This window comes from Trematomus bernacchii, unplaced genomic scaffold, assembly GCF_902827165.1.
Source record: "Trematomus bernacchii unplaced genomic scaffold, fTreBer1.1, whole genome shotgun sequence".
NCBI lineage: Eukaryota > Metazoa > Chordata > Actinopteri > Perciformes > Nototheniidae > Trematomus > Trematomus bernacchii.
Window position 1 is genome coordinate 6959692 of NW_022987803.1, and position 558888 is coordinate 7518579.

The 558888-nt window shown below is 40.8% G+C and overlaps 16 protein-coding genes and 1 long non-coding RNA gene across 28 annotated transcripts; 11 read left to right on the forward strand and 6 right to left on the reverse strand.

The window, feature by feature from the left end:
- The first annotated feature begins 17139 nt into the window (after positions 1 to 17139).
- Positions 17140 to 22249, forward strand: LOC117498619 (thrombomodulin-like). Its single transcript, XM_034150814.1, has 3 exons — positions 17140 to 17685; positions 18649 to 18717; positions 19256 to 22249. The coding sequence occupies exons 1-3, from the start codon at positions 17281 to 17283 to the stop codon at positions 20264 to 20266; spliced, it is 1485 nt and encodes a 494-aa protein (XP_034006705.1). The 5' UTR covers positions 17140 to 17280; the 3' UTR covers positions 20267 to 22249.
- Positions 22250 to 22875: 626 nt separating this feature from the next.
- On the forward strand, positions 22876 to 25283 carry LOC117498589 (thrombomodulin-like). Its single transcript, XM_034150788.1, has one exon. It carries the CDS (start codon positions 22952 to 22954, stop codon positions 24674 to 24676), a length of 1725 nt encoding a protein of 574 aa, XP_034006679.1. The 5' UTR covers positions 22876 to 22951; the 3' UTR covers positions 24677 to 25283.
- Positions 25284 to 26943: 1660 nt separating this feature from the next.
- On the forward strand, positions 26944 to 36750 carry LOC117498574 (toll-like receptor 5). Its single transcript, XM_034150759.1, has 5 exons — positions 26944 to 27011; positions 30960 to 31023; positions 31565 to 33845; positions 34430 to 34518; positions 35286 to 36750. The coding sequence occupies exons 2-5, from the start codon at positions 30976 to 30978 to the stop codon at positions 35535 to 35537; spliced, it is 2670 nt and encodes an 889-aa protein (XP_034006650.1). The 5' UTR covers positions 26944 to 27011; positions 30960 to 30975; the 3' UTR covers positions 35538 to 36750.
- A 4324-nt stretch (positions 36751 to 41074) lies between these two features.
- Positions 41075 to 139559, reverse strand: disp1 (dispatched homolog 1 (Drosophila)). Of its 2 annotated transcripts, XM_034150685.1 has the most exons (12): positions 139431 to 139559; positions 136997 to 137082; positions 113136 to 113211; positions 69180 to 69813; positions 52202 to 52231; positions 50998 to 51121; positions 50457 to 50584; positions 47845 to 47939; positions 46936 to 47033; positions 44629 to 46218; positions 43447 to 43710; positions 41075 to 43351 (listed from the first exon to the last, which is right to left on the reverse strand). In XM_034150685.1, the coding sequence occupies exons 4-12, from the start codon at positions 69770 to 69772 to the stop codon at positions 41615 to 41617; spliced, it is 4659 nt and encodes a 1552-aa protein (XP_034006576.1). In that variant the 5' UTR covers positions 69773 to 69813; positions 113136 to 113211; positions 136997 to 137082; positions 139431 to 139559; the 3' UTR covers positions 41075 to 41614. The 2 variants fall into 2 exon arrangements, with proteins under 2 accessions (XP_034006576.1, XP_034006577.1); XM_034150686.1 differs by lacking the exons at positions 113136 to 113211; positions 136997 to 137082; positions 139431 to 139559 and adding an exon at positions 78683 to 78899.
- Positions 139560 to 144245: 4686 nt separating this feature from the next.
- hmbox1b (homeobox containing 1 b) lies at positions 144246 to 161687 on the forward strand. 6 transcript variants are annotated; one of them, XM_034150775.1, is made up of 11 exons: positions 144246 to 144429; positions 144769 to 144993; positions 146547 to 147209; positions 153560 to 153645; positions 155041 to 155151; positions 156838 to 156991; positions 157224 to 157306; positions 157926 to 158021; positions 158790 to 158884; positions 159553 to 159636; positions 160111 to 161687. In XM_034150775.1, the coding sequence occupies exons 2-11, from the start codon at positions 144977 to 144979 to the stop codon at positions 160252 to 160254; spliced, it is 1533 nt and encodes a 510-aa protein (XP_034006666.1). In that variant the 5' UTR covers positions 144246 to 144429; positions 144769 to 144976; the 3' UTR covers positions 160255 to 161687. The 6 variants fall into 6 exon arrangements, with proteins under 6 accessions (XP_034006666.1, XP_034006665.1, XP_034006668.1 ...); XM_034150774.1 differs by having other exon boundaries at positions 144246 to 144993; XM_034150777.1 differs by having other exon boundaries at positions 144246 to 144993; positions 158793 to 158884.
- Positions 161688 to 165082: 3395 nt separating this feature from the next.
- On the reverse strand, positions 165083 to 210992 carry LOC117498575 (kinesin-like protein KIF13B). 5 transcript variants are annotated; one of them, XM_034150761.1, is made up of 42 exons: positions 210694 to 210964; positions 210479 to 210568; positions 210103 to 210182; positions 209075 to 209168; positions 203941 to 203953; positions 203792 to 203852; positions 202688 to 202780; positions 201159 to 201339; positions 199886 to 199973; positions 199635 to 199769; positions 197402 to 197514; positions 196657 to 196768; positions 196055 to 196267; positions 195861 to 195971; positions 194184 to 194318; positions 193806 to 193936; positions 192801 to 192887; positions 192416 to 192600; positions 190454 to 190667; positions 189747 to 189909; positions 187889 to 188035; positions 187350 to 187499; positions 186267 to 186380; positions 183772 to 183945; positions 181321 to 181478; positions 180857 to 180989; positions 180609 to 180755; positions 180467 to 180496; positions 180256 to 180355; positions 179490 to 179616; positions 178918 to 178973; positions 178713 to 178831; positions 178423 to 178599; positions 178207 to 178299; positions 176468 to 176620; positions 176028 to 176105; positions 175723 to 175779; positions 174227 to 174320; positions 173863 to 173981; positions 169793 to 169858; positions 166874 to 168569; positions 165083 to 166315 (listed from the first exon to the last, which is right to left on the reverse strand). In XM_034150761.1, exons 3-42 carry the CDS (start codon positions 210167 to 210169, stop codon positions 166065 to 166067), a joined length of 6435 nt encoding a protein of 2144 aa, XP_034006652.1. In that variant the 5' UTR covers positions 210170 to 210182; positions 210479 to 210568; positions 210694 to 210964; the 3' UTR covers positions 165083 to 166064. The 5 variants fall into 5 exon arrangements, with proteins under 5 accessions (XP_034006652.1, XP_034006653.1, XP_034006654.1 ...); XM_034150762.1 differs by having other exon boundaries at positions 173863 to 173945; positions 210694 to 210963; XM_034150763.1 differs by lacking the exon at positions 175723 to 175779 and having other exon boundaries at positions 210694 to 210962.
- A 116-nt stretch (positions 210993 to 211108) lies between these two features.
- elp3 (elongator acetyltransferase complex subunit 3) lies at positions 211109 to 244230 on the forward strand. The gene is made up of 15 exons (XM_034150766.1): positions 211109 to 211257; positions 211589 to 211688; positions 211856 to 211994; positions 212530 to 212600; positions 212815 to 212878; positions 214740 to 214808; positions 216327 to 216481; positions 223713 to 223874; positions 224026 to 224152; positions 234094 to 234287; positions 235952 to 236042; positions 237444 to 237509; positions 237648 to 237875; positions 238948 to 239029; positions 243323 to 244230. The coding sequence occupies exons 1-15, from the start codon at positions 211236 to 211238 to the stop codon at positions 243412 to 243414; spliced, it is 1662 nt and encodes a 553-aa protein (XP_034006657.1). The 5' UTR covers positions 211109 to 211235; the 3' UTR covers positions 243415 to 244230.
- A 2515-nt stretch (positions 244231 to 246745) lies between these two features.
- On the reverse strand, positions 246746 to 255322 carry si:ch211-63o20.7 (uncharacterized protein LOC566836 homolog). The gene is given in 5 exon segments (XM_034150538.1): positions 246746 to 247478; positions 247480 to 247598; positions 250973 to 251198; positions 253392 to 254142; positions 255142 to 255322. Coding segments are annotated over 4 exon segments (1185 nt in total). The 5' UTR covers positions 254112 to 254142; positions 255142 to 255322; the 3' UTR covers positions 246746 to 247358.
- A 6830-nt stretch (positions 255323 to 262152) lies between these two features.
- On the forward strand, positions 262153 to 287257 carry pnocb (prepronociceptin b). The gene is made up of 3 exons (XM_034150542.1): positions 262153 to 262243; positions 278045 to 278281; positions 284189 to 287257. Exons 2-3 carry the CDS (start codon positions 278144 to 278146, stop codon positions 284834 to 284836), a joined length of 786 nt encoding a protein of 261 aa, XP_034006433.1. The 5' UTR covers positions 262153 to 262243; positions 278045 to 278143; the 3' UTR covers positions 284837 to 287257.
- On the reverse strand, positions 286944 to 300331 carry znf395b (zinc finger protein 395b). Of its 2 annotated transcripts, none has more exons than XM_034150540.1 (10): positions 300175 to 300331; positions 297110 to 297288; positions 295833 to 295990; positions 295614 to 295726; positions 294814 to 295010; positions 294592 to 294692; positions 292675 to 292969; positions 289783 to 289878; positions 289478 to 289584; positions 286944 to 288756 (listed from the first exon to the last, which is right to left on the reverse strand). In XM_034150540.1, the coding sequence occupies exons 2-10, from the start codon at positions 297239 to 297241 to the stop codon at positions 288645 to 288647; spliced, it is 1311 nt and encodes a 436-aa protein (XP_034006431.1). In that variant the 5' UTR covers positions 297242 to 297288; positions 300175 to 300331; the 3' UTR covers positions 286944 to 288644. The 2 variants fall into 2 exon arrangements, with proteins under 2 accessions (XP_034006431.1, XP_034006430.1); XM_034150539.1 differs by having other exon boundaries at positions 295806 to 295990.
- A 15506-nt stretch (positions 300332 to 315837) lies between these two features.
- On the reverse strand, positions 315838 to 355944 carry paqr8 (progestin and adipoQ receptor family member VIII). Its single transcript, XM_034150332.1, has 2 exons — positions 355781 to 355944; positions 315838 to 317092 (listed from the first exon to the last, which is right to left on the reverse strand). The coding sequence occupies exon 2, from the start codon at positions 317010 to 317012 to the stop codon at positions 315993 to 315995; it is 1020 nt and encodes a 339-aa protein (XP_034006223.1). The 5' UTR covers positions 317013 to 317092; positions 355781 to 355944; the 3' UTR covers positions 315838 to 315992.
- Positions 325735 to 329514, forward strand: LOC117498316. Its single transcript, XR_004557563.1, has 4 exons — positions 325735 to 325847; positions 327228 to 327279; positions 327781 to 327921; positions 328583 to 329514. It is a non-coding gene; the product is annotated as an uncharacterized LOC117498316 (long non-coding RNA).
- Positions 355945 to 356937: 993 nt separating the features above from the next.
- On the forward strand, positions 356938 to 370833 carry mcm3 (minichromosome maintenance complex component 3). Its single transcript, XM_034150716.1, has 17 exons — positions 356938 to 357142; positions 357436 to 357548; positions 358318 to 358526; positions 359333 to 359463; positions 359560 to 359798; positions 359883 to 359991; positions 362517 to 362670; positions 363272 to 363403; positions 363495 to 363703; positions 364359 to 364533; positions 364621 to 364747; positions 364833 to 364983; positions 368309 to 368449; positions 368579 to 368688; positions 368772 to 368845; positions 369255 to 369342; positions 370254 to 370833. Exons 1-17 carry the CDS (start codon positions 357068 to 357070, stop codon positions 370450 to 370452), a joined length of 2436 nt encoding a protein of 811 aa, XP_034006607.1. The 5' UTR covers positions 356938 to 357067; the 3' UTR covers positions 370453 to 370833.
- Positions 370834 to 381292: 10459 nt separating this feature from the next.
- On the forward strand, positions 381293 to 384762 carry il17a/f3 (interleukin 17a/f3). The gene is given in 5 exon segments (XM_034150676.1): positions 381293 to 381342; positions 382503 to 382693; positions 383282 to 383365; positions 383367 to 383426; positions 384263 to 384762. Coding segments are annotated over 5 exon segments (477 nt in total). The 5' UTR covers positions 381293 to 381333; the 3' UTR covers positions 384396 to 384762.
- A 484-nt stretch (positions 384763 to 385246) lies between these two features.
- stmn4 (stathmin-like 4) lies at positions 385247 to 396768 on the reverse strand. The gene is made up of 6 exons (XM_034150840.1): positions 396670 to 396768; positions 390267 to 390329; positions 389903 to 389998; positions 389487 to 389692; positions 388281 to 388472; positions 385247 to 386768 (listed from the first exon to the last, which is right to left on the reverse strand). Exons 2-6 carry the CDS (start codon positions 390277 to 390279, stop codon positions 386709 to 386711), a joined length of 567 nt encoding a protein of 188 aa, XP_034006731.1. The 5' UTR covers positions 390280 to 390329; positions 396670 to 396768; the 3' UTR covers positions 385247 to 386708.
- A 51672-nt stretch (positions 396769 to 448440) lies between these two features.
- On the forward strand, positions 448441 to 479450 carry emilin1a (elastin microfibril interfacer 1a). The gene is made up of 12 exons (XM_034150499.1): positions 448441 to 448761; positions 465032 to 465148; positions 467351 to 467547; positions 468396 to 468495; positions 469067 to 469175; positions 469253 to 469429; positions 472644 to 473921; positions 475603 to 476017; positions 476332 to 476457; positions 476672 to 476689; positions 476791 to 476925; positions 477687 to 479450. The coding sequence occupies exons 1-12, from the start codon at positions 448646 to 448648 to the stop codon at positions 478004 to 478006; spliced, it is 3108 nt and encodes a 1035-aa protein (XP_034006390.1). The 5' UTR covers positions 448441 to 448645; the 3' UTR covers positions 478007 to 479450.
- Positions 479451 to 480778: 1328 nt separating this feature from the next.
- Positions 480779 to 497520, forward strand: ankef1a (ankyrin repeat and EF-hand domain containing 1a). Its single transcript, XM_034150363.1, has 11 exons — positions 480779 to 480954; positions 482464 to 482669; positions 484035 to 484196; positions 486814 to 487013; positions 487108 to 487257; positions 488636 to 488759; positions 489087 to 489903; positions 491474 to 491700; positions 492336 to 492481; positions 495514 to 495669; positions 496547 to 497520. The coding sequence occupies exons 2-11, from the start codon at positions 482480 to 482482 to the stop codon at positions 496781 to 496783; spliced, it is 2409 nt and encodes an 802-aa protein (XP_034006254.1). The 5' UTR covers positions 480779 to 480954; positions 482464 to 482479; the 3' UTR covers positions 496784 to 497520.
- The last annotated feature ends 61368 nt before the right edge of the window (positions 497521 to 558888 follow it).

The following is a 558888-nucleotide window of genomic DNA, read 5'->3' on the forward strand; positions in this document are numbered from 1 at the left end:
TAAGCACAGGCGGAGCCCTCTACTGGACTCTATGGGGTACTACCTTATCATGCAAGCATTCACCTACTGAGATTTCTATAGACGTAGCCGGCCCCGGGGCGGGCCTACCTGAATGCGCGTGCATCTCACCGTTTAAAAGGAGGCCTCGCCTCCTGACCGTCATCCTACACCTCTCTTCAGCGAGCGGTATAGGACAGACAGTGCCCCGAGTAGAGGGCTCCGCCTGTGCTTATATAACAAGGGTTACCATACGTAACCCCTCGTTATATCTCTCACAGGCTCCGATGTATACACGCACTGTCGTCCAACAACACCGTTCCACCTCACTGCCCCTGACCGGCTTTCTGGTTAGCAGCCGCTGTACCTCACTCACCTCTACCTCGGTTGTAACCGTGGAGAAGTCTGGGCTGCGGCTGACAGAGCACACCCTGACGCGCTTACCTCGCGAAAAGTGTGCTCGGAAAACAGAGAGTCCCCAGCCCTGTATGGGCTCACTATGCACCACCTCTCCCGAGTCCCTAAGGAGCCTGGGGAGAGCGCAAGTGCCCCATGTCCCCCACACTCAAACACTGACCCTGTGCAGAGTGTGTGTGGACTATAGTGTGGAGGGCTCTCCCCTCCTGCCCCCAGGCAGACGAGGAGAGCCCTCCAGCCCCATAAGGGCCCAGTGCGCCCAGGGGGTCCGGAAAAAACGCATTACGCCCGGGGAGGGGGTCAGATGCCCACTGACCCAGAGCCCCCCCCCTCCTCACCAGTCCTGTGTTGCCCCAGCAAGCACAGGCGAGGAGAAAGAGCCAAAGAGATAAAACGTTATGAAGGGGCCTTGCGTTGACCAAGACGTCGCCGTGCATATATCCTCCACACTCACACCGTTGAATAAGGCTGTTGATACAGTCACAGCCCGTGTAGAGTGTGCACGGACCCCCGCGGACGCGCAGCGGCTGAAGCGCAGTGGCCACACATTTGCTGAACGTGCGTGGGGATAGGGAGTAGCCGAACGGTAATCTGTTGTACTCGTAGGCTGTCCTCTGGAAGGCAAAACACAGATACTTTCTGTGCTCTGGAGCAATTTCTACATGAAAGTACGCGTCTTTCAGGTTGATGGTTGTGAACCAATCGCCTGGCTGCACCAGTCCCAGTAATTGTTTTATAGTTAACATGCGGAATTTTCTGCAGGTAATGTGCCGATTCAGGCTGCGGAGATCTAGAATAGGTCTGAATTCCCCTGTCTTCTTGAGAACCAGGAAGTACATGGAATAAAGACCCCTTTCTCTGTGCTGAGGGTGCACAACAGACACCGCCTGTTTTTGCACCAGGGCCTGAATTGTCTCAGCTCCGTGAAGACGGAGCACTCCACCCGGCCGCTCTCTGCTGCTGCGGAGCCTGCCGAGGTCGGGCAGCCCGTCCCCGTGAGTGGGCCGGAGAGGTGGAGGGCGCCGCGGGCCTGGGAGCTCCGTGCCGGCGCCTCTCCCTTCGTCTCACCGCCGCACTGCGCTCCCTCGCCTGCAGGGAAGCCCGTGGAGGAGCGCGAGCGTTGGGTGACCGAGGATATCGACCCGAAGAACCCCTCCGTGGACACGGGGGCTCCAAGGAGATCCTCTCGGTCCTTCTTGGATAGGGCGGTGAGTCCTAGCCACACATGACGCGACGCCACTGTGGCCTAAGACATCACCTGCCCCGCTGCGGCGGCCACTCCATGGATCAGATTATTCATCTGACCAATGCAGCGGTCCGGATAATCGCTCCCGTCCTGAGGCGGGAGGGCGGGGGCGTCCGTCTGAGGGCAGGGAGACACCCAACATGCCGAGATTATTCGCCGCAGCCGCTATCTTTGCCCCGAGCCTGAATATTTTATCCAAATATTCTAAGATGTCTCTGTCCCGCGGCAGCGGGGTCAGAGGTTTCTTTTCCTCCGCCCAACCAGCTGCATGCAGAAGCAGATGGGCCGCCAGGCTCTCGTCGAGGGGAGGCACACCGGGACACGCCGTGTCCGAGCGGCCCTGCACCCTGATGATACCTGCCATGGCTGCTATCGGGGCCTTCGTCCTCAATGGCTGCTGCCACGTCGCCTCCACACACTGCCAGATACCCACCGGGGGCGAGACCTGTGTGCTGGACCCTCCTGGCCGCCGGACCCGAAAGTACCGGACAACGAAGCGTCCTCGTCGTCTTCCCCCTCCGGGAACGCGGCCCCCTGGCCCCTCGGGAGGGTGAACATGAATGGCACCTCGTCATCCTGTTCCCCCATCTCCACCACCTCGAGGTCCTGATCCTCCGGCTCCTCCTGCGGGCCGCACCTCACCCGAAAATGATCCCCGAGATGTTGGCGGCTTAGCCGAGGGGTCATTCGGCAGGCGTTGCAGGCCGGCGACGGGTTTAGGCCGTCTTTGGCGTGGTCCGGCCCCAGGCACTGGAAGCATAGGTGGTGCGGATCAGCCCCCGCGATCAGGCCAGGGCATGTCGGGCTGGTCCGGTGCAATTTTCTCTTTCTCTTTTCACGTCTCTTGCTCAGTGTTTCACTTCCGCTCGCTGAAGAGAAAGGGATGGCCCGCCCTGGGGCCGGCTACGTCTATAGAAATCTCAGAAGGTGAATGCTTGCATGATAAGGTAGTACCCCATGGAGTCCAGTAGAGGGCGGAGCCTGTGAGAGATATAACCATGATGAAGTGCCCTCTAGGGTGCCCTTCCGAAAACATGAAGAAATGCCTTCCAGGTTGAACTTTCAGTAAAGGAAACATGATGGAGGGGCTCTAGGGTGCCGGTCAAGTGTTGAAAATGAAAATGTGAAAGGAACATCCAAACTAACCTTCCGATAGGGAAAACATGTTAAAATGCCTTCCAGGGTGCATTCTCAGTAGAGAAAACATGATGAAGTGCCCTTCCAGTGGAACAAATGTTATAAAGTGACCTCTAAGTTGCCCTCACAGTAGGGAAAACATGATGAATTGTCTTCTAGAATGTCATTCTAGTGGAGAAAATATGATGAAGTGACCTCTATGGTGCACTTCCAGTAAAGAAATCATGATGAAGTTTACTCCAAGATGCCTTTCCAGTGGAGAAAATGGGATAGTGACCTCTAAGTTGCTATTCCAGTAGAGAACACATAAAGAAGTGCCCTTTAGGGTGCACTTCCAGTTGAGAAAACAATATGAAGTTTCCCTTTAGGATGCCTTTCGAGTGGAGAAAATGGGATAAAGAGATTTCTAAGATTCCTTTACAGTAGAGAGAATGTGATAAAGTGACCTCTAAGGTGCCGTTCTAGTAGAGGAAACATGATGAAGGGCTCTTTAAGATGCACTTCCAGTGGAGAAACAAGATGAGGTTTCCTCCAAGATGACTTTCAAGTGGAGAAAATGTGTTTAAGTGACCTCTAAGTTGCCACTCCAGTAGAAAACGTGCCTTCTAGGGTGCACTTCAGTAGAGAAAATGTGATGAAGTGTGTTCTAGGGTGCTCTTCTAGTGGAGAAAATGTGTAAGAATGACCTGTAAGGTGCCATTCCAGTAGAGAAAACATGATAAAGAGGGCTTGCATGCCCTTAAAATCAAATAACACTCTGCAGTGCATACAGACTGCCCAACATGAAACTTTCTATGTCTGCTGACCATTTAATCTTTTATTAGCAGCATGCACCTGCAAAAAACATATCATATGTCATATCCTATAACTATTTACAAATTGTAAGTGGCCTATAATCGTTAAACTTGATTCATACTGAAACAAACAAGCCATTTTTTTTTCGTGCAATAATTTCCTCTGGTCAAAATGTATTTCACAACTTTTGGTGGAGCTTCTGTTCCAAAGTTAATAAATCAGCTAGTTTCAGTTCAAGAACCAAGAAGGCAATCCTGCTCTCGTGTGAGTTCTGTCAAGTATTTTCAATTTGATTATTAGTAAGAAACTGACGTTTGTCTTGACAAACATTAATATAGTTTGAGTTTCCCTTCTTTTGTCTTTTGTTTCATTGTGGTTCATGTTCCAATGTCAAGCAAAGATGTAAAGAAGTCATAATATTTTGCTTATTTAACCTGAAGGGTTGCGATATAACCCGACAATCCAGAGGGGGCATATCCTGCAATTGAGGCAGTGGATCTAAACTCCCCCCCGTGCCCCAACACAGGACATGATTTACACTGCCAGTATTTATCTGTGTGTCTCAGATGGTGAAACACAATATCCTCACAGCAAGTTCCTCACAGGTCAGCGGGGTTCGGGGAGGGAAAGCAAGACCAAAACCTGCAAGAATTTCAAAGCCCTGACAAGCAAAAATAGGATGTTGTGAAGAGCGGGCAAATCATTTTTACCAGAATTCTGCCGGTGATGTTAAGAGAACATTACACTTCAGTTGCCAGAAAAGAGAAACAATTTGTATTTCAAGGCTTAAGTAATTAATGGAAAACGTTTAAATTTACGTTTAAGCATTCCTCCCATATAGTTCATTATATTGTTTTTTGTGCATTTTTTGTATGCACAACATTACTGCAATATAATTGCTAGGTTTCTTTCCATTCTAATCCATTAATGGCAGATATTGACAGCAACACAAAATGAAGAGGAATGTGAGATTGTTCAAATGAATGTGTTATACTTGCCGACATGCAAGGCAGGCAACTGCTTGGGGCCCCAGACCAGTAGGGGGCCTCCAAAGAAGGTTGATTACATTGGTCCACAGCACAAACATGGAAATGGCTATGTAAAACACCCTGCAATGATATCTCCATAACCCCCCTAAAAGGGTCCCAATGCTACCTTGGAAGGAGGCCCCCGAAGACGGCTGTTACCATTGGTCCACAGCAGCAACTACATGAAACCCCCTTGAATTTATTGGCATGTAGAAGACACTGCAATGACACGTCGGGAATCGGGGTCCCTATGCTACTAGCAGTTCTGTGTGTGTGTGTGTGTGTGTGTGTGTGTGTGTGTGTGTGTGTGTGTGTGTGTGTGTGTGTGTGTGTGTGTGTGTGGGGGCGGGGGAGGGGGGGAGCAGGTCTCTTCTACCTGGGGCCCCCAGAGGGTCTTGAAATGTCCCTGATTATAAGTAGTGCTGGGCAACGTTGTTTAATATGTTTAATCGCTATTAATCACATTGATATGTGCAAATTTCATTAATAAACTCAAAAGTAGTGTATTGTGCACTTTTATTTTATAAGTACTGCTATATGAACAAAAGTGCAATACCATTTGGTTTGAAAACACTTTAAACAAATAAGGTGCTTTTTAACAGCAGTATTCCCTTTACACAGTAGCAGTTAAAATATTTATTACAAATCTCAACTTAAACTTTAATTAATGTAAACAAATCAAATATAAAACCAAAGCTATTTTCCACTGCCAGAGCATTAATGTTTTATCCAATTTGTTATAAAACAAGTTACCCTCAGCGTCAAGTGATAAGAAAATTCTGCTTTGCAGTGGTTACAAATAACTCTGTGGTCTGGAAGAGATGTAAAATGTCCATGTAAGAGTTCGGTACATTTGTCCATGTTTCTGTCCCCGCCACTTCGTTTCTGTGGCCATATGCACACGGGAACGTTTGTGTTTATGCACAGTATGCGCTTTCAAAAAAGTCTTCCGTTCACATGCATTCGTTTCATTTAACGTGTCTGTTCAAACAAGACCGCTGGAAACGCTGGACACGCTGTAGTACATATGCCGGGACTGTAAGTGGCGCTGTAACTTCCGCCACAAAATACACCAAAAGCAGCGAAGAAGACCCCGGAGCAGCCCGGAGCAATGTTGCCATGGTTACCCTTCTGTTTATGCCCCGCGGTGGATTTAGCAACATGTAGTTCATGTAATTCTCCATGTCCACTTGTTGCTGATGGTTGTGGTAGAGGAGCTGTAGATTTTGCACTAACATAGACCAACGAGACCGCTGGAAACGCTGTAGTACATATGCCGGGACTGTAAGTGGCGCTGTACTTCCACACGAGACCGCTCGAAACGCTGTAGTACATATGCCGGGACTGCAAGTGGCGCTGTAACTTCCGCCACAAAATACACCAAAAGCAGCGAAGAAGACCCTGGAGGCCGGAGCAGCCCGGAGCAATGTTGCCATGGCTACCCTTCTGTTTATGCCCCGCGGTGGATTTAGCAACATGTAGTACTGTAGTTCATGTAATTCTCCATGTCCACTTGTTGCTGATGGTTGTGGTAGAGGAGCTGTAGATTTTGCACTAACATCTGTAGCATGGTCGAGCTGTAGATGTTGTACTAACATCTGTAGCATGGTCAGTAGCAGTAGCATGGCCAGTAGCTACTGACAGTAGCTACTGGCCATGCTACAGCAGTGAGCAGCAGAGGCGGGGAGAGGTGGGGCTATCGTTATTTTTTCAGGAAATATTCATAAAGAGGCGATTACACGGACTTGTTTGACCCCCCAGAGAGTTTCGTTTGCAAATCTATCCACCTTGGGACCCGTTATCGTTTGTGGGGTCCGTTTGTTACGGCCTCGTGTAAATACGGACCCCACAAACGATAACGGGTCCCAAGGTGGATAGATTTGCAAACAAAACTCTCTGGGGGGTCAAACGAGTCCGTGTAATCGCCTCTATACGAATATTTCCTGAAAAAATAACGATAGCCCCACCTCTCCCCACCTCTGCTGCTCACTGCTGTAGCATGGCCAGTAGCCATCTGTAACGATCAACTATCAAAAATAGCTGTGTTAATTAAACGCACAAGGGGTTCTTGAATGAAATAATATTATAAAAGGCAAACCAGAATTGTTAACGCCCAATATACTCCTTAAACAAAATAAACAGAGTCAGATTTCATGCCAAACAACACAAACAAAATTAAACAGTTCGCTCTGCGATACACCAAAATTGTCTTTACTGCCTAATCCAGGCCATTATTGTTCATTGCTCCTGCGCCCGTCGGCGGCAAAAATAGAAATGTTTGTAGGCCTATTCAGGCTATAATCCACAAAAAAAAAGGAAACACGAGGACCGGCGTGTCCCAGAGGAGCGATCTCACCCGGTGTTTGTAGAGAATATCTTTCTTTCTGAGAGCGTCCTCTCCACGGAGACGTGCTTCTTGGTCGGTCGATGCAATATCCACAGATTCGGTTTCTTTCAGTTAACTTCCCCGTTGCATTTATCCATATATTTACATGCTGAGGAAATTACTATATCCCGCTGAATACCAGCAATCGCCACACACACTTCCTCCTGTCAGTAGCTACTGCTAGTGCTACTGCTACTGACCATGCTACAGATGTTAGTGCAAAATCTACAGCTCCTCTACCACAACCATCAGCAACAAGTGGACATGGAGAATTACATGAACTACATGTTGCTAAATCCACCGCGGGGCATAAACAGAAGGGTAACCATGGCAACATTGCTCCGGGCTGCTCCGGGGTCTTCTTCGCTGCTTTTGGTGTATTTTGTGGCGGAAGTTACAGCGCCACTTACAGTCCCGGCATATGTACTACAGCGTGTCCAGCGTTTCCAGCGGTCTCGTTTGAACAGACACGTTAAATGAAACGAATGCTTGTGAACGGAAGACTTTTTTGAAAACGCATACTGTGTATAAACGCAAACGTTCCCGTGTGCACAACGCCTAAGGCCCGCCCCAAATGCTCTCATTGGTTCAGACGCATGATACGCCCATTCTAAGCCAATACTGATCAACATCCTGCCCCTCCTGTGACCCATGGTATGTCTGAATGTGTATTCAGAGTCAGTGAGCAACGGACTTTCAAAATAATAATATTAATAAAGAAAACTGTTAATGTGCGATAAAATAATAACAACAAGCGATTAGCTATATGCATGTGTTACGCTAGACCACAATAACCTTTATTTATGTGTTGTAACGACTTGAGGTGACTGTTATGTGTTGTTGTTACATGATACAGTATCTGTTTTTACGCTTTTTCTTGACTTTTTTCTTGAGTTTTCTCTTGGCCCATGCTTTCATCAAATTTCATTAAAAAATCCTACTGAATAAAACAAGAAAGTTTACTAAAAACATACGTGTCAATCTCTACTCTCGGTCAAAGTTTGGGTAAATTACAATCTGTTGCTTTTGTGTGGCAGTTAACACATAAGGTGTAACGAGGCTAAACAACTTGCCAGCTCTCCTTCCTCTAGGTCACTTCCATGAAGACGGCTTGATGTGTCAATAGAGTGGTGTAGGGATGAGTCCTATACCCAGAAACAAGTGAGCACTTTAAAACTCCTTTGCCTTGAAGTCAATGTTTTTTGAAGTGAGTTTTTTGGTTGACAAGCTTATGATATATTCATGTTTTGTTCCATAACATTAAATATGTCAGTAAATAACCCAGTGGTGAATTTATTTTATGTCTTAAAACAGCAGTCGATAATAAGTGGTTAAATGACACTAATAAACATCATCACACTGAACACAAGTGATGTTGTAGGTTTATAGCATTACGTTAGCTTTTTGCTACTCGCGATTGCATTTACCTTTGGAAGTCTCAATAGAACGGAACTTTTAGAAAATATTGTAATCTAGTGCCCCTTTTCCACCTAACCGGATCCAGTTCAAGAACCGTTCTTTAGCTTTTCTGGTGCTGAACCGGTTCTTCTCTGTAGCACCACTTGTGTTTCCACTTCTCAGAGCCCGAGTGGAGCTGCCTCTGCTGCGTCATGACGTCACCGTTTACGTCGGTTTACGTTTCTCCCAAACGCCGCTCACAACAACAACAATGAAGGACTGCGTCAGGTCGATGATCGTGTTTCTTTTAGTCATACGAAGCCAGATTATATGAAATAACTACTTCTCAACCCTTTAACTTTTCTCCAGAGTGCCGTGGTCAGGCCCGGTTCCAGAACTAAATGACTTGGGGTGCATCTGAGATTACAGGGGGCGCAGCAGTAGTAGGTTTACATGAGCAATAGCGGCCGGCAACAGCAATGAAAAATAGCATTGATGTTATGGTCCCCAATTAACAGATTATGGCATTTGTTATGTTTTGAAACCAAGCAAGGGAGAACATTTCAAGTGTGTTAAAAGTGCAATCCTGAAATATTTCATCCAGTCCAAAGTGGACTATGGCAAAGAAAAGCACAAAAGCTTCAAAACTGTACTGATAAAACAAATGAGAACATATTGTAAATCAAGGCAAATACTATTTGAACCAGCTCATGGTTTGAAATGGAAAACATTGAAATGCAAAAGTATTATTAAAACCATGTACATCATCACCTTGGTCCCATCATATACTCTGGGAAGAGAATATTTACTGTGCTTGAAAACTGGTATCACATCATCATGTGAGGTTGACTTTTGGCGCATTTCCACTGCAGCGCGTAGCATGGTTTAAGCGTGCCGTGCCAAACCCGGCCCGTTTTTTGTTGCGTTTCCACTAGGGGTAGTTCCGGCTAACGGGTACCTTTTCACAGTTTTTCTGGCCCTCCAAAATCGTGGTTCTTTCCGGGCCAACAACCGGGCTGAATATGCTAAACTAGTGACGTGAGTAGCTACAACTACAACACGATGAACATATTTTACCGTGATTTAATTGTAATACACATTTCTAAATTATGCCGAAGTAACAACATACTGATACCGGTTAGTAAAAAACATGAATTATGCGTTGACAAGTCTGCAGACAGACGGCAGGCGAAAAACCTTTTAAAATGCGTGTTTTCTGAATGGAGATCGGCTAAGCTAATGTTGTATATGCTCCGACCGTCCACACACTCACAACAACGGCCTATACAGACATAAATAAACCAGTGACTGTATTCGCCATGACACAGACAGTCTGTGGTTTGTACTTCTTTAACTTTTGTCTAGTTTCTGAACAGATATGAGGAGCTGTGAGCTCTGAGTGCTAACAGCTAACGGCTGATGTTTGGTTTTGTGGTTCACATTGAAGATGACGTCATGGCTCCGCCTACACTGCGTTACTATAGTTACTGCCCCAGCTACTAAACTGCAATGGACACGCAGCATAAAGTGAGCCTGGCCTACCAAGGCCTAACTATACCGCACTAAGCCGTGCGAGGCCCTGCAGTGGAAATGCGCCATTAGTGACCTGGAGAACATTTCAGCTGCAACATTAGCTTGTTGATAAGCTTGGGATATGAGATATTTTTGTAGCCATTCGTGGTGAAGGCATCTGTGCTAATGGATGCATTATTTGACCCAACATTTCAAGGTTCAAGGTTCTTTATTGTTAAACTAACATAGCTACAGAGTAATTATGTCGTTGAAAATCTTAGGTCAGCTTCTCCAACAATGCAACATAATAATACAGATAACAACAGCCCCAGTATGGTCTTATTTTCAATTCAATATGTGTGACCATGCTCGATACTTTTGTTTACACTTGTTAAAGGGGCCCTATTATGCTTTATGGGCCTTTCCCTTTCCTGTAGTGTGTTATAGGTGTAATGCATGTAAATGGTCTGCAAAGGCTAAAATCCCAGAGTTTCTCTCCCACACACTCACCCCTTTTCGGAAACGCCTCGATTGGTCTCCTTTGTTTACTTCTTGAATATAGTGGCATCAATAGGTAACACTTGCGTCTCTATTGGCTAGCGCTCTAACACATTGTACCAGATTTGCTAAGGTGCGGGACATTTCTGACACATCTCTAAGCCGTTGACCAATCACAACAGATCCAGCCAGCTAACCAATCAGAGCAGACTGGTCTCTGGTTTCAGACTGGGCTCAGGAAAGGTCATCTGGGTGGACATGTGTTGTATGTCTGCCCACTGGTGCCAGCCATGACATAGCAACAGGGCCGTGGCCTCCCCAGGATGTGGGTGGTACAGGGCGGTAAAAAAACTAAAGTGTCATGGATGTGTGTGTGTTTATCCAAATACACAAACATGTGGAGCCTCCTTGTGTTTTTGAATCTGTATGTGCAGATTAAATGCATATGTGTGTGTGTAAGCACACTGGTTAGTTAACCTCAGCTCTCATTGTCCTGGACATGGAAACCCCTTCCTTTTCCTCCCTGACTGGTGACAGTTCTATCTCCCTCTCTGTGGTCCTTGGCTGTACCTTCACGCAGTTGGCAACTGCCATGACACTGACAATGAAAATGTTCTCTACTCTAGATTAAAGGTTGGGTAAATTCCAATCCGTTGCTTTTGTGTGGCAGTTAACTCTTGAGGTGTAACACGGCTAAAGTGTGCCAGCTCTCCGTCCTCTAATGCCGCGTTTCCACTATACGGCCTCGCTCGGCCCCGCTCGGTATGGCTGGGCCGCGATTGGCCTCGTTAGGACCAGCTCACTTTATGGCGCGTTTCCATTACAGTTTAGGAACTGGGGTAGTATCTATAGTAACGCAGTATAGGCGGAGCGACGCTGCTTAAAACTGCCGTGACGTCATCTTCAATGCGACACAACAATGGAGGATGTGAAGATGTGAAAGCGATCGTTTGCTTGTTTTTTGCTGTGTGGTTTATTATCACAAGAAATAGACAAGAGTTGTTTCGAAAGAGGCGACGTATAGAAGAAGCTGACGCGAGAGTTCGGGCAGTCCTCCTACGCCGCAGAGACTACAGGACGACTCGAATCACTACTAACTACGATGCTACTTGGTAAGCTAACGTTCGCTAACTAGCAATGTGTTTAGGCTCACGCTCCCTATACGACCAAAGTATTTCAAGTATTTAATTAATTGTAGCTACCACTTTTACGTATTAAAATATGTATGCTTTTGTTTGTGTATTTCAGAAGTTACCGACCGAGCTACCGAGTGGTGGAATGTGATTGTTCCATCTTTCACACACAAAGTGGGTGGAGAACTTCAGGATGCCTGAGGAAAACCTACGTTCATTACATGAATTCAAAAGAGGGCATTATGAACAGAAAACAGCGAAGTTGTCATTCAGGAATTAAGGTGTTTAAAAATGTGTAAAACTGATGTGTTTTTTCATGTTTGCAAAATGTAATACATGTTTATTCAGTGATAAAAGCAATAAATACTGAGGACATTGTGAGAAAGCGACATTATTGTATAATATATGTTAAAAACCGGAATGTTTTGCTCGTTATAAGTTAGTCAACATTACATTACATGTTACTTGGGTCTGATGCGCACCTGAATACCTAGAATGTATAATGTAATACCTAAATATTCATTGTATTGAACATAAATACATCTTTTCTTTTTCACATACATGTGTTTGTCAAATTATTTAAACCAAAAAAATGTTATCAGAATTGACTATTTAGTAAATATTTGAATTTCAAGCACCAGTACTGCCCCCATAATAATAATAATCTAATAAATGAAGCAAATATCAAAGCAAACTATAAACATAAATACAAAAGTGTAAAACACAACAGAACTATATTCATAAATGCAAGTGTAAAAAATTGTTAACATGGATGGAGGCTAAAGTATCCACAGCATAAAATAATATGATTATGATGGTTTGTCTGAAAGACACAGCCTCAAGGTTCAAGGTTTTTTATTTTGTCATACGAACATAGCTAGTGTAGTTATGACAATGAACATCTTAGGTCACAGGCTCCTCCAACAGTGCAACACAATAACCCAGATCAACAGAAATATAGTGCAAGTAAATATTAAGCGCTGTGCACCGCTCTCTTTGTATAGGTGTTTTATTTTGTTCTCTTCTCTTTGAAATATATAAGCAATGTGTTTGAGTCTAGCACAACGAGGGTATTACAATTGAGTAATTTTTACTACATGTATTTATCATGTATTCTTAATACCATTATGTAATGTTATGTTTTAGAGGAGGACCTCAAGCTAGCAAACTCAATTTCAAACAGTATGCAGAGTTGTCCTGCTAAAGAGTTAAAATGTATTATTTAACCAAGTATTTATTCTCTTATTTGCTTTAATTGCAACAGATGATAAAGGTTTCACTGTGATAAATATTCTCTTAAATCCATAAACCCCTGTACAGTGCTTTGTGGACGATGGTGTTTATGATATTTCTGACTGCAGAGGGACGCCTAGATGATGCCATCTTTCTGTGTGATCGCTGGTGGGTGCAATTATTTATCAACAAGCAATAAGATAAGACATGGCATTGATTCTGCTGGGCCAGTTGCCGTTCCTGCAGGGCCAGATCGTCTCCTCCTCGGTTTGTGCTGTTGATGCAGAGGACGTTGTTCGGAACTGTTCCTCCTCGCTAGTCCCAATGTAATCATCTAGAACAGAAACATGACTTGTAAATTCCACAAACTACTGCAGCACAATACTATAAATAGCAACAACAACTATAGAAAAGACAAACTGAACGTAAACAATGGCACATATGGTGTTAGCAAACAATAGCTCTCGCTAATGCTATCTGCCTAGCTAGCCTTCGGGGCTCCATAAAATCATGGGTTGTCGAACATAAATGTAAGGATAAAATAGACTTATTTGTTAGAAGTGAGCTTTAGAACAGATAGGGACACAAAGCTTTCAAGCAAATAACAGAACGTTAGCAAAAACGTACCATGCAGACTCCAGTAACGCCAGTGTCTGTGTAGAGACCTCCTGAAAGACTTTGATATTGCGAGTTGTCCCGTCGAGCACCCGCTGGACCTTATCATCTGCAATATAATGGACGTCGTCACTTCCTCGACCGACCATGGTGTGCTTTTCTTTGCCATTGTTGTAGCTCCTCTGTTAACAAAAATGCTGTTTGTAAAAATGGATTATCTAGCGCGCAGATTGTGACGATTCTCTCCGACCAATCAGCAGCCGAGAGCGTTGACGTCACAAACTCAGCCTCGTTGTCTCTGGCCCTGGCCCCACGATTTTATGAGGCCAGAAAAACTGTGAATTAGGACCCGCCGGCCGGTACTAGGCCAAGTGGAAACGCAACCACAAACGGGCCGCTGACGTCACAGCCCTCTTAAACCGGGCTGCGGGCTGTAGTGGAAACGCGGCATAAGACAGTTCCATGAAGACGGCTTGATATGGTCAATAGAATGGTCCTATACCCAGAAGCACTTTAAAACTCCTTTGCCTTGAAGTCAATGTTTTTTTAAGTGAGTTTTTGGTTGACAAGCTCATGACATATAAATGTTTTGTTCTATGACATTAAATATGTCAGTAAATACCCCTGTGGTAAATGTCTTTTATGTCCTAAAACGGCAGTTGCTAATTAGTTGTTAAATAAGACTAATAAGTTAAGCCCACATCTTAACAGTGTTAAAATAACAGCAAAAGAAAACAAATAATAAATGAAATTCCCAAATATTACTAATTTGTTCTGCTGGATGAACATTTGATTACCCATCTGTCAGTATTTTATGTGTTTTGATTAATCAAGAGAAATTACATTGAGGAATTTCACAGTAAATGTTGGGTAATTAACAAGCTGCAGATTTACGTGTTGCCATACAGTAACAACAGTTTTTGACCTATCCAATATAGTTCTAATTAAAATCTTTGGAAGTCAACACATGGAGGTTTGAAGTAAATAATTACAGGACTTTTACCAATGAAACTGCTGGTCAAGACTCATTGTGGACCATAACCGGGAAGAAATAGGTGTCCCTCGAAAGGTAATGGAGAATGATGTTTAGCTGTATGGAACATCCTTTTCTAGAAGACAGGGAGGGTGGATAGTGAGCACTGATGTGAGGGTGATTGCATGTTACTTTCTATATAGTATTTAACTGCAGTTAGTAGCAGGATGAAGAAGTGACCTTAGCATTCGGCCGTCAGTTGGGCGTATGAGGCACTTCACAGGCAGCAGGATACTAGCAAGGTCTTTACAGCTAAAACAAGCGAAGCTGCTTTAAAGGGGCCCTACTCTGCTCACTTTCAGGTTCATATTAGTATTTGGTGTCTCTACTGTGACGTGTCTCCATGCTTTAATGTTCAAAAAGCTCTTTATTTTTCTCATACTATCTGTGCTGCAGCACCCTCTGTCTGAAACCAGAGCCCAGTCTGCTCTGATTGGTTAGCTGGCTGGATCTGTTGTGATTGGTCAACGGCTTAGAGATGTGTCAGAAATGTCCCGCACCTTAGCAAATCTGGTACAATGTGTTAGAGCGCTAGCCAATAGAGACGCAAGTGTTACCTATTGATGCCACTATGTTCAAGAAGTAAACAAAGGAGACCAATGGAGGCGTTTCCGAAAAGGGGTGAGTGTGTGGGAGAGAAACTCTGGGATTTTAGCCTTTGCAGACCATTTACATGCATTACACCTATAACACACTACAGGAAAGGGAAAGGCCCATAAAGCATAATAGGGCCCCTTTAACAAGTGTAAACAAAAGTATCGAGCATGGTCACACATATTGAATTGAAAATAAGACCATACTGGGGCTGTTGTTAGTGGCGCTGACCAAACCTTAATAAAGTAACTACACCATGGTTACTACGGAAACATTGCAAAGGAAGGCTGGAAAGAGCTTGCTTTGATTTGTTGTCAGGCACATTTTGAAGGCTCCCTCGGGTAAACTTAGTGTGGGCAATAAAGATAGATATGAGGGAAAATATTTATGGAGACTGAGCCGACTTCAGATAACACAGAAGTGTGTGTCACTGCATTGGATTTACTCCATGGTGCCCACTGCCAGGCCTCCTAGCAAAGATCAACATCTTAACATTGAACATTCCCTCCTCAAATAAAAACACTGAACTGATAATTTATTTATACAACACGAACAAAGGATTTCCATCCACGTACGCCTCTGTCACATCCCCTCCACCCGGCTCCATCCCACCACACCCCTCTCATGAGGGGAAATAAGGAGGACTGGAGTAGAGCCTTGTGGGCAGCACTTTTTCAAACATGCTGTAATGCCAGTTGTAAATCAGTTTGCAGATCTCTAACTAGGTCAAGATTACAGCTGACGAGTTCCTGATTATTCTAGTGCACTGAAATATGTTTATCTTTCATCAGATGAGTCACTCTTTGTCACTCTGGGCGGGAATCTATCGGACGTGATCACATTCCCTCAATCAAAACTCCACCTGGAAACTGAGCAGCTCAAGGAATAGGAATGTGGGTTTATGTAATGTCGTTCTTGTCACGTTTTGTTTCTGCACCCTGTGTCTTTAGGAAGTATGTCCTGCCCTCTTGTTCCTGTTTCATTACAGTCAGGTTCCCCTCTAGGGAAAGTGGAAGGCAGCTCTCTTCCTCCACTTCAAGCCACTAATAGCTGAAGCATGATGATGGATTTAGATTGTCAGACAATTGTCTCTACCTGAACGGTTATTATTGTACCTTAAAGGAAGTTTGTATGCCTGAGTCAGCGTTTTTCCTGAAAGGGGTTCTTCTCTAGGTTCTATAATTAAATACATTTTACTGTAACTGGTGATTTGTTCTTGGTCTTCAAATCATCTCATTATTCTCTTGACTTTGGTGATTCAGACCTAACTAAAGTATACTAAACAACTTCAAACAATCTAGGTTAAATCTAAACTAAGTTGCACGTTGTGAAACCTAAATAATAAGTCGAAATATATTAAAATACTCCAAAAAGCTGAAGGGAGATGCTGATCTTAGTGAGGTTTTTCTCATTACACATAACATATTGCAGTCATTTGATCCATTATTAGTGCAAAAATAAAGAATTGGTGTAGCTTTTTTATGGAGAATTTGACAAATGTTCCCTACATTTTGATTTATTGAATAACACAGAACTAGTCTTTGGTATCTTGTCTGTTTGCTGCAAAATCTAACACATTTATATCGTAGCGATAATACAATAGAAATATGCTGAATGAAGACATGTTCTCCTACTTTTTAAAGCAGTTTAATTCGAACCCTCAGACGGCGATTCTAGGAATAATGGACGATATGTTATGTCTGAATGTTTGAAAAATGACAATGAAAAGAGTATTCAAAAAGAAATATATGTTTAATTAATAACTTACACGATATTAATATGACAACGTAAGTGCTTGACCACTCGAAAATACCTGCTCCCAAAAAAATCTTTTTCTCCTTTCCGGTTGACTTTGGCAGAAGTTTCTCTTCCCATGAAACCTTAATATCATCTAAATCGAGAAAGTGAAGAGCCACTCATGGGAGGGAATTATGGGATCGCTCTCTTATTAAAAGTTCACGTGCGTGTGTGCGTGCGTGCGTGTGTGTGTGTGCGCGCGCGCGTGCGTGCGTGCGTACGTGCGTGTGTTTTGATGGGCCAGTCTCTTTGAGATAAGGCTCCTGGCTGTGTGGGGGTTGAGCAATCAGACCGGGGCTTTAACCAGTGGCCTGAACGGAACTTCCTTCCTCGCCTGACAGCAAAAAAACAAAACAGCAGTCTTTTATAAATGGGGACTATGTGGAGCTGTCAGTCGCTGGTTCAGCTTCAGAACGTCCAACACGGTTTCCACCATCGGCAGCTTCACTAACATCGACATCATGGTCGCTACACGGCTCTTCTGTGCGCTTCTCCTCTGCGCGCTGCAGGAAACGGTGCTGTCGCAGCGCGGACATTGCACCGGGAACCAGTGCTTTGCGTTCTTCCAAAGCCCCCTGGACTTTCCAGGCGCGGAGGAAAGCTGCAAAGACTTAGGCGGACAGTTATTAAGTAACAACTCGAAGCACCTCTTGAAGATCCTGAAGGCTGCGCCCACAGGTAGGTACTGGTTTGACCAAAAAAAAACCTTCAGCTCGGCGGGGGAAGCCCTCCAGATGTGCCCCTCCATCTCCGTGTCGAACTCCTCGGTGCTGTGGGAGCCGTGCGGAGGCAGCCTGAGAGGGTTCCTCTGCCAGTATCCGATCCAGGAGCCCTGCAGTGAAGTGCCAGCGGGCACAGACATACAGGTAAACAGTGGTGAAGGGTAACTAAGTACTAACAAGTACTGGGCTTTAGGATATTCAAGTAGGGGAGACTGGGGACGGTTGCAACATCTTTTGTATTTTACTCAATTATTCAGAGACTGTTGGTGCCAGACCAACCCATTTGTTATATCAGACTTAAAAATGTCTGCTAAATAACCAAACCATTTAACAGTGATTACATAGGATATATATTCACAATATTCGAAATGAAGAAAGTCAGATATTGCAATTGACGGTTGCTACACACATTCATTTTTCCTTACATTTTGAGGTCTACTTGTTATAGGTATTTTTGCTACTTTATACTTCTACCCTAGTTACTTTTTAAACGTGTAGCACATTTTTAAAGCAAATGGCAATTATTTAAATGTATATTGCGATTGCGATATACAGTATGCCACGATATTGTTGCAAGTAATACTTTTTTTTTTGCGTAATCAGTCTCATTTCTATAGAAGAATATATTACAATGATCGTAGTGGCATTTATTTTTTGCGAGGATCTGTAACGAGCAAATATATTTTCTTTAAGTCTGTAGATTTGTAGCCGGGGACATCTCTGTAGCAATACAATACTTATATTAGCATATTATATTGCGATTTTTATAAATATTTCAATCAATTGTTCAGCCTAACTTTTACATTTTAACATTATTGATGCGCAAAATAAATCAACTAACAACTAATGATGTTTTAATATAGAATAAGCTACCTAACTAGTTGACCTTTAACCCCCCTTTTAGCATCTCCAACATGCTAACATATTAGCATACATAGCATTATGCCTAATAATTCTTTTTGGTACTTTACGAATATTTTATGCTAAAACAATTGTTTCTTTATTAATATTTGACTGCAGGACTTTACTTCTAACAGAGTATTTCAACATGGTAGTATTGCTGCTTTTACTTTAGTAAAATATCTATATATGCTTCCCCCTCTGCAGGTGAAGTACACCATCGAGGTGGACAATTCGGAAACGTTCCCGAAGGGAACCATCGCTGAAGCACGAAAGGTTGGCGCCAAATATCTAGACTCCAAATATGTGTGTCACTCAAACATTTGGACGCAAGCTCCCTGGTCCTGCGAGGTGTTGCAGGGCGGCTGTGAACACAACTGCAGCCCTACAACACTTTAAGTCTGTAGATTTGTAGCCGGGGACATCTCTGTAGCAATACAATACTTATATTAGCATATTATATTGCGATTTTTATAAATATTTCAATCAATTGTTCAGCCTAACTTTTACATTTTAACATTATTGATGCGCAAAATAAATCAACTAACAACTAATGATGTTTTAATATAGAATAAGCTACCTAACTAGTTGACCTTTAACCCCCCTTTTAGCATCTCCAACATGCTAACATATTAGCATACATAGCATTATGCCTAATAATTCATTTTGGTACTTTACGAATATTTTATGCTAAAACAATTGTTTCTTTATTAGTATTTGACTGCAGGACTTTACTTCTAACAGAGTATTTCAACATGGTAGTATTGCTGCTTTTACTTTAGTAAAATATCTATATATGCTTCCCCCTCTGCAGGTGAAGTACACCATCGAGGTGGACAATTCGGAAACGTTCCCGATGGGAACCATCGCTGAAGCACGAAAGGTTGGCGCCAAATATCTAGACTCTAAATATGTGTGTTTAAACAATTGGACGCAAGCTCCCTGGTCCTGCGAGGTGTTGCAGGGCGGCTGTGAACACAACTGCAACCCTACAACACACAGATGCACCTGTCCTGTGGGGAAAACACTCCACCACAACAACATTTCCTGCGAGGAAGGCATGTGCGAGAAAAACCCGTGCACGCGAGAAGGCGAGCAGTGCCAAATCACCCCGGGAGGACCCAACTGCATGTGCAAAGAGGGATTCGAGAAAGAAGACGGAGTATGTGTGAACGTGGAAATCTGTGAACATTGTGAGCACATGAATTGTAAGAAATTCAACGGGGTTTATGAGTGTGTGTGCAAGGAGGGGTTTTTGGTGTCACCCCTCGACCCCACCAGGTGTGAGGTGATCTGCATGGAGAGAGACTGCAAAGCCACGTGCATTAGTATAGACAAGGACAAGTCTCAATGTTTCTGCCCCGACGGCTACATTTCAGACATGAAGGACAACAACCCCTTCTGCACGGACATCAATGAGTGTGACAGTGGGCAGTGCGATCAAAAGTGTGAGAATTTATTTGGTGGTTTCAGGTGTTTTTGCTTTGAGGGGTACTACATGGATCAAGAGAAGAACAAGTGTGTTGCCATTGAAGAAGAGGATAATGGATCAGGCTCTCCTCTTCCGTACCCGACCCCCGCCGGCTCTCACCCGGCCTCAGTGCCCACTTACATCAAGACGGGCAGCGTCCTGGGCATCACTTTGTTCATGGCGCTGTGTGCAGTGCTGCTGTTTTTCCTCATCCGAAACGCAGTCAAACGGTGCGGCAAATTTGAGCTTTCCACCTTCAAACACCCAGATATTGATATGTTCTACCTGCAGCAGGTGACCACAGAGACGTATAAGAGGCTATCCTTCGACAAACAGTTTAAAAATGACTGCTAAATACTTTATTTAACGAGTTTAAAGAACTATGCTGCTCTTACACTTTTTACAATGTCACTTTCCACTGGTTCATGTCCTCTGAGACGCAGATAATGGAGCTATCCACAGGCAGTGTTAACGGCAATCTGATTATTTATCCATAACGCTGCACCACACCACACACTGTAAAGTCATAGATATTGGACTTGCTTTCTGAATGTATTATAGATTGCTTTATGGAATTGTTCCCACTGTAATTTGCCCAATTCTTATGAGCCTTGTTGTTACAAATGTAGAAAAATGAAAACATTTCTTTCTCAGTAAGGCCAGTTTACTAAAAATGACAAAGTCTAATAGCATTTTTTGTATGATACCTTTTATAATAATGGAGTGTTAATAGATTATGTTGCTACAGAAGCAATGATTTGTTACTTTTTCGCTGTAAAACACACTGTGTCCTGATACTCATACACACGTTGCAAATGTAATGTAACATTCCACATAGTTGTAATGATTACACTGTTTGTATACTACATCAGATATTTATGATTTTTTTAGATTTTGGTAGAATAACATTTGAAACTTTAAGTATACAAAAAAGTGGTCTTTAGTGAAGTGCACATTATTTTAGTGCTTTCTTTTAACAGAGGGCTAATGACTCACCATGACGAATGTTTGCTAATGTCATATGTTATGTGATGCATTTGGATTTATGACATTTGATACTAATGCTCAGTATGTGTAGGTTTTGTCCGGACCACTATTTGTTTTGGGATGTATTGGTTGCTATAGGAACTGTTTTTGATGCATATAACTAATGTCAGTGAGTAATTCCTGACCATTTCACATTCATATACTTGACGTGAATCATTTAACATTCTAAAATCTACGAAGTTCATTTTTTTTTTTTAACGTAAGGAAATACACTAGAGGTAAATACATTTAAATCCATAGTTTTACTCATACTCGAAGCAAGGATTCTCCACTCCAGATTTATTGCTATCTTTATTCTAAAGGTTTTTACAGAGGGGACAATTCTCATTGTATTCTAAGTAATATAACATTGTATTTAAAAAAAATGGTTTAATGGCTGTTGAATATTTACTGATTTAGAGATCATACCTTCTGTAAAAACCCAACACTCGAAAATGTCAACAAAATGAAATATAAGTATGCAAATTCGAGACACAAGATAAGGGATTTGTTGTATATTTATTTAAACATTTTTGTAACACAAAAAGCATTTTCAAGTGTAACGGTGTTTATATTTTGTATCGCCCTTCTTACCTGGCCCAACTCCACTTAAAGGTATCTCTGGGTACACATTTTGGAGAACAGATCCACATTCTGATCCACCCGAACATGACATTGTGACTTTACAGGTCCTCATTTTTGCGATTCATTCTAAGACCTAATACTAACAATAACACATGAAACAGTTACAGTTCTGTTGGGTCATGTGCTTCACAGCGTAGGAAATATAACTCACTAACAAGTTGTTCACTGATATGCTGCACTGGAAGAACAGACCACTGACATACATGAGGCTGAGTGCTGTAGATACAGAGGCTTGAGTGATTAACTAAACAATGCATGTGAAACTGTGCTGCTATTATGTCAATGTACATTTAGATAAGACTTGTGAACTGAAAAAATAACTACCTTCTTTGCATTGTCACTGTTCTCTTTTTCTCCTAATTATACATATACTGTACATTTTAGTCATAGAGTTGGCTGAAATCAATAATACACAATAATAAAGGTTTGGAGTAAATGTGATAGATTGACAGGATTTTTCATAAACAAATCTGTGTTCATGCATTTTGTCCGATAATCAACATATTTTAAGTTTGTATTGTCTTATCCTCTACCATATTGTGACGTCTTTTGAAGAGTGTTGGGGAAATATAGATTAGATGCAATGATTATGTAATGAAATTACATATTAAATGTCATTTCAATCAGTTACTGATTAACAAAATGCAATTAAATGACAATAACCAATGCAAATGTTGTTTCTTTAAAAAGTGCTGACTTAAGAACAAGATATTTTTGTTAAAAAGTCTTTCATTCTGTGGTCCATCTTTATCAAATTATATCAAAAAACATTTATTAAAAGTTTGAAACAGGTAGTTCTGTTAGGACTTCACTAAGGTTTCAATTGAAAATGTTAGGACTTTTCAGCTTTATTGTCCAATTTAAAACCTGTATTAGAAAGGCTATAACATTTAGGAATACACTTTTTTAATTACTCAATTTACTAAGAACATGTACAGCTGCTTTACCTATACAATTTTAATATATCATTTACCATATATTACATTTCTGAAGAAGCCTTCCCAGGTCTGGTTTTGAGATACAATGACAATAATGTTAATAAAATGTCTGAAAAAGTCTAAATATTTGTGGTCAATTCTGTAACCTTTAAGAACTTTAAGGAAACTGGATCTGACGTGTGACCGGCAGCCTTATTCATCCCCATAGTGCAGAGTGGAGTTGGGAGGGGCTACTGCGAATGGGGGGCGTTGGGGAAATGCCCCCTTTGCGTGCGCGCGGATTCGTTGCGTATACGTGCGTAAAAGTCGTGCGTAATTGGGGATGTGGTCCGCCCTGCAGAGGAGAAAGTTTTTTCAGTGGGCAGCGCGGCGGGCTGATCAACTGCCTTCCTCCGCCGGGACAACTAAACATGGAGTCGGGGGGCTATAAATGCGAGACAAACATCTTCCCAAACATACAGGCCTATGGACTGATGGAACGCACGAGATCTTAAACGGACACAACTCAGGCTTAAATATGAAGGAGGTTACGCGACATGTTGTTTTCTTGTTGACTTTCCTGATGGGCAGCTCCGGCGGGATAGAGCTGAATAGCGGATACTGCCTCGGGACTCAGTGTTTCTCTGTGTCCGGGGATCCCAGCGACTTCACCACCGCGAGAGACCAATGCAGAGATCGAGGCGGGCATTTAATGACGGTGCGCTCCTCTGTGTCCCAAGATATTCTGAATATTCTGCTGGGGAACATCACGGGGCGGTTCTGGATCGGGTTACATCTCCCGGCCGGCTGCCCGGACCCTGCTGCGGATCTGAGAGGCTTCCAGTGGGTCACCAAAGACAGCGAGAGTGACTTTCTCCACTGGGCTCAGAGTTTTGACAGCAGCTGCTCCGCTCATGCCTGCGTGTCAGTTTCCAAAGAGGACGACTTTAAATGGACCCAGGAGCCATGCGCGGAACATGCGGCTGGGTTCCTCTGCGAGTACAGCTTCAGTGACCCGTGCAGAGGGCTGGCTGCTGCAGAGGGCGAGTCTGTCCTCTACACCACCCCGATGGGGTTTATGGGAGAGGATTTGCTGTCTTTGCCTCTCGGCAGCACCGCTGTACTAATGCCGGCTGAGACTAACTATGTCTGCTTCAACGAGGAGTGGATCCAGGCGCCGTGGAGCTGCGAGATACACGAAGGTGGGTGTGAGCACAAATGCACCGTGAATCCTAACCACGAGTCCACGTGCTACTGCCCGCCGGGTCAAACCGTGAACCCCGCAAATAATGTCACCTGCGAGGTGATGGTGGACGACCCGTGCCTGCCGCTGCGGTGCGCGCACGCATGCATCAAGAACGGAGACTCCTACGAGTGCACGTGTGAGCAAGGGTACAAGCTGGCTCAGGACGGCAGGTCGTGCGTGGACCTCAACGACTGCAGGGATGAGAGGCAGTGTCCCGGGGAGAACTTCGTGTGCATCAACCTCATCGGAGGGTTCCAGTGCGTCTGCATGGATGGATACGCGCCGATCGGAGACCAGTGCGTCGACGTGGACGAGTGCGCGTCCGCTCCGTGTGAGCACCTGTGCGACAACACTCTCGGGAGCTACGCGTGCTCGTGCTATGATGGATATAGAGCAGACCCAAAGTCGATGCATAAGTGTAAACTGCACTGCGGGGTGGAGGAGTGCCCCGCGGAGTGCGACCCCAATGACAAGTTCCAGTGTTACTGCCCCGAGGGGTACATCTCGGAGGAGAGGGGCGAGCACACGGTGTGCATAGACATGGACGAGTGCGAGAACTTATATTGTAATCAAGCTTGTAAAAACACATTTGGCAGCTATGTGTGCTCGTGCTATCCGGGGTACACGCTGTTTGATGAGTACACGTGCGTAAAATACGAAGATGGCACCGATGGAGGCTCTGGAGAGGGCACGACTCCGAGCATCCCCACAGCTCCACCCGTGCCCCATCCAGACCCCACCAGGCAGCCCTCCGCGGTGACAGTGGGGGGGCTCGTGGGGATTATAGTGTGCACTGTGTTCTTCATCGTGCTTGTGGTGTTCCTGGCGCACCACACGCTCAGCGGCAAAGGGAAGCTGGAGAGCAACGGGGACATGAAAGCTGCGGAGGAAGAGGCGCACGGTTTACAGACAGTGGCGAGTGATGCTTAAAGAAGGAGACAAGTGAAGCGAGACATGTGAATGTACAGGTCAACCCTCCGAAACAATGCAGAGACACTTTTGGATACCATTTGAATGATGTAGATTTATCAGGACACAGAAGAGGCCACTATTTATTTCAGGACTAGGGCTGCACAATTTGAAAAGAAATAGCTAATTGCAATTATTTTGGATGGCATTGCAATTGGCAGTATGACCATATTTTAAACATTATCCAAATGATCATTGACAAACATAGTAAATTGAGGATCTATTCCAAGCAAGGATATTTTTTTTAATCAATTCTATCAAATAAACGCTTGTAACCCGGGAATATACTTACTTCATTCAGACATTTTTACATATTTTGCCTTTACCAAATATTGGCTTTCTGAGATGTGGATATTGCATAGAACTATTTTGATTTCGTTTACATTTTTGAATAACTATCCAGCCCATTCAGGACAGATGTTTTCTTGGAAGACTGGTTTTATAGCCTTCCATTCAACGCACATGCACCAGATGCAATGTAACACAACATGATGAAGTACTCCGTTTTATTTTTGAGTTTGTGCAAATATTAAATTATAAAAAGGTAAATAAAGGAGGTGTCTCTTTTTTCCCTCACAGGCTGAGGCCCCATCTTGTGGAGAAACAAGTAAATTACAGGTCATTGTTCATAGGTTTTATTTGTCATAATAGCTACAGCATATTTCTGGCAATCAATATATTGAGTGAGGCTCCTACAACAATGCAACATAAAATTGTGCAATAGACAAAATATTTCAAGTATTTTGCAGGAACAAGAAACAAATGTACATATTGAATAGAATACGATGAAGCCGAATGGAAATACTGTAGTGTAGCAAACTGTATACTATAATAATATATACATATTTGGATATGAGCTCTATAAACAGATGTGCAGTGTGTTATTTACACAGAGTATGAATGGTGACTTCACAGAGCTCAGGAGCAGGGGTGTAGTGCTGCATCCACTGAAAATACTCAAATCTACTACTAAAATCCAACATGAAGAGGTGTGTCTGCTGTGTACCGACTTTTATTAATTTATGAGAGTGATTTGAAGTTATTAGGTCACATGACAGGGAAGCTATTGAAAAAGAAACCTGGATTTTCAATAAAGAATTTAATATTAAACACATGTGGTGCCGGCAGCATGGAGCTGCTCTGACACCTGCTGGACAAACACTGGCACTGCACTATGAGCCGGGGTGCTTGAAGAAAAACACTGCATTTTCAATACAAATATTCATATTAAACATAGGATGTTCAAAAATCCAATATAAAGAGGTGTGTCTGCTGCACAGACTAGTATTAATTTCTGAGAGGGATTTAAAGATTTAAGGTCACATGAGAGAAAAGCTATTGAGTGAAATACACTGAATTTTCCCCAAAAATGTTTAATCCAGGTTTCTTTTTCAATAGCTTCCCTGCCATGTGACCTAATAACTTCACATCACTCTCAGAAATTAATAAAAGTCAGTTCGCAGCAGACACACCTCTTTATATTAGATTTTAGTACTAGAATTTAGAATTTTCAGTGGATTTGATCATGCAAAAAAACCTGGGATGCGTACTGCAATTTTTAAAGTGTACTATACTCCTGGTTATAGATAAGCTTGCTGAAGTAAAGGATTGGAATACCTCCTCCACCACTAGTTAGAAGTTAGAAGGTATTACATTGGAAGATAAAGCTCTCAAAAAACAAGGGGACAGGCTGCTGCAACCAGATGGGAGAAGTACCAGAGTGTAGGAATACTCTGTTACAAGTAAAAGTCCTGTATTCAAAATTTATCAATTCAAAGTACAAAAGTATTAGCATCAAAATATACTTAAAGGACCAATCTTTTACTTTTGAAACTGTAAGTGTTCTCAAAGCTGGTAAAGGTGGCACAGCTAGTTGTAATGACTTTGTATACTGCAGGGTAGCTTGTGAATTTACTCCGGGTGGAACTAAAGTCTGATTTAACCCTTGATTATATTTCACATCATTCATCCACATCTGTGAAGTAACTTAAGTTATTAAATGAATGTAGTGGAGTAAAAGTGCAAAGTACCTCAAAATTGTGCCTAAATACAGTACTTGAGTACATCTACTTAGTGACTTTAAACCACTGGTTGCAACTGGAGCAAAACAACGAAGAAAGATGTATTTGAAAGAGGAAGGAGATATTTGGGAACTTGCACCATATCCCGTCGTTTCTGAAGACCTGCCAGTTTTATCAGTGTTTGCTGTGTGTGTGTGGGGGGGCAGGCAGCATGGGGGAGGGGCAGGCAGAGACACAGGGAACAGCTCTCCCACTCTGGTCCGTGTCAAACACAGGTACGATTCTCCTTTCATTATCACTGCAAAATACAAACTATAAAGACCATGTATGACCGCTCCTTAAACACGCTCTTTAGAGTCGCTGACACTTTAACTAATCTGTATCCGCCGCTGAAAATAGTGCATTGTTGTGCAATAAACCGTGTGTGTGTCCCGTGCATAGACTGTATATATAAAGTTCCCGTGCCAGGAACTCATTCAATGTGACGTGTGACACTTATTTTTAAAAGCGTGTACATATATTAGGTGAATATATTAAAGGATTATGCTGCCATGGTGATACGCAGGATAAATCTGATTAAAGTCATAAAGCTAAATGAGGAGCGCATGCGCAGTACCGCCCTGATATGTACACAGTACAGTTTATTTCAACACTATTTATACACACAACAGTAACAGCTGTAATCTCATCTGCCATATCATTTCACGAATCTTTTTTTAATTTAAATACATAGTCACAGTTAGTTATGAAGTCACTTCATTTGTAGTTGCTAACATTTCTGGTTTAACTTTGTAAACGTTGTACGTTTGTTTTATGCTATTTTAGGTAACAAAAAACTGGAAAATGCATACAAATGATATGAAATATTACATATAAAAGTGAATGTGCAGTATATACAGAGGTGTAAAGTAACTAAGTACATCTACTCAAATAAAGTACTTAAGTACAATTTTGAGCTGTACTTCTACTCCACTACAATTCAGAGGTACATCGTGTACTTTTACTCCACCTCATGTATTTAATACCATTAGTTAGAGATGTGGATGAATGATGTGAAATATAATCAAGTCCCTGTTCCACTCTGAGCCTGTTTTTCAGGTCTCAGGCTCGAAAATGACATTCCCAGAACAAATGACCATATCTTCCCTTCTAAAAGGGTTAAATTAATAATCTTTTTTCTCAAAGTAATGATAAACCTGTGAGTTGGATGTAGAAGTGTCAGAATCAATATAAATGTTTTTTATTTTAAAGAAAATTCAGATTTTACATAGTAAAAAACTGTAAATTATAGTGTCCGTCCAAAAATTATTTTTTACAGATAGTGAAAACTACCCTTGGATGATGGGTTAGTAGACTAAAAGCTTTAGGAATCCAAAGTACAACATATAATAAGTACCCTGTATCAAGATTGATGCAAAACAAGTGAAATTTGACCTTTTTAGAGAGATTTAGCCAAAAACTGGGCCATCTGCGGTCATTTGGGTGGATTTGACCTATCTCTGGCCCCCCTTGCTCGATCTGGTTGGTTGACATACCCTTGTGACCGTTAGAGCCAATAGAATCGAAGGAGGAGACTCACATACACATACATTGTAAAGAAAAAATGTGGCCGCTTCGCGTGTGGAAAGCGAAACTAAACTGGAGGAATGTCTCCTTCTGGAGTTTGGAAACTAAAACGCAGTTGTATTGCTTATGGATTATCAGAAATAATTTCAAAGAAGGCACAGACACATAGGATGAACCTATGGATTAACTGCAGCATCGTTTTTTTATCGTTTTAATGCCATTGAAGACCACTTTTGACCAAGGTAAGCCATATTTACATGTTTAGCTTCTTAGCTCCACATGTGATGATGTACGCTTTCGTTGATAGCGTCGCGAATGTTTATCACTGAGTGTTGAGGTGGGCACCGGTAGATTCAGTGTCTCCAGGACACCAAAAAAGAGTGTTTGGTTGTGCATCTAGGATAAGTAATAAGGGAGTTATGAGTGAGTTTAAGTGCCTTTGTAGGTCCCGTTTTTTCGATCGAGGCTAATTCAGAGGCTGAGTGCTAGCATTGTGGGGTTTTTTTGAAAAAAAAAATTAAAAAGATCAGTTAGCTGAGTTTCTTCCCGTTACATGGATATAACACATTCATAGTTTTATTCAATATTAAGATTCCTTAGACGTTGTTTCCTGCAAATGACGCGTTTATCCGCCCGGTACCGGGGGGAAGGTGTGAAACAGTTAAATCAGACTTTAGTTCCACCTGGAGTAAATTCACAAGCTACCCTGCAGTATACAAAGTCATTCAAACTAGCTGCACCTTTACCAGCTTTGAGAACACTTTAATGATCAATCATTATAAAACATATCATATATATTATTCTGAAATGGACCAATCTGCACAATGACTACTTTTACTCTTGGTACTTTATGTATATTTTAATGCAAATACTGTACTTTTACTTGAGTAACATTTTGATTGCAGTACTTTTACTTGTAACAGAGTATTCCTACACGCTGGTACTACTACTTTGACTCAAGTACAAGAGTACCTACTTCTCCCACCACTGAGTATATATTTTTATATTTGAAAGTTGGTAGAATAACCTCATCAGTTGTGATTATTAATGTCCTATTCCAACAATGTTTGCAATTCCATAAAGTTAAAAACAAGAATGGTGAAACTTCATTCATCAGAGGCTGAGATATGTCCAATTTTGGCAGCTCCTTTTGTAGAGACCATTCCAATTACAACTTCCTTTCCCATAGTGCAACCACCTGAGAGCATTTATGTAGAGCATGTTGGTCAGCCTTTAGAAAGCTCCCCAAGAGCACAGAAGACTTGTGATGTGTAAACTGAAGTACGCTTCTAAAGTGTATTTTAGAAAATTAAGGAAATGTCCATTTACTGAAATACTTGTGGATTGAAAATGACAAAAAAGTAGGGTTTGGTTTGGAGGGTTACTAAAATGGAATGCTTTATATTTACTAGTTACCTGTAAAAAAGAAAAGAAGTAATTAGTAAATTAATCTTAGTTTCAACAAATACAAATAATGTAACCTGATTACTTTCCGTTAATTTTGGATTACCTCAATATGCAGGCAAATAAATTACAAGAGAAAATAAATATGTGTTAATGTAAGACAACAAAAATGTGACCATAGGAAAGAAGAAACCAAAATATTTAGTATCAGTATAGCCTATATACACCAACAATAGTAACAGTAATCTGATCATATTTTCTTCTGCAACTATAAGTGAATACTGTTTTTTGTATCCTAACTACCTAATCCTATTATATGTAATCCGTTACTCCCAGCATGCAGACTGCGTGGGGCCTCATCTTGCGGAGGGAGCCTCAACTGAGCCGAAAATGTGGCGCACCTATGCGCTTATGCGGCGCAATTAGTGTGGCGCGGCACGGTTTCGCCGCTGCGAGGCTCCACTAGCACCCCACATGTGATGCCCCTTTCACACCAACGCTTTTCCCGTTCTAGAGCTTTTCTGGTTCGGAACCGGTTTTTCTTTTCAGCCACCGCTCTGTTCACACCACCCAGAGCCCGAGTGGTGCTGCCTCATTGCGTCATCGTTTGCGTCATGACGTAACCGTTTACGTGCCTGCTTCATAAAGCCAAACCGCGCGGAAACCCCTCTGCGCTACTCGATTTGGTTTTGCTCTGTCGAAACGAAATGGAAGGAATGGGACGACTTTACAATCGTCTGGATAAAACGCGGGCTTTTTGTTGTTGTTCAGGAGGTTGATCCCACCCCTGCCCCTGCGTGACGTATGCGGTGCTTGCTTCTAGACCGACAACTTTTTGGTGCTTGAAACGAACCGGATTCCGGAGCTTAGAGGCGGCTCCGCTGCGGTGTGAACAGGAAAAAACGGTGCTTTTCAAGCTCCAGCTCCGAACCGGCCCTGGAACCGCGTTGGTGTGAAAGGGGCATGTCAATGGGAAAAAGTCTTTCCGGGAACCAGCAACTGATACGAAAGTGTAGCACCGCCGTTTGGCCACAATGAATATTTTCCTCAGAGTCCGGCGCACTTCCTGGGGGCTTGATGTGCACCCCTGATTAAATCAGTGGTTGTGTACAGACTGAAGCTGCACCAGTGAACAATAAACCTGCCGAAGGAAACATCTGACAGTTTCCCCTTTTTCTTCTTCTCACATACCTACCTGTCCTTAAATCACATTCTTGAAGCGTCACTAATGTTTGACTTTCTCTTCATGTTAGGGCGAAGTCAGGCAGGATGTGGACGTCAGCTCTTCAGTTGGTTTTCATTGGTTTTTACCTTCAGGTATGTGTGTGGCTTTTAGCTCAAATTGATTACTTTCACTGTTTTACCAAACTGAACAGTTGACAGTAACGTGAAATTCAGTAAAAAACAATCTAAAGCTAATCTGATGTAGATTCTGCTGGACAATAAATAAATAAAATGTTTTATATCTTTTGAAAATATGCTTAAATTCAAGCCAAATTACTCTCTTGCCGAGAATCAGATGCTGTAGCAATAAATTAGCTTAGCTTTCCACAAAGACTTTAAAGTTTAAACAGATGGAAACAGCTACCATGGCTATGAAACGTAACACAAACTGGCCAATCGGCACTTTTAGAGTTGACTAATCAAACTGTTTGTAAGGATGTATCAAAAGCTTAATCATTGCCTTTCTCTGTTTGCAGTCTTGATGCTAAGCTAAGCTAACCGACTGCTGGCTCCACTTTCACCTTATCTAACTCTCAGCCAGAAAAAATAAAACAGGCATATTTCCTGAATTGTCAAATTATTCCTTCATCTTAAAAGTCCAGTGATTTTTTATTTACACACATTCTGGCTGCAGGTACCCACATGCTACCCATCATGCACTTTTCACGGCCTTGTGGCGGATTGCCCCTCGAGAAACCACTACTGGGTTCCGGCTCTGCCTCCCAACATCACCCACCTCTACCTGCAGATGAACTTCATCAGTGAGATCAACAGCAGCTCGCTCAGAAACTATGACCATCTTCAACAATTAGATCTTGGGATGCAGAAAGTGCCGCTCGTCTTAAGGAACAACGCTTTCCTTAGGCAGAGAAAATTGACAAAACTGGTCCTAGGCTCCAATATTGGCCTTCAGATGGAGCCAAGGGCATTTGCAGGACTGTTTAATTTACAACACCTCTTTTTGGACTATTGCAATTTGTCTGACTCCATACTAGCAGAACGCTACCTGGAGCCCCTTTTGTCCTTAGAAACTCTTGATCTCTCCCTTAATGAAATAGTGAGACTCAGACCAGGACTGTTCTTTTCAAAACTTACAAAGTTCACACAGCTTAACCTCAAATTGAATCCGATTGAAACATTATGTGAAGATGATCTAGTTGGTTTCCGGGGGAAATACTTCAAACTCCTGAATTTGAACTCCAATAAATTTGATAGGGGTTATAGTGAAGATTTTGACTGGAAGAAATGCGGGAACCCTTTCACAGGGATGGCCTTTGAAGTCCTTGACTTATCCAGTAGTGGGTTCAACACGAAAACATCAACATACTTTTTCAAAGCAATAGAGGGTACTCCAATTACTCATCTTATATTCTCTGGGCACCTTGGCAGAGACTTCTCGTTTTCCAACATTCCTGATCCAGATGAAAGCACATTTGAAGGCCTCATGAACAGCTCAGTCAACATTCTAGATCTGTCTAAAAGCCGTATATTTGCTTTGCAGAAGGCAGTTTTGAGTCCCCTAAGGAATGCAATCATTATTGACATTTCCCTGAACAGAATCAATCAGATTGACCAAAATGCCTTCAATGGTCTTCAAGGACATTTAAGGATGCTCAACCTGTCATACAACCTCCTAGGAGAAGTATATTCTTACACATTTACCAATCTCAATGACCTCCGGGTGTTGGATTTGTCTTACAACCACATTGGTGCATTGGCACCCAAAGCCTTCAGTGGTCTTCCAAAGTTACGAGCGTTATATCTGACAGGAAATTCCCTCAGAGGCCTTGGCTCTCCTGCCGCATTACCAAACTTAGATTATCTTCTTTTGGGTGACAATAAGCTTAAATCTCTGTATGGAATCAGCAAATTTGGCAACAACAGTATCCATTTGGATATCGCAAACAACAGATTAACAAATTTAGAGGATGTTTATATCATTTTAACTTCTTTCAATCGTCTCCAAAATTTCTTCTATGGTGGCAACATCATCAAGTGGTGCACAATGAGTCTGAAAGTACCTCATATTAGTTTGGAAGTGCTGGATCTTCATGACAGTTCCTTGAATGTCATTTGGGCGCGGGGGGAGTGCCTCGACCTGTTTGATCATTTAGACAATCTGCTCGGTCTAAATATAAGCTATAACTCCATTGCGACTTTCCCAAAAGGGATTTTTAGCGGTTTAAACTCAATCTATGAGATGGACGTATCATCTAATGCCTTAACGTATCTGCAGCAGGATCTCTTTCCGACCACCCTGAAAAGACTGGACCTTTCGGACAACTTTTTAGCCTCCCCGGACCCTGTGACTTTTCTGTCTCTCAGCTTCCTCAGTCTGGCTGAAAATCGGTTCTACTGCGATTGCAATCTAGAGAGCTTCCTGAAGTGGCTGAACGTGACGAATGTAACCTTCGCAAGCCCGACTGAGGAGTACAGATGTGAGTTCCCAGCCGCTCTCCAAAATCTCCCTCTGGGGAATTTCTCCAGGGTCATCGAACCGTGTGAGGAAGACGATGCAAAGGCCATCCAAGATCTTCAGTTGGCACTGTTCATCGTCAACGCTGTCCTCGTCATCACTGTCATCCTCAGCGGGTTTATTTACGCCCGTCTCCGAGGGCACATATTCATCATCTACAAAACCATCGTCGGTAGGGTTCTCGAGGGCCCAAAACCGAACCTTCCTGTGGACGAAGTGCAGTACGATGCCTTCCTCAGCTTTAGTGAAAATGACTATGGGTGGGTGGAAGCAGCTTTGCTGAAAAAGCTGGATAACCAGTTTTCCGAGGAGAACCTCTTCCGCTGTTGTTTCGAGGCCAGAGACTTCCTGCCTGGTGAGGATCACCTGACCAACATCAGGGACGCAATCTGGAGCAGCAGGAAGACTGTGTGCGTGGTCTCCAAAGAGTTCCTTAAAGGTACAGTATTTCTAACTCTGATCTGTAGTAACAGTCGGCTGTAGTCTCCTTAAAAATTTGCCTTGAAATACTTTCCAGGAATAGTTCGACCTTTGGAGATTTCAATTCATTCCCTTTCGTGAGAAGGAGATGCCATTAATGTGCTTTTGAATGTCATTTAACACCCCCTGAATATATTGTTTTAACTACCACCAGTGGTTTAACTTTTCACCTAGCTGCAGTGATTTACAAATCTGAATTGTAAAATGGCTGGACTATTTCTTCGAAACAGTGGCTTATGAGTGTTGTCATCTCTATAACATTAGCAGGCAACCAGCAGAACCTTCAGGAAGTCCCACCTCCCAGCCAAGAAAGTAGTGACATGGCACAAAACTCCAGAACTTTCAGCTTTTACGCTAAGCTAAGCTAAGCTAACAATCTCCTGGTTGTTTCATATTTTGACTAAATATAAACTATATATGGAGTGGTATTCTATATGTTAGCTAACCTTTAGCAAGAAAGTGAAATAGCACTTTGTCCCCAAAAGATAAAATGAATAACCAAATGAAAATAAAAGAGGTTAACTGTTTCGTTCCTCTTTTCAGATGGTTGGTGCTTGGAGGCGTTTACTTTGGCTCAGGGCCGGATGCTGGAGGAGCTGACAAACGTCCTGGTTATGGTGGTGGTAGGCAAGGTGTGTATAAGGCTGCTGACTTACTTTCTTTACACCACATTTCTGAAAGATTTTATTTACATATTTCTAGCAATATCAGATTTTTGGGAAATTGGGCGCAAGGGAAACTAGCCATTAGCAAGCATTTGCGTATCGACACATTAAAGAAATAATGAACCATATTATCTGGGGTCTGTCTTCTTGCCACATGAAAAATTCAAAATATTATATTTTCTCTGATCTTTGAGTTCTGGTTCTTGCCCCCAAATCCTGAGGGGAATATCTGGCGCTAATATGCTAAATACTACATTGTGTTAGTTGCTCACGTTTTTTTCCAGCTTTGGTGCACCGTGAAAATCACTTGACAGAAAAGTGGTCTGCTGGCATTAACAATCCTGGTGAGAATGAACCAAAAATATGAATTATGGACACAGTCAAAACAGAACAATGAGGTGATAGATGCTATAAAGCTCCATAGAGCTGAAGGAACCTGCAGAGTCCGGGTCAACAACGTGACGACTACAAGTAGTCATGTGATCATTGGAAAAATATAGATAATAGCTACTTTAAAGAGTAACCAAACCCATAGTTTTATGTACAAAACTCGCCATCTGCTATTATCCCATCTTTAGCCCCAAAGATAAGCGTATAACTGGCATTTCTGTAGCTCCCTCCCACCCGTAGATGTCAGGCTCCGTACATATTTCATTCATCATTGCTTAACTCAGGGCAGAAAACGTAAGTTCCTGAGCTTCACTAATGACTTGTATCTTCTAATAAAACCCAAGATGGCTCACTACCAGCTGATGAAGTACCACGCAGTCAGAGCTTTCGTCCAGAGGAGGGAGTACCTGACCTGGCCGGAGGACCCTCAGGACCTGGAGTGGTTTTATGAGCGGCTCGTCTCAAAGATTCTCAAAGACACAAAGGTGAAGAAGTTTGCAGAGGACCAACCTGAGCCTGCACAGCCTGACGCCCAACCGCAGGAGGAGGAGGGTATCCAGCTGGAGAACATCGGACCAATCCCATGTCAACTCTGATTGTTAAAAAGATCGTACTTTAACCAAGAAAACCTGATGGTACCAACATCCCCCCTGCTGAAGTGTCCCCTGAGAGCAAGAACGCAGGCTTCTTTGCACTTTAAATGGTCTTTTCTGATTTTCAAGAAATAAAAGGAAATGGGTATACCAACTTTAGACAAATGAAAGGCCTCCTTAAACCCTTTGTATTTCAGTTTCACAGAACCAAATCCAGAACCCTGTGTTGTCTTTTCATTTTCATGTATTTAGCAAATATGTGACATGGCATGACATCTATTTAAAAATAATTTTTCTATTTGTAATTGCCATCACAGTAGACCCAATGACTACAGTAACATAAATAATGTTAATTGTTAATGTGTTATTATGATATTCGTATGTATCATTTGCAACGTTAAAACTGTGAGATAAGCCTGTTTTGGCAGAGCTTATAACTTTGTCTTTTAACCATTTGTTAGATAGCTTTTCTTTTCACTTCACATGAAACAAATCCCCAGCACAACTTTGAAATGCTGAAGAGAGAAAGTGTGTTTTGATCTCTGCAGGTGGTGAGGACTGCAGCTGAAGGCAGACCTGAACATAGGTGTATTCAGGGAAGTGTGTACAGAATGATAACTCCTGTCATTTGTTATTTCTATTAATACTGTAAAAACACGTTTAATCTAATTTTATTTCAATTTTTATTTGTATTTCTTATTTTCCTTTTTTCCTATGTATATTCCGTGTGTGAAATATATGTTTCTTCTTATTCTGTCGCTGCCTTTACACGTGAATTTCCCCCGGCGGATTATTGAAGGTCCATGTTGTCTTATCTTGTTAACATTATATCACTTTGTATGTAAAGTCATTTTTTTTAATAAACTGAAGAAGCTTCATTTTCCAGCCGGTTCCTCCTTGTGGATTGGTATCACTAGATTTCTGAGTGTTTACATCAAATAAAATAATGTATTTATTATGGTATTTGTAGGAGCCAAAATGCCCTTGAGCCTGAGTTTATTATTTGTATTATTATTATTATTATTTGTTTACATCACTTTTATTTCTATTTGTTGAGCACTTCCGGCAATTGTCACATGGGTGTGGTTGTGTGTTTAGGTCACCTGTTGCTGGGGGTGGGACGACAGAGGGTGGGCTTGCACTGATACTTCTTCTGTGACCTACCTAATTTATCGTGGTTTCATTTTGTTTATTAAACATCAACATTTCAACTTCAGTATGGACTTTCTTCTTGAAAACGCGTCAAAGCCTAAAGCCGAGTTTAGCCTCTCAGCGACTTGGGAGTTTTGACGCTACAGTATTGAAATATACAAATATTTTCCTGGAAAACTTTGATATGTTTTAGTCATAAACAAAGGAGAAAAGCAATTGATGTCAGACTGAGAAAATGGATCACTGGTATATTCCTTTCACTTGTCTCTTTTTGGACCCCTTTGGATTTGTACTATTTTCACCACTAGATGGAGAGTGGCTCTTTACTGGCTCTCCCATAGACAGTATACATATACATATACATTATAGAGGGCTCTACTGTACATGTCAGTCTTGAGCAGCGGTGTCCAAACCTTTTTCACTGAGGGCCAAATACAGAAAACATACTAAGGTCTGCTCCACTAGCTAAAGGTGAGGTATATTGCCTTATAGGTTAAGTTATAGGTTAGCAAAATCAATCACATGTAGGTCAATGATGCTTGATACTTGAATATGCTTTAACAAAACAAACAGCATCCCAGCTTTCCATAGGGTGTCATTTATTTTCTTGGCAGCTCATCCCTTAAAACAGAAGCCTCAGATTGCTTATAGTAAGGGGAAATATGAAGGGTATATTTCAAGCTTGTAATGGAAATAAGTCATTGGGATTTTTTCTTATTACCTAAGATTTGTTAGAAAATGTTTTCAACTTTAAATGATCAAATGTATTTGACATTGGGCTTATTAACACATGAATGCTACTGTGTAATATATGTTTACATATATATTTAAGAAGAACAATATATTAGACAAGCACAAGTTTCATGTATGGGCCATATTCCTTTATACTTTTAGAATTTGCTAAGGGCCGATTCAAAATGGACCAAGGGCCGCATTTGGCCCCCGGGCCGTAGCTTGGACACCCCTGGTCTTAAGTGATCAGTGTATTAATTAGTAAGTCAGTGAAAACAGATTTGAATGTACTGGGTGTGTCACTTTCAACTCCTTCCATTAAAACAATTTCATTACAGCCCTCACTTCAAACAGCAGCATCTCCCCAGGTTCCCGTGTGTGTCGGAGTGTGTGTCGGAGTGTGAGAGGAGAGTGAGAGGAGAGTGACCCGGGGTCAGCAGGTTCCCTCTCTTTGAGCTGTGTGTCAGAAAACAGGAAGCCACTGGGCAGAGGAGAGCTTCCGTCCTGTTGGCCTGCATCCTCCCGTCTCTATGAGCTGTGGACAGTCCATAATGTGAACTCAGAACCACATTAGCATCTGGCTCACTCACTGCTATTCTGCAGTTGGTTCAATGTTTCTACAAAAAAGATTTTCCATTTGGTCCAATAATGCAATTGGAATTTGTATTGTCACTACAATGGGCTTTCTCTAAAAAATATGATGTCAAATGGATTCTCATTTATTTGAATATTGTTGAAAACCAAAATTTTTATGGTTTAAAATATTACAAATGTGTATTAAATATTTACAATGCAATTTGAAATGATTCAGGTTTATTGCCAAGTAGGTTTACACATACAAGGAATTCGCTTTTTGTGTCAAATGGTGCATTTATTAACACAGTAAGAGGTATTTAGTTGTAAAAAAGAAGCAAATATAGAACTATTAAAAAACTATTTTTAAAACATATGGAAGATTAAAAATGCTGTAACTGTTTTACAAGCAGTATACATGAGCTAAAGGTAAGTGCAAAGAGAATATGTATTACCCTGTACATATGTACAGTAAATCAGAGACTACAATGGAAGAGCGGTGCAGTGTTTTAAGATTTGATTTTTGGCAATTGGACATGGACATATCTGTACATGGCAGCTGGTAACCATCTGTTTACGACCCGGTGTAGGTTTCTGAACCACGTTACGTGCACACCAAATAACCAGGATGTTAATGTGCAGCATTATAGCAGTAGTCTATAGAACAACAATAAACAAGAAGGTTTCGGGAGGTGTTGTAATGTGCACCATTATATATGTAAGCCTGATTATAAACCCCATTCAAAAGAAATGTACCAGTAATCAGATTACATCTTTTGTTCTGCAACTGTAAGGGACAAGTTACCTTTTGATGGTATCCTACACCGATCTGTTACTCCTCAAATCTGGTGTTCAGGTAAATCACATTTATTTCAAGACTAATGTTACACAACCTATTTATCTTTTACCTGGACATGTATGGACACACCATGTCATTATTAGCAAAGAAAGAAAGGAAATATGCAATAAATAAAAGATTGAATACGTGCCAAGCACAATAAAAAAAGGTAATAAATCGCAGAGTGAAATTAATGTAATCTTTATTAAATTGAATATAAAAGAATCAAAGAAAATGATAAGAAAAAGGATGAAGTATTTTATTTTCCTAACAATCCATTCGATTTGTTTAGAAGTAACTTCACAATGTGTGCTGTATCTTTCTGCCTTTTTGATCGACAGAGAGAAGGCAATCCTCCTCCCTGACTCTGGACCAGTCCGGCGGCTCGACTGAAATCTAATTTGAAAAGTGGAAGCAAATGTTTACCTTGTAAACAAGCTCTCCGGCCTCTTCACAGTTATTTCAGGCGTGCAGAATATACTTAGAACAGACACACATGCTTCTGAGATTCTCCCTCGCAGGGAAATGTAATAAACCCTGCCCCACGGCCACAGCTAATATTTGACCTCTGTTTAAGCAAATATAATTACAGGGATGCTCACGCAGGCCGGGGGGGGGGGGGGGGGGGGGGGGAGATCCTCTGCGGGAAGTGGGCTCGTCTTCACTGAGATTGAGAGGAGGAGAAGAAAGGCAGCCATGGGGGACAAACTGATCTCTATGAGCCAAAATAAGATCTTTCCTTCAACACAGTCGCATCAAGCGAGCCCAGTGTGGGTGGCTGCCTTACGTAATGTGTTTTATGGGGCTTGTTTGTTTGTGGGAGTTTGTTCTGGGGTTAAGGGGTGTCGCAGTGATGAGAGGAAAAAAACCAGCAGCAGCATAGCGGTACTTTTCCTCTGACACCATCAGCCTGCCGGGGGTGAGATGTTTTCAGGCTCCAGCGGCTCTTTTCCAGCGGCTCTTTTCCAGCGGCTCCTTCCAGCCAGTTGTGGTTGGAAGAAGTTGAAACTAATGCCTTGTGATGAGTTCATCACATTTCCACAGGAGCGCCCCTCTGCTAACACTATGTGAAAAAAAGATCTGAAATAATAAAACACTAAATTTGAGATGTCAAAGCAGGCAGCACTGAACGATAGTGAGAACAACATGGCGAGAAATGAAGCTGGCTCTCTGGAGTTCACTGGATTTGGTTCCAAAGAGAGAATAAGACTATCGTCGAGCCAAAAAGGGGATCATCTCTTTCTTTTACCAAGTGTGTGTTTCTTCATATAAACAAACATTGTAAGTCAAACATTAGCGCTAACTTGGCAGTTCATTGCAGAGGAACAAAGAGACATGGATGATTTAAATGCAGCGAGAATGGCAACACGTTCAGCCTGTTTGGATGTTAATGTCAAAAGTGAAGAAAGCTGAGGGTGATTTGAGAAGGATAACATCAGTAGGTTCTAAACTGAGTGGTGAACATGTGACCTAGAGACAGTCGCTGCCAGAGGTGAAATGTAGTGAAGTACATTTACTCAAATACTGTACTGAAAGAGGCCCTATTGTGCTTTTTAGGGTTGTCCCTTCCCTGTAGTGTGATACAGGTTTTAGTGCATGTTAATGGTCTGCAGAGGCTAACATCCCTGTGTTCCCTACAGAGGGAGTTTCTCTCACACACACTCTCCCTCCCCCCCCCCCCCCCCCCTGCCTGCCTGAAACACCTCCAATGGACTTCTTTGTTTACTTCTGTAACACAGTGACAACACTACACTTGCGCTTCTATTGGCTAGCACTCCAACACATTATTTGTCATAGGCTAAGCCAGCTAACCAATCAGAGCAGACTGGGCTCTGGTTTCAGACAGAGGGTGAAAAGAGGTGCTGCAGCACAGGCAGTATGAGAAATAAAGAGCTTTTTGAACATTAAAGCATGGAGACATGTCACAGGAAAATTAGGATAATATGTCCATTGAACAGTTCCTCAGTAAACATGCTTCAGATGGACTTGTTGCTTTAAGAACATCTGAGCTGTATCAGAGTGTAAAGCAAGTATACAAGAACATGAAGAGCAGAAAGCCCCCCCCCCCCCCCGTTTAAATCCAGTCAATAACCTCCGGCCAGATGGAAGAGAGGGGAGTCAGCAGTAATGGCACAATGAAACAGGTGTTACCATTGAAGATATCTCTCAACAGAGCCTCATCTTATTTTATGGCGTGTGTATGTGTGTACACAAGATTGAAAGAGCAGACAATAAAAGCCAGAAGTGATAAAAAAAAGACATTTTAATCATCTTTTATCCGAGGCCAAGTTGAAACAAAACAGGCACACTGAATTTTAAAACCAGCTCCCACAGATAAAAAAAGTGTCGAGGGGTATCGGCTTGTAAAACGTGGCACATTTCTGTCATTGTTGATGTTATCATCTCTGACAACATTTAATAGTAATTACACACAATATCACAATATATACTATACCATTTCATGTGGGTGCAAATGGCTGCTGCAGGAGTACATTTAACACTGAAGTTAGCAACATTTCATGGAGGGGTGAAAAGATCAGGTCCCATTATGATATAGCTTTAACAAATAGTGTGTGTTTGAGTGGAAAACATATGCTATGTGAAAGTAGAAAAAGAAACATGTCAACAGATTATATTGAGCGGGTGCTGTTTTATGAAACACATTGAGGCACTTGGTCAGCATCAGAAACTTTGTTTGATTGCACAGACAGTTTAGTGTTGGTCGTTCCTTTTTTTGAACATTTGCCATTTGTTCTGAAATGAGTTTTATTAATACAATGTATCATCAACACAAGCTTTCCGAGGAGGGATTGGTGTTTATTGCGATAGGAGGCACGCTGGTGTCAGTTTTTGGCACGTTAAACTCTGAAGCTGAATTGCACTTCACTTTCAACGTCCTGTTAAAACAGTAGAGTTTCTTTGGCGAGGCAGAGGACGCCCGCTGTCGTTTAGAGCTGCGCTTGCACTTCTTCCCGCTCTCCTCCCGTGTGACGGGAATACTTCTGAGCTGCTCCTGGTTGCCAGGGACTTTACAACAAGCGTCCACTGGTGTGGTCGTGTCAGTGGTGGACGTGTGATTGTCTCCACAACAATGGTCACTGTCCCTTCCCATCTGTTTCTCCTGACTGAGAGGTGAGTCCGGGGAGGGGGATGGGCACTGAGTCACGGCGGGGGGGCTGATATTTTGGCTACTGTCAGGGCTTGAGGATCTTGTTTCATGTTTATGGTCCCCTGGCCCCCCGGGCTCTGAGCCGGGCTCCTGGGTCAGAGCTGTGGCCTTCTGCTGGCCCGCAGCGTGGACGCAGTACTTCCTGAGATTACAGGTGTGGGCGGGTCCCTGCCTGGGGGCCACTACCCGTCCCTGGGCACATTGGTGGAAATGGGCGGGGGGGCAGTGGACGTAGTGCATGTGGCAGTCCATGTGCGTGTACACTGGGTCTAAATGGGCTGCGTTCTGTTTGCTGGGGGTGTTTCCTGAGAGGGGGAAGAGCTGAGGGGTGGGAGGGGGCTCCAGGGGGGGCTGAGCACAGGAGTGGGGGGTCCATTGCTGGGACAGGTGGTGAGGAGGGGAAGGGTCCCCACATGTGCAGGTAGTGTTCTGAGAGAACTGGCACCTGGACGGTGGCCTCAGGGCTGCAGCGAGGCCGTTCTCAGGGCCCGTTCTGCCCGGCTCTGCCTTGCTCGTGTACTGGATGTGTGGGAAGGGCCCGGTGTGGGGGTGGGCCGGGACCCCGTTGTAGAGCTGAGCGCCCACTTCCTGCTCCTCTCGGGGTTTGTCTTCACTCTTCTGACTGGAGGCCAGGGGCTCCAGCTCGTAATGCTCCGCCTCCCCGTCCCTGCTGTCCAGCTGGTACTTCCCTTTCCCTTGAGGGGCGGGCACCGAAGATGTGACCTCAGAAAACACCTGACACTGCATCTTTTTAGGCAGGGGGATCTGGCCGCAGGTCCCCTGGGGCCCCAGGCAGCGACACATGCACTGAAAGAAGAAAGTGGCGAAGGCCCAGCTGATGCACATGATCAGCATCATGAAGGTGCCCAGCTGGGTGTAGGCCAGCACGGTGGAGGGCATCATCATGGCCCCGGCCACAAAGGTGGTGAGGGCCGCCATGGCGATAGCGGAGCCCATGCGGCTAAGGGAGAAGATCACCTTTCCCTCGCGGTCGGGCTCGGGGGCGAGGCGATAGGCTACACCGTAGTGGACCGCGAAGTCTACGGACAGCCCCACCGCCACAGAGATGGTGACCGACTCCAGGACGTTCAGCTCCCAGCCCAGCAGCACCAGGGAGCCCACGGTGACGAATATGGTCCCAGCGATGGACAGGATGGCGTACAGACTGATGATGACGTTCCAGGTGGTGAGCAGCATCACGCTGAAAGCCACAGCCACTGACAGCGCCATGGCAACCAGAGTGCCGTCAGACAGACTGTCCTGGAGGTCGTAGAACTCCAGGTTGCTGATGAACCAGCCGTGGCTCAAGCCTTCTGGGGCGTAGCGGAGCTCCTCAAGGATCCAGGCATCCACCTACAACAGAACCACCATCATTAATATCAAGAGAATCAAACGGATGCAGAACCAAACGTATCGGAAAGAGACACCAAATAAATTAAAGTTAGTACTTCTCTGTAGAACTGGAACATCTTCTCGTAGGCCAGGGTGAAGAGGTAGGTGCTCTTAAACTCCAACACTATGGCTCTTATGGTGTCGTTTATGTCGAATCGTGGGCCGGGGGTCTTGCTGTCCAGGTGGTAGTTAGTGCTCCGGTCCAGCTCCATGATGGCTCTCTTGATGCACAGCTCAAACACTTCCTGTTTGTAGGGGAAGGTGGACTGACTGCAGCAGGGGTAGACGGGGGCCTCCTCACAGTCCTGGTTCTCCATCCACTGGTAACATGAGAGGGAGGTTAAGATCACTATATCATGTGACACTTACATATCTTTACGTCTAAACAAAGTACATTTTGTGTTCCCATTAGGTCACCTTTAAATTAAAAGTTAGTTTAGAAATGATACACTTAACTAGCCAACACTCTATATAATACCAGCTTAGTTGATTCATCAACTGACCAGTTGAGAGATAATTGCCATTTATGAACATTCAAGTAATCTTCTAATTTATTTTTGAATAACTTTGATTTTTAGGCAGATTTCTTTTTTTTCTTTTTTTTTTAAATAGATATTACTTCATTGGGTACAGTTTTGTTTAACAGCTTTACTTGTTTTGTTGATTATTTTTCATTTATTTTACTCAAGTATCATTTCCAATTCAGGATTATTTTACTAGTATTTGTAGTGTGGCAATAGTACTTTTACTTACATTACATTTCATTTAGCTGACGCTTTTATCCAAAGCGACTTACAATGACCAATTACAGGGACATTCTCCCTGGAGTAACTGAGGGCTAAGTGCCTTACTCAAGGGCACACTAGTGGTGGTGTTCCAGGCGGGATTTGAACTCGCAACCTTCCAATCTTCAGCCCACCTCACTATCCATACTTAAGTTAAAGACCTGAAAACTACCCTATCAGTATCTGATAATACCAAAACCTTATTTGTATCCCTCTTTTCCAAATAATAAGCTTGTTAATGAAATGAATGAACATTTCAAATGTTCAAAATAAGAGCCAGTCTTTAAATCTGAACATCTCAAAAAAACACATTTACATTATTGTTTAGGCTAATGGATTATCTTTTTTTTCCTGATACGATTCAGTGATTATGTCCTTTGCAGGATCAATACTGATACTTATCGTTGTATCAGTGCATCCCTAAAGTATACTTGGTGCACATGCAGTACTGACCTGTTTGAAGGTCTCGATGAAGCAGCTGGTGAAGTCCTGCTCGTCTGACTGGAACACAAAGCTCTGATTCCTCAGCTTCTGGCAGAAGTTGAGGATCCACAGCTGGGACGCAGGACTGGCAATGTTGAAGCTGTTATCCAGCATCAGCTTCCCCTTGTTTTTGGGGTTCAGGGGGTCCCCGTTATCCTCGGGGGTCACGCCCCAGATGATGGTGATGGGCATGTGGAGGTCCTCGCCGTGATGGACCCTCTCGAACATGAACAGCTTCTTGTACTCGGCGTCGTAGCGCTCGAACGGGTGCGAGGATCGGAACACCTGAAACTCGGCCAACTCCAGAGACGGGAGCTTCATCTTTGGGTTGACACAGACAACATAAGCTCCGCCCACTGTGATGGCGAGGAACCAGAAGAGCCAGAGGTAGCGCAGTTTGATGACGATGCAGGGGAGAACCTTCTCGAAGAAGATCCGTGACGCCTCGGAGACAGCGAACAGGCAGTCGTTGGCCTTCTGACAAAGACCTGTCCAGAACGTCCGGGTGCAGCATCCACTCTGCGGCTCCTGAGGCTTGGCGCACGGGAACAAATTCGGCAGGTAGCGCTCGTGTAGCACCACCACAGCTGGAAGCCACGTGACCATGAGAATGTAGTTCACCAATATGGCAGTGCCCGCATAGACACCGAAACAGCGTATGGCAGTGATGTTGCTGACGTAGTTGGCGTAAAAAGCTGCAGAGGTGGTGAAGCTGGTGACGAACATAGACAGGGCGGCATGTTGGAGAGTCACTCCCACTGTCTCTGATAGCTCGGCGTGCGGCTTGTCAAACTTAGTATAGTTCCAAACATCGCACAACACGAAGGCGTCGTCTGCGCCGATGCCCACCAGGATGATGAGGGCCGTGAGGTTCATGAAGGGGAAGAACTCAAAGTTGAAAACCATCCGGTAAAGAAAGTATGACACAATGAGTGAGCTGATGATGGCGATTATCGTCATCAGAGTGATGAAGATGGAGCGCGTGTACACACACATGACCAACAGGACGATCACGATGGCGATGGCGGGATACACCGTGTCTGTGAGGAGGTAGTCCTGAAAGAGGTCGTGTTTGATCCCAAACTCAATCCCTGTGACCGTGGTGATTCCGTCTGAAGAGTTCCAGTTCTCAAAATTGTCCAAGTAAATGTTCATCATGGACTCTCCCTTCTCTGTGGGGGAGAAGAGCATGCTGTATTTGAGCATAGGGGGAGAAAACTCCAGGCTCTTGGTACCCAGGAAGTCTTTGTCCACCAGGAAGTGAAGGATCTGGTAGACGGCGTTGTACTTGGTGCACTTCCTGGGCACGGTGCCACATTTGAGCTGGTCCTTCCGTCGCAGGGCCATGTCCCAGCACTCGGGCCCCAGGGTGCCGTTGTGGTAGTACTTTGCACAGGAGCGTAGGATCTTGAGAGTGTGCGCTACGTCGCGCTCCGTGATCTTCTGGCAGGACGACCTGTTGGTGAGCGCGGCAACATAGTTACCGAGCGTCCAGCTGGGACAGCAGGAGGCATCGTTGGTGCGCTGACAGAGGCTCCAGTAGTCACGGTGGGAACGCACCTGGGAACACAGACGAATTATAAATCTTCTACAATTGATGTGAATACATTTATTCAACAATGGTTAAATTGATAACGATCAGAATTGGATCAGTTAAGTTCAACAACATTTCAAAAGTCTAGAAAAGCTGCACAACTTCATTATTTAATTCCCATTTAAGTTAGCATCAGGCTATCTGGTGTTAGCCGATGGAAGCCTCTGGTGCGCAAGTTGAAATGTGACGCGCAGTGTTACTGTTGTATACACTGAATGATACAAATGTAACCCTACACAACTTTTTGACAATAAATAATAGTATATTATAAACCATAATGTGAACTTTCTGGTTTCTGTAGGGTTCTGTCGATAGGAGAATACTTTGAAAACTTTAAAGCACAAAATGTATTGCTGTAATTCATCCCCTCTATGTGAATGTACATTTACAATGCATGTTTTTACCTTACTGAATATGAATTATGTCAACACAATATTAGAGGAATTAGATTTTCCTATGTAATGTCTCCTCAATTATGAATGCAAGGGGAAAAAGGTGGATAAATAAACATTTAGTCTCAATAAAAAAACCCAAATAACTGTAAATTAAGCATTTTATATGTGATAAGATATTATATTGGAAGAAAATACTATAAATAAATAAACAAATAAAAACTATAAGAAGTGAATGGTAACTGTATTCATTCCCAGTCTTGAGGCCCGTGTTCTCTTCTGTTGTCGTACCTTTGTGTTGTCCAGGTTGCACATGGATTTGATGGCCTGAATATTCCACAGGTTCTTCCCCTCAGCTGATGCGAACACCAGTCTAGAGTAACTGTCACCTGCATCGAGAGAGGACGTTTATTACTTAAATAGGAAAACCATCTTTCCTGCATTAATAAAAGGGAGGAAATATGAGGCAATTACAATTCTACAATCTGGAGATCTGGTGGCTGGAAAAGCTCTCACTCCAATGCAAAAGAAAAACATCTATACCTTGAGACAATAGTGGAAATAATCCAATTCAAAGTTTTTTTTCTATATCCATATAAGAGAAGTAAATACTGTTACCTACATTCTATCATATCATTGTTTATCATCTTTAATGTGCTGTATTCATTTGGGTTTGGCCCAAGATCCTTTAGTGCAGGCGTGTCAAACTCAACTTCATCGCGGGCCACATTCGCATAAAGGTTGCACTCAAAGGGCCGGTTGTAACTATATAAATATATAATATATATATAAAATAATGTATTATATTACATTATTGCCTCTGAATTTGATTATTATCGGATAGAATAATAACTTAGTAATTAACTACGTCTGAAAGCAGAAGTCCAGGGCAAATAATTGCAAGTCTCTTCAGTGCGCATGTCACAAAATGAGATGCATTGTGGGACATGTAGTTTAAGGGCAACCTGCTTCTGTAAAGTGGCATGTAACCGTATAATAAACGTATTATATTCTTTGCAAGCTCTTGCGGGGCCACATAAAATGAAGTCGCGGGCCGGATTTGGCCCCCGGGCCTTGAGTTTGAGACCCCTGCTTTAGTGGCTGTGCATTTATTCAAAAAAAAAAAAATGTCTTTGTTGCATTTTTCATTTTCATTCAATCTAAATTGAACCACTGTCATTTATGTATTCAAAATCTTACCTGGCACGTCACAGAAAAACTCTTTACTGAAGTCCCACTCTGCTTGCCGTTTGTCTCGATCAAAGTGGTCCTCGGGCCACCTGGGCTCTTGGTGACTAAAAAACAAGAAAACAAATAGCTACATTACTTAGATGTATGTTTACATTCAATTAAACAATGTGGTAATAACAACAAGCATGGCCATTCACATTATGCTTGAAAACCTATTTAACTGGCAGATTTAAATAACTGAGAAGTGATACTGCTTCTTAATGCTAACACAAGGTTTTAACGTTTTGTTCTACCACATCAAATACATCAGTAAATACATGGTGAATGTTCCAAGTTTCTATGTAACATAATAACGGCGGTTGATAACAAGAGACAAAACAAGACTACTAAACGTCATCAAGCTGCACATTAGCCACCTTTAGCTTAGCGGTGGTGAAGCAAAGCCATGCAACTGTGATGTAGTTAGACTAACGTTAGCTGTTTAATTCTGTTGATTGCATTTGCCCATCAAAAATCATAAAAGTGGTGTCAGTATGTGGAGAATATACTGCTGATTAAAACGTGTAAGTATCATAAACATGTTTACCACAGATCTAAGTTTCTGTAATATTCCCAAATCTATTAAAAATATGCTATGCCTTTTTGTCGAGGGAACCTTTCCGATGCTACTCTATTTCAACTTTTGGCAGCAAGTCTTAGTGTTATACTGTTTTTTACAGCCCTTTTGTCCCCAAATTATTGAAATATAATCAAAACAAATCATTCTTATCATCAGGGCTATAATAATCTGGTTTCCCTCGGAGAGCAAAGCGCGACCAATGCTAATCACTTCAATCAGAGAAAGAACAAAAGGAAGTTTGCACGACTTTATAAACGCAGCAGAGATCCAGAGACGCACGGCTGCAAAGTCAGCGTGACAATAAGCAAAGGAAGCACATCTGATGCTTGAATGAAAAAAGCAGCAGTAATTGCTGTTCCCCTCAAAGTCAGATGAATGGCGTACAGCGGTACTAAGATACCGGTGTCATTATTATAATAATCATAATAGTGGCTCTGATTGAGTGGGGGGCCTGAGGGGACAACGTGCAGACAAGTCGTTGGCGTATATGTATGTATTGTGTGTGTTTTTTGCGAGGAGGATGTGTTTTCTGAGTACTGCAGTGCCTACATGCCAGCGACGGTTCAGACAGGAATTCTATAAGTGTGTATGCAGGTTTTTTTTTTTTTAGGGGCCGTGTCCCCTGCTAGAGACAGGAAGGCAGGGTAATCAGGTGGCTGTCAGAGAGAGACTGAGGGGTTGAAAGACGGGGGGGGGGGGGGGTGAGGCTGGGACACTCGCTGACAGCAGCAGAGGCCTCTCGTACGAACATAAGCACACAATTACATCTGCAGACAGACAGGTGGAGGGAGACAGAGGGGGAGACAAAGGGAGGCACAGACACCGCAGGAGACACAGAGGAAGACAGACTGAAAGGATCTAATCAGCAGAGTGGAGATGTGATGATTCTTAACCCTACAGGAAGTCTGATTCAGAGCAGTGTGAGCTAACTGGAATGCTAATGCAGAAAACTAAAAAGAATAATATGACATTTCTGTTTGTTCCATGAATTTATGTGAGGGAGGTTAGATCAAGGTGAGCTCCTATTTTATTTATTTATTTATTTTTTTTTTAAAAAGGCAGCTAGAGCGTATTTCTGTCCTCAAACCAAAAACTAAATAATCAAAATCAAACTGCCAGTGAGGCATCGGGTAGCAAATTACGCAGGATCATAGTCCATTCTTCTGGCAACATTTTGTTTGAGCTGTATATTATGTTACGTTTAGACGATCGTATTCGGAGAACAATAGTTTCTATTTTTAAAACCTCTCTTGCCCTGGCTAAAGAACAAACCTTTCCTTTCTTGCCTTTCCTGGTGCCAGTCTCTTCTCAAATGAACGATACATAATAATCAAATGACTATATACAGAACAGCAACAAAATAAATGTTCAACTATTTGATATTACAAAACAATGAATGGCTCCGACAGCAGGTACATCATTCATTATAGATCATTTAAAGAGGCATGTCAATGTAATCCGATAAACAAGCAATTACATTTCAACTAGTCGACTTAATTGGTGTTTTGAGATACTGGCTTATATTGGTAGAAGCAGGGAGAACACATCCAATATGAAACATCGGTTTGACCTTGAGAGTGTCATAGAGACAGACGTCAACATGTGAAGAGCTTCTCCTGATGAGAGGACAGAGCACAGCTGATGACCTTGTGGATCCATCTGTAGTGAGCTCCCCTTTTCTTTCAGGAGGGGATTCAGACTTTCAGCATGTCTGTCAACACTCACCCATCCTGACTCCCTCAGTTACAGGTTACAGGATCAAGGCTTCATTTTACAGCCATATGTAAACAAATATGTTGCCTTTTCTTGTAGTGTTGTTCATTTTTAGCCATGTTAATGTGAATCAAAAAACAATGGTTTAGTATAGTGAGTAGCCGCATTAGCCCAATGGTATTTGGATTTAATGTCTGTTTAAGTTCTGGAAAGTTTATTTAATAACTAATCCCAATGTCTCAAGCTGAAACTCGTGTGTCTGTGAAGTGTAAGGTGTGTGTGACGTTACTTTTTGGCCTGCTCATCAGCGTATTTGAAGGGGTAGTTGGCCAGCGTGGCTCTGTAGCCCGTGTTCTTCACCATGTTGTTCCATGTGACCAGCCGCTGGCCAATGGCTGTTCCCCTTGGCTCGAAACCCTTTTAAAGAAGAAAGAAAGTAAGGATAAGGAAACACGTTTTGATAATGAAAGAAGGTTACTGTCTTCATGGTGCTGGTATAAATTGAGCATTTGAAATGTGATGTTTTTTGATCTCTTTATCTCATCCGATCATACCAATTTTCCCATTAACATGGCCGTGTGGAATAGAGCTATGGAAAACCACATGGAGCAGATATTACTCTTTAGTGCATGCAAACTGTTAAAGTGCTGGCACTACTCTGTATGCACTGTAAAATCTGTCCCATAAAGAAAAGTACATGTAATATTATGAAACAGCCTTTGGGCTGAAGCCATTTCATCTCCTCTTTACGTCCACAGACCACACATAGCACTCAGTACTCAGGGCTGTTGATGTTCAGCTTTGATGCTTTCTTCTGGGTCTGTACTCACCAGCAGCGGGTCGGAGAAATCGGGCAGATCTGGAACCAGAACGCCCACCAGAGCACACACCACGATGAGCACTGTGCACACCCCCAGCACCACCACCGGCCAATCAGCTATCAGCTCAGCATAGCTGCAAACAAGGAAAAGGATTTAATATAGTGTACACAGTGATGTCATGTCACATGACATTTCATTTGGTTGAAGCTTTTATCCAAAGTGACTTACAATAAGTGCAAAAACCATAAAGATTCAAACTCTTAACAACAAAGAAAGTGCAGATATATTCACTTCAAGCAAGTCACACCATTGTAAGTGCTGGTGAACTAGCTACAGGTACTAAATTCACTTTTTCTTTCTGTCTTTTTCTTAAGAATCAAAAGTCACAAGAGCAACATTTTTGAGGTTAAGAGAGATGGTAATTTTATTACCATCTTGCAATCAACTTTTATCTCAATCTTAATATGTAACTGTTTTATATATTTTCACCCTTATAATGATCATTATGTATATGAATTTTAATATATTCTCAACCTATTAGTTTATTATTAATTCGGGCAATTTTGAAAAGTAATGATTATTATATATGCATGTGTGTATTTATACATGTTTATATACTAATTGTATTTATTTTTGAAATGTCTAATTTGTTTATTCAGTGTTGCACAGGGTTTATTTAAATGAGTTTATAAACTGGTGGGTGGATTAACCTTTAACATTATATCACAATGCATTAGTTGATTTATTTTTTACATTTATATTTATAAAGTAATAGTCTATGTGTACTTAAGTACAGTAGTTGAGTAAATGTACTCAGTGACATTTCACCACTGGATAAGCCTACCTCCTCTGGGCTTTGCTTAAGGCCTCAGCTTGTTTGGAAGCAGTGTTAGTAGCTGTCTAAGGTTAAGCTGCGTGTACTGAGAGTCTCCATCCCCCTGTAGCTCTTAACACTTGGGATCTTTTCCTGAACCTTTCTAAAAACTCTAATCCTGATTAAACAGTCTGCTGGATTATATTTGAGACGAATTGGAGAGCTGCAGGTTAAAGGAGGCCAGGTACAGAGACAGACTCCCATCAAACACTCCCATGACTCACTACTGAGGAATGACAGCAGTGATGGATGGATGACAAATAAAGAGAGGAGGAGGAGGAGAGAGCTTTGCAATCCAGAACATCAACACAAGAGGAACAGTTTTTTGGCAGGTCTCACCTTTTGGGGAATCGAAAGGGCCTTGCAGGGCTGAAAAACAAAAAGACGGGAGATAAATCAGGCTTACATCTTGGAATCAAAGCAACAGGAGATAAAAAACAGATTTGCAGAGACTTTGGAGCGAGAAGGGACATCTTTTCTTCATAATCTGCCTCTTCTTTCTTTTTCCAGCAGCAGCACACCCCATAGGTACGAGACCAGTGAAACATTAAGACTGACGTGGCTGTCCAAACCACTCTCCATAATGCTCTCTGCTCCTTTTTCAAATCTGTTTCAGATGTGACACATAGGCTAACAATGGTTTCTAGTATACATGCGATAGGGCTGAACGATTAATCGATTTTAAATGGAAATCGCAATTTGAAATGATGCAATTATCAAATCGCAAAGCCTGCGATTTATTTATTTTTTATAAATAAAAAAATGTGTTCCTCTTGTGTGTCAGTCATCCACACCAATCAGAAGTGCTGTGCTCCACATGCACCAGCCATTGTTAACCAATCAGAAGTGGCCCATGATAGAAGGTGATAGACAGATTGATCCAATCACCTGCCAAGTATTTTTGAAAGTGCCTGCTCTTTCCAAATGGCTTCCAATGGAGCTTTCCTAGATGGTTTGGTGAAAGCATCTGAGTCAGGTTAGTAATGCTCCATCACATGTTTTACATCTATTACAGGGTGAATCTTAAACTGAAGCTTGACTTTAAAGCAACCCAACGGAAGTTTCATGTAAGTTTAGTTCTTTCACTCGTAGCTCGGGCTGCGGGGGTGCTAGAGACGGGAGCACGTTGATACAACCTTCCTAGCCGGAGATATGGCCGCATTTTACAATAAACTTCCGCTAGGTCGCTTAAAAACAAATATCGCAAATCGAATCGCAATCGCAATATCTGTCAGAAAAATCGCAATTCGATTATTTCCCTAAATCGTGCAGCCCTAACATGTGACACACAAAGACAACTGACACGAGAAATGAAACATTTACATACGGATTCTGAAGGGTTTCTGACTGGAATCTGAGTAGGCAACCTCAGCTTTTGTTGCACACCAACACAAACGTTATGACACTTTACTTTCTTATATCCTCTAATGTGGCCTCCTCATACTTGGACTAACACTGAGAGGCACATGCTGCTCAGGATCTATCTGGACTTCTCGCCAGCTCTTCCTGGGAGCGGTGGGGAAGCGTCCGGTTTGCCGGGAGCAGCAAACGCCCCGGGTGGAGAGGAAGAGGAGGGACGGAGAGGAAGGGGGAGAATCAGATACGGCCACCTGATCACAGCAGGGCTGAAGGAGATAAGTAATGTGGGCTTAAGGGTCAGGGGGATATGAGACCTGGTGTGTGTGGAGAGAATTGAGAGGGAGGAGAGCGCATACAGCAAGTACATAGTGTGATGTCCTGAATATGCTAATGAGTTAGGCAGGGCTGACAAACTCATGCAGACCCACCCATCCCTGTTGTAGATTCTGCCAAATGAATTGTATCGTACAAATAAATGGTCTGTTTTAAAAGCCCTGACTTAATAAATTGCTGTGCCTAAGATAAAAATAAATAGGACATTTTAAAATAATGAGAAAAAGTCGAAATTGAGTGAATAAAGTCAATCTTTCTGTATTGCTAGGCATTCAAAAAATAATCATAGGACATTTTAAAAACATTTTGTTACTTTTTTTGCACTTTGAGAGAAAATCCAACATTGCAAGAATAAAGTCAAAATGTTGATAATGAAGTCTGATTTTTGAGTATAAAGTTGTTCTTTGAGTATTGCCATGCATAAGAAAAAGAAGAATTTTTATTTTTTGCATTTTGAGAATGTAGTAAATATGTTTAAATATATGTTTTTTTAATGACAATAATCATATTAAAATGTTGTTAATTAAGTGTACATTTATAAAGAATAAAGGCTATTTTTCAGCAGAGTTTTTTAATTGTTGGGAGAATTTCTTTGCACTTATAGAATAAAGTTAAAACATCAAGTCAAAAGTCGAAATGTTGATAATTAACTTGAACTTCAATTTAAAGTTGCACTTCATATATCAACCTAATAATGTTTCTACATCTCTTTTTTTATTCTTGCCAAATTAAATTAAAATGACCCGTGCAATTTCATCCCCTCATGCCTGGCGCTAATACCCTTCCCTACTATAGAAATAGCGTCCTGAAATTACCCCGCCAGAGGAACAGGAAGTGAGTTTTGAGGTCATTAGTGCTCCGGCCATTAGTGCTGTGATTTAACAAAGTCTGGCCAGAGGTCCCAAAAAGGTTGTTGTCGTATTTCTGCCCTGTTTTTCCGTTAAAGTCAAATCTGCGGAATGTTATAATTACTGGTAATGGGAGGCACAAATTAACTGGAGCGATTGGTGAGGAATTTTGCTCAACGGTTGAGTGGGGTTGTAGGAAGGCTGTAAATCCCTTTGGTAGTTTTACCGGACATTTATATGACAGCGGATGGAAGGCAAGGTTTAAAGCTCCAAATAGAAGTGCAATTGAACGTACTTCACTATCTTTAAAGTACACAAGTTATAGATGAGATTCTGTTTTTAGTTTTTGCTCTAAAATATTGAACTATTCTTGATTATATTAATATGACTGCCTTCTCCCGTAAGGCGGACTCTCCCTTCACTATAAATTGACCTTCCACCTGGTTTAAACCAGCATTGCCTAATGAAAAGCACATTTCCCCTGCCCTCGTTGGGACTAGTAGCCAAGGGGAAATTCTGTTTTGCTAATGTTATTCTTTTTCCTGTGCTCTGTCTCTTGGCTTCCCATGTATGGCCTTGAACTGCAGACCCCAGGACACAGATATGGCCCGAAAAGGAGGAGACGAGTTATTGGAAATAGTTGGAACGGATTTGTAAAAGCGCTGTCAGGCATATCTATTTGTCTACTGAAGGTCTGTTTTGAGTTTTGGTCTCCGATCTGAATCCATTTCTGCCAATTGGAAAGACGTGCGGCATACCTGAGCAGGCCATTTGGCCACAGACACGACAAAGATGAATAGATCGAGAATACGTCAAGTCACTAGCAATAATTTAGGACGTTGTCGTAAAACTCAGGCAACCTTTTCCTAGCGATCTTGGGAGATGAATTCAAGATCTGGCAATGTGATCATTCCCTGAGACTTCTATTTGTTGTTTAAGTAAAAAAAACAGAGAAAGAAACAACTTACATGACCTGAAGCGCATTGAAAAAAAGGGTAAAAAAAACGTGGTTGGCAGTGAGCAACAGAGAAGTAGTGTTGACTGATGATCACAGAGGCTCTAAATTCAGCAGGATGACAACCCACCGCCTCGGGTTTCCTCCCCGACTCTGTGATCTCTTCTACTCATGACGCCTCGAAAACAAACTTGCAGTCTCTCTCCGGCTTCTGGCCCCCCCCCCCTCCCCTTCTTATTTTCCTTCCCTCTCCTCCCCTGAATAACCTTTCAGTGTTATTCTATTTACCATGGGGAGAGTGTTTCAGGATCACTGGGCTAATTAATAAGGTAAACACAGCCCGCCGGCCGCTCACTCAGCACTGTGCTGACAGAGGGCCACGGAGTGTGTGTGAAGGTGAGCTGGCTGTGTGTAGCCCCGTTTCAACACACACGTGCTGGTATAATACCCCAGATATTTATACTGCTTCAACTCTCTGCTGTATAGGGAGAATTGTTTTGAATGGACCAATAGACCTATCTTGGTTGGTCCTAATAACTGGAGTAGTGAACAGTGTTTGCATTGCAAAGGAACTTTATGGGATGGTATCAGAATCAAAATACTTTATTTATCTCGAGTGATATTGGGTTTGGTTGTTCCATTTTAGAATGAAAAAAGGGATATAAACTTTTTTTTTAAAGAATACAAATATGTATATAAACATTAGAAATTAAAGTAAAATATGTGATGTAAAAAAATAACTAATAATACAAAATAATTAATATAAACCTTAAAATTTATATTAATATGTAAAAAAATATAAAATACAAATGTTTATATAAAGTAAGAAGATAAAGAAAAAAAATTGAAAGTTGTTCTACAATATATAGAACGAATATTAAAATATATGGAGTTGTTGTTGTTGGTAATGGTTGTTCCAGGTATTAGACAAACCCTTAGGGGTGACGAGTGAAACGGAGGTATAGCTTGTATAAAACACAATATTTTGACTGTGAAATACATTAATATATATATAATTCTGAAATGCGCCATTCTGCATGATAACTTCTCTTAGTTTTGCTACATTTTTATATTTATACTTTTGGATCACTTCTTCCACCTCTGTTTGCCAATAAATGTGCATGAGTCTGTAAGGTGTGTGTTGTTGTAAAGGAGTGTGTATGTGTGCCGCAAGGGTTCAGAGTCAGGAGTAGGTAGGGGGCTGGGGGGGGCTAACTGTCAACAGACGGGCGGGTAAATACTTGGCGAACAAGGCCTTCAGGTCGGAGCAGGAGCAATTAGTGTCACCCGTCAGGCTGCCGGCCGCCTCGCCCTGATTAGTGCCTCGCTGGAACGCTGCACACAATTAGAGGCTCGACCAAGCCATGAAATAGGTCCAGACTCCCAGCACCCCCCCTTCAGATGACATCATGACACTGGTTAGGCACAAATACACCGCAGTGTGGCTGAAAAGTAGCCTTGTGTGTATATTTATATAATTCTCTTATGGTTAAACCAGCGTACAGAGAGGGGTATTAACACTCACTCGGAGAGCCCGAGTGTATGCTAGGATGACATTAATGACACTGTAAATGTTGGAGGCACATAGGGGGTAAAACTAAATCAGCGTTTGAGGCAGTGACAGTTCAATAAACAAGTATAATGTTTGAATATACTTTTAAAGTTTCCTATATTCCTACAGTATGCAGACAGTAAAGTCTAAATAGGGCCTTTCGAGTAGCTTGTTTAGCATGCCAACAAAAAAGCCTGAAAGTGAATAAGGATGAGTTTAGTAGAGCAGCGTTTCTGTAAAAAGTGATCAAATCAGATAGTGTAAAATCTTTTATACCTATAACCCAATAAATAAGAGACATATTTGACAAAAGAAGTGTTATAAAGTTGAGGCTTCTTGTATCTAAATGTTTTCTATAAGTTCTTCAACGCACTTCTGTTGATCGGAGAGTTTTACCCCCACAAATGTGACAACTAAAATGTCCAAAGAAAATGTAAAATAGGTTTTTCTCTGAGGAAATCTAAGGGTGAATGTTGCATTAGCAGAGAAGCGTGTTGATAAGACGTTACAGAGCAGCTAGAGGTTCATGAGTAACAGTGGGATTCACAGGGCATCACGTTTCCAACAGGCCTCCAATAAACTCCTGTACAGGCCTGTGCTCTTTAAACACAGAGGTTAAATGGAGGTCAGCTGGGGACACTCTCCTCTCATTATCACCACAGAGCCAGAGACATGGGGCACTTCAAGGCAACGTGAGTGTAGTAACTGCTATGTAGAGGGACTTTCCTTTAATGTGTGTTCTTGTGGACTTTTATATACAATCAATGACTGGATGTTTCATGTTACTATTTAGACAATGAGCTTCTATACATATGATACAGTATGTGACCATATTTTACTTATATTTTTGTCCAATTGATGACTGTAAAATGTTGCCTTTAATCCTGGTTTTTATTTGAATATGGTTTTGAATATATTTTAAGTAGGGCTATTTTTTAAGTAGTAAAACTAAATGTGTTCTAATTAAGGAGAGTTCTTATATTTATTAATAACGTGTTCAATGCATTTTGTTTGGCTAGCAAAGTTCAAAGTGCATGTTTTCAGAAGAAGAACATTTTTTAGTCAATCCCCTTATCGATAAATTGACTTAAAGGTAGGTAAGTTTGAGAAACCGGCTCGAGATACACTTTGTGTTATATTCCATGGAATGCTCTTAACATCCCGATAGCAATGAATATCTTAAGTGCTTTGACAAAAAATCCATTAAAAAATGTCATCTGTGGAAGCCGTAGTACTGTAAAAAGTACGACCAATCATTTTAGCCGGCCCGGCTAAAATAACTGGATGGCCTACCTGCCTGTCAGCCTTCCATCTGTGCACAAACTTATCTCGTGCCCTCATTGGTCATGTGCGCGTTCGTGTGTGTTGGAGGAGGAGCTCTGTAAGGAAGTGGCAGATTTGTTCCGGCTGTGTATTTTCAAATTCTAGCGATCTCGAGCCGGTTTCTCCAAAATTACCTACCCCACTTTTAATGTTCCAGCTTTTTTTATTTCTATATTTATTCTGAAGCAGTACAATGGAAGTCAATGTGTGTGCATGTGTGTATCCAGTGGTGAGCGTGGCCCTTTCTGGCTGCATCTGCCATTCCCCTGAATTCTTGGAGGTGAAATATGGGCGCGCAGAAATTCCAGGCATACAGGATTTCAGCACTGTAGCCAATAGTTATAGGCTGTCAGTCAGTGTGACGACTTCATCAGGGCTGCTCCTCGCCTCACAAAGCCAGAGCCCAGCACATGGTGCAGAAACATTACAAGATTCTCTTTTAAGAGGAGGAAAAACAGCATTTAAGATCATATGCTATAAAAACTATAGCCATTTACGTGTTTTTCTACTACAGGGCAAAGTAGGGTCTATAACTGGAGGGCAGTGTGAGCAGAAATGCCAGTTCCAGATGGTTGAATGGTCCTGGCCAGAAAACATGAATCTAGAAACTTCTTAACCCGCCAACCCTACACTGCATGGTTGAGTGGAGCTGTAAGCTAGCCAACTTTAAGTGGTTATGTGTGGCCATTGAGAACAGCAGAGACCTCCAGAAGTGGAACCAATGGTTTTCACCTGCGGCTGCACCAAAGAACCTCCACTTCCTCCCATGGGCATCTGTTAATACCTCTCGCTAAAAGAGAAGTCCGACGGGCACAAAACAACGGCCATTGAGCAGAAATCATTAAAATACAAAGGAGACATTAGATGCTTTTTGGACCAGGTTGACTGAGCAGTCCTGGCCCCAGATAGGCCCTGAGGCTAGAGGCCCTGAGGCTAGAAGCCCTAATGATGATAGCCTGGTGAAACCTGTCCTCCCCTGTGTGATAGGAAGGAAGAGTACTGGGGGTGGAGGGGTCTGGAAAATTCCGAGCAGAGGTTTACAAAGTGCAGGGGAGGAAAACAAAGCGCAGAAAAGTGCAATTGTTTTTTTCTAAATTTGATCAAATGTTATTAAGGGTACCGTAAAAGTAGCCTTAACATCTTTAAGGAACTTCTTTCTGTTTTCTCTTTACGCACAAGTATGCAAACAATATAATTATCTCTCCCATTGGCACAGTTTATACTGTATGTATTCATACCAGCGTTTCCGCCAGGGGGGCGTCTTGCCGTCATTTGAAAAAGAAAAAAAAAAACGCCATAAGAAGAGTTATATATATATATATATATTGCGTTAGCTTAGCCGATCTCCATTTAGACAACACACATTTTAAAAGCTTTTTCGCCTGCCGTCTGTCTGCAGACTTGTCAAAGCATTAATTCATGGTTTTTACTAACCGGTATCAGTATGTTGTTACTTCGGGATCATTTTGAAACGTGTATTACAATTAAATCACGGTCAAATATGTCCATCTTGTTGTAGTTGTAGCCCCCTTGCCAGCGATGCTCTCTCTAGTTTAGCATACTCAGCCCGACTCAGCCCTGTTTGTTGGCCCCGATAGAACCACGATTTTGTCGGGCCAGAAAAAAGGTGAAAAAGTAGCCCCGGGCCGGAACTAGGCATAGTGGAAACGCAACCAAAAACGGGCCCGGCACGAAACCGCGCTCCGCGTCATGGTGGAAATGTGCCATTAGTGAGCCGAGCCAAATGATCCGGCTCACTAAAAAGAGCCGGAATTCCCATCACTAATACGTAAAGATATAGTATCTATAAGGGACGGCTCAATTCAAAATTCAAGTCACGTGACGTCACACCCACCCACCCCCCCCCCGCTCTCGGGGTGGACGCCCCTCTCAGCCCTGGTCTGGCGGAAACACTGATTCATACCCTAGCAACATAAACAAATAGATGAACAACTTTTTTTTCACACTTTAAAAAGACACTCCTGAGAACATCTGGGGATTCCCACAGCAGCATTTAGAGAGCCGCTAATTCCCCAACTGACTGACTGATTTGCATTTGGTACAGTGGGAGAGGTTAGTGCAGTCTGGTGATGATGTTTATGGTAAGATCATTTGGAATAAAGAGTAGAGGCTTGTTCGCACCCGTCCACTTTTTTTTTCAATTTGCCATTGCTCATTTATCTGTAAGCCTGCTGCTGCCACAACGACAGACAGCTCCTGTTGTTGACAGATGAGCCTCGCCTCTACAAATAGGATGCCACGACTTAAAGACTTGTGATTGAAAATGTTTGCGTTATAAATCAACAAATGTCTTTTAATAATGATGATCTTCACCAATTACAATTTAGAGCAACATCTAGCTAGTCTATAAAGTACACCTCAAACTGATCAAAGAAAACAAAGCCCTACAGACTTAAATCCATTTTGCCGCAGTCTGAACACATGTAGTAGTTTATCCCTTTCAAAGGGCTACGGGATCTCCAGCAGCCAGTGAACCATCTTTATCCAGCTGAGAGCTGGCGAGCTGCTCAGCCAGCTTATGAGAAGTTATGACAATGTCCTGCTCACATCAGGCTTTGATCCTGCTTTATGGGACAGCGTGGGCCTTTGATCTGGGATGGCTATCTTTATGGGCTTTACTTCATACTAGGGAACTATACCATAAGACTGGGGGGGTACAGGGAGAGATTAAAATGGTGGTAAAGAAGGAAGAAAGAGAGCGGGGAAACCGGGAGTGAGGTGAAAAAGAAAAGAAGCAGAAGGCTTTAAGACAGGTCTTAAACGGGGACAGCCTGAATTAAGAAGGCCAGAAAAGTGTTCTGAAAATCTAAAGAGTGAGAACTATCAGACTCATCTGTTTCACTCTCTCCCTCCCTCAGTTTTCTGCTCATATCTCTTGGCCGGCCTCAGTTACAGCACCAGCTGCTTCAACTGACCTCACATTTCACAACCAGACCATTATCTCTACACAACTACACACAACCTAAAGCCCAACAATATCCTGATTTCAAGTTTTTGATAACTAGAAGCACTAAAATTAAAGGTAGGGTAGGTAAGTTTGAGAAACCGGCTCGAGATCGCTAGAATTTGAAAATACACAACCGGAGAAAATCTGCCACTTCCTTACAGAGCCCCTCCTCCAACACACACGAACGCGCACATGAACAATGAGGGCACGAGATAAGTTTGTGCACAGATGGAAGGCTGACAGGCAGGTAGGCCATCCAGTTATTTTAGCCGGGCCGGCTAAAATGATTGGTCGTGCTTTTTACAGTACTACGGCTTCCACAGATGACATTTTTTTTATGGATCTTTTGTCAAAGCACTTAACATTGCTATCGGGATGTTAAGAGCATTCCATGGAATATAACAAAAAGTGTATCTCTAGCAGGTTTCTCAAACTTACCTACCCTACCTTTAACTAATATATCTTCATGGAAGTTAATTGTAACATTTTGATTGACTATAAATATCGTGGTCAGTGTTTGTTTGTACTTAGCTCCAACCCCCCTCGTCTCTTCTGGTTCCAAAAAGATGATGGCAGTCAAAAACCAAGATGAAAGCCTTAAGTGTGTGTTTTGGCTGTTGCCATCTTGGTTTTTTTAAGCTAGAAGGGACCATTTCTGGGCGAGAGGGTTGAACTGGGGATGTGCAAGGCCTGCCTTGGCTAGGTGCTGTTCCCATACTAAAAGCAAGTGCGAGCTAGCTTAGATAGCAAGTTTTCAATTTGTAACCGTCTATGCCCAGTATACCAAGTATGCGATTGGTTTCATTTACAAAAAAAATCGAAGTAGGTTACGTCGAGACATGTAGCAATATGTCTGCCAGGGTAGAGAATATGTAGACTGCAAGCTAGTAAACATGGATGTCAACATTGCACAATTAAAAAAGTTTCTAAAAATCGGCTTAACATCCATTTATACAAGGTGCCATTTGCTCTGAGAGACTAACATACACACACATTCACAAACTATGTTACCGGGAGTAATTTGGGGTTAAGTATCTTGCCCAAGGACACATGGGGATCTTTGCTGTTGATAGAACCACCAATCGAACATCTACTCCCTGAGCATCAGCCCATTAGCTCTCATGATGTCTTCTTTGCCATGGTGCCACAGATCACAGCTTCCTTCACGCTCCAACAGAACACTAAATGTGAGCTGAGCTGATGTAACTCAACGAAAGACCATGAAATACCAGCTGTCCCTGCAGACATCATCACACATTTACCCCGGGCTAACCTTGTAGCTCAAGTGTTCCCTTTCAGTGCAGAGAGGATTGGACACGCAGGATGTCAGTAAATCTCTCCATCCATCACAGAGCCTGCACATAAGCCCCTGGAGCCACAAGATATACACAGACATATTAACACATCCTTTTTACAGATTGTATCATCTCATTTAGCTGATATTAGCACCCTGTAACTGGGGCCTTTAACTGAACCTTTTCTGCGTAAAATGACAATGAGGAAAATACCCAGATTACCGTTTTAATTCATCTGCATTTGTACCGTCTTGTTTCAACATATAACTTGTGTAGTAATACGAGTGTCACAAAATACAGGTTCAAATAATTATAGTTATCACGTTGATAACACACGTATGATAATAATCAATTGATTGATGAACTAACCGCTGGTTACAGCCCTAATTCTATTATAAATTATCTAACCATTATTATCGTGATAAACAACTCTTGTTTGTGATAGCCAAACAAGTGTAGAACATTTCTGATAAAAAAGGAACTACATTGGGAATTTGGGGAATTATTTTAAAGACAAATGTAGACGATTGAGAAACAAGCCAATATGCCCGACCACAAGGCGTTGCAAACGCTTGTTATTCTTTATAATGTGCAAAGCCTTGTCAAGCTGACACCCTCCAACACGGAGCTCAGCACACAGATCACTTTCAGACAAACTGTTGCTGGTTCAGGCTTGCAGCTGTCTGACAGAGAGCGAGACAACGAGGGAGACAAAAGAAAGGAGGTACAACAAAAAGGAAAGACAAACACAAATCTGGAATTTTGGCAAACAAGAAATGAAAGCAATGAAGCTCAGACAGGTCAACACTGTGCAGTCCACCAAACATGTTCAGACTCTGGATACAACCATCTGATCAAAAGTTGCTGAATAACACATGATGAATGCTCTACTAGTTGAGTTGTCATGTTTTAATGCATTTTCCCCTGGTCCGTCATAGCAACCAAACTTTTAAATTCATACTTGCTGGAGATAATAAAAGCTGACCTTTCCTGAGTGGGCGTCGGAGGGGAGGGGGAGATGGGAATTCTTGCTATCTGACAAGGCATGAATCTAAACCAAACTTGTGGTTGCCATAAACAACAAGAGCTGTTGCGAGAGGCATCGGGGAAGAGGGTAGAAACATTTCGCCCCAGGAGAGCAGAGTGTGAGCGAGGGGGTGGGGGGGTTAAATACTCGACCTGACCCCGGATGGTTGAGTGTCAGTGAGCAGTTTGGTGGCTGCTGCAGGTCAGCGGTGCAGGTAGGAGCAGGTTAGCAGGAACTCAGGTGCCCTGAAGCTACACAATGTTTGCCCTAAATACAGTTCTCCCTCTGGCCTGCATCTACCATAAGTGTGCACTCACAGACACCCGAGTAAAGCCTTGAGACTGTAGCAGTGGTCTGAGTGTGCATACTTGACTCCAGATGGACACTTTAGGGCTGCATGCGCTGGGCTCTGCGCAACTAGCCATAGTCTTCCAAAAAGCCAAAAAGAGACAGGAATAAAACTACTACTTCCTACAAGAATGGATACTGAAATGTAACTATATTGAGGGGAGATACACAATTCCCACACAAACAAAAAACACAATCAAACAACATATTTGTAAATGTAATGCACACACATACAAGCTGTCCTAAAAGACACAACTAGTCTTTGTACAACTATCAAATAATAGTGCAGTATTCGGACCTGATCCTAATCATTTTTATGATATCCCCTACCAAATGATAGATGGACATAAGTGCTAAGGACTTTACTGTATCCACTTTTCAGACTATATATGGATACGACCTCCACCATTTTTACGTTTTCAACTGAACAATATGTCAAGCCAAGCACAGATACATCAATAAAACTAAAATCTACTTCATGATGTCATTTAAGTGTAAAAGACATTCATTGGGAGAATTTCTCAAAAGGAGCAGCCACAACTCATTTCTTCCCCCCAAGTCTTGTCTAAAGGGCTTTCACCTGAAGCCTTTAAACCTGCTGGCACACACTAAACTGACCGGGGCCAAACAGCTGACATCCCAAGGACACACTGTTTCCGTCCGATCTTAAATAATACACATAAAATGTCTGTAAAAGATCATCTTACAGCGAAAACACAGACATGGTCCTAATACTTTTAACAGACCCATCGTTTTTTTTTTACTCCCTCTGCAGAAAGTGCTGAGTTGTGTCTTGCCTTTCTTCAAAGCTTTGCTTTATTTCATACGTAGATAACACCCCAAAGGCTTTGATCTTCTCAAAATAGAAACATTAGGAAACAAAGTACAAGCTAATCTGGGTAAATGGATTTGTGAAGCCGAGAACAGGGGCATAAAAATCCCCGCATTAAAAGGTCTCCCCGAAGAGCTAAAGTTACACCTTATCAGTGTGTGTGAGGTTTGTGTGTGATCGCAGATGTAATCCCTCGGCTAATCGGGCAGATCACAGCCACTGAGGCAGATCCAACTGATAGCTGACACCATCTTGTCTGACTACAAACACCACAGATGATGGAGGAATATACAGTATCTTGGTTAATGTGTTAGTATGGCGTTTAGCAAATCACACACACACACACACACACACAAACACACACACACACACACACACACACACACACACACACACACACACACACACACACAACACACACACACACACACACACACACACACACACACACACACACACACACACACACACACACACACACACACACACACACACACACACACACACACACACACACACACACACACACACACACACACACACACACACACACACACACACACACACACACACACCACACACACACACACACACACACACACACACACACACACACACACACACACACACACACACACACACACACACACACACAGTACAGGAAAGGGGGGTGGCGGGGGGGTCGTGGATGCAGTCTTGGAGGAAACCCAGGCCCTGTAATTCAAACCTGTCATCGCCGAACAAGAGGGACCTGTTTGGTAAATAAGAGAGTGGTTCAACATTAGAGACGCAAAACGCCACATCTGCTCCCCATTCTCATGTTGAACAAGAGACGGGGGAGGGGGGAGGAGGAGGAGGAGGGACAGAGATGAAGAAAGAAAGAGTGTTAATAGGAAAACAGAAAATATGAAGGAGGAGGAATAACCGGGAGTGAATGCGTCTAAATGCCTGCAACATAATCCTGTTTTGCCTCTCAGTGCCCACCCAGGGTTTCATCTGCGCACACCAGGTTCCGTGTACGTTCCCACTGCGGCTTCACAAACCTCAGCTTTCACCGCCACCCACAACGGCCCTCTTTCTAATGAAAATGATGAGGGGGAGATCCAACTTAATTCTGGCGAGGAAAATTCCATGTCGGGAAGCAGAAATAAAGCCTCATGCAAATCAGATTCCCCGCAACGAGATGCTCCCATAAAGGAGCTGATATGAGTAAATAATTACTTGCCCACCCCGCCTCTGTGGAGAAGGTAAATATAGGATTATGCAAATGATTATGCGAGGCATTAAATGGTTCAGTTTGAAATGCGGTGGAAGGCCTGTGGCTTTTGTGTAAAGGGAAAGAACCACCTCTCTAAAGATGGATCACTTGAGGACAGAAAAAGGAGTTTGCCAACAAAGGAGTTGAATGCCAACATTCTGCTTTGACTGGTTGCCATGAGTCTGCTTGTGTGCAGGTATAGACAAATAACATGCTAAATTCCTGTCTCCTGTTGTGGATAAACTTTACCTTGGCTGTTTGCATCCCCGCAGCCAGGAGGGTCTAGTAAACACAAGCCATATCAAAGGTTGAACATTAAAGCATGGAAACATGTCACAGTAGAGACACTTAATACTAATATGAACCTGAAAATGAGCAGAATAGGGTGCTTTTAAAGAAACCTGAGTTCAATTTAATTGAGTTGTAAGTGCACATTGATAAGGGTTAAAAGGACCCACAAGCCCTTACAGCCTACAGACAAACACACACAATATAGTGGACATAAAAAGGGAGCTTAAGGGTATAATTCAGATCTGGCACAAACAGTTTGAAGTGTGGTTTCCTACTCAAGTCATGCTCCCAACATTTGTATAGTGTGTCAACAAGTTTGCAGCTTTACCCTCATCCTGAAGTCTCCAGACTCAGGGCTCAAACTGTGGTATGTGCCATGACAACTGACAAAACCTCAAAAGGCTTCCATCAGTCAGTGATAAGTTGCATTTGCTCTCATTCTGCCAACATGCTGGGGTAGACATTACTGGTATAAATACCATGACAGACCTCTATTTGGAGAACATTTTTGGTAAAATAACCTTCCTGTATTTTGTCCAAAGTATTGCCCATTTGTATCCTAGCACCAAACAACCGTGACCCACTCCTGCTGCATTCCAGACTAACATCAGGAGAGTCAATGAATACACAATCATCCACACACATACAAGCAAACACACTGATTTGTACACTGGGTGCACACATGTATACATTCTCTGGAAGTGGAAGTATGTAAGAACGAGGAAGCCACTTAGGGGAACACACACTAGAAAAAAACAAACCCCAACCTGTCCTACAACACAAAACTAGACCTGTCCCCATAATGATTTTATCGACTTATCGTACGATACATGGACATGACCTTGATTGTTTGTATGCATCGACATATGATACAAGGACATGAACATTTCTGGCGGCAGTGGTTCAGTCTGTAGGGGACTGTAGGGTCAAAGTGACCTTTAACATAAATAAAACATCATACAAATCATTAGATGATAATTCATCAACCTTTTTATTTGAGTAAATCAGTCAAACACATAAACAAAGGCCAAATATATTTAAAAAAAACACACAAGCGAGAAAGTTACTCTAATATTGAATCCAATCAAGTCCCATCCAATTAACAAAAAAATCCAACACTCTGTCCTGAAGACAGAACCCAGAGTAACCACTAACCAGGATGACAGTCTGTAACACAGTCAGGAGACCTTTACAAACTGCCCCGCCCCCTCGCACACAGACGGGAGAGAGAGCTCTCTCGTCTGGATTGGAAAGATCGAAAATAAGATCGAAAATACATCATAGACGCATTTTGTAGTCTTATTGCATATTAGAAACGGAGTTGGCGAAACTAAAACTGCAATATAATGTTCATGTAGCAATAATACATATGACATATATGTTTTAAATGTCTCCAGTACCGATAAAAAGACCACTGTTGGTACCACTGTCTTTAATAATTCCGGCCCGGGGCCCGTTTAATACCGGGGCTCGGTACCCATCCCTACATGGGGAGAGGCGCAGCATATTGCTAAGGACTAAATGCGATGGAGAGTTCTCATCTCAGCTGCAATGACATGTCTGGAAACCCCCTCTAGGGTGCCCCATGCATAGCGCGCCGTCAAAAGCTGCTTCATAAGTTAAGTTTCGTTTCTCCGCACCGCTCCGGAGTAAAAAAATGGTAGTTACATCACAGCTGTACGGCTGGCTGACAGCTGTAGCTACGTACTGTGTGTGTGTATTTCGCGGGTTGCTAAATGCTTTGTGTGTGTTTATGTTGACAAGGAGGTTTAATAACTGTGTGCTACACAAAACGTGCAGTCAGTTTCATTTTCATCGCCGTTCGTAGTAGAGTTAGCAGGGTATTTTTATTTTAACTCTCGTCCCAAATTCGTCCCAAAATTCATTTGTATCCTCCCCGACCCGATTTTTTTCGGCCCCGGGACGACGGGACGTCCTTAAGCTCGAGCCCTGATATCGTTAAAAAAAATACCAATTGTATAGCATTAAAGTTCAAGAAAGGATGGTTGAATTCTTCAATTCCTGTATTTTTTCATATCGCAGGGGAAGAAAATATCGCAATGTCAGTTTTTTCCAATATCGTGCAGCCCTAGTGTGAGTGTGTGTGTGAGTGAGTGACAAGAGCTATATTCAGAGCTCTGCTGCCTTCATGCTGTTGTATGATTGGTGTTTAACTACGGTATTTAGCGTCCACAGCACCTCCGCTTTTAGGGTTGACGCAGACCCAAACGTCACCCGGAGGTCCCCCGATGTTGTTGCGGGAGCTGCTGCACTAGCTAATGCTGCACTAGCTAACGCTGCATTAGCAAAACAAACGCTAATTTTGTTTGCAAAAGGTGCAACGGGCTTCAAACACGTTCTCCTCCACTGGTTTCAACCAAGCACTAAATTCGATGTTTTCCAACCAAATACGGTTGAACTTACACTTCAGCATATTTATTTGTAAGTAGATTCAAAGATACCAGAGTTTAGCTGAAGCTTGGTTGGGGAAACAAAGTTAGTGTATACTGGTTCCATGTTGATTTATTTCAATACAAATTGTTGGGGGGAACTGAAAGGCTATTACCGTACTGGTTACTTTGCAGCCCGGACATTTCCCCCAAAACACATTTAGACGCGATCGCAACACAGAAGTAACTTTCAAATCCGATAATTTTTAAGACCTTCTAAATCATATTTAAGACCTTTCTTATTTTTTCGATCATATTTAAGACTTTTTAAGGCCTTAAATTCTGATTATCAAATGTAAGACTTTTTAGGACCCCGCGGGAACCCTGTCTTTAAATGGGTTTCCTGATCAGGGTACCAATACAACGATAGCACGCAATGTTTGGCTAACAGATACCAAGTCATTATTTTGAATACATTGACATTTAATCTATATAGAACTTAATATTGACATCGCAAAACCCTATGCCTCCCCCTTACCTGATTCCAGGCTTCTGGTTCTGGAGATGCTCCTGCCAGCGCTGCTGATGGAGGTGTTGGAGACAGAGGGGGGAGGACGGGTGAGCAGGATGGGCATGGGGGTGGGAGTATGTGCAGGCAGAGAGGCAGCAGGGGCAGGATGAAGCCGTCCCGGACCCTGGGCCTGTGCCTGGGTTCTGGAAGAGGGGGCAGTCCTGCTGTCCACAGGGGCAGCACAGGGGGGAGTGGAAGTGACAGTGCTGGCAGCAGAGGGGGGGGGGCTGCAGCGAGTGGGAGGAGGAAGACTGGGACAGGCTGGAGGAGACGTGGCGTTTGGGGGAGGATGGGGGAAGGTTCCTCAGGGAGCTGTTCTGTTTGACCACGCCGCCATTCAGGCTGGGTCTGTTTGTTCTCTGGACCACGTGTGATCTCTGCTGGACTTTACACCCCCCGTCCTTTACTACAACCTCCTGGTCTCCATCTGTGAGGCAGTCAGCGGCTGTGAGAGGGTCCTGGCCGCTGCTGTGTGTGCTGCCGTTTCCGTTGGCGCTGAGATTATGGTGTCCTCCGTTGCTCAGGGCCACAGAGTCGCCGCTGGCATCGCTCAGGGCCATGGTCCTCTCCCAGCGGGCCTGGCAAGGACACGGTCACTCCTCTGGGGGAGAAAAACAAACAGAGAAAAGTTAAGGATCTGTTAGGCAGACCAAACAGTGGGTTAGAAAGGAATGTCAATTGTGAGGTGGTTAATATTTATTAGGGATGCTCCGATCGCCAATTTTGGGGCCGATCGCCGGAATCAGTATCGGCCGATACCGATCGCCGATCCGATCGAGTTCGCGGGGGCTATGGGGATCTTCCATTTAAAGTGATGTTTAAAACTCAGTTAATGGGGCTCATTCACTGGCACTTCCACAAACAACAACCAACATAATTATTACATTCAAATGAAGTACATTATTCAAGTTTACATTAACTTTGGATAATAACACGGGAAAAATGAGCGGAAGCGCTCTCTTTTCCTCTCTCTCCCTCTCTCTCTCCCCCTCTCTCTCTCCTGACAGCCCGTCAGTATCGTCTCATGCAGCTCACTGATCATATTTATAACTAGTTTAGCTTGTTCCAGAGGTAGATAAAATAGCTAAGTGTGTTAGGTCTAACTCTTAGTGTGTGTGTTGCTCCGCTCACCGGTCCGTCACAGCGGGTGGAGCTGCAGGATTTCTGCTTCACACACGTTGCATCCCGCTATTTTATTGTCTTTTTCGGACACCTTAAAATACTGCCAGACTGGTGAAGCCATTTTTGCGAGGCCGCACACAGAGAAAAGTGTCATGTATTTTACGTCATGTGATCGGCTCTCCCGATCGGCATTTATAGAGAGCACCGATCGATCGGCAGAGAGTGAATATCGGCCGATATTGATCGGCGGCCGATCGATCGGAGCATCCCTAATATTTATTATAAATCAATGACATTTTGCAAACATTTTCACAATAGAGTGGTGCACTGATGACATGTTTGTGAGGGCCTACAGGGAAGTTAGCTTTGTAAGGGCTCCCTCGACAAACATACCAATGGAATTTTGATTATTGTAGAAAATAAGATCTGTGGTAATCGCACGTTTACGATACATAGCACATTTGTTACAGCAGGATAATCTCCACATAAAACACCACTTTTGGTTTTTGATTTGTAATTGCAATCATCTGAAATAAAAAGCTAATGTTACGTTCTCAAAGCTGCACATCACCACCGCTAAGCTAAAGGCAGTTATGTTCAACATTACTTTAAGTTGTCTCATTTGTTGGCAACCGCTGTTATTGCTACAAGATTTCAACATTCAGAAGTATGGTATTTACTGAAGAAATGTATGGAGAGATCCACAATATGTGGAACACAGCTCCTAATCACAGACTATATTTCTGGCTTCTATTCAGGCACTCCATTAAATAGGAAGATGCCAAAGATAGGAAGCTTAGCATAAAGTCTGGAGGCAATTTGAAACAGCCTGGCTCTGTCTGAAGCTGAAACAATCTTGTATTCTTGTTTGATAAATCCACACAAAAACCACCATACATAAAATGACAAGTTATGTGGAGTGGTGAGCTGGTTATACCCTTCCACTAACTTTTTGGAGGCTTGTTGTTGCCAGTAAAGCACTGCTACCAAGTAATTCATATACACAAGTGAAATCACAAATAGTCCTCTGTACACTTTATTTTATTACAAGCTAAAGGCCCTGACACACCAAGCAGTCACCAGAGAACTCGCCGACGCCGACTGTTGCGTCGCCGTGTTCTCCTGCGTCTTGGCCATGTGTCGCACTGGAACACACCGCAAAGACTTCAGCCGAGCACATACGAACTGTCTATTCGTCATTCAAAAGAGGCAACAACCGGAAGACAGAGAAGAAGAACAGACTGCGTGATCTAAACAAACAACAAATAGCGTGTGCGTTCCATTTTCACTTTCGTCCATCGAAAACATGTTTCGTGCGGTACTGGAGCTATCAGCCATTGGAGTGTTGCTTGTGGAAGACATTCTCAAGCAACCGTTTCGCTTCTCATGCACTGATTCGCTAGCTCAGGGGTGGGGAACCTCCGGCCCCCGGGCCGTATACGGCCCACGAGACCATTTGGTACGGCCCTCGAGGTAATTTATAAACACACGCAAAAAAGAAAAAATGTATGAAATCTAGACCGCAAAAAAATTAAACAAGCGAGTGCCTGTTTTTCCTGGGTTAGGTCAGGGTCCTTGAACACAACACGAGCCTAACGTGTCATCACGTGGTATATGTCCCGTCTGACAGGGGTGCAGTTCTGCAGGAGAGCACCAGAACGCCGCTCCGCCACTTCACAAATTGCAGCAGCCATAAGGAGCTGTACACATGCCGCAGTTTTTGCGTGGCTGTGTCTTTAGTTGAAAGCCCAGTGGCGATCTGTTCATCTGTCATACTGATCATACAGTCAATCACTTTGTTGTTATTAGCATCTGGTTAGCTAGCTATGCCAACGAATATAAGAAGCTTTTTCTCCAACCAGTGAGGTAGAGGCACATCTTTATATGATCATTATAAAAAAATAAGAGAATAATGTAAACAGTTATGAAATACTATATGACAGTAAAAAAAAGTTATTAATAAACAAGAATAGAGTTTAAAAGGTGAGTGATTTGTAAAATATCCATAAAGAAAATCTGCTTACAGTTCTGTTTCATATGGGTGTTGAAAGATGTATCCATAGATCTCCTAATGTTGCTCTCAAAGTGCACCAGATTGATGCTTTTAACTTCAACATTTAAAAACAAATCTTCTGGCTCTACCTTGCATATTTCCTAAACTAGTACAATATTCCTTAAAAACAGAATGATGCAAACGTGAATATACGCAATCTATTTTTTCCGGCCCTTTAACTGTCAGTTTTCAAGAACAAATGAGCAATCATTTTGAGATTGAACACACTGCTGCTCCAAACTGAGAATTGAGACACAAAAATCTTCTATGAGAGAATCCAAATGGTGTTGAATGATGTTTATCTAGTATTGACAACGTGTGAACTGAACATCAATCTACTACAACAGGGATCTCTAAAGGGAACAATCTAATAAAAAATGTTTTAAAAAATCAGAAAGTGATCAGGAAAGCTGTTTCATATTAAGAATCTGCTGCAGAGACTGCAGGAGGAAAACTATGATACAGCATAAACACATTGTGAGAAAAAACATCAAATGAAGTTGTTTTGCAAACGGAGGAAACACTGTAATCTCATTATAGATGCAAAAACTTGTATTCAAAGAGGTGCCTGTAACTTCTCAAAAGTAGCATTTTCAACAAGGATTTGTCTACGAATTAATTACGGTTTAATATTTAAGTACAACATATTAATCAGAATACTCCATTTATCCTTGTGAGAAATAAGGTTTTGTGGCTTTGAAGTTGCTTTAACTTTAGAATAAAAATTCAAATATAATTTTTTTTTTTAAATAAAAACATGTAAATAACAATATGAAGTTTAACAAGAAAAAGTGCAAAAACAAACTAAATTAAAATAAATATCTTCATATTATATTAGAATTTAAAGGTGGGGTAGGTAAGTTTGAGAAACCGGCTCAAGATACACTTTTTGTTATATTCCATGGAATGCTCTTAACATCCCGAAAGCAATGAATATCTGAAGTGCTTTGACAAAAAATCCATAAAAAAATGTCATCTGTGGAAGCCGTAGTACTGTAAAAAGCACGACCAATTATTTTTGCCGGCCCGGCTAAAATAACTGGATGGCCTACCTGCCTGTCAGCCTTCCATCTGTGCACAAACTTATCTCGTGCCCTCATTGGTCATGTGCGCGTTCGTGTGTGTTGGAGGAGGGGCTCTGTAAGGAAGTGGCAGATTTTCTCCGGTTGTGTATTTTCAAATTCTAGCGATCTCGAGCCGGTTTCTCAAACTTACCTACCCCACCTTTAAGTACATCTCAAAGTAATGTGCACATTGCACTTAAATATTTAACAATACATTGTTAAAAATTACAATACGGACAGTGGCGTACGAGGATTAATGAATGAAAACCAGAATATTGCAAAATGTAAAGTAACTTTATCAAACAAAGCTTAATAAAGATCAAAGTGACTTTTAACAGCTGATATATGCAAAGAAAAGTGTAAGTGTAACTGAAAACCCCCATGCTGATCCTGCCTTGCAAAACAAAGGAAAGTAAAACAGACGCTCAAAAGCGTTAGATGGGAAGGAGTTTTTGATGTATTCTGAATCACCACTGAAATATTTGGCAAACAGGACAAGTTTTCTGTCTCCTTATTGGAGTCCCAACATCAAATAAGGGCCGTTTCAGATCAATATGATTTATGAAGCATGACTACGACCCGGCATAAATCTTTGGTGTTTGTATAGATTACAAAGCATGAGACACTCTTGCATTGGAGGCTTAAAAAGATTGTTCCAACAGAGTGAGAACAAACAGAAGGTTCACGTTATGCTACAGTTTCAGCCCCTATATGTGGTACGGCTTGAGTTACAAAAAAAACTCACAGGAGACCGCGATGTGAAAATGTGATTCTGTGTGCTATTTCACCAGAGAAGGGGGAAGAGTGAGGAGGAAGAAAAGTATGTGTGTCTGCAGCTTTGTGCCATGATATGCTTGACGCACTTCAAAAGCGGTTGAGTTGTGTGTCACAGGTAATGCAGGGTTGAGGTTGGCGCTGTTGTTGGAACAGAGCCTAAAATTCAGACTCATGTTGGAAAGAAACCTGATATAAGATAGGAGGAAATAATCATATTATAAGGCTCGAAGACAGACAGATAGAGACTTTAGACATGTTTTATTCAGATATCAAGCCAATCTATATACATTTTTGACATTTCGTAAAAGATAAATGTGAATTTGGGCATTTCCATCAACTGGTTTGGGGTTAATGATATACATAATTCATAGCGGTCAGAAGTTGGCGGTATATGCTACAATTGACCAATGGCTGTAATTCCGCAGTGAACAAGCGTAGAAGAAGTAGCGATTGTGCACCGGAAACAAAACGAATCGCCCATCCAACCCATCTTACCGTCTGAAAAAATAAGTGTGAAAATGTTCAGCAAAGTACGCATTGATTCAATGAGTGTATTATTACAGCAGCATGCATGTTGTCAGTCATAGCCTTCCCAATACCCTTTTTGAAATGGCGAGTAGACTACTGACACCAACAATGAAGAGATGTTTTTTTTCTTATGCAAGCAAAGAATTTGGCTGATGTGCTAGTCTTTGCGGTTTGCTCAAATTTGATTGTTTGGCCAAGACACTGGCAACCTTAGGAGACCCTAAAGTAAGTTCCTTAAGCTAAATTTAGTGACAAGCTTGCACCGGTCGAAATAGTCGCAGAGCGCTGCGCTAAATTATTTCAACTTTGTCCTCGATTGTTGCTGACCTTTCGACATGCAACCAATCATATGACTGCTGTGCTAAGCGATGGAGGGTAAGCAGGGGAGGTAACCGTGGAAACAAAACTAATCTGGTTGTTTTCACCGCAAGGGGTTCCGACCAACCTCGTGCAAATCGCATTTTGTATGAGATATTTCAAAATGCACATAAAAAGACGAGTATGGAAACATGGCTGATATCTAGGGTTTGATTCTTTAATACAAACTGATGTGTGGGTACTAGTATAAAGAGGAGCCTTTGATCTCTTTTTCCATGTTTCACCTGTCAATGTCAATGAAGCCTGAAAATGGCCAAATAAGTAAGCATTAAACTATGGTAGCCACTACTTTGACACATTGAAGAGTAATTGCATTGAAAAGATATGCATGCAACTATTATTTCAGTTTCTTCAAAAAGACCAGCGTCTCAATTCTGGGTGGAACAATTATAGTATGCAAGAACTACGTTTTCAAATCTGCCAAAGGTCAAATACCTGCCTGACATGTGGCCAGAAGTGCAACATGCCTCATAGGTTAAGGCCACATCGAGCAGAAATGTCCTGCATTTGGAAGAAGAAGCCGAGTGTATGACCTCAATCACTACTCAGAAGCTAATCCTTACAGAATTTTGTGTTGGTTCACAATAATGCTATTACAATCCCCCAGTATGAATTTCACATTCTGATCAGCTGTCAATACTGCCGTGACAACTGGTGTCTTACTTTCTAAATATGTAAACGACAGCACTTATTGTTAATAACTCTTTCTTGATGCATCAAGAGCCAAGACTATCTGAGATTCCATCAAGACATAAATCTTAGACTGGAGGTTGATGACGTGGAAAATGTTTGAGATGCTGTGGACCTAAACTGATTACTGCAGAGCTTCAAAACGCACCATATACTGTGTAACATGATTGCTTTGTCCTCTCACAATATCCACTCAAAACCATTGTGACTGAAGCCACTTCAAAATGACTTTAATGTCCAAACTGCAACCTTGATTTGATCACTATTTACCTTACCCTTTCAAGCAACCTATGCACACATGCGGGTTTCCATTTCACCCCAACCATGACCCCAGAAAAAACGGTCACCGCAAAATGTAAGCTCCTAACTATACATCACACTAGCCTGTTTCTCCCGATGCGACCAAAGCGCTCTGTGACACCTCAACATGAGTGAGCGGTGAAACCTGAGCATGACAGCCCCGTTGGGTCAGGGGTGGCTGGGAGGACGGGGTTGAGAAAAGGGGAGGAGAGGGAAAGGAAGAATAACTCCGGAGCCCAAAGAGCTCAGAATAGCAGAGTAGTGAGGGAAACCCAGATGAAGTCATTAGTCTGGCTCCCACAGCTGTCAAGAGCCTGTCAGGACTTAAAGAGTCTTGAATGGAAACACCAAGGCTTACTGGAGATCAAGTAAGAAAAAAGAATGGCGTGTATATAGATAATTCATCAGTTCAGTTCCTACGTAACGGTGTAAATGTGCAACCGAGTGTGCTTTGGGCTGTTTGTGCCTGAAGGAATTTAGCCCGTGTATGCGCATGAGAGTGTGTATGCTGAGCGTTGACAGGCAGGTGAGACATCTAGGGCAGACTGTGCGGACACAAGCAGGGTCTTGTGTCTCCCTTCAAAATAAAAGCTGACAGCTGGACCAAGCTACACCCTGAACCACTGGAAGCACGGCACTAAATATGCATCATCTATTTAAGCAGGAAATGTAGCAGTTGTTCTTGATCAAAGAGACGCCAGAATAACTGAATTAAAGCTAATTTGCAATGCAGCAGTGCAACCTGGTAGTAATAAACTGTAGCCGAAAAGAAGAAGGTAATGCTAGCAACCAAGTAAGAAATAAAGAAGCAGTGTATTATTGGGTGGATTAGGGATTCCCTCCTACTTTCTAATTTGTTTACCTCATCTTGTAACGAATGTATTCAATTTGGATTGATGTACTTCAACTACAGAGAAATTACGGAAATGAAAAGCCATACATCATAAGCATTTAGCAGCAAAATTCCACCACACAAGATATACAAATACAGTTGTTCAGATTGACTTTGACCTTTGATACACGTACTGATCTTGAATCCTAAACAATGACTCCCGTTTATCCAACAGGTCAAACTATAGATTTATAAAAATGATTATGTGTCATATCCTGAGCATTTGTACCCTAATATCTGCAGCTTTAAGGGATTACATGTGTCAGTAATGACAGCCACACTCAGCCCCCCTCAAACCCAGATAAGTCCTTGGTAAAAAGGATTATTTAACCTTTAAATAAACCAAGACCAAAAACCAACATGTGTAATGATTCCCACCGGGGTTCGTGGTTTGGACTAACGCAGGTGATGACGAGGCGCGTCTTCTGCCGTCTTTCATCTGAAGTTTATGATTATGGGGTGTGAGAGATGGTTAGACCCAGGGCGACAGGCAGCAGCGCAGCACAAGGCAAGGCATCCTGCATCCCTTTAATTAAAGCTAATAGGCAGTAATTACCACGTATCAGTCAAGAGACGGTTAATAACCACATCACTTCTTATAATAATAATAACAACGCCAAAAACAACAACAGTCGTCTCTGCTAGGTACTCACACGCCAGACATAGCTCTAGGACACATTCTCTATGTCATGTTTCTGGTTGTCAGGAGAGATTTTGGACATATTTGACCCCCTCTGGGTGCTTTTTCACAGCTGGGCTGTAAAACATTCCAATTTGATGTAGATGGCTCAAGGCTACAGGGAAGTCTTGTAGTAAAATAAGTGAACACAGCGAGGCAACCTGCCGTTCTTCTTTATCATTCCATCAACCCAGGAGTCTTACACAATCATTACAATGACAACTAAATTAGTTTCATAATGAGTTGTAAAAACTATGGAACTTCCTATTTAACATTGTTAAAATGGAATGAAATGCTGCAAATGTACTGTATAAAAAAAAGTACGTCATCTGCTTTAAAGACTAGTAATAAAAACGTTAATGTAAAAGCTCTTCCAAACGGGTAAAGCGAATACCCTGTCAACTAATATTTAAATCAGTGTCATTCCGGTGAAAACACGAGTTAATTTAATATTGGTTGTAAAGCTGCTTACATTTTGTTTGGCTATACATCTCATTGAACGTAAACCCATAATACCTTTCAAACTGTGCGTTACCTATATTAGGTTGATAAGATAAGCAACAGCAACTTGTGAAAATTATGCTTATGATGTTTTAAGTGGGAAAAGTTAAACAGCAAGCTTTCTACTGGTGGCTAATTGCATTGAGGATATTGGAGCTACAAACTAGTTTTTACTTTACTAAAAACAAAGTCAATGCATCAGTTCTATACAGAAAACGCTAAAGGGAAAAGTCATTTTGTCATCCGTCTCCTCCGCTCCAGGCAAACTACTTGGACAGACACACTGACGCTCTACGACGGAGGTGCATGGACCCAAACGAACACAAATAGCGAATCTAGATGTTCCCACTACTTTGGAACACGTTAACGCACACTCCCATTGCAGCCTCCTTGACTTCCTCGTCTAAAACGGTCATCTAAATCCGGAGAAAATGCACATAAAGAGCAGGCAAAAGCCGTGTGAAGAGCATACTCATAGTATCCTACCGTGTGTTGTGTTTCCCGGTGCTTTGCGCTGGTTATCGACGGTGTTGTCTGCAGCACGCGGCGCTTCGTTACAACCAAAAACAATTAAAGAGTCCTTTGGTTTTAGTAGAAATATCCCCAAGCGCTGGTAGACAAACAATGCACCCCGAAAAGGCAACAAGAAGTATCGGGGAGAGCGGGCTGTTTCTCGTGGGAGTGTGTCCTGCCAGAATGACAAACAGCCACACACACAAGCCCCGGCTCCCTGCTCTCTCCGGAGGCAGGAGGCGGTGGGCTGGAACTGCACCGTAGACCACTGATAGGACAGCCTCACCGGCTGCTTTAACCAGCTCACTGCCACACCGGCAGGTACCTTCACCACTCATGCGCGAGAGTTTGAAAACTTAAAGAGGTGCCCGAGGCAAAATGCAGTAGGCCTACGTAAAAACTGGAGTTTGAATTGTACTCTACTAATAACGGTTAAACAGACATTATGGCAACTACATGAAGGGAGGCGAAGGATAACTTTTATTTAACAACCAATTTAATACACTATGCTAATATGCGAAGCTAGTCACACATTCAAAATACAATAGTCCTTTAACAGATTTCACATGCACTGCTGCTCAAGTCTTTTCACCCTCTGTCTGAAACCAGAGCCCAGCCTGCACTGATTGGTTAGCTGACCGGCTCTGTTGTTATTGGTCAACCGCTTAGAGGTTCCCCGCCCCTTGAACTATCACGTACAACGTGTCGGAGCCTAGCCAATAGAAGCGCAAGTGTTACGTAGTGATATCAATAGCCGCGTTCACACCGGAGCAAGGGCGCCGGAAGCGGGGGGGCCAGGGGGCCATTGGCCCCCCACTTTTCAGCCCTGCCCCACATTTTCGCAGCGGCGGATGCCGTGGAACACTGTACAAATCCCGTTTCAATAATTCCCCTCTACTCTAAAGTCGCATCTAAAACGCGATCTGATATAGCTGTGTATATTTTGTTATGTTTGATTGTTATATTCAATCTCATTAGCTACAGGCATTTTTTAAGCTTGTAAAGCTCTCACTCGCCACTCTGCTGTTCCACAGCGCCGCTTCCCCTCCCTCTGCTGAAATTATGAATGTAAGGCGTATAGTAATCATAGATAACACGGCAGGGTCCGTTACAGTTTGTTTTTATCTGATTTCAAATAAACAAAGTCTTGGCTTTCAGAATATTAAACTTGTTTTGGCAAATTCAGATGATAAATACAACTTTGAAGCTTGTAACGGCATAATTACAAGCAACGGAGTAACTTTACGTCACTGCAGGCATAAGAGCAGCCGGTGTTTCTCGTGAGTGTTTTCCCCGGGAAACAAACACAATACACACAAACGCAAAAATACACAAACACACACGTATATACACACACAAACTCGCGGGCTTCCCCTATCTTCCCTTCGTACTATTTTGATCATTTGCTCCGCTAATAATCAATCAGATCGATCCAGAGAAGAGGAAACTTTAAAGGCCTTTTTCTCAAAATGATGACTCTGTAACAGTCATTATATAATGTGACATATTTTGCTTAATATTTAGAGTAGCCTACAACAACAATCCTGATATCATTAGAAAGCTATGAATCTCCTCTTTCCAACTGTGTATACAACTCAAAATGTGTCTTCGGGTCAATGCGACTGATTTCGATGGAGCAGGTCACTTTGCATTAGGTAAAATAAAGCAGGCAGACATAACAGGAAGAATATGTACATTTTAACCCAATCAAATAGGACATTGTCACACCATTCAAATGTATCCATGTAAATTACAACCAATAAAAAAAGCTTAGATTTGTTTATTCGTTACGTTGTTTACTTTATTTGTCACGTTGTTCTGTGTGTGTCAGCCGTTAACCTAGATAGAAAAAATATATACACTTGCAAACACGTCAGAAGAACCAGCGCAGAAGAAACTATACAGTCAATCTAAACTTAAATTAACAACTGGAAGGTCACATCCCTGACATCCACGTCTCCGGAGCCTGGACCTTCATCAATCATAGAAACAGCGAAGCCAGATGAACCCAAAAGCAGCAGCTCTGCGGCCGCAGAGACTGTCAAAACCGCCGCCACCGCCGTCGTTGAACCGAAACAGGCTGGTTCCGACTGCATGGAGGTTTGTTGTCGAGACATTGAGACGGGTAAAGCTGCAGCTAACTGACCGCTAGATTATTTGGGCAAAGAGAAAGGTACTTCAACGCAGAATGGTACAAAAACAGAGAGTGGTTAATTCTTTGCAAAACCACTAAACGGGCCTTCTGTGAAATATGCAGATTTGCTGCTGTCAAACGGCTTGTAACTTTCTCAAAATGTGGAGATAGCTTTGTTAATACCGGAGTTAATAACTGGAAAAAGTGCCCAAGCCTCCTGGACAGCCACGAAAAGTCTCATTTCCACAGAGAGTGTATTAAAAAAAAGTGCGCTTTCTTCAGTCAAACACCAGTCAACATACAGCTTGTCAAACAACAGCGTATTGAGCAGGAAAAAAGAAGAGATGGAATGATGGAGCAATTGCGCAATTTCCAAAATAACTCGTAGCTGAGAAAAACCCCACTCTGAAGAGCTTCATGCTCACCGGGAAATATGCATCATGAGACAATTAATGAACTTATAAATCTAATGTATCGGGAGTCTCTCACCACTATATTAACTGAAATGTAAAAGCAATGCAAAACATGCAGTTATTGTGCTTCCAGCAAACATTCACTGATAAACTGCGATGTGAACAACCTCATGATAACCTCATATGTTTTTAACTTAGGATCTACCTGTGTTTAGTCTAGAAAAAGGTAAATGTGTGCATTTTATTATAAAGTTGTGTATATTTACAGAAGCTTATAAACATCAGGTTTAAAACTAAAAGAGCTTTACAAAAAAGTAACACAATTAGAGATGTTTGGAGTTTTATTTTAGTTATTAATTTACATTTTTTGTCAAAGAGATGCTGATTTGATACCGTTGATACAGTTACGGCATTTCCTGTTTCTGCCGGAGAGAGGGGAGTTTGTCCCAAAGCTTGCTGCTGTATTTACTCCCTCCATCTGACAGGAGGGAGCCTCATGTGTCACTCCACGGAGTTCACTCCGTCACTGAGGGGGAGTGTGTAGGGGTAGGGTGTAGGGCGTGGTTTGGGATTGGGCCATACACACGCACTTTTTTGGCCCCCCCACTTCTAAAATGAATCCGGCGCGCCTGCACCGGAGTACTTTTCACTGTACTTTTCGCGTTTAGTTCCGTTAGTACCCCTTATGTCGCGTTCACACCAAAAAGAGCACTACATCTCGGGAACTTTTACCCCCATTTTTAGTGCCTGCTGAGAGATCGTACTTTCCTGGGGGAAAAAAGTGCCCCAGTTCTGGTTGGCTGGGCGAATTGCAAACCGCGCCCCGTACAACTCTGAAATGTTTTGTAGAGCCGCCATTTTATTATCCTCGCATTAGCATTATTAGCATTAGCATTCGCCCAGCGCACAAACGCAGAGAGACTAACTTATGGCAACAAAAAACAAAACATGGGAGCAGTGGAGATGAGGAGGTGTCGGCGTTCTGGCGATTTACTCGGAAGGCTTCAGTAGAAGCTGCTGGGAGTCCCAGCAGCTTCTACTGAAGCCAGTCCCCAACTCCGGGGACTTCCGGCCGGGGACTCCGGGTGGCAGTATACGCCGTGAAGTTGTTTGCGGCCTGCCAGTAAACCCAAAGCAGAAGAAGACGAAGTGACGTCAGCGGCTCATTTGCGTAATCTTCCCTCAGGGAAAAGTACTCCGGTGTGAACGCGATCTGTACTAAATGCCCTGGGGTCATAAGTGTCGGGGCTCTGAGTGCCGGCACTAAATACGGCAAAGTACTTGGTGTGAACGCGGCTAATATGTTGTGGAAGTTTAAAAAAAGCACTACAATCGAGGCGTTTGAGGCAGGGGGGAGAGTGTGGGAGAGAAACTCCCTCTTGTTTGGAATTTTAGCTTTTGTAGACCATTTACTTACAAAAACCTATAAAACACACTACAGGAAAGGGAAAACCCCAAAAAGCAATAGGGCCCCTTTAACTTGTTTGCTTAACCCAAATGACAAGTTAGCTATTCTCAGGTTATAATACACTACATAATGGCCTAGAATAGTTAAAAGACTTTAGGTACAACATTCATTATACAAAGTACATTTTATAAATCAAACCAAAGTTGGCTTTTAACAACCCTACTTACAGAGATAGCAGAAAGCCTTTAATTATCTGAAATTGGACCACATAATTACTTATTAAGGCCACACCCGTTCTTTAACACATCAGTGTACTTAAATTATAGATTACTGTTCAGATGTGTTGGCTGCTCTTCTAGGTTATCTTTAATAACTACTTTAAGATGCTCTCAATCCTTTCTACCTCCCCACCCATAGCAACAAAAGCCCTGGGTAACTGTGGTTTCATTCAAACCTCAGAGGGGGGGGGAAACTGTCGATGTTAATACATCCTCAACTTAATATTTTCATCATAGAATACGCATCTCCCCTTATCCAAGTTAATGACACAGCTCTTGAACATATTTGCAATTATTTTTTTCTTTGAAAGGATAAGCGACATACAGTATAAGGAAACTCAACAAGATACCTTCATTCATGAGGTAAATGTGGCCAGGTAACTTGATGAAATGAAGCTTCTATTTTTTAGAGCAAAAGCGACTTCTGTTATGACTATGATTAAAGGATTATGAAAAATAGTCTATATTATGCATTCAAGGTCTGCAAAGCCAGGAAACATGCACACTACAATGCCTGCTTTCATTTAAGTTGACCAAGTTTGTCATTCCAAAATTGTAAACCCATGCTGGGCACAATGCAGAAATCCCATTCAAATGAACCAGTGTATGCTATTAATCTTTTAGTTTAATCAGTGTCCCCTGATTGGCTAAAAGAAATACCTCATCTTTACAGACTGCAGACTCTTCTGGAGATGCATTTCCTCACAAACAACTGATTCTTCTCAGCAGGGGAGTAGATTTATCAGAGGGAATTCTGGGAAGGCGGAGGGCCGTACCTGGCTTTAATTTCAGCTGTCCACCAGGATTAGGACACAGTTCATATAGCAAGCTGTAATCATCTGCAGTAGTGAGGCGCTCTCTCACAGCTGGCCCCGGGGCCCGTCAAAGCCTAAGCCATTTAGTGCTTTGTAGTTGTCTCTAATAATAATAACCTGGTACAAATAACTTGTGTAAAGTTCATTGTGTTGTATTGTGCTTTCTGTTTGTCTGACAAGAGTTTAAGATTAGATTTGATTATTTTCTGTAATTTGTGACATGTTTCCACACTAATCTGATTAGTAAATTCATATTCATTCTGTCTATGGTGTCTGTATTATACTGTCTATTTCTATACCTGATTTATAGTTACATTTCCATACTGCTGTTTATAATGTGTGTACTGTTCAAAGTGTAAATAGTTCAGTTTATATCTGCCAGATGTATATATTTATATTATACTATGAATAACACTGCAATATCTGCTTGTTTTGCACTTCTTAGGTTAGATGCTATCTGCATTTTGTTGTCTTTGGTTGTTTTATTTGTTCTATGTCCTATATATATTCATGTTGCACTGTTGGAGGAGTCTGTGACTTAAGTTTTTCATTGCCATATGTAGCTAATGTGCACATGACAATAAAGCCTTGAAACGTAGTACTTGCAATGACAACAAAGTTGAATCTAATATAATCAGGCACAAATGCTTGCCTTTAATTGCAGTGGTTGTTATTCTAAATTCTGGATTTATATCACTACCATTGTCCAAAAATAAACAGCACACCAAAATCTAACCCAACATTTTAGTAATGTAGTTTTCGGGACCCTAACATAGTCCATAACATGCTTCTGAGACTCGGAGCCAGTAGCAGAGCGGGAGCTGCCTGTGAGTTATTACACCGCCCATCACTAGTCCACTGATGCTGGCCATGTGGTTGGTCAACTAAACACAATGATGCCTTCCTCTGAAATAACAACACAAAAGTATTTCAGCATTAGCAACACTGTCCAGCTTCTTACTTCCACCAAGATCAACATTAAGTTATTATGTGGTGTTAAAAGGCATCAGAGAAGCTGATTTTGGGTTTAGCTAGCAAGAGCCAAGGTCTGCCCGCATGGAGCTAAAGAAGGAACCACATCAAAGGCTGCACTGTACCAGGAAGGACGGAGGCCCTGGTGAAAGCCCGACGGCCCCTGGGATGATTGCACACAACTCATCAAAGTGACAGGTTTAGCGGACAACAAAAAAAAGAAGGTGGGTGCATCAGCTAAAGAGGGAGGGAAGGATAGAGGAGGACAAGATGTTTTCAAACCTTTTAAGGCATTTGGCATGGCATGTCAAGAATAGTGTTAGATACTGTATGTCTTTTGAATCATTTTTCCAAGACTAATTCCACAGTTGGGGGTTTGAATAACTATGATTACCTTTCAAGTGAAGCAAATGTGCCACACAGGGCAACCCAAACAGCACATTGTTGTTTTCAAAAACCTCAAACATCTGCAAAGAGAAACAGGAAAGGCGAAAAAATCTCTCCACAAAAGGGCTTGGTCCTGTGAGTTTAAACATGATCCATCTCGCTGTGTGATTTGAAAGCACATTCACGCTGATCTAATAGCAGAATGTTAAGATGCTGGATGGTAATGCGCTCTGACATACGTATATGCAGGAAGGCAGCAGGTAATCCTAGAAGCCCTTAGAGCATTGCAGCTACCCCTGCATGTAATAATGTCTGGCTAACAAGACAGAAGAGGAAGATGGTAAAAGAAAAAAAAGGGGGCAGAAAAAGGTGGAATCAACAATGATTGAATGTATATGGACAATTAAATAAACAAAGATAAAAGGTGCAACAGTAATTGAATGAATGATTTAAACTCAGGCAGCACTGCTCACATTGCTCCCTGGCTTCTGTAGGTCTTAGACGCGGAAACCAGGGAAACCTTATCCCTTCGACACCTTGGCGGTGAGGACAGACATCTCCCACCCGATTAGCACGAGACCCCTGACGAGGACCCGAGGGGTCTGCGAATGGCTGGAACCCCAATGAGAGCTAGTGTCTAAGTTACACTGAACTCACATTAAGGAACAGGAGGCCTTAGGTTCCATTTCACTTCTGCTGTATACTGTAAATCTGATGAAAAAACATTGTATTATATGTAATACGCATGAGGAAAGCTTGATTTAGCACTCATGAGGAACCATATGTCTCACACATGTACACATGTTTTGGTTTCTTGTTGTTTTCTTTGTAATGACTCCAAGTAAAGCAGCCAATGGGGGCCTGGGGATATGTGTGTGTGTGTGTGTGTGTGTGTGTGTGTGTGTGTGTGTGTGTGTGTGTGTGTGTGTACAATCTGATGTATGTATAGGCGCATTTCCACTACATTTCCTCGCTCGGTATGGCTAGGCCGCGTTATGCCTTGTTAAGACTGGCTCACTTTATGCTGCGCTTCCATTACAGTTTAGGAACTGGGGTAGTATCTATAGTAACGCAATGTAGGCGGAGCCGTAACGTCATCTTCAATGAGCACCCCAGAAAAACAACATCAGCCGTTAGCTGTTAGCACTCAAGCTCACAGCTCCTCATATCTGTTCAGAAACTAGACAAAAGTTAAACAAGTACAAACCACAGACTGCCTGTGTCATGGTGAATACAGTCGCTGCTTTATTTATGTCTGTATAGGCCGTTGTTGTGAGTGTGGACGGTCGGAGCATATATTGCGTTAGCTTAGCCAATCTCCATCTAGAAAACACGCATTTTAAAAGGTTTTTCGCCTGCCGTCTGTCTGCAGACTTGTCAAAGCATTAATTCATGGTTTTTACTAACCGGTATCAGTATGTTGTTACTTCGGCATCATTTTGAAACGTGTATTACAATTAAATCACGGTCAAATATGTTCATCTTGTAGTTGTAGCCCCCTTGCCAGCGATTCTCTCTCTAGTTTAGCAAACTCAGCCCGACTCAGCCCTGTTTGTTGGCCCCGATAGAACCACGATTTTGTCTGGCCAGAAAAAATGTGAAAAAGTAGCCCCGGGCCGGAACTAGGCATAGTGGAAACGCAACCAAAAACGGGCCCGGCACGACACGGCACGCTTAAACCGCGCTCCGCGCCATGGTGGAAATGCGCCATAAGTGTACTGAGGAGCCACAGAAACAGCTGTTCTATAACTGCCTTTAACTTTGTACCTCAACATTGGGAAGTGGTTGGTTTGGTTTGGTATTGTCACAATGTATAGTCGAGTTTCAGCAGACGTCTAATCACTCATTTATTTTCCAACACATGTCGAAGTAACTATGTCTTTCAATCTTAGAAACAAAAACCGCTGCTGGAACTGTAAAGGACGAACTTCAATAGATGTTAAGTATTAGCTAGCTAATCAGTTAGCGATTAACTGGGCTAGCTATAGTTGACGCCAACTAGCCGTAGTTGCTATGTGAACGCTATGTAGCAAACCACAAGATATTGAAGTGGATACATCTGGCTGTGAGGGGCTTTTATACGTTTCAAAACCTAGGGAACATGAAAACCTAGGGAACATGAAAACCAGGCCCACACATGTGATATGATTCCACAAAACAGTAGCCACAAGTGGCAAAGCATCCTAGCGGGAGCATTTCTGCGACTAGCATTTACAGCAGCAAGTTCACCAAAACGTTACGCTAGGTTAACAGAGTAATCTTACAGAGTTTTGAATTGTAATATTGAAGGTAGGTAGGAAGGTATTATTTAATTTAGGGTAGCAACTCGGATTCTCTGTTATAACTGGCTTAATATTTTACGTTTTTCTTTTTTAAACGTGGCACAGGCCTTATGACTGAGGTTAGCTTAGGACGGGAGCAGCCATGTTGTTCTGGTTGATTAGAGACATGCTGTATCCAGATGACCTATCTGTCTGTTTCTTATCATTTCCTTTCATAAACAACAAAGAGATGAAAAGAAAATGACAGATATAAGAATGAGCAGGGAGAGTGAGAGCGGTTGGCTCAAACTAAAAGTGATTAGCAGAGCAGTTTAGCGGCTCTTTTAGTCAACATTCTTACCCAATGTGATGACTGGCAGCTCGAAGGTGTGAATGACATCACATGCACATGTTGGATTCGCAATGGTCGGCAAGTGCAAAGGCAAGGTTACCAGTTGTTTTTTGGATGATAAAATATTTTAAATGTGCTATCATTTCAAATATAGTTAGAAAATAAAACAAAGTGGAGTTAATTTGCCGTCTCTCACATCACTACTTAAATAATTGACACACTGCCCACAACTGACTGAGCTGAAATAGATCTTATTAGGAAAGATCAAAACATTTGAAAAAGAAGCACACGTTTATTTTAACAGCTAACCCAAAAAGACCAACTGATGATGAAAAAAGGCGAGGGGATCACTTATGATATTAGCATCCATCCTAAAGTGGACATGAATATTGGTACATAATAGCAATCCTATTAGTTACTGGAAATGGCTCTTAAACCACAAATGTGAACCTCATGGCGCTTGAAAATAGAGTCAGCGTTTCACCTAAGTCATTAGTATTCATTATGTGGTCTCCAAGATTATCCAGAGCCATGCTACAAGCATGGCTCTGGATAACGATCTCCCTTTGGCAGAGTAGGACAATGTTTTAGTTCTGAAAAGTGGATCATCACCTCTCACAGGGTATACCTAATAGATAAACACAGATTCTCTATAAAGTGTGTCTATAGAATTAGCATTATTATCTTTTCAAGCATGAGCCAAAGACCCAGTTATACCATCAGGTTTTCAAATTGCATGCAGATTCAGTACAGGCCCGCTGCGTTTATTTGGCAGAGGAAGATAATGTTTAAAAATGAGAAACAGAGGCCTGTTGTTTCACTGCTGTTGCTTTATCACATTAGAATAAGCACACTTTTGGCACAAAACAGGCTCAGCCTTCTAATTACGGCTGTTTTTTCCTGCGGATTTCACATGGTGTTAGGGGCTTTGGAGCATCCTTTGTTGCTCTTCAAAAAAGATCACCCCCTCCTCTCAAACTCTCTCTCTCTCTTGCATTTGTTTTCAAGTGCCTAAGCAACTTCCTAGTCTGGGAAAAGACACAGTTCAATCAAAACTTCTTTCTGTTGTCTTCTAAAGGGGAGGGGTGGACCAAGAGTGGAGAAAGTAAAGAAGGGGGAGAGTGGCGGTATGCAAACGCAAGGTTCTTATCGAGTTGAAAAGAGGAGGCAGCTAAAGAAGAGCAGGGCAAACGAGGAGTGTCTGTGAACTACAGAGCCGGGAGGGAGAAAGGAGATCTTAATTTGTTTGAACAGTCCTGGTTTGATCTCGGACACAATCAGGGTGACAGGGAAGTTATGCAGAACGGAAGGAGGGAAAGTCAGAAGGAGGGACGGATAAGAGGCAGATGGACGGACATGCAGACGGAGAGACATACAACTCACACAAAGGGCTGTTTAGGAGGAATTTGGTGGACAGATGTTTGTGTATTTGAATTAATGGAAGAGAGTTACTCTTTGAGGGCACCAAAGTTAGCGTTTGCTCATAAGGAGGGGAACAGCCGTTGAGGAACTGCACAAACATACACAAAGCCTTTTACTATCAGCACCCCCCACTCAACATACTTTGTGCAAGGACATAACATCTTCAGATTCCAAAAATGTTTTGCTAATCTGTTGAAAACCGGCTAGCGCTAAGATATAGGCCTTTTTGGAATACAATTAACAGAAATGTAGCTAGTATCTGTGATATTTGTGTTACATTGATGATATGATGATCAGTAAGTTTTATTATAATCAGGGCTTTAACTAATAAAGATAATTCATTATTGATTAGCATGGTTTTTAATTTGCGACCAATAGCCCAATCGTTAAGTTGCTACAACTTTTGTTGTTTTCTTTTGTCTGACCACTTTCTAAAACCAGAAGACAACCCTCGGTTTTGAATGCCATTGCGAAAGTGCTATATACATGCCTTCTTTCTAAAAGCCAGCAGGGAGAGGTTGTAAATAGAAGTCACATTCTATAGAAGTCTATGAGAAAATGACCTAACATTTTACCCGACGTATAACCTCATTAAACATTTTCCTGGCAGGTTTTTGGTCTCAATCGCTAGTTTTAAGTCTTCAATACAGCATGATGTTTATTTTGGAATTTTTTTTTTTTTTTAAGTGAGGCCACCTTTTTATTGACAGGTTGCTACTATAGTCTTGTCTACGTTACGTCCATGTTTTAGACATTATGTAATTAACCCATTTCACAATAGAATAGAGCAACCAAAACATATGTTGGCGCAGTTAGGACTTGAGATGCAGTAGTTAACTTAACTCCACAGCTCCTTTTGTCATTAAACAAAGTCATATATAAATGTGTTCTGAGGCGACCCTATTTTGAAAGTTCGAAAAGCTCGATAACATCTGATAAAGATAAATAAGATAAGCTGATAGAATAAAACCATTTCTGACAAAAAGGTGGAAAAGTGCGTGATGTCCAGGTTGCTGAAGTATAGCACGTATATTAAGCTCATCAAGTTTGACAATGTGGAGATCTTTGAAGAGCAGATGATGACTGAGATGGAGAAAGTGCTTCAAAGTGGCCTGGGAGTCAAAGAGAAGCTTTTATATCGGCCTCGTCTGAATTCCAGACTGTAGTGACTATTCTGCAGCATTTTAGCTACAATATTTGTAGGAGCCAGTATTTGGAGAAAGAGTGTTTTATCTCCTCTCACTGCCTCCCTTATCTGTCCCTCTCACCTCAACAGCCTTTCCATCCTTCAGCTTGTTCCCTTAAAGTGTCCTTCATTCTGTCCTTCCCCACATCTCCACCTCTATCCCAGTATGTCTGACCGCCAAAAGGTTTATGACAGCAGGATGTGATATCACACCTCCTACGTCATTTTCAACCACACAAAAAAAATGTCATTTTTCTTTCCGTTCCCTTTTTCCTCCCCGAGGCCATCTAGTTCTCCACCCTCAGAGGCCCCCCGGAGAAATTTGACACACAGATGCGATCCTTCAAGTTTTATCCGTTTTTTCTTCAGAGCCACGTTAACTTATTTCTGCTGCCTTGAAATGCCTTGGATGTCATTCTTTATTCAAGTGCTCCAAACATTTATAAAAGACAAATTATAAATAAATAGTTTTCTTACCTACCACCATTTTCACTTGTGTATGGATGTGATGTAAATGCTACGCCCACTGTTCATTTATATAAAATAGCATATAACACTTTTGAATTAGTCCAGAAACATGTCAATGATAACGCAATCCAACCAATAACATATACAAAATCCTCACTTCATATCATTAAATGCTACATATTTGAAAAAAATAAGAGAAATAGTTGCGAAAAATAAGTGTTTGTTTTATGTTTTAGGATTCATCCCGTATTTTATCAAATAGGAACCGTGTCAACAGCTAAGATAGGAACAACAACAAAAACATACCCTACGACCACCAATCAAATGATGAAAGGTTTTTTATTTCTAGTATTTAGCTATCAGTTTCTAGAAGTATGGTGAATACTAAAATGACAGTAAATATAGCTTTACGCATGAGTAACAGTGTTGCAAATGTATGAGGTTTAAGTTACTACAAATAAATGTTTAAAGATTGACCACACCTGTTAGAGACGCCATTATGCACAGATATGAATATGGGTGCATTGAGTACAAGAGGTTTTAAAACCACTGCCCTACTCTGTGCAAAAGATGCTGGCTGGTGAATATAAGTATAATTGTGCATTGTACTCGCCCCTGTGGATAGCAGGAAACAAATGTTTCCTGTCCCGCTTGAGTTTGTCACGCACTGCAATTTGTTGTAACCCAGAGGATACTTTGGTTTTGATGGCCTTGTCCCTCTCTCAGAGTTCTGGGCAGAACACTCTGCTGTGAGAACACATCACCACAGGGCCTGAAACAAAGGTGCTGCTGCCAAGGCAAATGGAGTGACTTCATCCTGTGTCATCTCACTGAAGGACAAGTGGGCTCTCAGAGGGCCCACTGGGGGTGGGGGGGGGGACGGAGCAGGAGATGCATTAGACAGGCTGAAAAGGCTTTTTGGCTCCAGATAGCTGCTCTATATTCACATCATAGAGACTCATTTATAAAGAATATACTCTTTAAATGGTTCCTCTTCAGTTTATTCTTCCTGGATGCTTATGTGATACAGTCCATGGCAAAAAGGTTTGTTGAGTTGAACTGAAATGATACAGTGGGCTGGAAATGTGGTGGGAAGAGGTGCAGGAATGAGTCCTAAAACCCTCAATGTTGGTGTTATTTTTAATGTATTTTTTGTGAGATGCCTGAAATAAAGATGTGTGGTAAACACGAGGTTAAAAGATTTGAACGTTTGTTTTTTACAACATAAAATACATCAATAAATACTGTGGAAGTCTAAAGAGAATGTCTCTTTACCAATGTACGTCAATGTGAAAAAGTATTTTTGGGCCCAAATGACACCAGGGACTAGAACAGAAGTGTAGTACAGTGTTTGACCGCTACCAACATGTGCTTAAATGGCCCACACACTTTCTCGGGGCTTGGTAACCCCAGTAGTGAAAGACTGAAGCTTCTTTAAAATGGCAGTTGCTAACAAGTGGCAAAATAAGACTACTAAACGTCATCACGCTAAACATTAGCCATAGCTCAGCGCTGGAGACAAAGAAGTCATGCGATTGTGATGTATGTAGATTGCTTAAAGGGCCGTTAAAATGTGGATATTTTCAATAAAACCTGTAACTATTTTAAACGTTTTTTAGCAACAGATGTTTTTATCTGCTATAATCATAATGGAAAAATCCAGATGATTGTGTCAAGGGACCCCTTGAGATGCTAACTTCTTGGTCCTACAGAATACGTCATCACTGCACCAATCTTTTCCTAATTAAAGAGGAAGCAAGTGACAGGGCCCTAGAGTGCTAGGAGGCATGTATGCATGTAACGTAGGGGGTGTGGGTGTGTGTGTGTGTGTGTGTGTGTGTGTGTTGTCTGGTTCTGGGGGCGGTGAGAGCCCAGCTCTGGGCACTTGGAGCCCTTCCCGCTCCCTGTGGAGAGGTGTGCGCCAGCGAGACGGGAACCAGGGCCTCTGCAGCTGCTCTCCTCTCCACTAACACACACACTTGACAGTCTGACACAATGTTCATTTCACATCTCCCTCCAGCGCTCCCCCTGTCTCACACTTTGTGTCTTGAGTTCTCTCACTCTACAGGTTGCATTAATCATAACACAAAAGAAAACAAGTGCAACGTGAATGAACAAGGACACTGCGTCAATAAAACACAACTCAGAGCTGGACAGTTTACAAGTGAATTATGATGATGAACTAACAATTTGGTTCAAATATAAAGAAAATATTCTGAATCCAGCTTCTCAAATATGAAAAGAAGGTGCTTTTCTCTTTGTTATAACATTGAACATTTAAATGTATGTTTTATGACCATACGATCTTGAACTCTCTCTTGGAAACATTTTATAGACCGCATTAAAATAAATAATTTCCATCTGGTTTTAATATTTGCATCAGCTACTGGAAGATATATCCACCTTGCTTAAAGTAGTAATCTCAAAGATTTGTATTGTAATAAATGTCAGTATCTATGGCAGAAAAAGGTATCACAATGGTGATTGAGCCGAAGGACAACATTTTTACTGGTAGAGTCTTCTAGAAAGTGCTACAGTAACTTGACAGCTGTTGGTACTGACAAAAGCCATGTTTGTTCATTCAGATTCAAAATGATAATTCTGGGGGAGTGACTTTCAATTGAGGTTTGTCAGAGTTTCCAACTTGCTGTCTTTTTTGCTAGATTAATAGCAACTATCAGAGTTAGTGATGCTAGCCGCTTTCATTGGGAAACATCTGGCAAACCTGGGCTGCGTTTTTTAGGTTGTACACATTTCAAAATATGTTGTACTCTTTCTAGATCTCAAGATTACCAACCCTAGCTCCAAGAGGGATTCAATTATTATTTTTATTATTTGTTTTATTATTTAATGAATGGAGATAAATTCAACCACTAAATCTAAAAGGGACGAACTCAACCTGAACAGCTCCAGGATATGAGGATGTATCCAGGATATTACATCCAACATATCCAGGATGTTTAGGATATGAGGTTATAAGAGACGGAAGTACAACAGAATAACTTTACAAGCAGGTGAGACCTGATGTTTTGAAGTTCTGCAGGGACAACATGTTGCTCAAGGACACTTTAGCAGAGCAGATGTTGAATGTCAAGACTGCGTGAGCAAAGCTTGTCAAGTCGAGGAGCAGCTGAAGGATCCTCTCCGAGTTCATGGTTCTGGTTCATGATCATTGAAGCAAAATGTGGTAAAGAATAAGCACGGTGGAATCTAGACTCATTACAGAGATACACTGCAGGGACGGAATACAAAACAAGTCTGCGTTGCATTTGGAGTCCAGAAGCAGTGGGATGAAGCATGGGAAAGAAGAAAAAAGGAGAACATGCTTAAAACAAGAATGCAGAGAATTCATCTTGACTTTCAGGGTAGCACTGTGAACTGTCTCTCACTCTGGGTAGATTCTCTGAATCTTTTGTGTCTGGGTCTCACATACTGGAGAGTCAGTTATGGCGCATTTCCACTACACGGTCGGCCTCGGCCACACTCGGTACGGCTCGGTACGGCTTGGCCGCGTTGGGCCTTAACAGGGCCGACTCACTTCATGCTGCGCTTCCATTACAGTTTAGGAACTGGGGTAGTTACTATAGTAACGCAGTGTAGGCGGAGCCGTGACGTCATCTTCAATGAGAAATCCAGAAACACAACACAGCCGTTAGCTGTGAGCACTCAGAGCTCACAGCTCCTTATATATGTTCAGAAACTCGACAAAAGTTAAACAAGTACACACCACAGACTGCCTGTGTCATGGTGAATACAGTCGCTGCCTTATTTATGTCTGTATAGGCCGTTGTTGTGAGTGTGGACGGTCGGGGCATATACTGCGTTAGCTTAGCCAATCTCCATCTAGAAAAACACGCATTTTAAAAGGTTTTTCCCCTGCCGTCTGTCTGCAGACTTGACAAAGCATTAATTCATGGTTTTTACTAACCGGTATCAGTATGTTGTTACTTCGGCATCATTTTGAAACGTGTATTACAATTAAATCACGGTCAAATATGTCCATCTTGTTGTAGTTCTAGCCCTCTTGCCAGCGCTCCTCTCTCTAGTTTAGCATACTCAGCCCGACTCAGCCCTGTTTGTTGGCCCCGATAGAACCACAATTTTCTAGGGCCAGAAAAGAGGGGAAAAAGTGGCCCCGCGCCGTGCCGCGCCGGAACGAGGCCTAGTGGAAGCACAACCAAAAAAGGGGACGGCACGACACGGCACGCTTAAAGCGAGCTACGCGCTGCAATGGAAATGCGCCATTAGAGTGTGTATGTGTGCGTGTGCGTGTGTGTGTGTGTGTCAGGTCAGGTGTTGAGTGTCAAAGTGAGTACCAGCAGAGCGTAATGGAGACGTGGTGGGAAAGCAGCAGGTCTGACACCAATGGGCTCCATGATAAATGTGCGCTGTGACAAATGGACCCATAGAGATAATCCCATATAAGTACTCTTGTCTCTCTCTCATACACACTCACACACACGTATATGCACATATATACACAGAGCAGCTCTAGTACTGTGCAGGAAATGTGTTTGTACAACGGGTGAGTATTAAAATGAAGAGGAAGATTTATTATTTTATTCTGTAATTTGAGAAAAAATACACACTTTTCAGTACTGATTCTAACTTGATTCATATTTTAAAAACATTTAGACTTTTATCCAACATTTGAACTTTTTCTAAAATTACAAACTTAATTTTGACTTTTTCTTACTTTATTTCAGCATTTTGACTTTATTCAAATGTTCAATTTATTCTGTCAATGTATTGAAATTTTATTCCCAAAATGTTTTTAAATTGGGTTTTTCAAATGATTTGGAATTAGTTTCTAAACATTCCAAATGTATTATAAACATTTCATTTTTTTTAATTAGAATTATTCTCAACATTCTGACTTCATTCTAACATTATGACTTCTCTAAATGGATTTCCAATTTATTCTAAACATTGCAACTTTATTCTTCTCTTTCAAATGTATTTTCAAAAACCTTGTTCTTAACATTTCAACTCTATAAAATTGATAAAATTCCGTATTTTCTCTCCAACCCTATTGTATGTTTTCTTCTCTGATCCTCAAAGGTACCATCTTTAAAAATAAACACAGTGAAACAATAACCCGTATAGCCCCTTCTCTTCCTGACAGCTCTTCCACTTCACACAACATCTGACTCCTCTGCGGCCACTGAGCCTCGACAACCAAAAACAAACTGTACATCAAACGGAAAACCGATACAGTACCAAGAGGAAAGAAACGACCTACAGGTGTCTGTGTGTGTACAGGTGTTGGAAAACGTGCGGGCAGATGTGTGTGTGTCTGCGTGACATCCCTTGGCCCAGCCATGCCAACACTTGCAGAGCAGACATGACTGTGGACACATGAGGGCATGTTCATCTCCGGAGGGCATGTCCACGCATACTTATCGAACCGAAGGTCTGTTTGCAATTTTTCCTTTCTTTCTGATGTTAGAAAACAACTTGTTATGACTCAAATGGTGGGTGCAGGCTTTTGGCACCGGAAAGCGGGCGGCGGAGAGGAACAGTAATGCTCCAAAAATGAAAATAAGTGGAAAAGTTGTCCAGTTTCCTTTAGCCAACGCTGACTTTATTAGCTGCCTGTATGTCCATAAATATTTATAAACAGTGTAAAATTGCTATAAAAGCAGACGAGGGGGAAAAAAACTCCACACCCTGAAAATGACGGGGCCCCAGTCTCGATCTGGCATTCATCTCGGAGTCATTAAAAATGAGGGGGAAATTATTAGTGACAGGCTTATGGAATTACATCATGCTTTGGGTCAACGGGCCTCCCCATAAGGAATAATAATGGGAGGTGTACCAATGATATCTGTAGCTTGAGCTTTACATTTAACCAACATAAAGGGGTGTGTTTTATCAGGAAATAAAGCAAGTCCCGCATTGAATCATATGACAATTTAAGTTTTTCCATCATAGCTTTTGGAGAGTATTTCTGGTTTACCTGTTCTATAAATCATTTCCACATTGGATAAACCGACTAACACAAAGTTGAGTGACCTAGGGAAGGCTTGGAAATAAATACATCCTCTGAAAATTATCTCTGAATGCGCAACCAACCGCCAAGATTGTTGTTCTTGATGTTTTCCACGTTGTACGGCTTCAAATTCAGTCACAATGTGCCAACAGCATAATGCATGTGCTAATTGCAGTTTCCCATTCATGCTTAATTGCAGTCAATGGGGAACAATGATTCTCATATGTTTGGCCATGATTTATTATGTCCTGATTCGACGAATAAAAGAAAGCACCTGGTCAGGAGCTTTCAGACAGCCTGGTTAAGGAAAATAAATGTATGGTGTATTAGTTAGCTGTGATAGCGATGTTTACTTTGTCATTGCTCAAATCCCACATATATTATATTATCTTTTATGCAAAAACAAATCCCTGAACAACTAAGCCTCACCTTTAGAGGATAAATGTCAACTGCCACTTAACATTTTAGGTTACCATCTAAAAATTCTTTAAATAGGCTGGTTGATTCCCTATATAGCCAGTTTGTCTTTAATTATCATGCTACTCACCTTTCCTGTTGATGTGAAAATAACAGTGCTCTACTTTTACTGTTATATACTTTCCATTAATGTATTTGTTTGCATGCACGGGAATAATACCACCTATTCCTGAAATGCGCATACAAAGATTAACTCAAGTGTCTCATAAAAATGCAGTTTCCTGGCAGGCAACACCGGCCTCATCCTGGCGAAACCCTCTACCCCCTGCCATTTCACTCCATATCTGACATATTAATGTCTCGTTATGGATCTCTGCCAAAACCCATCTTATTGGGCCAATAAACCGGCCTACGGAGAGCAGAGCGTGCCAACCTGTCCAAGCCTTACCATTTGATTTGCTTTCTGGCTTTGTATTCTTGATTCACAGGTTGTGTATTCTTATTGGAAAATAAGAATATGCGTGTTTGTAAAATTGGAGCACCACATCAGCTTGGCCTTTGCTCCAAGATGGCAGCCAAAAATATTTAGGCGACTGAGTGTGTCCAACAATTTCTAGACAACATGACCGTCAGGAATGTTTAGCTGGCTAATTATCCCTCCAACTCAACATGTGTTAAAGCACCTGCTTTTAATATGCTCTGCGTTACTCACTTAAACAGGTGTTTCCTTGATCCTATGTTACATATTACATTCTGAGCGGAATATATTTGAGGTATTTCTGCCTCATCTGCCTGAAGCTGTAGCAATAGTGCTTGAACACAATAAAGATAGTCTGCTTTCTACTGTAGAGCTTACCGTGTCTGATTGATGTACTCTCATTATGTTCTCAGACAAGTTAATGTCTTTTTTAGGCCGACCTGGAAGTTAGCATCGCAAGGGCTCCCTTGACAAAAAGCAATGGGATGTTTTCATTTGATTTCTTATTTTGCAGATAATAAGCATTGGGGCAAACGACAAAGGATAATGATAATGTTTTGCTCAGCAGGATAATCTCCACATATTAAATATGGAGCCAGAAGAAAAGAGCTAACGTTTGGAAATGAACAAACAACATCACAGTCGCACGTGCATATAACTACCGTTAAGCTAAAGGCGTACTCATGTCGGCAAAATAAACTGCAAAAAAAACGCTTAATTTGAGATGAGGGAACCGGACGTGGTAAAAAAAAAAAAACGAATGTCCCGCGTTTTAGGACTTACTTCTGCATCACTCTATATCTTACCAATCATATCGCAATTGCAAAATCTACTCAAATTCAAAAAATTCAAAATCCTGCAGCCAAGGGCTCAATAACTATGCCTGATTACCTTTAAGAAAGTCTTGGAAGGTCAATCTATCTGCCAGCCAACACACCAGTTCACATGCATTCAGGCTGTTAATGTCACTTGGACAGTGATTGCATATGACACAACTAAGACTATTTAGCATCGTCTGTTTCCAAACCGCTACATTCAAGCTATCTTCTCAACACAGGGCTATTCATCCTGTACTGTGGTGTAGGTTAACCTGTTAAGCCCTGAGCCTGTTTTTCAGGTCTCGGGCTCGAAAATGACATTCCCAGAATAAATGACTATATCTTCACTTCTAAAAGGGGTAAATTAATCATCTTTTTTCTGAGTTGGATGTAGAAAAGTCAGAATCAATATAGAATTTTTTTTAATTCAGATTGAACATAGTAAAAAAATGTAAATTATAGTGTCCGTCCAAAAAAAAAAAAACATTACTTATAGTGAAAACCACCCTTGAATGATGGGATAGTAGACTAAAAGCTTTAGGAATCCAAACTATAACATATAATAAGTACCCTGTATCAAGATTGATGCAACATGTGACATTTGACCTTTTATGAGAGGTTTAGCAAAAAACAAACACTTCTGGGGTCATTTGGGTGGATTTGCCATATTTCTGCCTCCCTTCGGTCGATTTTGATGATTGACATCTCTTTTGAACCGTTAGAGCCAATAGAATCGAGGGGAAGTTCCTAAAATCCATCTAAACATTACCATTGGTGAATGCATGCCAGCACGCCCAAAACCGGAAGCTGGGTTGTGGCTCTCACAAGCATGCATATGAAATCTCCGTTTTTTTAGGGTTTTTGACAAAAATGGAAGGATGGATTATCAGTAATAATTTTAAAGTGACACAGAGACATTGGATTAACCTTGAGCAGCGTTTTTATTCCCTTGAACACAACTTTTGATCACAAAACAGCAAAGGTAAGACGTAATTATTGTTATGGTTTTGAAAACTGATGTTGTTTTCTTGCTTTGTTCTGGCTGCTCGCTCAGTGAGTTCTGGCCGTGCAGTGATGAGACTTATACCAATGGAATCTGTGGAATCTCAGCTTTCAGATGATATGTCGTTTGTGCAGATAGTATGAAGTATAAAAGATGGTTTTTGTGAGTTATGAGCAGAAATAGCATTTCGGGCAGTTCGATGTGTGTAGAGGTGTGTGTATGTGTATGTGTATGTGTATGTGTATGTGTATGTGTATGTGTGTGTGTGTGTGTGTGTGTGTGTGTGTGTGTGTGTGTGTGTGTGTGTGGCTAAAAACGTAGCAGCCTCGATCTCTATTCAGCTGTTCTGAAGGTACACACAGTGAAGGCGCTGCGTAAAAGACACAGCTCTCTGTGCGCAGATAGCAGATACTGTGAGAGTCACGGATATGAATTCATAGATCAAGGCAGACTGGTTCACAGACTCTCCTGTTTTGCGAATCCGGTGCTTAAACAAATAGCTCTACACCTCTGGCCGAAATGTCCCTAAGGCTGCAGCCACACGAGGACGATAACGGTCGTATCTGCTACAGTTCTCTATCAGATAGACGGTTCGGCCACATGAGGCCGACACGGAAACGCAGAAAACGATAACGATAACGGGTCCCTAGGTGGGTAGATCTGCAAACGAAACGCTCTGGGGGGGCAAACGGCTCCGTGTTTACGCCTATACGATCATGTCCTGATAACGATGACGCAATAGCCCCGCCTCTCCCACCTCTCCTGCTCAGAGATCAGCTGCTGGGCTGTCAGAAGAGGGGGAGGAAAAGAAAGGCTCAGTTTTTTATTCTTATATTATTATATAGAGTCTCAATAAATAACCAAGAAGACCTTTGACCGGCACTTTTCTAATTTTGTCCGGAAGATTTAAACTTTAACGGACATGTTGACCGGCGAAATAAAATCTAACTGAAACTCTGCCGCACGGTCCCCTCGTCCCTTGGAAGAGGCGGAGGGGTGGGTGTTTTTCATCTGCTGGTGGACTACCGGAGAGCAGCAGGAGCAAACGAAAGAAAGTATCTCGTGCGCACGAAAAAGTATCTCGTGCGAACGAGAAAGTATATCGTGCGCACGAATGAATAAAGCGTGGCCTCGTTTTATTTAAATTGAGGCCACGAATTACATCTCGTGCACACAAATTAATAAAACGTGGCCTCGTTTTATTTATTTTTCTCTCTATGAGAAATTGTTACATAAGAATAGATCATATTTGTTAAAGGTGGGGTAGGTAATTTTGGAGAAACCAGCCCGAGTGCGCTAGAATTTGAAAATACACAGCCGGAAAAAATCTGCCACTTCCTTACAGAGCCCCTCCTCCAACACACACGAACGAGCACATGACCAATGAGGGCACGAGATAAGTTTGTGCACAGATGGAAGGCTGACAGGCAGGTAGGCCATCCAGTTATTTTAGCCGGGCCGGCTAAAATGATTGGTCGTACTTTTTACAGTATTACGGCTTCCACAGATGATATTATTTTATGGATTTTTTGTCAAAGCACTTAAGATATTCATTGCTATCGGGATGTTAAGAGCATTCCATGGAATATAACAAAAAGTGTATCTCGAGCCGGTTTCTCAAACTTACCTACCCCACCTTTAAGTGTTATTATGCGAGAATTACTTTTCTTGTGGTACTACTGCCTTATTTGGCCCATATTGAGCAGAGCATATTAAGACCAAAACTCATGTACAACAACTTCCTTACTTGCAATAAATACGCACATAAGGGTTATTGAGGAAAAACTCTCAACTAATGGCCTATTACTTGTAGAATATGGTCATGCAGAATAAGGCATTAATAAGTGTTTTATAATGACTAATAAAGAGCCAACATACTGTTAATATGCATGTTAATTAACAACTAGTTGATGGTTAATTTGTGTACCTTAATATAAAGTGTTACCTAAAAATGTGCACATTGTACTAAAAAATATAAAATATATATTATACATAGGTGTATTAGTATAAATAAGACATTAATGGTGAATTTCAAAGTTTAAGAGGGTTTGGCTGATAGTGGTGAAGTATGTCATAAAACTCCCCTAATCCTGAATCAATCCTTACTTTGAGCGTCAGGACACAGTTCTTTATGATGCGATACAACCACTAACGTAGGGAATGTGTAGCCATCTTAATCTTCCTGCAACCCGTCTTTAGGCCCCGGCTGACACCAGCCTTGCCTACAGGGCTTGCATGAGCTCTGGTCAAAGTCTCTTTCTCCTCCAAGCTGGCCATTGTTGTGGGGGATGATAAATATTTACTCTTCCCAGCTTGGCAGGGAAATGAGTGGGAGGGAAAAGGGACCCATTGTGACAGAGGGGTCAGAGACACTGACAAGCCAGCAGGGTCCCTCCTTCCCCACTGGCACCTTAAACTCCAATACACTATAGGACTCTGCACTGGGACAGGCGCAATGCCAGGAATGGTTGTAGCTGGCACGATTTTTTGTGTGTGTGTGTGTGTGTGTGTGTGTGTGTGTGTGTGTGTGTGTGTGAGAGATTGAAAATCAGAAAGAGAGGGAATTGGGAAAAGAGACAAGCAGACAGTCAGGAAGATGACCACAGAATGAGACTGGCCCAGGAAAAAAAAGAGGTCGCTTTTGAAAAGGAGAGTGGAGAAGGTTCCCCTTTGAGAGCTGTTTACATGACAGACCACCAGCGGAACTCACAAGACAATAGAGCGAAGAGGATCCACAATACCAGACAATGCCGACTGAAAGAAAAGAGGCACTGGTGTTATGAATACACATGTCCCTCCAGGCTTCATCTCCCCACTTACCCACTTCTCCACAAAAGAAACCCAATAGTCATTTTTCCGAGGCAGAACAAAACAAGGCTTTCCGGGGGCGGCCAAATTGAAATTGTCTATGTAAAAGCAACTACATTTATTTAGTTGCACTTCTCAACTAAATTAAATAAGGATTGCTTTTAGAAGTGTGGGAAATTAAGTGAGAATGAACATGAAGTCTTTACTTTAAAAAAGAGGGGGCTTTCTTTAAGTCTGGCCCTCCATTGGCATAAAAGGTTTTGGTGCCAAATTCCAAAGACCTATATCCATTTAGCGGTGCTTAAATATAAACGTTTTGTGTTGTAAATATCTTTACAACACAAAACGTTTATATTTGTTTGCCTTTGTTCTTCTTATGTTGGCTAAGGTTTTTGCCACATTTTGCAATTTTTTTTTTGCAAATTGGGACTATACCTTAAATATTGTTGCACAAACCTGTGTTGTACAATGACAAATACATTTTCTTGAATCTTAAATCCTTGAACCTTGATAGACCTTTAAATAGTTTGATCCGTGGTCTTTAGAAAGGCTGATCAGATGACATATCAGTTCTGAATTGAAACGTTTTTAATAATCATCTTCTTTTTAGACTGCTCTTCAATTTGAACTGAGAAACACACCAGCACACACACACACACACACACACACACACACACACACACACACACACACACACACACACACACACACACACACACACACACACACACACACACACACACACACACACACACACACACACACACACACACACACACACACACACACACACACACACACACAACACACACACACACACACCACACAACACACACACACACACACACACACACAACACACACACACACACACACACACCCACACACACACACACACACACACACACACACACACACACAACACACACACACACACACACACACACACACACCACACACACCACACACACACACACACACACACACACACTAGCGAGGCCGTTGAGTGCGTCCTGTCTTAACAGTGCCAAAGCTTCCTTTTGGCCTTTTGACCGTCAATTAACCTTAAAACCAGCATGCGTAACCGGTCAAAAAGAAAGTGTCGACATCCATAAACTCCATTAACGTTCTCAATTAGTCAGTAAAGAGATAAAGGGTAATTTAAGGGAAAAAAAAAAAAATCTGTATTTGGATATCTGTTACAGAAAAAATAATCTTTCCTGTTAACACTCACACATACATGTACAGTTGGTCAGCCAGGTGTCACACAGATCTATAGGTTGGGCTTCCTACTCCTGTGATCAAGGCCAGTCGATCTTTAACAAAACTTCTGAACCTACAACAATAAACAGAGCTCAGATTTGCATTGACCTAAAGTTGGTATCCGTGCCTTCCCTTCATTCATCATTTCCTCTCCTGTTCCCGGGTTATTAGATCCGTTTCCTTTCTGGAAAAGCCTTGGAAATGAAGAGTCGGTGAATTCAAAGCAAGCGTTTCTCTGACAATGGGCTGAATTAAACATGAGACCGGTAAACATACATACTGGGGATCTATGACAGAAGAGCAGATACTACACTGTATAGAAACACTGTTAGGGTTGAACTATAAGAGTGCCCTCGTTTGGAGGATGTGTGATGGTGTGATTTGTCATTGGCTTATAAAACAGTTAAAGAAGGTCAACGTGCTAAAAAGCTAAAGATATTCCTTTTACAATAATATATGAAAAAGCAAAGAACAAAACACTCACACAAATGTAAAATACTAGTCCTTACTGATCTCCCTTTTTAAGAATATGTTCAGAAATAAAAGTCGTTATCTGGCCCTTATAATTCGGTTTTATTTGTTTATTGGTACGTCTGGGTCTTGAAACATAATGCTTTTGAAGTCCAGGCCAAAAGTTGTCCATGCTAAATAGTATTGCATTTTGTCAACTCAAAAGACCTAGCTTCAAATGAACAGATTATTGGGATTGTTAACTTATTTTTTATTAAGAATCCCATCTAATTTAAGAATTACAAATAATGTTTTCTGTGAGGTTGCCAGAACACAGCAGTGTTTTGGAGCTAAATGCTAACATTAGCATGCTAAAATGCTCACGTTTGCAGTCTGTATGATTCATCCTCTGGGGACCATGACGAACAATAATTCATAGGGATCAAATTAATAGATGTTGAGATGTTAGAAAAGCAAAAAGGAAAGTCTGTATCGATAATATAACTGTTATTGTGCATACTAACTCCAGAAGAACTTGGCAGGATACAACATCTGGTACCAGTCCAATAACAAAATTAGTATGCTTCATTGAATTTCCATTCATCGAGCATATTGTACATTTTTCTCTAAAAACTTCAGACTACATGAATTAGGTCTCAGTTTTCATTTTATTAAATAACATACAGGAAGGGCCCTGATGTACTTGTTATATTGTAACAGTAATAAGGTGTTGGTGATAGGAAAACATTTGTCCAAAGCTAAGTGGCCAATGAAACAAGTGACCAGCCCAGAACTGTGCTTTAAGATGTTAATTATTCATGTCACTTACGGTACTTGAAGGCTGAAACATGCATATTCTGGTGGATAATATCAGGTACATAAAGTGTATTGACCACAGATCCACTGATAGAATGGGACAGATATGTTGGCAAATAGTAATAATGTTTCAACAAGTTACATTTTCTTGGAAGTGTTAATAATGTACAAGTCTCTGTTATTCATCACAAAGCAAGAGTTTATTCATATATTCCAAAAATCTTTCAACATTAGCAGTTATTCATCACCTTTAAGGTCCCTTGATATTAATATGTGGTTTCATTACACCAAGCGTTGTTCATCATAAATCAAATTATGGATGTATTTCACGTAAAATCATATTTTGGCTGCCTCCTAATAAGTTCATGCACTGATGTCATTTTGCTCCACCTGCGTCTTGTTATACTGAGGCGTTCCTCACGCCTCCCTATCACATCAAGTAACACAACAGATTATTAAAATCATCAAATCATAAACTTTAATGAAAACATCATCCTGGAGCCATGGCAGCTGACTCTTCTAATGATGCAAAGAACGTGCCAACATGAGGTTATTGGACATGAAACGGCGTCTGCAGACAGACATACTGTAGCTTAGATAGCAAACCAGTCATTAGGCTAATAAAGCCTGCTGGATAACCCCAGGCATTGGATGACGGAGCAGCAGTCATTTACAACTCTCTAAGATCAAAGTTAAGAAAGCTGTGTTTGGTGTGCGTGTGTGTGTTAGGCACATTGAGCTGACTGCCATGTCCAAATGTACAGTCAGCCTAGTAATCAAGGGTTCCCAGGAACTACACAGTCAACACAGCTGCCAGCAGGGCAGGGAGGGGATCAGTGAATGGTTACTGGCACAATTGTTTAGCAAGCTAAGAAACAATAGGATCAATCACAGAAATCTTTCCGGTGTCATTCCCTACAGCCACCTTCTTTTGTTCTTTAAATCAGTCAATCAGTGTGTTTGTGCAGTCCATTGTTAGACTATGACTTTGAATCCATCTTAGAATGGTTTGGGTATGGACTTAATATTTATCTAGTAGACATTTCTTTGTGGTCATTCAAGTTCAATAACGAGAACTGGCATTGGGACATTATGTTTTTTAAATCCTCTGGAGCAGAGAGAGGAGCTGTGGATTATTGTTATTGATTAATGCATCAGTGTTTCTTAGGGTCAAAAACACTAAACTCACAACTTAAAATGAAAGCGTTTAGTTTATTTAATAAAAGAGCACATGTTCAATGTGAAAAGTGACAGTAGATTTGGTGCTATATATATATAAAAAAATATATATATCAGTGTTTCCCCTATATACAAATAGTGGCAGCGCAGCGCCGCTGCTGAAATATGCGCGCCACTGCTAGGGGGCGCCAGCCAGGTACCCAAAAAAAAAGAATTAATAATAATAAGTGGCGACCCTTTTTCATTTTTGATTGTTTGTTATGTGGATTTGTAGTATTTGTGTTACTGTATGTTCAATAAAGGTGTATTTTTTGCTAAATCTTGAGGCATTGCCACTGTATGTACTAGGCAGGGCCGATCTTTGGCATAGGCGACATAGGCGGTCGACTAGGGCGCCAGATCTGTGGGGCGCTGCGCTGGTAGCTCTGGGAGGGGAAAAAACATTTTTGACCGTTGGCGCTCATCCTAATTTTCGGCCTTGATGTAACAACATTCATAATTAAGTAAATGTAACACTCTTTTCACCCCGGTTACACTTTTCATTTGCCCTGTACGATGGGCGCTGTAAGTGATGAAAGTGGGGGATGTTGGCTTATCAGGCGCCCGCAGCTCACAGCCAAAGTGCGAGCATGGGAGCGAGAGAGCGAGCGAGGGAGAGAGAGAGAGAGAGAGAGAGAGAGGGCGCACCGTTACCGGCGCTGTTGTTATTAGAATCTGGTGCTAGCTGCGCTAACGGATATGAGAAGTAGATCTTTTTCTACAACCAGGGTGGAGGAGAGCTCTCCTGTCAGACTGAGAGGCTCAGTGAGGTAAAGGACTCTCTGAGTGTTTAGATAGTTCATTTTAGTCTAAGTTATCTCAGTGGGCCTAAAACGTTTTGACCACAAATTATGTAAACACATATTTCCAAGGCACTCCTTTATAATTATTAGGATAAATAAAAACAGGTTTGAAATCATTCCAGTGTATACTATAGGACAGTAAACCAAAAATATTGTTTAAAGTTGGAGAGATACAAAAATATGCATAAATAAATAAATGTTAAGGTAAAATAAGATATGAATGAACAACAAAAATAAAATAAGTTACATTTATTTGTTATTGGCTATGGTAGGTTATTGGTTATGTTCATATACTTATTTGATTATTAAAATGTAAACCGATCTTTTTCATATGGGTGTTTTAGAGTTGTACCCCCTAGATCAGGTCTCTCGTAATTGTGTGCTCAAAGTGCACCAGATTGAAGCATTTTACTCCGTTGGCGGGGCGCAGCACCCCTCCAAGACAATGGTAGGGGAAACACTGGGGACCTATCATGCAAAATGCACTTTTTGATGTCTGTTATACATAAATATGTGTCCCCGGTGTGTCAGGGAACTCACGGAGCGTCAGAAAATAAAACCCTCTCTCTTTTCTTCTGTACCCAAATCTCTAAAAACGGGGAACGGAGCTGATCCAGATTTGCGTCCGATATGACGTCATATCTGAAATGTGGACCCATGGCACTATCAGAAACGTTGCTATCAGAAACAATGCCCGACTGTTTTGGATGTAATATGGTCTTTGTTTACATTAGCAAGCATCGCTAACAGTCAGAGCTAACCTGTACTGGAGAGAGTATGTGTAAAAAAGCAGGAAATAAAAAAAGGAACTCACCTTCTGGTAAACCGGAAAGAGAAAAAGCGTTTGAGCTCCATACTGTTTCAGAAATAATGCTTGATGTGGTTTGGAACATGATATGGCGTTTCCTCACGGCAGTATCTGCCGCTAGAATCATAAGCTCCGCCCCCTCTTTTTTTTCACTTAAAAAAAAAAAGCTTTATACCCAGAATCAGCATTTTTGTAAGAGGAAGTGAAATAGAGGGATATGAGGCATGGCTAGAATGGGTGATCTGTTTGGCAAAACACTTCATAGACATGTTTTTTATATATTTTTTATATCTGAGACCTATGCTATTGCCTAAAAATAGCATGATAGGTGACCTTTAAAGATAAGACCAGCTCACTGAATGAGTTACTGTTACTCATCAGGAGCCTTTTACCTTGCATCTCACTGACTATTACTTTGAATCCATGGTTTGGATATGGACTTATTATGTATCCAAGAGATGTTTGTGGTGATTCAAGTTACTTTGATATTTGGGAAGGTTTAGAGTATAGGATTTTTCCTGAGCAAAGGCTATATATTCTCGAATGTAGAAGGAGAACTGGATACATCTTTGGAGGAGGGGCAATGTTCATTCATATAATTGTCCATGAATCCAAGTGGCCTCATTCATAAAAAACTCAGAGCATCCGGGTATCTGGGCCCATAAAGCATTTTGAAACCTTTAGACCCTAATGATTTAAATAATGGCTATAAAAGTGTTCATAATGGGTCGTTTATTTAGCTAAAAACAAAGTTAAACGCTGATATACAAACGTCTCTTTCTGTAAGTCAATTGGAAAAGTATTTTTGGGCCAAAATGGGAAGTTAATTTAGATTTTTGTTTTATATTCGCTGATTTCAACACAGCTTTTACCAAAAGTTGCGGGATCCATTGATGTGACTGACGTGGAAGTTGTAGTACCACTGTTTGGCCACTAGGGAAATTTGCTTCAAAGGCCAGCGCACTTAATTGCAACATTTTGTCAGGTGTTAAACTGTTTATTTTACCAAGTTGGAAAAAATAAAAGCAAGCCAAAGCAGATGAGCACTGTTATATAACCGTTACAGTTATAGCCCAGACAATAACGGATTTTCGTTTACATAATAATTCATGCTTGGCATATATCTTTGGCATTTTTGTTCTGCAAATGTTTTTTACATATCAGCTAATATAAGTACTGATACTGATATAAATCGTAATAAAATTGGAAACATTGCACACTGTCTGAACACCGACTTAGTTTAAAGTAGTTGGAACCCACAGAGACACATTTTAATGGCTAGCAGTTCTGACTCAAAATGTCTTATCTTGCAATGTTAGTAAAAAATAAAATCTGGTAATTTTCAATCTACCTTGGACAATGCCAAACTCTTCCACTTAAGTTTCATAACATTCTAAAAAAGTAATGGCTAGAACCAATGATGATCATACTGTAGGATTAGACCAGCTCACTGAGTTTTGGTTACTCATGAAGAGGCAATTAACATTGCATCTAATAGAGTAAAGTTAATCATTCTATTTACAGAGATATTTATCTGTAACTCTTTTACCAACTACCTCACATGACTTCATGCAACCGCCGCAATGTTATTCACTGCAATTTTGATCTACTTAATTATGACCACAGTTTTCTTTGGAAAAAAAATGACACTCAAAGGTGAGAACACATGCAGAGGAAAAGTTGATTTAAATTTAGTCAAAACACAGCCAAAAACTGCTAAGCACCACACCAACACAAATTGTATAATTAACTATTATTATTTGCAGATTTATGACCTGGCTTAAACAGAAAGCCCTAGACTTAGGTCACAGTGTACTTCATTCAAGGCTTGGAAAGGTTTTGAAAGGCCGGGTCGCTGAAGCCTCCAGTCCAACAGAATCAACACCAGACGCTGTCAACCATACAAAGCAGACACAGCTGCTCCTATCTAGCTGATTTCCTAATTCCCCCATGATTATACACACAAACACACAATAAGAAATCCAGGCACGCACACATTACACAGTCAATCTTTTACACATGTGCATGACAAGGTGCACATACAGTGTAGTAGTAATTTGACCTTAAAGTAAAAACAAATCAAATCAAATCCAACTGCCGCTCAGGTACCAGGTAGCGAATTTGAGGCAGGGATTAAGTCCAATTTCCAGTCAATACAATTGTTACGTGATGTTTATTCTTTTTCCAACGATGAAATTATGTAAACAACAACAGCTTAACCTCTTTTCTTTCCATGTGGCTTGCCCTGGTAAAAAAAAGATATGCCTTTCCGGCCCAATCCAAACTCCTACTGTCTATCATTAAATACCTTTTTACCAGTAGCTTAAAGCTGCCCTCAAATAAAATAAACAACTACTCAAAATAACTTAAAGACTAACTAAGGTTGTCAACGTTAACGCCATTAATCTGGAACCCCTAAAGCTGGCTACACACCAACCCGATTTTGGGAGTCAGAGGCCGTCAGAGGCAGTCGGGCATTCGCGGCGCCCTACTCAGGTTGGTGTGTCCCGCACCGTCGTCTCTTTACGGCACCTTTTCACACCTCCCGCGGGAGGTCAGAGAATGTCGGCCAAAGCAATCACTCTGATTGGCTGTTCACACTACCGCTGCCTACTGGTAAGGACAGTTATTGCCACTCGTCGACTGAAGTATTTGCGGTGTGTTCGTAGGCGGCGGCGTAGCCGACGTAGCTGACGTAAAAGTCGGAACGCCTTCGGTACGCGTTCTTTGGTCTCAGGTGGGTGTGTAGCGGCCTTTACACGTAGCAAAAAAAAAATACATGAATGCAATCTGATCATATTACGAAGTTTGACCCAAACTTCCCCCCATAATTCCAGTGCAGATTTATAATAACAATTGCATAGCAGTGAAAAGGCAGAGAAAGCGGAGGAATCGGCACACGCTAGATGTACTGTGCTGACCACAGACCTCTAGACCTCAGTTAGAACCATCACTACCTCTGTGGAACAGCAAATGCACTCATTCGCTTTGCGTGTGGTGAAGACTGAGAAAAGGCATTTCGCCTAAACAAAAGAATGACATTAAATAATGATCTAATATGAGCACAACGGATAACCACGGATAACCACACACACACACACACACACACACACACACACACACACACACACACACACACACACACACACACACACACACACACACACACACACACACACACACACACACACACACACACACACACACACACACACACACACACACACACACACACACACACACACACACACACACACACACACACACACACACACACACACACACACACACACACACACACACACACACACACACACACACACACACACACACACACACACACACACACACACACACACACACACACACACACACACACACACACACACACACACACACACACACACACACACACACACACACACACAACCACACCAACACACATCACACACACACACAACAAACACCACACACAACACAATTGAGGAGGTAAGACAGACTGGCGTCCAACTTGAACCTGTGGAGGCCTCTGAACAGAGAGAGTTGTTGGCTGACTGACACGGCCCCTGAAGCCTTTCAGCAGGTCCAGAGCCGGCCAGACAGACTGAGTGAGTGAGTGTGAGAGAGAAATGTGTCCTGTGTGTGATTACCTGTGCATGCAAGGCTGCACAGTTCAGATGTATGCTTTCAACGTGAAGTCAGTGTTGGAAAGAGGTAAAGACACACTCAAGCTGTTGATACTATTTTTCTTGGTGGGGGATCATTTGTGAACACTCATACACGGCTATAACCACAAATCCTCCAGGAAGCATGTTTTGACAGTAAAATAACCCTTAATCCACACGTCTGAATAGTCAGAATTGCATGAAACACATCATTATTAAAATGCAGTTGAGAGATTGATGTTTTCCTGATACAAGCTACTCCTTCCTGGAGTATGAGTCCAAGCGTAAGGGTCTACGAGGGCGCTGTGAGCTGTGAGCCGTGGGTAAACACCTTCAGCTCGCTCGCTGACCCAGTTGTAGCGAGGTGAAGAACAAGCATCCTCACCTTTTACCGGGGGCTTGTCTGGACTCGCCAGACAGAGGCACGGGGGGAAAGAAGAGGGCCAGGAACGGCTGCTTAACTGCTCGGTTATGAACTCTCTTACATGTTTTCCTTATTAGGCTGCATGTGAATAAGGAACACTGATGAAAGGATACATTAGTTAAGTTACTCAACAGTACTGAGCAAAGGGAAGGATGATTTAATGTTGGCTTTGTGATAGGGACTCTATTGAAGCAGCAACACCAAAATGAGGATCTAAAAAAATATAAAAATACTATATATGTGTTGAGATTGGAATTGTAAGAAATGAGAGGCCCTGATTTAGCCTATTTTGAATGAGCACCATTTAATGGCTGTTACAAGTAGAGATCACTACCAAACACCTTGTAAACGATACAAATGATCATGTTTGGGTTTTCTTAACTGAATTTATGTACGGAAGTTAACTACGATATCTAATGTACATAACTCCTAATAAGTCAATATTGATTTCTAGTTACATAGTTTTAAACCAGACACAAAGAGTTGTCTTCAGGGTAGAACCTGTGTCAGTTTGACTACCCATCATCCTTGACCTATGCAGACTTTGTTCCTCTTTAAACGACATCACCTGACTTCCTCATTTGCTTCTATCATAAGAACTACAACCAGTAAGAATCCCTACCTAGCTTTGAATCTCCCTGCAGAGATCCAGCTTACCAATAGGGAATAACGGCCTACTGAGCCAACTACGATGTAAACTAGAGCCATAGCATCAGATCTATGCAATCCATTGGCGGCTGGTAACGGCCATTTAATAGGCTGATAATAATCAAAGTGGATGCCTTGGGTTACACCTCTTTGGGGAAATAAGATTAATTATATTGACACATAAATTGCAAGGCTAGCAGAAAAACAGCATCAATAAGGAACAATGTCATGCCTGCCAAAAATGCCACAAAAGTTTTTTTATGTGTTCGAAAAGGTGGAAAACCCACCCCTATTTAAACATAACGCAGAACAATTGTCAACCTATGACGGCCGGTTTGATTCACCCAGGGGTTTAAACATCCACAAACAATGAACAATTTAAATATCCTATGTCCAGATGCAGCTCCTGTGTATTGATATTCTGATTTCTGTGTTCGTAGATAGATTTACAACATTTAGTGCCTCCTATTTTCATTGTGTGACCCGTTATCAGTTGGCTGTATGTGGTCATGTTTTATAGAATCTTGCAGTGCTGTTAACTTGTAGAGTAATATAGGCATATTTTCCGACCAACGTAACAATGTAAGAACGGAGCATAGACAAAGCCAGAGTCAATCATGACTGTTGCAGACGTGGGTTATGGGAACAAACGTACTTTTAAAAGAGGAAAAGATAGAGTAAGATGTGCACGAAGAGACCGGACAGTGACATGTGTCTTACCTGTAGGATGACAAAGGACCATGCTCTGCATCTATTCATGCATTCAGACTCAAACTCCTCACAGAAACAAGTGAACCTGTTGAGACACAAAGACAATATTTATTTGTCACATTGTCTTTCTTTCAGGGTACATTAGACTGAGACTTTCTACTATTGAAAAAAAGTATTTGACTGGAGTTAAAATCAGCTGCCTAGAAGCAATTATTAGAAAGCAAGACTTCTACAATGGGTAAATTTGTCTTTTAAAAATAGGAAAAAAATATTAAGAATGTTCCATGAAAATGGCAACAAGCAATGAAAATGTTCCAGCTACGCCTGCAAAACAAGCGATGGAAGAACAAATGGTTTTAATTGGTAGAGAAAGGATTAGAAAGACTGAGAATGTGTTCATAAGCAGCTCATCGGGACCTCCTGGTGACCTCATAGTGATGTGGCGGCAATGCACCAATAAAAAGGACACAAACATAAATACAAAACCTGCAATTATTTTTCCTCTACCCCTCTCTTTAAATACACTGACCCTCCAGCTAAAAGGCCACACCACTGCCGGTTCCCCTCAGTCCATCTATAAGGTCTGAGGAGGTCACTCAGAGGTGAAGATTACACACGGAACAAAACGTGTTGCAGCAGAGGGCTAAACGTGAGGATTTGACAGGCTTGAAGAAAAAGGAGATGTTTGATAAGAGCTGAAAGAACTAGACTATATCCTCCTGCCAGCGACGCCAGGCCAGGAAGGTACATGTATCCTAATAACAAGGTTATGATATGTCCTTGAGTATTTTAAACGGCTCTACAGAACAGAAGGCCATTCAAAGCCAACATATGGTCCACATCACCAATTACCAAGGTGTGCGTTGATAGGGAGAAGATGAAGAGAGTGGTAGCCACAGAGGGAGTTTAAATATGGACAGATGAGGAGGGACTTCTGGCCAATTTAGGGTAATGACCTCAGGTCAGAGGGACCTGGTTCACTTTACATAATGGCTCAAAGTTCTTTACCAGCCTCCTTGTCTGAAACAGTGGAAGTGTGGACAAATACATTATTCAAATGATAGTTTTTGTATATTTACACATGCTTTTGAGAGCCTGGTGAGGAAAATTAACTGCTCAAATCCTCAAATGGTTGCTCCAAAAAAGTAGTATGTAAAATAAACAAAAATGACTTTTTAAATCCCATTTAAAACCATGTCCCATGTTTCTGACTTCCTTCAGATATGACTTTCGGTCTCATACATAAATAAATCTGATTTTTTAACACTTCTGCATACACACCAATGTAAAAGAAAACTATTCAAGAGCAAACAATAAAGATTACTTTTAAAATAACCCTTGCCTTATCCATTGCTTGGCAAACATCCCTGTCTTAAGAGACGGGTGTGTGTGTTTTTTAAGGAACAAATGGTTTCTTACAGTAGAAAAACTAAATGTAGATATATCGATTTGTCATATATAGGATAGAATACTTGTGATAAAGTGCAGCCAATAGTAGACAGTGAAAAGCCATTAGGACGGGAAGATGACGGAAAAGTATTAAGTATGACAAAAGAAAGATACAAAATTAAATGAACTTTTGTTTGTATTTCAGAATAAAAAGTGCTATTATGGATTCTTTAATTTGTCATTGTTCCTCCAACTTTTGGTTTGACCTCTCCTAGTCAATTGGTTGAGACTAATTATTGGTTTTATTCTTAGTTGACTATCATCTTAGGTCATTTTGATGCTTTTTTTTTATGTTGAATAACCCAAGGAACTTAAAGGCGTATTTATGGTAAAAGTAACATTTGAAGTGAGGCTTATGAATAATCCTTTGTGGACAAACTGATCTCAGATCCGCGGGTAAAATGATCGATTAGTCGACAGATTTGCATCATGGTACAGACGGTTAAGTATGTCTTCTAGCCCTGCTACAAGCATGAGAGAACAGTGTGTTCGTGGAGAGACCCAGGACTCCCTCCAGATTTAGTCCCAGGAAGACCCCGATTGACCCTAATTAATTCGCACACAACCATCTCACAGACAATTCCCATCTACCCCAGGTCGCTGGTAGGCCCAGTCCAAGCATGCATGCACCAATTAATCCAATGGCTCGAGTCACAGTCTGCTCTCATTTCCAAAAAAGTCAATCAAATACTGGGAATTCAAGACCAGATTTTCCTCTTTACCTACAGAACAACTTTGAAGTGTTATGTTAGACACAAAGCTTTGGAAAAGCACTATCCCAGGAATTGGGCTGATATAGTACTCATTGGTTTCACAATAATAGCTTTAATCTAAAAAGAAGCTACTCCCCAAATTCCTACCTTTCCACAAGCTCCTTTTGAGCCTGTGAAGACACAAACAATCTGTTGATTCAGTGGCAGAATCCTTTTCCCTAAGCCGCTATTTGCTTTAGCGGCGATGACACAAGGGGAGGAATTTGAGCAATGCCTGAGTATCGTAGACTCATTTCCTCAGCGCGAGAGCCATCTCCAGACAGACAAGACTGCAGTGAAGTCTGGTTTATTCCTGCGCCTCCGGCTCCAGGTCAGCCAGTGTCCTGCAGACAAGTTTTAGACCAGTGTTTCGATACAAAGATACACACTATTTATTCTTAAAAAGGTAGCAAACATGTAATGGCTTGAAGCATTCCGACATGGGAATCAATCAGTCCTGAAACTTTATTTTCCAATGAACTCATAAAGACCAAACATAGATGAAAGCCCATCTCTCGTCAATTGTTTGTTTTGTCTGAATAACGAAATACAATCATTGACTATCAATGCGATAAATTCACGAGGAACTATTTTTGAGCACTCGGTAATCCCCGCTCTTTTATAATTTCCAAAGATTATTTTGTGTTATACTTCAAAAGAAATGACTGCCTGTCTATAGGATTCCAAAGAGATTACTGTCTCATTCTGCACAAATGGAAGTCTCTCCCAATTGTAAGGGATCAAAGTAGCCTCATAACTGCGCCGCTTTCAAGTAGAAAATGAAAAGCGTGAAAAGCCAGAGCACACTCTCTTTCCGACTGGATCAACTCAAACTCGCAGCCTTGAGAAAACTTTGCATGTTCAATAGGGGATCAATGCCAAGAATTATTGTGGCGATTTCCATTAATGCTCAGTCTCTCTTTCTTTCTAAGCCCTCTCTGATATTTTCCATTGGTAGGTCACTAATATGGCATGACTGTACATGCTAGTAATAAACTGTGTAGTTTCAACACACTGTAGGATGCCCTTTTTATACAAGGGCTCTAAAGTCAATGAAAATAGAAATTAAATGGGCTGTGCAAGCAGATTAGCAAATGTTGTGCTTCATGGATGCCAGCCAATAATCTTCTACCCGCCACTTTTGTCTTTTTTCAGCTGTTTGATTTAATGTCAGATATGTAAATTGCTTCTGAAAGTCACACAGGAGCTCATACGGGACCTGGTTGTTAAAAGCCAACGGAAAAAAAATGGCTGTATCAAATGACATAGGGATATCAACATGGGAGATCTCCGGTGATGAAAGAGGTGGTGTATGGGGAGATAGTCGTGAAGGCAACAGCAAGGCTAAAACAGGATATGGAATTATGGACTGAACAAATTAAATGATTAGAGGATGAGGTAGTTGGGGTTAAAAGGGATGACTGAACCTTGGAATCAAGTCAGCCTTTAGTTTTAATCCCATTACAAACTGTAACAGCCGCCTGACTGAACCTACCTTTTCAAGGCTTTCAGAAAACGTTGTCCTGTTAGCGGTAAATGTGTTTGTAGAGCCACATGCGCAGGCAAGCACCCATCCACCCACATCCACACCTGTCACCTCATTCTTTTGTGGGTGGATCATTCACTCCAGTGCTGCTCAAATATCTTACCCAGATAGAAGCAGCGTTTCAGAGATCACAAAAGAGCTGGAAATTGGGTGGTAGGCCTTAAAGATTTGACAACAATGGAATCGCCTTGAGGGCTTAGTCACAAGGAAATGAGTCATCTGATGTTATCGATGAATAAATGATTAATGATTTGCAAAGTTAACTCTAAAGCTTCTCATCCAAATCAGCTGCATGTTCTCAAGGATCGTATAGAATCTGTAATGTCTTCGACACCTGAGGAGAATTGGTCAAGGATATTTCCCTTTTGTTTATATTTCTGGTTTTCCTGTGAGATGACAAATGGGCATCAGAGCGGGCCGGAGCACACAACACGGCAGCCCTGCAGCTGTTCCTGTGTGCCTTAGCACTGTCACTGTTTGTGTTCCCAGGAGGAGCGGACAAAGCGCTTCCAGGTCGCCCGCTAACCTGCCTGCTCATTACCAAAGGTCATCCTGCTGGGACACAGAGCTGACCTCTCATGCCAAAGGGTACTTTGTGAGGAGGAGGATGGGGAAGAGGGGGGGGAGGATAGGGAGAGGAGTGAGGAAGGTGAGTGAGAGTTAAGAACAAATCACCCCTGATTTTTATTTAACCTCATCATCCATTATAGGATCTTCCGTGCATTGTCTAACCCTAACCCTACTTCCTTGAGGCCAAAATCAGCAAGTAAACCAATTAAGATTCTCCAAAATCTTCTATCACTTTCTCCTATTTCCAGGTTAAGTGGCATTTGGCACAGGGTTGAATGCCTATAGATGGCATTGCTCTTAGATCACAGCGAGCTCATTAGCTCTGGCCCGCTGTTGCGTTCACTCAAACCAGACCAAAGATGTGATAGGGTGGAAATTCAAAGAGGGTGGGAGGAGGGAGGGAATGCGAGGGAACAGATATGTTTCCTTGGATAAGGCAGAGCTTAATAATGACTTCCTGTATTTAGCCTGGAAAACAAACCAGAGAGGCACCATGGAAGATGGTGCGAACACAAGCGCTTTCCAAGAGTGCTGTAATGCCTTCAATGCAGTGTAATCCAACTCTAACGTTACGTATAGAAGACAGGAGTGTGACGGGTTAGGGTGTATGTTGGGGGGGTTACAACATCTGGATCTTGTAGTACGTGCCTCTGGAGGAATTGACAGTCTCTCAATTGAGCAACAACCCCCTCTCAGTCCATTCACGGTGCTCCTTTCCTCTTCTGTTTGTTTCCTCCTCCATCCTTTACCCCTGTCCTTCAGGACCATGTGAAAACTCCCAATTACCAGAACCACAAAAAGTGCTAACGGTTGGACATAAACATGGAATATGCAAAACTAACGATCTCTTAACAAGGGCCATGCTGAAATGTGATTGAATGTGTCAGCAGGTCGTAAAAGGCCCCCTTATGATCAATGTAATTATGAAAGCTTTACGTGGAGGACTTTCCGGACTGGGGAGTGACCGGCGACAGGAGGAGGGGGCTGCCAGCATTATGTTCCACCAACAGAACCCCCTTTTCAAACCGACGTGAGGAGAACAAGCGAGGTCTTCCAGCTGCCTCCTATCAGCGGCGGTAACAGACGAGGGGAAAGAGAGACGGGACGAAAGAAAAGAGGTTTGTAACACCTGCAGCAGGGTGCCAGCAAACATTCCTTGGTCCTCCGGCCCCTCGGTGATGCACTCTATAAATCCTTGTGATTAGCTACAGTAGCAGACCTAAGTGCCACTTAAATTAAACCCCAAAGGGGAAGTTGTTGTGACCTCCAAGTTTTGGAAATGTGATTTGGGCCCAAGTGATTATTGCAAAAACAAAGCTAGTTCTGTTGCTCTTTGGAATGAGGAAGGGTGTGATGGAAATGTATGAGAAGAAGGTTTCCAACAATAAGTCGTAAAATAAGAAAATAAGTCCCTGTTATTAAGCTCTTATGTTAACTTCAACTAGTCTATTGTCCTTTTTGTATTCTGGGAAAAGTTCACACCAAAACAAGACACAGATGTGCATATAGAGTCTAAGCCAATGTTTTCATACAGTGTACGTGAACATTGTAAAGTTTGCAGAGTCTGCTTTTCCTCCAAAATTAAAAAACGCACCGATCCATTTATTGTGTTTTCAAAGCTTCTTCCCAAGGTCAGAATCTCCAAAAAAAAAGGGACATGAATAGAGGAGGTGTAGGCTATAAATCAGACTCAATTCTGTGTCACTGAAACATCCACAACATGCGGAGGTAATCACGACATCAACCTGAGCCGGAGCTAGTCAATAAATGAGAAGGTGACTGACCGGAGACAAAAAACTCCACAAATCACGTCCACGAAATAAAGCAGCAGGCCTGATTATTGCAAAGTCTCCAGAGGTCTATAAAGCCGCGGGGCTCACAGAAGGGATGGCACAGCTCTGGTCCGGAGTATTGATGACAGCTGACGTTGACCAGACCCAATTGCACTCTTTGACTCATAAGAGTGCAAACAGTATTTCTACATACAATCTGTCAGGGGGCTTACTCTCCAACATCAGTAACATAATACTATTACTTCTAGACTCTTGTAAAGAATAATCTACAATCATTTGAATTCATATCCTTTTCCCTCTGATTACATACAGACTTGATGATGGTTATGAAGCAGATTTCTCTGGATATTTCTACCTTAAGCCACAAACAATGATGGCATTTAAATGAGAACGAAAATCTGCACCTAAAAAAGGGACACATTTATAGATCAGACCAATAAGAGCTTCAACTGCAGGGTCTTCGAATTGTTACACTTTGTGTCAACGTTTTTAATGGTTAGTATAGTCCATGTTTATTTATAAAGTATTTATTTATGAGAGTTGACTGTGGAGGTAATGGAGATATCTGCGCGAAAGACATTGCACAATGGAAATAAGAACACCAAAAAGTAGATAAATGCAATAAGATTTGTTTTTCAAATAGTTTTTAGATTTAATTTAAAACTTGATATTTTAAAATAACTGGTACAACTTCCAATTATGGATTTATTAAGCTTATTCCTGACTTTGTGAAAAACAATTGATTCATTCTTTGATAATGAAAACATTGTACGTGTTAGCTTGAATACACATTACTACAGTAGTATATAATAGACCAACCACTAAAGCAGCCAGGTCGATAAAGCAGCCAATATTATCTATTGCAGACTTATTGCTATTTGCTGGCAAATATGAATGAATATAACATTTATTTCCATTAAAGATGTACCAATGGAGGTGTAAGAAAATTCTGAGTATCAATTAAAGTTTGGCTGTCAATTACTGTGAACTTGAAAATACATTTTGTCAGCACATTATTCATTGTATAAGTAGAAGCGTGGTTTGATGTAGAGCCATCAGAAAGAACAAAAATCAGTATATCATGTCTGATCATCAAACCTCAACCCATTCTTTAAAGATGCAACAGAAAGAACAAAAAGTATTTAACATACAACACCTGCCTGCATACAACCCTAACCCTAACCTGCACGGAGAGAAACACATGTACCGCAACACAATTCATTCACACACAAACACATACACACATAGCGTATCTTTTCACACTGAATGTTGGCTTTTGTTGGCCTTGACAGCCGGGGACGTCCTGTGGGAGGACTCATGTCTGCTCTGGCAGCGAGGGGCCATCAGGAGTCCTTCAGGATGACGTACCACTTGCCAAGAGTCTCATGCATTCATCTATGTATGGGCTCTCATGCTTTCAGGGGGATGTGGGTCTTTGTCTCTTAAGACAAACTAACTGGTCTTAAGTCACAAAAGACAGAAGGCCTCATATAGAGCAGGATTGGTTGGATGATGTGTGATGTTTTGATTAAAAAACCTGTTTCGCTAATCTCTAAATCCAACAAAATCTGAAATCCACACCACACCCATTCATGGATGCTTGATGATGCAAACGTTTGAGGTAGTTTGTTTGAAATAAGTGATCTGGAAAATGAGGTGCAAAATAAAGGGCCAAACTATGCAATGTCTTTCTCTTCTTGTCAGATCTGTTCCAACTAAAACGTGAACACACTTTTATTTCATTTTTGGCAAAGTGAGATGGCTAAGTACGTCTTATTTTGTCATTTGAGAACCTACTGGAGCACAATACAACTTGTTTTGTAATGCCATTAGAAACATGTGTTATACATTTTGAACTAAGAGGTTCATAACGGTTACAACACTAAGATAAATGAAGAGAACTAACAAGTTTTATAGAAGTCAACAACCAATAAAGGAAGACTACTTTACAAGTTAAAGAACTAAGTTAAATAACTTTGATATATATATCTATCTATCCATTTTAAAGGCTTTTGATGCATTGATGTTAATATTAACAAACATGCAAGGGCCTGTGGTAGGTATGTTACATTTGTCTATTCATCATTGGTTTTACTTTTTTAAAGAAAAAAGCCAGATATTTACTGGTTCTGTCTTTTAAGATGTGATTTTCTTCCCCATAATTAAATAAGAAAAAATGGAATTGTGGATCGTTGCTCAAACTACAAAAGATAATGAATTGATGGAGAACAATTTCATAGATCAGTAGAAAAAGGAATGGAAGGAAAAGAATATGGGGAAGTGCAAACTGCAACAAAAATAGAAATTAACTGTAGAAAAAAAACTATAGATTTTCTGACAAAAGTCGTTGAGTTGAGTCCTACGATAGAGGCAACACAATCATGTAGTGCGGCCCACAGAGAACATGTAGTGCACATTGAGGAGTTGCCAACACCCAGCGAGTGCCATTAGTGAATTTAACTGAACACAGAAGCCAGACGGGCAGCTTTGCCAGAACCCTCAGCCCCCCCGAGCCTGAGCCTGGCCAGGGTCACAGTCACTGTTCATAGACCAGCACGTCCACCAGCAATCCAAAACAAAATGAGCATTAGTGAAACACTGTACTAAAAACAGAGAGCTTTGAAGTACTGCTCCTATTCAATCTACTCCCTCCCCCCGCTCCAAAAGACGCTGCCAAGGAAATGCAAGCCAAATGTTGTTGTAACATGGACGGGTGTGTGTGTGTGTGTGTGTGTGTGTGTGTGTGTGTGTGTGTGTGTGTGTGTACATCCATGGTTGTGCGTGCCATATGGGATTGTTTGCACGCAGGTGTGTCCGTAGAGCTTTATCAAACTTGCATGCAGTGTAAGGAACATGGTTTTTGTCAATGTCAATCCACATGGAAGAAGGGAAGCTCACTGGCTGAGAAGAAAAATATCTGGTTCTCACTAAGTAAGCTTAAAAAAGCATATAAGAAAAACAGACATGAAACCTAATGTTAACAAAATTAAATACAGCTAAACCGCTTAAACCACCGTTGAAATTCTGCAAAAACAACGGCTGGCGATCTCTGGTGCTGTTTCTGAGAAAAGGACGACTGAGCACAGGGCAAAGATAGAAATAAGATAAGAATGTGGATGCAGAAGGGCAGAGTGATATAGAGGAAACGGAGGGGAAATAGGGACAAGAAAGAAAGAGGCAGAGAGGAATGAAAAAATAAAGAGAGGAAGGAAGGCAGCAGCTCTTTAGCCTTTTAAAACAATGTATGGATACGCTCAAGGTACATAAAGGTCTTCATCAACTGATACAAAACAACAGAAATGGATTTACACAGCTCTTCTCCATCAATCCGTCCCTATCCAAACATCTCTGTAAAGAGTGGTGCAGGAATGAGTCCCGAAACCCGAGAATGAGTTTCATGTTTGGCTCCCTCGTCTCAAAAGTAAGCTTTTGGATGCCCAGAAATAAAGTCTGTGGTTAATTCAAACTTACTTTTAAGTTTTGTTCTACGACATAAAATACGTGAGTAAATACCCCACTGTTTAATGTCTAATGTGTCATTATAATGGCGGTTGCTAACAAAGGGCTAATTAATTAAGAATACTAAGTACTTCAGTACTGCTCACCACATTGTGTAAGTTTCATAAAGTGTTTGCCAAAGATCTAATTTTCTTAAATGAAATGGAAATATCCCATTGGTTTTTGTCGAGCACTTGCGATGCTAACTTCTTGGTTGGCCTACACAAATACATCATCACCGCAACACTCTATTGTGAGCCAAACAACAACAGGCCCTCAGGGGTCAGTGGCTTGGACCGAGGCCAAGACAGTATGCTCTCCTTCGCCCCTCCATTACAAACCCTCTCTGGTCTGTGTCAGTCTGATGAACAGTCTCTAAACTCTTCTACGCTAAGAAAGCAGATGGAACGACGATTTGTAGCACACAGAGAAAATGAAAGAGGGAAGAGAGCAGTTAAGTTGAAAAAGGGAGTACCAAATGCACTCTCAAAATGTTCCTCTGGCCGACGAGCCTAAAATATGCCTTACATTTGCACATTTTTCCAATTTATCTCTTATTGAATTAAGGTTTCAGACTCCTGGACGCCTGAAGGAGAACATAGCAGAGGAGGACGAGAAAGAGAGTGAGACAGGGATAAACGCGTCATAGAAAGGACCAAATCTGTGGGACTTCTCTTGATATGGCTTTGTTTTGATTTGAGAGGTCAAATATATAATGATGATGATGATGATATTGGGGAAGGGAGCGGAGCCTCATCCCAAAATTCATTACGAGACATCATTGAATCTCCCCGATGTATGATATAATGAACACCTAACAGAGCTGAACTCCAGCCAATATGATGTTATTTGATCATGTTAAAGTCAAATACAAGTACTTCATTTACTACTTCAGGTACAACTGTTTTACGGTTTCTTTGAGTATTCCTACATCACTACATTGGCAGATGAATGTTTTAGGGTATATCAACTGATATGAATATCAAACTACTGCAATACATAAGATAAAAATGTTCCATCACTTCAAAATTGAAATCTTCCATACATCACACAAAAGTATAATTATAGGGGTAAGGGAATAATAATAATAACTAGAGAATGCAATTCCTGAAGAAATTGCTAGTGGGAATGCTTTATGCTGAAAAGCTGACGCTGAATTGCTATGCTGAAATGTAATGTGTAAGAAGAAAGTGAAGAATTTAGATTGAAATGATACATGAACACTGGGGGCTTGAATGTGTGATGAGAGAAGAAAATAAAGTAAAAAGGCTTGGAAAAGCAGCAGAATATTTGAACTGCAAACTTTTGAACTAACTTGATGGCGAATGATCTGTCGCCATGCCAACGGCATTTGATGACATCCCATAATACGCTTAAATGCGTTGATGGCTGCATCGTTACCAAACCTGTGAAGTTTTGGGCCGTTTGGAGCATTTTCACTGAAATTATGAGAAAACCGTGTTTCATGGCGAGATATCGGTGAAATTTCAAAGCGTGAAGCATCTCAAGGACCTTGAGTATCTGAAGTGTGCTTTTTGTGTACTTTCGGGTCAATAATGTGGCCTTATTGGCAGATTAACTAAAAGGTGTGCGGCTGCTACCGTGAGGAAATATCAGCCTGAAATTACAATGGGCTTTAATGGAGACATGTTGAAAGTTTTTGTCACTTCATGCCCTCAAGAGGCATTTTGTTTAATTATTTTTGCTTAATTATTTGTCCTTTTTCAAGCTACGAGATGTTTTCCTACGTTTGTCATGAAAAATTATGTCTCAGGAATGTAGGATTTGGGAATTATGGCAGTTTTAAAAAGAAATATGAAGGCAAATTTGAAGATTTGCTCCACTCTAGCTGTGACATCACACACTCTAGTTAATGTTAAAATCTGAAGAAGGCCTCTGTACCAAGGTCTGAACTATGTTTAATATCTCTAAAAGTAAGAATCAGATTTAAAAGTTGTGTTACACGAATAATGTCAGAAAGATGTGTAACATTTTAAAGTTGGAATGAGGTTTCTGAGTGAAAGTATGAATGAACAGTTAGCAGTTGAAGTCGCATGAAGATTTGTTGAAGTCTGAAGAATGTCTCCATTGACTTCAATGGTTAAAAATGGGATGAATTATGGGATGTATCTCTGGAATTATGAAAGTTATGAATGATAAAGTAATAGCAATCGATTCCCGACCGAGCTGAACGTTTTGATGTTCAAACTGAGTTTCTGCGATGTTCAATGCGGGAGGAGAAGACCGGCAAAATAACGGGCGGAATAATAATAATAAAGAATTTCGTGTGTAGAAGAACAGATAGTTGGAATGCTGTTAACAGCATTCCCACTAAATAATAGATTACATTTGTATAGCGCCTTTCAAGGGACACAAGGCCGCTTTACATGGTGAACAAACAAACAAACGGGAAAACATCGATAGACTCGAATATGGGGATATTATGTTTTTATCAAAAGGCTGGTTGAATAAAATATATAAAGTCAATTTACGGTTTCCTGTCTGTTTACCTTCTTTTGAATTGAATAGGTTAAAGAAACCAGCAAGCACTTTTTATTGTGTTACTTTAAGGTTAACATATTAGCTGGGTCCCAATTTGCATACTTCTGTAAGTAAGTCCCAATGCAAGTATGGGAAAATGCAGAGCAAAATGAGTACAAATAAAAGATATACATGTTGGGTTTTCTTTATATTTAAGTAACGTACCACTATACATCGGTTACATTTATAAGGTTCATTATTTGTGGCTGGAAACGGTCGTACCCAGCTAGCTAACAAGCAGTGAGCATGACTTCTGGTGAGGGTACATCGGCTGTGTGGGTTGGAGGAATCGCTACTCTTAGGAAATTCACACACTCCAAAAGTTTTCACAGTTCACAACATGGCAGTGTACTAATCTGAATAAGTTCAGAGCAATGGAGTCATGAAGAATAACAACATGAGTTTATGTGTTTGACATTCAAACATAATAAAAGAGCAAAAGCTGCTAAGGGCCTAGTTTTAGTTTAGCCTGAGGGTAAAGTCAAATCATTGTTTCTGGAAAAGTAGCATACAGTAGGTAGCATGAGGTGAAGCAGAGTTTTATGGCAAACCGTTTGTTCGAATATACCAATGATCTGGCAGCGGTGAAGGAATCCAGAGGCTCTGTAGGGGTTTGCATAAGCCAGTTCTCCATCTGTGATCATTAAGGTCCAGTTTTCCATCCGCGCTGCCTCTCAGCTCTGTCGCAAGGCACATTCTCAGGTATTATGGGTCTCTGCAGTGTATGAAAACTGAACTAAAAGACTCAGACCAAAGGGTTCGGTCAAATAATGCACACATTGTTTGAGTAGATTGTGCAATAACGAAAGTTTCATAGAGAAGGTTAGACAGGATGTGACTTTTTCAGACTTTCACTTGAAGAAAATGTCAAAATATTAGTTTTGCAGTCTTCCAAACAACTATGTCATACTGCCTCTAGGCCCAGCAAATTAAAAAGGCGCAGGGGATTGTCTGATATTTTTCATTTCTTTCCTTCAGCATTTGCCAATATGGGTGGTAACATAGGATAATAAAAAGATTATCACACACTATTTTTCTTTCCTTCACCTGCCGAGATGTAATGTCTGTGACCTGCCATGAGGTAAAGTGTATATTAAGCTTGCAGACTGGCATAGTTAGGGGTTTGTCAGTAACGATTAAGCGGCATGGGGCGATTTGTTGTAAAGTAGTATTGGACTTGTCCTCTCCGTCAGCTTAGGGAAGGTTAATGGTGCACGGTGTGAGTCGCAGCTGTGTTCGGAGACATTTTGTGACTTTGCCAAGCCTTCTTTACAAGCTGATATGTTGACTTTTTTTTGTATAAATAGTATGATTTCACTTTTCTTTTTAATCAAATACAAGTGTATGGAAACTAACTCATTAGTATGGGCAATGATCTTAAAATATTGGGGATTGTGGAGCTGGACACTGTCAGAGGCTGGCTTGGTAATCATTCTCTTATGGTGCAAACAAATTGATATTAAGCAACCAGTCATGCCAACATTAATTACACTGTAATCTGAGTTTTCCAATTCTAACTGTATTGTAATATTATATCTTAACTGTACTATGTATTATTTTATTGACCTGTATTTAAATCGTGTTTTATAATCGTTTGTGCGATAGAGATTATGCAAGGTTTTTAGTGTTTGTTGGTTGTTATTTACCTGCCTAAAGACTGCAGATGGAAATGAGCTATTAGCCACGTTCACACCGGAGTACTTTTCACCGTACTTTTCGCGTTTAGTTCCGTTAGTACCCCTTATGTCGCGTTCACACCAAAAAGAGCACTTAATCTCGGGAACTTTTACCCCCATTTTTAGTGCCTGCTGAGAGATCGTACTTTCCTGGGGGAAAAAAGTGCCCCAGTTCTGATTGGCTGGGCGAATTGCAAACCACGCCCCGTACAACTCTGAAATGTTTTGTAGAGCCGCCATTTTATTATCCTGGCATTAGCATTATTAGCATTAGCATTCGTCCAGTGCACAAACGCAGAGAGACTAACTTATGGCAACAAAGAAAAAAACATGGGAGCGGTGGAGTGATGAGGAGGTGTCGGCGTTCTGGCGATTTACTCGGAAGACTTTACCGAAATAGTTTAAGTGGTGCCCAGGGTTTTTATTCCTAGAAAACACTTAATGCACTGAATGTATTGTATGAGTTTTAATAATAATATGAATAAACAAAATGTTAGTTGATACATGGATAGTTAGTGGTATTTATTTTCTTGTAATATCAATTAAATTCTTGAATATGAAATGTTCATCTGCATTTGATGTAGTGTTCCCAGTAGTGGACAGCTATATAATATGATCACAAATACTGATATACTAAATATCTAGTTGTAACTATTTATTTTTACTGGCGAAATATTAGTCCGCACCTGATTTTGCAGAAATACAAGATTAATTTAAATAATATTTGGATCTTAGGAAACCACTCTCACTTGTATAAGACACGTTTTATTCCAAGATGATTTCTGTCCACAAGTTATGGGGTGCATCTCACTTCGGTTATTTTTCATTTCCTCGCTCCTCGGGTTCGGTATCACCTGAAGTTGATTTGTCTGCGCATCTTGAGTACCGTCCCAGTGGCCTTATTTTTGCCGGAGGACCGAGGATCGAGGAGTGATAACGGAGGAGTGATAATCGAGGAACTACCAGACCATCCTCCGGTGAAATCCTCATACACTCGCCCCGCCCCCTTACTCTGTATCGCTCACTGATTGGACGATGCAGCGCATGCACTGATCTGGCTGCTGTCAGATGATCAGCTGTGCGGTGTCATCACAAACGGACGACACTTCACGTGCCGCTCCGAAGGAAACGACGTCCCATTGCTCTTAAAACAAATCTCGCTTCTCGTGGTTTCCTTGCGTCTCTCCATGCTTCCCTGGTGGGAGGGACTAGTCGCAGGGAAACGACGCAAGTGAGGGACGCAAGGAATCAATTTAACCGAAGTGAGATGCACCTATAGAGCCTAAAAAATCCAGTTCCGACCACCAGGAGTTGAGTGAACAGGATCTCTTTAAGAGTGTTTTCAAAAGTAATTCCAAGAGTTTCCAATGATTGGCATTCAGTCATTAGCTGGTTGGTTTTCAATACAGTCCTAATGCAAGTTGTACACATTTGAACCCATATTTGTCCATCGATAGAATCGTATTCTAACAGAAAAAACATGAATGCAATTTGATATGCCTCGGTCCACTCAGTTTTTAACGAAAAGTAAAGCATGTCTTTGCTTAATTTGTTTCAGATTTCAGAGAGGAAGGAGTCAATTCTGTTCCATTTTCTTCTGCGTTTTCCCTTTCTCCTTTCCCTTGCCTCTTGGCATCTTCTAAAGCCAACTGGACCAGAACACAACTCTCAAAGTCAATTGATATTTCTTAATTGATTTGCATGTTTTGTCTACTTTCTCGATTGTTTTTTATGTGATGTAATACCATATTAAAATCCATCAGGAAATGAGTTCCTTCGTCAATAACACCAAAAGTCTGTTACCATAAAGTAACGGGATCATCTGTAAAAAATATATTTGAGTTTTTGGATGAAAAAGGTTCAACCAAATGACTGAAGCAAAGTCCGCTGGAAATCAGAGGGTAGGTGTTGAGAGCCCGTGACACTCCATGGCGAGTTACATATTCCACATGTCCAGCATTACTCAACATTGGCTCACTCCGGTTCCTCTGGGGGCGAGCCCTGCAACCATTCAACACTAATGGGCTGAAAGAAAGACTTCAGAGCACCTCTACTATTTCCTCTCAGCATTTCTCAGTACTCATTATGCACAACACACTTTTATCTAATGCACAAAAACAGATGTTCTTCCCATGATTGTGCTCCCCTTGGTAACCCTCATTGTCAAGCTTTTGTTTCGGACTATTTGGTATTCCAAGGTGGAGGTGACACTGTGCCAGAAGAACTAGCCAATCCATTAACGATCTGCCCCTTTTAATCAGATCCAAGACCGCCAATGCCAAACATGAATGACAAGGACATTACAGTAGATTGGGGGGCTGCTCTGAGTAATTCAGGTTCCCTTTGTCTACAATGGGACATCAGGATGTGACTTTGCAAACTACCCTTAACAAGGTGCAATGCAAAATGTAGCTTGAACTGTATTACCTTATCTTTTATTATGAAATAGCCAAAAAAGCTCTTATGCACCAATATTTGCAGCTTAATATACAGTTATTGTTGCATATTTATTGAGTCAAGTAGAACTGGATGCAATCTCAACATTTACAGTCAAGAACATTTGTAAAGTCTTCAGTTATGATAGCCTGTACTCAAATTATTATTTTAAACATTTAAATGATGACTGATTATGGCACCAGATTCAATCAAAGAATCACCAAACTCATTAGAAATGCATCCTGACGGGGCATAAACGTCTATCTGAATTTGGATGCCAATACATTCAATATTTTTAAGAGATTCCATGAAAAATTCTAAGTGTCAAACTCATGGTGGCACTAGAGGAGAAGTCAGGCAATCACGTAGGATTTATGGTCTGTGAGCCATTAAGGCTGGCAAAGTTGTGGGAGTATCCATCTTGCAGATGTTGGGATATTTCACAGGATACATCAAAACCTTCCTCATGACAAACATGTATTTCATGCTGGATAAAAGACATCACTATCACCCTAAGAGCAAAACTATAAACTATTATTCAGTTTGATTGCATTTGATGTACTAAAATGAAGTCATGCGTCATTCCGAACAGAAAAAGTGGTCATCAAACCTGGAGTAGTCCAAATGTCCAAAAGATATATAATGCAAACCGCCTTTTAATCAGGACATAAGAAAACATGTGATAGGCCTTCTAGAAGTTCCTAATTATGATGTATGATAAAAGGTTATTCCCAATTCCTCCCTGTATTAATGTGGATCCCAGGTGCACAGTGTGACCACTAGTAAGGGTTCTACTTTACTCTTTACAAACTGTGCATTGTGCAGTTTGCTCTCTGAGCCTTGGTTACTAAATGATCACCCTCAGAGTAACTGTACACGCTGTGATATTCACTGAGCACCATACCTCGTGATGGCAACATCAGCCCTCTATGTTGCCTCAACAAGCTGTCCATTTATTAAAACCTTAAGGTTTTGCATACAAGCCTCAGTGAGGTTGATCCAGGGGTAACTGAGCCCCTGACCGGGAGCCATATGAGCCAAATATGATTCGACACGGCCCACAGCTCCAGGGTCAGACCGCAGCGAGGAACATGTGTCCCTAGGAGGGAAGGCCTTGTTGCTCCCTAAGCCAGTGAAAATTCTCCAGTTTGTGCAACAAATCCTAATGAGGCTGTTCTCTGTGGGGGGAACCAGGGCCCTGTCCACGAGGATTTGTCTGAAGAGCTAAACAACCGAGGAAAGATTCAGTGAAGCAACTCGCTCGCTTACACCCTGGATCTCTGTCTTACACACACAAAACCAAGACTGATGAGGTGAGGGAAGCCAAGCGCTGCTCTGCAGGCCTTGCAAAGGATTTAAAATATGTCCACCCAGAAAGTCAAGGCATAAGATATTAACTAGAGAACACAGGCTGATATGTGATTGATAGCTCATGACAAAATATATGTTTGGTTAAGCTACTGGCAGTCGGGTAGGAAAGCACGAGCGACTCAAAAAGACAGGTAGTTCGTAAGATTATCCTGCGGTTTGGGCGCCTAAGATTTATGTGCAAATCAAAAAACTTGAATTTTACTGTTGGGTACTTCAATAAAGAAGAAAGACAATCCGTCTGATTGCAGGGATCAGAAAGTTGTGGAATAAAATCATTTCTGACAAAAAAATTGACATAAATGTCAAAACCAAATATGGAAGTTTCCATCTGTGGTTGATATTCCTACAAACTCAATACAGACCAATAGAAGTTACCGAGGAGAGACGGCAGGACGGAAAGGGGTCGATGTTCAAAGACATTCCCATGATCCTGATCTGTCTTTGGGGTCAGTCCACCTGAACCACATTAATTCATTTTCCCTTTCTGTGCCTCTTCCTTTTCCTCAGGACAACTGTGAAGGTAATGCTTTGTAGCAAAGCTTAGTTTAAAAGTCAGATCGCCGTATATTACCATGATACACTCTGACAACTCTATTGACCACCGTCCACTTTTGTTCAGAGGGGGGTTAGAATAGTGGCACTAATATGCAACACCTGTTCCTTTGCGGCATCAGTCAGTATATCAAATATACAAACAGTGACAGCTGTGGTGCAGGCGGTGATATGGTAAGGCCAGCGTGATGCAAAACACAGACAGGGGTTGTTTCTTGGAGCCCTTCTTCCCACACAAGGTCCTCTCCAGGTCAAATAGCTGAAAGCATAGAGTGTATTGGCCAGAGCCTGTAATATTTCACATGTGCTTTTTTGAGGAGCACCAGGCGCTATCAATTACTTTAATCTTAAGCCCGGGAAGCAAAAGGAAAAGGGTCCATCAGGCTGCCTGCTTTCAATTACGAGGTCCGTAAAGACGCCGAGATAGGAGTTGATGTGATGGATGGCATGCCATGATAGGGTCCATGCCTCTGTCTACTGAGGCTGGAGTTTGGCTGCTGGGATCATACACATGCCAGAGACACACCCCAGACTTAAGTCTACAATCAAAGAAAGGGGTGTAATCATGGAGTGACTAAGGATCTGGCTTGAGCATTAAGTATTTGATTGTATACCTATTCATACCTGGGTGGCATCATTACTGATTTACAAAAAATATCTGAAAGGATCGGCAGAAGCATACCCATTGCATTGTCTGAGATAGGGGGTGTGTCCCAATACCTTGCACAGTATTTAGTGTACCAGAAAAAATGTTCCAATATATAGTATGTCAAATGCAGTATGCCAAAAACAACAGGATGTCCTACTGCATCCATGTAGGGTTAGGGTTAGGCATTGAGCTTGAGCTCAAGGCGCAACATGTTGGCAAAAGTATGTTTTAATTGTTTGCCTTCTTCCTGTCGCAGTTACTTTGTTACTACTATGCTTGTATACTCAGTATAAGTAGACAAATACTTTTTAGGACATCTGCAGTATGTGATTTGGAACAAAGCATATCACGTTTACCAAGTTTGCCGTTCACTTGCTAACGTCAGCAAATTAGCACTAAACACAAAGTACAGATGAGGCTGATGGCAATGTGATTAGTTTTTCTATTTAGTCAAAATGTTTGTTTATGACTAAATTGTTTACGAGAGTGAAGGTTGGGGACATGAGAATTTGGACCCCAATTCTTCCAAATCTATCTAAACTTACAATATATGTTTGTATCTATTTTATGAGTGTGCAGAGCAATAACATGAAAGGGCACACAAGGTAAAGCTATTTATAAGATGCGCCTTGCAGCACTACTTGTTTTTCCTACACTTTTTATTTATGGTTTCTGGCCTCTCCATCAGCTTGTTTATCCTTCATTTAAGAAGTGGAAGACTTAATTCAACACAGCTGTCCTGGATTTCAATTGCAAAATCATAACATATTGACATCGTATTGTTATTTATATATGAAATTAAATTCCAGTTTATTGGTCTTTTACAGGATGGATTTTGATTTTGATTTTGGCATCCAAGACTTTATTTTAATGCAGTCCAAAGTCAGCGACTTAATCTGAGTTAATAAAAGATGAACAAAATAAAGTTGAGTTTGTTTGTCATTATAAAGAGAAAGAAATAAAGATTCTTGGTACAAAGTCATTCTTTAATTTAATCGTTCATGAGGTTGAGACTAAAAGGATTCCAGATCCAATCCAAACCTCCAGAACAGCTACTAAACAGACATTATGGTGAGATTGTTTTGTAAACCGCACAGGCAGCAGTTTGTAGAGAAAATGAAAAGCAGCTAAATAAAACACCAGACCACCGACACAGTCAGAGAGACTAGCTGGAAAACAAAGTGTAGCATTTAGCATCTAAAGAGCCACGTACTGTATAGCCTTAGGCGATGGATGGTAGAGACCAAAAACAGAGCTAAAAGAGAGAGGCTAATTGACTTCAAATCCCAACCTAGACAGAATCAGATATTTAAATAAACAACTGTTTGCTCAGTAGTTTTCTATATTGAATGAACATTTTTCCAATGATGGTTTTTGCAGGTTTAAATATGGACTTCGACACCAAAGGGGTTGATAACATACTTCAAAAGACATTCTGAAAAACTTCCCAGACTCCCATGAAAAGACAAAAACTTTGAAATTCGATTCCCAGGTTGGATTTCATCCCCACTGAAAGCTAAATATTTATCTCAGTCTGATCTAAATCCATGTCCCCGACAGGCCAGATAGTGAAAGTCTTTGTCCCCTTAGAGCTGGGAGAACATCTCTATCTCTCAGAAATCTCCAGTATCGGATCGGGCCAGCCGGGCCTGTCAGCACCGAAAGTCACAAATCCATAGTGTGTAGCAGTTTGATGTCTCTACAAAGACAGACAGAGATTAAGCATGCTGGTGCCACGGGGTGCACAAGATCCACCAGTGTCTCCATCCTGCAGCTCGACATCAAAGAACAAGTTTGAATTATAGACAGCAAGTGTGCAGGCATGCCTCCGGTGGCTACCAACTCCCGGCCGGATTAACCCCTTTGCCACCCCGAGGAGAGAAAGCAAGCCTGGATCAATTACAAGACCAACAACTGCACATGAGCAGGGGGACAGAGGGTCACTCAGGTTAGAAGGTTTTTCAGTTTGAGGCAATTTAAAGTTACAGCAGGGCTAACCTCTGACAATCAGATTTTAGATGGTGCATAATGTGTTGAACGGTATCTCTCTCTGTCTTTATATCATAGAGTTACTCCTTTTTCCATGTATACATCTATGAGGCTCTGATGCATTGAATGCAAAAGCAGGTGCAAGCAGGTTAAGCTTTTCAGACAGGTCCACCAATTATTAACTCTTTTTCCAACTCCAACGACTTCTCAGACGGTCCGGGCATTACCTCACTTTCTTTTACTGCCATTGCTCACGAAATATTCCCCTTAACTGAACGCCAGCGGTTAAAATGGGGAAAGATTGCAGCATATTATCGGCAGATGGACCCAAGAGGATTTGGATAAGGCCATTAGAGCGCAGATGACACATGGGATTCATTCGGAGGATAAACTGGTGTCGTCAGCAGAAGGCAACGATGGTAAATAGAGCAAAGGGAAACAAAGAAGCACTGAATAACTATTTTGTTAATAATTACTGGCTTTGACTTTTTTCAAAGAGGTTGTATTCTACTGGCTTCAAAAGCAAGTGGAGTCATCATCAATGCTTCCAACATCAATGGCATAGAAAAAGGGTTTTATTGTAAAGCTTGTATAATTGATAGGGACTTTTGTTGCACTTTAAGTAAAGAGCAGTGCAGGAATGAGTCCTAAAACAAAAGATTTAGTCAGCATTTCACCACTTCCGGTTCCCTCGTCTCATAGGTTTTTTAACCTGTTTTTGGTTAGCATAACATTTAGTTTGACTATATAAAATATATGAGTAAATACCCCTCTGGTGAATGTCCAAGCCTCTATGTGTCATCAACGGATATTGACAAGTGACCAAATAAGACTACTAAATGTCATCACACAAACTCTAGCCGTCTTTAGCTTATCGGTGGCGATGCAAAGCCAATGCGACCGCGTTGTCGTTCGTTTATAGCCTAACGTTAGGTATATACTTCTGGCTATTGCATTTACGTTTCAAAAATCGTGAAAATTGTGTTAAAATGTGAGGAATATCCTGTTGAACATAATGTGTAAGTATCATAAACATGTGTTTGCCACAGATCTTATTTTCCTGCAATATTCAAGAAGCCAATGGCAAAAAATCCCATTGCTTTTTGACGTGGGACCCCTTGAGATGCTAACGGTTGGTCTGCAAAACAAAAACGTCCTGACTGCGCCACTTTATTTAGTTAGTTGTGTAAGTTAGTCATAATCTAAATGTTCAACATAAATGAAGTAATGGTAAATAAAGCTGCTGTTTTAGAATTCATGTGCAAATTGATTGTATAAGTGATTGATGTAATTGCATTTTTATATCCGAGATTAAACAAAACATAGGACAGGACAATTTTAAATAATGTGTTCTGAACCAGGATACCAGAAATACATAAGGAAATATATTATTTGTAACAAAGATACATAATAAAAGAGAGAGAAAAACAGGAACATTGTACATGCCAACGTTTGGGACTTATTTGAATTATTCTCAGCATCATTTTGAAAGGAATGGCATAATGATAGTGCAAAGACTGATTTAGAAACAGTAAGGCTAGAATACAACAAAAAAAGCGATATGAAAAAAAGCTGCCCAGATGGAGATAGGCCAAAAAATGAGATGGCAAGCAGCTGTTAAAGCCAGCTGCCCGGCCAGTTGTTCATACGGGCCGGGAGGCCGGGCGGAGGGATTCGGAGACATTTCGGAAAGGCGTGGGGGGGTTTGAGTAAAGATATAACAAGCAGGCAGAGACAGTGAGGGGGGTTGACAGGGAGGTGGGAAAGTGAACAAAAAGAGTTCAAACTAAATGATTTTGTTCACTATGGCAGATTTAGGAGTGGAACAGATGTATCAGTAGGTTAACCTTGGCTCTGTTCTACATTGCACTTTCCTTTTAAATACATCTGAGAAACGGTTCATTATGAAAAAGCCCTAAATCACAGTAAAAGATCCATAACGAAGAGATAATGGAAGCATTTTCCTAAAACAGCATGGGGATAAATATCACACTGAAACAAAGCAGCTGTGGCTCAGAAGGTAAAGGGGGCGTCTACCAATTATTAGAGGGTCAGTGGTTTTATCCCCAGTCAAATGCAGTCAACATGTCGAGGTGTCCTACGAAAAGATAGTTGAGCACAAAGTGTTACCGTAGGCCTGTCTAAGGTATAGAAGTAGGATGTTAAATAAGCCACTGATATATATACAGATATGTTTGAACTCTTCCACAATGGTGAAAGACCAAACAAGTTCTTTCAATGTGATATTTAAACCACTAAATCTCATCTGGTAGCACAACATTTATAAAAACCGTGAAGACTTTTGTGCTTTTTCAGTTCTCCTAACAGCCAATATGACCATTTTAGTAATGACAGTTGCTTATGGTACATAGGAGCCTCCTCGTCCTAGCTGTCTTTCTTTATTGTAGATAAAGTGTGAAAAGGACTCATTACTAAAAGTATTACATTTTAAATGTAACATTAATGCCTGCATTATGTCATCTAGAAAGCTTATATGGGCATCATTTAATATCATATCATTAAAAAAAATCAGATGAGTTACATAAAAATGCTGTCAAATGCAGATTTTCATTTACATTTGAAGATTGCGGTTACTTAATGAAGCCAATTATAAGTCAACACCCTTACTATACATCAAGCATAAAATCACCACAGGACGTCCTGCAGGAAGCTCCTGTTCAGTGTGGACTACTGGGCAGATGTTGGGGGAAAGCAAACCTAAGGCTGCCACCTTGTGGCCTTTTCTGAGTGATGCATGCAACTTAAAGAGGATCACAAAAAGAGGAAAGCGTAGCTGCAGGGCAAAAGCATGCGATGACAAATCATTCTTTGACACTGAAAATGATCAGTGTTCTTAGGGCAGTGTTAAGTACATGGCTTTCATCTGCTTGAACTTTGACTGACAAATGCATAAACATTTAGCTAATTCAAGCTGTTCAACTGCTCTCTCATTTTGGGGTCAAATTGAATACAGCATCACAGATGTGTAATTGTGAGTGTGCTGCATCAGATAGGGGTGTGGGTTTGAAAGATGTTCCAGAAACTTACTGTAAACTCTTCAGATGTTTCTGTGTTTGTGTTTCCTTTGGTCCGACAGCAACGCACTGATCTCACCTGGCAGCCTCCGAGGAACTCTGATAAGAGAAAAGTACAAACAGATCAGTGAGAGACATTGAGCACGTTCCACAGCAGCTGCCATAACTCTCCCACAAAACTGCAGAACAACAGAAAGTGATATTCATCACAGGTGTTTTTAACAGGGCTTGTATTTATATTCTTGTATAAAAACAGTTTATAAAATAGGGTAAAAGATTAAATGTGAAATTATATTTAAAGCAAAAGAAAAACCAAATAAATCCTTCAAAATCAGAATACGGAAGATATTTTTTCATAGCGATTGTCTTATTATTACATTCCCTTATTGCATATTCATCTTTCTTGTAAACAGTTTTGATATTTATAATGTTTTGAATATTTCAGTGTTGTACTATTATTTGACATCTGTATTTCTCTTACAACATACACCAAGGCAAACTATGTTTAAACCTAATGGCATTAAACCTATTTCTGATTCTCAATAGGTAGGGTAAGAAAATATGGATACAGAAATGTATTGAAATATTATGTTTAGTGATACTAAATCAACTGAAAAAGACATCATGGGTCTTTATTTAATAGTTTACCTGCAATGATCAACTCATTTCATCCTTTTTTTAATGCTATACGTCTCTTACTATTGCTATTATGACCCCAGTATTTATAGAAAAGCACTCTTCGTGCAAGTGCATCAATGTAGTGCTATGTTATTTGATGTTACATTGTATTACATTACATGTCACTTGTTAGACGCTTTTATCCAAAGCAACTTACATACTCAATACTGTGGGCAATTTGGGGTGAAGTGTCTTGCCCAGGGACACAACGACATGCTGACTGCAGTGGGGTTTGAACCTGTGACCCCCTGATCCGAACACCAACGCACAACCCACTGTACCACACGCCTCCCTCACATGCAGGGAATGGGATAAATGCTAGTGCAGAACCCTCTGTTCTAAACTTTCTTCACCCAGACTTTTTTTCACATATGTTCCCTCAACCCAACCCACAGACCCAGCCCTCTGTCTTTGTTCCACTTCTGTTTCTAAACAGTTATGCGGCTAAAGAGCAGCTGGTCACGTTCATATGATGTTTACAAGCTATGAAAAGAGGATTACTTAGCTAACGCTCGTGAGAGAAACACTCACAACAAACAGAGCTTAGTAGCCAGTCCATATGCACAATGTATCAAACCTCTTTTTACTTTTTCTGTCATACCTCCTCCTATCTGAAGCTAACCTGTCTGTTTAAAGGATTGTTTTTACTGAATATAGGTCAAGTGTTCGCTGATTAGACCACAAATAATGACTTCAAAGTGTGCATCTCTAGAAGTTTTGGAAATGGAAAAATATATACAGTCTCTACAGGAACTCTGGGATCAAGAACCATTCATTCAAAGATGTGTGCATGTGACTAAGACAAACAAAGACAACAAAATGTAAGGTAAACTAGTGAAAGAAACGGATTTATGTAGCCTAGATGTAATGTAATAGACAAAAGAGAAGAACAAAAAGCCAAGGAAGCTTTTTTCTGAGGGATATTAAGATCAATTAATTAAAAACAGTCAGGTATTATTGAAGATTCAGAAGGTAAGGTATTAGATTATCTGAGGTAGACAGATAATTGCATTTACATAGAGGTGATAGAGACTTAAACTGGACCTCACTTCCCTGTGAATTCAAGCAGGTGTTCAAATAAATGAGTTGAGCAACCCCTATTCAGAAACATCTCTACTTTCAGTCAGCTAACATGTTTTGCAACAATACAACCACCAGACACAGCGGGAGGGCACAGCACAGGAATGTTTCTGCACAACTGTAGTTTCGACAAATGTTGCGACTGGAAAGCAGAAAACATTGATATAGTTTCCATAAAACGACGGTTTAATGTTTTTGCAAACTTAAATGTGTGAATTAAAACAAATACAATGTTACACGTTGTATTCACTGTAGTTATCGTATCAACAGTTACCACACGCTGTGATTCGTGCTTTATTCAAAGTGTCCGTTAAGAGTTTGTGACGTTTTAGGCTAACCTGTGTCAATTAAAATGACGTTATCGTTATAGCTTCGGCCTTAACGTTATGTCAAATCACAGGAAACCCTATCAGCAAACCTAGCGTGAACCGTTAATACCAAGGGTTCACTATGCAAGCCGAAACATTCAGACACACTGTCTCGGCCTCACGTAGTGCTTAAAACTATGTCTACTTGCTTCATTTTATCACCAAAACATTACAACGCTGAGTCGCCAGGCTAGCTAGCTTAAGTTCATGTTAGCTGACTGACGCTGGCTAGCCACTGGCTGCTAACCTCGCTGACCAAAACAGCTGGCTAAACAACAGCAGTACTCTGAGGTTCCCTTCTTAAGTAGGCTGCATACTCACATGGACACACACCGGCAAAGAAAGCAAAACACGCCAGACTCTCGTAGGCGATAGGAAAAGTATTCCCGGTCCTCTACTTTAGTTTTTGCCGGATGCTGATGAATCCACTATCCAAGCATCAAACCATGTTGGGTGGGCAGCTGCGCACTGAGTTCTTGTTTGCACTCGAAATCCATTAGGAGGTTTGTGGGAAAACGTAGGGAACTTCGAAGGACACTAGGAGGAAACGACCTGGCCTCCTACTTCTTCAGAGAGTTTTTACAGTATTCTAGCAGTTATCTCTTTGTTTTATGGGAAGCATGTATCCTTCTGTAGTATTCTTCTTTTTGGGGTATGTTTAAGGACTAAGGGATACAGATGTAGGCAGTTGTAAAAAAACGAGTGGAAGAAGTAGGCTATTAATATGTATTTAGTCTACTAAAAAACAATGTTACAAGTAATAGCCTTCTATTCTGAATCAGAATCGGTTTAGAAGAAGTAGGTTTACACATAGGCCTACGAGGAATTTGCTTTGGTATATGCGGTGCGTACAAAGACACAGAAAGAAGAATACATAGCAAAACAAAATAAAATAAAAATAGGAATTTTATGACAGCTATTTTGAGACTATTATAACAAATTAACAATATTTACATATGACAAATACTATATACTCTATCTAACGTGGAGAGATGTGCTGATTTAAAAGAGGTAGTGTGGAGAAGAAAAGTGCAACATGTGAAGGATTTGCCATTTTAAAAAGAACAAATGCATAATGTTTCTCTGGGGTTCAAATCTTAAACACCTATTTAAGAAGGCTATAATAAAAAATGTAGGCCTAACATTTAAGATGCCCTTTAATAATGAAGCTGGCTATAATAGAGATAATTTTGTTCATTTGTATACTGTTTTGCCGCAGAACAATGTTTTGTATTTGACATACTCATTAAAGCTTTTATAATCTTCAAGTTAAAGTCAGCCAACAATAGCCTACTGTAAAGTAAATAGCAGAACATTTCTCTCCTTCAGTTCAGTACTTCTGTAAATGTACCTAGATATTTGTCACCACTATAAAGTACAGTGCCGTATAGATATATATATAATTATTTGAAAAAAACAGCCTGAATCGAATTTTAATTTTGACAGTTATAACTATTACCGAAAGTCTTACCTTCACTTTGAGCAGTTCATGTTGTGGGCTTTTTGCCAAAAGACTAGTACGAATGCTAAATTATAATAAAAAGGGCAAAATGCTAAAAGACAATGAAACCATTGCTCAAATCTGTAAGAACGTTTTAATTGTAGAAAGAAAAACCTTTTTTAATCACAAAAAACCTTTTGGTCTGTCCTTCAAATCTCTATAACTATGGCACTAATGACAGACACAATAAATGAGCTGACTATAGGAGGAGGTTGAGGAAGAAGGAACAGCTAAAAGAGAGAGACTAGCATACCCTCAGAAATTACCAGCCATTAAGATGGTTGTAGCATTCTGCTGCTGTTTAAAAGTGCTTTACATGACAGTCATCAGGGTCAACCCATAAATACCTTTCACTCTAACTGCCTGCTTGATGCTTTGGCATTACACTTTATTAGATTTGCTCTAACAATGGCTGCCTTGTTCAGATTCTGTTCCACAGCTGCATGTGTAAAAATGGTTTGTCTATCATAGATATCATCATCTCGGATAGTCATAGTTTCACCGAAGTAATGAAAGAGAGATGAATATTGCAAAGTGTATAAAACAGAGATGCTATGCCACAGGAAAAACGGCGTCATACAGCAAAAAACATTACAACCTTAATAAAGCATTAGATGTTATGATACAGTCTGAAAACAAATGAAAATTCCAATAAGATGTATATATTAAACACTCATTGTTACATTTTATATCATGGTGGCTGTAACCTAGTTTTATTTTCTAGCTTCATAGCTTGGAGCAATACCCTGACATTTATAAATGTGCTGTTTTTTTTTCTTCAGTCTAAAAGAAATGACTATTTTCCCACTAGCAGGACTATTTCTAAGAGAACTGGAAACCATGAAATATCCAAAAACAATTCGATAAGATATGCTCGAATAAGCATATCAAGTAATATATTTGTTATCATACAACTCCAGTGAATCAGAATCAGAGTGCTTATGTATACCAGGAAATTGGGTTTTGTGACACTTACTCTGTTTGAGAATAATATGAAATGTAAAAAAATGAATGAAAATAAAACAAAATATATAAACATAAAAAGTTAAAATGTCGATAAAGATCAAATCTAATTAAATATAAATTGTATGCTACTGTATTGTACTGCAATTATATAAAATTTAAAGTAGTAAATTAGTATTTGTAAAAATAATGCAACATTTGCACAGTTTAAGAAGGTTTGGCAACATTTTAATTCAAGAGAAAGCCAAACTCAGTCATTATCTAGAGTTAGTGGATAAAATGAATTTGTTGTATGTTTTACAATTGTGCAGTGAGGATACTAATTATGGTACAATAAAGAAAGATCCAGACTAAAACTGCAAGACTTTAATGGCATTCAAAGAAACTGTGTAAAATCCATGTTTTAGAAATGTCCATGTTTCAAAATCTATTTAATCTTATATGCTACATTTCTACACTGATTAAGGTGGAATAAACTTGTGGGAAATAACAGATAAACTGATTGTGACAGACGAAAAACACACAGTCAACCAACAAATGTAGTCTCTGAGAATTATTTTGGACAATAGTTTTCACATGGGGGCAGTATGACTACCACACTGTGAATTTGGCATACTGCACTCACAGCTCATTTATCAAATCTGTGGCGCTCCCTGCTAAGTGAAAGCTATAATGTGTCTCATATAGCCGACTGTAAATATGGCATCATAAGCACCCTGTATGAGCCCGTTATGCATTATTCATGACTGTTCAGTCACAGACAACTGCTCTAACAACATTAATATTCATCACATTCTATTGTGCAATACAAATGTTTCAAAATGCATCTGACTACTTAACACCTCCACTGTGGTAGATTAGGTCTAACTGTCTCATTTAAAAGCACTTTGACTGGGTAGAACATGCAGGACTGAGCTGTGCAATGTTACAAGGTGATTTCAAAAGATATCCTCCACGAGTAAGCATGTATAAGGAAGGGCAAAACTCTTTGCACGGCTCAGATTTTCACAGCATGACATCTGGATCAAACAGCATGTGGGGATTTATCTATATGCTTTTACCTGACACTAGACGTGTTCTTCTTTCTGTTTTTTTTTGTTAAAACTCATGAAACAGTATTACGAAACCTGCTTTTCTGGATGAAGAGGAGGTCTATAACTGCAACAACTCTGCAGAGGCAAAGCAGGTGCAGGCTGAAAACGAAGCAGAAACAGCCCAGCAAAATATATAAATGGTTAACTTAAACAGGCTGTGTTTTTCAGTGGAAGTGTCTAATTGATGCTCATGCTAAGTTAGCCACCTGGATCCATTTCCCCTCAGAATTAAGCCTCTTTTAATTCTCCTCATCGCTCAACTTATTCCTCGGAAACCAGCTGAGTAAACACATCGGCTTCTGCACATCTCAAACACTAAGCACTAAATGTATGCAAATAGGTCTCGGCCTATATGTTTTATAACTGTCTGTCTTAGTAAAAAGTAGGTCTGCTATTGGAGATGTTGCTACATATGATTGCCCACACCTACAATATTATTAATATCAACAGCTGGATTTCCTCTCTGAAATGAGGTTGGGGTCCAGTGACAGTTTTCCACTTTTTATATTTACAGTAATCCATAATGATTTTTTCTCTTCTGTTTCTTACATTAACAACCAATAGATTCAGAATCAGAAATCCTGTATAAATCCCACAGCTGGACATTTACATAATGACAGGAAAGGGGACAGTGTAGTTAAAAAGTATAACATTTAAAAATAAATGGACTTACATATTAAACAAAGAGGCAAGCACATGTTAATACAAAATAAAATTAATTCACCTCCCAGGTTGAATAAATAAGAAGCAGCATGTTATGGTAGTTGTAAGTGAACATATAACATTTGTAAAGTAGCAGCCAGTATTATTCAAGAGGCTTTAATGTCATATGCACAGTAGCTACAGTGTAGTTAAGGCAATACAAATCTTAAGTCTCAAGCTCAACGTTGCAACATAGAGCACATTTAAAAAATAAATAGTGCAAGAAGAAACAGACTAGAATAGATTAGGATAAAATAGTGCAGATTATGTTGCAGACCATAAAGTAATGCAGATGAAGTAAACTACATACATGTCAGAACTATTTATAAATACAATAAGTCAAATATTGCAGAGAATGTTGTAAGTGACCAAGTCAATGCAGGAGTCTATTCACATGTAAATAGATTACCATAATGTATTAACAATAGTAGAGTATAGTTAATAGTAAAACGTATATATTGCACAGTGTTATTGTACAACATGTTTGTCACAGTATTTTTGGATGTTCTTGTAAGTCATTATTTATAAGAATACAATGGGCTTTTACTGGATTTAAATAGTGCAACATCGTTGTTCACAAGCCTCAACAACATGATTTTGAAAGTTCTATGTGCAAATGTAACGCAGTTACTCATGTAATCTGTTACTTCTGGCTGTTGCTGACTGGTCAGGGTGGTGAAGTGTCCTCTGGAGGGGAGCCGCCGCTGTGGTCACATAATAAACTGCATCCCCTGTAGATCAGCGAGCCTCAGCGAGCCTCGCTCTTATTTCAGGGATTTGTAGTTTTTAGTGTAAAGAACGCCGACGCACGGCAGAGGCCTTTGTGAGAGTAAAACTACAGTTCCCTCAGAGCTACTCAGAGGTGTTAGTTGTCAATATGGCTGTTGTCAGACAGACAAAGCAGAGAGGCAAATAATTCGCCACTGATTAGAAATCCTTGGAAAGGGGTCGGTCAGGGCACTGTATTCATACCGCCTTACTGTTCGGCTGCAGTGAAAGACACAGCGGGTCTTTGCTCCAGTAACAAAGTTAAATGGTTAAGTGGACGATTTGAACCGAGGTAAGTCATGCACTAAGCTATTTCCAACACTAAAAGTGATGTTATTAATATCAGACGGTCGCTAGCCAGCAACGGCGGCTAACGTCAGCTAGTATCAGCATTGGCACGGCTAGCATGTTATGCTATCATTCTACAACCCCAGTGCTACCGAAAATAGCATAAGTTGCTAGCCGTCCTCTGTGATGCATACGGACTGTTACCCGGTATAAATGCAGCAGCAGCTCCAGTGAAAATCATTTATGAGCTTGAGTGTTTCAAGCCGGCTCATTTAGCGTTTCATAGGACACTGTCACTCAGTCTGCCAAAGAAACATTTGCTAACGTTAGCTCGTGGGCAAAGGGCGTGAAGGCTGGCATCACAGCGGCTCCCCTGCAGCGCGGAGCGGCAGATCTGTGCTCCAGGGCCACAGTCAGCAAAACAAAAACACATGGACCAAAAGATACCAGCAACTTTGGTCAGTGTTTGGACAATCTAGAAAAATACACTGCCAAAGAAACGCGTTTGATTTACACAACAGACTGTACTGGGGATATCGAATGCATCATGCATGCAATCTGTATTTAGGTAAGAAAGCTTCCTCCTTTTTTTTTTTGCATAATGTAAAACTAAACATGATGTATCTACTGTCATTGGTCATTTTGACTACTTTTCTTTTTTGTGTTATAACTAGTTCTCTAACTTACTGTTATCAAGTGATTCCTTAGGGATGTGTGCAAAAGAAAGTGTATCATCTGTCAGCACTGACCACACTCAATGGCTCTTGACTTATGATTATATAGAAACATTGGATCAGTCACAGTCTTTGTTCTCTTCTTATGGGTTGCACACCTCCAGTTGGTGTTATGTGTGACCTACAGTAAAACAGTGTAGAGCATTGATGTACATTAGGCTGATTCTGTGTTCCTTGCAGGGTGTGTTTCAAGCAGTTAAAAAAGCTTTAAATTGAATAGTTAACTTTGTAAATACTCAACCAGGATGGCTAATGATTCCAAATGCTCATATTTGCTTGCAACGACTAATGAGTCTCTGTAAAAATAACACAGAATATCTGAAAGTACTGAAGAAGTAGTTAGTGCCTTATTTTCATATTAACAATCCAAGTCAAATAAAGCATCTCATAGTTTTATTTTGAATTTGTGCAGCTCACCCCCTGGGATGTGACAGGGTTTTGCAATGTAACTGAGCTTGATAATGATTTACAAGCTTCCATATGGATTCCTAATGTCAACTAAAGAACTAGTTAATGTTCTGCAGTACCCTTTAACTACCCTCTGCTATAAGTAATGTATTTCAGGGCCCTCTCAATGTTTCTTAAATGTTGGCAATTGTTCTTTTCCTTTCAAATCTCGGTTTTACAGACCGCCTGAGGGTTTCATCTCATCACGGCTATATTAGTTCCCTTCATGGTGATTTAAAAACACAGCAGACACTCTTAAGCATTTCGTTTTTTTTCCCTGTCCTTTGCACAGCTTAGACTAACACAGATGTAGAAAAATGCCAGTGACCCCTTTTATAGCGTTAATCATATCAGCATAGGTCGCGCTGGCACAGAAGATGGAAAATCTGCCGCAGTCTGAATCCAGTTGCATTGATTTTGAGCACAGCAAATTGCTTATGAAAAACATACAGCGTGGGTGGTGTGCAGCGCCGGGGATATATTGTAGCTCTTAAAGAATGGCAGTCAGAATGTTAAGATAGCATCAGCTGTCAAGGTGACTCTGGCACTCTGCGTGTGTTGCCGGCTGGTTCCCAAAAATAGCAGATTTTTATGCCCCTCCCTCCCTTTTTCTTTCACACTATCTCTTGCTCTTGTCTTCCTTTTCTTATTTCCTGTGTCTTTATGTTCTTGCAGTTTTTCCTCCTTTTCCAGCCCTCTCTTTCTACCTTTCTCTGCCTCACTTCTTCCATATCATTCAAATGTTTCTCCTCATCTGAACTGTGTTTCTTTTCCTACTTAATCCTCCCATTGCATCCTTTCATCTCTCTCATTTCTGCCTGCCTTCACTCCTTGTGCCTCTTTTTCTCCATTTCCTGTTTCCTTTCCTCTCCTCCTCTCCTCCTCTCCTCCTCCTCTCCTCCTCTCTCCTCTCAACCTGTCTGTCTTGTGTCTCCTCCAGCAGCAGGATGTCTGAGTTCAGCGAGGAGCCGCGCTTCACCATTGAGCAGATAGATCTGCTGCAGCGGCTGCGTCGCTCCGGCATGAACAAGCAGGAGATCCTGCACGCGCTCGAAACTCTGGACCGGCTGGACCGGGAGCATGGCGACAAGTTCGGCCGCCGCACCTCTTCCTCCTCCTCTTCCTCGTCCTGCTACGGAGTAGGTGGGGCCAACAACTGCACCAACAACTCTGCCTCCAACACTACTACATCACTCAACAATAACAACACTGCCTCTGCAACCACCACCTCTTCCGTGACATGCAACGGCAACACCAGCGGCGAGCGCAATCGCTCCGCCCCCGCCGCGTCTTCCACCACCTCCAAAATCTCCACCGCCACGCAGACGCAGTTCGGCAGCGCAGGGGGGCACTCTCCGTCTCCTAGCAACAGTTACAACACCTCCCCGCCTCCGGGACCACCGCCGCCTTCTGCCATCTTGCCATCACCGGTTTCGCTGGTGGCTCATACGCAGAACGGCAGGGATAGCCTAGCCGCCACACCCAACGGGAAGCTGTCTCCTCCCAGATACCCAGTGAACAGCGCGGCCGCAGCACGAGCATTCGGGTTCGAAGCTACAGAAGAAGACCTGGACATTGACGACAAGGTGGAGGAGCTGATGAGGTGAGTAGAAACGGAGGTGAAGTGGGAACTAAAACTTTGTTTGAGGAAACTTTCTACTCATTGTCCAACTTAAGGTTGTAGAAATAGACAATACATAACAGTAAGTAGGTGATACAAGACTAATATCATCAGTAGTATTGTATTATAGTGACCCCTTTATTTTAAACACATGTTCATGTACACAGTGAAATTGGACCTCTGCATTTAACCCATCCTATTACTAGGAGCAGTGGGAAGCAAGTGTACAGTGCAATGGGGTGGGGCAGGGGTAAAGAACTTTATTTTAAGAACAGCGAATGAATGAAGACATTTCCATAATATCAACACGTTTTACAAAGTCATCTTGTGGGTACAAAACACTAGAGGTGCTTCAAATTTAAAGCTATTATTCATTGTCTTTCATTCATGCATTTCCAATTTAATCAACTTTCGTTAAATTGTCCACTTTTGTTTGGATTGGAGATTCCTTTTCATTGGCACAAATACCATTCACTATGAGGCAAGAAAGCACGCTTAGTCAGGATGAATTAGATAGCACCAACTGGAGTTAGCTGAAACTCCATTGTGTGCAGCTGCCATACATGTTCAGAAAATCTGAGGTTTTAGGGTTCATTCCTGTCCTTGAAAACAGCAGTTGATAAAGCAATCTCACAGAGTTTTATAAGAGTATATTTTCTGATTTCTTTTTTTTTCTGGCATAATATCTGATGTCAAGTTTATTCTTGACATTGAAATGGACCAGTATGCTGGTGTCGAAAAGAAACCATCATTCATCTTATAGGGTTATTGGAGCGGTTGTCTATGTTAATGTTAAAGTTGCGGGTCCAGTGAGGGCACAGCTGCTGGTGGGATTTGAGACAACACTAGTGAAAAACCAACACGGTGCAAGTGTTCACAGTGCACGGCATGGCAGTGCTCTAATAAGAGTATCAGAATAGAGACAGCACTAGGTTGGTACACTGTAAAAACTGTTGCTTTGGTAAAACTTAAAAAATATGTGTCAAGCGATTCCAAGCAATTTTAATTGTTTAGTCAACTTTTGCAATTTTTTAGTTTTCCTCTACTCAAGAATGTATTACTTTGCTAAAACTTAAAAAATATGTGTCAAGTGGTTCCAAGCAATTATAGGAGTTGGGTAAACTCACTAATGTGATTTTTTCTGCATATGAAAAGATGAGTTGAGCCTACAATTAAAAGCCAAGATATTAAGTGTAACCAATGCAAATAACAATCTGCTAAGAACCACACGAGAATAAAGTAAATTATAAAACACAATTGAGTTGCCGGAACCTATATACGACAAACTCTTCCTGATTTCAATCCAACCCTTTAAATATTTGATAGCATTGAAACATTGCAGATTAAACAAATAAATTAAAAAAGGGAACGTTATGGACATGTTAATACATTTTATTAAAATGTGATTATTTCAAAACAGTTTTCATAAAAGAAAACAAGTTTGTTTAAAAGCACAACACATTAACATACATGGAGACACATGGTTATTACTTGATGGTTATAACTGCATCTGGCTCGTGGGCAACGTATCACTTCATGCTGTGCATCACGAGCCTGGTGCACTTCGACCTCTGCTGTTCCCTGTAAATACAAATAAAACACTAAATTGAGTACAAATCAGGACACACCATGTGTTTTCCTCACAAACAAAAATCAAATCCGTCTTGAAAACATAACGAGCCAGTTTACATTAGCTGTTAACAGACGGTAACAGAGGTGCTATTCACATGCATTACAAGGGGTTTAAGCCATCAAAAAAGGCTGGTTTGCAAGAAAATAACCAAATAGTCATGATATTGATATAGTTCATAAATGTCCAACTACTTCTTTTAACCCCACCTCATGCTCAGAGATGTATATAAAGTGGCACATGGGTCCTAGAATAAAAAGAACAGACGATTATTTCAACTTTTATCTTGATAAGTGAGAGCGCAGGCCAGTCTACATGAATGCAGGGCAAGGCACGTTTCTGTCCAAAGGTTCCATGATGGAGTCGATAATGTTTTAAAATATCACTTTGAGTGGTGACACTAGTGCTGCATAGTTTACATCTCCATCCCATCTGTGATTCAAAAAATAGAAATGGGTACGTTTACCTGATGCTCATTATATTAGTATGTAAACATAACACGTCTTGAATTAACCTCTGAAACAACAACTCTGACACTCAAGGGTTTACCTAATGTGAACCTGAAGTCCATAGCAGGAGGCAAAATGTCTTCAAGAGGAGGTGTGTTTTCTGGTGAGGCAAATGAAAGAACAAAATAGTTACATGATGACAATGTAACAATCATTTCAGTAGAATTCATTAAAACATATTTAATTCAATTAATGGAATCAAACATTAAAACACAAGTATCATTTAAAACGGTATTGTATTTATATACATTTATAAGGATGGCATTGTTAGATACCAGTACAATTCCATGATTCTCTACACAGCAGATCCTAATTACTTCAATATACACTCCTTTATCTCGTTTGCATACTGTCTAATATCTACTTTATGTTGTAGTCAAACATCTCCTTAATAAAACTGTATTTATTGATATTTCTCGCTAAAGACTGCATTTTACTGTACTACATTGAACACATCTTGCTGACGTTATACATGCCTCCTCGCCCAATAAACACTTTTACTGAATTGCGCCTGAATGCACCTTAACTGAAGTCACCTCCGTGACTTTCTACTGAGAGCTAACGTTAACTCTCCTGCAGATTCCAACATGGATAGCGTTGCATAAGCATGACAAATATAGTTTGCACTTAATTTTGTATAATAACAACTCGATGCTGTAACTGCAGACTATGAGTTTAAATTGGGTACACTAAGATTGTTGAAAGATAATTCATTGCTCACAGTAAAACAAACGGCGAAATACATATAGAGGAATTAATATCAAATAGGCGCATTAGTAACTTACTCTTACATAACCGCTGGGTTATAAAGTAGTAGGGAATAGTTTTAACGGAGGTATTTTACCGCACAACATGCACGGCAGGAGAGCCTCTGAGCCCCGCGGCCGCATCACGGTGCCCGGGCCAACGCTTAGAGCGGCATAGGGGAACAGTTTGCGGAGTTGATTCTTAATACGTACTCTTAACTTAACCACTTTTAACAGAATTGCGTCGGTAAGCACTTGATGCAAACTTTGCCCAACAACTTTGCGTGAAGAAATAGACTACATGAGCACGACAGGGCTGAGTCTAACTTTAACAGCAGTAATGGCGCTGGCATGCATTAAAATGTCGATGTTTCGTTCAAAACAGTGAATACAAGAAAAGTAAATAACTTGCTAGTTAAAAAGCAGTAATTAATAACTCAGGTGGCATGCTTACTTGTTTTACGATGGTTTGAGGAGGATCCACGCAAACACGTGTCCAACTGCTGAAGAACCGCTGCAAAGAGGAACAGGAAGTCTCACACCGCGTATTCTCGTTTGAGGGCGTGGCATGACCGTGGCGTTGAAAAAAGCATTTTTATTACGTTTTCCAAAACGTCTTTTTAAAGAAAGTTCAGAAAATGTGATATTAATTTACAAATTAATGAGTTCTTAAAACATGTTCTCATTGTTGCTTACGTGTTACTTAATTAAACGCACATTGAAAAAAAACTAATTTAGGGCAAGTAAATTACATAAAAAAATTGAGTTTTGTTGACTTCACCATCGGAACTGTTTTTACAGTGTACTTAGATAGCCCTTTACACGTGCAGTGTGAACCACAACACCTTGACGTGAAAGGTGCAAAATATAAACCAAAATGTTCTCTACGAATGGATCAATTGTTTAGTTGTTTGCCGTTGACATGTATGTACATCCTGTATCAAAATAACAAAGACAGTCATAAAGACGTTCTTGTTGAGATAATCCGTAATTATCCTATGGCACGAGAAGGGAGGTGTTCTGTGCTGAACCTTTTTGAAAAGCCTTCAGGGGGACATTTCGTGAGAAGGAGAGAAGAGAAGCTTTTACAATGGTGCACCTCTAGATACATTACATGAAATCACATACTGTAACATCAAAAAAGGTAAAGATTGAAAACCCCTGCTCAGTAAGTTAGAGCCTCTTTTTGAAGAAACTTCACTCAAGTTCCAAATTGAAGAAGGTTTGTGCATGTAACCTAAAGGTCACAGTACAACACAGTGGTTGTGATGAGCGTATTGTTCCCATCTAAGTGAAAAGGCTTGTTGTTGTTTTGATATAATAAACACATTAAGTCATTTCCTTTGGGTGATCTAAGGGTTTCCCCTGGAAGCGTTCTCATTGAGGTTTATGGAGTGATGAAATAATGACATCTTTTTGTAGGCCAACCCGGAAGTTAGAATGGCAAGGGCTTCCCCGTCAAAAAGCATTGGTATTTTTCCACTGGATTTGAAAATATAGCAGAGAAAAAGATGGAAAACAGGCATTTAGGATAATTGTACAGTTTGGATCATCTCAATATATGAACATATGAACGCGTTATTATCGCTTTAACGCATTCATTAACGCAGACAATTATTTTATCGCGCATTAACAGTTTTTTGTATTAATCAAATGAACCGAAACACAAAAAAAGTGGCGGGGACAGAAACATGGAGAAAGGTACCGAACTCTTACATGGACATTTAACCACAGAGTTATTTGGAACCACTGCCAAGTAGAACTTTCTTATCACTTCTATAACAAACTAGATCAAACGTTAATGCCCTGGCAGTGGCAAATGGCTTTGGTTTTATATTTGATTTGATTACATTAATTCATGTTTCATTTGAGATTTACAAGAACTATTTGAACTGCCCCTGTGTAAATGGAATACTGCTGTTAAACAACTATAACGTGTTTCTCTACATCCATTACTGTGGCAGGTCAGTATTTATACTCCATCACTTTCCACATGTTAGCCACCCCCTCTTCGTCTGAGCACTTTCCACAGGAGCCCTCTCCTCCTGCTGCCTCCCAGCTGCCCTGAGTGAACAGTATAGGCATGTAGAGCTCCGGCCGTCCCATTGCTAATTCCCTCTGCCTCTGCATCAGATCACATGTCCTGTTTCGACAACAAGAAGTTAAGTAGCTTCCTCTCGGTGTGTAGGCCTCGCTCCGCAGGGCTGCCAGGGCGTGACAGGCGCTTTCGGCTTGTCAACAATCCCACGGTGCCCTTCGGATTTCTTCCCTCTCATCTAAGTGCACATTTCCGTCTCCGCAGGGGTTCGGCCTTTGAGTCGGCATCCAACAACACATCTCCCTCCTCCCTCCCTCCCTCCCTCCTGCACTTCCCACTCCTCCTCAGTCTTGTACAGCAGCTCGTGCTACATCGATTCACTTTTGTCGATACAAGCAGTGTTTTCTAAGCTCTAATTTTAGCCGCGCCGCAAGAGGCTGCCGTGGAGGATATTGACGCTGGATGTCAAGAGTCCCGACTCATTTCTCATTTCAGAAATATGCTAGCGGAGCACTCGTGCCCTTCTCCATTATGACTTCTCTGTGGGTTCAAAGGATGCTGTGATTGTACGGTTCAAGCACCAGTGATATTTAAGTTAGTGGGGGTGGGAGTTTGGTAAAAGTATGCACTATATAAGTGTGGATAAATATGCACCGACTAGTGTACACATTTGACAGGTGTTCAAAATCTGTACCACGATTAAGCCGAGACAGTCATAAGCTGCTGGGTGTGTATGTAAGTCAACGTTATTGTGTGTGCACAGAGGAGGGGATTGGGCTGGAAGCCAGAAAGCAGGGTGGGTACACTGTGTGACTGCACATGTTCCCTCACCACCCTCCGCTCCTGCATGTCTGTGCATGTTTTATTTTTCCCCCGCTGAGGACTGAGACATTGGAAAATGTATTTCACTCCATTCTGTGTCAATGAATTGAAATTCATGCCTTTGTGTTCCTCTGAAATGCATCGTTGATTATGTGGGAGCCATAATAGAAGAGAACAATACGCGGATAATCAAAATGCACCTTAGATTAAAATGGTTTTGTCCTATTTAATATGGCATAATGCTGGCACAATACAAAAACCATTTGACTATTTGAAATGTAAACAGTTTTATTCAAAAACACTTTGATTTTGTCGAAAGCATACAGGAGCCATTTGGGCTAAAGTATCCTGCTCAAGGACACGTCGACATGTACAGGGACTGGGGATCAAACCACCCTCCCTACGATATGTAGACGACCATATAACCCCTGAAAGCATGAACATCTTTTAATATCAGTTTTTCAATCTGGACTAAATGTCTTTGAATAAAATGTGGGGGTCTTTTAAATGCTGTGTGATCTTTTCCTATGTCAAATACCTGCTTGGTTCTTTACATTAAGCTGCTGTGTGTGTGTGTGTGTGTGTAGGAGGGACAGCAGCATGGTGAAAGAGGAGATCAAAGCGTTCCTGGGGAACAGGAGGATCTCTCAGGCAGTGGTGGCACAAGTTACCGGTGAGTAGCAATAATGACACTGTCGTTAATCTGAATAGTTTTAGTTGCAAACACACTGACAGTTTGCCCATTGTGCACATGTTGTTGTTAAATGTGCGTCCCTCCAGTTAAAATGTAGACTTTACATGTTAAGCTGTACAAATAAATCCGAGGGAGACTTATATATAACATTTCAAATATGGTTTGAGTTTAAATCATTCCCTTCCTCTTTTCCTTGTGTTACTACGGACGTCTTTATGAAAGCTCATTTCTCAATTTTCTCCAAACTATAAATGCAAAGAAATAATAATGTGGAAGCTTCTGTGTTTACTTAAAATCTTGAGATTTGCATCGTTTTTCTCTAATATAAATGTGGTCATCTTTGCCCCCCTATGAATTAGGGCTGCTCGATTATTTGGGTCAATAATTGATATCACGATTATCCATTTACTTTGAAAACATCCATTTATTGAAAAAATAAATGTGACCAGTATGTTTTTAACAGTTGATTACCCTGAACTTTAAGTATAATTCAACTGAAAAAACCAATAAAAAAAAAAAATCGTTTTATTTCGATTATGTTGTTTTCATAATCGTTGCAAGCCAAATCGTAATTGCGATTAAATACGATGAATTGAGCAGCCCTACTGTGAATGCTATTTTTATGGTTAAATATCTTCAGACATATAACTCCTAGAGGCATGACATGTGGTTGGCACACAGACAAAATGGCAAAAGCAGATGCAATATTTTAATTACTAGCCCTTGAAAAATGGGAAAAATGCAATATTTGGTTGTCTTGGGCCCACTGGTAGTCCCACTGGTAGTCCCACTGGTAGTCCCACTGGTAGTCCCACTGGTAGTCCCACTGGTAGTCCCACTTTTCCATATTTTCAGCTAAAATCACTTTATTTGATTGATGTTGTTGTATCAAATGTAAGGGGCAAAAGCGTAAAACAGAATCCAATATATGGCAAGTATGACTGACCAAGGTTCAATTCGTTGCCTGTTTTAATGCCAAAATGACTAATTCCTAGAACCATGAATGAGTCTAACTTCATAAAGTTCTTTCCAAGTTGTCTTCATTTTTAAATGTAACAATAGATTGAGGCTTATGCTTGTTTCTGGGCTTGAAAATAAGTGCAAAAATATAGTTTGACACCTTTGCAAACCGACTGGACATGAGTCAAATCCTAATATCCACTTCAAGAAATCTTCAAGCAAGCATTAGAAAGAGTTGAAGTGTCCAGACAGGCGATAGGAGTAAGAATAAACTCCAAACTAAGGAGAGACAAAAACCCCCTCCTCTAGTATTCCCTTCTGTCTCTGTTGAATTCTTTAAGGGTTGTCAACAAACTGTGCCGAAGGCTCGATGCAAAGCACTCTGTTGTAATTCGATGTCTGGCTGCTTTCCAGGGATCAGCCAGAGCAGGATCTCCCATTGGCTGCTGCAGCACGGCTCCGACCTGAGCGAGCAGAAGAAGAGGGCCTTCTACCGCTGGTACACGCTGGAGAAAACCACTCCAGGTACACCAGAGTCTGTGAACCTGCACTGCTCACTCCTGACTGTTGGTTTGGCTTACTGAAGGAATGTGCTTTCAAATGAGACGGAGGGAGAGGCATGCAGGAGGTGTTAGGACACAAATGGATACATAGAATTAAAAAACAAAAGGTAGAATTTACAATAGAGCTGTGCAGGAATGAGTCCTTAATCTCAGTAATGAGTTAGCATCTTACCACTTCCAGTTCAAGTCAATGGTTTTTCAAAAAACCTGAATTATCACAGTCCGAATCAGGTTTATGGCCAAGTAGGTTTACACATATTTTGCCACTTTGCTTTGCTTTCTAATGGTCACAGTAGGGTTAATAAACACAGTAAGAGGAATTAAGTAAAAAAAAAAAAAAGAACAAATATAGAACTATGATAACAAATATTTAACCAGTGGGCAAAAGTCTGTCAAGTGATTTAAAAAAAAACAATTGTATAATACAAATGCTCCCTTTTGATATTGTGTTCACTGCTTGTGCCATGTGCTCCTATAATGTACAGTTTTTAGTTAGTGAGGCTTTTCTTAGTAAATATTAATATATGTGATTGATTCATATTATTTATAACAAAGCATGTCATTTATTGGAATATTTTTCCCAAAATCTTGCCATCCCTACTTTTATATCTATCTGTCAACAAGAGTTCACATGTGCAGGGAACAAGTGTAACTTTAGTTTTGTCTTGAAGGAGTTCTAATGTTGGCTTTGGCTCAGTTGAGAAGGACACAGTCACAGATAAATCCACACCTCTGAATGGTTAACATCCAGAACACCAGGCCTCATGCAGGCTTCAGTTGTGCCTGTACATATGTATGCTCTGTTTCAGCCTATAGCAGACAGCAGACATCCCACGCCTCGTCCTCTGCGGCACGCTCCTCATGGAGCCCTGCCAACAGCACAGTGGAAACGGCTTCCTGCTATTTCTGTCCAGACGGAGCCCAGCCCAACACACACACAACACACACACACACACACACACACACACACACACACACACACACACACACACACACACACACACACACACACACACACACACACACACACACACACACACACACACACACACACACACCACACACACACACACACACACACACACACACACACACACACACACACACACACACACACACACACACACACACACACACACACACACACACACACACACACACTCCATCACCGCTGCAGAGATAGTGATGACCCGCTCATCCTGGTCTGATAACCCGCCCTGTTGCTGGGCGACCCAGTTAGGACTGGTTCACAATGTGTGTGTCAGATGTGGTTATGATACTGAGGCATACGGTTAGCAAGAACGTGGCTTATTTAATGAGTTTTACTGCAAATTAAACCTTTTGTGATTCTTTTCTTTTTCTGCTGTGGTCATGATTTGGGACGAGGCAGCGCGGTCTTTGTCAGCACTATCCACTCCAGTTTATAATCAGAATGTAATGTATTGTAAGATTTGCAAAAGTGCTTTCTCACATGCATTTTCTTAAAAGGATGTGCTGCAGTTTATCTGTAAAAACCGCCAATTCACACATTATTATTCCCAGACTTCAAGTGGCAAAAACACACCACAGACTTCATGTTCCTGAGGCTGATTGTGGCGGAACGCTCAGTTGTAACATCCCCCCCCCCCCCCCCACCGCCCCCCCGCAGGTGCCACTCTGAACATGCGGCCTGCTCCTTTACCTCTGGAGGATATGGAGTGGAGGCAGACCCCACCCCCCATCAGCACAGCCCCCGGAACCTTCCGCCTGCGCAGAGGAAGCCGCTTCACCTGGAGGAAAGAGTGCCTGGCCGTGATGGAGAGGTGAGCGCAGGAAGAAGTGGATGAAAGATTACATTCATAACTTCTCCCTTATTTCCACATGGAGTTGAGGAAATATTGCAACCTGTGCAAGGAAACGTCTAGACAACCAGCGTGTGACTCTTCATACTCTCAGCTTTGGCGATCTTCTACAGCATACATAAATCCAGTTCGTTGACATCGTCCTTGTGTCAGGAAATTAATTGAATCAGTGCGTCTCTTTGTCTATTTATAGCTACTTCAACGACAACCAGTACCCGGATGAGGCCAAACGGGAGGAGATAGCCAACGCCTGCAATGCTGTTATTCAGAAGCCAGGTGAAGCTCCATAACAGCTGTGTGTGCGTGTGTGTGAATAATATATTAGTTTCTTCTTTGTTTCATGTTTACTCCACTCAGAGATGTTTGCAAAAAATCCTGTTTACGTTAGTATAATGAGAATATTGTTTATTCTATTCTATTTGCTGGTGACTAATATTCCTATTCGTTTTGCAAATGTTTGGAATATTACCATGGAAATAGTCCCGAACAACCTTTGTATCCTGTCAGCCATGCATATTTTATACATTTCATTTGTTAGAAATACACAAGTGTTTTTGGAAAAATGCTCATTTCCCCTGTTGCATTTCACCAAATGTAATAAGTGCTCTCTTAAGACCACATCATTTTGCATATGATCTTTCTTGGACTCAATGTGTACTTTAAAGCCAAAACATCTGTGTTGCATATATTGTGTGATATCAAATGGCAAAAAGTGATTTTCTTTTAACGGATTTAAAACCCTTATTGGGTATGAAACATCCAATTGATATAAGCAGAAATAAAAGTGGTATTCACAGCTTGAGGGACAAGATGGATAACAACAGGGCCCAAAGAATAGTGTAACAACCTCAGTGTGAGTGAGGAAGTGATCCGAGTGTCCTGTGGTCTGTTTCAGGGAAGAAGCTGTCTGATCTGGAGAGGGTCACCTCCCTGAAAGTTTACAACTGGTTCGCCAACCGCCGCAAAGAGATCAAGAGACGGGCCAACATTGGTAATGTGACTGGGGGGGTGGGGGTGTTAGATGAGAAACACCTGTATAAGATTTCTCATTTTCTCATGCGTGAATGGCTCATAATTCATTCATTTAGTCACTTTAAAGAGCTCAATGTTTGTTCATCAGTCACCGGATATCTGTAATGACCTTTGCTTCATTTATGTGTTTGCTTACGGCCTGCATTAACATTGATGTATTTTGGACTTGTTAAAGTTATTAACCTGCTAGTCCAATGACAATTTATCCATAACTTCCATATTTACATAATACTAACATTTTGACCACTTTACTATGACTTTGTGCTTAATATTATCACCATTTATCCATATTTATTTATATATCCAAACCATTTTACCTTTACTTTTAGCTTTCAATTTGAAGAGTTTATCCATTCCATGTTAGCTATTTATTGGAACTACTTTTCATGCATGTGGGAGAGAAACTCCTTCTGGAGGGATTTTAGCCCCTGCAGACCATTTACATGCACACTAACCTAAATACCAAACTACAGGTAAGGAAAACCCCCCCAAAGCACAATAGGGCTTCTTTAAATATATATTCAAAGTAATAGAGATTGAGTGTATGGCAGCGCTGTTCTATTGAATGACTATAGATTTGACACTTTTAGCATTTAGATACTCCACAATCCAACCATGTACCCCCGGTTGGGAAGTCAAAGTAGAAGTATCTAAATCTATATATTTGTAATGAACGATACTTTCAGTGATCAATCATAAGTCTAACAATTCATCCTCTTCCTCCAAGAAGCCACAATCCTGGAGAGTCATGGAATAGACGTCCAGAGTCCGGGGGGGCACTCCAACAGCGACGACGTCGACGGAAACGACTTATCAGAGCAGGTAGAGCGTGATAATGGATCCCCAAAGACGCATACAACCAGATTTATGATCCAGACAATAGTTAACAACTGATTCAAGAGAAAGAGGTCACTTGTTTTACAGCTCCATCGTGTCATTTTTTTGTTGTACAAAGTCTGATTATTCCTTATTCATTTATATATGTATTCCTCTGTTTTGATGGATTTGCCACTTGCTAACCACCCACATCCATCCTTCCACACCTAAGGCTCATTCTAGTGATCATTCATTCAGTCATTAGTTATACGTGATCATGCATTTCACATCTTTATACCGCTAACTTAGCTGATTAGTGGCCCTGTCTTTGGTTGAAGTTGTTTTTAATATGTAAAGGTTGTCTGGATCCTGTTCTCAAATTCTCTCAAAAAAGAGAAACTTAAAAAAAAACGTAACTGCAGTTTTCCTGCGTTTAAACTCTGAATTCTCCTCCCCCAAATATAAAAAGCACTTTTATTTTTGTGAGGAATTATAGCTTAAAATGGTTGGCCCAAGGCGTATTCATTAACAAAAGCTTGCCCTTCTTCTCATTTTTGATGGTAACCATTTGAGAAAGACGTCATTCAGAATATTTGGAATGGTTCCTCTAATAAACTTGGGTTTGTAAGATCTAAACCGAGCTACATTTCTTCTTTTTCTTTTTCCCCCTCCAGGCATTTGACCTGCCCTATTTTGACAAGAGACCTCTCAGCCGACCTTTTGGCCTTTACCGCCTGGAGCCCACCTCGCCTACACAGGTACCTCCAAAACAATCTGGTTCTCTTTAACCTGGGTTTAAATGTTTTCAGTTATGCTATGCTAACCTCTTTTGATTAGCATTTTAGAAATGATGCTGAATATCCTAGTGACGGCAGTAATAGGGAGCACTGCTCTCAAGTGTATTCCAAAAAGAGGGTGGGGGAATCACACAGAGGTTAGAGCTGTCCCTCTCCCACCATTCGTCTCTGATTTTCTTTAAAGAGCTGTCAGAAAACAATTTGGTTTTGTAAAGCCTGAATGAATACACCATTCACTACAGCCTCATACACACTTCAACATGTAGAAATCTAAAGCTTTAAAGGCCTGACATGCCCAGTGACAGTTGCTAAGCTGGAGGGACTTGGTAGAGAACAGTTGGTCAGGAAAATGAATTTTATGTACAAAAGTATAATTCCTGCTTTCTGTTCACCACTGACCTTGGTCTTACTGTCCCCCCCCCCCCCCCGTATCAGGAGGACGGCGCGGCGCACATCGAGCACCAGGACCCCATCTCTCTGGCTGTGGAGATGGCTGCTGTCAACCACACCATCCTGGCCCTGTCCAGAACCGGGGGGGTCCCAAACGACATCAAGACGGAGTCCCTGGAGGACGAATGAACTGCACAGGAAACAGAACGGAGGAAGTGGAAGAGAAATGACAGTCAAAGAAAGGAGGAGAAAAAACAGGGAGATAAAAAAAGAAAAAAGACCAAACTAATGCTACTTAGTAAATCTGGATCTGCCCCTCCCTCTCAGCTTCCCACCTCCAACAAAGTCAGTGTAAACAGTAATCCCCCCTCCCTACCCATATATTGACACAGCTGGTGAGAATGGGTCTCTTAAAGTTTCCACGGAAAGAAGATAGAGGGGGGCACCCAGGCCTCCAACCCCTAAATCGGTGGCCCTCGTCTGGGATTGTACCTCCCTCCTCCCCTCACAAGATACCTCTCCTCTTTACTCCCCCGTGCTTCCCTTTCCAGCCTGGTCGTCTGAGCCGATCCTCACTCTATATCACCTCAGCGTCAACCTCAAGAAAAAAGAAATGGTGTACTATATATATAATATATATATATATGGTTCTCAGTCACACTCTACCTACCTGCGTAACCCTCAAATGATCCTCTTCATTGTGCAGTTCATCGGAAGAGCGACCTCCAGCAGCTGTCTGGGGAAAGATGGAGGGTGAGAGTTTCCTCTCCCCCTCTGGAAGGATAATCAGAAGTCGCTGTCTTATATCCTCATTTCTTAGTGGAGTGGCTTTTTACATGAGCCGCTGTTGGATGAAAACCTCTAAAAAGAAGTAGCCTTATTTTCATACAGGAAACTACACCTTTACTTTTTGCAGTATACACCTCGTTTTTTTCCTGAAACTACCACAAACTTTTTTAGTATGCATACAAAATGTAAAGGTTTATATCCAACAGCAGCAGTGGTTTCTCTCACCTGCATTTATTTGACGACAGGATCTACAATCATTTAGCCTCCCAGTGACACTCCTGTTCAGTACTCGAGGCTATGATCATTATTTTAGGGTCAATGTGATAATCAAGCAATGGTAAGCTATCTAATAAGGGGAACTGTGCTTTGTTTTCATCCATGCCAAAGGAAAAGATGCTTGGAGCTCAAAGCTTAAAGGTTAAGCTACTGTAAGACCGATCTAAAATGGTGTTCATCCAAAGCGATTTCTGCTAACTCCTCTGGCGTACGAAGGTTGTTTCATAGCTCGGTGAAGCCTCTGGAGCTAGCGCTACGTGGTTCTGACACTACAGCAGGCCTGTGTCGGGAAAGAAAGGTATTAGCAGCCACACATCTAATGATAAAATACCCCTAAGCTATTTACTACTTGTTCTGTGAAGCTGCCTCTTTATTATAGCAGAAAGAATGTGCTTTCAGAGGATTTCTTTAAAATATCCAATTAGACTAAATCCTCACTGGAAATGGTTTAGAATATCAGAAGAGGCCATTTAAGTTTGTATTTAAAGGTAGGGTAGGTAAGAATTGAGAAACCAGCTCGAGTGCGCTAGAATTTGAAAGTACACAACCGAAACAAATCTGCCCCTTCCTTCAGACTTCCTTACAGAGCCCCTCCTCCAACACACACGAACGTGCACACGACCAATGAGGGCACGAGATAAGTTTGTGCACAAGATGGAAGGCTGACAGGCAGGTAGGCCATCCAGTTATTTGTCCCAGATAATTGGATGTGCTTTTTACAGCGCCACGGCTTCCACAGATGAAATATTTGTATATATATTGTCAAAGCATTTAATGTATTCATTGCTATCGGATGTGAAGAGCATTCCATGGAACATAACAAAAAGTGTTTCTGAAGTGAATTACCTACCCCACCTTTAATCTATATAGCCTCAAAGGCAAAAGCACCACTTCAAGGGAAGAGAATCAAAGATGTATAAAGTGGTTGTATTGGAAATACATTTTCCACTTTTTTGCTCCGGGTTGAAGTTTTCCAAAACCATCAATGTACCAAGATAATCATAATGTAATAAGCAGAGACAAAATGTTGACTTTCGTAAGGCTAACGTTTCTTGGTGCTCACTTAATGTCAAGTTTAAGCTCTTTTTATAGTCAAAGACTGATATCTGATGAAATGAAACGATTAAAATAATAGGTTGAGCAGAATTAAATGTGAGGATTGATACTGCCCTCATGTCTGTACGCTAAACATGAAACTGAAGCCAGTAGACCGTTAGCTTAGCTTAGCCTAGCATGAAGGCTGCTCAGATGTGCTATAGCTAGCAGTCTTCATGCTAGGATAAGCTAAAGATCACTGCTAGGCTAGGCTAAAGCTCATGATTTCACCCAGTTGATTTTGTCTTACTAAAGCCATACAAAAATATAAGTCAAAACAAGTTGTGGTGTTACAGATGGGTACACACGGAAACAACTTTTTATACTTTTACTGGAGATATAACGAGTGTTTAAAGAAAGATATGGTCGCTTTTGAACAGAGCCAAGTTAGCCAGTTTCTTTGCTAGACTAAGCTAATTTATCTAAAGATAGATAGATTAGCTTTCTCTATTTAGCGTCATATTTAGCGTACAGCCCAGCCAGTTTTTAACAAGGTAAATGTCAATCTGTTTGTTTAAAGGAACCCATGCCTTAGTGATGGTTTTGGAGAACTGGGGAAATATTCTACTTTGCGGGATTAAACTAAGCAGTTCGCTAGTTATACGCTCATGTAATATTATGTTTAAATCAAATATGGACGTTAATTCTTTTAAATAATCTAGTATCTGGATCCTGCTTGTAGAATATCTCCCAGCCCTAGGCTGTAGTCTAGTAAAGCTCTATTTAAATTATCGCTTCTCTATGTAGGCTACGAAGCAGCGATTACAGTGACTTGGTACTAGGAACTGTGTTTCAAAAAGAAAGGGTTGAAAGACAAAACAATATGTATTTATACTCATTTTTTATGGTAATGTACAAAAAAGAATGACATGTGTTTTAAATTGAAACATGCTGATATTGTTAAGCTCATCATGCATTTTAATTTCTCCTGAATAATGTTTTCCATAATCATTTAAATGTTTTATTTTGTATCATCCCTTATTTGACTGAACAACAGTCTCCCTGTTTGTGTCTGAGCTAGTAAGCTATTTTCTGAAAGATGAAAAACGATGCACCTTATTTAAAAAAAGAATCGCCGTTAATGAAAGTTAAAATGTAACCTTCCCTTCCATGAGCCTTCCTTTTACAATGTCAAATGTCCGATACATTAATATGGGGCTGTTGTGAAAAACATTTCTTTACAGCTGCTCCACACCTTGTACTAAATCACAGTTTGTGCTGTTTTCACTTGAAATCAACGCCACACCAAACTCCATTAGGAAATGTAGTGTTTTAATCTTTCTCTGGCAAAGTGTGATTAATACAAATTAATTAGAGAAATAAATACATTTCAAATGTATGTTTTAGGTTATCCAAAACGTTTATGAAATTTGCTTCCTATAACTAAATTGCGTTGCCCTCACCATTTCACATAGAGCGTTATCATTGAGACATGACCATGTTGTCGCAGGCGATTGGGATTGCTTAAACGCTAAATGGGCAGTACAATATAGGTTTGTACACAACGCACTACAAATAAATATGTCCTGTAGATCTAAGTGATACTCAAACGGTGAAACGGTTGTTTGAAAAATCAAAAGGACAGGCTTACATGCGGATAGATATTGCTTCCCTTTTTTTCCCCATGAAATAAAACAAAACTGTTTGTTATGCGATTCAGCAAAATGTGTTCCAAATATTTGGAATCACTACCAAAAACTAGATTTTGACTAGAAAAGTGCACAAAGTACAGTATGCTGGGTGTGTCTATGCTCGACCACTGCTGTCATTTATTGCTAGATTGAATACAAACCACAATTGTCTTAACTTGAAACTCTGGACAAGAACTGTCCCTAATTCCTAGATCAATATTCTAAACTGAAGCAGTTGTTGATCGATTGCAAACCTCTAAGAGGAGTCAATGATGGCCCATAAAGTACAGTTCTCAAAGATGGTTAAGTCCTTGAATATATGTAGTCATAAATTAGCACAAAATATGAGGCTGATGGCTGCAGTAGCATGCGAGATTAGCTGCAGAAAGTCATACAAACACCCGAATGGTAAAGCCTGCAGATAGTAGGTAAGCTGGTACTGTATCTGGACTCTTTAATTAACCTTTTTCTCTATGGAGTTTGGTGTGACACTCTCTCCATATGAATAATATTGAGTGTCTGAAATAAGTTGTGTGTGGGAGGAAAAGACTACATAGTGCATTTAGAGATTATTCTCTCACTATAAGACACTTTTCAATGAGATGCCTTAGTGTTTGAAAGATGCCATGGCCTAATTAGCGAGTACAAGTTGTAATCCAGCAGTATTTTATGTGAGCGTTGAAGCCTGACAGAAATGTTTATGGGACGGAAGAAAGAACCCTCAGGTGCTTAGGAAGATTTTGTGCTTTTCCACGAGAAAAATGGAAGCAGATGAATCTTTAATTACATACTGAAATCTGAAAGGGGCTTTCTCCAACCTAATGTCCTGTGTTCTCCGGTGGTAGTGCTTTTACTTTGAAAGGGTCTCCTCGTGCCGGGGTCAACACGTCTACATGTCCCTCTGTGTTCCCAGTGAAACACCACCCACCTCATCCCAGTAGAGCTCTGCTAAGAGGACTGAATGCTGTTGTATCAAGCTCAAATCTAGTTATGTTCAGAATTACTGTATTGCCCATTTCAGAATTTAGTGCCTTTTTTGGACAGTAGACTGTTCTGTAATTAAGATGTAGTATATATACATTTTTTTGTACAGTTTCTTTGTTCATTTTTTTAACTTGTGTTTATTTTAGTATGATATATATATAATGTACAAGAGAATAAAGCTATATCAATGAGACTTTCTGTGTTGCTATCTGATTAGGTACAATAGGTTCGTCACACATTGGTTGATAAGGGCACAATTCAGTTTATTCAACAATATAAAAGTCGATTTCGCTTTTAGCATCAATTGTATGTCTTCATTTTTAAATAAATAATCTTTCAGGCATAATATAACATATTGTACTTACCCAAAACAATTAATACTCTGCGTTCAACAAAATCCCTCAAGTATTCCCATACACACATTGTAATTAAAAACGTACTAGTCTAAAATAAATCCCAAAAAACTGGCACACATCTCCGTTCAAAATGAAGCCACTTTCATTCGATCGACACACTTAGAGAAAAAAAGGATTAAAATTGTTGCACATTTTCAGTAGAATTGTTTAAAAGGGAGTGCAAGTATTCTTTGTTCTAAAACAGTAGAAATACACATTCAAGAGCTGTAATAAGCTCTGGTTTGACAGTTTCCAACCAATCGGCACTGGTGATTTAACACTAAGGCACATAGGCATCATAGTAGTCGTAATATTTCAAGGCACAAGAATTAAAAAAAGAAAAACCAATAGGTATAAAACCATGTGCAACACTTTGAAGTCCATCCAAACATGCAGCTGCATAATGAGTCTTGAACAGTAGAAATGTGAGCACATGAAGAAGTAGTGTTACCTGGAGTCTTACAGTAATCCAGTGAACTTTGGATACATTTAACCATATTTGCAATGCCAGGCATGTGGCAAAACATATGGAATGGAAAACTGCTGATTCTGAGCTGGGACTCAAATTAATCCATTCAGGTGAGACAGCCATGATTACAAATTATTATAATTGCATAGAAAAGGTTGTTACTGGAATCTACATACCTAAACACATTCAAATTGTCTGATAAAATATATCCATTAAACCATAAAACAAGTCCATTGGCTAGGATAGTCTTTCAATAGATGAACCATTCAAATCTGATGAGGGGTCACATGCCTACACTTAAACAACCATCTGCTGCATGTGGGGGTCCAGCATCAAGCCGTTTGGCAGGTTTAGAACCTCCTAAGTGTTCCACGACTTGCGGTTCTCTCCCCTGCTGCGGCCGGCTGATGCCACCCCCCCTTCGCCTTTAGCCAACGCGGTGAGGGCTGCCAGGTTTGGGCTGGATCCGGACAGGTTGGCACTGCGGCGCTTCTGCTGTTGGCGGCGGCGCTTGCTGGCACCCCGGCTGACCCTGTGCGGCCTAACCAGCACGCCGTAACCAGGGTTACAGTGGAAGTAGTGTTTGCCGCCCACTGAACCGTCATTTTTTCCTGGAGAAAGAGAGAAAAAGGCTTGTTGGGGATTCTAAGTGGTGATCGTGGCTACATTTCAACTTCATGTTATGGAACGGCTCTACCGATTTCGTTTTGGCTTTCCAATGGCAAAAGTTGTCATTAGTAACCGTTACTTTATTTGTATCACCTTGGTTGAGACTCCAAAAGTTCTGACAAGATAATGGAGAGTTCAATTCTGCAATTTGATCAAGAGGTCCCTAGCACACCTAGAAAACCGACATTTTTAAATAGCCAATATACCGTCAATATCGGCCTTATTATTTTTGTATTCACCTAATGGAGACTAAAAACATGGCCGCCGGCAAACTACGCAAAGCAAAGTGCGAGCATACACTTTAGCATAGTCAGCTGATCCTTTCCACTATACGCAGTGGATAACGAAATAGAGAATCAGACCTGCTACGAAATGTGGTCGACTCAATCTGAGCAATACCAGGCAGTGGAAACACAGCGTAAGTATAATACATGTATAGATTTCAATAAGGTCATTTACAATGATCCAGAAAGAAACAAGTTGGGTGCTGTTCTACTCACCTGCCGGTACCTCCAGTTCCACTCCCACCCAGGTTCCCACTGCGAAATCTGTGGGTCCAAGGTAGCGCACGGTGCCGTTCTTATTGTTCCCCACGGTCACAAACTCCCCTTCTTTCAACCAGTCAGGAAGAACTGCCGTTGCATCTCCTTCCTCGGAGTCTGAGATGATTTCCAGGGTTTCCATGGGCACAGAGAGGTTTAGTCCTGCTCCGAGACTGTTGGCCCGGTCCATCTGCCCAAGCTGATCCTCCTCCTCTCCCACAATACGCTGAAAGGACTTGAGGTCTGAAGATTTCACTTTCTTGATCTTGAAGGGGTTTGCAACTGCGGTGTCAGGTTTGGAAGGCTGAACGCTGGACAGAGAATCTGCTGAGGAAGTTTTATTGGACGCATCGACAGGTTCTTCCTCTTGGACGTCATCTGTGGTTGAGGATGAAGTCGGGACGGAGCTGTGTTTTAGGTTTGAGGCCTCAGTGGTGGCTTGTTCTTGGGATGAGGCGGAAAACAAATCTTCTGATAAGGCAGGAGCTGAAACCAGGACTTCTGGAACAGCTGGGACCAGGTATTCGATTGGATCTTGGACACTGTCGCAGGTCGTTTGGTCTTGGACGGCTGGTTCAGACGGACTCTTTTGTGCAGATTGTTGTGTTTCATGCTGGGGTGACAGTTCTTGGGAGGATGCAAGAAGAACCGAATCTCCTGATGAGGCAGGAACTGGAACCAGGACTTCTGACACAGCTGGGACCAGGATTTTGGTTGGATCTTGGACACTGTTGCAGGTCGTTTGGTCTTGGACGGCTGGTTCAGACGGACTCTTTTGTGCAGATTGTTGTGTTTCATGGTGGGGTGACAGTTCTTGGGATGAAGCAAGAAGAACCAAATCTTCTGATGAGGCAGGAACTGGAACCAGGACTTCTGACACAGCTGGGACCAGTTTTGGTGTTGGATCTTCAGAAGTGTCGCAGGTTGTTTGGTCTTGGACAATTGTTTCAGACTGACCTTCTGGTGCAGATGGTTGTGTTTCATGGTGGAGTGACAGTTCAGCTTCTGTCTCGTCGGTGGCAGCTAACTGGAGTTCTTCTGTTGAAGGAGCTTCTGGTTTTGGGTCTTCCGTTTGTGGAATTTCTGTCTGTTTTGTTTCATTCTCTTCTACTAGCATTGAATCTTCAAGTGGCTCAAAATGGTCTAATTGTTCTGATGCAACATTGTTAACTGTTGACTCTTGTAATAAGTGTGATTCTACAACTGAATCAGACTCATTTTGCTCCTGGACCGATGGAGACTCATTTGGTTCTTGTTGACTCAGGTTTGAATCTGACAGAGTAACGTCTGGTTTGGACGGTGGAGAGTCAGGCCTCTCTTCAGCTGCCTCATGGGCCAACACCAGAAATGACTCCTGAGGCTCTGATTGATCCTCACGAAAGATTGTCTCAGGGTAAGGGTTGTAATGTGTCACTCCATCGTCTTCATCCTCTTCATCTGGCAGCTCCTCCATGACGTCAGAGGGAGGCAGGTCCCAGCTCAGGGTGTAGACATCTAGCATTGCTGTAGACATGCTTGTTGAAATGTACCCGCTCGATGATTCGCTGGTCGGGCTGGGGAGGGAGTCTTCTGTCTCCGGGATGATTGGCGGTGGGAGGGGCTTGGATCTGGGGCTCTCTGTTTGGAGGTCAGGAATGATTGCCTCAATGGGAACCTAAGGGAAACCATGAGTTTAATAAAATCAACTTCCCATCGATTAAATCCCACAAACACAATGTAGAATTTATTGAAATCCTAAAGACATAATAATTAGAATGCAATAAATAAATAATGTAGCCGTATAATATTCATTGTAAATGTTAAATCTTAAAAACAGCCAGGTTGGTGTTGTTTCTGTAGGATCCATTGTTGAAACAGATCGATGCAGAGGAATATGGTTGAGAAAAGTGTTTCTATGGAGGCCCATAGGGGACTTTTAAAAACATCATTTAACCTTGAAAATAGAACTGTAAATCTTCCACAAATGTTCCACATAATTGTGTTCTTTGAGTAAACATAAAAAGGCAGTAATCCAAATTGTCATTTTAACAACTTGTATTCTATGACCGTATTCAAATGAAAACAGAGAAGCTGTTATTTTTCAAAGTATCCTGTATAGTGGATAATATTCAAGTGTTGTTTCAATCTTAAAAATTAAAATGCAATACAAACAAAGTACTGGTTTGAAAATTAATTGTCCAACAGCTTTTTATATTTTCATTTCAATAGGGCAGGGGTGTCCAAACGATGGTCCGGGGTCCAAATGCGGCCCGTGTTCCATTTTGAATTGGCCCGCATCACCCCAAAAGTATGGAACATGGCCCACACATGAAACTTGTGCTTGTATTGTATTGTATTGTACTTCTTAAATATGTATGTAAACATTTATTACCCAGTAGCATTCATGTGTTAATAAGCCCACTTTTCAAATAAATTCCGTCAATTTAAGTGGAAAAAATGTGCTAACAAATCTTAGTTGATAAAAAAAGCCCAATAACTTATTTATATATCAAGCTCGAAATATATATATTTGTATTTCCCCTTATAGCAATCTGAGGCGTCTGTTTTAAGGAATTTGCTGCCACAGTTTATGTAACAAAATAAATGAAACCCTATTAATTGAGAGCTGTGATGTACGCTGTTTGCTTTACCTACATTTGATTGATTTAGCTAACTTATAACTTCACTCATGAGGCAATATACCTCACCTCTAGATAGTGGCCCAGACCTTAGTATGTTTTTCTGTATGTGACCCTAAGTGAAACAAATTCGGACACCCGTGTAATAGGGTCATAGAAAGCACATACAAGTATTTGAAAAGGAACATTGATTGCTATTGCCTCACCCTGCATCTAATGTACATACAGATATAACACCATCTGGGGTTGTAGAACTTACCGGCTGCTGGTGTTTGCTCATGCCCTCTTCAACACTGGCTGACTGCACCATGATGCGAGGCAAACTCTGCGTCAGGAAGGGAATAGAAGATGTTCAGTGAATGTCATTTTAAATTAAGCAATGTTAAATCTGTAAATCAGTGCAGAAAGCTTGTCAAGCAGACTTCAAGATGTAATCATGAGCAAGTCGGTGTCATTTGAGTCCGCTTCCGCCTGGAGATTAGATATGAATACAAGCCAAACCTGTTCATTATTATACAGTGTGCATCAAGTGGTGATTAGCTGCTGCGAGGGAATTACAAAGCTTCAGCATGGAGACAGAAGCAGAGCCTGTGGGGGAAAAACTAATCTGTGATTGTAAAGAGAGGACAGATCTGTAGGCTGAACATGGTGCTGTACTGCCTTCTCTGGACACCTCACAGAGAACTAACTAGGCCACTTAACCATCTGTGACAATATAAGACTGCACATGTGTGTTTATATGACAAATGATCAGAATAGAACATTCATATTGAATGTATTGTTGTGATCGACAGTCAAGATGTTGATATGAGGCTTAAAGTAAATATTTGTTCATCAGATGACTCAGACAGACAATCATGATAAACTGGTAAAACAATCAGGATAATAGCAGCTTAATTATAATTGCTCCCACAATCATTTATCCCTATTCAGTATTCTAGTAACATCTTTAACTTGATTCCATTTTGTTTAAAATATTTTGTCTGTTTGCTTTTTACAATTTTCTCCAGTTTTTGAAGAGGTTTATACATTTTTTAATAATGAAGGATTGTTAATAAATCAAGACAATTGTTCCACTGTGTGCTCAACGGAACCAGTCAGAGGATATGAATCCAGATGATTGTTTGACTCTCATGCCTCTCTAATATCAGACTCATTTTTCCAACTCTCATAATCAAAATTGAAGAGGTTTGATTTGGGTCTATTGTACTTTGATGAGGACCACCTACATGGACAACATGTCTACCATCAGAGAGCATGTCAAACACAGCTATCCTATCCCTCTCTGGATCAGGACAGAACACCTGCAAGGCAACAACACATCAGGTGCACAACAAAGGCTGCCTCTTGCATAGTCATTGTTAAATAGACGTCACATTGTGTTTATATTCAAAAGATTAAAAAGGGTCATGACATGAAGACGCACTTGACACTTGTGTATCAGTCAGATTTGAAGTAAAGGGACAGTTGACCCCAACACTTGTTCGTGTAGTGCACAGGAGAAGGAGACTCCCACAGGCTGGGATTTGCCTGGGAACTGTAAAGGCATCAACAACAAGCCACCCAGATCCATGATATCAGGGAGAAGGAGAACATCTATTGGCTGATAACACGATTTAGAGTCTTTTGGGGGCGTGTCCAAGTCAGTTTTCAAGTCTTCTTAAAGCAAGGGTGTTTCTCAATCTCGAGTACGCTTGCTTGGTAGCACCTGTCTGCCGAGCATCTTGCTTCAGAAGCGAGTCAAGAATACTTCCTGGCATTCGGAAAACGAAGAGTGGAACAGGCTAGCAAGTGTGCAGGTGTGCGTCATATGAGAGGCCCCGCCTTACATCTTCCGCCACAGATTTGGGGAAATTGGTCCGTGCGCAAAGCATTGTGGGGATTTTAAGACCGCGAAGTCTACTCATGTGCAGCCTCGATATTTCTCCAAACGGAGTACGCCGGGCTCGGTAGATTTCCAAGTATGCTGGAGATTGGAACAGTACTTCGGCGGCACTCGATGACGTAGTATGCTTGAAATAGTGGCTCTGGAGCAGCTTTACTCGCGATTGAGAAACACCCCAAGTCTCAAGTTCTCGAGGGCAAGTCACATTACTATTCCTTATATATCCACTTTAGTGATTGTTTTTCAGCCACAGTTACAATCAACCACTCTTCCAATTGACACACACCTCAACACACAGCCTGCTAATATTTGCATAACTCCAGGCTTTTGTTTCTGTGTTGAGCTTTCTAAACATCTGTGGCAGGCATGTCGGAGTGGAGCAGTAATTAGAGCGATGGCCTCAAACGCTGCACCAACAAGCCCCGGAGGTTTCCATCCCCACCACGGCACATGATCTCCGTGATGAGCCCCCCCTCCTCCGCTCACGGTGCTAATCAGTCCAATCAGAGGCTGTAGTGTTCGGCTGCGATGAAAAGCTGCAGACTCCCGGGTCTCGATGGCACATGATTGGAGATCAGTGAATGCAGAGGTGGTGAAGGGGGGGGGGGGTTCACCTGCTCCTAATTAACCCTCCTCTACACACACTATGCTGCTGTTGTCTCGGTAGGGGCTGTTTGTGAAGCGTCTGCTCTGATCACAAACATTAAACAGCACATCAATCAACATCGTTTGTAGCGTATGTGATGATGCTTTCAGTTGTAACCCCCCGGGGGGCTGCAGTGATGTGTGTGTGTGTCAGGAATCAGAATGACAGATAGGATTATTCCTAAATCAAAGCCTGGATTAGTTTAGGTTAATGGAACATTTCAACTGTGTTTTTCTGTAAAAGAGTCAAAACACATCAATGTTTAATGCTGTTAGTGAAAATAATTGTATTTAATTATTGTAATAATAATAATGATATTACTTCAAACTAGCATTTTCAGATGGTTTCTTTCTTTATGTGGACTGTTCCATTTGTTACCAGTTTCCTAAAACTCGTAAATAATAATGTAACTTAAAGATCAAAACAGATAATCAATAGATCAGTCATATCAAAAAAATATGTTTTACAATCTTATTTTAACCAAACAATGGGTATAAGGTTGTCTTTATTTTGCAAATTAAAAGCAGGAAGTGATATAGCTCTTCCATGCAGCAACCTACAGTATAGACTAGAGGGTCTGAAAAGTGAACCTAATGAGAAGTGCCTGTATTCTGTCAAATGTCCAGCAGGGGCAGACTGGTTGCAAAAAAGTCAGATTGTATAGACGTCTATGAGAAAATGACCCAATTTCTCACTTACCTACTGTAGGTAAATATTTACCTAAAAAGTTGAGGGTCTCATTTGCTAGTTTCAAGCCTTTTAAAGCCCTTTTCTAACTTGTGATGAACAGGTTGCTAACAAGTCTTTGGTCTTGACCATGTTTTTGTCTTGGAACTTTAACCCTTAATTATAATGTGTTTTAAGTACATGAAAGCACATTTTTGTTGCCAAAAAGTGTTATTCGCTGTTCTGTTATACCAAGATCCCACTGTCATGTCCATTTTGGTTCTAAAAACAAGATGGTGGAGGCCACAGTGCCACAGTGCCAACATCGAGGCTTAAAACTAACAAACGAATGGGTTAAGTCAACTTCTTATTTACAGTCTATGACTGTCACACGGACAGATACAGGAAGTCTTTCCAGCCAACAGTAATAACTCTGTATGATAACTCACCTCTGATTGGCCGAGAACTCACTGCTCCATAGTTTCTCTTTTGTTAACTGGACTTATAACTTCAATGTCCATTTTACATTTATATCTAATTTAATATGCCTTTCAATTGTGTTTTATTTGTCAGATAGTCATATTTTTATATTCATGGTCAACTTTTATATTTCCACTCTTCGGTTTTCCATTTTGAGATGTTTATATTGTATAATTGTTTATTTCCGACTCTTTTTTAATGTATTTCTATTAAGTGCAATACTTAGTTTTACATGCTGCCGCAACAAAAACATTTCCCAATTTGGGATTAATAAAGTATATCTTATCTTTAAGATTCTTTCAAAAATATTCAAAGTCAAACAACTGATAATGTTATTTTGTAAGAACTGATGATGCCAACATGTTTTTTGTTTCAACTGTTCAATTGGCTGCATATAAGAACACCACAAAAAGATTTGTTTGGTTTATCACATTTCCAATTTCTGAAAACAACTGAGCACTTAAGACACTTTATCTGTTCATTATGTGTTTCCATCTATATAAGCTCTGTTTCCATGGCAACAGAAGAAATAGGACTAGCTGCTGATGGGTAAAGAGGACATTTAGATTCAGGCTGCATTGATGCATATACAATTCAAATCCCAGATAAGACAGCGAGCAGAATACACAGGTTTGAATGTGAAGGAGTGTACCTGCTGATGGACAGCCGTCTGCTCTTTACCAGCTGCTCTCCCACCAGGAAGCAGGGACTTCAGCAGCTTGGGAACAGCCTTCACTGGAGAGAGATAAGACTCAGCGAAGCCTGGATGCACTGATGAAGAGGAAAAGGTTGCAGGTGCAGAAATTGAGAAAACAAGGGCGGAAAACAGCAGGAACAGATGATGCTTTTTGAGGCAAAGAGGAGAGACACGGAGTGCCAAAAAGAGATTCACAGCAGAAACACAGATACAGTTGCCCACCGGCTAAAGTAAAAACAGAGCTGATGACATCAAAAAAGAGAAAGATGATTCAAAGGCACAGAAGGAATCCATTAGGAGATAAAGGTGTTATCAGTACCTGTGTCTGGGTTCAGGGTCTGGGATATGGAGCTGGGCAGAGTGCGTCTGGATGGAGGCGGGACATAGGAGAGGTCCTGGTGGCTCTCCCAGCCCTGCAGACCCAGAGGAGGACACACATGAGGCTTAAAGAGCATCTCAGACAACTGTGACCTCCATTTGAGACCAAAAGGGAATGCAATAATAATACACAGCATTTATTTCCACCATTCATCCATTAGATCTAGCTTTATCTTCTTACCTAACAATTCTAATATTTTGTGTATCTGTATGATTATTATTATTTTGTTTTGTTTTGTTTCCCATTGTAAAGCGTCCTTGGGTTTTGTGAAAGGCGCTATAAAAATTGAAATTATTATTATTATTATTTATCCATTACTTTTAGCAAGCTGTGACAACAATTATTCCATTATTATTAGCTAACTAATTTGACTAGAATTTCTTGTAAATAAGAAAGAAAAAAAAGAAAAACCGAAGTGGAAGACAGAGGCTGGTGCCCCACGAGGACGAAAACGGGTTGTATCCGCATATTTCTCTTGCGTATAGCCCTTTTTGCCACACGAGGCCGTAACTAAACGATAGAAACGGACCCCGCAAACGATAACGGGTCCAAAGGTGGATAGATCTGGGAACGGAGCGCTCTGGGGGGTCCAACGGCTCCGTGTGATCGCCTCTATACGATCATTTTCTGATAATGACGACGCAATAGCCCCGCCTCACCTCTGCTGCTCACCCCCGCAAAAGTACACTGCACACTGAATTCAGATTATTTATCTTTCTCTCGATATGGACATAAACGAGAGTGAAGTCTAATCTGACAGGACGGAGACACGCAGCTCCTCCGGATGTGATGCAGCGGGAGCAAAACACACACTTCAAGTCAGATCATCACCCTTAGCTATTTTAATTACCTCTCAAACTACCTAAACTAGTTATAAATATGTTTATTTTTACTGTCGAGTCATCATTACTGGATCAGCTGCTGCATGAGACAGACACTGACGCTGTCAGAAGAGAGGAAAAAGAGACAGGCTCTGTGTATTTTATTATTATATAGAGTCGTTATTCATTTGTTTTAAAGCTTAATAAATAACAAAGAAGACCTTTGACCGGCACTTTTATAATTTTGTCCGGAAGATTTAAACTTTAACACACGCTGACCGGCGAAAAACTCTGCCCGGTTCCCTCGGCCCCCACCACGGAGAATAAACAGAAGGGCAGCCATGACAACCATTCTTCTTCGCTGCTTTTTGTGGAGGAAGTTAGGCTCGGCATATGTACTGCAGCTTTTTCCAGCGGTTGGAGCTAAACAGAGCTGTCTTGTGTGAACAGACACTATCCGGTGTATATTGCGTGTGGACGGAAGCTTTTTTGCGATTGCGATTGCATTAATCCTATGCGTTTTGCCGTATGCGTTCCCGTGGGGCAAGCACCTGAGACATGATACATACACTGATAGAAATGAGAAGATTAGTAGACAGGATGTAGGCCTCTCACCTTAAAGTCATTGAGCCTATGAGTGGAGGAGTAGAGATCCAGACTGCTGGCTGACAGCTGGTTAAAGGGTTAGAGCCAGGGCGGTGGTGAGCGTTGGTTAGACAGGTTAACACCAGGGAACATGAAGAAACAAAACCAGAAGCCCAGAATACAAAGAAGCCTACAATAATTAACTCTATGTTAGCAGTACTAAAAAAAGCTGTGAGTTCATGTAAGTGATGTTAGAATACAAAACTACAGAGAAATCTTAGAGGATAGTCAAATGTTAGTTGGGTCAATAAAGAAGAAAACCTGAAGTCTCTTACTCGGTGGATGTTTGGAGAGCTCAGGCAGCGTCTGGGAGCTTTCCCTCGGACTGCCAGCTGTTCCTTTACAGCCACCTCCTACACACACACAAAAACAAGAACATGTGTTTGTTAAAAACACTATGCCTGAGCTTTTGGATGCTTTATATGCATCTAAATTAATTTGATCTATTTGTTTCCATTTCGGCAGGGCGGAAAGAAAACTGCTTCAACTAATGACATCTTCCAAAATAACATAAAGAGCAAAAAAGGAAATGGAAATGTAATGTGCCGACGCTTCAGAGAAACATCAATCACAGCAACATAGTTCAACTGGTCCGACATTAAGGTGTTCTGGGTGATGTAAATGATGCCAAATACCAGGTGATTTACTGTGGATTTGATGTTTGGAGATATATGTCAAAATACAACGACAAATTAGCATGAAGTGTATTTCCTACCTGTCTGAGTCTGTCCAGAGTCAGGACGTTCTCCACAGCCAGGACGCTGCGCAGGTACTTCTCTATGGCCGCCTCACTGTCAGCTGATTGGTCGTCCTCGGTGCTGGCAGCCAGCCGGGCCAACATCTCCCTGTCCTCCGGACCATGGATGTCCTGTGGGGAGAGGGTACACTCAGGGTACTATTCAGTGTGGTTAAGGGGAAAGTTTGAGTGGTTTTGTAGGAGGTATTTATCAGTAGTCAGTTTAAAGAGTGTACAGTAGGTGAAGGTCATAACGCCCCAAGTTTGGCGGAAAGTAAAACGACAGGGGTCTGAAAAACCATCAATAGGACTTTAAATAATGCTATATTTTTTCCCAACTTACATACATTAACACAAACAAACTAATCGAGGCAGCTGTATACCTGCAACTCCTGCGTTAGCATTCATGTTAGCTTCCATGTTAGCTTCTGTGTTAGCTTCCTGGCTCTTGTCTACTTCGGGAAAACTGGGGGCGTTCCAACAGCCATCTACTGGACCTCATATAGTCCCACTTCAAAATATCTAAACTATCCTTCTAAAGCATGGGTTGGCAACAGGCGGCCCGGGCCATTGGCGGCCCGCCAGCAATAATATTTGGCCAGGAAAATTATTTTGAGAATAATAATATTTTTTACAATATTGGACCGACAGTCACACATATAGGCTATAATGTCCGAATAGAGAATCTACCTACACCTGAATAATGCCTATTGTACTTTTATCCATGTTGAGAGTGAATGACACACAGCACAGGCACAATCTGGCAGCGGGGTGCACTGACACTGATAGTGGATCAATAAGTAGCTGGACAGCGCGTGGTGCTGAAATAGCCAACATGCGGTGTGTGGTTTGAAAAAAATAACACCAGCTCACTAAATCATTCAAACGTAATGTTTACTTAGGATATCAAAACATTGACAACAACATCAGAGAAGCCGCTTGATCATGGAGGGCGAGGGGTGGCGGTGCATATGCTGCCACCCCAGCTGCCACCCCAGTTGGCAGCTTTGTTTTGAAAGAAAAGTTTTGGCTCATCGGACATTTATGAGAGAAAATCCCTAATGTCCGAGTGCAAGTGAATGCAGCACAAGACGTGAGCCTTGTAACCCCTCCCCTCCGGCCCTGGTGCGAGCATGGAAAAGTGATTGACGGCGATTTCATTTGAACGGGACGGCGCAAAACGAGAAGCAATTTAAAAGATAAGTCTGTTAATATAGATAATAGCCCTGGCTTTTAACATGGGACTGAAATGGGGCTAGAAAGGACGAGCCTCCCTTTGGGCAGGTCTAGCCAGAGGCTCTGGCCTTTGATTATGTTCTGGCCCGCCATCTAGTGGCTCAGAAAAAAATTGGCCCAAGGCCAAACTTACTTGCCCCTGCTCTAAAGCCTCACCATACCAGGGTTTCATTTATTTATACCATCCTGAAATATTTAGCGTCCCTTAAAATGTGTTCCTGTTCAATCTGCAAAGACCACAGAACGTAGCCAACCAGCATTAAGTATTGAATAATGCTGTGTAAAAAGAGAAGATAAAGGCCCACATTCATGAATGATGTTATTGAAACATATTGTAACACAACATCCAACCTGTCTGATCATTTGCATGTCCTATGCAGAATACACTTTAAAAAACCGATAGATGCACAGTAAGCACAGCCTACTCGAGGCTAATTTCTGGACAAAAAAAGAGCATCAACACACATTGATCCAGTACTTACCCCTGGGATGTTAGAAACTATTTCAAACGTGACTCCACAGCCGGGGATGGTGCTGCGCTGAGACATCCTCTTCATCAGACTCTGAGCGAAACCCTGCCACACAAACACCAAAACACATGTCCCTGAATGATTTGTTTTAGCGATCAAGTGATTCTTTGAGAAGGAAATGTCATTGTGTCTGACTGCTTCTACCCATCATGCCTCGGGGCCACCCACCTGTCTTCCGGTGACGTTGACACAGATGCGTTTCCTGAGCACCAGCTGCATGTGGGCGGGGTGGCTGAGCTGCACCACCGTGCTGACCGTCAGGTACACCCTCTGATCGGCCGGCGCCACGCGGCTCAGCTGGGGACACTCGTGCACCGTCGAGTCCCAGGAGGCCTCCACCTTCGCCTGATGACATCACAGAGCAGGGGACAGTGAATGGCTAAAATAGTCCCTACATGTACTATCTAGGTGGCACATTTGGGATTTGTAGAAACAGTGTTGAAAACCCATCTCCTTACCTCTGGATCAAAGTGTTTAACAATATGGAGGTCAAAGAAGTCGTCCTCCTCCTCCCCACAGAGGAGGGCATCCAGCCCCCCGGCCAACGGAGCAGAGAGACTAGACTGGAAATCATCAGCTGCAGGGGAAGACGAAAGCCAGTTATTAAGACTTCAGAGGATTTGGCTAAATCATGAGCAGATAAGACAGAGAGGAAGGACATACCGCTGAGATCCAGGAACAGGACAGGAATGTGTGTTTCCATCCCAGAAACAGGAACCCTGTGGAGGAACAGCACAGTCAGCATAATGACTCAACAACTAAGATACAGACGGGCTCACAGCGATCTCTACTTATACCTAATTGAGTGGTATTTGCTTAAGGACAGCTGTTTTGTAATCAAATGGATCTAGTGAGTAGAAAACTGTAGTGATTTTGGTGGTTATTATAAGCTGTCATTTCAGCAGTTATATTGGGGATTCACAAAGTTGTCAAGAGCAATTCAGTGTATGGAAGTAAAGTGTACCTGCTTACATTTGACTAAAGAATGATTACATACGTTTTATTATGAAAATGTACTTAAAAATCCAAATGAAAAGTTCATAATTCCACAGATTGGCCACTTTGCTAGTGTTATATTATGACATACATATATTATGATTATTGTGTTATAATAGGAGCTGGTTCATTTCCAACAACTCATTTTGTTTTTGTGAAGGGTGAATAGGAAGCATTGGTTTTAAATCAAGCCTTTCATTAATAGATCAAATAAACTATTGATTTCCCTTCAGACTCACCTCTCCACCGGCGCTCCGGGGATGCCGCTGCCGGCCGACGGCACCAGGACAGCGTTGCGTTCCTCGGTGAGCGTCAGACGACACTCCAGCAGCTGAGACTCCCTCTCAACATCATCCTCCGACTTATCTACAACACACACACACACACACACACACACACACACACACACACACACACACACACACACACACACACACACACACACACACACACACACACACACACACACACACACACACACACACACACACACACACACACACACACACACACACACACACACACACACACACACACACACACACACACACACACACACACACACCACACACACACACACACACACACACACACACACACACCACACACACACACCACACACACACACACACACACACACACACACACACACACACACACACACACACACACACACACACACACACACACACACACACACACACACACACACACACACACACTTTTTAACCTACAATACAAACTATAATACGGTGATAAATGTGTTGATTTTGTGATGATCATTTCTATAGCTGGGTCTAATAGCAGTCATGCTACTTCTTAAAATAGTAGTGCACCTCTTGTGGCCAAAATTAGTATTACAACAACCAAAATCAGATCAGATGTGTTAAATAGATCACCAGATCTCCCCTCACTTGTCTCTCAGGGCTTCCATAGAGTTCCTGAAGGTCCTGACAGTTTTCCTTTTCAATTTGTTTGGACTGTGTATGTGTTTCACAGCTGTACCTGGTTTGGAAACTATCTTCTGCAGCTGCTGGTCCAGATACTCCTGTCTCTGAGTGAGCGTCACCAGCCACTGTTCCCTCAACCTCTCCAGATCTGCCTCCTACACACACACACACAGGCAGAGGTGCATTTTGACATCAGCTGATTACACCGCATTTTATTCCATTATAAGCAAACCATCATGCATCTACGTCAGAACTGATTTACATACCTGGTAGCTGTCCATCTCTTCATCCCCACCCTGAAGAATACAGACACAAGTCAATCATGAAAACTGAAGAGCAAAGTCATAATAATTCCATAAAATCCCTTCTTTTACATATTTTGAACTAATACTGATGATTCCTCCTCACCCAATGTGATTCGCTGCCTCTGGAGACCCGGGTCTGTCGGATCTTGACGTCTCCGATGGACACGGAGACGATGGAGGCAGCGATGAGGGGCATGGTGCCAGATTCTGGTACTGGACGCACCTCCACCTGGACCCGACGAGACTGGCCCTGTAGGAACAGATTCACATGATAGGATAGTTATTGTCACATATATACATTTAATACTGTGTGTAAAATGTACAAAACCACAAAGACCAATTCCAGGATACCTGTCTGAGCTGGAAGACCCCCCCTGTGTGGACGTCTTTAGCGGGGAGAACCTCCACAGGGGTGAACTGTCCGGCGTCGTTCAGCTCCATCAGCTGCACCCACAGCTCCAGGTGGCGGGTCGCCTCGCTCCACCTGCAGAGCACGGACACAGATCAAAGCTTAGCTGAATTCACTTTAAAAGGTATGACAGTACACATTGGTGCTTTTGTGGCCATTCTGCCATTAGAGGGTAAAGCATGTCATTACTAATACACTGTGAGATAATATGAGACTAATGTAGGAGCCACATGGAAGGGTTTGTATTTTGAATGTTTATTTATCATATTTTCCACTCATTATTAGCTTCAAAATTCACAAGTGGGGTGTTGATTTATGTATTTGGAGCATCTGAAGTTCTAAGCTGAACTTTTGTGTGTTTTTGAATCATTTCCAGGACTGCAGGGTTGTGTTTGTGTGTCGTCACCTCTCTCTGAGGGTTCTGGTTTTGGCTTGAATCACTCCCAGGTCCCACAGAGCCAGGTTCCTGCGGTGGTTGGCCTGCTTGTGTCCGTACACCTCGATGGCCACCGCCCCATCAGCCAAGAACTCCACAAAGTCCTCCGACACTGACACCGAAAACTCCTACAGAGGGAGAAAAACAAGACATCTTTCATTCCAATGTACATGTTCTTATATTAACAATAACCTCTCTTTTGTTTTTTTATCATTTCATTGTTGGTGTTAAATGTTAGTGTTGAATTCACTTATTTTGTTATCGTTGTTTGTTTCTGAAATGGTGTTGAATGGAGTAGATTGTGTCTCTTTTCAAATCCAACTGTTGATATGAGTGTTACATTCTCACAATGCTCTTCTGTCAAAGACATGGCAGACAAAGGCGGCGCGTGAGGCTCAGGTTTGGGAAGGCTAAATAACTTTTTTTACCTGACGCTGCCCGCCTCCGGCATCTATAGAAAAGAGATCAACTCAGTGAAAGCACCGCCTGCTGACCAATCAGAGCTCAGTTTGCGGAGTTTAAATCTATCAAGTCATATTACAGGATAAAGGAAATACAGTTTAAACTGCCGTATGCAGAGAAGACGCCGACGTGTCGCACTTATCATTCATATCACATCATCAATCACATCATCGATCATATAATATCAATATCGTGTCCCCGTTCATAAAGCATAAAGCAACAGCATCAGAGCACGGTGCAGAGTCTCTAGATGAGTTTACAGTAGTCCAGAGTTCCCGTTAGAATATTTATTTGCCGGTCAACATGTCCGTTAAAGTTGAAATCTTCCGGACAAAAGTAGAAAAGTGCCGGTCAAAGGTCTTCTTTGTTATTTATTGACCTTTAAAACAAATTGATATGATTCGATATTAAACAAACTAATTATAGTAGATTAACTACATTATTCAAAAGTGTACAGTAACTTACAAAAACACGGGAATAATAAACGGAGCGCTCTCCCCCTCTCCTGACAACACGCCAGTATCATGCAGCTCGCGGATCCAGTAATGAGTGACCCGACAGTAAAACTAAAAACATCTATAACTAGTTTAGGTAGTTTGAGAGGTAATTAAAATAGCTACGTGTGATATTCTAACCTGAAGTGTGTGTTTTGCTCCGCTCACCGCTGCAGGGGATCATGCAGAGCTGCGTGTCGACTCGTCAGCAGCAGCTGATCTCTCTATCCCGTCAGATTAGACTTCACTCGCGTTTATCTCCATATCGATCAGATCCAGCTAGTTCTAGCTAATGACATGACTACCTGCTTATTAAAAGACACCTAAACAATAAGCGTCGCTATGCAACCGGGTGAGGCCGCAAAGTATAGCGCAGCATTATGCATTTGTTTACATGCCCACCGGAACCCCGAGGCATTACCAACAGATCAACGCACAATCAAACCATACAGGACATCTCTTTCTCCACAATAAGTGTTAGACATTAGAATTGACTCTTCTTGTCTGTCACATACTATTCTTGTCTGTCACATAAGTGGCGCAACTGATGCGGTATTGCGCTAAGGGGAAATAATTTTGACCGGACATTTTGACCGGAGAGATTTAGATTTGCCGGTCTTCAGCATATTTTACCGGTCATAGTCCGGTAATTACCGGCTAACGGGAACTCTGCAGTAGTCCCTCGTTCTTATTAAACATCCATGTTGTAGTCCGCTGTATAGAAAACTGTAGTTTCCATAGTTTCCCCACAGCAGCAGGCGCACATTTATGACCTCCGCTGGTGTATCATAAACACGTCAGATAGTGAAAGTGCAGTCGGATTCTCTAAAGTACTGCAGTCTCTTCTCCTAAGTACTTTTGAATATATCCACTATCCCTTAACCCCGTGACGTTTCACTCAGAGGTCAAGGAATAGAAGATAGGGTTAGACGTTAGGAGCTGGTTTTTGGATTATCCGACCGCAACCCCTGGCTTGATTTACCGAGTTGATAACCAGCGTCGTAGGACCGCTTAGCGAGATCTTGTTTGTTAGGGTTAGTTAAGATAACTCAAACATATCCAGGGTCTGTTGAACTGGCCTCGTAGAACAGGGCACAGGTGGCTGCATAGCAGCGCTAATGTCAAAGACACAAACATTATATTTTTATTTTACCAGGATGCGACAAAAATATTTCCCGCCGCCCCTGATGGCAGAAGATAGTAGCTAGGTACTGCAGCTCATATATATTATTCAACTCCATACCTATTTTTATGCACTACATACTTTAGCTGCAATGCTCAAATAGTGCATTGTTTTAGTGATGAACATTTAGAATACTCTACAACGTACCAGGAAGCTAGAAATGAAAACTGTACATTGACTTTGCTGTATTTATGTTAAGATGGAGTAACGAATAAAACCTAATTGTGAAGAATGTTTTGAACCCTGTGTACCGTAAAAACTTGGAAGCAGTGGAATTGTTACCCTGGCGCTGTCGAAGACCACCGTGCACTGAGGGTCTCTGGACTCTGCAGGCGAGCTGGACGGCTGCATCTCTGGAGCGATGAACACCGACTCCTGCTGGCCCCAGAAGTGATACTGACAGAAGACAAAGTTGGACAGGTGGCGAGGCAGACCGTTGGCCTGGAGGATTTTCACCTGAGAGAGAGGAGAGGAGGAAAATCCAATCACATACACAGATAATGATGAACAACAAAGATAGTTTAAGAACTATGATGGTAGCCTGCCACATGTGTGAGTCGTGTTAGGAGTTGGTGCGTGTGTGTAAAGTTTGTTGGGAGCGCATGCAGTGCGGCCGGTTTCTTTGTTTCGGCTCATTAAACCGCTTGTGTAAAGGCCATCAGATCGTTGTTTGGGACTGATTCAATTACTTTGCGAGGCTTTGATTTGTTTTGCATTATATTTGAGGAGAGTGTTTGCCAGTTGTTCTTAGCCTATATCAGCTGTTTTTCTCTCGCTGACACGTGTGAGTGTGTTGGTGCGTTGTATGTGGGGCGGTGCAGAGTTTTTCCCTTGTAGGTTTTATTGGCGGTTCCCTTGGGATCGTTGAGCGGGGTGTGTGTAGTGTTGCGGCGAAAGTGGGTGAAGCTTCGGCTTGGGAGCATGGCCGGGTTTTCAGCAGTGTTGCTAGCCTGCTAGTCGCTTTGCTGTGCCAGCGGTCTCCAGAGCGTAAATACCCACCACAAGTAACTGCATGAAGACTAGGGGGGAGATTAGTCAGAGGGATGGTGAATAGTTACTCCAATCAAAAGTTACTATTGTTCCACTTTGTGCGCATAATAAACGCTGTGGGGTCTGTCCGGTTTTGTTCAGCTTAAAGGTCCGGTGCTGTGTTCCTGTGAGTTGTCATTGTAAAATAATATGGCTGACATAGAGGCATTCATTAAAGCTCCATCTCAGGAGTCTCTTGGCATTTTTTCAAAAGATCAGTTGCTCGTGATCGCTGAGCATTTCTCTGTGTCTATTGTCGGGGATAAAAGGGTGAAAGAGAACATCAAAGACTCTATAATATCCACATTCATTGAGATAGGAGTGTGTCCTGCAGAGAAAGGGGAGGTTTTGTCAAAGCCTCTTTTTCAGGCTAGTGCACTTTCTTTTGAGCAGCAGAAAGAAATGTACACGAGAGAATAAAGTATGAGTTGGAAATTAAAAAGGAAATTGAAGTGGAGCGAATTTGACAAGAATCTGAGAAAGCAAAGCTGGAGATGGAGGGATATCGTCTGTCTAGGCTCAGAGATGGCGTGTTGTCCGGTGAGGGGCAGGGTGGACCGTGCCCAGGTCTCCTCATCGTTTCAATGTCAATAACTTGCGCTTGTTGCCTCACTTTAATGAAAGTGATCCTGACACGTTTTTTTTTGAACGTGTAGCTAAGGCTAGAGAGTGGCCTGATGCAGACTGCGCTCTGATGCTTCAGTGTGTTCTCACAGGAAGAGCACAGTCCACATATTCCTCCTTATGTCTGGAAGATAGCTCTAGCTATGTTAAAATCAAATGGGCGGTGCTTAGAGCACATGAACTGGTGCCAGAGGCCTATCGACAGCGCTTTAGGTCCGTTGAGCAAAAACAAGGTCAAACGTATGTGGAGATGGCGAGGGATTTGTCTGTTCATTTTAAGCGTTGGTTAACTGCTCTTGACATCACTTCTTTTGACAACTTGTGTGAACTAATGATTTTAGAACAAAATGTTCTTCCAGACCGCATTGCCACATACATAACAGAACACAAGGTCACTTCTGCGGCTGAGGCTGCTGTGGCACAGCAAAAAAACATTCTTATGTATTTCTTGGTTGCATTTGAAACATGTTGGTATGTTACATTTAAGTCTGGCTCTCTCCTCAAGTCACAACATATGTTTTGATTTGGTTAATATGTAGGAATTTGTAGCAAAGAGCTCTTGGCTTTTATTTTGTTTCCTCTTAACAAAACAGAAGCTAGAAAGGATATAAGGACAACACCGATTTAATTACATTTTCACAGTACAGTGAGCTGGAAAACTCACAACAGAGAGAGGACACAACGGCTGACTGCCTGCCAGATCCATTATTCATTTTGAAATATTTTCCCCCTAGAATCCCTGTCAACACTGAACAGATACTGCATGTAGGAGCCTGACTGTCCAGCACTGTCTCAATCAGGGCCGTAGGGTCGCCGGGTCAAGTCCCTGACTAGACCTAAATATGGAGTGTGGACTGCTACTTGGAGAGGTCCCAGTTCACCTCCTGGGCCCTGCCGTGGTGCCCTTGAGCAAGGCACCGGACACCCCCCCAACCCCCCACTCCCACTGCTCCTAGTACTAGACTGGGTTAAAAGCAGAGAACACATGTCACTGTGTGTGCTGTGTGCTCTGCATGTGTGACCATTAAAGAGGGTGTCATCCCTCCCATTCTATCATTCTTCTATGACTTGTTCCTGGATTTTGCTCATTTACAACTGAATGAAACACAGAAGCCTGTTCTCACCACACAGTCCAGTTTGCGGTCCTGTGTGTCTCCGTCTGAGTTGCTCTGTCCTGCAGCGTCCCCCTGAGAGCTCTCTGTTCCCGGCCTCACCTCCACATGCAGCCGGCCTGCAACCTGATGAGCACACACAGAGGGAGGGTCCCATTGTCACTTCAGCGGGAAGCAAACATGTCTTTTTTTCCAACCATTTAAGTACTTTTTTTCTGGTCAGTGAGGCTTATTACCATTTAGTCCATAACATAGGCTTATATTATTGTGATGCCTAATAATCCAAATAAGCAATACATACTTGCCAAGAGAGGCAAGTTAGAAAACTGTTTTTAACGTTTTTCCAGGATAATCTGTTCCCTAAAAACATATGTGAAATATGCCAAGATCATTTTTCTAACTAACTTACGTGTTATAATATCTTTTTGGCCACAAGAGGGTGCAGTGTACCACTACCCCATGCTCCTACTAGAACTAAAGCTTTAATGGTTTTTTTCCAGGCGACTTGAGATTTCTCTATGCACTCTAAACCAAAAGGTACATACAGTAAATGTTCTGTTAGCAAGTTATGCAACATAACTGTCATGTCTGTCTTTTGGCTAGAAATATATTATAATCGCCCACTTTCAGTTGTATTTATAACATGTGGTAAAGGAGCACTTCAGCCTCTTGTGGCCAAATGTAGTACTCCAAAAAGAAACACTAAAATAAATTCCCCTGCCAATTTTTCTTCCCGGGAGCAGGGTCTGAAGCTTACAGTAGGTTATTGGAGTTTCCTCTGAAAAACTGCTGCGGATGAGAGCATTGGAGACCAACACTGTGGAGTTGATGGTCCAGAAAAAACGAAATAATGAGCTGACAGATGCTAATGTTCTGTAAATGTGTCACTACAAGCAACCCCTTTCACATCAAAGTCATTCTTACATTGCAAGATACACATATTTATGAGGGGAGCTTTGCATTTGCTCGAAAAGAGGTGTTTAATCAAATAAACAAACATATATTTGATTAGTTTAAGATCTTGTAAAAATGGTATCTAAATTGTCTGTGTGTGTATTGAACAAATATATGTATTGCTCCCAGTGGGCCTCCTACCTCCCCCTTCTGGTTGATGATGGGCACTGCGTACTGCAGCTTGACGTCGTAGAACAGGCAGGCCAGGAAGACGTTAGCCACGCCGATCAGAGAGTGGTTCTCCTGCTCGTCGAAGAACGGGTCGGCACGTTTGAAGTAGGACCGCATCACCTGGGTTCGAGAGAAAATGAAAACAACTTGGTGAGACTGAGGGGGTAATCACTTTTTAACTTCAGGGTCAAATGTTAGACTGTATTGTTGGAAAACTGGAGTTCTAATGATCCATCAGGACTTTATTCATTTCTTTTTCATAAAGAAGTCAATCATATTTGCCCATATTTTATTTGCATATTCTTTGTTCACTGTGCTTATTTTGTGTCCCTTCTTTTAAGAATCAGGTAAGCAAAATGGCAGAAATGAAACTAATCAGATTATTCTTATCAGATATCAGCTGACACATCTACATATTACTGAATTAAACTGTAAATGTTCTACAGATTATGATGTCATTCATTTATCCGAGTCAGTGCGTCATCAGGCTCGTATCTGTGTTCACTCACAGCGTTGTCTTCGTCAAAGTCCTTCCACTCCTGGTAGAGCTCCCTCATGTCCACCAGCCTGTTCTCCATCTTCTCCAGAGCCCAGATCTGCTTCCCTTTCCCTTTACGCCGCACCTGGATGGCCGGCTCACTCAACACGACATCACGCTATGGAGAGGGGGGGAGAGAGGAATCTGCTTCTTATTCGTGGTGACCTTAAAATCTTAGCGGAGGAACAGTATTTTATGCAGATTATGTCACTTATATTACAGATGACCCGTTTCCAGAGTAGAAAGGTAATAAACGAAAGAGGGCAAATGTAAAAAAAAAAGCACTGAATTCAGTTGAGTAATAATCTTGTTTGAGTTTCAATTTGATGCAAAGATTTGAACCTTAGCAGAAACATGGATCATTGGAGTTGAGGCAGTGCTCTGATAATCAAAATGTTGTCTAAAGACATCAATGGATAATGTTTTCTTTCATGTTTTCTTTGGATATATTGGCTCTAAATAAAAAGCTAATGGAATATGTCTGTATGAAGAAACCAAAAAAAGTAATGATCATGATTTTTGGCAATAATGGTGCAGCCCTACTTAAAGGTGGGGTAGGTAAGTTTGAGAAACCGGCTCGAGATACACTTTTTGTTATATTCCATGGAATGCTCTTAACATCCCGATAGCAATGAATATCTTAAGTGCTTTGACAAAAAATCCATACAAAATGTCATCTGTGGAAGCCGTAGTACTGTAAAAAGCACGACCAATCATTTTAGCCGGCCCGGCTAAAATAACTGGATGGCCTACCTGCCTGTCAGCCTTCCATCTGTGCACAAACTTATCTCGTGCCCTCATTGGTCATGTGCGTGTTCATGTGTGTTGGAGGAGGGGCTCTGTAAGGAAGTGGCAGATTTTCTCCTGTTGTGTATTTTCAAATTCTAGCGCACTCGAGCTGGTTTCTCCAAAATTACCTACCCCACCTTTAACATGGACTTACTTTTATTTCCCAGAAATCTACCGTTACCTTAATCTTTAAAGACCCTTGCATTAATTTTTTATTTTAATTCGTGGGGGAGCAACAAAACTACATTTCTCCACATAATTGAAGCTTTCTGATTCATTTTGTACCCAAAAGGAAGGCGAGTCCCCACAATGTGACTGTGTAAACAGATGTACGCCCCCACAACACGAGTGGAACACACAACCAGGGCTGGTTTTTGGCATAGGCGCCAGATCTGCGAGGCCAAAGAAAGTCGGGACAAAGAAATCACTCTGATTGGCTGTTCAGCTTAGCGAGTCAGTGCATGAGAAGCGAAGCGGAAGTGAGGGACCAAAACAAACGATTAAGAAGGCACACACAGACGGCTAATCTTTTTCATTTTCATCTCACCCGGACGCAAGAGTTTCTTTTTTATGTTTACATGTTTTCGATCGACGAGAGACAGTGAAAATGGAACCCAGACGCTACAGTATTTGTTGTTTGTTTATATCACGCAGTCTGTTCTTCTTCTCTCGGTGTATAGTCTGTCTTCCGGTTGTTGCCTCTTTTGAATGACGAATACACACTACCGCTGCCTGCTGGTAAGGACAGTTATTGCCACTCGTCAACTGACGACTGACGACGCAGCGGACGTAAAAGTCGGGACGCCTTCGGTACGCGTTCTTTGGTCTCAGGTTGGTGTGTAGCGGCCTTTATCCTACATTTATTCTTTATATATTCTATTGTGTATTCCTTGGATACTCTATTGATCTTTATCTTTTCTACTGTACGATTCTCTGGCTGGGCGGGGGGGGGGGGGGGGGGGGGGCGCCAGCAAAGATCTCGCCTAGGGCAGCAAATTGGCTAGAACCGGCCCTGCACACAACACACACACACATCCTACCTTCCTGTTAGCATCCAGGTTGGCAGCAGGTATCTGCAGCGTGACCAGGTACTCCGTCCTCTTGCTCATCTCCTCGGCGATGAACCCGGCCTCCTGAGCCAGCAGGTTGGCCCGCACGATCTGCTCCCTGAGGCGCCGCAGGCTGCGAGTCATCATCGCTTCTCTGAGACACACATACAAGTTTACAAAGCATCTGATGAATGTATGTTTCTCCTTTAAAGACAACAGGGGTCAGTTAAAGTGTCCCATCCTTAGAAGTTCCCAGAAACAGCGGTAAAAAGAAGTTTGGTGAGGCAGCTTTCATTTACTAAGCCCCAAAGCCATGGAACAAAATACCTGTAGACATCAGGGAAGCCAGCTCGGTGGAAGTCTTTCAAAAAAACTCATAACACATTTGTACAATTTAGCCTTTTAGGAAGCCAACTCTTCTTTAACCTGTCACCTGATTGTGTGTTGAATTTGCACTATCCTCCTTTTAATGCACAATTTCATCATTGTACCTTTAATCTAAATTCATTTTGTATATGTCTACTGTATGCTATTTTTTGTTTGTTTTTATGTCTTTTACTGGTAACTGTATTCTGTGTGATATCAATTATCTGTGAAATGTCTATGTGAAGCACTTTGAACTGCACTTATTGTATGAAAGGTGCTATACACATAAAGATTATTATGATTATTATGATTATCCTCCCGTTGTCTCTCACCTGTCCTCGCTCCAGCGGCGCATGCGTTTCTGGGAGATGTGTGGCGTTGCAGCCGCTCCTGCAGGGTCCAGCAGGTGAGAGGGTTTCTCCGGAGTCAGCCTCTGGCGGAGCTGCTGCAGCTCCTGCTCGTATATCAGCCTCTGGCGCTCCAGGGCGCATCGCTTCTCCTCCTCATGCTGCCTCTCCAGGGTCTGCAGCACCGACTGCAGGGGGTCTGAGGGGGGGGGAGGAGGAGGGGCCGCAGGAGGGACAGAGAAGAAAGGGAGGGAGGAGTGGGAAGAAGTTTAGAGTTTGCTATTCTTTCCTATCAAATGAAAATTAGCATCAATAAAAACTGTTAAAATGAAAAGTCCTTGTCTTTGTTTAGTCAACATTACAACTGCTTCAAACGGATGCACTCAGGAAAATCCTAAATGTACCACATTAAAGTCTTCTGTGCAGGATTTACACAACCAGTACATTGTGAGAAATAGAAATGTACCTGGGGTCCCACATTAAAAACATTTGGATTATTCTGCACAGAGGCTGGAGATACTTGATGGACATTGTGTGATACAACTGTAACATCTGGATGGGTTCACTTTAAGAACAAAGCTATTCTCTTAAACAGATATGACAATGACTCAACAAGTATTGTGTGTATTTCCAAAGTGACCCATTACAAAAGATGTATATCTTCAGGACCAAACGGGTTTGGGGCAGAGTGCCAGGGGACAGGGCCGGGAACAAATTGGTCTTTTCCTGGGATTTGTTGACACTGGTTGTCCTTAAGTCATTTGTGAAAAATGTGACAGAACTAGAAGTTATTTTGGTGCCAACAGCCACTTTCAATGACATGCTCCACAGATATGACATGAGTTAGATGGGTGAGGAGGTCATACAAACACGAGGAGGTCTCTGCTTCAATGTTTCCACTCCCATGACAAGTATATTTAGACCTTTAACCAAATCTATCGTTTATGGTGTGGCATTTACTGAAATCTACCACAGTGTTTCCATTGAATCATTATGCCTCTTGGTGTTTGTTTTTGATCTAATATTACCATGTTATTAACAGAAACAGATAGCGTAGCATTTTGCTGCCCTGACTCATGGTTATTACTTAGAAACTACCAAGTGTTTACAAGTAACAATTACAGCATTAATCACACCATTTATAGTTTTACTTTAAGATAAGGGTTGATGCATTTAGCATTACAATATGGTTTATGACCAATTGATGTGTGATTTGGAAGGTTTCTTTAAATGTAAAGAAAAACCAAAATGATATTGCACTATAATTATAACGTATTTACCCTATTTATTTCACTTCATAACTATTTTAATCCAAATCTTGCAATAATATTACTATGTTATTGTTAGCCGGTTACCATAATATTACCAACATATCATTATACTATTAATTTATTTTAGTCGTTTGCCTTGTTGCTATCTTTAAATGTGTTTCATTACAATACATATTTGTATTTATATTTATTATAAAAAATATGATATCATTATTAATTATACATTTTTCGCCCGTTTGTACCCTTTTACATACATTTCAGTCTAAAAATACACATTATTAATACCAAGGTATTACCTGCTCATACTTTATTTGTAACTTTATGGTATTTCCTAATTACTTCCTCCTTATTATACAACTATGACATCACTGTAAGAATGTTTTTACCGAGCTTTAATGTAAAGTACTATCAGTAAGTCAAATCAATGTGAAATGTCTCACACATGCATTCTTTTTGAGATCCTTTTTTAAAGAGTTGTATAGACACAATATCAGTTAACTGTGTACAAATGCTTGAGTCATGCATCGTCACTATATTTACCATAACTGCCAACCTAAAAACATGCTCTGAGGAAGTTAAACGCATCCGCATGTATTTTACTGTATCATATTAAATAAGCATATGTTCATATTGTTTATATCAAAGCGCTCCTTCATCACCTCTCAGAGTGACTCACCGTTGTTGCCCATGCCTTTCATCATGACCTCGGCCTGAGCGAACTCGTATCCGAAGCTCAGCTCGCTGGACACGTCGCTGGACGCGTCAAAGTCCACCTCCAGCCGGTCGCTGCTCAGACACGTCTTCATCACCCCCTCCTCATCCTCAGCCCCTGTGTGCACCATGTGCCTCGGCAGGCTGATCCTGTGTGTGTCCATCAGCAGGCGGTGTGTATTGATGTATGTGACAAAGTGGGTGACAGAAGAGGAAGTGTTACAAAAATAGGAAGAGACACAATGAAGTGTTTTTGATCATATGTAAATGCATGCTGTAGAAACATGTGGGGTTCAGCTCTATATCTGTGTGATGGTTCACTTTGAGTAAACACTGTAGGTGAAGCAGACCTGAAGAAGTGGTTGTTCCCCCACAGGATACGGTCACCATGGTGAAGCTGGACCGGACTGGTGACTGCAGCACCGTTCACACACGTTCTACAGGTGGCAACAAAAAGATGTATGCAACATGAGAAAAGATGATAGTTTACATGGTCAACTACTGAAAACAATGACAATTGCTTACATAGTTCAACATGTTAGTTCACGCAGCTTTAGCTAAAAACCTCCTAGTACCTACTATAAAAAACTCATCTGGTAGCATTTAATACTTAGTCAGGTCCATATCCTTCTTATTTCCTGTTTCTATGTAAACTAGAAAAGACATTTATTGATTCGGATAATTTCCCTCTCTTAGCTTCCTACTTTGAAACAAATGGGTTTGTATTCAAATTTGTATTTCCTAAAGTACGGTATCTCATGGAAAGATTCCCTTTTCAAATTGCTGTCAGACTATGGAAAATATCTTCTCCTTGAGCAAGACTTGGGTAGACATAATGACAAAACCAGACCAGATTGAGCAAAGTGTAGAAAAAAAAAGTGTCATTTCTCTGTATGAGTCCTTTTCAAAGTGCTGTCTAATTCTAATAAGAACAATTTGAGCCTGTCACTGGCAACATTAAGCATTTGAATGGACAACCTTTATGGTGCAGAATTTCCTCAAATAATTAGATTGCAGCCCATTTAGTGCAGCGCTCTTGCTCAATTTCAAAAATAATTGTCCTCATTAGATATAACATGAAAAAATAGTGTTCAGGTTGAAAAATAAAGAAGTTACCCTTTGACTTAAATATCTATTAGCACAGCTTTAAATGCAAGTGCTACCATCTATGATCCTTGCTGTCAGTTCTTCTAATCTAATGCTTGGTGTTTGATCTAAAAGTGATTTCTCAGCATGGAAAGAGCATCCATATCTTGTCAAAAATATGAGAAAGTAAAATCAGCGGTGCACAGAGAGCTCCTCTGTGAAGTTACAGCAATCAATGAGAGCTGTTGTTGACTGAGGTGAGCACATACCGAGCGTTGCGGTGAGGAGTGAGCATCACCCCGCTGCTCTCTGTGATGTCCATGACACAGTGCTCCGCCTGGATGGCCATCCCACACAGCTGGATGTCCTGAGAGTTAGCTGAGCCCACCCGCGTGTGCTCCTGGATCACGGGAGGAAGAAACATATATATCTTTTAAATACGCAGCTTCTATTTGGGGTTTTTAAATGAAGGTTTGAACGTTTTCAGTCTTATGCTCATTTACTGGCGTTAAACAGAATAATGCTGCGCTGCATTTTAGTGTTGATTAAAAACGATTTGGTACAGCCCTAGTCTACATCCGGTGTGCCCCTATGTAGTGCAGCCTACAGTATATACAGTAAAGAGCACTGGACTGTGTATCAGGTACCTTCAGATAGTACACCAGCAGCTCGTTGAGGGCGGGGTCAGCGTTGAGGTTGACCAGGAAACACTTGTCATCCACCACTCTGATTCCAGACGACTGCAGGGAGATGCCCAGATTCTCCAGCTGCCTCTGACGCTCCTACAGGAAACATACATACAACATTTGAATACAAGAGCTGTTGATTATTCTGTTCTTTAGCTGCGAGAGAAATGTTAGAGTGAAAACAAAAGGAGCTACAGTAAGAATAGAGTCTTTTCTCTGTGTGTGCAGAGATGACTCAGAAGTTAGCATCCGAAGGGCTCCCTCGATGTAAAGCATTTTCTATTGGATTTCAGAATATAACATAGAATAAGATGTGTTTAGCAGGATAATCTCTACATATTAACACCACTTTTATGATTGTTGAAGCATAAATGCTATTGGCATTAGTCAAAAGCTAACATTAGGGTATAAACAAACTACATGACGGTTGAATGGCTGCAAATCAGATAAAGGCGGCTAATGTTCAGCGTGATGACGTTTAATAGTTGCATTTAAGCCCCGGCCACACGAGGACGATAACGATCGTATCTGCTACAGTTCACTATCAGATAGACGTTCGGCCCCACGAGGTTGACATGGAAACGCAGAAAACGATAACGATAACGGGTCCCAAGGTGGGAAACAAAACGCTCTGGGGGGGGCAAACGGCTCCGTGTTTACGCCTATATGATCATGTCCTGATAACGATGACGCAATAGCCCCGCCTCTCCCACCTCTCCTGCTCAGAGATCAGCTGCTGGGCTGTCAGGAGAGGGGGAGGAAAAGAGAGGCTCCGTTTTTTATTATTATATTATTATATAGAGTCGTTATCAATTTGTTTTAAAGCTCAATAAATAACCAAGAAGACCTTTGACCGGCACTTTTCTAATTTTGTCCGGAAGATTTAAACTTTAACGGACATGTTGACCGGCGAAATAAAATCTAACTGAAACTCTGCTGCACGGTCCCCTCGTCCCTTGGAAGAGGCGGAGGGGTGGGTGTTTTTCATCTGCTGGTGGACTACCGGAGAGCAGCAGGAGCAAACGCTTGCCTCGGGGAGGGAGAAAAAGAGCCAGAGCGTCCACAGCGGAGAATAAACAGAAGGGCAACCATGGCAACCATGTCTTCTTCGCTGCTTTTGTGGCAGGACTACAGCGCCACTTACAGGCCTGGCATATGTACTACAGCGTCTCCAGCGCTTTCGAGCGGTCTGGTGTGAACGGACACGTTTCTGGTGCCTGTTGCGTGTGGACGGAAGACCTTTTTGATAACGATTGCGGTCCGTTTGCGTTATCGTCCTCGTGTGGCTCCAGCCTAAGTCATTTGTAAGCGACTGCTGTATTTATGACACATAGAAGCATCAGACATTCACAAGTAGGGTCATTACTGATACTGTATATCATGCTTTAGAACAAAACGTGAAATTCTCATAAGCATGTGCTAAACACAGATCTTATTTCAGATCTTGATCAAAAAACAACTTTGAGATATGGGAACCAGAAAAATGCTACATTTGGGCCCTAACGTAGGGTGTGTGTGTGTGTGTGTGTGTGTGTGTGTGTGTGTGTGTGTGTGTGTGTGTGTGTGTGTGTGTGTGTGTGTGTGTGTGTGTGTGTGTGTGTGTGTGTGTGTGTGTGTGTGTGTGTGTGTGTGTGTTACCTGTGCAATAGCCTCAGTCTTCCTGAGCTTGTCCTCCCAGGTGTAGGTCATTTCTTGGATCAGTTTCTCTGACTCCTCCAGCCTGTCCTTCAGGTCGGGGGCCTTCATGGACTGTGAGAGTGACAGAAGCTGCATTACACACGGCATATTACTGTGTTTGTATTTCAATATTCACAAACTGCTGTAACCCTAACCTCAGCCTCTGTGAGCTGCTCCCTCAGCTTCTCCACCTCCTCCCGCAGCTCTCTGATGATCCTGGCGTTGGGGTCTTCGTTGACGACGGCGTGGTTGACGATGCTCTTGGCGCGGTCGGCATAGCGCAGGGTGGACAGCGTCTCGTCATAGTTGTCCGCAGCGGGGCTGATGGTGGCGACCATGGCGGTGCGGCTGTTCCCTCCCAGGCTGTCCTGTAGGAAAAAGAAATCAAATAACCATCTGAGCCCTGAAGCTTGATAGGCAAAATGACCAAGAGCAATCCAGACAATTAATTACTTAAAGACTCCAAAGCCTTATTTCTTTGGATTTACAAAATGCATTTTGTTCTTATTGATCCACATATTTATAAACTATTCAGTAAACAGTATTTATTTGACTGTAACGTATTTAATTATATATTCAGTTTTATCTTACTCTATCTTATATGTTTATTTGCATTATTTTTTGTATTTTTCTTTTTCTTCAATTCTGTAGTGAATTAAAAAGGTAACAAAGTGCAATATAACTGAAGCTAAAGACATCCAGCTGTTTGTCTGTAGAGGAATCTATTCTTGAAAGGTGTGTTCATGTCGCTCTGTACCTTGAGCAGCCAGGTGAGCACAGAGTCTCTGTAGGGAACAAACTTGTTCCTGTTCTTCCCCGCTCCCTGGTCAGCCAAGGCAGAGATAACTAGACCCAGAGTACTGAGGGATCTGCAGGGGGAAGGGGGGGGGGGGGGGGGGGGCAGAGTGGAGCGAGGGAAGTATTTAGGGGACAGAATGAAACAGAGAAGGACAAAAAGAACAAAGTACATCTTGGCCTGAAAGGATTTCCCCCAAGGACACTTGTTGTTTACTGCAGGGAATGTGGATTGAACCACCCACCCTGTGATTGGTAGACGCCCATTTACCACACTTTGAGCCACAGCCAGCACAAACTGAAAAGTGAGAGTAGACCTATGGTGTAGACTGAAAACAAACACAATCCCAGCCAACTTTTTTCAAGTTATAATACACTTAAGTAAAACACATCCTATTGAAATGTGTCTTTTATTGTATTGACTTGCATTGCATTTGATATTGAGGTATAGCCTAATTCACAGGTAAAAGGAAGTTATCAGGTTACATCACATTTTCAATATCATTAAGATTTAACTCGAAATTAAAGTTGAAATCCTTATTGGTGCTCAGTGGGAGTTTTTTTAAATAACATTATTATTCCATCCTTCCATCTCCCTCCTTCTCTCCCTCTTCCCCAGGCACCTACAGCTTGTCACTTAATGTAGTTCTTAGAAGAAGAACTTGGTTGAGGTCTTTAATGTTGTTTATCAGTTTTTGTTGACTCACTTATTGATGTTGCTGCCTTCTTTCAGACGTTCCCCCGCTGCTCCGGTCTTCGCCGCCCGCTCGCTGCCGGCCAGATCCACCAGACTCAGCTTGCTCACCTTCTCTCCACTCGTCTGCAGGGGACACACAACAACACTTTAACAATTTATACTTATTATGTTGAACTTTACTCATCAAATATAATCTTCTTTCTCTCAGTATCTTCAGTCATTGTGGAGAGACATTTGACTGTAATCTGGAGATGTATGGATAACCAAAAGAGATTGAATCATGAGCTGAGCATTCATTTGGAATGCATGTCAAAGTGCTGCCTAACTGGTCAAACAGTCCTTAATATTGCACTCAAGGTCAATTCTAAAAGAAGAAGAAACAAAAAGATAAGGAATTGTAAATGACGATTCTCTCTCACTGAAGCCTCACAGAAACGGGTTAAACAAGATGCATTTGGGTTTGTGATTTTGGAAAAAAGCCTTGATTTGTCCTAGAAACCAAAAAGAGACCTGTTGTCTTACTTTAAGTCCTCTTATTTTGATATGTTTTGATTCTGTTATTTGAAAAATTATGTTTTTTGTCTTCATTTGTAAGGTTTTAGTTTTTCTGTCAGCAAACATTTTTCTGTCAGGAGGATTTCCTTCTTCTCCAGGATGCACATATTTATTTTCTTAATGACACTCTATCCCAGTGGTTCTCAAATTAGGGTACGCGGACCCCTAGGGGTACGTTGGAGTACTGCAGGGGGTACGTGAGATGTATTTTATGTTAATGAAAAAAACAACATAAGTAATGCATTTAAACAAACTACTAATAGTAGATGAACTACTTTATTCAAAGGTTTACAGTCATTCTGGATAATAAAATGGGAAAAATAAACAGGGTGCTCTCTTTTCCTCTCTCTCTCCTGACAGCCCGTCAGTCTCGTGCAGCTCGCTGAACCTGTAATAAGTGACCCGACAGTAAAGAATACATATATTTATAACTAGTTTAGCTAGTTCCAGAGTAGATAAACTAGCTAAGTGTGTTAGGTCTAACTCTTAGTGTATTTAATTTGGCTCTACTCAACGGTCCGCGGCGGAGCTGTGATCATGCAGAGCTGCGTGTTCTCCGTCAGCAGCAGCTGATCACTGATCTCTCTCTCACGTCCGGTTATACTTCACTCGCGTTTATGTCCAAAACTATCAGATCTAGCTAGTTGTAGTTAATTATCTGACTGCCTGCTTATCAAAGGACACCTAAACAATAAGCATTGCTTGGCAACGGCATGTGGTCGCAAAGTATAGCGCAGCATTATGCATATGTTTATATGCTCATAAAATGCTCATATTTTTTTTTCTCTTCATTCCCCACGCCCCTAAATAAATAAATATACCAATTTTAGGAAAAGTAACGAAGTTTGAGCAGTGTGGGTTTTATATGAACAGAGTTACACATATTTCAAAACATGAAGTGTAATAACTGCAGTTTGCCTCCCTGTCAGAATGACACAGATCCTCAGTGAAGCACAAGCCCATGTTTCTCACTAAATTGTAAGTACAACTTATTAAAAAGATCAGTTCAATGCAACTAATGTCGTCTTAGTGTTATTGCATGATGTTAAAATTGGTTTGCCATGAATTTAGTGATGGATTGTAAACATTTGAAATGTAGCATTTAAGTGTTTCTCAGTTACAAGGTTGTTGTTTTAATAAATCAGACACTGATGGTGCAGCGCTGTACCTCTTTATATAGGCATTTTTTCCTTAACAAATCGTTTTTGCGCTGATCAGGGGGTACTTGGCTGAATTTTTTTTCAAAGGGGGTACATTATTGAAATAAGTTTGAGAACCACTGCTCTATCCTGATTAAAAATAAAGGTTACATTTATTTACAATTTCCAGTTGAACAAAGAAAGAATGAAACTAAAACTAAAATAATGCTACATTTTGATTCAACAGAACATGTACCAACATCAATTCATAATTGTTTAAAACATTTAATCACCAAGAGAACATTGATTTTTTTAGGTTTACATATCTGAGAATTGCTAAGTCAAAGTCAATTAAATGTTTTGAATCTGGACTTGACCTTGGACAAGAAACATGAGGGACATTTAGACTATGTTTGCCATTTAAAATCAGTATAAATAAGTATCATTTATACAGGTATTGATAATATAGGGTTTCAAAGTACTTGACAAAAATCCCAAATAATTATTTGTCAACAGCTGATTCTCAGTGTGCATGTGTGAGTGTGTTACCTCAGACTTCAGGTCCGTGAGTGTGTGTGTGAGGATGATGTTGAACACAGCGTGGGATCTGCTGCTCTCTTCGTTCATATTGGTGGCGGCAACTGTGCGAGATTTATTTCCCTCTGACATCAGAGACTCGATGTCCTGTCAGCAAACAAACACACGTCTCGTCTGCGCCGTACTTTATGAAATAACATGTTTCCCTTGGCTATGTCTGGAAAGCAAAGGAAAACCAGAGCAGAAATCAAATGATAAAGTACCGTGTAGCAGGCCACAGCCAGGCGGGACAGGCCGTCCACGTAAGGCCCCATCACTTTGTGCTCTCTCACTCTCAGAGCCTGGCGGTTTCTGCAGAGAAGAGACAGTTCTTATTTATTCAATCTAAGATCCAGATCTAGCCCATAACGTATGTCAAAGATCATATGTATAGCAGAAATGGACTGAAGGCTCATATGACTGCACAGCATTTTGCAGTTTACAGCATCAAATCCAAAATAAAATGGTGTTTTCTTAATAAATGCATGGCCATGCAATTCAAAAATGTACTGTGTGCAGTTGTACTCAGATGTTTTGCTTAAGTAAAAGTAGAAATTCTAATCCTGAATTCAAAATGTAACTAAAGTAGAGAAGTATTAGCAGAAAAGTGTTCATCAAAGTATAAAAATAAACTGTTCTCTTTTTACAGTATCATACAATTATAGAATAGTAGTATTCTGTTCTGTTCTGTTCTGTTCTGTTCTTTGACTTTGACTTTGACTTATAAGTTTGTCACGTCGAGCCAATTTTAAATGTTAAAATATCATGGGCTTTTATATGTAAAAAAGTTACTAGTAAATATAGTTAAATATATGTTATGGTGTGGTCTGCTGGGGCAGTAGCATATCAGCTGCAGACAGGAAGAGACGAAACAGACTGATAAGGAAGGCCAACCCCTTTTGTTCTAATCTACTGTGCCGTAATCACCGTGGTGTGCGTTTCATACATACATTCAGAATATCTCTCTTTAAATGTTCACCTAGCTTTTAAAATGCTGCTACTTATTTTTAGCAATGGACTTTAATCTTATTGTATTACTAATGTGTGCTTTTCTCTATATTTAATATGCAAGCTTACTCTTTCTTATTGTTTGCCTTTTATCTGCTATGTCACTTTTGTAAACTTCCCCCGCTGAAGGACTAATGATTCTGATAAACAATTGTAGTGGAGTAAAAAGCATGATAAACCCATCTAACATGTAGTAGAAGTATAAAGTATCATCAATTGGTACAAAAAAAAGTACACTCATTTTCAAAAAAAATTAAATATTTGAAACAATATATAGTACATTTTGAAGTATGTCAAAATAGTACTGAAGGACCATACTTGCATAAATGTACTTCAGTTACATTTCAACACTGACTGCTGATCATTTCTTTGAGAATTGAAAGGAGGAGACAAATGGGATGGTCCCAGGATTGGATTTCGAACCCAGAACATGGTCTACCAGCTCCACCAGGCTATATAAAAAGTGAACTACACCGAACAGTTCCTCACCCTTTGGGGTCGAGCAGGTCTCGGACCTTCTCGTTGTAGATCTCCATGTAGGACACCTCCACGGTGAACTGCTCCTCCTCCCCCGCCTCCTTCACCGTCCTGCTGAACAGGGAGCTGCACAGCCGAGGGATCAGACCTGGCTGCTCCGCTGTGCCCATCATGGTGTACGACTTCCCCGAGCCTGGACACACACACACACACACACACACACACACACACACACACACACACACACACACACACACACACACACACACACACACACACACACACACACACACACACACACACACACACACACACACACACACACACACACACACACACACACACACACACACACACACACACACACACACACACACACACACACACACACACACACACACACACACACACACACACACACACACACACACCCACACACACACACACACACACACACACACACACACACACACACACACACACACACACACACACACACACACACACACACACACACACACACACACACACACACACACACACACACACACACACACACACACACACGGAACAGTGGCAGCAAGTGAGGAAAAAAGGGCTCACTCATAAAGCATTTGAATACAAATCAGGGGAGTACTGCAGATGGTTCTGAAAAAACAAGCTGTACGCGTGACTAGGAATAATCAGATATCGCACAACTCTTTTTAAACCTTAATGCAAATTCTAAATGGATGAATGAACAGAGTGATGGTTTAGATTTTGATGTATTATCATTGCAAAATGAAACACCCTCAAATGAAAAGCAAATGTAACGCCTGGTTGAGACTGTCTGAAGATGTGATGACGTTCACTTTCAGTCTCCTAGTAAACGGCAGAGTGGTTACATATGTTTAAGTCAGAAAGTTATCCCATCAACACAGAAATCCCCATGACATTTACAACTATATAGATATTTGTCAAAGATAGACAAAACGTTAAGGGAGCCAAGTTCAATTGCTTTCATGATTTTGGCTCCCAACAATGAAATGCACATCGTCTGCAATATTATTATTTATATATCATGCTCCACTGAATGGGAACGTTTTCTGAATGCTAAAGCTGCAGTCAGATTCCAAAAAGAAAATCCAGGTGATAAAAAAACCAATGTGAAGGCTTACTGTATAATGATGCCTAATTGAAAAGCCAGACGCGAACAAAACGTCCTGTAATATGTTAACAATAAAGTCTTGAAACCTTCCTTTTGTAAGTAGGCTCTTAATGTGTAAAAAATGTTTGTAAGTAATGAGTTTGGTTGGGTTTTGTAGATTAACATCAATCAGGAGTACAACTGTTCGGACTCTTTATTATGTATTTTGTCTTTCAATGACAAATCTACAAAACTTTCTTTAATCAGAAGAACATCATAAACGTTACGTGTTATTGCAGCTTCACTAAAACTAATATGCCATGGCTAGAATGACAACAACAGTGCTTCCACTACAGGACCTTTACTAATGTTACCAGAGACCCATCATTCAGATGTCTGCAGGTTAAGATGTTACCTGTCTGTCCGTAAGCAAAGATGCAGGCATTGTATCCCATGAAGGCGTTGTCCAGCAGACTCTCCCCAAGGCACTGGAACACCACATCCTGACCTGCACACACATCACAAACACACTTTAACATCTCAAAATACACACTGCAACATCAACTCAAGATAAGATTCTTTTAGTAGCAAAGCAGAGTAGAGGAGATGCTAAAGGGGAAATGAATTAAAGTGGACCTATCATGCTATATTTGAATAATATAGTGTAGGACCATACCTATATAAGGAATATTTATACTTTTTTTTTTTCAAAATACCAAACAGATCATGCATTTTAGCCATGCCTCATTTTGCTCAATTTGACCATTTCTAGCTCTGGGCATGATTCATGTGAGAACAGCACCATCTACAGGCCTGGCATATGTACTACAGCGTCTCCAGCGCTTTCGAACGGCAATGGCCGTGGCTGTCTCCTCCTGATTGGTGGAGTTGGCCCAATAGCCGTAGCTCCCACCGTCCTGACGTCAGGACAGTGTTCAAATCTGGATCAGTTTTTATCAGATCCGTTGCAGCCCCTTTTTTAGAGATTTGGGTATGGAGGAAAATAGAGAGGGTTGTGTTTTCTGACACTTGGTGAGTTCCCTGGAACACCGGGGACACATATTCATGTATAAAAGACGTACAAAAGTGCATTTAGCATGATAGGTCCCCTTTAAAGGAAACACAAATGCATGAGAAATACAAAAAGAACTCTTTATATACATTGAGGTGACTTGCTGTTCTTTCTCTATATGCGACAAGACCGACAGACCAGAATTAAAACAGGCAGTTTGTTCCATTACCTACTATTAATACCCCTCACATTGTTAAGAAACCCCCTGGCAACGCTTTTGTTCAACCCCTTTACAAATGTACCAGACCGCAGAACTAATCTAGAGGTAAACAATGTGTAACTCTTAATCCCACCCCCTGAACTCTCCCTTTCTTCGACTCCATAAATAGTCCAGAATATCAGGAAACACGGCGTCAGGAGATACGTTAAGAAATGAGTCACACACAAGCTAAAAACAGAACCAAATCTATTAGAGGTCAGAACACAGAGTCAGGGGGAAATACAGACCTGCAAACTTGTCTTTTTGAGATTCATCGATGGACCAGAAGCAGTTGTCATAGGCAAAAACCTGAGGAACACACGATTTAGAAACAACTCATGCATGGATAGTCGGCAGAAAGAGTATTCAATCATTAAGGGTATAAATGACTACTCACCTTTGACTGATTTCTGAGGACCCCAAGGAGAAGAAATTACAATATGAGTTAGTAATTGATGTTGAAATACACATGAACATGTCAACTAACCTAGAAACTATTTGACATTTTTCAGTGAGCCTTTTACATGCCAGTGGATTTACACATCATACAGTAGGAAACACAGGAGGCAACTTCGCCAACGCAAGGATATGTGACACTATTTATTACATAGCAACTCTATCAGTGCCAGCAACATTACATGATTTCAAATGTTTGTCCTGGTAAGAACTGCTTTTCAAGATTCAAAGCAAAGCAAAGGATCATTTTCAAGGCAAGCAAAAGCCCGGAGGCAAGCAAAGCGCTCTCTTTACTTTCACACAGTTACACACAATCACACCTGGAAGCTGTCCAGGCAGCAGTCGTTAAAGGTAGAGTACGTGGTGTTGCAGAATTACTGTAATATTTCTAATGGAAATGTTAATTCATTGGACTCGTAAATGTAAACGTTATCTGCTAAAGCTGTATTTACCGTGTCATAAACAGATAGAAACAAATATGTTACCATATCATAGGGAAACATAATCCACTTGCCGAATAAATTAGCAACTTAACGCATGGGAAAAGTACAATTATTTTTTTGATTTTGAGCCACCTATGTGGCTTTGTGGAAAGTTTGGGATTAAAGTGAACAACTCATTTATAAAAGAATATCAATAGAAATATATGAATCAAAACTCATTTAGCATGCTTAATCCTCATACATCTCACATGTTAACAGCTAGCTAGCAGAAACTAGCAGAAGGTGCTCCCATGTAAACACATTATTAACCGTGTACTTTACTCTATTAACTGCTTAATTATATCGGAATTAAACCTAAATACATTAAACCGAGACGTGACATTATTCGTAGCGTTTTTGTTTTATTTACACCCCCCACACAAATAAGTAACTATTAAAAAAAGGTATGACTTTTATTGAGTTAGCGTCAACTCCCCTCTGAAATGTCCAACCCTACTGTATGTAAGCTTCACTTCTTAATGTTTCCCACCAACATGCTCCCAGCCAGTCTGGGCAGTCTTTGCTCACAACACTGCTTGTCTAACCTTTAGGCCACTGGTTCCCAACCTTTGGGTCACAAGCAGGTTTAGTCAGATGTTCCCAGTTTACTTCGGGATACGTACAAAAAACATTCATACTAATTATTTCTAATGTCTACTTCGAAGATAGAGCTTACTTTTTCTTGTGATATACTTAGTTCTTAAAGAACCTAATAGTTAGGTATTAGTTAGGCCTCTAGATTATTCTCTTATAATTCATTAAATAAAGCATACGGAAGAGGAAAAACTGGTTGAGCTGTTTACCACTCTGCATTGGCAGCATGTCACGAGGGATGTCAGTAGGCATTACTTTTAAACTCAGACATTATGATTTAAAAAAAAGTTGACAACATGCTATGATGAAGAAATCAGCTCTAAGCTGCCAGGATGCATTAGTAAAGGAACGAAGGGCTCAAGGGGCCCCGAAGTCAGACGCATGAAGTGACATTTCTTATGGGAAAGGCAAAGGGCTCAGTCAAAAGTAGGGTTATCATGTTTTTTAATTAAATACTAACTACTATATGTCTCTCTGGGTGAGTACTCACTTATTAAAATAAATGATACGTATGTCAATGACCTGTTTGCCCTAGCAGATACTTGACATTCTCCAACAGATCTGAGGCATTTTAGAAAATGGGGCAAAAACCACTGCAGTGCAGTAACAGCAGAGCTAGCAAATACTTAAAGTCTCACATAACCCCAGGTCAAAGTCATTGGAGTAAGAGGGGGGAGTTTCAAAGACACAAAGTCAAAGGTGTTTTAATGTAGTGAAGCTTAAAAATCTGTCAAGCTGACTAATCCTCTTTGGCTCATTGTGAATCAAGTGGAGAATGTGACGCAGCGCTAACAACCCCAGAGCCTCTCAGTGTCCCTGAGACACAGGCTGAGACCATATCTGCATTCTTACCAGAGCACTCTAAGAAACACTCAGTGCTCTTAGGTTCATCCCCTAGCAGCCAACCATAATATCCTATGCATCAGTCGGCAAACACATCAACACATTCCAGCCAGCTAACGTCACATTTATTTATCAAACATCCATTGGCAATGTAGCATTCATGAACCCAGCACTAGTCACATTGTGTCGCTAAATAGATTGTTTTCTTCTTACTTCTGGAGATGAAACCAGAGATTGATCCCCAAGGTCTGCAATTTCCCTCAGTGTTTCAGAGCGTTTTAGCGTCTTTGAGTTCATTGTTTGTGCTTTCCGGCCGACAACTTTCAGAATTTGGAACACTAATTGTACTTTTTCTATTAGTGTATCAATTTGGGCTACAAATGTAGTCACGCGCACACACACACACACACACACACACACACACACACACACACACACACACACACACACACACACACACACACACACACACACACACACACACACACACACACACACACACACACACACACACACACACACACACACACACACACACACACACACACACACACACACACACACACACACACACACACACACACACACACACACACACACACACACACACACACACACACACACACACACACACACACACACACACACACACACACACACACACACACACACACACACACACACACACACACACACACACACACACACACACACACACACACACACACACACACACACACACACACACACACACACACACACACACGTACGTAATGAAACAAGGCCTCCCTATGTGTGACTTGGCTGCTCCATGAAAGAGTAACATTAAGTCCCGTCCTCTCCTGGGCTGGCAAGGACATTCCTGAGATAACTGGCAGAGCCTCGCAGCTCCAAGGAGACACCGACGCAGAGGGAGGAGGACGGTGGGTCAGCAAATCTGGGATCAACAACAATCTGACCTACACAACTAGAATACTCCGATTTGATAACATACAGCCTTTCCGAGTGGTGTCTGCATATTACAAATTCTGTACCACGTTCCATGAACAGATGAAAGTGGGGCACTTATCAAATGTTTAGATAAGAAAGGCTCTCAACTTCCATAAATATTCCAGCAACAACTCAAGGTCTGGTACAGCATGTGCAATACAATGGCACCCATGAAACTATAGTTTTACAGGCCTGCTTTAAAGTTATGAAAGAAGACCAAAGGCTTTATTAATCTACAACATGTCGGGGGTCTGACAGCCTCCTGCTGTGAGCCTGCTTGCAGCCACCAAGGGGGCCGTAACATATTACCACCCCCTGAGGCTCATGCATTTATTCTGTTAGCTTGTCAGGCAGAGAGCTGAATCAGCACAAACCTTATGGAATTGGCTGCTGGTGAGTGACTCCCCCAACAAACAAAGCTTTTCTGGAACACCGATTTAGCTCGTAATAGAAGATGGAACCTAATCAAGAGTTTAAAAACTGAGCTTCCCAGTTAAAAATAATTGCGTTGTGGCTGATTAAAATGAGTTTACCTCTCCCTTTTGCCTCACTAAGACCCTTGTGCTGCTCTGGGATCATGGAGTTGATGTTGCGATCAGCCGGTAAAACCTGTTCACATTGATCCCCAAGGGGAAGCATACCGCTGCTGAAGCGTGTCAAGGCAGAAGAATATACACAGACAGACACCAAATGCATAGAACTATGAAATATGACACTTTCTGTTTCTACAAAGACAGAGATTCATTCACTCGCATATTTCCTGAACAAGGTAACCTGAGAAGGGGCTGAAGCCTCCAGGGAGCATCTACCTGGGCTGCTCTGAGGAGAGGACTTTGTCAACAGCAAAACACTGCCCAGGGGCACGCTTTCCATTTAACACAATCAATACACATTTTGCATCCACATGTCATTCTGTGGCTATTTTGATATGTGTGGGAGAGGGACATTTGGTATTTGAGCCTTTGCAGACCATTTACATGCACTAAAAACAATAAGACATTTTGTCCAAATTGTGCAGCCATAATTAAACCAAGGACAAATGTCCATAGTAACTGGAGTATAAATTGTAACTTCAATTCTTAAAGTCTCAAGTGTTGACAGTGTCTTCTCCTTTGTTATATTCCTCTAGATCATGGTTTTGGCTACCCGAGCAGGACTGAGCTGGAACAGACACGCCTTTTGTAAAGAGAGGAATGATGCAGCAAGGACACAGAGGGAGGAGGACAAATGTAATGGAGTAATAGAGGGAGGAAGGGTGTGGTGAGGGTGAGATCTGAGCTTCTTCCAAGCAGCTGGGTGTTAACTTGACAGGCTGGTTAGAGTGTTTATTAACTCTTCTGCCAGTAATCCTGAGGGAATTAAATAAATGAAAGTCTTATACTGCAATAACTGTATAAGTAAATACCTGAACTTGGCAAAACATGAACTTGCCGCTGCATAGAACTGAGTTCAGTTCAGGTTGTTTACCTAATTTAATTCATGTGTATCTTTATTTTAAATGTATGTGTTTATGTGATTTAGATTATTAGTTGATTTAATGTAATGCATATATTATTATTTATATCTTTAGATTTACTCATGTTAACATTTTGGGGGGAAATTCTACTTTGTAACATGTTGAATGTAGAGTATTCAAACCCCAACTCACCCAGTCAAAATTGAATTATACAAAACTGAGGTAGGTTCAGAAACACAAGCACATCACTGCAACGCAGCTGCATGCTGTCGGCACTTCTGTGATTCACCTAAAGGAGCCCTGAGCTGCCCTACCATAACTTGACCTACTACATATTATAGTTGCTATTGTACATGCACCTATAATGGAAAAATACAGGTTAATAAATATATCAAAAAATATGGTACAAAATACCAGTTTCCATGTCCATTAACATTCTAGTGTCCAATGAAAGTCCCAAAATGAATGTGGATCCTACACAAGTCATGTGACTTAAACAAGCACCAACCGCTGCCATATTCATAAGAGATGTCTCATGAGTAAGAGACAAAGACAAACAAATAATATGGCTTCACATGGTGACCTCACTGTGAATAGCCCAGGAACCAAGAATGAGTAGCAAATGCTTCAGCAGAAAAAATATGTAATACATAAAAAGTATACAAGAAAATGACACAGCTTGTCTATATAAACGGGTGTGTGAAACTTACCGGGAGTCACTTTTGTTCAAGTTGATGATGGCCGGGTGCAGAACCGTCTGGTTCCCATCCATATCTACGACACATTTTGTCTTTAGCTCTTTTTCTGAAAAAACAGTGAAAAAATATTTATTTTTAAATAACATTAAACATGCTTTTCTCTGTAGTACCATCCGTAACATGTTGTTAATGAGTGAATAGTCCTAATAAATACATTTTTAAAGCTACAAAATATGGTAAGTTAGTTGCAAAATGGCTCTCAAACTATCAAAATGTTAAAGAGCATGTTCTGTATACACTGGTCATCATAACTTTCCCTAGTAGTCACTGACACAACTGTCATCCCAGAATAACAGGTGGCATACACTGTGTGTTTGTGTGTGTGTTAGTGTGCCAGCTCCTTGTGATTGTAACACATACTGTAAAGCCCGACATGGAGCAGGAAATAGTGATTCATCCAGGACTTGCCTGTGCAAACAATACAACCCCTTTACAACTCTGAGCAGGCAGTAAGGAAAAGCAGCTACTCTTCCTCATTCCTACCTGCAGAGCAAGGCTTTTCAGGCTGAGACAGCACTGGAACTTCCTGTTAGAGCAGGAGTTAGGGCACGTGTTGTGTGAGATTTTCCACTGTTACACTTAATGAGGCATATTTGTAGTTTTGCAAAGCCAATTGGAGAGGTGACATGAAATTAAAAGTAATGTTGTTGGTGGAAACAAATATTTGTCTGCTGTAATGCACGACACTGCACATGCATAACAGTCCCTTCACTGTAAGGATATGATGTCACTGTCCCTTCAATATTTTTCCATTTCTACTCTAACAGCACTCCAGCCAAGACTTTTCCAAAGAAGGACAGCATGGACCTTTTCAGAGCCTTTCCAAAGAAAGGAACTCAAACTAAAAGAGCCCTTTTAAAGCTGGACAGAATTGTTGAAAAGGTCTTTGTTGGGCACATGAAAACAAACCAATAAGTGGCTGTCTTTCGTGAATCATAACTGCTGAACATGTCACAAGGTTTATCTGACATTAAACTCACCTCTCCTGTTCATTGGTCGCACACGAACAGCGACCTTTACATTGGAGTCATTCAGGCTGTCATCCATGGTGGCACCTGACCTGTGACAAATGAATGAATGGACAATAACACATTTAGTGTTTTCCTTTGTTTAACTTACTGAAGTGTTACTTACTACTTTCTAAATTCATAGTGTCCTTAAATCAAAATGAGATACGTGTTACACCTGAACAGAGCGTCATCACGCGATATGCCAATATTTATACATAAACAAGCTAGTGTCCTGCTTAATATAATACTATTCATGCGAAACCCATATCTAAGTATCTAGTAAAAACGTTCATGACGACATAACAAGCTAAAATACAAGGTATACTGTAAAGAGAAGTGGACAAACCGTGTGAAAGAGTGCGCAGTTGTTTCCCTATCCGACTCCCACAGACACCTTGAAGTACTCTCAGCAGCTAGCCCGGGACGCTAACGAGAGCTGGATAACAGCAAACACACAGAGGGGTCAAATGTGTTTTATAATTACCCTTATAAATGTAACTAACCATGTTAAGTGTGCTAAATAACCTTGGTTTCTTTTCGTAAGTTTAAAAAAACACTTACGACACACGGTTCATTCCCTCGGCTCCTCCACCTGTTGCATTTCCTGAAACTTCCCTCAGTGATAAGTCAAGCCATGTCAGCTCGAGCTAAAGGGATTTGCTGTGAGATTTAGCGAGCCTTCCAAGTTCTCTAGTTGCGCTCTGCTCCGCACACACTGGCCCACTTGGTTTGAGGGAATTCAGCGCCACTGTGTGGATCCACATGCATTACAAGTCTGTGAGATTTGTCCTAAACATGTTCAGAAAAACAAAGTAAAATATCCCTAATTAATGGTCATTTAGCTGTTACAGCGGTTATAGAAGGGTGGGCTCTGTTTTGCCCTTGTGACATTTTTAAAATTCCAATAACACGCCGTTCATTCGTGGAGAAGACCCATTTACGACATTGTACGACAGTTTCGGTTGCCGTACGACTGAAGCCGTGTTTGGGAGCAACGTGGAGTTGTTTACTATTTCTGACAGCCTTCTCGGGTTAAAAACAGATGTAATTCTGCCTACAATAACCCACCCGTTGGAATTTGGACGGTCAGCCTCAAAGAAAAAATGGGGAAGCCAAAGAAAAAGAGTGAGTGTGTTAAATATACCTGAAATTACTTTCTAAACGGGTCTGTTCGACTTTAGCTTGTTGCTAATGCTAACAAGTCTTCCCAATATTTTAAACATGATAACAGCGATATAACTTGTAGGCCTACTGCGTACATATTGTCATTTTAAAGGCGAGTTATTACAGTTATTGACAATGGGTTTCATAAACTCTAACGTTACTGTTGCTCAATATATACGCTACATTACATCTACGTTTCATGTACCTGGATCTTGTAAATATGGCTTTTTGAACTCCATGCATCTGTGTAAAAGTACTAAACTAATCTCATAGTATTGATCATTTTTGTTAGGTGATCTCAGCCGGGCTGAGCTGATGATGATGACCATTGCTGATGTCATCAATCAGCTGGTTGAAGCACATGAAGAGGGCAAAGATATTAATCTCAACAAGTAAGTATACAGCCCCTTGCTCAATTAAGTCCCAACTCTATACTACTCAAGCCTTTAGTAACTATTAAAGACAAGCTCTATGGATAAAAAAAACACATGCACAGATCAATATTTAAAGTTATAATTCATAATTAAATATGTGTCTTTCTATGATTCTGTTTGTAAAGAGTGAAGACTAAGACTTCAGCAAAGTATGGACTTGAATCCATGCCTCGATTGGTGGACATCATCGCTGCGGTTCCACCACAGTACCGCCGGGCTCTGGTGCCCAAACTGAAGGCCAAGCCCATCCGCACTGCCAGTGGGGTATGTTCAATTAGCTTGGGTCCACCAAATAAAAATCTCTCACTCGGGCCCACATATATTTTGCTTTGGCTACAAATAGTTTGTATTCTGATTTACTTAATCTAATAATGTGGGAGGCTGTGGCTCAGTGGGATAGTGCACTGATTTTTGATCAGGGGAGAGCAAGTTCGAATCCCACTGCAGTCAGCATGGGCAAGACATTTTACCCCAATTGCTCCTGTGGGGATTGGCCCCAGTACTGAGTATATGTAAGTCACTTTGGATAAAAGCATCTAACAAGTAACATGTAATGTAGTATGTAGGGTTTGTGTTAAGAGTTTCAGCGTTTGCTTGTGTAATATTATCTTTTTGCGTTCTAGTTCATGCTGTATCCATGATGCATGATGACGGTTCTCTTATCTAGGAATGTGAAACAATCTTTGTTTGTAAAGAAAGTCATGAAAATGTCAGCCTACTAAATAGTATTGTCAAGAGTGTTTTCACACAGGTTATATTCAGGAAATCAATCAACTTAATCCTTGTGTCTTCTATCCAGATTGCAGTGGTTGCTGTGATGTGCAAACCACATCGATGTCCTCACATCAGCTTCACAGGCAACATCTGTGTGTAAGTAACAATAGTCTGTGCAGATTTTATTTTTATTTTTTACTTGATCATTATGCACTGCTTGCAAGATTATGCTCATTTAAATGTACACCATTTCAGAACTTGGCTGCAAAATATGTAAATAAACATTAAAGATGGGATCTGGTTGTTATTGCTTATTAAGATTTATTTTTTCAACAATGTGTTTTTCTTCTCTTTCCGTTTACCCTGGCAGCTACTGTCCTGGAGGACCAGACTCAGACTTTGAGTACTCTACACAGTCGTACACTGGATATGAGGTACGCTAGTTTCATTCTGCCTCAGGAAGCGAGTAAAGCTTTTTATATGTAGATTTATTCAAACAGTTAACATGAAAATATATGTCAATAATGTAAGAAAAACTCAATATATAAAGAATCGGACATCAACCAAACACATTTCACATGAATAAGAAGTAAAGTAAAATATAATTACAAAAGATAAAGATAAAGATGTACATATCAACAGTAGAAGATAAACAAAACAGTGAATATATACATATCAATTGTGAAGGATATACATTGTAACAGCCATTTCAATGATGGTCATATTTTGGTTGAGGTTTCACAGTTGTGTGTTATTCACTGTGTGTGCCATCTGAGGCCTGTACTACGAAGCAGGATTTTCGCTTAGCGAGCTAACTTCAGGGAAAACTCTGGGTTTCCGGTCCTACGACACTGGGTCTCTTTTTAGCGGGCTAGATCTCCATGGTAACTTATGCTGAGCGGCTAACCTGCTCCGGAGCAGGTTAGGTTGCAGGCTAAGAGATCAACTCAGTGAAAGCACCGCCTGCTGACCAATCAGAGCTCCGTGTGCGGAGTTTAAAGCGATCAAGTCATATTACAGGATAAATACAGAAAAACTGCCGTTGCAGGAAAGACAGCCGGCCAAAATCAACTGACTGTGTGAACGTGAAAATTAATAGAATATCCCCTCCCATCTTCAGAGCAATCTGACTATTATAACATTAGCGTTAAGAAAGCTTACTTAAATATCTGCCACGACATAAGTAACCGGATCAGAGTAACATTAAGTACAGTCCGCGGCACTGTGAGTGCAGACGTCGATGTGTCCCATTATCATTCATATCATATCACATCATAATGTATCATATATTTCCTTATTTGAGTCAGCTTCTTGAGCCGTATCTGGCCGTGCAACACTCACAGTGTCACATACTGTATGCAGAAGTATTATTTTAAGCAACACATTAAGTTGACGAAACACTCGAGTCAAATGTAATTAAAGTCAGATCGTGTCTTAGACGGGGCAGTGATATCATAAACCTGTTAATGTACACATTCAAACGCTTTTTCTGTTACCAGCTGTATTCACCTTGCAGGTGCAGCTATGTGGCTTTTATCCTGGATAAAGTGTTTAAGTCATGGATGTTTAAAGTTTAACTTCTTCATATTTGACTAATATTAAAGTTCACTTTTCATTCAGGAAGTATGACGCTGCGCTGTCAGTACGCTTGTCCATGTTTGTGATTGGTCGAATGCTCCAAATACCACCCCTTTCATGTGAACGCGCACCTAACTAGATAGGACACGGCTGGCTTGAGCGATCCACTTGATAACCAGCGTCGTAGTACAGTTTAGCCAGAGCGCGTATGTTTTGGATTGGGCCAACTGGCTAACTCAAACATATCCAGGTTAGGTTGAACCAGCTTCGTAGTACAGGCCTCTGGTGTCCCTGTCTGATTCCCTATGGCACAGGTATTTAAGGTGTGTGTTGTCACAGGAAAGGTTGTGTGTTCGACCACAGTACCGCAAATGTGATTGCCACAAAGGCTTGTTTGTTAAGGCATTGAATACAAATTGACTTTATTATGCACAACAACGATACAATAAATGGATTGTATTATTGCGCACCTCAATAAAAGCTACCGATTCATGAGTAAAACAACAACCGAACCGGTATCGTACAACACAGTAAAGCGCGTAAGCCAAGTCATCCCCGGGAGTTAAAACACCATAGTAGCTTTAGTATTATATCTATTGAATAAACAATATAAATATACAGAATTGTGTTAGATCAAAGTCCTTATTCTGTAGTTGTAGTTTGACTTTAGGTATTTTATTTAAGTCTTGTTTTTTTGTCCCTTTCTCTTTCTTATAGCCAACGTCCATGAGAGCAATCCGAGCCCGCTATGACCCCTACCTCCAGACCAGACATCGAGTGGAGCAGGTCAGTGTTACTCTAATTCCTTTTTTTAAATCATTTTTGTTAATGGTTCATGAATGCATGGCCTTTTACACAGAAAGTCATTTAATGCGGTGACACAGCAGCCTCTGTTTCGTACATACCATTTGATTGACCTGAGGTTACTATCCAAAGTCTCTTACAATAAGAGCAGTAAACCATGAAGAAACAGACTCTAAACCGCATGAATCCTGCAAGTACATTAGCCATTAAATAAGCCAAACTTTTTAACGGAAATGAGAATAGTATTTTCTTTATCGGCCAACTTGGAGTTAAAACAGGTGGGATTTGTCTTCCTCTGCCATATCCTCAAATCAGCTTCTGTGCAGTGATCTTCTTTACTTGAATACACGTTTAAATCATACCCATTGATAACATATTTAGTATAGAGTAATGAGTGTCATGGCTTTTACCCTCCTGCTGTGACCCGACCCCAATTGTGCCATTATTCAAATGTAGTGCTACATTATTACATGCAGCAGAGCAAAGCCATCCATTAAAGCAACGGTTGATGTAAAAATATGTGCCATCTGAATTTAGTTTTGGCTGGTCGGTCTTATGTGTAATCGCTGTTTTAAGTATGACTCCAATTTGATATGAAAGATATTAATATATAATCGATCAGACCTATTCATGTAGAAAACTTTTCTTAGAGAAAGTCTCAGTCTCATTGCCACTGCATTGTTATTAGTTATACTAACAAGCTGCATGCGTTATCTAATACGGTGTGCAATGCATCTGTTCACGTATTTGGTTGTATCAAAAACAGAATTCAATATAGATTTGTATTCCTTATTTTTTTGTTGCTAATTGTATCTTTTCGTGATGTATTGATTGCTGTATATGAGGAGTGTGAATCTTTCAATATCTCAAGATTAGGTTCGAATTCAATTCTGGATTTTGAAAAAGTAACGCTAATGTCCTGCGCTTAGAAAGGTGGGGTTGCAAAGTATGGCATGAAAGCAGAGTTAAGTGTGTATTACGTTATGGAGTTTTATAAAAACGTCATTCATGCTGAACTTGCTCACACATGCTGGAAGTTGGGAATCGTTTCCGAATCTTATTCTTTTTTTTGTTCCCAAACCTATTCTATCTGTATTTGTATTTACTATGGAGGTTCTGCACATGACAAGTTGACATAGGTACATACATGCATTTTCTAAAAGTGCAAAGTAATTTGACACTTATCTGGATTGTTGCAAGGACAGAACCTGATATATTATTTCTATGAATTAAATGACCACGTTTCTAAAAAGAATTCCACTAGTTTCCCATAGTTGATGATGAGGTTTTGATGATCCATATCAGCTGGTTAAAGTATCACCTGCAGGTTTCTGACTTCTTTTATTAAAGGTTCTCACCAACAGTGTTCTCAGAAACGCTGTGAAAAGTATAGTGCTGATACGTGGTTGTTTACCTTCTACTTGTGCAATTAAGACTGCTGAGTACTTTATTTGCCATTAGTTGTGAATAGTTGTGTGTGTCTTTGTGTGTGCCGTGCAGCTGAAGCAGCTGGGACACAGCGTGGACAAGGTGGAGTTCATCGTGATGGGCGGGACCTTCATGGCTCTGGCTGAGGAGTACAGAGACTACTTCATCAGGAACCTGCACGACGCCCTGTCAGGACACACCTCCAACAGCGTGGCCGAGGCCGTCAGGTAACAGCTCACTACAGGAGCCATTATTCGCTATACATGAAACACAATACTGAAGAACACATGGCGTTACAGTTACTTAATAACACTTTATAACAACTCCCCTCTGGCTGGCAGAGAACTCGCTGCTATAGCTTTGGTTCCTCCCCTCCACTACCATGAACAACCATTTAACTCAAATGTATATATTACCATATTTATATATGTTTCCTGATATCGTGGAGCACTCTGAATGATCTAGAACATTTTATATTGAGTATTCTTGTGGTTCATGTCCTTAATACTTAGATACTGTATGTACATAGACTTGCTGCTGTTCATTGTTTTTATTGTTATTTAAGTTTAATTTATTTTATTATGTTTATACTTTCTTCCACCTTTAAAGATTTAAATGCAATATTTTATATATTGTGTCTAAGTTCAGTAGTTCTCCACCAGAGGGAGTTATACTACCATTTGTGAAATTTCACCAACATTAATTTATTTAGCTTTTTTCCCTCAACAATAATACTTGACAGTAAAACATACATAATGCAGCTTTATTTACATAAACTTAAATAAAAAACTAAAAGAGAATTGCCTCATTTTGCAATACAGTTTCCCAAGTTTTAGGGGCGTAAAATAATTATAGGATAAATTAATCCATACAGTAGGTTATTTTTTATCTGTTAACATTTTTATTTAAATATGTATGTTTCAATACTCGCAAATATATTTATTTTACTGTTTTCTTTATTAGAATTGTAAACTAAAAAAATACCCCCATCACTTTTTACAGGGCTGCCAACCCTCACGCATTGAGCGTGAGAGTCACACAATTAACACATATCTCACACACTCACGCCACACATGCCTTTCCTCACGCTAAGTTTCCGTCCAAAATAAATGTATATAAATGTAAAAAATAAAGTGAAGGAACAGCAAACCGAGCGGTCTTCGAAATGAAACGTCCTGTTTGCGTCAAATGACACCTGCGGTCCGTAGCACTGTCGCCTAGCAACCTGGACAGCGACACCCTGTTGTTCATGTTTTACAGATGACAGGTGTGGGCCGATTTGATAGACTCTCCACCGGGGTTCGAGACGTTATGACAATATGCCTGCACTCAGGGATGTAGTGCTGCCGCCGGAGAGCACCTTAACGCCACTCCGAGCGAGAAAGACAGAGCGCAGCGGTACCTGGCATTGTTGTTGTTAGCATCTAGTTAGCTAGCTGCGCTAACGGATGTAAGAAGCTGTTTCTACAACAAGGTGAAGGGAAAGTCCTCTCCTGTCAGACTGAGGGGCTCAGGTGAGCTAAAGGACTCTCTGAGTGTTTAGATAGTTAACTTTAGTCTAAGTTATCTCAGTGGGTCTCAAATGGTTTGGTCACCATTTATGTAAACAATTATTTCCAAGGCACTCCTTCATATGATCATTATAGTTATAAAACAATAAGAGAATAAATGAAAAACAGTTATGAAATACTATATGACAGTAAAACAAGATTAAGTTTAAAAGGGGAGTGATTTGTAAAATATCCATAAAGAAAAAGAAAATCTGTTCTGTTTCATATGGGTGTTGAGAGATGTATCCATTTCTCTTCATTTAGCTCTCAAAGTGCACCAGATTGATGCTTTTAACTTTAATATTTAAAAAAAATCTTCCCCGGGGAGCATGCCCCCGGACCCCCCTAGAGGATGTGAGGACCCCCCTAGAGGATATGAGGTCCACCGACTCCACCCCCCACTTATAAAAATAGCACTTTACCCCTGCTTAAGTTACACCTATATGCCGTGAGCTGATTATCGAGCCTTCATTGTAACAGTGGCGGGTACACTCTGTATGTGCGTGTTCCACTGTAGCGCCCGGTACATTCATGGGAAACCCTACATGTTTGAGCTGAAACGTCAAGCTACCCCACAGCACCCCAAAAAAGAAAATCTCTGGCGCCGCCAATGGTTTATGGGAATGACCTCTAATTTATTAGAGTTAATCCCTGTCAAGTTACGTTTGTAAATGTGTTTTTTTTGTAAATAGTTTGTACATGTTCAATACATTTGCAACAATGTACACATTACATTTTCTCTTTTTTGTTCACCCCCCCACCCCAAAAAAAATCTCACTCCAAGTTGAACTCAAAGGTTGGCAGCCCTGCTTTTTACATTTCTTGTTTTGTCAAACAATATTTTAAAGTTAATTATATTGGATGTATATATTAGGGCTGTACCCGAATATCCGAATATTAGTTCGTTGGAGTACTATTCGGGTTTCAATTTCGTTATTCGGTTTATTTTTGGCAGCTGCTTTGCACTGCGGCTGCCAAATTGAATTTCTTGAAATCTCCAATATCAACGTAAGAGCTTGAGCCTCTTCGGGGGGTGCTAACACTTAACCATAAACTTTATCTTTTACTTTCTCCGTCTTTATATGTAGATATTACTTTTCTCCGTTAATCTCCGTCACGTTGTTTCCATAGCAACAACAACTTCCTGTCAACAGCGCTAACTCTCCTTCAAAATAAAAGCATGTCCATACAAAATAGGAAGCCAAGCCAAATTACACTTAACACGTTATACAACTGCAACGAAAGTAACAAACACAATGCAATATCCTTTTCAATTTCAAAGAACACAAATTGGGTTACATTAACAAATAACTATAAAACAACAATACTGTAGAATAACAAAATGAATGCCGTGAATAAACCGAAATACACCTGTTGAAGCGGTTCGCTGCTGATTAATACCGCACCACAACTAAACTCCAAGAACATTTCAGGAAGCTAACATATGAGGACTATCTCCACATATTGAGCTGTAGAATGAACCCATTCACGATCCAGATGGAAAATAAGTGAGGCCGCTCTCTATAAGTCCTCTCCTCTTATTTCTCACTTACCGAGTTTGGCTTGCTAAATGTTAGCTTCACGCCTGCTTAGTATGGATGAGTCGCATCTTTTTGGAGACGCTTCAAAGTCAAAGTAGAAATAGCCATTTGTTGAAGACGTCATACAGACCATTTGACCAAATAATGGCTTTTTCACAGGGCTGTTTGTTTGTCAGCAGGGGCTATTTAATTCCCTAGAGTCCGATAAGACCCCGAGAGAACAGTTTGTGTGTTTCCTCCTGTGTGTGTGTTTGCCACTGTATGTGTGTGTGTTTGCCTATCTTCGTTAAGATGCTCTGATTGTGGTAATTGTGGAGGCTCAGTTTGTGAAGGAGGGGATTTGGTTAGGGACAGCCCTTATCTCTGCCTCCGTGTGTGTGTGTGTGTCTCGAAGAAAGGTGTGTGTGTGTAGGCCGAGCGTCATGTTTGTCACCATGCTGCTCACCCGGCGCCCGATCTGATCGCAGCAGCGAGATACTCTGAAATAATCGCCTGAGATAATAGACTTTTTATTGATTCATCTCATACAATCTGATCGTCCTCTCTGGAGCATAAAGTTGTGTAATTGGTGTAAATCAGCCAGCAGACCGTAAAAGATGGACATTTATTGCCAGCAGATACAGAACCAGAAGGAATATGCGCTGGCATGAGGGGAGCTAATGCTCATTGGAGCAGCTGGGGGGGGGGGGGGGTGACAGTCTGACAGTCTGCTCCCTGCCTTGTGTTGTTTTGGGCATTTCGATCAGTGACTCAAATAAGTTTAAAGCAGCAGAGGAGTCAGGCCAGATGAAGCTCTTGAGATTACATTTAAAGAAGGACCAGGGACGGTTGTGCCTCACTTTCTACATCTGGCTGCTCCTGAGACTGCTTTATTGCTCCTTTTAGATTCTATTGCATATCTTTTTTACTGCAGGTTATGGGACCGAACCACTGACCCATCATTGGCAGATAGGCACACTAAAAGAAAGATAACATTTAAAAAAATACCTCTCTACTGTATAATCGTTTCAGAATCCTGAAGGATTGATGGATTTTTTCCCCCCACATTTATTGCATCTGGCTGCTTTATTTACTTCTGTATTGCTTCTTCCGTCAGACTTGCTGTCTGAGGTTCTGTTTCTAGGTTAAGAATGGCATCCTATTATTTAAGGCTGGAGGGATTTCGACCAATTATTATATAGCTTTTTGATTTTGTGACGATATTGTGGGTTTGACCATTGACGCTTTAGGAAATTATTTACATTATGGACATTTGAATAAATAATGAATATTGTGGATATCATTACCAAATAGTTAAAGGCAAATATTTGGAACTGCAAGAACAATCTGGTAAATTCCGAAATTGTCATCTGCAGCCTTTTACAACCAGGAAAATATATTATATAATTACAATATCTATTGGAGAATGGTTTGATGGTCATACAGTGCACATTGTTTTGTAAGAGGGAATTAGGGAGTTGACTTGTGGAGAGATGCAGAGGGAGTTTGATGATGACTCATGTTGCGCAGCTGGTGACTGCTGTATTGTATTATCATCTGATAATCGGAAAGTATGCTTTTTACAATAATATCACATGCTCAGTGGAAAGTATATATGTGTGGGTTGATAATTGAAGCAATCACTTCATCTGGCCTCCGGTAAACTCAAGGCGAAGACATATTGTCATAAAAAGAAATGTATAAACACTGATTCAATATTTTATATCGGAGTATATAAATACCATTGTTTCCTGAAATCAGTTAGGGCTCTTATCCATAATGTGTGTTAGGGCTTCACTATATTAAGATTAAGACTGACTGATACTGTAATATCCCTTAGGGGAAGTTCAGTTCTTCTATATGAAGAACATATGAGTGAAGTGTTGGAATCACGCGAAAAGGATATTTATTGCAATAAACTGATATTAAAGTATATTTAGCTTTTTCAGTGGGCTGTTAAAATCCAATAAAATGCTTGTTGAAAAAATATTCATTATACCAACATTAATTGACAAATAGATATTAAAGGTGGGGTAGGTAAGTTTGAGAAACCGGCTCGAGATACACTTTTTGTTATATTCCATGGAATGCTCTTAACATCCCGATAGCAATGAATATCTTAAGTGCTTTGACAAAAAATCCATAAAAAAATGTCATCTGTGGAAGCCGTAATACTGTAAAAAGCACGACCAATCATTTTAGCCGGCCCGGCTAAAATAACTGGATGGCCTACCTGCCTGTCAGCCTTCCATCTGTGCACAAACTTATCTCGTGCCCTCATTGGTCATGTGCACGTTCAATGTGTGTTGGAGGAGGGGCTCTGTAAGGAAGTGGCAGATTTTCCCGGTTATGTATTTTCAAATTCTAGCACACTCGAGCTGGTTTCTCCAAAATTACCTACCCCACCTTTAATACTAACCTGTAAATAAAGTGAAAATAATAGCCGCTTTCACACCAAGTACTTTGCCGTACTTAGTGCCGGCACTTAGTTCCCGGCACTTAGTTCCCGGCACTTAGTACCCCAGGGCACTAAGTACCAATCGCGTTCACACCGGAATAAGTTCCCTGAGGGAAGATTACGCAAATGAGCCGCTGACGTCACTTCTTCTTCTTCTGCTTTGGGTTTACTGGCAGGCCGCAAACAACTTCACGGCGTATACTGCCGCCGGAAGTCCCCGGCCGGAAGTCCCCAGAGTTGGGGACTGGCTTCAGTAGAAGCTGCTGGGACTCCCAGCAGCTTCTACTGAAGCCTTCCGAGTAAATCGGCAGAACGCCGACACCTCCTCATCTCCACCGTTTTGTTTTGTGTTGCCATAAGTTAGTCTCTCTGCGTTTGTGCGCTGGGCTAATGCTAATGCTAATAATGCTAATGCGAGGATAATAAAATGGCGGCTTCACAAAACGTTTTGGGAGTTTTACGGGGCGTGGTTTGCATTCCGCCCAGCCAATCAGACATAGGAACCTTTTTCTCCCACGAAAGTACCTGCTCTCTAGCGGGGATGGAAAAGGGGGTAAAAAGGTTCTCATTAACTAATTTTAGTTCCGGCTCTTTTTGGTGTGAACGCGACATTTTGGAACTATATCGGAACTAAAGTGGGAAAAGTACTCCGGTGTGAACACGCCTCATGACTTCAAATGTTATCCGATGCAATAATCTACACCCCCTATGAGTCATGTTTTCTAAATGACTGAACAGTGTAAGTATTTAACTTGCTTTTGTCACAAAGTAAACACCCATTAATAATAATAATAATGGGTTCCATTTATAAAGCACTTCATATTTGATTTCAAATCCTGAAGTGCTACTCTGAGGCATTAATGTCTCGTTTCACATTTTCATTACTCACATTTGTCTTCCCATCCCTCTTGTTTCATTTGTTGCATTAGTGTGTCCTTTAATGTGAGGTTAGAGTCTGGATAATGAGCTGTGCACAGCAAGTAAATAGATGCTGCTTAATGATCCCAGCATATGGAACACTCCAGCGTAGTCAGTTAGGCTAAAGAGTCAGATTTACAATATGGTAAAATATCAAAGCAGGAAGTATATCGTATTGCCATGTCAGGGATTCTACACCTGAAATCTGACTTGGATTCGACCTTATTCACCTTGAAGATATACCTAAAGGTCTCAAAAAAAGCAATAACTACCTTTTCTAGGGTCCTAACCATAGACTGTAAATATAGAGGTCATAACAGTATGTTATTTTTTCTTTTATATATATATATATATCCAATATTGTGTATTCCTAGGATAAATACAAAAACAGACTTTAGTTTCAGGTTTCTCTTTAAAGATAATTTAAAATATGATGATATAGGACATTTGACTGTGTACTTCTTTTGCTTTCTTTTTATTTTCGCGACATAAGGGGTACTAACGGAACTAAACGCGAAAAGTACGGGGAAAAGTACTCCGGTGTGAACGCGGCTATTGACATTGTTAAATTCCTACCTTGATCTTTTTATGTTTTTTTATAAGCTCTTTAAATGCATCTTCCATTCAATTCTTAGTTATTTTTCCAAAATGTTTGCGGACCAATAAACGCTGAAATTAGATGACTCATAAAAAGGCTATGTTCATTATTATTTTCGATATTCAATATTATGTGCTCTGCTGCTTCAATTAATTATGATTTATTGGACCCTGTCTGTATACCTCGTCCAAATTATTATTGAATTTGTTGGAAACTAATGCCTTTGAACTGTTTCTGTGTTTTTATTAAAATGTTCCTCACCCATTCAATGTAAAAAATTACAAATGATATCGTATTACAAGCAGATATAGTAGAAATGTGTGACAGATTTTTTCCTGCAGGGACTTATAGGGCAGTACGAATTCTATCATTTTATAATAGAAAACCGAAATGACGGTTTGCTTTCTCCTTCAGATACTCGGAGCGCAGTAACACAAAGTGTGTGGGAATCACCATCGAGACGCGGCCTGACTACTGCCTGAAGCGACACCTCAGCGACATGCTGAACTACGGCTGCACCCGGCTGGAGATAGGAGTGCAGAGTGTGTATGAAGACGTGGCCCGAGACACCAACAGGTGAGGAGGTTTGGGGGGAATGTACAGATGGAGATAAGAAAGCAGACATGACGTTATGGCAGCTGGTCTGATGGTGTTTGTAAAGGATAATTGACTTTCCATTCCACCTTCAGGCTTTATATTTTCCCTTTTGTACATGTGTTTCTTCCAGAGGCCACACGGTGCGAGCTGTATGCGAGTCCTTCCAGCTTTCAAAGGACGCTGGCTTCAAAGTGGTCGCCCACATGATGCCGGATCTGCCTAACGTGGGCATGGAGAGGGACGTGGAGCAGTTTATAGTAAGCACTCATAATTATTACATTACCTGACATTAAGCGGATGCTTTCATCCAAAGCAACATACAAACACTTCAATACTGTAGATGGCTACATGCCTACAGGAGCAACTTACGATCAATCAATAAATGAAATTGTAATTATATAGCCCAATATAACAAATGACACAATTGTCACAGGGGGCTTTAGAGTGTGTACAGCATACAACACCCTCTTTCCTTAGACCCCCGCAGTCTGCAAGGAAAAACTCCTGAGAAAACAAACGATGAATGGGTCAAAATGGAAGAAAACTCCCAGGATGGATGCAATGGTTATCGTGTGTATAGATTGAAAAGATAATACATTTACAACATAGACAATCCAAATGTTAAAAACGATAAAGTATCTTGACCAACAAAAAGTGTTGACTGCAAGTCCTGGGGATTGAACCTCTGTCCTTCTGATTGGTAGATGACCAATTATCATAACGCTTACCCTAATGCTGAGCAAAAGCTGCTGATTTATTGTTGTACTTAATGAGACACAATCTGTGTAATGTGCACCCCAAAATCTAAAAACACATCATTTCCCTCTTACCTGTAGTGTTTATTCATTTAGATCAGTTGTTTTGCCTTCGCTTGATATATAATTGAAATACGCTTATGGTGCCAAAATGATTTGAAAGAAAATAGTTCCTACATAAAATGGCTCACTGAAAGCTCTGTGGATTATCTTGGGTAACCAGGTCATGATTTCCATAATGATGTATTGCTGTTCAGTTTTTAAATATTTTCTCTTGGCATTTTGAGCACCATAAGTGAGATCTAGTTTAATGATATCCGAGCACAGCCGTTAAGAGGGAAAAAGGGTATTTTTGATCCTGGGATAAACTTCACTTTTTACCAGTTTTTTTTATACATAAATATACCTTCAGGAATACTTTTGAATGTAAAACCAAAAGACGGTGTGTTATACCAGACAGATGTGCATAGCATTGGGTTAAGCTGTTACACTGACCAACTTCCCAGAGTGATTTGGTTTTAGGGGATTGAGGGCAATATTGCATAACATTAGTTCCACAGTATAATTTCATTACTGGATGGTAATGACAGCAGGGTGCATAATTGTTTTTCTCATATTATCAACAAAATGTGATTTCACTCTCACCAGTTGATTGTAAGAGTGTCTTATTACATTGATGGCTAACTGTGGGAGTTCAAATGAGGCTCAAGTGCTTTACATATTAAGGGGAACATAATGGTTACATATATTTCTGTCTTTATGTCATGCACAGAGTTTTAGTAATACATTTACATGCATCTGGCTCTTGCTGTAATATTTGTATGTTAAATATTCTTAAACCATTGTCTTCAGCCTTAAATCAGTTTGGATAGCCCTCGTTTATGAGCAGTTATAGTGTGTAAGTTCCTTATATTAATGGAGTGATCATATGGGGAGAGAATTGTCAGTGACAGTAACGCCAAAATGCATCTGTCTATATCGTAGTTTTTCTTTTTATATAACTGAGAGCTACTGCTGTCGAGCACAATGTTTTTTTTTTTAAACGTTATCTTTCTTGGACAATTTTTTATCTTTCTTGGACAGTTTAATAGTATAGACACACATGAAAGATTTTGGGAGATAGGGAGAAGGGTATGATATGCAGCAAAAGGCCACTGCATAGCAAATATTATCTATATTTCACTCAGTTTTGGCATCCAATGTGCATCTCCTTTAGAATAAAATGTTGATTTGAGCTGGAACTCATGGTCCATTTTATATTGTAAAATACCTATACTTCTTCCGTATCATTTGCAGGAAATAATCTAACTGTTTTGAGTTTCAGTTGACAAACATGAATCCAAATGAGTCAAAACTCCAAAAATACTTAAAATGATACCAAGCCAATGATGAAGTTTATTGTTTGTGACATTAGCCATCATATCTTCCTCCTTTGCTTGGCATCAGGGTGCGTCATTACAACTCATTTCACAGTGGTAGTGACAGGTAAGTCCTACTTGTAGCACCTTAAAAATAGCAATATTAAAGCTGTGACATGCCACTCACAGTCACAACTGTGATGTGACTCAAAAGAAGATTGTGTCAGATGTCTCTCAACAGCAGGCTCACAGCTCTGATTGGAAACACAGCTATAATGGAAAGGTGCAGAATCAGACAATGCTCATTCCCAACACGTCTGACTGTCGGGTGTAGATGAAGACACGGTTTGAGGCTTCGCACAGTAACTGCTCATTTGGCTTGATTTTTACATTGATAAACCAGAAATCAAGTGATTAACAACACAATGTGGGGGAGATAAGAATGTACTAATTGGTAGAGGTGAGACTCTGACGCACCTTCTTCCTGAAATATGTCACTCATTGTCTCAGATGATCCTTTTGATGCTGTTTCTTCGTTTGGAAATTGATTTCTCTAATTTCTGACAGTGTGGTGATTCATAGGGGTTGGCACTCTGCAGAGGTGAACAAGTTCAACACCTTGAGTTTCCTCTGAAAGGTAGTAAAACACAAAGAAAGTGATGAAACATAAGGGTCTACACTCAGCTGGCTAGATTTCCAAAATGGATATATCTATCTTGTGGATAAGGAAAACTGAGCTTTAGGAAAATGATACAATTACTAGAGTCTGGCCTGGCACTTTGTGAAAGAAACGTTAAAAGACTAGTGGGTGACATTTTCGGAAATACTCTTTTTTTGCTGGAAGTTAGGTAAGAAAATGAATTCCACTCTCCTGTTTGTGTGTCAAGTCTGAAGATAGACTGATGGTTAGCTTAGCCTAGCATACCCAAACATAAAGACTTGAAGCAGAGGGAAACAGCTAGCTTTGATCTGTCCAAAGGTAAAACACTAAACAACTAATGCTTGAACAGTAGCATTCTTGGGGCCACTATCATATTTCGAGCACTGGATTTGTCCAAAGTTAAAACAAAAAACGAATAATGCATGAATAGTAGCATTCTTTGTGTGGAACACTGAGCTTTTTGAAAATGATAACATTACTGAGTACTGGTTTGCAGAGGTGGGACCAAGTCATTGTTTTGCAAGTCCGAGTCAAGTCTCAAGTCTTTGCGCTCAAGTCCGAGTCAAGTCTCAAGTCTTTGCGCTCAAGTCCGAGTCAAGTCTCAAGTCAGGATGGGCAAGTTCAAGTCAAGTCCAAGTCCTAAACTTTGACAAAACGAGTCTTAAACAAGTCCTTATGTGCTTTTCAACAAATGTAATGACATCGATCAACAGAATAATACTTAATAATCAAACTGCTCTTTATTAGTCACATTAATCATTTAATAATCCATTTTCTCTCTGCTGGTAAAGTAACGTGTTTTTTTCTATTGTAAGAGGGATCAGTAAGGTAAGGCTACCGTGACGGTTTGATTCAGAAGGAGTTCAATGCATAAGAGCGCTGATGTTGAGGTGACCAGAATGTTTATTTCCACTGTGTACAACATGTTATAAGGGACCCACTTCTATCTTTATGCAAGGGATAATGTGCAGCGAGGCGTCTCTATGGGGAAAAGAACACCTGAATCTAGATCCTTCTGCAGGTGGTACTTTAACTATATTTTGATGATAATACTTTTCTACTTTTACTTGTAACATTTTGAATGCAGGACTTTTTATTGTAACCGAGTATTCCTACACTCTGGTACTTTTACTCAAGTACAAGATCTGAACTTCTCCCACCTCTGACAATAAATCCTGAGTGGTTACCAAAACAAAACTCTGCTCTGAAGGTTAGCTTAGCATAGCCTAGCATAAAGACTGGAAGCAGAGGGAAACAGCTAGCCTGGCTATGTATTGCTGTGTAGAGTCAGACTGTATTACTAGCACTTAAGAGGCTATGCTTAAAAAGGCAGTGCTTTGAGTTTAAAGGTCCCATGACATGGCCATTTCTACTGATCATAATTCCATTGTTGAGGTCTACTAGAATAGATTTATTTTGTGCAATTTTCCAAACTCACATTGGTTTCTCATACAGCATCTCTGTATAGTATGTGTATTAACTCTCTGTCCTAAACGGCTTGTTGGAGCTCCTGCCCCCCCCCCCCCTGTGAGCCCAGTGGCCGTCTGCGAGACAGCGAGACACAGCGAAACCCAGCCCGAAACCAGCCCGAGCACACACACACACCCGCAGCCTGGCTGTAAGTTTGTGTGTGTGTGTGCTCGTAACGTCACTATACCCAAATACGTCCCTATACCCAAGAAGAAAAAAATGGAAAAAGAGAAATCTCCGACGAGGCGTTCTGGGGCAGCATAGACAGGTATTTTCTGTGTTAGAGTTTTACTCGCTACAGGGTGTACTTTGAGGGTTTGTGACTTTGCAGACCGTTTACATGCAGAAAAAGCTACATAACACACAAGGGGACGGGTAATAACCAGAAAAGCATGACATGGGACCTTTAATGCTAGAAAGCTAACAGGATCACATTTATAATGCTAGCATGCTGATGTTTAGCGAGTATAATGTTTAGCATGGTCACCCTCTTAGTGTTATCATGCTAACCTTTGCTAGACAAAATTGAGGCTGATGGCAATACCTTTAGTTTGCATGTCATTTGTTGTAATACAAAGTATTGGAAACATTTGTTTTAATTTCAATAATAATTTAAGGAATTATCCAAATGATTAGTGACCAAGACAAAATAACCTGAACCTTTAATTGGCATTTCTTTAAGGTAATTTCTTGAAACCTATCGGCCCATGTACATGCTGATCTACCCTTAACGTATATGGGCAGTTTTATCGTTCAGGCGGTATAAGCCACATTATACTATAGGTGATGACCGATCACAGGAAAGGACACAATGAAGACATTATAGGTTTAATCCTAGCAGAGACACTATCATGTCCTGATGTCATCTGTGAAGTAGAAGTTTTGTAGTTTATTAATGATGGAAAGAACAACTTGAACCATGTGTTATTGATTTTTTTTTCTTTTTTTAAAGATTGGATGCTGGAGGTATTGAGAGTTGTGTGAAAACAAGCCACTATTTTTAGAGGTGATTTCCGTGGTGTTGGTGCTGACGGAGGAAAATGAGAATTGACTGTATAGCGATAAAGGCATTCAGGACACTTCCAATCTTCTGAGCATCAAGAGATCCTCACAGGAGAAGATTTAGAAGAGAGTGTGTGTCTTCCCACTGATTTGTTACATTACCTCTAAGTGTGTGTGTGGGTGTTTACTGAACCACTTCTGTGTGAATGTGTGTTTGATGGTAATACGCTGGGCAGCAGCAGGTCGGCACAGTGAGAGGAAGCAGATTAAATGTGTCCTTAGCCTTCAGAGTTCCTTTCTTTGCTTTCCTGTTACATTTCCTCTGTCACTTTTTCTGTCCCTAGACTTAATTTCTTACTTTGTCAATGCTGTCTTTTTTCTCTCCCGTCTCCTTGTCTTGCTCATGCTTTTCTCTCGTCTCCATTATCTTTCACTTTATCTTTTCTTCCCTCTCCGGTCGCAACTTTGCGCTCGACACTTTCTCTTCCCCTCCTGTCAAGAGTCTCCGTCGCTTCATCTATCTCCTCTCTCTCCTCTCCATCCTCTTCCAATCCCAGCGTCACCCTCTCTGCGTCTCTGCCTCCTCCTCTCTCATCGCACTGACACTTTCGTATCATACACCTCGTGCGTGGCTCCCCCTTTGCTCTTCCTCATCATATCTAATCTTCCATGACACGCTTCGTGGTAGTGAGTGGGGGGAAAATATGCAGTTTCCTAAACATCTTCACTCCAGGATCCAAACTAAGCATCTCGGGATTTTTCCATAAACTTCACTGCTACATTTCAAACACAGAATGCAACTAAAAAAAAAGAAAGACAGGAAAAGGAAGTAGAAATGGGAAACATGAGGTAGAGATGAATGAAGAGTTTTCATTTATAAATCAGAATAGTTTTTGTATGCCAAAAATATGTGCAAGTATAAACAATTGAGCGGACCAAATTCCATTTTTGGCTTTGGTATTTATTTTGATAACCAAACCAATATCACCAAGCTTAACCAGGTGGGATATTGAGGATTTTTTGTGTTTAACTTACCCTGCCAGTTATTTTCAAATAATTAGCTATTTGCTAATAATAATTATGCTCATTTTCAGCTTCATATTAGTATGTAGTGCCTCTGCTGGGACATGTCTCCATGCTGTAATGTTCAAAAAGCTCTTTATTTTTCTCATACTGCCTGTGCTGCAGCACCTCTTTTCACCCTCTGTCTGAAACCAGAGCCCAGTCAGCTCTGATTGGTTTGCTCTGTTGTAATTGGACAACTGCTTAGAGAGGTCCCGCACCTTAGCCTATCACGTTTTCCTGTAGTATAACTCATTTCAGGAAAGCATAATATTGCCCCTTTTAATGAGATATACCCACAGAGCATCACCAGCTGATTTCAGCTCATTGTGTTGGTTTGATGGCCAGCCACTTTATTGTTTTGTTCACTCAAACCATTTTCGGCAAAATAAAAAAGCCCTGATAAACCTAATACTCATTACACTACTACACTTCCTGCTTAGCACCAAACAACAGACAAACACAGTTAGAGACTAGATGTTAAACAGAATGGAGCATTGAGCAGCTAATGACCCAGATATTTCTCTCATCCAATCACCAGAAACATGACTGAATGAATGCTAATGGCATTTTGTCTGCTTAATGTTTAAATAAGCCACTGTTTGCTAACACATTAGCCAAACGGCATGTTGGACTTCCCCCAAGTGACCCACAACATTTAGCTGTTGCAGGTTTCATTTAAGACTTGCACAATTAACATGTTTTTCAAAATGCAATGTGAAAACAAAGGCTATTTTCGGTCAGTGTAAAACCGGTTAGGAGGATCTGGATGTGCTAGTTAAAAAATGTTTAACCTAAAGACAGTTTTCAGTGAATTGTCCACGTGTTTCTACAAACCAAAACTCATTTTAAAGGCGCTTTAATCCCACAAGAGAATCTTGATGAACATGTGTTATCTCAAGACATAATTGTTCAGCGCATCCAAGACTCCAGCTGCCCCATGACCCTTATAAGGATTAAAAAAGGGAACTATAATGAATGAATAGATGAAGGAAAATTCCAGCTCACAGGTTCTGTTTCCATGCAGTATCCAAACTGATAAGAAAGGGAAGCAAATGCTGCAAATATGATGCAATAACAACTGAGGTTTCATTGGAGGGATGTCTGATAAAAGAACCTCCGTGAAAAATTGGTAATAATAATTGCATTCAGGCCGTCTTGGCACAGAGCTCTTCAAAACTGGTTGTCAGCTTTAGGAAGCAGGGATGTCTTCATTTTCTTTTCTGTTTACATTGATCACATTATTAATCGCATTTCCTTCCTTTTGTCTTGTATGCAAAGAGTGGTGCAGTGATGACGTATTTTTATAGGGCGACCCAGAAGTGAGCATCACAAGGGCTCCCTCAACAAAAAGCAATGGGATTTTTCCATTGGGTTTTTGAATATTGCAGAAAATAAGATCTGTGGCAAACACAAATGTATGATACTGACATGTTTTGTTCAGCAGGATAATCTCCACATGTTAAAACCACTTTTATGATTTTTGAAGCTTAAATGAAATCACCAGAAGTAAAACTATAACGTTAGGTTTCAAGCGAACTACATGTCGGTCGCACGACTTCACATCACCTCCGCTAAGTGATAACCTTAAGTCTCATTATGCCTCTTGAACCGCTGTTTTTGACACATAAAAGCTTCTGCATTCACCAGTGGGGTATTTACTGATAGATTTGATGTTGTGAAAATCGCTTACCATACCATTGACTTTATATCAAGCATCTTACCAAATATACGTTCAAAATAACCTTGACTTGGGCTGTCATAGCTCTCAGTGGTTAGAGCTTGCCGCCCATGTATTGGCGGCTGTAGCTCAGGGGCTTATGGCGCATTTCCACCGCAGGCCTCGCTCGACTTAGTACGGTTTTGTTAGGCCTTGTTAGGCCCGGCTCACTTTAATGCTGCGCTTCCATTACAGTTTAGGAACTGGGGGAGTATCTATAGTAACGCAGTTTAGGCGGAGCCGTGACGTCATCTTCAATGAGCACCCCAGAAAAACAACATCAGCCGTTAGCTATTAGCACTCAGAGCTCACAGCTCCTCATATCTGTTCAGAAACTAGACAAAAGTTAAACAAGTACAAACCACAGACTGCCTGTGTCATGGCGAATACAGTCGCTGCTTTATTTATGTCTGTATAGGCCGTTGTTGTGAGTGTGGACGGTCGGAGCATATATTGCGTTAGCTTAGCCGATCTCCATTTAGACAACGCGCATTTTAAAAGGTTTTTCGCCTGCCGTCTGTCTGCAGACTTGTCAAAGCATTAATTCATGGTTTTTACTAACCGGTATCAGTATGTTGTTACTTCGGCATCATTTTGAAACGTGTATTACAATTAAATCACGGTCAAATATGTTCATCTTGTAGTTGTAGCCCCCTTGCCAGCGATTCTCTCTCTAGTTTAGCAAACTCAGCCCGACTCAGGCTCGTTTGTTGGCCCCGATAGAACCACGATTTTGTGCTAGGCCAGAAAAAAGGTGAAAAAGTAGCCCCTGGCCGGAACTAGGCATAGTGGAAACGCAACCAAAAACGGGCCCGGCACGACACGGCACGCTTAAACCGCGCTCCGCGCCATGGTGGAAATGCGCCATTAGTGCTCTCAAATCAGGGGGTAAGCAGTTCGATCCAACCCCCTGTGGTCAACATGTCGAAGAGTCCTTGGGCAAGATATTTAACCACTAATTGCTCCCGTGGGCATGTCTACGGTATTGAGTGTCACCTCGGATAGAAACGTCATCGGGGCTCAGTCCCGCTGCGACGGACACAGGTTAAAATCCGGCATGCCGACCCTTTTACACGTTTTATCACTTCCATCTCCTCTTTTCAACACTGTCACTCTGCAATAAGGGGCTCATCTGGCCCAAGGGGCTCATCTGGCCCAAAAGTAACGTTGACTTCGAGACGAGGGAAGCGAAAGTAGTAACTCATTCCTGCACCACTGAATTCCTACAGTCAGCCTGGATCACAGAGCAGTTCAGGAGCGAGGCAGGAGAGCTTTGCATCCTCCTCTCGTCTATCACGGTTGTAGTGATAATGAAATTCGATTACAACTTCCTCCCAGCCCGGGATCCTCTCTTACTTATCTCCCGTATACAGATGCTCCTTTGTCCAGGGGGAGGCTCCTTTAACAGGGTTCCTCTCCACCAACCAACACCAACATGGTAGCAGGTTCAGAATTCCTCAAAAAGTCTCCTTTTTTGGTATTGAAGCATTGTTATATGTTCCCCCCCCCCCCTTATATCCTTCCTCTAAGGGTGCTGGGCCATGTGGGACATGTCCCCATGTGATTATGAGCTGTGACGAGATTATGAGATACCGATAATGTGGCCTATTTTGGAGACTCGATTCCAGATCTTCACGGTGCTGATCTTGATAGTCGATAGAGAGGGGAGGAGAATGACTGGAAATCACACGGATTCCCTTTAACGCACCGCACCACACACCCAACATTTTCTGCAATCGAATAACTGAGCACTTTCTCTTTGATATCTGCTTTATACGAGCTCAATGGTCGCCTGCTTTTACTTTTAGGAGACAGTGCCTTTGCAAATGGACCCTTTTATTTTGAGACTTTCCAATAAAAAAAGCCATAAGAAAGAAACAAAGTAAGGCGTTTCTCTCCAACTACCTTTTGTCTCTTTCCCTTTTGTCAATTTAAAGAAGAAGCCACATGTCTGTGTGTCGGCAGAACAGTCAAGTTGCAGATATGGGAACAAATATCATGCCATAAAGTGTGGTTAAAACTGATCAAATTGATTCATTGTTTCCGAAATACTTGTGTGTGGTAAACTCATTTCAGATTGTGTCAGAAATTCCATTTCAGGAGACACATGAGTAACAAACGGTAATGGAGGCTGTGACTTTGTAACATGGATCGTTGTGTTTTCTTGCAGGAGTTTTTTGAGAATCCAGCTTTCAGGCCCGACGGGTTGAAGCTGTACCCGACGCTGGTGATCCGAGGAACCGGTCTGTACGAGCTATGGAAGACGGGCCGCTACAAGAGCTACAACCCCAGCGCTCTGGTGGACCTGGTGGCCCGCATCCTGGCGCTGGTGCCTCCATGGACACGAGTCTACAGGGTGCAAAGGTGAGGTGATTTGTTTGGACTGAAGATGAAACTCAAGAAAAATATCTTAGTAACAGGAGTTCAATCAGGGGAGACAGTTTTGATGTAACAATATATGTTTATTGCCGGGAATACACTAGGGCTGTACCCGAATATCCGAATATTCGTTTGTTGGAGTACTATTCGGGTTTCAATTTCGTTATTCGGATATTCTTTAAAAAAAAAAATGTTTTATTGAATTTCTTGAAATCTCCAATATCAACGTAAGAGCTTGTGCCTCTTCGGGGGGTGCTAACACTTAACCATAAACGTTATAGTTTACTTTCTCCGTCTTTATTTGTAGATATGACTTTTCTCCGTTAATCTCCGTCACGTTGTTTCCATAGAAACAACAACTTCCTGTCAACAGCGCTAACTGTCCTTCAAAATAAAATAAAAAAATAGGAAGCCAAGCCAAATTACACTTAAGACATATACAACTGCTACGAAAGTAACAAACACAATATCCTTTTCAATTTCAAAGAACACAAATTGGGTTATATACATTAACAAATAACTATAAAAAACAATAGGCCTACTGTAGAATAACAAAATGAATGCCGTGAATAAACCGAAATACACGTGTTGAAGCGTGGGCCGAATATCCGGAGCCCGAAAAATGGTATTCGGGACAGCCCTAGAATACACAGATGAATGTCATGGTGTTTGGCGATCAGACTATGTTTAAAATGCTTTTTTTCTGAATAGAGTTCAGATCAATCAAGGCTATGCTATCATTGCAGCTACTCCATCAACACTCAAAATAACATCATCTAAATTAGACGAACTGTAAAACCACTGTTGGGAAATAACATTGCTATCATAATTAACATTTATAAAGTAATGTTATTAATGGCTGCACTACATCTATGTTTACTTACTGTTTTAAATACTGCTACTTCATGTTTTTAACAATGGATGTGTGCTTATTTGATTTGATTTTGTTAATGTGTGCTCTTTATTTAATATGTTGGTCTACTCATTTGGTTTTCACCTTTTTTAATTGCACTGTCCCTTTGCTGTTACAATTTCAATTTCTTGGCTGTAGGACAAATAAAGGATTACTGATTCTAAGGCATAAATATAGCAGCAACTTTGTTCTTTTATACACATAGAAATCTACATACTGTGAAATATAAAAATGTTATTCAAAGATGACCAATGCCGACGTACAGCTACAATACGTTTTTCCCAATTCAACGATGTCAGGACATCAGTGCCGCCAGGAGATAGGCAGGTGATCAGGTTATGGACCAAAGTAACATTTTTTTGTTGCAATTTTCCCGTATTTGCGCTAATTGTTATTCTGTGAAATTCGTCTCTATTTGCGTCATTGCATTGACTTTGCATTGTTGTCACACCACGCAAAAAATGTGCCTCTCATTTGCTTTGAACACACAATTAGTAGCTTCTTTCCGCACTCAAATACATTGTGAATCTTATACCAAAATCTCCCAGAGTTTGTACTGACACATGCATTCTGTTTCCCCACCTCTGCTAGTTAGGAGCTACTTTTAGACTAAAGATGTTTTGTGAATACGCCCTCTCGGACAGATTTATTTGATGTGCTGGAATCTGTAATATACCTTTTGTAAAACTGTTTTATGTATCACTCATCTTTTCCCTGCTCCTTTGCCTCCTCTCAGGGACATCCCCATGCCGCTGGTGAGCTCCGGAGTGGAGCATGGAAACCTGCGAGAGCTGGCTCTGGCCCGGATGAAAGACATGGGCACTGAGGTGAGAACTCAAAGTGACTGCATGCCAGGTTATTATAAGCAAGGAAGCCAAAATACTTTTCCAACTGGGATGCGATCCAAACCAGTACCAAAGAACTTTAGAGCCAGCTCCTGCCAACACACAAATGCTGACTGGCTCATTTGCATACCTTCCTTTAACAGCGTAAGATGACAGATTAAGAAAGCTGCCAAGTATAGTTTAGAATCGTCGGAGCGTGGGATTGGAGAACCCTCCCTTCCACGCCCCCCCCACACATTTATTGAATTTATGTTGGAAAGTAGATGACAGCTTTAGTAGACGTTTATCCAACTTGAAAACACCTGGGAAGAGGGCACCTAGCAGAACACAAACAATTCCAAGAACCCTGACCAACTTCAATCAAAAAACACTTGAGAGAAAAAAGGCTGAGCCAACGTGTTCATTAGAAAACACCTATGGGGTGAGAGCCCCCCGTAAGCTTCTGTTTAAAAGCAAAGAGAGGCTGTCAGGCTGAAAGAAGAACAGACTTCATTCCGTGGCTACTTGTGTTCTTTTACCCAAAACTCTTCACTTTGACCCCAGTCATTTCTTTCTCTCATTATCCTTCATCTAAAGCAACATTCTTGATCACATTCAAGTCTGGTCACTTATTGCACTTTATTTCCACCGGACTGTTATCCTGTGCTTGAATCACATTATTCAACCTACTGAGCTTTCAGAACTCTTCTACCCAGCTTGAAGATAAATGCAGCTGACTGTGCATGTCAATATACACTTACCACAGAAAAAAAGAGCATGGGACATTAGGACAAAAACCCACAGTTTTGGACAACAGTCTCTCAGCTCAAGGAATGCCTTAGTTATAATCAGGTTTACTGAAAAACCACAGGCCGTCTTTCATTAAAACATATTGTTCTATGTTGTGGTATGGGCCAGGGAAGGACCCGGGAAGTGACTGCAGGCTGCACATCTCCAGCAGCTCACGGTTCCTTTACTACCTGACCTATTTGAAACTGATCTATTGTCAAAAAAAGGGCCTCAACAACGATGGTCTTGTTATAAAACTTTGTTCAAAAACAGTTGTTCAAAGCCACTGTGGTTTTTGTCCAGCTTGAAGTGAAGCACTGGCAGTAGGAAATGTTGATGGTAACTTAATACAGAGTGGAATATAAAAGTGAGACAATGATATGAATACAAAAACAATAATACTGGATAACAGCCTGCATGACTTCCTGTTAATGCAAATGGACTGATTGGTATTAAATCATTTTATGTGATTTGATATCACGAACATTTGTATTACTATAAAAAGATTTAAGAAATACAGATGTATCTTTCAAACAGAAAAAATACTGTATGTTAACATTAGATTCTTCAAGATTTTACATTTCCTAACTGCTTTTAATGTTTCTCTGTGTGCAGTGTCGAGACGTTCGAACGCGGGAGGTGGGCATCCAGGAGATCCACCACAAAGTCAGACCTTATCAGGTAATGACCAGGAGACAAAGTGCATGCCCTTCTAAAGTGATAAATCAATGCAGTATTTCTCAAGACTGATTCCTTTTACCTGAAGGTGTGTTTTTGTACCAAATCTCCCTTCCCTAACCAAGATGAGTGTGTGTTCAGGTGGAGCTGGTGCGGAGGGACTACGTGGCTAACGGGGGCTGGGAGACCTTCCTCTCCTACGAGGACCCGGAGCAGGACATCCTGATTGGCCTGCTGCGTCTGCGCCGCTGCTCCCCCCAGTCCTTCCGTCCGGAGCTCAAAGGGGGCGTGTCCATCGTCCGCGAGCTGCACGTCTACGGCAGCGTGGTCCCCGTCAGCAGCCGGGACCCCAGCAAGTTCCAGCATCAGGTGGAGACACGCAGAGGACACCCAGACATTCTGTATTTTATTTGAGAGCAGTGGCCTGTACTTCGAAGCAGGATTTGGGGTGGGGGAGTGTCAGTACTACAGCGGTGGTTCACGTCTTGAGGTGGCTCGCCAATGATTGTTCAAATAATGCTACGACATTAGAGAATGCTTCAAAGAACTTTTATTAAACCACCATCTTATTTTAAGATTTCAAAGTAAGCCTGCTTTCTGCGTTCCTTTGCTGGGTAAACACGGTGTTGCTTTTAGACTATATAAGGTGGATAATGGATACTAATGGATGTATCTTTCTTGTAGTTTTCTATCAATGTGTGAACGATGACGCTCTGCTCTCAGTACACCTGTCCATATAGTGATCGGTTAAGTGCACCGTCCCTTCCATATAAACTCACTCATAGCCAGACTGAGAAACCCTGGATTCATTTACCGAGTTGATAACCAGCGTCGTAAGACCCTTTAGTCAGATCACCTGGTTATGAACTGACCTCCTAGTAGAGCCTCTTTAGAGTTTAAGACTAAGATCAACCACAAATCAAGTCCTAAGTAGCCAAACCCCGCGGCAGACATAGATCTGTGGGCAGGCATTTGATTTACCAGGGCGGGCCAAATGTACAAATAATATCTGGCGGGGGGCACATCAGAGATTGGTCTTGCTGATTTATTATAGGCACACCAGATAGGGGGGCTATCTGTATGTAACATATGTGCGTCTGGAATTTCAATCAACGGAAAACTATACAGTTGCCGACAGACTTTGGCAGTTATTACATTTAGCGGCCCCAGACATGAACAAAGTCAATAAAGAAACAGTGGCAGTTGCTTCAGCACCATGGAATGGACACATCAAACAAGCAAAAACAGAATGCAGCTAACTCATATAATATTGGCAAACATACAGTGAAAAATACCCAATATTTGTATGTATATATATATACAGTATATAACAATACTGATTTCTCATTCCTTGACGCCGGGCCTGTCAGTAGCTCCAAGTGTGCTGATTTGACACCATCTAACCCTCTTTATCCGGGCCTTTCCCCTCCTCCTTGTTCAGGGCTTTGGCATGATGCTGATGGAGGAGGCAGAGAGGATTTCCAGAGAGGAACATGGCTCCAGCAAATTGGCTGTTATCTCAGGTAAGAAACACAACAGCAGAGCATCGTTCATCCTGCTTACACTTTGGGGTCTTCAACACAGCACCAAGAAGGAGGAGCCAGGAGCAGATGGTGCAGGGCTGCAGACGGTTAATTAGCACAATAATGATGTCATTTCATTAATGTATCATACATCGTTAACAGCCACTTTGTATCGTATATAGTTCAGGACTAAAAGATGAAACACACTGCTGAAATAAGTCAAATGGAGGCTGTGACTCAGAGGATTAATGAGCCCTGCTACTGGGACTAATATGTTATTAGACTGGTACATTAGAACACATTTGGAATATGTGTAAGTCTTTAATATACATTCAGTATTTATGATGGCTATTTGGCAAGAGACCTTTATGACGTACTTACCTCATCAAGGGGGTATAGATAACAAATGAGTGACCATGTATATACTGTATACTGGTATATTCATAAGCACTCTGAAATATTCATAGTGTTTTATTATATTAATCATAACACATTATAAAGCATTTTATTATGACTTAATAAAATGTACATTATAGGCCATGTACATTATAACACTTAACTTATTGAGTATTTACCCATCGGGGTATAGGTTACAAAATAGGGTATATACACTCACCGGCCACTTTATGAGGAACACCTTGCTCGTACCGGGTTGGACCCTCTTTGCCTTCAGAACTTCCTTAATTCTTTGTGGCATACTCAACGTGTTCCTGGAAACATTCCTCAGAGATTTGGGTCCATATTGACGTGATAGCATCACGCAGTTGCTGCAGATTTGTTGGCTGCACATCCATGATGCCAATCTCTCGTTCCACCACATCCCAAAGGTGCTCTATAGGATTCAGATCTGGTGACCGTAGAGGCTGTTTGAGTTCAGTGAGCTCATCGGCATGTTCAAGAAACCAGTTGGAGATGATTTGAGCTTTATTACATGGCGCGTTATCCAGCTGGAAGTGGCCATCAGGAGATGGGTACATTGTGGTCATAAAGGGATGGACGTTCTCAGCAACAATATTCTGTGGCGTTTAAACGATGCTTAATTGGTACTAAGGGGCCCAAAGTTTGCCATGAAAATATCCCCCACACCATTACACCACCACCATCAGCCTGAACCGTTGATACAAGTCAGGATGGATCCATGCTCTCATGTTGTTTACGACAAATTCTGATCCCGAATGTCTCAGCTGAGACCGAGACTCATCAGACCAGGCAAAATGTTTCCAATCTTCTATTGTCCAGTTTTGGTGAGCCAGTGCAAATTGTAGCCTAACCCCTAGATTCCACCGGGTCCGTCTGCGCCGCGTTGCGGTTTTGGTCCGGCCTCCTCCGGCGTCATACCCTACCAGGCGCGTTTCAGAAGCATTTCAGAAGCGGAGCGTCTTGCCTGCCGGCTCGCAGTTTTTGTTGATTTGGGCATATTTCCTGGACAGGCTACTTTGTACAGACAAAGTTAATAATAACTGTAATATTCCAGTTATAAACGACATGAATCAAAGATGTGTTGCTGTATTTTAGTGGTAAAAAACTGCATTCATCATCATAATTATTCTATATATATAATTTACACAGTGCCTGTAAACCGGAGGAGAACGCTGGCATTTCTCCTCCTACTTGAAAGACTACGGAGGGATAGGGTCTGCAAAATTAGTTTGTGTGTGTGTATATATCTATATATATATGCTATATATGCTCTGAACGTTCCACTTCCTGCCTGCGCCGCGACAAAAATAGGATTCGATCCTAATTTTCGAGGAGCCCTGCGCCGAGCCGCTTCTGGGACGCTTCTGAGCCGTAACGCGTGGTGGAATAGCACCCATTGACTAGAGTGGCCGCGATCGCCATGAGCACCGCGGCGCAGCCGTAACGCGCCCGTAACGCGCCCGTAACGCGCCCGTAACGCGCCCGTAACGCGCCCGTAACGCGCCCGTAACGCGCCCGTAACGCGCCCGTAACGCGCCCGTAACGCGCCGCAGACGGACCCGGTGGAATCTAGGGGTTAGTTTCCTGTTCTTAGCTGACATGAGTGGCACCTTCTGCTGCTGCAGCCCATCTGCTGCAAGGTTCCACGTGTTGTGTGTTCAGTAGTTACTGATATTGCAATTGCGATTTGACACGATATTAGAGGGAGTGTTATGATGGTTGTGTGATTCTTTTTTTTTTTAAATAGGGTCTGTACCAACCAAGGATTATTTTTTTAATTTTATTTTTATTTACAATATTTGGGTAAAGCTAGATGTTTGCTGTATTGTATATGCATTATATTTATACAAGATGGGGACTTGTGTTTTTATCAGAACTCGAAGGAAGAGCCTGGTGCTCGGCAGCATTAAGATCTATTTGTTGTTCAGATCCATCCGTTCTTCCCTCTCCCACATAACCCAGCAGCAAAGCGCCTTAAAACACTCCCCTGCGATGTGTGTGTAGAGGTGTGTGTGCTTGTGTCGCAGCAGCCTGTTGTCACTGCACGTGATTTAATGGAGGTAAACACGGTGGGCGGCTGTGACGCTCCACACTATGCTATCAGAGGCTGGAGGTCTGTCAACATGTGTCCTGCTGCAGGGATTTAATGAAGTGAAGAAGAGGCTTTCATACAGCATGAGGCAGATACTGCACGAGTCCCTCATCATGTACGGGTCAAAGCAATGCATTTCATATGACTTTGGATGATGGTTTAAACACATCTAACTGATAGTGTTTAATTAAAGAATCTTTTTATTTACAGTTTAAGCATTATTCCACTGTGATGTGTATGTGTTGTTTAAGTATTTACTAGACTGGGTAGTTTAAAAATTGTCCCCAGTATTTATATAAGTCTGCACTATATGGGTGGTTTTGGCTGAGGGAATCTAAGGGCGTCTAACAATATTTTGTTCTTAATTTTCATTGAAGCAATGGATCAAATGACAGTTATCAAGCTGCGACAGAACCAATGGATTTTGTCATCTGCTAGCATAACTTCTCTTAAACTGAGACACCTTTTCCCATTTGGCTCACAATGTTATCAATTGGTTTATACCAGATACAAAAAAGACCGTGACAATATATATTATAATCCAAGGTTGTACCTTATTATTTTGTCTATATATGGTTGTATACATAATTGCAGTGTTGGATCAGCTTTTAACTGATGCTTTGATCCATATTTCGTTTTAACTACATTAAAGGTCACCTATTGTGCAAAATCCACTTTTTAATGTATGTTATACATCAACATGTGTCCCCTCAAAAGATTCTGAAAGTTTCAGGAAAAAAAGATTCTCTCTTTTTGTCCTGATCCATTTATATAAAAACCTGTCTGAAAATGAGCTGATCAGATTTTGGTCACTTTGTGTTGTCACAATGTTTTTTTGGCTTGTGTAACCATTAGCCAATAACCAACCAAGGTAACCCCCCCCACCTTATCACCTGAATCCCCTCCTAGAGCACCATTGGGTGCGTTTCACTTCTCTTCTTCACTTCTTCTTTCACTTCTCTTATTTTTCATTTCCTCGGTCTCTGTATCACCGGAAGTTGATTTGTCTGCGCATCTTGAGTACCGTCCCAGTGGCCTTATTTGTGCCGGAGGACCGAGGAGCGATAACGGAGGAGCGATAACAGAGGAGCGATAATCGAGGAACTACCAGACCATCCTCCGGTGAAATCCTCATACACTTGCCCCGCCCCCTTACTGTGTATCGCTCACTGATTGGACGATGCAGCGCATGCACTGATCTGGCTGCTGTCAGACGATCAGCTGTGCAGTGTCATCACAAACGGACGTCGCTTCACGTGACGCTCCGAAGGAAACAACGTCCCATTGCTCTTAAAACTCATTTCCCTGCTTCTCGTGGTTTCCTTGCGTCTCTCCATGCTTCCCTGGTGGGAGGGACTAGTCACAGGGAAACAACGCAAGTGAGGGACGCAAGGAATCCATTTAACCGAAGTGAAACGCACCCATTGTGTTTCTTTCAAAACAATCACTCCATAGAGGGGTGTGGCCAGCAGCAGCTCATTAGCATTTAAAGCTACAGACACAGAATCAGCACTTTTGGAACAGGGCTGAAACAGAGGGGATTATGGGAAGCGACAATGATCTGTTTGGTGTTTCAAGCCAAACACTTCAGAGACATGTTTTGTATATAACTGAGAACTATAAGATATTGATGAAAAACAGTATAATAGGGGACCTTTAAGTACTCATTTGTTGTTTTTTTAAACCCATTCTGCTATTAAATGAAGACAAAAAGGTTTTATTACATGGTATAACATCGTAAATGGTGCTTCTCTTTAACTTCTTTCCTGTGTGTGTTGCAGGTGTAGGAACAAGGAACTACTACAGGAAGATGGGCTATGAGTTGGAGGGGCCGTACATGGTGAAGGACCTGTATGGACCCGGAATGGACTGACCCTGTTTTTATCTGGACTTTGGCTGCAGACGCACATGCACACACATTATTGTATTTATCCACACGATAGCCTCGGGACATGTCTGCTGATGTTTTGGGGAAAGCATCAGAGGAGATAATGGTTGCAGTTTTTCTTCGACCAGCTTTCTTTATCTGGTACACACCGCTTTATTTTAGATAAGGAGACTGTGTGAGTGGGTGTAAGGAATAAAGTTACTTGGGAGGAAGCCAGAACATCTCCTGTACAAAGTTTCCATTTTCATTTTCTAACTTTATTTACTGTAAAAGAAAGGTCAGTCTGCTCCACATTGAAACGTATGGGTTCTACCAGTGCCTTGTCAATGAACTCCTGTACTGATTCAGTTTGACAAGAAATAAGAACAAGAGACATGTTCTCTTTACTCAGATGTTACACGTCTGGTGAAGAACAATCTGAATGTCTGGGTATCCCTTAAATAGTGTTTGTGTGTTCGTCGAGGATTAGAAACCTGTTTAGCATCACGCTTTGAGCTAATCATGTTTATGTTGCAATTAAATAGAAAAGCCATTACGAGTCAAGCGTTCATTAACAGTTGGCGGTGGATGAATGAAGTGCGGGAAGTGTCCTCGTCGGGCAGCCGTTGTGTAATTGCAAGATTTTGATTTATAGGGCAGAAAATTGAATATTAGTGTTACATAAATAGCTTTTTAAAGCCCCACAGTTAATCCTATTACTTTTCTGTCAGGCATTCTCGGGCTTTTGGTAAATCCAGATGTTGAACACATTCCTCACACTCAAGGAATAAAGTCCTTCTTCAGGTTATTTTGGTAACACTTTCTATGAAGTCCATGTCTTTAATGCATTGAAAAAATACTTTAAATGTATTATAATCTGCTTATAACTTTGTATTTTTAAAGTTATAAGCACTAAATATTCATAATGCTTTACAATGATAATGATAACACATTTTAAAGCAGGGTCTTGGTGTTTTATACTTCCTAAAGTTGTAATATATTGTTTATTATGTGATTAAGTTACTCTTATTTATCGTTGTTTGCTTTGAGTAGGTCAAAAATAAATGTGACCTTAAGTATCATGTTGTACTTAAAGATTACAGTAAGCACTTAAGAGTAACTCATTTTAGGTCACTCTGGATCAAATCTTCATAATTTATTGTAATGGAACTAATCACATTATAATGCACATTTAAAAAAATATAAGTAATTATTACATTTTTATCATTCAGTTTTATAATGCTTACAATGTGTCAATATTGTTATAAAGCATGATAAAATAATAATACAGTTTATAACAAATGTTTTTATGTACATTATGGACTTGGGCATCAGACTTGGGCCCTGCTGCCTTAGAGAGTGGTGCAGTGATTACGTATTGTTGTAGGCCAACCTGGAAGTTAGCATAACAAGGGCTCCCTCAACAAAAAGCTAATCATATTCTTTTAATTGATTTTGGATTATTGCAGAGAATGCCATCTGTGGCAAACACAAGTTTATGATACTTGTTTTGTTGCTTTGTTCAGCAGGATTATCTCCACATGTCAACACCAATTTTACGATTTCTGAAGCATAATTGCAATTGCCAAAAGTAGAATGCTAACGCTAGGCTATAAAACAAACATAGCATCACCACGGCTAAGCTTAAGGTGGTTAATTTCCGGCATGATGTCGTTTAGTAATTTTAGAAACTTCAGACATTAATATGTGATATATTTACTGATGTCCTTTATGTCGTAGAACAAAACGTGAGAATCGGTTCCTTATTTTAGGCATCTAACCAAAGACACGCTCAGGAAACCGTTGACTTTAAGACAGTCTTAATTGGTCAAATGCCAACGCCAACCCGTGTTTTATGACTCATTCCTGCACTACTCTATTGGAGAGGGAAAGGAGGACGTGTAAATGGCCCTCTGCTCTGACTCAAACCGATTACTGCTTCCAGAGCTCCAGTACAGGGGCCTTAGGCTCTACAAAGAGAGCTACAATGCTCCCCACCTTTGAATCATCACACCTTAATGACAGAGTAGCCTGAAAGGTCTAGCCATTTAATAAAGGTCACATGGTCCGAGTGGCTCTTATAATGTGTTCTCCAAAGTCAGGGGGCCGGCCCCTGCAGGAGACCCCTGATGATTGCCCTATGAGAGTGTTTTACTGGCTCATTTGACACAGCCTTTCCAATTACATCTCTATCAGTTACCCGTCTGTTGAACACTGACTGAATGCTGCGTTCAGCCACACTGTTACTGGAAAGGGTTTGTCATTTCAGAAATAGCTCGCAATAAAGCACACTCGGGCGACCTGTGTCTCGTATGGATTACAGCTGCAGTGGAGCCGAACGGCCACGCGTAATTTCCTGGACGCGGCCCCTGTGTCGTGACGCTCTGTTGGTGTTGCAGTCCTGACGCATTGAGGCACATTCAGGCTCTCTCTCTACGCCTGCTCACTGCTGCTATCAGCTTTGAAATGTGAAAGGACCCCCTCACCACCCCCCCACGCTACACACGCTGAGTCTGTACCAAGCTGATTTAGTTTGGGCTAATCTTCACTGAGCAGAAATACAGCAAGTTCAGGTAAACTCTACTGAAGGTTACACAACTTCCAAGAGTAAAAAAAGATCTAGATGTGTTGATTCTCAGTGTATTCTACTCCAACCCTGAACCCTAAATTGAGTCATTTATTCAGTCAAACTGCAAAGCAAGATTTTTTTAACATTTTAATACTTATCCTATCCATTTCGGGTTAATTTAAAAAGAGTTTCCGGACACTGCATGCGAGCAAAACTTGTCTAAAATAAGTAGCCGTCCAAGATGTGGCGGGTCAATGACTGAGACTGATGACCAGTAATAAATGCTGTGGACTCAGTGTGGATACGATCAGCCCAAACCCTAAAGCCTGCTTTCATTTCCTGCTCCAAGAGGACAGTACATTAGTGAAGGCAGCCCACTAAGGTTTTGTGCAGATATTAATGCTCACACAGCAATAAAGTTTGACTTAACTTCAAAAACGATCCTAACTTTAGGACCAGCTTAGAGCAAAAAAGTGATATAACGAAATAAAAAGAAACATTTTCAAGTCATGTTTAAAATTTAAAAAACTGATTTAGATGTTCTTTCTTTTGTAAATTGTTCTTACACACGTTACATCATTTTCATTTATTCAGAAAAAATAATTATCTTTAACTATTTGATTATTTGTATATTAGTTTAAATCGATCGAGCTCTTGTGCTTGACACTTGTTACACATTAGTTATCGTAATAAAATACCACAAACTACAACCATATGTGCATGGGGTTCAATGGACAAGCTGCTGAAGGGTCAAACAATGAAGATGTGTTCCGTTTCACAATAGTAGTATTTATTAACGGATCACAGTGTTGGAATGCATTACGAATATTTGTTGTGGATCCATGTAACAATCAATGTGTGGTGAAAATATATGAGAAATCAAGAAACACCTTAATGTACAATAAGCTGCATTTTTCAACAGAAAAAGGCTCAATATCTACAAGTAATGTCAAACTTAATTAAGAAATAAAGCTGACAGAAGTCACCAAAACACAGCTGGCCCTGACAAAACGGAGCAGTAATCATTTGACATTTCAGCCATATGTAAACACCAAAATCGATTTTCTATGTCAAGCTTCATGGCGCTTACATCAAGCATAGAATAACAACTCCCTCCAGATCTCTTTATTGACCTGTTTGAATATCATTGCGTGTTTCGTGGACTTCCCTTTCTGTGGTTTCCTGAACATTAGACATTGAGCTTGTGTTTCCGTGACAAGGAAAGCACCTTCCATCCAATGTCGTCAAACATATTTCTTCTGCTACCTCCCTGTGGCAGCTAAGTGGGTATTGCTTACACACGTCAGAGGGTCCGCGGCCCATATTTCCGTGTAGTGGCTGTTCTGAGAGCAGCTTCTGGGGTCTCTTAAGTGCCCCTCTGTCAGTGGGAGTCCTCTTCCAGAGCCGAGCGCACTCTGGCCTCCAGCTGCTCCGCCGGGGGCCGAGCGTCCGGGTCCGAGGCCAGCATGTCTGAGAGCAGGGTGCACATGGCCGGGCCGGGGGGGGGGTGGCAGCGGGGGGGCTCTCTTAAACTTCATAGGGATGCACAGCTGGAGGTCGTTGTTCTCCCACAAAGCTTCCCCCAGAGGAATCAGCCAGCGACTCTTACACACGTAGGCACCTAGAGGGGAGACACGGGGGGAGACACTGAGGTCATCATGCAGGGGGAGTTCCCGGCCGACTGCAGGGGGCCACTTCATGTCACGGGTTGTCAGAAGACTTAACAAGTTTAGTGCCTACTGTGTGGAAATATTTTAAGAATTGTCAACAAAGCAGAGTACTTTTCAGTTTTCAAGGATAAAAAAAGTGTTTTAACTTACATTTTGAAAATGTCCTTCAAAATATTGAAGCGTGATGCCATTAAGGAGAGATTTGTACATTTGAGACCATTAACTCCTGCTTATTACATGGCTTAGTTGAATACTCGATTCTGATTGGTCAATTCAGAACACGTGACACGTTGTTAATCCAGAACAGACAGACCGCTGTCAAGGATTTATTGACCGTTGTTAAGGACGCTCACATCTGCACAAAGAAGTCCGTTCGATTGAACTGTATACAGTTTGGCCGAAAAGCAAACTGCATGCAGTTTGCTTTTCTAACTGACAAGACAAGAGCGACAAGAAAACAGCGGAGAAGTAACGGGGCAGAAACCCTCCTTTTTACGCAGCGGTCCAGACATAGACATCAGACGGCGACACATATTCAGTTGCCAGTTCCTTTGGCATTAGGGCAGGGATATCTAGATACTTTCCAAGGTTTGACATAATGAATTGTGCTACTTTCAAAGCAAGCAACGATGTTTTCAAATCTGTAATCAAAAAGCTCCTCAAAAACGCTATCGAAGCAGTTCCTGCCATTGCTACGTTAGTTCAAACAGTAACAACGGACTATTTTTCTTAGCAGATGCATGTCAATTTAAATCAATACAACTATTTTTTAAATCAATAAAATCATTTCAATTAATATTGGGAGTCATATCGTTACTTTGTTGAGAATGTGGCCATGTAATAAGCGGGATAATGTGCTTACTATGTTTACTGAGGAAATTAATTAAGTGAGAAGCAGGGTAATTTTTTTATATACTTCTATACAATTTTAATACTTTTTCACTGCCTGCTTGATATAATAGAGAATTCTGTTTTATTAATGAATGTTAAAAAGAGGCCCTATTGTGCTTTTGGGGGTTTTCCCTTTCCTGTAGTGTTGTATAGGTTTTGGTGCATGTAAATGGTCTGCGGAGGCTAAAATCCCTGTGTCCAGAGCGAGTTTCTCCCCCACACACTTTCCCCCCCCCTTTCTGAAACGCCTCCATTGGACTCCTATGTTTACTTCCAGAACATAGTGGCATCATTATGTAACACTCGTGCTTCTATTGGCTAGTGCTCCAACACATTGTGATAGGCTAAGGGGGCGGGACATCCCTCAATCACAACAGAGCTGGCCAGCTAACCAATCAGAGCAGACTGCGCTCTGGTTTCAGACAGAGGGTGAAAAGAGGTGCAAATAAAGAGCTTTCTGAACATTAAAGCATGGAGACATGTCCCAGGAGAGACACTACATACAGGGCAACTTTAGTCCAAGCACATGGTACACCTCCACCCTTAAGTTCAAGTTGACCCAGGACTGTACTAACGGCTGAAGTGGGCACTTCTATATTACAACAATGTTTTTTGTGGTCAAACTGAAAAAGTGAAATATACTCGAAACCACACGGTTGCACAGGAAATGAAAGTATTGCTCACAGCTGTTGAGAAAACAGCCATTACATTTCTGAAAAAAACTTTTGCTGTCTCCATCTGTACAGACACTGTAGTATTGGATTGGAAAAGCCAATCATGTTGACTGACATCAGCTGATCTGCCTGATAAGACTTCAGAAGTTGGGCAAAGTTGATTTACTAAGATGAATTTCTCTCATTTCTTACTCACCATTTATGAAATGAATAATCTAGGGTTTTGGCTGCTGAACTGAATAATTAAGAATAGTTTAAAAAAAACTCTAAATTGATTTGGTAATTTGTCTTAATTTGAGACTAAATGATTTATTGAAAAAATGAGGAGATTGATGAGGGGAGGAAAATCATTAGTTGCTACCCAAAATAAATGAAAGGATTATCTGTGAAATTAAAATGCAATTGTCCCTAAAGTCACAGGAGATGACATGTATTTGAATGGAGCCCTGTTAGTAACACATATGTCGTGAATGTCTTCCTCAGCACTGATCTCTGGCCTGAACACTGAGGGGACACACACACACACACACCGGGCTTCAAGAAGGACAAACACAGGAAGGTGTGTTTCCACTCCCATGCCTACTCAAATAGGTGTGTGGGTCTAGAGAGGATAAAGTAAAATAATGGACCATTTTATCTGTCTGTGAAAAGGCTCCAGCCGCCTCTGCCTATTTTCTCACTGACAAAGAGGATTGTGCTCAGCGCTGCTAAATTCCATTTGGTCTCTTTCTTTTTTATTTGAAACCACCTGAAACCCCTCTCTCCGTCCAATCGTAACCATTCCATTCAGCCTAATGGAGTATCAATGACTCAGGGAGGTTCTCAGGTACTAAACTTGGAGATAATGGTTCATATCTCCCTGCCTTCAAGTCGGCTCAGGCTATATTTTACAGAATAAAATGAGACATCTGTATAAACAGCCCTTTCATTATTCTCAGTGGAGCGCGGAGCAGAGCGGGGCCTTGCGTCCATTAAGACCCTTAGTCATCCTGTGGCCACATGGGGATTGGGCAGAAAACAGGACATTAAAAAATTGATTAAAATCTCAATGCTGTTCTGATGACACAGTGTTTCTCTATTTTATTGAAAATGGTCAGAACTTTGTGAACGTTATAGGTCTAATTCACTATTTCAAAGTTCTAAGCAAAGAAAAGTTAAAGGGGACATATTCGGTCATTTTCAGTATGTAGTGTTCAAAAAGCTCTACTTTTCTCATACTGCGTGTGCTGGAAGAAACTTTGGGATTGTAGCCTTTGCAGACCATTTACATGCACACAAACCTACATAACACACTAAGGAAAGGGAAAAGCACAAAAACACAATAGGGCCTCCTTCATTTAATTTAAATTAGTCACTTTCGGAAAAGGGAAAGCTGTATTACACGTCTGCTCGTATTAGAAGAAACAAGGCTACTATAATTGATATCAAAATGTACATAGTATAAATCATCCGTCCCGTTGCCATTTAGATCTCCGATTCATCCATGGTTGATGAATGTATGATGTATAGCATGTGACATTTTTTAATATGTGCCAGTTAATGAAGTCAATCTGAATTGGGAGCGATGCGTCATCAACCTGCCTGACCACACTGGACCTTTGACCTTTGTGTGAGTGCTCTGACAGGTGAGGAGGATTCACACTGACATGCTGGTGTGTTACCCAACATGTTAACACCGTCCCATAAACATGAAGATACTGATACATCTGTTTACATTTGGATATGATGTGTATCCAGGTATTCTCATCTCTTTCTCTTACCCAGTTGCTCCTGCGTGGCGCCCTCCTCCAGGAAGGTGATCCTCTCCAGGACGGCCCAGAACATCACCCCCAGGGAGAAGATGTCAGCCTGGGCCGTGTAGGTGAGTCCGCCCCACACCTCTGGAGCCATGTAGAAATCAGAGCCGCAGGTGGAGGAGAAGTGCTGCCGGGTCAGCTCTCCGTCCACCACCCCCCCACTCATCTTGCTCAGACCAAAGTCTGCCACCTACAGGTAGGACAGACATACATTTAAATGACAAAGAAATACAGTGTGCTTTGGGTTGGTAAAACTGATTAAAGAAAAGGTTATGACTTATGTAAGAGTTAAATATTCATTTTCCTTTTGAAACTGATTAATGTAACCATTTGCAAAGGAAGGCTTAGATACTAAGCTACATTCCAATATGTGAACATTTTAACTTTGTAGTGCTGAAACTCCATTTAATAATGGATTAGTCCGTCAACAGAGAATGAATCAGAAACTATAAGGTGTATTGCTGTCAGCCTGCCTGGGTGAATATACATTCTGTATATTTTTGTGTTAAATGTAGTCCTTTAAATCAGGGGTTCCAAACCTTTATTGTGCCAAGGACCGGCAGTTACATTAAAAAAAAATCGCGGACCGGTTGCCAATTTTAACTGATTTGAATATTTACTCACCAGCAGGTAGCAACAGAGACTAATTGTATGTAACAGCCTGAACAAATACTAGAACAATATGCATCCAAAACATATTAACGTTTAAAAAAAAAAAATAATAGTCCGGTGTGTGTGTGTGTGTGTGTGTGTGTGTGTGTGTGTGTGTGTGTGTGTGTGTGTGTGTGTGTGTGTGTGTCATTTGTTTTCAGAAGATATTATGATAGTGTCGTTCGTTCCGGTGCACACACACATCATGCTCCTTGGTGACCGGACATCTCCTTCATAAAACGAGTAATAATCGGGCAGTTCGATATGTGTAGAGGTGTGTGTGTGTGTGTGTGTGTGTGTGTGTGTGTAGAGGTGTGTGTGGTTAACACGTAGCAGCCTGCAGTCACTCTTAAGCTGTTCTGAAGAAGGTAAACACAGTGAAGGCGGTGCGTAAAAAGGCACAGCTCTCGGTGCGCTGGTGCTGCACTTCTCAGAGGCGGAGTATACGTCCCGCTGCCTCCTGATGCTGCAGCCATTTCATGAAGTGAAGGAGGGTTTCCTTCTATAAAACAGCTGCGGGCAGCAGATACCGTGAGAGTCCCAGACATGAATTCATAGATCAAGGCAGACTGGTTTACTCTCCTGTTTTGCCAATCCGATGCTTAAACAAATAGCTCTAAACCCCTGGCCGACATGTCCTTAAAATGAAGTCCGAGTTTGAAATATATCTCAAATAATGTATGCACCACCATTTCCCCACATAAACATAACAGTCTGCAATGAAACGGTTGTCTCCTGTGTGCTCCTCTTCCTACTTGGCGCACCGGTAACTTTCTCGTGCGCACGAGAGGCTGAGACCTTAAGCTGAGCCGCCGAATCCCTCGGAACATCATAAAAGCCATTTTCAACTGTTTTCTGGTGAAAGTTTAACTAGGCTACTGGATTAAATAATATGACTGGCATAGGTGCGAAAATGAAACACTTTTTGAAAGAAATATGATAAAATATTTGTATGTATTTATAATTCTGCAAATATTACGATAAACTCACAGCTATTTCGCAGCCCGGCAGTAACACCTCTGCGGCCCGGTACCGGTCCGCGGCCCGGGGGTTGGGAACCCCTGCTTTAAATGATGGGTTTAACAAATGATTATTTTTGTAATCCATAAATCTGAAGATTATTGTCTAGTAGAGTGCTCAATTATCAAGTGGCCATTAACAATAATGAAAAATGTCCATCCCTGTCCTTAGGATTCCCAAACCAAAAAGTATTTACTGTTATTTCATATAAAACAGAGAAGAGCAGGAACACCTTATTTAGGAGGTATTTCCTGCTATATATAATATATATATATATTACATGAAAGATTACTTTAAATATTAATAGATAATAAAATAATTAGCAATTTGTTTTATCGACTGATCAAATAGTGGATTAATCAGTGAAACTCTACTTAAATAAAGGATTTACCCCACCAACAATCTGCATCAGGGCCCAGATAGAGAATGAGACTTTCTGAAAACAACACCCAATTAACTCATCATATTCCTCTTTTAAGTATTGAAACTCCAGACATTCACCTGACCTGATAATTACTTTTTCTGTATTTTATCTTCAATTATTCTTTCAAACTGCTTTTTTTAAATGTTACTGTTTATTGTGTCTCAAGGTCATTGCTACAGTGAAAACCAAACATCCCCTTTAAAAAATGTATACTCTGATATAGTGTTCTGACACTAGCATAATGCCACATGATCCGACGTAAACATCGTCACGTCTCAGTCAGCCTACCTTCACGATGGGGCCTCTGGGCGTCACACACACCAGCACATTGTCCGGCTTCAGGTCCCGGTGTGTGATGCCCAGGCTGTGCAGGAAGGCCACAGCGCTGCAGAGCTGCTTCACCACACTGTGGTTCCTCTGGGGGTCCGGCGGCCTGGAGAGCAGGTACTGATTCAAGTCGCCCCCGTCACAGTACTCCATCACGAGCCACAGGGCCAGGCAGCTCAGGGGGCCCGGCTGCTCCTCCTCGCTCTCAAACGGCCTCTTCCTGGATCTGTTGTGAGGCCTTTGTGGGGTCGTAGAGTCAGATTTAGTCTTGTCCTGGAGCGTAGGTCTGGCCTGCACAGTGTTGGTCCTGTCTTGAAGTCTTGAGACAGTGTTAGTTCTCGGCTGGGTGTTATTCCCCTCCGGATTTTGTGGTGTTTTGACTACACTGCCCTTCAGCACACTCTCAACCAGACGTGGAGGCAGTTTTCCTGCTTTGAGGGGCTTCAGGCTCCTTGGCCCGGTCTGCAGGAGGCAGCTGTGCAGTGCGATGACGTTGACGTGGTTCTTGGCAGTGGCTCTCATGGCCCACAGCTCCTGCAGGTACAGCTCAATGCACTCAGGGTTGCTGCAGGGAAGACGCTTGATGGCCACCCTCTGTCCTGTTTTGGCCATATGGCCCTCAAACACCACGCCATAGCTGCCTCTCCCCACCTCCCTCTCTAAAGTGTACAGCTCCTCCATCTCCCCCAGGGGCTGCAGCCTGACGTCAGTGCTAAGGAAATAAAATAGCTAAGGTTAGCATGACAAAAATGACATGTAGCCAGTAGTGTTAAGTACATTTCCTCAAGTATTGTACATCAGAACCATTTTTAGTGAGTTGAACTTTACTGGAGTATTTCTATGTTATGTTATTTTTTACTTCTACTCCACTATTCAGAGGTAAATATTGTACTTGTACTCCACTACATCTATTTATTACCTTTAGTTACTTTGCAGACATAGATTAATGATAGACAATATGATAAACACTTGAAAAGGGACTTTAGTTACACTACACCTGGATTAAATTCACATGTTATCAAGCAGTACATTAAGTAATTAAAATGACTTCCACCTTTACCAGCTTGATAAACACATTATCTTATTAGTGATTATGCATCAATAATTATAATGAAAACATAATAATAATATATGATTGTGAAATTGGCCAATCTGCAAAATTAGTACTTTTACTTCTTTAAGTATATTTAGATGCCAATACTTTAGTACTTTTACTTGAGTGAGATTTTGAATGCAGGACTTGTACTTGTAACAGAGTATTTCTACACTCTGGTACTTCTACTTTTACTCAAGTACAAGTTCTGAGTACTTTTTCCATCTCTGCATGTAGCGTTAACGTACAAAACAGAAAAATGACAGTCCAGTATTAACATGTTAAATGTCAAGTAGCTGGAAACAATATTTAAAAAGACTGACATTATATTAACGATATCAACGTGCTTCGCGTCATTAGCTTCATTAAAAGCAGCTGCGATTCCCAACGCTGCCCTTCAAAACAAACGTTATTTGCTAGAGCAACTTAACGTTACTCCCCAAACATGAATACCTGTTTTTTGTGTTTCAATTGAATTTACCCATACATTTACCATACAAAAGACTTACATTTCAAAAGTGCCATGAAAACCATATGAAGTTAGTAACGTTAGCGCTGTCCGTAGCCAACCAGGCGTTTGAAACGGGAAGCGATACGTTATTATGATTTCAAACTTACCCACAAAACTTCCGCCTACATTACCAGCAGTGAATCGACTTGAATCTGCTACCTACTTGATTGAAACACCATATATCACAATATTCAACGTATTTTATGTTTAATTTTTGATAAACAGATAAGAGATAATGAAATATCAGAACAACAAACACTGAACAAATGTGACAGACTTCCGTGTCTGAATTCAGAATGTCCCGCTGTGTTTACGTGCATTTTGATTGGCTACGGAAATACAGCCGCGCGTTGTGATTGGTTGGTAACCATTCAAGCAAGATGAGTAATATATGCGTCACTTCCGGGCAAAAATGACGGCTCCGCCCACTTTTGGGGGAAAACAAGTAAACAACACTGTCATTTGAATGGCGATCAAGCCTGAAGCCACAGAGCTCTTCTTTTACTGTCCTTTTTTCTTAGAGGAAGTACAGAAAAACGTAACTCTGGATTTGTTTTAATGTTTGAGGTGCAATAAACGACACAGCAGCTTTTTGGCATGATAAAACAATTATTTTCCGCCTCGCTCATGAGAGTAACAGCTGGCGAAATGACGGCCTCGCCTACTGATTTTCATTTAATCCTATATCGAGCCCGATCGTCGCTTTCAAATGATTGAATGTAATTGTTTGCCTGACTGGCCATCGTAATCGGGCTTTTTGAAGATCCAAAAATCAACGGTTTGCTTAAATTTCTGATCGGATTGGCAAAAACTTCAGAATTTGACCGCCATTCAAATGACAGCGTTGTTTTCCCAAAAAAGTGGGCGGGGTCGTAATTTTCGCCCGGAAGTGACGTAGGTGTTACTCTCATCTCAGCTGATTCAAGCCACCACAAAAAAACAACAAAAAACGGAATAAATAATCACATGTAGACAGGGGGTTATTCTTTTTAATAGGTGTGAAAACAGATGCTGAATGAAGCATTTATTTTTAAAAGAGAGGCATTAATAAATAGGCTGACACCATGAATCATGCCTTTTAGGCATTATCTAAAGATGACTTTTATATAAACACTTAAAGGTGGGGTAGGTAAGTTTGAGAAACCTGCTCGAGATACACTTTTTGTGCTTTGACAAAAAATCCATAAAAAAATGTCATCTGTGGAAGCCGTAATACTGTAAAAAGCACGACCAATCATTTTAGCCGGCCCGGCTAAAATAACTGGATGGCCTACCTGCCTGTCAGCCTTCCATCTGTGCACAAACTTATCTCGTGCCCTCATTGGTCATGTGCGCGTTCGTGTGTTGGAGGAGGGGCTCTGTAAGGAAGTGGGAGATTTTTTCCGGCTGTGTATTTTCAAATTCTAGCGATCTCAAGCCGGTTTCTCCAAAATTACCTACCCCACCTTTAAATGTGTATTTTGGAAGTTTTCTTTCCACTAGTTGCTAAAAATGTCAAAATTCAAAAGCGAGTGAAAGCAATGGTGTTGCCTGCCTCTTGCTTTAAGGGGAACCAATGTATATTTTACTTAATAAAGTGATATTGAATTAAAAACAATGGAAAATGTTTCATTTGGACATGATATTATATATTATTTAATTTATAGTTAATTCCCCATGGGTTCATATTGTTATTATAGGTCATTATCACAAAACCTTATAAGCTTGACATATTTCAAAGAACTAGTGTATTTCAGATATTAGATATAGATATAAAAACCGCTTTAAATAGCCATTGGCATAGAGTCTATTATGATAAATACAAAATCCATGACACATTAGACTGAAAATATAAATCCTTCAGTGGGTGCTCAGTTTTTTATATTGACAAAAAAACATGATAGATGTGCAGATAATGCCTTAAAGTGCATCTGAATAGGTAGGCAATTCCATTATAAGCTAGGACACTTTGTAATCAAGCCATTTAATTTGAGAAAAAAACACTGAAAGTGCAAAAACACCAAACTTCCCTCATTGCTGCAGTCCCATTTAATCACAAAAGAAAAGAAAGCACACAAACACACACACACAATGAGTGGGTGCTGCATCAGTATCGACTTTTTTTTGGATGTGGAGCGGCAACCGTGGTGATGACAGATAACAGCATCGGTGTTTGTGTGAGAGTGTGTTTGTGAGAGAATATAATAGGAAACATGGTGATTCACTGCACTATAGAACACTGAAAGAAGACACTTTGAAGTGTATGCGTGTGTGATATATGTGTGTGTGTGTGTGTGTGTGTGTGTGTGTGTGTGTGTGTGTGTGTGTGTGTGTGTGTGTGTGTGTGTGTGTGTGTGTGTGTGTGTGTGTGTGTGTGTGTGTTAGAGCTTATGTGATCCATAGCTGTTATCAGTGATGCCAATCATGAATCCTCTTCATTACTCGAGGAATATGAAGTCAGTCACACTTGACTTATCTTGAAGCAAATGCCCTCTATTCTATTACCATATCTCACTTCCTCTGACAGATATTTGGATGTAGACATTGGGCAAAATGCATTCTGTAGAGAGAATTTATTAAGGAGAATTATGCGGTGAATGTGCCAGGATTGAATTTCCCAACAATTTCGATAAAGCATTCCAGGCACGCCAAAAAGATGTTGACGAGCCCTATAAGAATTATAGTTTAATCACCTCTGTTTTCAGACTAATTGTGTTTCTGTGGGGGCTTTGCCTGCTAATTATGGAGTACACCAACAGGAGGGGCAACAGTAATTATTTCCTTGATTGAGGTCAAAACCCTAGCATTTAATCCTGAGGTCTATCCTTGCACTCCCCGCACAAAGAGTAAACATCGTCACAGCATCCCGTACGCAATTTCACAGCAGTCACTCTTTTACAAATGTTGATTTTCTTCTTCAGTAAGCCTTAAGCTTTTTTACTGGAGTCTGCAACATTGTCTGCCACCATCTTTAATTGTGTATGTTCTTACATTCATTTTTTAATTAGAAATAAGATTCTCTTTTTTGGTTTTAGAAGCCTCTCTGTAACTGCAGCAGCATTTAAACTATTATATTTGCACGGAGTTATGCAATGAAATCAATACACACAGTTCAAACGCATGAAATACTGCTGTGTGTCTCACTAAATGCTTACGCTCTGATATAAAACTTTTCAGACGGTTGCAGTTTTTCGAGTAGAGGTGTAATTCTTCTTCCATGCAAAATGGAGGCGGCTTTCGGGATGAAAATGCAATTCTTTCTCTGACAGAATTCATTTCGGGTCCTGCTGTTAATAACTGTCACTTGTGTCCTGACAGGTGAAAGCCCAGAGTCGCCATAAACCTCCGCAGAACCCCCACTCCTCCCCTCTGCTCCCCTGGTTTTACATCATTGGGTTTCATTGAGGAGGAGGATGGTAAAACACATCAGCTGGTTGGGATGGAGATTAGAAAACGAGGTGTTTAACTTAAACAGCGGATATGTATGGTGGCCGACAGGTGCAAACGCGCTACAACAGCCCCAAACAATTCCATTAGGAGAAACGCGCTGCACTTTTGAAAACGATGTGTATATATAAAAATGCAAATGTGCTGAAACACATTCAATGTGAAACATCTTCACCAACTTGACAACACATGAGCAGCGTTTAGTAAAAGTGTAGCATCCAAAAAAACGCTGCAAATAAAAAACTGTTGTGTTTTGAGCTTCTTATTTGCAGCTTTTTGTTTATGCAGCGCTTTTAGTTAACGCTGCCTATGTTTTGTCAATTTGGTGAAGATGTGTCTTCATTTTAATGTGGTTTGGCACATGTGTGTTCTTTTATCTCCATCGTTATTGAACTGCAGTGCGAGTTTCAAAATGGAGTTAATTATAGGGAATTCTCTTGGGACAGATAATGCATTTATACCGATTGCATAACACGTTCTGCTTTTATGTTAGCTATCATTCTCTCCCCCCCCAAAAAGGGGGGAACAGTGCTTATAAAACACCTTCCATTATAAGGTGTTGTTTATTGACCATTCGCTGATTCATGGTAAAGGCATAATTGATTAAAGTGCTGATAGAAATAATTGTTATTATTTATCAGGTTTCCATTGATGAAAATCAATACATTTAATAATGAATCCTAAAGCTTTAATGCTAACCAATTACACATTTCTATAGAAGATTATTTGCTTTTCTAATTCTTTTGGAGAATAAGTGAATGATGAAAGCTTCAGTCTTAGAACACAGCATTTCTTCAACACTGTAACGGTTCGGACTGTGCTTGATGCCAGAAATATGTTTATATTTAAAACATGTAAGATTATATGTTTGAACAATAATGTTTTTGACTCTTGGTTTGTTTTACAGATTTTGTGAACAGAGACTAAAGACAAAGCTTAACAGTGAAGGTAAGAAAACAAGCGTACTGTCTAAATTCAGATAAAACTCTCCCATGTCTAATTTCTTGTCAAAATACTCTATTTTCAGTTCGATTAACCCACATTTTAAGACAACAAGGAATTAAAATGGCTTTGATGCTTATTATGTCTTCAATTTTTTTTAAAGATATTCCATACCAAAGCTGTAGGTAGGCCTACGTGGTTTTAACGTGATGCGGTGGTCATGTTAAGCTGGACCTTCTCCGTCATCGAGCTAATCATTGCCTGGGGGCACCAGAGGAAGCGTTTATGTACACTGGACAGCCAGTGGATAGCAGCGATATCAATGACAGACAGGCCTCGCAACGGCTGCTTGTTCTTCTGGGCTCCTTATCTCGGCCGCACCGGGGGCCCTGTCTATGTACACAATTCATCCATCACTATCAGACCCCACACAGGATCAGGGCCAGCATTCACACTTTTACGCAGAGCTAAAGCTAATGACAGCTCACAATGGGGAGGGAGATGAATTTGGTGTGATCAAAGAAGTGCTGTGGGTATTATTATCAAAGACATTTTGATATTTCCTTAGCATGTCAAAGTCAAAACGTATTAGTTTTGTATAATACCTTACCTTGGTGGATCATAACAAACGGTGAAGTCATTCATCTGTAGATGCTCCCGTTCAACATGAGACCATATTAGTTTATGAATGGAGTTTTTGAGCCATGACAAAGGTGAAAATGTGTGCTTCAACAGAATAAATAATGGCATGTTTTTAGCCTAGCCAATTGCAGGTAATGGGTTATGCTACTGAAGCAACACTTGACCCTTTGCAGCCCCTACTGGGCCTTTAAGAGAAGGGTGGAGTCAGCATTCAATTAAAGAATATTATAGTCAATAAAGTTGGTTTAAGATTAATGACCACAGGGGGTCCTTGAGCATAGAAGCGTAAATGTGCACAAATATATTAGGCCGATGGCTCGAGTTGTATACTTGAGAGCAACCCAACGAGGGACTTTACTTCTACGTAATGGTCACGCCCCTTTCCGGATGAAAATAATTATGTCATTGACTGGCAGTAAATACAAATTTAGCGGTCTTCACCAGTCAGATTTAAGAAATTAGGAATACTTGCATTTTTGTATTACAAGGTGCACGAATACAACGGTTAGTCGGGCAATCAATTCCACAATTTAATTTACGATTGATGATCGGCGATGATATATGATGAAATCAGACACAATAGGTGAACGATGTCCTGTCAGGCAGCAGGCTAACACCTAAACTGGGATTTTCTTGGTTTGTCTGTGTTTTATATTCCAATGCAGCATCTACATTCACTATTTTGACTTTTAAGATAACATATGTTTACTTATAGTATTGACGTCAACCTCATTAGCTTAATAATTTAGCTGTGGTGAAGTGTTTCCCACAGACGTATTCACTGACAGGACCCACTGTAAACGCTCTTCGTCCTCTCTTTGGGTGTCCTGAAGCTACAGATCTTTTCTTTTATCGTCTTTTTTTCTTAGTGAAAGCAAAGATAATTGTACCTTTGGATTTTTTGTTTTGTTTGACATGCAATACATGACACAGCAGCTTTTAAGCATGATGAAGCTATTATTTTCCACCTGCCGCATATTCTTTGTTTTCACTGGAAAATGGGGGGGGGGGGGGGGGGGGGGGGGGCAACATTTTGTTAGGCAGTGACGTAGCGCTGCTCTCATCCATGCCAGATAAGCTGCTGACAGTCATTTATTTCCCTACAGGCTTACGTTTGGTAGAGATAACAATCAATTGCTTCCGAGCCACACAAGCTGCATGGCTTAAGATTCAGATGGTCAGTTCCAAACTTTAATCTTGACAAAGATACCATAACAATAATTGAAAGAATTACCATGACATGCTATCCATACATTCATAGTCCCCAGAGGATGAATCCTATTGACGTTGGTGATCGACTCTTGGGCCAACTGCGAGTCTACTTTATCTACTCCATTGATTTAAAAATCTTTGACTGGCGTTGCTGGCTCTAAGCCAATGTATCCTAATGACTTTGATTATCCCCCTGACTTGTTTTCTAACTTCATCTCCATTCCCAAACATCACCATTTTAACTGAACACTCAATATGTTTGTACTCACAGAGAGACCCCTGGGACCTTAGAACAGGTCTTGTTTTCCATCCTCAATATCTACCGCATGACTCATATTAACCTCCCGTCTGCAGACCTAGGCTGACTTCACACTCCATATATTCATACCCGGCTCTCTCTATGTTCTCTCTGTCATTCAAAATAAGTATAAAATCACATTGAAAACAAAAAAAAGACTTGTTGTTCTCCACGGGTGCTTCTTTTAGAAACTTTCTGGGAAAAACATCTGATTCGATTAGGATATTGTTTCCCTGACCTTGGCAGCAGGTTGGCGTCGAGGTTGTGAGTTTTATGGACACCTTAGACGTAGAAATTCCGGCTCAACCTCACTGTGGATAATGCGTATTTTTTAGAGCCCCATTAGTTGGCTCAATGAAGATAAAAGCGGTGGCGTAGGCATCGCCTCCTACGTCAGCACGGGTCACGGGTTGTCCGGGGTTTGTGCGTGACAGAACGGGGGAATCCACCCCTCTCTCTTACCCTCCTCTATGGTGATGTGAATGGTGATACACAGGGGAAGGGAGGGGGGGGGGGGGAGAACTGGAGGGTTGAGCCAGGAGGGAAGGGGTGTGCCATTATAAGAAGCCTCAGAGGAGGCATGCGATCAGTTGTTGAAACCCTTAGCCTGAGGATACGAGCTGAGCCACTCAAACTCTCCTGTTGAAGCACAGAAGGAGGACTGAGAGATCTTTACGTCACAGAAACAGGTAAGGAAGTGCTCAACGGTGACTTTTTTTTTATATATGAGTGTGAGCTTATCTGTGTGTGACTTAAAAAAGAGTTAATTAGGTAAGGACTTGTTGTGTCTTCAATGCAGGAACCACGGGCTAATAGATCCTTCGGGGATTTTGTTTTTAAAGGGCAACCACTGTTAGGTTTCTCTCCCGTTTTCAGTTTGTTTTTTTATTGAGTGTCGTTTCTTCTTTCCGGCTTTGTAATCTTGGATTTTGACCTCGGAGGTGATGCTGTAAATAACCCTACTCACCTGCAGTAATCTTTTTTTCCATTACTCTGATTGTCTCCCTGCGGCTCTGAAGGCACCACAGTCACAGTCAGCAGTACCCACAACGCACCTGATAATTACTCAATTAACAAGAGAGAAAGTCTCAGATCATGCTGAGAACGCAGTTAAAGGTGTACCTGATTTTTGTCTAATAGAATACAGTATAAATATATGAAATCTACCAACAATCCACAAAGTATTATAAAATGTAGTTTAATGACACTGAAAAAGCTAATAAAAAGTTGGATTTTGGAATCGTTCCTCAAATTCTCACTAATATTTCAGCTTAATTCATCAAAATAGCACTAGTGAATGCCACTTCAAACGCATCTTAATTTGCCCTTTTTATGGATTTTGGAGTATTGTCAGATGAAATACTGTACATCACACAAACGCTTCAAAGAAGGTTGAAAAGCCATTTTATAGGTTTACAGGTGTCAACCTCAAACAAGTGGGGGAAAAAAGTAGTGAACGCTGTTAATATGCTAAGCATGGTAATAATGATTTTAATGATCATGGAAATTAATGTGCATAATCTTTTTTTCCATTATCAGTAAAGACTATACTGGCGCAGATGGGGGGGGGGGGGGGGGGGGGGGGCTGTTGGGTGGTTAATGTGCCATTTACAGATAGATGACTTCACACGGGAAATGTTGGATGAAACATGTTTACAGGAAGCAGTCAAATACAGTATATTTTATAAATATAATACACTAATTATAATAATGGATTTTACTACAGAAAGTGGCATGATTTAGTTTCTTTCTTTTTTTAATTTTAGAAACCCAACAGAAATCTAAATATTTGTATCCCACAACAGGCCGCTTGATATATGCATTTCCATAAAGATATTATACATTTTATATTTCTTAATAATCTAAAATCTGTTTCACTTAATCCAATCTTACATCACATTTTTGGCAGATTTCCTTTGCAATTTATTTATTTTGTCTTGTGCCAGTACATTATGACATGAGCATCTCTCTCTTATCAGTTAATAAGATTACCGCTGCCTGTGCTGAGATTAAACTAAAAACAGAGTACAGGATTGTTTGCCCTGTGTCAATATTCATTAAGACCGCTTGCAAATCCTCTTCGTGATAACATGATGACTCACAGCAAAGTTACCAGATATTCCACACAAGTGTCTTTGCACTTGTATCCAGCTTCACCTTGATAAAAGTGGCGAGCATGTCCAGCTTTCCAAGATTGCTTTCCCCCTACCGGGTGCATGTCCAATGGATTAGTGCAGGTGTCAACACAGCTTAACAGTGACCAGATCAATGATGATGACACCATGTCAGCTGCCTCACACTCTGCAGAATTTCAGCTATTCACTTCTGGTGGGAAGCAACACTGCAGGAGTCCGTCATAAAGGGCGCAATGTCCCCTTTGTGTTAAAACCTTAAAAGTCAAGAGCTGATTTTTGATAATATGACATTTCTTTCCGGTTTTCAGAATGCATTCTAGAGGGGTTCGCTTGATTTTAGTATTAAAACGTCCTCTTTTGTCAGTGCATGCAACTCTTTTTCCTGGTCTCATATCAAAATACTTCCAGCATCCACCATTTTTCTTTTAACCCACAGACCCCATCACATCTAATCCTGCATCAGCTTCTGTGACAGCATCGAAGGCGATGTGTCTCTCTAACTCAGTGTGCTATCATACAAGTTGCACAGGGAGAAGATTATTTTGCAGCTATTAAGACAGCTTCATGGGGCTTATACATGAGATAATTGTTGGTATGCGTCCCTCTATGAGGGCAGATCAGAAGCTGGGAATTATCTACCCTCAGGTGCTAAAACGTTCCCAATTAAAAGAAACCCTGCGAGTGCAAATGATGGAAACAATAGTCATGATATGCTCAATTGATCTGATATGATGGGAATTTGGATATAAAGCGCATCATATCTCCACTTTGTATCGGTGCAAATGTGCATGTGAGATGCGGGATATGGGGAGGAATTAAATGCGTTTTATGATATTTCCACTCAATTTGTGCGCTCTGCAGTCTACATGAGATAGGATGTCCTAAAGTATAGCAAGATAAAGGCACATAGTTATCAAAACGTGTGATTTTTCCACCAGATATGATGACAGTAAGACAAAGAGAATTTGTGCGATAAAATAACTCATTTACACAATCTTATTTTTAAGCTTCAATTTAGCTGCAAATCATCATGAACTCAGTACCCTTTACTCATGACTTCTTTCCCCTCATGCTGCTCATAATCTTTGTAATGCTGCTTCTAGGTGACAATAACTAGATTAACAGATAGATAACAGGTTCAATCATAAAACCTGGTGCAGCCATGGCAGACGCCTCCAAATTGGATTAAACGCATTCTCTCAGATGAGTCATTTCAGGATCCTCAGGTCCTGAGTGGAAGGGCACAACTCACCTTCTCCTGCTCCTCTAAAGTCTGTGAGTCACACGCTGTTTATCTGTGGCTGCGCAGGAGGCTGTGTGTGTGAGAGATCATCCGGTGGTTATGTGTGTGTAAGTCATCCTCAAACTGAAGGATTTTTTCGAAAAGAGTTACGTGTTATCAGTGTTTCGACAGGACAACAGGGGTCATGCTTGGTGTGGATTTCTGTGGTGATGCATGGTTCTTGTGGTTTTCTGCTGGGTTGTTTTTTAGCTTTGGGCTTAGGGAGGAATTGAGGGAGTGTAAGGAACACTGCTGGTAAGGCCAAAGCTCTGTGTGTGTGTGTGTGTGTGTGTGTGTGTGTGTGTGTGTGTGTGTGTGTGTGTGTGTGTGTGTGTGTGTGTGTGTGTGTGTGTGTGTGTGTGTGTGTGTGTGTGTGTGTGTGTGTGTGTGTGTGTGTGTGTGTGTGTGTGTGTGTGTGTGTGTAGGAGTGGGGTGGTTAAAATACATTTAAAATGTAATCAGAATCAGAAATATTTTTACCCCGGGGGAAATTGGTTTGCGTGATTACAAAATTAGAATAGAACTATTTATATAAACATAAGAATGTCCAATAAAATATTTTATAAAATAGAATACAAAATATTTGTATAAACACAAGAAGCTAACATAAGAATGTGCAAAAAAAGTATTTAAAAAAGAATAGAAACAAAACGACATAAATATAAGAAGTTAAATGAAAGTTCCAATGAAAGATAAAATAAAATACATTATGAATATTGAATAATAATAGCTTGCATTTATATAGCGCCTTTCAAGGGACCCAAGGTCGCTTTACAAGTCATATAGCAAAAACAAACATAACAAAACAAAAGTCAGACAGACAAAACAACAGATCGATTAGGGGCCGAAAGCCTTGGCAAACAGATGGGACTTGAGGGCCCTTTTGAAGGCGTCGAGTGTGGGGATGTTGCGAATCTCCGCAGGGAGAGCGTTCCAGAGGGTGGGGGCTGCCACACTGTAGGCTCTGTCCCCGAAGGTTCGCAGTTTGGTGCGGGGGGTGGTAAGCAGGCCAGAGTCTGAGGACCGCAGGTTCCGGGGTGGGGCATGTGGGTGAAGGATGTCCGATAGGTACTGGGGGGCAAGGGCATGGAGGGACTTGTAGGTGAGGAGGAGTACTTTGTACGATATACGGGACTTGACCGTATGTCGGTCAAGTCAAGAAAGTTCAAGAAATGAACATGATAAACGAATTTAAGAATGTGCAATACAAATATAAAACTATTTACCTAAGGAGTTCAAGTATGTGCTCCTTGTACTACGATCTATTGGTGTGTTAGCATTAATAAGATATTAATTCAGATTTCTTTTGTTTCCTTTCCAATTATACAGTTTTGTCTTTTTACAGCATGAGTGTAGTTGAAAACTGAAGTAGTTTTCCGGTTTCCTACAGCCCTGAAAAACCTTCACTAATAAGATGAGGTAGCCTAAATAACGCCTGAGAGGCAAAGCCAAGGGCAGGAAAACATTGGAAAGCACTCAAAGAACATTGCACTAAGTGCACAGTAACTGAAGGTGACTCAGATAAGTGTTCCAAAATTGTTATCACCTCGAAGATGTTCCGAGAGGTTTATATTTGAGAATCGTCACAATACTATAAAGGTAAGGGGAACATGTTCTCCTTGTACCGACTATAAATTACCCCCTTGGTCATTTATATCCCAGCGTGTAAACTGTTCATTTTGGGAGGCAGAGTAACCAAAAACTAATCTGAAAATAATTCAATTAGGGTGGGCCTTTTAAATGAGTTTATAGAGTGCAGTGTAATTGCAGGCAATCAGTGACCTAAGAGCGATACAGTTTCTCATGTCAAGAGGCTGGCCTGATGACTCACCACATATTGAGAACTCAGGAGCCTGGTTTAAAGGAAATAACTCATTTAAGATTAAACTAACCCTTTGTAATTTTGATCTGACCAAAATGGGGAGTAGAATATTCTATATATTTTCTAATCCATTGAAATGCTTAACAACTGGGAGTCACAGGGCACTTTAATGAAAGGTACCTCCTTTCTTACCTTTTGGGGTTTTAGCCGTAATTGTCAGAAAAGTTACCCTTCGTTGAGTTTTTAAAAAAACATGGTGGGTTCCCTGCTGAAATCTGAATTAAACTAAATGTTTCCGTGCACTGGTGCCCCTGTGTATAGCTGGTGCCCCTTTTTGTTGGCCCTTTGCCCTCAGAAATCCTCAGTCTGCCACTACGCAAAACCTACATTCAGGATTTTGTTCAACCAAAAACACAAGTTAACTTTTCTTATTGACTCTTATTGGTATCTACCCATGCATACAGTATAGTCTTTTTATCTGGCCAGGCTCAGAGACATTCACGTCAGAGATGAGTGAACTCCAATAAAATGCAGGTGAAGGTAATTTGTAGTTTGTGGTGCTTAACGTCCTACCAACTGGGTTCTGTACGTCTTTTCAATCAATATGTTCCTCATGATTCTTATATTAGGTTTTTCTATCTCTTTTTTATTTAGTTCCTTTAAAAAATACCAATTTGTACAATATGTGTAAGGGTCTTAGGGTTCCTCATTCAAAATCCCACCATTTTTGCCAATACAGTTTTAATAGATGAAATATGATAGTTAAATGTTTGCCATGGGTCCTAGTTTGAAGTATCACACACTATAGTGTAGCATCTGTAGTGGGGAGCGAGCTGAAGCAGTCACACAGATTTCATCATGGGCTCTGTCTTTTTTCCTTTTATACAAACAATGCAAATAGGACTTTCCTAAATAATAATCATCGTTTTTTTTCTTCAGGTGACATTAATTACAACAATGATAATGTTTGATAAGAAGGTATAAGTTAAAAGTCCCTATTATGGTCGTTTTGATGGCAGTAGTTTATTCTTAGGAATCCAGTAAGTAGTCTATTATAATGTTATTTTAAAACCCTCCTGTTGTCTTCGGGTCAAATCTGACCGATTTACTACTTTCATCAATCATAACTTTTTTGTTTTACATTCGATTGCATTAAGGCTTTATGATATCCTTCACAGTAGACACTTGAACATATAAAATGGCTGATCACCACTGTCATTGAATTTTGGATGATTTAGTCAACTTAGTAACACCTATGGTGTTCCCGGTCAAAAATCACCGCCATAAAGAAAAGGAATTAGTAACCATCCGGCTCAGATAAAACACACACACACACACACACACACACACACACACACACACACACACACACACACACACACACACACACACACACACACACACACACACACACACACACACTCTAGATCAGTGGTTCTCAAGGGTCGCGAGTCGCGACCCAAAAGTGGGTTGCGGACCTGTTTCGAGTGGGCCGCGGATGTGTGAGTGAAGAAAATAAAAAAAGGCCCGATTTTCTAACGCTGTGCATGCAATACGTGTTGGACTGGAAGTACCGGAGACCATAAACGGTTTTGAAAACTTCTGTCACGTAGTGATCATCTTCTCAATAAAACATCTTTGCTGATGTTCTTTCGAGTCTTCTGGCCAATCAGAATCAAGATTGTTGCCGGAAGTCCCCACGGAGAATAACTTTGCGGTAGAACTATTCTTTATACATCCATGGGTACAACTTCAGATAAAAATGAACACATAATGAAATATGACCCCCGGTTTGATGATTGACAGGTCACAGAACAATGGGAGCTATCTACCCTTACCCACAATTTAAAGTAATTCACACAGACTCTCTGCTCAGGGGCGGATCTAGAAAGATATTCATGGGGTGGCAAGAGGGTGGCAGGAGAATTTCAGGGGTGGCATCCCCTGGCAGAAGTATATGCTGATTTAATCGCAGTCATATCAATTCATGTTAACTTGGAAAGCCACAATATTTATATTTTAACTCAATAACATTTGGTGACATTATTGTGGCACATCAGTAAAGCCTTACATATAAATATATAAGGTGGCAGACATAATTTAATGAATTTTAACTGAACAATAACTGAATGAGTTTGTTTCACTCTTAGACCAGCAGGGGTACCTTAATAAGTACATTAATTAACTGTCTCGTCAATGTTTGTCTAAATTAATATGATACTATTAACAATCATATTATTCCTATCAGCTGTCAATCACTGTTATGATTCACATATTCAGTGTTATTATTAAATAAACTATATTTTTTGGAGGAGTTAATGATGAATGTTCCTCAAGATGCTTGCTCACCCTCCTTCAAATTTGAAAGACAAGTCATTACTATCATATATCAAAAGAATCAAAGGAACAGTTCAGCGCCCCACGACTTCATTGCAAACAGTTACAACCTTGACTTTACATCAGAAAGAACAAACATTAAAGAAGTGACTAACTGCATCAGTTAGGGTTAAAAGACGTGTATTCAGCAAAAACATATACATCGCTGCAGTTATTATCCAGTGGAAAGTCCTTACCTACTGGCCTAGTTAAATCAAAGTGGTTACTTTTTTTTGGCTGGGCAGTGTAGTTTCACACACCGTCTTATTTTACTTTATCAGGACTTAAAACTGTTTTTTGGGGGCAGACCCCCACAAAGAAGAAAAATGTTATACACACATACAAGGTCATCATCTTAACAGTTTATTATGCTCATCGAGTCATCCGTGAGCAGAGCATCAAGTTGGCATGCCTATCAGCTGAATGCGGCGATTACCATTTTGTTCAGCAAAACGCCTCACAAACTGATTAAGATCCAAAGCTTTAGTGCGTTTTGATTCAATGCTGAGCACAGCCAAACTTGACAGTCTCTTCTCTGTCATTGTAGACCGCAAATACCTCATTCCTTCCGTGTACTTGGGTCCGAATGCTTCTCGTTTTGCGCCGTCCCGTTCAAATGAAATCGTCGCCAATCATATTTCCAAGCTCGCGCCAGGGACGGGGGAGGGGTTATAAGGCTCGCGTCTTGTGCTGCATTCACTTGCACTCGGACATTAGAGATTTTCTCTCATAAATGTCCGATGAGCCACAACTTTTCTTTCAAAACAAAGCTGCCAACTGGTGTGGCAGCTGCCACCCCGTGCCACCCCGTAGAACCGCCACTGTCTCTGCTATTTGCTCTTCTCTCTGTGTGGAGCAGCAAGTTCAGCTGTCAGAACAAAGTGAAAAACAAACAATGGCATCAAATATTATTAATATGTCGGGTAGTAATAGATTTTTTATTTTCTTCTCAGAGTGTACCAGAATGCGTAGTTGATATGTTAGTATTTATATTGTTTAATAGATTTGAGTGGTTCAAAATGTCGGGTCGCGATTTGGCACACCTGGCACTCACAAACACACACACACAGAACAATTTGACACATTTCCCGCTCTTATGTGCCCATCCCCCCACATGGATCACACCTGGCACACGCAATACATGTTCAGTGTCTATTCTTTGTATATTTACTGCAGTTGTTCATGTATACCAGTAGTCTGATACAATATGTACAGTTTGAAAGGGTGTTAAATGAAATTTGGTGATGATTAATGTTTTTTGTGTTAATGTAATAGCAGTTAAAACAGGACCGGTCAAATTTGACCGCGAACACCAAAGTAAGGGGGGGGGGAACGAAGACAATAGGAGGGTTTAATATATTGTTAGAATTAGGGTTAAAAAGTCAACAGTAATGCGCGTCGCTAAAAAATGTTTCCATATCAATCTAGATAATTAACTTTCACCAAAACTACTTCATATCAAAGAAATAGTCCCTATGAAAAAATGTGTTTTGAGCAGCCCTGTTTCCTAGATTATGTTTACATAAATGTGTTTGTAGGATGAGGAAATTAGCATAATTCTTCAAACAAAGGAAGGGCTTTATTTGTGTGCTGTGCAATTTATGGTGCAGTGTTCATGGTGAGTAGTGGGTGTGAAAGGGAACGAAAATTGACAGGGTTTATGTCTGTTGTTAGATTTAAGCAGCAAAAGTATTTTTGGTTAAAGCTTTGGTTCATTGTAGAAACTAGATTTTAAAATGATCCAACTGAAAAAACCCAACCGAGAAATCACAGAAAAATGTTTTTAAAACATTGACAAGCAAACCCAAAACTGTCTTCAACACTGCTGTTATTTTTTGTTATTTGCATAAATTAATTCCTTAAAGAATGGACATCAAGTGAGAATTAATTGGGAAATTATGCATTTTTTATCGTTATCATGGAGCCTTTTTTGCCTATCCCCTTTCTCCATTTGCACACTGAACTGCATTTAATTAGCCCATTATCTCAGATCAATGAATTTTCCACAAGCGATTACAGGCCGGTGTAAGGTGAAAACACTCATGAATCTCCTCAGGTTCTAAAGAATTAATTAGTACCATAAATGGCCCATGCATGAGATGTACAGTAAGGTCTTTTCATCATTTTTCGAAATGACCACATCTTTATGCAATCCATCTTCGGTGGCTCCTGGCTCAGGTTTGGCCTTTATAAAGGGGAGTTAAGATCCACACACCACTGGAGGACACTCGAAACCTCAGCAATACGTCACTAAAGATAATAAATCTCAGCTGTGGATAAGGAAACCAGAAGATGAGTGTAGGAACAAAGGGTGTGTTAGGGCAAGAACAGAAATGGATGCAAATGCGTGAAAAAAGGAAACAGAAAGAGAGACCTCTAGGTTATCTATGCATTAGCAGACTCCTTTGTGTTTTTTCAGCTCCATGCAGACGCCTAATGGATGAGATAGAGTGAGTAAGAGCTCTGTCAGAGGCGAGCATACAGCTATTCTTCTCCCACACTCACTGTGGTGACACCTTGGCCCCCTCTCCACCCTTCATTAAAGCCGCTAATGCTAATTTATCCCACCGTTAGCTTTATTAATATACTTGCTGCTCGGATGCCGCGTTCCTTCATTCACTTGTTGGAAACACAAAAGGGGCTTTTTTAAGGGGCTGTATGGAAAACATTGATGCAACCAAAGAGTCTAAAGATATCAATGCATAGTATATTTTCTTTGTATCCTGTTTCTGATTCCCCTACACCTTATATAACAAGATAATATGAATGGCAAACTACTGGAAGAGTATGAGGACCAGTCATAAGAGGGGAAAGAGGGGGAAATAAGAGAGAATTAAGTCAAAATCTCCAGAAACAAAGTCAAACTTTCAGAACTCATGCTCACAAGATTTCGACACCTCCACGTTTTTCTTGACATCTTCACTTTATTCTCGAAATGCAGAATGCTCCTCTCATTTTTCAATGTACCTATCCCTTTCTCGTCCGTACAAACTCAATTAAATGGAGGAAAAATAACAAGAAACAGTACCATAGAGTTGTTTATGTATTTCAGGCAGTGGCCAAATTGTACTCAGAAAAGAAAACCAAATACATGGGACTCGTGGTTCTTTTATGAATGCTCTGATTGCCTCCTCTGTGTTTAAAAAGGAAAAAACATTCCAACTTGCAAACACGTAACATCAGGGTCTTAGTTAACCCTAATGGATGCATAAAACAGCATATTTGTTTGGCCACAAATGGGTAAAAGCTTTCATTTGTGCAAGATGGAAAGAATAATCTAAAAGTAAAGGCACATCAGACCTTTCGTTATAGTTCATTTTCCTTTTGCTTTCATGCCGGCGTTCATTTAGGTGGGCAAGGTTGTTTGTATTTGTGAGTGATGAAGGTCTCTTTAAAATGCAACTCTTGTAACGAGTTCCTAGGCCCCTGGACGGATTATGCTGCTGTGTAAGGGCCCCCATTTCCTAGCGACTACTTTATCCGTGTGCGAAAGCCATATATCAACTCTATGCACCCAGTCATCTGCTAGCTTTGTCAGATAGATTATGCAAATAATATGAAATGTTAGAGGTGGCTGAAATAGTATGCAAATTCATTGGCAAGGGTGGTTAAAATGGACCAGTAGCAATATCATGACCAAGAACTGCATCATTACTGGAACAGAGCAGAAAGATGAGTGTGCATGTCATGGCTCAAAGCGTCATAAATGTAAAGGGCAAAGATTCAATTTGTAGTTATTGAGAATGAAAAGTTGTGACTCCTTCTGCCCCCGGTTGTCACGAGCGCCCAGGCATAATAATCATACCAAAGCATGCTGAGAAAAGTGTGATGATTAAGACAAGAAGGTACAAATAAATCACTGTAATACATTTTTTTGGATGAATCTCCCCTCTTGGTAGTCGGGGGGCACTGGTGAACATCTGAGGCTTTTATGTGTCTTAAAATACAGCGGTTGCTAACAGGTGGCTACATGAAACCACTAAACATCATCGAGCCGAACATCAGCCACCTTTAGCTTAGCGGAAGTGAACACTTGTGACTGAAATAGTGGTTTTTATAGCATTACGACTGCTATTTACTTCTGGTGATTGCATTTAAGCTTCAACATCTACAAAAGTAGTGTTAATATGCGGAGATTGTCCTGGTGAACAAAACGTCTAAGTATCATAAAGGTGCGTATTCCACAGATATTTTTTTCTTCGAAGTTCCAAATTCCAATGGAAAAATCACATTCGTTTTTCGTCAAGGGAGCCTTTGAGATGCTAACTTCTGGGTCGGCCTACCAATGTACATCAACATTGCACTACTCTATAGCATCTCAAAATATGACTGAAAATGGTGTTATATATATTAGCCATAGTAGTCAATGAGGATTTTCTTTAATGGAATTTTCCCTTATTAGCTTTGAGCTAAATGCTCAATGATTAATATCAACCTCTCAAGGAATAATCAGGGTTTTACCAATGTTATTATACATCCTCTTGGAGCCACATACAAATATTCCAGTCTGGGCCATGTGGTGGACACACTCACAGATCTATAGAGCCATCTCTAGAGCCAGCCAGTCTGATAGCATTCCATGCAGGTGACTCAGAGAGTTCTGACCACAAGTCCTACACTTCCCATAATGCCAATGGAAAGCATCAATCATTAGTGCCTGCCCATCATTTCAAAATCTCCATTCTGTAATGAAGACTTTATATCAAGAGGTGATTTTTGAGAGTTTTTACTCCAATAATTTACCCATCATGTGTTCAAATTCAGGTCAAGTTACAATCTTATACTGTAGACCCTTCGTTTGATACTCGTTTGATTTAAGAAATGTGTACGGCTATACTGTAGGTCTGCCCATGTCCTTGTCCTGATGAGTAATACAAGTTAGGATGTTATTTCATTTGGTCTACCTCACCCAATCAAACTTGTAACTTCTATTTACACTACCACCACAGCATAAATAAAACATTGTTTCAGGCCATTTGGTCAGCTCAGCCAAAGGGGGCAAATTGGCTATTGATTAGGCCATTTTTGCAAACATGTACGTCCCTGTTATAAAATCAAGTGTTCAGTACATGTCCTATGAGCTCTGTATTATTCAGTTTCTAAAATGTTCAATTATTTCTTGTGGAAAAAAAAGAATCGATTACATTCACCTAAACTCGCTTGACTTTGCATGCTTTCCATGTTCATAAATGTATTCTTGCCATTCGCAGTGCGTCATCCCAAAGCTATAACGCCGATATACACAACCTGAAAGTGGCCATCCTGTAGGGGAATACGTCTCTACATGAAATGTTTTAAAAGAGCAGGACTCACTCCTGTTAATACTATATACTAAAGAGTTACATGCAAACGGATGTACTGCACTGTATGTACTGAAACAAATAAACATGTAGCAAATGCAGTCACTTTAACCCCTCCTGTGTCAATGAGTATATCAATACTATCATTACACACGCTCACTTTAAACATCTTGAGGCTCATCATGTCATGTCTGATGAGAGTGTACTGTAGCCCATTAACACTTCATATCCTTGACAATTGTTTCACACTAACAATAATGGCTTCCATTCTAAAGAGAGACGGCAGCATATGATGGCTTGGCAACTCATACCCAGAGCTTTTAGAAAGATACAAATTGCTCTCCTGCCAATTAATCGAAAGCCAGATTCAGCTACATACATCTTCAGGCTAATTTAATTGAATGAGGTTTATCATATTTATGTATTCCTCAAATCATCCTAGAAACTTGTAAAATTGAAATGTGCCCATATAGTTTAACTTCAAGCCTAGCTCCCAATGTTCCAACACGATCCTCTGAATGCGTGTTCATACACAAATGGTCTCCAAACCATTGTCTAATTATGAAGCTAAAGACCGACATTGCACCACTTATCAATTTGAATAGTGTTGACAAAAATCCTGTATATTAATAATACACTGGCAGAATATGATCAATGTGTGAAAGCTACATCTTTGTACTGCTGGAGCGTATCCAAGGCCTACACCATCACTTACTTTCACACATGTGTTCATCTTACTTAGCAGGGGCCACTCCGGAGCACACAACAATATGAAATGGGATTAGTCAGCAGGCTAGCAAATGATCATCACACAAAAACATCTAAGCCAGGCAAACAAACAGGTCCCTCTAATGATTTCCCGTAAAGCCATTTATATATTTGTAGATGGGCCAAAGTCACACACGATTTGTTTCATATGCTATCGACTACGAATGGTAATGGCACAGTGAAAACGGTCACGGTGTACTAGTTCTTTATTTCCTTTCACGTCAATGTACCTGTCAACATGGCACCCACTCCACGCTTTGTTAAATATTTGTATTCACTCTCATCAATAAGATGTCTTTACTGGGGGATTGTGTTGTGGCTCGCTGTGACTTCTACCACTTGTCTCTGGCTGTGAAAACATTGAGTGTGAGCTCCATGTGAGCAGATGGGGGCTTGTGTGGGTCAACAGGACATTGGAAGCATTTTTTTATATTTAATACTGAATAGCATTGCATCAAACTATTCATATCATTGTATTACTTTGGCTAAGTACATTCAGTATACAGCTTTTTGTGTTATTATAGAAATCTCAAAGTCTTCACTGTTTGTATATTGCACCTGCTTTTCAAACCAGTTATGCCCTAACCCAAACCCTTTTTTGATTTTCTAAAAACACATACAGTACAGAGTTATTTTCTTATTTTCGTATCTTATGCAGTGTTAAGCCATAAGGAATACAAAGGAAATCCAGAAGAAATATCCCTAAACATGATACTCAAGATATATAGGGGAGAAGGGGGTAAGTTGAGCCAGTGGGTAAGTTGAACCACCCCCTGTAACCAGGCAACGCCTTATAGTTGTAATCACGTGACCAGAAATTATGCAAGCTTCTCCCATTTATCATTGCCTGTGAAAGAGAGATGCTCATTGTGGTCTGGTAAGTAAACATTTTTACAAAAAAACGTTTTTTGCTTGTCAAAGTACATTTTCTAGATGTCAGCTATATCGGCTGTCATGTCAAAAAAAATTTATCCAGGTTTAAACAAATATATTGTGTTGATGTGTTGGCAGCGTATTAAACCATGTGAGTCATTAATCTAAAGATGACTCTGAATTTTAATGCTAGGCTATTTTTTCTAAAATGGTGGCTATGGGGTAAAGTGAACCATGGGCCTTGGGGTAAGTTGAGCCAGTTTTTCAATGGAGAAATTAATGAAAGTAGGCCAAGTTGACAATAAGAGCTCATTGTGGCTACATTTAAAGTTGAATTTACCCTGTGTTTGATTGGTAAGATGTATGAAATTGTATCACCATTTGTATGATTACTTTTCCTTTTATTAACATGTTAAAAAAAAATCAATCAATTCAATCGAAATTTATATTAAAAATATTTGAAAAACTAAACTTGTATTTGGTTTGTTATTTATTGTTTAAAGTTACCTTTAAGATTTGTTGTAGGTATGCCCAGGTTTGAACAGGTATGCCCAAGTTTGAACAGTGGTTCAATTTACCCCCTGACCTGGATCAACTTACCCCTTACCCGGGGCAAGTTGAGCCACAAGACTCTTTTTTTTTAAGAAGTAATATTTTCACTGCCCTTGATCAAATATTAATTATTATCATTGTCATTGATAGGAGACATCCTGAATTATAGGTGTGTGCTTTCATTTTTACTATGTGTCATTTCTCCTTGCTTAGAGGACAGTATAACTAAAAAATGGCTCAACTTACCCCACTCTCCCCTACATTTACACAAGTTTGCACAAATATGACTCTAAATAAATGCTAATGCTGTGTATGTGCTAGCTGTGTTGAATTATCAACAGTTAGCTAACAAGTTTGTCATATCAACGTAAGAAGAAAATAATATGTCCTCATATATTTTCAGTGTTGTGTTAACAGCTTGTTTCCGCTGCTCCAGCAGTTAGCATCACAAGGGGTCCCTCGAGAAAAACAAACTAGCCCACATCACGGTCTTATTACTTTGTCACCAGCGCTATGCTAAAGGTGGCTAATGCGCTAAGCTAAAGGCAGCGAGATGGCGTCTAGTCTCTCATCTTGTTAGCAACTGTCGTTTTCAACACACGTAAAAGCTTCATACATTTACAAATGGCCCAAAAATTACCTTCATGCAGATAAAGTGGATTTGTCTTGGAAACGAGCTAAAGTTATGTTAAAATGCAGTGTTACTTACCAAATTGCATCTGATCTGTTGATCTGTGAGATCTACATCTCTGAAATCATCTCAAGCACTAGAGGTGTACAATTTACAGGGGCAAGTGTTTATGGATAAGCAAAACATTTAAAAATTCCCCAACTTCAAATTGAATGAAAACTACATAAAGGACATGAATACATTGGTTCAGCTAAGCCATGGACTTGGTTCATACTGTATGGGTCGGGTTGTTGGTGCGGCAGCAGTGTATAGGCAGAATCAATCTCTGATGTTGTGAGTGGCTATTTTTTTGTCGTTATTTCTGTATTATGGGATGATATAGCTCTGAGTGACAGGATAAATTGAGGTCGGGAAGTGGAGGTCAGACAAAATACACTGTAGCTTTTGTTGATATTGGGCTCAACAAGGTCTCCCTGATGTCTTTAAGCACAGATCCTCTCACTTCTGCTGTATGATATCCATCAGTGATCCACCCCTGCAGTGGCCGCTTCCTGCCCACAGGAAAATACCCATTTTCTCATTTAATGCCTCAGGTTTAACTCTCTCTTCAGCCCTCCCACACTGTCCATCTCCTGATGTTGGCTGAACACCACCACCAACGCTTTGACTGACCGCCCAAATCCAGCTAATGATTCCTATAAACTGGAACTGATTCAATGTTCGTGTCGCTCTGTCTGCTTTCCCCCTGTAGGCTGGACCCAGGCTTTATCTCACAGATTCTCCAGCTGTTGACCCTTGTTTTATACTATTGGGCCCCTGTTTGTCGCTTCCTGTCTGGCTTTGCTGAGCGATGAAGATCCCTCTGTGGTACCTGGCGGTGCTGCTGGCGTGTCTCTTCACCCCTGGACGCAGTGACTGCCCGGGGGACTGTGTGGCCTGCGGTCTGCTCCTGCAGCAGCAGCAGCTGCAGCAAGCCTTCAACACCATGGTGAGTACGTGAGTGTATGCATGTGTGTTGATAAGAGCATCCACCTTGGCAACAGTGCCTTTAGCACCCTGATTAAAGTGTGTTTGTATATTCAATCACGATAAGAGCTTCTGCGTAATGCGTTGTTTGACACTACTTTGTGCACTTTGTTTGCCTTTATGAGAGTGAATATGGGGGAAGAATAATGTGATTTTTTTATCTTTCACATGCTTTGAAATCTTATTTTTAAGTATTTTATCAAAAGAAATGTGTGTACTTTTATTTGTACGGTATTATGGTGGTTAAAGGGATAAAAAGCATATGAAGTACACATTTACTGTCAATTAAAGCCAAAAAGCCTCTGCACAAATCTTTTCCAAACTATTTTAAACTGTAAAAAACAGAAAGAAAGAGAAAACTAATCAAGTGAAAGAGGAAATAAAAAAAGGGAAAATAATACGTAATAAAGATAATTGATTTTATTGTATAGCACAATGTCCAGTTGTAAGACAAACAAATAAAGAAGTATTTGAAATAAATTGCAAAAATATAGAAAGGATGAGGAAAATATCGAACTAAAGAGGGGAAAAAAAATAAAGAGAGAAAAAAAAATAATAAAGAGAATGCATTTTTGTTTAGAATCTAATTGTGACTGTGTAGCAAAATTGCCAGTTGTGAGAAATACGATCCAGGAAGTCCTGTTTGAGTAAGAGACCAGATGTAGTGATGAGCACCATACTGCTAAATACAATTCTTAAATAAAGCTGTTTATTTCTGAGCTCCTCAACATTTTGGAGATCCATTTCCTCCGGATAGAATTGGTATTATTTCTGTTTCCTATTGGAGGGGGTTATTTGCATGTGTGAGTATCTCCAGCACTTGTGCAATGCTTCGTGACCAACATGAAGACACCAGCTTCTGCACAGAGAGAACGCTCTCCGAATTCAAACCCAAACTCGAGTGCAGCACACAATCTCATTTCCAAACAGTGTGAGACGCGTCAGTGGGGTAAAAATAGTCCGTGGGCGTCCATGAATAGCTGTAGGATGGCTAATTTAGCTGATAATGATGCAGAGAAAGACAGCTGGGACCTTTTTGGGAGTTGTAATAGAACTCTGCAATTGACTGCTGCTCGGTATCATCAGCCGGGGCTTATATCGGTGACTGACACATTTTATCAGTTCCTCATTGTGTTAGCTGCTTTCCCATTGAGCCACAGATGGAATCCGCCAAGCAATTCCCTTGTTTCCCCTCTCCAGACTGAAAGAGTGTGTGTGAAGACACCGGTGTTTGTTACAATGTCAAGAGCGTTGATTTATTCGTGCACACACCTACACACCCGTCTGCACACACACCCAGACACACTCACACATCAAGTGTTTCCTAGTAGCTTCCCATCCACTGACTGCACTCAATGCTAATCTTGAAGGTAAATGCCAGCAGATGTTTACATTTGTGCTAATCATCCGTGTAACAGCTTTTATTTACATAATTCTAAGCAGCTTCTGCATAATTTTTTCTTATATAAAATCCTGATACATTTTTAATTACCTTCTTTAGAGGCCATTTTGTACACATAGCTGTCTGTTGTGAAATCACAACTTACAGTTTAAAGTGCAGCAGATATGGTACTCCTTATTTTTGTCAGTAGAATGACATTGAGTTTAGATTATTGTACACCACTGAAGTAGTGATGGAAGAAGAGTTGTAGCTGTGATATATATGGAGAAAAAAAAATAGAAAGTAATACTCAAAATGTAAAGTTAGTTAGGAGATATAAAGTATTAACAAAGGTTTTGGGAAACTTCACACTGCAATAGGTTCAACTAAATCTAGTTTGGTTAAATAAAGCAACTTGGAAAATGTAGTTAAAGAATACGCTTAACACAAACCCAACGTTTTTTAAATGTCTCAGTTTTAAGGGGTTCTATAATGCTGCAGTAATTCCCCGTCAGAAAAGGCAGTTTGACAGCAAGGTAAAGAGATGAAAATATCCTAAAAATAGTTTTAACTTAATTTATTATTACTTAGAGGTAGGGTAGGTAAGTTTGAGAAACCGGCTCGAGATCGCTAGAATTTGAAAATACACAACCGGAGAAAATCTGCCACTTCCTTACAGAGCCCCTCCTCCAACACACACGAATGCGCACATGACCAATGAGGGCACGAGATAAGTTTGTGCACAGATGGAAGGCTGACAGGCAGGTAGGCCATCCAGTTATTTTAGTCGGGCCGGCTAAAATGATTGGTCGTACTTTTTACAGTACCACGGCTTCCACAGATGAATTTTTTTTAATGGATTTTTTGTCAAAGCACTTAAGATATTCATTGCTATCGGGATGTTAAGAGCATTCCATGGAATATAGCAAAAAGTGTATCTCGAGCCGGTTTCTCAAACTTACCTACCCTACCTTTAAAACTTAATTATTTTTTTGAGGTGGCTAAAATACACGTTTTTGCTGCCTCGTACAGTGAATATCTGTTTCTCCCAACTGGGGTCGTTACGCCGTTTTTATGCAACTACTAAGTAACTCTACCCTTTAATCCTTAAACGTATGATGTGATGTAGTCAGTTATCGTGATTAGACGTCCTCTTTGTTTTAGTCACATCAAAGGATCCCATATGGTCTCATAAGATAACGTGTTGGATTGATGGTTGCATCATTATCATGGCATTTAGCCAGTTATGTGTAGAGTTCAAGTGTACACCACGGGGTGGCCAGGTAGATAACAAGGGTGACCCTTAATGCCCTTGTTCCCTCCATTCCCTAGATACGGCCCTGTAAGTGAGGAGTTTCTGTCCTCTATCCCAACAACAACATAATCCTATTTCGTTTTTAGTTTTAATGACTTTGTTTGATTGATGGCAGAGCATGTGACAAAGGTCCCCAGCCACAATTGAACCTGGGATGATGTGATTAGTCTAACCTTGACATCATTTTTAAGTCCAAACCGTGAACCATTCTCTTCACAAAATAAAGCATTTCAAAGCATCCACAATATGGATGAATCTTACAGCCTTTGTTATCCATGGCCTTCACAAGTACACACACACACATCCTCTCACTCATAAACTCCTTTAGATTGCTCCATTGATCAGACGTGGAGAATCCCCTGGTGTGCTCATTTCATTTACGATGGATAATTAATTTCCGCTCATAGATTCACAGCGGAACTCCCTCTCCTCTCATCCCTTTGATGTGAGCAGGTTTTCCCATAACAATGCAATTTATCTCATTTGTGAGAGATTTGACGAGTAAATGGGATTTGCTTCTTACCTCAATCTGAAATTTAACTAAGTTTAAGAAGAAGGGAGAAAGAAGAGATGTGCAGCTGTAGCCTATTTACTCTGTCTGTAAAGAAAGCAATGCATTGTGGTTTTCTACTTTTAAGAGTATTAATGGAAAACTCAGTCCTATCTGAATTGAGGCAGCAGGTTAAGTGTTTGGGCAGAATTGTTTCAGGACTTAAAATACAAATATTGGTGCACTTGTAAAGTTTTGTACGGTGGCCTCCCCTTGCAAACACGCTACGCAACGGCTTAGGAAAAACACTGCACTTTCAAAAATAGTGTTAATGTAAAAACACTACTGTGCCAAAAGAACATGCAAATGAATAAACATATTCACCAACACATGCGCAGCATTTAAAAACATTCACCAACTTGATGAAACATTGTGTTTTGTCAGTATATTTGAAATGACTAGGTTAGCGACATTAGCTAGCTAGCTTACAGCAGATCTGTAATAATATCGGAAGGAATTATGCTGTCACATTGTTCAAATAAGCCAATCAATCCTACATTTGAGGTGGGTTTCCAGTGACAGTTGGCCAACTTTATAATCCCCGAATGTCATTGAGTGCTCCGGTCCCAGCTATGTGCATCCCTGTTTAGTGTCCCTGTTTCCGTTGTGAGCTTCTTGTAGCGAATAGTAATTGTTATTATTTGCAGCGTGTTGATTATGCAGCATCTTTAGTAAACGCTGCACATATTTCTTGATTTGCATGTGTTTTGCCACATGTGCTTTTTGTCATTTGCATTGTTTTTGAGCATCGTATTTGCAGCACGATATTCCTAATGGAAGTGTTTTGGGAAGTTTGCCCCCTTGCCCCTGGTGTGGCCACCATAGTTTTGGCAAAGAAAACAAGAATCATAGCTGATAAAGCAGATGGACCAAAGTTGAAATGTTCTTGATTTGTCCTTACCTTCATACTGGTGTTATACTGTAACTGCCAACTGTCAGGTGTGATGATAATAAGAAAGGAAGGCCATTAATACCGCACAGGGAGTCAGTGATTTGACTCTGACGAAGCACATTCTACATAAAAAGCGCCATTCCAAAATACAATACATGTCATTTTAAGAGCAAATGTATCATTACCAAAAGTTGAAGAGCCAACGAAAAAGATTGGACGTAATTTACCTGCTGTCCTTCAAACCGACTTGTGATTTCTTCCAATTTTGTGCTGTCAATCACTTAGCAAAGGTAGAAGTCCCATTTATCAAATGATGGACGTCTCATATTGGCGTAATGTTCCGAACACGGCAGGAACAACTATCCCATTAACTCCCATGAAACACACGCCATCCATGTCAAGAAACTGCTTTCTCAGCCTGGGTGCGGTTGTACAGAAAAGTTGTAACGCTTTTCACGTTAAAAAAGAAGTGTGACTGCGTTCCATAAATGATACGATGACCTTGGACAATATATCTATAAACCTTGCACTCAAATGAACCTAATCAGCTTATTTGCGAGATATAATACAAAAGTACTTTATGCATCTGGAACTAAAGTGTGAAATTGTTCAATCATTAAGAGGCTTTTATCTTACTCCTCCTCACTGATGGCCTGATTAGTGATAAGGCAACATGAACAGGAGGTGACCATGAGTGTCTTTAGAGCTGCATTTTTCGTTATCTTTATATGAGAAATGGCTGCAACGATCATGTGTGACAAACCAGTGGCGTAACTATCGTCGGTGCAGCCGATGCAACGCACCGGGGCCCCGAGCCGGCAAGGGGCCCATGCAAAAAAAATAAATAAAATGTATTTCTTTTTTTTAATATTCTTTTTTTATATATTTTTTTTGGGGCCCCAATGGCATTGACCGGTTCACGCAGTCTTCAAAGTAACCAAGCAACCTAAATTAATTTGTAATTTGTCTGTCCAATGACCTTGCTCCCTTTCATGTCATGTGATACCTTGCGTGACGAGCGAACCGTTTCATCAACCTGTACTGTACTGTAGAATTATAAAAAATGTAATAGCTTGCATTTATAATGTACAGCAAACCAAAGCACAAGAGCAGCGCTCAAAAGAGAAAGGACAAGAGAGAACAAGGAGATGTAACAGCTAAACTGACAAAATTAGGCAGTTTTTTTACGTACTGAATGTACATAAATAACTTACGTTATTTATGTACATTCAGTACGTAGCTACCGTTAAGGATCTAAGTTAAGTATGTTATGGACACGGAAGGCAGTGTTCTGGGAGTGACGCTGTCTTTGCCACTCTTTTATAGGTTATATAATAATCAATAATAGAAGACAACATGCTGCTAAGCCCATGATGACACAAATGTATGCTAACGATGACAAATAATAACGACGATCTAATGGGATAATAACACCTGAAGTGAGTGCATGTTGCCGCCTGTGGGGATTTATCTCTTTGTTTGGCCATTCTGAGAAAGTGTCAATACTCTCAAATGAAACACCAAGAGTCTCAGCAGCCTGACTAAAGAGTAGGAAAACCTACGGATTAAGTCTTTAATTGGTTTTCAGGCCTTCAAACTGGTTGCCTCTAAAACTCTCTACAGTACTTATCCCCCGGCTGGAGAGTGTTTTGACATTAAGTAAACATAAAAGGACCACAATCTTAAACTTTGTATCATTCTAGAACCTAAACTCACTACGTCTCTCTGCAGGTGTGCTTGCTGGAGTGCGAGGGTCACGTCTCTGCTTCGATCACATGGGAGGTCTGTAAACGTGCTGTCAAGCTATCGCACCATCCCACACTTTCCGAGGTAGGCGCTCTGTTCAAGAGAACCGGAGAGGAGCTGGAGTTGACCTCTCTTGACCTGAACTCGGATAGTGAACTGCTGCAGTCTGCAACCGCAGAGCGCTTCCAGGAGGGGGAGCAGGAGGAGGCCCCCTTTGAGCAGCGCAGTGCCCAGTATGACTCATCACTGCTGGAATCCTCCGAGGAGGGGGAGGGCCTGCGGGGCCTGGATCTCAGTCTGGAAGAGAGGAAGCAGAGGGAGGAGAGGAATGTGGAGAGTGACAGCCAGCTAGAAGTGGAAGAAGATGACGGCTCGGAGGCCATCACCTTATCCAAACGCTTTGGTGGCTTTCAGAGGGGGCGCCATGGATACAGGAAGCTGATTGGCTCACCCATTAGGCCCCTACAAAAGCGCTACGGCGGGTTCATAGGTGTCCGGAAATCTGCCCGCAAATGGAACAGTCAGAAACGTGTGAACCAGCTGCTCAGGCAGTACCTGGGCATGAGGAGCAGCCGCAGCGGCCGGCTCACCAACAACCCTGTAACTCGGGTGTGGAGGCAAAACAAACTGTAATGTATTTCTGTTGCTCTCACTACCCCAGTTACCTCGACCAATCATGTTTCCAGCAGCTCACTCCAATTTGAAGTGTGACGTCACCAACAGACTCCGCCATCTCGCTGCACCTCTCTGTGTCTCTCAGTAATGAGGAATGTTTTGACCTTGATGTCCTTCTTATTAAGCATATTTTCATGCCATTATGTGAAATAAAATAATTAGAGAAGTGCAATTGAATATATTTTTGTGTGTTGGTGTAATAAAAGGGGCCAAATGAGATCGGAAAACAGGTTCACTGCAAGCTTATCACCAGAGGTGAAACCTGAGGGTGTGACATTTAAAATCATGTTTAATGCACTTTCATCAATGTGTGGATGGGACTGAAGTAGCTTCAGTGTTTTTTTTTGCACTCTGTAGTTTGTTACAAACGTCCAGCTCTCATGTAATAGACTTAATTTTGCTACATATGTGTCCTTTTAAAATGAAATGGACTAATTGGACCAGCACGGTGCTTTCAAGATGGTTCCATCAGACGGTTGGGACAGTGCTAAAGCACAAACTGTTAATTACTAGTTAAAGAATCTAATTTTCTGCGTGAGGAACATAATTAATTAAACACAAGAGGTAAAATTGGTTTTCTGAAAGCACCAAAGCTCAGCATCTCCCCTGAAAGAAAAAAAGCCTTGTTCTCATTGCTGAGTATTGGCAAAAACACGTCTTTGTCCTTTCTAATGTATTCTGATTTTGTCCATTTATCCGGGGTTATTAAACTTGCAAGCGATGATTTTCTCTTACAGGAATGAGCAGCAGGTTGTCAGGCTCCATGAGGTTCTCTAAATGGAACAACACTGTCCTCTAGTGTTTGAGGAACAAACATGATGCCTTTGGATTCTGACTGGGGATCAGTTTTGCCATGTTCTCAGCAAAATTGTATGCCATTTTGGATTTGTCTGCGGTTACAGTAAATTAGGATATTACCATAATATGTCAAACATTACATGTCAGTGATGTCACAGTCAAATTTAGAGATCAGAAAATCAAAAATAGAAAATAGAAATTCCAGTTTTTTAATCCTTCATTCTCTGAGTATTAATAGTTTCTGTATGACAGATTTAGACACAAATATCTTTGCAATTTTAAAAGATTCTTTGGAGCCCCCATTGACTTAAAACTTAAACATTGAAACACCCTTCCTCGAACTAAAATGGAATGTACATCATTCATTTAACTATTATACATAACTAAATGTCACCCATAACCTGTATCTGAATAGAATAATACAGTTTTACTTTGACCATAAATATTCAAATTAAAAAAAGTTTGATTAAGGTTGAATATTACTGCCACTCAATTTAAAAAAGCAATACTGTCTTAATATACAACTGTTAGACGTAAGAAGCCTGTAGTAGCATGTTCTCCCTGCAGCCAAATTACAAATATGAGTTATATTATAATTTTCGTATGGTTCCTAATTTACCCTGCAATTATAGAAATTAGGCAGTTAGTCTTGTTAAGGCGTAACTCAGGATCAAGGAGAAACTAACTCCCAGTCAGTTTTCAAACATTACTCCACCCAAGGCTATTTGCACAGCTGTTAATGACATTGTAGTCCAATTATACCTAAGTGCATGAAGCACTGGGTGTGTGTCGCACGTTAGGATGGTAAAGGAGGTGAAACCAGCTCTGAAAACCATCGTCTTAATAAACCATTCAAGAGCAGAGAGATGAAATGAACTTTGCATGTCAGATGGGACCATTATTTTACGGAATAATATGTTTCTGCCTGGGTGAAAAAGTGGTTTTGCCTTGAAGATCTTTACCCCACTTGTAGCTCACAGTCATTATTTTGCATCTTAATAGTGTTTATTAATGTTTGACTATGAGGTGTAATGCCTATGGGTGTGTGGGTGATCGCAAAGTGTGTGACTGTGCACATGCATGTGTGCATTTCTCTGTCTATCCAACACTCAAAAAATTGAATTTGTGAATACAGTGTACATTTCAGACGACATTTCTAACATTATACCATTGTTCTAAGTCTTCATACAAAATGTGTATAGAGAAAACTACAATAAAATAGTTTGCTATTTCTTTTGTGGACTGTCATGCAGAAGAAAAAAATACATTTCAAGTTATCAGTGCTTTTTAATTTGTGTTTGACAATATATTTTTTCTCTTATTTATTGCTATTACAAACTCGTTTCCCTAACGCTAGTCGTCCCACTGCCATGACTCGATAGCTTCAGGGATAAAACCTTTAACACTGGTCGTATGCCAACACATGGGCAGGAAGGAAATATGAACTTGGTTGAGTCGAACCAATTTTAGCTTATTCTTGTGAGTTTATATTCCAACAAAGTGCCAAAAAACATGAAAGTTCCCAAAAAATAATCTGCCCAATACACAGGCGGAACGAGACAATTTAAAAAAAAAAGGTATAAAATACTCGTACGTAACTCAAAGCACACAATATAATGTACATCATAACCACTGTGTAACCACTGGAAGAAAAGGTTGGAATAAAGAAAAACAGCCAAGTAGCAATCTAATACAGTAGAGCTACAGCGGCAGTTATATAACCTTTGGATAAAGTAGAAGAGTATTGTAGGCTTAGCACGTCACATGGTTAAAGTCAGTCAACAGACTTCAGTTTTCAGGATCAAGTTACAAAGATACAGAAAAGTTCATTTGCATTTCTTCAGAAAGAAAATTAAAAGGTTGAGGCTACATCCACACGGATACGATCTCCGTAAACACAAGCGTTTTAGCACCGTTTCAGAAAGAACCTCCGCCAATATTAACACGCCTGATAACACACATCACATGACCATTCATTTACACTGGGTCTGCGTGTGCCGGTGTAAACAGAAAGCTGATTGTCTACTGTGAGGTTAGTTGTTTAGTTCCAGAAAGTACTACGGAGGAACAACAGCAATGGCGGAAAGTATCACCAGAGACGAGTTTGAACTGTTACTGACAGAAACGCAAAATATTAAGGCGGTAAAGGCCGTGAAAATAATCCATAGATTGGGAGTCAGTGCAAAGCACATACATTAATGTTGTTGCTTTTCGGTAAAATATTAAGTAATAGGGACCTGTTGAAGTGGGAAAGGACATGATCTACAAAGACATGCAAAAAGTAAGCTAACCTAGGCGTCATCATTTCAAAAGAATCAGTTGCCTGTTAAACAACAGTACGCTGACATAAGATTTAAAAAGACTGTTTCCACTTGTACAAGAACAGTAAGCTAGCGTAGGCTTTAGCACTTTCAAAAAACTATTTTTCCTCCCGTCAAGCAACCGTAAGCTAACATAGTCTTTAGCATATTTAAAAGACACTGTTTCTGCCTTTTCAAGAACAGTAAGCTAATGTAAGCTTTAGCATTTTCAAAATAAATGTTTTTTTGCCTTTAAAACAACAGTTAGTGTTAGCTTTGAAAAGACTGTTTCCACCTGTAAAAGAACAGTAAGCTAACGTAGGCTTTATCATTTTCAAAAGACTGTTTCTGCCTGTCCGGACTGAAATGCAATCCCAGAGTTTTCAGACTTAAATGGGGTCAGCAATGTTTCAAAAGTCTCTGCTTTATTGGTTAAAAAAAATCATTGTTATGTGGACGCTAGGCGTTAATATATCAATATTATGTGTTTTAACACGAAAAATGTATTTGTGTGGATGTAGCCTGAAAATAAAAACAGACGTGTTTTTTCTTATAGGCTCTCAGGCCCTGGATTATATCCTCTTTTTGATAAAAGTCTCTTTTTATCATTCATCCATTCATTCACGTCTTCGTCTCTCATGCTCTCGCTCTTCATCACACAACAGTCTTTAGTCGGGGAAGCGCTGGCAGGCTTTTTTCCAGCGACAGGCGGTGCACCACTGATCCTTGCGCTCCACTCCATACACCTTACGGCACTTTTTGGCCTCACCACGACCCTTCCTGCAGATGCAAAGACAACAATCATGAGGAGGAGAAGTGATGTGAGGAAGCAGGAAAGGAAGGGGTGCTTACACCCACGCTTAATGTGATCAAACTCTATAAAGGTAGATGAGACTGAGGGAAGATAGAGTGATAACAAATGAAGAGAAGATTTAATCAATTTTATCTCTCCTGGCCAAGCAGTAAAAATGTGAGTTTGCAGACGGCAGCAAAGTGGGAGATAAAATGGCCACCTGCAGGTGAAAGATATTGGACAGACACTGGAATCAAAAGAGAAAACAGCAGATAGATGTGTGGCCCCAGATCAATAAAGCTTCATTTACACTCAATGTTCAAACTACATGGCACCTCTCCGATAGTGTTCTGCAGTGATATGCCAAATATAAATCTGTCTGTCTATAACTGTCAAATTGTAAAGGTCATCATTAGCTCGCCCCACCACTAATCTCATTCGATTATCAAAATCTATTAATCCTCAAAATAATAAACTGCAGATACTATGATAACTGTTTTATAGTTGGAGTCCTAGGTTAGAAATGTAGTGTGGGACTTGCTGCTTTGTTGTCTTGTGTAGATAATTAATTTAATAACTTTTGATTTTGAGCATTCGTAACCAAAGAAAATACATTTGATGATGTCACATTGGTATTTAGGAAATTGTTATGGACATTTTCAACTATTGTGTGATATTTTATTGCTTGAAAATCCTCTCAGCACTCACCTGAAGGAGCAGTGAGTGCGGGAGGGGGAAGCAGTCATAGGCTGCAGCCTGTTCTGCTGGAGCCACTGTTCCCCCACACTGACGGAGCGACAGCGAGGCTTCACCACCTGAAGAAACATTACCACACATTTAGTACAAATGCACAAGGAGTAACATACAAGGGACAGAAAATGTGGTCCGATTATCTTATAGATATCTGTCAAGACATGTTTCGTTGTCTTCTTTATAGGTTCTTATGTTACAATGTGAAAGAGACTAAATGATAGAGAAACATCATATAAGTCAGAATAGGACAGAAGACCCACCGGAGTGTTAGTATGGCCAGAGACGGAGGCAGAGGGGTTCCAACCCTGGCACCCGGGGGTCCTTGAGGCCACAGATACCTGGACGGGGCTGCAGGCCTGGATGAAACAAAAGAGGGAAGACAACACATGATCCATCTTATCGGTTTGATCTTATTTATTTTGTCATATAAAAAGTAAGTGTTCCCCTTTTTCAGCAAAATGAGCGCATATATGGAGGTTTTTAGGAAAACAGGAAAAGGGCTTTAGACCTGATGCCAAAAGAAGAGTATGGATCTCGGTTTTCTTCTAGGTTGTCACGGTTGACATCACAGAAAGTCAAAATAAAGGTTACTTTATATCTGTCGTAGAGCAATAACATTTCAGTAATATCCATAATACGAAATGTTATGAATGGGAATATCCACGTTGTTATATATGAAGTAACATTCAGTGCGCCTAATTTAGAAAAATGAAAAAACGTGCTGATGAGTTCAGCGCTGTGGTCAGGCATTTCAAACCACAAGCCCCCAGCAGACATGACATACAACTCCTCCACTGGCAGCATTGAACCACGATTCACCCCACACTCTCAATTAGGGACCAACCCACTGGATTTCTACATCCACAAGGAAATTAAAGACAAATGTGGTACAAAAATGAACACATCTCTATTGTATGAAACATTTGTTAAGTTTGCATGGGACATTTTTCTGAAAGATTGTAGGTTTTTCTAGTCCAAAGGGAGCCTGGTGATGTGAACATCGAGCTGTATCCACTGTAAAACCACACAGGAAGACTTCATGCCTGCCTTTTACAGGCCGGTGAGAGTCTGGTCTCCTTGGGGGAGCCGGCCTGCCGACAGATTACTCTCTCACTGTCACAAAGCATCCATTTACAGGCCCAGTGGTGCGGGGTAAATGCAGGTCACCAGTGAAATGTGCTGCTTTGTGATGAATAAACAAAGTTGTTGCTCATTGGTTGGTGAGAGGGGTATCTGCACGGGATAGGAAACTATCACTTTGCATCATAACATCCTGTATACACACACACACAACATGTATGCCTGACATTTAATAATTAATGCTAACTAGTGCTGTCTCCTTTGTCTTTTTCTATCCTTTTTCCTGTTGTTCTCAAATAATTCCAGCCAAAAAACAACGCATACTTCACAGAATAACTAATAAACTCTGAATTTAACAATTATTTATTGAAATTAGGGATCTTATATGGCAATTCTCACAATTGTATTTATTTTTATTTTTTTTATGTAATTCAACCGCAAAAACTCTCTCGTATTATATAGATTGAGTGTCAAATTGGGACTAACAATATTAACCAAGCTAGATGTCTTCCCAGTGGCGATCCTAGAGTCGGTGGGGGCCCTAGGCAAACATTCACTGGGGGCCCCTCGAACCAGCTTTTCATCACCACGCACAGCCGACAGCAGCCCCCCGGAGCGGAGCAAGGCAACAAAACTTAAGATGAGAAGCAGCATTTTATGGTGCGCTATGCATGGGGCCGCCTTCAGGGGGTTTCCCGAGATGTCGTTGCAGTAAATTAAAGGGTGTTTCATGTTGTCGTTGCTGTGGACCTTCTTAATCTACCTTCTTTGGGGGCCCCCTTCTGGCCCGGGGCCCCAAGCAGTTGCCTGCCTTGCCTGTTCGCAAGGAGCGCCCCTGTGTCTTCCTCATTTGCAGATGTTAAGCTAAGCTAAGCTAATTGGTTACCTTGCAGCTAGAAAGGTAAACAATTCCCAATTTTAAATGTCAGAATCGGTCTAGGTTTTCTAAACTATTAAAAAAATCAAAAAACAAACATGGCATTGATGTTAACGAAAGGCTCATTAGACTGTACCTCCCGCTATGGAGAACTGCTGTTCAATTTGACTTGCAAGCCAATCAGAGCAGACTTGCCGTTTTTGGGAGGGGGTCTTAAAGAGACAGGCGCTCAAACAGTGATTTTTAGAAAGCGGGTGAATATATACTCTATATTCAGACAGGCGGAATACACAAAAAATTAGTTTTTGGAAAGTAAAAACATGTTAACATGTTCTAGTAGCAACTCAAATTACAAGTATGAAGCTGGGAATTAGAGCTGCACAATTCATCAAAATGTTACCGAAATTGCAATATGGACTACTGTGATATTCAAGTCGAGGGAAGCCCAATATTTATTAAAGTCTTAATTTGTGTTAAAATAGCATCTTAAAGAAAGTATTTTGGAGAACCCTGCATACAAATCGTCTCTACAAATACAACAAAAGATACTTGCTAGCAATTGACTTAGGCCACGTTTACACGGAGACAAAGCGGTATCCGCTACAGTTCTCTATCGTATGGACGGTTCGTCCACACGAGGCTGTAACGGAACCGCGGAAACGGAGCCCTCAAACAGTAACGGGTCCCAAGGTGGGTAGATCTGCGGACGAAACGCTCTGGGGGGCCTAACGGCTCCGTGTGTACGTCCTTTACGATTATTTCCTGATAACGATGAAGCCAGCTGCTCACTGCTGTAGCATGGTCAGTAGCTACTGCTGCTGACCATGCTACAGATGTTAGTGCAAAATCTACAGCTCCTCTACCACAACCATCAGCAACAAGTGGACATGGAGAACTACATGAACTACATGTTGCTAAATCCACCGCGGAGAATAAACAGAAGGGCAACCAGGCAACCATGGCAACCATGCTCGGGGGTCTTCTTCGCTGCTTTTGGTGTATTTTGTGGCGGAAGTACAGCGCCACTTACAGGCCCGGCATATGTACTACAGCGTCTCCAGCGGGTCGAGCGGTCTCGTGTGGACGGACACGTTTCTTGAGCCGATACCGTGTGGACGAAATACTTTTTTGATATCAAATTTGGTTCGTTCTCCGTTTCGTCTCCGTGTAAACGGAGCCTTAGAGCTGCACCCACCTGATACAGATGCTCCGAGTGGATCTGCCAGAAGCTGCTGGGGGCCGACTGGCTGAGCGGACTGGGCCTGCTGGTGCCCGGCCCGGAGCTGGAGTTGGACCGGGGTCTGTGAGCTGGAGGGATCTGGACCCCAGAGGCCGGAGGAGTATCGCAGGGGGCCCAGCTGAGATGAGAGGACGAGGCCTGGCCCAGAGCCTGCTGGGACGGGGCCGGAGTCGGGGGGGAGTCCACGCTCTCACAGGAGAACTTGGTGTAGTAGAAGTCTTCTTCTCTCTGGGACTGATCTGACGCACTGCTGTGTGTTTGTGTGTGTGTTTTTGGCAGATGGGACGGAAAGGGTAAAATGAGTGAGTTGTTTGTTCGGAACATTAATGAATGCAGCACACACTGTGGCCCAGATATAAAATCATTTTCATCACTTCCCGCAACTAATGTTTTTCCCTCTTGTTTTTTCAATGCAGCTCAGACTACAATGGAGGAGTCGCTCCAAGGCTCAAATATTAGAATGTCTAACAGGGATAAAATGCCCTCTTTATTCTATCTCCATAATTATAAAATCACCTGCATGATGTCTTCATGTTTTAAAAAATAAAACCTGCGGAAATATTGATAATAATTTCAAATTCTAGACCTGTATCTTGTGTTGTAACTTGTGTTTAGACACCATTTGAGAATACTTGAGTCAAATAAGAATAAATGTGTAAAATGTTTTCTAAAAGTTTGGGATCGTATAAAAATGACCAGCAGTTCACACAGATGTACAAAATTAGCATTTTAGCCATCCCTTTAAAAATGTAAAAAGCTTTACTGAGAGTCATGGCATGGAGTCCTTAGCTCAAAATATGTTATTTTAACCTTGAGTAACTCAGTATTTCCTTTAGCAGTTCCTATCTAAAAAACTGAAAGTGGTTGGAATAAACAAAACACGCAATTTTGTTATGTTTGTCATAAATTTGGTAATTTTACTTCTTCAAATGAGTGGAGGCCATTTAATAAAAGCAGATCATGTATTACAGTGGCGAACCGTCAGGGCCTTCAAGGATACCAGAGAATACCCTGGAACACTCAGATCAAACAAACAAAAAATCGATTTAATTATATAAATATAATGTAATAAAATGTATATAAAATGAATAAATGAGAATGTTATCTGTGTTGTTGATCTGTAATATTACAGTGTTACGTTGATTTGTCTGTCCTTCTCGGTCCATGCACTACGCATTTCAGTGGTTTTGTGTTAGAAAAGAAAGCAACCATTCAGATCTTGTTCTGGGTCTCTGGGTAGAATATCCTTCAACCAAGGTATTCTACATCCTTGATAGAATGCCCTGGCCGTTGCACTGAATGAGAGCGTACGTTTGGATTGACAGTTTGATCAACTTGTTTGATTTGTAGCCAATGGGCGTATTCTTTCAGAGTTTCCCTCGGTTCCAGGGTATTCTAGAAGGCCGCTAGTTCACTGGCTCGAGACAGAGGATCTAGATAAATGCCACGAAGCAATTCATATGCCGTTTTACTGTTTTTAACGTTGAAATGGCAAGTGCAACAGGTGAAGAGGATATTGTTGCGGAATTGTTGTGAGTACCCTTTTCAAGACGACAATTCAGTGAAAAGAAGGACATTAAAAAAAATGTGTCTACAGAAGGTCCAGTTGTGATAGACACGGTTCGCCACTGATGTATTAACATAAAGGTACACCATATACATTTGTATACTTTGCCTCTTTAAGTTAATGGGAAAAAGTATAAATAATCCTGGGCTTATACTTTTTTTATACCTTACAATAATTTTCCTTCAGTCCCTAAATTATCTAAAAAGTTTAATTTAAAACGTAGCTTTTGTATCAGCGCCAATATTGATATATTTCAAAGAATAACCATCACATATAAGCCTGAAACTGATATGATTGTAACTCACCCGAGATGCAGCACACGGATGTGTCTTTTTATTCCTACTGAAGACGTGAGCACCTTGCCACAGCTGGGCCACAGACACCTGTACACACTTCTGAAAGAGCTCTGAGGGAGAGAAGTAAACACGGCACAGGTAAAGCACATGAAAGGAAATAAGGGGAAATGTGAAAAAAGACACAAAGTACAAAGAGAAGCAGTCTTATCATGAATATATACCGCTTTGTACCTTTGGCTTTTTGGCATTAAGCTCTTCCCCCTGCTCCAGCTCCATCTGTAGGCCTTCATCGGGGCTGCTGTCAATCTCAGTGACGGACGGCGAGGGGGCAGGGCTTACGTTGCCGTGGTCCCAGCTCCAGTAGCCACTGCTGCCACTGTCGGAGAGCTCTCCACCACCACACTCCATGTCAGCTGAGGTCGAGGCGGCTGGAAAACAGGAAGTAAAGTTTAAAAAATGCAATGCTCTCTGTTCCTTTATGACTAAAATAGACACTGTGCATTAGGGACTGCTGCTCTCTTCTCTGCCCATTCTACAGACAACAGCAGGGGTTCAATAAGTGTGCCAAAGTTTTGATATGTCTCTATTTTCTAACAGTTTGTATCAGTTTCTCTGTACCCTGTTTATTGCTATTTGCAGCTATATAGGGTTTATTTCTGGCTAAAAGGCGCTGGCTTCTGGTTGAAAGTCTCTGAACTGTTCAAAAAGAAGTGGCTGGGGATGGCTGGTGTCCCCAGCGCCTTTCTGAAAAGTTAAGAGTTTATCAACAAGAACCGTTAGGAGTTGTTGCAAAAAAAAGTAAAAGAAATCTGAAACGATGCTGGCCTCAGCTATTTTTTTACCAGTACAGCCCTATACAGTACGTGCTCTTTTTTATGTTTAGGAACTCAAAATAAATGATGTTTTATTTTTCCAAAATTCATAAAGCCATCAGTTACAACCTAAAAGCTTTTTCGAAGGATATTATAAAGTGGACATACAGTACAGGAGTGAGGCTGTGTGTAGAGGGGGGGGTGGGGGGGGGGACAGACCTGGTCCAGGATCACTTTGGGGAAGGCTCTGCACCACGGGGCTGCAGGACAGGCTGGTCAGAACCATGGCCGCCATGATCTCGTCCATCTCCACTGACTCCGGACTGCGGAAACTAAATAAAAGAAATATCCTTAGACTTTTGTTTATGAAGACCACCTTCAAACACTTGCATACTGTTCCCTGTCCCTCACCAGTAGGGTGCCTCTCTAGCAGCTGACCTATTGCCCAGGTGCATTGTGGGTCCCACAGAGTGAGAGGGGGCAGCCATGTTGCTCCAGCCTCGCTCAGCCTCCCTCTGCAGCTGGACTGATGTCCTGTTCTTCTGATGGCCGCTCTCCATCAAACCTTTTTCAGCCTGGCACCTCGGTGTACACACCTGTGGAAGGAAGTGATGAAATAATTAGATCCCGGTTCAAATCGGCAACAGGTGTTTGTACTAACAGAACACTCCCAGTTAGTAAACCAAGAACAACTTTTTAGCCTTATTCCCCTGTAGTGTCGTACAACATGTACAAACAAATCTCCACTTCAGTAGCCCTTCCATACACCAGATGTTTCAGTTTGATACTTATATCTATGATTTGAAGGATTTTACTGCAGGGTTTGTTCATTTCAGTTATATATGATTTAAATAGCATTTTATTCCTTAAAAACATAGCAATTCTTTATCCTAAGGCTGTGAATTATAAAGGATAAATTACCAAAAAATTAATAAAAATTAAGTAAGAATGTGGAATAATGTTTTTTAACTTAAAGGTGGGGTAGGTAATTTTGGAGAAACCAGCTCGAGTGCGCTAGAATTTGAAAATACACAACCGGAAAAAATCTGCCACTTCCTTACAGAGCCCCTCCTCCAACACACACGAACGCGCACATGACCAATGAGGGCACGAGATAAGTTTGTGCACAGATGGAAGGCTGACAGGCAGGTAGGCCATCCAGTTATTTTAGCCGGGCCGGCTCAGATGATTGGTCGTACTTTTTACAGCGCTACGTCTTCCACAGATGACATTTTTTTATGGATTTATTGTCAAAGCATTTACTGTATTCATTGCTATCGGGATGTTAAGAGCATTCCATGGAATATAACAAAAAGTGTTTCTGAAATAAATTACATACCCCACCTTAAACATACAATAAAATCAAAAAATATGAATGTCAACAAAAGGAGTTAAAATAAAAATGTGCATATTATACTTAAAAATGTGTACATTTCTGGCAGCATTGCCCTCTTATTTGCAGCAGCAGGTTGCATTATGCCGATATATATATTTTTTAATATTCTAAAAAGGCAGAAGTTGGCAGCCATGGACGCACTAGAGACTCAAAACCCAAGCAGAGCCTGAGGAGGAAAGTGTTGGTTAATAACGACAGTTGAAAACCACCTTAGTAGTATCCATTCTCTCTGATAAATACAGGGTTAAATGGTGTAAAACAAAGCATGGGAAATCTCAGGACTCATAAACAAGGAGTCTCGTTCCTCTGCGTTTCTCACCAGAGTGTTGTGCATGTCTGGCTCGTTGCTGCTGTGCGTGGTTGTAGAGGTGCAGGCCTGCAGGCCGGGGGGGCAGACTGCAGCCCCCCCCGGCCCTTCTTCAGCTCTGTCCTCAGGTCCCGTAGCTGCCATGGTGCTGTTGCACACAATAAGGGGACTCAGCACACTGACACACCTCCCTGCAGAGCAGACACGTGGAACAACATGAGGTTAGAACAATATAAACATCTGAATTCATTTTCAAATCCTTCTACAGCAATGAAATATTCAAAAAAGTGGTTATTAAAAAGGGCAGTTCAGCAATTACACTCCTAAAGTTAGGGTTTTTGCAAGAGCTATAAAGAAAAAAAGCAGCAGATGTCGAGATATTCTGACTCTTGAAGATATAATATGCAGCATTTTCATAATTATATTTTTAAAAAGTATTACACTTTCCAAATGTTTTCAACAATTTCAAACCTACATAAATCTGTAATTCTAATCAAAGTTAACAGTCAGTTTCATTTTGTCGAGTCAGCGTTATGGTTGTCCCCTAGAAGCTGTCGTAAATTTTCTTTTTCTTTTTATAGGGAGGCTGTGGCCCAGTGGGATTGTGCCCTGAATTTAGTGCGCTGAACTTTGAATCACAGGGTAGCAAGTTCGAGTCCCACTGCAGTCAGCATGTCGTTGTGTCCCTGGGCAAGACATTTCACCCCAGATTGCTCCTGTGGGGTTTGTTCACAGTACTGAATGTATGTAAGTCGCTTTGGATAAAAGTGTCTAACAAGTGACATGTAATGTAATATTCTGTTTATTGTAAACTTTTTAAGATCTTGGTTGTGTTTGACAAACTGTTTTTAACAAATTAACACATGAACTCATCAGACATCTGGATGTTAATTTTTCAGAGACACTAGATCCTACAAATCCCACAATGCAACTTAATAGTATCTTTTTTTATTCAAACATTAACCAAAGATAACCCTGATGACATCAACAAGTACTCCTGTTGAAGAGTAAACTGAACGTCCTGGGTCAAATCAATGGAATGCCCCTTTAAATGAGTATTTAAATCACCTTTATCCTAACTAAAATTCCCCATACATTTCTTTAGGTAACTGTTGTTGTTATAGTTGAGCATGTTCCTTCTGCAAAATGATTTATCTATGAAGATTATTTCCAACTAGGAAGAATATTTTTGACATGACACATATTAGGATTTTTCTAATGAATAAATATGTTGATCCTAACAGAAGGCTGCTGTGCCGACTAGTAAGGGTTGGCAAACACTCATACACTCATTCCATCTTGCATGACAGTGCAGAGCGAAAACCCCACAGGGGATTTGATAATGATGGCAGGGACTTGTAGTAAACACAGACTTGTGGATTAAGATAGCTGCTGTTCACTCTAATAAAGTATGTGACTGATATCACGTTCCTGATATTTAATTTGACATCTGGGGTGAAATCATTATGGCCTGTTTCCCATAGAGGTAAACAAAAAGTGAATGCTGCATTCAGGGCAGGTGGGAATAATGCTAATGAATGGTCAAATAGCTCAAAGTAGTGATTTTACAACATTGATCATTAATAATTGACTATGTTTCAAGTATTATGGAAATGTAAGGCTGTCAATCTCCATGACTGACATTGCATGATTAGTCAACATTTATCCTGACCATAAACAAACCACATATTTGGTCCATGACATGAGTCTGGAGATCCTCTGCATGCCAATGTGTCTTTGGTTAAGGTGCAGAATCCCAAATTGCTCACAAAAGTATAGCCATTAGTGTGGGTACATTTTGGCATGTAGTGTAGTGTAGTGTTCACAAGACCAGAAACATTTACTTTTTGAGCTTATTTTAGTTCACATTATAGCAAATAAATCAATAAACAGAACACAAATTACAAGGCTAGGAAATTTGATTTGATTAGACCAATAAACTATTTTCTGAAATGTTGCAAGTGACATAAGAAAATGTGGGCTAGTTGCCCTAAACAATGATAATATAAATATTTATTGTGGTTATGATGATGACAATGAGTATCTGTTTTTTTTGTATAACTTAAGACTACTTTTATTATTATTTACATCATTTGTATTAACATCAATATAGGTAGAACAGCAAAACACGGTTAATTCAGTACATAAACACAGCCTTATGTTATGTCCCCAATACATGACAACCATTACAGGTTCTCATATAGAAGTCTGATGAAAAAGTGCAAAGTTATTCAGTTAAAACTCTTCGCCTGACACTATTTTCAACGAGAAGCTCGACTCTCCCATTATTTTCTATGCCTTCGAACGCAGCATAAAACCCTATTTCCCCCCACCTTTGCACCAATCAGCGTCCAGCTTTAGTAGTAAACAAGTGCCAGAATATGGGCGGGGCACCTCCGCTCATTGGCTGAGCTCTGATTTTCAGGTACACACCTCCCTTCTGACAACGTGTTCAGACACGGGTTTCGCCGGGGGACCGGGCTGGATGAGGGAAACACCGCTGAAAATAACCTTATTCATTCCTTTAAACGCAAAGAGAAATACAAGCGCACTAAAGTTAAATATAAGCCGTAGCATAACAGAAAGAGAACATGTCGCGCGGTCAAACAGGGTTGCTAAAACGAACAAAACAATAACGTCATCGCTGATGTAGAGGCACATGCAATGAAACTCTTGTTTATGGAGGCGTGACACGCGCTTAAATGCATTTTTAACACAATATAATGTTGTGTTTTCACAATAGGCTATATGCTTTATAAGTAGCCTACAATAATGCACATTTAATGTACACGATATTTAAATGAGCACTTTTCCAAACAAAAACAACATAAGCATCGTTTATAGCTGTGGATATGGCTCGCTCTATGATAACAACCTTGATTAGAAGTCTTGGTTTATTATACTTGAACTACAACATTGATCTCCACCCGGCAACGCAGTTTGAGATCAGGAGAAAGACCCCCTCCCTCCCTCCCTCCCTCCCTCCCACTGCTGAAGGAAAACAACATTTTTACGAGCTCCCTGCAACACAAAACCTCCCGATTTGATACAAAAACAAACTATGTTCCGGTACTCACTGGTTCGGTGCAGATCTCGGTGCTTCCCGTGCCGTCGGAGCTGCAGCAGCTGGTCGTCGCTGCCTGGCTGTCCCGCCGTTCGCCGGCTCTCCAATCTGCTGCTGCCGGGGAGAAGGGGGTTGGTCGGTCGGATACGCGCCTACGTGTGTGTGTTAGGCGAGCCAATGCCGGTGCTGGCAGCTGGGCAGAGCACAGAGAAATCAACCTCCAGCACGCCGTGCACAAAGGATGATCTAGGTGAGGGGTTACCCGAGCATCAGCAGCATCTCTGTCTGTCTGTCTGTCTGTCGCAGGCACACACACTAACCCCTGCTTATTCATCTTAATTTCGATTCTGTCTTTGATCAATAAAGCAATAAAGACATGCATAATTGGATGTTTCAGAATAAAATGCATTGGATTTACAGAAAAGGTATTTTTTTACACAATTGCCCTATATTGTATTAAGATGCTCCTAGCAATGATTATTATTATAAATGAGTATTTTATTATATCAGTGGAAATTCATCATATTAATAGTTTTCATATTATATTGTCACTGTCACCAAATATATACTCTATAGAATATTACATTTCTATACCAATGTTCTTAAACTGTTATTATATACAGTTATCACATACTGTCATACTATAGAAATATCATAATAGTGACATTTATTGAAGCACATTGCTAGAATGTGCAACATATAGTGCTGCTATTTGTCTGATACAGAGACATATTCTGTGTTCGCTCATCTCAATCACACTATTATTAGAAAGGTTCATGGTTTGGATTCTGTCTTTAATGAATAAAGCAATAAAGACATGTATAATTTGATGTATATAACAAATAAAGTGCATTTACAAATCAAATGTCTAGGGGTATTTTTTTTTACACAATTTCCCTATATTGGATTAAGATGCCACTAAGCAATGATACTTTTATATTATTATATTGTATTACATTATTCAAGCTTTTTTTTAATACACTTGTATTAAACTTATATTGTTCTTTACATTACACTACACTTAACCGCTCATCATGCATTTCGTTGTCTCACTACTTGTACTCTGTGCAATAATCAATAATCTATTCACTAAAACAATAATCTATTCTAATCTGCACAGTAAATAAGATCTGATAAAGGTTTCATTCAAGAAAAATATCAAATTACAAACTACCATGATGTCACTGACAAATCACCATTCACTACTAATGCCAATAGAGATATATTAATAGTGACATTTATTGAAGCATATTGCTAGTGTGTGCAAGGTATAGTGCTGCTATTAATCTGATACAGAGAAATAACTGTCATTTCAATTGTATTTTAAAAACAGATTAGGGATCAAACCCCTTCATGCTTCATATACCATTTTTAATGTAATGTCTCAAAACTCATAAAACAGCTGACACCATGGCATACCGCATATAAACCCCAAACATTACACGATTAATCGTCTGCACAGAGATCAAACACTTGCATGTGTGATTCCAGTGTGTGTGTTGCAGAGCCCGTGACTACATGTGTGTGTTGGAGAGGCCGGATTAGTGTCGGCTGTCTGCACCCTCTCCACCAGACATCCAGTCAGCGGGGATTTTAGGGTCTGAGCACCGGCACAGAGAGAGAGGAAAGGCAGGGTGGGGGGGAGAGGCAGGAGGCAGTAACCCAATCCTAGTCCCAATCTGACTAAACCAGACAGAATATTTCATTAATTAATGACACCATGTAAGGTCGAGAGGCCTTCTGTCATTTGCCTTGACTGGATAGTCAGACTGGTTTAAATAAAAAGATAAGGATTTTTCGTAGGAAGAGTGAAAACATTTACAAAAACTATAAACACTAGAACAACATTTTCAGGTTGATATTTGTATTTTGTTTCTCTACTGTGACATGTTTACATGCTTAAATGTTCCAAAAGGTCACCTGCTGCAGCACTGTTTTTCAACCTCTGTCTGAAATGTGAGATGTGTAGGAAAGCCATGCCCTAAGCCTATCACGTCCAATGTGTCGCTGGCCAATTGAAGCACAAGTGTTACGTAGTGATGTCACCAGGGGCGGACTGGGACTAAAAATCAGCCCGGGACTCTCGACCGGCCAAACTTCGGTACTGCCGGCCCATCTCGGTACCGCAGGTAAATACCGCTAGTAAATTGTCGACGGGGAGTGGGGGGCTAGTGACTTATCCGACCGGCCCACATCGTCCAACCGGCCCACTTCAGTAACGGCCCATCGGGATTCGTCCCGATGGCCAGTCCGCCCCTGGATGTCACTATGTTCCAGAAATAAACAAAGAAGTCACCAAAAGCATAGGTTTTAGAAAATAAGACCTACAGAAAATATCTTTAAAATGCTATATAACAATGGGCCGCTGGATAACTCCGGGGTTAGGGCTGGCGGCCCATATGCAGTCACTGCTGCCTAGGCCAGTTCGGGTCCAGAGCGGGCCGAACTATTGAGGCAATGTCCCCACCCCCTGTCTCCCCCTTTCACTCTAAGTTCTCCAATAAAGGTCCTCTGCCCAAAAATGCATAATAAAAAAAATATATATTAATGATTTTAAGGGTACATAATTGATATATATATTCGATGTTGAGAGGTGTGGTCTTTCAGAACTAGTGCTTGTTGAAGAAGGTCAATTGCTTGGCCCTATGTTGTGTGTCCAACTTGCACTCATTTCAACACTGCCATCCTTGGTTCTCCAGACATGTACCATCCAAGTGTGAAGTATCTCCGATTCTTGAGATATTCGAAGGACACACCCATCTATATTCAGACTGAGATTCCTTGCTTTATATTTAGATGCCACCTACAGTATACTCTTAAACAAGACCAATGCCAAATTGACATACTAACCAAGGTGATTTACCCGTTACTTTTCTTGATTTTGTGTACCACTGCAGATAGAAAAATGTAGTCCGGATTCTATCATTTTTAGTTGAATTTTACCAATAGTGTGTTGTCTCATTGGATCCTTCCATAGGCACCCAAACAGTGGAACACCCGAACATCGTAATTAAACCACGGCATGGTTTTGTGGGCTAGTATGTTTAGAAATCTGGATTGAGTCAAAAATAAAAAGCAGTCATAACTCATTATAGCTTTTGCTATGAGAAATGTTGGATTAAGGATATGTCATGAGATGTTCTCTGTCCAATCAGTGTTCTGTATTGTCTATCTCCACCTTCTAGTATTAGCTAAGCTCGCTTGGAGCCTGGACCCAAGTCTTTCTAAAAAAGTACCTGGTGCTATGCCCAATTTTGGCTAATCTAAAAACAAGTGGAATAGAGAACCGCAGTGACGCGTCCTAAAACCCGGAAGTAAACTTCTTCTTCCTTATTTCCAGCTATTTTCCAAAATCCTATGGAGAAATTGCATTGCATTTTTGTCGAAGGAACCGGAAGAAGTTTAGTTCCGGGTTTTAGGACGCGTCACTGCGGTTCTCTATAGAGCCATGCAGTACCATACAGTGGAACTGAGGCACAAATTGCTAACATGCGAATGCTTGGCAGGTCAAATGTTTTTACACAATTATCATCTTAGTTTAGCATGTTAACAGCTTCTATTAGCAGACAATGAAAAATACATATGATCCAGATGGAATTGTCAGTTTTTCTCATAAAAAAGTATTGGACCCATTAAAGGTCCCATGACATGCTTTTCCGGTTATTACCCGTCCCCTTGTGTGTTATGTAGCTTTTTATGCATGTAAACGGTCTGCAAAGTCACAAACCCTCAAAGTACACCCTTTAGCGAGTAAAACTCTAACACAGAAAGTGTGCTGGGTGGCATGTTTCCGTGTCGTTGGAGATTTTTATTTTTCCATTTTTTTCTTCCTGGTCATAGTGACGTAATGCTGCGGAGCTCCGTGGATTGGTCCATTGCTCCGCACACACACACACACACACACTCACTCAGCCTTATCTTTTCTCAGCCGCGGTGCTGCGCGGAGCTCCGTACACACACACACTCGGAGCTCAGGCTGTGAGTGTGTGTGTGTGTGTGTGTGCTCAGGCGGAGCTCCGCGGTGTCTCGCTGTCTCGCAGACCCCACGCAGCAACCAGGAAACGACACCAGTAATCCAGCTCACACTGTCCGCTCCTCGAGTCTCAAAGGGCGGAGCAGCGAGCCCCGCAACGTCCCGCCAACACGGCACCCAGACCCCACGCAGCATTCTCATCTGTTTGTCATTACTGGTATCATTTTCTGGTTGCTAAGAAACGCCATTGTAACACATAAACACTGATGTCCAGCTGTAACGGTGGTTGACTAATCAGAACAGAGTGGGCGAGCTGACCAATCAGAGCACAGTGGGCTCAGGGAGGGGGGGCAGGAGCTCCAACAAGCCGTGTAGGACAGAGAGTGACAGCACTTTGGCTCGACCAAAAATCGCTTTTAAATGTGCTTTATAAATAAAACCTGATTTGATTTGATTTGATTTGATACACATACTATACAGAGATGCTGTATGAGAAAACCAATGTGATTTTGGAACATTGAACAATGTACATCTATTCTAGTAGACCTCAACAATGGAATTATGATCAGTAGAAATGGCCATGTCATGGGACCTTTAAGAAAATGACCTGCAGATGACATCAAATAAAGACAGGGGATTATCAAAGTGATAGCTGTCCTGAGACTGAGATACACAAACATGCCAAATGTCATGATTTTAATTGATCTAGAATAGATTAAGTAGTGAGACATTCCAATCAAAACCCCATATTTCATCCTCAAAGTAGGTTCAATTCATTTTCTGAGAACCATGAACTTTTCAACAAAATGTTACTGCAATCCATCTAATAATTATTGAGACACTTCACCAAAAACACCTCTGTCAACCTCATGGTGGAGCCAGAGGAAAATCAGGAAATAATTTAAGTCAGTAGGTTTCAGCAACCAATGCAATCGTTGAGATTTTAGTCTCAGTGGATAAAAGTCTGATAATACCAATCCTTGAGCTATCCCACTATACTGGCTGTCCATGTGAGGTGGCAAATCCTGGTCTAGGATTTGCCATAAAGATGCTGTTTAGTTTCACTTAAAAATGATATTTATTTAATAAAAAACCCCGGACAACTTTCCAGAAAATAGAATATCCAAAATCCAAATTTCACTACTGTGATCAAGCAATCAATTGTCAAAAATAAGATGTCAAAAATGATGCGCTTAATCAATTAATCTCGCCAAAAATATGTATAATAATGTGTTTAGAAAACTTTATTTCTCTCTAACGCCTCGCCTGGAGCCTGATGTCACTCATACACAAAAAGGAGCCCACGATCAAAAGATAATTATATAAATACTAGATTACATAAGTATCTTAACTCTACTATATAATATATTTCATACATGATTCTGTAATTAAATTGTATCTTTTGTATATGCTGATCATAAATCAAAAGCTATAAATGGCTCGAATGAGATGCTTGTCGAAGGGTTATGACAGAACTAATAATAACTAGTTACTGAAGTGATTATCAACTGACCAGTAACATCTTAAACTAAACTTGATATACACAATATCATATTGCAGTTATCCCATATTAAGACCCTACACACTTCTGATCTTCAAAAATTAAAGAAGACATATTATGCTCATTTGCAGGAACCTTCAGACCTACAGTAAAGGGCCGATTTATTTAATTGTTTATTAAATGAAATATTAAAGGTGGGGTAGGTAAGTTTGAGAAACCGGCTCGAGATCGCTAGAATTTGAAAATACACAACCGGAGAAAATCTGCCACTTCCTTATAGAGCCCATCCTCCAACACACACGAACGCGCACATGACCAATGAGGGCACGAGATAAGTTTGTGCACAGATGGAAGGCTGACAGGCAGGTAGGCCATCCAGTTATTTTAGCCGGGCCGGCTAAAATAACTGGTCGTACTTTTTACAGTATTACGGCTTCCACAGATGACATTTTTTTAATGGATTTTTTGTCAAAGCACTTAAGATATTCATTGCTATCGGGATGTTAAGAGCATTCCATGGAATATAACAATAAGTGTATCTCGAGCCGGTTTCTCAAACTTACCTACCCCACCTTTAATGACTTAAAGTTAATGGTTGGAACTATATGTTAATAACTGTCTAATTTTGGTACAAATTGGTCTGTGTGACTGTGTAGAGAGTAGATTTAATGATGGGGATTTAAAAAAAACACCAGTTGTCTTGAGGTTTATTATTCAAATGTTGCTAATCTATTGCTTGGTGTATAATGACATTTTTAAAATCCTCTTTTTTTCCAAACTGTTTAGAACCAGTTTTGAACCAGTGAACAAACAACTAAAGAAAAGTGTCGTGTGAATAACCAACACTGTCTACATTACAGCAGAACATTTTTTACAGGCTGAGTAAATAGGGCTTTTTTATGACATCACTGTTGTTTCACTTGGGTGTGTTTTATTTGGACTTCAGCAGATTAATATGGAAACGCATGGCTTGACAACTGGCATTACAAGAATGACAGCTCCACCCTGCTTTGGGGATTGGTGACTTTTAGTTTACTTTGAATTCTCTGTAGGCGTGGGTGCCCATCCCATGTCATCACAACAAACAGGAAAGATAAGAATGGCTTTTAAACTTTTATGTCTTGGTTTCTAGGACAAACAGAGCCACAAATGTCATGAATGTCATACAGCATTACAATAAAGGGAATACAACAGCACAGACCTAAGCTACGCCCCCGTGAAGAAACAGAAAAGCATATCAAATACAAAGAGGAAGTCCATCCCACCATTGATAGTAAAAGCACTAAAAGTCATACAAAATCCTATTTTATAAAAATGTATTTGTGTCTACAAATACATTTTGATCTTCATGATCTTCCATAATCCAATTGAGCAGTGTAACAGTGTAATTGAATAGTAAGAATACATGAACATACTAATGGTTTTGCATGTTTAATGCTGTAACTGACATTTTTGGAAATGTTGGAGTTACTGTCCAGTCCTTTATTTACACTGATTTCCCCTACAGTATGACAATTAGTTAGCAGTCATGAAAATAAGTTAGCAGTCATGAAAATAAGTTAGCAGTCATCTACTTTATTTGCATGTTGTATACGAATGGAAACAAGTGGATGCCAGCAATGGTATCAATAATACTATTAATTATAATCTATTTTCTCATATAACTGTAAGCAAGAAAGCCTATAAGCATGTTTCCTTAATTTGTGAAATTAAAGTTAAATATGATAAACAATCAAAAAAGTTTCGGACATTTACTGCATTCTAGATGTAAAGTTATTGTTGACTTCCATAAATGAGAGACTTGAAAAAGAGGTTCTTCGTTTCAGATTGTATTCAGAAAAGATGTGATGAAGACAAGATGTCGACCGGGGCTCGAGCTGGCAGAGGACAGGACCAACATTCCCTCCTGCCCTTCCTCTATTTTCTGTCCATCTTTGCACTTGGGTTAGGTGCTGAAAACTTCTGTGCAATGGGACGATGAGTGTAACGTGTCCTCTTTCCTGCTTCTTACCTTGGAAATTGCGATCTTGTGTCTATTGTTGTGTGTTTGCAATGTGGCTGTGGGGTTATTGTTCAGGACTGTAACAGGCAGGTTAGTTGGCCTCTGCTACAGATCTTTCTAGTGTGCTGGGTGGCATGTTTCCGTGGCTCCTCCATGTTGTTGAGGCCCCTGGGTCTGGAAATTTCAATGAGGAAATGTAAGTGAAATGCATACTTTAGATTGAAAATGTGTTCGTATTTGCAGAGAACTCACCGTTGGCTCCAGCGTTCCCGTTGGCTCCAGCATTCCTGTTGGCTCCTTTTTCTACATCAGGCTGTAAAAGACAAAGACAGAAAATAGAAATATGGGTTAATAAGTACAATAAGTACATTATGTTGGTACAGTATATTTGTACTGAAGGTTATAGGAAGCTAACGCAAGTAGCCGGTTAGCATTAAGTCTAGAAACAGGGAAAAAGCTAGCCTGGCTCCATCTAAGTTAAAGTTGAAAAAACACCTACCAGCATCTCTAAAGCTAACCAATCAACACACTATAACCTTGAGTGCAACACCAGAAACACCTTCAGGCAAAATGGTATGCCCGCACAGGTATTAACGGCAATATTTGGCGAGCCATTTCATCAGGAGTTGGTTTCTGGTGTTTTATCAGAAATTGATTTAATGACTTTGCCATTTGCGTCTCATTGCTTGTGAGTGCCTCTATTATGTTATATCAGGACCCTAAAAGAGGCATAATACAGTGGCCTGAGTGCAAAAGAAAACATTATATTTAAAGTTTAACCTCTTAATTCTATCAGAAATATACAGGTATAGAGTGTTGCAGTGATGACGTATTATTGTCGTCCAACCCAGAAGTTAGCATCGCATGGGTTGAATCAACAACAAGCAATGGGATTTCCCATTGGATTTAGGTATATTGCACAAATGTAAGCTTATACCACTTTTGAGATTTTGAAGTAAATGCATCGCCATAAGTAGAAAGCTAAAATTAGGCTAAAAAAGAACAACATCACAGGCCCAGGGCTGCGCATTACCAGCGCTAAGCTAAAGGCGGACTTGTGTTTGTGTGATGCATTTAGTACTTTATTCAGTCACTTGTTAGCAACTAAGTTTTTATTATACAGAATATGAAATCTGTAGCAGATTCTTAAAAGGATATTTATTTGGTATTTTCAGACTGGTGTAACATTTGTTTCCACAAAAGTTCTGTCCTTATCTCCAGAATGTGTAATTTGCTGCTCCTCATCATCATCATTATTATTATTATTATTATTATTATTATCATGAATTATAAGTATTTGTATTAAAATATCAAATTGTTCTTAACAAATCTGTTCCCAATTCTAAAATGTTTGTCCTTTGAGCTGACACTCATTACTTAAAAAAAAAAACGAAATACTTTTAGCTAAATCTGAATCAGAATACCTTTATTCGTCCCACAGAGGGGCAATGTACATTTGTTACAGCAAGTTAAGAGCCAAAGATATCTCAATATTAATAATTTAATATAAAACCTCACATAATCAGACATTTTCTATTGAAGGCTTCATCTATTTTAATTTGCCCCATTGGTTTGCATGGTTTGAATGAAATAAGGCCGACAGAAGCTACAATAACACCTCTTCCTGCTGATTACTGCTAACCAGCCAATTCATTGGTGGCTAATGGACTTTAATAGATACCCCCCTCAGATATTGAGATGCTGTCGCATGATTGGAGTGAGGTCTTCAGTAACACACGGAAAGAGAGATTCAGGTAAAGAACAGGAAACAAAGAGAGAGGAAGAGGAGTAAAGAAGTTCATACCATTGTGGTGTTCACATCATACGCATTGCCAGTGTTCCTGTGGATGACAAGAGAGAAAAGTGTTGCAATCATATGCCACATTTATGTGTACTTAGTGTGAACAGGGACAAAGGTGCAATCAGGCGTATTTACATATGGCTGTTTGATTAATGGTTAAGGAATTATAAAACGCTTCCCGATTGTATCCGTATTATCATCCTGGTTCCCACACACACGCACGCACGCACGCACGCACGCACGCACACACACACACACACACAGTAGTCTCATGCTAAAATGTTTTTCTGTCTATAATTACCTGTATCGCTTGACTGCTCCATATATAACCAAAGCAGTAAACAGTTAGTTAAATATTTTAACTTAAGTAACAGGCATTAGCAAGCAGTCAGTAATTCAAAGTCAGTCAGTAATTTGAAGCTAAAGTCAAATTTTGTCTCATACGAACCACTACTGGATTTAGGGAAAAGGGCTAAAAGTGTGCTGGAGTCATGTTTAGGCTTCTCAACATAACGGATAAGGTTTTAATGTTGTGTTCATAAGAAAGGTGTCAAAAATAAAAATAAAATGATAATGTGTGACTTGACTTAGACCTCTACATAGGGATTTGAGACTGGACTTTAAATAGTTGACTTGGACTTGCTTTGACAGGATTTGAAATTATATTGCGACTTGCTTTTACAAGACTTGAGACTAGACTTAAATCTGCTTTGACATGACTTGCTACTAGACTGCATCCTGCTTTGACAAGACTTCGGACTTGACTTCGACCTGCTTTGAAAATACTTTAGACTTGCTTTGACAAGACTTGAGTTTATACTGCAACTTGCTTTGAAAAGACTTGAGATATGACTTGGAGCTTTTTTAACAAGACTTGAGACTCGACTTGAATCTGCTTTGACAAGACATTAGTCTAGATTTAGATTTGTTTAGTCAATAATTGAGTCTAAACTTGAGACTAGACTTTGGCTTGCTTTGACAAGACTTGGAACTAGACTGTGACATGCTTTGACAAGACTTTTGACTTTTTGTTTAGAAAAGGGTTGAGACTTGACATTACTTTTTTTTTTTTTTTTGTTAAAGGTGGGGTAGGTAATTTTGGAGAAACCAGCTCGAGTGCGCTAGAATTTGAAAATACACAGCCGGAAAAAATATGCCACTCCCTTACAGAGCCCCTCCTCCAACACACACGAACGCGCACATGACCAATGAGGGCACGAGATAAGTTTGTGCACAGATGGAAGGCTGACAGGCAGGTAGGCCATCCAGTTATTTTAGCCGGGCCGGCTAAAATGATTGGTCGTACTTTTTACAGTATTACAGCTTCCACAGATGACATTTTTTTATGGATTTTTTGTCAAAGCACTTAATATATTCATTGCTATCGGGATGTTAAGAGCATTCAATGGCATATAACAAAAGTGTATCTCGAGCCGGTTTCTCAAACGGACCACCTTTAAGTAATACAATACATAATGATATGATGACCTCCGCGCTACGGGTGCTCCGTGCATGCATGCAGTGACATGTAATATCCAAGGATTAGAGACTGTTGGATGCTGCTGTTTTGAGCATTGCAATAGGCTATATTTATTTTCGTTATGTTATTTATTTATGATTATTTTTAGGCTCAGCAAAGATTTGTTGTCAGTTTGTATAGGTGTTGCTATCTGCTTCTTTTTTTGCGTCAGATCAATCAATCTCTACAATCAGAGAGTTACAAAGGTCTGTAAATGCAATGAAAACAATTGGCCTCAGCAAATCATTTATATAACAAATTTAATTTTGAATTTTGAATACTTCAGTACAAAGGATGTATTGAATAATTTAAGTGATATATGTGTACACATATAAATCATTAATCAAAACAGGGCTACATTTGATTGAATTATAAAAGGTATATTTCGCAGATAAACCTATTAACCCCGACCCCTTTAAATAAAAAACGGCTCTTTTGAACGGCTCTCGCAAAGGAACGGAGCCATAAGATCTGGCTCCCTTCAAAGAGCCATAATTTCCATCACTACGGGACAAGACTTGAAATATGCTTTGGCAAAAACTTGTGACTTGAGCAAGATTTCACTCAATAATGAATTGCTTAAAGGTGGGGTAACACTTTAGAAACACTTTTTGTTATATTCCATGGAATGCTCTTAACATCCCGATAGCAAGGAATAAATTAAATGCTTTGACAATAAATATATACAAATATTTAATCTGTGGAAGCCGGGCGCTGTAAAAAGCTAGACCAATTATCTGACTCGGCCCGCGGCAGATAATTGGATGGCCCTCATTGGTCATGTGCACGTTCGTGTGTGTTGGAGGAGGGGCTCTGCAAGGAAAGTCTGAAGGAAGGGTCAGATTTTTTTCGGTTGTGTATTTTCAAATTCTAGCACACTCAAGCTGGTTTCTCCATTCTTACCTACCCTACCTTTAAGATCCACTTATAATAAAAAAAAACAGTTCAGTGCTTTTCCCAAATATTTTCCATTGAACTAATCTAAGCTTTTACATTTATAATGGTGGATATCCTTCTGCAACATAATACCCAACATTTGAAGCGCTCATCCGTTTAACATGAGATCGCACTACTGTCCCATAAAGTCTCCTTTTAATTCTCTTGGAAGTATTTATTTATTTAACATAGAAAAGCATCTGTTCTTTGTTTCAGCTCAGTTCACACACATTGGCATCAGTGTGATCTCCACCTTGAAATATACAAAAGAATCACATGACCTATGAAACCCATCTGTCACTACAGTCGGGTTCAGCCCTTTGAGTGACAAACCAGCTCAGGTATGTACAGAAACTGCAGTAGATGAGACTATTGTTTGACCTCACACGTCCTCTGTGTCACCGTCACTGGTATGTTTGGTATGGCTTAATATTGAGTGTGCAAACACACATGCACATGCACACACACACGCACACACACACGCACACGCACACACACACACACACACACACACACACACACACACACACACACACACACACACACACACACACACACACACACACACACACACACACAAATATCTCATGGGGGACATCAGGTAATAAAAGGGAATGATCTGAGCCCAGCCAATATGTTTCAACGATCTCAAAAATGATATCTGACTACAGTTTTCTGCTTCCGGCACTTAAACAGGCAACACCCTTCATCAAACGTCACATATCGAGTCAAACAAGTCTCTGCTCTGTGCTGCTGAAAAGTGATGTATATCAATCAAAGCCTTGGGGACAGAGAAAACTACTCAGCCCTGTATTGTGACTCCAAACAGGAATAGACTTGTTTTATACTGGGTGGCAATTTGATCACCATTACTCATACGTTAGGTGCAATGTCTTTCATTATTTAGCTCCCTTGAGTGACAGCATAGATGTGCGCAAATGATCAAATACTTGTTTGTGCTGGTCTTAAAACCTCAAAAAATAATGCCACTTTTAATCATTACGTTTCACTCACCTTTGACATCTGGCACAAAGGCCGAGGAGAGCGACACCGATGATGAAGAAGACAACGAGGGAGATGATGCCCACCTCCGGGGAGGAAACCCAACCCAACATATCAGCCATTCCCGTTGAAGCAAGCATTGTGCTGGTGTTCTGTAAATATTGGGGAAATAAAAGAAGGCTCACAGCCAAAGAAACATTTATGAGAATCCAAAGTGGATATAATACAGTACACATTTTAAAATACATGTTTTCTTTTGACACAATCTGAAAATGTCCAGTCAATCTTCTACATTGATGTCCAGCAATAAAGAAACACAGGGTTTGTTACTTACATTGTAGGCTGCTTGACTCTGCTGTACCTCCAACTGCTGTCAGTCAATGAACTGCCTTTGCTTTATATGGCTCAAAGCAGCCAGGTAAATTAGGGAGGGACTCACTTCTTTAGTGTCATGTCTGTGTCTCTATGAAGGAGGTGCTGACACAAGCCATTGTGTTGTATGTCAGCACAAAGTTACACCTGCACCTGAGATGGCTGCAGCCTCCAGGTATGTGAGAATGCATTTTGTTTCCTTCCAGAAATATTGTACAGAGAGCTGATTTCTGTGTGCACGTTGTTGCCAAGGCGATGTTGATAAGGCACACACACACTCATTGAAACAATACCTCCCTCTAGCAGCTGCTTACAAGACTGCAGAAAGTTGGCAGCTCATCCCAGGACAAGGGCAATTTCATATTTGTAGCGTTACACACTATACATATGAAGTCGTTTTTGTTGTGTTCAATTACTGAGGTATGAGATACAATATTTATCACAAGATCTCAAATACAGTTGCATTTCTGCTAATGATGCTATTACAGTATGAATGTATGGTTTTATAAAGCCAGTTTCATTTGTTCATATGTTTAAAAGCATGTTGGCTAGCAGTTACATACTCACTAAATACCCAGTTAAATAGATTGGAAAATACTCACAAGGGTTATTGCAGACAAAATGTACCTTCTTTTGAAGCAGACAAGGTTAGGGTTAGGGTCGGATGTAGTACAAGGAAACATGGAATACCAAACTTCAGAGTTTGAGTTCTGAACAAATATTTAATCTGATCACTTTTAAAAGGTTAAGTCATGAAACCAATTGTTTAATTTATAGTGTTAATGGTAAAGTTATCCCTATATAGGTGACATTAAGGATTAATTGTTTGTAAGCAAATGAATGAAAATCCAACACAAAATGGAATACTGTCATGTCTTGTCATACAAGGACATTTTTGTTTGGGTGAGGGTGGCAAATTGCATTGTGTTAGAGTCAGTTGTGTGGGTATTCCCAGCTAATCCTGCAACATATTGATGTCGCACCTGAAGTCTTATTTTAACTACTTGGTCTGGAAATGATCTTAAACAATCCTAAGGGTTAGGGTAAGACCAATGTCATTTTACATTCAGGTTGTACCAGAATAATTACTCACTTTTCATACACACAGTGTACATAAACTGTAAAATACTTTTTTTTAATTTACAAAAAAGCTTGTAAAATTATTATTTATTGATGGGAATAGATTTCTGTTTTGCTAAAGCTTTGTCTTGTTTGCTTTGTTTATATAACTGCTACTACCCCTTTGTCTGTCTGTTGGATGTAAAGCAAAGACTAGGAGATCGTTAGGTTAGCCACAGCTAGCTTGACTTTTTCTGACGATACAACAAATCTATCTGAATAATCTCTCTAAAGCTAATATACAAAACACGTTATATCTGATTTGAATAATGATTACAAAAAAAGGTGGCATCTATTTCCTCTCCGCAAGTTAGTCAATTTCCCAAAATGTAACTGTTCCTTTAACAGAATAGTTGTTAAGTGTTATACATGCAGAGAGAAATAGCATTGATATATACACAAACACACACATCCTCACTCACCCATCTAACCATCCCAGAGTATATTAAATCACACAAACACATATTTTTGTTAGTAATGACACTGACACCAAGTAACAACATCACCCATTACCTGTTTAATATCTCCATTCTGTCAGATAAGGCAATCTATAACTCTCAGCTATTTTTATTTGTTCCCTTTCTGAGAACTGTTTTATATTTCCTCAGCGGCAAAAAGCTAAATCAATAGCCACACTTTCACCGCAGGGCGAAAGGAAGTCTGCAGGAATCATGGCCGACTTAGAAGTTAGCAACGCAAGGCTCCCTAGACAAAAAGCAATGGTATTTTTCAACAGTAATCTCCGCATATTAACAGGAGTTTTAGGAATTTTGAAGCTAACCATATGCTATAAACAAACTACAGCATGGTTGCATGGCTTTGCATCGCCACAGCTAAGCAAACAGCGGACCCGTGTTCGGGGTGACGTCTTTTGGTAGTCTTATTTAGTCTTATTTAAGGTGGCAGAACAAAACGTGAAAATCTCTGAAGTTTTTGTTAACGACAGACCTTATTCAGGCATCGGACTTTGTGACAATAAACCTGTTCATGATTCTGAAATCCTACTATCTGACTAATCCACCACAGGGAACAGAAATACTTGTTTGAGACCAATGCCCTTCATCAGCATTCTCATCGGACCTGTCATCAGAAGCAATTAGGTGGGAGGATGACTCATCGTGAAAAACGTAACTGAGTCAGCAATCTATGGGGAGTAATCAGCTTACTCTTTCTTTGTTGAATCAGCAATCAAATGTTTTGTCATTTCAGATTACCTTGTAATGTTGTAATGTACCAGACAAATAAATAAAAAGGTTCCTACATGAAACTGCTTACGACAAGGTCTGTGGATTATCTTTAGTATCCGGATCACCATTTCTAGAAACTAACATTGCTATGGAGTTTGTATAATGAATTTGTTTGGCTCTTTCACCGCCACAAGCCCAGTGCCAACTACTTCAATGATATTGTAGTGGAGGCAGACATCTCTAAAACCAATATCTCATGGACCTTAAACAAAAACAATCTAGATTAACACATAGAGCAAGAATTTTTATTTTTCATTTGGGGGTGAACAGCTTTTTTGAATAAAAACCTATACAGTTGGATTTATGAAAGTATTTTCTTTTATATATATAATTTGGTACATTTAAAACAAACCCCTATTTCACTTGTCTCTTTCTTCTGTTCCCTGCAGTTTCTTGGTCATATACCACATTGAGATGAGTGCTATTAGAAAGGAAGACATGAAGAGGGTGGCAAGAGATACACAAGCCCACCACAGCTGCTTCTCTCCAAACACCTCCACAACTGTATCCCTCCGTCTGGCGTAGTCCTGGGAAAGTGCTTCCAGCTGGAACACGGTGCTCAGGCCCAACAACACGTGGAAGATCTGGTGAGCCTGGCCCACAAAGTCACAGTGGCCCGGGAAGTAGCATTCGGGGATGTGACATGAGAAGAAGAGGGCGGACAGAAGGAAAAGGGCAATCTGAAGAGTGTAGAAGTGTAAGCAGGGCTCCTGCGTCCAGGAGACGGTGAACAGGCGATGGACTATGGGGCTAATGCATAGAAAATATGACAGGGAGTTAGGGATCAGCTGGCAGATTTTACGCTGTATTGGATAAGGCCGTTGGTACCTGGACTTAGCAAAACAGCAGCCTCCACACGAGAGCCACCCAAAGAAGGCGATTCCAGGAAGATACAGCGGCCCGATGGAGCTTTCTCTCCACGCTGGCTCTGACGTGTAGAAATAATGGCCAAGTGCGCAACCATACTGATGCACTGCTACACCCACATAGTCCATGAAGAAGAAGAAATAATGGGCATGTTCAGAGTGAGATTGGAAGAGGTGAGCTGCCACACTTAACAACAGATAGGCAAAGGCAGACAGCAGGTAGAGGATCAGAGGTAGACATGCTGCGTCTAAGGTGTACCCCAGGGTGCCTATATTGGCCCACCAGCGGAGTAGCAGCACAGGACAGAACAACAAGTGTGTCCAAACGTTTAGGGTTTCATTGTGTTTTTGGAAGAGGCTTTGGAGGTAACAGAGCCAGTTCTGCTGGATGGGACGGTAGCCCGACAGGATGTAGGGCTCTCGGAACAGAATGGGGACCTGGGAGGCGAGGACTGTGTGGCTGGTGGACGGAAGAGAAGATGGGATGAGCCGCTGCAGTATGTCGCCCGACATTTCAGTGGGTGATGGGCATCAGGAAGATGAAGAGGTGGAATGCAGCAAGAAGCCTGCTGGACACCCAGTTGGAGATAGAACTGAAAAAGAGACAAAAAAGAGTTCAGGTTTAAGCACTATTTGGGTATAGGTTTAAAAAAAACAACTTTGCATGTTCACAGCTGTGATGTGTTATTTCGATTTTGAATCTTTTGAATTGTTTATGTCACTTAAGTGGCAAAGAAATGCATCAAAACAGTCCAGGGTTGTCATCGAGTTTTGATCGCACAGTGATGAAACGTATACAGTACCAATAGAATCTGTGGACTCTCAGCTTTCATATTATATCTAGTTTGTGCAGATAGCATGAAGTATGAAATATATGAGTTATGTGCAAAGTGTCTATCTATCTATCTATCTCTCTCTCTCTCTCTCTCTCCTCTCTCTCTCTTCCTCTCTCCCTCCTCTCTCTCCTCTCTCTCTCCTCTCTCTCTCTCCTCTCTCTCTCCTCTCTCTCTCCTCTCTCCTCTCTCTCTCTCTCTATCTATAAGCAACCGCAGTAAACAACAGGCGTTGCTATAGCAACACGTCATGTTTATGTTTACGCACGAGATCAATAGCGTGAAAATCACTGCATTTTCTATAAGGTCAATATTACCCGCTGGCGCTGATGGGTATACATTTTTCATTTTTATTTAATCGTTTATTTGAATAGGGACAATGCACATTAATGATCACTTTAGACAAATAATGCTTCAAGTGTAAATATATTTTGTCCAAAAGTGGTCCGTCTACGGTGGACTTCACAGTCTCCTCTGGTTTCTGACCTAGTGCAGCGTCCAGTGTGTTTTCTGTGGATGAATTCCCCTAAGGGAGGGGGGGGGGGGGGCAGTCCATGTAAACATTTATTAAAAAAACACATACTTTTAAAAGACTTAAAATTGTCAAAACTCAAGAAATTGTGTTTTTCAAGGATGGTACAGTGGTGGTATGAATTTGGCTTTCTGTCAAAAACCTTGATAGCTCTCTTGTACAGCTGTTCTATCGGTTTCAGGTTTGTGGCACAAGCAAACGACCAGTTTGTAAAACAGTATTCAATGTGGGATAGAATCATACAGTGGAGGTATGACTTTGCAGCATTGACAGTTAAGAAAGGTCTAATTTGTTTAACATTTTGCAAGTTGAATTTAATGGTATTGGATACTTTCTTAATATGTTTCTTAAAAGTCAAGATCGAGTCCATTATGACTCCAAGATACTTGAAGTGGGGGACTAGTTACATTACATTACATGTCACTTGTTAGACGCTTTTATCCAAAGCGACTTACATACTCAATACTGTGGACAATCCGGGTGGGCAGTGGCATGCGAGTGTAGAGCAAGACTGTGTTTCATCGTTGTAATGAACTCGATAGCAGGTGTATAGGCTGGTCCGTAGTGACTACAATTAACTGTCTTTGTAGTTGGAGAGAAAGGGTAGAGAATAAAAAGTCTATGCGCTCCTGATCGGGGGGGCATAGCGCCACTAGAATAGAGTAGTGGTTGTCGCAAGGGGATAAGATAGTTATCGCTCTTGGACACAGGGGCATCGATCTAAGGACTTGTACAGTATACAAGGGTGGAAGCGCGAGTCAAGGTGCCCCACTGGAGATAATTCCCTACCCCCTCTGTACCTCTTAATTCGGACTAAATTGAGCTGGATGAGCTTTGCTGACGCGCTGGTGTTTATTATGAGTTCAGGTTTGTTTGTCTGATTATTTGTATCGGAGGTCTATATTGGTTCGTCTAACCACCGTCTTGTGCATGTTTTGTAACAACTAATAATGAATCAGTCCGCAGCCAGGGTAAAATAAACTAAGCTTTAGTGAACTCACCAAAAGTAAACGACTTAAAGGGCCCATGTCATGCTTTTCCAGTTATTACCCGTCCCCTTGTGTGTTATGAAGGTTTTTATGCATGTAAACGGTCTGCAGAGTGAAAAACCCTCAAAGGACACCCTGTAGCGAGTAAAACTCTAACACAGAAAAGACCTGTCTATGCTGCCCCAGAACGCCTCGTTGGAGATTTCAAATGTTCCATTGTTTTCTTCCTGGGTTCTGTGACGTGTGAATACCCAAATCAACAACAAATGACCCAAATGGACCAATCCGCGGAGCACCTCACACACCAGGATCCCTTGGCTAACTAACAGGGAGTCCCCATTGACTTGCATAGAGCTCCCTGAACGCTGGTAATAGACGAGTTGGGATCGCGGAGAAATGCTCTCCGCAGACCCATTCTCACAGCGTTATAAACCTTTTTCTAACTCAATATCAAGCCACACTTATTGTTTTTACTTCGGCTGTGAGTGTTTGTGTGTGCTCACTGCTCAGGATGAGTTTCGCTGTGTTTCGCTGTATCGCCGAGCCGGAAACCTGTCCGCTCCTCGCAGCAGCGAGCCTCGCAACGTCCCGACCAATCAGAGCACACTGGGCTCACAGGGAGGGGGGGGCAGGAGCTCCAACAAGCCGTTTAGGACAGAGAGTGAATACCTGGTGAATACACATACTATACAGAGATGCTCATCAATCTCAAGGACCGCCTTCTTTCATCTACGTAACATTGCAAACATCAGGCATATCTTGCCTCAAAACGATGCAGAGAAACTAGTCCATGCATTTGTTACTTCAAGGCTGGATTATTGTAACTCTTTATTATCAGGGTGTACCAAAAAGTCAGTTAAGTTGCTTCAGCTGATTCAAAATGCTGCAGCACGTGTACTAACCAGAGTTAGGAAAAGGGACCACATTACTCCTGATCTGGCTGCCTTACACTGGCTCCCTATAGAACACAGGATAGAATTTTAAATTCTTCTTCTCGCCTACAAAGCCCTTAATGGGCAGGCGCCATCTTACCTTAAATAACTCATTATACCCTACTGTCCAACTAGGGCATTGCGTTCCAAGAATGCAGGGTTGTTGGTTGTTCCTAGAGTCTCTAAAAGTACAATGGGAGCCAGAGCCTTTTCTTATCAAGCTCCACTTTTGTGGAATCAGCTTCCAGTTTGTGTTCGGGCGGCAGACAGCCTATTCGTTTTTAAGAGTGCGCTTAAGACCTTCCTTTTTGATAAAGCTTATAGTTGATAAAATAATCGAATAAGAGTTTATTGACGGAGACACGTTGTGCCTCTTCACCTATACATTTTAGTTCTTACTCTTTTTCCTTACTGATGGTATGTAATTTGGTTGTGTGTGTAGACGGTGGAAGCAGGGAGAGGCATATACGTGCCTTGATCCCTGCCGAGTCGACGCACAACTGTTGATTGGTGTCAGTGCCAGAAAACCTTTTAGGAGCAATGCGCTCATGGTATAGATGTGGCACATACATCTTAATTCCTACTCTTTTCCCTCACCCTATCCTAAGGGAGTGCATGTACGTAGACACGTTGTGCCTCTCCACCTCTGTTCCTTACTTCTTACTTGCTACACCTTATCCCTCAACCTATCCTAAGGGAGTGCATGTACGTAGACACGTTAGTTTAGCTGCTATAGGCTTAGACTGTCGGGGGACACCTTACTTCTTCCTTCTGTCTGTCTGTACCTGTGTACTCTCATGTTCTGAATAACCCAGCTTCCCCCAAATTTCTTTTTGGTGTCTATATCTACGCCGGGATCCTGAGTCGTGGCTGATCCTGTTGCTGTGGTCCTGTGTCCTGGATCCTCTATCCTGAGTTCTGGATTTGAGTCCTGGACTTCGAGTAGTGGCTGAACCTGTCTCTGCAGTCCTGCCTGACTCTCATCATACTACTTCCCTGATGGCTCCCACAGGATTGTTGACATCCCCGTGGATTCATCTTCTTATTATAGACGCATGCATTTCCAAACATTTGGTATATGCTGTAAAATGTATTATCTCTTCGGCATCTATTGCACGTCTGTCCGTCCTGGGAGAGGGATCCCTCCTCTGTTGCTCTCCCTGAGGTTTCTCCCATGTTCCCCTTTAAACTGTGGGTTTTTCTCTGGAAGTTTTTCCTTGTACGATGTGAGGGTCTAAGGACAGAGGGTGTCGTATTGTCATACTGATATTCTGTACAAACTGTGAAGTCCACTGAGACAAATGTAACATTTGTGATATTGGGCTATATAAATAAACATTGATTGATTGATTGATGCTGTATGAGAACCCAATGTGATTTTGGAAAATTGCATAATTTAAATCTATTCTAGTAGACCTCAACAATGGAAATATGATCAGTAGAAATGGCCATGACATGGGACCTTTTAGACAAACAAATAATATAAAGACGTAAAGCTAAATTCTGGTAGTATAAATGTGCTGCAAAATAGTTTTTTTGTTGTCCTGCATCTGAGTGTGCAGAGACAAATGTAAACAAGAAGCACACTGTTCAGGGTGTGCGCTGTAGGTGTAAGAAGAAAAGAAGATTATATTGCTTTAAGAATCAATTTTAAAATTGTATTGCTGTTATGTTAAGATATGTTTGTGACCTTTTATAAACCCTATGCCCCGTCCTGCACCCCGAGACCCTCAGAGGCATCACTGCTGGTCGTAAAGACCTGCCTGAGGAGGTCAGGGTGGCAAAATCTGTCTGCTCTTTTAGGTCAATGTTGTATTATTTGTTTCATGTATTCTTAATCTATGTATTATATGGTAATAATAAAATAAAATAAACTTTATGTATTGAACACATTCCGAAACAACGCTGATAAGACAGAACTAGCCTCAGACATAATACGAATTATTGTAGAAACATTTTGCGCTGTTGATTATCTATTCCAACTGGCCACTGGATTCAGATAATTAATATAAGTTGAAGTTTAATTACAGTTTTAAATATAGTTTAACATTCTTTATTAAACTGCTTCAAATTATTTCTCGTATCAACCAAGTTAGTTTACTAAAATTCAAATAGTTGTTAAACCACTGACAAGTTTTCTGAAATCAAGCCTATGAACAAAAGAGTAAAGGTCACTGGTTAAGCCAGGATCAATATATTTGTTGACACACACACACACACACACACACACACACACACACACACACACACACACACACACACACACACACACACACACACACACTTTGGATAAGTATTCACCTTATCCACATTGTAAATTGTTGCCTTCTTTAGAGTTATTAGTAATTCAAGATTCATTATTAAATGGGGTACATAAGCTAATGTCACAAGTTAGACACATGTATTGTTGTTTTTTGGTTGGGCACATCTCTCCTGTCATTTCAGATCCCGCCTTCCTCCAGGCTCTTGCAATCAGCTCACTCCCCTCACCTGGTCTCCCCAGCCCTTCCCCTCACCTGCTACTCATTCCCTCATTTACTCCACAGTATATATACCACCTCACTCTCACTAGTCCTCTGCCAGATTGTCTTGTGTGTTTTGCCAAGCTCTCCAGCGTTTCATTATCCTTTGCCTAGTTACCTGTCCTGTCCGGTTTTGACCCCTGCCTGCCTGTCATCGGACCTCGAGTTTCCTGCCTGCCCCCTAATTGGATTTGTTTGCCGGTCTGACGGATCGCCTGGTTCTGAGCCCTGTTCTGCCTGCCCCTTCTCGGATTTGTTTGCCTGACTGCTGGATTTCCTGGTTTTGACCCTGCCTGTCCCTGACTCGATTCAACTGAACATTCTGAACACTTACACTTTCGCACTAAACTAAATAAATAAATAAATATTTTCAGATTATAAGGTATTGAATAATAAGGTATTTCTAAAATTATAACGGATAATGTTAATATCCTTAATCGTCCAGCAATCAGGCTTAACAACACTACTCTTCAATGCATTATCCATGCACAGACAGACCTAAAATGATGTTTCAAGTACTGGATTAATTTCAGTTTCGGCCCAAAACAAATATTTATAATTCATATAACATTATGTAGCATATTTGATCCTCAAATTAGAGAAGTATAATTTAAAGAAATTGATATTCTATATTCAACATTAGATAAACACAGAAGAACCCTTTCCAAGTACCATAAGTATATTTTCAGGTAAGCATGGCTAATAAGAATAATGAATTGAGTTAATTTGGTACAGATCAGTTGTAGCAATTACAAATGTATGAATTAAAGTTTTAAGAATGTTTAATCCTTCCTTTCCAGGTTTTTACAAAAGTCTTTGAATATTTGCCTAACTTTTCCTTTTCAGATTGTTAAACATTTTGAGAATTGTTTAACTTTTCCCTTCAGATTTTGAAATGACATGAGGATTGATAGTTTAAGTAATGTAATTATGTTATCATGCCATAGTCTTTTGATTTAATATTTAATGAAGCTAACGTAAATATAATCCTAAATTGAAGACACTGCAATTTTGCAGATTACAGATTGATCAAATCACCACTGAGTTTTATACCTCAACTCTGAATTTTATACCTTAGCTGGATCTCTTATGATCCTGAGTTTTAAATGCTTTTGACTAGTGATTGCCTTGAAGTCAATCTTTAAGATGCAAACTGGTTTTGATTGTATAGTTTGATAAAGGAGATTAACTAATGGTTAAATATTTTCCAAGGCCCATAACTTTGACCCAGTTTATCAGTTCATACTGTCCTGACTGAGCACACACACCTGTAACCTTGGCTGCTGTGCTCTCAGTGTTTTGTCTCCCTGTTCCTGCCTGTTGGCGTCAGCTGATAGAGGTGTTATGATTCTATCTTGTTATGCACAATGTTGATTATTCTCTCTGAACTAGCTAAATACACGGGTCTGGGGTAGAGTTCTTCAGAATTTATTGTGGCATCTCAACCGTGTGGTCAGATCGTGGCCCGTGACATGTCTCGTGAATTCTGCGGCCGAAGCTCCAAATAAACCGTCAGTGTTTGCCATCAAAGCTCCAGCTCTCCTCGTGTCTCTCTGAGTCCTGACTCCATTTGCTTCAAAAGTTCCCCCACAGCTATGACTATAACATAAATAGACACAATCACCAGTCCCAGGTTCTGATCGGTTGGATACGAAACGAAGGGAAAAGTCATAGAAGAAAGCTTGCATTAGAAATGTTGCAAAAGCCAGGTGCAGACACTGTAGAAGACAATGAGTTATTGAGAAAAGGAGATCGCCCTGGCCTTGGAACAGTGTGTGAGCTCCCTTGCCTACGCATAACTGGGAATCAGTGTAATGGAGGATTCCACTATCTATTGTAGAAACTTCTGCAAAAACAAATTACATAGGATAGCATGACTAGAGTAGGGAGGGACCTTCACAGGCCGGCCGAATGCTGATTGGAGGTCGTGTTGCCAAGAGACTTTGTCTAAGTCTGTGCACCAACTAGGGAGACCAAAGTCTAAACCACGGTCCTCCCCATCTAGTCTCAACCAATCATAAATGTACGGGCAGAGCCCTGAATAATAAAATTGTATGCACGCATGAGGTTAAATGCTTTTTTTCCGGAAATAGGGTTACAGATTACAGCTCTGCTGCCTGGGATTTCTGTGACCGGACAGAGTCCTTGGCCAAGTGAAATGTATGTTATGCTCTCTTTTAATCAATAGTTAAACTTAGAAGTTGTTTGTCTTTCCTGGAATTAAAGAACACAACATATTTCACATACTTATCTCATCTTATTCTCCTTCTGCCACAAATGTTGTCATACTACTACTACTCGTCCGGCAGCGTTGACACGAAACACACAACACATCAAAACGTGCAGAATAGGAATGGGAAATCCATTTGAAAAGAGCTCAAAAACACCCCACTTTGACCCCATACAGATTCCGCATACTTTAACGTAGAACGAAAATTACAAGTTTAAACCGTTCTCGAGACTATGGACTTTATTAGACTAATTGGATACTTTTTGATAGCTAGTACGGTTCTCACGCAGTCGCAGCTTATGTTTTGTGAAAATCACACTGTTTCACATTTTATAATGGGTGTGTATCATGGATGTATAATAACTGGATACAGCGTCGGAGGCGGGGTCTCGTTCTTTCCTATGAGAGCTGCTCATTGGCGCATGAAGGCAAAATTGCCCAACTTTTGAGAGAGCGAAACGTCACAGATTACCCGTCATGCCTGGCTGTCAGAGCAGAAGTACCCGTATGTGCGCTCATAGAGCTTGTGCAGTTGAGTTGCCACTTAAGCCCCGCCCCCCGAGCTTCCACTCTCGGCTCACTAGAATGAATGGAGAGAGAAAATAAATCTAGATTTGGCTTTTAGTGCATTTTACAACTTTAAGGACCGAATGATTCTAATAAGGGCTACAAAGTAGTTCATACTGGGTAGTTTATTTAGTTAAAAAAAATTATACGCTGATTTACAGATGTCTCTTTCCCAATGTTAGTCAATGGGAAAAAGTATTTCTGGGCCCAGTGACGTCACACACTCAAAAAACTAAATCATTGGCTTTGTAGATATCACAATAATAAAAAGCTATATTACCTTAATAAAATCTCTAAATATCACCAAAGTAATTGTTTGAGTCGGACATACCAAAATAAATGCTTACAAATCCAACAGTTAATTTTGTCTTAAATTATTACTATCATTTAAGTTGATGACACGAAAATAAATGAGTATTTGACTAACAAATTATATTTTTAAGATATCCTTAATATCTTTGGCAAATTTCAGTCAAAATATTTGAGAATTGGCTAATTATACTGATCAGTTTCAGGAACAGCAATTATTACTCATTCCAAATCAATATTCTTCATCTTTAACAACAACTTAAGAAATTGAGTAAATTACACTAAAACGTCATGAGTGGACCCCATTCACAATCGCGCGCAAATGCAGTGTGCTCATGGGAAATCTACTTTTCTATCTGCGCCACATGTGGCAACCGCAACAAGCAAGGAAACACCACGACGAGAACCACCAGGAAAACTCCCTGCAAATCCTGGTAAGTAGCCAGCTAGCAAAAGTTAATGAAATATTGACCCTGACTTTGTGCATATACAACTTTATGGTGTGTAATTATCTAAATACTGTCACACTTGCAGCCATGCTGTCATAGGTCTAGCTAGTTCTCTGTCCGCTTCTACACACGCATGGTGGACACAGTCAACCAGGTGAAGTGAAGCTAACGTTTTACTCAAGTAAAAAGTAGAAACATTAGCACCTGCTTTGTCCGCAGTTGTTGTCTTAAGTACCTAATCAACCAGCTGTCTGTATGTAGCATAGTTAGCTGTTTGTTTTAAGCCCCTTTTACACTGTTATTCAGAAATGCTGTAGTAAAGAAGATCCGCCATTACGTCGACTTTTTAATACTTAACCAGACAATGCCAGCATAATGCTGCCCCAGTGTGTGATATTAGACAGCATGCCGGCCTGACGTGTAACACAACAGCGCCGGCGAATATGTGTGTCTGCATGTCCCGCCATGCCGGAATAACGGAGCAACAGTCTCGCCTTGAACAGGCTGTGAAGGGGGCTTTGCCGCCACACCCGGTTACTAAGCAACGCTTATCGTTTAGGTATCCCTGATAAGGAGGCAGTCATATCATTAACTAAAACTAGCTAGATCTGATCGATATGGACATAAACACGAGTGAAGTATAATCGGGAGAGTGATCAGGTTCTGCAAACTGAGACACGCAGCTCTGCATGATCACCTGCAGCTCTGCCGCTGTGAGGGGACCGGTGAGCAGAGCACACGCTTCAAGTTAGACCTAACACATTTAGCAATCTTATCTACCTCTGGAAGTAACCGAACTAGTTATAAATATGTTTATTCTTTACTTTTGGGTCACTCATTACTGGATTAGCGAGCTGCATGAGACTAAACTGACGGGCTGTCAGGAGAGGGAGAGAGGAAAAGAGAGCACCCTGTTTATTTCTCCCGTGTTATTATCCAAAGTTACTGTACATTTTTGAATAATGTAGTTAATCTACTATTAGTTGTTTGTGTAAATGTATTACTTATATTGTTGATTTTTGTAGAAGCGCCGATAAAAGTATGGATAATACAAAGATAAATGCACCTTGTTTGTGTAAGGTGGCTATTAGTTTATTTGGGTGATTACTGTATCGTGCGAGTGATTTCAGATAACGTCTGCCTACTGCATCCGCGGCCCAGCAGCTGTTACTAGTCTTGCCTATATGCTTATGAAACTGTTTCATCTTTATTATAATAAGGCATTGCATTTTCTTAAGAGGAGTGGCCTACCTGCCCAACTTATGTGTTGTCATATTTATGAGGGAACACTTGATGATGGCTAGAGCAAGTAAAGTTGAATTATTTTGTGAAGCATGTTAAATATTTTCAATATTTGTTTCACAGCACCGACTGCGCTAACGGAGAGAAGTTGAACGAAGATAACAAAACAGAGGAGGTAAATTTCATTATTTTATTAAACACTGAAACAACGGTGCCAACATATTAGTTTGCTTTATACAAGTTTAAGAAATCGGTGAATAAGCTAAATGAGTTGCACCTTGATTTCGACCATGTTTGAGTGCAAAGGCCAGGAAGCACTTGTTAGAAACATAAACAGTGACTATATACAAATATCTAGGACTTGATAATACAAACTGTTACTAATTATTATTATATACTACTCCTGCAATTGAGGATCCTGGCTCTGAACACTGCAACTGCAATCGTTTTTATTGACTGTTTTCCAAATGTTTGTGCAATTACGGTAGATGTTCCATTAACTATAGTTTGGAGTAGATGTAATTATTAGCATCAATGAGTAAATATAATTGGGTGTCATTTTTAAAGCTCTGTATGATAAAACATATTAGTCCAAAAAGTATGTAGGTAAATGGAAGTAGCATTAAACCAGTCTGTTCGCTCCATGTGATAACACTATTTATCCTCACTTTTTTAGGTTGCAGCTTATGGAATGGCAATGTAAGCTCTGCACATGTGTGGCTTCAGCGAAAGGGTCACTTCTCAAGCACTATCGATTGAAGCACGGTACCTTTGGAATCTGGGAGAAGATGCGAGTGCCTTGATCAAGGACTTTGAGGTTAGTACTATGGCTGAAATGATTCCTCAAGTAACTCGATTACTAAAAATTATCGGGCAGTGGGACAGACATACACGCACTCAGTCAAGCAGACAGACAGCGTGGCACAGAGGTAAGACCGAGGCCGATACAGATGTGCAGTGATCAGTTACAATTATAGTACCCTTATATGTGTAGCCCAGAAGACGTATACCTTTTTTTTTTTGAGTTCTTTGAAATAAAAAAACAATAATTATTAGTTTTTGCATTTCAGAAAATGGGTTCTTTAAAACTTAATGCACTAAATGGGTCTAGTTTTGACATATTATTGTATGCAATTTAAACAATAACAATGTGGATTTTTGTTGTTGTTCATTTTGAGAGGCCGGTCTTATTTTCTCTTTTCTATATTTACTATTGCTCTTTTAATAAAGCAAAATAATGTATTATCCGATTAATGAATTCATCGTTAGAATACTCTATAGCTGCAGCCCTAGTTAGTACAATAGTTTTCAGGATTTTTAACAGTGTTAGTTTTGAAGTTTTAAATAATGTAATCATGGATGACTGTGATGACCATGAACATACATAGTGAGTGAGCAGTGAGGAATTGCTCTTTGTGTGTCTTGTAACATGCAGGCTGAAAGTAAGCACTAACCAGTTATCTTTTCAATGTCTGCAGGATGCTGCTGATGCACCTGTCAGTGTACAAGAGGAGTTGGCAGAGGAGGTGATGAAGATGTACCTGCTGCAGAACCAAGATGGGTCAGTCGATGAACCTACTGATGTAGGGATTGTGATTGAGGGCATCCCTGTCCTCAGAAGTCTTAGGGATCTTAGCAGAGCCTGCTGCTATCTGTTGGGACTAACCTATGCCTTGGATCTGAGATACCCCAAGAATCTCAAATATAGTTTTGAGGTATTCCAAAAACTACTGTTGGAGCTGGATCCTGGCAACCTTTCAACCAAGGTTCAGAGACTGAAAAATTGCCTGCATATGTAGTTGCCGACTACTGTTCAACAAGATGCTAAAAGGTACGAGTTGAGAGTTCCATTGATTGAATTGCATTTTGGACTGGTATTGTTGTAAAGTGTCACTGTTCTTGGTGCATTTCAGTCATATGCAGAGTTCAGTTCAGCCCGTTGCTCCCATAGCTCAATGGAAATGTTCACATGCTCATTGGCAAAAATATACCTGGTTGAAAGTTAAGCTAGATAAAATGTCTAAAAGTTTTATTGCTAAATAATCAAATTTGAGATTTCCATTGATGCTAAGATGTCTCTGCTGCAATTGGTCTTGTTGCATTTTACCCGTGTTTAAAAGGACCGCTTAGTTATATGCAGAGCTCAATTCAGCTCATCGTTTTTATAGCTTGGCCATTGTTACCAGGGCTCTCCCTTCTTAGTCGATTAGTTGACTTTATTTGTGGTTTTGGTCGATGAAGATTTCTTTAGTCAATTAGTAATATTTTAATGTATTTTTTTTCATGGTGAATGACTTATTTGTAAGAAACGTATATCTATGAGTGGCCGTTAGGGACATTATTCAGAAATACCATTCACATACACATGTGAAGCACTCTCATACACACAACTGAAACCAAAATCATTTACAAACATATGTAAAAATCTCTCATATACATGTGAAACGCTCTCACACACATATGAAACAATCTCTTATACACAAATGAAACGCTATCATATACACATGAAATGCGATTTCAGTATGTTGTGTGAGAGGGATTTCAGTTGAAACGGAAGGCATCTCAGTTGATAAAGGAAGTCGATTTCAGAAAAGCAAACACAATATTATGTCCGTTTGCGATTGTTCCATCATGTCTGCTCAGCAGCATGCACAAAGCTTAACTGAGGCAGCAGCGTTGTTAAATAATATCCTGGCCTCAGCGGGGTGCACAGTCTCTCCTAAGGGGAGCTGTAGTGGGCCATTGCCTGCCGCGGGACGGGAAGAGGGACGATACATGGTGTTGAGGCCAGGATATTATTTAACAACGCTGCTGCCTCAGCTTTGTGCATGCTGCTGAGCAGACATGATGGAACAATCGCAAACGGACATAATATTGTGTTCGCTTTTTTTAAATTTGCGCTTCTTCGCTGTTTTTTTTAAACGACTTCCATTTCAACTGAAATCCCTCTCACACAACATATCGAAATCGCATTTCATGTGTATATGATAGTGTTTAATTTGTGTATAAGAGATTGTTTGTGTGTGAGAGTGCTTCACATGTGTATGTGAACGGTATTTCTGAATAATGTCCCTAACGGACCCTCATAGATATCTCTGGTAAACACAAGGATTTAAAGTGGTGTTTTTGTGTGATTCTTTGTGAAGAATATGTTGATTTAATCGATTAGTCATCAAATGTGTACGAGTGTTAGTCGACTAAGAATGTATTTTGTCAAGAACAGCCCCTAATTGTTACAAATGTAATATGCAAACTAAACCAGGTTGAGACTTAATGTGATGTGTTATACTGGTCAAATTTGAACAATAAATATGTAATTAAAATGTCAATGTGTACAATTGCTCTTTTGGTTTTATTAGATGTATTGACCTCAGGTAAAGCACTCCTGGAGTAAAGCGTAAATACAGTTAAAAAAATAAGTAAATGTAACACATATATTTATATAATTAATAGTCCAGTTTTAATTAAATGTAGTTAAAAACATCGAGTAAATTTCACACATTTGTTTTGTTAAATAATAGTCTCCTTTTCAGTTACATCTACCTAGCATTTAAGTGATATCTACTAAAAAGAAATAGTGGTTTTGGCTTAGGGTTACTATTGCATTGACTTAGGATTTTAATTATATTTACTCAATTGTATATGTTATGGTACTAAATGTAGTTATTTAGACCCACTTGATTTTTTTACTTACATTTACTCAATTCATAAGGTAAATTTAAATGATTTCACAGCTTTAAGATTGACTCAATATTTTTAAGTGTAAAAATGTTTCACCAATTAAATTGAGTACATCATCGTTTTAGTTTTTTTGAGTGCAGACTGATACGGAAGTTTGGACACAACGAATGTTGGGCACAGAGCCCGGCGCACTTCCTGGGGGCTTGGTGTGTATGAGAGAGTTAAGACTTACGGAACGGCCACACGGCTCCGTCGCGTTGAAGCTTGCCGGTAGGCGTGTCTGGTGCGCGACCAACAACCAATCACATGAATCTCCCACCCCGGACACACAAGCACGCGGTTTGATTGGCTAGCGCTTGTATTGGCATATGATTTGATTGGCTAGCGCTTCCGTCGACGCTTGAAAAGTTGAACTTTTCTCAACTTTCGAAGCGAGCAACGGAGGCAAAGCGACGGAACCACAATTCAGTTCGGCAAAGCGTGACGTCACCCCATTCAAAGTGAATGGGAAGCTGCGTTGAAGCACGCAACGGAGCTGTGTGGACGTACCGTTAGGGTGGGTGACATCACAGCTAGAGGGGAGAGGGGCTGTAAAATCGGAAGAGTTTTTTTTCCAACTATTGCTCGGCTGGCCACAATTTTCACTTTTCATACTTTGGTGATCATAATGTAGGGAAATTTGTCACGGCCGCACCGATATGCTAATTTAATCAAACGGACTTACACATATAGCAAACACGAGAGTCGTCAGGTGTGTTCATCTGGTATCCTAAATACTGGTAGGATATTTAGCTGATTGGAGTTACAGTTTTTTACTTAGAAGCAATAATGCAGCACAATATTGTCAATACATTCTCTGACGGGCTGTCTCTCGTTCACTGGCAGGGCATTGCCGTGGAAACTCTTTGATCTTTGAACACACCTGTCGGTCGTTAACTAAATCCAGTGGTAATCTAAAGATGTTCAGAAACGATGAAGGAATGTGCTACAAGAAAATGTAATAGATAAACAATTAAAGTAGTAAGCTAAAAGTGAGCTAAAATTAATGGATATACTTTGTTGTACCTTAACAATACAATTAATGCTATTAATACCCACTCAGCGTGGGTAATGTTAGCTAGCATCGGGAAGCGCACCCAAGTTTCAGTCACACAGTCAACATTTCTCCGAATTTTCTAGTTAAAATTATTATCCTTTCAAAACAACATTTCTATGCATTTGAGAAACGTTTCTCTCCCGTTAGATGAACACAAAGGGAGGCATGCACATATATTAAAGGAGTGTAGGCACTATATATATATATATATATATATTTTTTACTGTCACCAAAATAACCAAAGAAAAAGGGAGAGGTTCAAATATTTAAAAGAAAACAACAAAAAACATACAGAACATTGACATTCTGTAGTTCCGATGATATTACATTCCGAACACCTTGAAGGGCTTTGTGACCTCACGAACATTCTAATGTCATGCTTACAATAGGCTGAGGGGAATCATTCCATCATATTAGTTTGAGCAAACGAACGAGAAGGTAACGCCGAACATCCCTAACCCTTTAAACCCAAACAGCTCAAATACACGACTGAACGTGAAGCATTCTGTAACCAATACAGGTACTGTCTTATTTTGAAGTGAATCTGTAACTGAACTGAAAAAAACAAATCATTATGATAACTAATTCATGTGGGGCTTTTAAAAAGTGGTTAAAAACATAAATCAAGGCAGAAAATAATTAAATTGTGGGTATTGGAAATAACAATACTTTTTTTTACCTTTGCTTTCAGTTATGTTGTCAAAAAAGGAACATCAACCCCTGATCGACACAATCTCAGAAAACTACCAGATCTTGAAAGTTCTGGGAGCGGGTTGCTATGGACAGGTGGTGGAATGTTTAAAACTGGACACCGAAGAGACTGTGGCTGTGAAGGTTTTAAAACGAAAGAACTCATCGAAAAACAACATGAGAGAGGTGAGCTAACTTTGGATTTTCACAAGTCAAAGATCCATTTTCGGACAGTGCCTGAGTCTTAAGAAATATTTGCCTCTATACAACATAACTGTTTTATTTATCCTCAGGTTCTCATACTGGAAAGGCTCCAATGTTTCGACCCTGATAAGTGCAACATCGTCAGATGCCACGAATGTTTTCAATCGATTGACCGGACCTTCCTGGTGTTTGAAATACTGGATATGAGCCTCCATGACTACTTGAACAAGAGGGGAAGGCTGCCATTACCACTAAAAGGCATAAAAACGATGATCAGAGATGTAAGGATACCAGAGAGAAATCAAGAACTATTAGTTTTCCACTCCTTAGATTAGATATACTTGTATTGATCCCAGTTTGGGAAATTCTTTCATCATATAAACATTATGTAAATGACTTTACTTGCAGTTGGCCACAGCATTAGATACCCTAAAGAGTATTGGAATAATCCATTCGGACTTAAAAATGGACAACATCATGCTGGTGAATCACCACGTAAAGCCGCTCAGGGTGAAGCTAATCGACTTTGGTCTAGCTGTAAAGAGCTCCGAAGTGTGCCCAGGAGTCGTAATGCAGTCTCTTTGGAATAGGTAAGACCTCAAGACCTTTTTTTATTAGAAATGCATCAATGCAAGGAGTTCACTGCCATCTGGCTCGACTCTAATTGAATATTTGATTAAAAAGGACCTTGTATATTCTTCTGTTCCTCCACACTCAGGTCCCCTGAAATCATTCTTGGCCTGCCATTTAATGAGGCCATTGACATTTGGTCTCTTGGCACAATAATGGCTGAATTGCTGCTCGGATTTCCGCTTTTCCCAGGAAGACATGAGTATGATGTGGTGAGTACAATTGATGGTTCATTTCTGAATCTTTCTTAATGTTTGTAATATTGTTTTTATATCTACTAATACTTTCAGGCATGTTTTATACATGGCTTAGAAGATTTATAGAGTAGTCCAAAATGAGGTTTTGCTGTGTTTTGTCTCCAGCTGCGTTACATCATGGATCTCCTGGGGGAGCCACCAAAGGAACTCCTGAATGGTGCAGTGAAAACAGGGCTATTCTTCAAAGAAAAAAGACAACTCTTTGTGAAGAAGCATTGGACATTCAAGGTAAAGCACCACAACCGTCTTTGCCAAATATGAATTATCCTTATTTAGATCATTAGTATTAAGCAACACAATATGTTGACTTCTTACAGACACCCAAGGAGTTTCAGAGGGAAACGTTGAATAAAACGAGGGAGGACAGGGAATATAACTTTTCCTCTCTGGAGGCGCTGAAAAAAGTAAGTTGTCAAGTAGATGCTGTCTGTAGAAGCGCCAACAAAAAAATCATTTTGATTAATATTTGGCAATACTTTTGTTATTTAGACAAGGTTGCACAAAGCAAACAGCCCCGAATTAGAAGATAGGACGGAATGTGTGGAGCTTTTGAAGGAAATGCTCACGATGCACCAAAATGATAGGATTACTCCAGATGAAATCCTGGTCCATCCTTTCACAATAAGGCGCTACCTCAGTCGAAAAAACTGCCCTCAGTAAGTATGTCTGTACGAATCTGTAAATTACACCATCTCCGTGGCACACATGTTTTCAAACAAAAGTAGGCAGTGTAGACTGTACTGTAAATGGCTAATGTTATCTGTACTGTACACTGAAAAGACTGAAAGTTGTCTTTGATTAAATGTATAATGTCAACAGGTTTTACATAACTGTATTAGGGTAGTTGAAAGCAATTACATTAAGTTTGAATAAAAACACCACTTGCATCTTTGTTTACCTTTAGACCCTCCTCACATTCTGAACCCTCAACTCTCAAAGAGCTGCCACCTGGTTTCACTGAGGTTCAGACGGATGAGAGGACCCTAGAGGTGGGAGAAGCCCCCAAAGAGAGCAGTGCCATCAGGTAAGGCCACTAATCCCTCAGCTGAGTCAAAGAAAATGTGCATGAAGTTAGGCGATATAAAATTATCCTTATGTTCATTATGCTCCCAAACTGGAACTCCCTACCAGGAAATGAAGACGCATCTTTTTAGATAAGCTTTTTATTAGCGACACCCCACTTTTACATTTTCTTTAATCGATATTATTATTATTTTTATACTGCATTACTTATTGTAGAGATTTTTACTTGTGTTATTTATTGTATTAGTGACATTCCCTTTTAAGTTGGTCTTTTTACCTTTATTAATCTTTTTATTTATTAGGTTTTTATTATTATTATTATCTTATTTGGGTTTTCATTTATTTATAGGTTTCTATATGTTATGGTTTTTATTGGATTTGTATTCCTTTAGTTTACAGAGAGGGATCATTATTTATTTGATTGTTTTTAATTTGTTTTGCCTTCTGTGTGTTCTGTTATCATGTTGCTAAAAGGTTTTAACGTCTGGCCTGATGTGAAATTCTTGCTCTGTTGTACATTTTGATGTGTGCCTTGTTGTTAAAGCACTTTGAGCTGCACCTGGTGTATGAACAGTGCTATACAAATACAACTTCATTATTATTAATATACTTAATGCAATCTAAGCAGGTGACATAAAATGCACCCTTGCCCTCAAAACTACAATGTCAGTTTCAATATAATCTAGACTTTTTGATCTTGTGTGAACCAACAATGACCCTTTGTTTGTGTGTATGTGTAGTACCCAGGCTGTGCAGGGAGAAATGGCGATGGCTGAAATTGAGCAGGAATGCAAACTGGAGTCAATTACTAATGAAGATTGGGAAATTGAAATCATCGAATCGGTTATGGCAAGCAACAATACCAAAGATCCCAGCTCCGGCAGCGAAGAGTCCATATCCTCACCTGGTAGGAAATATTATATTTATATAATATATATTTCTGAATTGTCACATCCTTCCAAACTCCATTTATTCAAAGTCGATTAAAGCACTAACTTTACTTTCAATTTGCAGTGATCAGCCAGCCCAGGAAGAAGAAAGGAATCAGAGGATTCTTCTCCAAGATGAAGAAGGAACTCTTTGTGAAGAAGCATTGGACATTCAAGGTAAAGCACCACAACCGTCTTTGCCAAATATGAATTATCCTTATTTAGATCATTAGTATTATTAAGCGCCAACAAAAAATCATTTTGATTAATATTTGGCAATACTTTTGTTATTTAGACAAGGTTGCACAAAGCAAACAGCCCCGAATTAGAAGATAGGACGGAATCTGTGGAGCTTTTGAAGGAAATGCTCACGATGCACCAAAATAATAGGATTACTCCAGATAAAATCCAGGTCCATCCTTTCACAATAAGGCGCTACCTCAGTCGAAAAAACTGCCCTCAGTAAGTATGTCTGTACGAATCTGTAAATTACACCATCTCCGTGGCACACATGTTTTCAAACAAAAGTAGGCAGTGTAGACTGTACTGTAAATGGCTAATGTTATCTGTACTGTACACTGAAAAGACTGAAAGTTGTCTTTGATTAAATGTATAATGTCAACAGGTTTTACATAACTGTATTAGGGTAGTTGAAAGCAATTACATTAAGTTTGAATAAAAACACCACTTGCATCTTTGTTTACCTTTAGACCCTCCTCACATTGTGAACCCTCAACTCTCAAAGAGCTGCCACCTGGTTTCACTGAGGTTCAGACGGATGAGAGGACCCTAGAGGTGGGAGAAGCCCCCAAAGAGAGCAGTGCCATCAGGTAAGGCCACTAATCCCTCAGCTGAGTCAAAGAAAATGTGCATGAAGTTAGGCGATATAAAATTATCCTTATGTTCATTATGCTCCCAAACTGGAACTCCCTACCAGGAAATGAAGACGCATCTTTTTAGATAAGCTTTTTATTAGCGACACCCCACTTTTACATTTTCTTTAATCGATATTATTATTATTTTTATACTGCATTACTTATTGTAGAGATTTTTACTTGTGTTATTTATTGTATAAGTGACATTCCCTTTTAAGTTGGTCTTTTTACCTTTATTAATCTTTTTATTTATTAGGTTTTTATTATTATTATTATCTTATTTGGGTTTTCATTTATTTATAGGTTTCTATATGTTATGGTTTTTATTGGATTTGTATTCCTTTAGTTTACAGAGAGGGATCATTATTTATTTGATTGTTTTTAATTTGTTTTGCCTTCTGTGTGTTCTGTTATCATGTTGCTAAAAGGTTTTAACGTCTGGCCTGATGTGAAATTCTTGCTCTGTTGTACATTTTGATGTGTGCCTTGTTGTTAAAGCACTTTGAGCTGCACCTGGTGTATGAACAGTGCTATACAAATACAACTTCATTATTATTAATATACTTAATGCAATCTAAGCAGGTGACATAAAATGCACCCTTGCCCTCAAAACTACAATGTCAGTTTCAATATAATCTAGACTTTTTGATCTTGTGTGAACCAACAATGACCCTTTGTTTGTGTGTATGTGTAGTACCCAGGCTGTGCAGGGAGAAATGGCGATGGCTGAAATTGAGCAGGAATGCAAACTGGAGTCAATTACTAATGAAGATTGGGAAATTGAAATCATCGAATCGGTTATGGCAAGCAACAATACCAAAGATCCCAGCTCCGGCAGCGAAGAGTCCTTATCCTCACCTGGTAGGAAATATTATATTAAAATAATATATATTTCTGAATTGTCACATCCTTCCAAACTCCATTTATTCAAAGTCGATTAAAGCACTAACTTTACTTTCAATTTGCAGTGATCAGCCAGCCCAGGAAGACGAAAGGAATCAGAGGATTCTTCTCCAAGATGAAGAGGAAGTTCTGCTTCTGTGTGCCTTGCGGGGCGGTGAGGATTTGCACTGAAAAAACTGAAACATTGACTCTTAATTAAATGTTTTATGTCAGGAAATGTAATTAGATTAGGTTAGTTGAAGCAATAATATTAAGTTTAATCATATGTTTTGTATTTATGTTATATAATTATGTATATATTAAGTCAATGTTTCAGTTTTTAAGTGTAGTCTACGTGATCAGCTTCATTTTCACGGTTACTTGTATATGCAGCACGTGTCTGCACAGGTTTTCCCCCGGTTCTCGGGTTTCCCCTGAATATTTTCCGTCTAAAAAAATTATTTGAGGTCTTGTTTTGCCAAATGTTAGGATTACTGTATCATAATCCTACATTTTGATTGAAAATGTTTTAATTAACTTCAATTATGTTCTATAGGATGTTCATATTTATTCTGTATTGTGTCTGTTTTATACTGTCTATTTGTTATACCTGATCTATACTGTATTACCCGCATCGACTACTGTAACGCCATCCTCTCAGGCATCTCCACCAAGCTCATCAACAAACTACAAATCATACAGAACTCTGCTGCCCGGATCATCACCGGCACCAAGGCCTCAGAACACATCACCCCCATCCTCATCCAACTCCACTGGCTCCCCGTTCAATCACGCATCAACTTCAAAAACCTACTGCTCACTTACAAAGCCCTACATAACCTGGCCCCCCCCTATCTGGCTGACCTTCTTCAGGAGTACACCCCGTCTCGCTCCCTCCGCTCCTCCTCTGCTGGTCTGCTAACCGTCCCCACCCCACGCCTCGTCACCATGGGTGCTCGGGCTTTTAGCTGCACTGCTCCCAGACTCTGGAACTCCCTCCCCCCGCACATCCGTTTTTATCATGTTTTGCTGCCTATTAGTGTTTTATTTATTTATTTTTTAACAAATTGTACGGTGTCCTTGGGTGTCATGAAAGGCGCCTAAAAATAAAATGTATTATTATTATTATTATTATTATTATTACTTTTTATATTCTACTGTTTATGATGTTTATACCTCTATATACTGTTCATATTGTAAATACTTCCGTTTTTGTATATCTCTCAGATGTATATTTACTCGCACTTGGATGAGGACTACTGTTTCTGTTTTGCCAAATGTTAAGATTACTGTATCATAATTCAAAATTTGGATTGGAAATGTTTTTAATTAACTTCAATTATGTCAATAATGTTCTATAGGAGTGGTTCTCAAACTTTTTTCAATAATGTACCCCCTTTGAAAAAAAAATTCAGCCAAGTACCCCCTGATCAGCGCAAAAACAATTTGTTAGGGAAAAAATGCCTATATAAAGAGGTGCAGGACAGCCTTGCACCATCAGTGTCTGATTTATTAAAACAACAACATTGTAACTGAGAAACACTTAAAGGTGGGGTAGGTAATTCACTTCAGAACCCTTTTTGTTATATTCCATGGAATGCTCTTAAAATCCCGATAGCAATGAATATATTAAATGCTTTTTAAATATGTGTAACTCTGTTAATATAAAACCCACACTTTTTCTAAAATTGGTATATTTATTTATGTTGGGCGTGGGCAGGGGCGGACTGGGACTAAAAATCAGCCCGGCCCAACTCGGTACCGCTACTCAATTGTCAACGGGAGGGGGGGGGGGGTGCCGACTGGCCCACTTCGGTACCGGGAAAACGTTTAGGTCCTTTGATAAGCAGGCAGTCATATCATTAACTAGAACTAGCTAGATCTGATAGATTTGGACATAAACGCGTGTTAGGTATTACCGGACGCAAGAGAGAGATCAGTGATCTGGGGCCTCATTTATAAAGGGATATACGCTCAAAAAATGGCGTACGCCAGTTTCTACGCAATGTTTGCGATTTATAAAATACTAACTTGACGGGAAAATGTGCTGTCCTCCACGCAAACTCTAACCCATGCGTACGCACTAAGCACACAAACGGGAGAGACGAGAAACTGCGACACCGTTGGCAGAAGGAAGAATGGAGAGAAATATGTGGAAATAATACCATAAATAAAATGTTACCTCTCATTTATCAAATATGAAGAATTCATTTTCAAACATTGATTAAAGCCAATCTTTAAATGATTAAACAAACGCCTGTTTGAGACTCCTCAGTGCACACAAAAACATAACTTGGATAAATAAATAAATACGGATATGCTATTTAAAACCACCTCGAATATGTTGTGTTAATGTTATGAAATGTTTTCTCATAATTGATGCGGTAAGCAGGAGGACGGAATTACGTCTAAACTGACGCCGTTTTGCATTTCTATAGGTTGTAGGTACGAGCATGGTTTTATATACTATCACGTTTAATCGTGTTTTATGCCGTTTGCCAAGACTTGATACGTCGCTCGTAAAACACAGGAGGTATGGAAACTAAGAACACCATATGTGGTAAATTGTACAGCTAATATAACACAATCCATTAGTTGTATTTCCTTTAACTGGTGGATTATGTATATATAGTTGCTGATCGACAGCTGGAACACAAACCACCAAATACAACAAAAATAATTCAGATCCAGTCGTCATGACTCCACTCCGGAGGGATTCCCCGATCATTTCTTACAGTTTCTCATCAAGGGGGTGTCTCCTGTCCCCGGGACAAACACACTGCCTGAGGTCTCGCCTGAGGAAGGTTATGTGTATTTGTTTTGTCATTAACTTTTTTCGGACCACTTATTTATTTATTTAGGTGACGATCCGACCTCCATGCTGCTACTCTGGTTCAAACTGCATCCACCAAACAATATGATTTATCTCGACCTCCCCACAATAACCAAAATCTGACACGGTGTGAGATGTCTTTTTTAGCTGTTCTATCGTTATTTCCTGCGATCTTCTTCATGCAGTCAGTCAAAATGAATGAATGAATGGGCGTTTCTTTGACTATGTATAGGCAAATATGGGCGTTACGAGTCGATTGTGATTTATCAAGGGAAACAGGCGTAGGGAGTGCCGTACGCACTTCCCTCGCCGGTACGCAATGTTTTGTGAATCGGAAAATGGCGGAAAATGTATGTACCTATTTTTGTGCTTTGTACTACGTAAGCAACCTTCCCACGTCAATCCTACGCAAGGCGTTATAAATGAGGCCCCTGGGGCCTCATTTATAAAGGGATATACGCTCAAAAAATGGCGTACGCCAGTTTCTACGCAATGTTTGCGATTTATAAAATATTAACTTGACGGGAAAATGTGCTGTCCTCCACGCAAACTCTAACCCATGCGTACGCACTAAGCACACAAACGGGAGAGACGAGAAACTGCGACACCGTTGGCAGAAGGAAGAATGGAGAGAAATATGTGGAAATAATACCATAAATAAAATGTTACCTCTCATTTATCAAATATGAAGAATTCATTTTCAAACATTGATTAAAGCCAATCTTAAAATGATTAAACAAACGCCTGTTTGAGACTCCTCAGTGCACACAAAAACATAACTTGGAGAAATAAATAAATACGGATATGCTATTTAAAACCACCTCGAATATGTTGTGTTAATGTTATGAAATGTTTTCTCATAAATGATGCGGTAAGCAGGAGGACAGAATTACGTCTAAACTGACGCCGTTTTGCATTTCTATAGGTTGCAGATACGAGCATGGTTTTATATACTATCACGTTTAATCGTGTTTTATGCCGTTTGCCAAGACTTGATAAGTCGCTCGTAAAACACAGGAGGTATGGAAACTAAGAACACCATATGTGGTAAATTGTACAGCTAATATAACACAATCCATTAGTTGTATTTCCTTTAACTGGTGGATTATGTATATATAGTTGCTGATCGACAGCTGGAACACAAACCACCAAATACAACACAATAATTCAGATCCAGTCGTCATGACTCCACTCCGGAGGGATTCCCCGATCATTTCTTACAGTTTCTCATCAAGGGGGTGTCTCCTGTCCCCGGGACAAACACACTGCCTGAGGAAGGTTATGTGTATTTGTTTTGTCATTAACTTTTTTCGGACCACTTATTTATTTATTTTGGTGACGATCCGACCTCCATGCTGCTACTCTGGTTCAAACTGCATCCACCAAACAATATGATTTATCTCGACCTCCCCACAATAACCAAAATCTGACACGGTGTGAGATGTCTTTTTTAGCTGTTCTATCGTAATTTCCTGCGATCTTCTTCATGCAGTCAGTCAAAATGAATGAATGAATGGGCGTTTCTTTGACTATGTATAGGCAAATATGGGCGTTACGAGTCGATTGTGATTTATCAAGGGAAACAGGCGTAGGGAGTGCCGTACGCACTTCCCTCGCCGGTACGCAACGTTTTGTGAATCGGAAAATGGCGGAAAATTTATGTACCTATTTTTGTGCTTTGTACTACGTAAGCAACCTTCCTACGTCAATCCTACGCAAGGCGTTATAAATGAGGCCCCAGATCAGCTGCTGCTGACGGAGAACACGCAGCTCTTCCGGATCACAGCTCCGCCGCTGTGACGGACCGTTGAGCGGAGCAAAATACACTAAGGGGAGAAGGGGGTAAATTGAGCCAGTGGGTAAATTGAACCACCCCCTGTAACCAGGCAACGCCTTATAGTTGTAATCACGTGACCAGAAATTATGCAAGCTCCTCCCATTTCTCATTGCCTGTGCATGTCAAAAAAAAAATTATCCAGGTTTAAACACATATATTGTATATGTTGATGTGTTAGCAACGTAAAAAACCATGTGAATCATTAAGCTAAAGATGACTCTGAATTTTTAAGCTAGGCTATTTTTTCTAAAATGGTGGCTATGGGGTAAAGTGAACCATGGGCCTTGGGGTAAGTTGAGCCAGTGGTTCAACTTACCATGAGTTAAGTGTAAACAGTCTTAAATTGAATTTTAATATAGTATTAAACAACAGATGTTGTTCCTTCCGATTTTAAACAGTGTAGAAAAGCCATCATGCCAAGAACATACAACCGAAAGACAAGCTGGGGCTCAACACCCCTTGAGGAGATGAAGAGAGCAGCCGCTGAGGTCAAATGTGGAAAATCCATTCGAGCAGTGGCCAAAGAGAGAGAAATTGACAGGACAACGCAGATACATTAAAAAGAAAGAGGAAAAGGAAGTGAAAACAGTAGGGTACAGTGGGACAGCACAGGCAAATACAGTCTTCACAGAGGAGATAGAGAAGGGGCTTGCAGACCACATACAAAAACTGGCTGACGTTCCATGGCCTTACTCCAAGGAAATGCTGTGAACTGGCATTTGAACTGGCAGACAGAAACAACATACCTGTCCCCAACAACTGGGGGAGACTAGTTGTGCAGGTAGGGTGTTCAAGAGAAAACATGATTTAGTATGTCAACTAAGGCTAAATGATGTTGTGTAGCTAAATACAGTAGGCCTATCTTGAACAAATAAATTGTATTTTTATAGGTCGAGATTGGTTCACAAACTTAAAGGCACGCCATCATCTTTCCTGCCGTATGCCTAAAGCAACATCCATGGGAAGGGCTACAGCCTTCAATAAAACGACAGTGGGGGAATTATTTGGCAATCTGGGCAAAGTGATGGAAAGGTGACAGAATTTACTTTTGATAACATTAATAGTGCATTGCATGTGTTTACTAGCCGCATTTTCATATATATTTATTGCTATTTTGTTGCAAATTATTTTTCGTTAGCCTACCTGTAAGGTTTAATTATTCTGATCTGTTTATTTAATGTCCTCTCTTTGATTTACAGGCATACATTCCCTTCAAATACGATTTACAATGTTGATGAAACTGGTGTCACGACAGTGCAGAAGCCAAAGCAGGTTGTCACAGAGAAAGGGAAAAAGCAAGTGGGCGCCATCACATCAGCTGAGAGAGGAGAGCTGGTGACTATTGTGTGTGCGATCAACGCTGCTGGGAATGCAGCACCTCCAATGTTCATCTTCCCAAGGGTTAGATATAAAGACCACTTTATCACAGGAGCACCTCCAGGATCTATTGGTACCTCCACCAGATCAGGATGGATCAATGAAGAGACCTTCACTTTGTTCCTCGAACATCTCATTCAGCATTCTCACTGCTCCCCTGACCATCCCATTCTAATCATCCTTGATATCCATGAGGCTCATATCTCCCTAAGGGCAGTCGATATAGCGAAGAGCAAGTGTGTTCTCACCATTCCACCTCACACATCCCATCACACATCCCATCGCTTGCAGCCTCTGGACAATACTGTGTATGGTCCATTCAAGACCTACTATAATAAAGCTCTCGATGGGTGGATGAGATCCAACCCAGGAAAAACAGCCTCAATATACAATCTTGCCGGATGTGTAAATGAGGCTTTCCTGTCAGCAATGACACCGCAAAATGTCATTTCTGGATTCAGGTCCACAGGGATCAACCCATATAACCGAGATATCTTCCATGATTTTGAGCCATCCATGGTGTCAGACAGGCCAAACCCTAAGTTACAGTCTGCCGCTCGAGATCATTCAACCACTGCAGATGATCCACCCGCTGCAGATGATCCACCCACTGCAGATGATCCACCCGCTGCATGCCCAGACTTGTAGTGATTTTCACCTCTTTTAATACTTTTCGCCTCAGACGGCCGTCTTGGTGTGTGGTGCGAGACGGGAGATGTAGTTCATTGAGCGGTTTCACACAAAAAAAGTGTTACTTCACAGTTTTACGACACATTTTTATTTTTTTGACTTGTAAAATTATCTTTTAAATTGACAAACATCATATGTGTAATTCGTGGCACAATTCAAACGGGATCGAAAGATAATCTTTCTCTCTCCATTGACTTCAATACAAACTTTTTCCGAAATAAGGTCCCATGAGTCCCACCGGAAAGGGAGGGACTTCGCCTCGCTATAAGGTCCCATGGAGCTCAACCGGAAGGGGAGGGACTTCGCCTCTCGCTCTTGTTTCACACTCCAGGGGTGTTTCTCAATCGCGAGTAAAGCTGCTTCAGAGCCACTATTTCAAGCATACTACGTCATCGAGTGCCGCCGAAGTACTGTTCCAATCTCCAGCATACTTGGAAATCTACCGAGCCCGGCGTACTCCGTTTGGAGAAATATCGAGGCTGCACATGAGTAGACTCCGCGGTCTTAAAATCCCCACAATGCTTTGCGCACGGACCAATTTCCCCAAATCTGTGACGGAAGATGTAAGGCGGGGCCTCTCATATGACGCACACCTGCACACTTGCTAGCGTGTTCCACACTTCGTTTTCCGAATGCCAGGAAGTATTCTTGCCTCGCTTCTGAAGCAAGATGCTCGGCAGACATGTGCTACCAAGCAAGCGTACTCGCGATTGAGAAACACCCCAGTACTCTTAAGTGCTTTGCAAGCTGCCAATAAACCAAACCGGTTCCGGGCTACAGCCTGATTTAGCTCTGGTTCTTCCTGTTTCAGCCGCAGCGGAGCCGGCTCTAAACACCGAAAACCGGTTCTTAGCTGACCCCACTTGGCTGTCCGGCAAGAACCAAGAACCACGCTCACGTCGGAAGGGGGCGAGATTAACCTGAGCCATAATAACAGTTTATGGCGAGTACGGAAAGTGAAAGTTGTAACAAGCAGTAACGCTGAGCAAAGTGACTAGAACGCAACCACACACTTATACAAAAATAACACACTTTATAAAGTCAGGCAACACTAACCAGGCTTCGTGTGATTCTGTTTATTTGTACCTTACTTTGACCATCCGTTCGCTGTTATTGATCATTGTGGAGAGCAGGAAGAAGTTTTGTTTTGTATTATAGCAGCTATCAGATGGAATCAATACATGGGCTGCACAGGTTGTCATGTCCGACTATCACATGTAGAATCATAATGAAAAGGTAAAATGTGCCTGTAGAAAAAGGCTTATGCCACAATAGGATAGCAACAAGTAGTCAAGATAGTCAGTTTAGCTTCGGTTGCTGTTGCATAACTGCGGTCAACTGAGCCGTCTCTCGCGTTCGCTTGGTCAAATCAGCAGCTATTCATTTTTGAGTGCGCAATTAATAGCGCCTTTACGGTAATCTCTGTACAAGAGTAAAATAATGCATGTTTTTTTCTGCTTTATTTGCAATACAAGTCATTTGTACCATAAGTTCTTAATAAAACTGACACTGTTTGACTCAGTCCTAGTTTGACTGTTACAATAAAATGAAGTATAAGGAATAAGTTCCCTGAGGAAAGATTACGCAAATGAGCCGCTGACGTCACTTCGTCTTCTTCTGCTTTGGGTTTACTGGCAGACCGCAAACAACTTCACGGCGTATACTGCCACCCGAAGTCCCCGGCCGGAAGTCCCCGGAGTTGGGGACTGGCTTCAGTAGAAGCTGCTGGGACTAGTGATGGGAATTATGGCTCTTTGAAGGGAGCCGGATCTTATGGCTCCGTTCCTTTCAAAGAGCCGTTCAAAAGAGCCTTTCAAAAGAGTCGTTCAAAAGAGCAGTTCAAAAGAGCCGTTTTTTTTTAAGGGGGCGGGGTTACTAGGTTTATCTGCGAAATAATCACCAGGATAATGATTGACTGTATTGCCAGACCTAATGTCAATAATCTGCATTGTAAACATGACACAAGGTGGCGCCATATCCATGTCATTCATGTCAGTGAATGTATTACTTTTACCCTCTGTATGTACCCTTATGTGTGGAGGGTTATGTGTGGAAACGCGCCATAATGGCGCGTTTCCACTACAGCGCGGAGCACGGTTTAAGAGGGCTGTGACGTCAGCGGCCCGTTTTTGGTTGCGTTTCCACTTGGCCTAGTACCGGCCGGCGGGTCCTAATTCACAGTTTTTCTGGCCTCATAAAATCGTGGGTCTAGGGCCAGAGACAACGAGGCTGAGTCGGGCTGAGTATGCTAAACTAAAGAGAGAATCGCTGGCAAGGGGGCTACAACTACAACAAGATGGACATATTTGACCGTGATTTAATTGTAATACACGTTTCAAAATGATGCCGAAGTAACAACATACTGATACCGGTTAGTAAAAACCATGAATTAATGCTTTGACAAGTCTGCAGACAGACGGCAGGCGAAAAACCTTTTAAAATGCGTGTTTTCTAAATGGAGATTGGCTAAGCTAACGCAGTATATGCTCCGACCGTCCACACTCACAACAACGGCCTATACAGACATAAATAAAGCAGCGACTGTATTCGCCATGACACAGGCAGTCTGTGGTTTGTACTTGTTTAACTTTTGTCTAGTTTCTGAACATATATGAGGAGCTGTGAGCTCTGAGTGCTAACAGCTAACGGCTGTGTTGTTTTTCTGGGGTTCTCATTGAAGATGACGTCACGGCTCCGCCTACACTGCGTTACTATAGATACTACCCCAGTTCCTAAACTGTAATGGAAATGCGCCATAAAGTGAGCCAGTCCTAACGAGGCCTAGCCATACCGAGCGAGGCCGAGCGAGGCCGTGTAGTGGAAACGCGCCATATGCAAAAGTGGGTATTTTTGGGCCCGGTGAGGTGGTTTTCTTGAAGTATCTTTGTAATTACATTTTTTTATCATTTCATATTCCAGCTATTCCTCAAAAAACATGTTTTGGATATCATGCCATTCTCATTTTGAATTTACATTTTAAGACATTTTTGTTTTTGTATTACTACCCCAAGCTTCCATAAGTGGGTCTTTTTGGACCCGGTGAGGTGGTGTTCTTGAAGTATCTTTGTAATTAAAAAAATGTTTCATTTCATATTCCAGCTATTCCTCAAAAAACATGTTTTGGATATCATGCCATTCACATTTTTAATTTACATTTTAAGAAATTGTAGTTTTTGTATTAGTACCCCAAGCTTCCATAAGTGGGTCAAAACTGACCCGCATGCATTTTCTATGGAATCCTATGGGAAAACGTTTTTTTTCAAAAATGTAAAAGACATTTCTAAAATTATAAATAGTGAAAAATTAAATATAAAATATTTTTAGTGTGAACCAAAATATAATACTAAATATTATACAAGAGATTTTTCTTAACCAAAATAACAAAAATTGCATAAAAACACATATTATTCTAATACGGGTCCTTTTAGACCCACTTATGGAAGAGTGTAGGGTCCAGTGACTCGTGCATCTAAGGTAGTGGTTCCCAAACTTTTTGTGCCCAAGGCACACCAAAGGACAAAAAAAAATCTCAAGGCACACCTATTGTGCAAAATAGCCCGTATAACACGTGTTATCACTCATATCATGTAAAATATCTGTAAATGTGCATAATTATTTACTAATGCCAAATAAAATGTGACAAAGACAACTATATTACTCATGAAATATTTATTAACAAAATATTTCAAATTAATTTGAAACTTTATGAAATTAGGCTTCATCAAAGCAGCAACACACTCATTTAAACCAGACAGGTCACACAATAAAAAATGAGGCAAAGGAAACTCAGCAGAAATTCAGCACAGAGAACTGTCAATGCAAGGAAGCTGCACTGTCCATGGTCCTGAACTACAAATTATAAATATAACATTTCAGCAATCAGCATAGAAACATGTGCTATTGTAAATATTTTTGCCGACTTACAAATTAGTGAGATACATGTGCCTGTCGGGGCGCACAGATTTTTTTAATCCTTGGTGGCACTGAGGAGAGGGCCACTCGCAAGTCCTGTTCAACAGAGCCGTGACCTCCTGTTGTTCTTCATGCCGCTCGCCTGCAGTTTCTCTGTCAAATGTTGCTCAATATCTTCTGACATGTCGTCGATTCTTCTTTTGATGGTATTATCAGACGACGGCACTTTGGATAGCTCATTTGCGGCATCTGGACCCAGCATGATACCTACAATTTTTTTGCAAGCGGGGAGGATGAGTGTCTCCGCTATTGTGTGAGGTTTCTTCTGCTTTGCAATGAGCTCCGCTAGCATGTAACTAGCCTCCATTGCCTTTTCAGACACTTTCACACAATCCAACAAACGGTCTTGCTGCCTCTGGTTCAGATCCCGCGCTCTTATGAAGTAGGCCAAGTTTCTCTGAACATGGAAGGGATGTTTGGTTTCCAAGTGCCTCTTCAGCTTGCTTGGAACCATGTTCGCATTAGCTAACTTCTCCCGACAGACGACGCACTCGGGTTGAGGATTGTTGCCATCCCCGGTCCAACTGAAGCCATAATGCTGTGTTCACACCGGACGCGATGCGACGTTTGGGGGCGGCACGATTACATGTAAAGTCAATGCAGAGACGTGGACAGACGCGAATTCGCTCCGACGGCGCGCATGAAGCGGTGGACGCAGCGCGAATCACACGATTGAGGCGATTGAACGGTGCCGCGTTAAACGCGAGAGTTCAATTTTTTCAACTCGAGCGTCAAATTCACGTGACGCGTTCTCGCGGAAGCCAATCAGCGGTGAGGATCTCAGCCGCCGTCACTGACGTTCAACCACACAACATCAGCCGTTAGCTGTTAGCAGTTAGCACACAGAGCTCACAGCTCCTCATATCCGTTCAGAAACTGGACAAAAGTTAAACAAGTACAAACCACAGACTGTCTGTGTCATGGTGAATACAGTCGCTGCTTATTTATGTCTGTAGGCCGTTGTTATGAGTGTGGAATGAGCATATACAACGTTAGCTTAGCCTGGTTGACCCGATCTTCATTCAGAAAACAAGCATTTTAAAAGGTGTTTTGCCAGCCGTCTTGTCTGCAGACTTGTCAAAGCATTAATTCATGGTTGTTACTAACCGGTATCAGTATGTTGTTACTTCGGCATCATTTAGAAACGTGTATTACAATTTAATCACGGTAAAATATGTTCATTTGTTGTAGTTGTAGCTCCCGAGCCAGCGCGTCTTGTTTGAATGATGCGAGTAAACACAGCTGGCAGCCGCGGTGAACCTCCAGCGTTTAGAGCGATGCGATAGGAGCGATTAGAGCGAAGCGAATAGTCGCATCGCGTCCGGTGTGAACGCAGCATAAGACAGGTAACTGTCATGATACTGTCTGCTGACAGTTTTTTTCCTCTTTTCTTTCGGTGGAGGGTTTTCTCCGCACAAGAAAGCGCTCCATTTTCCCTCTTGCGTGTTTCTCTGTTTTAATGTTGTCCTTCAGCCTTCGGTGTGTCACGGTCATATAATTCCCACCTGCAACTGCGTTACCTGCGAAATATGGGGTTCCGTGAGGATTTTTTTTAAATAATTGTTTTTAGGTATAGAGTTTGCCTCTGTATTATGAAATGAGTGCATACAAAGTACTGATATAGTAAATTAAAAAATAATTATTTTTGTGTAGTTGTATATTGCAATAATAACGTATGGTTGTCACAAAATCCCACGGCACACCCGGACTTGCCTCACGGCACACCAGTGTGCCGCGGCACACCGTTTGGGAACCACTGATCTAAGGATTAAGTAAATAAAGTTGCCTTGCCTTGAATTAAATTCACGTAACTCTTAATATTAGATAGGCCTACTGTGTTTTTAAGTGGCGATGGAGATTATTTGTTGACCCTGCTTTAAAGGATATTTTGCCTTTACAAATGGTGCGCTTTATCACTGCCTGGGCTTTGGATGAAGTGCATCCAAATGCTGCTGCGTTTTCGCGTTTGGCTAATTTTCCATCCGAAAAACACGTTGTCTACCTGTCCTGTACCACTTGTTATGACTTCTCTCTCGCGCGTATTCCGTTAAGACCCACCCCATCTCACTCCTCGTGCTGAAACCTACCAATCAGAGTAGGGGCGGGTCTTCACAGAATACTTAACCTGTTACGCACCGCCCCCCGGTACCGGGCGGATAAACGCGTCATTTGCAGGAAACAACGTCTAAGGAATCTTAATATTTAATAAACTATGAATGTTTTATATCCATGTAACGGGAAGAAACTCAGCTAACTGATCTTTTTAAAAAAAAAAATCAAAAAAAACCCACAATGCTAACACTCAGCCTCTGAATTAGCCACGAGCGAAAAGATTTAACCTAAAACTGCACCTAAACTCACTCATAACTCCCTTATTACTTATCCTAGATGCACAGCCAACCCCTCGTTTTGCATCTCCTGGAGACACAGAATCTGGGGGTGCCCACCTCAACACTCAGTGATAAACATTTGCGACGCTATAAACGAAAGCGTACATCATAACATGTGGAGCTAGGTAGCTAGAAACGCTAACATGGCTTACCTTGGTCAAAACTGGTCTTCAATGGCATTAAAACGATAAAAAAGACGATGCTGCAGTTAATCCATAGGTTAATCCAATGTGTCTTTGTCCTCTTTGAAATTATTTCTGATAATCCATAAGCAATAAAACTGCTTTTTCGTTTCCAAATGTCAGAGCGAGAGATCGGTCCACTCTGCTACAAAATTACATGCGCGAAGCCCCCACCGTTTGTTTTCACAACGAGTGTGTGTGGGGGCCTCCCCCTTCGATTCTATTGGCTCTAACGGTCAGAAAGAGGTGTCAACCATCAAAATCGACCAAGGGGGGCCAGAGATATGGGAAAAAAAACATTTTCACCCAAATCACCTCAGAGGTGGGGTGGTTTTGGCTAAACCTCTCTAAAAAGGTCAAATGTCACTTGTTTTGCATCAATCTTGATACAGGGTACTTATTATATGTTGTACTTTGGATTCCTTTTAGTCTACTAACCCATCATCCAAGGGTAGTTTTCACTATAAGTAAAAAAGAATATTTGGACGGACACTATAATTTACAGTTTTTTACTATGTAAAATCGGAATTTTCTTTAAAATAAAAAACATCTATATTGATTCTGACACTTCTACATCCAACTCACAGATGTAACCTTGCTTTGATAAAATAAATTATTCATATAACCCTTTTAGAAGTTAAGTTGTAGTCATTTGTTTTGGGCATGTCATTTTCGAGCCTGAAACATGAAAAACAGGCTTGGTGCTTAACAGGTTAAGGGAACAAAATCAAGCTTTTTAAAAGGCGAGTGGATTTTGGCAGGCAGTGAGTGCGGACCAACGATTGAACGATAACAAGAACGGCTCTCACCAAGTACGACTCGGTTCCCCTCGTTCATACCAAAGAGCCGTTCAAAAGAATCAGCTCGTTCGCGACCGACACATCACTAGCTGGGACTCCCAGCAGCTTCTACTGAAGCCTTCCGAGTAAATCGCCAGAACGCCGACACCTCCTCATCTCCACCGCTCCCATGTTTTCTTTTGTGTTGCCATAAGTTAGTCTCTCTGCGTTTGTGCACTGGGCGAATGCTAATGCTAATGCTAATAATGCTAATGCGAGGATAATAAAATGGCGGCTCTACAAAACATTTCAGAGTTTTACGGGGTGTGGTTTGCAATTCGCCCAGCCAATCAGAACTGGGGCACTTTTTTTCCCCCAGGAGAGTACCACCTCTAAGCAGGCACTAAAAATGGGGGTAAAAGTTCCCGGCACTAAGTACTCTTTTTGATGTGAACGCGACATAAGGGGTACTAACGGAACTAAACGGGAAAAGTACGGGGAAAAGTACTCGCCTATTGACTAGAGTGGCCGCGATCTTTGCGAACGCCGCGGTGCAGCCGTAACACGGCCGTAACGCGGCCGTAACGCGGCCGTAACGCGACGCAGACGGACCCGGTGGAATCTAGGGGTAACGCAGTGTCCACACGGCGGCGTGCATTGAAGCTTGCCGGTGGGCGTGTCTGAAACTCGACCAACAACCAATCACATGAATCTCCCGCCCCGGACACACAAGCACGTGGTTTGATTGGCTAGAGCTTGTACTGGCATATGATTTGATTGGCTGACGCTTCCGTCAAAGCTTCAAAAGTTGAACATTGCTCAACTTTTGAAGCGAGCAACGCGAGCAAAGCGAAGCGACGGAACCACAATGCAGTTCGGCAAAGCGTGACGTCACCCCATTCAAAGTGAATGGGCAGAAGCGTTGAAGCTTCAACGCATGCTGCCGTGTGGACGGGCCGTAACCCCTCCACACACACGCTCCCTGGCACGAGCGTGGAAAAATATGATTGACGGCGATTTCATTTGAACGGGACGGCGCAAAGCGAGAAGCATTCGGACCGATTCGGACCCAAGTAGACGGAAGGAATGAGGTATTTGCGGTCTACAATGACAGAGAAGAGACTGTCAAGTTTGGCTGTACTCAGCATTGAATCAAAACGCACTAAAGCTTTGGATCTTAATCAGTTTGTGAGGCGTTTTGCTGAACAACATGGTAATCGCCGCATTCAGCTGTTACGCAGCGTCCACACGGTGGCGTGCGTTGAAGCTTGCCGGCGGGCGTGTCTGAAGCTCGACCAACAACCAATCACATGAATCTTCCGCCCCGGACACACAAGCATGCGGTTTCATTGGCTAGAGCTTGTACTGGCATATGATTTGATTGGCTGACGCTTCCGTCGAAGCTTCAAAAGTTGAACATTGCTCAACTTTTGAAGCGAGCAACGCGAGCAAAGCGAAGCGACGCTCCCACAATGCAGTTGGGCAAAGTGTGACGTCACCCCATTCAAAGTGAATGGGCAGAAGCGTTGAAGCTTCAACGCAAGCCGCCGTGTGGACGGGCCGTTATAGGCATGCCAACTTGATGCTCTGCTCACGGAATGGATGATCATAAAAAACTGTTAAAATTATGACCAGTAGGCCTATGTGTGTATATATTTATTTTTCTTTGTGGGGGTCTGCCCTCAAAAAAGAGTTTTATGTCCTGAGAAAGTCAAATAAGACGGTGTGTAAAACACCAGCCAAAAAAAACTAACCACTTTGATTTAAGATAAAACGGACCTTTATTAATCCCTGTGGGGAAATTCAGTCAGTGGCGTAACAAGGTTGTGATTGGCCCCGGTACAAATATTGTTTTGCCCCCCCCCCCATCGCCCCCAAACATAAGCGCACGCTGATGTGCTCACATACGCACGGACATGCACAACCACTCAGAAGCGCCACATGTATAGGCTATCAACAACAGCCTGCCCTGGCCTCAGACCACCACAGCCTGACAACGGCACAGCGAACTAAGAAGAGGATTGAACCTGTTTCCTTGATGTTTGTCTCTGGGGAATGGGCCGGTAGGCCTACATAGACTGGTTGCTATAATATAGCTTTTGATCTTGGCGTCGGGGGTCTCAATAGCGCCAAAGAGTCCCCTATCGGTTGGGGCCCTTGGGGGAACTGGTGGACCCCCGCCGGGCACAGCCAAATCCAGCCTCTCCTCCTGGCTGGCTGGAGAAGAAGGTTGCACAGCCACGGCCACGGATACAGCTTCACTTGTGGAGCTAGATGGCAATGATGGTGGTGAGCTATCGTTAGCCTCCGGCTGCCGCTGCACATCAACATTGCTAACGTTAGCGCTCGATTTCGAGTATGACAAAAAAAACGGTCTAATTTTGTCAGTTTAGCTGTTACATCTCCTTGTTTTCTCTTGTCCTTTCTGTTTTGAGCGCTGCTCTTGTGCTTGTGTTTGCTGTACATTATAAATGCAAGCTATTACATTTGTTATAATGCTACCGAACTTGCTGCTTCAGCTACAGTACAGGTTGATTAAACGGTTCGCTTGTCACGCAAGGTATCACATGACATGAAAGGGAGCAAGGTCATTGGACAAACAAATTACAAATTAATTTAGGATGCTTGGTTACTTTGAAGACTGCGTGAACCGGTCAATGCCATTGGGGCCCCAAAAAAGATCAATTAAAAAGAAATATTGCACCGTCGATAGTTACGCCACTGAATTCAGTAGTTCAAACAGCAACAGGGTAAGAATAAAAAACAGGACAGCACAGATTCACACAGATTAATAAAATCAAAGATAAAAATAAAAATGATGAAAAACTATGAAATAAGAAATGAATTAAAAATAAAAATAAAAATGAGCATATATAGCTACACATTGGGTCATATAAACTATGAAGTAAGAAATTAATGAAAATGAAAATGAACATCTATACATATTGGGTCATACATATTACATTTGCATGGATGTATGGAAACAGTGTGTATTTATGTCCAGTAACATTGTTGACCCCTTGTTGTGCAGCCTGATGGCTACAGGCACAAAGGATTTAACTAGGCCAGTAGGTAAGGACTTTCCACTGGATAATAACTGAAGCGATGTGTATGTTTTAGCTGAATACACGTTTTTTTAACCCTAATTGATGCAGTTAGTCACTTCTTTAATGTTTGTTCTTTCTGATGTAAAGTCAAGGTTGTAACTGTTTGCAATAAAGTCGTGGGGCGCTGAACTGTTCCTTTGAATCTTTTGAATTTTGATATATGATAGTCATTCAAATTTGAAGGAGGTTGAGCAAGCATCTTGAGGAACATTCATCATGAACTCCTCCAAAAAATATAGTTTATTGAATAATAAATGAATATGTGAATCATAACAGTGATTGACAGCTGATAGGAATAATATGATTGTTAATATCATATTAATTCAGACAAACATCGACGAGACAGTTAATTAATGTACTTATTGCAGCAGTCTGCATAGATTTGGTACTCCTGCTGGTCTTTTATTTGTTATTGTTCAGTTAAAATTCATTAAATTATGTCTGTCACCTTATATATTTATATTTAAGGATTCACTGTTGTGCCACAATAATGTCACCTGATGTTATTGAGTTAAAATATCAATAGTGTGGCTTTCCAAGTTAACATTGATTGAGTTGACTGCGATTAAATCAGCATATACTTCTGCCAGGGGATGCCACCCCTCAAAATCTCCTGCCCCCCTCTTGCCACTCCATGAATATTTGTCTAGATCCGCCCCTGCGTGTAGGTAAAGCAGGTATGTAGTCAAACCTGTAATACTATCCTCTTCTTATGACACAGGGAGAGTGGAATGTGAGCTATTGTTTACCCAGCTAAATATGCACACTATATGAAGGAAATCAGAGGTTACTGTACACTGCAACTGAAAACAGCTACTGTATCTCCTCTGTGTGATAATGGTCATTTCCCCCCTCATCATTCCTCTGATTCTGATTACCTAAACTTTTTTAATCCTTGGGATTTTTGAGTTGATATTGGAAAAACAAGTTGGTGTTTTCTCATGTGGTGAATTAAAATCTTGTGCAACAGTCCTGGGAGTGCATTTTAACCCATAAAGAAATAATACATAAGCATGAAATGATATTTTCCTAAATGACCCGTTGATTTTGCGACAAACAAACTGTATTGCTTGCAGAATTCAGACTTAAAACACACATTTTACACAGACATGTCAACACAGGCAAAGTTGATCAAATAACCTTTGATTTGCCATAATGCGTGACAAAGTGAATACAATGCAAGGTAGTCTATGATGTGTAGGAAGTAAGAAAAAGAAAAGAAGAGACATCAGCTCAGCTCACCTGTTTGTATCGACACACACCTGTTGTCCCTCTGGAGTCGCAGGTCTCTGAAGAAAAAAACAAGCCTAACTACAGTATACTGCATGGTTTCCTCCGGTAATTGCACATAACTACTTAACATCAACACGTTGGAGTTGTGAGATTTCCGGAGGCTGCAGGGAGGAGAAAACACATCTAACCTGACAGCCTGGAGATTAAAGCGAGGGCGGGATTAGGACAAGAGAGTAAAGTGGTTATTATCCACTACCAACTACTACTATGGGTAAATCACACTATATTCTCATAATAGGGATTCATTATTTTTAACGTGACGTTTAGGTTTACCTTTATTTAATTATAATTCATTCATAACATGAAATTGGAGGAGTTGTTAATGTTTGCATTGATTCAAACTCTTTATAGCCTAATCATATATGCAGTATATACCTAACTAGTTGTGCCAAAAGTCCTGAAGAGAGGACATTTTGGTAAAACCCATAGACTTAATGGAAAAACCATATTTACAATGATACTATAATAAAATAAGAATTGTTTTTGCATTTGTCTCCATCTACTGTCTGGTAAAATACACTGCATTCATGTTCAACACTAAGCTGTTGTAGGCTAAATACATATAAATAAATATGATCTCTCTTTACTTGACAAACGTTTTAACAATAGATATACCAGAGGAATCCTGTAAATATTGTTGTTATAAACTATAGGCTACATTTTAAATTGGGAAAATATTGTAATATTATATTATTAATCATAGATCTTAAATTGTAAGATTGATCATCTATAAGTATGTAAAAAGTGTCTAGACTGTGACAGATGCACATTTAACTGACAGATGCATACCTTTCAAGCTTTTAAAGTTATTTTCCCTCTTTTTTCCTTATATTGCTGTTGTTTATTGACTTATTTTTTGTAATATTTTTCAATTATTTATATTTTTCATTCAATTTTATTTTCAAAGATCATAAAAGTCCGTTTTTGTCGCCATCTGCCGGACCATAATGCTTTTTACTTTCTATCAGCCCGCCCCTTCCCTTCCTGCTTCATTTTCCCGCGAGTTATTGCAGGGGGCGGGGTAACGTTTTGTCACGACACATTCTATTGGACAGCTTCACGTTTACCCGCGGACTATGTAAAACGTACGTGCCAAGGTGACCAATCGCGTTTGACGCTCTACCCGCAGTGGCGCGAAAACCCTTCAGTGTGTAGTTTGAGGGCAGCACAGTACACACCGTACCGACCTTCGTGCAGAATTTCAAGATTGTAAAGTAATATAAATAATTGTTAAAAATGTCAACCGACGTCGTAGACGACCGGGAGATGAGAGAGGCTCAGAGGGATTACCTGGACTTCCTGGACGACGATGTAAGTCCATATGTTATCATGTTTAAAACTTTGTTATGGGACGAAGAGAGAAACCATGCGGTCGAAACAAAGGAAATACCCATTATTTATTTAGTTAGCAAGAAATATGACATCAGTTCGCAAACGCTATGTTCCTAATCCTATTATGTTCTGTGCAACAGTTGTCTGTTTTACGTCTAATTGTGTTTTAATTTGAGTTCGCTGCATAACTTTTCTTAAGCCTAGAGAAGTCATTGGCAAATCGTTTTGGAATCACAATGAAAAAACACCGTTATTTTGTCCGTCTTCTGCAGCAAGACCAGGGGGTTTACCAAAGCAAAGTCCGGGACATGATCAGCGAGAATAAAGCTCGACTCATCGTCAACATCAACGACCTGAGGAGACGCAACGAGGCCCGGGCTGCAAAGTAAGGACTCTTTGTCATGGTAATAGATCTGTCACTGCAAAGCCTTCATGAGTTATAATGCACTCTAAAAACGTTTGGGAAAGCAAAGACAGCTGATGTAAGAACATTAGGAAACACATTTTAAGTGGCATATTCTATACTGTTGCGTTAAATATTATACTGTTTGAGCTAGGTTTACACAGCCTGCAACAGTCTTACTTTGTCTCATTTGACTTGTATTCTGTGCAAAAGTTGACTTACAAACATTGCTTTAGTGATATCAAATGCATGATGGAAATGGTGTTGTGTAGCATCATGTAGAGGTCCTTACCTGGGGTTACATTGGGATGTGTGTGGGGCGAGGTGGTGAGCTAGTTGCATGAAATTGATTTAATTTAAATCCTACATGTTATAATGTACAATTATCTTTTAACTTATAAAAGTACCTGTGTATTCACCAAATACACATTATCATGCACGTTTAAGTAGAAAATGATTATCACCCTTATTCTGATCAATATTAAAGCCATGATCATTCATCACAATTATCTATTGGTGTAAATACTCTATGAGGAAGACGCATTTTCAACACTTCTTATAAGCATATATATTTTAGAAGACGTTCAAGGCCCAGCCTAATTTAACCAGAGGTTTTTACACATCTTGACCAAACTAATTGAGACTATAATTTATTTTGCCGTGTTATTTTTCCTGTATATGACACAGAATAAATCCCCCAATGTTATAGCCATAGTTGTGTGCATGTCTCACGTCCTCTTGTTTCTGCTAGGCTGATGAACAACGCCTTCGAGGAGCTGCTGGCCTTCCAGCGGGCTCTGAAGGACCTGGTGGCCTCGGTGGACGGCACCTACGCCAAGCAGTACGAGGAGTTCTTCATCGCCCTGGAGGGCAGCTTCGGCAACAAGCACGTCACCCCCCGAACCCTGACCTCCCGCCTGCTGGGCAGCATGGTGTGTGTGGAAGGCATCATCACCAAATGTGAGTTTATTTATGCCCGTCTTTAGGCTCTAACAACCAGTACTCTTTGACAGCTTTGCACTTGATGTGTCTGAGTATAGATGTGTCTATAGCGTGTTTTTATACAGAGAACAGGGAAAGAGCTTTGATTAATCAAAATAAATAAAGCACCAGAATAAATGTACGTGTTAGGAAAGAAATGTTATGGAAGTTGCCTTCTTCCTCTTGGAAAAAGGTTTTGCATTACGCGTAGGCCTATATACAAAGTATCAGGGTAAAAGCCTTTACAAACTGACTTTCTTTGGTATTGCAGACGGACTTCACTCAATAAGTCATTCTGCATTAATAAATGCAAATCAATTATATTTTTGAATATCGTTCGTTTTAAACAAACTGTATTTCAGAGAAGAATTTCTTTTTCAATTTTATAAATAATTTATTCTCAAATTTGTTGTAAGATAGATTCTAGATCTTTCTAATGATGATCATATCAAAGGCTTAAATGAAGGAGGAAATATGACAATATCAAGATATATTTCGCTGTATAGTTTAACATTGCTGCCATTATAGTGTCTGACTGGGCAAATACAAGTCTTAAATTAAAATAAGTAATCTTATTAACAACATATTTAGACTTGGAAAAACCCTCAAATGTGGCTAAGAAATAACAAAATGTTATAATCTTCTCAGAATAGATTGATCTTCCATGTATTAATCTGAACATTGTCTTTGAGTTCATTATGGCTCTAATGGTCATATTGCCAAGTCTTACTTTAAAGGTAGTATTAAAAGCATTTACATTAATACACCATTCATTTCTTCTCCAGGTTCTCTGGTGCGTCCTAAAGTAGTGCGCAGCGTCCACTACTGCCCGGCAACCAAGAAGACGATGGAGAGGAAGTACACAGACATGACCTCGCTGGACGCCTTCCCTTCCAGCGCCATCTACCCCACCAAGGTAAGCATACTATAAAGTGATGTGCTCAACCCTTAGGTCAAGCTTTTTTGTGTATGCTTCTTCACACTTCTCTTTAATATCTCTGTCTCTCCACAGGATGAGGAGAACAACCCTCTGGAGACAGAGTTCGGTCTCTCTGTCTACAAAGACCACCAGACCATCACAGTGCAGGAGATGCCAGAGAAAGCCCCCGCCGGCCAGCTGCCGCGCTCCGTGGACATCATCCTGGACAACGACCTGGTGGACTTGGTCAAACCTGGAGACAGAGTGCAGGTGGTGGGGACGTACCGCTGCCTGCCGGGCAAGAAGGGGGGATTCACCTCCGGCACATTCAGGTAACGACTGATGAAGTGGTAGCAACTGCTGAAGAGTAAACTTTTGTGTTCTTTGTATTCATTTCCCACTTTTTTTCTGCTCAGGACCATCATGATAGCCTGCCACGTCAAACAGATGAGCAAGGAAGTGTCCCCCAACTTCTCTGCGGGGGATGTCGCCAAAATCAGGAACTTCAGCCGGGCTGGAAAAATGGTGAGGCTACAATCTTTCAGGTTCTGCTTATAAGAAAGTTAAATGGAACAAGAACCAAAAAAAAGAAACAATAATTGTGTGCGCTACAACACAGTTTTAAAGCCTTACATTATAAAAGTTTCCCCGCAGCGAGGCTCCGGTGTTATGCCGTGTTATGCATGCCCGCCAAAAAGGCAATGATACCGTTTCCAAACCTAACTTTGCCATACAAATCATTGAAATGTCTTGAGTGTTTGCCTTAACCTCTTAAGCCCTGAGCCTGTTTTTCAGGTCTCAGGCTCGAAAATGACATTCCCAGAACAAATGACCATATCTTCCCTTCTAAAAGGGTTAAATTAATAATCTTTATTCTCAAAGTAATGATAAACCTGTGAGTTGGATGTAGAAAAGTCAGAATCAATATAGATGTTTTTTATTTTAAAGACATTTCAGATTTTACATAGTAAAAAACTGTAAATTATAGTGTCCGTCCAAAAATTCTTTTTTACAGATAGTGAAAACTACCCTTGGATGATGGGTTAGTAGACTAAAAGCTTTAGGAATCCAAAGTACAACATATGTGACCCGCTCTATCGAAATCAGTCGGATGTCGCAACGGCTCATTTAAAAATAAACGTGGATTTGCGGAAAAAACTATTTTTTCGGGGTTCGGGTGTTTTGTTTGATTTTAAATAAACAAAGTCTTGGCTTTCAGAATATGAAACTTTTATTTCCAAAATCACACGATAAATACATTTGTGAAGCTTGTAAAGGGAAGATGACAGGCACCTCTCACTCGCAATCTGCTCTTCCGTAGCGCAGCTCCCCCTCCCTCCGGCTGAAATTATGAATGTAAGGCATAAGTAATCATAGATAACACGGCAGGTCCGTTACAGTTTGTTTTCATCTGATTTCAATTAAACAAAGTCTTGGCTTTCAGAATATTAAACTTGTTTCGGCAAATTCAGATGATAAATACAACTTTGAAGCTTGTAACGGCATAGTTACAAGCGGAGAACGGAGTAATTTAACGTCACAGCAGGCATAACAACAGCCGGTGTTTCTCGTGAGTGTTTTCCCCGGGAAACAAACACAATACACACAAATGCAAAAATACACAAACACACACACACACACACTCACACACTCGCGAGCTTCCCCCAGACCAGTAATCCAAACGGAAATATTTTCCCTCCGGACTATTTTGATCATTTGCTCCGCTAATAATCAATCAGATCGATGGATTCCAGAGAAGAGGAAACTTTGAAGGCCTTTTTCTCAAAATGATGACTCGGTGACAGTCATTATATAATGTGACATATTTTGCTTAATATTTGGAGTACAACAAACATCTTGATATCATTAGAAAGCTAGGAATCTCCTCTTTCCAACAGTGTATACAACTCAAAATGTGTCTTCGGGTCAATGCGACTGATTTCGATAGAGCAGGTCACATATAATAAGTACCCTGTATCAAGATTGATGCAAAACAAGTGAAATTTGACCTTTTTAGAGAGATTTAGCCAAAAACCCCACTTCTGGGGTCATTTGGGTGGATTTGACCTATCTCTGGCCCCCCTTGGTCGATTTTGATGAATGAAATCTCTTTATAACCGCTCGAGCCAATGGAATCGAGGGAAAGTTATATACACACCAACACGTTAACAAATAAGGAGTGAGAGTGACGTGTTACCAAAACCGGTGGCTACCATTAGCAGCTAACTTTTCCGCTCCGATTTTTACATAAAAAATGGAATTATGGATTATAAATAATTTTTTAAAAGGGACAGGTACATTATCAACCTATGGATCAACAGTTGTAGGTTTTTTTTTGTTTTTTTTAATGCCATTGAACACGTCTTTTGACCTAATTGACACCTACGGTGAGACGATCTGCCGTAAAAGCTCCGTAAAGGTACGTGTTGTGATGTCTGTGTTTGCTTCCCCTGTCGCAAGTTCGGATCGCTCAGTGATGATACTATACCTAAATAATCAGTGGAGTCTCAGCTTTAATCGGCAATATTGTATGTGCAGCTACGATAAGTAATAAGGGTATCTTTATCTTGAATTGTGTGCCGCAGTGCGTTAGAATTTTTTCGCTCAGGGGTCATTTAGACCCTTCTTATGAGACTTGTGTTTTGTTTTGGTAAAAATGGTTCATATCTTCAGTTAGCTGAGATTCTTCCCGTTAATCTGGTGCTACACATTAATAGTTTCATAAATGTTAAGAAGCCCTGAGACATTATCTTATATATGTTCACGAACATGTTTTTTTACAAATTATCTGATTTGTACAGCAGTTTATTTTTGCTGACATTTAAAATGTGAGTGTAGAATAAAGTGGTATTGATAAAATATCATCATCCTAAACCTTCAATTTGGTTACGCTTTCTGATTAAATTGTTAGACACATGATTTGTTAATTCTGTTGGAAATCTGATAAACTTGACGATCCGATTGCCGATGATAGATTGGGTAATGAAAATAAACCGGTGTTGTTGAGTGGGTTAAATAACAAATGAAATCTCCCTTTTCTGTTTTATTAGGATGTGTTTGATCAGCTGTCTCGCTCCCTGGCTCCCAGTATCCACGGCCACGAGTACATAAAGAAGGCCATCCTCTGCATGCTGCTGGGCGGCGTGGAGAAAGTTCTGGAGAACGGCTCGCGCATCAGAGGAGACATCAACATCCTGCTCATCGGTACCACCGTTTTCTTTAGCTAATGAAACTTGAACTAAGCAACTTTTTATCTTTTGTCATTCCAATCAATCACACTTTATTTATAGAGCCCAGTATCACAAATACACATTTGTCTCCGAGCCCTTCACAGTGTGTACAGCATGCTACACCGGGATACTGAGTTGGTAACATGCCTCTATGGGACATGTGTGCAAACAAAGTAGGAGAAGAGAGGGGACAGTCAAAAGTCCCCTGACAATCTAAGCCTACAGCAGCATAACTAGGGGCTGGCTCATGGTATGCCTGAGCCAACCCTAACTATAAGCTTTATAAAAAAGGGAAGTCTTAAGGCTACTCTTAAAAGTGGAGATGGCGTCTGCCTCAAAAGAGCTCCTCTTCTGTGTTACGTATTGCCAAGCTAACTGCAGAAAAATGTTTTTGTTAAGGAGATTTTGTTTCTGAAATATGTTTAATGTCTTGTATATATTTATGTTGCATTGTTGGAGGAGCCTGGAACTTAAGATTTTCATTTCCATATCTACACTGTAGCTGCTCTGCCTATGAGAATAAAGCCTTTGAATTAAGATGGGTGTTAACTTTAGTTTTCTAATTTGTTCACCAGGTGATCCATCGGTGGCAAAGTCCCAGCTGCTGCGCTACGTGCTCCACACGGCGCCCAGGGCCATCCCCACCACCGGGCGGGGGTCCACTGGAGTGGGTCTGACCGCGGCAGTCACCACCGACCAGGAAACGGGTATGACACACAGACACGTGTAAACACCGGCTCACACACTTTCAGCTTTTACTTTAGCTTCGACTTCAATGTTCTGTGTTTTCCTCCCCAGGTGAGCGCAGACTGGAGGCGGGGGCCATGGTGCTGGCGGACCGAGGCGTGGTCTGCATCGACGAGTTTGACAAGATGTCCGACATGGACCGCACAGCCATCCACGAAGTGATGGAGCAGGGCCGCGTCACCATCGCTAAGGCCGGCATCCACGCCCGCCTCAATGCCCGCTGCTCCGTGCTGGCTGCGGCCAACCCTGTCTACGGCAGGGTGAGGGAACATGAGAGGCTGATTGTTCTTAACGGATATAACCAGGAAACTTCCCTAGTTAATAACCCACATTAAGACAATAATTGTATCCATTTCAAGTTTTCTTAAATATTATGTTTAATAATGCAAATGAGACATTATCCTATTAAATATGTTCTATTTAAATGTTTTTAGAAGGGAATTGTAAACATTAAATAAAGCCATGTTAAATGTTCTTAATTTTTAAGACACATTAGAGGAAATGGTGTTTGCACGTTTTGCCATGTATTTAGGATAATATCTATAAATCAAGTAATGACTGATATTTAAAGAAACCTTTCTAAGAAAAGTCAGTCTGTTCATAATAAGTACAAATGTGTATATTTTTTTTAAACAACCACCTTAAAAAAAAACTATTTTGGATACTTATTTGATCAAGTTATCTGAACTATTTTGTTTAAATATGCTAATGAGGCATTATCCAATGCTAACTGTTGATATATTTAGGAAAAATGAACAAACACAAACCGACAACGTTTGTCAAAATAAACCCCCAAATATGTATTTTCTCTCCACTAGTCTGAACATTTTTATCTTAAGGAAGCAGAATAATTTACAGTGTCTAGCTTTACTCTTGTCTCCCTCTTAAAGTGTTAATCGTGCTCTGTGTTTGCAGTATGACCAGTATAAAACCCCCATGGAGAACATCGGCCTCCAGGATTCCCTGCTGTCCCGTTTCGACCTCCTCTTCATCGTCCTGGATCAGATGGACGCGGAGCAGGACCGCGAGATCTCAGACCACGTGCTGAGGATGCACCGCTACCGCAACCCCCGAGAGCAGGAGGGCACAGGTACGGTGACCCAAGACTTCTTAAACACTGCATTCTGTTAGACATTAGTATTTATTTAATGGTGTTTATCCCTACTTTGTGTTTTAGCCATGGCTATGGGTGGGACAGTAGACGTCCTGGCTACAGATGATCCAGACACAATTGCAGAAGAGCACGAGGAGCTGCAGATCTATGAGAAGCACAACAACCTGCTGCATGGAACGAGGAAGAAGAAGTACGCATGCATAATCTGGACTAAAAACCTTAAAATGTCCCTTTTTGTCACCAGAAAACAAACTAAACAAATGTTTTTGTTTTAGGGACAAGATTGTGAGTAAGGAGTTCATGAGGAAGTACATCCACATCGCCAAGGCTGTGTCACCTGTGCTGACAGAGGAGGCAGCCAATCACATCGCAGAGGAGTACGCCAGGCTGAGGAGCCAGGAGCAGATGGGGGCTGATATTGCCAGGGTGAGGAAAACACACCTTATATATGTACACAAGAGGCTGTTATACACACACAGATGGGGGGGGGGGGGGGGGGGGCGTGGACTGAACTCCTGTTATATTGCACGTTAGAGTGGGGTAACTTCTGCCTTTATCATTCTTCTCTAGATCTTTTAACTCTTAAAGGTCTCCTATCATGCAAAATGCATATACATAAATATGTGTCCCCGGTGTGTCAGGGAACTCACAAAGTGTCAGAAAGCAAAACCCTCTCTCTTCCTCCGTACCCAAATCTCTAAAAACGGGGGTACAACGGAGCTGATCCAGATTTGCGTCCGATATGACGTAATATCTGAAATGTGGGCTGGCTTTACACCCCCACTTCGCTATCAGAAACGTCGCCATCAGAAACGTCGCCATCAGAAACGTCGCCATCAGAAACGTCGCTATCAGAAACGTCGCTATCAGAAACGTCGCTATCAGAAACAATGCCCGACGTGTTTTGGAAGTAATATGGTCTTTGTTTACATTAGCAAGCATCGCTAACACTCAGAGCTAACCTGTACTGGAGAGAGTATGTGTAAAAAAAAGCAGGAGATGAAAAGGAACTCACCTTCTGATAAGCTTGATGTGGTTTGGAACATGATATGGCGTTTAATCACGGCAGCGTTTAGCTGTATCTGAGCAGAGCAGACAGTTATATGGGTCTTATAACAGTGGTATATGGGTGTGAAGTAGAAAAATGGCAATCAATTAATTTTCCATTTAAGGGTTAATTGTGGTTTTATGTAAGTTTCGCAGGAAGCCATCATGCACAGTGTCACATAAAAGATGTTTAGCCCCTGGTAACTGTTTAAAGGGGTAGTTGTTATATCTTAGTAACTAGTCTTGTCAAAAATATAGATCATTTTCAATACACTAGTACTAGCAGAGTATTTGCTCTGATCTCTCTGACAGCCAGTCAACACACACACTCACCCACATAGCCCCGCCTCCTCTCATTCACTTGCACTGCTGTATTCTCCTCAATTGTATTATTGGCTCTGTGTATTATATGATAATTTAAAGGTCCCATGTCCTGCTTTTCTGGTTATTACCCGTCCCATTGTGTGTTATGTAGCTTTTTATGTAAACGGTCTGCAGAGTCACTAACCCTCAAAGTACACCCTGTAGCGAGTAAAACTCTAACACAGAAAAGGCCTGTCTATGCTGCCCCAGAACGCCTCGTTGGAGATTTCTCTTTTTCCATTTTTTTCTTCTTGAGTATGGTGACGTAACCAGGCCCAGCTCCGTGGATCTCCACTCACAGTTCGCCCGAACAGCCAGGCTGTGAGTGTATGTGTGTGCTCAGGTTGAGTTCCGCGGTGTCTCGCAGACCCCACGCAGCAACCAGGAAACGACACCAGTAAGCCAGCTCACACTGTCCGCTTCAGCAGCGAGCCCCGCAACGTCCCGCCAACACGGCACCCAGACCTCGCAGCATTCTCATCTGTTTGTCATTACTGGTGTCATTTTCTGGTTGCTAACGAACGCCATTGTAACACATAAACACACATCAGAGCACAGTGGGCTCACAGGGAGGGGGGGGCAGGAGCTCCAACAAGGCGTGTAGGACAGAGAGTGAATACACATACTATACAGAGATGCTGTATGAGACCAATGTGAGTTTGGAACATTGAACAATGTAAATCTATTCTAGTAGACCTCAACAATGGAATTATGATCAATAGAAATGGCCATGACATGGGACCTTTAAGGGTAATCTTTTCCCAATAATTACGACCCACCCATCCCTACTTAAAAATGCAGATCCCAGTCACCATGTGACATTTTTTTTACTGTAATCACTCTTCATCATCTATACATTACACGTCATTTAGCTGACACTTTTATCCAAGTTCTCAATAATTCCAGCTCCTTATTTTGCTGTGAGAATGCACCAGATTAATGCTTTTAACTTTTTTTAAGTATATATTTTTTCTTTGGCAGAATGTGACTGTTCAAATATTATGCCCACATCGTCAACTTTTCTCACTAGTATTGAGAATTGTCTAAAGCAGCGGTTTTCAAAGTGTGAGGCGCGCCTCCCCTGGGGGGCGCCAGAGAGCTTCAGGGGAGGCGCAGCGTGAGAAAAAAAATAACGAGAAAAGATGAGAAAAGTGACACTTGCCCACTTTTGGCTGTCTGTGGAGACCGAGTTCCCCCACCTCGCCAAAAAGGCTGTAAAAGTGCTCATTCCCTTCATCTCCACCTACCTGTGTGAGTGCGGGTTTTCCGCATGGACTTTGATCAAAATCAAGTGCAGAGTATGATCTGCGTTTATTCCTGTGTGCATCAAAGACGCAGACTCATTGTTCCCACTAAAGTAGGGATGAGTGTAATAAGGAGGCAAAATTGACGTTCAGTGTGTTGCCGGGAACATATAAGGATGTATCCACGATGTTGAAAATGTTAAAAATGTTTTAAAAATATGTGTTGAGAACACGGCGTGCGAAAATATACGGGTCGTGCTGCAGCTAGATGTGCCTGTCCTCTGTAAGAAGGTGTCGGCGACTGACATGCAAGGAAGAACGGCTGTCCACAGGCTGTTACAACTTTAACAACTTTATTAACTTCCAGGGTAGTGAATTGAACATGCAATTGTAATTGGGTGTGTGGTATATTTTCATGCACGGACACGCATGTTCCACAACACACAAACTGAACAACACTCAATTGTCCGATCGCTACCAGTGTCCTTGCGATCTTGTTATAACGATAACAACAAAGTGCACGTTATTACTGATGCAATATGGTTGAGACCATTTGGGCTTATTCTAGAGGGGTGCAAGGAATAGTCCAAGTAGTGGGGGAGTTGTATACAATATGTTTAAAACATAAAGATAAAAAGGTTTAAAAAAGTTATTGTTTAATGTTTTAAGGAGGTGATGCTACTCAGCCAATCAAATCGGTGCAGTCAGTGAGCCAGCACGATAGATTCAAACACACACACAGAGACGAGACAAGAGGAGAGAAACAGTCTTCATTTTATCTTACTGGACCTCTTTGAAATGCAATTGAATACCCCTGCATTATAGCAACAACAACAATGATAATAATAATAATAGCAATAATAATTGGGAGGGGGGGGGGGCGCGGCTGATCTTATGTTCTCTGAGGGGAGGCTCACCTTCCCACACTTTGAAAACTCCTGGTGTAGAACATCAATATTTTTCAAGGTATTTGATCAGAGTTCGATAATCCAGTAGTATTGATAACACTAGTAGAAGCTGGGCTGATGCTAGTACCTGATGTTTCTGGGTGATATGGGCCTGCTCTGACCTCCCCCCCTCTCTCTCCTCCTCCTCAGACCTCTCCGGTGACGGCCCGTACGCTGGAGACTCTGATCCGTCTGTCCACGGCACACGCCAAGGCCCGGATGAGTAAAGCCGTGGAGATGGAGGACGCGGAGGTGGCCGTGGAGCTCGTCCAGTTTGCTTACTTTAAGAAGGTCAGAGTCCGCTGTGTCTCCTGATGAATGGAACAACCATTATTTTCCCCTAACACAGTTATTGAGTAATGTCAAAGACTTCTGCAGTTGCATGTGAATGAACCTGTGTTTTTCTGTTTTTCTCCACAGGTTCTGGAGAAGGAGAAGAAACGGGCGAAGCAGGACCGGGACTCTGGTTCAGAGGAGGAGGAGGAGGAGGTGGCGTCCACTCAGCAGTCACAGAAAACGGCCAAAAAGAGGTACAAAAAGAGTGATGCCCACTTTGAACACACAAAATGAGGTTGTCTGTGTCGTTAATAGCACTATTCTGTGTGTCCTGCAGGGGGCGCAGTGGCTCTCAGGGCAGCGATACCTACAGCCCGTACGACTTCAGTGAAGAGCAGAATGTTCCTGAGAGTAAGCTTCACTGCCATCACCTTTCACACTGCCAAACACTAGACGTTCTCAACATGCAAATCTAACTTTTGAAAGATTTATGCCTTTTTGTTAATTGTGTTTTTTACAACCATTCTTATTTTTCGAAGGATAAAAGGCAAAATTATCTGTTTTTAGAATCAGAATACTTTATTAATCCCGGAGAGAATGGGGCCATGAGACGGCTGCTCCCTTTTAGAATAAAAATAAATAAAGATACAAATATATATATTTACATAAGAAATTGAAATGAGAATGTGAAATGAAAGACAAAGCAAAATGTAATTTATAAATTGTCTACTTTTTAACTCTAAATGTCTATGGTGTTGAATATCCTGCAGCTTCTCTCTGTATGTAGTGGATTTCTAACGTTGGTCTTTCTGCTCTTTAGTTCAGGCCGGCCCCCCGAAACCAGCCAAGTCTCTGCGGGAGGAGGAGCCGATGAAGGCCTCCTCACAGGCCGAGCTGTCTGCAGAGAGGTGGGTGATGCGTTCAAGTCCTCAATATATTCTAGATACTTTGCCATGATCAGCATCAACCTGTGATGAATTAGAAGAGTGTTTCCTTAGACCTTAAGAGATGATTACTTAAAGGTCTCCTATCATGCAAAATGCACTTTTTGATGTCTTTTATACATAAATATGTGTCCCCGGTGTGTCAGGGAACTCACAAAGTGTCAGAAAACAAAACCCTCTCTCTTTTCCTCCGTACCCAAATCTCTAAAAACGGGGGTTCAACGGAGCTGATCCAGATTTGCGTTCGATATGACGTAATATCAGAAATGTGGGCTGGCTTTACACCAACGGCCCTATCAGAAACGTCGCTATCAGAAACAATGCGCAACATGTTTTGGAAGTAATATGGTCTTTGTTTACATTAGCAAGCATCGCTAAAACTCAGAGCTAACCTGTACTGGAGAGAGTATGTGTAAAAAAGCAGGAGATAAAAAAAGGAACTCACCTTGTGGTGAACCGGCAAGAGAAAAAGCATTTGAGCTCCATACTGTTCCAGAAATAATCCTTGATGTGGTTTTGAACATGATATGGCGTTTCATCACGGCAGCATTTAGCTGAGAATCTCCCGGTAGAATTCTGACTAGGCATTAGCTCCCACCCCCTCTTTTCTTTTATAGCTAAGGACCCAAAATCAGCACTCCTAACAGGGCTGACATAGAGGGGTATGAGGCATGGCTAGAATGGGTGATCTGTTTGGTATTTTGAGCAAAACATATAGACATGTTTTTATTTATTTTAATATATATATCTGAGACTCATCATTTATGCCTTAAATAGCATAATAGGAGACCTTTAACATTGAGTAACAAAAATCTGTCACTTCCTGTCAGAAGCTGCTGTATGATGTAATGACATTTGTGTGGTTCCTCCTCCAGGCTGAAGGAGTTCAAGTCGTCGCTGTTCGCCGTGTTCCAGTCCGCCCACGCCCAGTCGGTGAAGATGAAGACGCTGATGGAAGACATCAACAAGGGCCGCGAGAGCCGCTTCACGGAGCCCGACATCCGCGCCGCTCTGGCCCGCATGCAGGACGACAACCAGGTCATGGTGGCCGATGACATCATCTTCCTCATCTGAGGGGCCGGCGTTTCTGAAGTTGATTACATGGACTTTAAAAGAAACTGGGACGCGTATTCTAATGAACATTTACCCGATACTGTTCACATTAAATCTGCGGTCAGTCATGAAAAAAAGAAGATATTTGAAACCGTTTGTTCTCATGGTGGTTTTGAACAACTTTACTGCAGATTGATCAATTTGATGAAGCCACCAAACCAACCAGCATTGCTCCACCAGAATAAGGACATTAAGTTGTCACCCACACTTGTGATGTCTGGATTTGTATATAGTTGAAGAAAAATTGTAACTCTTGTGTATTAAAAAATCAAATGTAATGGGACACAACTTTGGTTCTTAAATGAACTGACAGTGTGACATTACAGAATGTTACTTAACCTCTTCCACTTGTCTTGTTTTAAGGGGTGGCATGGGATCTGTACATGCAACATAGAATAGGTCCACATCATCTGAGGGCTGGGAACCTGGAGATTATAGTTGATAAAATTGATCTGAAATCCCTCTTTTATACCACATTAAGACACAGACACCTTGAGGAACACCATGGAGCAACATTTGCTGTGATTTGGTGTTTAAACATGTTGGCATTTGGAGCTGTTTTTCTATTTTTGGGAAATTCTGGAAAATGCTCTGAAAACCTTGTGTTGTCAATATACATAGTATATTCATGCATCCTCTGGTATCCCTCAGGCTGTAGTTTGTAGCTGACGAGTCTAATGAGGTTTTGATTATCCTCACAACAGCTAATTGTATACAGCATGGTCAAGTTTAGAAAAAAATGGTCTCTAAAATAAATATTATGAGCTCTAACATCACATGAATATAGTAGGAGCTCTGCAAATCCATTAGACTCTCAGGTGTTCGGACACTTTATGAAATTGCAAGACTTATTTAGGGATATCATCATCCAGAATATATTCAGATATACGCCATAATTAGAATCTAAATTGCATGATATTTGCATGGGATTAAGGTGAAGTAGGCATGTATTCTGAATGTCAATGAACCCCTGTGGATATGGCATGGCAGTTTTCTCCTTGCATTAACTTAAAGGTGGGGTAGGTAATTTTGGAGAAACCAGCTCGAGATCGCTAGAATTTGAAAATACACAGCCGGAAAAATCTACCACTTCCTTACAGAGCCCCTCCTCCAACACACACGAACGCGCACATGACCAATGAGGGCACGAGATAAGTTTGTGCACAGATGGAAGGCTGACAGGCAGGTAGGCCATCCAGTTATTTTAGCCGGGCCGGCTAAAATGATTGGTCGTGCTTTTTACAGCGCCACGGCTTCCACAGATTACATTTTTTTATGTATTGTCAAAGCATTTAAGATATTCATTGCTATCGGGATGTTAAGAGCATTCCATGGAATATAACAAAAAGTGTTTCTGAAATAAATTACATACCACCTTTAACCAAACTTATAAGTTATTGAGCTAACTTCTCGTCTGGCTAGCATCACGTTTGGTGACAGAGTGTCGCACCCTTTGGAAGACAATGTCCACGTTTAAATCGTAACGTATTTGACTTTATATTTAGGCAGTGGCGGTTCTAGAACATTTGACATGGGGTGGCAAAGGGGGGGCAAGAGGTCAAGCCAGGGTGGCATGGGAGGACGACAGTACGTGGTATTTTATACTGTATATATAACCTATTTATTGTTAAATCATGCCCTAACACAAGTGTTCTTAATGCACAAGAGACACAAGGTGTTCAGACAAACAAACTAAAATATAGTATAAAACAGCAGAAAACACTCATGATACCCTAGAATTCTGTTTACTGTAAGTACAGTAAAAGTACTTAGTTATAATTAAGTACACAAATGACATCACCCATCTCTTAAGAGAGCTAAAGGCGACCTGTGCAGCAACACATTTCAATCAATATTTGTCAATACTAAGAGCCGCTAGATTGTGCTGCTGTAATGGAATATGCATGACTATGGCTGCTTCTCAGGTCGATTAAATGGAATCCTTGCGTCCCTCACTTGCGTCGTTTCCCTGTGTTTAGTCCCTCCCACCAGGGAAGCATAGAGAGACGCAAGGAAACCACGAGAAGCACGGAAATGAGTTTTAAGAGCAATGGGACGTCCTTTCCTCCGGAGCGTCACGTGAAGCGACGTCCGTTTGTGATGACACCGCACAGCTAATGTCTGACAGCAGCTCTGTCCCAAGCCCCCAGGAAGTGCGCCGGACTCTGATGAAAATATTCGTGCTGGCCAAACGGCGGTACTACACTTCCTTTTGGTTGCCAGGCCCGGAAACACTTTTTCCCATTGACTTACATGGGGAAAGAGTGGTCTGTAAATCGTTGGATAATTTTTTTTAAACTAAATAAACTACCCAGTATGAACACTTGTATAGCCCTTATTAAAAACATTCGTTCCTCAAGTTGTAAAATGTGCTAATAACGTTATTCTGAGAGTTATTTCCCTCTGTATTATGAACGCGCATCTAACCCACGGGACCGCGCCGCCCGGCACGTTCATGTTACGTGTTCAGCACTACATGAGTTTATCTTTACCCATGGATGCACAATAAGAACGGACCCATATCGCCTTACTGCCAGCCCACGGAGCTGTAATAATGGATATATTGCACATGTTTGCTGTAATTCATCATTTGTAAAATATTATACTACATGGGCTGTATGATTAAATCTTGTACCGTAAATGTTGTATTAAATAAAGTTAATATTACCGACATAGATTAACGTCCCTGTAGCTTCTTATTGCACTAAGAAGCTTATTGCACTGTATATATATATATATATATATATATATATATATATATATATATATATATATATATATATATATATATATATATATATATATATATATATATATATATATATATATATATATATATATATATATATATATATATATATATACAGTGCAATAATTCTTTCATGCTAAATGAAGCTCTGTTGCTTGGATATCACTAGATCCTGTTACAGCGTAATATAAAAGTACATAACGATTGATGTGTAAATTAGCATAATTACTAGCTAACCGCTAGCTGCTAACTGCCGCCTCGTTAATATCAAATCTATCATAACAAACATTACCATGCTGTCATGAACGTGCGGTGTTGTTACGTGTACGCAAATTGACGTGCTTGATGTGAACGAGCATTTTGGGGGGCATGGTTAAAGTTGCGCATGCGCTATGAGCGCACATACGGGTACTTCTCAGGCATGCCGGGTAATCTGTGACGTTTCGCTCTCTCAAAAGTTGGGCCATTTTATCATCATGCGCGAATGAGCAACTCTCATAGGAATGAATGAGGCCCCGCCTCCCACGCTGTATCCAGTTCTTATTATACATCCATGCTCTGTCCCCGTTACACCCTGCCTCTGTTAGTACACATTTACTGACATATACATTTGTATCATCTGTTGTAGAACCAAATAAATAAAATAAAATAAGAACTAATTCTCAAAAAGATAAACGCCATTCTTAAAAGGTATAAACGAACAATAGTTAGATTAATATTGATTAGAGTGCACAATAGAAATAAAATAATTCAGAGAAGAAAAAGAGATATGTTATCTATCAAAACCCAGTTAGATTAAAGGTGGGGTAGGTACGTTTGAGAAACCGGCTCGAGATACACTTTTTGTTATATTCCATGGAATGCTCTTAACATCCCGATAGCAATGAATATCTTAAGTGCTTTGACAAAAAATCCATACAAAAAGTTCATCTGTGGAAGCCGTAGTACTGTAAAAAGCACGACCAATCATTTTAGCCGGCTAAAATAACTGGATGGCCTACCTGCCTGTCAGCCTTCCATCTGTGCACAAACTTATCTCGTGCCCTCATTGGTCATGTGCGCGTTCGTGTGTGTTGGAGGAGGGGCTCTGTAAGGAAGTGGCAGATTTTCTTTAATTATTAATTAATATTGTTCGTTTCTACATTTTAAGAATGGCGTTTATCTTTTTTGAGAATGAGTTCTTATTTTATTTAATGTATTTGGGTCTACAACAGATGATACAAATGTTTGTGTCAGTAAATGTGTACTAACAGAGGCAGGGGTGTGTGTGAAAACAACGGGAACAGAGCTGCTGTCAGACGATCAGCTGTGCGGAGTTTCCTTGTGTCTCTCCATGCTTCTCTGGTGGGAGGGACTAAAAGCAGGGAAACGACGCAAGTGAGGGACGCAAGGATTCCATTTAATCGACCTGAGAAGCAGCCCTGGTCTCTTCAGTGAACTCTCTTTTCCTCTTCCTCTTTCTGTTCGTCCTGATCACTTCTCAGATAGGCCTATGTCTTTTTGTTGTTGTTGTATCACTCCAGCTACTCTGTCCTGCAAGAGTCTACTTTTGAAAAGCACTGGTACAAATGCTTGTATAACTTTACACGTTAGGGCTATGTAGCTAATAAGTAGCATATAATAAATATATAAGTATTTATCAAACGCACACAGGCAGCTGTGTTTAGATCCAGTTTGACGGTAAAGGATGTATCCTGGTTTCATTTATCAGCCTCAATGCTGTGATGTGTAATATACGTGGATTTAATAGTAGCCTACCGCATAGTTTAGCAAATAAAGTGATCGATCTCCCAGCTAGCGCTGTCTGTGTAGTATTTTGTACGTAACGCCCCAAACAGCGACCGTCTGTTAAACGCTATCGATTCAAACGGCAGCGTTTTATTAATATTTTGTTTCAAGCTCTCGTCCTTATTAAAAACAAAACCAGTCGAAGGGGAAATGCTCCCAGGGGAAGCTGATCCTCCTTCAGGTGCTGGGACAGCTCGCTCCTTCTCTGCAGCTGTGTGAGCCGCGGTCTGTGTGAGCCGCGGTCTGTGTGAGCCGCGGTCTGTGTGAACGCCGCTCTGCAGTTTATTGCAGGGCCGTAGCTAGGTTTTTAACGGATGATATTTAAAATGCTTCTTTGGTTGCTTGAGAAGCTTGTGGGCATAGTGTAGGTTTGTTTCTACAAGTACAGTTTTAGGGACACAAAAGTTAGGGGGGCAGCTGGGGAGGCAAGGCTCTACAGTGGGGGGGTAGCTGCCCCCCCTTGCCCCCCCGTAGATCCGCCCCTGTATTTAAGCTTATTGTTTATTTACACACTATATATCCTGGGGAAATCACTCCTTGCCTAATGAAATGACATGCTGCATTGTTAAAGTTTTGCAAGCAACCCTTGCTGTGTATTACTTTGTTGTGCTTGTGAGATTATCTAGAATCTAGATACTTATCAGAGAGGATGGGGAACTTTGCAACTTCCCAGAAGAGCCCTTCTCAATTGATGAAAGTTCTGCCCGTGTGCTTACAAGAAGCATTTCATTTGAAATCCCCAGAGAGTCCAGTTAGTGCTTTGTGTGGGAGGCAGGAGCCACAAAGTTCATACACCACCCCTCCCACCGCTCTGCTTCTTCACACAGCACATTTCATCAGCTTTTAGTGGCATTATATCTTACGTAACGGGGGATACACGACACCCACACGACGAAGACCAACAGTCTCTGACTTTCAGGTGCGTAATGTGACCTTAATGTGGCTCCGAGTCAGTGAAGAGGAACCCCAGACAGTAGCTAGAAACCGCTTCCACCATCACCCAGTGAACAGAGGCCTGAACCTCTGCACCCCCACGCTGACTCAGATCACACATCCTGCCCCTTCCTCGCTCCTCTCACAGCAGAGCAGATTTACTTTCAGTTTGATTTCAAACCGGGTGATAATTGTTGCTTTATTTACTTTATGAAGTAAATATTGGAGTTCTCTTACTATAGTGTTGGAATGTAACAATCTACAAGTACTGTCCTTGTGTACACATTTGAAGTACTTACCTTTTCATGCTACCTTCTTCTATGGAAATATTCCACTCATCAAACCACATTTTTCTGATTTAGCAAACTTTTCCTTTTTTTTTTTTAGCAAAACATATAATGCTTATGAAATGTGTTTTTTTTAAGATATAAACTGCCCAACATTATATTCAAGTACGGCTGAGATTTGCTACTTCTTCTTTTAATTATTTGAATTTCCTTTAAATAATAAATCATTTGAATTTGTTTCTCATCATTTTGAATGTTTACTATTGTTGGGCAAATCTCTCAATGCCAGCATTAATGCATGAGAAATAATAGTTTATTTACATTTGATATAATGCAATAACAGTCATTCGGGGAACTTCTTTCTACATTTGTATAAGTTCCTTTTTCCCTAGCTTTACTAATGGTGAGTTACGTTTTTAATGCACAACTTGAAACTGATATATTCTCCGTGTGGTATTACTACTTTTACACAGAGGTGGGAGAAGTACTCAGATCTTGTACTTAAGTAAAAGTACCAGAGTGTAGGCAGACTCTGTTTCAAGTAAAGGTCCAGCATTCAAAATGTTACTCAGAAGTACACAAATATTAGCATCAAAATACACTTAAAGTACCAAAAGTAAAAGTAGTCATTGTGCAGATTGGTCCATTTCAGAATAATATATATGATATGTTTTATAATGATTGATCATTAAAGTGTTCTCAAAGCTGGTAAAGGTGCAGCTAGTTTGAATGACTTTGTATACTGCAGGGTAGCTTGTCAATTTACTCCAGGTGGAACTAAAGTCTGATTTAACACTTGATTAGATTTCACATCATTCATCCAGATCTGTAAAGTAACTAAAGGTATTAAATACATGTAGTGGAGGAAAAGTACAAAGTAGCAACACTTTAAATGCTCAAGTAAAGTACAAGTCCCTCAAAATTGTACTTAAGTATTTCACTAAATGTACCAGTTACTTTACACCTCTACTTTCACATTATTAAAGGATCTGAATAAGTTCTCTTTTGGCCACTTGTACCCTAACCCTCAACAGCAGAGTGGCTGTAATAGTATAAGTGTCTGTATTGAAGCCGATGGAAACACTTTAGAAGTTTGCTTAGAGGTCCTTTATGTATTTGTCTTTTCTGAAAGCAATGGATCAACATTTAGGGAAAATGTGCTTTCCTGTATCAGTGGGAAGATAGATGGCACTTTCATATGTGTCTGTTATCCTTTCTATTGTCTTCGTTTTCCCCCCCTTACTTTGGTGTTCACGGTCAAATTTGACCGGTCCTGTTTTAACTGGGGGGGGGGGAAAGGAGGCGTGTGGTGCAGTGGGTTCTGTGTTGGTGTTCGGATCAGGGGGTCACAGGTTCAAACCCCACTGCAGGCAGCATGTCGTTGTGTCCCTGAGACACTTCACCCCAAATTGCTCCTGGATTGTCCACAGTATTGAGTATGTAAGTCGCTTTGGATAAAAGCGTCTAACAAGTGACATGTAATGTAATGTTTGTGTGTGTGTTTTATCTGATCCGGATGGTTACTAATTCCTTTTCTTTATGGCGGTGATTTTTGACCGGGAACACCATAGGTGTTACAAAGTTGACTAAATCATCCAAAATTCAATGAAAGTGGTGATCAGCGATTGTATATGTTCAAATGTCTACTGTGAAGGATATCATAAAGCCTTAATGCAATCGAATGTAAAACAAAAAAGTTATGAGAGTAGTAAATCGGTCAGATTTGACCCGAAGACCACAGGAGGGTTAAACAAAAGGCTACAGCAAGCAGCTGGTTAGTAGTCAACAGACTGAAAGGCCAGTCTGGATCAACAACGTCTTATTGATATAATATCATCATTTATTTGTTCATTATATTTTGTATTATTCATCTGAATTTCGAAACACTTTCTTTTTAAATGTAGACGAATACAAAGTAAAATATTTGCCTTTGAATTGCAGTGAGGTAGAAGTATAAAGTAGTACACAAGTATATCCATGTGTAACAAGTGACTCATATACAAACCTTTATCATGTTAGCATCTGTAAGAGACTGCCCTCCAACGATTTCGCTCTCATATTATAAATTCATCCCGCAATCGTTCTCTAACTTGATATTCTGTGTCTTGTGCTCTTTGGTTCCTCCTTCTTTTTATCTGTTTCAATAGGCAACATTATCATTTTGTCTTATTTGATTTATTAGGTTATTTCTATTTTTCCCATGCAGTGTAATGGCTTTCCCCCTAAACATGTATTATCTATTAGTTGGAAGTAAAGTATTTTACACCATGCTTGGGGTGAGCAGATATATAAATGCATTGTTTTAAATTGACTGACATTTCATATCAAGTCAAACTTTGGAAATATGGCTGCTCACTGTTATGTAACAAAAAGCTGGCTGAAAAGTCCACTAACAATTATCTGTAAGAAAGGAAATAAACTGCTACTTGGCAAAATAATATAAAAACATCTAGAAATGTTAAAAGACTATATTATACAAACTGTAGAAAAATAAATCTTAGTAGCCTATTTGCACTATTGACGTTACTGTAGAACAGCACACCACTGTTTGAGGCTTTCAAATGTAAGATGTATTGTTTTATTTTAACAAAGTGATCTCATGATTCCTTCTGATGTTATTGCAGATCTGCTGTAAGCTAGCTAGCTACTGTAGCTAACATAGTCATTTCCAATATACTGACAAAACACTAACAATCATGGGCGGTTCTGGGGGGGCCAACAGGGGCCAGAGCTTGGACCCCCCTGTGGCCCCCAATAAAGAGAATACATCTATGATAATGCAATTCACGTCAAATATGAAGTTACTGTGCTGTAACCTGGGCCAAGTTAACGTAGTAATGTCATTGAATACATTGAAACTAAGTTACTGAAACAAGTGTTGTGACTAAAACAAATATTAAGAAATAAGAGCTTAAGAAAAACTGAGTTTGGCTGTATAAATAATGTTTTAATTTTTTCTATCCCAAACTTCTTTTAACGTTTTGTATCTTGGGCCAAAGTAACTTAAACAAAACATTGTGACAAAGTCATTGACACAAACTCTGTTACTAAATCAAACACCAATAATGGTATTTTATGTTTTTTTAAGCGCTTTGACTTGATACTAAAAATGTAAAATCTCCTTCTTTCTGAATTAAATGTGCCCCTCTCATTCAATTATTGCTTCCCCCAGTAAAATTAGTCTCGAACCGCCACAAGATTATTACAAAACATTGTTGTTTCACAGACTGGTGAATGTTAGGATTCAAATATATTTTTGATTTGCACTGTAACTTTTTGCTATATACAAAAACATGCCTTGCATTGCTTTAGGATTTTATCTGACTCTGAATATTACTGTCAGTTGATTTATCCTAAATTCACCAAAACGTAACATTAGACACCTCATTTGCATGTGAAAATAATGTTTAAAAAAACTCGATAAGAAAATAATAATCATCTTCATGGGGAAGTTTCTATTTTACACAATTAAAATGTAGAGCCTTTAATATTTTTGGAAATTAACAAGACATTTCTTTAAAGGATGTTTTCTCAGAATATTTTTTTCATATCCTAAATGTTTTTCCAAATTTAAATCAATTATCCTTGGAAATGTAATAGTATTTGATGTAAGAGCTTAAGAAAAACTGAGTTTGGCTGCATAAATAATGTTTTAATTTTTTCTATCCCAAACTTCTTTTAACGTTTTGTATCTTGGGCCAAAGTAACTTAAACAAAACATTGTGACAAAGTCATTGACACAAACTCTGTTACTAAATCAAACACCAATAATGGTATTTTATGTTTTTTTAAGCGCTTTGACTTTATACTAAAAATGTAAAATCTCCTTCTTTCTGAATTAAATGTGCCCCTCTCATTCAATTATTGCCCCCCCCCAGTAAAATTAGTCTCGAACCGCCACTGCTTACAATGACGAAACAGACTCTGACAGTGGCAGCTGGCCCAAGTTGGTGAATGTTTTCTAAACACTGTGCATACAAAGTTATTGAAGATTCCTTTAGGTGTGTTTTGGCACCGTTTTGGCACCGTTTCTGACAATGGACATTTTTTGAGCCGTTGTAGCGTTTTGCACCTTTTGGCCACAATACATTTGACCAGGAAACCCATTCTCACTGTATAAAAGATTATTACAAGCTTCAATAATAGATGCTCATCACATGTTTTTACAAAATAGAGAAAGGCACAGGTGGATTTTGCAGACAGTTTGAGGTGTGCTTGTGAAACCTGTCCTTCCTTCAGTGTACATCCAGAGCAGCCGCGCTCCAGTTAGCTGGCTCTTTACTCATACAAAGCATGCAGAGAGGAGATGTTATCACACGTTAGTAATTCTGCTTACCAGAATTCTCACCAGCATTTACTTGACCTACATTGTTTACGATTCGTTAACGTGTAGGAGTGTTACTAGTCATTTGTTTTATACGACTGGGAAAAATAAATCACAGTTGAGGCTGTTAAAAAGAGTTTCTTAAAGGTATACGGTCACCCTTGCAGGCCTCAGAGCTGAGATCTTTTTAACAAGACAAATACGTTTTTACTTAATCTCCTTTTTGTTGATAAAATGCCCTCTACATTTTTTTTTCTCTAAAGATTCAAAGATACTTTTCTGTTTTTGCTTTCAAAACACATTTTAGGCCTTAAAAGTAATAAGTAATCTGTCACAATCAGCCACAACAAAAAGGTCCAAAGTTGAACATTTTCACACCCTTTTGCGAGATCAGACACATGAAAGTGTAACCTAGCTCACACTTGAACATTTCACACAGCTTTTCCTATGTGCTGTGACTTCATTGTGACATAATGGGGTCAAGTAAAGAAAGCATTTATGAGAACAAAAAGGTACAACCGATCAGCAGAAGTTTTTCCATTTGTTGTTAGGGAATTATAAAAATGCATATGAAGTGATGGAGATGTAAATGGATATGAAATTCAGAAAGCATTATCTTATCTGTAGATTACAATCAGGGACAGTCATAGTGGAAATGCACCGCAGCACACGCCAGCGCAGCCTGCCTGCATATAAACAGAGGATGGAGACGCAAGGAGAGAGAGGAGCGCCCAGTTACTCCGCATCGAGACGACTCAATCATGCTGCTGGTGAGTGCTTTCATTCTACCGACGATCAAGATTACTTTAAGGTTTATATTCTACAAAATGAATGCATTTTTCATCAAATATGCTCACATTTTATGAAAAATTCATGTTTAATTTTACTTTGAATTACGAAGTCTTCCTCATGTTGAGAACATGTCTTTGAGGTCAATTCAATTGTATGCAAGATTTCACATTCAGACAATATAAATAAATGAATGAAGTAAAAAGGTTAAAATAGGAATAGATACAGTATATCACAATATATGTACATTAAGTCAATTACTATGTTAGAAAGTCTGCTCACCAGATTTCTCACCATTTTCTTGACATACGTACCTTGTGTATACTGTGCTAGTGTCTAGGTGTAGTTACCAGTCTTTGTTTTATATGACTAGGAAATATAAATCAAAGTGGAGGCTGGATACTGTCTATAGGTCAGATCCCCAGATCAGGCCTTAGATCCCAGATGTTTTTATAGGACATCCAAAATTAGTTTTTATTTAATGTGGTTTTCTTTGATCAAATCCCCTCTGAATATTTGTTTTCCTGTGTAAGTCGAAGAGTACATGCTTTTTTCTGCTTTTCCTCAAAAATATATGTTATGCCTTAAAAGTAAGAAGTAACAAACTGTTCACAGCCACATCAAAAAGGTCCACAGGTGAACATTTTGACACCTTGACAGGTTTTCTTATGGTTTTCTGAAATGTTTAAATACGCAAATCTAGGGTGGCTGACGGGGGCCAATGAGTTACAACGGCCCAAAACACTTCAATTATTAGACACGTTCTGCAGTTTCAAATACGATTGCATATGATAAAAAAAAAATCAGGCTTATATCAACTTTGGGGAATTTAGGAGAAATCTAGAGACATTATTACAAATGAGGTTAATAAAATAGACACTTAATTGTGTATTTTGGTTGTTTCTTTCTGGCCATAGCAGTTATGAGAGCAAATGAGCCCAAACTCTCATAACATTTTTTGATAGTTTCTGGTAATGAATTTAATTGATTTAAAAAGGAAATCCAGCGTAACAATAACACAGAGACAGAAACGGGGCTAATGAAACATTTCTATTAGACAACCTCAGGTTTTCTCTTTTCTCCACCCTCCTCTGGATTTATCTTCAGCTGCTGTGTGTTTATCTCGCCTCCTCGTGTTCAGGTGTTGAGAACTGTGCTGCTGCTGGGCCTGGCCTCGTTGTTGCACGCTGCCGGGGGAGGCCAGGCGGTGAGCTTGAGTTTGGGGAATGGATCCAGACTGAGGCTGGTGATGGATCCCTCAGTGCAGAATCAGCGCATCAGCACCTCTGACTCCTCCATCGCCAACATGTCTCTGTCTCCGTGGACGTACATGTGAGGAGACGTCGCCCAAATATAAGGGCCCTTGATGACATTTTTCTTGTTGCCGAAAGTGTGCAGTGTTTATACCTTCAGTTGTCATTTATGCACTTTGAAGGCGAGACACCACAGGAAAAAACATTGTTGTTTCACAGACTGGTGAATTTTAGGATTCAAATATATTTTTTATTTGCACTGTAACTTTTTGCTATATACAAAAACTTGCCTTGCATTGCTTTAGGATTTTATTTGACTAACTCTGAATATTACTGTCAGTTGATTTATCCTAAATTCACCAAAACATACACCTCATTTGCATGTGAAAATAATGTTTCAAAAAACTCGATAAGAAACTAATAATCATCTTCATGGGGAAGTTTCTATTTTACACAATTAAAATGTAGAGCCTTTAATATTTTTGGAAATTAAAAAGACATTTCTTTAAAGGATGTTTTCTCAGAATATTTCTTTCATATCCTAAATGTTTTTCCAAATTTAAATTAATTATCCTTGGAAATGTAATAGTATTTTATGTATAAGTGTTTTTATTGTACCACATTCAAAAGAAGCCTTGAAGATAATATGTATTTCCTTCCCCTGCAGAGACTCCTGTGTGCCCTCCCGGTGGCCTCAGAGGATCTCTCACGCTCAGTGCCTGACCTCTGGCTGTCTGAGCCTGGAGGGGGGGGGGTGAGGACGCAGCTCTGGAGGCCAGACCCATCTACTACCAGGTCCTCGTCCTCCACAAGTGAGCCCCTGTCTTTGTTTTGGCCTCCGTTTTTGTTTCTAATGCAAGTTACAGTGCTACAACTGTTCTTGTGTTTAGGGAACGCAGTACGTTCATTGCGTTGGACGCGTGGTCTGACACAACATGAAAATAACTGCTGGGCATTCAATTAAAGGCAGATTTCCCATATAAAACATTTTTTTATTACTGGATATTTTTTATGTATACCTACCAGTAGGAAATTAGGTACATATTACCTCATTTTTATCTTAAGAGCAATTTTCACTTCCAGCCGTTCTTGTTTGAGATGATTTATTTGCTTTCAATCTTAATTGCTTTATTTTTTCTAAAGGTTTTTTTTTACTTTATATTACCCTTTCCATTCTTATCTTGTGGGCCAAGGATTTTTTTTTTTACTTAAATTTGAATGTATTTCAAAGTTTAAATGCTGGTTGAAAATGTAGTGTTTTACAGAGAAGTGGGATTTACACAAACACAATCAGGAACAGGAGTTTATTTCTTTCTGGCATTTATTACTCATGTAATTGTACATTATGGGATGCTCATCTGTTCATCAGTTGGGAACAATTATTTTTTGTTAGACATTTTTTATTTAAATTGATATAGTGTTCATTAGTCAATGTCAAACACAGAGACTAAACACATAAAGCATTGTCATTTTGAACAGATGTTGCATTCATTGGATTATACTGATTGGATTTATTTATTAAATTGACTTTTGCTTGTTTCTTTCTTTCACTTTCTGCGATACAGTTCAATTAATGATTCAATTTAATATCTCATAATGACATCATCTGTATATTTTCACCTTTTGTTATTTTCCCATCCCATTCCAGAATCCTAAGGCCAGTGCACAACCACAAAGCAGGAGGGAGGAAGAGGAGGCAGTTTGACTTCAGGCTGGGGACGGAGGTGATCACGGTGGGCTGCACCTGTGTGAGGCCCAGCGTCGTACCGCAGCGGCCATAACAGGACACTTTGGAATCCTTTAAATAGATGTGTGAAGTTTACAAAGACAACACAATTATGACTCTTCCACTTTCTAGTGTGAGTAAGCCTTTTCATTTAAGCCAGTTAAACTTATTATAAACCGATGATTTGTGAATTGCAAAGAGTGTGTTTCTGTGCCCCCTAGTGGTGAGGAAATGCTTAATGCAGCTTTCATTTGACATTTACTGTATGTCATTTTCTTATAAAAGGGGTAGTTGTGAAATATATATCGTATGCTATATTAGTTTTGGGGGGTTTGGTCATTTCAATATTTTTTTCTTTTCTCTTATATTGTTTTGTAATAACCCTGTTTTTGTTTAATTGTTCACATCATGAAAAATCTTTAATAAAGTTTTAAAGCCAACTGTGATGTCTAATTGGGCTCTGAAATGTATTATATATATTTTTCGAAACAACAATATTATTTGTATTCTGTAATTTAAAAGTACACACTATAAATTGTTTTACTTTATATAGTAATCATTTATATTTATGCCTTGTTGTCTTGTTTTATGGATTCGACCAATTAAGCAAAGAAAGTACATTTGAAAAAAGGGAACCAGTGTATAGTCTACTTAAAATCGTTTGTATTTTCCTTTATAGATACTAAAATTATTATCTAGCGTCTTTATTCAAATTAGAACTGTAGTTTATTATCTAACCTTTGACTTTGATTCATATTTTGTTATAAAATGTAATTTCAAATATAGATTGAATTCTTATTTATCATAATATATTGGTTTGGAAAAACTTCCCCAACAACCTCTAGCAAAAAATGCCTGTACGTAACCTGAAAGGCAAGACCCAGGGCAAAGAAAACCCAGTAAAATGTCAGTGTGTTTATTTGCATGCAAAACATCCAAATATGATATCAATCCACGAATGATGAGAAACAATGTGTGAGTTCAGTCAAGCCGTTTTTACTGACCATGCCAAATAAATACAATCAATCCAGCCTCGAAGATATACAGCGATACACAGTTACAGCAAGTACAAACCCCATGTTACCACTCCCCAGCTACAGTGCAAACATTTTAGACATTTCAATCAAGTCAGTATGACTCAACAACTCGAGCAAGTTTCAACTTTCTGTTTCGGTTTACTTTACCTTTGGAAATCATAAACTGACAGTCAGAGCACATTTACACATGCCAAAGCAAAGGGAGAGCGCTGTAAGCCAGAACCCCCCCCCCCCCCCCCCCCCCCCCAAATTCATCTTTTCAAAATCAAATTAGTCCAAATTCTGAACTGCTGTGACTCACTACTCTTTGCGATGTTATTGTTGTTTATACTGTATATTCCTGCTGTCCTTCATGTGTGCTTTTGAGTTGTGCTTAAAATTAAGAGTGCAATCAGTGCTCTAAATCTAACAGTCAAATGCAAGTCACTGATCTACAACTACACTACCGTTAGAGTTTCACAAAGAGCCTGAAAATACAGCAGGGCTCCCTCTGTTTCCAAGTTTTTTTAATTCCTTTTATTCCCCCTTCGCGCTGCGGAAAGAAACGAAAGCCTGATTCCTCATTTTATATTCATAAACCAAGTCGTGAGATTTACTGAGGTCTGAGACGTCCAGAGACAGCAATCCCAAAAATTGTGCAGTGAAGAATTAGCATGGCAGACCAAGGGAAATCCATTTTTATTTTTATTTCAGAAACAGCAGAAGGGTTAGGGTCGTGTGTACTGACGGGTACGTTTTTTCTCACTGGTTGTGACTGAACTACATCTGTGTGTCCATTTCTTTATAGCACATCATGTTTTAATTGGTAACAATTTAGATTACAACTCCCTTTTCCATAGTAATAGTCTGATTGGACATCAATGGTGTTGGCCGTGTTTCTGCAAAATTGTCAGCATCATCAAAGCATCATCAGGAGAAACAGCTCGGCTAACGATGCTAAAATATGCAGGCGGTTGTCCTTTCCTGCAGAAATGAAAGGTATCATTCAAATTGTTACCTCCTCCTCTCTTGATGCAGCTTTTATTCTTCACCAAACAACCATTGTCGCCCCGCTTTTAAAATTTGATTTGTTTTCGATGCAACCCAACCCCCCTACCCACTTTCATTTAGAAAAAAGAGATTTTATTTTCGGATTTCAACATCAAGCGTCGGCTAAACTTTGTACAGCTTGTTCAGAATCGTTAGAGCATACATCAAATATGAAAAAGCTATCCCCTTTGTTCGAGTTGCTTTTGGGTTTCTTTCTTTCCTGCACTGTTTTGATTCCCTTCTTTTTTTTACCAACTCGTTAAACTCCCGCTCTTTTTCCTTTCATCGTCTTCTCCACTCATCTATCGGCAGGCTTCCTCCTTCATCTCCTTGTTCTTCCTCACTTCCTCTGCGTGTTTGTCCTGCCAGACAAACACAGAGACATTGCAACATCAGAGTCAATAGCATGCATGAATACATTAGCATTAATGAGGCAGGAACGACTGTTCATAAAACTTTGAACAGGGGAATTACTTAGACTGGGGAGAACTAACAACTATTTTCCGCCCTATATAATATTCATCATTACTGATCAAGCTTGTGTGGAACATTAAAATAGAAATGAAAACCCAGTCTAAGATACGGAAGGCACGCCTCATTTGCACACAAAAAACCCTCCAATATCAGGTCTCAAAATGAAAAGAAATGTATTTGAGAAAGAATCTTTAGTTTTAGAGGTGCGAATGTGTGGATTTTTTAGTTGAAGCTCTGGACAGAGCCAACCTTGCAGTTTTCCCTATTTCCATGCTAAGCTAGGTTAGCTTCATGCTGCTGGTGGTCAAATATTGGTGACAAGTATGGAGCTAGAGCGAGGAGACCATTACCTTAGCTTAGCATAAAGGTTCATTGTTGTTTTTACATTTATGTCTCTGTATAAATTAAATAAACACAGATTAAGAGATGTAAAAAGGTCAAGTTGCTCTGGCCTTGAGTAGTATCAATCTTCACCTGTTTTCAGTCTTTATGCTAAGCTAAGTTCGCTTGGTGATGCTGGTGTACAAATATAGGCTACAATTATGGAAAGGAGTCTTTTACCCTAGCTTAGCATAAAGATCATAAATTGTTGTTTTTACATTGCTATTTCTGAATGAATTATGTATTATATTAACACAATGCAAATTGTTAAGTAGTCTGATTTAGATATGTAAAAAGGAAATATTTTTTATTTATTTAAGAGACAGTTAACTACCTGTTTCCTCTGTCCAGTTGTTATGCTAAGCTAGGCTAATTGTCTCAGAGCTCTAGCTTTGGGTAGTATCAATCTTCTCATCTAACTTTTCGTTTTTCGGCAGTGACATTATTTTTAAAGGAACAGTTTCGACATATTGGGAAATAAATGTTTTCACTTTCTTAGAAGATAGTTAAAAGCGAAGATTGTACCACTGTCATCTAACTGTTTTATAGGGTGATAATAAGCATATTTCTCAAATGATGGACCCTTTCCTTTAATAATAGCCTACCCAAATTACAGTGCACTATAGATCAAGTTTGGGCCTAGGCGCCTAGCATTAAACATTTGACTTTCTGCACTGAAAATAACTTCATCATAATGTTGGATTCCAAGAGGGGGATCGCACAAGTTGAACTCCCTGGAATGAGGACTGGGTTACTGGATACCATACATTTAGCTGAAAAAACACTAACCTAACAGCAAGAGTTTCCAGGAAAGAAAAGATTGCAAAACTTGATCTGTGTCTATGATTCATTTCTTCCATATATCTGCTGTGCTAGGTCCTGACTGATTACAAAAAATACTGAGAACAAAAGTCCATGAATTCATCATCTTTTAGTTATGCATGAGAAAAAGAAATATGGAACACCAAAACCGTTCATGACTATTAATACCATCCAACAATGGTTTTAAATGATCATACCTTCTCCTGCAGCCTCTCCAGCATGGCGGCCAGCAGGGCCTCCCTGTTCTCCTTGTTGGCCTCCATCTTCTGCTCAAGCTTCTCCTTGACGTTCTTGATGAAGTTGTTGTTCTCCTCCAAGGCCTTCTGGATCACCCCGCGCTCGTGCTCTCTCTTCTCCGCCAGGTGCTTCAGCAGCTCAGCCTCCTGGCACTAGAGGGAGATAGAGAGCACAGAGGGTAAATCAACTTTAACTGCAGATGCTAAATAAGTTATAGGCTAATGTGTTAGTATGTAAAAGTGCTTCTTCTTTGAGTGGCACAGATGATTGCTCTAAAGTTAGTTTTTAAAAACAAAAAAGTAATTTACATTATTGCTGACTGTATATGCATTTTAAACAGCAAGGTTTCTTTAAAATTGCATGTTGTTAAACTTTTACTTCAATTCATCAACTTGGTAACACAGAGAGCGTAATTGATTGACAAATGTTTATTTTGTAGGTAACCTAAACGGTTAGCACTTAAAAACACAGTTCATCTGCATCCTCAGGATTGTGTAAGTGTAAATAAGTTACATCACCTTTTTCAAACTAAGCCCTGCCCACTACAAACCATGGAAAATAGTGTGTTGTAAAAAAGAAAAACTGAAATGTCCAATAAAAGAACCAAAACTGTTTATCTTGGCAGAATATGGTGTTTTTATATTGAACTCCATTACTTATAGTCAGAAGCTGATAAGAGGCTGAGAATATACATTTTCAGGGCCTTTAATGCAGCTAATAAACACATGATTATAAACGGAAATGTGTGATGTTGCAGGTGTGTGTGACCGCTTTGTTTTGCAGGACACATTCTCTGTGCCAGCTAATTTCCCTCTCCCCTCCCCTCCTCCCCCGTCTCCCCCTGTCCTCTTAGCCTGATGAATATGATCTTTTGTGAGTGTGTCCTTTCATGATTGCCCTTGTACTTTCATGTCCCCCTTTTCATCTTCCCGCCGCTTGTGTTTCCTCCCTTCCTTCGCATCAACTCCAACACTCCCTCCCTCTTTCCTTTCATCCATTTCCACCCTATTTCCTCCCGAGTTGATAAATCAAGCTGCCCACAAAGAGCGTTGTCAGATGTTTGACAATGTTTGAAAGAGCTACAAATAGGGTTACAGCTTAGGGTTAGGATCTGTCCAGTTGGATGATACAAGCACCCAACCCCACCTCTTCTCAACTCCCCTCACCTTTCGCCTCTCCTCGGCAGCCTCCAGTTTCTTCTGGATCTCCTCCAGAGATGGGTCTCGGCGCTGTGGCATGGAGGTGTTGAGCTCTGGCACTCCGTCAAAGGACGGGGGCTTGAGGATGACCTCGAAGGCCTGGCCAGATGTCCTCTTGTTCAGCTCAATCACCTCCACGTCTTTGATGACGCGCCAGCCCAGGTCCACCGCATCTGTGGTGTTGGGTTTTGGCCATGTTTAGATAATGTAATAATAATAAGATAGAATAACACTGTTACACACCATCAATGTGATTTGTTGTAAATTGTGTGGTTTGTGGTGATCCATCCTTCCATTCTACATGGTTCTGCATGGGAATTATAGTTTGTTCTTTTACCAAAATGACTAGTGCCTCCATTCGTGCAAGAGTGACTTCTCTTTACCTTCTGCCTTGTATGTAGGTTTGTCTGCAGTCTGCGGGTTGAGGCAGGCACAGAACAGAGACACCAGGGGGAGCTCTTTGACCTTCTCTTTGTAGGCTGAGGACACAGGCACACACGCACACACACACACACACACGCAGATACACACGTTTTGTTAGGCTTGACATTGTGTTGACTAACTGAATGATGGTGCAATTCTCCTTTTCAATGACAGTGACACGTCATTCTTATTATGTTATCATCACTGTCACAACACTGACAAGATACATGGTTCAGATAATAAACGTCGCACAATGGAATCATAGTGCAGCATATACAGTAAAGGGAAATGGGAGCAGTGACTTTGTGCTGAGGCTGCATTTACCTGCCAGAGTCATCTTCTCGCTGTGTATGTAACTCTCCAGTGATGCTGAAGATCCTTCTCAGTCTGCCAGAGAGGGACACAAAGAGGCAGAGGGGAATAAAGCAGCAATTAAAGGTCACATCATGAATGTGAGAAGCAGTGGCTAAGGACAGATTTTGCCAAACCGCAAGCTGCATAGCGCTTGTTTTAGCACCTCCCATTAAGGTTTAATTCGACCAATCAGAGAACATCAGAGGGTCATTTTCCCAAGGATAGTTTGAATACCATGACATACTGGGGACATTAAAGCAGGGAAGTAAATTCGAACTAATCATATACAAAATATTATCAAACACAATATCATAGGGGTCCTCATCAGATATCTATGATTTCTTCATGTGAACAAAAAAAAGCCCATCCCTCCAAAAGATTAAAACAAGAAAGGTTGACACATGCCCCTTTCAGACTAATGCGGTTCCAGGGCCGGTTCGGAGCTAGAGCCTGATAAGCACCGGTTTTTCCTGTTCACACCGCAGCGGAGCCGGCTAAGCACCAAAAATGTTTCGGTCTAGAAGCAAGAACCGCATACGTCACGCTTACGTCGGAGGGGGGCGAGATTAACCTGAGCTAACAGTTTATGGCGAGTACGGCAAATAAAAGTTGTAACAAGCAGTAGCGCTGAGCAGTGACTAGAACGCAACCACACACTTATAAAAAAAACACACTTTATAAAGTCAGGCAACACTAACCAGGCTTTGTGTGATTCTGTTTATTTGTACCTTACTTCCATCCGTTCGCTGTTATTGATCATTGTGGAGAGCAGGCAGACGTTTTGTTTTGTATTATAGCAGCTATCGGATGGAATCAATACATGGGCTGCACAGGTTGTCATGTCCGACTATCACAAGTAGAATCATAGTGAAAAATACGCCGGTAAAATGTACCTGTAGAAAACGGCTTAGCAAGTAGTCAGTTTAGCTTTGGTTGCTATGCTAACATCACCCATTTTATACCAGAGAAACTTTCATAACAGCGTTGTGATGCCAAACAGCGTCAATTCAGACTGAAACACATTCACTTATGGGGAATTGGGGATATGTCTCAGCTGCTTGTGTGACAGTCAGACAGTGAATACTTTACAGCGGCCGCTGCCGTGTGAGTTAACGGGAGAATAAACTCCGGTGGAAGAGCAGCACTGCAGCGGTCGGTAAATGCCGCTGAAACACATTAATAAACAATGAACCACGGCACTCTGGAGAAAAGTGTAAGGTTGGAGAAGTCGTTATTTAATTTAATCTGGCTTCGTATGATTAAAAGTAACACGATCATCGACTCGACACAGTCCCCCGTTGTTGTTGTGAGCGGCGCCGTTGGGGAGAAAATCAGCGACGTAAACGGTGACGTCATGACGCCCAGCGGCAGCACCAGTCTGGCTCTGGGCGGTGTGAACAAAACGGGGGCTGAAAAGAAAAACCGGTTCCGAAACAGAAGAGCACTAGCACGGAGCTAGAACGGGAACCGCGTTGGTGTGAAAGGGGCAACAAAGGCACTTTAAAATTTCATTCAGTGAAAAATTGCATTCTTGTCTACCCTCAACACACCAGTGATCAGGAATGCTATGTCCAATCTTATATCAGTCATTTATTTTGCTTCCCAAAATTCAACTCTGAGAGAACAGACTTCGAGACATGTGAATATATTCAGTTTTTTTTAACAAACTTTAAAACCACTTTAAAAAAACTTCCCTTCTCACGCATTGAACAATTCAGAATCTATGCAAATGCAAATATTGTATATTTCAAAATGTTACTGTAAATACTAAAAGATGTCTTCTACTTCAGTTTTCATCCACATTTTGTGATAATCCGAAATAAACCTACTTTTCAAAAAAGTGTGAATTTGAATTTTTGGGTGTACTTTTGAGTGTTCCAAACCCATGTTTTTTTTATGCACAATTTGAAACAAGGCATAAAGACAGGGAAATGGAAAGACACTAAAGGCTGTGTGTCCACTGCATGGTAGGCTTAGCTGTATTCGACATGACTCAGCGTTTTTTTTATCGCCTTGAGCTGTGGAAGTTGTGAAAAGTACCTGTCACGAAGTATACAGTATATTGGTTGATGTTTAAGGCTAGCTCAGGCAAAAGTAGAAGGTGAAGTTAAAACGCTAGAGACCACTGATTGGTTAATGAAAATAGTCACGGTGTACTGTGGTAGCCCATTTAAATGGCCACACTGCCATCAATAGCAACCACATTTCTTTATTTAGTTGTAGGGTCCCACTGTCTGAAAAAGTGCATTGTCACTGGATTTAAGTTTACACTTTCACAGATCAGACCATGATGGGTTACATAACTACTTGTGATGGCACAAAATCCTGCATGTATGGACACACATTATTCCTGGCTCTTTGTGTTGCAGTGAGTCACAGCTGGGACACAAGTGGAAGAAACATCAGTCATTAAAAAAAGCAGGAGGAAAATATTATTAACAAGCGCAACATCAACCATGACATCAGCCTGTTTCACCACCTGCTGAAAATGTAAACCTGAGTGTTGTAATGAGAGCAGATGTGCCTCTGTGACGGTGGCCTGTTAATCATTTCAAACCACACTCATTAATTTTCATTCAAGAGTCCCTCAATTGAATGAATTCAAACAGATATCGAGTCAAACTGAATGACACATTACACTTGAATATCTGTTGTCTGCTAATTGGATCATATTATTATGTGAGAATCCAGCAGTGCCTACAATGATGACCTTTTCACAGCTGAGTGCACACACTCATTAAGATTAGCTTTTAAATTCTGGTGTTCAGTATCATAAGCACACTCATCATGTGGACGCCCTCCAGAATCAGGTGTTAAAGCAAACAGGCTGAGGAGTAATAATAGATACAGCAGTTTGAACATATTTCCACCACAGGGTTAGACATCCCAATGGTTCCTGATGTGGGCCCAATTAAATTTAACATCTGTCTACCAGAAATATCCCACCTGCTTTCAACTACTTTCCCCTTCAAAGATAGGGTTTTACATAGATCATCATCTGAGCTATAGGACCCACTTAGAGAGGAGTACACGCTGGTACAGTGGAAGGCAGAATGCAATACAAGCAGGAAATACACTTTGTCTGTGTCAGCCTTGTTGTCCAACATATAGGAATATTTAATCTTAAATAAAATGTTGTTGGGCTAAAGAAAATGTAATGGCAAAAATGAAACTTAAAGGTAAAATGTCGACAGCATTCATGTTGCTAGAAGGTGAGTAGCCTGTGTTAACTTGGCTATCAAGACCATTGTAGGTTGCTATGGCTGGGTTAAAGGAATTGTTGGACAATCTTCATTATGTGCTTCTTTAGTCACAAACCGTAACAATTATGAACAACAGTTTTTCTATCTGTCAAGCAATCTGTGCAATATCTCTGCTTGTTAATGTGCACCTTTTATAGTATCCACTATCCACAATACGCCAGGAAGTAGCTCCTGCAGTTCACCAAGGGGGAGTTATAGCACACCATTTCCAATAAAACAATTAACAAACAAGATACAACATGTTCATTTTGTTTAAGTTGGTGTAGCCTATGTTTGAACCTTGGAAGGAGCTATGCTAACTGTGGCTTTGACTATTAATGCTAAGCTAATCCTTGCTCCAGCGTTAAAGGGCCCATGTCATGCTTTTCCGGTTATTACCCGTCCCTTTGTGTGTTAGGAAGGTTTTTATGCATGTAAACGGTGTGCAGAGTCAAAACCCTCAAAGTACACCCTGTAGCGAGTAAAACTCTAACACAGAAAATACCTCCCCAAAACACCTCGTTGGAGATACGTCACTGCCCATTTGATTCTTCCATTTCGTTCCGGGTTCGGCACGACATCATGCCGTACCCGGAACGAAATGGACCAATCCGTGGAGCCGTTACGTTACGTCCGCGGAGCCGTTACGTTAAGCCCCCGCTGATTGGTCCAAATGGACCAATCCACGGACTTCCTCACACACACTCTATGTGCAGGCAGCTCTGCTGATTTCTCCTCCCTGGCTGCAGGCTGATAACAGACAGTTGGGATTGCGGCGAAATTCTCTCTGCAGACCCATTCTCACAGCGTTTATCAACCTTTTTCTTACTCAATATCAAGCCACACTTATTGTTTTTACTTCGGATGTGAGTTTGTGTGTGCTCAGGATGAGTTTGGCTGTGTTTCGCTGTGTATCGCTAAACAAGGAACACCTCCACGGAGCTCAGCGCGATTCACAATGTCCCGACCAATCAGAGCACACTGTGCTCACAGGGAGGGTGGGGGCTGGAGCTATTGGAGCTCCAACAAGCCGTTAAAGGCAGAGAGTGAAATTCAGTGAATACACGTAGTATACAGAGATGCTGTATGAGAAACCAATGTGAGTTTGGAAAATTGCACAGTATAAATCTATTCTAGTAGACCTCAACAATGGAATTATGATCAGTGGAAATGGCCATGACATGGGCCCTTTAAAGCTGACCCCACTTCTAAGCCTATCAGAAAGACCTCTTTACAGGAGACGTTGCAGGATTGGTATCAATACATGTAACTCTCATCTCAAACAATTTCTTAAAACTTGGAACATTAGCTTAGCTAACTAGCTAGCTACCTACCCACCCAGATAACGTAATCTGTCAGGTCTGTCTGTCTGTCTGTTTGTGTGCCTGCATTTTAAGCAGTTGTTTAGCATGTGACATGCCTGAAGCTTCAGAGAGTGACATAAGATTACTAATGAGACAACCAAAGACAGAGAGAAGTCTAATTTCAGTGTGGAGCACATGCTCACCTGACCAATCTGACATGGCTCCCTGTGGGAGTTAAAAGTCAAGGACACCCACGTGTCATAACATAAATGTTTGCCACACACACACAAGACACACAACGCATGCACATACACACACGCACACACAGCTGCTTCTTATCTAATGAAACCACTGAGGCAGCAAATCAATGGATGCTCTGCTTCCTGCAGGAGCAGTGCTCTATTTCATGTGTGTCAATGCAGAGGGAGAACAACTTGTAACTTGTTGGTCTTGGTGCACTGGGACATTTGGCTCAAAATGATTTGAATTTATCTTGTGATAATCATGGAATTTTCATCCCAAAAGATCACCACCTTCTGAAGGTAATGTTTCTCTTTTTCTACAATTTGGTCTAATATATAATAATATCTACAGTTTATGAGAACACGAAATAATTGCATTTCTCTTAGGTGGCTGACACATTTGCAAATATACATGTTCGACTCACATCCATCACACTGCGAGCAAAATGGGCAACAATAAATGCTGGAAGCAGCAGACATATGCCGATTCGTTTTTGCATGGAGTTCAACTTTGGTGAACTGTCAGGTGTATATTGTTAGATGAGAATAGTGATACATATCTTGTGTCTTCATGCTTAATGTGAAGCTATATCAAGCAGTCAGTTAGCTTATCTTATCTCAGGTTAGCTTAGCACATAGACTGGAAATAAGGGGAAACTAGCCAGTACCTCGTTAGCTCACAAATTACCTTGCTGTATATCATATGGTTGTGGTCAATAAATGAAATCTCTTTAAAAACAAAACTATTTTGGGCATTGTTTCCAGAAAAATAACACATTTAGTAAAAGGGACTTAAACTTCAACATATTATCAACCTTGCAGTAGTTTTATTTTTTACTTGAAAAAAATTCTGAAAATATATCAATTTTTTTTCTTCAAATTTTCAGCACATTTGATTTTTTTCACGATTGACTGTTTCCATGGGTACAGTCCTTGATGTACCTGTATACACTTTCATATATTTGCATGAATCCTGAACATCATCTTATGGCACCTGTGCCCTAATAAAAGTCTAATAATAGATTTCTTATAGGAGGAGCAGTTAAACAGACTTCAACTTCACACCATACTTTCAATACAGCATACCATTTGTATCAAGACAATATCAACATTTGTTAACACCCAGCTATATCTGGCATTTTTATGAGCCAATTTGATTTGGGTTGGATGGTTGGTTTTTACAGAGATTGATTTTATACATTTTTGTCTCCCCATCTTTTGTAATACCTGCACAATGCACAGCACGAAAACACATAGAAACTAAATTCCCTCTTCTTATATATTTCTCTCTCCCCTTTCCAAAAGCAGACACAAAGCTGTGTCTGCACATATGGAGGATCAATAATAAATGACACCCGTTACACAGCTTGTTTGCGGGTACACCGAGTTCTCTCCCCCTCTCTCCCCCTCTCCCTTTGCCTCCTTCTATGTCAGCAGGTGCAGTGCATCATCACCCTCGCCCCTTTACGCCCTTCATATACACACAGTCACAAACACACACAACGAGGTACCTTCAGTCTTGCAATAAAACACAACAGAACAGAAATGTAATGCAGGTATGTGTGTTTTTGCAATGCAGACTTACCCCCCTCTGTCCCTTTCTCTCTGCTGCTGCTGATGGACCGGTGACTACGGTTACCCCCGTCTGGCTGCACGGATACAGGCGCCGGGCAACAGCATCAGCAACAGCCTCAGCACTGCCTCCATGACATCACCTTGGAGACGTCTTATTGGCCCGAGCCACTGCCAGCATCCAAGGCTCTCAGCCAATTAGAGCAGAGTGGAAGGATGGGGGGGAGGACCGTCAGCTCTTTGTGTTGTACCGCAGGGTGGGTGGAGGAATCACTGTTTTATTCTGTGGTGCAGGAGTGTGTGTGTGTGTGTGCATGTGTGTGTCTGAATGTATATTATGCATGATGTTGAGTTGAGGGAAGTAGTGTGATAAATTGGTGAAGATTGGTAGACTGGGTGTGTGTGCATCTCAGCAGGGGGCCCAGCTAGGAGGCACGCACAACACTAAATTATTTAGATCCTAAGGGTAGAGTATAGAACAAGCAAAACACATTTTGTATTGTGAAGCACATGCAGTTCATTTTATTCAATATTTGCTATTTTTGTTGTGAGCACAAATACAAATTTGTGACTTCTGCAGGCTTCACCCAGGCAGCACCTTGCACCAACACATAATATATCTTGTAGTGAGATAGTTGCAGTTGTGACAGAGACAATCTCTTGTTGTGTGCTATAAGTAAAAGGGATTACCCTGAACAATATAAATATCTTATTCACCAGACATTATCCAGAGTTCTTATAAAAACCGGCTTTAAATTGCTTGATTTTCATGTTATATTTTATGTTGTCTATATCCTGGGCAACATCGATACATTATTCCTGGAATATGACACACCCCCTTCTCTGTGTGATAATTTGATCAAATACAAATTGATTAAGGAATATAAGACATGGTATTTATGCATGAATGCTTCAATTCAGCTCAGTAATGGCTTGTTTTTGACATCGGGCCTCGAGATCAGGTACAAAAAGCAGTACTCTCTTCTATTACCTCCTTCAGCAAATAACCAACCCATCCTAACCAAATAAAAAGTGCCAGTAAAAACATTCCCACAAACCTGTTATTTAGGACCCCCAAAAGCTCTGGCTGGAATTACCAAGGTTTCCCATTTTTTCCAGTCTTGCTCACAGATAAAATCTTAAAGTATGGTTTGTTTAAGAAGCGTCAATAATTTCATAAGCGTTATGTGACTTTTCACACAAATACCAACGTAACGTGAGATAGTTATCATTCTCCTCTTCCATTCTGCTGAGCTCTACAGAGCTTTGTAGTGTTTTTCAGCTGATTGTTTGGTTTTACTGCCCACAACTGTAATTGACTCTCATGCTGTAGCTCTCATCGAACATTCCAACTCTAAAATCCCCCTGTACAGTGCTCATTATGAAATGACAGACAGATAGCTACTATAGATGGTAAATATAATGAAGCTTTTCGCTGCTTAATAGCAGATATTTCTCTCAGGAGTTGATGGAGACCAAAATAAAGCTAAAAAGAACATGTGCTGGATGTGTAGATAAGAAACTGTTAGCCATGTTAATTAAAAGGTGATAGCATGTCAAGCATGTGATCAGATATCGTTCACAATGCCTTCAAGGGGCCACACAATCCATTGATGCATGTTAAATGCTGGAACTTTGATAATGCAGAACAAGTTTAAAATATGGAATGTCACTAAATAACCAGTGTGATCAAGCTGACACACACACACACACACACACACACACACACACACACACACACACACACACACACACACACACACACACACACACACACACACACACACACACACACACACACACACACACACACACACACACACACACACACACACACACACACACACACACTGGAAAACTGGCAACGTCGGTGTGTCCTAGGATTGTTGGATGCTACAGTATAGCATTAACCGTCACCTATTCTGACGCCTCACTCCGAAAATAAGGAACTAAACATTTATGTTTACACATGTAAAAAGTCTGTAATTTAAAAAGGGCTGGTGTTAAATCAAGTCTGCCGGGGCGAGTAACAGTGTGCAGTGATGGTGAATCGATCATTTTTAAACCACTAGATGGACGCTGTAAAAGCCATCTTGTCTAGGGTATGTTTCCCAATCCTGCAGACACTATTGGTGCAATTCTTTTATTTGTGCCCTTCCCTTTTGGGAAGCCTCTTCCCACCACTGCTGTTTCTGCTGTTTTGGATGTGAACTACTGTTATTACCCCAACTAGTAAATAGAATCACGAACATCAATATAAGGAAGCCACTACTGATGAAAAATGTACTTTTAATCACAATCCTTTTTTTTAAATGTGTTTATAAGGCATTAAGGAAAGGTAAAGAGGCAGATGTGTGGTTGCCGCCCTCTGATCTTGTATTCAGCTCACACAACTAACATGATGTCACCACGCTGCCCGCAGACATACGAGATCAAAGAGCCTACAACACTGGGGGAGAGAGAGGGATATGCATGAGGTCACATTAGGGTGTGTCCTGTTGTCGCTGCTGCTGTCTCCTCTCCTCTCCTCTCCTTCCCTCCCCTCCCCTCCTCTCCTCTCCTCTCCTCTCCTCTCCTCTCCTCTCTCCTCTCCTCTCCTCTCCTCTCCTCTCCTCTCCTTTCCTCCCCTCCCCTCCTCTCCTCTCCTCTCCCCTCCCCTCCTCTCCTCTCCCCTCCTCTCCTCTCCTCTCCTCTCCTCTCCTCTCCTCTCCTCTCCTCCCCTCTCCTCTCCTCTCCTCTCCCTTCACCTCCCATCACTGACGGTAAACCCACGTGTGACAATAGACATCACACACATCCTGGAAATGAGATCACCAAGAGAAGAGAGAGGCAAAAAGAGGGAAGAAAGAGTAAGAGGAGGAGGAGGAGGAGGGTGAGGGAAAGAAGGAGGAGGAAATGGGATCAAACAGATTATTTCAAGGGTTCCTGGGAGAACAAAGATAAGAGGCAGGGCCACAACAGAGGGAAAAGAAGGAGGGAAGACCAAATTGAAGCATGGGGAGTATTATAGGAATACCCATGGGAGAAGTTGGGAAGAGACGCCTGGTAAAAAAATGCTCTAGGGATGCAGGATGAAAAATGGCCCATTTGACAGAACATGGGTGCAACTGAATAGTGAGATAAGGAAGAGAAATGAACAAATGAGGCCCCTCTGCCCAGAAGGACTCATCTAAAGTCTCTGCAGAAGCACACGACTGAGAAGGAAATAGATTTAGAAAGACATGAATAAAAGGAAAACAGATGCAGATGATCTGATGTCCTGGTGAGATTGTCTTCCCATAATCACATCTTACTATATGGGAAAAGTCAAGATTTCTTCTTTTGGATTTAGGGATTTTTTATTATATTTTATTTATTTAGCCTTTTTTAAACCAGGTTTATCCCATTGAGAAATGTTTACAATTAACATAAAACACTTACACTCGTCATAACATTAAAAAAGATTCACTAAGGTCCATGCCACATTAATATGTCGGTTAAAGGCGTCCTATTGTTCTTATTTTCAGGTTCATACATTATTTGTATATGGTGCTTCTGCTGTTTGCATGCATTCATTTTCTAAAAGTGGACACAGAGATCTTTGACTCAATACATGTATAGCTTTAAACTTACTAATCAAATCAAATCAAATCAAGTTTTATTTATATAGCACATTTTAAAAACGATTTTTGGTCGAGCCAAAGTTCTGTGCTGTGATTTAAAAATACATCTGTAGACTTTTCCATTCAAAACAAATGTTAAAATCTTTCCTTCCCAATTCAGTTCTGGCTTTGTGAACAACAAACTGCACAAAGCAATGGGATTGTAATTGTCATAGGTCAAATGTAAAAGAGAAGATCAGAAAGTAGCAATTTGTTCTCAACATAAAAGAATAACAGATGCAAATAAATACAGCTCTTTAGCATGCTCAATCAAAGTGATATCCTAATGGCACTCCAGTGCATACACACATGAATACAAACACACACATGTGTAGAGGCACTCTCCGCTCTCCAGCACTGCATGCCCTCATGGCCTGTGAAAACATAAACAGTTACAGTAGCTCGGTGCTGATCTAAAGTCTGACATCATCTCTCGAGGATGAGATCATTCCATCTAACTGACTCACTCTCCTCAAAGTGTGTGCACTCCAAACGGATTGTGAATACGTCTTGTGAATAAGCAAACGTATGTACATGTGTGCGCTTATGTGTTCACTGTAAGACAATTAGATTAGTGCTGAAATGCTCTTCAGAGTGATCTAATTGAAGTTGAAGGGCTTTTACTAGCATTGATTTAGACAGCCAGGGGTCTGGTACCAAGGGGAGACAAAGCAAGTACACCCACTCCCACAGAAAGGGAAGTGAAAGCCTTTCCCCCTGATCTATTGAGGAGTTTGGCTTGGATACTGCTTAGCTGAGCTAAAACTGAGGACAAGTCATTTAGGTCCTCTTATAAACAACCGCAAAATTCAGACTGTTTAAACGCGCCATCCACAGAAAGAAGACAAACAATGGCAAGCTCTGAATTTAGGGCATAATCCATGTGTTCAGTTTTTCTAGATTTAATTAAAAATCCACAAGAAAGTTTTCTTTTTTTGTTGCAATTGGAGCAAAAATGTGAAGTTGTCTTGACCTCCTTTCTGTGCACACTTCTGCATGTTGCACCTGTCAGAGAACAGCCTGTCTGGAACAGTCTGTTACCATGGGAACTGACAGCGAGAGGGAAGTAATTGAGTACCAGGGAAAGAGTGCATCTCTGTGTATATGCACAGTGTGGAGCATGATAGTGTGAAAGCATTTGGCACATTTGCATGGATGACAATGTTTTTAAGTGAAATGATGTGTTAAATGGACTTGCGATGATATGCCTTTCTAGTCTTGACACCACTTAAAGATCTTTAACTCAATGACACATTCACACAGAAACATTCATAGACTGATTGCAAGGCAAGAGGTGCCTAACTGCTCATTATGTGTCCTAATGTTCACTCACACAAACACACATACAATGATTATTCTGTTATTGATGAATGATTACAAACATTATTCTGTATTCTCTTAATGTAAGACTAGCATAAAAGTGGGCTCTAATGCTCCAGCCTAGTGTTGATTTACACCAATGTTGACCTAACAAGTCAAACACCTTATACTTGTTTATGCTGGCCTTGATTAATACACCATCTCTGTGTATCTTGCCCTGGCACACGTGATGTTAGACCAGCACCATTTAAACAGCTTGATGTCAAATATGTTTTTTTTTGTGCTCAGACTAATGACTTATAAGTGCCTGGTTTCAGTCATTACTTACACTGTATAGTGTGCAGTGTACAGTATGGTGTCAGTATCGTGTAACGTTTGTATGTTTTATTGATTTTTTCTGAAGGTTCCATAAAAGTAGTACAAAGCACCCCTGGTGAAAAGCACAGCTTGTTGAACAAAGCCTGCCAATGGGGCAAGATAATTAAGTTTGTTTCCTGTTCAGTTCCCCCATCTTTATAAGGAGCCAGAAGTTAAACGATGGGCTTTATTGTAGTCGCACAAGAGCTGCAGGTTTTTTTTTATCTGGGTACAACATCCAAGCAGTCAGAGTGATTTATTACAAATGTGAAACAACTGCAGTGGAACAGACGCATATTTGAGGATCAAGGATCTGTCATGTGCAGTGGAAAAAAAACAAGCTGTGGCGAACAGCTGATAATTTAAAAAAACGGTTAATCATAGATCAAGGATCTAAAAATATTTGAAATGTATCATATCAATCCTTGCCGGCTCAGAAAATATCAAACATGAAGCATGTGATGACAGAAGAAAGGCATACTTGACCTTTATTTGTATCGGTTAATTTAAGTGATGCCATCTTGTAGGCAATTGCGGTCATATCTCTGTAGGTATTAACAAAGTACAGTACATTACAGTTTTTAATTGAAACCACCTGGACCAAGACCAATACATTACCAGGAACAGAGCGAATCGTCACAGACAAGACTAGTGCTGTGTCCCTATTGAAATACTAACCTTAGTGTGCTGTGATGTCGTACACTGTGAACACTCATGCCGTGCAAGAATTTTGACCTGATAGTGTTGTTTCAAATTGCACTCGACTTCAGTGCCCGCACTGGAAGTGACAATCTCCCCTATTAGTTAGCTAGCTAGCAACGTTATTGTTTATTACAGGCTGATCAATTAACAAATTAAACTTAATGCTAGCTCCTTCTTCTTCTTCTTCTTCTTCTTCTTCCTTTGACACCAGTACGGTGGTTTAGTGAAAAAACAAGACACGTGTTCCCCGGAGCAACAGCAAATGCTATTGTTGAGGGTTAGAAGTGTAAGAATTCCACACTCAACTCCTTGAACATTATGAGTGCCCCATTCAGGTATCAGGCATACCTGATACAGTATACTGCACTGTAGCCTATCTTACATACTTCACTTCAGGACGAGCACTGACGCACTCAAAACAGCCAATGAAGTACAAAACAAGTCTTCTAGGTGTTCAGACCAAGATCAAGACCAAAGAAGGGCGAGACCGAGGCCAGGCAGGGCTGAGTCGTCCATCTATGGTCGTGCCAGAATAGTGCAAGTCCAACACGGCACCTTCACATGTACTTATACACAATCAAAAGTGGAAGATGCAAAACATGGTAACTCTGCAAATGTATCTAAAAGATCCATATTCCGATAAAAATAACCCACAAAAATATATGTAGATTAATCTTCATTTATTTTGTTCTATTCGATGATACATCACAGGTACAGGTTAAGCTGAGATCGGTAACTAGACCCTGTAGTCCTATACTACTGACCTTTGGTTATGGCTACCAAGCTCAGTTTAAAAAGGCCAGACGTCTGCCTTGTAAAGATTCCTTTTGTCTTTTAAGTATTTATTTTGTTTCCACTGTGTCTCCACTTTAACAGTACACCTTCACACCCCAAACTGGTCAGAGGTCAAAGACGAGGTGTTCCAGGTATTTAAACTTTCCATACTCTATGTTCAGAGTACATGCTTAACACAATGTGCGGCAAAGAGTGTGTCTGTCTGTGTGTGTGTGTGTGTGTGTGTGTGTGTGTGTGTGTGTGTGTGTGTGTGTGTGTGTGTGTGTGTGTGTGTGTGTGTGTGTGTGTGTGTGTGTGTGTGTGTGTGTGTGTGAGTGTGCATAAGTGCAAAGACACAAGTCCCTGTGCTGCGGGGGTCAGAGGTGAAACACAGCAGCTCTCCAGTGATGGGACAGTATGACAGTTATGCCTCTCCTGTGTGATGGACGTGATGTACGGGTCAGTGAGATGAAGCTTCTTACATACCTGCAGCTCTGTCTGTGACATATGCTGTGTCTACTATTTATCATAAAGTAGAGAGCGAGAAGAGACCGTGTTTACGTACATGTTTATTAATACGTTTTGTTTACGCAGAAGTAAAAATGTCTTACAAAAACGACGCCAGATGTCACTGTAGTGTATATTTCTGTAGATTATTTTGAAAATCTAGTGTATACATCATTTTCCTACACATGTATTCACTGGGGTCTCCAACCTGCAAGTTGCTCTTTAAGAATGATAGACAGGTAATGATGCGGGACATTTTAATTTTCAATAATATGTCACAATATATCGATTGAATTAGATTTGATTGATAGATTGATTTAATTATTTACACATATGATTGATTATTCCATTTTTTGCTTTATTTAATACTGAATCCTTTGGCAGTCCATAGAGTTACATTTCAAATTAACCATATGTTTTTACACTATTATGTTTTTCTTACGCGTAACTGCAGTATTTAAAGGGTTCAGCTGCAGAGCTCTGTCACCCTCTGCTGCCTGTACGATGGATGACTCCATTTCCCACCATCCGCAGATTACTTCATTATTAATGCAATGATGTGAACTTCCCCACAGCAGCTGCAGCATCAAGCAGGAAACCATACTCTACTGTAACAGCGACTACCCATAATGACAGCATCATTACAGAAATACAGAACATTTGGAACAGGAAGAAGTTGCTCTGTAAGCATTTAACAGAATTTCCTCTGATAAAATCAATATAATACTTAATTAAATAGGCAATTTTGTGTAGTGTTCAGGGACAATTTAAGTGAGATTAGGATTGTTGTGACAATCTAATAATATCAATTGTATTGAAATGTGCTGATGCATGGTCTTACATCATCTGAATTCTCATCATCTGAGTTCTCTTAAAACTGTGAACATTGCAAGAATGATTCCAGCCAGAGGAACCCAATTACAATGGGTAACATAAACAAAGTTGGGTTTAAATTTAGTAGCCAGTTTTAGCTAAGAAATGCTGCACTTGTGTATTTTATTATGGAATGTAACACTTAGTATTCTGCCTTCGATTTATCTGAGGGAGGATGATGAATTCCTGAAGGCTAACATACCAAAACAAAAATGGTGTAAATTAAATCAAACTAAGTGCTCCTCTTGGATTTGCCTGCGAGCTGTATTCACATGAAATGGTTCGAGGCCACTGCTTTCAATGTGTTTTCAATTTGAAATGGTTGTTGATAGCGTAGAGTTTGAGTGAGATGACCCACTCTCCCTGCACTGCACCATCAGCTAACCATCAAATCCAGATGGACACCATATGAATTTTAACATGTACTCAGCAATTCATCACATATGCTGATATTCTGCCAGAAAAGATCAGCAGGTCAAATGTATTTATAACTTTTAGTATTATCCTCGATTTCCCAATGTGAAGATATGTTCTTAATGGTCATTTTTTGCTTTATATTAAGGCAAAACAGATGATTTGCTTAAATTCACATACGTTCAAAGCTACAAATCTATGTTGAGATTACCTCCTTCTCCACATGCAGTCCACAGCTGCATCCTTTCATCTGTCAGTAAGGGTCCCCATCCCCTCTGCACAGGTTAGGACCTTCTGTTCGGTGGTGCAGGAACAAGGACGTGAGCCCTCATTGGTTTCCCATCTGCCAACACTGCCAGTTGTGTTCAAAGGAGCATCTCACCATTCAAGAAACATCCTAACACAGATTTCTGCTGTTTAGTTCCGGAACAACTTGGTCTCCTAGAAATGACGTTCCCATAAAGCAGATTTGGTTTGTTTTTGACATGTTATAAATGAGTTTCTTAAGACCATGGCAGATGTGTATAAAGCAGGTCTGGGTTGAAGGTTGGATAAATCAAAGAAAAGGGTGGTGTCTGATTCCTGTGTAGAACCAATAGTCCGAATTAACTAATTCAAATTCAAGTTCGTAACTGGAATAACGTAAGAAATGTACTTATTTTAAGCCAAACTAAGATAATTTTCGAAACATAAAAAAATTAAAATAAACACAATCTCAGAACCTTTCAGCAATCGGTCTGACGGCAATGAGCCATTTTTGCAAGAGTCTATGATAAGGGTTCAAGTGTAGTCTACAGATATAAGGGCCAAGACAAACTTGAGATGCAACAATGAGTTAAAAGCAGTGTCTACCGGATTGTTTCACAAGCCAGTTTAGAGCAGATTATAAAATAACTCATAGACGATAGCCAATGGGTTCCTAGATTGCATTCCAGCCAATGCGTTCCACCTCTTTTAGTTCCCTCACTTTTTAACTGCTTTCAAGCTAAACTTGAGAAAATGAGAAATCTCCAACGAGGCGTTCTGGGGCAGCATAGACAGGTCTTTTCTGTGTTAGAGTTTTACTCGCTACAGGGTGTACTTTGAGGGTTTGTGACTTTGCAGACCGTTTACATGCATAAAAAGCTACATAACACACAAGGGGACGGGTAATAACCGGAAAAGCATGACATGGGTCCTTTAAGTGTGTGTCAGTGAGTGTCTGCTGAGGGACTCAAGAGGGTTGCGAAGATGCACAGCTAGCAGAATGAGAAACACCTCCCCACTGACGCTGTAGTGCCTATCTTTGTTCTCTGCCCTTCTAGCAAGAAACAACTGACCTGTGAACAGCAGGGGAGAGACAGGAAAACAAAGAGACAGATAAAGAGAGGCAGACTGCTTAAAATGGAAGAGAAGCAGATAAAGAAAACAACATGTAACAGAAGTGACACACTTACTGTATCCACACAGATTTACACACACGCTCTCCTCCACTCCGGCTCCGTCTGTTAAAGACGCCAGGCTGTCCCGTCAACTGCTCTCCCTCCCACCTGTTTCATAAACCACTTCCTCCTACTGTAACAAAGGCGCATTTTAAGCCAGCGACCACAATTAGAAACAGTTCCAGGTGGTGACCCACTGAACAAACAAAGAGTCAGGGTCACACTGCGCTGACCTTTGACCCTTCTGGCAGAAGGTTTAACATTTTCTCTGGGGGATGCACCAGGACTTTTCTTCCTGAGACAGAGCATGTGTTTTGGGGGCTGCAGTCAAGGCTCATTCAAGAAAAGTTACCCTCCATTTACGGCTACTGTTAACCTCTTGCCTTGTGGATGTGAGGGAATAATGATGTTGAACCTCGGCTGTGAACTGTTTTTCTTAACATTGACAGCGACAGAGAGGAAATTGGGGGGTTTGGGGCCGCTATAAAAAAGTCACTGAGTATTTATTTGACTGCTGTAGGACACACTGTTTTATTTATATGATAACATAAACAGTAATCTTACATCAACAATAGTCCTACAAGTAGACATTGTGTAAAAAAGGTCTGTTGTGATGAAGTTAAGTTTTTTCTATTTATATTATCCTCCCTCCCCCTACTCCATAAAAGCATTTCTGTTTTTAACTTCAATCACCCTTATATGGCATTGTAGTTTTCTGCAGAATAAACCCCCAAAACACCACCGTACTCTTCTGCCAAACAGACGACAGCATTTGGAAATCCGGTTAGTATTTGGCAGCTTCTCCCCAGAAGTTGGTGGACCAAAACAGTGCTTAAAGTAGAGCTACATATATATAAACTTTTACGTTAAAATAAACTAGACTTCAAATGAAGGCAGGTGTTGCTCTGTGTCTGATGGACGTGTAAATAAGCCACAGTTTAACAACATGAATTTCCCTCTCACTCCCAACCTGGCCTTACCTGCCCCCTCCTGCTTCCTGGAGGGGCGGAGCTAAGCAATCTCTAAAAGCAGCTAGCACACCTATGGCCAATCCTCTGCTGAACAATGTGGAGGCTTCACACTCCAATTGTCGGTCATCTTAAAATGATGTTGACTTTTATCCTTGAAGCAAACTATCATTACCCAAGCTACATATTCTACAATGCTGCCTAGTGCCTACAGTACCATAGTATTTTTAGTATGAATAGTCACTTCTATGTTTTCAATTGGGTTAATAATTATAATATTCATTTTCGCTGCCCCCAAGTGAACAAAAGTGAGCAGAAGAAAGACTAGTAGAAATCAGCCCCAGGCTGCTGTGTAATGAGATACCGGGCGTAGAGCGTATTTCCAGTAAAAATAGCATGTAAAGAACAAAAGAGCAAAACAATTCCCCTCTGTGTCGTATTTTCTCCTCTCCTTGTTCTTCTGTCTGTACTAAAAGTAGTGTAGCAGGGAATGCTGGGAATTTGGATCTATGGTACGGTATAAGCAGTTCCAGTGTGTGGCCTCCTTTTGAAATATCTGCCCAAGAAGTGCACTTCAACCTCAGAAATCTCTCACCTCTGTCAGTCAGGGGTCTGTATTTTATTTGTAGGTATAATCATATTTCAATCAATTAACAAACTCTTTACAAACCTTTACCTTGTCTGCCAAAATCCACAACTCTGCTTTCCATGCATGCTCAGAACTGTTTTATTTCAGGTTTCTCCATGTGGTTTGAATAACCTTGGCTTGCTCGTGGCTACATGGAACATGTCATCTTATAATGTCAGGGTTCAAAAACATATTAGATATTGTTTCATGATGCTGAAATCTGTCGAAGGAATACCTGGTATTCTGCTACCCTGCTTTAAATCTACTAAATCTGTCTATTTTGAGAAACTTCACATGCAGTATAAATGCTAAATAGTATTTAAAAAGACTAAATTGCATATGAACTGGTGCTTTAAAATGTAAAATATGTATTTGTTATCACAGGTAGAATGTTACCAAGCACATTTACTTAAAGGGGCCCTATTCTGCGGGGTATTCCCTTCCCTGTAGTGTGTGATACAGGTTTTAGTGCATGTAAATGGTCTGCAAAGACTGAAATCCCAAAGTTCCCCCCAGAGGGAGTTTCTCTCCCACACACTCCCCCCTGCCTGAAACATCTCCATTGGACATAGTGACGTCACTACGTAATACTCGCATTTCTATTGGATAGCCCCCCAACACATTGTACGTTATAAGTGGGACATTTCCGACACATCTAAGTGGTTGACCAATCACAACAGAACCGGCCAGCTAACCAATCAGAGCAGACTGGGCTCTGGTTTCAGACAGAGGGTGAAAAGAGGCGCTGCAGCACAGGCAGTGTGAGAAAAAGAAAGAGCTTTTTGAACATTAAAGCATGGAGACATGTCACAGTACGGGAACACAATACAAATGTGAACCTGAAAATGAGCAGAATATGTCCTCTTTAAATACTGGACTATTTTGACACACTCCTACTTGACATATTCTCCATGAAATCTTTAAGGAAAACATTGTACTTTAACTTTACATATATTTAACACTCAGTTACTCGTTACTTTTTACATATATAAACACAAATGCTGATATGATCTGATGAAGTACTGTAGTAATAATCTACCCAGTATTTTTTATAAAAGTATTTCAATTGGCTCAATACAAGACAGGATTAAATATGATATGACATATTTGTTGGTGATAGAAACGGAATTATTATATTCTATAACACTTTAATAATATGAAAAGAGCCATTCTGCATACTAAGGACTTTGACTACATTTAGCTTAAGATACTTCTCTACTTTAACTTCAGTAACATTTTTATTTGGAAATGTTACTTGTGATAAACCATTTTAAGGAAATAGTGGTTTTGCATGTACTTAAATAAGACGACTTTTCCAACTCTGTTTGTTGTTCATGAGAACAAATTGTTTTATGTCCCAGGGACAAACACATTTAAACAGTTTGGCATCTTTTGAAAAAGAAAATGTTCATTTGATACAGTAATGATATTATGAGGAAAGGAAAACGAAATGAGCCATGTCACTGATAACAAGAGCCTTTTGAGGATCATAAGTCTCTGTAATTCACAGGCATTTGGAGAAGAAGTCTGACCTGACCATTCTCCATTAGTTCAGCGCATTTAAGGGGGCTAAAACAGATGTGGGCTTGTGGAAAAGTGAATTCCCCCCTCTGATCCCGGGGGCCGGTCAGCTGACCACCACAGCCTCGTAAACGAAGGCCAGACCTCGGCCACGCCTTTGATCACCTGGCACCTTGAGGAGCTGCTGCCCATTTATCACCGCTTTAAAGGGCCTCTCAGAGGTCTGATGATCCGGAGCATTCCTTACATGTTTCATCACTGAGTTTTTTTGAGGAGACAGTATTTCTCTGTGTTCTATCAAAACCAAAACAGTGTATAACAAACAAGTATCAGCCTTTTAAAATGAAGGTTACCTGCTATTCAATAGAGCTCTTTCACAGAAATTGAGAAAGCCTGTTTCTTGCTGGAACAGACCAAGTTCTATGAGCAACAACTGAGTAAAAGGTTGCTGGAATACATGAGCAATGTTCAGAAATCATGGACAAATGTTGTGTTTCACCAAACAAAAAGCTAATTGATGCTGTCTGTAATTGCCACAAGTATGACTAACTTACTTCATTACTAAAGAAGCCAATCCGAGTTGACCGCAGTACAGAATCGCTGTAGTTTAAATCTCCTAACAATGTTGTCCATTTTAGACATAGGCTTATTATATTTACAGCCCTTAATAACATTAGTTTTCTGGGCTCAAAATGTGTCTTGGCTGTTTTCGTTGTGATCGCTAAATTCACCTTGTTTCCCCTTGATTATTTATCACAGTTCCAAGCAAATGAGTGCTTTTGCTTTTAAATCACTTCCGTGAGTTTCGCCCCGCCCCTCGCTCCAATGACCATTAGACCATTTAGTAAGTTAAAAAGCAAAAAGCAAAAAGGCCTCTCAGACGCTCTTCCGTTTACTTGTTTAATAAAGAAAAACAAATGGACGGTAGATACACGGATTGAAGCCAAACAGAGACAGATTCAGCTTGGATGTCATTGCAATAACAGTCCAAAAGGATGCTTAGATTAACTTTTAAAAAGTTGAAATTCATGCTTTGTCCGGTCTGTCAGCAAGACCACAACAACTTTTAAAATGCTTTTTTTCTGAATGAAGTTCATACCAACTAGCACTACGCTAACATTGTATCTATTCCATTAACACTCAATAACATCATTTAAATGAGGCATACATACTGCAAAAAGTTATTGCCTATACACAAATAAATCCTCATACTGGTGACTCTTGGCACTTATAGTCTTTTGCAGATAATTGACTTGAGTTATTAAGCTAGGGCAATTTGCGTAATGCATGTTGGCTCTCTATTTCCGTCATTGTATTGTCGCAGCGGGAAAAATGTAATCCAATCGTTTTGCTTGTGGGTTGGTCTGTTTTATCATCCCAGAACATGACAAACAAAGTCAGTGGTTATCTGTTGAACACTGTGGAGTATTTAGCTGCTAAAGAGCCACATATTTCCATCAGCAGTTGGGTGGGACCAAAACAGAGCTAAAAGAGAGTAATGGAAATTAATGTTCCAGGTGGGGCAAAACAAAGCCAGTCCTTTCATCACACTTTGTGTAAACTGGTGAACGGTCTGGTTGATCCCATAATAATCAGACCAAGATCAAGACCAAAGAAGGGCGAGACCGAGGCCAGGCAGGGCTGAGTCGTCCATCTATGGTCGTGCCAGAATAGTGCAAGTCCAACACGGCACCTTCACATGTACTTATACACAATCAAAAGTGGAAGATGCAAAACATGGTAACTCTGCAAATGTATCTAAAAGATCCATATTCCGATAAAAATAACCCACAAAAATATATGTAGATTAATCTTCATTTATTTTGTTCTATTCGATGATACATCACAGGTACAGGTTAAGCTGAGATCGGTAACTAGACCCTGTAGTCCTATACTACTGACCTTTGGTTATGGCTACCAAGCTCAGTTTAAAAAGGCCAGACGTCTGCCTTGTAAAGATTCCTTTTGTCTTTTAAGTATTTATTTTGTTTCCACTGTGTCTCCACTTTAACAGTACACCTTCGCACCCCAAACTGGTCAGAGGTCAAAGACGAGGTGTTCCAGGTATTTAAACTTTCCATACTCTATGTTCAGAGCACATGCTTAACACAACGTGCGGCAAAGAGTGTGTCTGTCTGTGTGTGTGTGTGTGTGTGTGTGTGTGTGTGTGTGTGTGTGTGTGTGTGTGTGTGTGTGTGTGTGTGTGTGTGTGTGTGTGTGTGTGTGTGTGTGTGTGTGTGTGTGTGTGTGTGTGAGTGTGCATAAGTGCAAAGACACAAGTCCCTGTGCTGCGGGGGTCAGAGGTGAAACACAGCAGCTCTCCAGTGATGGGACAGTATGACAGTTATGCCTCTCCTGTGTGATGGACGTGATGTACGGGTCAGTGAGATGAAGCTTCTTACATACCTGCAGCTCTGTCTGTGACATATGCTGTGTCTACTATTTATCATAAAGTAGAGAGCGAGAAGAGACCGTGTTTACGTACATGTTTATTAATACGTTTTGTTTACGCAGAAGTAAAAATGTCTTACAAAAACGACGCCAGATGTCACTGTAGTGTATATTTCTGTAGATTATTTTGAAAATCTAGTGTATACATCATTTTCCTACACATGTATTCACTGGGGTCTCCAACCTGCAAGTTGCTCTTTAAGAATGATAGACAGGTAATGATGCGGGACATTTTAATTTTCAATAATATGTCACAATATATCGATTGAATTAGATTTGATTGATAGATTGATTTAATTATTTACACATATGATTGATTATTCAATTTTTTGCTTTATTTAATACTGAATCCTTTGGCAGTCCATAGAGTTACATTTCAAATTAACCATATGTTTTTACACTATTATGTTTTTCTTGCGTGTAACTGCAGTATTTAAAGGGTTCAGCTGCAGAGCTCTGTCACCCTCTGCTGCCTGTACGATGGATGACTCCATTTCCCACCATCCGCAGATTACTTCATTATTAATGCAATGATGTGAACTTCCCCACAGCAGCTGCAGCATCAAGCAGGAAACCATACTCTACTGTAACAGCGACTACCCATAATGACAGCATCATTACAGAAATACAGAACATTTGGAACAGGAAGAAGTTGCTCTGTAAGCATTTAACAGAATTTCCTCTGATAAAATCAATATAATACTTAATTAAATAGGCAATTTTGTGTAGTGTTCAGGGACAATTTAAGTGAGATTAGGATTGTTGTGACAATCTAATAATATCAATTGTATTGAAATGTGCTGATGCATGGTCTTACATCATCTGAATTCTCATCATCTGAGTTCTCTTAAAACTGTGAACATTGCAAGAATGACTCCAGCCAGAGGAACCCAATTACAATGGGTAACATAAACAAAGTTGGGTTTAAATTTAGTAGCCAGTTTTAGCTAAGAAATGCTGCACTTGTGTATTTTATTATGGAATGTAACACTTAGCATTCTGCCTTCGATTTATCTGAGGGAGGATGATGAATTCCTGAAGGCTAACATACCAAAACAAAAATGGTGTAAATTAAATCAAACTAAGTGCTCCTCTTGGATTTGCCTGTGAGCTGTATTCGCATGAAATGGTTCGAGGCCACTGCTTTCAATGTGTTTTCAATTTGAAATGGTTGTTGATAGCGTAGAGTTTGAGTGAGATGACCCACTCTCCCTGCACTGCACCATCAGCTAACCATCAAATCCAGATGGACACCATATGAATTTGAACATGTACTCAGCAATTCATCACATATGCTGATATTCTGCCAGAAAAGATCAGCAGGTCAAATGTATTTATAACTTTTAGTATTATCCTCGATTTCCCAATGTGAAGATATGTTCTTAATGGTCATTTTTTGCTTTATATTAAGGCAAAACAGATGATTTGCTTAAATTCACATACGTTCAAAGCTACAAATCTATGTTGAGATTACCTCCTTCTCCACATGCAGTCCACAGCTGCATCCTTTCATCTGTCAGTAAGGGTCCCCATCCCCTCTGCACAGGTTAGGACCTTCTGTTCGGTGGTGCAGGAACAAGGACGTGACCCCTCATTGGTTTCCCATCTGCCAACACTGCCAGTTGTGTTCAAAGGAGCATCTCACCATTCAAGAAACATCCTAACACAGATTTCTGCTGTTTAGTTCCGGAACAACTTGGTCTCCTAGAAATGACGTTCCCATAAAGCAGATTTGGTTTGTTTTTGACATGTTATAAATGAGTTTCTTAAGACCATGGCAGATGTGTATAAAGCAGGTCTGGGTTGAAGGTTGGATAAATCAAAGAAAAGGGTGGTGTCTGATTCCTGTGTAGAACCAATAGTCCGAATTAACTAATTCAAATTCAAGTTCGTAACTGGAATAACGTAAGAAATGTACTTATTTTAAGCCAAACTAAGATAATTTTCGAAACATAAAAAAATTAAAATAAACACAATCTCAGAACCTTTCAGCAATCGGTCTGACGGCAATGAGCCATTTTTGCAAGAGTCTATGATAAGGGTTCAAGTGTAGTCTACAGATATAAGGGCCAAGACAAACTTGAGATGCAACAATGAGTTAAAAGCAGTGTCTACCGGATTGTTTCACAAGCCAGTTTAGAGCAGATTATAAAATAACTCATAGACGATAGCCAATGGGTTCCTAGATTGCATTCCAGCCAATGCGTTCCACCTCTTTTAGTTCCCTCACTTTTTAACTGCTTTCAAGCTAAACTTGCTCGAATGTGACAAACCCTAACCCTAACCATGCATTAATCTGCCTATAGAGATTAGCCTACCAGGTAGTATCGTTGACTAAAGATAACCACGTTTTGTTTTTATTTGAATGTAAAACGTTAACCACATGTAAAAAAAGCAATCATAATGGTCTGGGAGAAGAATGGTCCCTCGAAACCTCATTGAGAATGCAGATAAGTCTCAAGGAAACTTACTTTTGTAAAAGATAGGGTTTCTAGGAAGGTGGTGTGGGCCTACAAAGCGTTTATCACCTCTTTTAAACAAAAAACAACAACAGCTGCATGGTGGAAACAATGCTGAACGAAAACAGCGAGGTTGTAAAACCAACACAATGAGCTGAAAGACACTAAAAAGACCCTAAAAATCTCCCTAGAGGAAGAACAGGAGGCTGAGAATTCTCTGTGGTTTCTTCACTATGTCATTGACCCCTTTCACATGAGACATAACAATTAAATTATCCCTACAAAATGCTGAATAGAAGAGCTTGAACCTAACCAACCTGACCCCCTGCCCTAGTAAGCCTTAACTGACCTGTTGTTTTAAACTGCTGTCAACGCTGGGAGGGAGTTTCTTGTGTGTTTGTTTTAGGATAGCTACATGTGTATTGTAGGCTAATCAATGAGGCTAATCAGCCAGGAGGAGAACAACACTTGAGTTTGTCTTTAAAGGGCCCATGTCATGGCCATTTCTACTGATCATAATTCCATTGTTGAGGTATACTAAAATAGATTTATACTGTGCAATTTTCCAAACTCACATTGGTTTCTCATACAGCATCTCTGTAAAGTATGTGTATTCACCGGTATTCACTCTCTGTCCTAAACGGCTTGTTGGAGCTCCTGCCCCCCACCCCCCTGTGAGCCCAGTGTGCTCTGATTGGTCGGGACGTTGGCGAGGCTCGTTGCTGCGATCTGCTGCGAGGAGCAGACAGGCTTCCGGGTCGGCGATACAGCGAGAACAAGCAAAACTCATCCTGAGCACACACAAACACTCACAGCCGAAGTAAAAACAATAAGTGTGGCTTGATATTGAGTAAGAAAAAGGTTTATAACGCTGTGAGCATGGGTCTGCAGAGAGCATTTCTCCGCGATCCCAACTTAGTAGCCCGAAAAACGTTTACCCATTTAAACAGTCGTGATAGATACCTTGTTTGTTTTAAACATCATAAATACACAAACAACAATGAACACTTTCAGGTTGTGTACCCGAATCTCCCGCTGGTCCAAACAAAGTAGGAACAGCATCGTTCTTCAGTGCCCTACGCTGTACATATCCGGCATGAATCGCTGAAAGGTTTGGGAAGCTTTGTTTCGTGAAAGGCTGGCAGAGGGTGTGGCCTCTGGGTATTCACACGTCACAGTACCCAGGAAGTAAACAATGGAAAATGAGAAATCTCCAACGAGGCGTTCTGGGGCAGCATAGACAGGTCTTTTCTGTGTTAGAGTTTTACTCGCTACAGGGTGTACTTTGAGGGTTTGTGACTTTGCAGACCGTTTACATGCATAAAAAGCTACATAACACACAAGGGGACGGGTAATAACCGGAAAAGCATGACATGGGTCCTTTAAGTGTGTGTCAGTGAGTGTCTGCTGAGGGACTCAAGAGGGTTGCGAAGATGCACAGCTAGCAGAATGAGAAACACCTCCCCACTGACGCTGTAGTGCCTATCTTTGTTCTCTGCCCTTCTAGCAAGAAACAACTGACCTGTGAACAGCAGGGGAGAGACAGGAAAACAAAGAGACAGATAAAGAGAGGCAGACTGCTTAAAATGGAAGAGAAGCAGATAAAGAAAACAACATGTAACAGAAGTGACACACTTACTGTATCCACACAGATTTACACACACGCTCTCCTCCACCCCGGCTCCGTCTGTTAAAGACGCCAGGCTGTCCCGTCAACTGCTCTCCCTCCCACCTGTTTCATAAACCACTTCCTCCTACTGTAACAAAGGCGCATTTTACGCCAGCGACCACAATTAGAAACAGTTCCAGGTGGTGACCCACTGAACAAACAAAGAGTCAGGGTCACACTGCGCTGACCTTTGACCCTTCTGGCAGAAGGTTTAACATTTTCTCTGGGGGATGCACCAGGACTTTTCTTCCTGAGACAGAGCATGTGTTTTGGGGGCTGCAGTCAAGGCTCATTCAAGAAAAGTTACCCTCCATTTACGGCTACTGTTAACCTCTTGCCTTGTGGATGTGAGGGAATAATGATGTTGAACCTCGGCTGTGAACTGTTTTTCTTAACATTGACAGCGACAGAGAGGAAATTGGGGGGTTTGGGGCCGCTATAAAAAAGTCACTGAGTATTTATTTGACTGCTGTAGGACACACTGTTTTATTTATATGATAACATAAACAGTAATCTTACATCAACAATAGTCCTACAAGTAGACATTGTGTAAAAAAGGTCTGTTGTGATGAAGTTAAGTTTTTTCTATTTATATTATCCTCCCTCCCCCTACTCCATAAAAGCATTTCTGTTTTTAACTTCAATCACCCTTATATGGCATTGTAGTTTTCTGCAGAATAAACCCCCAAAACACCACCGTACTCTTCTGCCAAACAGACGACAGCATTTGGAAATCCGGTTAGTATTTGGCAGCTTCTCCCCAGAAGTTGGTGGACCAAAACAGTGCTTAAAGTAGAGCTACATATATATAAACTTTTACGTTAAAATAAACTAGACTTCAAATGAAGGCAGGTGTTGCTCTGTGTCTGATGGACGTGTAAATAAGCCACAGTTTAACAACATGAATTTCCCTCTCACTCCCAACCTGGCCTTACCTGCCCCCTCCTGCTTCCTGGAGGGGCGGAGCTAAGCAATCTCTAAAAGCAGCTAGCACACCTATGGCCAATCCTCTGCTGAACAATGTGGAGGCTTCACACTCCAATTGTCGGTCATCTTAAAATGATGTTGACTTTTATCCTTGAAGCAAACTATCATTACCCAAGCTACATATTCTACAATGCTGCCTAGTGCCTACAGTACCATAGTATTTTTAGTATGAATAGTCACTTCTATGTTTTCAATTGGGTTAATAATTATAATATTCATTTTCGCTGCCCCCAAGTGAACAAAAGTGAGCAGAAGAAAGACTAGTAGAAATCAGCCCCAGGCTGCTGTGTAATGAGATACCGGGCGTAGAGCGTATTTCCAGTAAAAATAGCATGTAAAGAACAAAAGAGCAAAACAATTCCCCTCTGTGTCGTATTTTCTCCTCTCCTTGTTCTTCTGTCTGTACTAAAAGTAGTGTAGCAGGGAATGCTGGGAATTTGGATCTATGGTACGGTATAAGCAGTTCCAGTGTGTGGCCTCCTTTTGAAATATCTGCCCAAGAAGTGCACTTCAACCTCAGAAATCTCTCACCTCTGTCAGTCAGGGGTCTGTATTTTATTTGTAGGTATAATCATATTTCAATCAATTAACAAACTCTTTACAAACCTTTACCTTGTCTGCCAAAATCCACAACTCTGCTTTCCATGCATGCTCAGAACTGTTTTATTTCAGGTTTCTCCATGTGGTTTGAATAACCTTGGCTTGCTCGTGGCTACATGGAACATGTCATCTTATAATGTCAGGGTTCAAAAACATATTAGATATTGTTTCATGATGCTGAAATCTGTCGAAGGAATACCTGGTATTCTGCTACCCTGCTTTAAATCTACTAAATCTGTCTATTTTGAGAAACTTCACATGCAGTATAAATGCTAAATAGTATTTAAAAAGACTAAATTGCATATGAACTGGTGCTTTAAAATGTAAAATATGTATTTGTTATCACAGGTAGAATGTTACCAAGCACATTTACTTAAAGGGGCCCTATTCTGCGGGGTATTCCCTTCCCTGTAGTGTGTGATACAGGTTTTAGTGCATGTAAATGGTCTGCAAAGACTGAAATCCCAAAGTTCCCCCCAGAGGGAGTTTCTCTCCCACACACTCCCCCCTGCCTGAAACATCTCCATTGGACATAGTGACGTCACTACGTAATACTCGCATTTCTATTGGATAGCCCCCCAACACATTGTACGTTATAAGTGGGACATTTCCGACACATCTAAGTGGTTGACCAATCACAACAGAACCGGCCAGCTAACCAATCAGAGCAGACTGGGCTCTGGTTTCAGACAGAGGGTGAAAAGAGGCGCTGCAGCACAGGCAGTGTGAGAAAAAGAAAGAGCTTTTTGAACATTAAAGCATGGAGACATGTCACAGTACGGGAACACAATACAAATGTGAACCTGAAAATGAGCAGAATATGTCCTCTTTAAATACTGGACTATTTTGACACACTCCTACTTGACATATTCTCCATGAAATCTTTAAGGAAAACATTGTACTTTAACTTTACATATATTTAACACTCAGTTACTCGTTACTTTTTACATATATAAACACAAATGCTGATATGATCTGATGAAGTACTGTAGTAATAATCTACCCAGTATTTTTTATAAAAGTATTTCAATTGGCTCAATACAAGACAGGATTAAATATGATATGACATATTTGTTGGTGATAGAAACGGAATTATTATATTCTATAACACTTTAATAATATGAAAAGAGCCATTCTGCATACTAAGGACTTTGACTACATTTAGCTTAAGATACTTCTCTACTTTAACTTCAGTAACATTTTTATTTGGAAATGTTACTTGTGATAAACCATTTTAAGGAAATAGTGGTTTTGCATGTACTTAAATAAGACGACTTTTCCAACTCTGTTTGTTGTTCATGAGAACAAATTGTTTTATGTCCCAGGGACAAACACATTTAAACAGTTTGGCATCTTTTGAAAAAGAAAATGTTCATTTGATACAGTAATGATATTATGAGGAAAGGAAAACGAAATGAGCCATGTCACTGATAACAAGAGCCTTTTGAGGATCATAAGTCTCTGTAATTCACAGGCATTTGGAGAAGAAGTCTGACCTGACCATTCTCCATTAGTTCAGCGCATTTAAGGGGGCTAAAACAGATGTGGGCTTGTGGAAAAGTGAATTCCCCCCTCTGATCCCGGGGGCCGGTCAGCTGACCACCACAGCCTCGTAAACGAAGGCCAGACCTCGGCCACGCCTTTGATCACCTGGCACCTTGAGGAGCTGCTGCCCATTTATCACCGCTTTAAAGGGCCTCTCAGAGGTCTGATGATCCGGAGCATTCCTTACATGTTTCATCACTGAGTTTTTTTGAGGAGACAGTATTTCTCTGTGTTCTATCAAAACCAAAACAGTGTATAACAAACAAGTATCAGCCTTTTAAAATGAAGGTTACCTGCTATTCAATAGAGCTCTTTCACAGAAATTGAGAAAGCCTGTTTCTTGCTGGAACAGACCAAGTTCTATGAGCAACAACTGAGTAAAAGGTTGCTGGAATACATGAGCAATGTTCAGAAATCATGGACAAATGTTGTGTTTCACCAAACAAAAAGCTAATTGATGCTGTCTGTAATTGCCACAAGTATGACTAACTTACTTCATTACTAAAGAAGCCAATCCGAGTTGACCGCAGTACAGAATCGCTGTAGTTTAAATCTCCTAACAATGTTGTCCATTTTAGACATAGGCTTATTATATTTACAGCCCTTAATAACATTAGTTTTCTGGGCTCAAAATGTGTCTTGGCTGTTTTCGTTGTGATCGCTAAATTCACCTTGTTTCCCCTTGATTATTTATCACAGTTCCAAGCAAATGAGTGCTTTTGCTTTTAAATCACTTCCGTGAGTTTCGCCCCGCCCCTCGCTCCAATGACCATTAGACCATTTAGTAAGTTAAAAAGCAAAAAGCAAAAAGGCCTCTCAGACGCTCTTCCGTTTACTTGTTTAATAAAGAAAAACAAATGGACGGTAGATACACGGATTGAAGCCAAACAGAGACAGATTCAGCTTGGATGTCATTGCAATAACAGTCCAAAAGGATGCTTAGATTAACTTTTAAAAAGTTGAAATTCATGCTTTGTCCGGTCTGTCAGCAAGACCACAACAACTTTTAAAATGCTTTTTTTCTGAATGAAGTTCATACCAACTAGCACTACGCTAACATTGTATCTATTCCATTAACACTCAATAACATCATTTAAATGAGGCATACATACTGCAAAAAGTTATTGCCTATACACAAATAAATCCTCATACTGGTGACTCTTGGCACTTATAGTCTTTTGCAGATAATTGACTTGAGTTATTAAGCTAGGGCAATTTGCGTAATGCATGTTGGCTCTCTATTTCCGTCATTGTATTGTCGCAGCGGGAAAAATGTAATCCAATCGTTTTGCTTGTGGGTTGGTCTGTTTTATCATCCCAGAACATGACAAACAAAGTCAGTGGTTATCTGTTGAACACTGTGGAGTATTTAGCTGCTAAAGAGCCACATATTTCCATCAGCAGTTGGGTGGGACCAAAACAGAGCTAAAAGAGAGTAATGGAAATTAATGTTCCAGGTGGGGCAAAACAAAGCCAGTCCTTTCATCACACTTTGTGTAAACTGGTGAACGGTCTGGTTGATCCCATAATAATTCTACATGAAGGGTAAAACACGCTTTTAAGCCTATTACAAAATATATACATGTTTTTTGGAGGTGCTCAGCTCAGATTTTAGCATCAGTACCCATGCTAAAATCATTACACACAGATAAGGAAACCAGAGAAAATGCTGTCCAAAGTAAGCTGACAATTACAAATTTGACCACAGTACTGAGAAGAGAAAAAAATGCTTATGTTGCTTGACATGTTTGCTATACTATATCAACTTTATCAGGTCAGTTTGATTCCATCCACCTGTGTTTTAACTAAATATTTTGTATTCAATGATTTATTTCATTGTACTTTTAAAAGTTTTCCACACTTTGTATTTATTCAAAGGTTTACACACCACCAAAAGAACCTCTAAAAAGTATGACCCCACTTTAGCTTTCTCAGTAAATCCCCTGCTGTGAGTCCCTTAACATCTCATATTTTACCCTCGCAGGTCCCGGCTGCTGTTTCCCCAGCGGGACAGTTAAAAAGCAGGAAGGATGGAGGCCTTGCTCCATCCAGGACCTCCTGCCCTCTTCGGCCTCTTTCTCTTCTGTTGCTCTAAATCACAGCGGCAGGACCTGCAGGGGGCAGAGGGGAATATAAAATACGGCTCTGACATGCGTGAAAAACGGTGACAGTGCTGCACAGTGCAGGGAGGCTGCTGGGACCTGAGGCAGGAGATGAATCAATTGATGAGGGATGGATGGATGGAGGGATACCCTGAACTAATGTCCAACCCCGATCGGACACGTGCAGCAGGGAAATGTAAGGAGGCATGTTAACTGATTCCCACAAAAAAGAGTCTACCTCATTTATGGTTTTCGGCTAGGTATCGAAGATATCTGAAGCCTAATTTGGAACTACATATGAGCATTTAAAAATACATGCAATAGTTTACTTGATAGAATCTGTATGCTTCTGAAAAGCCTTCCCATCTGGTTCTCCGTGGAGCACAAGAACAACAGTATTGGCATATGCAGGATGGCCTGGGTCTGGTTTGAATCACCTTCAAAAACACAGCCGCTAGTTCTTCCCTGATTTCCACCGAGGCTTATCATATCCTCCTCGCTGCTTTTGTTTTTAAAGGCTGATAATTTAATTTCCCCTCGTTGCCTCCTTTCACGGGGCAGTTAAATGTGACAGGAGAGATAGGGCAATCAATTAGAAGAAGAGCAGCACTTTAAACGGGACAGTGTGTGTGTGAGTGCTAATAGTGAGTTATTATGATGTAAACACCTGGTATAACATGAGAGATAAAGACGTGAAACACCACTGACAGCTTTATATGCATCTTAAAAGCAAATAAGTAGGTGTGAAGAGAGATTGCAAGAATAACTAACAGGATATGAAGTATACAGTTTACTGCATTATTGTCTTTAATAGACTCAATCATGTATTTTGAATGGATTAGTTGATTCTCAACACTGTCCACCAATTTGGTCCCAACTGAAGTGTCTCAACAACTGTTTGATGGATTGCCCATAGGAGCCCAAAGAAAGAAACCAGAAGGCTTTGGTGATCCGTCTCACATTGCCATGAGAGTCGACATCTTTGGTTTTGGGTGAAATATCTCAACTACTGATGGATTGGCTTGAAACTTGGTACAGGTATTACAGGACTCCAGATGAAGTATTATACTGACATTGGTGATCTCTTGACAATCCATCTAGCGCCTCAAGCAGGTGAATGTTTTCAATTACTCACCAGAAAATGACATCTAAAATGTACTTGTTTCATTGGCTAAAATGGTGGTATTTATGGTTTTCAGACAATGGAGCAGATCTTAGTGATCCTCACATGAAACACGCATTGCATTTTGCTGCGAGTTGGGTGCAGAGCCTTGTGGTGAAAACAGCAAGTTTTGTTTCTATAGGTGCGTTCACACCGGAGTACTTTGGTGTACTTTTCCCACAATAGTTCATCAGAACTACGATATATTTGCGTTCACACCAAAAAGCCCCAGGAACTAAAGTAGCTCAACTTAGTTCGCGAGACTCGCTTTTCAGTCCCTGCTACAGAGCAGGGTCTGTCGTGGGAGAATGTAGTTCGTACGTCTGATTGGCTGTGCGGAATGCAAACCACGCCCGTTTGACTCAGAATTTTTTGTTGTAAGCGGCCATTGTATTTACTCGCTGGACAGCACATCCGAAGAGATTCCTTTTGTGAAAGCAGTTATTATAGCAACACTAAATAAATCAATTGGAGTGATGAGGATGTGTCTGCGCTTCTGGCGATTTACTCGAAGGACGCGAAGCGCCACATTCTGAAGCTTCTACTGCATGCAGTTTCAGTGGATCAGCAAAGTTAGCAGACCTGGCAAAGTCATGTCGGGACGACTACGAAGGTAAAATAAAATACATGCACTGCACTGTTTTAATCTGCACAATACTGGTCTTAGATGTACTTTTATTTGCTCAGTAGATCGAGCTAGCCATGGTAGAACTTGCTAACGTTAGGTCCAAGCTGGATAATAACATCTAGCTAGCTAGCTATTCTCATCCATGCCCGCTATGAACACGTTTTGACTTGTGAATAAGTGCAATGTTCTGTAATTTGCTTCACTAACTCATGGCACTAATCGTGTGTTTCAGGCGAGGTGTTTCTCTCAGGATTAGAAACTAGTTTTCCCCTCCGGGATAAAACGATAATATATCGTTAGCAATTAGCATGCTAGCTGGACATAATGCTACCTCTGTGGCTAATGCATAGAGGTAAACAACAGATTGTAGTTGCTATAATTTCAAGTAATTTGCAACATTCATTCTACATGTTAATGGTAAAAGCTTAAACAGTTGATTACCTGCATGCCACAAAGACTGATGTTCTAATAGTTTTGCACATTTAAGTAGAAATGTAATTGAAATTCTATTTACTGCTTCTCATAGTATTATCCTAAATAGTTTGACCTTGTTTCCTCAGAAGGCTTCTCAGACTACATGGAGGATCCCTCAGAGAAACACAGTTTCCACGTTCAGTTCCCCCCCGCTGAGAGTAGGCAGCCTGCGCCCGGTCAGCGGACACCATCAGGACCACTATCTGATCACAGAGGATCCCATCCTGACCGCTGCTGCCATACTGCAGCAAACAGGAGGGAACGGAGGTGAAAACACACTTTATACATTTAGATATGTGGAGCACAAAGAAAAGTGTTGAGTTTAACTATAAAAATATTAGTTTCAACTAACCTAATACCGTTATATGAACTTTGCTGTGTTTTCAGCGTAGCTTTGTAAAGGTAACATTTAGCAGCTAAACTGTGGATAACAAGTAAACCACATTGGTTTGTTATTCAATATGGCCACCAAAAGCTTTTTGAATCATTACATGTCACTTGTTAGACGCTTTTATCCAAAGCTTACCTACTCAATACTGTGGGCAATCCCCACAGGAGCACTTTGGGGTGAAGTGTCTCGGGGACACAACGACATGCTACACCCTACCCCTACACACTACCCCTCCGTTTGCGCGTTCGCGCGGAGGGTCCGCCACATTAAGTGCTGTTCCAAACCAACGAGTGTGGAGGGGGAGTGGGCTATCAAGCCCTCAAACAGCGAGTCTGCATCGGTGCTGACTTGAGACCGGTCTCTACCTGACCGGAGTCACGCTGTGTGTGTCCGTCAGGAAACACGCTGTTAAAAAGTAGTTCCAGCAAACATCCACTGATAAATTGCGATGTTAACAACCTCATGATAACCTCATATGTTTTTAACTTAGGATCATACCTGTGTTTAGTCTAGAAAAAGGTAAATGTGTGCATTTTATTATAAAGTTGTGTATATTTACAGACTGTTGCAAAAACTAAGAAACTTATAAACATCAGGTTTAAAACTAAAAGAGCTTTACAGAAAAAGTAACACAATGAAAGATGTTTGGAGTTTTATTTGAGTTATTAATTTACATTTTTTGTCTAAGAGAAGCTGATTTGAAACCGTTGTTACATCAGGGTTGCCAACTTTGGGTACCTGGCTGGAGTGAGATTGTGATATCATGGGTTTAATTCGGTTTAATTACACATATGCGCACGACATGACTGCTATCGTGTCAGCAGCGGGACCTTAGCATATATATAGGATATATATACAATATATACAAATACACAATAATGGACACAGACTATAAAGGGCACACAGTTTCATTCACTAATGAAAGTCAAACATGTTTGTTTCCACTGTTTTATTGTGTGCCTGTCGCGATAAGCAATTAATTGACTTATCGTACGATAAATAAAAATGAACTCGATAACTTTTCTGACCTCGATACATTTACATTTACATGAGGATGTGACTAGCAGTTTGAAAGGATGTACTTGAATTATTATTATATATTATCATTATGTCAGTGGTCTAAAATGGTCATACAACGGTGCCGACAATATTATCGTTTATCGCAATAATTTCCGGGAAAATGTATCCAACAAAATTAATTATCGTGAGAGGCCTATACATGAAACACACACACACAAACAAATCTACAGACTTACTCCAAACTGCCAAATATATTAATTAACACACTCTCACTCTCATATACTGTACTCTTTGACTCTATGTTGGCCTAGTAGAACAATAAGCAGCAGACTTTTACTTTTTTATCATTTCTACTGGATCTTAGATCTGCGCATGCGCTCCAGAGTATTTTTGTTGGGTAATCTATGGTAGGGCTAACCCATACAGTGGTGGGGCTTAAATCAGTATTTGCAATGTAATTACATACACGCTCCCCCCGACAGTGAAACGCCATGCGTGAGGTTTAGATTATTTCCCTGTCTCAATCCAAATTGAACTGTATGAAATAAAAAGGCACATTTGTCTTGTAGTAAATAAAAAGGGCGACCTGGAGCCAATCCTGCAATTTCCCCACAGGTGAAAGAGTTGACATGCTGAAAACCCAACCCCTGCAGGGGGGTCTGGGGGGATTCTCCCCCAGGAGATTTTTTAAAATCCTAACATAAAATAAACATTCTGGTACTCTCTTGAGAAGAAAAATAAATAAATCTATTACTACACATTTAAAAAAATGAATGCCATATTAGTTTTTTGTTACTTTGTTCTGAAAGCTGAACCTGCTGCTCCTCACAGAGAGAAGAGGCTGTGTGAATTACTTTACATTGTGGATATGGGTGGATAGCCCCCATTGTTCTGTGTGTCAAAATGAAAGACAGCCCACACACCTATCAATCATCAAACCGTGGGGTCTTATTTCATTACGTGTTGATTTCTATCAACACGTAATGTTGTATCGATGTATAGAGATGTACTACCACAAAAGTATTCTCCGTCGGGACTTCCTGCAACAACACCACGCCGTTATCGTGATTCTGATTGGCCAGAAGACATTATCAAAGATGTTGTATTGAGAAGACGATCACTACGTGACAAAAGTTTTCAAAACCGTTTCTAGTCTTCGTATTCTAGTTTTTGGCGTGAGAATAGTTTGGGCAGCGTGAGAGCGCGAGATTGAGAGTGAAAGCGTGTGTCACACGCCAGATGCGTGAGAGTTGGCAACCCTGTGTTACATACAGTTACGGCATTTCCTGTTTCTGCCGGAGAGAGGGGAGTTTGTCCCAAAGCTTGCCGTTGTATTTACTCCCTCCATCTGACAGGAGGAGCCTCGTTGAGCTGCGAGTGTGGCTACAGACGGAGTTCACTCCGTCACGGAGGGGTAGGGTCGAGGGAGTGGTTTGGGATTGGGCCTCAGAGGTGGAGATCGCCCACAGTGATGACTCTGACGTGGGGGGCTCTCTGTTATGGGCTGCTCCCCTTCTGGTATTTGGACAATGTTGTGTCGTTGTTGCGATTAAACTGATCTTGTATCTTGCATATTTCACCTTAGGAAAGTGGGCACGCGATGACAGCTTCCTTGACACCATCATGGCGATGGACTGCCGTGCCATGGTCAGCAAGGAGAATGAGGACCTGCGTGCCAAGGAGATGCACGACGAACGGCTGCTGCATTCACACAAGGCCCAGGAATCGGACGACCAGCTGCTCATGGCGCGCCAGGTGGAGGTGTCGGCGCGCCAGGTGGAGCAACAAAATACCTTTCAGGCTGGGCTTCTGGCAGTGCTAAGCGAGCTGATTAAATCCAACAGGCCTTCAATACAAAAATTAAGAAAAACTTGTCGTCGTTGATAAACTGTACAATGACTTGTTGGGAGGCGTGTGGTGCAGTGGTCTGGTGCGTTGGTGTTCGGATCAGGGGAGCACAGGTTCAAACCCCACTGCAGTCAGGATGTCGTTGTGTCCCTGGGCAAGACACTTCACCCCAAATTGCCTACACCTGGGAGAGTTCATTTTGTATTATTGTGATTATATATATATGCCACTGTTATTAATACTGACACTTCACTTTGCACTAAGGTGTGTGCTGCTGAGCCTATCTATTGTTATTATATATATATATATATATATATATATATATATATATATATATATATATATATATATATATATATATATATATATATATATATATATATATATATATATATATATATATATAGTGTTTTGATACTACTGACACTTATTGATCTGCTGCTGATAAATAAAAGAGAACCTATATTGCGATTAAACAGAAAATGTATCTTGCTTATTTCTCCTGACACTTTATCTTTATGGTGACCTGTGTAGCATCCTATACATCACATGTAAGTGATTATTCTGATACCATCATGACACCATGAAACTGGCGAAGCTTTATTTATTGTGTCCCACCCCATATATGTGTCTTTGAAAAAGATCATTCAATTGTATTTCAAAATGGCGTCCATCAACACAAACACTATTTATAGAAAGATAAATGGTTAAGTTTGTAATTAACAGTGTTGTGAGTTCAATATTTTAATTAATTATAGTAAGGGAACATAGGAGGATATATAATAAAGGTGTTAACTGCTGAGCCTATTTACTGTGCAATACTACAGACATGTTAGTGGTATTATTTCTTATCTAACTCTTTCCTATGGTCAGACAAATCAGAAGTCATTTAAACAATTTGAGATTGTTCTTTTTGTTTCTCAATTGATTTTCCAGAATATGCACCACCTAGGCACAGACTTTATATCACAAATAAATGAATGACATGTACTACAGTAATTGATTATATTGATATTGCCTACTCAGATATAAATGTGTATAAAATGAAATCAATTCAAAGTTTCTTGCTGCTTTTAATGCAATTCATGGCTGCAGGGCAAACGTCCAAAATCCTTATTCTACAATCATTTAATCAAGACACTTGTGTATATTTTACTTTAATTTGTAATAAACAAAAAAATATGAATGGTTGTCATCAAGCTGGGTCGCCGGTAAGGCAGTCCATTCCTCCCTGTACTCATCACCACGACGCTCACACAGGTTATGCAATACGCAACATGCTGCCACCTGGATTTTGATATTGTCCATGTTGCAGTCGTTTCGCTTCATCAAGCACCGCATATCTGGAACACATACAAAGACACAAATTAGCCCTACATAACTCCATAAATCCTACATTAGATAGTATTAATGTGATTTACTGAACGTACCATTGCTGTTCTTTGGGCGTGATAACGGTCATCATCCTCAGCTGTCCTACGACGAAACATGTCCATAGCGTGTGCTTGTCGCCGTCCAGTCCTTTTGTTAAGGCTTCTTAACCGCGATCTGTATTTGTGGCTGAGTTATTGGCTTAAATAACTCAGCACCAAAACCACAACATCAGTCAACTCCATAGCGTGTCTGACTGAGGTCGGAAGGTAAACAGAAGCATACAGCGGAAGCGGAAGTTTTTTTTCTTCTTCTCTCGGTTTTTTGGCGGATTGCAACTTTAAGGTGCATACCGCCACCTACTGTACTCGCCGTGAAGTTGTTTGCGGCCTGCCAGGAAAAGCTAAGCAGAAGAAGAAGAAGTGACGTCAGCGGCTCATTTGCCTAATCCACCCCCAGGAACTCATTTTGGTGTGAACGCGATCTGCTTTAGTTCGTCAGAACTAAAAGAACTCTCATGAACTAAAGTTCTCAGGAACTACTGTGGGAAAAGTACTTGGTGTGAACGCGCCTTATGTTCACCTCCCTTGCTAGCTTACAGCGCTTCATTCAGCTGTCATCTGATTGGTTGCGCATCAAAAGGTCAGGGTACAGGATGTCAAAGCTGAAATTAATTGAACTTTCAGTGTAGCGCTATGCGTCAATTTTGAGCACAAGGCCGAGGGTCAAGTCAAGTCAGCGGCACCTCTTTCTCCAAAGGAACACAACGCAATGTCAGCGCAGAGCCGTTTTACTGCATATCATGTGAATGCAGCTTAAATGATCTGCCGACAAAAGGTCACAATGTCAATAGGCTATGTTTGACACCTACTGTACAAAAAGGAAGAATATCTTCCCATTTGCAAACACGGTCAACAAAACACCACCTCAAGTGTATTCATTTTGATTACCATTTACATTTGTCATGGGGAGCAAAGATTTGAGTTATTTTTACTTTCAACTCCTACTTGGCTCAGCAGGTTGTTATCATCTATTTGTAAGCTGGAACACAGTTCAGTAAGGTTCACATTTTTTTTTGCGACGATGTCTAGTGGCCGAAGTAACTGATGCAAGGTAGGAAGTCATTAGATGTATTAAAAATGCGTCAAAATCCGTGTAGGAATGTGTAGATAGATCACAAATACAGGACTTTAAACCAGTAGACTGCTGTTTGTATGTATTGTACTTAAGTGTTTGTATTTAGTTCAAAGCATTGCTGTGTCCATGTTAATTTCCGCAGAGCTGTTGTAGCATTCTTGTAGACTGCAGTCTTGTTTGTCAATCAGATACATGGGTTGGTTACACACCAAACTGGCACCAAAGAACACGTCCCGACGGAACACGACTGTTGTGCCGCCTGCGTCTTGGCCATGTGTCGCACTGGAACACACCGCAAAGACTTCAGCCGACGGCCAAGTAGCACGTACGAACTGCGCATGCGTGAGTGGCAATAACTCTCCTTACCAGCAGGCGGCGGTAGTGTGTATTCGTCATTCAAAAGAGGCAACCGGAAGACAGACTGTGATACACCGAGAGAAAATAATATAAACAAATAACAAATAGCGCGTGCGTTCCATTTTCGGTTTCTTCATTCCAGATCGCCATGATGAAAAATAAACTCTTGCGTCCAGGTGAGATGAAAATGAAAAAGAATAGCCGTCTGTGTGTGCCTTCTTAATCGTTTGTTTGGGTCCCTCACTTCCGTTTCGCTTCTCATGCACTGATTCGCTAAGCTGAGCAGCCAATCAGAGTCGAAAAGACACAACGGTGCGGGACACACCAATCTGAGTAGGGCGACAGGACGCTCATCGCCGGCCAGACATCTATCGACGGCCAAAATCGGGTTGGTGTGTCCGGGCCTTTACAGGAACTGATTTATAGTCATCACTGTTATCTTGCATGCAAAATGACCTTAAAGATAAGCTTGAACACCTTCAAACAGAAGATCAATGGGACCATCACGTGCAGTGTCAGAAAAACGTAGATTCTCAATCAGTATTGGCTGCCTGTATGAAATTAATCTTTTCATTATACCCGTTATAGTTTATTGTTGCTGTAACATCCAAACTATTTAAGCCCGAACTAGATCTGGCGCATGATAGCTTAAGACAACACTACTGTTCTTAGACCCTGAGAAAGTCACTTATTGAGGATTCACGGTTATTACCTGACAGAAACCACAGCTATCGGGTGACCGTTTCCCCCCAAAACATGAATATGGCTGTCTTTTAAATTATCCCCAAGGCAGTTCAGAGGAAGTGTGGAATAATTAAACTGAACTGCAGGGAGTGTGCTTCAAGCTTTGGGGGTTTTATTGGGGAGAGGCCTGGGAGGGCAGAGTGTGAAATGGTGGCGTGTGTGTGTGTGTTTATTAAAGTGTGTGCAACAGTGCCTGTCAGGTCTGCTACATGAAGCCATGCTTTGTTGCCGCTGTTACTACAGTGGTGTGTGTGTGGTAAATTAACTTCTGTCTCCTTCCATTTAGTCCCGGGGGTTTAAACGTACCTGACAGCCCCTCACTGTTGCAGCTGACCTCAACAGCCAACAGCCTCCAGCTCCTGATCCTGACCTAGCAGGACTCCTCTTCTCAGAACAGCAGGGAGGAGCAGCTACTGAATCACACAGGAGAGGTTCTGAACAGTTGTCCCTCCAAGTTCTAAATTGAACTGCATTGTCACTAATCTATATTGATCGCCCACACTCAACAAAAGCCATCTTAGAAGGTTTTGATATGAACAATAATGCAAAGTCATTGATTTTCTTCATTTATCAGGATAGCTGGAAAGGATCTAAGCATTTGGTAAACCCATTTATGTCTTCTAATCCTGGCAACCCTTAAAGGCTACTTTGAACGCATTCTCAATCCAATCTTCAAAAATATGGATAATGGTTAGTGGAGCTACGTTTCATACTATGATGCTTAGCGTCAGATTTGCCCATTTCAATTTGGTACATTTGGTACAAAAATACTTGGGTGATGTTATCCAACAAAGCTACTTGGTGAGGTTAAAAAAGATAATTTTGGCTAAAAAAAAAGTTCCTTTGTTACATATCAATGTACATACTAACACTAACCCATTCGTAAAGTTATGTATGTTATACACCGTAAGTCTCCTGTGTTTTTTGGCCTATCTATCCATTCCAACTTCCTCTACTTGCAGACTTTGCTCTTTATAATATAAGCTGATTTCCTCCTTTACTCTGACCATATCTACTGCCATTTAGAGCATTGTAGTAAAGTAGCACTCACCAAGCTGTTGCATTGGACACCTTGGAGTGAAATGGGCTTCTAATTCCCAGTTATTCCCAGTGATCCAAAAACCCGGTTTTAGTGTTTAACAAAAGTTAAACAGTACCGGGGATTCAAAATAATAAGGTCTGACTCTGAAGATCACATGATGATTAAAATTACCCACAGCTGTAGCATCAAAGACTTGTTATAAAGAGAAAGCGTAGACATAACATAGTGAGCTGCAAAGAAAAGCAGCATGAAGTGTCCCAGTTGACGTCTGGCTTGCTGTGCTGCCACGTCAGCAGGTATATGCCCTTAAATATAAAGGAATATTTCAGATGTTTTGTCCCTGGGAGGTTAGTTACTTACAAGTTGTGACATCCATACATGAACATCTTTCGTATGCATATAAACAGCTAACAGCTAAAAGAAAGAAAAAGCTGTGATAATCCCATTAAACACTATCTGCTCAGCACAAAACAGCAATTAGCAGTTAGCAACTAGCTGGTGAACATGCCTGAGCAATTAAAAGCTACAAAAAAGGAATTTCCCTCACGATGATGGAGAGCAAAATGGACCTAGAAAATAGAACAATTGGGACATATTGATTCTGGGTCAACTGACAATATTTTAATGGATATCAAATATCAACGCCAAGACTTCTTCTTCCATGAGGCGGTCAGATATCTTGATATGAATGCAGAAAAAATAAATGAAATAACGTAAAAAAAGCTAAATCCTGGTCAGACAATAGCTGATATGTTCAGAGATTTCATTTCAATGTTGCACAATTATAAATCATGTAAGACCTGCTCTTGATCTTTTTTTAAAACACATGTATCCATCCATCTTCTCCCGCTTATCCGGGGCCGGGTTGCGGAGGAAGCCGTTTGAGCAGAAGGCCCCAAACTTCCCTTTCCCTGGCCACATCAACCAGCTCTGACTGGGGGATCCCAAGGCGCTCCCAGGCCAGCGAAGAGATATAATCCCTCCACCTGGTCCTAGGTCTGTCCCTCGGTCTCCTCCCAGCTGGACGTGCCTGGAACACCTGCCTAGGGAGGCGCCCAGGTGGCATCCTTACTAGGTGCCCAAACCACCTCGACTGGCTTCTTTCTACGCGAAGGAGCAGCGGTTAATCTCTGACACCCTCCCGGATGAATGACCTCACCTTATCCCTAAGGGAGATGTCAGCCACCCTCCGGAGAAAACCCATTTTGGCCGTTTGTTCTTTCAGTCATGCCCCAGCCCTCATGGACGAGAGTAGGAAGGAAGATGGACTGGTAGATTGAGAGCTTTACCTTCTGGCTCAGCTTTCTCTTTGTCACAACGGTGCGGTAAAGCGACTGCAATACTGTTGCCACTGCTCCGATTCTCCGGCCCATCTCACGCCCCATTGTCCCCTCACTCAAGAACCCGACATACTTGAACTCCTTTCAAGAAAAGCATGATAATTATTTTTCTCCTTATCATTAATGACACAAACATTACTTATTTTAAAGCATATTTCAGTTAATTAAATGTGTGATTCCAACTTTTTTCTACATATAGTACACTGAAAATATCCAGTATGGGGGTTATATACCATCGGCTGCACCAGTTTTAAAAACAATGGTGGTGTGAGAAGTTAATCATGCTCTTGAGCAGCTTCAATTCTTCTGTAAACAGTCTGACTGTAGCTCGTGAGCAATTGATGGCAGGCCAAGTTCAAGTAAACAAGTTAGCTGGATTCCTTTGGCTCCCCAAACAGACAGTCGTTGGCCACATGCTGTTGATCTGTATGGCTACCGGGCCTCTGGAACCATAATAGTTTCTGTCACTGACACTCTGTTTGCAGGATCACATTTAATTCACAAACACCTGGCCTTCTTACAGGAAAGTGTGTTGCGTATCATACACACACATGACTTCTTAACCTTGTTTCATGCTATCTGTTCCCAATCTTTGGATGTAAATTATACATAGATTTATCCCAAATGTTTGGAAGGCATACATTGTAAAGAACCACCTCTCCCACAGTTTTACACACCTACGTACAAAGATTCAGAGATATAAACTTGGCAGACGATCATCATCTGGACTCTATGTGGCTGTATGTAAAAAAGAGACTCCCAAGGTAGAGTGTGAAATAAGAAATAATGTAATGTGAAAGGAATGTTTAACCATAACATTAGTGCTGTGGAAGGAGGCGCTGACTCAGTGTGTATACTTCCCACAATCCACTGATCCGTTAAGATAATGGAAAAGCTTGACCCTGATGGACTAATTAAGGCATAGACACAGTTGAGAGGATTACTTAAAACATGTATTCCGATACAATTATTGGTTACTAGGGTGGCCGACAGGTGCTAACGCGCTACAACTGCCCAAAACATTTACATTAGGAGAAACGCCCTGCAGTTTGAAGATCTTTCTTATTTTGCATGTGTTTTTTGTATCCTGATGACGTTTTTTTGTTACATGTAATCCGTTACTCCCCAAGTTCGGGCAATGAGAAACATAGTTACACTGCATTAATAAATCATCCAAGGTCTGCAACGTTCTGAACCATTGAACCATGTTTATTCTTTCACTTGAACCCTGTCAGATAACTTTATTTGAAATGTATCCAGTGTTTGGTTCAGAGGTGGTGATGTAATGGCTATGGCATGAGAACAGTCCTTGATAAGTTTAAAACCGCTCTCCCTGCCAGTTCTCAGAGATAAAAGGAAATCTTGTTCACAGATCAGTGAGCTCTGCCTATCTGCAGTTTGTTCCTGAGGTCAAGGTGGCTGGATCTACCCCTACAGCTGGCACACACAGCGCCCTGCATCGGTCAAAGTTCTTGGCTACACCGATAAAAGAAATTTTTTTTCAATCTGGATCCCAAAGCCTGGTCACCCTATTATTTTAAAAGGCAAAAGAATGTTTACAAATTAATTCTTTCCAATGGAGTTATTGCAGTCTCTTTCTTGAAAGGACAAGTAGCATTAAGAAGTGCATTTGTTAAATAAAAAATCATTAATATTAATAATATTGTATTTTTATATTGTGTACTCTACAGATACTCTATCAATATATATGTTTCCATCTTTCTATTGTTAATATGTACATATTTACTGATTGTTTATATTACATTTTGTATTTCATGTGCAATTTCTTTTTTACATGCTGCTGTACCAAAACTGTGAACTTTAACTTGAATGTTATGAGCATTAAGTTGTTTTGCTGTAGTTGTGTGCACCAATTAGCTGATGTTCGAGGTGCTAAATTGTCTACAATTATGAGGGTTTAAAAGTGCTGGGAATTCACTTTAAAGCCGATGTGAGCTGCAAGACTTCAGATTTAAAGCGCTCGATTCAGAAGCTGAAGAGGTCATTGTTGAAAGTGAGCTGAGCATGAGAGTCTAGATTCCTGCACGCATTTCATGCATGGAGCACACATCCAAGTGGCTTCCTATTCCTGTGCGCTCTGATTGGGCGTTAAAAAAAAACAAGTATAAATTGTCAAACTGTCTCAAACCACAGCCTGTTGAACACTATTCTCTACAGTATCCATGGGACATACAGTAGTAGCAGTTACACCTTTGCTTTCCTTGATAATTAAAGTGTTGAAGCTGGAAACACTGGTGTGTTGTCCTTAAACAGTAGCCCTTCTGAATCCAATGCTAAGAAGCTGCCTTGGTGTGTTGAGGGGACTATTCATTCCTGTTTTTCCCTTTCCATGAAATATCAGCTCCTACGTTTCTCTCCATCCTGTTGGCCGCTGCTTTCTGTATGCTGTCAGAGCAGTGGGCGTCGAGCGTGGTGGACCGACGTATGAATGCCTGGCTTTGTATGCTGGCATATGTTGGCTGCGATCACCTCTGGTCCTACCGTTTAGGTGGAAGGAAAAACTATACTACTGGTGTATAAAAACCTTACTTATAATAGGGGATTCCTAAGATATCCAGACGGATTTTCACAGGGAGTTTGGAAAGTTCTAGCTCAAATAAAATACAAGTTACTGCAATTGGAGGTACAAGGAGTCATTTATATTTCAAAGCCTTTGGATTGGGAAAACTCACAGAAAGGGAAATAGAGGAGCAGAAAGAGGTCTTACTGCCAGGTCTGCGAGGTCCAATAATCAACTTTTTCTACTTTGCATATTCAGGTGGCAGTATCTGTTTCAGCTAAACAGTCCTCCTGGGCCAGATTTAAAGCCAGGGTTGACTCCCACGTGCCTCGCAGATCCATACACGTCAGCGGGGACAAAGAGCGCCTTTTAGAAAACAAAAATTCCGACTAGCGGGAATCCAAAGTGAAACAGAGGCAGTGTTTGCTTTGGATGGGGTTTCACTGTTTCACTGCAGTCAACCTGCTGCTGAAGAGTGGTGGAGGTGGTGGTTTTTAAAGGATGGTCTACTCCAACAAACAAGCACACACTGAAACACATTTGGACTTTTTTCCCCGTCTTTCTTTCCTTCATACATGCACTCGCATAAAGGAAGGCTTTCTTTGGCCTTTTTGCTTTCCTTAGCCCCTGCTCTAGCTGCACCCTGGCTGGTTGCTACATGAGGGAATCAGTTGAGCGGTCAGTTTGAGCCTCATGCAGTCAAGCATGAGTTCAGCCCCAGAAGACCCTTAAGTCTCAAGGCTGGACATTCCCTTCTAAGGAGTTAGGAATCATGGGTGTTTGGATCCTTTAGGCATTACATTGTGTCATCCTAAATGGGATCATGCAAGATAAATTCCCTTTTAGTGACATCTTTGTAAAATGATAATCTCTGTGGTGTATTGACAGAAGGATTATTGCATATTGTATATCATTATCTAATTTATTTTTTACACTTTTTTCATAATAGAATATTCTTTTCAGCTACCGTAGCCACAATAAAGTTGCGAAATTCTTCTGGTAAACCCGTACCGGCTACTGTTGTTGCTGCTGGAAACTAAAACCATATGACTTCCTGTGGGGATTTTTCCTGAGAAAGGCCTACACCATATTTTGGAACAATGTAAATGTTTTTATGAACTGGATATAGGTGGAATCACAGCTGTGTCACATCAGTGTTTAATAGAGAGCAGAATACAGCAAAGTGGAGATTTGATTTGAAATTGGCACAGGTTATTGCTTCTAATAATGATGATTTATGTTTTCTTTACTGGCCTTGGCAGCCCAGGGCCATGCAGGTTACCAAAAATAAGCAAAATACAATTACATGAACGCTTGTTTCCACACACTATCGTTATGCATTTATTGGGAGTTGATTCATTAAGATAAGCTGAAGGGTAGCGCCAATTCAACATTGGGAAACAATTATACTAGTCCAAAAGAAGGGGTGCAACAAGATGAAGTAATTCAAAGTCAGTCTAATCCTAAACCGTAAAAACCAATGGAGAAAAATAATGGCATTTGTGTATTTTTGTCAAGCTTATATCAGATCTTTGTAGAAATAATGGAAATTTGATTTGAAGCTGAAGTCCCATGTTTCGTGCAGTCATCATTTATTCACTAACTGGTTTCCATTGCACCTTGATGTAATTCGCTTTTATCGATACTGTTATGATTCTGGTGATTTTCGGTTTACCGTTTTATTTTGAAATGTATGTATGTCTGGTTTTACTTCCTGTCCCTGTGTTTTTCCGCCTTATTGATTATCTGATTATTTTGTTTACCTGCTGCCCTTGTAATTTGCCCCCACCCCAGCACAATACAGTCAAGTTTTCTGCATCTCCACTGAGTTGTTTTAGGTTAATGGAACAGCATCTACCTTTCATTCTCTCATTGACTCAATGTACATTACAGAGAAAATGCAGGGGACAGCATGTCCCATCTCTTTCTTTTTGCTCAAAATCTAAACATTTGACCTTCCCTCTCCATTTATCAGCTCAACACAAGGCACAAATCACAGTTTGGTAGATATAGCCCAGTGCAAATGTCAGAACAGGCTGTTTCTACACCAGAATCTAGCTGTTGTTGTGAGTTCAGACCAATGTTTTCCCATGAGTTCGTGCCTCAGAATGAAAGTTCAAACGAGGGGCTGCTGCACTGAAAATGCACCTAAATGACCAATCTGACCACAGATAATAAAGACTACTTAGTTTTTAAACAAGGGTAAGGCTCAGGTTTTTTCCCATGGGAGAGCAACTCAACGACAAAGCATCCGCCGCACGATCCGCCGACACATGGTAAACATTATGCAGCAAGTGGAATGCTCATAAAGGGAGATTATGTGCAAATCAGTTGTTTTTATTCATGTATTTTGCCCATGTGTGTCAGATTGTTGGACTTCTGGTTTAGGTTCACGGTTAAAGCGTTGCAGATGGGTGCTGGACCGGTGCACTCACTTCTGTCTTTCTTCTTCTCTCGTGCAAAACCTCCCCATCTGACCTCCCCATCTGGCCTCCCCCGCAGATAGTGTGAGAACACGTTTATAGCTCATTTACAGCACAGCGAAATTAAACAAATGTTGTTAAGGTTATTTTACTGAATTTAAAAAGATGGAGTTGCTGAAGTTAAGCCGCGGTTTCCACTTTTACTACACTGTCTCTGCAGGATTTACAGAACTCCAAATTGTCTCGTGTGGCATTTTGTGTACATCTGTATATGTATGTGAACGAGCGTGCATAAATATGTGTGTGGCAACGGCCCCGGTGCTTAAACCCCTGTGGTTCCAAATTCATTCTACCTCACATCCCCATAAACATCCTGCTGCAACTCCCTCGTGGTTTGTTTATGAGCGCAGCCTCTTCAAACAAAGCCCACACAGGAGGTCGGTTTCATCTTGGATGGCGACTTGGGATTCACAGTAAAAGGAATCACATCATTCACCCAGCTCGCCATCACTGGCAGCTATTAAGTAGCTTAAGCATCGTAAAATGAAAGTAATAAAAACACATCAGCACTTACCTAAGGTACAAAATAAAATAACATTGGGGTGTTTTCTTCGTACAATATTCCTGATAATTGCTTTAAAGGGGCCCTATTATGCTTTTTGGTTTTCCCTTTCCTGTAGTGTTATATAAGGTTTAGTGCATGTAAATGGTCTGCAAAGGCTAAAATCCCTGTGTTCCCTCCAGAGGGAGTTTCTCTCCCACACACTCCCCCCCTGCCTGACTGCCTCCATTGGACTCATTTGTTTACTTCCATAACATAATGACATCACCATGTAACCTTTGCACTTCTATTGGCTAGTGCTCCAACACATTGTACATGGGAGGATAAGGGGCGGGACACCTAAGCCGTTGACCAATCACAAGAGAGCCGGCCAGCTAACCAATCAGAGCAGACTGGGCTCTGGTTTCAGACAGAGGGTGAAAAGTATGAAATTAGCATATCTCACAACGTTTCTGAGACTGAACCAGTTCAAGACATCTTCAGCCTCACAGGGGATAATACCATCATCATCCCCACAAGCACTGTGCATTCTTAGACAAACATCCGTGGTGATAAGAGTCGGGGGTAATGACAACAGTGATAGAGATTGTTTCCCCTGCGCCCCGCCCGCTGCAGCAGCCGTTTCAACAATGTAGAAGAAAGAGGCCATGAGCCAGGCCTCAGTATTTATTTCTACATGATAGTGATGAGACGTTATCTTGGGAAAATAAACGGAAGCCGGCCTGTGTTAGTGTTGGAGGGTATCACATTTGACAAGTTTTCAGAGTCAAAATACAACAATGAATCTGTACTTGAATTTGGGGAGTATAGATAATAAAAGAATGCTATTTCAAAGCCGCTCAAATTAAAATGTGTCAGGCAGATGATTATCTGTAATGTTACAGTGGTTGCAATTATATTAAATTCTTTATCTGCATATATTGGCACGGCAACACACAAAGTCTGTTAGGGAAATCATCTGACTCTCCACTGCCTCAGGGTCTCTACAGTATCATTCTGTCCACGATAGTGTGAGTACTATGAACAATTGAAGGCTTTTATATTTGTTCTTCTAATATATTTATGACTGTCACGTCCCCTCATATTAGTAATGGAACTGTTTGCTTTGGAAACTTTTATTTTTTCCAACTTCATAAATGTTCCCCTGTTGTTGCACAGTGTTTCTCTGATGGCACATGACTGGCAGCTATATTATAAATACTCTGTTTGTTACTGGAACAGTACTGAGACAGCAAGATTGAGAGTAGCTATATTGTTGGGAGTGATAACTACGAGAAACAACACAGAGCAGAACGGGTACAGTAGCCTCATTTGGCATTTTTTGTGAGACTAACGATAAAATATTAAAAATACACCTCGTAAAAAAGGTGGCACTCTTTGAACTAAATTAGGGATTTTTCAAGCTTGTCCTGTTTGGTGATGTTGAACCGATGTTGAACTTTTATGAGTCTCATAAAATCAGAAAAAGATCCAGGATAAGAATACAACATTTTTAAATGAGGCACACTTTTCTGTCACTCAAACTCTTAGTGTTCTTTCCAGCCACAGACTTTTTTTTGATAAACCAACTGTGCACTACCCGCTTAGCACCAAACTTGGGATAAAATAAGTGGAAATTGTATTGCATGGTCATGTCATGTTGCTCAAACTTTATTTACAAGCAGTTGAGTTGGAAAGACTATTGTGTGTTGCTGCGTTAATAAAGTGCTTTTGCAGTTACTGTGACCTCTCAAAGTCCTTTTACAAGTCTGCATTCACACACTGTTGGCCATGCCATTGGGGAAATTTGGGGTTCAGTATTTTGCCCAAGGACACTTTGACAAGTTAGACTGCAGGGGCTGGAGAGCAAACCAATGACCCTCCGACTGTTGAATGACCGCTGTACATCATGAGCCACAAACAACCACTAGTCACCAAAAAAGAGAGAAAATTGTTTTTTTAGCCATTGCAATGAAACACAGAATGGCACGCTTTTTGTGATTGGGTCAAGTTCCATTGGCAGCAGTTTGAGACCATCTCTACCAGGCAAGAAGGGATTGGTTGTTTGGTCCACATCAGAGTTCTAGTCGACAGTCATACCAACCAAAACAAATGTAAGGGGCTAAACGCTCCAGGGTTCAACGTTCAATCCGACTTAACAGGGATTTTGTGAACTGGCTGCGTATTGGCAAGAATATATGTACAATATATATAATATAATACATGTCACCATTCATAATATTGCAAACCTATATGCAAGGTAATATATGCACTGTAAATATACAGTAGAATCTAATATTTAGGAAAACTGTCAGTGTGTAGAACCACCAGATGCATTCATAGTGAGTTACAAATATATATTCCTTTAAATCAAAAAGGTTACACCCTTCGTGTGAACTTGCCCTTACATTTGTAACGTCACGTGAAGCCTAATTCCAACTGAATGCCAATGTTGCTCTATGTGTAAATAATCAACTGTTTGTAAGCAAGTTTGTCATATTATTATATTACACCTTATGTTAAATTATGAATAGTCAAAGATGTAATGCCCAGAGTGCCCTGATGGCATTTTAACATTCTGAGGTCATGCTATGCTTTAAAAGCCCCCAGTGTCCATTAGTAAAGTATAACATGTAGTTAGAATAGTAGCTGTTTCTGTAAATGATGGTGATTTGATTCAGCAGGGAGAGTCATTAGTTTTATTGTTACCAGAAAAGTGTTTAAGTATTACCATAAAATGTACAATCACCTCAGCAGATTATGGCAGGATTAAAGAAATGAAACATAGCATTCGTCATCCTAAAAGTGCAGTAAATCCATGATCATGGTCTAAGAGCACAGCTCAGCTTCTAGATCATTACTGTGCAGCACACAGGTCATGATCCCATTTTCCTCCATGCCTCCGCATCATAAAGAATTCCTGTCACAACACAGAGGTGAATCAGTGACGCCCCGGAGTTAACGTTTCCAATAACGTTGGTTAATGAACTGGTGTCCTGTGACAAGATTGAATGTATTTTACACTACCATTTTTGGGGGGATGTGAACACACCATTCCTAATTCATTCCCGTCAGCAGCTTTCGACTCATGACAGTAAATCTGATGATTAAGTCTCACTCACACCAGGCTCACCACCGTCACATTTTCCTCTGTCTGACAAGAAAAGTGTTTTGTTGGAAGGCTGTAAAAGAGTCAAGATGTGTGTCAGAAACAGTGGCTCCGGCTGTGTGTGGAAAGTCTGGAAAAACATGAAGGTAGCTTTATGTGTAAGGAGCCTGGGTTTGCTTAGGCCTACTGTATGGTTGCTGCACACACACTGCAGTGTGACTCATGAATGCAGGCTGTCTTGTAAGTACATGTGGCCTGGGCATCTAGAGCCTCAGAAGAATAAAATCAGTCAGTGAGTCCAGAACTTGACTGCATCCTAACACTCTAAAGACACCTCCCCCGAGACTTGGGTCATTTCTGTGCAGCGGAGCATACCACACCATCAGAGGCATTTTTAAGGTTCCTTTAAAGTGCGAAATAACAACTGGGGGTCTCCCATTATAGTTAAAGCAAACACAACTCCCTGACCCTCACAAATGTGAAATGCAGGCCAAGCCTAGAAGAATGTCAACATGGCAGCCGCAAAGCATCAGAAACATGCGCCGGTCAAACACCACACACATACAAAGTTACATAAAGACTGGGGAGGAAGATGTGGGAGTAGATAGAAAAGGACTGGGGTACAATGGGAACAATAGAAAGGCACACAATTCAAGATTTGTCTTAAAGTACACACAATTCAGAATGATACACCAACTGAGAGGAATGGTCACACCAACACATAATGTTGCTACAACAGAAAGGATTGTTGTTTGTTTTGTTGTGTATAGCTTAATCCTGCCTATTTATAATGGCAGAGAAACAGTCAGACCCCCCCCCCACCACCACAGGAATGTTAATCTTCCCAAGGGCTTTGGTCAAGAGTCCAGTGGCCCAGCCAGCGAACGCCACACAGCTGACAGGGTCGATACAAGTACATCCCAATGCAAGTTGGCTTTGTAAGGAAGATGCCATTAATCGAAAGCCGCAGGAAAGGAAGAAATGCTGCATCTTTGAAAGGGGAGCCTCATTGTGGAACCACACAAACCAACAGAAAGCCACTGGGAGGAAGTGAAGCGCAAGAGATGCATCAGCAAGTTTCACTCTGCAGCTTCTACAGGAGAAAATAAAGTCAGCAGCACATCAACTGAAAGAAATTGCCTGTCACACTGTCCAATGGTATAGAGAGCTCCCATTGGACATGGGCTCTGGGGAATCTTTAACATGAATGATATGAATGCTTGGGGACCAGAGGAGGGTCAAGTTGAGTAGTACCAGACTTCCGGGTCATCGGTCTTTAAGTCAAGTGTTTTTGTTAAAGTGTTTTTGTTAAGATGTCTGAAATAAGCTCTGTTGTTGACCCAAGCTTAAGAGACTTTCACGTTTTGTTCTACGACATAAGATAGGTCAGTAAATACACACTGGTGAATTTCTGAAGCTTCTGTGTTTTATAAAAACAGCAGCTGCTAACAAGTGACTGAGTGAATTGGAAATGAGATTAGATTGTCCTGATGAACCAAACGTGTAAGTAACCTAAATGCATGTTTTCCACAGATCTTATTTTCATCAATATTCCAAAATCCAATGGAAAATCCCATCGATTTTTGGCGATGGAGCCCTCACGATGCTAACTTCCAGGTCGGCCTACAAAAACATGTCGTCACTGCACCACTCTATTATGTTTGTGATCTTATGCCTTTCATGCCTGGTCCTTATAATGTTGTCCTACCATTGAGAATGGTCTGCCCTACTCTGACTCTGGTTGGCTTATCCCATATGTTTACCATAAACCAAACCAAACTCAATCCTCATACCTTAACTCAACCAACCCAACCAATACACAACTAGCCAAACAGAAGCAGTAGTCATTCAGTCAAATTGGGAAGGTGTGCTGACATGATTCTGCTGAATGATTAGCCGTGTGCTTCTGTATTTTGCAGCAAACATAACATTATAATAAAATATAATATTACAATAATAGATAAAAGGCACACATAAGAATAGATAAAAAGGCATACACAAATGGGTCCACAGGGACAATTTCGGGACTATTGGGGTTCGGAATAATGGGCCGTCTTAACCTGTTAAGCCCCAAGCCTGTTTTTCAGGTCTCAAAAATGACATTCCCAGAACAAATGACCATATCTTCCCTTCTAAAAGGGGAAAATTAATAATCTTTTTTCTCAAAGTAATGATAAACCTGTGAGTTGGATGTAGAAAAGTCAGAATCAATACAGATGTTTTTATTTATAAAGAAAATTTCAGAATTTTTCATTAAAAAAACTGTAAATTATAGTGTCCGTCCAAAAATTCTTTTTTACTTATAGTGAAAACTACCCTTGGATGATGGGTTAGTAGACTAAAAGCTTTAGGAATCCAAAGTACAACAGCCGCATTTTTTCTCGTTTTAATGCCATTGAACACGACTTTTGATCAGAATAACAGCTAAGGTGAGCATATCTCCGTGTTTTGCTAACTAAAGCTACGCCGTGTGTTGTCTGTATTTGCTTCCCCTGTCACAAGTTCAGATCTCTCAGTGATAATACTTATATTTCTATAATCTGTGGAATCTCAGGATGTTAGCTAAGCTTGTTTGTGCAGATCCAATAAGTATATCGATCGGTATAGCTAGAGTTCTGTGCTAACGGCCTTAATATTTTGTTGCCCGTGGCTAATTCAGAGGCTCAGCGTTAGCTTTGAGGTTTTTTGTGAGAAAAAAAAAAAAAAAAAAGATCAGTTAGCTGAGTTTCTTCCCGTTACATAGATATGAAACATTCATAGTTTATTAAATCTTAAGAAGCCCTCAGACACTTTTGCTTGCAGATGTTGTGATTTCGGCCCCTTCGGCGGGTCCATGGGGCTTAACAATGAGCAGTCCATGGAAATCCCCTGACTTTTACTTTGGTGATGCCCTGAGGTTGACTTGTGGTTTAAAATAAAATGTCTTGAAAGTGTATTAACTTTTCGTTTCCTTTATGATGGGTGATTTCCGCAGCTACCATGCATATTAGAGCCTTCCTCTTTCATGGTAAATGGAACTGAAAATGAGTAAGTGGAAAAATAGCTTCAGAAAGTCCTCCACACTCTCCAGGATGATGACATATGTTATTCCCTTCACAGCACACAGAAGTGGAATGAACTTCGGTTTGTTTGATATGTGCAGCAGATAAGCTGGCAACACCTGACTCTAAATTACATTCAAACTCAAACCGCTCTTGAATTACAACTGCTGCCTATTCCCACATTTTATTCTGGAAATGTTGGAGATGAATCTTGGCCAGCTTTGGCTTCAGAGGAGGAAGTAATTTAGGGAAGGAATGTAGCAGGGTGTGACGGTGTCTATGTCTATCTGTCCAACTGAATTGCTTTTTAAGATTTATAGTTAACAATGGGAGAATGAGAGTTATCATTTGTCAGTTCTTACAAGATGAACGCCACATTTTCACAGCCTTCTCCCCTTCTTTACACTCAGTCACCACCGTTACAGTTCTTCTATCTGGTTTGTGTCACGCACCACATGGCTTAAGAGGCCTCTCATTTATCATCAGCCTTATCGCTTATAAGTCTGCCTGGTCTGCATCTCATACCAAATACAGAGAAAAGGTACAGTATCTAAATTGCAGCGAGAGTAAAATGAGCCGTAGGGCCTTTGGGGGAAATGATAGTAAGTCAGTACGTCCCAATTTGCCTAATATGCTCCATCTTTTGTTTGGCAGGCTTTGTCGCATTGTTAAGCATGGAGCCAAAAAAAAGGTTGGAGGTCTGTGTGTTTGGAATGCACTTTACGGGAGTTTTAGCCGGCCTTGGCTAACTTTATGTGTCCGCCAGATACTAAGACTCTTTCAACTGTCAACTAGATTTATATTGATGGTGCGTTACCAGCGGTAAGGGCATAAAAACCAAGACAAACAAAGCGGTCATGGAACAAATGACACATGGGACACAATTTGACTTGACTGTGTCTTCATTTAACATATCTGATTGATGTGGGGTTGGTTTACTTTAGCAGTTTACTGCTGGAATCAGATCCATAATGCTTACATTGAACAGGTTTGTGACTGTTTCTGTTAAGGTCTCATCCAGCAGTGGAGATAACTGAGTAGACTTAATCAAGTACTCTACCAAAGTACGATTTTGAGGGTACAATGACTATTTTCATTGTATTCTACTTAACTTCTACTCTCCTACATTTAAAAGGGGAATGATGCAATTTTACTCCACGATATTTATCAGCTTTGGCTTCTTTTAACAATATGCATCTCTAAAAACTAAACTAGTGAACTAACTCTTATGTCACAAAAGAGTCAAATTTTTTAAAATATTTTACAAAAAGTCAATCCGAACTGTGTTTTTCTACAACAGTAAAATGCTACGTGATGCAACAATCTAGAAATGTCACAGTATAATTATACACACACTGTTTAAAGATTACTCTGAGAATAGGTTTGTACTTTTACTTCAGTAAGATTTTGAATGCAGGACTTTTACTCGTATTAAAGTACTTTGACAATAATGTATTGGTACCTTTACTCAAGTGAAGCATCTGAATACTTCTTCCACTGGTCTGATCTCCCTCAGTGTGCCTGGCTCCACTCAGTGGGGAGTCGGGGAGTCTGTGACAGAGCAGCTGGGAGAGCTGATCTCATTAGCGGCTGAAGGGAGGGCTGCTGAGCTGGGCATTCCTCTGGAAGGAGATGTCCAGTTTTCATTGAGTAAAATGAAGAAATAACCAGGACAACAAAGGAGCTCTTGGAAAAGAAAACAATCTTGGCTGAAGGGAAAAATAAAGTCTTTAAAAACATGAATAACCAAAAAAAAAAGGCAATTTAACTTCGAACTGCTGAAATTGCACAAGTCTATTTTTAACTTTTTGGCATGTATGCTATATTTGGACACATATAATGTCAGGAAAGAGGTAGAAGGGGGGGGAAAGAAGTGCAAATGTAAATCATGGCTCTGGAGTCAAACTCTCTTGGCCAGGGCTGAACACAGGCATCAATCACACCTCGAGAGCAGCCTTCTTATCCAGAGGATAAGGAGCTGCTACTATGTGCTGTGTGTGCGTCTGTCCCACAGTTGGGCTGTTAGAAGGCTTCCACTTGTCTGATTGGAATCTGCAATACGGATCAAAAGGGAAACGGGGCAGACAGGCTGATTGCGTAAAGATTGACTGTGGTTATGACGAAGGAGGCAAGGGGCACTACAGCCATCAGTGTACAGACACACACACTCACTCTATTTGCTGAATGTTATTAAACTGCCACTCAACCCATGTTCTTTGAGAGGTTTCAGTTTTCTCTTTGCCGAATTATAAAACTATATGCCAAACTCTGTCCACAGTACAAATAAACAAAAACGTTTTTTACATAAAAAAAAAAAAGAAATACTGAGGTTGAGAGTTCATTCTTGACCATACAAAATAATCTCATGTCATTTTTTCTTCTGTACATGTGTTTTGAATGATTACCTTGTGTTACACAGGTGAAGCATGTTTGTTTTTTTTGCTCTTTTTCTTTTAGCAAGCATGATTTTCACCAGCATGATGGAGTTTGTCAAGCTGTTGGGAATTTCATTGTAAATGTTTGTTCATATATTGGACAACTCATATATGTTGATTTAGCTTGAGTTTATATTGACAGTGTCATTTGATCCCAAAAACTACGTTTCTTTTTTACTTTTCTTTTGAAATTTGGATTCAATACCTCTAGGGTGATACAGCTTTACTGTGTCTGGTATGACCGGGTATCTTTGTGTGCTAATGTTGCTGACATTAGATAGATATTGATCTGGAACGGACATACTGAGCCACTTCAATGACTTTACGGGCTCCTTTCTACTATCTCATCCCAGTTACCCAAGGCTGATGTGTTTGAAGCCTCCAAATAAGGGAATAAGGAATATTACATTTCACGTTTTTTAGATGTTTGATGTTTAGAATCAAATTATTTGGATTTTCCCGAGAAATCTTTTTTTTATGACATTTCCTTCATTATAAAAGGGAATTAAATAAAAGGTAAATACCATTTTTTTTTTATATATATATTTATGTAAACTTTAGAAGTTGAATGAAGAATGTGCAATAAAAGGATAAATTAAATATATGAAATACATACATTTATATAAACATAAGAGGTTAAAGAAAGAATGTGCAATAAAAAGATAAAATAAACATAATTAAATGTCTTAAAGATAAAATAAAACAAGATAGAAAACAATATTTATATAAACATAAGTTAGAATGTTAAATAAAAATGATAAAATAAGTTGAGTAAAGATATTTACAGTGGTGTTTTAGTATTATAAAAATGCTGAATGGCACAGTTTAAAAGGGCTTTGCATAGTTTGAAAGTTTACTGCCTCAAACGTGTCAAAATCTAAGTGCCTAAATTGCTCAGAAACTTTAACATAAATGTTTCTACAATTCCATAACAACTGGAAAAACTTGTTTTAGTAGGCATGGGACAATAAGCAGAGTGTTCCCATGATGGACACTTTTCATCAAGAGCTCCACCTTTTTCACAAGTTATTAAGTCCTCTTAAGTCTCCTTGTTTCCTTTGGACTTGTTGCAAAATGTCTTTGGCAAATGACCTTACAGTGCCAGTGAAGCTGCTGAATGGAACTGAAATGGAGGGAGGGAGAAAGATTCAAATACGCATACGGGGGGAGAGAGGCTGGGGGGGGGGGCGGGGGATGGAGAGAGAGCGGGCATGACTGCTCTTGGAGCTCTGACAAGAAACTTTCCTGTTGTTGCTCCCCTCTCTGCAGAGCAGTCAGACTCCTCTCTTCAGCGCAGACAGTTTACCATGTGAAATGCACTTGCCTGGACTCTATGCGGGAGTTTTAAAGTCATGGCTCTCCATCTCCATTTACGCACGGCGCGTCACTGAAGATACTACGCACTTACAGTGAGACTTTTACAGGATACATTTAGGAATAAATTGACATTTCTTTGCGTTTATGCCATGAGGATGGAGACGGTTCTGTTTTACCTGCTTGCCTTCACATTGGCCCGGGTTAGCAGTCTTGGATATTCGGAGTCCAGCGTTCAGACGGGACAGAGAGCGGCCAGCAGACACAGGTATGATCAACATGAAGGGAAACACACGTGTGTGCATGTTTGTGGTTAGTTGTGTTTGCACTGGAAAAACCCCGAAGGCTGCAGTTCAAAACCTTCATTGGAAACGTGTTTGTTTAAGATTATGATCTCGGTGAGGTTCCCCTTAACTGTGGTTGGTTCCACTAGTGAAACACGTTGACTTATAGGGGTCCTTAGGGGCTTCCAGTGGGACCTTGCTAACAAAAAGTGAAATGTTTAAGGGCTGAAAATGATTGTAGATTGACAAATGTGAGAATTTAGTGTTTTTACTAAATGTTTTACAGTTATGTTAAATGGAATATTTCGGTTTTATCTGAGAGAGAAACAATTATTGAGTAATCCACAAAAATAATCAACAAATAATTGATGATATAGATAATATTAAGATGACAAGGTTAGATAAGTACGGAAGACTTAGTGCTAACAAACTCTTAAAAATCTTTAAAGAAAATAATAATAATAATTTTCAAATACTGAAAAAGAAAAACGCAGCACTAACCAAACACTCATATAGGGCAACATGTGACAAAATGATCTCAATATTCAGGAAAATGTCCTTTGGGAATATCATTTTCTGAGACCATAGTGTGAAAATATGGTCCCTTGCAGAAGTGCACATGCTGTACATTTTTATTTTCAGAGGAAACATCTTATCGGTGATTAGGCCTCTTACACTAGGGGGCCCTCCTTGAATGGGAGGTGATGGGTGGGTTGGGGTTGTGTGATGATGCAAGGGGGGCCCCAGAGCTGGACATGGTTTATAGGGATTATAGATGTTTACTGTTTCAGGGACCCAAGTGAAAGGTTTTCAGGGGGGCCCAGAGTATCTCGAAGCGCCCCCAGCTTCTTGTTGGAGGGGAATTCATCATGTTGGCAAACAGCATGTTGCAGTCAAGTGAGGGTGAATGGGCTCTACAGGGAGTGACAAATTGAGGGGAAACTGAACTGTTGACTGAATTAATCCAGAAAGTGTACATCTTGGAATTCTAAATTCAGATGCAGGACTCCCAAAATGCCCATTTTGCAGTTCTTTATGGGACAGTAACAAAATCATTACGTTTTTAGAGACAGTTGATTGATTGTCGCTTGTAAATCACTGATGACTGTTGGGGTCCCTGCACATAAAGCTGTTAATACTGTCAGTGAGCCATCACACGTATGTTTTTATTGTGCTGTTGCTGCCCCATAGTGTGTTATTAGCATGTAATTGAGCTTCTGCCTGAGGGCCCCATGTGCACGACCCCTTCACCTCTGTGGACTGTGTGTGTGTTTGAGACTTGTTTTTGTTTTTATAATTGAATGAATACGGTAGTTTTGCTAAATTAAATGGCTGAAAATGTAGCTGTGTGTAAATGAATAAAAGGTTGAACGAGTGAATGACAGAGTCCATCTCTCACATGTGGTATGTGTCTGCCTGCATGCCTCCATGTGTTTGTACTTAGCGTGTGTGTGTGTGTGTGTGTCTGTGTGTGTGTGTGTGTGTGTGTGTGTGTGTGTGTGTGTGTGTGTGTGTGTGTGTGTGTGTGTGTGTGTGTGTATGTGTGTGTGTGTGTGGTGTGTGTGTGTTGTGTGTGTGTGTGTGTGTGTATGTGTGTGTGTGTGTGTGGGAGTTGAGCTGCTGCAAAATGAGCTTCTATCAAGATTGTCTCTACATCATAGCAAAGTGTACTGCTGCTGCAGTGGCTGACTGAGTGATGAGACATGGCTGGCTGGCTTCTTATGTGTATGATGAAGCTAAACTGTTAACTACTGTGGATTATGGAAAGTGGGGCAAAAATAACGGTAGGACTAAGCCCTAATTGATTTAGGAAGTGGAAATAAGTGATAAAATGCCAAGAAAATTAGAGAAAAAGATAACTTATCTTAGGTGAGATAGGAACAGAAGAGTATTGCCAGACTCAAGAGAGAAAAATGACAGGATGAGTATTGGTTGGTTGTTTTGGATTTTGAAAATGAAGTTGAAAGTGCTAAGAATGAATTCAAAATGTTGAGAATAAAGTTGAAATGTTGAGAATAAAATGTATATATCGTTTTAACGATATATCGGAAATGTTGAAAATAATAGAGTTAATATAGGGCACAAGGCATAACACACGGCAAAAGATTCAGAAAAATATATAGAGAAATAATTGATGAGTAAATGGAAAAAAAGTGATAAAAAGTCAAGAGAATGATAGGTGAATAAAGGGAAAAATAACATCATCTGATTGAGAGAAGGTCAGATAAGTAGGGAAGACTATGAGTGCCAGGTATATGAGAATAAGTAATACTTGGCAATCAAGTTGAAAAGTTGAGAATGAAGTTCAATGTTAACACAAAAGTTATAATACCATTTTGAGAATTGGGATAAAATCGAATTGTTATGCCCAGAATAACGTTTAATATATGAAAATTAGGGCTGTCAGTCGATTAAAATATTTAATCGCGATTAATCGCATGATTGTCCATAGTTAATCGCGATTAATCGCAAATTAATCGCACATTTTTTATCTGTTCTAAATGTACCTTAGAGGGATATTTTTCAAGTTTTTAATACTCTTATCAACATATGAGTGGACAAATATGCTTTATATGTTTGTTTATTATCATTTGAACAATGACAAATATTCTCATGAATATTAAACACAACAACCTCTGAACATTACAAATATTCGCCTTAATTCAACCTGGAACCTCTCTCATACAATAATACTGTGTGTGTGTGTGTGTGTGTGTGTGTGTGTGTGTGTGTGTGTGTGTGTGTGTGTGTGTGTGTGTGTGTGTGTGTGTGTGTGTGTGTGTGTGTGAGAATGTGGAGACACTGTGTGATGGATCGTTGGAGCTATGTGCCGCTCAAGGCATATATGCTCGAACGTGTGCTGCCTGGACGCTGCAATCATGTACCGCGTACTATCCGTGCTGAGTGCGCTGACTTTTCGTACAATGTCCCACTGTCTGGCTACCTGCATAAAGTCAAGTGCTCGGCGCAGTTGTCGGCGAAATGTCATTGAAACAGCTCCTTATATCCGTTAGCGCAGCTAGCTAGCACCAGATGCTAACAACAACAACACGTAAGGTGTGCCTCGCTCGCGCGAGTCGCGCCACACATACACACTCCCTCCCGGTCCTCCCGATGGCCAGTCCGGGCCTGCCGGTGAGCGTGGAAGTGTGGTCTGCCACAAGCGGGCGGCAGGAGCGAGGCTGTCAGCATCATCATGTAGATGGTATTTTAAACTCGATGCGCTCTGAAACTACGGGGCGGCCGAGGACAAAAAATACACATGCGTTAATCGCGTTAAAATAATTAGTGGCGTTAATTTTTTTAACGCGTTAACTTGACAGCCCTAATGAAAATAAATCAAACACAGAATATTCTTTAAGATCGACTTTTTTCTTGTATTTTTAATTTACTCACAAAATGTGAAATATAAATCTTCCTCCTCTTGTTTTTGTCCCTAATGCCTGGCCCTAAAACATGTAAAGATCAACAACAGGCCTGATAAGAGAAAAGAGTCAAAGAAACGGGAGAAGAGGGAGAACCCGAGCAGTCGTGACAGGAGAGGATGAAAGGGTGAGAAAAGGCAGGGAGGAGCATCACGACAGGAGAAAAGACAGAGTGACAGTCGAAGAGAATACTTGGTTGGGGTCCTTAAATGCCTTTCCCCTAGCTGAAACCAGTAGCCTATGAAGGAGTCAGCATGGCGGCGGGCCTGTGACGTACACACACTCATACAAACCACACACACAAAGTGACGCATCGAGGGGAAGAATGCACTGGCCCGTGGCGATGCGGTTTGCCCCTCTGACATCAGTTTGAACCCCATTGATCTGTTTTGACAGATGTGTGAAGTATTCCATATGTGATAAAGGCGGTTGAATGAACTGAATACATCCAGCAGGGGTCTGATGTGGAGCTCAGGAGGACCCTGAGCTGTGCGACACATCTTCTGCCAAACTGTCAGCAGTGCACACCAGCTGCAGACACTGACAGAGGAGTGATGTGTTTGAGGGCTGGATGCTTGGGGACTGCTAACATGTTTAGGCCTGTGTACAGTTTAAAGGACAATACATAACATTTAGCTGACACTTTTATCCAAAGCATATTACAATAAGTGCAAAGATACAAACTCGGTACAACAGAAAGAATGCACGTATATTTGCTTCAAAAGAGCCAAACCATTCTAAGTGAAGGTGCATTAGTTTCAAATGGGATAAATGATTGAAGTGTTTTTCCTTTTGAAGTGTGTGTTGGGTTCAATGCCCAAAGTACAAGCCAAACAGGTGGGTTTTACAGTTAGTTTTCAAAGGAAGATCCTGCTGTCCTGATAACAATGGAGAGCACTTTCCACCATTTTGGAACCAGGATAGAAAAAATTAGGAAGGACCGGATTCCTTCAAAGCACATTAGGCCAGTACCAGTGGCGGCCAATACAGTAGATTACTACTGGAGAGTATTCTTCTTCAGCATCTTTCTGTCTTCTATCCATTTCCCCCCATGTTTTTCTTTACATTGGCATTGGGGAGCTCCATGCAGGGTCCATTTGCACATACTCTTATTCACTCACTGGAGTTCTGTTGTTTTAGGTAGGCTGTTTTTATGGCATTCTGAGAAGTGGAGTGTAACAAGAAAAACAGGAGAACCAATGAGCCACAATTTGAGCTATGGCTTAGTTCCATGAACGATAAATGCTACACATAAACTTTTTCTAAGAAGTGGACGTAGCTACCTTTTCGTAACCCTTTGGACTACCGGTTTGTAGCCTTGGGTTTGACACTTTTGCTTACGCCATGTTGTTTTTGGCCATCACCTTCATGTTTCTTTAGAACCAGAAGTAACAACGACAGGGTGGATCTATAGTCAGTACAATCGAACTTCGAAAGAAAATATTTTAGGTGACCAACATCTTACCTTTCATAATCCACTGTAAAGGCGTAGAAGCTAAAAATATATCAAAGTGTTATTTAAAGGATCAAAGGGATAAAATACATCGCATTTTCCATTCATCATCAATGTTGTTCCACTTGTTTTAAAGAACAATTTCATAACTTTGGCAGTGGGACCATCCAAAGGTTACGTGAAAGTACTATGGCTCTCACGGAGGTCTTTGCTTTTCCAGTACTATTGTACTGGCGTGCATTTTTGTTATTCAATCGTCTTCAGGTTTCATCAACATCAAGTTTAAGTCTTCCAAAGTTAAATAACAAGAGTTTCTTTCTTCTTCTGCTGCCCTTTGGCTTCAATATTTGAGAAACACAAGCAATATCAATCAAAAAAGAGAAAGGGATAACAGTTTGGGATTGGGCAGTTACCGCAGTAGACCAGGGTCCTTATGAAGCCATCATCGTACGTCTCTCACTTTTCTTCACTTCTGGTGACTTTTGTTTCTCTACATACAGTTCGACTAATAGCACTGAGTTCATGTCTCTTCAGTTGTTGAAAGGAATTGGGTGAGATGCAGGAGGTCATAAGAAAATAACTCCTGGAATACATTAAGCCTCAGTAATTCTTGTACTCTAATGGTGATCGACTATCCCATGAGAATGCCATATGGTAAGGCAATCTGGGCACACAGAGAGAATAATTGTCAGTAATTATTAAGCTTCCTTTAATAATTGCCCTTGAGCAAGCTATTCTACCCCAGTGGAGCAGCAGTTCTTAGAATACTCTTAAGATGCAATTGTGGGAAAAGCATTATACATGTTCAACGATGAACACTGATACGGTTAAAAGGCTTGGTCACTACAATTGGGAGAGCTCTCTAAAATGCAACAGAATGTCTCCATGCAATTAGGCCGTAACCGGATTGTCCTCTTCTTGACTGAAGCTCGGAAAGGATCCAAGTTCACTCCATCTGTATACGTTTCTGCTAATTAGGGCAGAAAAGAAATCTCATTATAAATGGTAATGTGAATGTGGGAAAGGGGATCCTTTCCAGTCACAGCCATTGTAGTTGAATGACCATAGCTTCCAGCATGTATTTCATTGGAGTGAGCTTTCTTTGTCTTGTTGAGATGAACCTAAAGAAATCCATAGATATTTGGATCCATCCCAATATTCACCCCATCCAACCACACAAGAACAAGAACTGTTTATAAGCCTCCTCTCAGCTTAAAGACTATATGTAATAACAAGGCACTGAACTGACTGTTTTTGTACTGCAGAGCAGCTAATAAAGCTTTACCTGCATGAATATTCTGTGTTATTTTGGGCATGTGCAATAAGAAGGCTTTGAGAAGACTTATGTCTCGAATGCACATGCCTCCATAAAAGGTTAAGATTGAAGTGAACCCTGCAGCCCTCGGAGCGCTGACGTATCTGAGCAATAATGCTAAAGCAAATGGCAGTATCATGGACATTCTCTGTATATCTTTGTGACCGCGAGGCTAAACAATCAGAGAGAAGTTTACACAGTCACCGTGTCCCTTGATGCTGGATCCAGTCCAAAGGGTATATGGTGTGTGTGTGGAGTAAAACTTACATTGAAGACAGAGCAGAAGGACTGGAGGATTGAGTAAGTCTGCTGCTCTGTCGGCTCGCGATCACTCAAGCGTGAGTGAGTGCACTCGAGTGTGTATGTTGTTGTGTGTGACAGCCTGTGTGCTTTGCGGTGTGTGTACAGGGGTATACCTTTACAAGGACGTTGGAGGGGTGCTTGACCTTTGGGCCACAGTTCAAACAGTGAGCCCCGCCCCTTTCCATCCACTCATTCAGGACGCTGTCAAAGCCTTCCCTTGAAGCTAAATGAAAGATCCCTCAACAATAGGCGCCGCCAAGTGATTTCTTTGTTTAAGTAGTAAAACCTTAGCTCCCCTTTTTCTTTCCTACATTCCTTTTTCCTCCCACTTACTCTCCATGTCACTTTTGTCAATGATTATTCCCCTTTTTACCCACAATGCTCCTCTGCAGGACTCATGCAGAGATGCTTTTGAGTAAAATGAACCTGGTATGTGTGGGTTGACCTGTCAGACCGCAGCTTCCTGCTTTAGCTGTGAAGTGTCTGTCTGCATTTTTTACAAGGCGATGAAATTTATTGGGAAATAAAGTGATGCTTAGACAGGTGTAAGTGTTCCACTCACGCTGAGTTATGGCTCAATAAATAACAATAAGACGTGTACAATGGACGTTTCACTGCTACTGTAGGTGCCTGCAGAGCAATAATGAAAACGCTGTTTGTGTGTTTTCTGTCTGCAGGAAAAGGATAAAGTGTATTTGTGTTAAAGGTCCCATGTCATGCTTTTCTCGTTATTACCCGTCCCCTTGTGTGTTATGAAGGTTTGTATGCATGTAAACGGTCTGCAAAGTCACAAACCCTCAAAGTACACCCTGTAGCGAGTAAAACTCTAACACAGAAAATACCTGTCTATGCTGCCCCAGAACGCCTCGTTGGAGATTTCTCTTTTTCCATTTCTCTTTTTCCATTTTGTTCTTCCTGAGTATGGTGACGTAACCATGCCCAGCTCCAAATGGACCAATCCGTGGAGCTCCTCACACACACACACTCACTCAGCCTTATCTTTTCTCAGCCACGGCTCCGTGGATCTCCACTCACAGTTCGCCACACACTCACGTGTGTGTGCTCAGGCTGAGTTCTGCAGTGTCTTGCTGTCTCGCAGACCCCACGCAGCAACCAGGAAACTACACCAGTAATCGAGCTCACACTGTCCGCTCCTCGAGCCTCAAAGGGCGGGGGAGGATACGTCCCCTCCTGACCCAGAAAGCGACGCAGCTTCTGGTCCAGGCTCTCGTCATCTCACGCCTGGACTACTGCAACTCCCTCCTGGCTGGTCTACCTGCATGTGCCATCCGACCTCTGCAGCTCATCCAGAATGCAGCGGCTCGTCTGGTCTTCAACCTTCCTAAATGTTCCCACACCACGCCGCTCCTCCGCTCCCTTCACTGACTTCCAGTAGCTGCTAGAATCCACTTCAAGAAATTGGTACTAGCGTACCATGCTGTGAATGGATCTGGCCCTTCCTACATCCAGGACATGGTTAAATCATACACCCCAGCGCGTGCACTCCGCTCTGCATCAGCCAAACGGCTCGCTGCACCCGCACTGCGAGGGGGACCCAAGTTCCCATCAGCAAAAACACGTCGGTTTGCTATCCTGGCTCCAAAATGGTGGAATGAGCTCCCCATTAACATCAGGACAGCAGAAAGCCTGCACATCTTCCGGCGCAGACTGAAAACTCATCTCTTTCGACTCCACTTTGAGCGATAGAATTACTAACAAAGAACTTACATACTAATAAAGGACTGGCTTATCTAAAGCCAGTTGAGTAGCACTTGAAATGTTTTGGCTCTATGAAACCTGATGTACTTATATGATTCTGTTTTCTTCAAGTTTGTATCTTCTTGTTCGAATGCACTTATTGTAAGTCGCTTTGGATAAAAGCTTCAGCTAAATGCAATGTAATGTAATGTAATGTAACAACGTTTTCCCGATTTATTTCCCCTTAAATCTACCATATTTATTGTCAATGATGGATCACATGGTCTATTGTGCAAGAAAGTGGTCTTTTGTTATGAAACTCAGACTTGTCACTTGACTAGCCTCGATTTTAGCGCCTTTCAGCTCATTGTTTTGGTTTTTACGGCCCGTGACTTTACCGTTTTGACTTTACTACTATGGTTCACTTTCACCGCACTCCAAAACTTTTATGATGTTTCCAGACGGAGCAGAATTGTGGCTCTAAAAACACATTGTGCACTACTTGCTCACGACAAATGGCACACAGACAAAGTTATTGACCAGCTGGTGAAAGTGGAACATTTACAGCTAAAGAGCCAACTAGTTACCTCAGGAGTTAGTTATATTTATGAGTGAATTAACAACTGCCATATCAATTAAAAAAATAATATTTAGTAAACATTGTGTTTTCAGCTTGTTTTCACTAGCCCTTTGTGGTCAAACAAATCAGTCAATACAGGTTTAGAAGTTCACTGTGGGATATTTTCGGAATATTGCACAAAGTAAGAATGTTTTTTAAAATCTGTATCACATGCTTGGCGCTAGTTTGTACAAACACAAGCCCAAAGTAATGGCAAACACATTACTGCTGATGGTTTAACATTCTCTCCCTTCAGATGTGGATTTTCCAAACCAACCACTTAGGCCTCATCTTTGAAGTCTCTCCACTTGTAAAAGTGAAACATGGTGTTAGACAAAACTAGACAAAAAATGTTGGTTTACCAACACAGAAGGTGTTGAGGATGAGGATTAGCTGGTTGAGTATTATGCCTCTTCTAGTTAACAACAGCTAATTTATTACTGATAATGTAGCGGTAGAATTTGTGGTTTCTTTTTTTTTATTGCACTATTCATGTTGTTACCGCAGCAGTACTTGGAGCGGCCAAAAAGGCAGAAGAAAGGCCTGCATCACAGCAATAATTCATGACTCATCATATCAAAAATAGTCTTTATTTTTTTGGGCTAATACCAAATCCTATTATAACAAAAAACGTTTCCATATTGGGTTTGCTTATAAGGATTACTGCTCAAAATATTACTTGAACGATATAACATTGGAAGTAGTTTTCTTGCACACCCAAATAATAAAGTAAAACATTGATAGTCTCCTATTTTTTTTATTTAGTTATTGAGTTACTAAGGTTTAAATACAACTTTTAAGTTCTTAATCTACATAAAGCCATACACTCTATTTAAAAAAATGTTTTGTATCTGCTGCTGTCTGATAACAAAATCTACAACATATTGTAGCAACAAACATTCAAAAGTATTTGCAGGGACTGGACTGTTTATGAGCAGTTTGTTCTGTGGTGCTGATAGGAAAGGAAACAGGGAGATTAGCTGCTGAATATGCTATTGAACACACACACACACACACACACACACACACACACACACACACACACACACACACACACACACACACACACACACACACACACACACACACACACACACACACACACACACACACACACACACACACACACACACACACACACACACACACACACTATATCAGTTCTCCATTGAACACAATACTAGGCTGTTTAATTATTTTGGCATTAGCTAGCAAAGTAACAGTGAAGTTAGCCTCATACACTTTTTATGTTTGTATCTATGTGTGTGTCTTACTGCTTGTGAGAGTGTCCTTAGGTCCCTTGTGAGTGCATGAATGCGTGTGCTTGTCTGTTTAATGTCTTGTGTGTTCTTGTAATTGTGTTTTATACTTCTGGAAGAGATGCCAAGTCCAGTTAGTGGACTTTCATCTGAGCGATTTCTCCGCGGCCATTTGGATTAATGGGACTTCATAGGATTACTGTTTGGAATGCTTAAGTTCACTCCGGTTACAGGCACAGAGGGAGAATGAGAGACAGAGAGGGAGAGAGGCCAATGGGTTTGGAGCTTTAATGTTGTTTTGAATTTGTCACCCATACGACATAAAACTTGCAAGCAGGCAGACATTAACAAATTCACTGTATGCTTTTTTGTGAAGGGCGTACGCCTATGCATAAACACACACGCACGCACGCACGCACGCACGCACGCACGCACGCACGCACGCACACACACACACACACACCCACACACACACACACACACACTTTCACTTCTGCTACACTAACACTTAGTCATCCTCTGATAAATATAAAGGCTCCTCTTATGTTCTGGAGTTAGAAGACCATGATGGAACGATGGAAAGTGAACCATCAGTGAGGGCGGTGTGTGGGTGCTAGGAAGCTGCAGAGACGGAGGGAGTTGTGTGTCTGCATTTGTGATGTGCCAACCGACTCTTTTCACATAATTGGTTCCTTTGAGTTGAAACATGTAAAGGAATCCACTTTTTCGACTTTAAGGTTTCATACTTCTTTGCAAAAATATGCGGTCAGTTTCTCCTGAAATGCTACATGACTCTGTTATAATACGTACACGTTTGCAGCTATTGCAAACAGCCCCACAAAACCTCTCTCTATTTATAAGCTAACATATTTATAATTCTTTGATTCAGCATACCCTGCTTTTTAGGCAGGCTACTGTATGTTCAATTAATACGATGTTACAGAATTGTCACTGACCCTAACCCTATAAATCACTGAGTTCCCAGTTCACCCGTTTTGGAGACTTCCAGCTGCCACCCATACATTGTTTTGGAGACATGCAGCCACTTTCGCAGTAACGTTAAGTTTCCACCGCATCAACTTGTTTAACTACGAGCTCGCCAGCAGTGTGTCTGCCCTATGTAGCTTTACTCTGTTCGGTTTCCATTTGTGTATTACAAGCTGATTAACGAATAAGGATTAAGCCATAGATGTATAAAGAGGGGGTTAAGCCTCGAAGTTAGCAACAAGTCTGGCTCAGGCTCACTTAAGTTAGGCTGACCTTTAATAGACTAGCTATTTTCCTTTTAGTGACAAGCCTATTTTTCCCTTTCTTTTTTTTTGTGTTACCCAATAACAGTATTTGGTCAACATTTTGTTGTCGGTTAATTGTTAAAATCCCACACAAATACTATACTGGAAAAACTATAAAAGTGCTGTGTAAATGTTGGTTTTGTATGGGGGTGGCACCAGCTCAGTCTGTAGGGACTTGAGAACCAAAGGGTTGCCAGTTCAAGTCCCGATCAGACCAAAAATGCAGAGTGTGGACTGTTAACTGGAGAGGTGCAGGTTCACCTCTAAGGTGTCATTGAGCAAGGCATCGAACCCCTAACTGTTCCCTTCCCCCGGAAAACCTGGCAGCCTGCTTGCTTTGGCACCTCTCCAGAACAGAAATGCATGTGTGTTTGTGTGTATTCAGACCTAATGTATAGGTCCTGTGCATGTGTGTAACGACTTTGTATATATATAACAGAGACCAGTATATTTTACCTTGGGGATTAATAAAGGATCTTCTCTTCTTTAAACTTTGTGAGCAATAAAATAAAACACATTTTATTTTTAGCTTCTCTCCAATTACACTCAAAGCTCATGAACACCAAAATGAAAAGAACAACTTCCAAAACTCTTGAAATGGGACCTTCTGAGTTGCACGTGAATGCACCATTATCCAGCCGTTTCTCTTGACCCGAGTGCGATTCAATTGGCCCTCATTTGTTCATTCTGTGCTGTTGCTGCAGCTGCCTTGACTTGAGTCCCTCATTAACGTCCTTATTAAAGACATTCATTGGTTGTCCCCCTTCCTCTATTTTGAGCAACTTCACCAGTGTAGAAGGCAGCGTGAGTCATACCTTATGGTAACAGCTTGGATAAGTAAGGGTTAATGAGCACACAGAACATTGTTGTTCAAAAAGATGTGTTCGTGCATTTTTGCCCAACTCTACTCTGTGTGCATATGTGCGTGTATGTGTCCACATCTGTGTCTGCTCAGTAGTGAAAAAAGAGAGATAGTTCGGTTTATTTATGTAAAACGCAGAGCCTGTTCTCCATCAGCACAGATAGGGTGTGAACGCTGCCAACTTTATGCTTTATCTCTGCTGTCTGTGACCCTTTGAGTCTGTAAGACAGGATAATAGATTGGCAGAATGGCCCGCTGAATCACAGTGACACAAACAACACAGTGGAACTACAGGAGGAGAGACAGAGCTGTTTGAAATCATCACTGCTGTCGTATGTCGTCTATCCCTTCTGTATTGGCCCAACTCCTGAGGGAGATACTTTGCATCCAACATACACAGTGCAGTAATACAAACCGTAGATAACCCATGCTATAATGAAATAACAATCACTGTGAGGGGAAAGACAGCTGTGTCTGTTCGAGCAGACGCTAGCAGTTTATTGATGTAGGATGGCAGAGTTTTGCTCTGAGTCATCAGCGCTCCAAGATCTGATAGAATCATTAACTACAACGTAACAAACCACAGAACAGATAAATACAATTCAATACCATGTGGATCACAGTGAAGAACCGCAGAACTTTGGAAAAGGAGTTCCAAAACGCTTTGGTTTTAGCCAAATGACATTCCCTTATGCTCCACTTTGTGTTTAATCCAGGCTGAACTGAATCCCCCTGAAAATAAGCTTTGATTCATGATCAGCTCAAAGCAACGTGAAAATACAAAATCAGCAAAACGTATAGGGATAAGCAGTTTTTTATAAAGCGGGGGCTCATTACACACATTACTGGCTTACAAAGACATTAAGGGAACCAAAATTGCAAACCTTTTGAATTGAAACCATTATGGTATAGGCTTTTAAATCCCATTTTGGACATAGACATTTTTTGTAGTAGTAGACTATACAAATAAACTTGACTTGAGTGTAAGAAGTATAGACCAACTGATTTTTGAGAGTGATACAGATATGGATATTGATGTATCTGAAGTTGTTTTAGATGGAACTATGTTCAATATATCTACTTTGTGACATTTTACATTTGAACCTACCTTGGAAGACAGATCATTTTGGTTGATTGGTCTCATCTGAAATCTGCTTGACAAACAAAGCCCTCATAACTCTGATATTCATCGTATTCGAGAGGCAGTAAAATTGACAATACATTAGCAAATACTTTCAAACCAAACTATCTTTATAGCTAAACTAGAACTATGAGTTAGGGCGGTTGTTGGTTAAAACACAAAGCCTGAGTAGGCGGCTAATATTCTAAAAAAAATCATCTTACTACAGATGCCGCCCCTTGTTTGTGTATTATACCCGATTAAATTATCCTTTGTAATCAGATTTTCCAATAAAAAAGTACTCGTGATTTGAGCCCATAATTGATATCAACATAAGCATCTAGGCTTTGAAGAGACATTTCAGTCCGTACTGTTGCACGTCCACACTAAGCCTCATTCACTGTTTACCAGCGGTGCTTGTGGTGTACTGAGGTCGATCCAACATGCAAAGTGATGCCATGTGGTTCCATGACAACCTACCATTTGAATGTTCCTCGTGATTGTTGCAAAAAGCCTTTACAGTAGAGTCGGTTAACTTATCGTGTTAACTTTCCCACGTACAGTAGCAACAGGAACAAGAGGTCATTAGGTACATGGGAGGATCAGAACATGATAAACTCTTTCTGTCAGTCAGAAAAGCTGTGGAATGAAGGGAGGATCACAGTCTCTGGGGATCAGGGGAGAGGCGTAGTCACACAGAGGGCGAGAAGGAGAGAAAACACGAGTTGAAGGGGTGAGAAAGTGGGAGATGATAAACAGAGATGGACAAGAAAAGACACAGGTCGAGGGATAAGAAATTAATCAGATGGAAAGAGTGAGAAAGACGGCCCAAAAAGGAAAATGAGTTGCACAAAGGGAGACATAGAGGCAGAAAGAAAGACTGACAGATGTAAAGACAGAAAGAAAGACAGACTTGAAGACAGACCGAGTTAGAAAAGCTGCTGATTGACATTCCAGCATAAAAGGAACTCCTTGTACGCTCCAACTTTTATCTGTAAATCCTTCATGGCCCTGCCTCAGATAATTCTGAGAGTGACACTAATTGGACATAATAACCACCGGGGAAATAGCAGTGGATGGGAATTCTGGGTAATATGAAAATGATGATAGAAAGCGACTGAAGGACGGCTGTGTCTTAAATATATCTGCTGTTGTTATTAAGAGAGGTCAAGGGAGTTCAAAGGCAGGGGGACAAATTGAAGCAAGGGGGGGGGAGTGTGTGGGAGTTTGTGTGTTTCTCATAATTATGTCCCTTTGAGTTTGACATAGTGTTTGTTGAATCTTGACAGTATCCACTACACAGGGGATATTTTTAAATGTGTTTTTGGGCAACAGGCAGCACGAATAGGATTGAGTTTAAACATGACTTAATCTTAAGCTGCTATGATCAATGTATTTTTTTATTAACAATGGCTCAACTGTAATATAAATTGTTGCACATTGTAGTGATTAACCCACTGCTATTTCAGGCACAGAAGGCAGTTGTTTTTCCGTAAAAACCCATTGTACGTCACAGGACAGACAAAGCTGGTAACTGGTGGACATGGTGGAGCATTTGGCAGCTCTGAGCTTGATATTTCCCTCAGGAGTTGGTGGAGAGGGAAAAAGTACTTAAAAGGGAATGAATATTCCACTTACATTTGCTAAATTGTAGAAAACAGGGCTCCAAATAAATGCTCTGTGTCTGCTGGATGTGTAAAACATTTTTGTGTTACCTATATCAACCTGGCTGGCCACCAAATCAATGATGATTCTTACATTTACATACTGTAAGATTAAGAGTTTAACCTCTTGCAGCAAGGGAGTTTTAAAAAAATAGGTTAGCCAACAATCTAAAATACATAATTTTCCCCTAACACCTAACCCTAATGCTATAAATCCATCCATAGACTTGGATTGTGTAACTAAAATATGCCTGAAAGAACATTAAAAAAACTTACCAGCAATGTGCCTTTCCAGAAATCATGATCCATTCACTTAAGATATTCAACAGTTGTGTGTATATGGTTTATTGTAGGAACTACTTTCTTTCTACCAAACTACACCCAAGCCTTTTTCCGATGAGTTAATCCACGTTTGGTTCTATATGCATTGAAATGGCATGTGTAGTTTGGTTAGAAAATAAATAGGTCATACATGAAACTGCTCTCAACAAGATCTGTGGATTATCTTGATTTACTGGGATGGACTTTACTGTTGAATTTTTCAAATGTATTTCTTGGAGGCTTTCAGAACCACAAATGGAGTTCAATTGCATTGGAGAGAAAGCAGATCTCTATATCAGATATCTCTAACACTTATACCAAAACAATCTAGATTGATAAATAGCAGTAGTGGTAAAAAGGATAAATACATATTTTCAATTTTGGGGTGTGGATTGGGGTTATTATCTTAAATACAACTGATTCATTATAATGTTGTTGGTGGCTCAACACAGCCACTTTTAGCTCCATGTTATGGTTTTCCAGCTGTGTGGAATGAATGTTACCAATAGTTTTTCACATGAACATGCAGTGTGTGTGTCCTTTTGTGGGTTTGTTGATGTGGAGTTGGGCAGGCATACAATGGCAGCCATTGTTGAACTCGTGCAGTTATCCTGAACTGATCTGACATCTGCACCAGTGGACCATTTCTCTTGAATGTTGTACAGAATAATAATCAGTCCGGGGTTTGAGATATTGATCTGGAAACTCACAGTGGAGTCAAACAAATGACTGGATTTTTTATTATCATTTTTGCAAATCTTTCCCTTTTTTTGCCTGGAAACAAAGAGCGTCAGCAGAGTGTATACAGAGTGTGTGTAAAAAGGGCTGCTATGTGTGAGTCAACGCCTGACTCTGAACTTACAGTAAACTGACAGTCATCACACAGTTATTCATTTGTCATTTCCTTTCCCCTTCTTTCATAGGAACTGGTGTGCTTATGTGGTGACACGCACTGTCAGCTGTGTGATGGAGGATGGGGTCGAGACGTACATAAAACCAGACTATCAACGCTGTACCTGGGGCCAATGTCCTCGAGTTGCGTAAGTATCTAAAACCTCTATCCATTGTACTTCACATCTTCTCTGAATCTTCCTCAGTTCTGTTCCTGGAATCTAATCTGTATTCAACCTTTCTCCTCCAACTTCCTGACCTTCTGTTCCAAAGGTTGTATCCTCTATCTATCCATCTTCTCCTAATTTCCTGTCTATGGACACTGAATTCACAAAGCTCTTCATTTTCTCAGGAGAGTCTGGTCAGGAAGGTGTCTGGGTGTAGCTGTCGGTGTAGACAGAAACAGGCTTCAGCTCTTTTCTCATATTAACAGATAATGTCTGCAGTGTCAGGCAGCACATTGTCTGGAGTTTCCCTTTCACACATAAAGCACTCAATAGAAGAATTTCCGTGTCAGAAGCTTTCTCACTTACTGGAAACAGTCTGCTTTAGGCAGGAAGTAGTGCCTTGGTGGAGTATTCAGGAGGCGAGATATGAAACGGATGTACTACTGTCACTAAGCCAGTCTGTCATTTGGCCTTAAACACCTGAGTCTCTGGATATTAATTGAATTTGACCGATAATTTCGCCATTGGCAGAAAAGTGGCGAATTTCATAACGTTGCCAGTTGTATCTGTTGGCCTTTTGCTGGTAAATTACCCTACTTCTTTACCTTAAGATATTTTCCTACTGGTTTTTCTTGCTAGCCAAATGGAAATATCTCTGCTCACTTGCTCACCCTGAATGCCCCAGACAATGAGCAGCTATTTTCAAACATGGGTTAATAGGACTTTATACACTTATCATAGGCCAAGAACATTTGATGTCCGTTTCAAATGATTCCCATTGACATACTGTACAGCTCCTCCATGTAATGTTTAAATAATTTCAGGGTTGCAGTGCAAGTGTGAAAGGGGATATACTCAAAGCTCAGTGTTTGTGTGGTTAATCCCTAATAAGTCATACTGCTCTCAATCTCACACATTACTCTTGTGGAGCTTCTGTATGTCTGATGCAGACATTTGGAGCATATTTACTCTAGATATGATGGAAGGATTTTCCATATGTTGATGTTATGCACAAAGGCCTACATTAATCAAGCACTCGTGATGTTTTCCCTCTTTTGAAGTCTCACTATGTTGTCTAACCCTGGCCTGGCTGCCTGATCCCCATGCCTGCCAGGTGCCTCAGCCTAAACCTGGGCTATGCTAAGAATGAAGCCGACAGGAGTTCCAGGCACCACAGTCTAGTCTCCTACCCTGTGAAAACAATCTATTCTTCTTACTCCGTCTTTCTTTCTTTCTTTCTTTTTATGACTCCTTTCTTACTTGCTCCAGCCCCTCCTCCAGCCACCTCTCCAATTGCCGTTTTAGTTTTTCCTCTGAGAATACGACGGATCCCTTTTTCTCACGCTCTCAGAGCAAAGAGCTGGAATATGAAAAGTTTACTATGGCGCAGAAAATGCTCTGCGATACCTACAGTGGGGTTGGCTAAAGGAGAGCAACCTGCTAAGCTTTCACAGTCCAGGCTTGTTAATGTTGCCATAAATCTTTAGTGAGACTTCCGAACCATTCTGGTCTATTTATTGCATCGTTATTAACATAACTAACAGGGACTCTTAAGGCTAAGTGATCTTTTAATAATAAAAACTATCCAAATAATACTTTTTCACATGATTCGTCTTTGAGCAAGAAATCAAGATTTAGTAGGGCTAAATGCAGTTGATTTCTTGTGGAAAAACGGACAAGAATAACATTCTGAAGTACAAAGTACTCTAAATCCCATCAATCATCAAGCGATGATTTGGAGCTTTTTCCCAGACATCCAAATACTCAGTACACATTAATATCAACAGTGTACAACATTGGTATTCAATAAAAGGCCCAGGGACTGTTTTGGGCCGTCCGTTTTGTTATCCTGCAAGTATCAGGATCACACAAAATATAAGGTATTAATGTCATGGTGAAAGAAAAGAGTCCCAGCTCAGGTCCCAGATAAGTCTAAGGTCCAAAGACACAAATCAACAAGAATAAGAGTTTCAGCCTTGGTAGCAGCTCTGTGAGGCTGTATTTAGAAACAGTGGCGCTTTTAGCCTAATGCTAACATCAGCATTCTAAACAATGATAATGCTTACAGGTTAATGTTAAGTATGTATAGTGTCATGTTTGTTTAGAGTGCTAGCTTGCTAATATTTGCTAATTAGCACTGAATCCAGATGAGATCTGCACCTGAAATGTCCATATCATTCTCAGGTACCGGACATACAGGAGGCCAAGGTATAAGGTAGCTTACAAGATGGTGACAGAAATGGAGTGGAAGTGTTGCCATGGTTACTCTGGGCAAGACTGCAGCGATGGGCCAAAGGGAACCACGGACACTCAGGTCAATGGAGGGCGACCCGCTGTCACGACGCCGGTTATCAACCCAGGCGGCGGACAAAGAGGAGAAGGTAGGGTATAGTTCTATGTCATCAGGATGTACAGTATCTTGTCAGTTTTGAGCATGAATAAAAGAATGTCTTACTTTCAGAAATCTGATATGCAAAGAAAAACTAAAAACATATATATAGCCAAAGTAATTCAGTGGAAAGAGGCCAGTGCATCCTGGGACATGTAGGCACTGCTGGCACAGCCATGAGGGTTAGGGTTAGGCTTAGGGTTATCATTGGCACTTAGCTTTCTCTGTCAATGTAGCAAGCACTGAGGAATCCACTGTTCCAACAATTACATTTACCATCAAAACGAATAGGATATCTGCAAAAAAGTCAAGGTTTTTCCCTTTAAGACCCTGAATACTTGATATTAATTTAAGTATTTCTATAACAATAAATACATGCTACACTCTTAGAAATAAGGTGTAAAAAGGTTTTTTTAAGGGCGGAAGTTCCACCAAAAATCTTGAAAAAAATGTTTTCAATGAATGTTGAAAAAGCATGAGTGTAAAACAGATCCTGCCGGCCCACGTACAAGACGGTTATAAGTGAAACCTTACGAAAAGGCTATATTTAGAGCCCTGTATATCACCTTTTCCATCTGAGACCCTCTTTACTTCTGAATTTCTTCCAGTGTTGACAGCAAGGATAGAAACATAAGATAAATAAAGATACATATCATTTTAAATGACCAAAACGGTTCAGTGTTTACCAGGAAATGTATAGGCAAAAGAAAAAGGTATAGGCCGAAATAAGATTCCAAGCACCTTTAAAACCTCTATGCACGTTAAAGGACCCCACGTTCTGCTTGTATTTAAAGACTGCACATTTTGTATTTCAAATTGGCTGTTATTCTTTGTCTCCAGGTGACAGTGGGAAGATCAGACAGCTGGAGGAAACAATCCGTGGTCTGTCCAAAGACCTCCACAACATGCAGACCGACCTCACTGGCATAAACCGGAAACTGTATGTGGATGTGTTTTCCAATACACCATGTTTCTTGTTTAATTGTATTGTAGAGTGTATTCACATTCAAGCCTAAATTGATTTACAGTCAGGAAACTTGGCTGGCTTTACACAGTTAAACTTTAGTTAGTTGTAACTAAGTTGTAATTGATTTGCATGGTGTAAAGCTCTCTGCAAAACACTTACATGGGGAACATACTGTACTGTATATCCTTTCATGTTTATAGTAATTTATTTCAGCAGTTCAGTTTAGTGAAAGAGGGTACTTTGTTTATTAATATATATATACAAAGTTGTGGGAAGAGTAGGAAGATATAAATAGTTCATCCTTAACAAGAACTTAATAGGCTGCTATATAAATACACAGTCATTGACTTAAACTGTTCACAAGAGGAATCAGCTAAATTTAGACTTCATATAACTTTGCCGTATCGTTCCTGTGTATATGACATTTTTCAATTCAGCAATGTGGCAATGATTTTTTATTTTTTTCACTTTGATGTCGCATATAGTTATTTTATGACACATGTTAGCCACAACCTGAAGATATTTAAATGTTTCTTCTGTGTAGGACTGGTCTGAATGGGGCAATTGTCCCTTCTGATGCCGCTCAGCCACATATGAAGGAAACCATCAACAGCATCCAGACCAAACTGGACCATCTTTACAACAGGACACAGGTAAACTATCTACTACTTTTATTTTGACTTTTTTACAGTCTTTATGTGTTAATCAATGTGGACATTTGCTTGCTCAGGTCCATGATCAGACCCTGCTCAACATCAACAACCACCTGGTGAATGGAGGGGGTAATGAACTCGATGGAGCGGCCAAAGGAGGAGGAGGACCCGGGGGAAAGCAGATAAACACTCTGAAGGAGGAGATACTGACGGAGTTGGAGAGAAGGGTGTCTCTGTCCTGCTCTTCCTGCCAGGTGAAGCCTAATATGTAAAAGAGATTTCAGGCACAAACATCCCAGCTAGCGGGGAATGTTCTCACAACTTTGGCTAACGTTACCTACAGGTTCTAATAATGTTTTAAAGAAAACGTTTTCATCTGATGTTCAAAGAACCTTTTTAGGATGTGTATTATTTCAAATAATGTTCCTATAAGGTTTAAGTTTAACTAAGACATAACGTTTTAACTGCAACATTCAGAGGATGTTTTGAGGATGTTATTAAGGCCTGAGATGACAGAAAGTTTTTTATAAAACGTTCCTTTAATGTGATATGTTAACAAAGGTGGAACGTTTTGCCTGCAACATTCTGAGGATGTATTTTGGACGTTGTTGTGGTAACATATTATAGATGGTATTTTATAAAACATTCCCTCAATGTTACATGGTAACAAAAGAAGAACATTTTCAAAGCAACATTCGGATAATGTTTTCAGGAGGTTATTCTTTTTTTATAAAACGTTCCCTCAATGTTACATGGTAACAAAAGAAGAACATTTTCAAAGCAACATTCGGATAATGTTTTCAGGAGGTTATTCTTTTTTTATAAAAACGTTCCTGTGATGGCAAATATTAACACGGTCATGGTCAACGTCAGATATATTTGTAGAGCGCTTTAAAAAACAAACTTGTTGCATTTGTTTGAAAAGGATGTTTTAAAAAAATCTGATGTCATCATATTTTCCTTTTGAAAAAAACAAACAAGCACGTAATTCATGATAAGCTGTAAGCAGATATTGCATGTTTACGGTGGCATGTGTGAGTTCCCAGCTAGACATTTGTGGTTCTAAAAACATTCTGAGAATATTACCATTCATTGTTCTAGGAATGTTTTCAGCGGGACGTTTTAGTTTGGTTCCCAGAATGTTCTTCTGAAAGGTAGGATAACGTTCTTTAAAAACATTCTTGAAATGTTTGGTGATAACCTTCTTAAGATGTTTTTGATTACATTGTTAGAACATTATGCCCTACTATTCTTAAAACGTTTTCAGCGGGATGTTTTATTTTGGTTCCCAGAATGTTCTTCTGAAAGGTAGGATAACGTTCTCTAAAAACATTCTTAACATTTTTGGTGATAACTTTCTTAAGATGTATGAGCGCATTGAGACAATGAATAGGACGTATACAAAAAAATGTGCATGCCAATATTCACTCACATGCACTTATGATCACACTAAGGTATGGAGGCCCACAGTATTCATAATATCATATGTGTAAAATATCAGAAAATAATCACACTTTTTTCTGACTATAAAGGTTGTGTCTCGTATGTAGGTTCTAACTGTTAGATAAGCTATCTGGCCGTGTGTGGTTTGTGAGGCCTGCGTAGAAACAGTGTCCGCTGTTTATGCATAGTGGATCAAAATCGTTATTGCACCCTTTAGATTTGAGACAGACATATAGAAGAACGGACCGACTGTCACTGCCCGTCCCTGAAACCCCTGTTAGTGTTTGTATGTGTTTGTTTCTACTGTGTGTCTCTCTCTTATGTCTTTATGTTCTAATAATGTTAAAATATTTTAGCACAGAACATTTGCATAATGTTTTAAAAGTAAAGCACGTTGTCCTACTCTAAAATAATAACATTCTGGCAACATAAAAAAATCTAACTTGCAGCTGAAAACGTTTTAAGAATAGTAGGGCATAATGTTCTAACAATGTTATCACCAAACATTTTAAGAATGTTTTTAGAGAACGTTATCCTACCTTTCAGAAGAACATTCTGGGAACCAAAATAAAACTTTCTCAGAATGTTTTTAAAACCAAAAATGTCTTGCTGGGATTACTCTACTTTATTATAGCCATTTGTTTGATTTCTAGTTGTAGTTTGGGTAGCTGTGAAATGTGCATGGTCTTTATACTCTGTGGGCTTCTGCAAGTGATTTCTGCTGCCTACAGCACTAAAAAAAAGAGCAGCCACATTCGGGCAGGCAGGCAGTAAAACGAGAAAAAGACATTCCCTCGTAAACCGGTTTACCAACAAAAAATGAAACATAAGAACAGAACTGCAATAACAACAAAATTGTCAAGCAGTGAAGAAGGATTTAAAAAGTGGTTTGGAAATAATAACAGGGCTTGGATTCAAGATAAACAAACACTTTCTGTCTAATTTGAAGTTTCACTTGCCTTATGTTCAAGCACAATCCTGGACCCCTGGGCTGTAGCACATAAAAGGCCCCTCTCTGCTACCTACCACAGTTCCCCAACCCCCCGTTGTTTACAGTTGTTTTTCATCTTTTTTAATTTTGTCGGTGTTAAGGGTTGAAAGCTGCACTTAATCTGCAGTGTTTGAATAGTTCATATAGGAGATAAAGAGAGGCTGAACAAAGCCTTTCCCATTCTTCCTACCATGTCAGATCAGGGTTATACTTTCTTATTATATTTATCTACAAACACATATATTTATTTTATTTAATTTCCTTTTAATTCAGTAAAGTTGTCCTGTTGTCTCAGTGAACATTGTGCAGCTAAATGTACATAGGTAAAATCATAACCAAAATAACGATTCTTTTTTTTAGACTATTGGCAAGAATCAGGAGCAGAAGTAGGGTTCAGAACAGAACCCTACTTTTGAAGGAGCTCTTTGACCTTTTAACGGAAATGGTTAAAGCACTAACTAAAAACAGACCCCTGACTTTGTGGGCCTCAGCATTAAGTAATCTATCAATGTGTGCTATAAAGGGGCTATGCAAGTTCAGGAGTTCATGATTTGTTTGTTGTCATATGTCAGTCAACAGGATTACAGAAAAAATAAAGGTCCGATTTTTAAGTAAGTAGTTTGAAGGGTGTAGCATTGGCCAAGGAAGAACCCATTAATGTTTTATTGGATCAGAATGCACTAGTTGTTTTTCACTTTCCAAAACATAGTGAGATAAGGCAGAGTTCTGCGCTCTCCGAGAGTCCTTCTAGTTGAAATTGAAGAAGCAAAACAACTTTGCAGTTCAGAGTAGGATGGCCTCTGAAAAAAGCAAGAGGTTCATTTCTTACCTGATTTAAATCTGCCAAATGTTGGTACAAACTGTAGGTGGGTACCTTACTCAACATGAGGCTCAGTGGGCGCGATTTGAAAACACTAAGATAGCAAGTTACAAATAACTTACGAAAGGACCATTGCCATTCACGTTAATCAAAAGATCCAACTGAAACAACTGGTTAAACTAATTCAAGTCCTCCTATTCTCTGTTCCCTCCAGGCCGGTGTAGAGGACCTGAGGCGCCAGCAGCAGGAAGACAGGGAACGAATCCAAGGTCTGGAGAAGCTGATCAGCTCCCTGGATGTACACCTGAGGCAGAGCCTGGACATCTCCCGCAGTGAGACCCAGCGCTCCCAGGCCTGCTGCAACACCGTCACTGAGCTTGAGAAGAGGCTGTCGGGTCTTGAGGTCCGTGTCACCTCCACGGCTAACAAGTGTGACACAATCAAAGGACGGCTGGATAAGGAGCTACCTGGGACCGGTGGAGGAAAGGGAAGAGTGACAGAAGACAGGTTGAATGGCAAACTGAGAGAACTGGAAAAGAGGGTGAATAACACAGTGAGGAAGACAGAACAGAGGTGTACTAACACCGGGAACAATGTGAAGGACAATGTCCAGAGGGACGTCACGCAGCTGCGCAACATGTTCCTCAGTCGGCTGGATGACCACAGCTTCAAGATCGGCAAGATAGAGCTGGACGTGTCTGTTCTCGGAGATACGGTCACTGACCACAGTCGGCGTTTAAGCCAGCTTGAGAACATCACAACCTTCCTGGACAGAAGGTTAACATCTACCACAAACATGTGCAATGAGACGTGCGGGCCGAACGGAAAAGACCGTAAGACAGATGACACTGTGAAAACATTACAGTGGAGAGTTGTTGCCAACCAAGACGACATCAAGAAGTTTAACACTAAGTTAAATGACCTGTCCGTGACAGGGGACTCAATAATTGACAGAGTGATCAACTTAACAAATGATGTCAAAAAGATAATAGCTGTGACAGGGGAGAGCGGTGAGAATTTCAACCGGATTGTCACAGAGGTTGAAACGTTGGGAAACGATATAGAGGATTGTTCTGTTTGCAGCAGTATAGACGAGGACTTGCGCAAGCTAGCCAACTCCACCAAGTTTGGCCTCAGCAAGTGCCAGTCAGATCTGACTGATCTGCGGAAAAAGGTGGACTCAGGAGAAACTGTCTCCTCTCAAGTGTGCTCCAACCTTCAGGAGGAAGTGGGACGACTCAGAGAGGAAGTGGAGGAGTGTACCGGACAGTGTAAGGTCAACATCAACGATCTGAAGAAGCGCCTGGATGGTCATGGTGTCCACAATGGAAAATTAGGAGGCGATCTGAAGTCCATCCAAGGAGAACTGGCTGAGGTCATAGTCACGTTTAACTCCATCAATGACACTCTGAAGGGTCTGGGAAGGACTGTTCAGACACATGGGAACACGCTGACTGATCTGACCAACTCCAAGGACAACATCTTCTCTGAGGTAAGATGACATGGTGATGATGCAGATACCATATGTGGCTATGCAGCTGACAGAAATAAAATACTATAGTGTATACTTATATACTGTATATATAGTTGGCCTTTAAACTAAAGCACTGTTTTATCATGACCAGTGTCCTATATTGTATTTGCCAATGAGTATAACAATTTAAAAAAAGATTTATGTTCCCTTTTCAGATTTCTTAATTTCAATGGCTTTTTAAAGAGCCCTGTTGTAGCCAAGAGTACATTAAAAAAAAGCTTTTTTATAAAGCATATTTTCTGTAATTCATTTTGTTTTCGTCCACATAAATGTGGGTCTCTGGGTCCACCCACAAACTATAATATAAGACAACACAGTTCGTTTTTTTCTTTTTGGGCTGCCAAAAGTTCAGAAAACATTCTAAAAGCCAATCAGATGTTGCTCCCCTTCCTATGTCACATGCAGTACATAGGAATGCTGTCGGAGTATCTGATTCCAATGCTTAAGAATAACCTTTGCAAAGGTGAAACACATTATCTCTCAGGTCAATCAGAGTTTATTCATTATTTTACAAAAACAAGACTTAAGGCCTTTTCACAGTATTGCAGTTTAAGCTTCTGCATTGTATTTTCCATATAAATCAACCAATCACATTTGCCTGTATTCCTACGGATTATAAAACAGCAACAGAGGATCTGTAGTGCAAACCAAGACACTCAAATAATAACTCCTTTCAATGTTGATAAAAGCAGAACATACCAGATCCACTCCTACTGTTTTTAACTTGAAATATAAGTGCTAGATACATAACATTCAAAGGCGAGTATTTAGTGTAATTGTGTTGTCTATTTGTCAAGCCCCTGGGGTGTAAACACCTTAAGTGTGTGTAGCCATGCTAGTAGCCCTGCAAGGCTGCACAGCAGTGCTTTGAGCTAAATGCTAACATGCTCAAAATTACAATCCCAATATACTTGCGGTTAGCAGGCATGTGCTTATTTTACAGGCTTAAAAACGTATTATAGCTGAGGCTGGTTGGAATTTCATTGGTGCTTTGATGTTTTGGTAATTATTCCAAATATACAATAAGTTTAAAAAGCAATACATCAGATTGTGGAAGACCGGCTGCTGTGCCTCAAAACACATCGCTATTCTGACAAAAAACAATTAGTTAAAATAATAATTATGCTTTCTAGCACAATATAATTATCCGCCATGTTACTTGTTGAACATGACCCCTCAGATTTATCATGTTACCCCATTGGGCATCTCGAGCCACATGTTGGGAAGCACTGTACTACATGTAGAACTAGCCCCCTCAGAACCAAACAAAAAACATCAAGCTACCCTATTATGATAATGTTGATGGTAATGCGTTTATTATCTCATAATGTGTATATTTATTAAATGAATGTACATATTGAAGTCAAACCACTCTTTATGGACTTTAAAACAAACAATGGTTATCTTGGCAACAGTGTTTTCACATAATGTTGTTATAGTTAGGAAAATATTTGAGTGTATTACAATCAGTTAAGTCTTCTTGACTGACATGGCTTGAATAATAGACTTACATATTTTTGTGTGCATAAGATACTTTAAGAAAATAAATCATCTTCACACAAAGATACAAAAAAAGTACGTTTATTTTAAAAAAGGATCCAAAATACACACATTGACACGTATCTACATTCTCCTCAAGGTGGACGATTTGCAGAAGGAGCTGACAGATCACGTAGATGACTCGAAGATTCAATTCGACAACATGGGCAAAGAGATCCAAATAATCAGGAGCAACTATGTGACGGAGGTGGGGGAGTGCCGGCGGTCCAGCGACGGCCTGGACAGAAGACTCTCGAAGCTGGAGGGAGTGTGCGGACGCTTCGACTCTTTTTCAGACAGCCTGGTGAGGATCAAGGAGGGCCTGAACCGACATGTGTCTGGGCTCTGGAGCTGCGTTAATGGACTCAACGTCACCGTAACGTCTCAAGGAGATCACATCGACAATATCCAGAACGTCCAGCTGGTGAACGTCCACTCAGACATTAACAGACTGAACTCTTCAGTGTTGGACTTGGCCAAGGAGTTCCACAGTTTCATAGAGCAAGACTTCATGGGTGAGTCGCAAGGGGACCAAGGGCATGGAATTTGACTTTTGGAGAAGAGATAATCAAAAAGGGAGGCTCGGTCTGGGGAAAAAAGACCAAAGAAAGAATTCAAACTGTCATCTTGAGAAGCATGTACTTAAAAAGTCTGCAATCAATCTGAAAGAGGAGTTTTAGTAAACATGAGGGTGAAAGGCTCATCCTGAGGCATCGCAATGTCTTAGCTTTTGTTGGCTTACTTTAGAAATATCCTTAGAGAAACTGCTAAAGAAGATTTTCAGAAGTTTCCCAGCTGCGATGTCTCATTAAACATTATTCTCTCCTAGGTCCACCTGGTCTACCGGGCCCCCGTGGAGCAGAAGGCGAGAGTGGAATCCAGGGTCCTATCGGATCCCAAGGGAGGGTGGGACCTCAGGGCAGAGAGGGCAGGCAGGGACAAGCTGGACCCCCAGGTAAAGTCAACAATGTTTTTGTAATTTCATTACATTTAGAGTATTATAACAACATCTTCAAGCTAAGATCTTTGTCTCGTCACATATACTAGGGAAATATTCTCATAAGATTAAAATAAAGTTAGGGTTAGGGTTAGAAAGAATGCAAGAAACAGCTAGAATGTTTTTTTTGGATGATGTACTCACTGTTTTTATCTTTCATCTTACTCCTCAGGTCTCAGAGGTGAACAGGGTATGTGTTGATCTTACTAAACAGCAGATGAAAGCAAGTTTTACTGTTTGATCTTTATTTCATCCCTAATTCTACTCTCTTGTTTTCTCCACCGTGATCAGGACTTGCAGGGTCTGATGCCCACGTGCCACGCCTTTCTTTCTCTGCGGCACTGACTCGACCCATGAGAAGTGCAGGAACCATCGTGTTCAACGAGATCTTTGTCAATGAAAATAACTCCTACGATCCCAAGACAGGTGAGCCTTAGTTCAGTCACAAAATCAGTACTCCAATTTACCTAAAGTAAAAGTTGTTATTTTTTATGTAAACTAAGACTGTCAGTTCACTCCAGTTACTAAAAGAAAACACCATTTTAATTTGGCACTGAACCTACATTAGCTGTGACAAGTAGCAAGGAATGTCATATTCTTCTTATAAATATGTTATAATATATTATTCATTCATTGCCATGTAGGTAGTAGGTGTTTTTGAGCGACGAATTTGCACATCAAAGTATTTTTCTGAACAGTTTTTTTGACACAAATGCTTTCACTCAGAACGCAAACATTACACGTGAAGTTGATTTTCTGAGCTTCCACACAGCGAATGAAGGCACCAACCAATCACGTTTTGCATAATTGGATATCATCTTCAAATGTACAGTTTAGTAGTGTAGCCTTAGTTGGAGTTGTGCCTATATTTATAATAATACAATAACATAGAGGCTTGTTGTCCAAATGTAAATGTGAGCCTTTATTATTCCTTTTAACTTAGACAAAGGCAGTGAATACCAGACCATCTCTTTCTGTTTTTCTTTCTGCACACGGCCCCTTATCCAACCTGCAAATATTATTTTTCATCAGAAAAAAAAGTGCTGCAGCGGCATTCTGTTGTGCTCCGTCAGCACTATACCCCTGAAATTGACCTTCAAAGTTCATGAAAATTACTCAATAAACAATTCTACATGACAGCAAATGCACCATTTTTAGATTACATATGATCTGCTTCCCTCCTCCAGGTTACTTCACAGCTCCAGTGAGTGGGAAGTACTTCTTCAGCGGCATCCTCACGGGCCACAAGAACATGAAGATCGAGGCCGTGTTGTCCAAGTCCAACACTGGCGTGGCCCGTGTGGACTCAGCCGGATATCAGCCTGAAGGCCTGGAGAAGCCCATGGCCGAGGCCAAACACATCCCTGGAGCTCTGGCTGTCTTCAACATCATCCTGCCCATGGAGGCCGGGGACACCGTCTGCATCGACCTGGTCACGGGCAAACTGGCGTTCTCCTCGGAACCGTTGACCATCTTCAGTGGGATGCTGCTGTACGAGACCATCTGATTGGATGGAGTCCCATTATAATCAGTCTCTCTGGGTGAAACTTGCAACATGAGAGCATTGTAGTTGGACTCAAAAAGAGCCACTGCCTGAGCAGTCAAAGAGACTGAAATAGCTGGACTGAATGAATTCAGCAAGGAAAGAAATACTTTATAATTTGACCTTACGTGCTATGAAGGAAGGACAACAAAAAGTTGTTTCCAACCACAATCATTTTGGTGTGTCTCACAGCTTTAAGGAAACTATTTGTGCAAAGAGCCATTGTGTTTTTTATTCTATGATGTGTTGCCTTTAGAAAAAGGCCACTGAAGAGTTATATTATAATTACATATTTCATGTTGTTCTTTAAACTTGAATTCTTCCCTGATTCCACCAAGATAGCCTTCAGGTCTTTCGTGTGCCAATGAGAGGACATAGGGGGGAAATGAAAAAAGATTAAAGATGTGGACGTCTTTCTGCTTTTATGTGTAATCTGCCCACAGCATATCAAATGTTCAGAGGTTATCGCACACCATTTGTTCCTGTTTATAATATAGTTCCTTTTTCTCCATGCTCACAGTTTCACTTTGACCACAAGCAAATTCCCAGAAACACAACATTGACTGCCAATTGTTTTGGAAAACATGCAGAGTGATGTAGGCGGAGGCGACACAGTCCAAACCACTATTCTTTAGAAGGAAGTGCACAAATGAAGTCACTGACAGTTCATCCTAGAAAACCACAGGATTTTATAAATCCTACATCAGCAAAACAATAAGCCCATTTTAGGACATCAGCTATGCCCAGAGAAGGGAGGAGGAAGGTGGACAGGGGGAAGAATGTCTTTGTTTTGTACCTCTGTCCTAATAAGGGCCATCTTAACTCGGTGGAGGATCAAGTCGTTGAAGTTATGAGGCTGTTACTATCATTCTATCTTACTGTGGAATTCTTGTGTAAAGCTAAGAATAACAAACAATGAAGCTGAACCCTTGTCTCTATGCAACAAATCCCATGTCTTCCATGAATACACACACTTCCTGCCTTTAGAAGTCTTATTAAAAATGTCTCCAGAAGGAAAAATGTGCACAATATCAAGTTCGTATATATTTTTGGATGGAATTTAAAAGGAACATTGCACATTTTTTAGACAATACAACAGATTGGCTTATATCTGATTACATTTACCTTACGGTGGATAATACATTTTCCTCATTCAGTGTGGGAGTGTTATTTTATGGTTCTATGCATTGTATAACCCCGAAGGAATGTAAATATTTTTCAGCCCGTATCATATTTGTATGAGTTACCACTTCACCTTGCCAGGTATTGTGTATGTTTTGTATGTTTTTGCCACAAGTGTGCCTCAAATACAGACACCCTGTTTTACACATCTGATGTCAACAGTCTCACTTTTATCCTCTTTGTGTTCCTTTATTAAATGAGCAAGGATGTGCCAGGTTCAACTCTCCTCTCAAATCTCTTTCTCTTGACTTCAGTAGGTTAATTTTAGCTCAAGACTTCAAGGAGATGATTAAAAAGTGTTTTCTTATGCTGCACTGCAGTGACACCTTGTGTTCAGCTTCATGTTCCAAATGCTGTTGCTGAAGAACCTTTTAAGAAGTCCCTTGAAGGAAGTATTTTAAGGAGTATACCTTGTCTCTCCCATTGTTTGCGCATTCATTACTTATCAATGGGAATTGCAGGTCTCTTTATTAACCTCTCTGTGCTTAATAGCTGTCATTTCAGTCTCACTCACACGAAGTCATCCCCAGGACTATGTAAAATGATCCATGCACCAGTGGTCAACGCAAAGAACCAGTAATTCTACCTAGGCTACGTAAGATGTAGGGTGCAGATGAGATGGGACGTATATAAACATGTTTATTTTGGTAGTTCTATGTTGTTCCAGGAAGACGAGCATCACTTTGTGGAAGCTAATAAGTGTCCAAATAAGGCATGACAAATATTGATTTCTGTCCTGTCAGAAACATCTGATTGTGGATGGTATGATATCGTAAACTGTATAAAATGGATGATTCCCAACAAGTGACACTTCTGAAATGCAACATTTAGGTGGAAGAATTCAGATATTTTATTTAAGCAAAAGTATTAACATCAACATGTAAAAATACTCTGTTACAATTCAAAGACCTGCATTTATGTTTTACCTAAGTAAAAATGCATAGGTAGTAGTAGCAATCAAGTACATTTGAAATATTTTTGGACTTAAATATATTATATCGCAGGATTATATTTGTTGATCCATAAATGTGAAGTAATTTTATTTTGCAACTGGTAAAAAGCTAACTTCAATTAATTGGATATGAATCTATGATAGTACATCGTAATTTTAATTATAATTTAAACTTGAAAATTAACTAGTAACTAATGTTGTCATATAAATGTAGGGACTTAAAAAGTTTGCTTTAAAAAATAGTGAAGTAGAAACAAAAGCATCATAAAATGCAATTACTCAAGTATTCTTAAAGTGCCTGAAAATTGTAGTTAAGTACAGTACTTAACAAAATGTAGAGAGTTACTGCCAACACTGCATTTAGATAATAAAGTGTGGCTGGTGTCAACGCTAATCCATTATGTTGAATGAATATAATTAAAATATGTTTATGTATATTGTTACTTTATCTATATGTTAAATATGCTATGCGTTAGGTAATGTACATATTGCCTTGCCGCAGTAAAATATCCAGCCACAAGCTTCTTATTACCGAGCTCATGTCCAGCACTTGAAAGCATCATCAGACACCACCAAAACACAACATATCCGGGATTCCCACGCGGGCCGTTGCCATGGAGCTGAGTTTGTTTCTATTCTCCGGCTACCACAGAGTGAAAGGTTGTGCTTTCAAGTAAAGTAAGGACTTTGTAGAAAATGTCGGCGTAACTCAGACTGTCCTGGATGTGCTGGGTATGCGAACGACAAAGTGCAACGAATTTTCGAGTTTTTAAGCACGGTAAGAAGCGCGTGCCAAACAAGCACACTTAACAAGCTAACGTTATTTACCTTCAATCTAGCTTAAGTTGTGCACTTGAGTTGTTGTGTGTCAAGGTTTATCACGTTACATTGGCTTTTTGTGTATTTGTATGCCGCCAAATATTATTTGTTTGCGTTTATGAGGCGTTACTTTTGATTGTTCTAATTAAAAGTGTAACATTAAGGTCAAAACAGGTCAACGGGTACGGGGTTATACGGAATTAGATGTTCATTTACACAGGTGACGTTTACGCTGGATATACAATCATATCTATTTGAATTAAGAAAATGGTAAATAAGTAGCTAGTAACTAGCTTACATACAATGTGGTGTAACGCCACTGTATGTGCAGAGGTGGGACTAAGTACTCAGATATTTTACTCAAGGAAAAGTAGCAATAATACAGCGTAAAAATACTAAGTTAGAAGTAAATGTCTTGCATTAATTGTTAAGTTACAAATTGACTTAAGTCGAAGTAAAAGAGAAAAAGTATTAGCATCAATACTTTAAGTACCAAAAGTAAAAGTACTCGTTATGCAGAATGGCCCATTTAAGCACCATATGTTTTACATTTTTGTATTATAAGTATTGATGCATTGATGTGCTCATCACTTCAATGTTGCTCTTGATAAAAGTGGGGTTTAACTTGCAGAAGTTACTAGTTACTTCTGCAAAGTAACTAGTAACTAAATATGTAAAATAAATGATGTAGTGGAGAAAAAAGTAAAACATTGGCCTAAATGTATTATAGTATATATTTTCCTAATATATAAGTATATAAAGTACCATAACGTGAAAATACTCAAGTAAAGTACCTCCATTTTTATTACTTAAGTACATTCCTTGAGTAAATGTTCTTTACATTTCACCTCTGGTAATATCTGAGTAAAACTGAGCTGAAACTGCAATTTAGCCTTAAGTTAAAGTAAAAAATGTACTTACATTAACTTACGGTAAAATATTGTATTATATTAAAAAAAAAATGACGGCCATTTAACTTTAACTTCCTATGTTTATATAAATATATTTATTTTATTTTATCTTTTTATTGCTCATTCTCAATCATGTTATTTATAATTGTTATAATCTTTTGATTTTCTTTTTTAATGTTATAACATTCTTTAATGGAGCAATTATCCCAAATCCAAGTTTCCTTTACCTGAAAAGAGTGTTCTGATTCTGAAAACTAGTTTTTGGTGAAGTAACGTGAACATGGAAAATAATACGATGCTAAAACAAAGCAACGCAGGTTTGATTTACTGACTTTTTGCTATGCTGTTTCACAGACTGTTGTTCAGTTACATAACTCACAACATGTGTGCTCCGAGGTTTGATTTGTTAATCAACTATAAAAACCCATTGTAAAAAACCAGCCTGGATAATACTGACTTTTAAAAAAAAACACACATTGCTTCCACCCTTGAACATAAGCTTGTTTGTCTGCATCGTTGTCAGGAAGTCATATCTCTTTGTTTTTCTTTTAAACCAGCCCCTCTGACACTATCATGAGTGGCAGAGTCGCAGAGGGCCACCTTCAGGTCCTACAGATTTACCGCCTGCTGCAGTGCGTCCATGAAGGGGATAAGGCTCATATAGAGAAGATGGTGAACCTCGGGGTGAAGAACCTCATCAATCTCACTGAGCCACACGAGGGCACAGGGGCGCTGCACGTGGCAGTGTCAGCCAACAACCAGGGTGATGTGCCTCTTCTTTACTCAGTGACATTCAGTGGTGGAAGTGGAAAATATAAGAGTTTTCAGATCCTTCACTTAAGTAAAAGTATTAATACCACTCTGAAAAAATACTCTCATACAAGTTAAGGTATGCAACTAAATGTTCCCTTTCATTGTTTTATGATAAAAGATCATGTTTTCATATTGGTCTGACACCATTATAGATATCTTATTATGCATATTGCTTTATGTTGCACTTTACTGCTGCAGAACTGTCTGGTTTGCTCATTTGAACTCCCTTGTACACGGTTTGATGATTTAATCAAAAATAAATACTTCATATTTCTCTGAAATCATTATGTTTGTAGCTTTGTCGCTGTTGAAATCATGTTTCTCACACGTTTCACAAAAAACCCCAGAGAAAAAGCGCTGCTTTCCGTTTCGTGATAATGTCTTTTTTGTGAAAATCTAAGATGTTTAAAAAATAGTTAATTTATCTTAAGAAGTAGGAAAGTTGTCTCAACCCCTAAAGAAACAATGAATTATTTAGTTTATAAGAACACATTTTATTAAATTATGTTTGTTTTTTACAAGACAGGAAAAGCAATAAGAGTGTTTTTTATTTTTTTCTTGAATTTATTGATTAAATCTTAATCTTCATGCAAGGCATTTTTGCTGTACAGTAGCTTCAGTAATGTCCTAATTATAAAAGTGTATTTCAAATCAAAGTTTATTTATAAAGCACATTTAAAAGCGATTTTTGGTCGGGCCAAAGTGCTGTACATGTAATAAATACTACAATCACATAAAAACACATTACTACAATCACAATAAAAGACAATAAATTACAACAGATATATAAAAAACACAGGGAAAAGTCAGGAGTCGTGCTCCGCTCTGACTAAAAGGCCAGGGAGAAGAAGTGTGTTTTAAGAGTAGATTTAAAAACCCCTAGGGTCTGGGCCGACCTCACATGGAGGGGCAGAGTGTTCCAGAGCCTAGGGCCAGCTGCTGCGAAGGCTCGGTGCCCTCGGGTTTTGAGCCTGGTCTTGGGCACTACCAGCAGCAGCTGGTCAGCAGACCTTAAAGCTCTGGCTGGGGTGTAGCGCTGGAGGAGTTCAGCTATATAGGCCGGAGCCAGCCCATTTAGGGCTTTGAAAACAAATAAAAGGATTTTAAAATCAATTCGGAACCGAATTGGAAGCCAGTGCAGTGAGGCCAGAATTGGGGTGATGTGGTCACGCTTTTTGTATTTACATGCTAAGAAGTTTAAGTAGTTTGTAAGATGAATCTACCAGGCCATAATATGCACTGCAAACTAAAAGGTCATGTTTCAAAGTGACTTTATTATCCTGACTGTTTCTCTTCCCCACATGACTCCTTACAGACTTGGTCAGCTTCCTTCTCTCCCAGGGAGCACACCCTAACATCCAGGACAAAATGGGCCGCACCCCGGCGATGCTGACTGCAGAGCACGGCAATGATGTCATCATGACACTGCTGATCCAGAATAACGCTAATCTGAGTCTCCAAGACTCAGAGGGAAAAGGTGAGCAATACTTAGTACTCACCTTTATATTGTAAGAAAGATTGATATTTATAAATGAATACAAAGTTTTATTTTTCTGATAATTTGCCAGCCAGTGGCAGACTTTAAGATCTCTAAGAGGGAAGCTCCAGTAACACAAAGGGGTTGCTAAACGTCAAACGAAGCTAGTATAACATGTACTGTCATGTGCCCATACTTATCTGTATACTACATTATAAAAAGCAAAGTGTCAGACAGGTGCGCAGAATTGACCTTTATTGTCAATAAGGTATATGGCTTTAATCCGAGAGGTAGATGAACAGCCCTTCCACTCATGTATTCTCATTTAGCTTCAAGTGTCGATTTCTCAAATACAGGTGTTTCCATCTCAAGTTAAACCATTGGGTTCTTTGAATGCCTGGCCTTGTCTTACATCTCATGAAAATGCATGGTGCTTCTGGTTACATATTGATGAGGAGATGGTAGCCTGGACAACTCCAATAAGAGAGTCTAAAGTTCTTCTTCAGGACCTTTTTTAAGTAATTGTGATAATGATCCCAATTACAGTGTGTCCGGGGCATCGATTACTGCAAATGGCTCTCTTCGGAGAATGAGCTTGAGTTAGGAAGAAAAGTGTTTTTGTGTGTGCTTGTGTGCATGAATAATGATTTTTTATAAGTACTGTAGGTTCTATGTGTATGTGTGTGAACAAATGTGCACTTGTGTGAGACCGCATGGTTACACCTAATTACAGATCAACCCCTCATAGTGATCCGCTCTTGTGAAACATGCTGAGTAACCTGATATCCTGACTCCCAGAGGACCTGTTCGGCCCGGTCTCAACACTCACAGACTAGCCTCAGGCTGAGTCTCAATAGTTACACTTTTTCCTTTCTCAGTACAGCGCAACAGTTATGGATTTGTTGGCCTAAACACACATAGACATATTGACAAATGTAAAACCATGTTATTTTACTAGCTTACACCTTTAAGCCTATAAGCTAACAAGCCTGCAAGCTAACAAGCTCCGTTGTTCACCTATTACAACAATGTTTAAGTATATTAGATCTGAAAATGAACTGCTGTACTCTGCCAACATTTTTTATTATTATCATTTTTTAAATCATTTAAAAATGTTATATATATATTTATAGTCAATTTCAATAAAAAAGAAAAAATGCTAGCGGTCAAATTCAGCTTTTACTTTTTGTCCTTTGAGTATTGCCTCTTTTATTGTCAAATCAATTACACTTGAAATATGAGTAAAGGGAGTTAGACAGAGACTTTGACCATAACTGTATATATATATATATTCCCTTTTAGGGGCACTGGGTTATTTACTCAACACAATTTTCGATTTTTGTTATATTGAAACAGCCTAGTTACAATAGAAACAGGACACAATGGTAAGACAAAATATGTCCCTGTTTTTGTGCTTATACAGTTATTCGGCTAAATGGATACCTCTGACCAATTTATTTAGATAATGTTGATATAAAGATTTCTCCTTGAGATGCAACTCAAAGAGCTGATTTTCAATCAGAAATCTTTTTTCTTGACTCAATCCCTCTATCTCTCACTTTAAATGCCCACATGATGGCACCAGCAATGACCTGAGGCATTATGTTTTCTTATAATACTAGTTCAATCAGGAGAGACGTTGATGTATGAAATACATATTTATTACCGGGACACATAATATGAATGTAATAATGATTGCCAGAATTATAACAGGAGAATGGAATGGTGTTTGGCGATTAGGCCCCAGTTTGCAGGATAATCATTCAGGAGGGGGAAGAACTGCTCCGATGAAACCCCCCGGGGTCTAGACACTGGTGGTGGTGATAAGTAGGTGGGACCGGTCTGAAGGGAGAAGGTTTAGCTTGGCCCTGTAGGAGACGGGAGGCGAAAGGGGTGGAGGAGGGTTGCGTATTGTCACCTGAAATGACAGCTGACAAGAGGGAAGAGCAGATTTAAAGGGATTAGCGGGTGCAACGATAGGCTTGTGATAATGGAGAGAGGAGTGATTGGTTAGCTGGGGAGTGACGCCCCCGATCACTTAATGAGGGAGGAGAGAGTAATGAAATGACGTGTAATATGAATGAAGAGCTTGGTTTTCCTGATTGAACTTGCGCTGAGCTTTCATTTAGTTTAATACTTTATTCCTCATTGTTCAATTCAGACATTCTGCAGTCTGCTATACCGATTGACAGACTGTTGCTAAGGATGTCCTGATCACAGGACCATTTCCACTCATATCAATCCACAGAATGAAGTCTGATCTATTTAACAACCTCAGCTGTGGCCAAAGAACACATTATTTAGTTACTCCATCCAAAATATCTCAGGATCGCCTGGAGAGAATTTCTCCAAATGTGTCACAAGCGTCCACTTGGACTCAAAGATGTAGTCATTACATTTTGCCGGTCAAAAGTCAACATCGCACTGACCGACGGTGACCTCTTTGTACCTCAATAATTGAAATGCTAATTATGATGAATTCACACAAATGTCTAATAGAGAATACAATGAGAATGAAATATTTTGGACAGACTATGCACTGCAACATCACTGGTTGGCTGAGAGACAATCATTCTAGTTTAATTACCCTCTGTACACCTTTCTTATCTCACTTTAGGAGTGCTATTCTACTGTATCTACCCCACTGAGCGCCACACCCGCTGCGTGAAGCTGGCACTGACAGGTGAGGCAGATGTCAACAATGTGTCAGCGCAGGGGACTCACGTCTTCCAGGTGATGTGTGAAAAAGCCCAGGAGGGCACCACCATGTGTCTCCTCATGCTGGGAGAAGGGGCGGACCCCAATGCAACAAATCAGGTGAAACATGCATGAAACCGAATGATGGGGACTGAGGCAGTGGAATATGTAGGATCTGGTTTGTTCAACCTAAGACTGACTTCTCTCTTGCCAGGAAACTGGCACCACAGCACTGATGGAGGCAGCCAAGGCCGGCTCCCTGCAGGTCCTGAGAAGCATTCTGAAGAGAGGGGGAAACCCCAATGCTCTGGATCGAAAACGCTTCACAGCCGTACACTATGCTGCCATGGGGGGCTTTTTTGAGGTGTAGTATCTCCTCGCCTAATGTTTATATAAAACAAATGACTTATACATATGTTAAGAAAGTTGGCTATTGGTAAGGATAGGGTGGTGCAGTGTAGAGGATTTTTTTTAGAATCGTAAGAGCTATAAAAATAAAGCCAATTTCATTTCATTTCAAACCTTTATTTATTCAGGTTGTATCCCATTGAGATCATTGACCTCTTTTTCAAGGGAGACCTGCTCAAGTAGGTTCCACATGAAACATTAAAAACATAAACAGAACAACAAAAGGACATCATACAGTAGCATTACAGGGATTACAAATTACATACTATCCACATGCACAGGTACCAACAGCTTCCGATTCAGTAGCATCCAACCGAGCTTTAAAAACATTTAGTGGCAACAGATTGCTCAGTTTCCATTTTAATTGCAGACTATTCCAGGACAGTGGAGCTGCGCATCTAAATGCTATTTTCCCTAAGACAGTCCTAGCAGTTGGCACATTTAATAAAACCACAGCATGCGATCTCAGGCAGTAGCCACTTACAATTCGCCGTGAGATCAGGGAGCAGATGTAGGATGGAAGTTTCCCTAACATGGCTTTATATATAAAAATGTACCAGTGACTGAGCCTCCGTGCAGTTAGTGAAGGCAGACCAGCCCTTGCATACAGGGTACAGTGATGAGTTAATGCTTTACAGTTTGTCACAAATCTCAGTGCACTGTGATACGCAGCATCTAACTTGACCAGGCAATTGGCAGGTGCATTCATATACATCAGATCACCATAGTCCAGCACAGGTAAAAAGGTCACAGTGACTAGCCTTTTTCTGGCCTCGAGCGAGAAACAGGACTTGTTCCTGTAGAAGAAACCTAGTCTAACCCTCAGTTTTTTAAGCAGGTTATTGACATGACGTTTAAAAGTGGGATTGAATATTGAAGAAAGGAAGATCTTTGCCAAGCACATGTTGTTAATGCTAACGTTAGGCTATAAACAAACTACATCACAGTTGCATAACTTGACGTCACCACCACTAAGCTAAAACTGGACTCCGTGTTCAGCGTGATGACTTTTAGAAGTCTACATTTTTCACTTGTTAGAAACTTCAGTTTTTATTAAACATACTGTATTTACGCTTCTGACATTTATTTACTGACATTTAATTTCGTCGGACAAAATGTGAGATCTTTTAAGCATGTATTAACCACAGACCATATTTCAGTCATGTAACCTAAAGCATGTTAAAAAAGTTGACTTTGAGACAAGGGAACCGGAAGTTCTTCATCGTTCAACTCATCATTACCTGGTATTAGGACTCATGCCTGCACTACTCTATGGGATCTAAGATTTGAAATGGTGGTTGATGAGCTTCTCTGTATTTTGTTGTGCCTCTCAGTTGATTCAGGTGCTGTCTGCGTACTCGGCAGACATGGGCGTGGTCAACATGGAGGAGTGCACTCCCGTACACTACGCTGCTGCCACCGGCAATGCTAACTGCTGCAAGTTCCTGGCACAGAGAGGTGCTGTGAGAGAGTCTAACAATAACATGCATCATAATGTCAATACATTCAATTTCAGCTTTTTCTGTCTTTAATAATGACACAAAGATAGCTCTGTGGAAACTACTTCTTACGCCATAACAAGAGTCAAGAATCCTCTCTGTTTTTGTATTTTTAAGCTTATATTAGTGTTGTGATACCTGTAGAGCCAGGAAATGAAAGGTTTCAGTAAAGTTAAAGTATTTGACAGGAAGAAAAAGGGGTTGTACAATGTGCAGCTGCAAACACAGTCCTAAATTAAATCAGGTAATTCTACCATATGTTAATATTTGTCCTAAAACTGTTCAGGTTGTAACCCCAAACTGAAGAACCTGGAGGGTTTGTTGCCACGTCAGATTGCCAAAGACGCCGGTCACAAAGCAGCAGCCAAGGAGCTAAAGAAAGCAGAGCGGCAGCACGGGAAAGGAAACAAATCCACGAGTGGCAGCCTCCTGTCAGACCTTTGGGGCCTGACCCTCCACGACTGGTCCAACGAGTACGAGACGGAATTACAGAAAGTCTGTGGGAACAAATCAGAAACAGTTCCCACCGAGGTGTTTATCTCAGCGTTAGAAGAACTAAAAGCTCCAGTAGATCTAGAACAGATCCATCAAGTCATCTCAGCCCATGACAAGGGAAGAGTGGGGTGCATCAACATTAATGACTTCATCAAAGGTGTCAAGTACATCAAGAAACCACTCCTCCTCTCCTCATATATGCCTAAAAAGAAAAAGGGTGAGAAGGGAGGAAAAGGTAAGAAGGGTAAATTCGTCCTCCCTTTGCCAATTTGCACCCTCCCGCCGGAGCATATGCCTCGCCGACCAGACGGAGGCCCGCCCCGTTTCATGATCGAGACTTACTTCAACTGCTCAGACACCCGGAGATTTGCTCGTGACCAACCGCCAGAACATCCCATAATGAACGACTCTGGGTGGTACCTAGAAAAGCCAGACACTGTCTTCGTCAATATCAACTGCAGTGTGAAAAGTGGAGACCTTGAGTCTTTGGACCTCGCTTTAAATCAGGGGGTTCCTGTGGATGTTCAAGATCAGTTTTACAAAACCCCGCTGATGGTCGCCTGCTCCAGTGGCAACTACGAGGTGGCGCAGTTTCTACTCAGTAGGGGGTGAGAAAATGTTGTTCTCTTTTCTTTAATTTAGATTTCCAAGCTCAGGAAAACGTTCTAAAAGCAAATTTTCTTTGAGGCAAAAAAGGTAATGGCGCGTTTCCATTACACGGCCTCGCTCGGCCCCGCTCGGTATGGCTGGGCCTCGTTAGGACTGGCTCACTTTATGGCGCATTTCCATTACAGTTTAGGAACTGGGGTAGTATCTATAGTAACGCAGTGTAGGCGGAGCCGTGACGTCATCTTCAGAGAACCCCAGAAAAACAACACAGCCGTTAGCTGTTAGCACTCAGAGCTCACAGCTCCTCATATATGTTCAGAAACTAGACAAAAGTTAAACAAGTACAAACCACAGACTGCCTGTGTCATGGTGAATACAGTCGCTGCTTTATTTATGTCTGTATAGGCCGTTGTTGTGAGTGGACGGTCGGAGCATATACTGCGTTAGCTTAGCCAATCTCCATTTAGAAAACACGCATTTTAAAAGGTTTTTCGCCTGCCGTCTGTCTGCAGACTTGACAAAGCATTAATTCATGGTTTTTACTAACCGGTATCAGTATGTTGTTACTTCGGCATCATTTTGAAACGTGTATTACAATTAAATCACGGTCAAATATGTCCATCTTGTTGTAGCCCCCTTGCCAGCGATTCTCTCTCTAGTTTAGCATACTCAGCCCGACTCAGCCTTGTTGTCTCTGGCCCTAGACCCGCGATTTTATGAGGCCAGAAAAACTGTGAATTAGGACCCGCCGGCCGGTACTAGGCCAAGTGGAAACGCAACCAAAGACGGGCCGCTGACGTCACAGCCCTCTTAAACCGTGCTCCGCGCTGTAGTGGAAACGCGCCATAATACTACTTCTGTGTCAGTCCGTGATGTCACTTGGGCCCACTTTTTTGCTGAATCAACTACCTAGTTTGAACAATTGGATACCACTTATCTAAATAATTCCATAAAGTTGTAAAATATGATAAAAGCCAAATTCAGAGTTGTTTTCTGTCTTCATTCCGGTTGGAGGCGGGACTTAAGGAAAACGCAAGTTTTCATGCATTTATGTTTGTCAGGCCATTTTGGCTTCATGCACCACAGCATCTTGTGCAACTTTAATACGAACAAAGGAGGCCACGCCTCAAACACTGTAGGCAGTTGTTTTTATACATCCATGGTGCATTCTTGAGTGTGTATACAGCTTTTTGGCCATTGTTGTTGCCCAAAATTAACAAAATAATTCAATACCAACTAGCTAAATCGGTAGAGCTTGATAATATCAGGTTAGTGGGCCTGAGCCCCATGTTGTTAGGGGTGGCATATGATTTCCATATGTTTTGATGCACCAAAGTTAAGCATAATACGGGATTAATAACTACCTGTTTTTTTTATCTTTGCTGCCTTTTTGTTTGTTTTTGTTTTGTGATAATGAAAACAAAAACAAATATACTTTGTTTTTAGTCACACCTTGATAAGACTTTTAACTTCACTGAAAGAAGTACACAAATCTGATTTGCTCTCAGTGTGTAACTCTGTGCAGGGACTCGGAACACACTTTAATAATAATACACCTTTTCCTGACAGGGCGGATGTGAAAGTGTGTGACCAGTTCTTCTGGACGCCCCTCCACCATGCAGCTTACGCTGGCCAAGTGGAGCTAATTGAACTTCTTGTTCAGGCGGGGGCTGTTGTTGATGCCCGGGGCCTCGGTAGAGGCACGCCCCTAATGAGGGCCATCGAGACCTCTCGACCCTCGTGTGTGGACTTACTCATCAAGGCGGGAGCCAATGTCAATGCAGAGAACAAGAAAGGTTTGTTCATCTAAAATACAAAATAATAAACTATTAAACTATTTTCAAATAGGTCAAGGTCCTGAAATATAATAATAACATATTGATATATTTACTGAATGTGTTTATATTCACAATACATTTTTGGGAAAGCTGTACATATTTGATAGTTAAAGGGGCCTATTATTATTTTTGGGGGGTTTTCTTTCATATAGTGTCTTATATAGGTTTTTGTGCATGTAAAATAGTAAATTCCCTCCAGAGGGATTTCTCTCCCATACACTCCCCCCCCCTGCCTTAAACGCCTCCATTGGACTCCTTTGTTTACACAGTGACATCACTATGTAACAGACACACTTCTATTGGCTAGCGCTCCAACACATTGTACGTGATAGGCTAAGGGACGGACATATCTTAGCGGTTGACCAATCACAACAGAGCCGGCCAACCAACCAATCAGAGCAGACTGGGCTCTGGTTTCAGAAAGAGGGTGAAAAGACAGGCAGTATGAGAAAAATAAAGAGCTTTTTGAACATTAAAGCATGGAGACATGTCACAGTAGAGGCAGAACATACAAATATGAAACATGGAAATTAGCATAATATGTCCTCTTAAAACCTGTGACATTCACTTAACAATAATTTATTTTCCTTCAGGACTGAACTGCCTTGACATCGCCAGAGTTTTTGCAGACTCCAGGGTGATGGACATGGTCAAAGAAAAGATGGATTCTATGCCTAAACCAAAGGAGACAAAGGGGAAGGGGGGCAAAGCTGAAAAACCTAAATCTGCCAAAGGAAAGGTACCCAAGTAACTCCATAAACTCTTTTTCACCTACCTGCTACAGACTTATTAAAATGTTGTGTCTTCAAACTTTCCCTGATTTGTGTGCTGCATGTGGAAACAGGGTATAGACAATCACGATGGAAAAAAGCTTTATTTTCTCTGATGTCATAACATTTAAAATGTTAAAGGTTAGAGCCAAGCCCTATATTGCATATATTATTCAACATAAATAATGACACAAGAGAGCAAGGCTATCAGCTACCCCTGATCCTACCAGTCAATACACCACAGGCTGCCGCTAGTGTCATCAGATAGATAAATAGAGGAAATGGTTAGCAACATGACATGATTACTGTGGTCTGCAGGGTTCCCGCGGGGTCCTAAAAAGTCTTACATTTGATAATCAGAATTTAAGGCCTTAAAAAGTCTTAAATATGATCAAAAAAATAAGAAAGGTCTTAAATATGATTTAGAAGGTCTTAAAAATTATCGGATTTGAAAGTTACTTCTGTGTTGCGATCGCGTCTAAATGTGTTTTGGGGAGAGCCTTTCAGTTCCCCCCAACAATTTTTATTGAATTAAATCAACATGGAACCAGTAATCACTACCTTTGTTTCCCCCGGCCCCTTATCGGAGAACACCCAGCTAGTAACCTAGCAACCAAGCTTCAGCTAGCGGCAGTCAGAAACCTTGGTATCTTCGAATCTACTCACAAATAAATATGGGGAAGTGTAAGTTCAACCGTATTTGGTTGGAAAACATCGAATTTAGTGCTCTTGGTTGAAACCAGTGGAACACACACACACACACACACACACACACACACACACACACACACACACACACACACACACACACACACACATACACACACACACACACACACACACACACACATACACAGAGACAAACACACATACTCAGTTCTGTGCACTGTTATGCTTTTATGTTCAGTCATCGTTCTTATGTTGAACATGAATACATTTACTTTGTAAGTAATTATGGGACGTATTTCTTCTTTCATAGCAATTTTCCTTCATACTTTCTTGCTGTGAAATAGGTCTTAAATTCTATTCTAAGTGGTCTTAAAACGGTCTTATAAAGGTCTTCAAAAGACTTACATTTGAGTTGGTGAAACCTGCAGGAACCCTGAGTCTGAGTGGCTACCATAGTCCAACATCTGGAGATAAAACATGAAAGAGATGAGAAGTGGGATTATCATGACTTCTGAATGCATGATGATGTTTCCAATGTAAACACTGAACACACCCTAATTATGTCACATTTGACTGGAAGCCATCTCCTCCCCTCATCTTCATCTGTGCACTCCAGCTCCTTCCTCCAGCATGAGAAACCTTAGCCTGTAAAGAGATCTGATTACAGCAGCAGTTTGTAGGCAAATTACACCAGATGTGTTATGTTACCACTACAACACATTGGCAATTCACTTTGCGTTTCAGGCTCAAATCTAACACAATGTATTGATTTTGTCATTAGGGCTCTGTAGGGAGCAGGTGGTGTTGTAGCAGAAATGTTTCAGGAATATTCATAGTTCAATAAAGCTACAAGCAACCATTCTGGGGGGCGAGAAAATATTACACAGAATACATTAAACACATGGAGCTCGCTACCCGCTGAGCTTTTGATCATAACTGAGGCAATATAGCTCACTTCCTGCTTCTGCCTTTACCTGCAATAAAGGGAAAGGACAGTTGTTTATAGAGAAATGTGCTTACTACTATATGAAACTGATACAGTAAGTAAATGAGCAAACCAATCACTGTAAATAATGCACGCACCCTCAAGTCAAAGCAAAGATTGTTATTGCAATGTGAATATCTCATAGGCTTTAACATGTGATACTTATCACACCTTACGATAATGTTGGTAAAAGTTGGATTATTTAAATGCAAAGTTATTTGCAACATTTTAAAATGAACTTCATTTTCTTTAGCCATCTATCAACATTTAACTCTGAATCACTGTAAATGTAATAATAAACAATATAATCATAATATAAATGAATATATCAAATATATATAAATATATATATATAAATACATTGATTTGAATGTCTTAATAGGTCACCCAAAGGACCTTTCACGTTTGAATTTTATTCCATTTAAACTTAATATATAAAAGACAAAACAGTGGCCAATGGGAATCAGCTAATATTTCCTACCCTCCCCAATATCCATTGAATAAAGCCCCCTAAATAATATAAACCAACAATGTGCTGGGACCTTGAAGAGAAGCTTAAATGCCAATATGTGAGTTTTGCCTGCATTGAGCCTGTCATAGAAAACTAAAAAAGCACCTTCAAGTGTTGATATGTCTTACTGTAAGTAGAAGAATGTGGCTCTGAAAGCTTTTCAAACCAAAGAATGTAAATGAGATCACACAGTGTGTCATTAACAACTGACCCAGGGCTCAGATAGTATCATCCAGCTGCAGAGGCACAGGACTTCAGTTCTGCTCCAACCTGCACCACCTACAGGCAAGACAGTCACAGCAGCTGCAGGGCAAAGATGCAGGTGTTAACATCTGGATGTGTACAGGTCAGGAAAGTAAAAGCTTTTGCCACAACTGCAGATTTGTATAGGTTACGTTTCTTTCCCATTTATATTCAATTTGGTGTGTTTAGCACATTTTGCATACTTGTTCTATTTTTCTGAATTAGAACAAATAAATCTGTTTTTTATTTGAAAACTATTTGCTTTAGACAAATGTTCTTCTTTACCGACAATTAGTGTGATGGACCTTTTGTCACTTACAACTGATGGACACTTTATGGCTAGATCCAAATATTTTTTTTATATAAAACATTTATCTCTGACTTTTACTCTGTGTTGCAGTGCTGTTTCTACCTCCCCCTCCCTATCCTTTAACTCTACTATAACTCATTGTTTTAATTCTCAAACTGACTGAGTCACTTCTATTTGTGACCTAAACCGGACTCAGACTTCTAAAAACTTCTTAGAATCTGCACATTTTATATATCATATAAAATATTTGGATAAAATAATACAAATCTGGGTGTCCCCTCAGAGTGTTTTAGCAGAAGTAGCAGGGCACGGAGAGGCATCGGCAGCATCAACAGGGAAGACTTCTCCTCAGAAGGAATCAAGGAGCGTCGTCCTGCAAAACACCAGGATCAGCACGGGGAAAACCAACAGTGTGGACATCTCATTTGTGCCAAAAACGGTAGGGCCCATAAATTCAAAAAAGCCAATCCAAAAATACTTATTTTCCTAATTTAACAACAGATGCTTGTGATTAGCATTTGACCACAGCCAATGATGGGTTTTACTCTCTACCTCATATTGTCCCAAAATCACAAGTGAGAAAAGTTTTTTTTTTTACAATTCTGATAAAAAACAAAAACATATTTAAAAAAAAAAAGTATTTCATTTGTATCTTTACATTTAAAGAAATACAATATTTAATTTGTACCCTTACATTTAAAGAACTTAAAGGTAGGGTAGGTAAGAATGGAGAAACCAGCTCGAGTGCGCTAGAATTTGAAAGTAAGCAGCCGAAAAAAATCTGCCCCTTCCTTCAGACTTCCTTACAGAGCCCCTCCTCCAACACACACGAACGTGCACATGACCAATGAGGGCACGAGATAAGTTTGTGCACGAGATGGAAGGCTGACAGGCAGGTAGGCCATCCAATCATCTGACCCGGGCAGGCTCAGATGATTGGTCGTGCTTTTTACAGCGCCACGGCTTCCACAGATGAAATATTTGTATATATTTATTGTCAAAGCATTTAATGTATTCATTGCTATCGGGATGTTAAGAGCATTCCATGGAATATAACAAAAAGTGTTTCTGAAGTGAATTACCTACCCTACCTTTAAGGCAAGTTTCAGGGCAAAATGATTCAAAAGACACTTAATAAAATGGATTACCAGAACTGTGTTTTACCTTTTGCCGCTCAGGGCTTCCATACTACCTGCTCACTAAATGTGTGTATATAAAAAAGCAGTGGAATTATGGTCAGTCTTACACACTTCTGAACACAGCCTACTGAGTCCTTACTGGCATTTTGCACTCTGTTTACATTCATTGTCTGTCAGGTTTGGGGGAAGCCGCCCACCACCAGCCAGCTGATGTCGAAGATAGAGAGACGGAAGGAGCCCTTATCCCTGGATGTGGACTTTGACGACTTCATGATGCCTTTCACCCACAACAACCAGAGGAAACCCACAGACCAGACTGGGGGAAGGTTAGGCAGCAAGAGACACTCAGACTTTCTGAATCCTAGTCTGTTACCCGAGCGGGCTGGCCACCTCTCAAATGGGACATTGGATTGACTTGGGATGAATATATCTTCGAAACAACTGCTTTAATAGTAGGACATGAAGAACAACTTATATACATAGACAGAAATTGTTAGAATAACATTACATTTTATCACGCTCAATTACCAAGGGGAGACTCTGCTTTTATTAATAATCGAAAAATGCAAACAATAAGCATGTCAATAGTCACTTTTTAGGTAAACACCATTCAGGACTGTGTATCCACAATATTCAGCGTGGACTGTGTTTTTGTCTTTTCAGTCAAAACACTAAATTGATATCTTTATATTTCTGTTGATACACTGGAAGATGATGAGATTTTGTACATAAATACTTAATTTGTGGCTGTTGAAATGACTCAGATTTCAGCCTGGTTCAAACTGGCAGCCATGACACTATTGAACTACGACCAACTTAAATGATTCCTAACATGAGGAGGACATTCTAATATGAAACATGCATGAAGTCTCAGGTTTGAATATATGAAGTTAGGCATATATTAATAGAAAGGAATTAGCCCAAAAATTACTTCACACTGACAGGCCCACTAATCTTTCTCAGCAAAACCTATGGATAGTGTATTAGGTCTCCAGTAGTTTTAGTGCTAGAGGCTGTTGCAGATTGCAGAGGCAAAGCTCTACTGTAAGTACAGACTGCAGTTAGGAAGATGTTTAAAATCCTCCCCTGACTCTGCAGTGGCTGGAGCTGCAGAGAGAGACATGGAGAGACTGTTAGTGGCAGGAGGGGGGGACAGAGGCTGCTGGATCATAATAAATACCATCTGTCACTTCCCTTCTTCCTTTGTCACCTTCTTTCTTTTGTGTCCGTACTGCAGTCACACAAAATAAAAAAACATTTTATTAAGATGTCTAACTTCCATAGTCTACAAATACGTAGTATAGAGTAGCTGATCAACAGCTGCATGCTTCTTTGTCTTATCTATAGATTATGTATAATGAATCATGAAAATGCTTACATATTCTCAGAATATTTTACTTGAACTTGAACTACCCGTGCACTCAGCTCATGTATTTGCATATAATTGATTGAGTGATAGTTCATTGATATTGCATTTGTTTTATAATTTATAATTTCTGGACATCTTAAGACAAAGACTGGAGACAGGGACATATGATTTCGGAATCACCTTGCAAAAAAAGGCCTGAAACATCCAATACAATCTCTAGATATATTCACAGATATTACACAACCTTACATCATTTACTTATTAACTCCAAAATCTGTTCTTTGGACAGTTGGGTCATCATGTTCTGGTGTCTCCATGTTTTCTGCAGTTATTGGAAATCTGCATGACAAGAAACTTCATTCAGACCCAGATACACATGTTTACTAAACACAATACTCAATACAAGATATTGTATGAGACATATAATTACATGACATTTAGCTTATCCAAAGCTACTTACATACACTTCAATCACTTATACATGCCAACGTTAAGTATCTTGGACACTCTTGAGCTGTCACGTACTCTTTAGATCAGGGGTGTCAAACTCAATTTCATCGTGGGCCACATTAGCATTATGGTTGCACTCAAAGGGCCGGTTGTAACTTTCAATCTCAATCTTTATTTATTTATATTGCACATTTAAAACAACCTCAGTTGACCAAAGTGCTGTACAGGGAACACATATAAAATAACACAATAGGAGTAAAATAATAAAACAATAATTAAAAACAAGATAAAAAGCACAATAACTAGAAACATATAAAAACACATACAAATGTTATGTTCGACTAGTATTAAAAGCCAGTGCATGTACATGTATAAAATAATGTATTATATTACATTATTGCCTCTGCATTAGATTATATCGGATAGGGTAATAACTTCATAATTAACTACGTCTGAGTGAAAAGCAGAAGTCTAGGGCAAATAATTGCACGTCTCTTCAGGGTGCACGTCACAAAATGAGATGCATTGTGGCACATGTAGTTTATGGGAAACGTGCTTCTGTAAAGCGACATTCAACCGTATAATAAACGTATTATATTCTTTCAGAGCTCTTGCGAGCCACATAAAATTAAGTTGAGGGCCGGATTTGGGCCCCCGGGCCTTGAGTTTGACACCCCTGCTTTAGATAATACAAAAAGCATCTACAGACAAAGCCAAACAGTTGTATTGTTGAGTCTCAACTAATAAGCTGTTTGTGGGGGAAACTTCTGTGTAGCAATGCAGGAGGAGTCACCGACTCAGGAAGGAGACACGGGGAGAGCTGGAGCTTTGATGTCAAACACTGATGGTTTATTTTGGAGCTTCGGCCGGAGAATTCACAAGACATGTCAAAGAGTCAGAGGTTCTGAATTCACGGTAGAGTTGCCACGTCAATTCTGAAGAACTCTACCCCAGACCCATGTATTTAGCTAGTTCAGAGAGAATAATCAACATTGTGCATAACAAGATAGAACCATAACACCTCTATCAGCTGACGCCAACAGGCAGGAACAGGGAGACAAAACACTGAGAGCACAGCAGCCAAGGTTACAGGTGTGTGTGCTCAGTCAGGACAGTATGAACTGATACACTGGGTCAAAGTTATGGACCTTGGAAAATATTTCCCCAACACTGTTGACATTTTTTAAATACTCTTTAAAGTATTTGAAGACTATCCAAAAAGAGACCTGTACTGCACTTAACCTGTTTAGGTTTTTGTATTTGATTTCGCTACAGTTAGCAGAAAAACTTGCTCTCCAGCCGGTGCAGTTTCGTATAAAAACCAGCGTGTGGCACTGTTTGGCAAATGTAGCATTGCAGGGGTTTAGTTGTTTATTAAGAAGGGGGAGAATAAACTTCGAGGGAGCCCTTGTGTTTCTAGAACAAACATATATCAAAATGGCAGCCATGTGCAAATACTGTTCTAATGTTTACCACTCAGACTGAAACAGGTATCGGCATTAATGAATCACTACACAATGGTTCAGAATGTACTTATTTACAAGTTATCCCTGTGTTATCTCTGATTACATAAATGTCCTTTGGCTGGCTAATTTGAGCAAAACAGGTCATATTTTATCAGTTGATGTCTTATTAGGATTCCTCTGAGGGAATAGACATGCGTTACCGTGTTAAATGTCGAATTGATGTACACTCCCATCATCAACACCAGACAAAATTAGATTGCAGTGTCATCAAGGTCCATGAGGACGCGTTTATATAATCAAATATACGGACGGAGGAGGCGTGAGGTTCAAAACACAGGCCCTGGATTGTTTAAATATACATAGTCACAACATGGTGATGACAAGGATGTGAAGAGGGAGGCATGGATGAGAGAGGAGGAGGAGGAGGAAGAGGAAGATAGAGACACACATATGTAATGATATACAGAAAAAGAGAAACAGAGAGCGAAAGACATCCCTGGAAGTCCCAGCAGCATCATTCATAATGAGGCGGGAGAGATGAGGGAATGGACATGAGGGGGTGGGGGACGGGGACGGGGGGATAGCGATGGTGAAAGAGCAGCGGAGGGTGACTCAGAAGACGGGGAGGGAGGCGTGGGCGGGAGGAGAAGATGAGGGCTTTTCTAGCACAATAAGTGGCTCACAGGTTGGAGGGAGTAAACACGGCTGCTGGCTCCGACTGTGGGGCCGTGACGCAGTGTGTGTGTCAGGGCGTGGGCCCCGCTTATATGGTCTTGCAGTATGTGTGTGTGTGCACGGTGTGCCTATTTGAAAGAATAAATAGAGAGATGTGTGGCTGTTCATACACAGGAGTGCTTGTTTTATTCATGATGTGTCACTTAAGGCTCTGCTATAGACGTATATTAGTTGTGTGTCAATTATGTTTAAAAGTGTGTTAGTATTGCACCCTTGTGCATGTGTATGTAGGCTGGTGTGATTGAACATCTGCGTGTGTGGAGTTTTACATTATTCATGCCCTGCTGTGCCTCATATGAAATGTAGCATGTGTTATAGCTGGCAGTGTCAGTAGGAGCGTGTGTGTTTTGCTCAAATGTGCTGTGTACATCCAAGGCCATTTTTATAACGATCTCTCCTTTACCCTTTTCATCCCTCTTCTCTTCTCTCATATCCTCTTATTAACTCTCTTGATTCCTTTCCTTTGTCCTTCTCTCCTTTTCTTATTCTTTTTTGTCATCTCTCCCCTCCCCTCTCTTGATACCTCTCCTCTTCTTATCTCCCTTGATTCCTCTCCTATGCAGTGGCGGAGCTGGGGGGTGGCTGGGGGTGGCCGTGGCCCCCAGCTGAATCCTGGCCACCCTATTGGCCACCCCAAACACCCTCGCCACGGGGGCCCAAACTATTTTAGAAAATTAAGAAAAAAAATGTTAAGTAACCTTTCATCATTCATCAAGAATTAACATTAATAGGACGTTATATCGATAATGTACTCACTAAATTTACAATTCATTTAACTGATTTTCTTCCAAAAGTTAATTATCCAAAGCCTCTGTACACCCCCTTCTATTTACATGTAATGGTTTGGTCCTGCCTCCAAACGCGGTGCAGCACCGCCGGCACTTTCTAGCAGAGAGTGAGAGCATGTGAGGAGCAGGGATGCTAGTACTTACGTGTGTAGTGTACCATGTCTCAACGACTAACAAAGTCAGGCTTTCAAAAGAGAAAAGAAAGGAGAGAAAGACAAGAGAGGGCGACAGTATGTCACCCAGTTTTTCAAAAGAAAAGGTGGGTGTGGTCCATGAGTGGTGGAAATGTGTCTGTTAGCTAAGCGTAGTCCATTGTAAATAATAATTGTTGTGTTTTTTTTTTACTAAGCTGACATTAAGTACTGTTAATATCTATACAGGTTTTTCATTTCACTGCTCTTTTAGCTGACATTTAATAAATGCAGGTAGATTTTTAGCAGCAATTCATACTAAATCAGTTGTCCCTCCCCTGGTGCCAGGACCAACAGATCCATCTCTAGGCTCAGCAGCCCTGTCCCCCCAGAATGCTGAACCTGAACCAGCTTTTCTCCCAACTGAAGGAGGTGAGCAGCATTGTGTTGAATGACACTTAACATATCTGAAGGGAGACTGGAATACAAAATATATATATATATATATATATCAAAACAAAAAGCTAACATCTCATTTCAATTACACATTTCAAACACAGTATTTTTCCACATATTTAAGCTATATTTATTTGGATTTATGCATTCATGTTGAGAATGTTCCATTCAAAAATGTTATTATTAAAAAGGCATTTACACCATAAAAGATGACTATTGAGATCTATTGTCAGGAATGTTAGTCTTACATCAAATAGTGAATTCTACTGCAGCAGAATGTTGCACGTCTGCACAGTGTTATATTTTCACCGCTCAGTGTCAGTAAATATTGTGCAGTTAGTATTGGACTACAAGATAATGCAAGCCTGTACAGGTAGAGTTATTTAAAGCATAAATGAGTCGGTTGGGTTCTGGAGGTGTGGTTACAGCAATTGTGCTTGGTTGGCGTGGCCTGGGCCTGGTGGTGGGGCCCAATGTGATATATTTTCATGGGGGCCCAAAATCCCTGGCGTGTATGGCCAGAGGGCAGGACCTATAAACACATTTACTACCCAATAGCATTGTGAGGCTGAACAAAAGGCCCTTTTGACTATGTAAATGTATTCTTTTAAAAAACCAAAACATTTACTGACTTTTTTAGGATAGCTTAAAGTAATGTTGTAAAATTACAACCGGGGGCCTTACAGGGTTAAGGGCTATTGTTTATTGTTATTTACTTTAAGATGTTTATTCTTAACCAATAATTTAATTTAAAAACTCTTATTTAAATGATGTGTGTGTGTCTCTGTATTCCTGATGATACACTGAGAGAATGAGCTCATAGGGCTGCTGATCCCCATAAGCTAAACAGTCTGTATATTGCATTACATTTGTATAATGTAAGCTTCGTTGTTACTTTGCCTGCAGGAATGGGAAAAAAATAGTTAGATACAGTATACTGAATATTATTTGATTTATTCCACCACTTAATCCCAAATAATGTAGAGGTGTGTTGTAGGTGCCTTAAATAACCCCTTATTTTCTAGTGAGATGTATTTTTATGTTCATATAATAGTGATTTCAATGCCACCCCAAAATGATCACTGGTTCCATCCTGGCCAGCCACTGCTCCTATGTGCCCATACTCTTTCTTGATTCCTCTCCTATCTGCCCATACATTCTCATGATTCCTCTTCTCTCTCCTCTCCTTTTCTGATTCATCACCTATTCTTCCTTGATTCCTTTCTATTCTGTCCTTCTCCTATCCCCTTATATCCTCTTGATTCCTCTTCTATCCTCTGATACTCTCTTGAATCCTTTCCTTCATACTCTCTCTTGATTCCTCTCCTCTCCTCCCCCCTCTGTTGAGTATCAGTCTCACATCAGTGTGTGTTGCTGCCAGCTGTACTGCAGTCTCCTAGCTCAGGTTCAGCACCGCTTACTCAGCACTCCTGTTCACTTTCCAAAACAACCCACCGACACACACACATCCACCGACACACACCCACCGACACACACCCACCCACACACACACCGACACACACACACACACCGACACCGACACACCGACACCGGCGCACACACGGACACGGACACACACACACGGACACACACACACGGACACACACACACACACACACACACACACACACACACACACACACACACACACACACACACACACACACACACACACACACACACACAGACTATTATCACTATTTACCACATTGTACACTGTATGCAAGAAAGCATACACAGAGGGACACTCTGCACATCACGCATGCATGCACACACACTGAGATAGAGACAGATGTATTGGCAGTTGTCTATTTGAATGATCTATTTACACTCACCAGTACACTACTATCTAATAGGTTTCTAATATTTTGTCTTTCTCATTTTCATTAAATGGGTAACTTCAAACTACAACATTAATAAAAACATATTAACACCTTAGTTAAATTAACACCTCTAAAGGTGTCAATCAAAATCAAACATTAACATCGTTTGTAAAGGTAGAATTTATGACCGAACTGTTGTATTGGACTATTATTTTACTGCCACTAAGGACTCAATGAAAGCACTATTAAAAGATACAAATTAGTGGCATTGTGAAGTAGCATGGGATCATTTACCAGGAGCCGAATTATCTGCAGAGGTCTTGTTTTTTCTGATTCATTCTGGTAAAATAAAGCGGTTTCACATTAAAAATCGGTTTCTCTAATTAGCTTGTGCTAATGTTTGCTCAACTTTTTTCTTTGAAGAAAGATCCAAACGTCCTAAAATCATCTGGTACAAATATAAAGTTAAAGTTCAAAAGTGTATCGTAAAACAGTTGATTAAACTGCATAAAAAGTCGATTTATGACAGCTTCTGGCAGACAACCACAGCACTAAGGGGGAATACTTTTTAATTACCGGCAACAAAATAAAATGGGCTATTACATTCAATTAAATTACAGATTTTTCAGAAAAAGTTGTTCGAGTAAACAGATCAACAAAAAATAGACATTTTAAATGTGACAATTATCCACACATTATTATACCTTTAAATAAGATACCTCCAAAGGTTAATCAAAAAGTAATAGATTTAATTTGAATGTAGACATACATGACACACACAAACTCAATTTACATACATCACACTGAACATAAAAAACTGCATGTTTCCAATGTAATTTAAATCTCAGTGCTGCCTTAGGAAAACAAACATTTGGGAACTATTCAGTTATAAACAGGTCTCTCTTGAGAATGAGACCCTGTGTCTCAATCAGGTCTCAATTAGATTTTCACCTGTATAAATAAAGGCTAAATAAAAAATAAATAAAACTTTTTCTTTTTTTTTAACTGAAAAAATAAATAATAATAAGAGGGGGCGGAGCTTATGCCGGCTCATGCGGGACCTGGTTGATACTGTCTAAAATGCTGCGGGGATGAAACGCAAGGATTATTAGATCAAGGATTATTTCTGAAACAGTATGGAGCTCAAAGGCTTTCTCTCTTGCCGGTTATACCACAAGGTGAGTTCCTTTTTATTTCCTGCTTCTTCACACACATGCTCTCCAGTACAGGTTAGCTCTGAGTGTTAGCGATGCTAATGTAAACACCGACCATATTACGTCCAAAACAGTCGGGCATTGTTTCTGATAGCAATGATTCTGATAGTGCTGTGGGTCCGCCGCCGATATGACATCATATCGGCCGCACATCTGGATCAGCTCTGTTGTACCCCCGTTTTTAGAGATTTGGGTACGGAGGAAAAGAGAGAAGGTTTTATTTTCTGACGCTGCGTGAGTCTCCTGACACACCGGGGACACGTATTTATGTAGAAAAGACATCAGAAAGTGCATTTAGCATGATAGGTCCCATTTAATGTTCAAAAAGCTCATTATTTTTCTCATACTGCCTGTGCTGCAGCACCTCTTTTCAGCCCAGTCTGCTCTGATTGGTTAGCTGACCGGCATTGATGTGATTGGTCAACCGCTTAGGGATGTGTCGCAAAGTGCCCCCCCTTAGCAAATCACGTACAATGTGTTGGAGCGCTAGCCAATAGAATCGCGAGTGTCACATTGTGATGTCACCATGTTATGGAATTAAACAGAGAAATTACAATTGAGGGTTTGAGGCAGGGGGGGACTGTGTGGGGGATGAACTCCCTCCGGAGGTATCAATGGGATATTAGTCTTTGTGGACCATACACAAAAACCTACAGTATACAACACACAACAGGAAAGGGAAAACCCCATAGAGCATAATAGGGCCTCCTTCATTAAAACTCATTACATCAATGATACTGAACACAGCATACTTCCACAACTTAGAAGTTAAAGTTAGATGACAAAATAAATTCAAAGTTTAAAGAAATCAATTTCCTGTAATTTCATGCTGAGATGGATTCAATGCTCGTGGTGTCTCTGTTGCCCTGAAGAGCCAATAACTGTAAACACAGTAGCAGGGCTATGGAAATGCTGTGTCTAGTGAAACAATGGCGGCGTTGCACTGATCCTGTTTATCATCCATAATTGATGAGGGAGTCATGTTCATAACGGCCTGAATGACCGACTATATGTAACTGGACAGGTGTGTGTGTGTATGTGTGTGTGTATTTGTGTGTAAGCATTCTTTGTGGGTGTGGATGTCTGGTACCTGTGCAGGTTTACTGAGTGTGCAAATGTATTTCGGTGTGTGTTGCAGTGATTCATCATTCATTAGTGCAGCCTTGCCAGTGCCATAGATCTCTTTAGCTTTCCAAGCTATAGATTCCAATTTGCTCCATGCCTGGGACTTTTATTATAAGGATATTGATTTGAATTTCATAGTGAGACCAATAACGCTGGGTGGTAAACAGAGGACTGGCTCTTGGCTCAGATAAACAGACCAATTCCTGGGAAAGAGAACAAAATCAGATACACAGAATACCTGGCAGGATAGATTGCACCTGCAACATTTTACTGACTTTACTTCCTCCCTAAAACTAGGAATTGAAAACAAGTATATTCTTTAAAAAAATAAGAAATTACATTTAATCTGTCTCTATCTGTCCTTCTATAGACTTATGAAATACATTGTCTGTTGGTAGCTGTAAAACCACTAGCGTTGTAGAGAGTGATTTAAACAGATTCCATGATCAGCATAATGAAAGCACCTAAGGAACTGAACCCTGTGATGTTGTAATTTAATATGCTGTTTCCGTACAGGATATATTGGCTTTACTTTGCCTTTTTTCTTTAAATTATAGGAATGGAAGTTTCCTCTATCCTTAAAACAGCTCATTAATGTTGCTGGCAGTGATCTTAAAAAGCAGAGCGGTGCCATTAGCCTTACACCACAGCATTGTTCTGCCTAATTTTACCTTGGCTTTCAGTGAAGACCAAATAGTTTTAGTCTGCAATATCTTCGTACAGCATAAATACTTTAAAACAATTTATGTAAAGAAACACTATGCACATTTGTCATCTGATCATCTTTCAATGATATTCTAGAATAGAAATGGATATTTTATGCATTGCAACAGCAGATTTTTTGATAGGTCTGTGGTCCAAAAACATTGATGAATTTTCATAAACTACTATATACTATATATTTGTTAAGTTATATATTTGTTAAGTTGTTCATATTAAAACTTTAAGCAAACACATTTATTTTACAATCCTAAGGAAACAAACTTACATAAAGCCTTAGTCCCTTTAAACTAACATCTAACTATCTAACTAATGATATGTCTTAAAACAAATCTTGGCTTGAAGTCCAGCTAGCATAAAAACATTTAGTTTACAGATCATAACATTACAACACACCTGAGGAATACTGTATTTATTGCTGGGGATATTATTAGTGTTTTCATTAACATCTACAGCTGTAAAAGCACAAGAAATGCGCTGTGCTAGCCAGCCAGAGGCAAATTGCAGAAAGACTTAGCAACAAGCCTGTAAAATCAATGAGGCAAAGATCAGCTAACATTATGTTACCTAATTATATATTGTAAAGTAATATCGAAATAGTCAGGTTGTTTTGTTAACCTTGATGATATTAGTGGAGAATGTGTGGTATGGACATATTACAATGTATGCTCAGTATAGCTCCTAATTTAAACAATGTGATAGTAATTCTTTTTGGAGCATTGACTGAAAAACAAGAAAGCTGAAGACCAATCTAATGTCAGACAAAGTGCAGGTTTAATCAGGTTTTTTAGGTGTAGTGTCTTATAAAGGTTTTGGTGCATGTAAATGGTCTGCAAAAGTAGTTTCTCTCCCACACAAATTGAGCATGATAAGGCCCCTTTAATTACAGTACTTGAGTAAAGGTAAATATATGTAAAAGAGATGCATCTACTAGCTGCAACAAGTCTACTGTTATAGAGAAAAGTTTAACAGCTGTTGTTATGGCTTTGCATTTGGCTCTGTGTTATACTGCAGTATCATCTGCACCCTCCCCAAACTGTCTCCTTCAGCCCTTTGGAAAAAAAAGGAAATGAGAGAGGGGCTCAGTCGCTCACTCTCTCTTACACACACACTCACACACACACACTCCTGTTGATGAAGGCCTCCTCAGTGGCCAATTCCTCAGCAGTAGTTGGATTCCCGACGCAAGAAGGACACTTTAATCAAACCTCAAGCAGGAAACACAGTCATAAAATATGAATGTTATATAAGGAATTGTCAGCAGGGCTGTACTGATAAGCCTATAAATAATACATATGCATGTTATATAAAAGGGGATGACAAGGAGAGAGGACAACATGACTGCTATGACGAGTAGTTAATATACAAATCTATTTTATTTAACAGGAAGTACATTTTAAGAGTATGTTTAGAGAAGAGCTTCCCTTCCTCTTCCTTCTGCGTTTATCTTGCAACGTATCACGGGGCCTAATGAGGAGTCCGAAGACTTTTTGTCAATTGCGATTATGTTTCTCATTAGCATATTTTCTGCACATCGCATTAAACATTCTCACTGTATTCTCTCTCAGAAAAATAATGATGCTGCATCCATGGCTGCAATTTGCAATAGCCCGAAAAGCAAAAGATGCAGATGGAAAATAATTAACCTGAAACACCCCTGAATATTCATATGATCCTGATGGTATCGTACATGCATGTAAAGATGGAAACGTGCTTCAGGGTGACGGATTACAAGGAGTTAAAGTGAGGGGTGGAGGATAGTGGGTGACTGAAAAGGAGGTTCTGCATGGGGGTTAAGCCCCTGTCACACTGTCCCAAAATGTACACCAGATGGACACACGATAAAGGAAATGTTCAAATTCGGCTCTGATCGTAACAACATCGGGCCATTCGTGAGGGCATCTTAAGCCATCGTATGACCGCCGGTGGAGTTTCTCAGGCTCCGGCAGCAACTTCGTGAGCGGTGGCAAAATCTTTGGCATGCCAAAAAATTGCCGAAGGACCATGCGAAGGTTCATTTTCGTTTTTAATTTGTGTGTCCATTTTGCCCTTCGTAAGGCACTCGTGAGGGCATCTTGTCAAATCGTGTCATCTTCGTCTTTACTTCGTGTGATCATCGGTGCCATCGGGCATTTTTCGCCTCACAAAGACAATACGAAGGAAACAAGAAGCTGCCCGATTGTCTTAGGAAGGCAACACGACTACGTGAAGCCCTCGCAATGCCGTCGTGTAGCCATCGTATTATCGTACGATGACATCGAGATTGCATTTATTGCACAACAAAATCATGTAAACATATAATGTAAATAACCCAATTTGTGTTCTGTGAAACTGAAAAGGATTTTGCATTGTTTTTGTTACTTTCGTTGCAACTTTCGTTCGTATGTCTTAAATGTAATTTAGGTTAACTTCCTGTTTTATTTAGATGCTTTTATTTTGAAGGCGAGTTTACGCTGTTGACAGGAAGTTGTTGTTGCTATGGAAACAACATGACGGAGATAAGTAATATCTTCTAATCTACATATAAAGACAGAGAAAGTAAAGAATAAAGTGTATGTTTAAATGTTAGGCAGTCTGGATACATTCTAAATCATCAGTAAAGTCTACGACCATATTTTCGTGTGTGGTTCGGGTGCCATCGTGTGGCCTTCTGTAGGCATCGTACTTGCTTCGGCTGTTGCTTGGCTGTTGACCAACTTCGGGGCCATCTTCGTGCGAAATTCACAATTCCATATTCGTGTGTCCATCTGGGGGATGGGACAGTGTGACAGGGGCTTTATGGTAGGTCAAGAGAGAAGGATGGTTGTTTTTCAAGTCAGACACAATAGAAGGTGAGGTGAGATTTAGCTGACCTGTATGGGTAAGATAAAGGGATAAACAAGTGGAGAGGAGAAAAAAAATGGAAGTGGGGAAGACGTGTATTGTGAAAATGTGGCTGCTTCATTAAATATCAAACAAGGGGTGTCCGGGAGGGGATACCGATTTTCAAAATTTAGGAAAAAGAGGGGGCTGTGAGGTGTGGATGCAGGAGGGAAAAAAAGGGGTGTTTTCCAAAAGCCACTGCAGAGCCTGAAGTTGAGGAGATTTTTTTTGCCAGAGATTTGTTATGCCGGTGCCGCTGCTGCACCACTGAATCGATGAGGAGAGGGGAGAGGAAGGGGGAGGAGGGGGAGGAGGGTCAGCCTGGTCGAGGGTGTTTCACTGCAGTGGAGATTTGTTTGTCCTCCCCCTCCTGCTACACATGGATAGACCCCATCCCCTCTCTCCTCTGCTTTCATTCTCACTGGAGTCTCATCTGTCTGTCTTTGCTTGTCTCTTTCTGTCCTCATCCTCGTTTTCCCCCAGACGGGACTCTGCTGTCTGATCCCTGGTGCCTCGCTGGCCAAAAATAATCTGCCAACCTCTGGTGAAGTTGTGTGAAAGTCTTGCCATGTGCAGACACTTCAAGCTAGCCAAGAACAACACTTTTTCTAAATAGCTGCATCAGCGTCTGGAGACACAATTGCATTAAACTTCTTCTTCTTGAGTTTAACAGCAGGGCAATTTAAATGGTGTATATGTAGGGTGTGCTAGTTCTATAGTAGGGATACACTGATTTGATCTGATTAATCACTATTAGAAATGGAACAGGGACTGCTTTGCATTCTGGATCGGCACTGCCATCTTTGGGATTGCTTATAGCAACAGGAGCAGCTGTCAATTTCTATCAGCTTTCACCGGCCATTTGTCAGCTGTTTTGCATCCGAATGAATACAGTACGCACTAAATATAAATCTCCTTACAGAGAGATGCTTTTGACAGAGGCACAGGCATTGGAATGTTTTTTTCTTGACAACTTGCCATTAATAACAGTGATCGATGGCAAGTTGTAAAGATCCATTGATTGTTATTTTTCTTCTTTTTGTTTATCTGGTCCTTGGAATTCCCTTCACCTTTAAGTATTTAAAAAATATGGCCAGTATATTTATATATACTACCAAATGTCATGTTGTAAGTGGTATTCATATATAATGGTTTGTGTTTGAAGTTCAGCAATACTTTTTTAATATAAACATTAAAAAGGCCATATTATGCTTATTTTGATTGTCTCTTTCTGTGCAGTGTGTTATATAGGTTTTTTTGCATAATGGTCTGCAAAGGCTAAAATCCCCAAATCCCCTCCAGAGGGAGTTTCTCTCCCACACACACTAATAGGCTAAGGGGCGGGACATCTCTAAACGGTTGAAAAGAGCCGGCCAGCTAACCAATTAGATCAGACTGGGTTCTGGTTTTAGACAGAGGGTGAAAACAGGTGCTTCAGATTGTCACAGTAGAGGCACAACATACAACTAGAGAATGCAATTCCTGAAGAAATTGCTAGTGGGAATGCTTTATGCTGAAAATCTGACGCTAAACTGCTATGCTGAAATGTAATGTGTAAGAAGAAAGTGAAGAATTTAGATTGAAATGATACATGAACACTGGGGGCTTGAATGTGTGATGAGAGAAGAAAAGAGAGTAAAAAGGCTTGGAAAAGCAGCAGAATATTTGAACTGCAAACCTTTGAACTAACTTGATGGTGAATGATCTGTCGCCATGCCAACGGCATTTGATGACATCCCATAATAAGCTTAGATGCGTTGATGGCTGCATCGTTACCAAACCTGTGAAGTTTTGGGCCATTTGGAGCATTTTCACTGAAGTTATGAGAAAACCGTGTTTCATGGCGGGCATTGTGTTGCCATGGCAACGGCATGTCCCGTAGTTGTCTTCACAGCTGGACTGTTAGCACACATGTGAAGTTTGAGCACTTTTTGAATATTTTCATAGGAGTTATAGCGACATCGTCTTTTATGGCGAGGGATGCGTTTCCATGGAAACGGCATATGGTGAGATCTCAGATTTGGCGTAGAGCTGTTGAGGCATGGACCGGTGATATACAAGTGAAGATTGGGGGACGATCGGACCGTGTCCATTGGACTTACAGCGACATCGTGCTTCATGGCGAGTGGTCTGTTGCCATGGCAACGGCATTTGATGACACCCATAATACGGTTAGATGCGTTGATGGCTGCATCGTTTCCAAACCTGTGAAGTTTTGGGCTGTTTGGAGCATTTTCACTGAAGTTATGAGAAAACCGTGTTTCATGGCGAGCCTTGTGTTACCATGGCAACGTCATTTGTAGAAACCCCATAATTGACGTAGAGCTGTTGAGGGCTGGACCGGTGATATACAAGCGAAGTTTGGGGGGCGATCGGACCGTGTCCATTGGACTTACAGCGACATCGTGCTTCATGGCGAGTGGTCTGTCGCCATGGCAACGGCATTTGATGACACCCCATAATACGCTTAGATGCGTTGATGGCTGCATCGTTACCAAACCTGTCAATGTGACATCATCGTGTTCCATGACACAGGTGTTTAAATTTGAGCTAACGACAACAGCTGTGTGTCACCAATAATGTATAAAATAGGTGGAACATGTTGAAGTCAGTATGAAGTCTCCATCAGACAGAAAAGAATAGGCTCAGACAGTCTGTTAAACTCCAGTGACCACGTCGTTAGCTCAAACACGAACACCTGTGTGTTATGACACAGGTGTTTATATTTGAGCTAACGAGCTCTGTAGAGATGAAAGGTTTGCATTGTTCTGAATGAGAGATGAACCTCTTACATGTGAACGTTTTGTGGAAGAACGATAACAGATATCTGTGAAATTTCAAAACGTGAAGCATGTCAAGGAAGTTGAGTATCTGAAGTGTAATTTTTGTGTACTTTCGGGTTAATAATGTGGCCTTTTTGGCAGTTTAACTAAAAGTGTGCGGCTGCTGCTGTGAGGAAATATCTGCCTGAAATTACAATGGGCTTTAATGGAGACATGTTGAACGTTTTTGTCACTTCATGCCCTCAAGAGGCATTTTGTTTAATTATTTTGCTTAATTATTTGTCATTTTTCAAGCTACGAGATGTTTTCCTACGTTTGTCATGAAAAATTATCTCTCAAGAATGTAGGGTTTGGGAATTATGGCAGTTAAAAAAAATATGAAGGCACATTTCAAGATTTCCTACCCTCTAGCTGTGACATCACGCACTCTAGTTAATGTTAAAATCTGAAGAAAACCTCTTTAACAAGGTCTGAACAATGTTTAATATCTCTAAAAGTAAGAATCAGATTTAAAAGTTGTGTTACACGAATAATGTCAGAAAGATGTGTAACATTTTAAAGTTGGAATGAGGTTTCTGAGTGAAAGTATGAATGAACAGTTAGCAGTTGAAGTCGCATGAAGATTTGTTGAAGTCTGAAGAATGTCTCCATTGACTTCCATGTTAAAAATTGGATGAATTATGGGATGTATCTCTGGAATTATGAAAGTTATGAATGATAAAAGTAATAGCCATCGATTCCCGACCGAGCTGAACGTTTTGATGTTTGAACGGAGTTTCTGCGATGTTGAATGTGGGAGGAGAAGACGGACAAAATAATTGGACGGAATAATAAGAATAAGAATTTTGTCCGTAGCATAACATATAGTTGGAATGCTGCATCAGCATTCCCACTAAATTATGAACCTGCAAATGAGCATAATGGGGCCCTTTACGCTGACACCTTACCCATGTGGCTTATTTTACTGATGTTGGCTACCACTCCTTCGTAGATTAGGAAACTAATGAAATGTATTCCCATGGTCCATTCTTTGTTTTTGTTGGTCGCACAACAGTGCCTATCCAAAACATTTAAATTGGAAGGGTTAACACCACTTTGCTTGATAAATTGGTACATTTCTTTCTGCAGGTTGCGGTTGCTGGTTTCCATCAAAGATGCTGCTTTTATTTACAGCAAATTGTGAGAAAAGTGACTGATGGAGGATTTCATCCAAAAAAGAACAAGAATCCAAAACAACAATGTACAAATGACAAAGCTCTTTAGCGGCCATATTAATTATAACATGACCAAAATGAACTGTGGAATAAAAAAAGAAACATGGTTGCCGCCTTACTTTCAGAGTTGTATAATGCCAGTCAGGGAGTGCAGCAGGTCACATGACACACTTCTGCTGCCCATATGTGTCTCTATTCACACTCCCTTTGATGACGAGTAATCACTGCTTTGGTGTGAGCCAAACTATTCCCAATTGCTGATTCATTAAGAGCAACACATCTGCTTGAACCTTTCAAAAAACGTTAATCAAAGTTAAGCTAATTCTGTTTCAAACAAGAGATAGTAACATAACTAGCTACATTTCTTAGGATGCATGTGTTTCCAATGCATGTCTGTGTTAATAAGGTGTGTATGATAGCGTTCAGGTGTGTGTACAGCATGAATTGTATATAATGTGCATGCTATTATTAATTCATTGGGTTAACAGAAGAGCTAAGAGCTGTGGTTTGTGTTGAGTCCCTAATCTCTGTTTCTCTCTGTACGTGTGTGTGTGTCAGTGTGTGTCTGTTTTAGCGTGCCGGGTTTGAACTACATTAGGACAAGAGAGAGGGAAGCTGATAGAAAGGAGCAGGAAGCCAGACCAAACATGGGCACAGGTGACGCAGAGGATACCCAGTCTCCATAGCAACAGGCAGGTGCAAGACAGTGGGAGCTAATCTAGCTTTCGATCTGCTGAGGTGAAACATTTGCATGCACACCAGAGCTCGATGTACACACACTTTCAAAAGACAAAAGAGCTTTGTGTGTGATTTCTGGAGGAAAACACACACATGTGAAGAGCCACACTGATATGTTGAGCACATGGCAAGAGCAGATCATGTGTCATGAGTAATGTTGCCAGTAATGTGTGATAAGCTTGACTGCGCCCTCACTGACCCTACACACACTTACTGGGAGCGCCTGTCACGTTGAAGATACAGGGGAGGATGAAAGGGAGTTCTGAAGAAGAGGAGAAGGATGAGGCAGGAGAGTGAGATTAAAGGGGAAGTGGAACTATAGGGGAAAGGAGCGTTGATCTGTACCCTGGGGGGGAAATTCACGATGAATAGGAGGGAAAAGACAGAGGAGGCGAGTGAAAGAGAGGAAAGAGGTGGAGAGCACAACACAGGAGAGGAAGGGAAGTAAAAGGGAGGAAAAGTTGAGGGAAGTGAAGGCGGTGTAACGTTAGCAAACAAAACACAGAGCATACTTCTTAAGTACAGGGTATAGGCGGATTGGATTTCAGCCCGTACTATTACCATGTAGATTCACTTCTTATTGGATTTTAACGTGTTTTTAGCCAAATGTTATCGTACTAATATTCTTACAATGACAATTCTACCACACTTGGTTGAATTGAATTGGATCAAACATTAGAATTTCAACTTTAGTGTCAATTACGTTATGTACTATATGCAGGGTGCGTACGGGTGCTGGAAATCCTTGAAAATGCTTGAAATTGTACGAGGTGTTTTCAAGGTTTGAAAAGTGCTTGAATTTTGGGAATGGTGCTTGAATTTGGGATAAAGTGCTTGAAATTGTAAATGCTTTACTTCGCTTTTTAGATTAAAAGAAAATAAAGAAGTCGGAGCGCGCTTAATTGCTTCGCTTTTACATAAAACAGCTCCGCTCCGGCCTTCCCGCGCTATGCGCGTGACCAGCAAGTGTTTTTGTTACGTGTGTGACCTGGGCATTCTGATGAGAGTGATAGATGACAGTATGCCAGGAGGTTGCCGTTTCAACGAGCGTTGGCTAGCAGAAGACAAATACAAGCCATGGCTAAGACGAGGGTCAAGCGAAGCCCAAGAGTAGCCTCCTGCAAAGTGTGCAACAATAACGATGCGAGAGTCTGCGCTGACGCCACACACCACACGAAAGGTACGCCAGAGTAGAGCATTTTAGATTAGGCTATCGTTGCATGTAAAATACATGACACTTTTCTCTGTGCGCGGCAAAACAAGCTCGCCAAAATGGCTTCACTAGTCTGGCAGTATTTTAAGTGTCCGAAAATGACAATAAAATAGCGGTATGCAACGTGTGTGTGAAGCAGAAATACTGCAGCTCCACCCGCTGTGACGGACCGGTGAGCGGAGCAGAACACACATTAAGAGTTAGACCTAACACACTTAGCTATTTGATCTACCTCTGGAACAAGCTAAACTAGTTATAAATATATGTATTCTTCACTGTCGGGTCGCTCATTACTGGATCAGTGAGCTGCAGGAGATACTGACGGGCTGTCAGGAGAGAGAGAGAGGGGGAGAGAGGAAAAGAGAGCGGTATCGGCCGATACTGATTCCGGCGATCGGCCCCAAAATTGGCGATCGGAGCATCCCTAATAATTGTATATGATATGTTTTATAATGATTGATCATGAAAGTGTTATCAAAGCTGGTAAAGTTGCAGCTAGTTTGAATGACTTTGTATACTACAGAGTAGCTTGTGAATTTACTCCAGGTGGAACTAAAGTCTGATTTAACACTTGATTATATTTCACATAATTCATCCACATCTGTAAAGTAACTAAAGGTATTAAATACATGTAGTGGAGTCAAAGTACACCATTTACCTCTGACTTATGTTTACTGCCAACCTAAAAGTACCTCAAAAATAGTAATCAATAATATATTGAAAAGTTATTTGGCTGATTGTTTTATATTGGCTCAGCCAGGTTATATGGGATGCCCAGTCTACGTACAGATGGGTCACTCATTTTGAAATATTAAACTTAGTTTTCTTTTCTAACATTTTTAATTTTTCATCCTCATGTAGAATGCTATTATGAAACACACATTTGGTTGTTTATAGCATAAAGAACATCTGATTTAATGTGAGGTAGGGAAATAATCATTTGAGTATAAGTATGTGTATATAAATATGTAATTTACAACAGCTGTAAGATGCTTGAAAAGCTTGAAAATGCACCTTGAAAATGCTTGAAAAGTGCTTGAATTTGACTTTGGAAAAGGTGTAAGAACCCTGTATATGCTTAACGTCAGAAAGAGATGCTTGTTATGATGCCAGCAGCACATGTTTTTATAGATGAATTAACTTGGCACTATGAACACTAAAATAGCTCTGATTCAGAGAACTTATTTCCCTGGCCCCATATGGATGAAGAAGATACTCGGCAGTAAAACCTTCTTGGCTTCATGCACCACGGAGAAACTTGAATAGGAATAAATGGATCTCTGCCTGAAACGCTGCGTCCATTTCTTCACATACTTCAGTGGTTAAGAGTCTTGGCATGCTACAATTAAATTAAATCACAGAGTGCTGATAAGCTGGTGGATTTTGCCTTGCAGGAAGTTGTTAAACCTGATCCTGAGGGGTTCCTTAATCAGGGTTCCCACGGGTGCTGGAAATCCTTGAAAATGCTTGAAATTTGATGTGGTGTTTTCAAGGTTTGAAAAGTGCTTGGATTTTTGGGAATGGTGCTTGGATTTGGGATAAAGTGCTTGAAATTGTAAATGCTTTACTTTTACAATAAATTGCTGTCGCTTTTTAGATTAAAAGGAAAGAAAGAAGTCGGAGCGAGCTTAATTGCTTCGCTTCTACATAAAACAGCTCCGCTCCTTCATTCCCGCGCTATGCGCGTGACCTGCATGTTTTTGTTTTACGCGTGACCTGGGCATTCTGATGAGAGTGATAGATGACAGTATGCCAGGAAGTTGCCGTTTCAATGAGCATTGGCTAGCAGAAGACAAATACAAGCCACAACTAAGACTTGGATCAACCCCACAAATAGCCTCCTGCAAAGTGTGCAAAAAAGACTTTCAGTTATTCACGATGCGCGAGTCTGCGCTGACGAGCCACATGAAAGGTATGCCGTAGTAGAGCATTTTGGATTTGGCTAACGTTGCATGTTACGTTTGTTTAAGCTAGTAACGTTAGCAAGCTGAATAGCAAACTCGATCAGGGATAATTGCTTATGCAGGTGACAATAATTTCAGAGGAGCGTACCTATGTCAGTACACCACAGGATGGTTACAGTCGCCATCCTGTGGTGTTCAGAGGAGGAAGCACTCACTGTTGTAATTAGACATTAGCTTGTTAGTATGTTGCTATAAATTATAAACTAAGGATTTGACCGCGTCACTATGGTTGATAATTTTAGAAACAGGCTGTTAAATAAAGTCTTGTAGTATTATACAAGTAAAACTACATTTTGCTTTAATCCCACGTAATTGTAGAAGAAACACAGTCTTCCTTTGAAAATGTATAAGACAGGTGTCTTGAGTAGTCAGCATTACCTACAAATCATTGTACACATTTGTAAATATTATTTTCCACTTGTTACCATTGTGAGTCTATTTTGATGCAGCTCTTTTTGTGGCTACAATTCAGGCTAATACGCTACCAGAGGTGGAATAAGTAGATCTTGTACTTGAGTAAAAGTAGAAGTACCAGAGTGTAGGAATACTCTGTTTTCAAAATTCAAAATTCAAAATGTTCCTCAATTAAAAGTAGAAAAGTATTGGCATCAAAATATAGTTAAAGTAGCGACAGTAAAAGTAGTCGTTGTGCAGATTGGTCCATTTCAGAATAATATATATGATATGTTTTATAATGATTGATCATTAAAGGTAGGGTATGCAAGTTTGAGAAACCGGCTCGAGATACACTTTTTGTTGTATTCCATGTAATGCTCTTAACATCCCGATAGCAATGAATATCTTAAGTGCTTTGACAAAAAATCCATAAAAATGTCATCTGTGGAAGCTGTGGTACTGTAAAAAGCACGACCAATCATTTTAGCCGGCCCGGCTAAAATAACTGGGTGGCCTACCTGCCTGTCAGCCTTCCATCTGTGCACAAACTTATCTCGTGCCCTCATTGGTCATGTGCGCGTTCGTGTGTGTTGGAGGAGCTCTGTAAGGAAGTCTGAAGGAAGGGGCAGATTTTCTCCGGTTGTGTATTTTCAAATTCTAGCGATCTCGAGCCGGTTTCTCCATTCTTACCTACCCTACCTTTAAAGTGTTCTCAAAGCTGGTAAAGGTGCAGCTAGTTTGAATGACTTTGTATACTGCAGGGTAGCTTGTGAATTTACTCCAGGTGGAACTAAAGTCTGATTTAACACTTGATTATATTTCACATCATTAATCCACATCTGTAAAGTAACTAAAGGTATTAAATACATGTAGTGGAGTAAAAGTACACCATTTACCTCTGACTTGTGTTTACTGCCAACCTAAAAGTACCTCAAAAATGTTAATCAATAATGTATTGAAAAGTTATTTGGCTGATTGTGGTATATCGGCTCAGCCAGGTTATATGGGAGGCCCAGTCTACGTACAGATGGGTCACTCATTTTGAAATATTAAACTAGGTTTCTTTTCTTTAATTGTTCATCCTCATGTAGAATGCTATTATGAAACACACATTTGGTTGTTTATAGCATAAAGAACATCTGATTTAATGTGAGGTAGGGAAATAATCATTTGAGTATAAGTATGTATATAAATATGTAATTTACAACAGCTGTAAGATGCTTGAAAAGCTTGAAAATGCACCTTGAAATTGCTTGAAAAGTGCTTGAATTTGACTTTGGAAAAGGTGTAAGAACCCTGTTAATGTGCGTGCCAATTTTCTGGCAATCTATTCAGTAGGTGTTGATACATTGAACTCAAACAAAAATGTATACTATTTATTGAAAAGAGATAGAAGTAATCATTTCAAAATGCAAATAATGTTTTATCTAACAAATCAGACATCAGACATTGTTGGAGTTTAGCCTTTAAAAAACAAAAAATAAATAAAATGTCACATTCAAATAGAGGATTTTGTGTTTTATTTACATGGAGTGATGACAACATCATAATATGACAACAGACATTCAAAGCTTTATTCACAAACTTTATTAGAAGTGTGGCGGCTCAATATGACAAACTTATATGGCCTGTGTTGATTAAGAGCTTTTTTTTATTACCATTCTCACTTGACATTTCATCCCCAGTCATGCAGCAGGACAATCTCAGCTGTTCACTCACAAACGTTTATGTGCAATTTTATATTCGCTCATATGCACATATGGGAGATTGAGAGAACACACACTCGGAGTTCAGTCGGCACGGCAGTAATGTCCTGTGAGCTGGCCAGGAGAGACGTTTGATTCTGGGCCAGTGCACCCTGGCATCTCCTCTCCCCTTTTGCTCCCTTTTTCTCTATTGTATTGTCCTTGTGCTGCACTCTGTTACGTTACCTTTTCTTATGGTATTTTATGAGACAATACCCAGGGTGTGTGTACTGTATGTTTTGTAGTGTTAGATAAGGATTCTTACATAACCTTGTGTTGCATCATGTGGTGTTCTGTTTTTCGCTCTGTTCTTCTCTGCTCTGTTACACTCAGCTGTTCAATCTTCTAAATTCAGCTCTTTTGTGTTGATTCACAAATACAAGATACCAGCCAAAGTATGCTACACTAGCAGGAAAAGACTAAGGAACAACAATAGAGAGCAGACAAAAAGAGAAGAGAAGGATATTTAAGACAAGAATAAATGTGGCGTATGAGGTGTAGAGCAGCGGGTCGATGTGAATCGATTGTCTGTCTGAAAACCATCCTCACCATCGGACACAAGACCTTCAGTCACATACTTATCAATGTCGCCACTCACTCTCCAACTATCAATACTTCAATTATCAGATTCATTACTATTCTCCCCAGTGGACTGGATGAGACTGAAAGCTACTCTCCAAGCAGATCTCTATAGATGTGCGTTCGTTCACAGTTGAGCAAAAGGACAAACAATTCAACAGTTAATTGTTATCAGAAATTAATCACAGAATCCTTTATGTTTCTGATAAAACTCTGGCTCTGATATATGTTTATTTTTAAATGGAAGTGTTCTGCTTGAAAAAACTGAATTTATTTATGTTACAAAATAAACCTTTCATTGCATTTAGTCATGTCAGCAAGACAACCAAAGCCTTTGCAAATTGATTTTTTTAATTTTTTTATACTTTTATTGTCATTACACAGTAGGCCTACTTACTATGTAACAAAATGGTTTCTCTGTATTTGACCCATCCTAGTGTTAGGAGCAGTGGGCTGCCATTATGAACGGCGCCCGGGGAGCAGTGTGTAGGGAACGGTGCCTTGCTCAGGGACACCTCGGTAGCACTTGGTCTTGCCGGGACTTGAACTGGTGACCTTCCACTGATACCACTGATGCAAAAATAACAGCCCACACTGCTTGTAAAAATAAACAGCACAAACTGACTACTTCCCAGCTAGCAGGGAACGTTCTCACAACTTTGGCTAACGTTATCTACAGGTTCTAATAATGTTTTAAAGAAACGTTTTAATCTGATGTTCAAAGAACCTTTTTAGGATGTTTATTATTTCAAATAATGTTCCTATAGGTTTAAGGTTGAGGTATGAGGTAACATATTATAGATGCTCTTTTATAAAACATTCCCTCAATGTTACATGACAACAAAAGAAGAACATTTTCAAAGCAACATTCAGAAAATGTTTTCAGGATGTTGTTCTTTTTTTATAAAACGTTCCTGTGATGGCAAATATTAACACGGTCATGGTCAACGTCAGATTTATTTGTAGAGCGCTTTAAAAAACAAACTTGTTGCATTTGTTTGAAAAATCTGATGTCACCACATTTTCCTTTTAAAAAAAAACAAACAAGCACGTAATTCATGATAAGCTGTAAGCAGATATTGCATGTTTACGGTGGCATGTGTGAGTTCCCAGCTAGACATTTTTGGTTCTAAAAACATTCTGAGAATGTTACCATTCATTGTTCTAGGAATGTTTTCAGCGGGACGTTTTATTTTGGTTCCCAGAATGTTCTTCTGAAAGGTAGGATAACGTTCTTTAAAAACATTCTTGAAATGTTTGGTGATAACATTGTTAGAACATTATGCCCTACTATTCTTAAAACGTTTTCAGCGGGAAGTTTTAGTTTGGTTCCCAGAATGTTCTTCTGAAAGGTAGGATAACGTTCTCTAAAAACATTCTTAAGATGTTTTTGATAACCTTCTTACAGTAAGATGTTTTTGATAACATTGTTAAAACATTATGCCCTACTGTTCTTAAAACGTTTTCAGCTGGACGTTTTATTAAACGAAACGTTTTATTAAAGAAAATAATCACACTTTTTTTCTGACTATAAAGGTTGTGTCTCGTATGTAGGTTCTAACTGTTAGATAAGCTATCTGGCCGTGTGTGGTTTGCGAGGGCTGCGTATAAACAGTGTCCACTGTTTATGCATATTGGATACAAATCGTTATTGCACCCTTTAGATTTGAGTCCGACAGACATATAGAAGAACGGACCGACTGTCACTGCCTGTCCCTGAAACCCCTGTTAGTGTTTGTATGTGTTTGTTTCTACTGTGTGTCTCTCCCCCCCACCTGCCTGCTGGTCTGCTCTACACGGCTGGGAGAAATCTCCAATCAACCACACCTGCAACCTGCTCATCAGCCACACTATGAAATCCTGCAGCCTGCACTCATTCCCTACCGGATTGTTGCCGTGAACGGTTTGTTGCGTGCCGCTCTAGCTTTTTGCATATTCTTTGACAACTTTGCCTGCTTTTGCCTCACACTCATTTTTATGTCTCTCCCAGGAGGAATCCAAGGCCTTCCACACTCCCAAGACCAGCCAGGCCTCTCTATCCACCCTGGAACAACTGTTTCCCACTGCCGCCATAACCAACCTCCACTCCCAGCTCCTCTTTTCTAATAAACAAATGTGACTTTATTCTAACTAGAGTTCGGAAAAGGGACCACATTACTCCAGTTCTGGCTGCCTTACATTGGCTCACTATAGAACACAGGATAGAATTTAAAAATTCTTCTTCTCGCCTACAAAGCCCTTAATGGGCAGGCGCCATCTTACCTTAAAGAACTCATTATACCCTACTGTCCAACTAGGGCATTGCGTTACAAGAATGTAGGGTTGTTGGTTGTTCCTAGAGTCTCTAAAAGTACAATGGGAGCCAGAGCCTTTTCTTATCAAGCTCCACTTTTGTGGAATCAGCTTCCAGTTTGTGTTCGGGCGGCAGACACCCTATCCGTTTTTAAGAGTACGCTTAAGACCTTCCTTTTTGATAAAGCTTATAGTTGATAAAATAATCTACTGTAATAAGAGTGCACTGACGTAGACACGTTGTGCCTCTTCACCTATACATTTTAGTTCTTACTCTTTTTCCTTACTGATGGTATGTAATTTGGTTGTGTGTGTAGACGGTGGAAGCAGGGAGAGGCATATACGTGCCTTGATCCCTGCCGAGTCGACGCACAACTGTTGATTGGTGTCAGTGCCTGAAACACTTTTTGGAGCAATGCGCTCATGGTATAGATGTGGCGCTTACATCTTAATTCCTACTCTTTTCCCTCACCCTATCCTAAGGGAGTGCATGTACGTAGACACGTTGTGCCTCTCCACCTCTGTTCCTTACTTCTTACTTGCTACCCTTTTCCCTCAACCTATCCTAAGGGAGTGCATGTACGTAGGCACGTTGTGCCTCTCCACCTCTGTTCCTTACTTCTTACTTGCTACACCTTATCCCTCAACCTATCCTAAGGGAGTGCATGTACGTAGACACGTTAGTTTAGCTGCTATAGGCTTAGACTGTCGGGGGACACCTTACTTCTTCCTTCTGTCTGTCTGTACCTGTGTACTCTCATGTTCCGAATAACCCAGCTTCCCCCAAATTTCTTTTTGGTGTCTATATCTACGCCGGGATCCTGAGTCGTGGCTGATCCTGTTGCTGTGGTCCTGTGTCCTGGATCCTCTATCCTGAGTTCTGGATTTGAGTCCTGGACTTGGAGTCGTGGCTGAACCTGTCTCTGCGGTCCTGCCTGACTCTCATCATACTACTTCCCTGATGGCTCCCACAGGATTGTTGACATCCTCGTGGATTCATCTTCTTATTATAGACACATGCATTTCCAAACATTTGGTCTACCTATATATTATTAATATTCTATTTGGCACAATGGTCTTTTTTACAAAGTTATTGAATCAGGTGTAGGGGGTAAAACATGTCATAATTAAATCAATGTACACAAGCAATAAGTGCGCTATAAAAAATTGTCAACAAAAGAACAACATTTTTCTCTCAGAAGCGTGGACTGAGACATGGCTGTATGAGTCCATTTCTATTTAACATCCTCCATTTCAATGAATTAGCCACTATCCTAGAGACTTCTGAAGAACCTGGCTTCACTCTAGATGACTCAAAAATCAAACTCCTGCACTACGCAGATGACCTGGTTCTGCTGTTTCCTACAGAACTATGATTACAGCAGACCTGCTGCAACAGGCCAAACCTGGGCCCTGGCAGTAAACATGAACAAGACAAAGACAATGATCTTCCAAATAGATCCAGTTCAGGGAACATAAATAACTTCACATTAGGAACTCTTAAAGGGCCCATGTCATGCTTTTCCGGTTATTACCCGTCCCCTTGTGTGTTATGAAGGTTTTTATGCATGTAAACAGTGTGCAGAGTCAAAACCCTCAAAGTACACCCTGTAGCGAGTAAAACTCTAACACAGAAAATACCTCCCCAAAACGCCTCGTTGGAGATACGTCAGTGTCCATTTGATTCTTCCATTTTGTTCCGGGTACGGCATGATGTCATGCCGTACCCGGAACGTAATGGACCAATCCGTGGGGCCGTTACGTTACGTCCGCGGAGCCATTACGTTAAGCCCCCGCTGATTGGTTCAAATTGACCAATCCACGGACTTCCTCACACACACACTCTATGTGCAGGCAGCAGCTCTGATGATTTCTCCTCCCTGGCTGCAGGCTGATAACAGACAGTTGGGATCGCGGCGAAATTCTCTCTGCAGACCCATTCTCACAGCGTTTATCAACCTTTTTCTTACTCAATATCAAGCCACACTTATTGTTTTTAATCCGGCTGTGACTTTGTGTGTGCTCAGGATGAGTTTGGCTGTGTTTTGCTGTGTATCCTACACAAGGAAACAACACCTCCACGGAGCTCAGCGCGATTCACAACATCCCGACCAATCAGAGCACACTGTGCTCACAGGGAGGGTGGGGGCTGGAGCTATTGGAGCTACAACGAGCCGTTAAAGGCAGAGAGTGAAATTCAGTGAATACACCTAGTTTACAGAGATGCTGTATGAGAAACCAATGTGAGTTTGGAAAATTGCACAATATAAATCTATTCTAGTAGACCTCAACAATGGAATTATGATCAGTGGAAATGGCCATGACATGGGCCCTTTAAAATAGAAAACAGTACAGAATAAAACAATCTAGGCTTGAAATAAGTTCCACTGGGAGTTTTAACCCACCAATAAATGAACTGAGAGAGAAAGCACAAAGGGCATTCTACGCAATGAAAAGTAAAATTTACATTCAAATCTGGTTTAAATTAATCCGTCCATAGGACCAATTATTCTCTATGGTAGTTAAGGGTTGGGCCCTCTCCCTGTTGAAATTATTTGTCTTAGTGAAGGGTTGGGCTTTCTCCCAGTTGAAAGTTAACCAAATTATAAAACACCAGAAACCAAACTATATCACCAATTGAAACACACACACAAAAGCACAAAGCAAAATGCAGTGTTATCTGCTAACAAGGTACACTCCCGTGTTTTGTTTTAGCAACTAGTTTTCTGTTTGTGTATAAGTTTGCTTACATTTTGGTAGAGCCCCCCCTGGAGAAAATTGCACCAGCCGCCACTGCATTAGAGTACGTGTGCAAAAACCTTTGACTTAAAAACTAAAAAAGCAATATGTTCAATGCAGAGAGATGGTGTTTAATTTTTATTTTGTTAAACCCAGAGAGCAAGCCAAATGCTGACAGTGGATATCACATTGTGTGTCAGTGCTGAAGAGAAGATTGGAATGTGTCCTGTTGTCTAGAGACCGTGTGGCGACTGTGGCAAGGAAAAACTCCCTCTGTGAGGAAGAAACCTTGAGAGGAACCTGGCTCTCTGGGGGCGGGGGGGGGGGGCCCATCCTCCTGTGGGCGCTGACACTCCTGGACCACCTCCTATTCCTGAGAATACAGAAACACTCATAGTAAATACACTGATGGGTTATATCTCCTGGACCTTAGTGTAGGTTGTGATCAGTGCTGTTCTTACCTGTTTTTTGTAAAACAGGATGTAGGCCGACTCCTTCCAACGAGCCTCCAGGAAACAGATCCAGGAACAGGTTGGTGAACACTTCTGGTCTTCTAAACTGTTCCCCAAATCTGCACATTAAAGTAACAACACGTGTTAAAATACAGCCACAGAGGTCAAGACACTCTGCTTAACCAGACCAGGGCGTTTCTTATGGGAGAATGTTTTTGTGATTTTTTCTCCTGTATGATTTTACCTCTTGAATGTTCTGACGTTCTCCATCTTAAACACCAGGTTGCGTTCCACAGGGCAGGTCTAGGGTTTTTCCATGCAGGCATGTCGTGTAGTTTGGAGCAGGCTCCTCATCTGGTCCAGGAATGATGCCAGGAATTCATGAACGTCCTGTTATACATAAAAACACACACCTTCCTCCGCCAGCGTTTCTGGCGGCCAACTATGCTGACAGAGCTGCCCTCATTCGTGCCTCCATCAGGGCCCAGTCCCAGCCCCAGTCTACACCCCAGGCCAAAAGGTATGGCTTTTCTACTTAAGTACTATACCTAAGGGTAGAGTCAAGTAAGCTAGCACCCCGCTTCATTGGTCCTTGCAACGTTGACTATGTCATGAACCCATCTACAGTACGGTTAATACTCCCACCCTCTCTCAGAATTCACCCCACTTTTCATGTTTATCAGATTAAACCTGTCTGCTCCAGTCCCCTGTCCCCTCCTGTGGTTGTGATGATCAATGATCCACCTGTCTATACTGTCTGGCGTCTCCTGGATGTCTGCCATCGGGGCCGCGGTCTGCAGTACCTCATGGATTGGGAGGTATATGGTTCTGAGGAGCGTTGCTGGCTGGCCCGTCGTCAGATTTTGGACCCCACCCTCATAAGTGATTTCCACGCCCCTAACCCGAACAGGACCCGGTTGGGTGCTAGGATGCAACCATAGAGCGGGGGGGATACTGTTACATCCACTCTGTTGACCTACTTTTGACTCACTACCCTGGGTTATCAATGCCACTCCTTGAGTGGTTCTCCCTATCTTTGATTCTCTGCAGATGTGCTGGAGTCAGAGCAGCCTCCTACCAGCTGAAACCCTTTCTGCTATCCAGACTCCTATAAAGACTCAGCCCTGCCTCACCCACACCCCCACATCGTAGAACCTGCTCGTCGGTCTATACATCAAGCCAGTTATTATTAACTGGTTATTATTAGCCTCATGGCGCCCACGTCCAACGCTCCTCAGGACCATATATTTTTCTAGAAAAGTGCTATATAAGTGTCATGTAGTATTATTATGATTATTATTATATCCTCCCAATTCACGAGATACTGCAAACTGCGGCCCCGACAGCGAACATCCAGAAGACGCCACACAGTATACACAGGATGATCATTGATTGTGTCTTACCTCGTTATTTACTTGCCTGATCCTGTTTGTCTTTTCTTCCCTTGCAGTCCTGCCTGCTCTACTCCAGCCCCTGTAGACAGCTCAGACCCCACCCATTACCCAGATCCAGATTCCTTTCCATCCGAATCAGAGACAGGGAGGACGAGTGAATGTAAAAGTACCCCCCCCCCCCCCTTTCTATGAGTGCCTCCTAGCGCCCAACCGTGTCCTGTTCGGGTTAGAGGCGTGGAAATCCCTCCCTAGGGTCCAGAATCTGACGACGGGGCAGGCTGAAACGCTCCTCAGGACCATATCCCTCCCAATCCACGAGGTACTGCAAACCCCCTTCGGTGGACATCCATAGGACGCTGATCTGGCTCCACCTGTTCTGCCGCCCCACGTTAGATCTGTGGGCGCTGGCACTCCTGCTGGACCACCTCCTATTCCTGAGAATAAAGAAACACTCAGAGTAAATACACTGATGGGTTCTATCTCCTGGACCTTAGTGTAGGTTGTGATCAGTGCTGTCTTCTTACCTGTTTTTTGTAAAACAGGATGTAGGCCGACTCCTTCTGCTCCTTACACACAGATACTCCTGTTGTTTTGACGACTTCCAAGTCGTTGAAGGTGAGCCACCTGTCGGTTGGCTTGTCTGGACTGTCGTCGGGATGAACGCTGTCACAGATGTAGTGTCCTAAAGAGATAGAGAGGAAGAGAGAGATCTTTGTTCAAACATTGAGTTGCCGCTTTAAGTGGCACCAGACATTAAATTCTGAATTTGCTTTTGTATTTTCCAAGTTATACAGAAATTCTTGTTTCTAATGACTAAACTGAAGGTCCCATTCAGCCTACAGTGTTTGATTATTTTACCTCCTTCTCCACTGTAGCCTAGATGACTGACAGTGCTGACCAGACTGTAGCAAGTGTCATCCTGAGAAAGAAACACAGAGTTAGTTTCACACACACATAAAACAGCAGCAAAAACACATTTATTCACTTCCCAATTGGCCCGATGCTTCTGTTTACCTCGTTGCCGGACACCTGCAGGCCGCTCTGCAGGTTGATGGCGTAGTGTAACTTCTCCATCCTGTAGTCGGAAGTGAACCGGAAACGCTTCAGGTGCAAGATGAGCACTCTGCAGAAGATGGTTAAGGATCGATCACTATGTTTTTTAATCGGTTTTCTATCATGAACTTAAAGCATTTATTTGGGATAGTGTGGCGCAGTTTTTTCATGATTAATGATGTCACTCACTTTGGCATGGTCTTAAAAGTTGATCTCTGGCCAGATGTTCTTCCTCCGCACTCGCACTTGTATTCCAACTCGGTCTCCTACAGGACAGGCACAACAAACAGTGTTACACACTACAAAATAACATAACGTGTGTGTTCAGGCTGTGAGGATGTGACAGGTGAGTCTTACCTTTTGGTAGTCCTGAAGCATCTCTTCCACCGAGACTCCAGGAAACAGATCCAGGGACAGGTTTGTGAACACTTCGTCTCTTCTCGACTGTTTTCCGCATCTGCACATTAAAGGAACAACTTGTGTAAAAATACAGCCACAGAGGTCAAGACCTGACCACCTGCTTAACCAGACCAGGGCGTTTCTTAGGGGGAAAACGTTTTTTTGATATTTTTCTGTATGGTTTTACCTCTTGCATGTCCTGATGTTCTCCATCTGGAACACCATGTTGCGTTCCACAGGGCAGGTGTATGTTTGTCCCATGCAGGTTGCGATGTCCTGCAGAAGTGGGGACAGATTCCTCATCTGGTCCAGGACTGATGTGATGAACTCATGAGCGTCCTGTAAAAACATGGAACACACACAGAGGGGTTAATACACAGAGAAGAAACTATCAGGAGGAGATGATATAATCAAACATGAAACCAGCTGACTCACCTTTTGCTCGTAGTCGCGGAATTCTGGAGCCTGAACAGAGACCACGTCCTTGAATGAGTCCAGGAGGCCCCTTTTACTGTTGATGTCGCTGGAGGTGTGGGCGTCTTTGATCGCTAGGAATTCTCTGCAGAAGGAAAAATAGAAGGGTTGGATCTGGTATTCCATTTTCTTCCAAAGGTTTTGGGTAAACCTGAAGGGGACAGGAGTGTGTGTGTGTGTGTGTGGTGGTGTGTGTGTGTGGTGTGTGTGTGTGTGTGTGTGTGTGTGTGGTGTGTGTGTGTGTGTGTGTGTGTGTGTGTGGTGTGTGTGTGTGTGTGTGTGTGTGTGTGTGTGTGTTGTGTGTGTGGGTTGTGTGTGTGTGTGTGTGTGTGTGTGTGTGTGTGTGTGTGTGTGTGTGTGTGTGCTTACCTTAACAGTTGGGCGTCACATAATGGATCCCAGACATGCTGCTGGTGCTGTAAGTCCTGGACGAAGTTCTCCAGTGTCAGGAGGCCCTGAAGGCTGGAGTTCATATAGCACGTGTTTGAGAGGTTTGGAAGTCTGGAAACGCAACACAAGCAGTCCAATATCATCTCTTCTTTGAAAAATCATAAACTAAAGCCCATTTTTGACAGAATTGTTACCTACCCCAAGCAGTTGATGTTGGTGGGTTTAGCCTTCACAGCATCACCGATGCCATCTGGAGTTTTGGGGTTCTTGGAAGGGAACGAGACAACCACACGGTCAATAAATATGACAAGAGGCTTTGAAAAGTGTCTTTAACAACACAACACACACTGAATAATGTTGAAGCAAATCAACCATCAGGGAGAAGAATAAGTAAAAGCATCTTGCCTCTTAAAGAAGGAAAAATTAGTCAATGGTCCTATAACGTAAAGCTTTAGGAATCTAAGATCTTAATTTGGAGTGTATCAGTTCTTAGCTCACTTGTTAAACTCTTCCTTAATGCACGTCTCCTGTTTGGACTGCTTGTTCACGGTGCTGCAGAAGGTCAGCAATAACTTATCGTCTGTGAATTCTGGTTTCCCACCATGGAGGGAGAGAGCTGGGGCGACCGGAACCACTCCATTCTGCTTGTTCGTCTTTTTTGGAGTGCCAGGACTGCTGATGAAAGAAAAAACAGATTGACATTTAAAGTGTGATAAAGATGGCAGAAAGGCACTCACATATTATGATATCATTATAGTCAGACAGCTTATTTGATCAAAAAATTGCTAAATGGTGGACGTTTTGCAATCTAAGATATTGAGTAAAAGTGTATCATGATCACCTGATCAATTCTGTCTTGATGGCGTCCTCTTTGATGGGAAGCTCTTCCTGGGGGTCGTCAGAATGCTCATTCCAGTCGTCTTCATACAAGACTTCCTCCAGCTCTTGGATGTCCGGAACCACTTCATCCTGGTGAGACTTCTGCTGCTGGTTTGTCTCTTTTGGTTTTCCAGGACTGCTACGGGAAAGCTCTGCCTGGGAGTCATCGAAAAGCCGAGAAAGGTCATCCACAAACAAGTCTTCCTCCAGCTCTGGGATGTCCGGCACCACTTCATCCTGGTGAGACTTCTGCTGCTGTTTGGTCTCTTTTGGTTTTCCAGGACTGCTACGGGAAAGCTCTGCCTGGGAGTCATCGAAAAGCCGAGAAAGGTCATCCAAAAACAAGTCTTCCTCCAGCTCTGAGGATACTGGCATCACTTCATCTTGGTGTGAATTCTGCTGCTGTTTGGTCTCTTTTGGTTTTCCAGGACTGCTACGGGAAAGCTCTGCCTGGGAGCCCTTGGAAAGCTGAGAAAGGTCATCTACAAACAAGACTTCTTTCTGCTCTGGGACGAGCGGCACCACTTCATCCTGGTGAGACTTCTGCTGCTGGTTTGTCTCTTTTGGTTTTCCAGGACTGCTACGGGAAAGCTCTGCCTGGGAGTCATCGAAAAGCCGAGAAAGGTCATCCACAAACAAGTCTTCCTCCAGCTCTGAGGATACTGGCATCACTTCATCTTGGTGTGAATTCTGCTGCTGTTTGGTCTCTTTTGGTTTTCCAGGACTGCTACGGGAAAGCTCTGCCTGGGAGCCCTTGGAAAGCTCAGAAAGGTCATCTACAAACAAGACTTCCTCCGGCTCTGGGATGTCCGGCACCACTTCATCCTGGTGAGACTTCTGCTGCTGTTTGGTCTCTTTTGGTTTTCCAGGACTGCTACGGGAAAGCTCTGCCTGGGAGTCATCGAAAAGCCGAGAAAGGTCATCCAAAAACAAGTCTTCCTCCAGCTCTGAGGATACTGGCATCACTTCATCTTGGTGTGAATTCTGCTGCTGTTTGGTCTCTTTTGGTTTTCCAGGACTGCTACGGGAAAGCTCTGCCTGGGAGCCCTTGGAAAGCTGAGAAAGGTCATCTACAAACAAGACTTCTTTCTGCTCTGGGACGAGCGGCACCACTTCATCCTGGTGAGACTTCTGCTGCTGGTTTGTCTCTTTTGGTTTTCCAGGACTGCTACGGGAAAGCTCTGTCTGGGAGTCGTCGGAAAGCTCAGAAATGTTGTCGGAAAGCTCAGAAGGGTCGTCTTCAAACTGCAGCACATCATCCTGGTGAGACTCTAAGATTGACTCCTGTTTGTCTGTCTCTTGAGGGGTTGCAGGTCTGCTGCTGGTCTTGCTTTTGGATGGCGGCTCAGGCAACAGGCCCCTATCAAACAGGTAATCATAAAACTCCTCATCCAGAGCAAACGGCATCACCTCATCCTGGTGAGAAAACGAGCTGGAGTCTTTTGGTGCTTTTGGACTGCTGCTGGAAGAAGAAACAGATTGACATGTAATGTTAGGTTTTATTCATTATTGGCATTATTCATCAGTGACAAAATTCTAAATGTCCTTTGTTACATTGAATCCCTTCCAGAATAAATCTAAACCAGGTGAGATGGACGTCATGTTTACCCAAGTACTGTACAATTGATCATATGTGAGAAAGATTACAAATTCACAAGTGTACCACGTATCTCACGTCCCAAAACTTGAATATCTTTTAAGCTTGTGTAAAATGCAGACCTTTTTTTCAGCCATCAAACTAAATATCCATTACAAAAAACACGAATTCACTTCACGATGAGGGAACAGGAAGCTCAAAAAGTGCTGACTAATTGCTGGATTTTACGACAAATCTTTTCAGCACTACTTTATGTGTGGGAGCTAAAGACTGGCTTTCTTTGTTCCTGACAGACAGTGAAAGCAGTATAAAATAATTGTCCTTACCTCCTCTGTTCTGCGCTGGTATCTGTAGCCGGTGAGACCTGACATTTTCCCTGTTGGAGGAAAAACAAACTTCAGTATCAGATTGTACTCTCATTTAGTCGTGACTAGTAACTATCTGGTTCGTGTTGAGTTCTGGCTGTGTTTGTGAAACATACCTTGCCCCGTTTAAAAAGCTTATTCCACCAACGTGTCTTCTTGGCTGTCCCATTTGTGTCGGTAGATGAGGCCGTTAAGGTGATCACAGATCTAGAGAGAAAAAGTATTGGTTATGTCATTGTAAAACTAAATACTTGTTCACAATAGTCAGAAAAAAGGATGGAGAAACATGTGAGGATTCCTGATTCCCAGGTTTTATAACCATTGCTCTCAGGCATTTCTGAGTAAAATCATTTACTAAAATAAATTAATAAAGACAAAATATGATTTAAAAACTGAACAAAAAATATACAGGATGAAAATTCGTACCTTTCGTTTCTTCCAACATTTCCTTTCTTCTGTAGAGGGAAAAGACCAACAATAATAAGTAAACAATGTCAGACATATTGGTTATTGTGGTTACTTACAAATAAACTAATCTAAATAATAATGGTAGAGTCGACTTAAAAGACATGAAGCTCTGACACTTTCTGTCAAACATACCTCGCTACACCTACTCTCCTTTGACTTCTTCTTTCTAGCCTTCACTGTATTTGCTGAGACTGTAGAAGCAGCAGCACTTTTTCTACTGAGAAACACAGATGAAAATGTTTAGCCAGTTATAAAGCATTATCCATATGCAAGTATTATTTGTATGAAAGTTAAACTATTTACAACAAATTAAATCCATCAAAACACAAAAAATGGTAGCTAATTAAACCTAGTGTATAAATGATTAGTTAGGACACATTTAAATGAACTTTTAACAATGTTCTTACCTCCAACGTGAGCTGAGACAGTGTTTGCTGTCAACAGCCACATCATCTGTGGTATGTTTTTGCTTTTCCTTGTTCGAACGAAGGAAAGAAAAAGCATCACACAACCAGCTAAACATCTTGGTTATTTTTCCAATTCTTTTTTTTTAACCAGAAGTTAGACTCAACTCTCTGTTACCGTTCGGTTTCTGAACTGAATCTTCACTAAGACTGAATGTTACCTAGGGCACAGGAGAAATATAGTTCTAGAATGTAAGAATGATGACGTATCAAGGCCATATATAGACTGTGTGATCAAGGCACATTCCGTCATTTAAATATTCTAGAACACAACAAACACAATAGAATGCTCGGTCTCACCCATATGAAAAAATTCACAAAAAATGTATACAAAATAAATAAAACCATATTACAGCAAAAAAAAGAAGATATCTCAACAATACAAGAATACATGTATATGTATAGCACATAGGCCTACTGAATGCTATACAAGCATGTAATTACATATAGCCTACATGGTGTGTGAATAGAAATGTAATGTGATACTGTAAATCCACAATTATATGCCTAAAAAAATCTAAATTACTTATATACAGAAATACACTCCAATGCGTCCTTTAAAATGTCATTAAAAGAAACACTTTCATATTGTTTGTCATCTTAGGCTATGTTTGTTTAGCCTAGCTTAGCTCACATATGAAGCTAGTAACTAGCTTAGCTCCAATACAATTGAAAACTACACTTTCCAACTCTTTTAAAGCTGATTCCATCTTGATTTTCCTTCTTATGTATAAATACAAACAAATAAATCATAATTGTAGTTTAACTTTTCATTACTAAGAGTTGAAGCTACAACATCCACCACTAGCTAGACACCGTATAGCAGGGGTGTCCAAACTACGGCCCGGGGGCCAAATGTGGCCCGTGGGTCATTTTGAATCGGCCCTCAGCAAATTCAAAAAGTATAATGGAGTATGGCCCACAGATGAAACTTGTGCTCGTCTTGTACTTCTTAAATATAGATGAAAACAGATATTAAACAGTATTCATGTGTTAAGAAGCCCACTTTTCGAACAAATTCAGTCAGTTAATGTTAAAAAAAATGGGTACCACTTTACAATAAGACTATCTTATAAAGGGTTTACGAATAGTTTGTAATTCATTTATTAATTAAGTTGTGAACACTTTATAAATCATTAATAAGCTTTTATAAGACATGAGATAAACAGGGCAACTGTGACCGGTTGCTTGCCAAATAGTGAGCCCACATTTATCTGTACTGCTAAGCCTTATATTGGGCTAGCTAGCTTACTTCGTCTTCTTCATCAGCCAGCATCCTTGGTATCTGTTGTTCACAGAGTTGATTCTCCCCCCCCCATCCATCTTGATGTTTCTTGGCATCTCTGAATAACTCATCTATGAATGAGTTACTAACATTTACAACTGCCAAAAGGGAGCCTTATTGTAAAGTGTGAAACACATTCCCATTTATGAATGAGTTACTACCATTTATAATTTGTAAAAGGGAGCCCTATTGTAAAGTGTGAAACACATCACCATCTATTGATGAGTCACTAACATTTATAACTACTGAAAGGCTGCGTTGTTTTTAAGTTTAATACACATGTCCATTTATGAATGAGTTATAACATTCACGCTGACCTAATACACATTTTTCACATGAAATGCAAAGTAAGATGCAAAAGCGCCAAGCAAAACATTTTATTCACACATGAAGAAAATCAGGACTCAAAGTAATGACTGTTTAGTATGACTGATACACATATTTAAACATAACAGCTTTTCTCAGACATAAATGAAAGACTTGGTAAGACATACTGGTACTCAGATTGGAAAGGCTTTGTGTATATCCTTGAACAAGCGTCCAAGCAGTCCGTCAGGGAGAGCAGAGCCAAGCCAAGATGACCATTCAAGAACCTTGAGGTGTTCCTCCAACAAACTCTCTGTACGGTCTCCTCTCAGTCTACGGACATGTCCTTTGACGGTCGACCAAGCTCTTTCTATATGTTGGGTATGACTGCCAGTCTGGGGGTTCACAAACCACCTGCTGTGGTTTATGGTGTAGTGGTTGTACCCCATGTTACTCAGCACTCTCCTGTATGCCCTCCACTCATCACTAATAATGCTACTTCCTGACTTAACATGCCGTCTAATCAGAGGGACAAGGTGGCATCTTGATCCTTTCTCCACTAGTTTCAACACTAGTCTCCGCCTTTTGTCTTTAACTCCCATCTTTCCGAAGACCCATTCCTTCCTTCTCCAGGTATGTCCAAAGCGTCCACGTGCATACTATCAAAAAATAAATCATAACATCATCTTAGTTAACAACAAAATGCACACAAATTACAGTAAAAATGGTTGCACATCATGTTTCAAAATGCCATACTTGTTTATTAGGTGCATTGTATAACATCATTTAAGGATAATTACAGTAATGGTCCATATTGATTTTTTTAATTTTTTTGTATTCTCTTACAAGAAAGCCCAGTCTATAACTGCCGAACATAGGAACTGGGTACAGTACCTTCTCCCAGACACACATAAAATAGTTTACTTTATCAGCATTGGTGTTACCAATGCTTAAAGCTCCCATGTCATGCTTTTCCGGTTATTACCCGTCCCCTTGTGTGTTATGAAGGTTTTTATGCATGTAAACGGTGTGCAGAGTCAAAACCCTCAAAGTACACCCTGTAGCGAGTAAAACTCTAACACAGAAAATACCTCCCCAAAACGCCTCGTTGGAGATACGTCACTGCCCATTTGATTCTTCCGGGTACCGCCTGATGTCATGCGGTACCCGGAACGAAATGGACCAATCCCGAAGAGCTATGGCCACACCAGCAGCGGCGTGTTCCTCCTCCAGAGGTTCGAAGAACCGGCATTTCACAGACGAAAGCTTCCAAAACATTGCCCAGTTTGAGGCCGGATATGCACAGCTTGTTTGGACCGTTTGGAGCAGGGGAAGATCTGGGTATACAACCTGTAAGTTTGCATTGTTATTTGTGTATTTATCAAACAAGACTGTTTAAATGTGTAAACTGTGTTGGACTGCTAAGCCATTGACACAGTGCTAACTGTGCTAACTAAGTTGCTAGAGTTTCCATATATCAACTCTAATGTCAGCAGATGGCCTTACATGTTTGTCATGGCAGGAGAATGTCTGCATTCACACACACGGAATACTCATACAGTATACTGTACTGTGATTTACCGTACATTGTGACCGTACATATACTGCATGTAGCTAACGAGGCTAGCTGTATGCTAGCGCAAAACAATGTATTCATGCAAGTTACATTGTATGGTAGCAGAATACCCGTATACGATTGCAATTATAAACACGTTATTGCTAGCCTAATATGAACCACTAGCTTTTGTTCATAGTAGTTTTATTACACTGCATTATAGTTGCCTTTCCTCCAAGCTAACGTTCATATCGTGTTAGCTACCAAGGTAAACAAAGCTAGGTTAGCATATTAGCAGGCAAGCTGTTCATTACACTACTAACGAATCTAAAACAACTAAGTTTCTCTAATATTTTGTGATTTGCATTTGATTTCGTCCAGCCAGATCCTGGCGGACAATCCATGACGTGCTAAAAGGCACTTCTACTACTACTGAGGCGTCGTGCTAAAAGGCACCGCACCGACTGTGCGCAGGCAAGATGCGAGGAGGAGGAATGGATGATATACCGTGTATATATGTATATTTATGTTCATTTTGTACATTTCTAAAAATAAAGTTTAATGGAAATACTTAGTAGGCCTATCCTTTCTTCCCTGAATTCATATATAGCAAACCATGATTTGATTTCTCATCAAACAGTAGTAGTTTATAACGGGTAAAAATAACTTACTCTTTGTTATGAGCGGCTCGTAGGCCACAAAGACAAGGAGACATACACGAGTTTACAAAACCACGGCACATTTATTGTGGTAAATGCAGAGATAGGTGGTTGAGAGGATCGCAGAGTTAGTCTTCCTGCAGCCGCTTTGGAGAGAGACTGGGGCCGTAGTGTCCGGAGGTGTCCGTGATCGTGCTGATTAGCCTCTTCGGCTCCACCCCATCGTAAGACAAAGGCCCTGGGGCCGTCAGACTCTTCTATAACAACAGTTAAAAATATATATGTATATAAAATATACGGCTGTGCCTGTGACGTATGGATTCTCGGACCCCAAAGCAGAGACAGACACAAGTTAAGCTCAAGGTGTTTAATAAATAATAGGCCAAGGCAGGTACTGAAAACAGGGAGCTGGCTGGCTGCAGAAAGGTCCAAAAACAAAGCAGAGGGAAACGTCCCAGGCTATACTCGAAAAGTAGCTCAAAAACTGCAAAGAAACAAAACAAAACTCAAGGCTGCAGAAAGGCACTCTGGATCGTTGAACAGCATTTAATTCTCTGGCAGAGAAGTGAGGTGAGGGCCAGGCTCTTAAAGAGCAGGTGATTATGTGAGTGGGAACAGGTGTGCCTCATCTGCAGCCAGGAGAATACCAGCCACGCCCCCTGTCACACACCAGCCCTGCAGAGAAGGAGAGACAGAGTAGTGAGGGGTAAAAGGAGCAAAACAGGAAATCACACAACAAAACCCATGCATAAACATAACAGTACCCCTCCCTCAAAGGACGCCTCCTGGCGTCCTACCAGGCTTATCCGGGTCCCGGGCATAAAAGTCTCTCAAGAGATCAGGGTCCAAAATGAGCGAGCGAGAAACCCATTGTCGTTCCTCTGGCCCATACCCCTCCCAATCCACTAGGTACTGGTAGCCACGGCCCCGCCTTCGAACTTTCAGCAACCGCCGTACAGTGAAGGCCGGGTGGTTGTCGATGAGCCGGGGGGGTGGAGGGGGTTCGGTCGGAGGGCAAAGAGGACTGCAGGAAACTCTTTTGAGGAGTGACACATGAAAAGTTGGGTGCACCTTCAAGGCAAGAGGCAACTTGAGCCTAACCACACTAGGATTGATGACACGTTCAATCTCATAAGGTCCAATGTACCTGGGAGTGAGTTTCCGAGACTCAGTTTGTAGAGGGAGGTCACGGGAGGAAAGCCAAACCTTCTGGCCCGGTTGGTAATCAGGAGCTGGTCTGCGGTGACGGTCCGCCAGCCTCTGGTTCCGGGCGGAGGTGCGGGTGAGAGCTGCCCGGGCTTCACGCCAGACTCTGCGGGCTCGCCGGAGATGCCCCTGCACCGAGGGAACCGCCACCTCTCTCTCTTGAACCGGAAAAAGGGGGGGTTGGAAGCCGTTAGAAGCCATAAAAGGTGACATACCTGTGGCAGAGCATACCAAGGAGTTGTGGGCGTACTCAACCCACGGTAGATGAAAAGACCATGAGGCCGGGTTTCGAGAGGCAACACAACGAAGAGCCGCTCCCAGGTCCTGATTTGCCCGCTCCGTCTGGCCATTGGTCTGGGGATGGTACCCAGAGGACAAGCTGGCCGACGCCCCCAATGCCTGGCAAAAAGCCCTCCATACTTGGGAGGAAAACTGCGGACCCCTGTCTGATACAATATCCTGAGGGATACCATGCAGCCTAAAAACATGCTGGGTGAGAAGAGTGGCAGTCTCAAGGGCAGAAGGTAGTTTAGGCAGGGGGACAAAGTGCACAGCCTTAGAAAAACGGTCAACGATGGTCAGAATAGTGTCGTTACCGTCTGATGGTGGGAGACCAGTCACAAAATCCACCGCAATGTGGGACCAGGGCCGGTGGGGAATGGGAAGGGGGCGAAGAAGACCAGCGGGGGCCTGATGTGAAGCTTTGCTGCGGGCACAGACGGAACAGGCTGAGACATACTCCTTTGTGTCTGCGGACATAGTGGGCCACCAGAAGCGTTGTTTAAGTAGGGCCAGGGTCCGATGAAAACCTGGATGGCAGGCTACTTTGGACGCGTGTCCCCACAGGAGCACTGGAGATCTAGCATCGGGGGGAACAAACAGCCGGTCTGGTGGACAATCCTGAGCCGCTGGATGGTCCTCCTGGGCCTCCTGGACCACCCTTTCAATCTCCCATCTAGCAGCTCCCACGACACAGGAAGATGGCAAAATTGTTTCATCTGATGAATCCTCCACTGGGGGGGGCGAACTGCCGGGACAAGGCGTCGGCCTTCACATTCCTGGAGCCAGGCCGGTAGGTCAAGGTAAAGTTGAACCGTCCCAGGAAGAGAGCCCACCGAGCCTGGCGCGAGTTGAGCCTGCGTGCAGAGCGAAGGTAAGACAAATTCTTATGGTCAGTCCATACTACAAAAGGATGGGTGGCTCCCTCCAGCCAGTGCCTCCATTCTTGAAGGGCCAGAACCACTGCCAGCAACTCCCGATTACCAACGTCGTAGTTCCTCTCAGCAGGGGTCAGCCGGCGAGAGAAGAACGCACAAGGGTGGAGCTTCTGGTCTGAGGGGGAACGCTGGGATAATACTGCCCCCACTCCAGAATCAGAGGCATCCACCTCCACCACAAACTGGACCCCTGGATCAGAATGAGAGAGAACAGGAGCAGTGGAAAACATACATTTCAGTTTTACGAAAGCTGCCTCAGCTGCAGGAGACCACACAAAAGGCAACTTGACAGAGGTTAGTTTAGTCAGAGGTACTGCTACCCTACTATAGTCCCGAATAAACCTCCTATAAAAGTTGGCAAAGCCCAGAAACCTTTGCAACTGCTTCCTGTTAGAGGGAGTGGGCCACTCGGTCACTGCTTGGACCTTGGCGGGGTCAGTCCTTAATAGTCCTTTGTCGACGATAAAACCCAGGAAACTCACAGAAGAGGCATGAAACTCGCACTTCTCAACCTTAACATACAGTCTGTTCTCAAGAAGTCTCTGCAGTACCAGCCTTACATGCTGGACATGCTCCTGAGGAGTGCGAGAGAAGATCAGGATGTCATCAAGGTACACAAAAACAAACCTGTTTAACATGTCACGCAAGACATCATTAATCATAGCTTGGAAAACACCTGGTGCATTCGTTAACCCAAAAGGCATTACCAAATACTCAAAATGTCCCAGAGGAGTATTGAATGCAGTCTTCCACTCATCCCCCTCCTTTATTCTCACCAAGTGGTATGCATTGCGAAGATCCAACTTAGTGAAGATTGTGGCTTCATGGAGGGGGACAAAAGCAGAGTCAATGAGTGGAAGGGGGTACTTGTTCTTGACTGTGATCCCATTTAGACCTCTGTAGTCTATGCAAGGGCGTAGGGTCTTATCCTTCTTGTCCACAAAAAAGAAACCTGCGCCCATAGGAGATGAAGAGGGGCGAATGAGCCCAGCAGCGAGTGAGTCAGAGATGTAACTCTCCATGGCCTCCCTTTCTTGCCTGGAGAGATTGTACAGTTTACTAGATGGAAAGGGGGAGCCAGGGAGCAAATCTATGGCACAGTCGTAGGGCCGGTGAGGTGGCAAGGATAGTGCGTGGTCCTTGCTGAAAACCTCCTTGACGTTGTGATATTCAGGGGGTACAGAGGTGAGATCAATGGGTTTGGGGGAATCTGGTGCCCTAGTAACTGTGGGGGGTACAGCAGAGTGTAAGCAATGTGAGTGACAGAATATACTCCAGTTAACGATAGATGAGTTGGCCCAATCTATATGAGGGTTATGGAGCTTTAACCACGGAAAACCTAAAACGAGTGGCGACATGGGTGAGGGAATAAGGTACAGGGAGATAATCTCGTGATGGTTACCAGAGAGCTTGAGGGAAACTGGAGCAGTACGGTGGGTGACTTGGGCTAGGAGTCTCCCGTCTAAGGCAAACACATCTTTAGGTTCAGGAAGAGGCTCAAAGGGGAGCTTAGACTGCATCACAAAGTCAGAGTCAATGAAATTGTCATCCGCACCAGAATCTATCAAGACCTGAAGCGGAAAAGAGGCCTGAGACCAAGAAATAGTACCTTTGACTGGGATGCGGTTGGAGGAGGCTGAGTTGATAGAGGTATGGCTCATCAGTACTCCCCCTGTTGCTGATGAGCCAGGTCTTTTGGCTGAGTAGGACAACCGGCGCGGAAGTGACCAGCCTGGCCACAGTAGAAGCAGAGTCTCTGATGAAGACGGCGTTGACGTTCTGATTGGGTAAGCGTCATCCTTCCCAGCTGCATGGGCTCCTCCATGCGGAAGGGAGAGGCCTTGGTAGAAGGCGAAGCACTGGAAGGCCAGGAGTCTGGAGGATGAAGAGAAGGTCCAGGGAACGCTGGCTGTCTAGAAAACTTGGACTGAGGGGGAAGGGAGGTGGAGCTATGCTTTCCTGATCTCTCCCTACGCCTCTCGCGGAGGCGGTTATCTAATCGTGTCGCTAAAGAAATCAACTCCTCTAAGGAGGAAGTTTCATCCCTGGCAGCTAGTTCATCCTTTAAATCATCATTTATCCCCTTACAAAAAATTCCCAGCAAGGCCATGTCATCCCAACCGCTCTCAGCTGCAAGAATGCGGAAATCGATAGCAAAATTAGCAACAGAGCCTGAACCCTGGTGGAGTGAAAGGAGTCTTTTACCAGCCTCCTTCCCCCTCACTGGATGATCAAAAACCTTACGCATCTCTGCAGTAAAAGACGGCAGAGACTGACTGATAGGCGAGTTGCTGTTAGATATGGCAAGGGCCCATGCTGCTGCTTTATCACTCAGTAGGCTCATAATAAAAGCAACCCTAGATCTATCAGTGGAATAAGTGAATGGTTGTTGCTCAAACACAAGACTACATTGGTGCAAGAACTGACTACAAGACCCTAAATCTCCTGAATACCTGACGGGAGTGGGGATAAAGGGCTCACGAGGATTGCTGTCGTTCCGGATCAGCTTGAGGTGGAGGAGCAGGATCTGGAGCTTGAGCATTGGCAGTCAGCGGGCGCGTGGAGAGATGTGCTGCGACCTGATCCATACGGCCTCCGAGGTTGGTCACACCGGAGGTTAATTCCTGAATCGCTTCCATTACCTTCTGCAGGGCTCTGTCATGATGCCCTATAATTACACCTTGGGCAGCAAGCGCTTCCCTGAGTCTCTCATTCTCTGCGGGGTCCATTTGGCCAGAGAATTCTGTGACGTATGGATTCTCGGACCCCAAAGCAGAGACAGACACAAGTTAAGCTCAAGGTGTTTAATAAATAATAGGCCAAGGCAGGTACTGAAAACAGGGAGCTGGCTGGCTGCAGAAAGGTCCAAAAACAAAGCAGAGGGAAACGTCCCAGGCTATACTCGAAAAGTAGCTCAAAAACTGCAAAGAAACAAAACAAAACTCAAGGCTGCAGAAAGGCACTCTGGATCGTTGAACAGCATTTAATTCTCTGGCAGAGAAGTGAGGTGAGGGCCAGGCTCTTAAAGAGCAGGTGATTATGTGAGTGGGAACAGGTGTGCCTCATCTGCAGCCAGGAGAATACCAGCCACGCCCCCTGTCACACACCAGCCCTGCAGAGAAGGAGAGACAGAGTAGTGAGGGGTAAAAGGAGCAAAACAGGAAATCACACAACAAAATCCATGCATAAACATAACAGTGCCGACGCCATGATAAGACTGATGTTACGCTGAGAGCAGCCGGGAAAAGCACTGTTAGACATGGGCGCAGCCTCTCTGGTGGTTGACTAATCAGAACGAGTGGCCGAGCTGACCAATCGGAGCACACTAGGCTCACAGGGAGGGGGGGGCAAGAGCTCCAACGAGTCGTTTAGTGGAGAAAGTGAATACTGCTGAATACACATGCTTGACAGAGATGCTGTATGCGAAACCAATGTGAGTTTGGAAAATTGCACAGTATAAATCTATTTTAGTATACCTCAACAATGTAATTATGATCAGTGGAAATGGCCATGACATGGGCCCTTTAATATTTATTTGATACCAATTTGGTAATACAATTAATAAAAAGAACAAGGTTTGGGTTCGTTCTTCAGATATGACTGTGACGTTAACGTGTAAGCTCAATAATGAACTCCAGCTCAACCAACCATATTGTAATATCTAAGTAATCATCTTGAAATATGACATTAATATTTGTAATATACACACATCTTATTGTGAGGTTGATTTCACATACACTACGCCGCTCTTCAACACTACTTTGACGTTAGCTAGTCTACATAATCGATCATAGCAAGGCAAGGCAAGTTTATTTATATAGCACCTTTCAACACAAGGCGATTCAAAGTGCTTTACAACAATGAAAGACATTAAGAAAATGGCATTTAAAAACACTCATTAAAAAGCAAAGATAATAAAATAAACATTAAAAGAAAAAATACATGGATAAAAGTTAGAAAAGTCTTCAGCATAGCGAATTTAGATTAACCTTAGCGATGCATACAGTTACCTACCTAATAAAATATCTCTCTAACCTACAAGGATGACCTTATTTTACCAACCTCAAACAGAAGCCGTTTATTCTACAGTATTATCCCACTTAATGCTTAACACTTCTCTATTACGTTTTAACTTGGAGGCTACAATTAACATCGTTAGCACAGATGTAGCTACCACTCCAACCAGTCTCACGGCATTTCGTGTTATAGTCACGACATTTAATCTATTGATTCGTGTTCACCAACACGATTTTCCCCTTTTCTTCATGTCACACAGAACGATTTTGAAAGCAATGTATTTCTATTGGTAGTATGTTTCGTGCCTGCAGCACGTCTTTTTGTCCGGTCGGGTCTTGGAAGACCGGAAGCTGTGTGGTTCATAAAAAAAACGTCTTACTCAATATCAAGCCACGATTATTGTTTTTATTTTAAATCGTATAATGTTGGACTTTTTTTGCCGTCTGTGAGGAAAAGAAATGGGGCTCAGAGCCGCAGAATACTGAAATCTGTATTTTTTAAATCTTTTTTTCATTCTAATTTGTTATTCTTTTCTAAATAACACAATTATTCTTGTTTTTATTTATTTGTTTAATTCTATAATATCGGGCTTTTTTTACGTCCGTCAGGAACTGAATTTCAAAATAAAGTCACCGGAAACAGACGTAGGCGATACACACCCACTGAACTGATTACCCAAGATCCTCAGCTATGGTTGAAGCTCGGTGATTGGATGTTTTAGCCGCATGGTCGCAACTCAAAGGAAAATCGTTCAAACGGCACCAGACTTCAGATGATGGTTAATGGTCTGGACCTCAACATGTCTACGTGCCACTTGTGAGTTTTCCTCAAAAGCTGTTGCCATGTCAACACATCCCTCGCCGTTAAACACGATATTGCGATAACTCCTGTGTGTGCTAACAGTCCAGCCCTTAAGACATATACGTTTAATTTTTGAGATTTCATCAAATGCTGTTGCCATGGCAACACAATGCTCGCCATGAAACACGGTTTTCTCATAACTCCAGTTTTCTCATCACTCCAAACGGCCCAAAACTTCACATGTTTGATAACGATGCAGACTTCAAGTCATCTAAGCCTATTATGGGGTGTCATCATATGCCGTTGCCATGGCGACAGATCACTCGCCATCAAACCCAATATTTATGTTACTTTCCCATGTAAAGTTAGCGTCAACCCTCACGGGGTGAAAACAGTATTTCCGGTCTCGAAGTTTTCATAGTAAAACCGGAAGTATTCCCCTCACTGTCAAACTATTTTGACATATAATATATATTATATAGTGATATCTGCAGTACCATCAACTAAAAAACATCAGTTTATCCTTGTTAATTACACGACATTAATTGGTTTAAATTGTGTACACTGCTTTTGTGTTTTTCCCTTTCGATTCTGAGAGACACGTTTCTTTTTTCAGAGGTTTTGATAGGCGAAAACATCTAATTACCCATAATCCTCAGCTATTGTTAAAGCTCGGTGATTGGATGTTTTAGCCGCAATGCACGTTAGGATATGGTGTTTATGCGATATGAAATCCGAAAAAATTAAAAAAAATAAAAAAAAATAATACTTTATTCTGCGTGTCCTTGCTTTTGTCTTTGAAAGTCATCACATAACGGCATTGTAATACACGGTTCGGCTGCATTAAATATTACACATCTGCCGTAGTTCTTTATTTATAGAGCCCTGATTAGAAGACTTCTGGACAAACTGGAAGAACTGCCACCGAAACTGAATACGTGACGTGGATCATAAATATATCAGCAATTAAACAACTTCAATTTCTCTTCACACAATACATCTCCTTGCAGTATCAATAGTAATTCGGCTGACTTTTATATTTGATCCAATTGGTAAATAGGCTATATTTACACCATAACGGTGCACAGCTGATAGAAAGGGACTTGTAGTTTTTAAAGATATTACTGATTTTCTTTGAATTAAAGAATGTAAATACTGAGTTGAAAGAATAGTCAGGGGATTTGGGTGATGGGAGACACATCTATGGAATCACAATTGCAATAGCTTACCATTAAATTACGGATATACCTTTCTGTCTGTGATGTTTCACAAATCAGATATTAATGTGTAGAACTAAAACATGTGAAATAATATAGCAATATCCTGTAAAATTATGTGAAAACATGAATAAAACTACACATATTCAGATGTTAAACATATATAAGTGTCCTACACTAATAAGACAAAGTTATTATGGCATTGTATGCTGTATGTACCTTATTTGTAAAATTATTTTAATAATAATAATAATTACTTATTTTAAAAATGTTTTCGGATTTCATATCGCATAAACACCATATCCCAACATGCATTGCGGCTAAAGGGTTAGGGTAAAAAAAAGGACAACAGTGAACCTGCACGGAGCGTCGAAGACTTTAATTATTATTATTATTTATATGTAAAAATCACATGACACTGTTGTGTAAGTAACCCATCGCCTAATATGATTTTTGTTTCTCTATTGCATAGACTTCTTCCTCAAACGACCCCCCAACACAGAAACAGACACACACAGAGGCAGACACACACACACACACACACACACACACACACACACACACACACACACACACACACACACACACACACACATACACACACACACACACACACACATACACACACACACACACAGCCACACAGAAATGATTGTAACAGACTTCCTCTCTACTTCCATACACAAGTGTAATCAATTTCCCAACAGAGACAAGACACACAATAATCAAAGTTAAAGATGAATTTGACCAATAGCATTTATTTTTTTATTTTATGTTTTATTTTCTGAGTGAGTGGGGGTTTGAATACTTTACACTAAGCATACTGTATCAACAAGTAGCAAGAATTCACTTCTTACAAACAAACAATTCCCAAAACATACAAACATTTAAAGAATAATAAATAAACAAGTTGCACATAATATTGCCCCCCCCCATCATTTTAATAGATTTCATGATAATTAATTATGGTGAATTCTTATGGACATGATTATCATGCGGTGTGGTAAACTAGTAAAGTCTGAGCAAGTCTTAAATACCTATACAGTAGTTTATTCTATAAATACAAATCTTGTTTTAAACGCTGTTTATATATTTTGTGCTAAAGCTATCTGTAAAGTAATTTAAGCTGTTAAATAACAGTCGAGTTAAAGATACAGTATTTTAAATAAGGTGATTTTGAAGAAGAAATAAACATAAAAGAAATAGGAGTTTTGACATACAATATCCACTGGAAAATAACAAAACATAACTCACTCTGTTATTTTAAGCTTTCATTGTTTGACCTTAGCCCTGACAAATACATTTACGCTCATCAGATGGAACATTTCAACACATCAGCCAAATCAGTCTCCAGAGACTGATTAAAAAAAGGTCTAATAGTGCGTTTGTTACGATGACTAAGGACTGATATTTGGGGGGGAGTGAAAGAAGAGAGGATGATTTTAGTGCTGAGTCACTGCAAGGCTGCTGCAGCACCCACCCCCACACTGCCTAGCTGACTGGCTTCATCTCTCATCCTCCCCTCACACACATATTCACACACAAGCCCCTCTTTGTACACCCGATGGAGTGTGTTCCATCTCTGCCCTTCCTCATCTTTAATGTTTGTTTCGGACGATTTTGTCCTCTCTGGATCTTTCACACCTCTTATTCTGTTTTTCGCCTCGTCACTCTTTTCACACCTTACCCGCATCCTCCATTCCTCCTTACCTCCACCTTCCCTGTGAAGTTTAATTAAGAATGAAATCAGTCAGAGAGGGAGAAAAGGAGATCTGAGTGCACAAGCTTGTCGGCTACCGGGTTGATAATGCATCGGCTAATCTTCTCCTCCACTTGCTGTCCATTCCCTGAGTTCCCCAGACACCACACACACACACACACACACACACACACACACACACACACACACACACACACACACACACACACACACACACACACACACACACACACACACACACACACACACACACACACATGCACACACCCCTCCCTCCCTGCAAATAACACTCTGACTTCAAAGGCCTCCTCTGAAAAAGTTAGTAATTCTCTGATACACAAGCTATGCATACCCCTTCTCGGGACAACATGGGTAAAAAATGACCCGTATTGACTTACAATGTTATTTCATGCATGGCTGAGTGTTTCTTAGCTATATTTTTGGAAATCCATTTATTTAATCATTTAAAGGTGGGGTAGGTAAGTTTGAGAAACCAGCTCGAGATACACTTTTTGTTATATTCCATGGAATGCTCTTAACATCCCGATAGCAATGAATATCTGAAGTGCTTTGACAAAAAATACATTAAAAAATGTCATCTGTGGAAGCCGTAATACTGTAAAAAGCACAACCAATCATTTTAGCTGGCCCGGCTAAAATAACTGGATGGCCTACCTGCCTGTCAGCCTTCCATCTGTGCACAAACTTATCTCGTGCCCTCATTGGTCATGTGCACGTTCGTGTGTGTTGGAGGAGGGGCTCTGTAAGGAAGTGGCAGATTTTTTCCGGCTGTGTATTTTCAAATTCTAGCGCACTCGAGCCGGTTTCTCAAACTTACCTACCCCACCTTTAATATTCCAAGTATTCATTAAATATCTTGTTTTTGATCAACCTTTCAAAATGTAGGAACTAAAACAGTTTTTGTATTAATACATCAGGTTTGCACACATGGGTCAAAAATGACCCATGTGTGCAAGTGTGATAACAATGATAAAAAAAGACATACTATAATAATAATTTTGTTAAAAATAATAATTGTATCAGTGATTTGGACCAAACAATACATTAGGCTGGGTGGTGTGTGTGTTTGGTCTTTTTAGCGCACATCTTTCCATTGCTCCTGTAATGTGCTTTTGGAGGTGGGGCGTGCCCTCCATGCGCCTCTTCATTCACTATATAGACAAAAGTATTGGGCCACCTACACATTACACCTACAGGAGCTTTTATGACATCCCATTCCAAATGATTAGGCATTAATATGAAGTTGGTCCCCCCTTTGCAGCTACAACAGCTTCCACTCTTCTGGGAAGGCTTTCTACAAGAGTGTATCTGTGGGAATTTTTGCCCATTCATCCAGAAGAGCATTATGAGGTCAGACACTGATGTTGGACGAGAGGCTGGCTGCCCATTCTAGTTCATCCCAAAGGTGTTCAATGGAGTTGAGGTCACGTCTCTGTGCGGGCCAGTCAAGTTCTTCCACACCAAACTCATCCAACCATGCCTTTATGGACCCTGCTTTGTGGGGCTCAGTCATGCTGGAACAGAAAAGGGCCTTCTTCCCCAAACTGTTTCTACAAAGTTGGAAGCATAGAATTGTCCAAAATGCCATGAAGCTCCCGGCGCACAGTTTTGGTGCTGATATTAATGCCAGAGCTGGAACTCTGCAGTTATTGAGTCAGCAGAGCTTTACGCTCTGTAACTTTACGTGGTCTGCCACTTCATGGCTGAGTTGCTGCGGTTCCTAAACGTTTCTACTTTGCAATAATACCACTTACAGTTTACCGTGGAATATCTAGGAGAGAAGACATTTCACAAACTGACTTGTTGCAACGGTGGCATCCTATTACAGTACCACGTTGGAATTCAGTGAGCTCTTTAGAACGACCCATTCTTTCACAAATGTTTGTAAAGGCAGACTAGGTGCTTGATTTTATATACCTGTGGTGGCAATGGGACTGAACGACACACCTGAATTCAATGATTAATACTTTTTTCATATAGTGTATGTGGCATGACAAGCTCTTTGCCCAGCTCCTTGATGAAACGCCGCCGTGCATTGGCCTAACCACCCATGTAATCAGGGTGTTGTGCAGCAAAGATGGAGTAGGCATTGAGGGTGGCAACATCGAGCACATTGTGCCAGAGCACCATGGGCCTCCTCCATGTTCTCCGCTTGCATGTGAACTCCGGCACCAACCGTTCAGGGAACCATCTGATCCATTGTGTCCACTCCTGATTTTGTTATGTTATATTACTGAATCACTTCTGGTTTCTTCTTTACACTGTTGTCATCCACTGCTCTGTCATCCTGCATGGTGCTCAGGAGGACAACAGCTTTCCCCTTTTCGGCACATAGCTCACCATGGTCATGTTGCCACTGAATCCAGATTCTGAGCTATGCTTTTCCCTCAATTTGGATAGCTTCATGACAGGCGGTATGTCCGGCTTCTTCTGGCGAAGGGTCCCCACAATGGTCAGGTTCTTCTCAAGGAGCTTTTCAGCCAGAGGGATACTGGTGAAGAAGTTGTCCATTGTGATGTTGCGATGTATAATAATATCGTACACTAGCAGCATTTGGCTTGTTCCTTCCGTGTAATTTGACATACAGTAGACATGAAGTCTCTTCCTCACTAGTAATGGATGACAAGGTCAGGTAATGTTCAAATATGATGTACTGTTATCTTTCACATGTTATCAAATATCTTCATAGGTAGAAGAAGTGTAAAATAAGACTTACGTGAATTAGAAGTGCAAAAGCAGCCTGTTGAGTTGTGATAAGTTTGGCATGTGAAAAGTTGTCCACGGTAAACATGTTCCTAACGGCAATCGTTTAAAAATAAAAGCTTCCTTTCAAATTCCTTAGTGAACACATGCTCCAAATCACTGTAAAATAAATAATTATTATAGTATGTATTCTTTTCATTTTTATCACACTTACATACATGGGTCATTTTTTACCCATGTATGTAAACCTGATGTAGAAATACAGAAACTATTTTAGTTCATAAATTAAGAAAGGTAGAATGAAAATAATTATGTGTGGTGATCAAAAACAAGATATTTAATGGATACTTGGAATATTAAATGATTAAATAAATTCATTCCCAAAGATATAGCTAAGAAACACTCACCCATGCATCAAATAACATTGTATGTCAATACGGGTCATTTTTGACCCATGTTGTCCCTTAGAAGGGTAGTGATACAAAAATGATTTCTATTCAAAAAGTAAGAAAGGAAAATTGAAAGTAAGAATTTGTGATGATCAAAAACAAGTTAATTGAGGAATACCTGGAATTCTGAATTATTAAAGTAATTTGTTGCAAAGATATTTACAATTAAAACTCACTCGGGTCACTTTTGACCCATGTTGTGTATCAAAGGGTTAATCCCTGAAAAAGTCGAAAATGCGGCAAGCTTTAATGGATGAAAAGAAAAAGAAAGTGAAGCAAGGATGCCCTTCGTACCCTTCTGGATAATGGCACCATGTTATACTCACATGTTAAATGACTGTCACTGCATTTTTTGACAGAACTTCGAATCTGCAGTTTCAAGACTTTATCGAATAGTTAAATCTGGAGTCACTCTGTGGAGGATTACAAATGAGGGATACGCAGCAGCAGTGCCAGGGGGGTGTTTCCTGCAATGAGCTCATAATGGCTGGTTCAGACTGCTGATAACCCTGCTAGACAAAAAGAGAATAGTCGTATAAAATTCTCTCAGTATTAATAGAATAGTTTTTAAATGGGGATTAACCTGAATCAAAACTGAGTAATTGTCTCTCACAGATCTGGTTCTCTGGGGGAAAGAACAGATAGATTTGTTTCGGATAATTAAGCTGAGTCATTGGAATACATTAAATATAAAAAATACAACAAATTCTCGATTGACATGGCTGTATGAGTTTATGTATATACTGTACATGTTACATAATGATCAGAATTAAGAAGAAAGAACTTGTTAGAATTAAACATGGCACCAGAGCCTTCAGGTTCACTGCATATCACATTTTTTTGGTGCTTTTATCAAATGCAAATGTGCTAAGTGATCACAAAATGAATGTCTAAATTATTTGTTAATGTTGTGGGTAATCCAAGCAGGGCCCCTGTGTCAAAATCCACATTTTATACTCAATTATTCAAATGTATACTTTGCACATAATGTTTAAAAAAGTTGTGTTAAATGAATTATCGATAGCGGCCAAAAAGCCATACTGTAGGTTACTATGACCATGCATATAGACATACACGTCTCTTATAGGAAATGAACAGCTATTGTTATATCGATTTAAGGAGCTACTATAAGTAAAATAACAGCTAATGACATTCCTTTTAGCATCAGCTGTATTTTTTGTTTGGTGCCTGTTAGCAACGTTTCTAACCTGCTAAGACTGGTATTTCTTAGCTGTTTAGCATTAATACAGTTACCAAGCTCACATTTGAGTTCAAAGCATCACTGTGTCTCAGTAAATCCTCACATGGCTGCTATATACCTTTTGTCTTGTAAGTTATTCAATTTGTACTGTAAATGTTTACGATTCTTCCTTTTTGTTAATCTGAGTTGTATAACAAATTGTGAGCTCTATCTGACCATCCCAGCTAGCGGGGAACGTTCTCACAACTTTGGCTAACATTACCTACAGGTTCTAATAAGGTTTTAAAGAAACGTTTTAATCTGATGTTCAAAGAACCTTTTTAGGATGTTTATTTGTTCAAATAATGTTCCTATAAGGTTTAAGGTTAACTAAGACATAACGTTTTAACTGCAACATTCAGAGGATGTTTTCAGGATGTTATTGAGGCCTGAGATGACAGAAAGGTTTTTATAAAACGTTCCTTTAATGTGATATGTTAACAAAGGTGGAACGTTTTGCCTGCAACATTCTAAGGACGTGTTTTGGATGTTGTTGGGTAACACATTAAAGATGTTCTTTATAAAACGTTCCCTCAATGTTACGTGATAACAAATGAAGAACATTTTCAAAGTAACATTCTGAAAATGTTTTCAGGATGTTATTCTTTTTTTATAAAACGTTCCTGTTATGGCAAATATTAACACGGTCATGGTCAACGTCAGATTTATTTCTAGAGCGCTTTAAAAAACAAACGTGTTGCATTTGTTTGAAAAGGATGTTTTAAAAACAATCTGATGTCACCACATTTTCCTTTTGAAAAAAACAAACAAGCACGTAATTCATGATAAGCTGTAAGCAGATATTGCATGTTTGCGGTGGCATGTGTGAGTTCCCAGCTAGAAATTTGTGTTACCATTCGTTGTTCTAGGAATGTTTTCAGCGGGACGTTTTATTTTGGTTCCCAGAATGTTCTTCTGAAAGGTAGGATAACGTTCTTTAAAAACATTCTTAACATTTTTGGTGATAACTTTCTTAAGATGTATGAGCGCATTGAGACAATGAATAGGACGTATAAAAACGAATTTATGCATGCCAATATTCACTCACATGCACTTATAATCACACTAAGGTATGGAGGCCCACAGTATTCATAATATCATATGTGTAAAATATCCGAAAATAATCACACTTTTTTCTGACTATAAAGGTTGTGTCTCGTATGTAGGTTCTAACTGTTGGATAAGCTATCTGGCCGTGTGTGGTTTGTGAGGGCTGCGTATAAACAGTGTCCACTGTTTATGCATATTGGATACAAATCGTTATTGCACCCTTTAGATTTGAGACCGACAGACATATAGAAGAACGGACCGACTGTCACTGCCCGTCCCTGAAACCCCTGTTAGTGTTTGTATGTGTTTCTACTGTGTGTCTCTCTCTCTGCCTGCTGGTCTGCTCGACATGGCTGGGAGCAATCTCCAATCAACCACACCTGCAACCTGCTCATCAGCCACACTATGAAAGCCTGCAGCCTGCACTCATTCCCTGCCGGATTGTTGCCGTGAACGGTTTGTTGCGTGCCGCTCTAGCTTTTAACCAGCATATTCTTTGACAACTTTGCCTGCTTTTGCTTCGCACTCATTTCGATGTCTCTCCCAGGAGGAATCCAAGGCCTTCCACACTCCCAAGACTAGCCAGGCCTCTCCACCCTGGAACAACTTTCCCACTGCTGCCATAACCAACCTCCACTCCCAGCTCCCCTTTTCTAATAAACAAATGTTACTTCCACCAGCTGATTCCGATTCATCCTTTTACATGTGTTAATAGTCAAATTCTAATAGTTAAGTAAACTATCAAAATCATCCTAATGAGCACAGTGGTCAGTCCACTTACCCAGGAATTTTGAGTTGAACAATTACAGGAATATTATGTCTTTATGTTCTAATAATGTAAAAATATTTTAGTAAATTGTTACCATAGAACATTTGCATAATGTTTTAAACATAAAGCATGTTATCCTTCTCTAAAATAATCACATTCTGGCAACATAAACAAATCTAACTTGCAGCTGAAAACATTTTAAGAACAGTAGGGCATAATGTTCTAACAATGTTATCAAAAACATTTTAAGAAAGTTTTTAGAGAACGTTATCCTACCTTTCAGAAGAACATTCTGGGAACCAAAATAAAAGCTTCTGCTGAAAACGTTTTAAGAATAGTAGGGCATAATGTTCTAACAATGTTATCAAAAACATTTTAAGAAGGTTATCACCAAACATTTTAAGAATGTTTTTAGAGAACGTTATCCTACCTTTCAGAAGAACATTCTGGGAACCAAAAAACTTCCCGCTGAAAAGGTTTTAAGAATAGGAGGGCATAATGTTCTAACAATGTTATCACCAAACATTTTAAGAATGTTTTTAGAGAACGTTATCCTACCTTTCAGAAGAACGTTCTGGGAACCAAAAGAAAACTTCCCGCTGAAAACATTCCTAGAACAATGAATGTAACATTCTCAGAATGTTTTTAGAACCAAACATTTCTAGCTGAGATGACACTGACCATTTTTGTTTCTCCTCCAGTTGCCAGTTTTCTTCATCAAGCAAATCAAAAATACATGCACAAAACATTCATTTCAGAGGGTAACTGTGCCATCTGAGTACATCACTGCTTTAGCCACGATTAAATGGGACAGTTACCCCAAGATAAAAAAAAATATATGTTTGCTAAATATCAATCTAAACTGTTTTGGTATTTGTTGCAGAGTCTACTTCTGTTGCCTGCCTTAACCAAAATCACAATCCTCCGCTTCCACCCATTCCTAATTTGGTTCGTCATACTCCTACAATATTGTTTCAGAGGAGAGTGAATGAATGAGCGACCTGTAGATTCATTCTCCTCACTTTGTCCACACACACGTGAGCACACCTAGAGCCCAATACACACATTCACCCCCTCATAGACATAGTCAGTACACACACTCCCTCCTCTCTTTCCCTCTCCTCTGGCTCTCCTCTCAGAATGGATTTTTCATACAGAGTTATCATTATCATTAATTTAAGAGACAGGTTCGCTTCAGAGCAATTGAAAACACATTTGTTACAGTGCCAAGCAGAGACGGGGGCTGAAGGAGAGAGAGGGGGGGCATTCCCACGCTGAGTCCACACACTCAAGTATATTACTGTGAGGAAGGGTTAGAAAAAACATGTTTCATAGTAAATTCTCATTACAGAAGGTATGCAAATGTATTTTGAGCTAAGTGACAAACACCGCCAATCCCTTCTGTTTGAGATCAGGCTGTGTTTTTCTTTTGATAATCAGACAGAGAAGTGTGATGAATACGCAGAATTTTGGTCTGCAAAGCCAATAAGACAAAATTGCCAGTTCAAACAACTAGCATACAGTATACTGAAGGAAAAGGCTGGAAATTGGAAAATAATTTGCATGAATAGACCAAAAGCAACAGTATGTAAGTCCATCTCTCAAATGTTCTGCTCAATATTAGCCCATTGGTTATAAGACAAAACAAGTCATCTTTAAAAAAAGGGCACACATATTTTCATTAACTTTAGAAAAAAGGAAGCAAAAAGGGCTACATAACTTCCTAAAGCAGAGGAGCACTATAGTATTTAGTAAACAAGTTCATTAGAGTAAAAAAGATACCAGTTTGGCACTATTTTCTGCGGTGGAAGAATCCACGTTGTTGCTATGAGTAATACCAGCAGCAGGACTGTGGCTGTGTGATTCACTCGAGATAAAATACAAATTTATTATCATGGCAAGAAAGGAAAATCACAGCCAGTGCAACAGATTGGGTTTTGGATGTGTTTTTATAGATATTAGACAAAAATGTAGCTACATGGCACAGACAAATTAAATAAACAGATAGTTCCTGAAACAGGAAGTGCTCAAACGTTTGTGTGAGGTTATCAAATTTAGCAGTGATTCCATGTCAGCCACAGCTTGTCACAATTGTTTTTACTGATAGTGTATTTAACAAACTTAAACTAGCTTTATTAAATGTCAGGTCTTTGGCAGGAAAAACATTTTTAATCAATGATTTTATCACTGAGCACAATCTCGATTTTATGTTTTTAACGGAAACTTGGATTGAACAAAATAACAGTGCAGCTGTTCTTATCGAATCAACCCCTCCCAACTTTAGTTTTATGAGTCAGGAAAGAATGCATAAGAAAGGGGGTGGAGTTGCTATTTTGTTCAATGATTCCATTCAATGCAGGAAGACATCTTATGGGGACTTTGCTTCTTTTGAATATGTGGCCCTTCAGCTGAAATGCTCCTCTCGAGCTCTGTTCCTAAATATCTATAGACCACCCAAATACTGTGCAAGCTTTTTTGATGATTTTACTGAACTGCTGTCTATAGTGTGTATTGACTTTGACCGTCTAGTCATTGTTGGTGATTTTAACATCCATGTTGACAACCCCCAGGACAGAGGGGCTAAAGAACTGTTTTGTGTTCTTGATAACTATGGACTGACTCAGCATGTGGCGGAGCCCACGCACAATAAGGGGCACACTCTGGACTTAATTATCTCAAAGGGTCTGAATATCTCAAAGGTTGTGGTGACTGATGTTGCACTCTCTGATCATTCCTGTGTTTTCTTTGAGAGCTCTATTTCTGTTCACAAAAATGTTCAGAAAGAGGTAACCACAAAGCGATATTTAACTGAAAATACTAGGGAAATGTTTACTCATAATTTTTCATCCACACTTGCCCCTGCTAACATCTCAGTAAATGAGCTAGTAGATCATTTTAATTCAAAAATTAAAAATGTTATAGATACCATTGCTCCAACTAAGGTAAAGGAAGTGATTGGCAAGAAAATATCTCCATGGAGAAAGGCCGTGAGAACAGAAAAAAGAGAGTGTCGAAAAGCTGAACGTAGGTGGCGAAAAACAAATCTCCAGGTTCACTTTGAAATCTATAAAGAGAGACTTGGCCTTTATAATTTGGAATTGAAAAACGCACGACAGTCTTTCTTCTCTGACATCATTACCAAAAACAAAAACAACGCACGTGCCTTGTTTGCTACCGTCGACAGACTAACTAACCCCCCAGTGTCAGTAGCCTCTGAATTTCTATCCACCAGGGCGTGCAATGATTTTGCCTCCTTCTTCACTGACAAAATTCAGAAAATTAGACAAGCAGTCAGTGCCTCTGCATCAGGTACAGCAAATGTGTTGTCCCTATGTCCACCTAATATCAATTCAAACACCATGACACAATTCCATCAGATTAATGGTAAAAACTTAGAGGACATTATTCAACTTCTGAAATCCTCCTCCTGCTGCCTTGATATTATTCCAACAGGATTTTTCAAAGATGTTTTTCCTTGCATGGCCTCAGATCTACTTCATATAGTAAACACATCTCTTCACTCAGGTATTTTTCCAGAGGCCCTGAAAACTGCAGTCATTAAACCGCTCTTAAAAAAGAATAATCTAGATGCTTCAGTAATGAACAATTACAGGCCAATATCAAACCTGCCATTTCTAGGTAAAATCATTGAAAAAGTTGTATTTCAACAGTTGAGTAACTTCTTGCATTTAAATAACTGTTTGGATGTGTTCCAGTCAGGATTTCGTCCAAACCACAGCACTGAGACTGCTCTTGTAAAGGTCTTCAATGACATCCACTTAAACACAGACAGTGGCAGAACTTCAGTGTTAGTATTATTAAAAAACTGGGTGCGACTTTCGGCAACAGTTCTAACTTAAAGGACAGAAAAAACTTTGTTTCTATAGGTAAATACACATCTGAGTTGACAAATATGACATGTGGGGTACCTCAAGGCTCCATCTTGGGGCCTCTTCTCTTTAACATCTACATGCAACCACTGGCTCAGATAATGAAAAACAACAAAATGAGTTACCATAGCTATGCGGATGACACACTAATTTACGTAACAATTTCACCAGGAGATTATGCTCCAATTCAAACACTGAGTAAGTGCATTGAACAAATCAATGACTGGATGTGTCAGAACTTTCTCCAATTAAACAAAGATAAAACTGAGGTAATGGTTTTTGGAGCCAAGGCAGAACGTATAAAAGTTAGCGCTGAGCTTCAGTCTGCAATGTTCAAAACAACAGATGAAGCCAGAAATCTAGGTGTAGTCATGGACTCTGACCTGAGTTTCAACATTCACATTAAAACAGTTACTAAATCAGCCTACTATCACCTAAAGAACATATCTAGGATTAAAAGACTAATGTCACAGCAGGATTTGGAAAAACTTGTCCATGCTTTTATCTTCAGTAGACTCGACTACTGCAATGGTGTCTTTACAGGCCTCACTAAAAAATCTATTAGAAAGCTGCAGCTGATTCAGAACGCCGCTGCTCGAGTCCTCACTAGCACTAAGAAAGTGGATCACATCACTCCTGTTCTGAAGTCCTTACACTGGCTTCCTGTGTGTCAAAGAATAGATTTCAAAAATATTGTTGCTGGTTTATAAAGCTTTGTTATATATATATATATAAGTTTAGGCCCAAAATACATGTCTGACCTACTGCTAAATTATGAACCATCCAGAACTCTCAGGTCTTCAGGGACTGGTCAGCTTTCTGTCCCCAGAGTCAGAACTAAACATAGAGAAGCAGCATTCAGTTATTATGCTCCAAATATCTGGAACAAACTCCCAGAAACCTGCAGGTCCGCTGCAACTCTTACTACTTTTAAATCCAGGCTGAAGACTTTTCTTTTTGCCGCTGCTTTTAATTGAACTATTCACATCTTAAACTGCACTGTAACTTTTATCCATGTATTTTTTCTTTTAATGTTTCTTTTATTATCTTTTCTTTTTAATGACTGATTTTAAATGCCATTTTCATAATGTCTTCCATTTTTGTAAAGCACTTTGAATTGCCTTGTGTTGAAAGGTGCTATATAAATAAACTTGCCTTGCCTTGCCTTGCCTTGCCTAGTTTGTGGGTGAATTGGGTACTTTGTTCTATTTTATAATGAGATAGAATAAAATATAAATAAAGTATTTATATAAAAGTAGGAAGCAAGCATGTGCAATCAAAAGGTAAAATACATTTCATAAGATTATAAAAAGATAGAAATTGAAAGTAAAAAGAACAACAACAAATTAAATATTAATATACAGTAAGTCATTGATTGTTTTGGTCTTTCCATGTGACATGTTAATAATAAAACATTATTGTTGAAAACAATGCATTTAGAAGTATGCACCAACTGTTATAATTGTCATCTTTGCCCTTGTGTAAAACGTATTAAAGATAATGATGTTTTTTCCAGTGACGTTACAGTAGATAAAGCGATGAGACGGCAATGTACCAACCGCAGCTGAACACCCAGCAGCTTTAAATAGTCTCCTCAAAGTCATTAAGATGAATACAAGTTCCTACGAGTTATGTGCCTATAACTCACTCCACAATAACCACCAAAGCCAGATTGAT

Coding starts and splice junctions, on each gene's coding strand:
- elp3 (XM_034150766.1), top strand. CDS start 211,236: ATGGGGAAGCCAAAGAAAAAGA. Junction 212,601..212,814: donor TTCACAGGCAACATCTGTGT/GTAAGTAACAAT, acceptor TTACCCTGGCAG/CTACTGTCCTGGAGGACCAG. Junction 237,510..237,647: donor ACAAAGTCAGACCTTATCAG/GTAATGACCAGG, acceptor GTGTGTGTTCAG/GTGGAGCTGGTGCGGAGGGA.
- LOC117498574 (XM_034150759.1), top strand. CDS start 30,976: ATGTGGACGTCAGCTCTTCAGTTGGTTTTCATTGGTTTTTACCTTCAG. Junction 31,024..31,564: donor TCATTGGTTTTTACCTTCAG/GTATGTGTGTGG, acceptor TTCTGGCTGCAG/GTACCCACATGCTACCCATC. Junction 33,846..34,429: donor CTCCAAAGAGTTCCTTAAAG/GTACAGTATTTC, acceptor TCCTCTTTTCAG/ATGGTTGGTGCTTGGAGGCG.
- LOC117498575 (XM_034150761.1), bottom strand. CDS start 210,169: ATGGATGACAGCCTGAATGACTCCAATGTAAAGGTCGCTGTTCGTGTG. Junction 186,381..187,349: donor TCATCAACCAGAAGGGGGAG/GTAGGAGGCCCA, acceptor TGTGCTCATCAG/GTTGCAGGCCGGCTGCATGT. Junction 178,974..179,489: donor CCCGGAGCGCCGGTGGAGAG/GTGAGTCTGAAG, acceptor GTTCCTCCACAG/GGTTCCTGTTTCTGGGATGG.
- pnocb (XM_034150542.1), top strand. CDS start 278,144: ATGAAGATCCCTCTGTGGTACCTGGCGGTGCTGCTGGCGTGTCTCTTC. Junction 278,282..284,188: donor AGCAAGCCTTCAACACCATG/GTGAGTACGTGA, acceptor GTCTCTCTGCAG/GTGTGCTTGCTGGAGTGCGA.
- znf395b (XM_034150539.1), bottom strand. CDS start 297,241: ATGGCAGCTACGGGACCTGAGGACAGAGCTGAAGAAGGGCCGGGGGGG. Junction 295,727..295,805: donor GCTAGAGAGGCACCCTACTG/GTGAGGGACAGG, acceptor TCTTTTATTTAG/TTTCCGCAGTCCGGAGTCAG. Junction 295,011..295,613: donor CCAAAGTGATCCTGGACCAG/GTCTGTCCCCCC, acceptor CCTGTTTTCCAG/CCGCCTCGACCTCAGCTGAC.
- hmbox1b (XM_034150774.1), top strand. Junction 158,022..158,789: donor CAAGAGACGGGCCAACATTG/GTAATGTGACTG, acceptor TCTTCCTCCAAG/AAGCCACAATCCTGGAGAGT. Junction 158,885..159,552: donor GAAACGACTTATCAGAGCAG/GTAGAGCGTGAT, acceptor TTCCCCCTCCAG/GCATTTGACCTGCCCTATTT.
- disp1 (XM_034150685.1), bottom strand. CDS start 69,772: ATGGCCCTGAGCGATGCCAGCGGCGACTCTGTGGCCCTGAGCAACGGA. Junction 47,940..50,456: donor GCTGATGAGCAGGCCAAAAA/GTAACGTCACAC, acceptor CTTGTTTTTTAG/TCACCAAGAGCCCAGGTGGC. Junction 43,711..44,628: donor TCATCGAGACCTTCAAACAG/GTCAGTACTGCA, acceptor TCATGTTACCAG/TGGATGGAGAACCAGGACTG.
- LOC117498619 (XM_034150814.1), top strand. CDS start 17,281: ATGGTCGCTACACGGCTCTTCTGTGCGCTTCTCCTCTGCGCGCTGCAG. Junction 17,686..18,648: donor CAGCGGGCACAGACATACAG/GTAAACAGTGGT, acceptor CCCCCTCTGCAG/GTGAAGTACACCATCGAGGT. Junction 18,718..19,255: donor CCATCGCTGAAGCACGAAAG/GTTGGCGCCAAA, acceptor CCCCCTCTGCAG/GTGAAGTACACCATCGAGGT.
- stmn4 (XM_034150840.1), bottom strand. Junction 389,693..389,902: donor ACCTACATACAAGGCAGAAG/GTAAAGAGAAGT, acceptor CCAACACCACAG/ATGCGGTGGACCTGGGCTGG. Junction 388,473..389,486: donor CTGCCGAGGAGAGGCGAAAG/GTGAGGGGAGTT, acceptor ATCTCCCTCTAG/TGCCAGGAGGCTGAGCTGCT.
- mcm3 (XM_034150716.1), top strand. CDS start 357,068: ATGTCAACCGACGTCGTAGACGACCGGGAGATGAGAGAGGCTCAGAGG. Junction 357,143..357,435: donor TGGACTTCCTGGACGACGAT/GTAAGTCCATAT, acceptor CGTCTTCTGCAG/CAAGACCAGGGGGTTTACCA. Junction 368,846..369,254: donor AGAGCAGAATGTTCCTGAGA/GTAAGCTTCACT, acceptor TCTGCTCTTTAG/TTCAGGCCGGCCCCCCGAAA.
- emilin1a (XM_034150499.1), top strand. CDS start 448,646: ATGAGGATGGAGACGGTTCTGTTTTACCTGCTTGCCTTCACATTGGCC. Junction 468,496..469,066: donor ACTGGCATAAACCGGAAACT/GTATGTGGATGT, acceptor TCTTCTGTGTAG/GACTGGTCTGAATGGGGCAA. Junction 469,430..472,643: donor TGTCCTGCTCTTCCTGCCAG/GTGAAGCCTAAT, acceptor TGTTCCCTCCAG/GCCGGTGTAGAGGACCTGAG.
- paqr8 (XM_034150332.1), bottom strand. CDS start 317,012: ATGTCGGGCGACATACTGCAGCGGCTCATCCCATCTTCTCTTCCGTCC.
- ankef1a (XM_034150363.1), top strand. CDS start 482,480: ATGAGTGGCAGAGTCGCAGAGGGCCACCTTCAGGTCCTACAGATTTAC. Junction 487,014..487,107: donor ACCCCAATGCAACAAATCAG/GTGAAACATGCA, acceptor CTCTCTTGCCAG/GAAACTGGCACCACAGCACT. Junction 492,482..495,513: donor CTAAATCTGCCAAAGGAAAG/GTACCCAAGTAA, acceptor GTGTCCCCTCAG/AGTGTTTTAGCAGAAGTAGC.
- LOC117498589 (XM_034150788.1), top strand. CDS start 22,952: ATGCGAGACAAACATCTTCCCAAACATACAGGCCTATGGACTGATGGA.